Below are 541,457 nucleotides of genomic sequence, written 5' to 3' on the forward strand. Positions count from 1 at the left end.
GTGTGCGATTCTTTCCTCCGTTGCTCGTGACAAACCAATGTGTGTGTGTGTCCTCAAATCAGGCAGACACAGAGCTGTCAACTCGGCCCCGCGGGACATTAGACCTCCAGGGCCGCAATTTGGGGCAGGCTATACCGGATTCGGCATAGATCAAGATAGGGGAAGGGCAAGCGTCACGCAACATCTCTCTATTCCACCTCGTAACTATTGCGCGCAACCATATTGCCATGGCAGCTGGTAGCTCTATTCAGATCGGATGACTTTGCGCGAGCTCTTTACATGCGAGCAAGACTGGTTGTTCCCTACTGCAACTTTGCCGTACTATACAAACACGAAGGCCCTGTCGATTGACAAAAGTACCTGGGTAGCTACACATTTATCGCACATCATCCTTCATATCATCTAACACGCTAGATCATAACCGCATCTCCATCAGCGTCCCACTCAACCTCCACCCTATCCATCGGATCCTGATGCACGCCAAAAGGTCCCATCGCTTTCTTCCAGCACACGTACTCCGCACGATGTAGCACATCTGGCTCGGCCTTCAATCGCCACGGCGTACCACCCTTCGACTCCCACGTCGACATAGTCCACGGCGGGAAGTAGAGATACACCGCAATCTCGGCGTCGCGACATATTTTGCGTACATCGTCGATTGGATCTAGACAGTTGTCCAGTTCGGCGCTGAATCTGGTGTTGTCTAAATGTTCCATATGATAGGCTTCTATGCGCGTGAGGTTGGGTAGGTGGAGCTTTTTCTTAGCGAGACAGAGCGTATTTAGGAAGTTGGCTGTGATGTGCGTTGCCTCGCTGATGCGCAGGACTTCCAGCGTCTTTGGGAAGATCTCCGCGGGATCCGTGATTGGCAGTCCTTGTCGTATGATTCCATGGCCTTGTATCGCCTTCATAGTCAGACCGACTTCCCTCAGGCTCTCGAAGCGGCGGAGGTCGAAGACTGTGGTCACGCTGTGGGAGTATCTTATCGCTGTCATGTCGCTCGGTATCTCAAGGACTGTCAGATGAGGTAACTTGGCTGTCAGCGCTCCAAGCAAGAACTTGTGCTTCCACTCGTATGGTAGTGTATAACTCGCGCGAGCAGATGCAGACCGCGCACTGGCGAAGAGAGGGAAGTCCATGAGCCATGTGTCGCCGAGTTTTAGCTCGCGTAGGTTGGGTAGTGCACAGATGAGGACGCCAAATAGCGCGGGGACGATGTCATCTTTGATAGCTTCTAGCCAGTCCTTTGCATGTCGCTTGTTGGTAGCGAAGTGATTGATCATGACCCCACATGCTTCCAGGAACTCAGCGTCCTGCTTTATGTAATCCGGAGCAGGTAGCGCATTATATTTGGGTTGGGTGAGATACACTTGTACCCCAGTACGGGTAGTATGTTGGGTTCTGGTTGTCCTGCCTTCACTCTTACTCCAAATCTCCAAGCTCTTGACCTGGCCGAGCAGATGCGACCGGTAGCCCAGTTCCGACATGTACCGATCGATGAATGCGAGATTGAACCTTGGTTCTTTGAGTAGCCATTCTTGCGCGACAGGCCTCCATCTTTTGGATACGAGCGCAAGACTTGCAAGATCCCGGTTGCGACTCAAACTCGTGAACTGTGCGCCGATGTTGAGAAGTAATTCTTCCGGAAGATCGCCGATAGTCTTAGGTGTGCGAGGTGAATGTGAGAACGCGGAAGGTCGGAACATGATGGGCAAGCTAGAGAAATTCGGGCTGGAGCAAGGGTCGCGCGGGCGGTGATATGGTGGGGTAGGCGCGAGGCTGAGATGTCTAATTAGGCAGCGGTGATGAGTGGTTGACTCGCGCCCAGGCAGCGATAGGGTATCATCGACGGATAACAAGCTGCCAGAATATACGAATGAGCTTTGCGCTACCGTAAGGATTGGGTCACGTCGAGTGCGGGGTGACCAAATTTTGGAAGTTTGGAAGAAGCGCACGGTTGTGTCACGTGTTTGCGTCTTTCACGTCCGATCTTTGCAGCGAGCAGATGCAGCTGATAACTTCGGCCCATCTCATGCCCACTGCTCTTCCCAGACTACTACGAATACTATCTAGAATCTTTCACAGATCGATAATCCACCCTGAACATATTGAGAGACAGGCCGGCTCAGAAACCTAGCCCATGTTCATCTAATCATTAGATACCACCCAAACCTTCTGAACAGTTCCTGTAGCATAACCTCCTCTTCGGTTGCAGCAGTATCTTCCAGGCAACGCTAGCCCACAGTGTCTCACTGAACTCGGCGGCCATGGGGATACTTACAGATTCTAAATGCAGACGTTCTATGTCCTCGTCCAAGCCCTGCGCCTTATCGGTAATGTATGATGCAGGCTCGTTGAATTCAGCTTTCTTGGACCGCTTTGTCTGCTCTTCTTTCGCACACGGTTTCTTGATCGAGTCTCTGTACTGATCTGGAGACTGTGCGTTCGTACTCTCCGTGGTGACAAAGCTCGCACCAAGGAATAGAGTCTCTTTAGCGAGAGGCGCAAGTTTCTGCTCGAAGCGGAGAGTGAACTGGAAACTGTCCAGATCTGCCGTGCGCGTTAGTCTTATGTCAGTATCGCACCAATACCAAACTCACTCAGTAATGGCGAAAGCCGTCGCCTGAACGCACGCTTCCCCAGAGCCCTGTCAGCCCATCCACTAGAGTCGATTGTCGCTTGCTTCTTGTTTGGTTCTTGAAGCTGCGGATCCCACTTGCTGCTCCTGATACCATGAAAGAATGCACTCTGTATCCACAACCTCAAATCAAATGTGGGGCTGTTCAGGAGTTGCGAGTGGTGGTCAGCGTGACGTAAGAACACCCTGACGCCAAAGGCCGGTTGGGGTTGTCTGCTTGCTTCTGGAGCCCACTCGGAGAATGGCGCTGATGACCCTGAACAGCGCCACATTTCCAGAGGCCGTAAACGATAAAAAGCCTCGAGTTCTTGGCGCATGTCGCCGGTTACCTCTTGGGACCCACTATGGAAGGTCACTTTGATGCCTTTGCGACCGAGGCTTGTAAGTAGGTCAAGGTAATCCAGCCGACCCAGATCGAAAGCGTTGCACAGTATGATGAGTTGTTTGCACGGCGTGTTGAAAGATAGCTCAATGTGCTTGAGTCTCAGGTCGCCCACGGGGATTTCGTTTATTCTTTGCAAAAGAGCAAACGTCCATTTATTACACGAGCGCAAGTGAAGGCGTTGGATAGTGAGTGGTATGACTTTGGAACGTGCCTCTTCTAAAGTCTTTTTAGCCGGGAGCGCATCATTGACACGTGCTGCAAAAGGTTTGGCCGCAAGAGAGAAGACTACGTCGTCGGGGCGCCCAAGAATGCCCATGGGTATGTCAAGCCGCTTCAATCTTGCGAAATCCGCCAGTGTGATTATGTGCGCTCCCATACTCCTCCATTTGGCATCGTGCGACTCAAGAACCTCGATGGTGGGCGGCCCTTTCCATCTGGTGTTCTCCGCGATTGTGAGAGATTCGAGCTTGGCCTGGAACAGTGGTAACGCTGGTCCTTGGAATGGAGCACCGGGTAGCATCTCAAGATTCAGCGCTGGAAAGACTAGAGGTGCCCGCTGAAGCGAACGTGGCGGTTGGCTGGAGAAAAAGGGCCTCACTTCCGGTAGCTGAACAGCCACCGATTTGATGTTGGGACACGATATCGCGAGAAGATTAAGGTAAAGCGCTGGCTCCTTCCTCCATATGGTGCCGACTGAGGCGTTGCTTTCCCAAACTCGGCTCCAGTCCGGGGTATGTCCAGTAGTCGTAGAGATGGCTGCGCCAAGACCTTCCAGTATGTCCAGGTCGAGACTGTTTCCATTCGCGCAGAAACAGCCTACGTGGTGACTGCACCCGAAATCCCCAAGATTGATACTGAGTACCTTGCTAAGGAGTTCCGGCTGATAGCCAAGCATTCGCAAGAAGCCTTTGATGTTCCTCCCCGACACGATCAGCTCTCGCAGGATGGTTTTTTGAACAATTTCTCCAAGACGTTTGTTGACCAGTCCAAAATTGAAGATGTGCGTAGTGCCGAGCATGTTGGAAGCTACCATTTCAAGGAGTTCGGATGGGAGGCGCAGCATTCCGTTGTTTTGGACAAGGTGGGTGTCGACTTCGTCCGACAGCGCAGACGCATCGTGCTGGCCGACATCTTGGGAGTCTTCGGGACTGAATTCTGGTATCGCAGCTTCCCGTGAGAGAGGTGGTGTCTTGACTCCGTTTGCGGGACTCGCTACGCGTCGCTTCCTGGGACTAGAGCTGAGTGGCGTCATCGGCGCCATCGCGGTATTGAGAGGGTGAGATGTGGTTTGGGTGGTTGAGTTGAATCGCAGATTATCGCGCTGGTATACTGATATTCTGGCAAATATCCATGGGTGCATGTGAGTACTGTGGGTCAATCACAAGGGCGGCTACCGCGGTACCTGCATATGGTCAGTTATCGGGTGACGTAATCGAGTGAATGTAGTGGGGTATTACTTGAACAACCTCTCTAGACTGTGAAAGAATGTCTTTGCTTCGTAGCTTAAAGGCAAGGAATGTGTATTGCGCAACATGTGTACCGTGGCTGCTCGTTGACTGAGGTGCAAGGAGGGTGTGACACGTCCACGCCAAGCCGCTAGTATACAAGCAGGTGACTCGTTCCGATGCTCTTTCCATTGACACGCATGCCCTACCAAGATAAGAAACGATAGCTACGCGCAAGCGTGGGTATAAGGATATTCATTTCGTGTCGCTTCAAACCTTGCTCGATATTGCAGTATCGCGTCGCATCCCGGTGCGTCATGTCACCTCCACCATAAAAGACGGCACTCACATGCCCAAGACCGACAGCGGCGATGGGATGTACTCTTCCCAAAACACATTCATCCATCAAACTACCGACTTTGTACTACCTACGTCTCTTTAGTTGTAACCCTAAGAAACTGCAGCTCCTTGGGCTTATGCGCCGAATGCCCATTGCAGTCAACCAAAGGGGCGACAGTAAGCACATTGCCACTCTCGTCTTCAAGTTTGAAGTCAAAAGTAGCAATGAAGTACGCGGTGATGATATTCTGCTCGAGTTTCGCAAAGCGCATGCCCAAACACGGATGCCGTCCTGACCCCCAACCAAGGAAGCCATGTGCTGCCTTCTTCTTGTCCTCCGCACGATCTGGCATGTATCGAGCCGGATCCCACTTCTGTGGGTCGGGATAGATCTCTGGATCGTAGTGTATGTCGCCCGGGGCGTATGTGACGAATGCGCCGGGTGGTATGACTTCGTCGCCGTTACCCGTGGGTATGTTCTTGCCGCTGATGTTCCGCCTGAAGGCCGTGCCGAGCAGATTCAGACGTAGAGAGTCTCGTAGACACATGTCGATGATTGGGAAATCGGCCTCCCATGCCTCTACAGGTACGTCGTCGAGCTGCTGGAGCAAGGGTGCGTTCGGGTTCTTAGCGTACCTTGCCGCATTACTGCGGACTTCGTCGTTCGCTTTGGCGAGCCATTCGGGTGAGGTGGCGAGATAGGACATTACCTAGTTAACATCAGTTTACATTCTGTCGGCGCAAGGTATGCAGAGGGTTGGATTTACTTACCCAGGCTACATTTATACCGCTGTTGAGTAGGCCAGCGAACAACGCCCCAACGACGAACTGAGAGACTCTCTCGGCGCGATCACCCTGATCCAGCAAGTACTGCAGCGCATCATCGTGCTTCTCGTCGCTCGCCGCACGCTTCTTGATGATTTTGTCGATCATCATATAGAGTTGCGCTCCTGCCCAGTTCCGCTTCAAGAGAGCCGGTGAAGGGAGCTTCGGGAACAAGACTGACGTAGCGGTAGAGCTGCTTTCAATCGTCTCAAACATCTTGAGAACCTCCTCTAGCATCTGAGGGTCTTCGGCAATCTCAGTAGCGCCTACCATGCGGATGGTGAGGCGGAAGACGACCCGGTACAGGCTCTCGAAGGGATTGGTGCGGCCACTGGGCTCATTCTTGATGGCTTCGAGAGCTTGCTTTGTGTCGGATATCAAGATAGGCAGCTTGCGACGGAATTGGTCGTTCTTCAAGAAGAAGTTAAGACGGCGATGGAACATGGCGCTGAAGCTGAGATTGTTATCCTCGGCGGTAATGGTCCTGGAAACTTTGGGCGAGTTACCGAACAACACAGCATATCCTTCGGTGAAGCCCAGATCTTTCGACTCGAAGAACAGCTGGCGCCCTTTGTCTCCTGAAAGCGCAACAATCATGTTCGGTCCAGCATGGAAAGAGAAGGTTCCTGTCTTGGACTGGTCGCGTCGCTCGCTCCACCATTCCCATCTTCGGGTCCAGAAACCAAGAGCGCCGACGACTGCAAGATCGTCTTTGACTTGAGGTGGCGCATTCTTAGGGACGCGATGCGAGTAGGATAGTGCGCCAATAGCGCATGCTGTCAAGGCTAGCCCAACTATTGCGAAGAAGGGGGGTTTGATATCTGAAAACCGCTGGAGGACATCAACTACCGCCATCTTGCTGGAGAAATACGACTGGTGACTGCAGTGAGTAGCGCAGGGGTTTATGGCCTTCTTGGGTTTCGCCGCGCTGAGAAGGGGTTGAGGGCAACCCTGATATAGATAATGAATGCAGTCGCAAAACGAGCGCGCCACAGCTCTTATGTGGAGCCTGCATTCCAGAAAGGTACTGCTGCAGGATTGGCGACGCCTGGCGCATCATGGATCATAGCTCATCGGTGCTGCGGCAAGCGTGGTAGTGACGCTGCGCATGGCAATATCAAGCAAGTGTTAGAGTGAAACAGGAACAGGGCTACGAATTGGCCGATATACTCAGTGGCGACACAATCAGCATGCTCGCTCGTATTACTACGGGCGGTTGTCTGGAAAGATGCACATGTGTGATCGCTTGCCGCTGCTCCATACATTCCCCGGCCCGTCCTGCAGTCGTAATCCTCGGCATCGCAGCCACAATTCATACAACCATCGGCCATCGGTTCGGCACTCGGGTTCCGACTGTGAGTGTCTAAACGAGACACAACAAACACACGGCCACCGGATAATATACCTCGTCTGCAAAGGCTTGCATAGACGAGAGCCCGAGAGGGTGGAGCCGATAGTCACCACAGCACCTTCCTTTTTGGTCCTGGCACTGAGGATGCTGCAGCTGAGTAGGATCCATGGTCTTTTCCTGCATCTTCTCGAGAAGAGTGAGGACTCCAGGGCCCTTGCTCGCCAAGAAAGCGAGCCATCGGATTAAAGTCGGCATAGGACTGCTGTTTGCACCCATTTGCCATGATATGAGCAGATGTGAGCTCGCGCGCAACCTCGTTGTATCCTCCCCTCCCTCTTCCCAGTCTAGTGTAGTTGTCACTGCCCATAGCATCGACGGGCATGGCGCGAACAGAGATGTCCATGCCAATGCCTATACCCATGAGGTCGTGCTCCATACTGTTCGGACCTGCTCCTTGTGTGTGCTTTTCTTGTGTACCGACGTGATCTAATGAGACCAAGTTCCGTTCGGGATTTCTTGTGGGCTTCTGCGACGTGCCTGCTGGTCGATACCGAGGATGCTCGACAATGATACCGTCGGGCCGCTTGACCGCGCGGTACTTCTTTGTAGAGCGCCGGGGTTTGCTCTCAAGTGTCATTGTAATACTAAGGTCGGCGTTCAGAGGCAGGCTCTGGGGGATTTGCTCGTTCGGTTCGATCGATGTTGACGACGTGTGTCTTGGTTCGCGCATGTGGACGTGAGGAGACTGGTGTGAGACTGATTGTGTAGTGAGGGTCTGGATGTGTGGTATCTGTAGATGTGGTGATAGCTTTCTCCATGTCAGTGTACAATGCTTGTCCTTTGTATACTGGACGTCAGCGCATCGCGCAGTATACCCAACGCCGTCGTCAGCGACGTAGCCATGGTCTGAAGAGTCCAGATCTCTCCCATCGAGATCATAAACTCTCCACCTCCCTCATCTCACCCTCTCTAGCACGACAAGCACACCGTAAGGTAGATGCCTTGCGCACAATTGAGCCTGATCGACGTTATACACACCACAACGACATCATACCAGGTCCTGCGGTTACGACGATGGCGGTCTGGATCCGTGGATGCGATGCGCCCTCTATCCGTCTGCAGCCCTATAGTGTGCGAGCCCGTTAGACCACTGCAGCTGTGTCCGAAATTTTGGTATATCCAGAGCTTCGACCGACGTCATATCAAGTGCGTCGCACGGGAATCTAGACCATCAGAGCGACAGTTGCGCTGCTGAGCCCCTGTCGCGTCTCGTAGCCGTGAAAGGGTGCGCCTCAGCTCAAGCGCGTGCGGCCACACAGCCCCCTGCGCAGCATCGCGAACATGTCGTCATATGTGAAGCTGGCAGCTGGAATAGGCTTCGTGGGATCGTCTGCGCGGGTATCGGGGGCAGGCGTCTGAAATAGCCAGAGGGTCTAGATTTGATATCGTGGGGGGCCAGAGGGGGCAAGATGGCGAGAGGGAGGCAGGAGGGACGGAGCGAGTGGGACCGGTAATGATGTCAGGGCGCGTGCGCAACAGCAGACGGGGGTGAGCAACCCATCGCTTCTTCACGACACCAACACGACGCCTGGCACTACATCACTGCAACAATCTCCACATTAACCTTAGCTTTTTTATTCGTCTTTTTGTTTTCGCTGAATGATCTGCTTTTCGAGTCCACCGCAGCTTCATTGGACAAGGCCCACCTTACGTGTCTGCTGTCACCCATTTTCACAGACTCAGGTCGTCTTTCCATATCGAATTGTCGCAATAACCCCTTCCAACCAATACTTCACATATCAGGCCCACTTATTAGACAGCCCCGTGATACTGTCGAAGACGGCGCCATCAAGGAGACCTTAGCACATAGCCGAGTGCTGCCATCATCTCAGGTTCCTTCTCTAGCTGATCATGTGTAGTGGCCAGACACTTCTCGATGACAGGGATGAGATCACCGGGGGTATAATGCCTTTCTGGCTGTCTCGCGTCCGCGTAAAGTTTCCTAGTATCCCAGGCGGTAGTCAGGTTACCGCTCGGTGCCTCCCATCCTATCTCGCGGAATTTAGTAGTGCCAAAAGCGGTGGTTAGGCCAACACGCGATGCCCGCCATCTCCGAAGCGCAGCCGGGAACTCCTTGTTGTTGGAATAGGGAATGGATCTATAATGCCAGCCCATGGAGACGATGTTATACGGATACAGCAGCTGGATTTCGCGCAATCTTGGAAAGTTGACATCATCAGCTATCAGATTGTCGAGCCATTGTGTGCCTGGCCATAAATTCTCATGGCTAATGCTCGTACGGAGAGACTCGAGGGATGAAGGGAGTACGTGGCGAAGCTCAGCCGTTGCTGGATCACGAATGCGATGTCCGAACGTAACCCTGTCGTGGATGCATAGCTTGTCGAATAGGTATTGGTATGGGATCACTAGCCGCTTGAGACTTGAAAAGTCTACCGGGTCCAGGCCGATGATCAGACTGTTGTGCAAATATTCACTGACAAGACTAACTTCGACATTGATCTCCTCGAGTCGCGCTTGAAGATCCGATCGCGTTTGTCGGATTGGTTGATGCGTCGATATGGTTGCAGGCTTGTTGTGACAAACGAACGCATTATATGCGTCGTTGAGTTCATCGAAGATGGTGCCGGACATCCCATTGAAGGATGTAGCCTTCAGACTATGCGCAAGAGTAAAGAGAACGGTCATGCTCTCGAAAAAGCATACTGTCCATCTATCCGCGTCTGTCGTGCTATGCTCATAGCAACCCCTGCTGATTTTCCATGCGGTGTAGTGTTTTTGGTATGAATCACGCGCTACGTCCATCGTCATTGGTCCGAGACGAAGATGGGTGAAGGACGCGACCAGATCTGGGTGAATTCGCAACATCGCGTTCAGCTTCCACAGGTTTGCAGGCTCGACAGTCGCTCGTTTGATAAGACCTTCCTGTGCTATTGGACGCATACGACGGCAAGTGAGCGAGAGAGCGTGGAGGTCTACGATTTCGACTCCGCCAGTGATACTGACCAGGAGCTCATCGGGAAGTCGCAGTATCGCGGTCCTGGATTGCGACATGGCGGCGGGTTGTGAGTTGAATCTCTTCCGGAAGTACAGATCTGTTGGTTTTGATTGTGTAAAAGGCTGGATTGTTCAATGTTGCTTGTGGCCTTGAGCCACGCTCGAGCCACGCTAACTGCATCGGGTAGGCTTCTGGTGGTGAGAGAGGAAAGAGCTCTTGGCAGTTGCACAATCGTAACGCGATTCACTATGGAACTTGCTTACCTCTACGGACCTCTCGCCCGAATTGTACCGTCTCAGGCTACGTGCGCGAATTGCGGTCAGTGGACCCTTTTAATTCCATCCTTGCACTCGTCCTTCGCCGGGATCATAACACTGACTCTACCTCGACTGCAACATCAGTGGGCTACGATACACCTCATATGAGCGCAAATTCCACGCCATTTACCGCTCCTTCACCGGATCTGGAGGACTTGGGAGCGCCTAACGAAGCTGCACTCGCGTGAACAGTGTACCCTGGCGTCAATATCCCCATATAATACTAGTTGACGATCGAATTCTAAGGATACACACCTTCCATGACTTGCTATCTTCGACTACAACAATTGAATCACCACTCTACAACACTCGTTCCGATCCAATGGAAGTTCTTGTGGACCATATCTTCAACATGCTTAAATGCGTGAAGATCGGCTCCGCAAATATGTTGGTCAATATCGGTAAACTGGTTGTCGTTTTCGTTGCGGCCCCCATACTCTACCACTCTCAGGTATCTTGCTTTCCATAATGAGCACCCTAGAAAAGTCACTCTCTCATGTTCTGTTCAGTACACGATACGCTTATCAGTTTACCTACGTCGATCCGACGGATCTTATCGAACAAGACTGCTGGATATGCCTGCGGACGTACTTTAGCCAAGAAGAAGACGACGAGGACGGAGACGAGCCAAGACCCGGGTGCCTACCCATAAGGCTACCATGCGGCCACATTGTTGGGCAACACTGTTTCGAGCACTACCGACGCGCCACCAACGATGTAGAACAATGTCTCCTATGTCGCCAGAAGCTCCTTCCACTACTCCCTCGCACGAAATCCACTGCTCTTCTAGGCAGGGTATGCCGAACACCCTGGTTCCAGTGGCACGACCGCAAACTCGGATGGACGCCGTTCGGCGTCGAAGACATGGATGCATCAAGCAGCGAGATCAAAATGTACAACGGCGAGGTACTGACATGGTTCGACGTATTCATCATTATCGTGCACGACGAAGCCTCGCGCGCATTTCTATTCATCACCCTTCCCATATTCGCCATCGTCGCTCCTGTCGCTGTCTTCTGCCTGGCTTATCAGCGATTCGGGAATACACCTCCGTCGTACGTCGCTATCCACGATCCAGCCTTGCACGTTGCGTATGGCACATACTCGTACGGTTTAATGGAACGCTTCCCGGAATTGAGACTCTTATGCGACGCTGCCACTGGACATGCAATTTATGATCGCGCGCGTTCTGGCGCCCGTTCTGGCGAGGATGTCGCACCTGCCGTTTTCTTCATAATTGCAGGCTTTGCGTTCACTCGTTTGACATACGAAACACACTTTCCAAGGTCCAGTAGGAATATGTTGAAGTTTCTAGTGTACGGACGGTTGGCGTATGCTGTGTTGGGGTTTAGCGTCATCATGAGCTTCGGGTTTCTAGACATATTCGCATACCTGACTGTGGCGACTCTCGTCGTCCTAACTGCGAATGCGCGGGCAAGAGGAAGTATCCAAAGTGCATAGTTCTGGAAGGAGCACGAAGCAAGAGCAGGCGACTGAAGTAGAATGTTGACTCATACAGTGCGAGAATGAGATTCATATAGTTCGACATGTGGTACGAATGCACCAGAACGATCTTGAACAGTGTTTGTTGTAATTGGCGTTGTGTATCATGAACACCTCTTTTGTCTTATTACGCCTTCATATCTACGGTCTCTATGAACCGCTTATAATTCGTTCATGCCTCATTCATGTCTTGAGCTCAAGGAATCCTGATCACCATATCTAGGCATCCGAAACCAGCATGTCTATGACTAGCAAACCCTCGCTTCTCGACCTACCCAACGAGCTCCTCCTCCAGATTGCCAGCTACCTAGAGCCCGACGTGAGAATCGACAAAGACGCTGGCTATGGTTCGCCCACTTGGCTTCCTCTTCATCCCAAAGATCCGCCGACAGCTACACTTCCTCAGAGTGCCACAGAGACACGGCAGAAACATAGAGAAAGCACGCAACCACTAGTGAATCTAGCATTGACATGCAAGCGGCTTGCACCCATCGCGCAAGAATCGCTGTTCAAAAATGTATCGCTACCGCGCCAATTACAAGACCGCGAACCGTCGTACGACGGCTTTTATGCATCACCGATGCTGCATTTCTTGCGTACAATCATCGAGCGCCCCGATCTCGTGAAAAATGTGTGCAGTTTAGCGATATGGTTATGGAAAGGTGGGCCTATACGGCCGTTACAGTACCTAAGCGAATCGTCAGACCATGAGCCGGGAAGCTTAGCAGCAAAGATGGCCAACATTGTGTACACTCTTCCCGACGGCTCCCAGCGATCCGGCACAGGTCACGCGCGATGGATACAGAGCCTCTCTTGCCCGAGTGAACTCATGGTCGCTAGTTTAATACTGGCGTCTTTGCCTCAACTGCGCGCCGTCGAGATCTACGCCAAAGCAGCCCCTAGTTCTAACAACGTGTATGGAAACCTTGGTTGGTTTCTCAAGCGAGAGGAAGAAACTGGTATTCGTCGGCTAAGTCAAGGTCTGAGCATGACGAATATAAAAAGCCTCACTTTGTCTGCTAACCTCAACTGGTTATGTATCAACACAAGCAGTCTCACACATCTGACCCTGGACTACAACGGGCGGCACCCATTTGCAAATTTCCTCAAGGGAGACATCGCGCCTATCACAGACCTGACTATCCTCTGGGAATGCAACGACACTGTCGACCCAATGGGGAGATTACAACTTGGAAATGCAAAAAAGCTCAGGTACTTGTGTAGAAGGCTCAAAAGTCTACACACGCTTCGGTTCAACTCCTCAGCGTACTTGCTTACAAGGAAAAGACCCCCCCACACGATGGAACGCATAGTCTTTCAGCCAGCTGACGCGTTGGCTTTCAAGTTTGCGGAGAAGATTTGCGGTTGTGCTTTGGGTTATCGCCTTGATAGGTTGCGTGTTGTTGAGCTGCATCGGTTCATCGAAGGGCCTGTGCCTGCTACGGTCGTGCTAGAAAACGTTCGGACTCGGGATGCCGTGACTGGGCAGGAAGTGTGGACTGTGTGGCGGTCTGAGCCGGGCTGTCCCCCAGTGAGTACGGGTCGTCTATCAACAAACAAAAACTTTCAACTCGATGATTAGAGGTAACGGGATGGCTTGAAGATCGTAGTTAGTAAGCCACAAATCGACACATCGGTCGCGGTTGGATTCTGACAAAATGATAAATCGCGTCTTTGTTGCCAATGACGGTTTTCGTTAACGTTTATTTATCATCTACCAACTACCTCGTTGGTGCATTCACCAGAGGTTCAGCGCAGCAGCACCAGCAAGGGCCAGCAGCGCAGAGCCCTCAATGCCGTACTTGTGAGCAGCACCGGTGCTCTCGGGCAGAGACGCAGATGCCGAATCAGATCCACTGGCAGCCGGTGTAGACGCTGAAGCCGAAGAAGCCATCGTGCTAGTCGGCATGACAGATCCACTGGGTGTCATCGCGCCCGTGCTGGCACTCCTCATAGTAGTAGCAACAGTGCTGCCAGCTTGCGCTGAGGCAGTCATGCTAGTCGCAGCACTTGCAGCAGGAGTCAAGAGGCTGTTTCCAGCAACGACGGTTGCAGAAAGGAACTGCACGTCATCACTGGAGAGTGTCGCAGTGATGGGTTTGCCGCCCGTATCGTCATTGCCACCAAGCTGGTTCACAGTGCAGGTCATCTCGACTGCCTTCTCGTTGTAGTCGCATCCGAGGCTCATGGATATCGTGTCGGTAGACATTTGGGCTTGGAAGCGCGTTTGCGAAAGGATGGTGACATCGAGGCCTGGGCCCCAGCCGCACTCGCTATCGTCGACGCCCGTGGGGCATGCGATGTGGAACTCGGTAGTGGAGGGGTTGGCGGTGTTGATGGTTGCGACAGGGTCGATGCCGTCGTAGCCTACGCTTGTTAGCCTTTGATCTGCGGTGTTCCTCGGACTAGAGTGACGTACCACCAGGGAAAAAGAAGCTGACGACGTCTTCAGCACAAGCCGCGCTTGCCAGGATGGAGAGGATAGCAATGGATTGACGCATGGTGGGTTGTGTGGGTCTCGTAAAAAACAAGGATTAGATTAGGGTATAACGGTCGGAGTTGCGCAAGTACAGAGAATGACTGGATTGGGTATAAATGAGTGTGTGGTCGCAAAAACGACTGACGATACGAGGAGCTGAGGCTTGACGGCGTGCAGACGCCTGTACGAGGAGGCGCATTGCTACTTAATATTTTCCCCTGACCTTGGTAACAAGGCTTGTTCGGCTAGTTGCCGCAGACAGGCTGAATGCTAGTGTCGATCTGCGTTAGCCGTGTGGGTTATCTTGTGGGAAATTAGACAATGCCATACAGCGGAGCTATCCAGCCAATTAATTTTGCAACCCTAGCAGGCATAGGATGCGTTGTCATGCTCATAGTGCCGGTAGATGAATTTGACAAGAGCTTGACATGGTTCCCAGATGTTGTTCGCCGGTTCCCACGCGCGAAGATCGCGGATCCAGAGCAAGGGATTGTTCGTTCCAGTCTGTTTCTAAAGGCAGAGGCAGAGTCTTGTACCGATCCGGTGTACGCTTAGGATGCAGCGATCCCTTTGGCGCGAGCGTTATCGATTTCGGATGCAAGTGAGCGAGATTGTAATTCTCCTCGGCCGTAAAAGCTGCTGCACGATTCGAGGAGCAGGTCATCTGGCGATGCGCCGCGCCGTGGCGAAGCGCATAGCCTTCGAGAATTTCATGGCACCGGCAGAAACTGAGACGTTATTCTCTCCGGCCGAGGCTTGGGGGATGCCAGTTTCAGGCCGCGACCTTCGGACAAACGTGCGGATTGCCGATCATCGGCATTTTCAGACTTTGCCGCATGGTGAAGAGCGTTTTGTCACCCCCTGGGCATGTTGGACAAGGGCAGGTTGGTGGAAGGGAGAGGCGTGGGATGATCGTTGTGCGGAGAACTGCAGGAACAACCGGCAGCTGCCCCACTTGGCAAATCACCGTAAGGTCCGATAAGAGCAGCACTGCGCGCGTGCAATAACACCAGCCTGGGCACAGTAATCCGTTTGAGTCTTCTAAGCCATCTTGCGACATAGGCACAACTCGTATCAAACTGAAATTGCGGTTATTTGTATTATCAACAACCCAAGGCTGGCCAGCGTCGTGAACCCGCACCGCCCAACTCGCCTTAACATGAGATGGCATCTCCCTCAACCGCGTCGCAAACGACCAACGGTATCCTCATCCTATGGGGATCTGTTGACTCTGCCACAGTTGATCAAGATGCACTGAACGATTGGTGGACCAACGAGCACCTGCCCGAGCGTGTATGCCTCCCGGGCTTCCAACGCGCGCGCCGTTACCGCGCCCAAAACCCCAGCGATGGCCTGGACAACTATCTAGCCTTGTACGAGACTTCACGCGTCCAAGATCTCGCATCTACCGAGTACCTGTATGCGCTCAACCACCCGACGAAGAGGACAGTTCAGTTCATGCCATGTCTGGCGCAGATGAGCCGCTTCGCGTGCGAGAGGATCTGGTCGAATCCCTCATCGATCTCGAAACCTGATCATGCGACCAGCGACAACGGGTGGCTTGTGATGCTGGTGTTTGAGGTCGCTAATGCTACCGATGATCCAATCTCTCGTATTGATGACTGCCTCAGGCGCGAAGAGCATGGCGCGTTAGCGGAAACAACGCATACTCAGATCGCAAAAGTAAATGCAGATATTACAAGAGTAGGAACGACGAGCAAGTCTTACGACGATGTCCAGTTCAACAACTCGGGTGTTGACGATGGCACAAAGCCGGCTGACACCTTCATTGCATTACTCGAGTTTGAGCGCAGTGCTGACGGCCCAGGACCTATCCAGGTTCCAAGCAATAAATGGCTTGCGTCTCTCACCACCATCTTGACAGCCGCCGGGCTACACATTCAATACCTCAACACCTACACGCTCTTAGCCTCGCTCGCCAAAAACCAGATCGCGTGCTGACAGCTTGACACGACGTCCGCCTACGCCAGGCTGGCCGCCTAAACTACGCGACACGCTTGCGGCATCGCGCGCCCCAGTTCCAGGCACCCGGCCCAATCGCGCACCACCTCCCCACCAGGGGCACGCGAATTTGAGTATAGAAAGATGCCAAATTTGGGATTCTGAGGTCTGTGGCTGGCAGGGGTATGCATCCCGTTGTTCCTGAGGCGCAACCGGTGAAGCTGCCAGCCCCACGATAAAGAACGCTGCGAGGCCCGCATCGTGTGCTTACATCTGCATCCTCTCATCTCTTACCACCACGAAAGTAACGGCGTATCTTCTACCAAGATGCCGTCCATGAACCTACCCACGAGCTTCGGGCCCTTCTCCGCCCTCCCTCGCGATGCTTCTCCCCGCTTGCGCATCGTCCAAAACTGCCAAATGGGCATCGCACTCCTCGCCGTAGTCGCCGCCTTCTTCACCCTCGTAATCCCATCGGAGCGCAAGTTCTTCACCTTGAGCCTTCTCTACACGCCCCTCCTGACCTCCATCACTACCGTCTACCTCGTCCGCCGAGAACAGAGGCGCGCCGTCGCTGGTACCCTCTCCAAGCAGAGGTATATCAAATACCAGTGTTTCAAGATGGCGGCTGCGATTGGCATGTCGATCATAGGCTTCATTGGACATGTCGCTAGTACACCGGCGAAGGGAGATGCATACTTTGCTGGAGAGCGGGGACTGTGGATTAGCGGAGTCAAGATCAACACATGGCAGGGACTGTTGCTTTGGTTGAACTTCTTCAACTGGTAGGTCATCATTTTCCAACACAACATGTGTCTGTACTGACAGAAATACTTTCGTAGGGTCTTCCTGTGGGCTAGCTTGTTTTATTCTTGCTGCATGACTGGTAGGCAACAGGGCTCCATTGCTCTTACTGGCGAGGAGGCACGCATTGGCATCGACCCTGAGGAGGCTGACGACGAGGCTATTGCTCGCGCTCTTCAGGCTGAGGATCCCAACTGGCAGGGATAGACTGCTCTAACGGAATCATATTCGAGTCGTTTTGTGGGCGACAAGAGCTAGCGATGTCGTTCCCTGATCGTTTCGCATGCTGGATGTAATCAGGATCAGTCGCTTTGCCATCTTCACTTCGGTAGCCTGCACTATGGCTCTGAACAGAATACGACGGGTTAGAGAGCTCGATCAGATTGCTGAAAACTAGTCCAGTATCGCAAACACGCTCCTTAAATCAGCCGTTAATGAATATGGATCCTACTTCTACGTATCATTACTATCTACTCCCCCCTCCCAAAACCAAGTGACCACATACCTTCCCCTCCTACAGTACCAAAGCCATCCACCCAAGAACCCCAGCAACCATCACCGGCACCCCGACCGTCCCAGCAGCATCCGTAAAACCCGGCAGACCCGAAGCACTCGTCGTGGACGGAGTCGGTTCGACAATAACAGTCGCCGTCGTCGTATCACTAGCAGAAGGAGCAGGAGCATACGGAGGCGCAGCACTGCTCTCCTCACCATCAGAAGCGACACTGCTCGGAGCGGGCACAAAATCCGTGGCCGTACCGCTCGATGGCTGGGGCGCAAGCCAAGTAGTGAGCTCTATGAGGCCAGTCGCACTAGTCAAAGGTGCTGACTGAGAAGACCCGGAGGAGCTCAGATCGACGGTACCGGTCACGCTAGCGAGGCTGGAAGGGATTTGCGTGATGACTGAGACGGTCCGCGTAGTCGTGATTGTGGTGAGGGCCGTGGAGCATGAGTCGTCGGAGCTGATGTCGGTAGGCTCTACCGGCGGTGGGACCGCAGGGTAGGACTCTATGTGCACTGAGTCGGGGACGGGAACGGAATCTGAGGTTGTTAGTTTTGGGGATTGAAATGATTGGATGGAAGGGGTGTGCATACACAGATCTGACTCAGATCTTTTTTTCTCGATGCGAGCTTCGCCCCGAATGCCTTCTGCGGCGGCAAAGCCGATGGCGATGAAAGCGACGAAAGACAGATGGTACTTCATCTTGCGATTCGGTGGATTTGCTGTACGGAACTTTGGTAGAGTTGCTCAATTGCTAAGTCCCACGTTAAGGTGGCTTTGGGGATGTATGAGGAAGTATCAGCAGCCGGCACGTCCGGGTGATGCTGGTTCTTATATTTGGCTATCAAACATTACTTTAATTCGTCCTCTGGTGATACCTGTGCACTGCGTATCTCTTACCAGGCAACATCATGACACAGAGTACCAAGCGGGAAGACAATCTCTTTCAGTCAATAGTCTTCGGTTATCGGCTAAGTATGCCACGCGCATGTTTCCTCTCGCGGCATGTTTGTTTCACAGCCGTAAGTACCCATAGCGCTTGTACGAGCGAGTCTGACCAATTGATTTGTGCTTGATTAGCAGCCAAATGAAAGAACAGTTTAGATCAGGGGTATTGCAGCACGTATGCGTTGTTGCACTTCATCCCAATAGTTTGTGTGAAATCTTCCCAAGGACACACGGTCAAGCAGCCGCCCGTGACACGTTTTGTATGTCGTAGAAGCAACCCCAAATACTGTCGGAACAGCCCTGGCCCGAACAGTGTGTCGTTCAATCAGTAAAATTTCTGATCTCCGGTTCTTGCGCGGCATTACTCTCGCATCTGCAAACTCATGCGGAGGATTGATAAGTGTATGCGCCACTTTCTTATGCCGTTGGAGATGGACATCGTGCGCTCAAGCGACACGAAGACGCTGTGTGACATGAGAAGCCTGCATGCAGCCTCGTACCTCTTACATGACGATCAAGGGGCGTAGGTAATGACGATATGCTTCCAAACAAGCAGCGTCAGTGGTCCCATCACGCATCCCTCTGGTAGGTCAATGGTCCCGGGTCGCGTTGAGTGGGCTCGGTGCGGTTCGTAGTCGGCAACAAGACGTAGCACTAGCGTCAGGAGGATTGTACCCCTGGTCTGAGTAGTTGCTAGGTAATGAATGTGGCGATTCGCAAGAATTGTTCAACCAACTTCCGACATGTTTGCTCGAGTAGGAAGATGTACTGCCGCCGGCATGGGGATGTTTGGTCCTCCATCCAGACTTCTGGTCCTGCTCGGCACCTTGCTCTCTTGACGACAGTTCTCCTGGTGGGTTCTCGCGTTGTTCTTCGCTTCAGAGCTGAGATTATCGCTGCCAATCATATCAGGCTCCTTCTCCACCCTAGGTTTCCAAGACGGTAGTTCGTAATCAGGCACGGATGTGCTACCTGTGGAGGAATCTCCCGGTTTTCTCATGCGGACATCTTCTTGCGAGAACGAGATGTGGTCGCTGCCGAACAAACCGCGAATGAGCGAACGTCGTTGCTGTGGTACTTCCGCAAACATGTCGGCATTGAACATGTCTTCACCGGGCGAAGACGAGAAAGTCAAGAGTCGTGAAGGGTCGTTACCAGGGTTCGGGGTGCCTAGGGCTATGGTCTTGATGAGGTGAGCCATGGACATTTCTATGTTGAGCTTGACGAGGTATGCCAGAGGATGGAACATAGCGTAGCTGTAAAAGTTAGTCGAGTTGAGCGATGGTGCACTTAAGCAAGCCAAACTCACACAAATCCATTGGGGATGCTCATCGCGCCAATGATCAAGACGTCCAATAGGAGAGAGACGATAATGATGCGCTTGTTGAAACGGACCAGGCGATTGTACTTGCTTAAGCCGTTCTTAACCAGGTCCGCATTGACGACGCGGATGAAGTACCAATTGAGGTATCCATCGAGGAGAAGAAATAGTACTTTCTCGGTGCGATCCCAAATAGCGTTAATTCGAACCCAACTGCGTCCATTAGTGGGCATACTCGTGAAAAACGGATTGCAGGCGTACTTTGAGCTTATTTGCAGCCGCGCAGGTATCCAGATAATGAACACGCTGATGTTGATCAAGGTCACATAGATCGCGGCGCCTGCGACGAGGCGCCGGCCTTTGACTCGATCCCCAAGGATGATACGAATGCGATTGATGATAATTTGAGGCAGTAACTGAATCTGAAAAACCCAGCAAAGCACTGCTGATGTCAGCCAAGTACGGATGCCAAGGCCACGGTATACTTGCGGACTGAGAAGAAGAAGTAAAAGCTAGGTTCTATAATCCTCAACAAATACAACAGGCAATCGATGGCGAGAGCTACCGAAGCCGCGATTTCCAGCCAAACCATCCAAATATAGACACTGGTCCTTGGGCGTCGACATGCTTTCGTCTGCCTAATGGCGATGAAGGCTGCGGTTATGGCGAAGAAGTTGGTCAGACCGAACGCTGCAGCCGCTACAGCTATGTCTGCGCGAGTCACACGTATAGGGCGGTAGTTGTCGCGAACAAACGGACCCCAAGCACCGAAATCTTGGGGTGGAGCGATCTCTTCGCCCATGGGGAGTTCTAGGAGGCATTCGTTGCGGATGTCGTGGGATGCATAGCGAGATATGAGGTAGAGCCTACCAAGGCTATTAAGAAAATTTCGTTGTTTGAAGCGGCCCGTGGCTTGCACTATTGGGGGATCGCGGAGCCGATGGCGCTACCCCACAAAGTTCAGGATGTAAAGATCCGGTAACGACGAGGGATCATCGACGCGCGTGCATGATAGGCGTTCCATCGGAATGACACCTGAGCTCTGCACATCACGATACACCTCGATGCGAACACTTCTTACAACGGAATTGGATCGCTTGAGATGCCTCGAGCAGAACAACGGTCTATAATGACGTCGATCGTATCTTGGATGGCTGTCGGGATCTTGGGCCGCATATGCTGATTGGGCGAGTTGCGAATGAGATGTGATGGTGGCTTTGGTTTGCTTCTCCTCAACAGCAGCCAACGTTGTCTTTGCTGCAAGCTGAGTGCTGATCGCGATCGTTATGACCCTCTGGTCACCGCGTGGTTTAGGGTAGCGGATCTCGGTGGTTTTCAGTGGCAGTGCCTCCGGCCGAGCGCACTTGCCATATTTCTAGGTTCATCGTCATTACGTGAGAAAGACGTTGCCGTACATCACGGTATCGGAAAATTGTTAAGGCAGATAGCCCTGACTGCGTTTTCGCTGGTAGTTGTGAGATGGGTGAATATACGACACCATTGCCCGAGGCTGTGCTGATGGATTTGGCGGTGACTGATGCGAGGGGTTTGTGACGTATGAAGATCGGCGCCGCTCACTTAGCTCATCTTACATAATCACCCAAATGGGCTGACAGGACTCCGCTCAATTCCGTCGACAGATATCCCCACACTGTACATAGGTCTCGCTCAAACAATGGCGCAACGTAGCGCAGGAGATGTTCGACCCGGAGGACACGATGGGGACACCTGCTGATACGCTAGTAGGACTTGGCACGCAGAATGAGAAGGCGTCAACTGAAGCTACACCAGGCCGAGTACAAAAGATTCATTAACACACTGTCGATTTTGGTGATGGCTTCATGAACGAACTATTGAAAACTGGAGTTTGGATGCTTTCCCTTCCTGGACCCTGCTACATACATCAAGATCTCATCAGTGCTCTCATTACGTGGCTCGTTTGCTTCTGGATCATCGACACCTTCAAAACCTCCTCCATGTGCCCCGCTTGCTATATTCACCGAAACCTGAACCAAAGGTCTCCGAAGGCGCGGTACATAATGTGGCCCTGAATCATAGGCGAGTTATTGAACACATCCAACCAATCGCAAATCTGTTCCATAGTCGGACCCTCGGATAGCACATGGTACAAAATCTGATCCCGAATCTCAGCTGGTATGGATTCGAGGGTCAGACGCCGAACATGATCGCTCTGGCTTCCATGCTGGCTACTCTGGGAGTGTTGGCGTTCAAAAATCGGTTTAGAAGAACAGTGTATTTCCTGCGCCCTGAAGTCAACCCGAGGGAAGACTCCGCTTGATGCGACTCCTGACTGTAGGGCCTCGAGTTGAAGTGCTTGACCTGTGGAGAGAAATTGATCTACTGTAAGATTGCGGGCTGGGTAGGGTAGCCTCAGAGTGTAGAACCGCGTCATTTCCATGAAGTCTGGTGGTGCTCGTACATCGTAAACGTATGGCCCCGGGCCCGGCCCCGGCTGTGTGACTAAGATACGAAGATGCGCCGCATGCCCATACTGTTTGACAGGCAATGGGCGAAAGCAAGTGTTCTTGACGATATGTTGGAGACGCGCGTTGTAGTATTTAGCCCATTCGTACTCGAAGTCGGAGGCAACCTTCTTGCACGACAGAAGGAGACCGGCATATGGTGCGAGATTACCTGGGCCAGGTGCTTTCGGAACGGTGGCAAGAACGTATTTGTAGACCTTGACTTGGAGCTCGGCGGGAAGAGTCAAGAAGCCATCGGGCTGGGTTGCGGCGGCCATAGTGAGTTTGCGAAAGGTACGCGGTATGTGTTGAGGGGTTTGTTATAGGTTGATAGGACGATCTTCTGTGTTATGCAGTCAATAGAGCGCACGGAATACAAACTTGCGAGGGCGGTGATCGTAGGCAGCCATGTATATTCCCGCACATTCACTACCTGGAAAACGCAGTATCGATTACTTTTACACGTTCTTCGTAGACTACATAGCCAGTAATAACAATCACTGTGGCAATGGTCTTAAGCTTATCGAGTCAATTGATGTAGAGTATCAATGAAATAAAGAGGATTGACGACAGTAGAGGCAGTCATGGCAGAAACGAATAGACAGCGAAGGAGTTAAGAAAAGGCCCGAGACATGCGCGATGATTCGGATCATACACTTCTCCCAAACGAGAGTTATCGTAGACCGTAGTTGAGTATGGAGACGGTCATTCCGCCGAACGGGTCTAACAAACCACTGTTATCTACACACCAATCCACTAATATACACATCTAAAATCCCGCGCGAAGTCACTTGAAGCTCGAGCGCGAAGCTTGTAAGGTGCATCGTAGATAATGGACTCGGGCAGCATACCGAGGGTCTACAACCCGGATTGGCATCCGTAGAAAAGAGTGGGGAAAGCTCATGCACCACATGTTGTCTTATTGCCAGACTCGTATAGCGTGATCCTAGCTACCCGCAGCACGGGACCAAGCGAACGCAGAATACACCAGTAGGATTGGCTTAATCTTCGCCCATCTAGGAAGCGGAGAAACAGTGAAAGGATAACGGGCTTCCCAAGTTGCGATTTCGTGGTTGAGCCGCTGTTGCACCGCGCTCTCACTGGTCGGCACATGAGCTAGATAGCGGGCCAGCAATTTCACTTCCTAGTTCGCCACCGGGGTTTAGTACACATTAATATCTCTTACCTGAGTTGCGATAGAGCTTCCAACTCCAGAACCCTTGGGATCATACTCAGTGTTGTTCATTCTCGAATTCATTCCGCCGACGTGAAATGGCGCCACAGACGTCAATACCTTTAGCTGCGAACGTACTCGGGACCATTGGAACAGTATTCTGGTGCGTCCAATTACTACCGCAAATATACCGGAACTGGAGAACCAAGAAAACAGATGGACTGCCTGAGTCCATGATGCTGCTATGGTCGATTAGTGGAGTGCCCTTCGGAGTGTACGCCATCGCGCAGCAATTCAACATCCCGCTTATCGTCCAGCCGCAGTGCTTCTGTGTGTTGTGCGGTGTTAGTTGGGCGCAGTGTCTTATTTACAGCCGGTGAGTCCACCGAAATGAAACGACATTGCCTGTCAAGATCGGTCGGCTAACCAGGATTAGGAAATGGCGAACCTGGACTGCATCTCTTCTGCTCTTCGCTCTTCTCGTCTTGTTCGCAGGGGTTGAAGTTGGTCTTGTTTATGCTATCCGACAGCCATACGCCGACGGGTTAGAGTGGCCAGTCCTATTGATTGGCATCGTCGCCTTTCTCACTCTCATCTCAGGCTACATACCTATCCCATTTGAGCTACTCAAGAGACGGGGCCGTGTCGTAGGTATAGACTTCATCTTCTTGGCCATCGATTGGAACGGCGCGTTCTTCTCGCTGATGGCTCTCGTAGCCCAGAACGAGTTTGACGTGCTCTTCGGGACCATGTACGCATTATGGTATGTATTGTGGTAATCATGTTATCAGTGAATAAGACTAACGATGCTTAGCTGTGCCATCGAGATGAGTATGGTCGTCTCACACTGGGTCTGGCTGTTCCGAACTCGTGGGATCCGTAAACGCGCGAAAGAAGCTGGCGTGAAGTTCGATGAGTTCGAGGAAGCAATAACCTGGCAGGCTAAGGGTATTGATGTCGAGAAGAAGATCTTGCGCTTCTTCTCGAGAAAGAGCAGGCTCGAAGAGAGTACACACACACATGGAAATGATATGGACACCCCTGTCAACCCGGAGGAGATAACCCCAAAGACAGTCCCGAATGCGGTTGTATAACAACACGATGGCGATAAGACAAACTTATCTTTGTCTCTGAGAGTTATTGGTTGGATTTGGTGGATACAGTACCGTTGTTTCGCGTGTGGACGAAATGCTTTCGTCACAAACCTAGCTAGGCCGCTGGGTCTGCGAGATGTTCTTTGGTGGCGTCCGCAGTGTGAAGGTACATGCGCTCTTCGTAACAAGAGTGCTTGTACTGTCGCACCACTAGTCACGTCATTGTATTGGTATAAAAATAACAAGGATTTCAGTGTTCGTGGTGTCTCGAGAGGAAGTCGCGCAACAACGGCAACAGCAGGGCAGATTCGATTATGTAAGAGCCAGCACAGATCACAAGGCTTGGGATCGCCATCCGTCACCAACATCTTCAAGAGAGCAACACACAATCAATTTATGAACATTAAGATATCATTATGCCGTATCGTCTGTATTACTAAGAAGCACAAGCGACGCTCAAGCACCTCCGGCGCTGCGCGCACTCTGCCTGCGGTGCATCGCGTACCTGTTCTCGCCACCCGGAACACCGCGCACCACACTACCCCTGCGAGAGTTGGGCATCGAGCCGCCCTGCTGCGCGAATGAGTTTGCGCGGGAACCATACATGCCTGGAAGGCTGCTGACGCGGCGGCCACCAGTCTCGTCCCGAGCAGCACTAAGTTGCTGTGCGAAGGGACTGCGCTTCCTGAGTTCAGGACCCTTCCAGTAGATGACGTAGACCGAAACTACGAGAGGAAGAGATATAGCGAAGAGGATCGTGGATGCGTACGCGAGATGGTTTTCTCCACCAATGTTGGAGAAGAAAGGCGTGGCGGGGAGTGTAAGAACACCAGCGAGGAAGTCACGAGCCCACCCGTTACCACCAGTCGCGGAGGCTGAGTAAGGACCGTACGCGCAGATCATGTAGTCGATGGTTGCCATGTAAATGGCGTAGTTGGCGATACCAATGATTGCTGATCCAATCAGAGATCCTATCCAGTGGATTGGTGGGCCAGTGCTTGTCCAAGCGAAAATGATGAGACCGATAGGAAGGCATGGCGCGGTGTACAGCAACCACCAAAGACGCGCCTCGTATTGAGACTTCTCATCATCGGGGTGGTCGCGACGGAGGCGCTCGTTGCGCTTGATAGCCGGGAAGAACGAGAACCACGCGATAAAGTAGCCGATACCGATAGCGATGAAGGTCAGTCCAATAGCGTAGGCGGAGAAGTTCCATTGCTCGTATACGAGTGCATATGACTGCAGGAACATGAAGATGATAGCATCGGAGAAACCGGAGAGCAGGGAGAGAACGAGCACGATGGGTTCCGTAACGAACATGCGGAAAGGACGGACCCAGGTAACGAGAATCTCGTGGACACTGAAACGTTCCTTGAACGTCTTGAGCTCGTTGGGTCCCCAGATGTTGTTGGGCTTGCCGTTCTTCTCGCCTTCTGTGCGGCGTTTCTTAGCGATCCGGTCCATGAGGACGGTGGTACGGGTTTCAGGGACGAAGATGGCGTGGGCGATTTGGACGGCTCCACCGAATATCAACTGAATCCAGATGTTCCACCTCCACGCGAGGAATTGTTCGACGAAGCCACCCGCGATGGGTCCGAGGACCGAGCCGCCGACGGAGGAGAAGACGATGAACGCAACGGCGTATTGTTGGTTGTCACTAACACTGTTAGTATGAAACTCGAATGAAGGCGCGAAGTACTTACGGTTCCCACATGTCCGCGACCATGGCGAGAGTGACTGAACCACCTGCAGTAGAAAGACCGCCGAGTGCACGGAATCCAAGGATGGTACCGAAGTTGGGCGCAATGCCCACGGGAATTTGCCAGATGTTGACAAAGAAGAGACTGAGCTGGAGGATGGGCCATCGTCCTAGCTCTTCACTCCAGGGAGCCCAAAGTTCACAGCCGAACGCGTACGTGATGAGGAAGATGGCTGCACCCAGACGCGCTGCCTGCTTGCTGACGCCGAACTCTTCAGAGATACCCCCGACGGCGTTGCTGTACAGCGAGGTGTTGAAGTTCATGCTGACCTGCACCATGAAGACGATGCTGAGAATGGTCCATTTCTTCCATGTTGGAAAGCAAAACCCGAGTTCGTCGTAGCAGTCTTCCTCGGTGATTTCGTAGCGATCGTAGGTGCCGTACTTTTCGTAGTGTTCTTTGTCGGCGGCGGTGATCGCGTGATCGGCCGGGTTCTCAGTGTGGTGAAGGTCACCGTCGGAAGCGCTCTTCTTCTCAGCGTCACCAGCTTCGTTCTTGTTGACGGTGTCCATGTCGTGGATTTCGGGCTTACGCTCTGCTGCAGACGCCATGTTGTCGACAGCAATGCGCTTGGGCGGGTTATTGGTTAAAAGTAGTCAACCCGGAAACCAGTTGCGGGGACTGGGTGGGAGAATCTGGGGTAAGATGATAAAACCCAGACGTCACGCAGGCGGAAGAAGCAACTTATAAGACGCGCAGTGAATCCAGAGGCGCGGGTGCACGCTCCAAAGAGCCCAATGCACACTGTGCGCATCACAAGGCACGCGCTCGAATCCTCGAAACGTCATATTACAGCTTCCACGGCTGACAGGGCTTGAGCGCTATGGCGCGTTGGTGCTAGAGGCCGTTGGACACTGTCCCGGGGACCTCTCAGACCAGGCGATGTAGCATTAAATATGGGTCGAAACTTAAGTGCGCGTCGACCGAAGCGAAGGTAGTATTGGCTTTGGACAGACGCGCGGGACGCCTTGCCATCTCCTCACTGTCGGGTGTACACCGAGTAATTGGTAGAAGGTGTGCTACGTCATCCTTGACTGCATTGCACGTCTTATCTTCGCACGATTCCCACACCACAGATGGTTTCGCAACACCTGATCTTGGCTTTTAAGCCTCCAACACAAGGCCCCCGCCCGCCCTCTAAGCATCGAAAGAAGGCAGACCAAGCTGCGCCGATCGTCCGCGCCAAGCTGCGCCACGCGTCTTAGCCTTGATTATCGAACTTAAGAATGCGACCCGTGACGTCAGCTCGGCTACCGTCTCGAACGCCTGGCGCCTCGCCCCCATGGCACACCGGCTGCCGGTGCACGATTCACTCCTCCGCGGAATCTCCACTATCGATTTCTCGATCCACCTCCGACCTGCCCCCGACCGGCCCCCGACATTTGCACGTGGGGCATGCAAGTCGCTGACTTCTAGACGGTCTGCCACGCGAATTCACGTTATAGTGGCGGTCGGCTTTCCGTTTCCGGATGCTCCGACAGCTCCGAACGGCCCACGCGTGCTTCGAGACGCGTTGTGGGTAGGATGAGGCTCAAAATTTGCATATCGATACGCCTAGTAGCGTACATGCTGAGCGAGAAAATTTTACGGCCCGATGGTTCGAGATGGCAAAGTCGGTGTCCGACTGAGCATCTCAGTGCACGCGCTGGCCCCATCGGAGGTGGAGTAGGGTGATATCCGTAGCCTGTTGAGTAAACACATCACCGGATCGTTCAGCTCTTTACAATTTGCCGATGCACCTGATCTCGAACTCATGGTTGAGTTGGTACCGAAGACACTGTACGGAACCGAACAAACCGAGCCGGCTCTACTGCGACTTGGGCATTTGATAGCATTACTGATCCTGATCAAGCTCACGTCGCGCCCGTGAGGCTCCAAACGATCTAGCTTGCATTGATCACTGCATTTTCCGACTACCGGCATGCGACCCTTTGAAACTACCGAGTCGCGACCGAACTAGTTCCCTACAATGTCATTATACACTCTCCGCCAGGTCGCAAACCCTGTTCACTATCCATTCTAGGTCAGGTCCATCATGCTTGTGAAATTCCTCCAGATCCGGTGATCTGCCGCCGGCTGGTCTGTCGCCCAATCTGGATCGTCTTCCAGTTGTTGAAGATATTCTTGTTCCATTCTTTTTCTCTTTTCCCCGCCTTCTTCGTTCCAATCTTTCAAGATCTTTGTGTAGTCCTCCCTCAATTCCTGTCTCTTCATCATCAAAACATTGTGTCTGTCCTCGAATTCTCCTCGCAGTTCTGTAGGCAGTATATCAAAGAGATCATCCTCAGCTCGAGCGTAGCCATGTGACGTAGTCGCTGCATGTATCGTCCATTCGCCAGCCTTTGTAAATCTCACCGTGCATTCGAGCTTAGGGCATTCGAAAGCATTGCTTTTCCCATTATCGAAGTGGTGTCGGTCCAAGGCTTCTATGACGAGAGGCCAAAACGCGCGTTCTTGAAAGATGATCCTATCCAAGATAAAGCTATCTTTCTCAAACTGCCCGACTATACCGCGAAATAGCCGTCCAGGCACTAGTACTGTGTTGTTACGCGCTGTCGCATCAAGATATTCCCAGCCTCCATCTCCAAGAGGCCGAAAGTATGCATTTCTCCACTGCGGCTTCTCCCTATAGCTGTACAAGTCGGTTTTCCAATTTTCACCTTTCTCTCGCGTCTGCATGATGACTGCCTCAGCGACGATGTCTTTTGGAGAAGCTCGTAACAATACTTCCAGGCATAGTGGCACCTTCTCGACTTCCTCAATGATGTCGCAGAGCATCAAATTCTGATTGAACACTACCCTCTTAGCTGCCGGGCATCTCTTCTTCAATGTAGACCAGAATCCAGCCACAATGTCTTGTTGCACGTCTTCTAGGCGGAATGATGCCTTTGCTTCTCGTTTCGGCCAAAGCCAATAGTGCAGGCAGCTGTACTCAATCTCTACGTTTTGTACGTAGGCAAGGAACGCAAGGTCGACGCAAGTATGACCAGAATAGCCGCCTCTACTAATCCAACAACTGGACATGAGGAAAGAGGCATCGGGATGTCCCCAGAATAGCTTTGATGACTCGATGCGTAGCATGGATGACGTTCGCATGAGCTGCCAAAGGGTTGGTATCGAACAACATGAGAGGATACGGAGCTTAAGTTCGGTGGGAAGCCTTTGGAATGAAGAGAACCCGGTAGGCGATGGTTGCGATGTATTGTTGCCGTCACGATGCCTTACGTACGCAGGGAAGAAGACACGTTTTTCGCCACCCCAGTTCATTCCTAGATCCCAATTGAGTGGCTGCGTCCATGGAGGTCGAGGGAGTAGGTTAAGCAGATTGCCAACACTTGATTGATGCATTGTGGCAGATCTAGGGTGAAGGCTACGAGGCTCGGGGTTCTCTGGTGGTAGCAGCTGCCTGCCTGGAGGCAATGGCGGGGGCCAATGAGAGCTCAGGGGCCTTAGCGCCGACCACCCGCGGGGTTATCGTATGAGCACCCCATGCTAGTCACTGAACTTCAACACTGACCAGACGCACTCATTATACTCGGACTACCTAAGAATCGCCACAACTGATGGTTAATGCGCTAGGTGTCGTTTCTCCAAACGTCTTCATGGAGCACACATTTGGGTAGGTCACCAGGTGTCGCGTCTTCGTACGACTTCGGGTTTGAGGTGAAGGCAGGGCTGCATACAGACGGGCCGTCCAGGTGATGATGAATCAATATTGACTCAGTTTACGAGAGAGATACGCTTGTAGGATGCAGTTTAGCTTCTTTCAGCTTCGCCATAGTAGGCCAAAGGGAAGAAAAGCTGGGTGTCACGAACATCTGATGAGTACCTGGGAGGGCTAGCGGAGGCTTGTCTCAGCATTTCCTAGCCTCAAATGATCACATTGATTTAGTGCCCTATATCATGAGCCTCTACAACAATCACTGATAAGTGAAAGCGAAAGGCCAACATGTGTTATTAACCAGCTTTCTCGCGGCGTCGTTTGCGCGAAAGCACGTGCAATCGACTGACTTCTCATACGTGACACAGAAGTCGGACATAGGCGTCGGCTTCACTAAAGATCGGAATGTTGGCAAACGGGCACTCACTTGCTGCCTCTGGAATTAGCCTGCCTTTACTTACTCTTCCCAACACATAAGCTTGCCCTCCCGCTGCGATCCTTACCTCTTACTTCTTCCTCCACCAACAAGTCAAATCAACTCCTTCGCAATTCGACTCATCACTTCGTCTCCCTACAGTAATCTCTCAACCGCTATGCGTCTCCTCATCCTCTTTCTCACGCTGCTTTCGGTTGCAGCTGGCTTCACTTTGCAAAAGACTGATGGCACCACGATCGAGCTCAGCGATGAGCCTATGGTCATCGACGGCAGCGAAGTGATCATGCCTCAGGAAATGTTCGCGAGCGCGTCCCGCGTCAAGCTCGACGGTATCTCGGAGGTTGCCGACGTCAGCACTGCAGACATTAACCCTTTTCCGGCTGCTGTACGTGCACACCACTACCTCTTACTTATCTTCTCTAACTGCCCTCTAGGTACACCTCTACGAAGGACCTTACAAGCAAGGCAGGCGAGCTAAAGCCTACCTATGCGCTACAGGAATGAATGGTTGCCTCGCAGACGGCGCGTGAGTGCACCGAGTCAGTCCACTTCACCATGACTAACATATTCAAGCTCTGAGCCATGGGCTTCTTCGCTCACTCTACAAACATGCCCCCACGGCTCACCAACTGGGAACAAGACATTCGCATGTTTCTTCTTCTCGTAGGTCTTATCGAGCAAGCTCATCTGCGGTACGAGAGTAACGTTAGCTAGCACACCGACCTGCGACTATACTTCTAGGTTTCTTTTGACGCGCACGTCTATCGACGATCTCACAAAGTCGACGCCGAGATTCGATGTGAGTACCAATGAGTCTGGACGTCGTGAAAGAAGCGTTCCTTTACTGACCATGATGAACAGGAGACGATTAGGTCCATGCAGTGCTTCCAAGATAAGGATGCTCACGTCGCTGGAGTTGATGCTCGTTCTGAGCGCCACTCCGACATCAGCACCGCAGACATCGGCACCGCAGACACCCGCGCCGCAGACGTGTACTTGGTATGGCGCATCATAGTCCCTTTGATCAACTCGCTGATATCCATTTAGCTTGCCCTATTTGAACAACCCGATTACCAAGGTAGCAGAAGTGTCGCCTACTCCTGCCACCAGGGCGATAGTGGCTGTAGGGTAATCAGGGAGTAAGCGCACCAGACTCCACCATGTACATTTGCTGATACATTGTAGGGACAACCCTTGGGCTTCCTCGGTCATTTTAACTCCGTGTCCCGACGGCTATAACAATAGGGACAGGCCTTTTACCTGCAAATTATACGAGTAGGTCTCATCAAGCAGGCTCACAAGTGATACAAGGCTGACCCAAGCTAGGAATTCCAAATGCCAAGGTAACCCGTCGTACTCGGCCCGCGAATCCATTGCAAATCTTGCTACTATCGGATTGGATGTGAGTGCTCTAGATATTTGGCCCCTTTTGGCAAGGACATCTAGACTAACGGCAATGGACAGAACAAGATCAAGTCTGTCGACTGCTACTTCGACACGCTGCACGGTGAGTAGGTGGCGTATCGAGCTTGGCCTGTCTCGGCCTTAGCCCCCAGGCGTTCTCTCATATGACTGTCAAAACGACACGGGCATGCACTGCAGAGTGCACAAGCACTCGCCACTAGGAAAGATGAAATGAGATTCCTAATGATACATAATTTGTCTTCGGACTCAGACTCTAAACATCGTATTACTCGCAATCAAGGGCCTACACACTGGTAGGTACTGAATCGCGCCGACAAAAGACAGGGATCTTATTGTACCTCGCCTTCACCTTCACCCAGCTTCACGTCGACCTCAATAACCCACATCTGCGTTGATTGTACTGTGATACACATCAATTTATACCCCGGCCCTCACTATTACACCCACCCACTGCTCTTGTGAAGTCGTAATCGCATGCAGCAAAAGGCCCATCGATAGTTACTTTGCCGCGCCATGTCTGTACGTCTTCTCTCATACCTGCGGCTCCAACACCCATATCAGACCATGCTCATCCTCGATATCGACATCGAGTTTTTTGGAAGCCGTCAATCCGTACAGTGCCAAGAAGGCACATGAAAAGTCCTGGATCAACTCCTTCAAGCCCTCTAGTTCCGCATGACGACCCCCCCACACGCTGAATCGAACCTTGGTCAAATGGCCACAGTCGGATAAGCCATGTAGACGCAGGCGCTCGAAGATCTCGGTACCAGTGCTAGGTCTACCTTGGAACAGGCCTTCTTCCTCCCATTCGTAAAGATGGTCTGAGATCATGTGGAACACAACTGTCTTTAGCGCGGTGCACACCTTGATCAAAGGTACAGCTTTGCTAAAATCACAGAAGTCTCCTAGATTCGCAAACTCAACATGTTTCAACCACCGTAGTCCCTCATTGGCTTTTCCGAACTGTGATAGGAAAGCTTCAAGAACCGGTGAGTCGTCACTGTTGTGCATAACGATTGTTTGGTATCGTAGGTAGAGTCGGGAAGCGATGATGCGCTCGAGCTTGTTGGTGAAGCAAATCGCTGGGAAAGACTGCTTAAGTGCATTGCCGAGGATTCCGGAGTAAACGTAGAGTTCGTCGCAGAGATGTCCGCCCGCGAACATGGCGTGCTTGTATATGAGCTCCTTGACCTCGAGAGGAAGAGCGACGAAATTGAACGGCTTGTTGACGGGAGTAGCTTGGCAGACAGCGGCGGAACTGGTGAGCGACATGTTGGCGACAAGTCCTGTGGTACCGGGTTGTGCAAAAATGTATTGGGGTAGGCGCCGTCCAGCTAGACGCTTTTCGTGAGCAGATAGACGATGGAGAGGGGTGAGGGCTGCTGGAAAGCTAAACAATAGCGAGAGAAGGTCGCAACGAAATAACGATTACGCGCTGCTTCGTGCACAGACTGTTGGGCGCTAGTCGTGACCCGAAGGTGAAAGAGCGCAACCAGAGACTTGGCTGCAGGCACTGCAGTATGTCGTCCAGTAACCGAGAGCTGCAATGATGGCGGTGTTCGAAGACGCGGAGATTCAGACCAATTTGACACTCACTGAGTCGGAGTTGTTGCTGGGTGGTGTGGCCCAGGCTTGAAAGGTGCTGCCCAGAGGAGAGCTGCCCCAGATCACGTGAAGACGCGCTTACTCCCTTAGTCTCTTAGCGTCCGCCATGGTCCCACAGCCATGTCCAGATCTGCGTCAATATGATCGCCCCTCATACAACCTGCCAAGTTTGTTATTGATCCACCAGGAAATGTCCACGCCGTTCCCTGAGCCCTCCTACCCTACACAGGCATTTCATACAGAAGCACAGACTGCCGCACCCAGATATACACAGCCACGCCAGCTTTCTTGAACGTATCCCAGGCTTCGTGATTGATGTCCACGTCAGTCTCAGACAAGAGGGAAAGATCGAGACGCGAGAAGATGCCGTATTTGAGCCGGTGTTGAAGGGTATGTTCGACCGATGTGGGAGAAACTGCGCTGGTGCACAGTAGACTAAGCTTTTCCAGACTTGGAGGTAGTTTACCCTCCAGAGTGTCCGTAGATGGTCGAAAGGGCAAAGTAAGCTCTCGTAGGCTGGTAAACATGCTGAAGTCCGATATCAACCCATCAGGATTAACTGGAAACCGACAGTGTAGGAGTTCGCTATGGTCGATGGGTTCTACGGATAGCGTCTCTAGAACTGACTTAGACACATGTAGACGTTCCAATACCCCGGCAAGAGAAAGAATACCGCCATATCGGACGGGACCACCGCCGATACTGCGGACGGTCTGTGCCTGGAAGCGTAAATTGAAGTTTTGTACTTCTAACATATCATCATCAAGGTGATATAGTCGAGGTATAGCCCAATCCGGGCTTTCTCCTTGCAACAAAGAAGCGCACGCAGACAAATGGTGCATGCGTACTAGGGACGGAAACTCAGTATGGGGGAGATCTGCGAGCTCACCAATTTTCAAGGTCCTCAAATTGGGTAAGAGGTGAGTGCTATTGATCAAGAGTCCGCACTTGACATGTAGCTCGCTCAACATCGGGAAACGCACCGGGCCTATGCGCCACGGCGTGGAAGGAAAGAGATTTTCCGAAAACTTGCGATCTGTCTCATCTGTAGGTAGGTATATTCCTTGATATAGCTTGGTGTAGCATTCAAGCTCCAGTCGCTCTAGATTAGGCAGAATTCGAAGTAATCCGCCGTGGAGAGCTGCAGTGCGCCATCTGACGATATGCGAAAACCAATACCGCTCGGAGTCATGATTGCCCATGACTTTTTTGAGGCGGAAGACGAGCTGCTGATATACGTCCTTGTATCCCAAGCAATGAGGGCTGCCGACAATTCTATCGACCTCAACAAAACGGGCATTGTTAGTCGTATCCCAATCGATGCGTGTAGCGTCGGCCTCTTCTGCTGTCGAACCGAGGCCGAAAGGCATAGTACAGTTCACGATAGCGAGCGATATCGAGTGTATGTTTGTGAGGAGCTCAGGGCGGGCGAACAATGTGCGTAGCAGCATCATTAGCCGATGCCCCTCATCTGGTTGTTCGATCGTCGGTGCGGAGTAGAGATGCTCGCGTGCAACCTTGGCTTGGACTTTGCCGATGCGCGCATAGGAGGCGAGATCTTTGGAGGAGAGATGTGACGCGATTTGGAGCTCGAGCTCAGTAGGAAGGTCGGCAAAGCGAGCCATGCTGAGCGCGTAGGTGTAAGTGCGGTTGCGCGGGGGGTAGGATAGCTAGGATGTCGACGTCGAGATCGCAGCGCTCAGAATGGAGACGCGTGAATGGGTATCGTGAGACTGAGCTGATTAGCACGTTAGATCGTCCGCTGGTGTCTCGACGGCCATATCACAGCCACGCGCTGTCCGATCAGTTTGTTACCACCGTATTTGTCTCTCAGTTGGCAACCCTCCTAATGTTTGCATACAGAGGTCCGCACGCCTCCTCGATCTATGCAAGGTTTGAAGACAAGCGAAAGGGCTTACGGATGAACTGTATGTTCCATGTCAAAGGCTGTGGCCTTGGATTACTGGCAATGCGATAGCCGTCGTCCCAACCCTTACGAGCCTGTAACAGACGAACTTGTCTCGGCTTTGCCCAGGTGGCTTGCACTAACTCACTCGTGCTCGAGGATCGGAGGTCAGTGTACGCAGAAGAAAGGACGCGATCACAATGTGGATCGTACGAAGGCAAGAGACATGACGAGAAATGACGTTGAAGTGGAGCGAAGACGCGTGCCGCACACGCGCTGGACCCCTGACGCTTATCTTATCGCGTGTCTGCACGTGTCCATGGCAAATCCTACTCGCGCAGGTCGTGCCTGCATTTCTTTATCTCTCCCATCTCAAACGTGCTCATCAGCATACGATTCGAAGCTCTCGACATGAGGTCTCTGGGCTTCTGCCCGACCGAGCCACCCCTCCTTCCTGTTTGATCGTTCGCACCAGCGGCGAAGCGGGGCTGCGGAGCTCCCACCTGCCCCTTGCGGGGTACACTTCATAATGATGTATAGGCTGACCATGACTTTTGAGCCTCTGAGAAAGTTCTAGGTGTCCTGACAGAAATTCGTACCGTAAAATCAATCTAGAAGTTCGCTTCTCTTCACATACCGATCTCGCGTTCAATTCATCGCAAACATGTCCGCCGCTCAAGCGCTTCGCCAAAAGCAAGCCCCGATCAAAGACGGGTACCGCAGCGACCCATCCTCCGCTGTTGTCACCCTCAAATCCACGGGCTCGCTCGACGACCATTCGATAACATGCAAGCTTTCCGATAGCTCAGCTGTGAAGGAAGCGCATAGGGTAGCCGGCCTGCACCAAAAGGCTGGCGGCGACGACCCAGCGATATCTGGCGAACTATGCTCTGGTGGTAAGCAATGTCTCTATCGGAATTACATTTGATACACGTGCTGACTTTATGCGCCGTGAATTAGACATGCTCCTCGATGCCCTCGTAGCCTGCTCAGGCGTCACCCTGAAAGCCGTTGCGACCGCCCTCGGTATACCCATTGCCTCCGGCACCGTCACCGCAGAAGGAGACTTGGATTTCAAGGGCACACTGGGCGTAGACAGGACGGCTCCCGTTGGCATAACAGGCATACGGTTGGAGTTTGCGGTCAAGTTTGGAGAGAGGGAAGACGGCAGGGAGGTCACCGAGGAAGAAATCGAGAAGCTGGGCAAGTTGACAGAGAGGTACTGTGTGGTGCTGCAGACGCTGGTACACAAGCCTACCATTGCTGTCAGGCTGGCTGGAAGTGGTGGCGGGAAAGAGGGGGATGGTGTTAGTAGGGAGGTGTCACATAAGAGCGAATTGTAGATATGGATTGTAAGTTGATTTGGGTGAAGGTCTTCAGCTGAATATAACAGAGCATATTCAGTACCTCTACATTGTAACTACGTACATTCCTACATGGCTCCGTCTCATCAACAAGCCAATGCTTCTCCCCTTTCCATCCCAACCTATCTCATATTGATAGGATGAATCTCGCCATCATAGTCATCATACATCTGATAAGGCGAGGGGACAAACCTCTCACTAAGCTTCAAGCGATGCCACTCGTTGTTATAGTACTCCTCAAAGTCCTCCGGAGACACCAGGTTCAAACGGCTCTGCAACATCATACTCGGCAGACGATGGCCGTCCTCACCGTACTTCGGGTCTTGCAGCCTCTCGCCAGTGTAGATGATGAGGCAGAAGAGGTGCGTAGGCAAGAGCGGCTTTCCGTCCTTGCGAGCAATGATCAGAGTGCCGGTCTTAGTCTTCTGGTTAGGCGGGTTGAGCATCGCCGCGTTGTGGTTCTCGCGACGGGACTCGACGTCGCGGTCGCGCCAAGAGAGCGCGGGGGGCTCTTTCCGAATAATGAGTGGAATGCCGACTTTGTCGGCGACTGGGCATGGAACTTGCGAGTCCTTGCTCAGGATGGAGCGCGGCTCGATTTGGCTCTCGTATGTAGGATGGCCGAAGAATAGCTTGTCGCCCACGCACGTGAGGCGCACAGCGAGGACACCACCAGTCTTCCTTGATATGACCTCCTTCGCCCGCAGGCTGTCTTTGTAATGGTTCTTCCTCAGGGCATCGACAGCGTGGCGGAAGTCTGCGGGTGTACAGTTGAGATCGGAGGTCTTGCGTCTGTCCTCGGGACAATGGCAGCCCCAGGCAAGGACGTGACCTTTGCCGTGGAGTCGCGCAAGCTCAGGATCGATGTCCATCAAGCTCTTGTCTGTACGAAGTTAGTAAATTTCTCGTGTGACTTGTACAAAGGTATTGACGAACTGATTGGTATATCCTCCGGCAAAGGCTCTTCGAAAGATCCCAAGTTTCTCGTAAAGAGCAACCCGAGATGCTTTCCAGCGATGTGCCTCTTAGTCGTGTAATCTGTACTGTCTTCCTCGAAGTATCCTATGGGGTTGTTGCGATTGTTGCAGTTTACCCCATAAAACTCGAAGCCCAGCTCTTGCACGTAGGCTTTCTTGGGCGACGGAATCTTGGCGTTGTAGGTGCCAGGCTCGAACAGAGTCCACTCGAAGCGAGGCGCCTCTTCGTCTTTCGGGAAGACGATGATGCTGTAGTGCTTTTGACTAGGGCGATTGTTCATGTGCTCGCTGAAGGACTTGCAGATGAGCTTGTGGACTTTCCAATCGGCCTTTTGGCACCGCTTGGAGCAGTACTGAATTCCGTTACAGGCGACACATCTGAGCTTGCCTTCGTCAGGGCACAGCGCGCAGTGGGCAACCATGGTTTTGATAAGTTCTTGTAAGGTTTTTGGGTTCAATTGAGGGGAATTGAGGTGTAGGATGTGAAGAATTGAGGCGTGGTGCTGCTACAACAAGGGGAGTATGACGAGAAAACGACCTGGCATTTCCTCGGCAACGCGGAAGTGGGGCTTACGCGTCAGGCTCCTGAAACGTGGCCCGTTCAAGCTAGTGACCACGCGCATGCACGTGAGGACGCGACTTCCCCTAATTCGGACCAATCATGTAATTACTCTGTCGCGCTCCCAAGTTTGGTGCATTTGTACCGAGCTTTGAGACAACACAAAACTACGTTCGCTACACAAACTCAAAACCCGGTCATCAACGAATCTCAAACACCATCGAAGGAATCACCCCTTCAGCACCCTCATTCTGGTGCTGCATCGCCTCACCGTCCATCATCCCATGAATGTAACACTCGCCAAGAAGCGTGTAAGAAAAGTAGCCTTCCTCGCCGAGTCTCTCACGTAGGTTCTCCATAACTTTGCTCTTGTAGTCGACCGCCTGGCTCTTCGTCAATTTCGTTCTGTTTGTGGGACGGCGCCAGCTAGGCCGAATGGTCTCTGGCATAACGGGCGGCGCATGTCCAGTAACGGGAATCGAATGTGGCAAGCTCGAACTTGTTTGTGGCGTCTCTCCGTTTCTGTGGGGTTCCTCTTTTGTCTTGTGGTCACCGTCGTATTGATCAGTCTCCCTCTCTGTCCTTTCGTATTCCTCAGTGCTGTAAGGCTCATCGTTGTCTCCATGGTTCTGAGAGTCTTCATCGCCGTACCCGTTCCGATGCTCCTCATTGCCTCTTCTCGGTGAGTCGTTTCTTCCAGGTCCCTTATTCGCTATCTCGTGGCCGCCAGCCACACCTCCGTTGTGGGTGCCGTGTTCGCTCATTACGCAGTATCGGTGTTCGTCGGCCTGTCTCTCGAGCTTCTTTCTGTTTTCTCTTTCAACGAGTTCTCTGACTCCCTTGTACTCGCCACGCTGTACCTCTTTCCATTCCTCTTCACTTTTCCGCAGTGCAAAGGCGATCCGATCGGCCTTCGCTTTTCTGGCCATTTGCAACCAGCGCCTACCAGCAACAAGTGCCAGTTCGAACTCCCACCAGTCCACCAACGGTTTCTTTTTCTTGATGGGTGCAGGCCCATCCTTAGAAGCGGTAGGAGCAGTTGCTTCAGTCGTTGTTGGTGCTTCTGTAATTCTCCCCAGCATGGTCGCAGCACTCAGTGATTGTCTCCGTTTTCGTGATGTCTGTCTTCGCAGGTTTTCGTCCGTCTCCTTTTTACCTGGCCTATTCACTTTCCTTCTAGGGTACTCCTTTCGCTCATTCACCTCCTCATCAATGTGGGTCTTAACTGCGGGCCATGCCTTCTTGCGCTCTTCGCATAACCAGGATTTGAAGTCGGATGTGAATTGCTTCAAGGTGTGTAGAAGGATGCTCTCGGCATCTTGCTTGTTCTTGGCTGATATTTTGGTAGAATCAATGCCGAGCTTACGTATGTAGTCGGTGGTTCTCAGCCATGCTCGGCATAGCTTTGCCATTTCTTTGTCTTTCCAAACTTCATGTCGTCGTTTACGCAAGATGTATTGCCTTAATTTCTGCACGACGGTATTCTTGACGTCGACCAGTTCTTGTTCCATCTCTTCCTCGAATACTTCTTCAGTCTTCTTGGGACATTCCCGCAGCACGACCGGAACACTGCATCCGTAGAGTATGCAGACCAAGTCGCCTTTTTGGACATCTTTCCCGACTAGCCCTAGTGTCCCGAGATCGGTACGCACAAGAGCACGGTTCCACGTGACGGCCTGCACGCGGCGACAGAACTGGGCGACGACAGAATTGCGTTCGTACTCGATGAGCGCGGTAGTGTCGATTGCGCCGCTCTCAAGACCACCTTTTCTGAATGATTCTTGGCAAGCCCGCGAGTAGTATACGGGTGGATTCTTGCCATCTTTGCCCCGGTTGGCGACGAGCGTCCGCCAAAACATGTCAGGTGGGAGCCCTTTTCCGTCTTCCCATTCTGCAAGATCAAGCCACTCTGTGGGAATGTGCCCGTTGCGAGATACCTGGGTGACATCCTTTATAACATCAAGCTTGAAGCCGCGGACGTACATGCTGAATCGACCCTCGTCAAAGTGCCCAGGTTTCAGTCGCTTACGAAATCGGAGTGCCTTGATGTCGACGCCCTTGGTCTCAGCAGCAGAGTAGGAACTTGGAAGTCCAACCAAGGGATCGGCGTTAATGCGACTCATCTTGGGGCCGGTCAAACCCGGCCGTTGGGCCATCGCGTATGGTGCATTCGAGAGTTGTGGTACCCAGGAAGGCAATGCCATATCCCCCGATTCAGCAATCGTAGATACGTTCTGAACAGGTGCTCCCTCAGGTGGGTCAGGAGGGTCGGCATGATTGGAAAGTGCTCTACGGCTCTCGCGTCCCTTGCGGCGTGCTTCAAGGTCCTTCTCTCTCTTCTTCCTTCTTTGTTCTTTCTCCTTCTCTTTCTCCTTGGTATCACGCATCTTTTGTAGCTTCCTCTCCTCGATGGCCCATGGGCGGCAAATGACATCCAGCGCGCGACTTGCGTTGCCGTGAAGAGAACGGTCGATCGAGAACTGAATGAAATCCTTGCATACATCTACGTACGGCAGTTTGTAGTCGACGTTGTAGCTCTTGCGCTGCGTGTAAACCTCAAGGCCTGCTTGAGCGCTTCTAGACGTAACAGCAGCATTTACGCTCACAGCTCGTGGTGTGGTGTCCTTCGCGATCGCAAGCAGTGCATAAATTGTGTCGTGAGGAACGGTGGTATCGAAAATGGTCAAGCTTGATACCAGATATTCCAGACTCAGAAGAGGCTGTATACGATGTCTCGAGCTACCAGATACGTCCTCTGCATGGCTTGAATGAAGGGGTGCAGATGTGTAGTCGTCTTCGCTGTCGCTTGTGTACAAAGAGGCTTCGCTATCCGAATCGGTGATTGACTCAATCTGTGCCTGAGGGTCTGGTGTGGGTTGCGCTACTTCGGATTTCTTGTAGTCGCGAAACAGGCGTTCTGTCGCATCAACAAGCAAGCTGGCGCCGAGAGCAGAGACATAGTCGAAAACACTGGGAATATACTGGTACTGTCGATCTTTCTTCATAACCTCGGACAGGCGATGCGTCGCTGTTTCCACCTCCACGAAGAGTTCCACGGCAACAGCGAATTTCTTCCAAGAAATCCTATCTCTGCCGCAGTAGATGATTGGGTTCTTCGCCAAGGCCAATTCTTGAACAACCCACCGTCGTGAGAACCATGGTCTTTGCATCAGATCTAGTAACGCGACCCATTTCTTGCTCGCGTCCTGACTGTCGCAGAGGGTGTCGAAGCTTCGCAAATGTGAGACTTCTTTCTTGATGAAGCGCAGTGCCATGCGACTGGATTCTGTCGCGTCCCCAAGCCAGATGCAAACTCGCGAAGCGTTGCCGTAAATTATGTTCATCATCTCGACTTGATGATTCTTCTCACCCAGGCTACAGAAGTCAGCGATTATTGATTGAGTATCATTGACTGACCTACTCGTCTTGGTCGATGCAAACCATGTCAATCCACAGGAAGCGGCTCCGGTCCGGGTAGCGAAGTGCCTTCATAGCAGCCACAAGGTTCGGGCTCACTTTCTTGATGTATGTCTTGCGATTGCGTTGGATCCTGATCTCAGCAGACTTGCCTGCTGTGCCCCAGCACCACGACAAGGCTTCATAGGGATATTGATGTCTCTCGTTCTCGCCTGGTGTGATCAATGCACAAAGAACTCCAGCAGCCGAAGTTTCGCTAGAGAAAAGCTCAAGGATCCGAATGGTCCCCTGGCTGCGTGGCAAAGGTTGATAGCTGAAAGTGCTGTATTCACGACGATGTTTCCACGACGAGTTGCCCGTTCCATGGACATCATTGCCATCCTTGCCCCGCCTCTTGCCCGTCCTGGCCTTTTGTTGCTCTGACAAGTCGTTATCGGTGGAACTCATTGCAATCGAATTCAAAGTAAGTGCTTTATGTACGATGACAGGTGCTTAACTTAGAGCAAGCAGTTCGGCTGGCTAGAGCAACCTGAGGGCCTTTATACCTGCGAGGCCGAATCAGACTCCTAGGTCAGACGCTCGGCACATTAGACATCACCCTTTTACAGAGTGACTGAGCGAGCGCATGCCTCAGGAAGCGTCAAGCACCATTCCGGTAGAATTGAGCAATGCAAGGTAGCAACGCGACTGCCGTCCAAGGTCTGATTGGACAGGTGATGCTGTTTGGTGGAAGCATGCGGGTGCAGGGTGTTCGCGCACGGCGCCTAGGTACTCATTCTGTAGTACAAGGACGAGTAGCGGAGGTTCGCGAAAGCCCGCACAGCCTTGTGGCTGATCGTCCGGCCTGGCTGCAGGAGAACAATGTTACATTGCATAACAGAGTTTTCAGCCTTGGCGCATGTTTCCGGGATCTTACATGGAGAGTTGAAGCAGGAGGCACGGTTGAGGAAAGACCACGCGCCAGCAGAGCGCTTGTTGGCATGACGGGGGCCGACTTTGTCCTCGGCCTTGGGCCTGGCGAATGGTCATGACATGACACAGGGTGCTGATCAAATTAGCGAACGAAAAACAGGCGTCAATCAGCCACTTCATGAGCTTGAGAGCTGAGAAGCTGGGAAGGCTGAGAAAGCGGGATGGAAGGCCTGCTTCTGGCCGCACGAGCAGCATCTCCCGCGTGGTCAGCTATAGTTATGACCGCGCATCAAGAGGATCGGTGAGTAATCCATGGGTAGCAGTTCAATCAGTGGTGCGCGGAAGCGATTGTACGTCGAGATTGGAGGTGCGAAAGTGTAAAGCTGAGGTCCTGCAGGTCAAGCCTTCATGAGGCACACACTAGCGCGACTTCCCGCTTTCACCCAAGCGACGGCTCCACGCGCCCGCACCTCCACCCGTTCCGTCTCTTCGGAGGTCTGGATTGTCACTCCTTGAACAGCTGAGAAAATGTGTAAGCAAGGAATAGCGAATCATCAAAAGCACTCATCCAGATCCGGGATTGGAGTAAGCGAAAAAGGTTATGGTGTACATTGTTTACGTATCATGGCATGGCCAGGCATTCAGGTCGTTATCTTAGTCGCCGGCGTATGGGGCGCTTCGTCATTTCTTACCGTTATCGATTTGGACGCGCGAGACGGCTATGGTGGAAGGAGGTTGCAGCTCAGAACCGGGTTCGATGGCTTTGGCCTGCTTCTTGAAGTGCTTCTGCAGCTGAGATATGGCCGCATTCTCGTCTTGCTTAGCAGCCGTGTGGATTTCTTGGTCGCGATCCCTCCAGTTCGGGCCCAGAATCTCACCAAGGCTGATGGAAGCTCTGCGCTTGATGTTCCGTCTCATACGGGGATGCCACATGTGGTCGTGTACCATGCCCTTGCCGAAGAGCTGAGGTTCCCGCAGCAGCGGACTGCCCCATATCTTGTTGACCTCGTGAACGTATCGCGCATATGGGAGCGTGTTGGACCTCTCCACCACTCTGTTTTCTCTCTTTTTGGAGCGACCATGGCCGAACATGTTTATGAACTGCGACTGCAAGGCTTTGAGTACGGTATGGTAGTGAACAATTACGCCGAGATTTCGTAGATGCACAACGATTCGTAGACCTGCGCTCCACTCTAATCGGCGTAGCATCCGGCGCTGCAGTAACCGACGACGATAATGCTTTTTGGCCAACGTGGGGCCCAGCATGGACTGCTCGAGAGGTGCGTTTGGCAGGAGTCCGGCTTTGAAGCCCCAGATGATGAGACTTTGCTGAAGGGAGGGAGCGAACAGTTGTCGAACGGGGTGCACCAGATTCTCGCGCTGTGTGACCGTCGTTGGGAAGTGGAAGTAATGGAATCGTTCAGGGTATGCAGCACGCAGTTTCGCTGTTGCCGGTTCGAGAAATGGTGATTTTGGCAACGTGCTGAACTGGTAACTGCTTCTCGGTGCATACCAGCAAAGAAGCCAGAGTAAAAGTCTTCTCAGCTCCCTAAACCTTCCAACCATGCCAAATCTGCGTATGATCTCGCGCCATTGGAGCGGAGAGATGGGGGCTAGACCGTTCTCTAGGATCATGACGAATACACGCGCGACGAAACGCAAGTCATCGAATCGGTCACTGACAGGCTTGTGTCCTCGTTGCCGACGACGCAATAGGCTGCGAGTGGCCATGATTGATTCAGGCGACACCATGATGCCGCGAGCACGCATGTCTTGGAGCACTTCCACGACATGCTTCTGTCCAGAGCGTTTAATGTAGACTTGCAAGAGCAAGTTCCAAGACTCTTGACTAGAGTCATTGTGGAAGAGCGTTAGAATGGCAAGTGTGCGCTGGACCTGCGCATAATCGTCGTTGTCAAGATAGTGCTCGAGCAGCTTGCGTTGCATTTCCACGTCGCCAAAGACGTCCGGGTGCTGGTCGCTTTGCAGCATACTGCGCACCAGCTGCCACTTCTGCTCCATTGCGAACGTCTCCAGTGCCAAAGAGAAGACGCAGCCCTGCAGGGCAATGCCTGCTTGCCTGAGCTCTTCGAACCTCATAGGTAGCTCCTCCACCGGTTGTGTTTGCAGGGCCATGGTGAGCACAGCTTGAGGCCCAATCTCGTTGATGCCCACCATAGAGAGACCTTGTATGATCGAAGCCGGTGGAAAGGTACGCGTTGCGAACATGCGGGCGACGAACGAGTCTTCGAATCGGACGGGCGCGGTATCGGGGCCTTCCAAGCGGCGCAGAAGGTTCTCATCGTATTTTGCTGCACCCCGCCTCCACTTCTTGGTCGACCCTTTCGTGTCAAAGTAGACCTCACGAGCTGAATCCTCAACGGTAAACAGCTGGACGAGAGGATGTGACGCGACAGACTCGGATGGCATATCGTTGCGAAGAGTGCAAAGTGCATGCCATCGGCGTGCCGCAGTTATGTCATCCTTCTCAATGAGCGCCGGCACCACCTCGTCGTAGAGGTCTCGCTCGTTGCTGTGCTCGTATATTTCCATTAATGCTTCGTATGCGCCGTGCTTGTAAGTCGATCGCCCTTGATGTGCCAGCTGCCGTAGGGGAAGCCGCTGAGGCTTCAGGCTCTTTTGAATCGCGTAGTGATACCTCAACGCGGGCGCTGTTCTCCTCGGAAGCCAGTGGCTCATGACCAGATAGTACAGACCAGGGTATGTCTTGCCAGTTTCGTGAAGCAGCTCCTCGGCATGCTCTATTGCCTTGTCTGTGATCAGGTGGTTCTTCACAAAAGTTCCCCATAGGAATGCGGCATCGGATGTGTCTTCAGTGGGCAGGCGGTACCCTCGACGGCGGAAGTTCTGCCAGACATTGCGGACACCCTTTTTCCCGTGCAGTCTCTCTTCGTTTGCAAGGATAGCGGCGAGTTGTGCAGGATCGTCTTCCCTTTCCGCTACACGTACGACGTCGGTTTCGAAGATATCTGCGGTCGGGATGAGGGTATCGCTGGACTCGTCACGCTGGAGTGCCTTGAGCACGTGGTCTCGGACTGCCTCGTGTTCGCTTGCATCCTTCATTCGCCTCCATTTCAGCTTGGGTTGCGGTTTCGGCTGGGTGGAGTAGTTGCGGCGGCGTGCTACTGGCGGGCAGCATTTTGTCGCCGCGGAACAGGCTGCGGGGAGTTCGGGGGCATTGACGATGGAGCGCAGGAGTCGCAGGGCTGACGGGCTGGCGAGGAGCCTGTCCAGAGCCGGTGGCATCAACAAGACAGGGGCGGAGGGCGAAATGAGTCCATTGGCGTCGCAATCGTCGTGCGTGAACTGAGCATGCGGAAAGTTGTTGCGCCCAAAGCGGCCAAGGGCCTTGGCGGCCGACTTGCTTTCGCCGGCGGATCATTCGACCTCGCGACATCACCAAATCGACCAATCCACGAATCCACCAATTGCCCCCGCAAGCCGCGCAATACTCCTCTACACTCTTCAAAATGCCTGGGTACGTCTATCCCCGAGCTTTGGGCCCGGCTGAGGGCCCTGGAGAGCACCGCGACAGCCTCCAGCGCTCCTCCGCCTTTCCGCACAGAGCTGGATACTGACAGTCGGCAGCTGGGTTATGCGCGAGAACAAGGTGCCTTACTGGCAACGCGAGTTCCAGAAGCACGACGGACTGAGGACCTGGGAGAAGGTGCGTACTAAATATACAAGAGGAGGGTTAAAGTAGGCATGACGTGGTTGGAGATGATGCGCATGCGGCGCTGGACACATGGCGTCTGGAAGTGAGAAAACACAGGGATCAATGCTGACAGATTGCTTCTTAGGCCCGCGGAAAGTACCTGGTACCCGGCTTCAAGGTCATCATGTTCAGCAGCCTCGGCGCCAGCATGTACATGATGGGCCGTCTCGTCCTTGTAAGTTTGCATTGGGTTGAATTGAGTGCAACATCATTACTAACTATGATCAGGGACACAAGACCTGGTTCGGCAAGAACTAGACTCCGCACTTCGAGCATGATATCCAAATGGGTGGGACCAGTATGAGTCTTCTGCATCAATATACAATCAACCGACAAGTCTTTACCCATTACAACATCTTCTTTGTCAGACCGCATAGAACAATCTTCATTGTCTATTTACGCTGTGTTCACTTATTCTGAAGTGATGCTGCCACGCAGCTATTACGTGGCTGACAGAACACGAATGGCTGTCACTTGCAATGATGACTAGGCTGACTTGTGAGAATACGTCTTTGGGTCGACCTTGCGGATGCGTGTGAGGCAGCAGACAGTTTGGTCACTCGGAATGCAATGGGGCTTGATATCGAGCTCCCATAGTCATGGCAGAGTGCCCGTTCCTACCAGTGTCGAGTACGGACACAACCACTTCAGATGAGCAGTCTGGCAAACCAATGTCCCCAAGTAGCTAATATCAAAACACTTGACCGAAATTCCACAATAAGCTGCACCGGATCCAGGCGCGAAACCAGAAGGAGCTCTGGGGTAGCTTGCCCAGATGCCCCTCCACATGCGTGCTAGTCGCTGTAAAATGAGGTCAGTGCCTGGAACGTGGAACCGAGCCGAGATCCTCCAAACCACCTCCCGCGCCGCCAAATCTCCACGTACGCTCCTTCGTTGTGACGCATCGACGCAATGGCAGACTTCGTCAAGGGTCTCTTTGGTGGCCAAAAGCCTGTCCAGGCTCCAGTTGTTGGTGATGATGGTACGTACACTACATTGCATGCGCGGTCGCGAGGCCACCAGCCTGGGAAGCGGGACCACACGAGACCCCTTTGCGACGCTCGAATTCTTGACAGGAGATGGAGTCGCGAGGTTATCGTGAGGAGACCATCGGATATTGCAGAGGCTATCAATATACATGACCAATGGCTGCGCTGACACTCACCAGACTTCGCCGACTACGCAGGCGCTCCTGAGCCCACACCCGCTGCCATCTCGTCCTTCACGACCGGTACCGGTGCAGCGCAAGCCGCTCCTACAGGCCTGGGCGACAACCGGCCCTATACAGCATGGTACCGGGTGTGGGAGCGCACCACCATGGACGACTTCAAGCTGGAGATGTACATCCTGCCATTCCTCGTTGCTCTCATCGCGGTCCACCTCTGGGGCACCAAGCGCAACCGCAGCAAGGCCAAGGCATGGATGAAGGCTCACGCCCCTGTCCTGACCCAAGAGTTCGCCCAAGTCGGCTACACGCGCCCAGACGGAGAGGGAGCGGTTGCGGATGTGGACAGCATGCTCAAGGAGAAGAAGGCCGACGAGTACCAGACCTACGCGACTGGACGCCAGAACGTTGCCTTCGTCGACTTCAGGCTGAGCTTCTACAAGCGCGCCAACCCCTTCATGTGGCTGGGAGAGAGCGTGCTTCCCCTGTTCTTCGAAAGTTTCCCTGCACCCAGCGAGCGTCTCGAGGCTACCGCCTACGTTTTCGATGGCCGGGAGACCAAGTTCGCTCCTTCATACGGTCAGGCCGACGCAAAGAAGGTCACCAACAGTTCTTTCGATGGCTTCGTCTTCGCAATTGTACACAAGGATATCATGAAGCGCATGCGCGACGAGCGCTACGACTTGTCTCTGACCAGCACGCGCGACCACGCCAAGTTGCCCGTCTGGGTCACTGTCATGAGCGAGAGCGCCGAGGTTACCGACATGCTGCTCACACCCGAGCTCACCAAGGCTGTGAACGACGCCGGAGACAGCTTCGAGGCCATCATCGTCAGCGACCAGCCCATCAACGCGCCCAGGACGTAAGTCATCCGGCATTCAATCCCTCTATAACATGATCTAAGCTAACGTTTTCTAGCCTCGACGAGACCAAGCCCAAGAAGCGCCTCAGCCTCTCCCTGAAATTCGCCTCGGACTACTCCACCACCATGCCTATCTTCCAGTACTTCCTCCGCCTCACCGACCAACTTGCTTCGCACGGACACTTCCGCCCCGAAGCCCTCCGCCGCATCAAGCAAACCCGCGACGAGCAAATCGCCAAGATCAAGAAGGCAGATGATGAGGAGAAGGCCGAAGAGAGGAAGCTTTCGCTTGACAAGGCGAAGAAGGAGATGAGAGACGCCAAATTGGGTCGTCTCAGCGCCGATGAGCAGCGCAAGTTCCTCGAGAAGGAAAGGGAAAAGAACGCGAGGAAGGGCATGAAGAGGAGTACCGTCAAGGCATAGGCTCCCTCTGATGGATTGAAATGAGGTCAGGGTGGGCACAAACTTTGGGTCAAGCTTGGATGAAGTGGCACATAGGATGATTGTATTAGTATCAGGGAAACCACGGTATTTGTGTCGTGGCAGCAAAGAGTAGTAATTCATTAATCGCACGCTACTTTACAGACAGAGAAACAACGCGTCGTCGACTGCCAACACCACTCCATCTTGCAAACTCAAACAACAATAAAACCACGAAAAAACATCGCTGTGCATCCAAAAGAGACTCCTGCAAAACAGTCTTCTCACGCTTTGTGTACCCTCTCACGCCTACGCATACCGTAGGATCCACCAGGAAGCCCACTCTCCTGCGCCTGGGGTATACCGATATGCGTAGTAAATCCAGTCTCGGTAGCAACCGCAGTTGTAACAGCACTAGGGTTCTGATGCACTGGCCACTGAGTCTCGAGTCCGGCTGCGTCGAGTGAAAATTTATGGGATACGAAGTTGTCCATGACGGAATGCGGACAGCGAGTTAGGCCACCATGCACGCCTGTGCATTCGAAATGGACATTGCTAGTCGGCGAGGGAGTCGGCGTGGGAGTATGCAGTGCGTTGTAGTCTCTCAGCTTCGATAGAAAGTCCTGCGTGGCCGATACCCCACACCAAGTCAAGCCGTATTCACCCATGCATTCGAGAAAAGTACCTTCAGTCGGCAAGGGTGTTGGCCACGGAGTCTGGAGTGCAGGTATGTGGAGTTCAGAATGTTTGGATAGGACGGCATCCGTATAGTATTGTGGACAGCGAGTTAGGCCACCATGCTCACCCAGGCATTCCATAAAGACACCGTCAGTCGGCAAGGGTGTTGGCGACGGAGTCTGGAGTGCGGCTGCTTTGGACTTACTCATACTCGATAGGGCTTCGTCTGTGTAGGATTGCGGACACCAAGTCAGGCCACCGTTCTCGCCCATGCATTCAAGGATGATAGCGTCAGTCGGCCATGAGGTTTCGATTGCAGCTGGACTGGTCTCAGTTGGCATGGATGGGAGGTCGTTTGTGTAGTGTAGTGGACACCATGTCGTGGCACCACCCTCACCCAAGCATTCGGTCATGACACCGACATGCGGCCGCGGAGTCTCGAGTGCGGCTTGGTCGTGCTCAGTTGGCATTGCTTGGAGGGCGTCCGTGGTGTATTGCATCTCCACAAGGCCATCCTCGTTCGACATGGACTGAACCGGGTCATTGCCATCGTAGTGGTCCACATGAAGTGACCCCCAGTGACATTCGGGGGTGTCGCATGCACAGTAAACCCGCCCTTTCCCATCCCCGCAGTCGACCAAAAAAGGATGGTAAGTGAGTGGAAACATATATCCCGGTTGGTAGATCAAGAATTTCGCTGGATCGTAGCCGTTTGGACAGCAATAATGAGCGATCTCGTCGTGCATGTAGCCACCACCTGCATCGACTGGCATATTGGAGTCGCTGGCAGTCGTCAAACCCAGTCCACCTTTGGCAACTTCCTTCGCCATCTGTCGGATATGACTCCAGTCCGCGCTGTCTTCCCCTAGACTCCACGCCATGACGCCTCCGAGCTTGTACTTGCGGACGATGTTGTCGAATTTCCTTGTGATGAGTTCGGGCGTATCCCATGTCCAGAAGAGGCGGTTTGTGGCATCGAAGTAGTATTGTCCGCCAGCTACTTCGTCAGTAACACCGTGTTTGGCTGCGAGCTGCCATGAAGCTGCTACATCGGCGTCCGTACATCCAGTTCCAAACGCGTGTTGGCAGGCGCCGTTGCAGTGTTCAGGCGAAGTACCGCAGTGGCCATGTTGAGAACAACAGCCTGTCTCACACTTGGTTCCCTTTTCTGGACCGCAGGTGCCGTCTTGGGATACGGTCAGAGAGGAGGCATCAACGGGGCGCATGCGAGATCTCTCAAAGGTCCAGGCGCCAGAGGTGAGTGTGTCTTTGCCTTGGGCATCTTCCGCAAGGACGATGGGGCAGTTGAGGGGGCTGCCACTGCAGTCGCCTTGCGTGGTGAAGTATTTGGCGTAGTATGCGAAGCCGAGGTTGAGCTTGGAGGGGGGTGCGCCCATGGCGAGGTAGTCTTTTATGCTGTTTTCGGCATCGATGGCGGAGCTGTGGTGTTTGGTTACTGTGTCTCGGCGGTTCATTAGGTCGTAGCTCATCACCTGGGAGAGTTAGTACCTATGATCTCTGCAAGGTTGGTGTGAGAGAGATGATGTCACTTACGTTGATGAAATCGACGGATGGCCAGATCTGAGGTCCGGTTGTTCGAGTGTATCCAAGCATGTCAACTACTACTTGTCAGTTGACTTGCTTCAAACATGTGTATGATGACTGGCCTTCTTTTCCTGGGACAGCGATCGAAAGCAGTTTCTTCCCAATAGCAGCACGGATGGCAGCCAGTAACTTAGGGAACGCGGCGATCTGGTAAGTCTGATCCCAGTTCGCCACTTGTTTGTAGTCCGCCCCGTTGCCGCCAGGATATTCCCAATCGATGTCTTCTGTTGTGAGCATCGACAAGTAACCAATGTAGGTAGATGGTGTACTCACCGACTCCATCTGCTCCAGTCCTGGCAAGCATAGTAGCAACATCAGCGGCAAACGCGAGCATCGATGCGTCGGACTTCGTGGCTTGACAGAAACCAACCGTATCGCCCCAGCCGCCAACAGCAATCATGACCTTTGCGTTGGGGAACTCGGTGCGGATGGTGTGTATGGGAACTTTGGGCTGGAACGTAGCTGTTGCGTTGGCTGGGGCAAAGGCGAGGATGACATGGTCGATGCCAGCTCGATCTCGTGGGTTGTCTGGACGCGTTGGGTGCCATTCGTCTGCGTATATGACAAATCGGGCTGTTGCTGATATTGCGAGTATCGACGCAAGAAGCGCCGCGGATGGGAAACGCATGCTGGAGCTGGGATGTACTCAACAGCTTGTGAATGGTCGAATAGAAGACTAATAGACAATGGGGTGATGAATGCTACCAAGGAAAGCAATACGTGTTGTCATGGAGAAGATGGAAGCATATCATAGAGATAGATGTCTCCCAATCTGGCCTGTGGCGTCCATCGTAGCTACCTCAACGTGGTGTTTGTTCTTGCAGACTGTCTGAGATGGAAAGAGCAATGATAGTTGAGAGCTCTTTCTGACAACAACTCTAACAGCGAAACTATTCGTTCTCTCGCTCTTCGATAGAAGATAGAATGGCACGACGGAAAGCACAAAAGCCTAACAAAAGAAGTAGGCGTCGGTTGACTAGAAGGTGTAGTACATTCTGTACTGTGTGGCTCTCAATACAGTCGCCTTCCTAGTTAACCCGACGTGAAGAAGAGGAAGTCTTGCAAAGAAGCGGGGAATTCATCGTAATAGCAACATTCAGTCTGGTGAGCATTGCCATGTGCCGAGTACAACACAAGCTCGCTCGCCGCTTCAGATGCTTGCTGATCTAGAAGGGGAAATGGCGACTGGATAGAGCCTCATGAAGACATGACCTAATGCTTGCTGGAATGGAAAGTTTACAGGCGTCCACGAGTATGGTCCAAGCATGAGACTGATCATGTAATGAACGATATAGCAAAGATGAAAAGGGTGTAGAGAGTAAGGTTGTGTAGTCGCTCCTACCTATACTGATAGCCGAGATGCAACAAAACAGCGCGATCAGCAGCTACTGGACAATTGGAAGCCGCGGCCAGCCAACGTCGATTTCCGCATAAACATGCAACTCCTACATCGAAGCACGTCGCAAATTCCATCGTCATTGGAATCGGGTCAGTCATCCGGTATCGCAGAAATCATCGGAAATGCTTCGTCGGGCCATCGACTTCCCGAAGCCAAACCCACGTCGGTTCTACATCCTTGTTGCAAGTCGTTAGTGTTGCTATGTATGACAACGTATGCACAGGGAAAAGTATAGAGAAACGCGCATTGCAGAAAAAAAAGAGTCAGATCTTGCAGGTGCTATTTGGAGGCATGCATAGCAGACTGTCCGAACTATAGCGACCATTCGCTCCTGGGTATAGACTGCTGACATTCTCAGTGCGAACACCGTACAACAGCTACGTGACATTGACAGACCACACAGTCCTTGTAGCACACCAATCCAATCACTAAACTCTCCACAATCACGAAACCGTCGCTGCGGCAGGTGCTGCATGTCAGACGCGGGCGCACGTCGTGGGGACGATGATGCGGACAGCCGTTGAGAACCACGGTTCACATGCGTCGAGTCCACAAGCGACCGGACAGCTCACCCAGTCCGCGTCAATTTGCAGCACCTGGACCGCGATCGATGAACCGTGTCGCACGTGATAGTCCGGCGGATCCGTGATCGTCGGGCCACGCAGCTGCAGCCATGCTTTTCGGGCTGCAGCAATATGGAGCTCTGACCAATTATGACGCGACGAAAACGCGGTGGCTGGGGAGAGGCTTGGAGCTATCAACAGCTGGCCGCGCGCGACATGGATAGGCTGAGCTGAAAATGCCTCTCTTCACGGAGGAGCTGGCGCATCATGCATGAGCAGGCCGTCCGGCCCCAATTGAAGCATACCACGCAACATTGGGATCGGCCCACTGCCAATGGCCATGGTCGTGGAGCTGCAGCCAGGTCGGGGAAGCTCCCGGCAGCTCTGTGGAGCTCCAATGCGACTCGACTCTGGATTGCGACACCAGTTGCTGGCCATTGCCCGGTCAACAGCCGTGCTAAGATCAGTTGCGCGTCCGAAATTACCTCGGTGCGAGAAGCGCCAGGATGTGATGGGTTCTCTGGGGTTGAATCGGTCCATGGCTGGGAAAAAGGGGAAGCTGATACGCGCTAGTGCTCCGTGTCAATAACGCTAGTCCCAGCTTGAACAGCTCTGCCAAAGCTTCCCAGCCTCCACAACCCTGCGACCATCGATACGCCGACACAACAGTGATCCGACTGACCGCCAATCTACTTGATCCCCCTCCTCGGCCAGCCTGACTCCATCACTCCTCCACCTACACCCCGCTACTGCATCCAATTGCGCATCTTCAAGCTGCTGCACGTCAACACCATAAAGCTGGCGACTCTTCAGTAGATCCTATATCTCCAAATATCTCCACGTGAGACCCTCAAAGGAGCCAAGAAGTTCTTCTTGATTCCTTTCGAATTGTTTTCGAACGGTTCGAAGGGTTTTCAGGAACGAACGACCAGACTCCGGCAAACTGGATTTTGAAGCACGAGTATGCTCTCTCACCGCGAGTGTATAAGCAATTATGCTAATCCACTCAGGTTCCGATCCCCTTCAGTGTCTTCCCGTCTGCGTATCGGAACGCGGAAGTTAAGGAATCTACCAGTGTCCAGGTAGAAGAACAGGAAGCACAGTTCGAGCAACAGGCTTCTCACGGACGGGAAGGTCACGAAGAGGTCCACGAATCCTTCTCCGCTACCGTCCTCCCTCCTCCTCCGGCTCCCCAACAGCAGCAGCAGTTTGAGCAGCAACACCACGACACCCACGTCAAGGAAGAGGTCCGCATCTACGAAGAAGAGCGCCTCCGTCGTCCCCAGCCTCCTCCCCAGCAGCAGCAGCAGCAGTTTCAGCAGGCTCCCCAGCCCCAGCAGTTTCACGCTCAGCAGCCTCCCCAGCACCGTGAGGAGCTACATATCCACGAGCAGACTCGCTACAGACAGCCCGGACAGCACCAGCAGCCCCAACCCCAGCCTCATTCTCAGCACGTTCAGCGTACTGACCGCGTAGAGTTTGAGCGATCCCACGACCGGTAAGTCCGATCCATTGTTTTGCCAGCGCATCTTCGCACGGATCAGCACAACAGACCAACCCCCTGACTTTAGCGGCACCCAGCCACGCGCTAGCCGCTAACCCCTTTCATCTGTTGTTGTCCTAGCGACATGCAGGCCCCACTTTTCCCTCACCTCCTCTAAGCTCTTCCTTGCCCAACCCAAAGCTGACCTTCCTTTCTTCCTTCAGCTACCAACCTCACCCCCAACCTCCTACATCATCCCACTCCCACGTCGAGGTTCAGGACAGGACCTACGATAGACACTTCAATACAGTCCACGGCCCTGCCACCGACTACGCTCCATCCCAAATCGACGTTACTGAACGTCAGATTCGCGAACGTACCCGTCCCATCGTCGCCGGTGCAAGCTACTCGAAGGAGACTTACACCACCAAGCACGACACCTTCCCCAGCAGCAAGCACGTCGAGTCTGTTGCCTCCCACCAGCCATCTGAGGTCCGAGTAGAATCATCTGCTCGTTCCACTGCCGCACCCCCCAAGCACCGCAAGCGTGATATGGGATATTACGACAACGAGGGCCAATACCACTCGCTTCGTCAAGGAATCTCCCACGCCGCTCACAAGGTCGCCGACCGTATCCAACACCCCATCCACCCTCACCGTCACCACCACTCTCACGAGCACTCCTACCCCGGTGCCAAGTACGACGACGACCGTGAAGAGGTAATCGTTAAGGAGAAGTACACTTCGGCTACTCCTTCTGTTGCCCCTGCCCGCCCCGTCCAATCCGGAGCTCCAGTTGAAAGGGTCGTTCGCGTCCACAGCTCCCCAGCCCCAGCCCCTCCCAGGTCCACAGTCTCTGCTGCTGCACCTGCCCACTCCCACTCTATCACCCACGCACCCGCACCCGTCTCTGCTTCTATCGCACCTGTCCCGACTTCTGTCCGTACAGTCCGCAAGATGGCTTCCACCAAGACTATCACCATCCCCTGCCACCACATCCGCATTGGCGATCTCCTGATCCTCCAGGGCCGCCCTTGCCAGGTCATCCGCATCACCACCTCCTCCCAGACTGGCCAGCACCGTTACCTCGGTGTTGACCTGTTCACCAAGCAGCTCCATGAGGAGTCCTCCTTCATCTCCAACCCGGCTCCTTCCGTCGTTGTCCAGAACATGCTCGGACCTGTCTTCAAGCAGTACCGTGTTCTTGACATCCGTGAGGACGGTCGCGTTGTTGCCATGACCGAGTCTGGCGATGTCAAGCAGGGTCTTCCCGTCCTTGACCAGAGCGGTCTCATCTCCCGCCTGACCGAGTCCTTCGACAACGGCCGTGGCAGCGTCCGTATTCTCGTCATTGATGACGATGGTATGGAGATGGCTGTCGACTACAAGGTTGTCCACGGATCCAGGTTGTAGAAACATCTCGTCAATGGTAAGCACCATCACCTTCAATGTCCATCGTCGCGCATCATCTAACATCACTCAGGTCTCATTCAAACGTTCGATCTTCAATCATCCCTTAGGCGTTTGCTTGCTCATGGCCCCTCATCTTATACTTGTGTTCATAACTTTTGCATCGTCACTTGACGGGTAGCATGGCGCTCTCAGGCATCGATCGGTGTCTATCGCTCTCGGTGTTTGGGTTGGTGTTCATGTCTGCTTGTTCGGGTGGTGGAAATATCGGAGCTACATCTGTGGATAGTTAATGAATTGCGTCTCCTTTAACAATCGTCTCATGCATCGTGATGTCTTTGTCTTGTGTTGTTGTGATCGCTCCTTCTGAACTCTATCGTCATTCCCTAGTGTTGTCTATCGCCCTAGCTATCCGAGGCTACCCCGCGTTCTCCACGCGCTCCTCCACTTGTGTACCTTATCACCAGCAGTTATACCCGGCCCACACGACATGCGAACAACGCACGTATCTTGCGTTCCTCCGCGATGTAGTTCACCACATGAAACATCTGACACCTACTCGCCATGCCTCACTCAGACCACTCCCCATCCCCACCACGCGATCACTTTCCCGATCTTCCAATCTTCCCCGACAACGTACCCACCGCGCCACTTCTCCGCATCTCGCTTCAAAAGTTACTCGACCGCGACGAAGAAGAACAAAACAGGTGTTGGCAAGCATGTCGCGAGCTGGGTTTCTTCTATCTTGACGTACGCAGCTCCAATATACATTCAAACAGTGACAGCAACAATACTACCAACACGTCCGCTGTCGACGGCGATGCGCTACTCCAAGATGTGGACAAGCTATTCGAAATAATGCGAGACTTCTACGATCTAGATGTCTCGGAAAAGATCAAATACGACTTCAAGGACCAGGGCAGTTACTTTGGCTACAAAGGGTACGGCGAAGGTTACGTCGATAAGCAAGGAACGAAAGACCGGAATGAAATCTACAATGTACATCTTACTTTGCTCCTTTCCAACTCGAACATTGCTAGCGCAACTACTAACTCACGACTTCCAGATCTCCAAAGACGACATCCTCGGTCTCAGTGACCCCCTTCCCTCGCCAGCCGTCTTGAACCCACACCGCGAGCTATACAAATCCTATATCACCTCGTCCCACGCAATCTGCATGCTCATCACATCCTTACTCTCCTCTCGCCTCCCTCTTGCAACAGAGACGAAGTCAGCAGGCGGCCTACCCGCAATCCACCGTCTACACGCCTCATCAGGCGACCAAATCCGCTTCGTCAAAGCACCCCCACAAGAACAATCCCTCAAAGGCGTCGCACTGGGCGAACACACAGATTTCGGCAGCGTGACCGTCCTATTCAACCGCCTGGGTGGCCTGCAAGTCAGACTGCCATCCCACATCTCCCCTCTCGCACCAACATCCACATCCCCACCACCCACACCCATCGAGAAGAAACTCTGCGAAGACGGCTGGACATACGTGCGTCCCTTACCGGGCCACTGCATCGTCAATCTCGGCGATGCACTCGTCAAGTTCTCAAACGGCGCGTTGAGGAGTAATATTCATCGTGTTGTTGCGCCGCCGGGGGAGCAGGGGAGTGTGGAGAGGTATAGTCTTGTGTATTTTTGTCGGCCGGAGAATGATGTTTTGTTGAAGAGTTTGGTGGAAGGAGGGAATGTGGAGGGCGAGGAGGAGGTTACGGCCAAGGAGTGGATATTGAGGAGGGCGTTGGGGAGGAGGAAGGCGGATGGGTGGGAGAAGAGTGGTGGAACGGAGGCGGTTAGTATGGGGGTTAGGAGTGGGGGGATGAGGACGTGATTGAGGAGGGGATATGGAAGCATACAGGTAGGCCATAGCCCATGATAGATCTAGGATCATGTCTATATACAAAGTTCTTTTCTTCCAAAACTGGAGGTTCTCGATGCCATGTTGTCATCTCATCTTCGGTCATGGATACAGTATATAAGCTCGAGAATCCTCTCTACCTCCTTCTTTCTCCTATTTACCTCCAAAATGTGTGGCATACCTAAAAACCTGGGCAAAATATGTTATGTCTTTCCCTTCTCAAAACGCGCAAATCATCCACATATGGTCTGTTTTCCGACTTCGGACTCCATAACAACAAGGAGATATTACCAAAAACACCTTAAAAAGAACCGATGCCTGAAACCTTCCAGCAATGCCTACACTCGAGGCACATTTCAAAGATATCCGGAAGTACTTCATGTCACTGTTCGTCGTTCGGAAAGAAATGGCCTGCACAACGCCCCATGCCTGCTCCTTCCCTTCTCCAAGTCCAGGCCCTTGATTACATCCAGCCTACCTATCTTCCAAAAATACGTTCGACTGGACTCATGGCACCTGCCTCGGCTCTGTGCCCAAGAACAAAAACACCCGGAATATGTTTCATGTCGGCTTCCGCCAAAGCATTACATCTACTTCAAAATTACAAGGCGCACACTACATGTCGTTCTCCAGCGCTGCGCCACAAATACTCCCCCGCCGCCGGTGCGTATAAAAGCACGTCTTCTCTCGACCTTGCACCTCCCACACACTCTTCACCTCCACCTTTTTCTGGACCAAGAAGCATGGCTCGCAAAGACATGTGTCCGCTTTCTCCAAAGAGAACGTCCTCTAGAATTATGGTCTTTATTTCAACAATCTCTCCACACCCCCCTTTCTCTGGAACAAAAGTCATGGCGTTGGTAGACATGTGTCTGCTTCCTCCCAAAAATCTCCAACCAGAGGGACATGGTCCTTTCTTCCGCCGTTTCCCAGCTCAGAGACACCAAAAAGAGAATTTTAGAGACTCGATGACTCTCCTCTGCCTTCCTAAAAAAACATACTTGGCCCACCGTATGTCGCTGTGTCGCTGGACTCCTTCTTTACTCTTCCACCGCATTGAATCAGATAGTATTCTCCAAAAAGAAAAGTTCAAAGTTGCATGAAAAGTGCAGTGGAGCACTGCGAAACAAAACTTCAAAAAGAAAACCGCAATATCATCATGTTGCTTGCTTTTTCCTCCGTCTCTGCAAGAACTCACAGAAGATTAATCAAAGTCAAGGCGGTCGCAGTCATGCTGCGTTCCAGATCGCGAACCCAATGGCATGAAAATCTCCTCGACTGGTTCATCATGCAGAAGAATGAAGACGCAATTTTCAGGCACAGTTCTCCGAAATTCGACTTCGACCATCACATGTGCTTCGGCTTTCTTCCCAGGCTTGGTAGCTGTGATCAAAACTACGACAACGTCGGCTTATGTCTGTCCAAGCCTGCACGTCTACCTCAAAAGGCATAGACATCGAATATATGACTCCCATCAAAAAGCTGAACTCAAAGAAGGATGACAGTGAACAACGATGATGTTTTCTCATTCCTTGCGAAGAACTTATTTTCCAAAAGACAAAACTAAAAACGCTCGCACGCTTCACCCATAGGGCGTTCGTTCCATCGTTTACCCATCCGCCTCAAAAGGCTTACATTCAGTCAAGACGATCTGACAACACTGCGCTTACTGTCCACCCATCTTCTCATGCGTGCTCATCAAGCTACCAATGAAAGTAGTGATAAGCCTGCTCTGCACGGCAACGATATCATCGGGCACAAGCCAGATAGTAGCGCCCATCTTTCGCGCAATACTGATAGCCAGCTTGGCGTTCTGGTAGCATTCGTCGTCGTTGCGGCCCTGGGCGACGAGGTCGTAGTCGACGTAAGCGGGCTTCATGCCGGCGAGGACATCGAGCAAGAAGACGGCGTTGGAGAGGGAAGAGTCCTTGAAGGAGCGGACCTGGGTGCTCTTGCCGCCCTTGCGTGCCATGTCGTTGGCCCACTTGATCATGTCTGCGTCGGAGATTTCGCGCTTGCCGAGCTGTTGGGCGAGACCGTTGAGGGTCGAGACAATGTCCTTGCGCATCAGCTGCCATACGAGACCGAGGGTGAGTGTGCGCTGGCCGTCGGTGATGTCGGCACCTTGGATACCTGGTAGCGAGAATTGGACCTGCTTGCCGAGCTCGACGGCGTAGTTGGTGTTCTCGAGGGCCTTGAAGCGCATCAGCTCTTGGCCTTCGCGCGGCTTGTTGACGTGTCGCCAGTTTACGCTGCCTGGAATGACCTTGTCGTATGCTTGTAGGATAACTGTGCCGTCCTTGAGATCCTCGTAGAACGATTGTACGACGGGCTTGACATCGAGAGAGTTGAGCCACAGAGTGAAGACACGGGCCTCGCGCTCTCCTGCCGCATCAAAGTCGTCAATCTCGGCCTTCTCCTCCTCGGTGATGGGGTCGAGGCAGGGATGTGTGTTGAACAGGTTGGCGACGAAGGCCAGGTTGAGCTTCGGGTTTCCAGCTACGAGTGATGTGGGTGTGAGGAACTTGCGGCAGTCGAGGGCGTCGGCGTTCTGCAGGACCATCTCAGCGCGCTGGAGGAGGTCGGTTTGTTGGAGCGGCGCGCGAGAGCAGGTTTCAGGGGCGAGCTGGCTGAGGAGGACGGTGTAGTTCTCTCCATCCTTGACGTCGGTGGAGAAGTTGGAGACACTGGAAAGGTTAGCTATATGGTGAGTATGATGGAGCTTGTACATACGTCCTGTGCCACTTGGCGTTCTTCAAGTGGTAGTTGAACCATCTTAGCAAGATCTGCTCCGGTGGCAGACGCAGGAATTGCTCCAGTGTCTCGTCGTCCTCCAGTAGCCTGTACAGCTCAGGATGTAGCTTGATGTCAATCTTGCCGAGCAGACCTCTCCGGATGACCTGCCAGATCAGACCCAGAATCAAGTGCTCGCGTACTTCGATGATGTCTCCACTGCCAATGTTGACGACGGAGCACCCGATACCCTTGGCCGACTCAATGACAATGTTGTTATTCTCGGTGAAGTGGAAGTTGTTGAGCGACTTGATCTTCTTGCCCGGCTTGTTCAGCACACGTTCATCGATGGTGTCCGGTACGCTGTCGTTGATAAGCTTGGACAGGACCAATCCGTCCTTGCAGGCGTCGAACATCTCGAACGTGTCGGTCGGGAAGGGCAGGCGGTCGCCGATATCTGGGTCGCCGGCGAGGACGGCGTTGATATGGCGCGTGAACTCGGTGCGCTCATCTTCGTTGATGGTGTGGGTGACGTTTGCCGAAGAGCCCTGGACCTGGATCCTGCCGCCGCCGACGCTGCCTTTGGAGGCGTGACCTGGGTTCGAGGGCGAGTTGACGCTGGAAGCTGTGCCGGCTCGTGGGCGGGTTGGGCCGGTCGACATGCGCTGCTGGGCAGGCGACGAGACGCGCAGTTTGGAGATGAGCTGTTGCGGTTAGCTTGCACGTGGTACGTGGTATGCTGCAATGCGTACATCTACATAGTCGTCGAGCTCTACTCTCCGCGAGCTGTCGAGTTCCACCTCTTTGAGGGCCTGCCGCACCACGTCGTAGGGCTGGTGCTCCGACTGCTGGGCGCCCTTGATGACGGTGCTCTCGTCGAGGTAGCCCTTGTCGTCGACGTCGAGCTTGCGGAAGGCATCCTGCAGGCCAAAGATCTCGCCCTGCTCGAACTGGGGGTATTTCCTGTGCGCAATGGCCTGTTAGCTACCGTGGAAGCCAGCGGATACTGTAAGAAGGGCGGCGCGCCCACGTACTTTTGCAGCTTGATGATGTTCATGTTGGCGGTGCAGGTGGACAGAAGTCTAGCACAGCGGGAAGGATATACTGGGCGGCAACGTGACTGCCTGGCTCCGCCTCGTTCTGGATGCGCGTTCGTCGACTTTGAGCCTCTGTTTTGCTTACCCGATGACGACGTGGGGCGACTGCCAAGACGGACGCCTCGAGGGGCAGGTCGCAACTTGATCCCGGATTACGTACGCACGTCACCGCGCTCCCTGCATTAGGCTGCTATCCCTTCACCTGTACCCAACCCGACCACATAGCAGGTGGCACACACGACCATCTCGTACCCCTGGACGCGCAATGCCCTTGAATCTTTTCGCCGCTTCATCTCTCTCCAACACCCGCCCGTCGTCAATGCCCAAGACTTCCATGGGTCCCTAGTGTGTGAAGCGGTGTCCATTGCCACCTCACCCGTCGCTAGAGCCAGCCTTAGTCTCTACTTATGAAAAAGCCGCATACATACAACGCATCACAGTCCATCACAGTCAATCGCAAACGCATAACATCAGTGGAAAAAGAGCTTTTGATTCCCTCATTAACATCATAAGGTCCATGTCGCCGGCTCGTCCAACGAAAATAAGACACTAAACCATCCCGTCTCCTAAGTAGCTCAAAGTGGCTTGACGGCTGTCCGTATGCTATTCAGCCCGAACGCACCACCTACTAAAAAACAACAGGGCGACATGTCGACTCTAGACATGCCCGCCAAATCAATGTCATCATTGCGTGAACATCCCGTCGTGTACGCCTGCATTTTCGTCAAACATGACGCGCCGTTGTTTCCCAAGCAGGAAAGAGTACTGGAGTTGTGTCGCTCACGTTGTCGGTCCCACTGCCACATGTGTCCGGTATTAACGGTGGGTGTGTTGGCGTATGTCGAGCGAGAGGATTACTGAGGTGGCAGCACGACCGACTCCGAAAAGCTTCCAGACTCTTTCCAGCTCCAGAAAAGTAAAAGACGTGGTTGTAGAATGTACAAGACTTGCACGTGCTCGTGCCGCATGCAGAAGTCGTATATCATGAGACTGAAAGCCCAGGATATGGTGTCGTGGAACACTAGTTCCGAGAAGCAAATGGTCGTTAAAGTCGTGAATGCCGAAACGTGTTGAAATGTAGACAAGAGACATAACCAAAGGAAATATAAACACTAGGAAATACGAGAGAGCGACAAGATGGGCGTCTGGGTCGCCCCGAGTCGTTGCGTTTCGGTCCGTGAGTCTGCTGGTGAATGTCGAGGTACCATGTTGTGTTGCTGCTGAAAAGACCGCTCGCTCAATGCCGCGAAATCGCTGTAGATAGAGGCCAAACCGCCTTCTAATGTGAGAACAGGCAGCTGACCACCCGAATGCTTGCGCGAATGAGTCCGATTACCGCCTAGTACGCTGAGCCTGGGCCGTCATGGTATGCGCGCGCTGGATGCCAGGGTTGGGGTCGGCGTAGCTTCCACCAACTGCACCGCCCTCCATAGTCTTGCGTCTTTTGAGGCCGCCCATATCGTCGCCTTGAACGCTGTCAGGGCGGTATGGATCCTGCTCCTCGTCGTCGCGACCGCGCTTACCGGAGTTGTTAACTCCGTTGGAGGGAGGGTATCCCTGGCTGGAGTACTGCGAGACAGCGCCGGGACCCTGGTAGGCGTCGTGAGCTGTGTTACCGTTGGGAGCACCTCGGGGATCGCTCATGACACTGTAAAGGTTGCTGGAAGGGGGTCCCTGACGTTGCGGCGTGGAGTAGCCTGGGTTCCATTGAGGTTGGCCGGTAGCTGCCGATCGAGGCGTGGCTCTTCCGGACCCGTTTTGGTGGGGCGATCCCGTCATCTCAGGAGACAGGTGGGCGTGGTCGGGGTGCATGGCGCCAGGTGCACCGTTGGAGGTGTATCCGTAAGGGCCTCTGTTTCCGTTGTAAGGAGCGCTGGCGTGGGTGTACTCATTTTCATGATCGCCCTCGCTTCCAGCTTGGGGAGGAGCCACCTGCTCGCTACCCTGCGGCATCATGCCATCGGCTGGCTTCACGTCGCCTTCATCCGGCACATCGCTGATGCGCGATGGTGGTGCCATCTCGGTCTTTGGGTAGGAGCCGTCTTGACGGTATCCCATCATGGGCTGGCCCTGTGCGTATTGGCCTGGCTGAGATGGTGGTCCTGAGTACAAGGGCCTGGAGCCATCAAAGCTCTGACCAGAAGCGTAGGACATACCCTGCTGCACAGCGCCGGGTGGAGTGCTGGCGGGGGTGGTTGGTACAGAGCGCGTGTTGCTCAGTCCAGTGTCGATGGACAGCGGCTGACCTCCTTGGGAGTTCTGGACGTTGGCGCCGTTCCACTCGTATGAGCTACCTTGGTTGCCCATACCCATGATGCTTGAGGCGCTTGTGGGAGGAGTAGGGAAAGTGTGAGCCCGGTCGATGCCTGGGCGACCTGACGAAGGGTGCGGCTGGATAGCATGCGGTGGCTGAGACATGGCAGCGCCAATCGGGTTGCTCATCGAGTGGTGATGATGGAGCGACGGAGGTTGCGACGCTGCCGGTCCGGACAGGTATCGCTGATGTGTCTGCGTATGGTCAGGTCTCCGGTTCCCAACAGCAGCCATGGCAGCGCTTCCTACACTTGCCCTCGTCTGGTTCGAGGGATGATAAAGCAGTGCTCCAATGTCGTGGACAAACAGAGGATACAGCTGCTCGGTGATCTTCTCCTTGTTGGCAAACTCGAGAGCTCGCTCGAAAGGAATCCTGTCTCATGTTAGTGTGTGGAAGTCACATGCGAAGTGGTGACACTTACCAAACACCCTTGAGATGCATTGGGCCAATCTTAACAACATGGCGCGTCTTCTCGCTCTTCAGTATGCCGTCACGGCGACCCCGGGTCATTCCCGCGACATTGAGAAGCTTGGTGCCGTTGATCATGTGATTGTCTATAATGAGTCAGCTCAGTATTCCGTCGTATGATTGAAGGCTGAACATACCTTCACGGCGAGCAACACAAACGCCCTTGGCTTCAACCTGGAAACAAAGACTGCCTTCGTCTTCCCACAGTGTGGCGGTCACACGAGGCTTCATTCCTGGGGGAGCGACCTGGCCAGTGTGGTCGAAGGTCTGAGATTGATAGCTCTGCGAACCTGGTAGTGATGATGCGGGGGCTCCGGACGACATAGCTAGAAGAGTCAGTTTTATCTCTGAGGAGATGGCATCAAGCTTACCTGGCAGTTGGAGCGTTGAAGGCACCATAGCCGGATTCATTGAACCAGAAGAAGCAGGCATCTGCGAAGGGACACCAGTGGGGTAGCCATATGGATATCCGGGCGGGCCTTGGCTGTACTGGTGTTGAGGCTGCATCATCGAGGACTGTTGCGGGGGGTACGAGTAATGCGACAAGCCCGAAGGGGGACCTGACGCCGGAGCGTGGGTAGCGGTAGCCATGTGGGGTTGATGCACGTCAGCATACGATTGCATCTGGTTCATGCTGTTGTAGCCGCCCGTAGCAAAGCCGTATCCGTCTTGGGTGCCGAATGGTGACTGCGCGTTCACGTGGGAGTCGCGACGGATAGACTGTGGGGTGTGTTCGGGGGAGGGCGTCTTGAACCCAGTGGCCTGACCGTTGATCGATGCGGCGTAAGATGTATGAGAACCTGCGCTTCCACCAACCACTGAACCAGAGCTAATGGAGTCGCCTCGTGGAGAAGAGGAATTTGAGGAGGCGCTAGGATGCGATTGTATCTGGGGTAGGGCTGGCAGACGCTCGTTGGACACTGCAGGCTTGGGCTGGTAGTGGGATTGGTACCAGGTATCGACGGGGCCGCGGGCGTGGACCGACGAGATCGACGGGAGCTCCAGCTTTACGGTATTGACGTGTTTTCGCGTAGAAGTCTCTGTGTCGCTCTTCGAGAAGCTTTTCGCGAGGATGCTCGAGTCAGTCCTCACGATAGCCGAGCGTATTGTTGTGGCGGAGCAATCAGTCGACGCTCACGAAACTAGATTGCAGTATCTGCGCACGTATCCGACAGACGATAGCTCGCTGATGTTATAGCTTGCCGCAAAAGGTTGACAGGACGAATGATCTTCACCGCAAGTTAGTTGTTTGCTTCCTCAAAACGAAATCGGTCGACTGCAGCGGCAGCCAACGAGACGCGGCCAGACACGTGTGCAAACAAATCCAACTGGAGAGGCAGGTTTGAGAGTACAATGGGGAGAGTCGAGTGAAGGGTGGTGGGCCGGATTGATTGGGGTGGGAGTGCAGTGGTGGTAATCGTGAATGGAGAAACTGACCAGGATGACTTGTCGATAGATAGACGCGACGCAAAGCTCAAGGCGCGAGTGAAGCTGCAGGCTAAATTCGAACGCTGCAAACAATGCTAAAGGGTCAAAAAGCTAATCGTTACGTCGTTGCAGTCGTGAAGCAGGAAGAGCTGGTAGTCGACAACGCTTTTGACGCTCAGGTGCAAAACACGCAAAGGGACGAATTGACGAAGGCCGGTCTGGAAGAATAGCTGAAGATGGCTGAACGGGGTCGAAACATGTGCTGCAGGGTGGACGTGGGCGTGGGCAGTGTTGTTGTCGTGAAGGGTCGTAACGTCGTCGCGCTTCGTTAATGCGGGCCGAGCTGTATCGATACTGATAACCGCTGCACCTGCAAGAAAACACTACGCGCAGCACGCGTCAGTACTCGCACGTGGGACACAAAAGAGGAAGAAGTGAGTGCAAGACAATCAACAAGCGGCCGTATATGGGATGTAAACAGGGAAAGCCAACAGAGAGGCTTCTTCGCAGACTGCGGTGGGGAGGCGGAGGGTTTAGAGGCGGAGGTGGTTGGGATGGGACCTCTTGCTAGTGCTGGACCAACCAGACAACGCGCGACAGATAGGCGAGAGAAACGCAGGCGGCGTGTCCGGCGGGCAGCATTCGAGCGTGGCAGAACAGAAGAGAGTGGGTAGACCCTTTGACTTACCAAATTCTTCAACGAACGAACGCGAAGAGTGCGGACAACAACGACGCTGGACGGTTGCTTGCGTGTGGAGAAGGAAGTCGTTCTTGACGGCGATGCTGCAGGATTCTCTGCAGCGCTCGACAGCAGGCAGGCCGCAGCTAAGAGGGCTGACCGAGACAGGCGAGCAACGCACGCCCCGCCAGGTAGTCTGTTCGAGGTGGCCGCTTCTTTTGCAGGCGGCGTGTCCAATGCTTCTACACTGTCAGTGCGCGATGGGCGTCGCTGGCAAGTTGTTCCGTAGAGAAACGCTGTAGCTGCGTGAACGGGCCGGCGCGAGTTTGCAGGAGCGGCTCAATGAGACAGGCGATGCAGTCGAGATGAAGCCGCAGCAGCGCGTGAAGCCAGAGACGGTGCGCCCAAGGTGCAGGCTCTTTACTGTACCTAGGCACGGGTGGTGGAGATCTTCTGGGGACTCAGCGCTGCACACACACGAGCCGCCGCGAGCACACAATCTAAATTCACATCGGGCTTGGTGAGAGTCGCAGAGGACACGATGGCATGGGGGTGGCCCGGCTTGCGCACCCAGCCTGGACCCGCGAGCAACAATCCCGTGAAAGGCAGGCCGTTTCGCTCTCGACGCACAGACTCCACCTTGGAGCATGCTGACTGGGCTGATCCGCCGACGGTGCGGTTGACAAGGGCGCTGGATGGAGAACGAGATGACAGGGACAGGGCTGCCAGGCTATACCGCGACGACCACTATGCACGCAAGCGAGCATAGCACTCTCGTGCCAGCCACCACCCTGGCCCAAAGAAACACGACAGCAGACGCATCCTCTCGCACGCCTGCTGCCATGAGCACGTCTCAGGGACCGTCAGACGGCTGCTATTCCTGTTCGTGCCTCCAGACTCCTGCCAGCTTCCTAAACACTGGCGATGACATGGCGGGCAAGGATAGTGGGCTCCATGTTTAGCGGGCGCCTACTTTTTTTCACCAGTGTGCCGCTTCCTGAGGCATCGGATGGGCTCCCGATGGGGATAACACGGCTGAATACATGGGGCCATTGAGAGTAGCCGGAGATATTTGACGCGCAGTGCGAATACACCTAGTCAGTCGTCGAGTGATAGGGAGCAGTCGCGCAAGGGCTGCAGCCTTTGACTAAGCTGCGCCGGACCGCGTTGATGCGGAGCATAGCCCAGAAACGCATCCCAACAAGCGATCGGAAAGCCCCAGGTCAAACGTCTGGGTCCATATCACGCACAGTCGGCTGGAGCTGCTGAGTGGCCCGGCTGGCGCGATGATTTGCACTGCTGCGAGTCAGAGCGGGACGCTTGGTAGTGCTCACTGAGACGAAAAAGCAGAGAGAGACACTGCAGCACTGCCGGCCAGCCACGCTCGCTCTGAAACGGGCTCAACTGCCGCGGCACGCCCATGGGCTGACCATCATCGTCATCCTTTCCTCTTTCACAGCGGCAATGGATGCTTTGGGCAGGACGTAGATGAGATCCAGCTTCCCGAATGTCTCTCGACACCCTGATGCCGTGCGAATTCCCTGCTCAGGCTAAATGGGCGCCCCATCCAACTGTCGCAGGGATGAGGCCCGAGAGCGAGCGGGATAGACGGACGGTAGGCCGTGCAAGCCAGCTGTTTGGTCTGGTATTGGTCAGACCCCATCTGATTGGCTGTGTAGTCGACGGTATGGACTGAGACCAGCGTCTATCATGGCCATCGGCTTATCCACTCGACGGCCTGGACACGCAAGACATGAAGCGAGCATGTGAAGCAGGTGCGACGTGGAGACTCGACTGTGTGCGACAGCCATGTCATGTCCGCAGCGTCGACCATAGATGCTGGAAGCCCTCCACACTGCAATCGATGGACAAACGTGCCGACCGTGACACAGGCTTGGGCTTGACGTTGGATGTGGACGCCGCAGAGTTTGATAGGATGCCCACTAGTTGCGGTGAGTAGATGCGCTGGCGACGCTAGCCCCAAGCAGCCCTGCCAAGCCGAGGTCACGCTTTCTTACTGCGCCCTCAACAGCCACCCGCACTACCGCGCTATGAGTGCAACTCAATATTCATCACCGTGTCTCGCTGTCGGAATCTCTTGACCCAGTACCCTGGCAGTGACCTAGTGCAGTATCACAAGGGCATTCCTTTCGGCCAGCTGAAACAGCAATACGGCCGGACGCCTCCCTCGCCGCAATCCTCAAAGCGAGAAACGCCCTGCCATGTCACTGCGTCACGGGATTCGCAGCACAGCGCACGGGAGAATCCGCCTCCATCCCTGCCACAACCATGCGAACGGTGACAGCCTCGACTCTGGGACTCAAAGCAGGCCAGCCACTTGACAGTTGGCACCTGTCCTGCCCATGTTATCGCCTCAGGCGCCAAACCAACTGTTCGCATCCATCTGATCCCCCCTGCTAGCCGCGGAGCGTACATTGATGCTCTGACGGCCAATCCTCCCATGTTATCTTGCAACATGTGGTCTCAAGTCTGGTCGGGAACAACATTCCCGCACACCTGTACCACTACTGACGGCATCAGATGAGGGCTGTCGGAGCATATCGCATCGTCAGTTGATCCTCGCCAAGATTGGAATGGCCATGCCAGGAACTCTATTACAGTGCGGTAGTACAGTTGCTAGTATGTGAATCACACCAGAGGCGAAAGGTAGGACCAGAAGCTCAAGCGACCCGCACCGTATTACCGTGTGTAAGTCTACGTTCAAGGAGCTGTGCGCACCATCTCCTCACCAAGGCGCAGTCACACCCTCGTCGCGTGGACTACCGTGGCTAGCAGATATGCACAGGTGTAAATAAACGTGCAGTGCAGCCGGCGCGATGTGGGAGCGGATCGTGGAGAAAGGCCCGCGCCTGTCTCTACCTCTTACTTGCTGACCACCACCACAGCGGCAGTCGGGACTGGCAACATCAGTGTGTCAGAGCAAATACCGTCCTTGACCGATCCGGTCGAGCGCCCAGAGGTTTCAACCTCTCAGCACAAGACCAGCGTTCTATTCTCGACCCTTTGACAGGGTTCATCAAAAGGGCGACTCTTGTTGCATCAGCCTTAGCTCCCTCGAGCATCGTGTTCTCGTGTAGTGGCCACGCAGTGGGGTCTGTGTACATTCCTGTCCAACTGGCAATAAAGCGCAATCTGTACTCGGACCACAGCTGTCTGTATCCCCGGAGGAGGGCGTCGCCCTGAGCCTGCTTAGTACAACTACTAATCTTATCATCCGCTTGACTGAGAAGACCGCTCTAGAGAAAACAAATCATTCTCCACGTCCAAGTCAAAGACCATCTCGAACACATGTACGAACGTTCCTGCAGCGTGAGGCAATCCCGCGATGCGGCCGCGCTTGGGACAATCTAGCCTTCGATTGGATAACGCCGCGTATGCAGCAAGCCGCACTTGCATATGCATGTGATATAGGGTATCCCTGCATGGTCTGAGCCAAGCTCGTGCCCCTCAGTCGTCCACGATCACGGCTCGATCGAACTGCTGGAATAAGGCCTTCACGTGCGGTTCCACTGACAATTTCATGTCTTCGCTTGATAGCCCACGAGCGCGAAGCGACCGTCGTGGATTCAGAGCGAGATATTGAATTCTCCCGCGACGGTCATTCTGGAGCCCTTGCTTCCATATTGATCAGCACCACATCCTCGTTCAAGCGTTCAGATAGGCGTTCGGCTACCAATCACCACCGGCCACGTCAGGAGACAGCAGAGCCGTTATCGGGGTATCGACGGAGCAAGTAAGCCACGACCGCTCCTTGCAGCTCGTGGGGTGCGACCTCCGATTTTGATTGGCGGGTCGACACGCTCACCGGTCTTGCTTCATGGGTTTTCGCCCCACCCCTTGTCACGCTCTGTGGACGACTCGCTTGTTCCGACGTTCTCTAGCGTCTTTTCGATTGCACTCCAGATGCTCTTCGATGCTCAACAAAGTTCAACAATGAACAATCGAAGTGAGGGGTTCATTGTTCGGTTGAGATGACTACCCGTTTTGCCGGCAACAAACATCCTCTAGAAGCGAAGCCTTCACCGCTCTTCTATTCTTGTACCTCGGATCTTCAATGGAAGGTTGAAGCAATCTAAAAGCTTGCTGGCGAGCTAGGGTGAAGTAGACGGCCGTGCTCCCCCCGCTGCGCCGCACGCTCACTGTATGTATGTACTTGTAAAGTGCCGGCAGCGACGCAGACGTTTTGAAGTCGTCACTTGAGTCAGAAAGTCGCCGGTGGGCACACATGTCGACTTCCGCCTCCATGCAGCATCTCAACGGCAGCCAAAGCAGGCTGCCATCTCGCAGCAGAGTCGCTTGTGGCTAGGGCGGTGCATGATCCGCACGACATACCTACATGCGTCAATTGTATGTCTTGCCACAATTCAGGGTACACTGCAGTATGCCCCACGCTATGAAGCGGATTACATACGATGATCAAGAACCTTGGAATGACTCGAATTGAGGAACATACGTTCTAAGAAGGGTCTCAGCGCAACTATGCATAGGCGGCGATGGATTTCCATGGGTGCATTCAGCCTACCGCGACGTCCTTGCTGTACTGACCGTCGGATCCAGCTGTATGGACACATAGCGACCCGGTATACTACTGCAGAACGCGGCTGTACCGGTATCGACGCTCCATACATCGACTCATCTTTATCCAAAGACGTACTTTCGCCGGGCAACAGGCGAACAGATAACGCGTGCAAGCGCTATTGCGCTATCTACTGGAAACACGCCACCTTCGATATCTTCTCGATACTACACCGGCTCGCTAGGGAAAGCAAAGTGCGTTACCCGCGTCCTTGGTAGTGGGCGGCTGGATAAATCACCACCGTCGCTTAAAGGCATGGTCAATATACCTCAGTGCGTCGGTAATATGACGGCATTCTAGAGCTCCCATCCGAGGGTCTCTACACAGGACCGAGAGCATCGCGCGATATTCTACCACCTACGCCTGCCCTTCTGGTCTTCGAATCGTCTAGCGTGTTTCGATAGGTAATCAAAATCAGGACTACCGGGTCGTGTTGTCGTATCCGAGCAAAGCAAAAACACTTCGAGCCGAGCTGGTTTTGGCCGAACCTCTAATCCGTGGCTATGCGAACGGACTACTCACCGAATGTAACGGGCTATGACGCCTAGGCCCGGGCTATTCACGCCAAAGCGTTGCTAAAAGCTAGATACGCGTCAACGGTGGTCCACACACAGGATGCTCGAGCTCTTCCATCGCTATCCGAATACACCGAGGAGAACGTGCTCAGCCAGCCATCCCGGGATACGCCGGGGTGGCTGGGAAACATGGGCTGATCTGGTAGGAAAATCTCTGCATGCATCGCGGGCCGAGAGAACTCGCGCATTGATCGTGTTGCAGTCCAGCGTCGTAGTTCATTTAGTCATGTTGAAGTTGCTTGAGTTTTGCTGCGCCTGCCTTGTGGCTGGGTTCGCATTATGCGAACCACGGTACCAGGTGTCATAGCGTGGTGCTACCTTTCAGCACGCATGTATACTTACGTCTACACACCCTGCAACCGCCAATACTAGGTCTTTGCCTTCTGACCCCGCATCGCAGACGGCAATGTCGGGTGTCGACCACCGACTGCTCCCCACGCGTACCTACAGTTCTGCCTCAATGTACATGCAGCATGCGCATATCCACGCATTGGGTCCCATTGCCTTGCCTTTGTTGACATCAACGGTATGGAATAACTGTGGAAACAACATCACCGTTACTGTTGACGACTGCATTCCAATTCGCGGGAAAGTTGACAATCCCCCGACACGTTCGGCTCCGTTGCGCTTCTCATCGCGACATCATCATTCATCGCGGCCGGCTAATGCTTCTCCCCAACCCACTCCGAATCACACACACCTACCAGATCCATGAAACAAGCCAGGCTAAAGCCTGAAACATACAAGTTTGCTACTACGGTAAAACCAGCAGAATACCCATCCGCAATCTCCTGCGAACACATGTTGTAGATCAAACATTCAATGTTGCAAGTGTCCACGATGCCATGTTCAACCCAAGACGGGCGCATCCCTCCTGTCGAGTAATTGACGTGCGTCGCGGGTCGGCTCTGCATGTTTTGACACGTTCGGTATCTTTGACCCTGCATTGCAGACGTGCCTCGGTGAGGCGTGCATGCGCAGGCTTGCTCGTGTCTCAGATGTGGCAGGATTGTACTGCTGCAACCTTGCTCGTGGAGGTTGTGATGTAGAGTAGGATGACATCACGTGTGTGATATGCGCCTGCATGCGCGCTGCGCGTGCGCATTGCGTTTTCATGCCTCTGCTGCTATGCGATTATCTCTGTCTGATAGTTCGTATCTTCGCATAAGTGAAAAGTCGATAGTCGGATGAAGTCGACTTTTTGATATTCATTCGTTGGACATCAAGTTGCGCCTGCCTCAATAAGCACGATGCATGTGTGACCCCGCGTGATGTGCAATCTCAGCGCGCGGACACCCAGATCACAGATGTCCAGTGGCATCTGAATTCTAGCTACACCAAGGTGCCCGTAGTCAATCAGAGTTTCACATCATCGACCAAATCCTGGTAAGATGATCATCGCAACAATAATCTGCCTCTTCGCTCACGTCTTTATCACACATCCGCTGTACCAACTCTATCGCAATTACGCGTCCGCACGTAAGTCTGGCTTGTGCATCATCATAAGTCCTGTCACTCCATATACTCTACAATGGCAGCTGGTAGCCAGTCTATTCCGAACTTACCTGGAAAGATACCGGTGGTTCAGGGCCATTGACTGGACATGTTGCTGGCAAGACAACGACAAGTTACATCAAGAACTTGGTCTCTGCTTCATTGTGGTGGCGCCAGGGCATAATGTGCTATGTACGAGTGATCCGAGAACGATTGAACATGTACTCAAGGATTGGAGGGGTTATGTAAAGCCGGATAATGTAAATGGTGAGTCCGACGATGTGTGATAGGACACTGGAAGCGGTAACTGACTGTGGCTGTAGAGATATTGGGCACGTTTGGGCAAAATGTTGACACGGTATGTGCCATATGCTCTAGAAACCCGCAGTTCATCCCATCTCCTTCGTACTCAGGACCGTAAAAGCTAACGCAAAAAGTCAAATGGCGATGATTGGATCCGTCATCGCAAACTCACAGCGCCATGCTTCAACGAGCGAGCCTCAGCCACGGTATGGAACGAAGCTCTGCAACAGTCGAAAAACATGATCGAGCGTTGGCTCTCATCACCCGGCGGAAGGACGAACAGCATGATCAAGGATACCAGTACACTGGCGCTCAACGTCATCTCTTCAGTCGCTTTCAAGAATACAGAAGTCAATGAACCGGCACCAGGTCACCAACTGTCACTTCGCGATGCACTAGTGACGGTGATGAGTACTTCAATCTCACCGGCTATAGAGGGTATCATGCCACTCTTCAAATCGCCCGTACTCGAATCGCTACTTCCAACTAGTACTAAGAGACTGCTACTCGCTGTGCGTGAGTTCCGGCAGTACATGGACGAGACTGTCGTCAGAGAGCGATCTAAAGTGGTTGACGGGCAACCCAAAGCTGCTACACTCATCAGTACGCTGATCAGGGCCAACGATACAACCAACACTGGAAGTGCGGGTTCGAAAGCTAAACTATCTGACGCTGAGTTAAGAGGCAATATCTTTATTTTCACAGTTGGTGGACTGGAGTCTACTTCAATCACACTATCATACGCATTGGCTTTACTGGCTGTGCACCCTGAGGTCCAAGACTGGGTAGTGGAAGAGCTGGATGAAGTCCTGAAAGACGAAGCAACTGATGACCCGGAGTATGCAAGAATGTTCCCGCAACTGAAGAGGGTTATCGCTGTTATGGTACGTCTTCATTCGCCATCAACACCAGTCATCTACTGTTACGCATCGCATGATCGAAGACTAACAGAATTGCAAGTACGAAACGCTACGTCTCTACAGTCCTTCGCCGCCTCTTCCGCGTTCGCCCTTCCCTGCATATCCCCAGCGTACTATCCCACAGACCAGTTTAGATTCCAAGAAAGCCCATGAGAATATCGTTCTTCCGGCTAACACCCAAATCATGCTCAACTCATGGGCTTCTCACACCTCATCCGCCAACTTCCCCGATCCGCTTACTTGGAACCCGAAGCGCTGGATTCAGTCGCAATCCGCCGGCAGTAGCAAGGTAACTCTACCCGAGATACTGTCTGCTGAAGAACTCAAGCACCCAACGAGTGGTAGTGGATTCTTCGCATGGGGGACTGGCCCAAGGATCTGCCCGGGAATGAAGTTTAGTAAGGTGGAGTTTTGCAGTGTGTTGAGTAGCGTCCTAGAAAAGGTTCGGGTTGAAGTGGTGTGTCAAGACGACGAGAAGGTGGGTGTGGCTGGACAGAAGGTGATGAGTATTTTGCGGGACTCATGTGCAGACCCGCTGCTGCTTCATGTCAGACAACCAGAAAAGTTGGAGTTGAGGTTTGTCGAGCGCTGAGAATTATTGATATCAAAACTGGTCACGGGTAGTAGGAGTGTGGAGACTTTTCGTAGTGTTGCAGTCGTAATGACTGCCAAAGGGATGTGCATTATAATGCCTAGATCACCCACGCATATATCGTCTTGGATATGATATGGTCCATATTCACTCTTAAAAACCCGACATTCGACTCGGCGCCCGACTTCCAGCATCAGTAGACATATAAGGTACCCTTGGTGGCGGCGTATCCTTTTCCAGGAACGCAAAGATATCCTGTCCCACCTGTCGGCTGATCTTACGGTACATCGACAACATGACATCCGTCCCCGCATCGTTCAGCTCATAGTCTGGTCCGCGACAGCCGGGTATAACTTTGCAGTGGGTCGCAGGCTCAGAATAACCCTGCGTGTGAAGGCAAAGCCAGGTGTAACAGAAATAACACGCTGGCTTGCTACACCCGATGTACTTGTCGTTGTCAACAAAGTTGATGGCCTGCGACCTGGCGAACTTGTCTGCGATTTGGAGTTCGGCGTGCACTCTGGTCACCACCATTTCTTTCGAGGCCATGTGGTTGTATATTGGTCTTGATGGTAATGGGTCCAAGTGATACAGCCGAAGGAACGTCTGTTGAAACTTCAAAGGATCACTTGGGCTGGTCTCTTCGAGTACAGAGTACAAAACTTCATGTGGAATCAAACGGACCGGTGAGACGGTCTTCTTCACGATCCGGGGTGTATTGACGATCTGTATCTTAGAGATCTTTTGAAGCGAAGGAACGAGCGTCATGGCTTCGACAACCTTGTTTGCGGCGTCACGTGTCGCGCCCAAGCGATAGATATGATGCGCCAATTGGCTAAAGCCATCTTCCGCAGTTTTGGAATATGATCTGATGGCCCGGATGTGTTCGCCTCTCATGCCATAGCAAAGGTCGACATAGGCTTCCAGGTTCGTACTCGGTGGATGCTCAAGCAGCTGCCCCAACTTGGTTCTCAAGAGGTTGACTTATGTAGTAAGCGCATATTCATAGCGCCGATATGGGAAACATACCAACATCGTCTCTTTCAACGCATTCGAGAGCCTCATTGCATTGGAGTGCGTGTCTCTTTATCGCATCTCTGTAGAAGTGGATCCTTGGTCTACACTTCTTCACACTGAGGGTCAAGATACGGTCTTGAACAACACGGAGAGTTTCCACAGTTGCAGCTTTTGCGCGCTTCAGAATCTTCTGTGCATAGAACAAGACCTCTTCGCGTATTCCTTCGTTTGCAGCCAACCAGAGGCAGTCGCCAGTTTCTACTTCCATCATTTGTAATGCAGTCGCTGTGACTGTCTTGCCGCCTTTCTCCACGTCACAAAGATAAGCGAAAGAATCCAAGAAGTCTCGCCGGGCTTCGCGTGTCTTGTCGCTGGACATTGCTCGTTGCTTTAGTCCGTCTTTGAATCTAGTAAGGGCTTCCAAAAGTACCAGACGGGGATACAGGACGGCGGACTCAAGCTTTGTGATTTCGGACTCCCTCTCTACCAGCTTCCGCGGTCCTATAGGTGGTATCGAACTCGTTCCGGTAGACATGAGTTGAAGGGCTGTTCCATCAGCCATTGGCTGAGAGCGCGACTGGGCCATGGCGACGGCCAGAGAATGTGTGCTAAAGCTTAAGAAGGCGCTACTGTTGCCGAGCAGGTCCCAAAGTGAAAAGTAGCCAATATGAGATGATATGTATGAGACTCAACGACTTTCTATCGGTTTCGATAACGTTCCTCAGACGTTACGGGAAGTGCACGTTTGTCCAATAGGAGCGTAGTACACGTATACCTGCAGGTTGACCGGGGGTTGTCTGCACCGGCGCCTACAGGAAAGTGGGGAGGCTTGCATTGTTGATGTTCTTGAAAGCTGTCTGATCGTTTCTTGTTTTCCTTCCAGATGTCCCGGAGCCTCGTGCGGTGCGCGCATCGATCTGCTGATGTTTACTTGTATATGTGTAAACGCAATATGTGTATCATATCGGGGCTATTCTTGAGATAACCAAGGATAGATAGAGATAGGAGGAAAAGACAAGGTAGGCATGTTGATACCATGATATGTTGGGGCTAATCTTGAACCGAAATTCACGAGAGACATATCCATGTACGTAGTTCTGGTGGCCCGAAATCCTCCCAGCTAGAAAGCTACCTTCCTGCTAAGCTGCATACTGTGTAGTCTTCCTTTCCCGAAGTCTCCCACGCCATGCGCCTATATTGCGGCGTCTTTCCACCTCGGCCCGCGTCAACTCAGGTGCTCGCATCATAGTGGTCAGCCGGCCCTCCATCTCTTTCTCGGTGAGTTCGCCTTCCACAAACTTCCAGGTATCCGTTACGACGACGTATTCGACCTTATCTTCGGTACCGTGGTGAATCCAACTTTGTCCATCCAGCTTGCTTGGGCCCTTCCAAGTCCATTCCTTCAGCTCAGTGTTCTCAGCGCTCAGATATCCCTCGAGCTCATTATTCTGGAAGTTGCCACCTTCTCTTCGTACAGGTAGTTTCCATTGCTTGATTCGCTCGATGATGCGCATCATCTCCGCTTTCTTCCAACTGAGCGTCTCGTACTCAACCCTCAGTACGCGCAAGCCGGGGTTTCCTTCGAAGTAGCGTAGCCACTTTTCTTCCATACTCAGTGGCGCATTGCTTTCCCAGAACCACCAATCGGAGTATCGTATGGTAATAGTAAGCTGGGTTGGTCGAAACTGTGGAATGCTGAAGATGTAGAACAGTTGAGGGCCCTCTTCAAGCCAGAACATCTGCGTGAAGAAACGAACTTTCTGGAGTGACTGAACGGCTTGCGGAGTAAGGTTGCGGAAGAACCTTTCACACGCTGGAGTGCATGTACGGCCATCCGGTCCACGATCTGGGCCGAGATCAGTTTAGCGCAACGTCACAGGCTTCGCATAAACATACTAAACCAAAAAGCCCATTCCAGCTCTCTGAGGAACACTTTCTGACCCTCCGCGTACGCGAGCTTGCACGTGCGCAAAAGCGCACTGCTGCCCTTGAGCGGACCTGAGAAACCTGGCCGGTACCAGTACGAGTCTTCCGGATACGCTGCTGCGCTGTCTTCATCCTGCATGAGCGCCAATTGGAAGATCTCGTTACGGATCTCGCCAGGTATGACATAGAACAGCGGGCTTTGTGGCTGAAAATTGGAGGGTGGAGGGATAGGATCAGACGCCATTGGGACAGCGCGAGTTTCGTAGCTTGAGGTAAACGGTAGATGGTCGCGAAAGCTGTCGAGAAGACGTTATGAGTTTATGTACGGCAGCTTGGAGGTCGCCGTATCAGGCAAAGACTGATGGCTGCCTGTTTGGTGGCCCCGGGCACGGCCGATGTGGCTAGCGGCCATGCCCGGGCAGTCGTTGCCCAATAGACGGACGCGCTAGCTGTCGCAGACCCACCAAAGAGTTAAATACAGAGATACCTTCTCTATCTTCTCTATCTTTTGCGCTTAAGCCTAAAAAGTCTTTTTATAAAAGTACTTTAGTTATATATATTAAAAAAAAAGATATTTAGTAATAGTAGTTTACTAAGTTTATCTAAAGTAGTTATCTTTATATATACTTATAGTAGCTAAAAATAACTTTATAATAAATATTTATTAGTAAACTAATTTTATAGCGTAAACTAGTCTAAAAAGAGTAAGATCTATTACTAGTTTATTAGTAAACTAATTCTATAGCGTAAACTAGTCTAAAAAAAGTAAAGTCTATTACTAGTATATAAAAAGATATATTTCTAAAAAAGTTAAAATTTTATATTTAAAAGTATAGACGTTAAGTAGACTAAAGCTTAAATTCTTAGCGCTACTACTTTTAGTATAGTTAAAGCTTTTAAAATTTAAAGTAGTAAAGTAACTATTTTATAATAATATACTAATATCTACTTATAGTAAAAAGAATTATAATATAATTATATATTCTTAATAGCTTATAACTAATAAAACTATAAATTATAAAGTAATAAAATACTAAAATATTTAGTAAGTAAAATTATACTTCTATATATATACTTTTTATTCTCTATTTCTATTTCTATCTTTACTTTTATTTTATAGCTTATAGTAAATTAAAGATCTAAAACTTATTAAAAATATAAATAGTAGCTTAAATCTAATACTAAAGCTATACTAGCACTAAATAATTTCTTAACTATATTTTTACTTTTTTATAAGTTCTTTTAGTATTAGTAAGTCTAAAGCTAATTTTATTACTAGTTATATTACCTCTCTTTATACTTATATTAATTATATTCTTATACTATATTACGTTACTTATTAAAGCTTTTATAAACTACTTTAAGACTACTAAAAAGAAAGCTTTTAGTTAAGCTATTCTAGTAATTATTATATAAACTATTATTAAAGCTATTATAAAGGCTATTATTAGAGCTTTTAAAATTTATTTTACTTATTTTATATTATATTCTAAAACTACTAAAACTATTACTACTATTAATACTATTAAGATTATTATACTACTACTATAAAAGCTTTTAATATATAGACTAAAACTTTTTATAGTTTTTTATTTTAGCTAAGCTTTTAAGTAACTTACTAGTAATATATAAAAGTTCTTTTATAAGCTATACTTACTCTAAAAGAAGTAATAAAATAGTTATTATATTACTAGTATTACTTTTTTTACTTAAAGTAATCTATTAATTATTTATACTATATATACTTATAACTTTATATATAAAATTAAGCTATAAATAGCTTTACTTATAAAAATAAAAGTAGCTATTATATACTAGCGTAAAGCGTTTATTAAAATTTTTAGCTAAAGTAATAATAAATAGACTAAAGAAAATAAAGTATTTAAAGCCTACTTTTAGTATAATAATACTATTAAATAGATAGTAGCTATATTAGTATTTTACTATTATAGTTACTCTTAAGAACTAAGCTATAATAAAGTAGTTATCTTTATTAGCTTAAGTTATATTATATTAATAGCTAAAGATTAAATATAGTAAGGTATTAATATACTACTATAGGCGTTACTTAATATAAAGTTTCTCTTCTTAGTAAGGCTTTAAAAGTAATATATTATTAGTTTATATAGAAGTCTTAGTACTAATAGTAATATATACTAAATATATTAAAATCTTAAAATCTTTTAGTAGTTCTAGAATAACTTTAAAAGCTAGGCGTTTTTTAATATCTTTTTACTAAATAAAGTCTATAAAATTAGATATAAGGTACTAGTCTATTACTAGTATATAAAAAGATATATTTCTAAAAAGATTAAAATTCTATATTTAAAAGTATAAGTATTAAATAAACTAAAACTTAAGTTTTTAGCGCTACTACTTCTAGTATAGTTAAAGCTTTTAAAATTTAAAGTAGTAAAATAACTATTTTATAAATACTAATATCTACTTATACTATAGTAAAAAGAATTATAATATAATTATATATTCTTAATAGCTTATAACTAACTAAGCTATAAATTATAAAGTAATAAAATACTAAAATCTTAGCTTATAAAATTATACTTCTATATATATATCTTTTATTTTCTACTTCTATTTTTATTTTATAGCTTATAGTAAAATTAGAAATCTAAAAACTTATTAAAGATATAAATAGTAGCTTAAATTTAATACTAAAAGCTATACTAGTATACTAAATAAGTCTTTAACTACGTTACTAATACTTCTTTTATAAGTTCTTTTAGTGTTAGTAAGTATACTTACTTAAAGCTAATCTTATTACTAGTTATATTACTTCTCTATCTTTATACCTATATTAATTATATTTTTATACTATATTACTTATTAAAGCTTTTATAGACTACTTTAAAACTACTACTAAAAAGAAAGCTTTTAGTTAGACTATTTTAGTAATTATTATATAAACTATTATTAAGGCTATTATAGAGGCTATTATTAGAGCTCTTAAAACTTACCTTACTTATTATAATAAATATATAATAAGTTATTATAATAAGTTAGTATAATAAGTTTTATAATAGCTTATACTATAAAACTAGAGTTAAAGCTTAACTAGTAAGTTTATAAAATATATATTTTTTACTACTTTTTTTTTAAACTTTTTATTATAATAATAAATAACTAAATTATTATAATAATAAATACTTAACTTATTATTTATTAACTTTTTAGCTTTTCTAATACTTTTATAGTATTATTTTTATATTTATATTTTAATTTTTTACTATAGTATAAGATCTTCTACTATCTACTTACTTTTTTTAAAGTAATACTTAAAAAACTAAAAATAATAGTAGTATAGCTACTTTATTAAAATATAAAAGTAGCTAAAATAATTTTATATATATTTAAGTAGCTTAATAATAGTATATAATTAGTTTATACTTTAAAGTAAAGTTTTTAATATTATAGTACTAAGTTATCTTTACTTTTATATATAAGAAGTAGCTATAATTAAAATACTACTTTTTTAGCTTACTACTAAGTAGTAGCTAATAATTTTTAAAAATTTTTTTTTAAAAAAAGTATAGTAGTAAAAAGTAAGCTTAGTAAATATACTACTTATTAAGTTTAGTATATAACTAGTTTAAAATAGTTAAAGTAGTTAAAGCTAGTATTATAAATTAATTTTATAATTTTATAATATTTACTATTTATATAAAAGAGTAGCGTTATAAAAAAAAAAAATTTACTTCTAGACTAGCGTTTTAGTAAATAAAACTAGAATTATATTAATAATAGAGATACCTTTAATAAAGGCTATAGTAAAGAAAGAAAAGTAGTAGTCTAAATCTTAATATAGGTGTATAGGAACATTAACTAGATAAAATTATGAGTTAGGCGCGAAGGTGGTGAGTGGAGCTGACACAACAGTTATCGAAGGCAAGTGCATGTGTGACCAAAGAGGGGAAATCACACGAAGCAGCTACACAATCTAACGCGACTAAAGTGACCAAGCTTTTGGCAACGAGGGCGCTGTTATATCTAGGCACTGAGGATGACTACATTCGAAAGCTGGTAATATCGACTGCAGAGAAGAGAGATGAAGGGATGGACGCAGCGGAGCCAACACGTGAGAGCTTGACCAGTAGTACTCAAGAGATTGATAGGCTGTATTGCAAATCTATGATGCTTTGTCATCCAAAGTTATCTGGTAGTGACACATTCTGGTGCTTCACGAGCTTTGACAGAGAGCACAGCGCGACCACTAGACAACCTTGCGATACAGTGAGTGAACTCTGCTCGAGCTTGCGACATCTGAAAATGCAAGTGAGAGAAGAGTCAGCTGATAGCGCGTTGGCAGCTTACCCAGTCGGGCGAGACTAGGCTTGTTCGCGACTTCCTGCTCCCCAGCACTGAACAGGCTATCGCTCTCTCATCTCACCTGGGCACCTAAGATCATTACCCCACGCCTCAGACACGCGCGCTCGTCGACATGACTGACTTGTGTGGCCTCCCAGACGAGCTCCTAGTCGCAGTCGCCAAATGTCTGCGAGACGACACTAAAAACGGATACAACGATCTCAATCACCTCGCGTTGAGTTGCCGGAAGCTATGCCCTATTGCGCAAGAGGTCTTACACACGGAAGTCTCTCCAAATCCGACCCCAAAACGAGGTCTTGCAAATCTCGCGCGTACTCTCTTGCAGCGACCCGATCTTGCGAACAGAGTGCGGAAACTAAACATCAGCTTATCCGGCAAGTCATTCACGCATCACCGGAGCTGCTTATCTTGCGGGTGCTATTATGAAGAGTGCCGACAGGACTGTACTTGCGGTATTCCGGAGCTTTTGGCCTTATTCCAGGGTTTTACGAGCACTGTCAATTCAAGGAACGGTGTTTCGCTTCACCACGAGGACTGGGAAGACATGCTGGTGAGGGGCGTAGACACGGCTCTCATCGGGATAATCCTGTGCATAACGCCTGCCCTCGGTACGCTTTCGCTGACGACCTTGGATTCACCATTGTATTACGAACAAGACAAGAACAACGCTGTTTGGGCCGAAGTCGAAAATCTTTTCGAGCTCATATCCAGGCACGTGAGTTTGTCAGATTGCTTCCAGGGCCTCTCTAGCCTGACACGGTTGTCAACAAATGGACGCGCACCATCAAGCTGGCTGAGTTTACCCCGGCTTGAAGCCGCGAGGTTCGACCTGTTCGAAGACCCTCTGGCGACCATAGACTATGCCAATACGATGACATCACATATCACACCTGGTGCAACAGTTTCTACGACTTTGACACGTCTGGTCATCCAACCGGAGTTCAAAGCGCTCTACTTCTATGAAGCCACTCACATGGTGGGTGTGTACGGTCAATTCAGAAGCGTTGTTAGCGGTCTTCCAAACTTGACCCACCTCTTTATTCTGTACCGCGCTGTTGCCGACCCATATGACGAATCCCGACTCCCCCAAATTCCACGAGGATCTTTCGCGCATATTGTCTCGCAACTGAAGAGCTGCAGTTTGACAGATCTAACTCTGGACGTTGAGCTCGCGCTCAAGGATTTGGTCAGGTACATTACGATGAAAGAGTATATCCACGATACAAGTCCGATGACCACGTTTGCTGGATTACCTAAGCTTCGCAATCTCAATGCCCCACAAGACGCTTTCTTCTCTGCCAAGTACGGGACATTCCGAACTTGTCGTCTACCTACCACGATCGAGAACATCGGTATCATGGATTCGACGCACGAGACCAAGCGCTACCTCAAGCATCTTCTAGATCGCCACACAGAATGGCCAAACTTAAAGACTATCAAGCTTGGGGAGAGTCCGTGCAACGACCAGTCCGTACATCCAGATGAGAGCGATGACGACGCTAGCCAAAGCGACGCAGGAGAGCGGCGGAAACTCTCCGAGGTTGATGACTCAATCTACGAACAGGCTCGGAGCCGTGATTTGAGGGTGGAGAAGGTGCAGGATAGAACTGCATGGAAGAAGGGATGGGAGGGTCTGGGTTTGTGAAGAGAGTATGTGAGAGCGGGGACGAGTTAGTCAGCAGACAACTGTGCGCTCAATCTGGACTGGCGAGTGGCAGAGAACGATACCTGAGCAGATACTGCAATCCAAAATAGCAATATAAACTAGCAAATAGTGATAGGAAATATCTTACGGCTTTATTAAATGAGAAAGCGGATGATGTATCGAACAGGTGTCTTGACAAACTTGAACAAGCGCGATGTGTACATGTCTTCAAACCAGGCTGCTAGCGCTAAGACGATTGAGCACAGCAACGCACACTCGTCATAACTTCGGGTAAACTATACGCAGTCGGCTGAGCTTTGGGCAGCTGGGTAAACTCCGGGGGTCTCTGAGCGGGCGTTGCCCATGCTGAGACCACAAGCCATCGCGAGTGGTCGCAGAGTAAGTATGGAAGCCATCATATGACTTGAAAACTCTTGCACCGGTGCCATATCGCAGGAGTCTCTTCTCTAGTGTTATGGGTCTGAAGTGGTTGCCTGAAGTTCTGAGCGATATAATGACATATCCAGGAACAACATGAGGTGCGGCGAGAACCTCCGGGCTGCAAAACTGAGTCTCGGTTTTTGGTCGAAGGTTTTCGCGAGATAACGATATGTCCAGAGACACCATATGGTGCGGCGCGTACTTCCGGGCTGCAAAATCGGGTCTCGATCGTTGGTCGAACGCTTGCGCGATACAATTCTATGTGATGCGGCGAGTACCTCCAACTGTGAAAATGGGATCGGTTCTTGGCCGAAGGCTTTTGCGATATAATCATGTATCCAGAGACACCTAATGGCGCGGCGAGTACCTCTGGGCTGTAGTGTCGGGTCTCGGTTCTTGGTCGATGCGCTGATTGTATTCGTTATGTCGTGTTATAGGGTAGCTCCATGATTCTTGTGACGTGATAATATGCTCGTTGGACGCTTTGAGTGGAGCAAAGACATAGACGACCTTATGACTCTTCGCCGTTGAGTAGTGCGGTACTGCAGTTAGCGCGCTTTGAGTCTGAATAAAAGGCAGCCCATTTCCCCCTCTCTCTCTCATCAGAACTATCCTCTCATACCATTTTACCATACCCGTCCGAACTCGCTTCAGACAAAACCAGTACGCATACCAGTACGCCAGACAAACCCATTACTACATCACTACCAATACCATCGCCATGTCTACCTTTACGCTCTTCCCAAAACTACCCAAAGAGCTCCGCGACGCCGTCTGGCAAGCGAGCATGGCCACAACAGCAACCGTCGAATTCGACGAAGACGAATACATGGTCACAAGCATTTCGTCACCAGCCGCCCTCTTCACCACATCAAAGGAGGCGCAGGCCACAGCGTCGTCCTCCTCTCACCAAAAGTTCCCCATCTGGGGCCCAGAAGACTGGGAAGATCTGGCCATAGATCCCGAGAACACGATCCTCGAGATCGTCATCAAACCATCAAAGTCCGCCACCCTCAACATCACATGGACAGACATCTGGGGTGTACTTGGCGACGCACTACCAGCCACAAAACGCCTTCACATCGCCTGCACCCAGCCTGAGCGCCTGGCCAGGCTGTACATGGCAGAGGAGGCAGAATACCTTGGCGTCGGCCAATCTTGCGTCGAAGCGGGATTGTTCAACAATGCCGAAACCGTTTCGGGTGAGCGAAAAACCCGACAATCACTACACACACACCTCACGGTCACTGCTAGCAAGCATACCGTTGAAGAAATCGACCAGAACGCCTCTGAGAAAGAGGTCACCGTCTGGAAGATGACCAAACACACCTTTTCGGAGTTTGGGCCTGAGGCCAAAGTTTCCGCCAGCAAGGGGCTAGCGCGCGTAGAGGTCGACAATGCCTGTAAGATGTCCGTAAAGCAGCTTCACGACGCTGCGAGGACCTTCGCGCTGCCCGCTGAGGAGGGGGAGGGGGAGGTGTCAGGGGTCGAGGAAGAGGTGGAGGAGAAGTCAGGGGCGGAGCTGACGGAGGATGCTATCGCAAAGCATCTGGAGTGTCAGGGGCTGTGGCCGCCTAAGGCAAAGGATTTCGACTGGGATCCAGAGGGCAGCGTTGCGAGTGGGGATGACGAGGCCGTTTGGAAGTGGCTGTAGTCGCTTCGCTGGACTTTTGTGTTTGTTTTGGCAGCGGAGAGATGCGATGTCTGCTCCTGGCTGAGGTTTGGCGTTTCGGTTTGCGCTGGTTTTCGACGCGAGTTACTCCCGGCACCATCATTCGCCGCACTTGCGTTTAGTTTAGTAATAAAGTCGTCCTCAAAATACTTCGTCTTCTGCTACCGTGAATGCATTCCTGACTACACTATTGGGTTGTAGTATCCAAACCTGTTCTTCGGATCCCACTCACCCTTCAACTTGACCAACTTAGCGAGCCTAGCATCGTACCCATACATCTCAGGCCTATTCTCTTCTCCGTTAGCGTAATTAACATAGCAGTGTCGCTTCCTGTTGCTCTTGTCTACGCCCATGTATAGCGCATCGCGTATCGCAACTTGGTATGCATATGCATCCTTGGTCGTCTGCGCATCGTCGCCGGCCCACCACAAAACCGGCGAAGCAAGAACAGGATACTCGCGTTCTTCGGGCGCCAATGCAGTGGAAGCTGTATCAATAGCCCGTACGCCTTGCATGCCGTAGTTTTCCAGTAGGGTGACGGATGTATTGAAGCGAGGATCGGCCGTGAGGTTCCCAAATATCGTGAATGCTTCTCGGACACCCTGAAGATCCCAGGCGGGTAGAGAAACTCCGGCTCCTGCGATGTTCTCATTGCGCCAGCAAGTTTGACTTCCGAGGTTGTTGCCGGTGACCGTGTATAGCTCTACGTAGTTGACGTCTGTCGAAAGTGTAGTAGATACAGGACCGATCGCTATAAAACGCGCGGCGTAAGGTTCAGCTTCCGCTTCCGTACCCTCGTATGCGATAGTGTATGCTACGACAGGCTAGTGAAGGGTCAGTATCTGGCACACATGTTGCCGGGCTCTGCTTACATTGACAGGATCGACGGCAGGTATCCTCGCGAACACTCCTGTGAGCGCCAGCTTTGTCGGGCGTTCTATAGTCGGCTCTTCAAATTCGTTGATCAAGCTGAAAAGCGCCTCGATTTTGTCTGTAGTGAAGACGAGTGAATAGACGGTCCAGTTGGAAGGGATGTCGTAGGTCTTCACTTGAAGGGCTGTGACAATGCCAAAGTTATGACCTGCTCCCTGCAGGGCCCAAAACAGGTCGGCGTTCTTTGTCCGGGAGGCTTCCATAACTTTACCACTGGCAAGTACTACGCGTGCGGAGACCAGACCGTCGAGAGAGTAGCCGTGTTGACCTTGGAGTAGACTGTGGCCGCCACCTAACAGTGGGCCGGCTACTGACACACATTCTGCAAGTCCTGTGACTATTGAGAGGAACAGTCAGTGGCTGTATGTCTGTAGAGACTGGGTCAAACTCACCAGCATACTTGCCCGAGGCAAACAGGGAGCGGGTGATCTCGTATTGCAGTGATCCGCCTCCGACGACAGCAGTCTTGCCATCCCGACTCAGTGTCGTAGTATTAAGCTTCCGCATGTTGATCTGGATACCGAACGGCAGTCTGTTGAGCGTATTGGTCCACCCATGACCCCCTGTAACGGCCAAGAATGGAATATCGAAACGATTGGCCAATGCCACGGTGGTTTGCACGTCTGCCTCTGTTGCTACTTCGACCACCACATTGTAATCGGGAGATACGCGTGGGGACGAGCCGCGGACTTGGAGGTCGTCCCAACGAGCATCCCATGGAAACGTGATAGTGGCGCCTTTCGATAATCGCGTGTTCAACGTAGACACTGCGAGTCTCAGGTCGTCTATCCCGGACGCAGATGAGCCATGGATGGCGCATAGCAGCCAAGCAAAAACAGTCGGAAACAGCATAGTGATCGGTTCTTCGTGCGAGCGCTCGAGTGGAGGGTGTGAGGCGGAGAGACGAAGACTGGGGAGATAGCAAGCACGAGGCGTGCGCGTTGGACCATGCAGTCACTTAACCCTCATGAGGTACTGGCCGTGGAGCAGATCCAACATATGTTGCCTTTGCTGTGCCGCAGATGTCGGCAAGTTGAATGCGGACTTTAGCCCATCGGCTGCACATGTCGCTACGCTACTGCGTCGCTCATTCGACGCGCTGAGTTGAAGGATGCAGACCTACACGGCAGAGCGCCGTAGCGGCGGGGAAGTCGCTTGGGAATAACGTTGCTTCCATACAAGCACGTCGTTGGGGCTGTTTGGTGGAACTAGTGTAGTTATTCGTTTAATCTAGTCTGTCGTACGCTTTCGTGCCTGGCCTGAGGAGCAGGAAGGGATGGGCGACAGCGCGTTGAGCAGGAGAGGGTTCGCGTACGCGAAGGCGCTGCAAAGGCGGCCCGGGACGGCACTCTCTTCCCTCCGCTGACTCGTCAGCCACACCCGCCACTTCGATACCCCACGACATTTCCACTACACCAACTCATGCGTTATTCGAAGGTCGTCACGATGCTGAACAGCGCGCAATCAGCATGATAATACGCGTCACCTCATTGTATCTACCAAAGCCGCCTGTGCCGCATCATCCCATTCTCAACCGAGATTGGACAACAAAATCCCCAGGCGAGAACTCCACGCCGCAACTCCAAAAGGAGCAACTCCCACGCATGGTGTCTACCGATCGTCACTGGCCCCATGCATATCTACCGAAAGGATATGTTGCTCAAGTGTTGTATTATTGACTGTTACTGTCTGCGCCGCAATGATCATCATGCTTGACCAGTGCCAGCCTCCGGGATAAGCTTTCAAGCATCGCATCAAGAGTCCCTCATTCAGCACTAACCATCTTACTCCGCACTCACTCAGCGTTCTATACCAACTTCTACTTGATGACATCCGCGCAGCAGTCCTTGGTAGTAGGGCCGTTGAGCTCGACACTCGAGGTAGTCGTGTTCATAGCTCTCACGGGGATGACATGGTAAGTGGGCAAGCTACTCTTGTGCGCATGATACACACTTACCCTGATAGGTTTAATGGCGCTGAGCTTCTAGTCACCATATTTCTCACGTTCAAGCGCTGGTCCGGTAAGTACTTCTACTGCTTGCTCGAAGCAACTCTGGGAGTACTTGTCTATCAAATCAACGTCTTTCTCATGATCTTCGCTCCGTACCTAAATGCATACGGGGTGATTGCAAGCATCGGGCTTGGGTGGAGTGCAATGGTCACAGGCCAATCGTTGGTACTTTGGTCACGGCTGCACCTTGTATGTCGCAGTGTTTGGAAGCTGCGTCTCATTTTGTGCATGATCATTGTCAACGGCTTATGCATGCATGGGCCTCAATTCGTTTTTTCGCTTTTGGTGAGTCCGGCAGATGACAAGAAGACGTCGTGCTTACTGGATCCACAGGCAGTGAAGAATGGCGCGATCGACCCGTCTTACAAGCCGTTCGTAATAATGGAACGGATATCTGTTGCCGTTCTCACTACCCAAGAGATCATCATATCTGTGGTGTACTTGGGGGCGGCAGTGCGCATATGCCGGATGGGAGAGACCCTTCAGAGAAAAGGATGCCGTCGAAGAATTCGGTTGCTCTTCCTAGCCAATGTCTTTATCATCTTCATCGATGTTTGCACCATAACCCTGGAATATATGGCGCTTTGGGGTGTCTGGTGTAGCTTCAAGGGCTTTGGTTACAGCGTGAAACTAAAGGTCGAGTTTGCTATCCTTAGCCAGCTATGCGACTCAGTCAAGAGCCTCGATGAACAGAGTTATGATTTACATCTTCCGTCAAAGACTGCGGGCGTATCTCAGCAAGATCTAACGGGGTATGACACGCAGAATCAAGTAGATTGATAGCTATCCAAATGACGTTAAAACACCGTTCCAAGCCAGCGGTTAATAACCTCCGCACATTCCTCAGGCGCCTCCTCCGCCCCAAAATGTCCTACCCCATCCCCCAACCCATGATTCTCAATCTTGACTCCCTCACCCACCCACTCCTTCCACACATCCGGAAAGTCAAACCTACTCCCAATGCTCGCAGCACTGTATACCAATAACAACGGCACCTCAATCTTCTTGCCCTCCTTCTGGTTCTTCTCCTCTCTTTCAACATCCGTCGTAGCACCTTCCTTGTAGTCTTCACAAGTAGCTTTCAGCGTATGTTCTTGGTTGAAGAAATCGCCATAGACGGTCAATGCATCATTGGCCTTCAGTTTCTCGATACCGGCGTTGCTCTTTCCAGACCAACGTAGGATCATCTCTTGACACCATTTTGACGGGCCGAAAGCGGTGATCATGCGCGTTGCTAAGTCGACGTTTGCGAGTAGGGGCCAGTGGAAGTAGCCCGTTATCTCCTTTGCGGCGGTGGCTGGAGAGGTGAAGTGCTGCCATTGTGTGGAGGTCGGAACCTGTAAGATCAGCATAAATCTGTTGAAGCATATGTCAGAGATAAACTTACGATATCGATCAAACAAACACCCAAGATCTTCACTCCATTGACCCCGCTGACAGTGAGGTGATGGGCAACTCTCGCTCCACGATCATGGCCAATGAGTATGACCTTCACATCTCCATCTGCGCTCTTACTCTTCTTGACCTCCGTCTTTAGCGCCTCGAGTATTGCCGTCCCAATGCTCACTTTATCATTCCGCTCAATCGGTGCACTAGCGCCGTAGCCAGGAAGATCTGGAACGAAAAGCGGTGCCTTGGATGGGAGAAGAGGGATTATGTGGCGCCACCTAGCCTTTTGTCAGATCATCTGATGTATGAAGTGCAGTGATAGGGATAAGAGGAAGTTACATGTAAGCCGATTGTGGATAACCATGAATGAGAACGAGTATGGGGTTGTCATCGCTGGCGTTCTCTAGCGAGCGCGTGTAGCAGCAGACTTTCTCCTTGTTCAAAGTGGACTTTGAGAGACCGAGATCGTTGAACTTGGTGTCTTGGATGTGGAGCGCGGATCTAGATGCCATGTTTGCGATCCGGGCGGCTCAGATTGGTATATTGCTGATTGGGAGTAAAAAGGCGCAACTCAGAGGGGTCTGAAGGTTCCAAGCCGGATAGTGAAGTATGCTGTTTGATCTCGGTCAAATGTCACTTTTCGCGCCCTTTCGTCCTGTGGATTACATTGGGGTAGCTATTAGACCGAGGTATGACGCAATCACGCGACGTCACGTGTGTCAACGTTCGAAAAGCATCGGTTTCAATGCAAGCATTTGTTGCTGGAAAGGCAGGATGATGGAGTCAAATATTCCATATCTTTTGAACTACGATCAACACCCTCAGATGCATCGTATAGTACCGCAGGTCCTCTACCCGAAGACCAAGAACGCCAACGCTATGCAAAACATATACTAAACCCTTCTTTTGACTTATCATTGCTCTCTCGCCAAGATCATCTTCTCACGCTCTGCCTTTCTCCGGACTGTGCCCTTCTTCGTATGCCTCCTCTCATTTTCTTCCTTCCTCTTGACAGCCTTGAGCTCCTCGTTCTTGATCTCACCCGCCTTCTTGACAGTCTTGGGCAGATGCCTGTGTTTCTCGATGCGCTTGATCTCTGGCATGTGCTTGTATCGCTCCTTGAGCGCTGCGTCATATTCTAGCTTCTGCTTTAGGGCGAATGACTTGACGCCCTGCCTCTCAGAAGCTCTCGCTCTCCATAGACGGACGTTGCCATCGTCTGATCCGCTGAGTACGTAGTTGTTGTCGGGACTCCATGCGACAGAGAAGACACGCTGCATTCGCTTGGTGTGGTAGACGTCCCGGGCGTGGCCCTTTGATCGCTCCCAGATCCTTATGGATCGGTCGTAGGAACCAGTGATGAGCTCTTCTCCGGTCGGAGAGAACTCGATCGACATGACTGCGGCAACATGTCCTTTCTATTTGGTGTTAGTAATGAGTCTGGCCTGACCTCGGAATGGGAGACTTACCAAGACTTGCAGCGCACGCTTCATGTTGCGCATGTCGAATATGTATCCATTGTGGTCTTCCGAAGCAACGGCGAAGTTGTAGGCTTCCATGGGATTCCAGGAGATGCAGTTCGCGGGGAAGTTGAGCACAGTGCGGTGTAGGGGTGAGTTCGTGCGGGCGTCGTAGAGGATGACAGCGCGGTCGGTCGCACATGACGCGAGTATCGAGGTTTCGACCTGGTTGAACTTGACATCCGTGATGGTGTCAATGGCCTACTGAATGTTAGTATATGCCTTAGGTCTGCTCTGCATGAAAGACCTACCGACGGCCACACAAGGTTGGAAACAGGGGCGCCAGATGTCCTCGATGTATCGTATATGGAGATGGAGCTGGATCCAGCAGCAAAGGTCGGTAACGAGCGATGGTGCGAGACAGAGGTGAAGGCTGAGTTGCCGTGCCATGTTGCTTTTGGCGCCGATTTCGAGGCTTGCGCATATGGCTCGAACAGCTGAATCTGGCGATCTGATCCACAGGTTATGAGTTTCCTGTCCCGCGTCCAGCACATGCCCTTGACGAGGTTCTCATGCGCCTGCGCCTGCCACTTCTCCTCCCTGCTGGTAAAGTCCCAGACCTTGACGATGCCGTCGCCACTGCCACTGGCGAAATGCTCGAGGGAGTTGGGATCCTTGGCGAAGGAGTATACACCGTCTACGTGGCCAGGCTCGAAATCGCCGAGGAAGGGCTGCGCAAACATGCGCTCGACTTTTGTCGCATTGAGGGCTCTGGTGTATTCGCGCGCACGTTCAAACGGATGCAGGTTGGGGTCGAGGTTCCTCGTGACCTTGGCGACGCTGGAGCCGGGGGCCTGGGTGGACGCCGTGGACCGGCTGAGGGCCTTGATCTTCATGGTGGTGGTTGTCCAGCTGTGTCGACTGCCCGTCGCGAACTTTGCGGGTCTTCAAGATTTCCTAGAGGCGGCGGCGGGGCCAGCCAACCAGCGTGTTTGGCGCTAAGAATTAATGTGGGGCGGCGCCGGCCAAACTCATCGGATCAAGCGACATGCCACACACCATTTTTGCTCTGGCGACAACCTCGAACTCCAGGACCAAGAACCCCATCACTAACCCGGACAACAGCCAAAATGAAGTTGTGAGTGCCCCGATGCTGCACACGATCCTCTCTGCGATACAAATTGGCGCCCCGCAGTGCTCCCCGAATTGCGCAGCGGGACGCCAATAATCGCACCCTGGAAAGCCCACAACATGCGACAGAACAGCTGCTAACATTTCACCAGCCTCAAGGTCGGACGCGTTGTCGTACGTTTGAATCGCTCGAAATACCCCCATCGCACTCACTCACAGTCCGCCTAGATCATCACCCGGGGCCGCTACGCCGGAAAGAAGTGCGTGATCATCTCACCACTTGACAACGGCACCAAGTCGCACCCCTTCCCCCACGCGCTCGTTGCCGGTATCGAGACCTACCCCTCCAAGGTCACCCGCCGCATGTCAAAGACCAAGCAGGCCAAGAAGAGCAAGGTCAAGCCTTTCGTCAAGCAGGTCAACTGTACGTGGACATGAGGACGCACTCGCTGGGCAGACGCTGATAGACGCAGACACCCACATTATGCCCACCCGCTACACCATCGAGCTCGAGAACCTCAAGGGCGTCATCTCCGCCGACACATTCAAGGAGGTCTCGCAACGGGAGGAGGCCAAGAAGACCGTCAAGAAGGCATTCGAGGAGCGATACCAGTCCGGAAAGAACAGGTGGTTCTTCACTCCCTTACAGTTCTAAGCTTTCCTTCGGTTACGGCTGGGCGCAGATGGGCATGATTTGATACGGAAGATGCTGCATGAGCGGTGGATATCATAGGATGACAGGACACACAACCGGCCTGCCGTCCAGGCGTGTATTTCGGCTTGATAATCAAAGCATGGAAAATCCGGCATCCGCTCAAGGCATCCGGCTCAATTCACGAACTTCATGAAATGAACATGATTTTCACGTTGGCCACTGTCTACTATTGGATGATACTGATGATGCAGTGAGGCTCATGCTGACAGTGTGGGATTAGAACGACTATGGCATTACCGAAGCGAAATGACGAGCCGATGCAGTACACCACGACCCGAGCGTCTCGTATTGCTGCCTTCACGTGCGACGATGTAATGAAGCAGACGGCCTCGGTCCCGTCAATCAAGAAGCCATCTAGGCCCTTGCTGGTTCGGTTCACATGCTGATACAGTGCACAGTGAACACCAATCGATTGAACAGAAGGGATATCATGTCATTAACCGGTCTATCTTTGAAGGAAAGGCGCAGACAGGCGCAAGAAAGTTACTCGACGTTACATCGACAAGCCATACTGATGGACGCCCCTTCGCCTTTGCTTTTCCGATCAGCGAGCCCTAATCACCTCGGCTTTCATCGTACAAACGCCCCTAGATACTATGCAGGTCATAGTCGCACTCTACTGCTTAACCTCATCGACCTTCTTCTTCGTCTGCTCCTTGCCCTTGTTCAGGTATCCCAGCACGACGTCACACGCATCGCTCACCATCCTGAGCTCGAAGCTGACTGTCGCAACACCCATCTTGACAACACCGTTGTTGTAGTGCGTCTTCTTGTACTCGTCTTCCCAGGTGCTTCGCACATATGTGACGGGCGAGAAAGCGTACTCCTTGAGTTTTGACGTGTCTTCCTTGACGATGGGGAGGTGTGTCTCGAGAGTGGAAAGGCCAGAGTCACCGAGCTGGTCGGCGCGTGCCAGATAAGGTGAGAGGTAGGAGTATGGTGTGCGCAGGTAAGGGTGGAAGGGTGCAACGACCGAGTTGTAGGTATTGCTGGCGAGGTTGAGTGCGCGCGAGCCGTAGGGGTTGGATTTGAAAGTCTCGACGCTGTCGTGGACTACGGGGTAGGAGTTGAGATGCTAGAGGCTGTTAGTCTCGTGCTCATCTATCGAATCTCAAAGTAGGCAGTTGCGGAAGTTCCCACGGAAGCTTGTCGGACGGCTTCCGCGAAGTAGGGTTCATGCTGTAAGAAGGTTCGCGGAATGCTGGGTTGATTGGCTGGGCCATAAGCTCCGCGCCTGCATCGTGGGTTTCGTGCGCCGTGTTACTGGTCCGAGTAGATTGCGGTTCCCAGGTGCTCGAAACCCCGCGACGGTCCGCAATCAATGCCAGATCGCAGCAAAGTGACCCATGATGTGTGTGAAGAGACGTGTTTGCGGGTGTGATGAGAAAGAGGAAAAGTAAGAAGTACATACCGACAAGGCTTTTGAGCTGGGCGTCTCGCCGTTGGTCATAGGCGCCTGGGAGCTCATGTTGCCGTCGTCAGTTGCGTGTGGTGCCATTAATCGTAGTAGTAGATATGCAGTGTTGCAGGTTCTACTGTGGTGGAAGAAGAATTGTTGGGTTGCGAGGCAGTGGAGGAGTAGCAGTAACGTAGAGCAAGAGAAAAGGGTCCTGGTCGACCTTATTATACGGCTGTGCGCTATGATGTGACTGTATTTGGTTGGGAGGCTTTGCTGAAAAGGGCGTGGTTCAGTGGGCTGGGGTGAAGCAGATGCAGTGGCATGTGAAAGTGGCTATCGTCGACAAGCGCCATGTCAATCTACGCGGGGACCTACCAGAACGTCACTACCCAAAGTCGCCTTCTCGCCTCGCATCTCGTCTCGAACGTTGAGACTCAGCGTGCGGAGTCGATGCAAGTCAGACGTTACACAGAGCAAGCCGCAACATGCTGCCTTCATGTCTGCCCCGCGTCTCGAACTCTATCGCGCGCCCGTTGAGCGTTGAGGAGCTGGCCTGCAAGGCGTACAGCTTGCGCCTGGCATGTGAAAGACGCGACGCTTTGGCCACTCACGACGCGGCGACGTCAGATAAGGTCAGCCACGCCCCCCTCCTGTTGGCGAAATATTCAAACAGCTTGGCCGCCCTGTATACACGCATATGTCGGGCTTGCATTTCTTGTCCTATCGGTCGCGTCTCGATGATACGGTACGTCGACTCCGCTTCCGCGTCAGCTATCGCGGAAGGTCCAATTGCTTGCCGCAAACCTACCATGGATCGGTTGGCATCGTGCATGGCAGCTAGGAGTCCTCGCCTCGCAATTGGGTTCTCTTATCACGTCGACAATTCCAGCGCTGCCATTGAACGGTGACGGGAACTGGCTCCGTCATACGTGCCGCATAGATACCTCCTGTGCATCAGCAGGATTGCAGGACAGCGCGCGTCTCGATATCAATACGGTGGAACGTGTTGAGGCCCTTCTGGGTCCTGAATGAGAATAGAAACCTGCAAAGCATGTGAAAGTGGATGACGAGGTTTGCCGTGTTGCTAAACCGCACGAATCGTGTTTTGGCGCACATGCTGAGCGCGCTTACTCATCGGGCGCCGATGCGGAGCTTGCATATCACGCGTTGCGGCTCAAGCTTACGAGAAAATCTCCTTTCGTCTTTGTTTCTCAATGGCTTGGCTATCACGAGTCACAACACCTTTGATCAGCTGCTACCGAGCCCCGATGGAACCGCGGCATGCATCTTCCTCCGAACCTCGATAATCGGCATTCCTTCTTGAGAAGGTGGGCCTGCCGGGAAGGATGCGATAAAGACAGCACGCCACTTTTCACCACAACGGCGGCTTTCACGTGCTTATGCAGTGTGGCGGATCGACAGGCTAAGCGAGGACGGTTCATCGATGATCGCTGTCGTTTGTTGAGGCTAGTTTGACGACATGCGTTCTTGTGCATAAGGAGATGGGCGCAGAGCCTGTTGCGTAAGAAGGCAGCTACACGGCAGCGCGTGGGACGGTAAGGCGCATACCGATAGAAGCAGGTCGGCAGTCGATATCTTCCTCGAGCTTGGGATGGTTTGTCGGATCATCAGGGCTTGGCTTACTCCTACCAAGATGCAGGGCGGTGCCATGAACTGTGTATCTTGGGACGAGCTCCATTACCTGAATTGGCTTAAGGTTACATATCACTTATCAGCACGAACGGCGTCACGGACTGTGATAGATGTAACAAGATGATAAGAGCAGGACATGTCCCGGCCTTGGGTCTGAGTTTGGGCATTTGTATATGGGCCAGCTACTCAACTATTGGTACTTACCGATCCTGTGACTCCTGCTGGTCCCACATCCTCCGGAACTGCCCGTCCGGTTTCTGAAGCAGTTCATGGGGGTGCCCAGACTCAACTAGGCGCCCCGCGTCCAAGACTACAATGGTGTCAAAGTCAACAATGGTAGCCAGCCGGTGCGCAACCGCTACAACTGTACTGCCTTCAAACTCGGTTCGCACAAGATCAAGAATCACCTTTTCTGACAACGAATCCATAGAAGAGGTCATCTCGTCCACCGCCAGGATCTTGCTTGGGCGTAGAAGTGCCCTGGCAACAGCGAATAGTTGTAGTTCACCTTGAGACAGACCAATGTCGGCCATGTCACTTTCGATACCACCCCGATCAGCGACCAGTGAAGCGAGGCCGACTTTCTCCAAAGCCGAGTTCATCTCGTCGACACTCCTCTTTTGCAAAGGGTCCATATTCTCCCTCATCGAACCAGGCATGATCAGTGTCTCTTGAGGAATCGCTGTCAGGCGTTCCCTGAGTGAGCTTCGAGGAAGCGTAGTAATATCAACATCATCGATGGAAACACTGCCACTGGGAATGTTTTCTAGCATGTGGAAAACCGAGAGCAAAAGAGAAGATTTTCCACTTCCCGACCTGCCGCAGACGCCGACTTTGGTTCCTGGTGCAATGCGAAGGTTGATACCGTGGAGAATATCTGGACCATCAGGGGTATAGGTAGCGCGCAAGTCTTGGATGATGATCTTCCCTTCTACCGGCCAGTGTTCATTCGTTTTCGCAATTTCCAGTCGCGATTGCTCGTCTGGAGTCGTTCGTTCGAAATTCTGGCAGCGAAAGACGGCACTGGCAGACGTCTCGATCGTTGTCCAGGCGACTACGAAAGTGGAGAGTTGACCGTTAAACCCCAAGATGTTGAGCAAGGCTAAACCTAGAGAACTCGCAGATGATGTCGACGGCACGCTGACAGCTAGGGCTACGACAGCGGTGGCGATCACAGCTGTCAGAAGGTCCAGCATGAGGCCCAACCATCGTTGGATACACAGCAGAAGGTAATGCGGGCGTTGAGAACGGTCCAAAAGGCTGATGAATTTCCCATGGGAAGCAGATTGCCATCCAAAGGCGCGAATGGTCGAAACGCCATACATCGTCTCCTGGATCGCGTCAACCAAAGGCGCCTGTGTTTCGAGGTCCATGTGACGGAGCTGGCGCGACGTGCGAAGGTAAAATCGCTGTAATAGATAGACCGCCAAAAGCAGGAACGGCAGAGTGGCACTGGCGTAGCTCGATCCGGCCAGTATCAATGCTGCGCTGCCCAATACCATCGTAAGGCTCTCCGAAGCTTGCAAGATAGGACCGGCAGCAGCGCTCTCGATCAACGTCATGTCATTGGAGAAGCGATTCACGATCGACCCCAGATTCGTCTTGAAGAAGAACCAGTATGGGGCGTTCATTACGCTGCTCAAGATGCGTTGATGGAGGTGCGCTGATGAGTGAGGTACGGCCCACACGAGGATAGTCCAGAATTTGGCAAAATCGAACAACAATGCGAGCAGCGCGAACGCAATATGCCAACCGATCCAATATCCCAGAGAGTGTCGCGATGCTTCTGCGTCAGACCACCACCGAACCCAGATCTCCATAAACTTCCAGAAGAACCCTGCCAACAATGTTGCGGCTAGGAACAGAAGGGAAAATCTCAATCCGAATGATCTGAACCAGTATGCATAGGTAGAGAACTCTCCAGTCCGGCGTGCAGAGGGAGACTCCAGAGCATCGTCTGACTCGCCGACCGGATTCGTCGGAATTTGAACAGCATCGTTTGGCTCTTCGGACGTATTGGCTGCGTTCTCTTCCCGAAGCTCGATGGTATGAAGAAAACTGTTCGGATTGCTTGTCAGCTTCTCGAACGACCCTTGCTCAGTAATTCTACCGTCACTTCCCAAGACGACTATCCGATCGGCCTGCTGGACAAAATACGTGGCGGTATGAGTGGTCATGAGGATTGTAAGACCATGCCGCTTGGCTATACCGGAGGAGCCGAAGACAGATCCAGCAATATGTTTGAGAGAGTTGATGTCCAGGCCACTGAAAATGTCGTCCAGTACCAAAACAGGGATCCGCGAATAGAGCGCTCTTGCGAGGGCGAGACGTTGCTTCTGTCCTCCACTCAGCGACATGCCTTGGTTACCTACAGTTGTGTGATCTCCGGCCGGAAATCGGGCAACGTCGGTCGATAATGCGCATGCGTTCACAACCGTGCTGTACCAAATCGAATCGTAATCGGACTCTCCAAGGATAATGTTCCGGATCGAGTCGTTGGGCAGCCAGGGTTCTTGAGAGCATAATGCGAATGAGTGGAAATGTCTCGAAACGGTGCGACTGCCACCATCCAGCTTCATGTCGCCAATGACAGCACGAAGTAGAGTTGACTTCCCACATCCTACTGGTCCGAGTACGAGGGCGAAAAACCCTTTTTGTAGATCTAGGGAGATGTCTTTAAGGATAGGCCGTTGAGGATTGCCACCGGCGTATACTGTCGCATCGGTCAGACTAACGCCATTTGGAACCATCGCCGTCATCTCAATGGATGAGGAAGCACTGTTTATATCGAACGAGGGCTCAACGTTGTTGCCATCGTCGCTAAGCAGAAAGGCCTGAATGCGCAAAAGGCTCGTCTGGGCCAACTGGAGGTCAATAATGGCCCACACCACCTGTTGTATCGGCGCGGACAGAAGCGAGACCAACGACAAAGTACTGAATGCCACACTCGGAGTCAGCTTGTCACCACCATTGATCAGGGTAAACATCATGAGGGTAAGAGTAGGCCCCAAGGCATTGGGTACTGAAGCAAGCGTTTCCCTGACAGCGACAAATTTCCGGTATCCAGCATAGTCAGCAAGTTCCTTCACTCTCAGCCCTTGAATCTGATTCGACAGGAACTCGGTCAACCCCAGCATCTTGAAGCCTTTGGAGCAACCGAGCACGGCTGTCGTGTATGCGACCCGTCGTTGAATGGCTTCGAGCCAGATTTTCTGCATCGGCAGACCTCGTTTGCTATTGACAGCACTAATGATGGGCACTGCGATCCCCACTGCGATCGGAGCAATGCAAGAATTACCGCTTTGACGAGCTAGTAAGGCGGCAACACCGATAATCTCGAACGGGGCAGCGAACATCTCTCCGACTCGCTGCAAGCTCATGCCAATGCGCAACACGTCGGTGCTCACTAGCGTGAGCATATTCCCATCTGAGAGCTGGGTGTTGGAAAGGGCCAAGCTCTGCGAATGCAATGCGGAGATGAAAATCCCGCGCAGCGTAGTGAGAAATCGGTCGGCCTGCCTTCTGTACGTCACAGTCAAGAGGGCCATAACCAGGTAGATGAGCATCGTCGCGGCAATCAAACCTTTCCCGGTATCATGATCTCGCGAGGCATCACCAAGCCATTTTGTTATTCTGTCAATCAGAAGAGGCTGGGTGAGCTTCACAGCGCTGAGACAGAGACGTGGCAATATAGTCGCAAGTAGACTCCACTTCGTTGTCAGGACCATTGCTTGCAGTAGAGGGCGCTTTTTGACGTTGTATTGGCCTGTTAATCTAGTCAGAAGCAGGCTTAAGTGGTATCGAAGTCTGACTTACGAAAGCGTGACCAATAGTGCATAAACCGATCCTCCACTGATTCGGATAACAGACTGTCATCGATACCGTACAAATCCTCGAACTTAATGTTCTTTCGATACGCGAGGAGAAAGAGTGGGCCAAGCCACCACAGCACAGTTCGATCGAAGATATTTGCGAGTGCCTCCGGCGCGTAGGCTTGATATGGTGGAAGCAGCCATGGTCTCTTGGATCGTGCTTCGAAAAAGAGTATGACAATCTTGATGGCTAGGCAAGCAGTAAAAGTGGCCGCGACGGCGGTGTCTGAGCGATGACGCAGCCATAAGGTACGAGCCTGTGGAATGTCCAGGATGATCGATATGAGGATGAAGACGCTGATGACATCGCTGGGCTTCGCTGAGCGCATGTGCTCAACGGAAGACAGCCAAAGCAGGCCCAAGCAAGCAAGGAAAGACAAGCTTGCCGCTGCCCCAGCGGTTTGACTAGTATTCTTTGTAAGCGCCCAAGATACTAGTAAAGCGCATTGGCTCAGAGCCAAGAATGATATGATGGTTTGCTTGCAAAGGCGCGTCCATGATCTCTCGCACTTCGCTTCTTGTCGTCGCAATTGAGAGGCTCGTATTGGGAGAGCGAGGAGTAGTAGAGCGCATGGCGCAATCTGGAAGAAGCTCTGTTCGAAGAATAGTGTGAAGTCGAAGTCGTCGCAATACTGAGGGCCGAAGCTATCATCAGAGACGAGAGAGCAATTCATGATGAATTCTGCGTACTTGCAAATGACTATGCAAAGACGAAAGTTGAGAGACCGCACGCAGTAGTCTGCGGATCAAAGCGTGGAAACAACGCGTTAAACCAACAAGAGACAATGGTAGAGCAGCACTATCGTAACAGCTGCACGCTATCGCAGAAGCGGAATCCTACACTAGCTGGGAATGATATATACAGATAAGAGAGGAATGAGATGCCTTGATTGGCAAGTCCCAGGCTGCCACCTCAAGGCGGACTTACCAACGGAGATAAACACCAGCTCATCGCTATCGTGGCTCAATGGCGATTCGTCTCTAGTCTTCCATAACAACATATCTGGTGATCTAACCCATTGCACGTCCAGTATAGTATCATACTGTATTGTTTGGTATTGATCTTGGCAGAAGTGACGACATGCTTGAACCGGCTGCCTAATCCCAATGTCGCAGTGCGGGGTAAGGTTCTTCCATGCGAACAATGAACCTGATCCAAGGGTACCGATAGCTCATCCTACAGCTGAATATGAGCTAATGCTATCTTGCTGTTCATTCCACGTTCGATGTGTGCTACAGGTTATCGGGATGAGCCCCAGTAACGATAGTGAGCATTCATCCATTCACTACTACGTAGGTATCGCAAGAGGCACACTCGAAGCCTTGGTCCCTGCTTCAGGGTCAAATTATTGCCAGATTATGCAACTGACTTCTCGACAGTCTATCGGTACTTAAATATAGTTCCCCGCTGATTTGGATGGACCAAATCGCATAATCCTGAGAACCCATCGCCAACATGGCTTTAGAGGATGCTTCACTATGTACCGTGTGCCAGAGGGCTTTCGATATTCCGGAAGAATCTGATGGAAAGTACAAAGCGGTTACTTACGATCCACGATGCATTGCTGATGCAGCTGCAAAGGGTTGCCGAATTTGCATTTGCCACCAATGCACACTCACAGAGAAATACGGCTCTATCAAGAATTTGGAGCTCAATAGCGGCCTAGATGTGTCTGCGCAAAATCCCTGGTTTATTCCAGGAGTCTTTCGCATCTACCCGAAAGATGATACGAAAGATACATCGCACTATCTGTATATGGAACACAACGCCCCGAACAAAGGCTTCATGGTACCGACAAGCCTCATGGCGCGACACACAAAAGACCAAAGATGTCTCGATCAGGCGTCGAACTGGATGCAGCACTGTTTAGGAAGTCATGAACGATGTGGGAAGGCAAGACTGACCCACACTTACGCCACGTTTCCTGCGCGTCTATTGTGTCTAGAAAAAGACTACGTGCGGCTTGTCCTGAAAGACGATATCGATGATCTTGGAACTGCGCACTACGTAACGCTGAGTCACAGATGGCAAGCCAGCATAACGCCGAAGCTGCTGCGAGATAACCTTTCGAGAATGCAACGAGGAATTGACCAGGAGGCCTTACCACGAACCTTTCAAGATGCCATCTTTCTCGTTAGAGAACTGAGTATCGAATATCTCTGGATAGATGCGCTATGCATCATTCAAGACGACGTCGCCGATGTGCATCGAGAGATTGCTTTGATGGGGAAGATTTACCAAGGCGCGCTGCTGAACATTGGTGGCCTTCTGGATCAAGGGACGACAAAGGAAACGGGGGTTGGCTTATTCACGACGCGCGATCCGAGGCAACATACGCCTTTCGCTGTTAATATTAGATGGCTTGGTAAAGACTTGCAGCTTCGAGTCTACGGGTCCGCCGCTTTTGAAGAGATTGCGAAGGCCCCGCTCATGGGTCGCGGATGGGTGTTGCAAGAGCGTTTACTCAGTCCGAGGTCGATCTATTACGGAGAACAAATACACTGGGAATGCACCGAGACCTCGGCATGTGAATCCTTTCCGGAGAAGAAGGCACAGCCTTTCTTTAGCGTGAGGTTTGGACATTCTTTCCCTCTCCGCATTACCACACTACTCGAAGAGAACGTTCCATCTCGAGTAGGAGAACACTACAAGTCTGATGTGTATCGAAGCTGGATGCAAGTTGTTGAATGGTTCTCAAGCTGCAAATTATCTTTCGGAGAGGATTGTTTCCCGGCCCTGTTAGGCCTTCAGCGTCAGTTTGAAGAGGTACTTCAAGATGACTATCTGGTGGGAATGTGGCGCAATGATATAATCCATGAGCTTGCATGGTTTGTAAAGCACGAAATACATGGACGCCAGCTTGAAGTCTACCCAGAGAAGTATAGAGGTATTATCACCTAGCAGCAGCCGGTCCCACTTTTGACTTACAAGAGCAGCACCATCTTGGTCATGGGCGTCGGTTGCCATTCCAGTGGGGTTTCCGATGCATTGGGACTCAAACGAATCCTCATCCTCAGAGAAGATTATCGCCAGAGTCGAGTCTATCGAGACGAAACAGGACGATGAACTGGGTTCAGGCAGACTATCTAGCGGTAAATTGCGAATCTCTGGCCACATGGTACGGAGCAGTGGAAGACATTACGAGAAAACACCCCTAATCATCGACTCTTTCCCCTTCAGCTACGAGGTTTACGATGCCGGATGCACTGCAGATGCGCTCCGGTCCTCTAGCGGCGGCTTTCATTTTATCCTCCATCACTACGATACGACATTCGGGACTTCGCGCAAAATGGATGAAGTCAGAGTGCTGCTTGGATTGATCGTCGAATGTATAGATCAGCGGTTGCAAACTTATCGGAGGATTGGCATGTTCAGGCATTGTTTGGGCTGTAGTGACGAACCCTGCGAGTACCGTGAGTTCGATGATTGGGACCTGTCTAGAAGCGAGCGCCACACGATCACAATTGTATGATACCGATTAACAAGTTCCGCGAATACGAATTCAGTCGGTTGAAGGACCGTGCTGAGAGGAAGGCACCGATGACATCAGTGGTAGACATGTGCAAAGCCACTTTCAGAGGGTAGCCTGCCTCGTGGTGCGGGGTATGCTACGAAGGCAACCGCCGTTCGCGACAGTCTGTTTCATCATGGAAAGAGCAACACACCTGATCTGGTAACAGAGATACAGAAGTAAGAATAATAGATTATTCCATTCGCTTGGCCATATCAAACAACGCGCCGAGTCAACCTCAGGACGATCACGAACTTGTCTCTCTTGTCAGCGACCGCGTCCTACTGAGTGCTCTTTCCGGTAACCATCGCATCGTCTACTGAGGCCCGCGCCCGGTGACCACTGCCCCCATAACAGTAGCTGGTCTCATACAATCACATCCTTTTGGCATCGGTGTGCCTTAGCTAGATGTCAATTCGCTTCATCTTCAACACGCGCTGCACACATGCAGGTAGGCACAAGAACATCTTCTCTTTTTGATTCTTCGGCGTCTACTAATGTCACATTGTCTGTTCTTTGTTTAACACCAATAGCAGATGCTGCGGTGTATTTGTCTCCATCTAACAATCTTGCAACCTGCAGCTTCTCTAAAGCTAACTACTTCCGCGTAGATTGATCAATATGGAGTCTGTCCTGCGTTCTTCGCCCCCGCCGCCGACAAATGAACAATCCGTCTGCGCTGGTTGCCAGGAAATCCTTATACAGCCGGATAAGGATGTGACTGATACGTGTCGAGTCACGCGTGAGGGACGTAATATCGTGCTGTCGGCAGAACGCGGTTGCCCTTTATGCAAAGCATTCGCGTGGCTTCCGCATCAGAGCCGGGGCGAAGTATGCTCATGTTGGGAAATGTCCCTAGATCTCAGTAGGAGGGACGACGGACCTTGGAGCGTTGCCATGAAAGAGAGCGGAGAGGACTCATTATGGGCGACGACATTCGAAATGAAGCTTATACCGACAACGTGGTACAGCAGTCCGGCTCCACCTTATCAACGGACAAGTTTTCAAGTTGAGCAAAGCAATCCTTCTCTTACCCAACTTGCTTTGCCTGCTCTACCCAATAGCACCAGCGACCAACGATGCATGGATCAGGCTTCCGCATGGTTCAAAGAGTGTTCCAAAAACCACAAGCGCTGCAATCAGCTTTCCGATATCCGGACGGCAGCAACGATACCATCGCGCTTGCTTGCGATTAGTCCGCTAAAAGTGAAGATTGTAGCCACGGCACACACGTTGATCTCAGAAGCCCCTGTGTATATCACGGTCAGCCACAAATGGCGGAGTCAGATGCCGAAGCTGCTGCGATGTAATATCGAGAAGTTCGAGCGGGGTGTAAACGTATCCGAGCTGCCGCAGCTATTCCAAGACGTTTTCAATCTGGCTGGGGCGTTAAAAATACCATATGTCTGGATTGATGCTCTGTGTATCATACAAGATGATGAGGCTGACAAGGCATCCGAAATATCCAAGATGAATCACGTTTATCAAAATGCCTTCCTCAACGTTGGCGCCACTGGAGCTGCCGATGCTATAATGTCATCAGCAGAAAGCGCCTTAGCACCTGACAGCGAGCTGCGCAGAGATAGCAACTTTGATCGCAGTATGGGTGTTAAAAATGATTGGCATCTAAGAGATGGAAACAGAACGAGTGTAGAGAGGTATGACTGGTTCGCTTTACAAGACCCCCCTACGGACCCAAGTCATGACTTACTTGGTTTTGCTACTGAACATATCCCATCACCAGGGCTGAGCACAGGCTTGTTTGCAGATCGAGACCCTTCGTTTTGGTCTCCATCTTCGTTTGAAATCAAGCGAAAAGGCAAAGAGTACAGGTGCTTCTTCTGGGGCTCATCCCCGGAGGAGAACTTTCAGGACAGTGCTCTCTTCAAACGCGGATGGGTACTACAGGAGCGTCTCCTCAGTCCTAGAACATTATACTTTGGAAAACAGATAGTCTGGGAATGTTCTGAGCTTGTTGCATGCGAGATGTTTCCACGCGGGTTTCCATGGGATCTTCCGGAACCAAATGTCCGCCTAGGGAAGATTCTTGCCAATTGCAGCGAGAATTGCGAGCAGTCAACGCAACGAAATGCTTGGATGGATATTGTCAGAGCGTTTACCAAGTGCCAGCTCACATACGATTCGGATTTTTTCCCTGCCTTATCAGGTCTTGCACACAATTTCCAGAGTTTCTTTCAGGACGAGTATTGTGCTGGTTTGTGGAAGAATGACTTCATTTCAGGCCTATGCTGGTTTCGCGACGATCAGGAGTATGACCAGTATTACCCATACCCAGACAAATATCGGGGTAAGTTCTCTCCGTCATAACTGTTCTGCGCAGCCTCTAATGCTGCTAGCTCCATCATGGTCTTGGGCCTCTGTGAAATTTCCTGTCGACTTCATCGATCCCAAGGAGCGTACGAATGGCTTGCGTAACAAATTGACATACATTGGGCGAATCGAGGAAATCGAAATCATAAACTCCGGTCCTGACCCTCTTGGCTGCATCTCATCAGCACGTCTCCAGATATCCGGCCATCTCCGCAAAGCCATTCGACACGCATCAGAACGCAACATTAAACGCATGCCTTCCTGGACAGTCGACCATCAAAGCGTGCAGTACGAGTGGTTCGACACCGGACATGAAGGAGAAGGTTTTGACATCCGAGATATGAGCACTGCGTACTTCCTTCTGCTTGCGTATGCAAAAGGCGTACTGGTGTTCGGTCCAGGTGACTCGCTTCCCCTGATTGAACAGCTCACAGGCGTCATCGTCGAACCCGTTGACGATGACAGGACAACGTGGCGCAGGATCGGGGCGTTCCACCATCCTCGTGGTAACAGGTCGATGGAGCGGGACAGCAGTCCGGGCTATCCCGAATTTGACGACTGGGATCCAGAAAACTATGAGAGGCATACAATCACGATCGTCTAGACAGGTTGCATTTACATATCAATCGAAAGAAGAGTACCGTGAATGTGAACACTTTTGCCATTTCACAATGCAAACATGCTAAACTACATCGATATTAACCCGTCTTTTTCCCAAACGCCCTAACCATGCTCAAGAAACACATGCACTCATAGTAACGTACAAGCAAAAGAGATCAGCGGCGTTCAATCGCTACTCCGCCTATGCTTCTTACTCTTCTTCTCCTTCTTCTTCGGCGACTCTTGAACGACCTCTTCCACCTCCTCAACAGCGTCCACATCCTGCATCTCCACGTCATCCATCTGAACATCGCCATTGACGTCCTCATCTTCCTCCTCTTCTTCTTCAGACTCAGACTCGGAGTCTGAATCGCGCTTCTCGCGAACACCGTTGGAGATAGCTTCATTGACTTCCTCCGCGACGTTCTTGAGCGGATCCCTGATCTTGACCGGCGCCAGCACGTCAAACGCACCCGTACCGATACCACCCAGTCTACCGACGACAATGCGGGCGCTGGGGTTCTTGAGCTCGTCCCAATCGCGTTCCATGACGGCGTCCTTGAGGAAACCGACGGTGGTTTCGAAACTCATCTTCATGAAGGGACTGACGTTGCCCTTCATGCCGATGCGGTTGAAAGGTGTGAAGCCACCGCCCTTGGTCATGGTGTCGGCGATGAGGTTGAGATGGCGTTGGTCGACGGAGATACCGTGACCGGAGAAGACGCCGTGCATCTCTTTGACGATGGTCGCGCGGGCGGCTTCCACACCGTAGAGGTGCAGCATGGCGACGATGTCGTTGGTCATGGTGCGGTTCACGTCGATGATGTGGGCGTACTCGCGCATGGCGATCAGGTTGGAGCCTTCGGTGTTGATGACACCATCTGCATCTGAGTATTGAGCGGCTGTGATACCGGGGATGACGTGTATGGTGGCGAAGTTGGCAGCGTCTTCTACGTGGTGCAGCATGAGCAGCTTGGGAGTCGATGTCTCGAACTCAAACGTGACCTCGCAGAAAGCTCCCTTGCGGTCGTCAAAGGTGAAGTCGTGGATGTGTTCGTTGTCGTGGCAGATGCGGTCGTGGCGGATGTCCGAGGATTCGTCAGTGGGTACGAGTGTAACCTCGTCCTCGTCGTCAGAATTGAGTTCCGGGGTAGCTGCGCGCGAGGGCTTGGGGCTGCCACCGTAGGTCTCATCCTCGTCGTTGATCTCGTCTTCTCGATCAAGGTTGTCGTTGACTGCCTGTTCCTCCTCTTCTGGCTCTTCGTAAGCCACGCTGTCTTCACGTCGGCCTCGGTCCTTGGCGTGAGTAGTGTCGTTGTCACCCTCGCCGTCGTCACTGTCATCGTCCTCTGCACCGCCTTCCCGTCCCGCGCGGAAAGTCTCCTCTGACTCGTCAACTGTTTGCTCTCCGCTTCTACCAGTCTTCTCGCCGATGGTTGGGATGGCAGCCGACTTCGCCGTTGACAAGGATTTGTTCGCAGCCTTCTTCTTGAGGTCGGCCTTGATGATCTTCTGGAGACGCGGGCAGAACTTCTGCTCGATAGACTCGGCAACGTCGCGAACCTTAATAGCGTACTCCTTGGTGTACTCCTTTGCCGGGTAGAAGTCCAGGCGGATCTTGTAGCTCCTGGCCTGACTATGTTCGCGACCAGGACCAGTGGTCTCAGTCACAGTGACCTTGTCGAGCACAGCCGAGAGTGGCAGACGACTGATGCTCTTGGCGAATTTGTCGTTGTCTGATTTAGAAAGCTCGGGGTGGGGATATAGTTGCATCGACGGGGTAGAGATGTTCGCACTAGCAGTCATGACGATTTCTCGTAGACGGGGAATACCAAGTGTGACGTTCTTCGCAGAGTGACCAGCCAAATGGAAAGTGTTCAGCGTCATCTGTGTTGAGGGTTCACCAATAGATTGGCCAGCAACGACACCGACAGCCTCGCCAGGCTCGACCAGGGACCGCAGGTACTTGAGGTCAAGCATTTGCTCAAAGGTACGCTTGAGGATCTCGCCCTCCTCATCCTTCTTCTTGTTCTTGAGCAGCTTGTCGGGGTTCTGGTCACAGTACTATGATCATTAGAATCTTACGGTTAATCGGGGTGAAGTAACTTACGTCGCGCTTAGCCTGCAAGAACAGTTCTGAAGTACTACCACTATGCCTCGATGGCGTGTAAACTGCAGTAACAGGGTCCATTGCAGCCACATCACCCTTCCTAGCCTTCTTCGCCGCCTTTTTGTTGTGCTCAACTGCTTCAGCACTAGAAACCTTCGGGTAGGCTTCAGCAGTGTGGAGGGATTGGGCTAGCGAGTAGAAGTTCTCCGCCTGGAACTTGAAGTCGTTAAGGTACTTCTGTTTGGTTGTGTCGAGACCATCTTCACCGTACAGGAATTGGACCATGGTACCATCCGAGTCGCGGACAGAGGTGTCGTATTCGACCTTGAGACCTTCCATACCCTTGATGATACATCTTTGCAGATAACCGGAGCGCGAAGTCTTGACAGCAGTATCGATGAGACCTTCTCTACCAGCCATCATATGGAAGTAGTACTCTTGCGGTCGGATACCAGTCAAGAAACGGTTGACGATGTAACCACCAGCGCGTACGCTGGTCTCGAAGGGCTTGAAGCACGGCAGTGTCTTACCAGAAATCATCACTGGAACTCTTCGGCCTTCCAGAACTTGTTGACCAAGGTTACATGAGATCTGGTTAGCGTTGACCATACTACCCTTAGCTCCAGAACCTGTCATGGCTTGCATTTGGTTCTTGGGGAATGGTTTGATGAGCTTATCGGGCAGACAGGCTGAGGTGACCGCCGAGGAAATCTTGCCGTTAGCAGTGTTGGTGAGTAGATCCAGACCGTGCTGCTTGGTGTCGTCTCGTAGCACGGATTCAAGTCGTCGTCGCAGTTCTGGGTTCATAGGGTCAATCTTCTCCGCGTCCATGGTGACGTACTTGGAGGCGACTTCAAACCCAACCTTCTCCGCTTTACGGAGCTCTTCCAGTCTGGCACGATCTCCTTCTTCTGTGAGAATCAGATCTTGGACACCGCAAGAGAAGGCGCGCATGTGAAGCATCTTGGTAAGCAGCCGTCCGATGATACTGAGGGCTCGACCAGCAATCGTCTCTCCGTAAGCCTCGTAGATGCCGTTGATGAGACCACCCGCGGCAGGTCCGATTTGACCCTTGTCCATGATACCGGAAAGCAGTTGGCCATCTTTGACAATGACGAACTGCTCCTCGACGTGAACACCCCAGAGTTTGCCATTTGTTGACGATTTGGATGTGAGCGTCAATTCCTGATATTCTGCGGGCTTGATGTTCTTCAAGACAGTAGTGATGATTTGCTTTCCCGTCCACATCGGCCTAGGCTTCATGATAGCAGGGTTAACTGTCTCAAGTCTACCTGAGGTGGTATGGCCGTCTTCCGGTCGCAGGCAAGAGTAGAGTAGTTGATGGTACTCTTCTCTTGTGAAGAATGTGTCCTTGTTCGAAAGCCAGACTCCCATGGAGATATGATCTTGAATCAAACCACGCAGAGGCTTTCCAGCAGTTGCAGATAGGTATTGATGATCGGTATCCGCTACCGTCATAGCCTCCGCTCGGGCAAGCTCGTTCTGGGGGAAATGCATGTTCATCTCGTCGCCGTCGAAATCGGCATTGTACGTGTTACAGTTGGCGTAGTGCATGCGAATGGTCTTTTCTCCCGGTAATACACGGGCGCGATGTGCCATCATTGACGGCTTGTGCAGTGTCGGCTGTCGGTTCATGATAACAACATCGCCGTTGTTCAGATGACGATGCACCTTCTTGTTCCGAGCTCCATTGGAGTATGAATTTGTGGGTGCAAGCAGTTGGTTAGCCAAAGCTAGTCGCTCTTCGTAGTTCTTCTTCTTCAGTGACACTACTTGTCCAAACTCGTTCTCGATGGCATGCGCTCCTGGCCACTTGTCGGGACCGTTCAGGACAGCTTCCTTGAGATCGTAGAAGTTGTGGTTCGTGACAGGCTCTGGGTATGTGAGTTTCATGGCGAACACTGGAGGGACACCGATCTCGTTGGTCTCGATGTTCGGGTCAGGCGAAATAACACTGCGCGCGGCGAAGTTGACACGCTTGCCCATCATGTTCTTTCGGAAGAGACCCTCCTTCTTTTCCAGACCCTGCTTGATACCATCGGCGTTTGTGACTGCAGCGCGGCCTTGCACGGGGTTTGCATCGCGATCGATGAGGGCGTTCACGGCACCCTGGAGGTTGACAAACTGGGTCTGCATGTCGTCGAAGTTACGTTTCCGGTATCCGAGCTCGTTCTCCATGCCTCGCATCTCCTGGCTAATCTGACGGATCGTGTCACATGCTTCGAGAATGCTCTTGTAGAGCTTGTTCCTGGCAGATTCGGCAATAGAGTCGCCCGTCTTATCTTCGGGTCTGTACTTGTTGGGTGGTACGACGATGGCCTGTGTGAAGAACATGTCGGGGTTTACGTCCACGAGAGACTTGGTTCCGTGAGGGCTGTACAGAAGTCGCATCATCTCAGTTTCGCTCTCGAAGAGTAGGGTCATGGCTGCTTTGACCTCTGTCGCGTTGATATACTCTTGCGCACTCTCTGAAACAGCGGATGACGACTTCGCTTTCCGTGCCATGCGGGATTCTGTAGCTAGGAGCGACCCGTCGGCCTGCTGTATATCCTCCATTTCGATGCCCTCGTCCTCGCTCGAGTTGGGATCCAGGTCCGCGACTCCCTCATCCGCGTGTACATGTTGCTTTTTCGCCTTCGCATCTCTGCGAGCCAGGATGTCCAGAGGGTTTTGAAAGGACATCTCTTTTGCAGCCATCTTGGCCTTGTCCTTTTCGCTCAAAGGCTTACGGAAAATCTTGATGCCACGGTCCTTTCGGTACGTTGGGCTGATGCCCGTGCAACTGCCGCAGGCCTTCCGCTTGGTCAGATCGGCATAGAAGTCCTTGATGACTTGTCGCCGCGCATCGGAGATGGTCTCGTTCTTGTCGCGGACAGCACGCGCATCGTGCTTTGTGATGCCTGCCCTCTTCATGCAGCGCTTTACGTAGTTGTTGCGCTGGGTGATGATGTCGGCATTGTCGTCGTCATCGTCATCCTCCGAATTACCGGCGTCTTCTGTCGTCTTGCCCTTCTCCATGCTGATGTGCTCGTGCATTTCGTTTGCTTCCTTTACTAGTCCACATCTTATCAACCGCAGCTTGGAGACGAATTCGCTGACTTGGACACGGGGGAGCTTGAGCTGGTGGCAATATGCGCACTTGCCCCGGAGCAGTCGCAGCAGCTGGTCCATGAACGTGAGGTGGTATACGGGTACGGGGAGCTCGATGTGGCCGCAGTGGCCGGGGCAGCCTTGGAAGCTGGTGAGACCGCATGTTCCGCATCTTGAAGTTTGTTAGCGGAGTGAATGAGCTTGGAGAAACGCGATGAAGCTCACGCATTGTCCAAGAAAGCGCCCAGGGCAGCGTCGTGCAGACCGCCAGGTACCGGGTGCAGCAGCGTATCGAAGGTGGTCGGGTTCGTGATGCGCTTCACCGAGAGCGACTTGATATCGCTTGTAGTCAAGAAGCCAAACTCGACGCCATTAATGGCCGAGGAAGTCGGCTGGTGGGTGTTCATGGCGGCGCCAGCTTGTCTTTTGCGCCTATTGTCTGAAGAAGTCGCGCGCAAAGGCGTTTAGTGAATGTTCGCAACAGCGCGAGCCTTGCGGGGAGTTTTTTTCGGGACCAGAGAAGTTCGGCCAGGGTTTAGCCGGCAGTGCCAAGGCGCTTGTCGAGGCGGCAGCGCGGATTTCGCGTCACTCTGCAGCGACTGGCTTTCATCATCCACCACACCCCACCCGCCAGTTTTGGGACACACTCGCCGGCTACATCCTACGCGCATCACATGTAGTGAACTGCGTTGATTTTCTACAGCGCTCTAGCGACGACATTGCGCGAATCCAACCGAACTTCACACCCGATCCTCCGCATACGCCAATCACACGACCGACACTCCTTTATCCACCACATCCACCATGACCATGGCAGAGAAGCGCCCCTACCCCGACGGCCAGGGCCCGAATGGAGACGCCAAGCGCGCAAAGGCTTCTGATGCCATCGAAGCCGCGAGGGCGAAAGCCAAGGCAAAGGCCGCTGAGATCGCAGCCCGTTTCGCGAAGCAGCCCGCCGCTGCGGCTCCTGCACCGGCGTCGGCTGGCGCTAGCGAATCAGTCCAGGACAAGCTGGCTGCCATGAAGGCACGGATGGAAGCGCTCAAGGCCGGCTCAGGAATCCCGAAAGCGCCAACACCAGACTCGACCGGCCCTCGCTTTGCGACAACACTGGGCAATCGCCGCTCAGAGACACCCAAAGTCGACCCCAAGGCCAAGCCCGCTGCCTCGAAGCAGAAGCAACAACAAGAGGAGGAGCTGGAGAACCCATATTTTGACCCGAAGGCTGCCGCCCTTGCCAAGAAGAGAGGCCCTCGTGTCCTGGCCTTCAACGAGCATGGAAAGTATCTCGACCAGGCCTCCAAGCTGCGCGCGCAACGTCGACTAGAAGAGATTAAGAAGACTCTCGCCATCCAAGCACGTCGCGCTGGTCTGGACGAGAATAGCGAGCGCGGATTCCTGGTTCAGGCACCTCCGGACATCGAATGGTGGGACGAGGGTATTCTGGCCGAGCCTACCTACGAGTGCTTGGACGACCCAACCAAGGTCAAGGTTGAGACCGACGATTCCATCATCACTCTCTACGTCCAACATCCTCCCCTCCTGAAAGCGCCCCAGGATCAGCGTCTAGTCCAGGTGAAGCCCATGTATCTTACCACCAAGGAGACACAGAAGTTACGCAGAATGCGCCGTGCGGCCGACCTCAAGGAGCACCAGGCTAAGATTCGTCTCGGTCTGGAGCCGCCTCCGCCACCCAAGGTCAAGCGCGGAAACATGATGCGTGTCATGGGTGAGCAAGCTATCGCAGATCCTACTGCTGTAGAGATGCTCGTCGAGGGACAGATTCAACAGCGTCACGACGATCACATCACTGCAAACGAAGACCGGAAATTGACCAAGGAAGAGCGAGCGGCCAAGCTTGCAGCCAACCAAGAGAAAGACGCGCAGAAAGGTCTCTACATGTGCGTCTTCAAGATCAACACACTCGCCTACGGCAAACATCGTTTCCAGATCGACAACAACGCGAAAGAACACGCGCTTACCGGTATCACCCTATTCAACCCCGATCTCAACCTAGTCGTTGTCGAAGGCGGCGCATATGCAATCAACAAGTACAAGAAGCTCATGCTCCATCGTATCAAGTGGCATGAGAACGGACCACCAACAGAGAACCAGGCCGAGAAGCAAGCATCGGACCCAAAGTGGCTGAGACCAGTTACCGATACCGGAGACGTAAAGGACCATTCATCCAACAAGTGCATTCTCATCTTCGAGGGTGAGATCAAGGAACGCTCCTTCCGCAAGTGGGGTTCCAGAGTCTGCGAAACCGCTGGCGAGGCTCGTGAGACACTCGGACGGGCTAAGCTCGACAGTCTGTGGGCGCTCGCAAAGAGCATGGAGTGAGCGCGTCTTTCATCGCGACTTGACTATCTAGGATTACACTGCATCTTTCGCGACCTGGGCCGACATCATTTCGGACACATACCATTCAGGGCGCTCATTTGGAAAAGCGAATTTGGGAGGTCTTCTCTTCATGCTCAATGTAAGTTTACTCATAACTCCATAGTTTGGAATATACGTATTAATGCACCCTCTCTTGTTCCAGCCGCGCAATCGTGATGTTGCATATAGTCCGCATCTGCCCATGCCATGCTAGCCGAGCTACCACATAGCCTACTGGCAATGTTCTTTCTACTGAGCCACTAGAAACCTACATGGGTATGGTAAGTGTCATAGTATGCGACCTACACGTGATGTATTCGGCAGAAGTCGAGATAGATATGAGCGTAGGTGTTTTCCTAGTACTCCGTCTTCCTCAAATCACATTACGAGCGTGTCTTCTGTTCTCTCCACTTCAGTTGTAGGCAGCAACGTGCCTCTTGAAGTTTTTTGTGAGCTGGATATCATGATTGTATGCTCCATGCCCTACTTCCACCTGCCTCGCTGAGTGGCATACCGATCGTAGTTGCAACGGTAGGCTGGGGTGCATTGGCCAGATTGGGTGCCGCGGAGGCCTCCACGCTACCTCATGGCGTGTCATACGTCAGTATTAGACATTGAGGTAGGTGCCTCGGTGGAAGATATGCACGCGTTTGATACATCCACAAGCGAAATCAGCATCCATCGTGGAGGCTACATTGGTTTACTTTCTTTCAGCGATAAACTAGTTAGTGGAGCGTGTCTGTCTTTAAGGTGTCTTGGGATTTCCTGTGTAAAATGAAAGTGATGTGAAGGGTACATCTTTCCGCTGCTGAGAGAAGGGAGGAGCTGGACACTAGCGCGCCTACTAGCGGTAAACAATCGGAGGGGTATATGATGGCTGGGTGGCTTCGTCTTTAATTCTGCAGTATCATCATCGCTAATATGTACTACTATCGCTTCCGGTCATTTATTAACTAGTATTTTTTCGATGACCAGCCTTGGGTGTGGCTCATTGAAAGTGTTAGTTTTCCTCTATCTTCCTTTCACCCAAGCTTTGAAGATGGTTTGCTAATTGCCTTTCTCATTCAGGGGCTCTGCTGTGTGTATGCGCTGGTGGAAGCGATCTTCCAAGTGGACTCGTGGCGGGACCTCATACCTGCTGACAGAAGCCTCGGCGCCCTGCTGGGCCTAATCGGCCGCGTTCTGGCCTTCCGCCTCTTTGCGAAGGTGGCCCAGCATTACGGGGCGTCACGAACGGTGGAGTCAGTGGGGAGAGGCCACACGAACGAACCTCGGGGAGAGGTCTAAGGATGCCATATGATCGACCGCGTTGCCGTTATGATACGTTATGATACGCCGGTCGTGCCCTTACGATTCCGACCTCTCCTCGCCCCTTCACCAGTTGCCGCAGCAGAGCACGCCACCCCAAGAGAAAAAATACAAAAAAAATTTAAAACCCAAAAAAAAACCGAAACTCCAAAAACGTTCCACGTTACGACGCTTCTCGTCTTGCCGTCGAGGCTTCTCACCAAGAAGAACCGCCTATTTGTAAGCCTTCACAACCTCTAACATCAGCTCAATTTCTAACATGATGCACAGCTCGTTCAAACTACAGAACAATTCCTCATCATATCGGCACCGGTTCATTCAACCATGGTACAACCAACTCGGTACACATCCACCGACCAGCCCTCCTTGCGTCCATATAACAAGCATGCGGCTTGTACCTCAACATCATATTCACACGCCGAATTCTTGCCTCGGTCGCAGCTATGACAAGCTTGTGGGATGATTTCATCTCCTGGTGCGAGTTCGTTCGGCGGGACTTGAGCAACGCGCCAAACTGGCACATCGCACTGCTCCTTTGCGCACCACCCGGACTGTTGGTGTACACTGCAATAGCTCTCAGGAACAATTACCCAGGCACGTATGCAGTCTGCTACTGGAATGCTCCAGGCGAGATGCGAACATCGTATCCTGAGTGCCCGTTCAACCGACACGTCTTCGAAACACCTACGCATCGCGGCTGGCCAGCGTTCTACATCTTTGTCGGCGCCACGCTCCTATACAGTCTCATCGCCTACCGTAACAGACTCCAACGTCTGCTGCAAGGCACATTCTGGCTCCACTTCCTCATCACCACCGTCATCCGGGTCCTGTCTATCTTCTCAGGCTGGACAACTCAACCCAGCTGGTCAAGCTTGGTCTGGAATTCCAACTCCGTCGGCAAGATCTTCTGGCTATGGCTTCTAGTCGAAAGCAGATATTGGAGCTGGAGCTACCTCGGTTTCTACGACGATTATTACTTCCGCGAAGAGACCCGTACCGTGCACAACCGAGGCGGCGACCCAGTATGGACCTTCACTTCTGAAAAGACGGACGACCCAACCGACATGCTCTACTTCCTCTACAGCCTCATCTTCCGGCCATGGCGCGACATTGCAGTTCGCTTGTCGTACATCCACCTCGTTGACAACGCAATCCACGTCATCTGGTTCCGATACTTCCACGTCGACGCTCCCTACACTGCTTACATCAACAACTCGGAGATCTTGACCATCCTCCTCTTCGTCACTCTGGCTGTATACACTTACGCACGCATGCGGACGCACGTGTACTTTGACGACAACGTTACCGGTCCGCTTGTCGATATCAAAAGCACAGTCCCGCTGCCCATTCGATCGGCTTCGCGCGACCTGTTTACCTTTGCTTCGACGCATCATGTTTTTCGTGCGTGCTCTGAGAGGCGTCAGGCGTTCATGATTGCCTTGTGTTTAGAGACGACTGGGGCGCTGGCGACTTGGGAGTTGCATTTGGGGTTCAAGATCTTCTGGGCGCTTTGCTTTAACGCTACTTTGTTTATGCTCGCGGCGGAGTTGGAGGTCATGAGACAGACGGGTAGGAGGGAGTTGCTGAGGGAGATTGATCGTATGTGAGGCCTGGCCTGGGAGAAGGTTGTGAGGAACATGGGGGGGTGGGGTGGGATCACACTATGGATGTGACAGAGTGGGTAATTCTGCTTGGTATATCGGGTGGTAGGATATCAATGTGTATGAGGGTATCGTTGGTTCTGTAGCCCGGCTTCTTGCAAGGCACCTCCTTGGATGATCAATCGCAACTACTGGCCATCATTGCTCCAACCATTGCTTTAACCCGTAAGCAAAGACAGAGACTATCACATGTCCGGGATAAACGACAGAGCAGGTATTACTTAAAAGGCGGAACAAAAGCAACTAGTACCGATCATGAAAAGTAGCTCGAACCGTACAACAGATAAGGATTACGGAAAGAAGACGAACACAATATCTCCGATGGGATATCAAGACTGCATTCACATACCCAACCTATTTACAAAAGAACAACACGTTCCCTAAATCCAGCCCACACATATACGCAAAGAAAATAGCAGGTAGTCTAAATAGATTGGGGTAATTAACATCTTCGTACGTGCATCTACACTTCCACCTCTTCCTCCTCCTGCCCATTATTCAAAACAACATCCTTCTCCATCTACACACCCAGATAAGTCCCGCTGGTAATCTTCTTCACAGTGGCGACAGGCTTCCAGCCAATCGCCGGACTAGGCGGCGCATTCTCCTCTGCATCCGCAAACGGGTCCGCTTCGCCATCGTCCTTCTTCGCGTTCAGTGGCGCACTCATGCTGACGCCCAGACCACTTCCCAGAGTCAATGACTGCTCGTCGCTGATCTCCCAGCGGGCCTCTGTGTTACCGGGTTTAGCTTGGCCGTCGGTGATGAAGCGGGCGCGGAGAGTTTGGGGAGCGGAGTCTTTGAAGAGGGTCACGTCGCCTAGGCGCCAGTAGATGAGGCCTTTGTCGCGCGAGAAGGTACCCGTGGGTTTCGATTGGCAGGATGTTGCTTTGGACCCGGGTTCAAGGCGGATTACGAGGACGAGGTTGCGGATGGTGATGCTGGTTGCGCCGCCGAGTTCGAATCGGGGGTTGAGGGAGTAGTTGAGGATGGCGGAGGTTTGTGTGGGTTCTGACTTCCAGGCTGGTGACAGGATGAGTGGTGGGAGGGATGCTATGTTGCTGTCTTCGATGTGAAGCTGGTAATGGAAGGCGACTGATGTCTTCATAATCTTCGATAGGTCAACGGTGTAGTTGCCTGGGCTATCTGTTGACTGCTCGATGAAGGCAGGGTTGGGCGCTACCTTCTCGAGCACGGGGAAGTTCTCCAGGCGGATGCTCTCGGTGCCCAATGGACCGGCAGAGACATCGACGGGGTTGTACGCGAGCGCGACCTGCCCGATTACCATGGCCTTGGTAACGTTACCCTGCTCGAACCAGGCGCTGACGGTCTCCACTAGCGACGCATTGAGCCCTGGTTCATGCAGGTCCGGATGTCTGATCGTGGTGCTAGCGGAACTGCTTAGCGATCGGCCCGATCGAATGGATTGCGTATCCGATGCTGGGTGGTCGTCTGACAGCAATGCGCGATGAGGCTTGAAAGCTGGAGATGCGGGTTGGGGAGGAATAGCAGGGGCAGGGAATGTTGCTGAACCGGGGCCAGAAGCGAGACCAGAATCGCTCGTTGGGAGCGGAGGCACTTCGCCTATGCTTTGGAGCTCGGGTGCTGCGGGGTTTGGTACGAATATCGTGTTACGAACATCTCGGCGACCACGCAACGTGCTTGACCGCTTTGGCTGGGCAGCTTGCTGTATGGATGTTAGTATAGGATTGAAGACACCTCTGGTATTACTTACTGTGCGCAGCATGTTGACCAGGTTGGCGGTAGCCGCATCAGCATCTCCATCTTCTTCCTGGATCGGAGCATTTCTGATATCGAGCTTGAACTGGGGCGGTGCGTTGCCGTCGTTTTGTGCCCTGATAATGATTAGCTGGGTAGATTGTCGTACGTGTGATGTTCTTACAACCCTGCTTCCCTCTCGGCTTCGGTGATGGCATCAAGGGCCGATGGAGGCACAGAAAAACCCTCGGCATCTTTCTCGGGCTCTGGCTGCGTCTCTGTGACTGGCGGTGGCGGAAGTGGCTCTTTAAGTTCTGGTATGGACTCTTGAACCGGTGCGGTGCCATTGACGGCGGCTGGTGCATCTGTCTCCACGGTCGACTCAGGTGTGGGGCCATTAGGTGCAACATCGGTGCTGGCCTGGCGGGTAATGCTTTGGGAATCGGATCTTTGAGAAGTACTGGGTCTCTGCGATTGTCGCAGAGGTGATATCGGGCGTTCCGCAGTAGGAGGCAGCGATGGGCCCTGGTTGTCTCCCTTTTTCGATTTGCCCTTGCCAAATCCACTGAATGCCGAGCCCAGGTTTGAGGAAGATTGTCGCTCTGGTGATTGCGCTCGGCCGTACGGATGCGCACTTTGTCTCCTTCTCCCCAATACCGTGCCGAATCGCTTGAGGGGGTTGGAGCTGTGTTTCTCCGGCACAGAGCCACTCTTCTGGCTGCGGTTGTCATCAACTGCGGTAGGGGATGTTGGTCCAGAAGCTGGGGGTGCTAGGGTGCGCGAAGGAGTTGGTGGGTTGCTTGGTTTCCGCGAAGGCTGGGGTGCATCTCCGCTCCGCATTCGCAACGCCCACGTTTGTATTTCATCGGCGGTTTCAATGTTCAACATGGCATTCAGAGTCTCTTCGGCGGTAGTTCTACTCCGCTCTACCTGGTCTACCTCGTGCGTTTGGAATTGTGTGAGCACATCGCGCAGGTGGTTCAGGCGGGTCTCGTCAATGGCCTGGAGCTGCTCGAAGACGTAGGGCGCCTGCGAGTCCCATTGCAGCTCTGCCTTCTCGATATCCTGTACGGCGTCGGCAACGGCGGAAGCTTTGGCCTTCGATCCCTTATCACGAAGCTTGCTTTGCTTCTTCTGCGCCGTGTCGATGTCTTTTGCGATTGCCGAGAGGTTCCCCTGGATGTTGCCGAAGCCCTGCACGTCCCGGTTGTTGGCAGAGAAGTCGCGAAGGGGTCGTTCGACGTCGGCCTCGATCCGGGAGGCCAGATGCGCATGCGATGCGGCGATGGATTCGGTTGCGCTCACGATCTTCTGCCAGGGCGTCGCGAAGATGCTGGCCGTGTTAGCTAGTGCGCTATGAGACGAATGGGGCGGGTGCATACCCCAGGTCCGAGGACTCATCGGGAGGATGTCTGTTTGCGAGCTTGCGCAGGCCGGTGACGTATTGTTCTTCGACGCGACGGCGTTCCTGCGCATTGGTGAGCACGTGTGGATGGCAATGCGCGGCAGCTGGGCCTGACGCACCTGCAGCCAGTCGGCAATGTGGGTGTTGAGCTGGCCGACATGTCTCATGCGGGTGTCGAGGACCGTCACGGCCTGGGCGGGCGACAGCGATGTCTATACATGGTGTGAGCCGAAGAAGTTGGGAGGCATCATCGAGGCACTCTCACCAGCAATGCCGGGTATTCTTTGCGTTGGAGCTCCATGGCGAGGAATGCGGGGGACGGGCGCACAGCCACAGAGAAGCGATTCGGGCTATTTACATGGAGAGGCAGCTCGGCGGGCTGGTCGGGAGTCGTGGAGCTGTCACAACTGCGCTGGCTGTCATGGCTTGGGGCTCGTCGCTTTCGGCCTAGTCCACCGCGGTTGCGTCCGGGAGTCTGACGTAACCTGGGAAACGACTAAACCTCGAGATGCCTCCCCTGACCAGTCGGGGCTTTGGTGAAGATTCTGAGACGCGCCAGAACGTGTCGAGTGATTGCATAATATTGACCTCTGTGACCATGGCCATGCTGCCTTTGGGCACCGACCGCGCGGGCTTGGGCAGTGGCGGACGCTGAGTCGGGGCGACTGGTCTCCTTCTCTTGCCTGGCGACACCGCTACATGTCTCCTACCTCGACTTCTGCGTCTGAGTAATCGCGCCACATGGCTTCCTCGGACTGGCGAGCGAGCTTGGGCTTCACTGCCCGCCTGATGGCTGTCACAAAAATGCAGGTAACATGTTTATACCGTCACGCTAGGGAACCTGGTACATTCTAGTCCGGAACAGGGCCCGACCATGTGAATGGCATACTTGCTTGATCGCGATCTTCGATGGAAAAAGACGATGTCGCCCAATCAGCACGCTTGGAACATGGAAATTCAAAACTAACATTATTGCAGGACATCAGCCTTCCAGGCAGCGGACCCTTCATTATCGGCAGACGATGCTCGCAAAAAGGCCACTGTAGCTGAGACGACAATCTACGCCGACGCCCGCTCTCTGGTATAGACCAATATGGTGCTTCATGATTCCATTTTAACCATGTCGCAGGACGACTACGACAGATTGTGCAATGACAAGATAACAAATCTGCCCAGACCGTCACTCGACTTTCCAACACCAGAGGTCAGTAGTTACCATACTAAAAACCGCAAATCAACTCATTCGTATCCTAGGACGAAGACTATGTCCCAACACCCGGCGGCAAACCTGTTGGCAAGTATCAGAATGCACTGTACCATCGCGAAGGTCTCTTCTCCGTCATCTACAAAGCGCCTGCAGTTGGAAATGAAAGCTACTTTCCCACCAAGTCACCCACCAAGACCAATGTCGTGGCTCTGAAGATCACTACACCATCGGTAATGGAGCAACCGCACGACTCACAGCGAGAGGCGAAGATTCTGGCCATGGCGGCATCAGAGCGGGTCATCCCTCTCATAGAGACTTTCCGCGAAAATGGAAGCCACTTCGTTCTGGTCTTCCCATTCGTGCGCCACGACTTCAACGACCTACTGCGGGACAAGAAGCTGTCCAAGAGCCAGATCAAGTCGTGCTTGAAAGACCTCTTCACCGCCCTAGCCGACATCCATGGCAAGGGGATAATACATCGCGACATCAAGCCTTCCAACATACTCTTGAAATCCCTCGACGGACCAGCATATCTTTCCGACTTCGGCATCGCGTGGGCGCCCGAAGCACCGGGTCCAGAAGCAGCGGATGCGAAGATTACCGACGTTGGTACTACCTGCTACCGACCACCAGAGCTGCTGTTTGGGAATCAGAAGTACGGCTGCAGCTTGGATCTGTGGGCTGCTGGTTGCACAGTCGCAGAAGCACTCGACCCCAGCCACGAGACGCTGTTCGATTCTGGAGAGTTAGGAAGTGATCTGGCGTTGATACAGAGCGTCTTCAAGAAGCTCGGAACTCCGAACTTGGAGGTCTGGCCGGTAGGTTTATGCGCTCGGCTTACCCGAACTCTTACTGATTGAAGCAGGAGGCTGCGGGTTTCCGCGACTGGGGCAAGGTCCAGTTCTACGAGTACCCGCCCCAGGACTGGTCGGTGTTGCTGCCGAGCCTTTCAGAGCAAGAACGAGATCTTGTTGGCAGTCTAGTCAAATACGAGAGTGGCTCGAGAATGAGTGCATCCAAGGTGAGACGAGAGGCCAGACTTGAAGACATGGCTAATTTTTTATCAGGTCCTAGAGCATGCCTACTTTTCGTCGTGAGCATAGGGTGTGGTTGTTGGTCTGGGATATTCGCGTCAAGGCGCGATGTGGAGGAGCGGGGCAATTCCGCGCGCGTTGAACATACTGTCATTAGCATGACGAAATCTTTCCGTATATAATTGAAATAGTGATATAATTAATTCTTGTTAGCCATCCACTGAAAAGTTAGCTCCAATATGGGTAACCAACTGTGGGCGAGTGGAAGTACAAGTCAGCGCAGGGTGCACTAGCCGGGCAGGCAGGGTTGATCCTCGGGCCATTCACAAGCAACAGCATCACCAGGGCAGAGCAGAGACAGGACAACAACCGCATTGGCCCCCTGTATGCCATAACCGCCCTCGGAGCCCAAGCCATATTCCCCTACCGTCGCCTGTATGTTGTCGCCGTCAAGATAGCAGCTTCCCGGCCCTGGCCTCAAATCGCAGCCCCTCATAGCACCGCCGCCATCGCACCTCGATCCCCGCCCTGCAAAACTTCCGAGCCCCCTCAATATGGCGTTCCTATTCCGAAACAAGCAGAAGAACAACCTCGAGCTTACCCGCTCCATCAAAGAGCTTACGTTGCGGCTAGGACAGGAGGACAAACCCAACCCCAAGGTGCGCCCAGCCGACTGCAGTGCAGCGCTTGGGAGACATTTCTGACATGTGATAGCTGGAGGAAGGACTAGCACTAGACCTGCAGCAGATGAAGATTAGGCTTCAGGGCACACCCGGTGCGTTCGTCTCTTGCGACATAGTAGAGAGTATACTGACGTGCCAAAGACACAGAAGTAAATCCCGAGGCTGTCTTCCAGCTGCTCACGAGCATCCTGAATGAAGACCTACTCTACGCGCTAGCAATCAACATCCACAAGCTCCCATTCGAATCGCGGAAAGACGCCCAGGTCATATTCTCGACCGCATTCCGCTACAAGCCCGCCGGGCAGGCCACACCACAAGTCCTAGAGCACGTCGTCGCATACCGACCGGATATCATAATAGCGCTATGTCGAGGCTACGATAGGCGGGAAAGCGCCATGCCATGTGGCGGCATTCTGCGCGAGGCACTCAAATACGATGCGATTGCTGCGCTGCTGCTCTACGACGAGCCAATGGAGGATGGCCAGACGCTCGACTTGGGCAACGTGAACCCGGATCTACCAGCTACCGGCAATGGTGTCTTCTGGAAATTCTTTGGGTGGATAGACAAGGGCGCATTCGAAGTCAGCGCAGACGCATTCAACACATTTAGGGTAGGTTGGCTGGCTGGGCATGGCATTTCACGGCTAACATGCGATAGGAAATCCTGACAAAGCACAAGCCGTTGGTGGCTACGTTCCTACAAACGAACTTCGACGCCTTCTTCTCGAAATACAACTCGATGTTGGTCCAGTCGGAGAGCTACGTGACGAAGCGCCAGTCGATCAAGCTTCTGGGCGAGATTCTCCTCGACCGGGCGAACTACAACGTTATGACGCAATATGTGGATTCGGGGGAGCATCTCAAGATCATCATGAAGTTGTTGCGGGACGACAGGAAGATGATCAACTACGAGGGCTTCCACGTCTTCAAGGTTAGTCATGATAAGTGTCAGAGGATGTGCGCATGTTAACAGACGCAGGTGTTTGTTGCCAACCCGAATAAATCAGTCGCGGTGCAACGGATCCTGATCAGCAATCGCGAGAAGCTACTGCGCTTCCTGCCGTCGTTCCTGGACGATCGGACAGAGGACGAGCAGTTCATCGACGAGAAGAGCTTCTTGATCCGGCAGATCGAACAGCTGCCCTCAGCACCCGTAATGCCGCCGACACCGACATAGTCACACGTTTTCTCAGTTTAGACTCGCATCTGATGGCGTTCGAGGTTGGATATCCTTGGAGTTTTCCGTGGTCGGCGCAGTGATCGGCGCACTTTTCATCGATGGAAGGTTGGCATGCAGGGTGGGCTGCAGATGCAGGGCCCGCAGTGCATTGGGTTCGGAAGTCGGGTCGTGAGCATCATGCTTTTCTAAAAGCATGTAGGCACTCTTGGACCAAAAATAGTCAACAAAGGGATTGCAGATTGTGGGTGTTGGACAGTCCAACATGTGCATTTTCCATGACATAGAGAGTGATGCATACCAAGTGGTCGCGTGCAGTAGTCGGCATCTCGGCTGGCAGGCGTCTAGACTCCATCTTCATCACCTGGTGGATCTCCCGCGGCGAGCTTCCCCGCTTAACAACTAATTATGACACGTGGTGGTGATTGGCCGCTGCCTGGTGCGCCGTCTGAAGAGCCGGCCAAGCCGGTGTCACAGAGTGCAGGCCGTAACAATCAAAACGTCGCGCGCTGCGGCAGCGGGCGTGATATTGTCGCGTCTGTCTGCTTGTACCTGCATCCTTCTGTCGCGTTGAAGCATCCCTTGACGCATCTTCCCGCTCAGCCCCTGATGCTAGCCCGTCGCTAGCACTGCTAGGAAACCGGGCCAGCTGGCGGGTCTTCCTCCTTCTCGGCTTGGCGACCAGGCTAAAGCGAATCAGGTGCACGCCGTCGAGCAGCATGACTTCAGAGGGGGCCCGGATAACTCGCTGGCTGCAGTTGCAGGACACCGCTACACAACAAGGCCCGCTGCTTAGTCCGGGGAATGAATTTCCTCTGAGAACACTGCCGTCCCTGCCCTCCGCCAGCTCCCTCTCCGACCTGGCTTCGGATGACGGCCACAGAGTCTCGCACCGCACCAACATTGCGAAACTCATCCACCCGCCCACCCCTACCATGACGGATGAGCACACGGCCGCTCGCAGACGTTCCTCCTCGCTCGCCGGCGCCACCCTGCCCACCAAGACAGACCTGAAGAAACACCGACGCCGCCGTTCCGACCACATTGCCGAAGAAGGAGAGGAGTCCTCCTCGGGTGCAGACCGCTCCGACTCAGAGTCCAGTGACAGCGCCGACGACGACGACATGAGCGCCGACGGGCTTGAAGACGACGAGGAGACGGGCCTCACCAAGCGCGACAGGCGGAGACGCCGGAGAAGAAAGAGGCGGAACACGATGCTCGACCAGCGCATCGTGCCGGATGATACATATACCAAGGAGGAGAAGAAGCTCGCCGACCAGAACTTGCTCAAATCGATGCTAGTCAATGGCGTTCTGATATGTCTATGGTAGGACGTCAATAGGAGTACGGTTGACACGCGCTGACAGACCCAGGTACCTCTTCTCGATATCGATATCCGTCTACAACAAGTGGATGTTCAAGGAAGCCAAGGGCGACGGCGAGGCCAAGAACATCTTTCCCTTTCCGCTATTCACGACATGTCTGCATATGATAGTCCAGTTTACGCTCGCCTCGCTCGTCCTATTCCTAATACCCTCCCTCCGACCGCGACACGATTCCCTTAACCCGCACGCTGCCGGCTCGCGCGTAGAGCCGGTCGATCCCAAGAAGCCGCTCATGACCAAGTGGTTCTACTTCAGCAGACTCGGGCCGTGTGGTGCAGCCACTGGCATGGACATTGGCCTGGGCAACACGAGCTTGAAGTTCATCTCGTTGACATTTTTCAGTAAGGGATGACATCTCCTTTCTGCGATTATAACTAACGGCAACAGCTATGTGCAAGTCATCTGCACTCGGCTTCGTCCTCATCTTCGCCTTCCTCTTCCGCCTCGAACAGCCCTCCTGGCGACTCGTTTTCATCATTCTCATCATGACCTGCGGTGTCGTCATGATGGTAGCCGGCGAGGCTGCCTTCCACACCCTCGGCTTCATCCTCGTCATGGTCTCGGCCTGCTCGTCTGGCTTCCGCTGGTCGCTGACCCAGATCCTGCTCCTCCGCAACCCCGCGACAGCGAACCCATTTTCCTCCATCTTTTTCCTCGCACCCGTCATGTTCATCAGCATACTCATTCTCGCGATACCCGTGGAAGGCTTCCCCGCGCTCATGGAGGGTCTTTCACAACTTTTCGAAGCCAGGGGCACCGGCCTCGGCATTGGCATTCTTTTGTTCCCGGGCGTCCTCGCCTTCCTTATGACCGCCTCCGAGTTCGCTCTGCTGAAGCGCACTTCAGTCGTCACCCTTAGCATTTGTGGCATTTTCAAAGAGGTCGTCACGATTGGGACTGCGAACCTTGTTTTCAAGGACCCCCTTACGCCCATTAACCTGACTGGGCTTGTCGTCACGATCGGTAGCATCGCGGCATACAACTACATGAAGATCAAGAAGATGAGAGAAGAGGCGCGGATGAACGCACATCTCCAGAATCAGGAGACGTATGCGCCCGTCAACACCGTGGATCCGTTGGAGCGCGACAGAAGAGGAAGCGTCGTCGTGCGGCCAGGACAAGGCATCGTACGCAACAGTCTCCAACTTGCGCCCGGGCTAAGCGGGGCATCCGTATCTGAGAGCCCGGCGAGAGCAAGTCCAATCAAGACTGCACGAGACACTGAGTAGCATACATGTGTGTAGCAAGCAAATCATTCTGGATTTCAGCGTGTGTATTGTTGGGTATTTCATCGCACTTTTTTGTCAGCATCATCAGGCGTTCAGGAGACTTGGGAAGTTTTGGAAGGCGGGTGTGCGAATGCTGCCGCGCCGTGGGATTACTATACCCTTTCCTTGAGACTGCATCTGAACCACATTCGCTATGTACTATCATATCAATATCTATTTCGTGTGTTTCAACAAAAATAGTTTTAAAGAGTGGTGCGCACTGTACAAACGTGAAAAGTTCAACACCCTACCTGCTAGAATTCTACGTCGTCTTGGAATTTGGGAAACTTCAGGTCTCGTCCTGATGTAGACGACAGCGCACCTGTTCAAATTCAGGTTCTTCCTTGTACGAGGCGGATGATCCAAGGTAGTTGTTCGGTACTACGTGCTGTAGTGCATCTTGTAGCTTGAGATCCAAGGAGTAGACAACCAATCGACTACCGCGGAGGCATTTCGGGGATCGGCGGGACAATCTAGGACCCTTGGCCGCAGTTACCTCATGTGGCCATGCACGTCGAGAACACCTGCCACAACCACCTGCACATCCACATCTGGCGTTGACCGTCAGACCCCCTTCTCTCCCCTCTCTCGCCGTTTACACGCCGGCACATCTGTTTCGGGCAAACATCCGCACTTGCGAGCGTTAAGCGCTTCGTTTCGCACGACGCAGGTTTCAGAAGCCCCGAAAGTCCGGCAGTACGGTACAGTAATCAGCCTCATCGTGGCTTATTAACTCGCACTGCTTCTTGCCTCTCTACCTCCTACCTCACGCGCAATTCCGCATTCGCTTTTCTTATTCGACCGCGACCGCGACATCACGTCGCTTTACTGCCGCCTGCCATGCGGCTCCTCACCTCCCTCCTTGCGCTCCCCCTCGCGCTGTTGCCTTCGCTTGCCTTTGCGCAGGATCTCGAAGTCCAAGTCACCAGACCGGCGGAATGTACGCGCAAAACTCAGAAAGGCGACAAAGTGTCGATGATGTACAAGGGCACGCTGCAGAGCGATGGCAGCAAGTTTGACTCGAGCTACGACCGTGGCGCACCGTTTACATTCACCATTGGCAAGGGCCAAGTGATCAAGGGCTGGGATCAGGGCCTGCTGGATATGTGTATTGGAGAGGCCAGGAAGTTGGTTATCCCGCCTGGTCTGGCGTATGGGAACCACGCTATGGGTGACAAGATTCCTGCGGGATCAACGCTGGGTATGTTTGCTTTATGCGGAGAGTTTGGGTCTGGCTAATGGTGCGTGCAGTTTTTGAGACCGAGCTTATGGGCATCGACGGCGTGGAAAAAGAACCTGCGAAACCTGTTGAGCCTTCGAAGGCTGCCCCTGCGACACCGACACCGACACCGATTGGTATTACGGATGACAACGTCAATGCCAACGACGAAGAAGCCGCGCCCGAAAACGTACCCAGGCCGACATCTACACCCTCGTCTGAAGCTACTCCGGCAGAGACCAAGCCTGAGAAGACAGCAGTACCAGCCGCCGAGCCAAGCAAAGCTGTAGCCGCACAAGGAAACCCGATGGATGGCGAGAGCGACAAGGGCGAGTGCAACCTCCTTGGAAACTTTGCACTGATTGTACAAGGTTTCCTTGGACTACTCGCCGTATCCTCTCTTGCAATCAAGAGGCTGAGGGAGTCTCCGCGAAGGCCCATAAAGATCTGGTTCTTCGATGTTTCCAAGCAGGTCTTTGGCTCGGTTCTGTTGCATCTGGCAAACGTCCTGATGTCCATGCTGTCTTCCGGCAAATTTGACGTAGCAGCAACAACCAGCGCGACAACGAAGTATGCTGGAACCAACGAGGAGGGTGACCAGCCGAACCCGTGCTCATTCTACCTCCTCAACCTGGCCATCGACGTAAGTTCATTCCCACGAACATCTACAATCAGTAACTAACGATACCAGACCACAATCGGTATCCCAATCCTCGTGCTCCTCCTCAAAGTCCTCCACGCCGCATTCGCCAAAACACCGCTAGCCAACCCCCCAGAGTCCATCCGCAGCGGCAACTACGGCCAACCACCCCGCGCAACCTGGTGGCTCAAGCAATCCATCATCTACTTCCTCGGCCTCATCGGCATGAAACTCTGCGTTCTCGCCATTTTCGCTTTCCTCCCGTGGATCGCATGGGTAGGAGACTGGGCACTGCGCTGGACAGAAGGAAACACCGCACTGCAAATCACTTTCGTCATGTTCATTTTCCCGTTGATTATGAATGCGCTGCAGTACTGGATCATTGATAACTTTATCAAGGACCCTGAGCATGGTAGTGGTAGCGGTAGTGAAGGCAGGTATGGCGTTGTTGGTGAGGATGATAGCGAGGATGAGGACGATGAGGAGTGGTTGGAGCGCCAGAGACGGAGGCGTGAGGCGGGTATTGATGGTGAGGACAGTGATATTGAGGCTGCTGAGGTGGATCCGTTGAAGGAGGCTAATCCTACGATGGTACCGTCGAGGAGTAAGAGTCTAAAGGCTGGAAGCGACTATGATCCCGCTGTTGATGGGGCGAGTGGTAGTTTGAAGACGAGGACGGAGTAGAGTAGTTGTACGTGGTGGTTGGTGTGTTTGCATTATCAATAGCTTAGTTTGCGTACTTGTCTCATAGCGGGCTTGGGGTTTTGGAATAGACGTGCATCATCTGTGCAGAAAAGCGACATTGGTATTTTGTGCGAGTGTGAAGACTACATGTCTCCTACAACATCGGCTTGATCTCCGCCGCCTCCTTGAAATCCGCACCAGTCTTCGACCGCACCTCATCCACAGTAACACCATCCGCAAGCTCGATGAGCGTCAAGCCCTCTGTGAAGTCGACATCAAACACGCACTACACAATCATTAGTCTCCAATCCATATAACCCGAAAAGGAAAAGAGGGGTCACTCACCAAATCCGTAATAATCCTGCTCACACAGGCCTTACCCGTAAGCGGGAACTCGCACTGCTTAAGAATCTTGGGCCTCCCCTTCTTATCCGTATGTTCCATGGTAACAACCACCTTCGTCTTCTCCGGATTACTGACCAAATCCATCGCACCGCCAAATCCCTTGACCTTACCGGGCAACATCCAGTTGGCCAAGTCACCCCTCGCACTCACTTGCATAGCACCCAGAATAGTCAGATCAATCTTGCCCGCACGAATCATGCCGAAACTCTCTTCAGAGCCAAAGCACGATGCGCCGGGGAGAAGAGTGACAGTTTCTTTGCCAGCGTTGATGAGGTCAGGGTCTTCGAGGCCCTTTTGCGGGTACGGTCCTAGACCCAAGATGCCGTTTTCAGACTGAAGTTGGACTTCTACGGAGGGGTCTACGAAGGAAGGGGCGAGCATGGGCATGCCGATCCCTAGGTTGGCGTACATGCCGTTTTTGAACTCCTTCGCGGCGCGGCGCACGATGCGTTCGCGTTTCGAGGCTGCGTCGCCGGCGCCGAGGGCGGAGACGGCTTCCTGGGGGTCTTTTGCGTTGACTACTTTTTCAATCTTCTTTTCCGCCGTGGACTGGATTACGCGGTCGATGTAGATGCCCGGGACGTGGACGGCGTTGGGAGGGATCTCGCCGGGCTCGACGATGTGCTCGGCTTCTACGATTGTGGTTGTAGCGTTGCGCGCCATGGCGCCGTTGAAGTTTTGGGCAGAGAAACGGAATTGGACGTTGCCTAGGCGGTCGGCTTTGTAGGCTTTGATGAAGGCGTAGTCGCCTTTGATGCTTTCTTCCATTACGTAGCTCTTGCCTGCGAAGACTTTGACGTCGCGCGGTGTGGAGTATTGGGCTACGCTGCCGTCGCTGTTGTGCTTGAGGGCTAGTTCGCCGGTCTGTACGACGGTACCGAAGGCGGCGGGTGTGTAGAAGGCTGGGATGCCAGCGCCGCCTGCTCTACATCGCTCGGCGAGGGTGCCTTGAGGTGTGAGTTCGAGCTCTAGCTCGCCGGTGAGGTACATTTGCTCCAGCACTTTGTTCTCGCCGACGTAGCTGGCAATCATCTTCTTGACTTGCTTGCTTTCGAGTAGTAGGCCGAGGCCTCCTCCAACGATGCCGGCATTGTTGGATACGGCGGTTAGGCCTGTGATGTGTGGTGTGCTCTTTACTTGATGGATGAGCGTGTCTGGGACGCCTGAAAGTCCGAAGCCTCCGCATAGCAGCGTACTGTCAGAGGCCATGTCTTCGATAGCCGCTGCGGCACTCGGGTAGACTTTGTTGATCTCATTACGGCGGAGAGACGAGGAGAAGGAGCGCGAGAGGTTGAGGTATGTCTGTCGATGTCAGTAGCTGCCGAGAATCGATTTGAGAAGGTTGGATGACTTTTGTTGTGCTTCGCGAAAAGGTGCGCGCAGTGCGCAGTGTGAGGGATATTGACGGCATGCTGGGCTGGGCTTTGCGCAAGTATACAAACTCCCGGACTTTCAAACGCTCAACTCACAGACTGTTGAGGTGTAGATAACAAATCACTGTGGGGAGAATTGGAGGGCTCCCGGATATCTGTATACCCAAGCATCGTCGCAGCCTCGGGAAGCTCTAGTATGGGTTGCGTCGGCATCTTGACGCGGGAGGGCGGAACAGCGCCGACGCGGAATGTGGAGGAAAATCGAGGGCCTGGAGTGCGGAGTAGTCAGGTACTGCGTGGTGATTGGGTGCGTTGTGGCTGACTCGGGGAAGGCGCGGACTTGTTTTCCTCGTGGCCAGCTAGCTCCGGAACGTCAGACATCGATGAGCAAGCACGTAAGGTCGTGAGTCTTTCTTCATTCACACATCCACACAAGTCACTCGTACCTTGACACACCTAGTGGAGATATGCCTCATCCTACCTTCCGTAAGTCTCTCCGACGGCTTACGGGCGTTGTATTGACCTTGTTTTACATGAACCCAAGCGCGCTCGCTTGTAGAAAGACAGACAACATGAACATGCGGAGGGGATTATGACAGAACATGATCCTAGCGACTTGAAGGCTACTCAGACTTGTTTAGGCAAAATCAAGTTACGTGCATCGTACACAGGAGTAGCATTCCAGGTTGTCTGCGTCAAATCTCTTCCATAACCCTCACATACCTTTCTTTATGTCATCTCTTTCTTCCCAAACATATTCAAAGTTCGGGTCTCATCGTTTATGAAATAGGGATGTCCGCTGTAAGACACCACTAAAGTCTTCTCACATTACTTCCCCACTCTGTTCAGTCCCAGACCTAAGAAGATATTCGTTATCCAAACACTGGTAGAGAGCGCTGTAGAGCGGTTTGGTCTTGATATTCCTACGACATCGATAGCTGTTTGGACGTCAATGCTTTCCTGAGTTGTTGGGTAGTGATCAGTTCGCCAAGAAAACCTGGGGGCCTTTGCACAAGTGCCTAGGTAACCACAACAACGCCTAGTAGTCCAGGCGACATCTCACCCGCACAATCCAAAATCCTGTATTTCGCACAAAGATAACCCAACCAGAGAAGACCCCCATTGTCTGGTACGCCATGGATAAGGTAAGTTTCGCCTCTCCGCTATCGAATTTGACTAACTATTGGCAAAGAAGCAAAGCCTGTAGCGGACCCGGTGAAGCTCAAACAAGAGGGCGAGATCTTACTGGCCGACTCTATGAAGTCAGAAAGGGCGGTAGCAGACTACCTGAGCAGTCTGGGTTTGGCTGCGGATGAAAGAGTGGGCGGTAAACACCGTCTCCTTGATCCAAAGGCAGAAGAACTCTATGAAGGCGTCACGAAAGCAGTGATCAACAGTACAATGCCCAAGGACCTTCCCAACCTACGGAAGGCGTACGAGGATCCGGAGTGCTTCAAGGAAGAAGCTCAAAGCTTGATGTCGCGCTACGGCTCTATATGGGGAGACGATGACCGAAGAAGTGCAACAAACGAACTTCGCATTAGCCAGCCGGATGACAAAGCGACGTAAGACAACTCCGTCTTCCAAGAAAGCGAACTGACATGGGTAGTATCGAGATCATGCTCAGATGTTTGATCGGGAAACGCCTCTTTACGTCTCGAAAAGACACGCTTAGGAAAGTTAGGAAGCAGGAACGCTCTCTCTCGAACGCGCCTTTACCCAAGCCCTTCATCAGGGGCCCCTCCAGTAATAGCGCACCCGAAGATGTCGCTCTGAGCACTGTCACAAGTTCTTATGGCGGTGATGACAATCCCAGCGACGACTCGGAATCATACGGATTTATCAAGCAGGAGGACTCCCCTACTATATCGCCAGATATCAGGACCATCAGCGATGTACCTGCTTATAACGGTACTACGCTTGGAGGTACTCTCGGAGATCAAGGTGACGCGGAGATTGATACACTGCCTCTGGAGGAGAGAAGGCTGAAGAAGGCGGACAAGCAAGAAGAAAACTCTTCCTTGACTACGACCACCCCGGACACAGATTGTCCCCCGTATACACGCTGGGATGAGCGATCTGCAACACAAGCAAGCGATGTCAACTGCAACGGTCTCCCTCCCAGCATCGAGGACGGTCGTCAGGTCGAATCTAGCGACGACACATCACTGATCGACCGGTTCATGAACATGGCTCTGCAACCACAGCAGGACGTTGCAACACATGCTCCACCACATGAGGACCCAACTGGAGATCCTTACGTGAACCCTAAACCAACGGAAGAGTCTTACCACCAACAAGCCGCCTTTGATGAGCTGGTAGAGGTGCTCAAGACGTCGACCCCTCAGGGTTCCAAGACCAGAAAGCTCGAGTTCATCCGATGCAAGCTGTCCACCACCGAAACGTGCAAGAGAATGAAAAGAGAATTGGGTACCGCTGATTTCAAGGAATCGTATACATCAATGTTGTTGTGGCACGAGATTCACGCTAAATTGCAAGACTTCCAGATGGCTACCAACTACCACGGAAAGGCAGGTGCGGACTGGCGGGCCCACAAGCAGACTTTGAGAGCGTCCTCTTGGAAAGATGCATCCCTGCCTGCTCTATCCGCGCATCGCGAGCTAGGTCTGTTTGCCCAGGAGTCGGAGGGACGTCGGGAATGGGTGGCATTCAGGCCGGGTGTGTTCGCGACACGTGTAGCTTGCTTCTACGCTACTCTTCTACAGCAACCAAATGTAGGTGCTGCGGATCTTGTTGCTGGATTTCAGGAGTATAACGTTGAGTTGCTCAAGTGGTTCGATGTTGGAGATTGATTGGCAGGCGACGTGGTGATTAGATTCGGATGCAAGATGGCGGAAACATTACAGGGCACGAGATGGAATAGATATGAGATGAGGATGGGCTGATGTTTTACCAGCACAGAACCATGACTCTTACATACAGAAAAAGCGTTGATTCATAGCGACGTTGACAATCTTGTCACCGTACGAGTCAAGCCGACGTCTGTCAACGCCAGTCACTTCCCGCATCGCTCCAAGTCATCGTTAAAGACTCATGGCAGGAATACTACACATATTTCAACTCTTTTCGTTCCCTTCATCTTCCTCCACATACACCTTTTTCCTGCAGATTTCTACTACATGCAAAATACAACGCTCTTCTCTATCGATCTCTACCAACAACGCTACGCAGACGATCAGTTCCTCATAGCGCATATCTTCATATCTTCAACTCCCAACACCAACGATGGTTTTCTACGCCGAGTACTTCATGCTTTTGGGCTTTGCCCTGATACTAGTACCACACGGTCAACATAGCAGCCCCTTCTCACACGCAGGCGTAGTGAAGAAGAGCGAGGCACCGCTTCTGGGCTTGACATCGGCGGCTGAGGGGAGTATGTCAATGAGTTCGGTCCTGGAGTTCATGTCGTCCATGGGCGTGCCTGTGGCGTCTTCTGCGGGCTCTGCACCTCCGGCTATGGCTTCTGGTACCGGCGTTGGCGCTGGCGGTGCTGGCGCGACTGCATCGGGTGTGTCACCAGCATCCCCCGCGGAGTCAGCCGGCTTGGTGCCGGATGAAGGACCGGAGTACGGTAATGTCATTATCAACAACCACTGCCAAGAAGAGTTTGATCTAAACTCGGTCGCTGCCTATACCCTGGGTGGTGATAGGTCCGAGGAGAAAGGAGGCAACGGAACCTGGGATTTCTACCAAGATCACGTCAAGCATACTATCGCAGTTGGAGGAAGCTACACAGAGCCTTTTCGCGTCACTTGCCCAGCCTATGACGATCAGCGCCCAGCCGACTACTGTGCGGAATACGATAAGCTGCGCGGTCAGAGTCCAGTGTTCAAGATGTGGAATCCCAGCAAACCAGCGGAGATTCTGCAGTTTGAGTATGGGTTGGTGCAGAACAAGACTGCTGGTGATACGTATCAGAAGCTCTGGTATGGTAAGTGTATAGCACGCGTCTTAGCTGAGTAACATCTTTACTGACTTCACCCCAAGACGTTTCGCTCCTGGATTGCGCTGATCCTGCCAAGCATCCTACTCTGTACGGCCATAACAAGTTCAACGATCTCAAAATGTCCACTACGGATATGCAACACAAGATCGGCATGTGTCCTGGGTATCAGAACGGGCTGAAGGTATCGTTCAAAGCGAAAGACGGCTGTGATGCCAGTGTATGTCGTCCAATCGAGTGTAAGGGCACGGAGTATTGCCCAATATATTACTTTGGCAGGACCTATACGAACGAGCCGAGTATGGTTTGTCATGCGGAGTTCAGAGGAGATATGGTGCTGGATCTCTGTGCGGGTAATACTGGTAGCGCGGCCAGTACTCGCAGAGGTATTGGAAAAGACGAGGATGTTCAAAGTGCTGGAAGCGTCTAGATCAATGTGGTTCGTGGTCGTTTCATTGATGGTTGTCGAATGGGCGGTCTTGTCTTGTCGGTGTGTTTGAGGCTTGCTGGAAATTTAGTAGTAGATGTATTTGTCATTCGCTTGGCCATTTTACCCGCTTACCTTCCGGTGACGCAAAAGTGAATTTTGATAGATCGTATGGTAGCTGGCCCTTTGATTTGGGAGATATCGTCTATGGCGAGTGTTGTTGTTGTTGTTCGCGTACTGGTGCAGGAAATGGCGAGACACTTTCACGTGGTCTGTGCTGCAAGGTTAAATCCGATGCTGGTGCGCAGGCAGATGGTATTTGTAAAATGTAGATGGTCCTTCGGTCGAATGCCATTTAGTATGCGAAACAGCTCAATTTTCAGTAATAATCATAGTTCTTCATAGAGAGATGTAATGCCAGATCTCACACGGATAGGCTACGCGCGGCTCAAACGTTCATGTTCGCGTCATTGGGGTGGCGATCATCACGATCTGATCGGCGATTGCGTACCGTGGTTGTTCCAAAGGTAGGGCTCCGCGGACCCTGGATAACGGTTTGCACAAAGATCATCCTCACCGAAGACGGCTGTGGCGTCTCGATATTGAGATTGCCAGGAGATCTGCATTGGGTAGTAATGGGCAATGTAAGGTACCCGTTCGAAGACTTCTGGATGATGATTGGTAGGGGTAGTCGTTCCGAGCGTCGGAACGGAAGCGCGGTAAGTCGCGGATGAAGATAGATTGCGAGTACAGGGCTGCGAGCAGGCATTGTCTGATCTCACGATACCTCTACCGAGGGCGACGCGGGCATGGCAGTGGGTACCTGTCAGCCGTGGTGTTCGCACGTGAGGCAGGTACCCGCCAGCTGACGGGTAGAGATTGTCAAAGTTTGGAGCGCAGCGTGTCTCGCATGGCAGCTGCTCGGCACATTGCTACCACGTTGTCTTGGGATTCCGCCCCGCCGCATTTGACAGGAGCTAGAAGAATGGAAGCGCCAAAGCCGCTGAGGCTTCCTAGTGTACTCTGGTATACTGCAAAATCCAGCCGCATGGTCCGCCCTCCAGTATAATGACACCACAAGTGGCTCCATGGGCTACTTGTAGGCAGGCGCAGATTCGGGCCGAGACGTGACAGGACGGCCCAATTTGCGGGATAGCGTATTCAACACGTTGATCGAGAGAGGGACAGCAGCGTCGCTAGTGAGGCTCTTGAGTAGTGTCGAGAACGGTGGTGCGTTGAGCGTCTCTCAGGCTTCCGGAAGGAAAGCTGCTGGCGCTAGCCGGTTTGGGACGGCATGGGAAACCGTCTTGGAAATGTGCAGGGGTACCCATCCAATGGGGAAACGTGGCATCCCGTTGGCCATCGCTAAAATAGTAGTTGACGCCATGTAGAGCGCCCCAAGAGCGGTCGACGGGGATGGGTGGTGAAGGCAGGATCACGATGTAGAGACAGCGAAGAGGGAGAATGCGGTGCGGTGAGTACGGGCTGTGGAGGTTGGGCGTCGCTGGAGGTTTCCAGATCGGCGTAGGCGCGGCTGGAGTATCGAGAAACCCTGATGACGTCGCTGGCCGTGATCTAGCGGCTCGCAGCCAACAGTCAATTTCGTCCAAGCGGGCGGCTGTAATGAGACAGGAGCAAGACGGTCCCTCGCGCCAATACACATCATTTACGCGATCCACGATCCATCCAAACTGCTTTTGTCCAGCGCGTGCAGTGCGCGGCCTCGACGTTTCTGTAAGTGTATGCGGGCGTGTGTTGAAGCCCACGGGCGCGAGGCTATCCTGCTCCTGATCCTGGCATGAGCCCACCACCTGATTCTTACTCACCAAGCACTCCCAGCTTGTCTCTGCGCTCCGGTGGGATTCGGCCTCTGCTGGCAGTCTGACAGCGCGAAACCACTGGTGGCCATTAAGTTGTGTTGTTGACCTGTCCATGTGCTGAGGCTGCTTCACCGTCCATTCTTGCCAGGAGCACACTCCGCGACGTCATAGCTCACCATCCCATCTATGCCCGCCGCTGCCTCGACCCCATCACGACACCACCTGCGCGTTCTGTGGGAGACTGGGGAATGCAATAATGACAAAGGCCCCGTCACCCTCTCCTGATTCAAAGAGAGAGACTGCGCCGCCACCCACGACGCGCCCGCCACTGCAGAGACTGGCCGCCAGCGACGCGAAGACATATCAGTCGCAAACTTCGCAGCCCTCGCCCGGAACCCGGAACCCGAGCAACCCCCGCGACGATGCCGCCACCGACAGCGAACTGAGCGAAGCAGAGAGCCAGCCGGGCGACGAGGACGAAGGCGCTGGTGCCGACGAGCTGGCCGCGGAAGAAGCGCCACTGAGCGAGGCCTCGCCCGACGAGATGGAGGTGGAGCGGCTGCGCGGCCTGCAGCTGAAGATGCTGCAGCAACAGCAGCGGGCGCGCATGCGGAGCTCTTCCAACAATTCCGCTGTCGCGCTGGGCACTCGCCGCATATCGCCCATCAAGGAGGAACCCATGCCGGGCATCTCGCCCACCCTCGAGGGCGCCTTTATCAGTCCAACCCCGAGCCCGAACCCGCCGCTCCCTACGGGCCTTACCACGTCGACCGAATCGACCGAGTCTGCGAGGACCATTCGCGGCAGCATGCCACCCACGCCCGCCGCCACCCATGCCGTTCGAACGCCATCTTACCCCTTCCCTTCAGTCCCAAACACGCCACGATGGGCCTCGGCATTCCACATGCCCTTCACCAGCCTGTCGCCCACGGTAGCAGCGGGGCAGTCGCGAGAGTACGCGACCCCGCAAGAGCGCATCGCCTCCGAGAGCAGCACCCCCGCCGCATCAAGCACGCCCTTCGCCCCCGGAGGAAGGAACTACCAGAGCCCGGATGCAGAAGACCCGCGATTCCCGAGTCCCAATCTTTACGACATCGTACTGCGCCTGGGTGCCGAGCCCGGCCTTGCTGCTTGGTGGACGGCGGTAACGTCCATCATGCGCGACCACTATGGAGCGGAAAGAGCCACCCTGGCAGTACCAGCGGATGCGTCTGATATCGAGAACGTGCCATGGGGCCAGAAGACTAGTTTTACTGCCATGGGAAACGAGGGAAGTCCACATGCAGCCACCTATCAGGAAGCAGCAAGCCATTTCCAGTCGGAAGAGAACCCAAGCTCACGCGACTATGAACATGCCGACATGCCTCCTTCCACCACGATCCCGGAACGCAGACCGAAGCTGTTCTCGCATCACTCCTTCGCCGGCCACGAACGCCAGAAATCCAGCGCCGCTCCAGATACGTCTACATCGGCGTCGCTCAACCGGCCAAGAGGTCCAATGAGGTCTGCCAGCCACGCACCCCATATGGCTGCCAGGCCAGAGCATCCGCTAAGGCAGGTCTCACAGGCTTCCTTTGATGGCGCCTCTCCCGCATTCGCTGGCTCGACACCAACAGGTGGACCTACCTTTAGCGACCCAGAATTCTCCAGTATGGGAGAGCCTTCGCCGCCCAGCGCTGTGTACCATGTACTGCGTGCTCTCGATCACGAGCCAGATGCCCTCATCGACAACACCGGTGTTAACCGTGTCTTGGAGAGAGGGCGCTTGGTCACTCTGACTAGAGATTACTCGACTTCGCATTCGACATCTAAAGAGGACTTGGGTAAGGACAAATCGGAACAGAATAAACCTTCTGCGATACAGGGTAGTGCTGCTGCACAAGAAGCTCACAAAGCGGCCGCCGCTCGTGGCCGCGCCAATCTGGCTACGAATGATCCCCGCCTGCCGCAACGCTATGAAGAGTACGAGCAGTACCCAAGCTCACCATGGGCACAGTCCCCCGCACCGTCCCCGGCTATCCAGAATGATGCTGATGCCAATCCGTTCTTCGCTACAGGCAATGTCGACGAGGAGACATTCAACCCGTCGCGTTCACCTCAAGACTACACACAATTTGGCATGGTTGAGGCCATTGGCGTTGACAAAGCCAGTACCGTCACACACATACCTCTGGTGCATCCCATTCTATCTCAGATCATGGCGTCTCCAGCAACCTCCACGCCAAATCAAACGCCGTCAATGACGCGGAGACAGTCCGAACAATCCATGTCAACGTCGCTGAACAAGGAGGGCTTTGTGCGGAAAGCGCCCATTGCGATCCTTTCCATACTGTCGCCCATCGTGCCATATCCGCGGAACCTTACCAACTCATTGAAGCACCTTGGCCCTCACCTTGCTACGTCATTCTCCAATGCTTGGCACTTCACCAACGCTCAAGCTCAAGTCGCGTCGGTCCGACAGCGGCGCATGACAGCTGGCACTTCTGGCGGCATTAGCCTCCCCTCGGATTCCGATAGCCTCGACGATCTGCTCCACCTTGATCTGGAAGACATCACCAACTCAGCAGCGGGCAGTGTTACTAGTCCTTCCGACTACTCGGGTCGATCCAAGCACAGTCCCGGAGACTCCATCGCCGGAACACCTGGCTGGGACACTTCTTCCGTCGGATTCTCGAGCAGACACTCCGTTGGCGGCACGCCTGGCCATCTCGCAGGCAGCGAAGCGGTTGAGAGCTACTTTGATGCGCGAAAACAATATGGCAAAACGCTGAATGCTCCAACTTCGACGCCTCATGAACAAGCTGCACGCAAGACAGACAAGCGTCCTGCAAAGAGAGTGACTGTAAACCCAGTAGCTGAACAGGCCAATGACGATGCTTCCAAGGCACGTAACGATAAGCCAGATGAGTCGTTGAGCACGCGTCGCGCCCAGATGCAGAGCAACTCCAATCGAGGCCACTCGTTCTTGCACTCATACGGCGCAGACTTCAGCTCGTCGTTCCAGTCTTTGCCCTCGGCGACAACACCCGGAGGAAAGCCTCACGCTTCGCATGGTCACGTGAGGAGACCGTCCATCACCGAAACGTCTGAAATGCCACCTCCTTCAGAAAGTCTACTCCGCACAATCACCGACTCGTTACCGGTGCAGATCTTCACCGCCGCTCCCAATACCGGAGCAATCACCTGGGTCAACTCCAAGTTCCTCATCTATAGAGGCCAGGATCAACGCCAGGTGTTACGAGACCCATGGGATTCAATTCACCCAGAGGATCGCGATTCGTATCTGGAAGAGTGGAGCAGATCGCTACGCACTGGCCAGCAATTGCAGAAGAAGGTGAGACTGCAACGATTTGATCAACAATACCGATGGTTTTATGTACGCGTCGCCCCACTCAAGAACAAGCGTCAACAGATTGTTCACTGGATCGGCACCAACATGGACTTTCACGAACAGCATATTGCCGAACTCAATTCTTCCCGACAACAAGAGACAGCTGCGTCGGAGGCCAAATACCGCGCGCTAGCAAATTCAAGCCCACAGATTGTGTTTGTCGTGTCAGATCGCAGGGGTTTGACGTTTTGCAATTCCCAATGGATTTCTTTCTCTGGTCAGAGTGAGATTCATGCCCTGGGCAACGGCTTCTTGGAGCATGTGCACCCTGATGACGTTGTCAAGTGCAAGCTTCCCGAGTTAGATGAACACGGAGTCGCTAATGTGCCCACTTCGATGCCAGCAGATCACGGTAGAACCGACTCAAACTCATCGGACGCTTCATCGGAGACTGAGCGAACAATCACCAGCCCAGGTGGAGCAGTACCAGACCGCATGGACATGCCTCAGGCCAAGTTGTCCAAACTAGCAAGCACTGGTATTCTCAGGGTTGCAAAGGATGCAGATGGACGGGCATCTTATTCCACCGAAGTGCGACTTCGCAACAAAGACGGTGACTACAGGTGGCATCTGGTCAGGATCTTGTTAGAGAATTCACTCTCTGAAGACGGCGATGAAGAGACCTGGTATGGCACAGCTACCGACATCAATGACCACAAGCTGCTCGAGCAGACGTTGAAGGAAACCATGGATGCAAAGTCCAAGTTCCTCAGTAACATGTCCCATGAGATCCGTACTCCTCTGAACGGTATCTCCGGCATGGTCAACTTCCTGCTTGACAGCACGCTCAACTCTGAGCAGTTGGAGCATGTCAACATCATAAAAGCTAGTACCGACAGTCTGCTGAACCTCATCAACGACATTCTCGATCTGTCAAAGGTCGAAGCCGGTATGATCAAGCTGTCCATGGAATGGCTCCATCTGCCGTCGCTTCTTGAAGAGGTCAATGACTTGAATATGGGCTTAGCCATACAGAAAGGCCTTGAACTCAACTACCTCGTGGACGAAGGTGTGCCAGCAGAGGTCAAGGGTGACAAGTTCCGCATTCGCCAAGTTCTCCTCAATGTGGTTGGCAATGCAATCAAGTTCACCGAGCGAGGAGAAATCTTTATCCGATGCAGATTGCAACCACCCGATCGATCTCGACCCCTGCGAGACAACGAGACCATGGTTCGGTTCGAAGTGGTGGACACGGGTCAAGGCTTCACAGATGCTGAGGCCAAGTACCTGTTCAAGCGATTCAGTCAAATCGACGCCAGCAGTACCCGGCAACACGGCGGAACAGGACTCGGCTTGGCTATCTCGATGCAGTTCGTGGAGCTACATGGAGGTAGAATGGATGCACGAAGTGCGCCAGGCAAGGGTTCGACTTTCTTCTTCACGATCAAGTTTGGGCTTCCCACTGCCGACGACTTCCCCAGGCCGCAGGTGTCGACACCAGGCACACCAGCTTTTGAGACACCGCTCGCAGTGCCAGCAGTGCCTCCACTACCCCAGCCCTCGGCTCTTCAGAAATTTGTTCAGTCACAAAATCCTAGCCAAGCACCAATCAAGCGCGTATCAAGCGTCTCCTCGGACAAGAGCGAACCTGTCAGGTCGCCTGCATCTAGTCTGTCAGCCTCTGAGCGTTCGCGCGACTCTCCGTCCCTCTCCTCTGGTAGCTCGGATCACTCTTTGACAAGTGCCGCTCTTACTGGACAGTCGAGCTTGCGTTCGGAAAGATCTTCTGCGTCTTCGTACCTGCAAGAGGCCAGCCCAGCTTCAGACCCGGATATAAAACTAGCTCTGCCACCCAAACGAACCGATAGCGAGGAAGCCCCCAAGCCCGACTCTTCCACCTCCATCGATTCGGACAAGACCCTCCGTGCGTCCTCACCCCATCGTAGCCTGTCACCGCTTGGCAGTGCTCTACAACCTCCCATGTATTCTATTCTGGTGGTGTGCCCATTGGAGCATAGTAGGGAAGCTACGATCCGACACATCAGGAACACGCTTCCTCAAGGGATACCTCATCAAGTGACGGGTCAAGCTAGCGTCATCGAGGCGCAGAAGATGATGGGCGGCGACAATCCCGTGCTATTCACCCATGTTGTTCTCGTGCTGCACGACACTGCCGAGGTGCACGCCATCGTGGACCAGATCTTCAGCTCCATGGCGTACGGCAACACATCCGTTGTCGTAGTCTCGGATCCATCACAGAAGAAGGAGCTGATCAAAGAAGCACCGGTCTATGACTACGAGCAGCTTCACATGGATCGACGCCTCCAGTTCATCTACCGTCCTCTCAAACCTTCGAAGTTTGCTATCATCTTCGACCCACAGAAAGAGCGTGAGTCTAGCACGGATCGCAATCAAGACAGCGCACAGCAGGTCGTTGTCAGCCAAAAGCTTGTCTTTGAAGAACTCAAGCGCCGCGTGGGTGGCAAGAACCACAAGGTCTTGCTGGTCGAAGACAACAAGATCAACCAAACGGTTAGTGGCCTCTACATGTAACTTCTTGCGCATACTGATAGTCTTCAGGTCATCTTGAAATTCCTTGCCAGGATCGACATTGAAACAGAGACGGTACAGGATGGTGTTCAAGCTACCGATACCGTCTTTGCAAAGCCACCCGGCTATTACTCGATCATCCTCGTAAGTAGCAACGTCTGTTTCTTTCGGACAGCACTAACGTCGTCCAGTGTGATCTACACATGCCCAACAAAGACGGGTACCAAGCTTGCAAAGAAATACGGCGGTGGGAGAAGAAGCATAGCTACCGCCGCCACCCTATCATCGCGCTCTCTGCGAACGTCCTCGGTGATGTTTACGCAAAGTGCGTGGAAGCAGGCTTCAACTCTTACGTCACGAAGCCGGTGGAGTTCAAAGAACTCTCTCTTGCCATGACCAAGTTCCTGGATCCGGCCGACCCTTCGAAACAGCCTGCTCTCATGAAGAAGAAGTGAGAGTGGGTGACTTTACCTTTACGCACACGTACACATTGTATCGAGGCACGGTACTCGATTTTGCTCCTACCTGCATCAGCGAACGGCGCAGTTGGGGAGCCACTGGACGTGCTACTAGGCACACCGGACATGACAGTGGTCCACGTTACTACCATCGCACTAGAGGCGCTGGTTGTTACTTGGGATGCTTCTCGCATCTCATATCCTTAGTTTGGTTATGCAGTTGGATTGTTAATGGATGTAATGTTTTCAAGGCGAATGCATGAGCATTTGACGGCGTATTGTTACTTTGGAGCGAACGCAGCTGGTGGAGGATGATTCCCCGTGGTATGGTTCATTAGGCGGCATTATGGCAGCAAACTCTGCCTTGGGATAGAAAGAGGGGGGATATTATACATGGACTTGATACCTCAACACGCAGCGGGGATGACTATGCTGACGCAGCGCTACGGATGAGCGCGAACTTGTACAATAGCAACGATGTAACGGAGACGAGAATACATTCAAACCACCAATACCGATGCTCAGCTTCCTCATTTGCGTCTGGTGGTGCGATGAAGATGTCTCACGCGACCGTTGTGGACGCGCTAGACATGCATGTCGCGTCAAGAACGCCTTCTCCACCCCCCAAAACCCGCAATGCAAACATCACCACTTTCTCCACGCTTTAGTCATCTCGGTGCTGATTGGCCGGAGTTCGACGCATCTGACATCCGCATCGCGCTTATTGGTGGATACGAACAGGGGTTCGTGTTGTCGTCATTGTCTGCCGGAGCTTCCTCATCGCCTAAAGTCCGAAGCGCACCCCTCAGACACCTGTCGCAGGCTGCCACTATATCCTTCGACCTTCTCTCGAGTCTCAGGCTATTCATAGCATCGCGTTTGAGTTTCTACATCACAGCATGGCTTCTGCGACGGGAATCCCACCAAATGCCGCCGCGGCGCGCGGACAGAGTGAACAAGAGCCGCTTCTAGGCAGAAGAGGAGATGCGAGCCAGATGCATGGACAGCCGCTCTACCATAACCTGTGGATTGGTATGTGCTGTCAAGCATACGCTGTAAGGAAGGCTTCTAACAGACTCAGGCACCGCTCCAATCGCGCAAGCAGGAATATGGATTGTAAGCACCACCTCGACACCTCGACTACAACGCCCATACTAACGCGTCAAAAGCTCGCAGCCATCATCTGGGGAGCCATCTTCTCCAACAAACTCATCTTCTTCTCCGCCCACCCAGTAAGCCCCATCCCTACACCCCAAACCTCGCCCACCACCAAACTAACCACCCAACCACACAGCTTCTCAACTCCGTAAGCCACAATACCACCCTAATCACCCCCTCCCGCCAACCGTATCATTGATACCCCCTAGGCCGGCTTCCTCCTAGCCATCCAAGCAGCCCTCGTCCTCCAACCAACCCACACCCCCGAACAAAAGCGCGCCGGCACCCTCGCCCACTTCCTCTTCCACGCGCTCGGCGCCTCCGCCCTCACCGCCGGCCTCATCATCATCGAAATGAACAAAGCCGGCCCGGGTCACGAACACTTTGAATCCGCGCACGCGCGCCTCGGCCTTACCTTTTATATCCTCGTATACATCCAGGCGATTGTGGGGTTCACGCAGTATTATGTGCCGCAGCTTTATGGCAGCGTGGAGAACGCGAAGAGTATTTACAAGTATCATAGGGTGGCTGGGTATGTCATTGCGGTGCTGGGGCTTGCGACGATTTGCGCGGCGACGTGGACGACGTATAATTTGAACTTGGCGCATGTGCAGCATTGGGCTGTTATTGTTGCGAGTGTGTTAGTGTTGGTGGGGGTTGTGCCGAGGATTCGGTTGAGTAAGTTTGGGTTGAAGAGGGAGGAGGGAGAGGTGAGGTTGCAGTAGACAAGGAGGGTATGGGGAATAAATGTGCTTTCATGGGATGAAACGATTTATGTGCAGAGAACGTGGACTAGGTGGTATATCCGAAATAGGTGTTGTTAGGGGTCATGGGTATGGCGTTGCATAACTAGGCGTGTTCTTACGTACTCGGTGCTATCGCAAACATGAGTGTAGCATTTGGGTATTCTGTTTGGTTGGCTACTCCTCAGGTATCCAGCAGCCGAATCACTTCTATGCTTCTTAACCTCTTTTCGCCTTGTGGTTCAGATTATGTTCTTCTACCATTCTTGATCCTTCATAGCGCATTCGCTGTTCCCCCCTCAGGCGGCCATAGTCAAGTCGATCACTTCCAACCAGCCTCCGTCTTCATCTTGAGCAAGCCAAAGGCCAGTCCATTGAACTCGGTAAGCAGCGCCTCAACCTCAGGTTTCTTCACCAGCTCGGCCATGTGTTCCGCGATGGTCTTCGACACAATATCCCTCAGGCCTTTGTCATGTTCCGGGGTGGTGGAGAAAACGTGATGAGCCGCAGCTGCGAAGGAGGGATCGTTCCAGAAGCTGTGGCAAGCTCGCTTGAACTTCTCAATCACCAGCTCTTTCAAACCAACTACGTCGTACTTGTCGGCGATTTCATAGAGCTTAGCGTGGACCATCAGCTGTGTAGATGAGCCGGGGATAGGCAGGGCTGTAGGTGCTGTTGGTGCGACATAGCACACCTCGCAGGTGAAGCCTTGGCATGTGTGGTGGCACTGATAGCCACAGGTATGGTGGCTGCATAAATAGGGTGCTTCGCAGCCGTTTCCATATGATATACAATCGTGAGGAAATGAAAGCGTCGTTTCGGATAATTCCTTCAATCGAGATTTCATACGGTTTCTGCTTTGCGATGCCGTGGGGGTCGAAGATGCTGTGACCTCAGGCTGTATAGAACTGCTCAATCCACTGTCGGGAAGGGCAGGATCGTATTCGCCCTCGTAGATGTACTGCATCATCAGTTTGACGATAGCGGGCTCATCTTCTGGAAGATCGACACTGCCTTGCTCAGTCTCCTGGACTAAAGTCAGCAGGGCCCCAAGAGCAACAAGCATGAACCGCCAAACGTACCTTGCCTCCGAACTTGACAGCGCGAGAGAAGAACTCCGCGCGGGAACACACGACATTTTTGTGAACCTTGTACGAGTCGGGTCCGCAGGTCACAGTGAGATCAGAGAACTCACCAGAGGCGAGTAGACTATGAGTTGTCAGTTTATCATGTCTTCAATCAGTGATGGTGTGCGTACTTCTTGAATGTGAGATGCAGCTGATTGCGCGCAGCTTCCGCCATCTTTGCGTTGATCGCGGTTGCGGTGTTGGGTGAGTGAGGAAGCTCAAGAGGTAGAGGGCACCAGATAGGTTCTCCCTAAAGTTTTACGGTCGGCGCGACTTTCTTCCGGGTGCAATCGATTGCGAAGTGAAGGTGAACCAAAGTTGGCAGTGCCGTCAAGAATACGTAGGCATGCATATATGCATGACTGGACAGATCCACCGCTACAATTTGTAGGTGAGGAAGGTACAAGGGATTACATTGCACGAAGGAGAGGCAGTAGGTGAAATGATTCTTATCTGGGGCTGCTAAGGATCGCGTCGCCTAGGAAGTAGGTTCTTGTCCTTCTACATTATTGCACTCATATCTATCCTCAAACTGTCTCATGATTTAGCTCACGCCAAATACTCATTCTTTCTTCCTCGTCAACTTCAGCAGGCCAACCAACAACCCGTTGAGCTCTGTGAGCAGAGCCTTCACCTCCGGTTTATCCATCAAATGCATGTGTTTGCTAATCGTCAGGCTCACTAGAGAGAGCATATCCTGAAGGGCGGGTACTGAACGGAACATCATCGTTTTTTTGGATGCAATAGACGTGAACTACGAATGAATTCTGGGCTATGGATGCTAGTCATCGTAGCTTGCAACCAGGGACATGATGTGCGGGCCCTTTGTTGCCCTATTCTTGCAAGATTTCCAAGCGCTTATCTATCACCCGCTCCCTTGTTGAACACTTCCAATGCCGCTCCATCAAATACCAATGTGTCCACAGATCCAGTCGGAGTTAGTAGAAGTACGTTACGTCTCTCTACCAACCATGCTCAACGATCTTCTCTTCTAAGATACCCAAAGCAAGACCGTTGAACTCAGTCATGAGGACCTTGACTTCAGGCTTCTTGACCAGTCCCATGTGTGCACCGATCGTGGCACTGACGATATCGCGAAGACCCTTGTCTGTGTCGACGGTGGTGGAGAAGACATGGTGGGCAGCGATGGAGAACTCGTCCTTGTCCCAGAAGTGCTTGCATGAACGGCTGAACTTCTCGATAGCCAGGTCCTTGAGTCCGATCACGTCGTATTTGTCTGCGTACTCGTATATCTTGGAGTGGAGGAGGAGTTGATCGGCTTGGCCGTTGAGTGAAGGTAGCGAAGGGGCGGCACGGTTGCACATCTCGCAAGTGTATTTGCGATTGGCACAACAAAGACTCCAATTTGTGTGATGGCACGTATGATGTGGGCAGACAAAAGAGCTGCTACAAATGTTGTTCGTGTCACACGTGTGTGGAAAGTCGTAGCTGTATGCTAGCCCGTTGTGATTATGCTTCGGGCGAGTATCGTTGACTTTGGCAGATGCTGGAGCTAGCGAAGATTCGCCGTCTAGCAGCAAAGGTTCGTACTCGCCTTCGTAGAGGTATTGAATCAGGAGTTTGACAATGGCCGGTTCGTCCTTGGGAAGATCGACGGTACCGCTCTCAGATTCCTTCTTGAAGTATCAGTCTCTGGTATATGTTTACTATGTCAAGCACTTACTTGTCCGCCAAACTTGATCGCACGGGCGAAGAATTCGGCGCGCTCGCAGACGATGACCTTGTGGACCTTGTACATGTCACTACCGCACTTGATGGTGAGATCGGAGTATGCGCCCGATTTGAGAGAGCTGGCAGTGAGTTAGTAGAATGTCGATGCGATGAAAGGGTACAAGAACGTGAACTAGAAATGGAAGTTACCCTTTGAGTGAGGCCAGAGCTTGTGTCTGCGCTGCCTCCGCCATCGTAGTCGTTGGTCACAATTGCAGTATCGGGTGAGAGAAGTAGCTTAAGAGATAGAGGTTAGGTTTTACTCGAACCTTTGCGGCCGGATCGACGTTCTTCCGGGTATGTTTAAGCGTCGAGTGAAAGTGAAAGAGCGTCGCAAAGGCTGTGTGTGTGAACCATGGTACTGCGGTGATGCGACGCAGACGCGCGACTCACAGCCTCTGAAATCCATTTGTTCCCATCCAATTAGGTCCTCTCGAAAAAAAAAAAGTATCGTCAACACAAGAGCCTGTGTATATGAAACATGACTCAAATGCAACGTGCTCGTTGTGCGCGAACGCAAGACAAGTGTGACTTCAAATTCAATAGACGTCAAAGGATGAACACATGTATTATCGAGCTGGACTCCAAAAACATTGCCATAGGACTGTACGAAAGCAGCAGTGGAGTATTAAGACAAACTTTGTGATATGCATTAATGTCTAACGCTGCTAAAAGAATATCTACTTGACAACAACTAATTTACAACCTCGCCTCAACCGCCGTCCCTTGCGACTGCTGCTCCTGAGCCTGCCCTTGACCCTTCTCCCGTATCGCCTCCTCAAAGATCTGCATAAATCGCCAAACATCACTGAAAGTGTTGTACATTGGTACCGGCGCGACACGAATGATGCCTGGTTTCCTCTTGTCGCAAACAACACCGTTCTCCACTAGCGCCGCGCTCGCGTCATCAAAGACGTCTTCTGGAAGCAGTACACTCAGTTGAGCGCCGCGGAAGCGGGGATCTGTGGGTGTGATGATCTCGAAGGGAAATTTGCCGTCCTTGATGTTGCGCGCCGCGATTTGGGAGAGGAGGTGCTCAGCGTATGCGGTGAGGAGTAGAGATCGTGATCGTAGGTCGGCCATGGAAGTCTTCTCGAAGACGCTGAGCGAACCAGCTAAGCATGTGAGGTCGACGATCGATGGGTTTGAGCATTGGAAGCCCTGCGCGCCGGGTGTAGGAACGAACTTGTTGTCCATGAGGAAGCGTGATGACTTGTCGTGGCCGTACCAGCCCTTCAATCCCTTGTAGTGGTCGTTGTTGCCGTGCTTCTCGTGGATGAAAGCACCGGCGATGGAACCGGCACCAGCGTTCATGTACTTGTACGTGCACCAGCACGCGAAGTCGACATCCCAGTCGTGTAGCTTCAGCTCGGCGTTGCCTGCAGCGTGCGCTAGATCCCATCCGATGGTGATGTTGTGCTTGCGGGCGTGTGCGGTGATGGTGGGGATGTCGAGTAATTGGCCGCTGTAGTACTGGATACCGGGCAGCATGATGAGAGCCAGCTCATCGACGTTCTCGTCAATGAGCTTAAGGATGTTTTTTGTGGTCATGATGTAGCCATCATCCGGCTCGACCAACAGCATAGACTTCTTCGGGTCGAGGCCATGCCATTCTATTTGCGATTCGATCGCATACCAGTCGCTAGGGAAAGGTCGCCACTCGCACATAATCTTGTGCTTCTTCTCCGTTGGCTTGTAGAATGCAGCCATCATCAGATGCAGGTTGATGGTCAATGTGTTCATGGCAACGATTTCTGAAGGTGATGCGCCGACGATGTCAGCCATCTTCTTTGAGCACCCAGCAGCCATGTCTTGGTAGGGTGTGAGCGGCGAGTCCTCGAGGGCGGTGAAATGACCACCAACCGCGATGGATCCCCATGTCTTTAGGTATGCGTTCAGATGCTCGCCAACAGCTTTCGGTTGCAGACCCAGAGAGTTGCCGCAGAAGTAGATGGCCTCGTCGTCTGGTGTTGATGCAGGGTTGGCGGTTTGTGCGTCATCGTTCAGGGTTTTCCGCTTTAGTTGCGCCTTGCTGGGAACAACAAACTCGGGTCGGAACGTCTTGGGGATGTCTGCACTTTGGTCGAGCGAATGCGCAAAGTCTGCTGATTCGGCGTTTGTTGGCCACTGTGGCTTTTGCCCTTGGCGAAGCTGTTGGATTGCGGCAGGTGCGTCCATGGTGATAATGTGCTGTCGGTTAGGGTATGTTTTGGGGAACCAACGAGATGCAATGTGATGTACGAATGTGAGATCGATACTGAGAAGACGGCGTCAGACTATATATGCATCACGATCTGGCACTTACGTCTCCAAGCAAGAGGCGTGAGGCTTGCATCAAACTAAGCTTGCACCTTCTTCATTGGGGTGTCGGACTCTCATCCGACATTGCTTCCGTCATTCCGAGCTCGGAAGACTATCGGAACGCGACCGTGGGTGAGTGTGGACCTCGCTCTTCAGCGCAATAAAGCAGGAGTTCGCCGCTGCAAGGAAGGACGTACCCTTCCGATATTACTGTGCAACCTTACCGTCGCTACCTTTTCCGCCGCAATGAGCCCTCACAAGATTCCCGTCCTCCCATCACCCGATGCACTCCCTAGTTACGGCATCTCGAAGAACGGGTTCTTGCCTGCCGAGCCACCACTAAGACGCTTACCGCATACCTACTATCAACCATGGGAAAAGATTGTTGAGAAACTTCCAGCCCTCATAGAGACACAGCAAATACGGCAATGGGTCGATGAATTGCCCGTTCTCGATACGTCGCATCTCTCCAGTGAGGCAGAATGGCAGAGAGCACACTCGATGCTCGCTGTCATAGCCCAGGGCTACATATGGGCAGGTCCCGAGCCATCAGAGGTATGTCAGCATGATACCGCAGTACTGTAAAGTCTACAGTCGCTAACAAGGAAGCTAGCGACTACCGCCAGCGATCACTGTGCCGTTCCTTCAGACTGCCGACTATCTTGAGGTGCATCCAGTGGCCACATATGCAGCTCTGAACTTATGGAACTGGACACCACTCAACGAAGACGCCGACCTGACGCAACCGGAGAACATGGTTACACTACACACAGCGACTGGAACTGATGATGAGTCGTGGTTCTTCATCATTTCGAACGCCATGGAAGCAAGAGCAGGCCCATTGATCGAGGCCATGCTTGGTGCTATCGAAGCAGTCGAGACCGATGATGCCGCAACAATCATACATGCCCTGCAATACTTCCGACAGGGAATGCAGCGCATTGGCCAGCTCTTGGAACGCATGGATGAGCGGTGTGACCCGCAGATGTTCTACCACACCATCCGACCTTTCCTGGCTGGGAGCATGAACATGGCGAGTGCTGGTCTACCAAACGGCGTTTTCTACGACGAAGGTAACGGAAAAGGCACATGGCGCGCTTATCGTGGTGGTTCCAACGGCCAGTCTTCGCTATTGCAGTTCTTCGATGCGGTCCTCTCTGTCGACCATTCGAGAAGCGGCGGCTTTCACGCAGAGATGCGTGGATACATGCCCGGGCCTCATGCCCGCTTTCTTGACGATGTCCAAGCAATCGCAAATATTCGAAGCTACGTCGATAGCCATGCAGACAACACTGAGCTTCTGTCCGCATTCAACGAAGCCGTCGCGGCGCTCAGCGGCTTCCGCGACAAACACATCGCCTTGGTGACCAGGTACATCATCATACCGAGCCGAATGGGAAAGCCCACTACCGGTCCCAAGAGACGAGATATAGCTTCCGCCTCGACGGAGTTGGCGGCCGAAAAGCCGAAGACGCAAGAGTTGGTCGGAACTGGAGGCACCAAGTTGATACCGTTTCTGAGAACATCGAGAGACGAGACTAGTGAAACAAAAGTCGTGCATTGAAGTGTCTTGGGATAGACCTTGAAGAAGAAACCCACTCGTGACGCCATCGTATCCATCTCGAACTTACGGGAAGAAGTCACCGCCCATCTGCTGGTCATGGATGGGGAAAAGCGGTATGTCAGCCACTGATACGCCATCAAGGTTGTGAGTGCCCGGCTGCAGGAAATCCTGGAGACCCTGATCGTTCTCACTCGGCCATGGCATGGCAAAGAAGTCGGCATCGTATATAGTCCAATCGAGTGGCGCTGCGGAAGACACGTGGCGCTGAACGGAGTCTCGGGAGACCAGCGACCCGTGGCCGAGCTGTGCGTCGCATTCGTCTACTTGGGCCGGGATGCTAGTTGACTCTCCAGGCAATAGGCCGAACAATTCCGACGATGCCTGCTTCCTTTTACGGCGCAGATGTAGCTCTCTCTTCTTGGCATGTGCAGTGGTAATCTTGAGCAGCGATTGCGCGACCTGTGAGTATTGCCGGGCATGAGGATCGACTTGACCGAAGTAGTCCATGCAAGTGATTGCATCTTTGCAACTGTCCACTAACATGAGTCCTGAGTCGCCAAGGATGCCGACGGCAAGAACGAGTGTAGCTGTGAAGAGCCAGGATCTCATACTTGTTAGCCAAGTCAGTTGATCAAGATGGCTTTACTTACACTATCAGTGGCATCTTACGAGGCAACTGCTTTGTAATCGTAACGACTAGCAGTGTGTCCACTAACGTCGATGCGGCATCAAGTGCAGCATCTGCGTACTTGCGCTTCTCTTGGTGATCAGCTTGTGAGCCTCCGCTCTTTAGAGGAGCGCCCATGTACTCATATAACTCGTAGATGAGGAAAGGTCGGGTAAGTAACATGATGCCGTAGTAATAGGAGCAGAGCGTGGAGCAGGCACCCACTACGGCTTCTCGAGAATGAGGTCTGGTCGTAAGATGAGATAGCTTCTGCAGCCATTTGGACGCCCAGCTCTTCAATTGTCGCGAGACATAGTCTGCAATGCGTAGTGATATACGTTTGCGAGAATACACTTCAACGACGACACGCTCGATAATCATGAAGATCTGGACGCTAGCATCCAGTACATTAGCATCATCGGTTTCGGTGGTGTCTTCAAAGGTGTTGTATTTGACGGTGCAGTCGACATCTGATGTGGACGGAGGTCGACCTAATGCGTTGCTACGTGACAAAGCGGATATTAGCAGATGCTATCAAAAAGCTGTAAAGACTGCGTAACGTCGTGCAACTTTCGAGGTGGGAATATTTGGGATCGTGTCTTACCTGATCAATTGGTCGGTAACGCGAATGCTCTTCCAAATTCGGTCCCGCACCAGCTTAATGGTTTCGCCAAAAGATGCATTCACTTCAGTCCGGTGTATGCCAATTGCGTATCCTGCGCGGGCGGCCAAAGCTGCTTCGCGTTAGCGAATCGTGAAATCTCAATACATTATCTCATCTGCATACAGAAGTACAAGTAGGCGCCATTCGGTTGAGATGCTCGCAGCATGTAGATCGCTACGAGGGCAAAGCCTTGGACAGTCGAAACATTCATGCTACTGCACATATGCTTCAGAAGCACGTCCCGGGCAGTATTGAACCAGGCTTCCGCCTTCTCTTCATATCGTTCTTGGGCGCCGATCGCAAGCACCAGATAGAAGACGGCAGCGGCAGCATCGTCTGGGGTCGAGGTTCTGCTGCTTGCCCACGCTTTCAGCTCGGGAGCTAGGTCCTCTCGCTGGAACAGCTGAACGAGACCACTACTTGCAGCCATAAATTCATCGACTAGTGCGTCGACTTGACGCACATCAACTGGAGGGCATGAGGGCTGACCCGCTGATTCAGGCCGAGCGATCTCGATGATGGGGTCGCGAGTGGCCTGGACAGTAGCTCTTGGGTCTACCTCGGATGTGATGAGGTGCCTGACTGTTTGTAGAAAAGACAGCGGGGCGCAGTCGCCAATGAAGATAGACTTTCCCTGGGCGTCACGGAGGATGCGACCCTCAAGAGGCACCACTGTATCGCCTTGTTGATCATCTCTGCTCAATGTTGGCGAGAGTGCTGTTCCATCCTCGGCAGCTTCGCGATCAAGTCTTTGTCGCACAGCATCGTCCTGTTCATCTCGATCGCGGTTATGAGGTGTATGGCCAGTTGAACGGGGGTGATGACGGTGGATATCGTCGGAACGGACACCGTGAAGGGGAGTGTGACCGGCAGAATGCGCTTGTGGCCGTGCATGAGGGCCGCTGAACGTACAAGTAGCCGCGCGATCCTTCCGAGTGCAATAGGCGCATGGTTGCTCACCGTCGCACTTTACCTTTCTTTTCTTGCACAGATCGCAGGCCGCTGCGACGCGCTCAAGTCTGCGCCGTTTCTCCGGACGCGTCGTTGCCAGTGCATCCGGTGTTGACATCTCGTGGAATAATGTCGCGTCAGCTGAGTGCGAATAGTTAGCAATCGGCTACCAGAGCGCGCGGCTGCGCCCTGTGGTGAAAGGAAACACTCGACGGAACATCCGACGAAGCTGAAGCATCGGACGGATGCGAGCTTCGGCTGAAGACGGGCTTGTACTGCGCTAGGACTTAGGCCGACGCACAGACGTCATCGCGCGGACTCTTTCCGATCATCTGTCCGGCACCGCGTTCATCGGACAATTCTTCTACACCTGCGCATGATCGCGATTGTATTGGGCATGCTGTATAGTAGTGTCTTCTGAGCTAATTATCTAGCGAAAAGACATGTCATGTATACACCTGCCCAATAGCTTCAACGCCACCACTTCCATGACCGCTTCTCAACGCGCTGCAAGCCTCGCTTCTCAAGCGCGCCCTTCTCATGCCCAACGCCAATTGTCCAGACCAAAGCGCTCAATATCTCCCCCTCGATAACTCCATCTACATCCCTTAGACCTCTCTCCTCGAACCCCAATCGCTTCAAAACATTTGCGCTTGCTGTATTCTCTGGTTTACAAAAACCGCAAAACTCCTTGTGTTCTTTCTCATCTGTAAAGTGCTCCATCAAGCCCGCAGCAGCTTCAGTAGCGTACCCGTTTCCGAGGTACCGGGGAAGGAAAGTGAACCCGACATCTGGGATCGTTGGTGCGGACGGTTCGGACGGGAACCGTGCGAGTTGCATTGAGACGATGCCAATTGGCGTTAGTCGTCTCTTCGAGAAAGGGACGTCTTCGTCTTTGTGCGGTGAATTGATGTTCAAAGCTGAGTTTTGTCTGAGCGAGACCAGGTAGCGACCATAGCCTGTTTGCTCCATTCTTGCAACATCTTTCGCGATGAACTCCTTGCCGATATCGCGAGGGGGCGCTCTCTTTTCTTTCTCCACGTCGACTGCCGGTCTCTGTTCAGTGATGCCTGGGCTGAACACTAGCTCGTATGCGAAATCGCAATGAGCATCGTTCTCAGGGTCAAGGTGGGATATGAAAAGGCGAGGTGTTGTGAGGTGGAAATTATAGTCAAGCATCGTGTTCACAGCTGAGAAAGCTTGGTTGATGACCAACCTGTGCTACATGCGTTTTCTTTTTAAACACGCTGGATGATGGCTGCCTAGAGATGCGAAAGATGGCTCAAGTAAATCGGGTTTAGCCTAAACGTTACTGATCCTTCGCGCCACCACCGAATGGCGGAATCATACAAATATTTCTTCGCGTGATGATCAGTAGCAACGAAAATGATTGATTGGTAATTCTAAATGGGTATACTATGCTACTGAAAGACATTCATGTAGCATATGCAAAATTCTGAAAGTCTAAGCAGCCGTCTGTGTCGCAGTCGCCGCAGCCCGCCAGTAGGCATGAGCTTGCATGGCTGGAGTGGTTGTCGCTGGAACGTCATCGTAACACCTGCCAAACCAGCCCTTCGAGGTGCAAGTAGTTGTCGGTGCAGCTGATGTAGTAGTAGTCGTAGCAGTCGTAATAGGACCAGTAGCTGTCGTCTTGTCTTTGCAGCCGAACCATCCGGGCTTCAAGAAGTCAGTCATATTCGCACTGTTTTGAAGTTCTGGAACTCACTGTTTGACAGGTACTTGTACTTGTGCTGGTTGCAGTACTTGATACGCTGGACGATGTAGTTGATACCATCGTAGTAGTCTCGTCTCGACATCCCCACCACCCAGGCGTCTTACATGTCTCAGTCCGCGTCCTCGATGATGTGGTACTTGTTGGTGTTGTTGAGGTACTCGTCGTCGTGGTTTTCGTCCCGTTCTCGAACTTCCATAGGTAGCAATCGACACAACCAACATCCTCTTCTTGGCATTTTGCTGCCTCGTCGTACTTCATGTACACATTGTCAATGGCGTATCTAAGGCTGTGTGTCTGTGTGTTCTGCCTCCAACCCCAGTCCTTGACCACGTCGTATGCACATTTCTTTCCGGTATGGCAAAGGGTCTCGAAGGCGTATCCGCCAATAGAGCAGAAACTCGTCGCTCCGTTGCAAGTTCCCATGTACACGGGGTCAGCGGTGTGCCCGAAATGGAAGCCGCCTGTATTCTTCCTGAGTGGAGCAACGTCACCGGCAGCTGGTAGTCCCAAGCGCTTAGCTGCCAAGGCCTGTGGGTATGCTTCAAACGTCACCGCGGGTATACCGTGCTGCAAGCCGATTAAAGAAGCGAGAACGCCTCCCAGACTGTGTCCTGTCGTCATGATGTGCGCATCCGGATAGATCTTGACTACCTCCTGATACAGCTCGACAGTCGCGGCATAGTACCTGTTCGGCTTTCGTAATTCGTTCTTGACGCATTGCTCGTCACAGCTGTAGGTGCCAGTCTGGCAGTCACACACTTTTCGCCAAAGATATGTGCCGCCCTGGCCGCAACAGCAAGAGCCGTACAGGTTGTCGTTCTCTTTGTCGTGCACGGACGTTCCGTCGCCTTCGAACATGGCTACCGTCGTTCCCTTTACCGCCAGAATGATGGTGGAGTTAGTGTCGTCGCTGAACACATGGCCTCGGATGCCACTGTCATCCCAGCCAAAAGGGACCGACGAGTTGTAATGCCCATCGACGTCCATCCATCCTGCGTCGTCAGGGCCGACTTTGTAAGCATCTTCGGACATGTTTGCGAAACTGATAACCGTGTTCTTGTCCGTGACATCCGGACCCGGAATATCCTCGGCGATCCACATGGGCGACATGGGGATCTGTGCATCGTAGCCACGTAACGCGGGCCTTTCTATCTTGACTGGTGCCGACTTGATAGTGAAGGGCCCGATGCGGGAGTCGATACCAGCAACGGCAAAACGCTCTGGAGTCACATCGAATCTTCGTGCTCGTGGCCCAGGTTGTCCAGCGCCGTGATCCAATAGGTGGCGCAGAGTGAAGCCGCTTGGTCTTGATGATGTCCTAGTTGTGGTTTCCGCTAAGGCGGTCGGCTCACGGGGGTTGCCATAGCTAGTGTAAGTCCAGAAGATGCAGGCAAGCAACGCGACCTGCGCGAAGACGCCAAAGGCGAAGAGAATGGTAGAGGGCCTGCTCCGATGATTAAGAGTCGAGTTTGATGGCATGATTTGTGGACATTGCAGAAGAGACAACAGGGCGAGAGAGACGGGACTGTTATGATAAGCGCGGCGATGGCTGAGTCGCCGCTGCGCACGGGCGTAGATGGCTCGTGATGGAAACGCTATGCCCGATTCCGTTAGCAGCTTATGCTACGTCACGCGTGCTTCATCCACGCGCACATCTCATCCGACGTGGATTACTTCACGACTCGCGAACAACGTGAAAGTCATCGAGCAACAACGCGAAACTCTTTGAGCGCCTGATGTACCGATAGGCTATGGTTGCATATCATTAATATAGTTTGAGCGGAACGCGTCCCGCCGCTATTGCACCGGCAGCCGGCCAGGGACGATCAATGCACTGCAGCACATCAGCACGGTGCAACTGCCGGTTTCTGTTTTCCAACTCCATCATGTCGACTTTGACGGGGGACAACACGTTGGGCTCTGTCAAGAGACCGTGTGAGGCGTGACAACACGTCGTATCGCGGCGTGGGCGTTGAGCTCCACTAACTCCGGACCGTTGAGTCCTGGTCTTCCTGTTGAAACATCGTCAATGTGTTGAAGCTTCCTTTTCCATATCATCTCAGTAATCATCGATCATGGCTTTTCCCAAGCCGCTTCTTTATCCCTTGTAAGGTCGCCGGCACAGCGTTGGACAAACTGATTGCCGCACAGACTGCGCCACAGGTTACGGGAATGACATGGCTGGTCTTACAGCCATCCAGATACCCTCTCAATACCTGATCAAGCTCATGACCTGAGAACAGCCCGCGGATCTGCGTCGCGCCAGCATCCATTATCTCCTTCGCGTCCAGTTCGGGCAGGTTGCGGGCGAGGCTTGAAAGCAGTCCGTTCGTGAATGCCGCTTCACTCGATGCGACGGAGAATACAGTACCAGTATTTTCCATGAAGAGCGACATCGATGTTACAGCGGCTAGGTCGTCTGCAGAAACGAGAGCCTGATTGGCAATCATCGGGATCTGAAGAGCGAGGCCGACTCCCGTGGCTGTCAAAAGCTCGAAGCCGACCCAGTCTCTAGTTGGTGTGCTGGCATCCAAGGAGTGTATCTTTATGTTTCCAGCTACGGCCAAGATTGCGCCGACAAAGAAGAAGGGCTTATAGTGGCGCCAGAAGGTGAGGGTTCCGTTAGATATCATAGTGAAGAGTGAGACGCCCATGACGAGTGGAATAAGTCGGACTCCACTCTGCGAAGCCGTGTTGTTGTTGACAGATTGGAACTGGATTGGCAGTGTATACATGAGCGGAAAGAAGGCGCCCGCAATGAAGGATGCATATAGCAGATTGGCGAAGACCAGTTTGTTCTTGAACACGCGAGCTTGTACCATCGCGCAGCTCCCCATGTAGCGTTCGTTGATCGCGAAGCAGATGAAAAGGCCCACGAAACCGATAAAGCTGCCAATGATACGAGCACTAGTCGGAGGCATGATGCCGATCCAGTGCGTGGCTAGGATGAAGCAAGAGAAGCATCCGGATAGCAAGATGGCGCCGTTAAGGTCCAAATTCAGGAGCTTCTCGCGGAGAGGTACATCCTTGGGCTTGCCAGGGTCATGGAAACAGAGGAACATCGTGAGCGCAGCAGCGAAACCAATCGGTAGGCTGATCCTGTGTAGTGTCAGCACACCGACCTTGACCTTATAATGCCTGCGTGGTTTCCATCCACGCACAAAACATTTGGTGGAGAGTGTGTTGTAGACGGTAAAGCAGCCAAAACACAGATCGGGGTTCACGTACCAAAAGCAATATCGCCATCCAGGGCCGTCTGTCAGAACGCCACCCAACAATGGTCCCACGACGCTTGCAGATCCAAAAGTCACGCCAAACACGCCCATATAGGCGGCCCTGTATTGTGGTCCAGCTGTCATTGCGACGATGATGAACGCACCCGTCATCACTCCGCCACCGCCCATGCCAGACACGATCCTCCCGAAGATCAAAACCTCGCTTGTTGGTGCAGTTGCGCATATTACATTACCGATCTCAAACACTGCAATTGCAGACATGAAGGTGGCTTTGAGGCTGAAGTACTGGTAGGCTTTGCCCCACGCAGATTGAAATGCGGTGTTGGTAATTGCGTAGGACGAGCCATACCAGGCCAGGCTGCTGATGCTACGGAATTGCGTGGTGATGCTCGGGATTGCGGTAGCGATGATTGTTGAATCCAAAGCAGCGAGAAAGATGGAGAGAGCGAGACCGACAGTTATCAAAGCCAAGCGGATACCACGCGGGTATTGAACGGGTGGTGTAGCATCCTCTGGTGGGGTGTCAACCTTGGACGCTCCAAGGTTGGTGAGCTCTACAGGTTCGTCGCTCATGATGTCGTGCCTTGAGGCGATTTCGTCGAAAAATTTGAGGTTAGAGATGGACATTCGAGATTGCTGGCCGTGTCGGTCATGTAGGGCGTAGTGTCAGCGCTAGGAGTCGGAATAGGTCAAGTGTCGGGATAAAAGCTTCCTCGGCAGGTGCTTACACCGAGCCTTGACACACAAACTCCTTCCTTCGCTCTCTGGAGCTCAGCAGGCTTAGCGGAACTAACAATCGACATGAAGCTTTGGAGCTGTTAGGGAGGGATTCGCTGCGAGTCTGAACTGGCAGGCGATGCAAATATGGGCTTGGATTGAAGTACGAATAGAACGTGTGCGTCGGGGACGACCAGAATTCTATCATAACCGCGTTTGATGTCACAGACGATGCTGTGTAATACTGTACCTAGGTACCACTACTACTGCGTCTATTCTAGCCCGTCGGTACCTAGGCAAGACCGTGTGCTGCGATAGCTATACCTCCTGTTGCAGTCTACAAAAGCATTAGAAAATGTTGAATATATCTTTCAAGGTAGAAGTATACATCGTATTAGGAGCTAGCTACTTCTTAATATATAATGATGTGTATGCAGCAAACACGACACAGATTCTAGCCACCCTTGCAGCCCGGGCAGAGCGATATGCACACAGCCTATTGATACGAGTCTTCTTCGCTGGATTACTGGCACTTTGTTCTCATCTTTCTGCTCGTGCACGATGCGAAATCCCGCTACTGATGTCCGTGAGGCGTGGATGACCTCGGGCATTATCGCGATACGTTGCGTCGTCTGTGGGCCCGTATCTGGCCACTGATGCAAGCAGTCGGTGCCTGGCATGGATGCCTAGCTACTATAGACGGCGAAGAGCTATCGCGACCTAGGGTTTCATCAATTATCTTTGGTGGGGTTGGTGGGTGTTGATGGCCCCGGGGGACTGGTGAGGTTTGGTGGGGATGTTTGGGCTGTCGCTTCCCTGGCTGTCGGCCCGCAGCGCGTCATCGTTGCCAGCAGCCAGGCGCGTGTCGCGTCGAGCTTTCACACCTTCACACCTTGACGCCGCTTCTGCCCTCGAATCCTCAGCGTGCGCGCCAAATTCACGACAAACATAAAGGCTATAACGCCAAGAATAGCGACGATGCATGCGAGTGGAGCCAGGATGGAAAAGAGGGAGAAGACGTACGACGCCATGCCGAACGAGTAGTCGTTTGCGAGAGGCTCCGTCGAAAGCCCAACCTGCATCGCGGAGAGCACGATGGTAGTGTATGCCCAAACTTAGAGCGCAGACCTCACAAGATGGTTTTAACATTACGCTGTAGCTTTTAGTTGCCAGTTTGCAGCGCGGGTTTGCTACAGCACCACGATTCGCGATGGCTTCGGCCACCAAGGTCCAGCATTCGAAGTTCGATGCACAGGTTAGTGTTCTGCTCACACTCGGTTTTCTACATGTTTACAAGCACAGTCTTTCAACCCCGGACTGAACGTTGTCTACCCTAGTGATGATCAGGCAACGTCAAAGTTCTCGGCCAAAATCGAGTAGGTGGCTGGAAGTCCAACGCGAGAATCAAAAGCTAATAACTTCGAGGATCATCGCCATTCCAGGCTTGGGAGCGGACCCCGAATATACATGGAAGAAGAGCAAAGTGCATTGGCTTCGCGATGCCAATATGCTCCCGAAGAAGATTCCACATGCCAAGATTAGCGTTTTCCAGTATCAGTCGCAGTGGTTTGGAAAAGGATCAGTCGACGAACGCATCGATAATGTCGCGAACAAACTACTACATAGCCTCGATAGGTCACGAGTGGTGAGTTAGTACGTCCTCGTGATGACTACATGCTAACAACGTATTGGAGAACCAAACCAAAACGCCCATCATCTTCATCTCGCATTGTCTTGGGGGCATCATTCTCGAGAAGGCCCTGCTCATGTCAAGATCGCGCCAAACAGACTTTCCCAACGTGTATCCTTGGATCGCTGGATGCTTCTTCCTCGGTACACCTTTTCACGGCACGTCAAGCCAGTCCAAGGCAATGGTTCTGGCATCCATGGCTGAAGTCGCCGGCTGGGGTACGCCGTCTAGTCTACTCAAGGTCTTGGAAAAAGACTCGGAGATCTTGCGCAGTCTACTCTCCGAGTTCTCTTGTATGGCGCGAGAAGCTCAGTTTCGGCTACTTTGCTTCTGGGAAGAGAACGATAGCGATTTGGTTAACTATCTCGTGAAAGGAATCACATGGCTCAAAAGCAAAGAGCGCATTGTTGACCAATCTTCGGCAACAATCGAATCATTCGACAGCATCTCTCTCATGTCGGATCATTTCCAACTCAACAAGTTCCCTGGGCCAAAGGATGGTAACTTCACTTCCGTCTCTGATGAGATCCGTGAGACAGCCAATAAGGCGGATAGCATCATCAAGACGCGTCAGAACATGCTTCGACAATCTCAAGTCGATGATCGCACCTACCACAGCATGATGGATGCGCTCGGCAAAGGATTCGCCGACGTAGAAGCCGCCGTAAAGGGCACCTACACAGGAGCGAAGGGCACGAAGTCATCATCAGTGTTGGAAATCGAAAACTTTCAGATCTGGAAGAACTCGAACGCAAGTCCCATCCTTTGGATCCATGGAAAGGCTGGTACGGGCCAAGGTGCGATCGCATCTTCTGCTCTTGAACTTCTCCGAAATGCACAAGCAAACAACTCTGTGATCATATCGTTCTTTTGCGACCAGGGCGACACGATGCGACGATCGCTGAAAGGTCTGCTGCAAATGGCTGTCCGCCAGATGATCGACATGGACCAAGATCTTGCCCGACACCTGCTTTCAGATTCTCGGAGCAGCAAAGACGCTGGAAAGCAAAGCTTTGACACTGAAGAGATACTCAAGGTGCCTGCTTTATGGATAGCACTACATAAGATGGCGCGGGATCTGCCTAACACTAAGATCTACATCGTGGTGTATGGTGTGGAGCAGCTTGCGGAAGAATCGTTGGAACAATTCTTGCGGTACATGTCAGAGACGCTAGAGACCGAGGGTACGACAAACGATGAAGAGGAGTGTCAACCCGTTAGATGGCTGCTTCTCAATCGCAGCGGGCGCCCGAACATCGAGAAATGCTTGAGACCGCGATCGTTGGAGATCAATCTGAGCGACGCGGAGAACTCTGCGCAGATTAGTGACGACCTCAAAGCGCACATATCAAACAGCGTCGACGAGCTGGATCTCCCAAGGTCTTTGGCATATTTCGTGAAGCGCCACATCTACTCGCGCGCGGAAGACAACTGGATCTACGTTAGTCTAGTCGTACAAGAAGTCAAGAATGCGTGGGTCCCCGGATCTACACAGCACGCACAGATCCGAAGACTGTTGGAGTCATTTCCGTATGGTCTGACCGACATGTTTGAGCACGTGCGAAAGCGCGTCCTAAACCCACAAGCGGAGGGCCATGAATACACGAAAGAGATATTGCGTTGCAGAATCTCGGCGTATGTAGCGCCCACCATGCGCGAACTTGCGATCATGGCCGAGCTACCTCAGCAACATCGCAACGATGTGGACAAGCTGAAAGCATACATAGTTCGCTGTGGTGCATTCTTCACCTTGAGAGGTAACGACTGGGATCTGGATAACAGCACTGTCGAATGGATCGATATCTCCGCACAGGAACATCTCCGACAGTATGCAAAGAACGACTTATCTCTGGATCTCGACGATGTTCAGCATGGCATCATCGCGTTGCGTTCGTTGGAGTATATATACGACGCCGTCAAACATCAAGACACCGCAGAACACGAGCTAGAGGACGATAATGAAGATCAAGAGGAAGAAAAAGAGGAAGAAGAGCCAGCGGAGGATCTTGAGGTCGAAGCAGAAGAGGCGACCGATACGACCGAAGCCGACAGCAAGTCAGTACACGATAGCGCCAGCCAACAAAGCGAACAGGACGATCATGACCAACAGGACGAAGACGATGAAGATGAAGAAGAAGACGAGGCTGATTCATCCTCGGTTGGAGAAGAAAATCAAGACGAAGGTCTGCTAGACGTTGATCTACGATATCCTGTTCGGTACTGGGTGGAACATGCGAAGCGAGCACCACCGGATGTGCTCGAAGAGATTGACTTCGACCACTCGTTCTGGCAAGAAGCCTCTGACGCTCGTCAAAGATGGTGGAAGACCATAGAAGAAGTTCACAACATGACAGATCAAAAAGACGTATCGCCACTCCATGTCGCTGTAATCCTCGAGTTCCCTGCTTTAGTCGACCACATCCTTAGCCACAGGGAGACGGCGGATGTCCACTTACAAGACTCACTGGGTTTCCAGCCTCTGTATTACGCATGTGATGGTGGCTGTGGAGAGATTGTCAATGCGCTACTGGGAGCAGGTGCTGATATTGACTTTTCGAGCAGCAGCGCCAATCCTACCGCGCTGCATGCTGCGTCAAGGAACGGCCACTACGATGTTGTCAGCACTTTACTCGACCGCGAGGCCGATGTAAACGCCTCGTCGTCGGACCATGGAACAGCGCTTTACGCGGCTGCGGGCAACCTCGAAAATCGCGTCGTGAAGCTTCTGCTCGACCGCAACGCCGATGTCAACGTCGTTGGTGGCCCTGGCCGAAGAGCGCTGAATGTGGCCGCATTCTCAGGCAATACTGAAGCTGTTCGCCTATTGATCGAGAGAGGCGCTAGTATTGACCCCAACGAAGAGTACTTCTACGGGTCTGCACTTGGTGCCGCCGCCCGTCGTGGACATGCTGATGTTGTCCGTCACCTCTTGTCACAGTCGTGGAACCTGAGCCGGCCGATGAAGACCTATGGAAGCTTCTTGAACGCAGCTGCTACCTACAACCATCTAGAAGTCTTCGAGATCTTGCTCGAGAAAGAGGAGCGCGTTCTCGTGCTCGAACAGGCATTGCAAGCTGCTGCGCAACGGGGCTACGATGCTATTGTCAACGCCGTTCTGGAAAAAGAATCCAAAGTACCGTCGTGCATCATCAGGTACCAGAGAGCGTTTTCTTTGGCCGCCTTCTACGGTAGAACGGAAGTGCTCAAGTTACTTCATCCAAAGGGAATCGATCAAACGCAACTAGACGAGGCCCTGTATCAGGCTACCGACAACGAGCACCTGGAGACCGTGGAGCTGCTTCTCGACTTTGGCGCCAACCCAGATACGGAAGGGCCTACGTATGGCTTTGCGTTAGCCGCCAGTGCATACGACGGTACAGCAGACATCATGAAGGCTCTTCTTGATAAAGGCGCGGACGTCAACAAACGCGGTGGAGATTACGGCACATGCATCCAGGCCGCTGCATGGCATGGTGATGCCGACAACGTTCGACTGCTACTTGAGCGCGGAGCCAAGCTCAATACTGAACCAATTGGTTATTACGGCACCGAGCTGCAAGCTGCTGTTCATACTGGCGATGAAGACACCATTCGCCTTCTTATCGAAGAAGGAGCTGATGTGAACGCACTCGGAGGGCACTTCTCGTATGCCATTGTTGCTGCGGTGGAGCAAGGCGACAGCACTGCAACCAAGATTCTGTTTGAACATGGTGCTAATGTCAACGTACGCGGAGGGGAGGATAATTGGCCAGTGATTTCATTGGCAGCATCTACATTGCTCACTGAAAACCTGGAGCTCCTGTTGCAGAATGTCCACGACATCAATGCAGCCTGCGCTAGAGGTACAACAGCTTTGATCAACTGCGCCGACTCATGCGATGCAGATGGGCTGAGATTCCTCATCTCTCACAACGCCGACGTGCACATTTCAAGCGACAAGTACGGTACAGCACTCCACGCTGCAGCGTAAGTTCAAGCAGCCCTGATCATCTTCAAAGAGACTAATTTCTACACAGGGCCGAAGGCGATGAGGAATGTTGCGAGGTATTGCTCCAAGCTGGCGCGGATGTCAACGCTGTTGGTGGGCCATATGGAACGCCGCTGCAAGCTGCTGCATGGGCCGAGGATATGGAAAGTGTCCAAGTCTTACTGAAAGCCGGTGCCGACATTAGCATCACGGAGCCCATATCCGGCGAGTATGGTTCGGCTCTACAGGCGGCTTGTGCTGCTGGCTCATTCGACATCGTCAAAGAGCTGTTACAGCATGGTGCGGCTGTCAACATCCGGCCAGCGAATGGAAAGTTTGGCGGTGCACTCTCTGCAGCCGCTGCCGGCGGGTTCGACAAGCTTGTAAAGCTTCTCATCAAACATCACGCCGATGTGAACGCTAGTGGTGGCCTACATGGCTTCCCCATCCTGGCTGCCGCTCAGTCTGGCGTCTTACCTGTCGTGCAGCGCTTACTCGACAACGGTGCCAATGCTTCAGCGCTGGGAGGCATACTTGGCTCCACTGTAGCTGCTGCAGCTTACGGGAACGACTTGGAAGTTATGCGGTTGCTGATAGAACATGGGGCCGATGTACATGCAAAGGGGGGGAAGTATGGCGACGCCCTACAAACAGCAGCGATGAAAGCCGATATGGCCATCATTGAGGAACTTCTCGACCGAGCCATCGAACTCGTTAATCATCACGATGGCAAATATCATACCGCTCTCGTAGCCGCCTCATACTTCAACCGTATGGAGGTGGTTGTCAAGCTACTTGATGCTGGAGCAGACTTTCGGATTCAAGGCGGAATGTACCGAAGCGCTGTCTCCGCAGCTGCCATTCGAGGCAACAAGACTATTCTGGACAAGTTTCTCGCGATGAAACCTCCGGATCACCTCTTGGATGAAGCGTTCGTTGAAGCTTGCGCTTATCGTCAATCAGCTTGTGTCGACGCTTTACTGAAGGCTGGCGCCAATGTCTACGCACGACATCCAAATCGAGGATCTGCAACCGAAGCACTTGATACGTCAGAAGAAGAGGATGAAAATTCCGATCTGGATGATGATGATGATGAGGAGGAGGAGGAAGAAGATTCCGATGATGAAGAGGAGGAAGAGACTGATGATGACGAATGGGAAGGTGACAATGTCTCCGTGGCTGGACAGACTGGCGCAGGCAGTGTCACTGATGTCGAACTTGAAGAAGAGTTAACCGATGAGGACAAGATACGAAAACTGTTGAGAGAGGCACAGGACCGCTGCAAACGCAACCCAACTGTAAAGCGGTTCCGGACCGTGAAGCACCAGGAGATTCCAACAAGCCTCAGCGTTGGGATAAACCGCCGTCGCCCGGTACCACCATTGCCCTCGCAAATGGTTCGCAAATCCAGCATACACAGCGATGAAAAGGAAGTTGTACCACCACATGGGCAGCACTCTCAGGAGCCCTGGAGTCTGCCTTTTCACCTCAGACCGGGAAGGGCAGAGGCTGTAACGGTTCCACATGCTCAGCCGGCTGCAGAGGTCCCAGTATCATCGTACGCTGGCCATTCACCCCCTATACCCGCTCAGGGCAAACTTCAATCTCCACCGTTATCCTCCGAAGGTATGCGATCGTCCATTGACGACCGACGACGACAAGACTCGGCTTCTTCCCTCCCATCACAGAGATACAGCTCGATTGGATCCACAGCTAGCGTGCCGCAGCCTGACAGCACGACGTTGAGGAAGGGGAGTGCAGACCACGGACTCAAGAGGAACAGCAAGGCTGTCAATCGCAAGTCAGTCGCAAACCTGGAAGCAGTCAATCGATACCACCAGCAGCGGCAGTCAAGCTACTCAAAGGCCACACCACCGCTAGACCGATCGATATCCGAACACGACTACGCTGCTCAAGGTCAGCATATCGCGTCTCCACCACAGTATGGATCACCTCCCATTGCACCACAGGGCAACAACACTGGTGCTGTGAACCAGTCATACCCTCCACCACTGCCACACCGGCAATCACAGCAGTTCAATCAGGCACAACCTTGGTTGTATCCAGGTCCATCGCAGGCACCGCAGGCCCCTCACCAACAGTACTTGCCGTATACATCGCCACCGCTGCCTCCAACGCAGCAAACATACATGCCTTATTCGCATACAAGTGCAGCTTCATCTCCGGCTTCGAGGCCGAGCAGTCAGTACACGAATACAGGTAGCCAGTATGCACCTTGGGATACGCCGAACTCAAGTACAACCACGGTCAATAACGTGCAGGGTCAGGGCGAGGCGCAGGGAAGGAGGTGGGCTAGTGGAGGGTATGAAGGGCAGGGGTATGGATGAAAAGGCCTCTTGTACTTGTCATATCATGTAAACATGCGCTCAAATGCAGTCCTTTTGTAACAAACTAGCTACCTCCACGCTTCTCTCGTTCGTCCAGTATCTGACCAACACTCACCTAAGCCACCTTTCCATCCTTGATCAACGCACTCAACGTCTCATTCCCCACCGTCCACTTGCCAAACTCTTCCCCATACTTCTCCACCAACAAATCACTCACCATACGCGCAAACACCACCTCACCCCACGGATTCAAATGTGTACGATCATTCCCCGTTGTACCATTCTCACCCCAGTTATACGTGTCCGCGCCCTTTTGTCCAATCGCATTCACGTACGCCGTCGATGCCTTGTTCAGATCTATGACGTGCAAGTCGTTGGCCTCGGCGACGTCTAGTGTGATGGCTGTTTCGTTCGACAGGTTCTCGATGACGCGGTTCGTCGTCGTGTTGAATGTGCGACGCGTGAGGGGGGAGAGGAGAATGGGCGTTGCGCCTGCTTGCATGACTTCGGAGGCGAAGGTCGCGAGGTTGGTGCGGTAGTCTGCTAGGGAGACGCCGGAGGTGGGCTTTTGGTCGTTGTGGCCGAACTGATGGGATGTTAGCTATCTCATTCTTATTTCCCACCCAACCCTCTCTTTCCCTCGTGATTGGGTGTCATACCTGGATCGTCACGTAAACCCTATAGTCCGCCTTGTACGTCCCGATGTCCCTGGTCACGTTTGCCCAGTCGCCGCCGGCACGGAAGGATCTTGTTGTCGCGCCGCTGTGCCCGTAGTTATGCCCCGAGGAGCTGCTCGCGACGGTTGTAGAGAGGAAGGCGTCGCCCCAGCCTCCGTTGGTGGCTGTGGTTGAGTCGCCGGCTAGGAGCCAGTATATGGGCTTCGTGGCTTGTCGGTGGAGTATGGTCGGGGCTGCGAGAGCAAAAGGGAGGAGGGACAGGAGTGTGGCGCGCATATTAAAGGTTGACTTGTCTGATAGGAGGCTACAGTAGGGCCTAGAATGTAAGCTTCATCCAGTACATTTGTACGTCGTTAGCAGTGCGACAGCTATACCGCGCCCAGCCATTGAGCCGGCGGAATGGAGGGCGGAGATCTTCCAGATTTGGGGTGCCATATTGCATCTTCACTTTGCCTGAAGCAGCTCGACATGCGCTCGTGATGCGCGGAAGCATGGCCAGAAAGCGAGTGGTGGTGGCAGATCCTCGGGGAGTTGGGATGGGTGGTAAAGGAGTTGCGGGGTGCGGCGCTAATCGTCAGGTACCTCGCGATAATGCTGCCCGAGCTTCATGCCGTCATGCACAGGACACGCCTACAAAGCAGTTTGCGACTCTATCTACTCGTCTCGCATGCTGTAGCTGATGATGCGGAAGGTCTTTGGGGCGCGGCAAACATGTGCATTAGAGCCTCGCCGGGACGGATGCGAACGTCTATGCGACTTCCGATCAGATCCGCCATGCTAGGCGGCAGCGAAAGTCAAAGGTTTGCTAATGCCGCATGGCTATAGGCATATCAAACGACGCCTAGGATACATCGAGATTTATTCAAAGTTCAATTGGCGCTGTAATGTCCAACTTTCCTAACTATGCCGCGGCCCTTCTCCCGCCTGTTCACCTCCTAGCCTACTCCACCTTACTCGGAACCGAGCTATACCAGACTTTTGTAATGACGAAAGTCTCCTACCAAGCTCTTCCTAGATCGGCGTTTACGACTCTGCAGAAGCGGGTCTTTCCAATATACTTCCAAAGCCAGTCGATTCTTTTACTCATCGTCGCTGCGACATTTCCGCCTCGTGGGCCACTTTCGTTGCTTGCAGAGAAGAGTGACTGGATCGCTTTCGTAGTCGCTGGTGTTACTGCTGGATTCAATTTGGTTGTATTTGGCCCGAGGACAAAGGACTTGATGGTGGAAAGGGTTCATCAAGGTCAGTATCCACGGATCTTGGCGAATTCGTTGATAGCTGATGGGAAGACAAGCGACTCGCGACGGCGAAGCTCAGCTCAATGGAGCCATGAGCGATGACATGAAGGTTCTCAATCGGGCATTTTCTAGAGCTCATGCGATGAGCATACATCTGAACCTCATTACGATTGGTGCAACGCTTTGGTACGGTTGGAGGTTGGCTTCAAAACTACAGTTCTAGATTGAATGAGTGCGCTTGAAAGTTGTACACAATGACCGAAGTCTCTCGTGGTCTGATGGTTCACAAAGTTCCAAACGACGAAGCTTGGGAAGTGTTAGAGCGGATAGGGAAGTTTATAAATCTCAAGCGTAAAGGTTCAAGGTTTCGTTGAGCACTCAATGGATACAAATGTGCTTTGCAATATATTATGTTTGTAGTGTTCATTTCATGCGGTACCTAGTTGACCCCAGGAGTTTAGCGTCGATGAGTAATTCAGGCGACCCGGGACGGATGTTGATCGTCCCTCCGTCCCGTGCTGGGTCTGGCTCTTGCCCTCTCCTCGCACCTGAAGCGATCCTGCGCCATCGCATCGGATGGAGGAAACTGAGCAACCGTCCGCGAGAGCGGGTGTACCGCGAACAACACAGGCGTGCCAACGCTGCCGGAACCTGAAGACGCGATGTTTGCCGAGCGCCCAATCTGGACTATGTCAGAGGTACGCCAGCCAATGGGAGCGTGATACTTTAGCCGTGGCTCCACATCTTCATGTCTTTACAAAGACGCTGACCATCCGCCAGATGTTTCTCAGCCGGCAAGGAATGTGCCTGGGCAGAAGCGCCGCGTAGAACGAGGAAGCTGCGTGCCCCTTCGTAAGTCGCTGCCCGTCTACTTCGATCTCAACTCATGATACTCGTAGCCGAATCGCGCAGGTCGAGCAAAAGATCGATGGCCTGGTAGCCAAGCTCGTCCATGCGGCTGACAGTGAAGCCACAACAGACTCAGCAAATGCATCGCAGCCAGTCCCTAGAGAAATCGCAGCGGAGCGTTGGCGGAATCGGGGAGTAGTTAACACGGCGCCGGGTAGCTGGATGCCGACACCATCCTACGAACCGAACGCCGTGCCGCCTGACCAAAGTACCGACGATGCATCAGAGAGTGCTGAAGCCGATCGGCAGTATCTTGAGGAGATCCGCACTATACACAGATTTGACGACCGTGAAGATGTTCCTAACGCTCGTGAAGGCATCTTTAGGACTTCGAAAAGACCCGAAGCTCCTATCGAGCATGAGGTTGTCCAGCGGTTGCTCACATCCGGCGAAGCAGACACACTACTGATAGAGTATCGAAAGATGTCGGCCACGTTCCCTTTTGTTATGCTACCGCCTCAAGTCACTGCAAGACAGCTTCATGAGCACAGGCCCATGCTTTCACTCGCGATATTCTTGGTGGCATCATGGCAACATCACACTCGCCAGATGGCACTTGATGGTATCTTTCGCCAAGAGCTCGCTAATAGAACAATCTTACAACCCCGAAGGACATTGGGCCTAGTTCAAAGCGTACTGGTCTATCTCTCATGGTAGGATGGTACCCACCATTGCCGAAAATCTGCTAATCTGCGCAGGTACCATTTTGTCTTCAGCCACAAAACACAGCAAATCTTCTTTTTGCATAATCTCGTCACAGGCTTGGCTTTAGACATTGGCCTACACCAAGACTTTCAGCCTTTGATCTCTCCAATGTTACCAAAGCGACCTCCAGCTCCACCACCACCAGCTGAAGAACTGCGCGAAAGACGCCGTGCATTCCTAGGTTGTTATTACCTTTCGTCCATGTATGTGCTCTCGTCACCAGATTGTGACTTAGCATGCTGACTCTAGCAGGGTTGCGGCAGGTTTACAGAAGCCGAATCTGCTCAAGCATACTTCAACCATGACCGAGTGGGCGCAAAGCTTGAAGCAAGATCGCGAGTACGAAACCGATGAGACCATTAGCCTTTTGATATCTCTGCGGCAGATTGATGACCAAGTACAAGATGAGTTGTTCACAGCTGACACTTCGCAACTGCCAATGTCTGATGGGCGAGCGTTGATGCACGTTCGATTCATAGATGTACAACTCGATACATGGAAACGGGAGTGCAACGGTGTTCCCTCTCAACGACTACTCGAGCTCTCTTTCTCATACGCCAAGATGCAACTGCACAGCGTAGCCCTTCGGCCGTCTCCTTCGGAGTTACCAGCATCCGTACGTTCGTCACAGATCAACAGCTTGCTCTCCGCTCTTGAAGCCAGCAAGCGCTTTCTCGATACTTTGCTTTCATTTCCAGCCCACGAATATCACCTCATATCGTTCTCGGAATGGATGCGACTACCACCAGTCATCATGACGGTCGCCAAGCTATGCATACCCAGTGAAGACCATGCCGCCATCGGGTGGGATACTCAAGCTGCCCAAGAAAGAGTGCGCCTAGATCTCTGTCTTGAATCGCTTTGCTATCGGATGCAGACTCTATCGACGTTCGATAAAACAAAGCGACCCCACCCCGACTTCTGGCACGCTATGCGGATGATCAATGAACTAACAAAAAACTGGTACATTCGCAAAATTCGACCGGAGCGGCCTAGCCAGACGCCATCAGTATCCACGCCCAGCGACTTGGTTGAGCGGAGTATGAGCGGAAGCTCATGTCCCATTACCAGCGCACCAACAACGTGTCCGACACGACACGCGGAAGATCAATACAACACGCTAGCAGGCACCAACTATATGGAAGACTTTGGCATAGACATGAACCACGTCCCCGTGACCGAGGTTAGCAACGACCCCTTCGCGCTTATGAGGGGTGCCGACTTCGACATGAGCCAATTCTTCGATATGGCGGGAGGTATTTGGGGGGAGGACAGCTACAACAACTATACTGGCATGTCTTTCGGAAACGGAGCACCGTTCTGATCCCCGTATCAGGACGTCGAATAATCGCCACAGGCAGTCATGCGCGACTTTGTTCACGACAACTTGACACACTACAAGACGTTGCATCGCGCCGTTGCGCTGTTCGCATTACAGATCACTCGTCTGCGAGCTCGTGGGCATGCCTCGAGGCCTCTCGCCCTAGCATGTGAATCAGACTGCCGATCTCACTCTTGTACAAAGCATCTTACATCGGACTGTACGATAGCCGTTTATTTTGGGGACATACAGTTTGTACGCGTTTCCAGCATAGTGGCGTGGCATACGGTGATTATCCCAGATGATTCCGGTGTTTGATGGGCCTTGAACCAGACACAAAGTAGGCAAAACGGGCCTCTTCCAATGTACACTGTCGTAAAGCATCGCGTACTTCCGCTTACCGCTCATTAATACCTTCCTTTACGACACTAACCCGCCCACCGGGCGCCGTCCAATACCAGTCCCAAGATACCACGCACACTGCACCCCGCGTTTTAAGTGTCAGATTCAGATGCCACGAGCGCGCCACGCGTGGTTTGGAGATGGGATTCTCATCCATCGGGCCGCGACAAGGTGGTGTCGCTTGTGAAAATGTGATTGGTTGCTAACGCGAAATTGTTGACGTTAGGCCCGCGCGCGAGTCGGCGATCGCAACAGGTTTGCACGTGCCTTGATCGCCCTGGAATCTCGTCGCATGTGTGACATCAGCTGGACCCTGCATTCACGCCTTGAAATCTAGGACATTGGCGCGTTCAGTGCATTGACTATAACTGGACGAGGATATATCTTGTGTGACGTACTCGCGGTTTGCGCAATTACAACATTGTTGATATTCGCTGCTTTCCTTGCCTTTTTTCTGCAACTCGCATTATACCTACCTCTACCATCGCGTTTCTTTATCACTATACCCGGAATTTATCCTCCATATTATCATGAAGTCGTTCAAGAGCTTCGTCAACAAGCGCCGCCAGAGCTGGCAAAACCGGGGCAAGCAGGAGGAGAATCCGGCACCGGCACCACCCGCTCCCACTCCCGCTGACGTCGGCAATGAGAAGCGTGCAGCAGCTCCACAAGCCAACAACGAACAGCAACAAGTACTTGCTGAGGCCGCACCTGGCACTCTTCAGTTGGCACTGCAGAACAAGTCCAACTCCGATAATGTATACTGTTACATCACCGGCCTTGCCCTCGAGCGAAACAATACCCCTCTCTTTGTGCAAGCAGACGGCCAGTCCATCTACTATCCAGTAGCCCCTAAGGATATCCAACAGCCACTTCAAGCCGATGTCGCCATTCCACTTGGCCGACCTGGTAACACGGTCAATGTCAGGATCCCCAAGATAGCTGGTGGTCGTATCTGGTTCAGCATCGGCGCAAAGCTTACATTCCTTCTCAATCCCGGCCCTGCCGTCGTCGAGCCCAGTGTAACAAACCCCAGCGACCCCAACTTCAACATCAACTGGACCTTCTGCGAGTTCACATACAACGACGCACAGCTGTTCGCCAACATTAGCTATGTCGACTTCGTCAGCATTCCCGTCGCGCTCAGCTTGAACAGCAACGATGGCAAGACCCAAACAGTACCTGGTATGGGCGCCGATGGCTTCCGGAGAATCATGGAGGAGTTGCGCGCGCAAGCCCAGCGTGACGGTCGACCGTGGGATAAGCTGATCTACGAGGCCAACGGGCAGCCATTGCGCGTACTGAGCCCAAACAACCTGCTTGTCGGCAATGAGAATGCCTGGGGAGATTACTGGAACGGCTACGTCCAGGCAGTTTGGAACAAGTACCGCAACGAAGACATGACCATCAACACCCAGGCCGCAGCCGGCAACCTCAAGGGACGTGTCCAAGGTAACGAGCTCGAACTAGGCGAGGCAGGAAAGTTCGCTGCTCCATCAGCTAGGGATATCTTCACCTGCAGCACCGGACCGTTCTCAACGGGGTCGAACCAAGCGCGGAATGCAGTCATTCCCCGACTTGCTGCAGCGTTCAATCGTAGCATCTTACTCAACACGCCTGGCAACCAGTTCCCCAACGGCAGCAACCCGAGCCAGTACTACAAGGACCCGACGACCAACCACTACTCTCGCATCGTTCATCAGATGCAGAAAGATGGACGTGGGTATGCTTTCCCATATGACGATGTTGTTCCGGACGGTGGTCAGGACGTGGCAGGCACGATCTTCGCTGGCAGCCCGACGTTGTTCACCATCGCTGTTGGTGGGCAGTAAGCAGCTACTGCTGATGCGAAATAGGGAGGGGAACGGTTGTTTACGATGTGATGAGTACATACCTTTGAGCTTATTGTATATGTCTTGCATAGATCTTTGACTGGTGGATTGGGTACATACCGAGGTAGTCAGTTATTGGTGTATATTTGATGATTAATGAAGTTTGCATGCTTGCTTTACTTCCCATCACAGCAACATCGTGAATGCAGCAGGCTGGTAGTGCGTATGTCAAGTGTGAGGGCTCCGGGTCTGCCATGCCTGTCACATGCGTGCATGAATCGCATCGATGACGTCATCAGTCAAGCCACCTCAGGGGAAAACCGTACCAGCCTCTTTTACCCACACGCGACGCGACAATGCCACCTCATCTTCGCCGAATACAAAAACGACTGGTAACCAAAACGAAGCTCATCTCAGCTAGGTGAATTGCAACGTGAGGGCGCGGCTCACGCGAACGCGGGACGTCATCGGAACCATGGAGCGCTCATTATGCCTCCTATCGAAGCTGCGCAACGTTGGCGCAGAGCTTTGGTTTTGACGTTCTCCTATTATGGAGCTGATTTGAAGAGAACGGGGTTTCCATTGCCGAACGCTTAGTATGCAAAGTATTTGCGATGTTCCAAGAGCGCTGACTCTACGAAGTGTGTTTTAACTCTCGCGCTCTTCTACACCACACCTGAAGTAGACATTGCTACACCATATGAACGATGGATGAAGTGAGACATAGTGTATACTTCAAGGCCAGCCTTGATGTTGGAATTGATTCAGCAGCGCGAGCTTGTCGTCGGCAGACCTTTTAGGCTTACGCTGTAAACCGCGCTTCCACAAACGCTGCGACGACCAAAGCTGCATTCACTATGAGTGTGACTAGCGCACACACCACAACGTGCAAACGGCCATATGCGTTTCCATCACAACAACAGGCGACTGACGAGCACTGGCTGCAGCCCCTCACCCCATCGCCCGACCGCGCTCTTCAACCATTTCCTCTTATTTGCGCGATCAATCAATATCGACACGGATCAGCCGACTACGTAAGCGGCATCCAGAAGGTCAAAGATACCCAAAGCCGTGCTACAGGACTGAGCGGGACCGCCCTGCCCGAAACACGATCAAATACCTATGGCTATCTCATCAAAACAAACATATGGCCAGCTTTTGTCGCGATCCCAGAAGAAGCGAATCGACACGTGGATCAACAACCTACCGTACGGCTGGCAACTAGACAGCGCAAACACAGCGCTTCTAGCTCCTGCGGCGGTATACGAAGATTGGCTTGATTGGGCAAAGCCTCGGGCCCTCTCATGGCTCGCCAGACTGGACAAATACGAAAGGCGGTTTCGAGTCGCTGGAATCGCCTACCACAAAGTTCCGTATGCGCTCCGACGCTCAATCGCTACTTGTAGCTCGAAAGCAGTCGAGCAGACTGTGTGTTCACGCCTCAGCCAGATGTTCGAAATCGGCCGCGCGCGCTCTGAAGAACCGTTCTTCCACCCCTGGGACGAAATCTTCGACGCTGCCTATGCAGTTTTGCAGAAATGGGTAATATCAAGAGGCACCGCTCCGGAGAACGTCGATCAATTTCGCGTACTGGAAGCTGAATGTGAACTCATACTTTCTCAACTGGCGAAGCCGCTCCGAAATCTAGAGGCTGGACTGGTATGGGTGGAAGAACAGGTAGCGAAGCTCGCTGAGCGCTCCGATCTTGATGGAACTGAGGCGCTGGCCGCTAAGCACAGCCGCGAGGGCAACATGTTTCGGATGTGGGTACAAACCTTTTTGGAAATTGAGCATGGGGTGGTGAAGTCGAAGTCTGCGTATACGGAAGCTTTTGTCGATGGCGTGGTGGAAGACGAAGGAATTGCGAAGGACCCGTACTGGACTATGTTGGCGGTTACTGACGTCGAGGGTTGGTGAGACGGTGGGTGAATGAAGTTTAACACGCTGTGCAGACTACATGTATACTCTAGGGTGAAGATTCACAGCGCTCACTGCTGTAGGTCTCTATATCACAAGATGTAATCTCATCCTATCATTCCTCGCAGCCACTGCAACCACAGCTAACCAGGGAGTACCAACCCAACGTATCAGTCATATCACCAATATGTGCCCAAACTGCGAACCCGTACCTCTAGAGCAAGCCGACGAGGAGGCCAAGAAAGCCCGCAACGGTATCCAAGGAATCGTTGAGCGCGCCGATAGTCTTCTCAATCTTTGCAACTCATTGGAAGATCGCTATAGGGATGCCGGCGTCACCTTCCACAAAACCCAGCGCGCTGCCCGCATCGCCTTGGAACTTAATGAGGATCTGGATGCAGACCGTTACACAGCCCTCAACAACGCCTTCGTTGTTTTAAGCTACGAAGAGATCTTTGCTCCTCTCATGGCTTTGGTTAAGAGTCTCACCGCGCTCCGCACCAAAGCGCAGTATATACCATCATTGACCGAGGCTCATCAGCTCAAGTTCACGCTAGAGTTCACGTTGGTTCCTGCGATGAATGTACTGGTCTCGGACTATGAGATGTTCTCGAACAATCTGCGTAGCCTCGAACAAGATGTACATGAACTAGATGTATTCAGTAGGCAGCACTTCCAGTTCGACGAACGGGGCGAGCGTTGTGCTTGGTATGATCCCGTGTTGGATTTATCCAATGGCAAAAGGACTGTTCGGAGCCATCATAGGGAGTATGTGTTGTTCGCCGACTGGGTTTATAACTTACCTGAAGCGCGACGGGCTATGGGGGTTCAACATGAGATTGATGGGCTGCATGCATCACGTACGCTCTTTGAGGATAGGCTGTTTGTTTATGCGATGGATTTGATTTGGCATGCGAATGAGGGGTGTGTTGTTGGGGGTGCGGCGTAGATCATTTGCCATTACAGTTCTAGGAAAGGTGCTTTCAACCCAAGGTTGAAACGCTAGACACTAGCTATATTGGACGATGGTGACAAGCGGCATTGGCCATCGACGCAATTGCAGTTTACATCTTGTTAGGACCATATGTAGCTTTGTGGATTGAGGGTTCTGTGGTTTCATATTAATGCAGACCTTTGCGCAACTATTCATTTTCCTTCTCGAATACCCACGCAAGATGAAGCTACGAATCCGGGGTAGCAATCTCAATGAAATTTCTAAGACAAGCCACCGAACAGTTATCGCCACTTCGTATCTGGTTTTTAAAGTGCCCAGTGATGATGTCAAGATGGGTCACTACGTAGTGGGAACTCAGCACGTCTATCCGGCTGCCGTAATGCACGAAGGGAACGCACTGTTATCTAAATGAACGTGACATCCGGTACGTACATTGCCATAGCACGAATCAGCACATGAAATTATGCCACCACAGCAATGTATTTAAGGATGTGAGAGAGCGACGATAACGTGACGTGCAAATTGACTGTAGCGCATAACAAACAGATAATAAGGCTCATAGACACAGGGAGCATATCACGCAACATGAGTGACTGATCAAGTATAGCCTTGTGTAGCTTACTTAGAAGCGATGTTCTCGACTTCGCCTTTGTCGACATCTTGCGTAGTTTGTGGGTGTGAGTAACCTTGCGTGCTTGTGTCAGGATGATCGTTTCCGTCGTGGTCTTCGCCGATATCTTGCATATCCTGTGCACTACCCATCTGCTGTTCCATCGCCCAGTAGCCTCGGAATTTGACGAGATGGTCGGGGTGAACGTAACCCAAGTCTTTAACCTTTACATTGTACTGTATCGGATGCTGAATGCCGAAGAATATCCGGGATGCAACTGAAAGCGCGGATTCCCCTGGGTTCATGATAATGCAGATTGGGTCTTTCTCAAGTTCGGTCTCGCCGGGCAAAAGCGCTGGTTGGTATCCGTATGAATAAGCTATAGCATGCTCGCTAGGCACGACTCCAGGCTTATTAGTTCCCTGGTTACTGTATGTGAAGATGGGGCTGTAGTGTGTCAGTAAGGCGCGTCAAATGCTGTGCATCCGTCACTCACACGGAGTATGCGAAGCCATTCTTTGCCTGGACTACTATAAAGCGTCTGATCTGAGTATGCACCCGCCCCCCGTACTTGACTATGGATATAGAGTCATTGTACCGGGTCGCAGTCGATCCAGCCCCTTCACTGAAGAGGACAGAGAAGACCTAGCGCGTCATTAGTACTCGAGTATCGACGCCGTTAGAAGCTGTTGCGTAACGTACTCTCCCAGGCTGAAAGAATTTGCCGTGCCGGACGTAAAAAGCTATAAACAGTCAATCACTTGTATGATCCTGTATGACACTGCACGTACAGGAATCCAACGTCTCAAAATGGCTATTGGGTGCTGGTTGGGCGTGGTTATAAGTGCCTTGGATAGCTTGGCCCGTTCCTATTTGGAAGTATGGGCTTGCTTGCGCTGCGCCGCTGGAACCTGAATCGACATGTTGATGTTCGGCTTGGTACCATTGGAAGAAAACCCAGCCCTGGCCTGCACTATGTGAGTGACCTGCTGTGAGACACCCTGCGCACAAGAATAATACCTTCTATATAATGCGTCCAGAACTGACGTCCAGAAGTCGAATCGAAAGATGTGTGCAAATATCTCCCATACTGCGAGTTCCAAATCGGCATCGGCCTTGCATCTTCAGCAGCGGAGATGACTGTGTGTTGTGCACTTCCGGAGGATTTCTCGCCATCTGACACAGTACCATCACGGCGACGTTCGCTGGAAAAGCTCAAATCTGAGAGTTCCGACTCAGCCGTATGATAGCTCCTTACCTCATGAGCATCGGTTGAATCATCTGGATCATCAACTGTAGCGCTAGTCGGAATAGCAAAAACTGCGAGTTGCTCCAAATGCTTCGCGAGATGGCGCTTGAATGCTGTTGGGTTCACAGTCAAGACCTCATTAGGCATTAGTCCACCTGCAAGGCCTGCATGTTCTTTCAAATGATCGACCCAATCTGTGCAGCATGGACAGTCCGCTGCTGGTATTTCAGTGAGCGGTACCTGAGCGAGAGTCTTAGCCTGTTCGCTCTCGGCACGGTCAAACGTGCTTGGATGTCTCCGTTTTAGATGGGCAACATAGTCTTTCTCCTGGTGACATAGCGTGTTCGGGCAAAGAAAACACTTGTACGCCACTCGATGATACGACATCTCGTGCTGAAACCATTTGTTGATATCCCCGAAATAAGGTGCATCACAATCTGGAAATGTGCAGACGTAAGGACGGATATCGTAGAAGACGTGTTGTCTCCACACACTTTCGTTCTTGAACTTTTTGACTCGAAAGCAGAAGGGACACTCAATCTCCTTCCTGTCGCCAGAACGTAGGTTCTCAAGCCTTGGTATACGGACTGTATCAGACGGCTCGTCATTTCCATCGACTGAGCGAGATACGGTTGTGTACGAATGAGTATCGTCGTCTGAGTCTAGCTCTTCTGTATTCAGTAAACCAAGCGTGATCTGTTGTGGAATAATGGTAGTTGGCTGCGTTGAGAAGGATGGGCGGCTTATGGTGTCTGTTCTCGAGTCGTGGTCCCGTGGCTGATCTGTGGTAGGAGCGTGCATTTTTCCCGTGGCATCTTTGGCATCCTCATCTTGATCGATTTCCCTTTCCAATTTATCACGGTGATCTTTCATATAGCTGAGATAGCGCCGCCTATCTGTTATAGCTCTTCCAAGACGTTGGCGAAGCCAGGTTTTGTCCTCCGTGTCAAGATTTGGATATCTTTGACCAACATGGGCGATGTCATACTGATCGCTGAAGTGATAGCGATTTCGATTGAGAGCTTTGGCGAAAGGGTCTGTAGGCGCTGCCTGTCGTACGAGGGATAAAACCCTAAAGAGCCGTGTGATAGTTGCGCTGATCTCGTCTCGAAGCTCATGCTCCTCGCTGGTCCTCAGGTCTTTGCCATCCTCATTCTCATCGAGAACACATGTCATACCCTGTCTTTCACCAGAGACAATCTGGCGAAGCTCTTCTGCAGCTTCATTCAGGTCGTCCAGGAGACAAAAGATATGGTTGAGCACATCTTTTGCCTCACGTAGCCGCGACTCGACAGACATAGGTGACTCAGGGTCATGGAAACCACCTATGTTCCCAACAAAAAGAGTGAATCTGTCTAACTCCTCGGTAACCTGGGCTTGTTCGACATGATCACCGGTGGACCCTGGCTTCGATAGGGCGGAGATCACGTCTCTGAGGTTTCTGACACAGGCGCGACATCGCCCTGACATCGAGGATGTCATGGCTTATCCTTCAGTGAGATGCAAGCGAACGGATCGCAGGAGGTGGTCGAGAGTCGAGACAGATGTCAGTGCAGAGTATCGCACACGCAGTTTCGCTGTTTTAGATCTTTCATAGAGAAAGATTGCGCATAGCTCAGAGGCGCAAGAGAAGATGCGAGTCTGATTGGTTTCAGTGTGAGGACGTCATGGGCTTGGAAGCTGGCAGGACGTAATTTGGGGGCGAAAGGTGCGGGGAATCCACCCGTGCAGCCCGCCGACCCCCTCCTTCCATCTCAGCCTTCCCGCTTCATATCTCTCACCTTGCCATCTATCACACAATTATTCCTAATAGTACAACTCCCAAAACGATATGAGCGGTCTAGAAGTAGCGGGTGTTGTTCTTGGCGCTTTTCCACTCCTACTAAGCGGCATCGAGCACTGGCGCGACGTTGCGAAAGTCCGTAACCTTTATTGGCACATACGAAAGCACCATAAGAAATGTCAACAAGACATTGAATTCCACAAGGTCTTGTACACAAAGAACCTCGAGGAACTTCTGATACCACTTGTCGGTAATAAGGATGAGGTTGCAAGACTGGTAGCAGACCCGGGCGGTCAGGGATGGGATGACAAAGCTTTGCAAAAGCTATTGGAAGGAAGGCTGAATGAATCATACGAGCTGTACCTGAGCATCATTACGGACATGAACGATGTGGTAAAAGAATTCAACAGGGAGATACGCTTCGATAAAGAGAGCATTCAAGACGGGCTCTCACTACCAGAACAGAAAGGACAGCGTCGCAACAAATCGCCAAGCCTTCAAGGCTTTTCAAGAGCTTCAAAAATTCCCGTTCCAAGAGGAAATCTGGAATATGAAATGTTCCGTATGAAGTTCAGCCTTGGGGAAAGAAAGCGAAACGAACTGGTTGACCAGCTTAAAGAATGTAACGAGCGCCTGGAAAAGCTCGTACGCTCTAGCGATAGAGTCTCTGCATGTCAAGATGCTACACCCGGATACACCAAGCAAATCTCATCGATGGATAGTACATTCAGGAAGATAGCAAGCAAGGCCAATCTTCTCTATAGGGCACTGACAACTTCTTGGCAGTGTTCGTGCCAGCCGCACCACGCTACAAATTTGCGACTGGAACATCGGACATTTGCCGAAGTATACTTTGAGATCGTCCTCACATTCACCGCCCCTTTGTCTTATGAGCCCCTTCCATGGCGCTGGAGAAGGATCAGTTGCGGTGAAATGTCTAGTTGCTCGGCCGTTCACAATGTAGCGACGCCTACGACTCTAGCGCCACCTCTTCGTCAGCCAACTCCAGCAGCCTTGCCAATACCGAGGGCATCATTATCAATATCCACTGTGAGACGAAAGACAGTGGGCTTTACTCCTCTCAAGCCGGAAATACAGGAAATCGTCCTCGACTCGGTCATCGGTCGGAAGATGGAGCTGTGCCAGCGATTAGGCGACACGAATCGTGTAGATTGCATGGGGATCGTTAGCCATGACGGGCAAGCATTCCATGTTCATCCCGCCGTTCAAGACAAGGAGATTGATGGGGACATTCCCATAACGCTCGATCACATCCTCTCTCAAGACTTTGAGGGCACCATCTCCAGGCGGCAGCGCTACCGGATCGCATTTCTTCTCGCTTCGTCGGTTGGACAACTACGGTCCACTCCTTGGCTGCGAACAGGGTTTGGTAAGAGAGATGTCATCTTTTACCCTCGCAAGGAAGATAGTCAAGACCCTATCTACGGGGAGCCTTTCATCCGGCAAGACTTGTCGCATGATCAAAATCAGTCCTCCTCCTCCGGATCATCGGTGAATGACCGTAACTTCTATGCTCTCGGTATCCTGCTCGTAGAGCTTTGCTTTGGTCGTAGATTGGAAGACCTGCCTACGCGCAAGATTCATCTACATAACACGGACATCAACGCCGAGCATGCATTGGACGTGCTAGTTGCGATGAAGTGGGCTAGCAGTGTAGGCGGAGAAGGCGGAGACGACTATGCCACAGCTGTAAAATGGTGCTTTGACGTGGGGGTTTCGGATAAAAACAAGAATTGGAGGACGGAGTTCGTACGAAATGTTGTGAGACCATTGGAGATATGTATCGAACACTTCGCGCGTGCGAATTACGTAGAATGAGAAGCTGGAGTCGATGAGACGAGACCCAGCGTACCAGAAAGGCCCCTCGATCGTGAACCAGTATGTGGAATTTGCTCTTCTGTCTTCATATAACGATGTTACTCCCTTGTTCTGTTGCCCCGTCAAGTCAGCCAGATATTAGACACGAAAGGGTAGCATAACTGCATCAGGCATTGCCTATGCCATTATGCAATGTCCCACAGATGAAGGATATCCATGACGTCGACCCCGCTGTTAACGTTCGCTATTAATTGGTTCGACAAAAGAATTCCGCAGAAATCTCATGGACGAGTGACTCAGACAAGCGAGTTGACAATTCCCGTGGCAAGACGCTGACGTGGGGACAGGACCAATATCCCAGTGACCGCAAGACGAGGGCATCGTACGTAGCCACGGGTGTCTTCAGATGTCCTCATTGTGTATACACGAGCTCGGCGGCGGCGAAGAAACGCGTGTGGATGCGTAGCGGAGGGCTGGCGAGCGACGGACATAGAGGGCTATTCGACGTGTGCAGATCTAAGTGGCGCCGAATGCGGCCTGAATCTGCTTCCTGTCAGTGGACCTCCATCAAATGAGATCAGGTTCAACCCACCAGCCTACCCTTGTGTTGGTCTCCTGCAGTTGCGTTAACGAACATTGGGCCGCTGGCCATATCGAGGCGCCGTCCTACTCGATCTGACGGTGTAAAGTAGGCGCATATCGAGGAACCCCAATAACCCCATGGGAGCGACAGTGCCGTCTTGTTTGTAGCGTGGATTGTCCTGGCGAGCAAATGGTACGGCTACGCCAAACCGGCGGACGACCCCGGGGCGACATTGCGGGCGTATCTCAGAGAACGAGCCATAGCGTCATGCCAAGTCAGGCTCGCTGAGACATGAAGGCGGTAGAGGGGGTTGCGCTTCAGTTTCGAAACAATCGCGAGTCTTATGTGTGTCGGTGACGCGTTGTGCAGAGCACACGAGAATCGCGCCCTAGGTTCCTCGGCGTTCGCGGTCACATGAGGCCCGGCTGCATCAGTCGGCGCGCGAAAAGTGGGCCTCCTGGGCAGTAATCGTCGCACGTAACACACACCACATACTCCAACATTTTTTACACAGTAACAAAGAATAAATTGCGCCTTTAGCTCAGACTGCGGTCTGGTCCTGGATTGAGCTAGGTCTTTGAAACTGAACTTTGGTATACATACTAATCGTGATAGCTTTGAGAGTTTTACACAGTGAAGCCTACTGAAGTGCAACAAACTCTCAGCCGCTCAACGTGTCCTTTTGAATAGATAGCTTGCTGCTTCCAGGAAGCGCTACGATGGATTTTAAAAGGAATTCCATCCCCGAGCAATTATCGCAGAAAATTCTCATTCAAAGAAGCAGTATTTCAGAATGCGACACCTCGATTGATCGAGGGGCAACGAGTTGATGTTGATGAATTCGTCATTTAAGTAGAGAAAGGCCAACTATATTCTTATGAAACCTAGGAAAGACGTCTTCCAAGCACTCGAACTGCTGTACACCAAGTCTTGTTTGTGTTCGCATGTCAAAAGCTGTCATTCTAAGCCGCCTTTTCGGTGCTGTCGTCAGATTTCTGAGTATCGGAAAGGGTTTCCATGTGCCAATAGCCAATGAATGTTGGCAACCAGTCTTGGTGTACAATACCGAGGTCCTTTACTTTGACGTTGTACTGGACCGGATGGTGAACTCCAAAGTAGATCCTCGACGCAGCTACGAGAGGGTTCTCGCCATTGTTCATAACGATACATATAGCATGTTTAGCAAGGGGGCGCTCGTCCGGCAGTAATCGGGGATCATAGCCATGTGAGTAAGCGATGGCGTGCTTGCCTGGAGACACAACCTTCTTCGTGCCTTGACCTTGGTAGGTGAGAATGGGCCTATCATCGTCAGCAGAGCGGCGCACCCCAACGATGAATGCACAACTTACACAGCGAAACAAAACTCTCTCTTGTGCTTGACAACAATGAACCTCCGGACTTGCGTGTGAACCATCTCACCATACTTCACTATCGACACAGAATCGTTGTAATCGGTCGCGTTGTTGACTTTTTGCAGTACATTCACTGCATCTCCACCAGTTGCCTCGCTGAAGAGCACCGAGAAAACCTGACCGTGTTAGGCATTATCTTGGTCACAGGAAGAATACATACCCTCCCCTCGATGAAAAAGCTCGCATCTCTAACGTAGAAGGCTTGAGACGATTAGCTCTGCAATGTGAGAAAAGGTCCAATGGTGACTTGCTGGGATCAAGACGTTCATAATGACTGTCAGGCGTTACATTTGTACCGTCCCATGAGCCAGATATGCGATTCCCTTGGTGACGACTGGCTGGCAAGGTCTTAGAGTCAAATCGCGTAGGTGATAGATCTGAATAGAACTGGTTGACACCTGGTTGAAGCTGGAGGTGGGGTTGAGGTTGGATTTGACGCTGGACCTGTGGCTGGACTAGGGACCGCGGAGCAGTATCCAGAGGAACCCAGTCGAAGAACACCCAGCTTTGGCCTAATGATAGTTAGCCAATTTGTGTGCTTCCTGAGCCAATGTCTTACCATCATGGTGATTCCAAAACCATCTCTGGTACTGTTCATGGAACTGTGCTTGAAGATACCTCTGGAAGTGGTGATTCCATGCAGTTTGTGACGTAAATGGATCTGACTGCTGTGGCAATACCTGCTGTGGCTGTGAAAATTGTAGTTGAGAAGATATCGCTTGTGCGTTGTGTGTTGGCTGTTGAATTTGAGGCTGTGGTTGTTGAGCGAGTGACTGGAGAGGTTGCAGTTGTGAAGCTCGTTGTTGTTTGAGTTTTGGTTGTCGTGGTTGTGGTTGTAGTCCAGGTGGTTCTGGTGATTCTGATTCTGGTGATTCTGATTCTGGTGATTCTAGGACTAGTGAATCTGGAGTTGATGTTCCTGAACTTGACGATTCTGGAGTTGGCGATTCTAGAGTTCGGGGTTCTGGAGCTGGTGTTTTTGGAGCTGGTGATTTTGGAGCAGGAGGTCCTGGAGCTGATGGCTGTGACTGCAGCGGCTGTACTTGGTCCTTGGTGATTCGGCATTGTAAGCACGACAAGCCATCATGGAAACAGATGTCTGTTGCGATCTTTGCTGAATCAGGACGACTCTTCGCTTCCCTTGCTGTCATTGCGATGATGATCTCCCGAAGACATGAAAGTTTTGATGGAATTCCTGCGGAAGGAAGAAGAGTATGGAGCGCATCCATGATGCCTGAGTAGCCCTCAGCCTTCAAGTCCTCATGTTCTGTTAGGCCACATAAGCGTAGAAGTACCTCAACAAAGACGCAACCCAGAGAGAATACATCTGCAGCGAAGTTCCTCTTCTCGTACTCGAGTACCTCAGGCGCAGAGTACTTTCTCGTCAAGAAGTCAGGTCTTCCTTCTGTTGTACATTCTCTCTCTTCCAGGGTGTCTTTCGATGCGCCGAAGTCAGTGTAGACAACCGCTCCTTTGTGAATCAAGATATTCGCCGGCTTAATATCTTTATGACGGATACCCATTGCGTGCATATGTGCGAGTCCACTTGACAAACATCCAAAGGTCTTCTCCAGGACAGTAGTCATCCTAGCTATGACTGCAGGCGCTGTCGTGGAATCATCGAGTGCATCGACGTAGTGTTCGAGGTATTGTTTCAAATCGCCTTGGTCTGCAGCTGGAGACAGAATTAAGCCACCTGATTGGGGTGTCATGTATGTAGCAAATAGCTCAATCATGTGGGGATGAGCTTTAAGCTTCCGAATGATTGCGACCTCATTGTAATATCGCCCTTTCGCCTGATCTCTGCCTTTAGACTTCTTGTGAGGAAACTGGATTACTTTCTTTGCAAAGATTGCTTTTGTAATTCTGTGTTGCACCTTTTCCACAACGGCATCTCCGCCTTTACCGAGCACCGCCTTGCATTCGAAGGTGAGGCGCTCTACATCGTCGATGATGTATTCACCGTTCTTTTCGACACAGATATCATCGCTTCGCGAAACGGTTTCGAGCGATTCCTTGAGTGTAGTGACGTTGTCGATTGCCCTAAGGTTGTTTTCCATAGTGGGGGTAAGACCGGAGTACGTTCTGGCACTGCTGCGAAGTCTGCGTTGTCACAAGGCTGCGTTGCGGGGGTAGCTAAACAAGCCTTGCATTCATTCATTGGTGTAGCTTTTGTTTGCGGGGGGCTGTCAGCGCAGATTCGTTGTCGCGTTGGTACACAGCTCTTCATGTGCAATAGTGATGGTACATGCCCCAAAGGTTGGTGGTCAAAAGACGCCGTGGTTGCTGATGCGAGAGAAGAAGTTTGGGGCAAGTAGGCTGAGCTTGACGCGGGGCCAATACCGGTGAGCTTGTATTGCATATAGTGGCGTCGTCCTGAAGCAACATCATTGGTGTTTACTGAACGGTCGCTGTGCCACACTCCACAGCCTCAATGGGACAGGTTGGCCAATGGAAGAAACGCATATCCGAGTAGCAAACAAGAGGCACCAATTTGGTATGGCTACGCCTCGAATGTGGCCCTGTCCTTAGCCTGGAACACATCAACACTTCGCAAATGAATGTGTTGCGTTCGGTGTTGTGTAAGACGTCTGATGAAGACCCTGCGCACGTGGTATGTACGCAAGACGAACATAAGTGCAAGGAAGGATGGTGGAGGTATCAATGGAGATTTCATTCGCGGATAGCTGTTACTAATGAAAACGTCATTCAAAGGCAGCGTATATGAGCAAAATCAGCGTATTTGAGCAGAAACAATATCGACTAACCGAAATATCGTGTGGTTGAAGGCCAACACTTAATACAAAGCGATTCCAGCGAAATCGTTATGATAAGAAATACAAAATCAAAACGTATCATGATCAAACCTAAGAAAGACGCTGTCAATCTCGCAAGACGTTGCGCGTCAAAAATTACCCGTATTGTTGGGGTTTGATGCAACATCTGAGTCTTGCTTTGAGTCAGAATTCTCTTGGTTCCAGTATCCAAGGAATGTGGCTAGGTAATCGGGATGTACGTGACCGAGGTTCTTTACCTTGACATTGTATTGAATCGGATGATGGATGGCAAAGTAAATCCTAGAGGCTGGAACGAGTGGCTTGTTGTTCTCCTCAGTCACAATAGGGATGGGTGCCTTCCGAAGCGGTGCCTCTCCCGGTACAAGCTCTGGTTCCTTTTCCAACGAATAGGCAATAGCATGCTCGTCAGCAACCACTCCATTCTTCGTGGTGGCTTGGCCGTAGTAGGTAAAGATCGGACTGCTATACATCAGCCATGTCGATATGGGCTGTGGAAGAAATTGCTTACACGGCGAAGCAGAACTCGCGTCTGCGTTTCGTGACGATAAATCTCCGTACTTGGGTATGTACGAATTCATCGTATTTGACCTTGGACAGATTGGTATTGTAGTCGGCCATTGGATTCAGCCCGTTCAGGGCGTTGGCGCCCGCCGGTTCAGTGAAGAGGACTGAAAAGACCTGTAAATCTGTCAGTGATCTTCGTCTCACCTTGGATTTCTACTACCAACCTTGCCTTCCTCGAAGAAAGCGCCGCCTCTGACGTAGAAAGCTACAGCAAGTCAGTATATTGCACACGTGATGAGAACTAGAGCCTAACATGGATCGAGTGTCTCATAGTGGCTGCTGGGTTGTGGATTTGTTGGATTGTATGTCGCGTAAACCGTTTCGCCTCGTCCATAACGTCCGTAACCAGCGGGTCCACCTCCAGATGCCGTGACAGCTTGTAAAGAGTCGATACGCATATGCTGCTGAGATGGTGGTACAGCATACGTCGCGGGAACCCATCCGACGGGAGCCCAATCGAAGAATGTCCAACCTTGGCCTGTTCCTCGTCAGCCGCTACGCATATAAGTGAAGGGCGGGTACAGGCCTTCAACATAGTGCTGCCAGTAGTAACGTCCGTAATTCGGGTCCCAAAAAGGGATCACGTATCTCTGAAACTCGTTGTTCCACTCGCGTTCTGGTGGTTGAGCCATGCTGTCAGGGGTGTCACATCGTCCGCGCGCGACAACTCAGACAATACAACGCTGCGCTGCAGGTGCTTATGTACATATTGCCGCCACATGACTGGGTCGCGCAGAGCCGCATGGTAAACACATGCGACGACGCGAAGTCTTCTATTGTATTAGACATGATGCCGACGCGACCCTCCTGCAGATGGCGATAGAGTGAAGGTGCAGACGGTTGGCGCGAGTACCGGGCTGCCACAGGCTGGCGATGGGCCATGTGCCCGTGCCGAGGATGACTAGCGCGGCCACTAGCACGCTTCTGCACCCGCCCCGTTCACGAATGAACGCTGCTTTTATTCTGTTATCAGCCAGTGCATGGAGCCCATGTGCCACATGCTCGAACCCGCCAATTCGGGAGCAAGTAGCAACCCTCGGGACTCTCCTTGCCGATCAGTGCGCATCGGTGAATGTGCACGGTGAAGGGGCGCCGGCGAGATTACAAACGGATAATACGTTCGCTGCCGCCGCGTTTTGCTGTCCGGGATGCATCACTTTCAGTTTAGTTTCATCCTCGAGCATATCGTCGTCTAATGTCTCTCCGGGAATGCAGTGCGAACAACGAGCCACTGGTCAGTATGAGCTACTTGCTCCCGGTGGATATTGCTCTCCGGCATTTTGACGACTACGGATCGTTCTAACAAGTATAGCATCTATCGTTGAGAGTGCGACGTCAAAGGATTGGACCGGGACACCGGGTTCGCCAGATCTTATACGTCCAACGCGTTCAGTGGTATCGCCAGATGGATCTCAAGTTGACCATGATGCTCCAATCTCTTCAAGTTCTCGAGTCATTGAGGTGCATGGCGATCGCAGTGATGGTCAAGACTATACCGCTCAGCCTCGCCCGAGCATTCCACCCGTGATGGTCTATCCTCCACCGCCGCCGCCAATCTCATTCGCCGAGATGAACGTCCCTCCACCTCCTCCATTGCCCACAGCAGACGATCCTCATTCATTTCTTGTCCCGGAAGCACCACGGAGTGCGATATCGGAGAAGCTAGATATCGAGCAGCAATCGTTGCGGGATCTCCGTGACAAGTTGGTGGGCACGCGCTTCTCCTTAGCCGCGAAGCGCCAGGAACTCCGCGATCTCCATATACAGACGAGTGCGAAGGATGGCCACGTTTTCAATCTGTTACGGCAGTATCTCAATGAGATGGGTGCCAATCTACCACAAGATATTGAGGATGCTCTCGTTGAAGCGTCTTCGCTAAGAGACCGACATGGCCTCATAGAAGCAGGATACGATGAAGCTGAAGCCAGTTACAATACCTTAGAGTGGAAATACTCTCGCAGAGAAACAAGGTTCGTTGAGGAAGTTTTGAACAACAGATTTGTGCCAAGCGAAACGCTGGACCGAAGTCGAAGTGCAGACAACCTGGAAATCCTGCAATTGACAACCCATTCCATGACAGGTGATACTAACACCGATTCAACAATAGCGGATCTCGCAGCCTCCGGTGATGAAGTGGGCGACAGCCGTGGCACGCAACTATCCGACTTCCTAGCAGAGCAAGCTCTGATGTCGACACGCAAAGCAGATACAAAATTCCAACAATCTCCATCCCGGTGGAGCAATCGCGGCAACTTTATGTTGCTCAACACGAATAATATCCATCGGTTCCACCAGGAACATAGCCATTTGCGTTGGGTAGAGAAAATGAACGACATCGATGAGTGGCTCCTCGAGATGGTGGACGCTTCGCCTCTTCTAAAGCTCTGTCTGAAGGCAATACATGACTTTGGATTCACAGACACACGGACATGGTGGGAGCACACCAAATGGCTTCTGATTCAAGACTACTCAAAACGTTTCCACACTGGCGACTCCACGGTTTCCATCAATCACGTGGATCAACATATAACCAAGTCTACCAAAGACGGGTTGAGCCCGACGCCGTCTGGTCGCGAACAACATAGCGCAGATGAAATGATGCTTGGTCTCAAACTATCTAGTGTATCCGATACTGCACTGGTGACCAATATCTTGGAACTAGGCGACTCCCACGATGCAAAAGTTGAAGTGTGCACCCCACTTAGGCTTCCTGCTGAAGCAACAAAAAATGCGTCGAGCTCGCCATGTACATCACAATCGCCAAGATCACGCGCATCACAAAAGAGCACTGTTCCAGATAAAGATAGTAGTACACGCCACTATCATTGTTACGCTCGCTCGATATCATTCACAGAGGGTGTTGGAGCGAAAACAACAAGCTACAACATAAGACCAATACGGCAGAGCGGCAGCTTCCACACAACACCGACCTTACCACTGTTAAGACGCCACACCATACCTGACCTCAAGGACATCGAGCCGGTGCCAGCAATGATTTCAACAACCGATACTGGAACTCCTTTGATGTCGTCATGCACTTTTCCACCACCTGTATTCGATCCCAAGACCCCGGATGCATACCGAAGGCGACCAAGCCATACCGGGAGCCCAAATCGCCAGCGCTCAGGGTCAGAACGACCGCTACCATCACAGGACCCAGACTTGGTGTCGCCACAAGCTGATCAATCGTCGTTGGTAGACAGATGTCTCGTTATGTAAAACCACTTAGCACGTAGAATGTGTCGAGCATTCTTCTGCTTAGTGTGATCGCTTTTCCTTCACACCAACTACCTTGAACTTCGCTGGCGTTCTTATACGATACCGTGTATAAATATGTAAAAGGGTTCTTTGTTGGACATCAAGACGGGTTTTGCTATCGATCTTTCCCTTTGTCTCGATGTATATATAGAGCATGAGTTTCATTGAGGTTGGCGTCTCGATAACCGGGAGTCTGTTCGGTAGATATTTCTTGGTTTGTGTACTGGCGGGACCTTTCCAACAATACCAGTAAGCACGTTCTCCTTTTCGCATCTGCATGCAGCCACTATGGAACGAATTATCTCGCTATGAAAAATATCTATAGTGTACTGACACGTTGACTACTGGAGCCAACAGCGACCGTCGAAGAAAGACCGCACCACTGTGGGGAACCTGCTGACCGTTCGATGCTCGCGCAACGCAACCTATGGACCACAGGCAAGGAGGATGATATCGCGCAGCACTCGTTACAACTGCAATCACAGTCATAGCCAATGGATCGTAGCTATGAGTCTCGCAGGCAGTACCCAACCGGATCGCCTAGTCATGCCGCAGCCTTGACGTACAGCTGCGACACATCGGCGTCCGCCACGCGTCATAACTAGGAGTGAGCAACGCCGCTTTGACAGAATCATTCGCTTGGAAGTGATTTGCAGTCTGCAGCACACTGTGTCTTATCGTTTGCGCGAAGGCTACAGTCATACCCCGCACCCACAACCCTCATATCCGACAAATGGCTGCAGCAACCTTGCATGCCATCTACATGGAATACACATGAAGAACAGCGAAATCGATACTCAGGCAGGCTCGGTGAGCTCACTTGGAGCGATGATGGACGAGGGACATTGGCCAGGTTCCGCAAGCGTCACTTATCTGACGGGAGCAGGCAATCAAGCAAGGACCAGGAGGCTCGACAGGGCGATGAGACTCCAACCCGTGAATAAATAAATCCAATTTGCTGCATGGGGGCTACTTGCAGCCGAGCCGAACACCCTCAGACCTTCACATGCCTAATGTACGCTTCAGCTCCGGCATACCACACATACCTCGAATACTGCCTCTTGTGTCGTAGAAACGACGTTGAATTAGAGTTGGACCGAAAATAGGAACAAGAGGCGATCTCATTTAGCGCTTCTTATTCCATAGAGGTCCCTCAGTGCTTGAGAAATCCGGTGAAGCTTTTCTGGTGGGACGCATTCCGGTAGGGGAGAGTAGCCGAAACCCAGCGCGCGCGGAAGGAGCGTCCCGCACTCGCACCCGGCCGATGCAGCCCCGTTGCACCGCTGCCTAAGAGCTAAGTGATGACCACCTGTCATTTTGCTATCGCGATCGGTGGGGGTTGGAAAGTAGCAAACACGAATGGACGCGTATGTGGCATAGGAAAAAGTGAGTTATCCCGAAGCTGCGCATGCAGCGCATCCAAATGTTGTGATGTGGCCCCACGCGACCAATCAAGCCACCCTTCCGGCAGCTCTCTTCTCCTATAATGTATCAGGTGGCTTCGTCAATGGCGTTTTGCCTCTTATTAGGCAACCCCGGGCGCTGTTACGATCCTTCCAGGCGAGTACTTTGAGCAAACTTCCAAGGTTATCACAGCTGTAGCCAGGATGTCACTCGAGATGTCTGGACAGTGTAACTCTCGACTAAAGTGTCACGATAACGATGCTGAGGATTGCCCACAGCTTGTCATTCATCGACTGCCGTCTTCTGAAATGCAGCCTTGTGGGTCTGGTGTGATGACCGACACGGAATGACGGGGCGATATCTGACTCGTCCAACCAGGTGGTGACCCACAAGCCACGTTGCGCATCCTTGCGCGTCTCTTGCATTGGGCTAGACCAGTATTGTCCTCAGGTGAGTGCCCAGGTGCTGATGTTAGCCTCCACGTTCGGCTTCTAGGAGGAGATTACTATGCCCTCGAAATCGACAGTGTCGATTTGGGCACTCATATAGTATCCAACAACTATTCAAGATTATCATAGCTCGATGGCTCGAGTGACTCCTCATGAGTGCCAGGTTCGGGACTACCGTGTCCAACAGTGATGCGGTCTCGAGTGCCACCCAGGCCATATCGATAGTGTCGATTGACCTTGAGAGCTACTGAGCGCTTGAACAGTATGGCATACAGTTCGTTGTAGGAAATATTAAACGCACAAAGCCTGTCTGCAACGACAATGTCCGTATACAGATCGTCAAGCAAGATAGTGATAAACACCTGCGTGTACAAAGTCTTGGTCATCACGTTGCGGAAAGATTCATCAGAGGTATCATGTTTATTCTAAGCAAGCTAAAAGCTTGCTTCATCTATGGTAATTCCTTCTTGTGAGTGGTGCTGGAAGACAGTACTCGCACGCGGTCTCTGCGTAAAGGGTCATGTCCGTAGGCTGCGATCGGTTGTTCATCATCCACTTGTTGAGACACTTCTTGACCTTCATTGAGATCTCTCTGTGACTTGTTCTCATGTATACCCACCAGCCGGCCGTGTCGCGGTACATCCGCAATGTATTAGTAAGGAGGGGTTGTTGGCTTTGTACGAGATGGCTAATGGGCAAGTATGCATCTGATGTGGGTCCAGCCGAACCGACGAAGAGGATGATCTCAGGGTTGTCATCATCACCCTGAACCTTGCGAGGGCGCCCTGGTTGACGACGTGCCGACCCCTCAAATAGCGCCGAGGTTGGAGCAGGAGTCGAGATATCACGGTCTTCTCCAGGCGTACTCGGGGGCGAGGAGCTTCCGATGTGTATTGGTGAATGACGTGCTTCGTTGACTTAGGGTTAACGTTGATGATGGCTTTGTGCGACAAGAGGAGTCAAGTCTCGAGCGAACAGCTGAGGCGGGGCGGCGACATCGGCACCCGCGGACGCGGCGGGGGACTCTGAGACCTGCCTAGAGACTACCTGGTATGGCGTTGCAGGTGTTCGAAGAGCTTCGTCGCCACCGTAGGCAGTAACTCTACGTCGCTTGGGAGCAGATTCGATGATGGCTTTGTACTCGTCCTTCTCTTGATCGGAGAGCTTGTTCTTGGCCTGGCGAAGCTCGATCTTCAATTCCCAAACTTCATCTCGGAGGTGACTGGCGTCGGTGTCGGCTTCGTGCAAGCTCATGCTCGTATGCTCGAGCTTTGCTTTTAGCTTCTCAACCTCTGACTCGAGCTGTTCTGACTTGAGCTGCTCTACGGTGGCTGTGATGGTCACTAAAATGCACTCGCATCAGGGTAGAGAAGTACTCACCAGCGACGTCGGTCAACTGTGCTTGTACTGGAGCCACGACATGGCGTGGGGGCGAGAGCGGGATGAGATGAGATGAGTTAGAGGTGGAATGAGGTGAGGTGAGAAGGAATTGAGCTGAGGCGAAGAGTTTTCGTTGTGTGCTGTCGCCTATTCATATGAAGGAGGTGCCATCGGGGATGGGGCCTACTGCGTTGCGGATGCGGAAAGTGCCATGGCACACAACACGAATCCTGTCAAAGTGTTAGATATCGCTTCATAGATCTGAGTCGACGTGTTATCATACCATTACGCCTGTTCAGTGTGTTATGGCTTCGTGCTGGTATCTATTCATGCCGTGCTTTCGCAGTGTACTAATTCTGCTCCAAGACGCGTCGATTTCACTCTAGGGCAGTATGCTAATGAGGTGGTTGTGTGCCGATGATAAAGAGTAACTGGTACTCGTAATAGGATGTCTGGCTTGGTGCCCCATTGCGATGAAAGCGATGATGGTACTTGGTGATGTGAGCAAGAGGTTGGGGTCATCTGCCTGGTTGACGCGTTCGGCACGGGCCCATGACGCGTCCCAATCGCTTATCGATAAACATTACGAGACTGCGCGGGGCGGCAAGCCGGGGCATCAACACAGCTGGGTGGCATCACCCTGATAAACACGAGCTACGCAGTGCTCCTCTCTCTCTAAGTGCATGCCCTAAACTTAAGTTGGTGCGAAAGAGCCATATCTTAGAAGTATTTGTAGCAAATCGACACTGTCGATTTGGACGTTATCGGTGAGAGCGACGGAAGAAGCGACTGGGGAGGTTCTTGTCAGTAGATACGAGAGGAAACCGAGGGGCTCGCAATGGCCTCCTGGGAGCAAAGGCGACAGAGTTTGTACAGTTCTTCAATAAATATCAGCATAGGCGTGGGCGTGGGCATGGTCAGAGAAAGAGTGAGTCAAGCAGACTCGTGGATGAGAACTATCATTGGATTCATAATAAACCTCATGAACCAGGATACAAGAGTCGACGACCCCGAGAGTGACATATGTGTTTGGCTGTGTGCTAGATGTCCCATAAAGTGACATCGACAACACAAGGAGTACCATCTCCTTCCTTGCGGAGGCGACTGAATCTGGAACCCTCGCTTCTAGCCCCAAGCTCTCCTAGCCAGGCCATCTCATCACTAGTCAACTTTGCATGACGCCAAGGGCAGCCAGCACCAAGAGGGCAAGTCTCGAGAGAACCGAAAGTGACCGCGCACAGCCCGAGACTGAACGACGACGACGAGTAATATCTAGCCGGCTCAATCTGCACGGCCAGATCAGAGAGCGGGAAGTCAGCCGGCTTCCACCACGTAAGATCCTTGATGCTCTCGGGGATGCTGCCAAAACGCGAGTTGAGGTAAGCCTGCCATGTTCGAAATGCAATGGAGTTCTTGCCATTGACTACCCCCAGACGCTCGAGAAACGCCTGATATACAGCAGGCTCAACGTGTTCGTGGAAACCCGCGACAGGAGGGCGACCACCAGCTTGCATTCGAGCTAGACACCGTTAGTTCAGATTCGCCTGAAAACAGGGTATCGCTCACGTTGGGAAGCCTGAACGGATACCGCGGTCGCAGACTCGGTGGCAGAAGAGCCGGCTGTGTGCTCTTGCGCAAGCGCAGGAGGATCGGCTGTACGCTCGAGAGCAGCGAAATTGGCTTCGATGAGAGGTTGTTCATATTTGGACTGATCGACTGCGACACATTAGTACCAATCACCTGACCGTCATGAAATGGAGAGACTTACTGAGCTGGTCAGCATTGACCTTCACACTCGTTGAGTCGCCGACGAAGCTTATGCGGTGTACGGAGGCAGCTGTGCTTTGTTAGTGGCGTCTATCTAGCTCGATGGGCTTACTGACGATCGGGAGACTTGCTGGATGCCTTTGACGGCTCTTTCGAAACGGCTGCATGCCCTTGCTGCTTGTCCTCCGTTCTCGCTGCCTCACATTAGCCATGAGCGTGATTGAAAAGGAAGTGGTAGATACCCTTGAGAGCGGCGAATTGCGCTTGTACGTATACCTCAATTGAGTCCATGGTGCAGTGTAGAAAAGACGCAATTGCTTTGAGGTGGTGTGAGGACGAGAGGCAGGAGGAGGACAGAAAAGTTTGGTGGTTTGTTTGTGTGCGAGTCTGTGCGCTAGCCCATTGCTCCTGCCTGGTATGGAATCACCAGTCACGTAGCTTTGCCGCTCTGAAAAATTTCATAGAGCAAATTTCGATTACGCAAGAATCTCGATGAAGACGATTTGATAGGATACGCAGTACGAGATTGTCAACATATGGTAGTGTGTGCCCCTACGACCTCCCCAGCGGAGGAAGCGACACTGGTCACTAACGCTCGATCCAGGTTTTTGACGTCCCTCCCATTTTACCCACCACTATAGCAATGCTATCACAGTAGCATGATCATGCAACAGTTCCAAAACGCCCCAAAAAGCGCTCCTCGACGGCATTTAGCCTTTCTCACTTTCACCCACAATCACTCGCCTTGGCGGAGCATGCTGGCTCTGCAGTCGACTACCTCAGGGAATTTCCTCTCATGATGCTGTTTAGATGACTCGAACGCTTCTTCTCGCTGCCATGTCATGGAAGACCCTGCCAGTGTTTTCAGTAGTATTAGTCACCTAGAAAATCTTCACAGTTGAGTCAAGTCATTTAGCACTTGCTGTAAGGTAGAGAGACATGTTCCCTCAACGTGAATGTGTGAAATGACTCAAACATCATGCCCTACTCCTTTGATGTCATCATGAAGTTCGATCCGGGATTTCTTGGTTTGATCCATTCTGACCTACATAGTTTGGCGTTGCGTGGCGACGACATTTCGATGAAATCAGATCAAGAAGGTTGCGACTTAGGATGCTCATCAGACATTGGGGTTATATAATATAGTAGCATTGATTATGAGATGAGCATACAGTAACGGTAATAGTGCATAACTAATCTTTACTTGAACGTGATCGCGAAGAGATTGATGTACTGTGAACCCGAAGAACAAAGCCACAAACTGTGCGAAAGGGAATCCGTTACGCGTTAAGGTTCCATAAAGACGAGAGTCGTAAAGTAGATCGCAGGTGTGCTAGACGTGCCAGAAGCGCAAAAGGTTACTGCACATGATGTGGCAGTCTGGCGGGACAGACAATAAATCAGGAACAAGTGGGGGAGAAGGTACTAGAAGTGGTCTTGGAAGCCTGCGTATGTTGCAGTACTGTTTGACCGAAAAGCATATGAAACGAAAACAAAGGCGACGATTCGCGCATACGTAGCCCATTGCAACAGGCTACTAGCTCTGCATTGCACTGTCGAAATATTGCTGAATCAAGTACCTGTGACCTTCTAGTATCATGCCAACTTCGAGGACTTTGACGTTGTGTTCAACAGCATATGCCTTTCCGTAATTGACGCGACTTGCTGCCTCTAGCCGTTCGTCTTTGAAGGGCTGAACCTGCACTGAGTATTTCGTCAGATTTTCGCCTGGTAGCAAATTCGGGGCCAAGGATGAGGTGTGGATAACACCGTGATCGTCCATGACGAGGCCTGGCTTGGTGGCGCCTTGGCCTTTGTAGGTTTGGATTGGACTGTATGAATCGTAAGCTGTGAAGCTCGAAGTTCGAAGAACAGTAATCACTATCCATCAAAAAGACCTACATGCACTGGCTGAAGTCGCCCTTATTTCGCACAACGACGAATCTGCGTATCTCACTGAAAGCCGTTTGGCCGTAAAGGACGGTGCTGAAGTGCGTGGAATTGCGAGTTCTGCCTGGATTGCTTTGACCTGCAGGTTCCGTCCAGAGCATCTTGAAAACCTTGGCGTCTGATCAGTGGTGTTGGTGGATTAACCAAAGAGAGGGCCTTACTCGACCAAGCACAAAGAAACTAGCGTGGTGATGCTTGACAACTCGACGGTAGCCTGCATTCGTTAGCTAAAAGATCCGACCATGGCTATGCTGCGATGCTCACGTGGATCGAGCGACTCCTGATTGCTGGCTTCATTCGGATCTGTCTGAATATACCTTCGATCAAGACTTCGTATGGTAGATTGCACGTCATAAGGAAGAGATGTTACTGGTCGACGAGGTGCTGGGTATTGAGCCGACTGGGATCGCGTCATATGTGGTGTTGTATGTTGCGGTTGTCCCGCTGATGCTGATGTAAAAGGAAAGCCAGATTGAGTTTGCTGATTCTGATGTAGATATGGTGATCCTGAAGCAGTTGTGACAGAAGCCTGGGCCGAGGCTATAGAATGGCTATCTAATGGACCGTACGAAGTGTCATGACCGCTGGGTCCTCCTGTGACAAGACTCGCTTGCCCATCTACCCTCCTTTGATCACCTGGCAGATGATAGCGCTGATTGTTTGCCGCTCGCCCGATTGCGCCATAGTCAGGGGCGGTGGATATATATTGCGAGCCGTTGGACGTCGTTTGTGGATACGAATGATGAGCAGAGTGGGCAGCTGAGGACGATGATGCTAATGGCGCAGTTCCATAGCTCCCTTGAGCCGAAGCGAAAACAGATGATGTTGGCGGTGCAACAGCATATGATCCTTGAGGATGAGCATATGATGCAGATAATGACGATGGTGCCGCTACGTAGTTTTCTCGTGAAGATGGATGCGGTTGCGGGAGTGGCGAAGTGGACGAGTAGCTTGTTTGAGGATAGCTTGATCCTGAAGTAGGTATCGAAGGTAGGTTACGAGGTGCACTGTCCTTGGATTAGACATTTCTCGCCGAGGCGCTGAGACATCGCTTGGTCTTACCTTCGGTCGTCCCCGTAAAGCTGTGTAGCTGGCGTCGTCGCGGTAGTGTTAGCGTCTAGATGTTGAGCTTCCCATAAGGTATCCAGGATTCTACTGTTGTCGGCAGCGTAAAGAAAGGCATAATGACGTTGATGCTCTTTCGACCATATCCAAGGCCCGTAGTAGTCGGGCATAGCTACATCATGGCGGGTTGTTGACTCGAGCGCAATCAAGGAGGGTCCGAGTAGTTTAAAACATCAGAGTTCACGGAGCGGGGCATCGCAGATCGAGAAAGAGGCTCTTCGCCGAGACAGGCTACCCCAGGCTGGGTGTGGTAATCGTGCAGCGGATGCAAACATGTGACAGATTCCATACGAAGACGAATGAGTAGCTGTGGGTGCATACAGTATGGGCGAGCCTTGACTAGCGGGCATGCGAAAGATTACAAAGGTGGGTCTAGTGGGGCGAAATAAAGTTGGCTGCATGGTAGCCAACGCGCCTCGCTTGATCGCGTCTTGCACTAGGGCCTGGGAGCAGTCAATCACGCAATGTCGTCAACTACGTTGACATCTCTTAGCTTTCATCGCAAACCAGGGAGGGCGAGACATATTGTTGTTCTTAGAGCATAGGACCGCAAATGCGCTCTCGTATGTTCCATATTTCATAGGGGCAAGAAGCGCGCATCCGCCGTACAGCTGCAATGCCGACGTGGTCCGATCTCGTAGGTGGCTTCACATTATGCCATGGACTCCCATCAACCTAGGAGCTGACTTCCAAAGACTGTCCCAATTGACAACATCGAATTTCGCCCACCTCTCGAGATCGATGCACTGAATAGCATTAACGAAGCGGGAGCCGATGCGCCTGCCGCTGGCCAGATCGGCGGGAAACACGAGACAGTGCAAGCAAAGTTAATACCGGAGCCTTTAGCTTCATGTCCAGCCTGCAAAGCTCGAAATGGCATTCTCAAGAAAGTACGCTTCCTCTCGGAACTGAGACCGATGGAAGAACCTCATGCTGAAGATCAAAGGACGCATGCGCGGCCGCGGCGCATTCGTCCGACGACAAACAACATCTACGATGAGAGCAAAGACGCATTAGATCAATCCCGTTCATTCACCCCAGCTTTGACGTTACCTGCTCCTCCTCCACCACCTCCAAAGCGGGCTCCTCGACCTCCTACTCCGTTTAACAAGACTGTTGAGGCGGATGAACATCTAAACCAGGCGGCCCTACGACTTTACACCAACTTTATCAACGAGCTATCCGAATTTGCCGCACAGCAGAGAGAGGTGACTGCGTTGCGTCTTGCTGTTCAGGAGAGACGAAAGAAACTCCACAGACTAAGGGAGCATGTATCGCAGTGTGACATGCTGCTCTTCGATTGTATACGCAAGAAAATGAGCGAAAGTGCTTCATCCATCGATCCCGCTATGCTCACACTCTTCGAAGCAGCGCAGGCAGCTAGAGATCAGGTTGGGCCTGTTGAATCGGATTACGAGCCACTCGAAATCTCGCTTGGTGCGGAAGAACACAAGCTGATAGACCAATATACAAGGATCGAGGAGAGTTTCGACAAGATCTTCAGTTTTGATATAGCGTCCACTACCAGAACAGAGGAACAGGAGCAATCTGAGATAGAGTTTGAATCGTCCTCTGGAGCGTCTGTTGAGCGGCTACATGGTACACTGATCGGTGAGAATGTCGGTATCGGTGAATTACCAAGAGATGCTGGGGAACTCAATTTAAAGCTCAAGCCTCAAATCCAGCAAAAGAGTCAAGGCTACCACACTAGGACAGCATCGCTAGAATCAGTCGACCGCCCGAAGCTTCGCAATTCCATCTCTACAAATAGAAGCGCCAACGCTAACGACTGGATGGAGACGCTGAGCTACATTGGCATCTGGGCTACGGGTCAGATTGAGTCATCTGGAAGGAATATTATGTCCAGAGACACCCCTGAAGAGGACATCTTCCTTGCAGAAAGTATCGACATCGATAATCCTGACCCTACATCAGAAGTGATCGATGATCTCCCCGTGAACCCGGGTCTGGAGGAAGGCAATCCTTTGCTCCTGCTAGACGAAAGCGAAGAGACTCGAGCTATCCTCAGCGACTACCTTGTAAACTTCGAAAACACGCCAGATCGAGTGAACCGATGGATGCTACACCAACTTCGTGTTTCTCCACATGAAATTTACACTCTCGTAAGGTATATTGCTGGAGTGGGAGAGTTGTCTACCCTGTGGCACTGGGCAACATCGATACTCAACGAATGGCCACATGATTCTCTCGGCCACAATCACGCAGACCATCAAGGCTCGGATGAATTTGAGAACGACATGCAGAATCCCCAGCGTCTCAGATATCATGGTGCGTGTCCCCCGGGCTGCGCCTTCGACAAATCATGGCAGGTGCCTCGGTCTTCCACCTTCTCCACTCCTGAAGTCTTTCCAAACCTTTCGGAACAGCTTTCACAACTAGACACCCAACACATCAAAGTACCACCCAATTCCAACAGCGGCGTACGATAACCAGCACTGATTCATAATGGCCCAATGAGCCATAGTTGAGAACGGCGCTAGGATGGTCATGCTTGCATTCTCAGGATGTCAGAGCAATTGCATTGGGTTTCAAAACCCTTTCCTACGAACAGCACGTTCCTGTTCAATTATCACTGCAATTCTCATCGTACACAAACAGCTCTCTGCTCAATACATCCAAGTAACTCCAGCCGCGATATGAATACTTACAGCCTCTACCTAGCGCACGTATGCGCATCTGGTATGCCTTGACAGCATGCATACATCCTGCAAGCCTCCTGCAAGTCCATCTGGCCATGAGTCACACGTGCATTGCAGGCATACTTTCCTTGTACATCTCTTCCACCAATCAATTATCGATAGCAGAGCCGCATACCTTTCGGCCGCGCTCGTATCAGTGTCCCTATCGGATATTGACCCTTTCACCCATGTCACGTTCCAGTCTTCATCCCTTTCACGAACAATACGCAGCTACTAGCCAACAGATCTCAGATTTTTGGTCACTGCACTATCGGCCAGCAGGCTTCGAAGCCCATTCAGCCGTATCTCCAGCCGTGTCGCGTCACTCACCGATATTGATGCCTTAGCGCGGTGATGATTGGTCAGTCTGGACGGGCTTATTGCCACGAGAACAACATCCAATCGACCGTGCGGGGAGACGCATGTATTACTGTCATCTCGTTAGTGCGATAGCTGCCTCACTCGCCTGTCGCAGACTATCTCATTTGCCTACGCCATCAGGCTCATGTGGCCAATTACGGCAAAATAAGCAAATACGTGGTGGTAAGACCTGGTCGTGCTCAGTTGTCAAGACGCAACGTAGGGCCAATCTGACCTCGGGATAACAAGGCAATAGGCGACTTTGTGCCCACGTCGCGCGGGGTCATAGGGCAGAAACCGGTTATACGGCAGCGCGCGGGTAGCAAAACAGCTGGCGCATTCTGCAGCTTCGTGCAGCTATGGTCATGCGTACGGTTCCTCATACATGGCGTTTTGCTTTGCGCCGTGAAGAGTAAGTCTTTCCACAACGAGTGGGTCGGGTGGCAGTTCCAGCCTTACCAGCTGCATGCGCTGGTTTGGTCTTGGGGTTCAGGCAGTCGCTAGAGCAGCGTGTAAGACGGGAGCTAGGCGTCCTCTTGCATGCCGCGGTGGGTCAAGTGGGGTCCGGCGGGCCGTTGGGATAGAACTCCATTGACGGGGCCTGGGGCGAAGCATCAAGCGATGCCGTGTCGTCCTCCTCCCTATCTTAACCCAGCGTTTGACTTAATGGACAAATGACAAACGGGAGCAAGCTACGCGTTTGCCGTGCCATCTGATCGCATGTCACCGCCGATAGGAATCACATGTCACTCCCGAAGCTCATGCTAGGATACGATACCTATCAATACGCCATTGATGAGCTTTAGCAGCTCCTGCCAAATTGAGCTTACCGCGCGGTTGGCGATCATCGGTAATGTATGTGGTGTACCCGCCGGGTTTGTGATACCGGCACTTGTCTTTCTATCGGGCCGAAAGAACGACGGTAGCCTTATCTTCGGGATCCGATGTGCTGACATCAGGTCAGATCCAGACACCTCACACATACCGCAAGCGGGCGTCCTGCTGATCACCGTGAGAGTGGGACATATCGAGCTGAACCCGACACGGTGGTTACAGAACGCAACCTTGGGGCTTGCTAGTAGTGGGGTGATCGACCACCTGTCCCCCTCAGCTGCTTAGCAACGTGGTTGAGCTGACGTTTCATGGGGTCTCGGATCGAATGGAACGATATGCTCCGGTAAGCCTAATGCTGCATTTGAATACCAAATAAGATGATACAACGCCCGACCGCCGCCCTGTCAAAGAACCTTGCAATCCGGGAAATTCGTTCCGAGAGTCATACGCGGAAATGAAAAACTTACTATTACCGTCATGATTCGTTAGACTATACAATATTAGGACAATGTGATAACATGCGCTTGTAAGATGATGGAACCCCCATGAACCACTCGGCACAAGGAAAATAGACGACCGAATTACGCGACCGGGTGTTTCCCAAATCGAGCCAGTGGGTGGTGACCCCCAATAGAAGAGGTACTCTTACTTCGCTTGCTCTTGTATGTGGGTAGCAAGTTTCGTAGCCAACTCGTCGTATGTCTGCGTCCTTGCGAGATTGGACGAGAGTCAGGGGTGGCGGAATTGTCGGGTAGTTGCGTGCTTGTCTCATCGACGACCGCCGAGGGTATTGGAGGCTGTGTACAAGGCGCTGATGAAGCGGGTTGGACTGCGCCGCCGAAGTCCGACGGATCATGAACATCCGTTTCCCGAGCACGGGTTGGAGAGAGTGTTGGGTGTACGGCGGATAATAGAGTATGCTGCGATTGGGTGCCACCCTCATCCGATGTTGCTGCTCCTGTGTTCATCTCAACTGCGATATATTTTGCCGCTGCATGATGCGCCTTGATCTCGTTGTGATGGCTCCTTGCCGTCGCATGATCAGGATGAGTAGTGACGCTCGATGTCTGGACGCTGTCCTTCCGTTCTGCTGCGTCTCCGATCTTTGTAGGACAGATATCTGGGGTCTGGAGTGAGAGGGCGTTTGCTCCGATGCATTTTCTAGCCTTCTCTTGCTGGTCATGAGAAGTTTCCGCGGTAGAACTTGTCATTCGGTGTTCATTGTCGATATCCGCATTTGCCATCGCCTGATGATGAGATGATGGCACAAACGTTGAAGATTCTCGCAACACAGCGTTACGTTCTTCGTGTAGCATCTCCCGTGATTCGTAAGGCTCTGACATGGCTATAGCTTGGTCGGTATCGCGTATGCTATCTTCTTCTTGGAGATACCAACTTGAAGACGGAGAAGCCACGCCTTGCCTAACGCTCATTTCACGGCAGGAGCGAGGCTCGTGCTCCGACCCGTTGGCGGAAGAGTCATCCTGCTCGCTGCCTTCTCTGCTCTCGACAGAGCTGTCGACATTCCAATATTGTGTAGCTCGAGCTTTCCAATCACCTTCTGAAGGACTTGATACTCCATGCTCTTGCAGTGTATTGAGATATACTTGCTTATGGACCGCGCTTTCTTTGAGATGAAATAGCGACCATTCCCGGATTTTTTGCTTCACCGTGGGTTGATCACGTAACGAGGAAGGGGCAATTTCCGTTTGTGTTCGTCTCATGGGAGTCGCGCATGTTGGTGCGGGCCTGATCGAATGTGCTGGATCTGAATATCGTCTAGTCAACATTGATGTGTCCAAACCCTGTATCATCGCTTCGGCTTTCAAACGCTGAGCTCTCGCTTCGAGAATGAAGATCTCGTATACGATATCACCGCTCCCACTCGCACCATCTTTGGAGCTGTTATCAGAAACGACGTCGATTCCAGGAAGGTATACGTCCTGCTCGTCCCTCCACTCGAGGTCGCAGGCTTGCTTGTGGCGTATTTGCTCAAACTCTCTCTTCAATGTATTCACCTCGGCCATCATAGTATCATATCCTTGATCAATATCGGTCGCTGAAGAAAGGTTAACCGGGTCGTACGAGGTAAAATAACGATGCGTAGGAGGTGGAGGAGGCGGTGGAGGTGGAGGTGGTAAGAACTGGTCCGGGGATGGCGATCCTGTCGAAGGTAGGGGTGTACTATAAGCTGAAGTATGTGGAATAGTTTCACTCAAGTTCCCTATTGTAAAGGTAGTGTCTGCGTTGTTTTCGTCGGGGAGGATGCTGTGGATATCCCACTGATAGAATCGGTCTTCTTGGTCCATGAACATCCACTCGGCGCCAGTCAAATCGCTCTCATCTTCCAGATAGTTCTGTTCTGTTTCCCCTAGATCATCGCGGGCTTTTTCCACCTTTTCGTATGCGTCTTGAAGCAGACTTGAGAGTTCGCCCGGGTGGTCGTTGAGGAACTCTCTTATTCGGCTCATGAACGCGGCTTCCGCATCTCCAGCATCGACCCTCTTCAGTTGGACTACGCGGCTGTTGGTCCTTAGCCTTTCGCGTTTGACTAATAATTGTTTTCTTGCTGATGATATTCGTATTTGGGAGTCGGCTATCTCTTCCAAGCGCTGCCGAATCTGCGACATAATAAGATCAGAATACGACACTCCTACTCTTTCGTCTTTTGCGGAACGTTGATACTCCATGGCATTCAAAGGCTGATCAGCACCGCTCTTCGCGGGAAAGCAATCCAGTAATGTTCGAAACAAGAATGATGCTGCTCTCCTTGCATAACACTGGAAATAGCTCGCGCTGGCTGTCCAGGAGTCCCCTTGTCACATTCCAGTCATCAGGCCCTATAAGACGCGGCATGAACAGCCAGAATTCAAGGACGGAAATTGGCAAACGTGGCCGTCATCTGGCGTTCCCCGGCAGATAAGGGGAGACCTGACACATGAGCCAGCCGCAGACAAGCGTGTTGATGATCCAAGGTTTTGCGCACGACATGGAGCTGGAGCGGGCTGGTCGGTCATCGTCTGCGAGACAAATCGGGAGCTGGAAGCATGTACGAACCCGATTTGTTTGTCGCACGGATATTATCATAAAACCAACGAAGAGTCGCACGGACGGTTGTATCGGGGTGGTGGCGTCGGGCTGACAACATCGGAATGTCGTATCGGATGTGCGCGGGGTCGCCCGCTCCCCGGTTTACAATACTGCATAAGCGGTGTAATGCATGGGTTGGTCGTACATCCAAATGATGTCCGCATGTCCACAACCCAGATGCTCGACGCGCAGGCGGGAGAACATCAACCGCATATGCAGAAAGATGTGGAGGTGGTGAACGATGAACATGCTTTTGCGTAGTACGCAGCACACCCTCCTGATTGACCTTGTCGAGACAGCAGAGCCGCATCACTTGACACGCCCAGCTACTGCTTCCGAATATAAAGTCAGTGTAAGACACCGACCGTCAAAGTAACTTGTCCCCTCATCAGGCATTTCTCTCGCGTATACATTTGACCAGCTTGTCAAATCATTGCATGCTCCCCGCGTAGCTATCGTGTCGTTAGCAACCTAAAACCGGCGCTGCTACCCAGCCGTCACGGGTGATATGGCCACCAATACCTACACTTGGGTGTGGAGCGATACGTACCAAGACTACTATTATGTGACGTACGACGAATACAGTGAGTTCCAGGAATATGGTCTGAGAACGTTTTAGACCACTGACACTGCTAGGGCGTCCTGTTTATCATTGGTCTAAACAAGCGCAATCAGCAAACGACCAAGTGTACACTCCCGTTCAACCAGTACCTACCAGACAGGACTCAGTATACCAGCCAGACAATGGCTCAAACACGGTGCAGATGCCTGAACCTGGTATGTCGTGGTATTCCATGCATGGCATGCATAACGCCTAATTGGATGTTTTTGTAGCTCCGCCACAGGCCCGCGTAATGCCGGACTTCATTTCAGGCACGCCACACACCGGATGGTATGATCTGCTGGACTCGAGTAGGTTTCCCACATCCACTCGAGCCATCACATGATCTGACAGACCCCAGGCTATCGAATGCGAACGGGCCAAGAGGCTCAAACATTCTTCGTAGTTGGCAGGGTCTTCGCTACGCTGTACACAGAGGCTGCAGGCGCAACCGCACAAGTCCGCGCAAATGACGACGCATACACTGTGGTCCGCTTCAATGAAAGGGCCCATACGAACATCCGCCGTTTTGTCGTAGTTAAGGTAAAACGAGGCTTTGTAAAAGCGTGGTAAGATATGACGGAAGATTGCAGAGGCTGCTTATTAACTATGCCAGTGGCATTGGCACTTACTCTGGTCGTGGCGCCCTCAAAGATGGCTGCAACCCGGCCGAACATACGATCCTCTACCTTTCTGGAACAGACCCAGCTTCCTGTTATTTACCTGGAGAGTACGAGAGCGGGATGTGGAAGGACCCTATCGAAGTCGAAGCGGTCGACTCTTCGATTACGATACGACGAGAGTCGCGCATACGATTTGGCAAGACATACCCGATCGAGATGAATGTCAAAGTGAAGGATGTTGGGAGGGTTCAGCCCCACCACCTGAGCAAACTCCTACAGTATTGGACCGACGAGGACGACTAATCAGAACGGTACGTGTGCGATACCGGGTCGCCCTAGAGTATCGCGCATACTACTGGCACATGCAATCGCTATGCCGCCACGTGGTGTGCTCTGGAGTACGACCTTGATGTCCCCTGCCTTCCAAGCAACAAATACGTTTTCTTGTCAGATGCACGCATCGATCTTCCGACTTTTCAGTTATCCCAGTGATTATGAACCTAACGGCCGAAGTAATGATAGCGCGATTCGAGGACCGGTGTTGGTGGGAGGCGTTGCGACCTTGTGGGTTCCGTTCGGCGTTTGCCACTATTAAATACGTTATCCGACCAAATTGAACACCATCTCATTCTTTCATCTGCGCCTTCACTGATCGCGCGACTCGAGCTTGTGATAGTCTTGCACGGGATGATGCATGTGACAGTATCGTCTCCCCTGTTCTCCTATGTCTAACCAGAGCACGATATACGCCGTTCTCCGAGGAGAATGTTCAATCGGAGCGTATGCGGGAGTTTCGCGATTCGGGTGTATTCGAGGCTGAGGTATCCTATATGACAGTGGACAAGCTCTATATCGTGTCTCGCGTTAGACGGTCGCATAGTCTCCCATATATCGCACATCGTACGATGCGATTGTTCGAGATGCGATGGGCCATCGAGCGCGACTACCCAGCCACGGGGCCGAGCGCTACGAAAGGGCGCGTCGTGTAGCTGCCATCGTCGGTGGACGCGAGGTCTCTATCCTGGATGCAACTCCATGGGCGGTCAATTTAGGTCGTGATCGTACTGATGACATCGGCAATGCGCTCGTCGATAGCTCGTGAGTGCGCAAGAGTGTTCATGCATGGAGGGGTGATCATGAAGCGGAAGGCGACTTGGGTCACGCGCGATGGATTGGGTGGTCCGCACCACCCTGCCCAGCATGTCATCAACATTAAGCAACACAACTATCACGCACCTATATGAAGTCTGCACGATTGACGCGAAATTTAATTGTAGCTTTGCCCAAGTGCACCACAAAAGCAACAAAGATCCAAGCTCCGAGCAGAAGTCTGACCACTTGCCCAAACCTTTGGCCCTACCTAAGTAGCATCTTGCTGGGTCTTTCCATCATAATATTCGCAGATGAGATGAGAAGTACTGAGCGATGAACACATGGACACGACTGGCTGAGTTATAAATGGCACGATCGTTGGAAAGAAAGCTCGCTGATGTGTTTTGTCATAGATCTGGTGCAAGTCTACGACTGACATTCAGAGAGAGCTGGTCGAGGACGTAATGCCTCATTTCCTTCCTTTACCCCTCGCATTGAATGTCTTCAAAGGATCGACCTTGCCATTCCTTCGTACCACTTTCCTGCCCTTGCCCTTGGTATATTGCTTCTTCGCCCGTGGTATGTTCAGGCCGACAAAGCCAACATCCTGCGGCTTCTTCCCACCTGGTAGGAGATAATCGGGAATGTGCCGCAAGTGGGGTTGTATCCTCGCGGGATGGTTGAGAGTCTGGTCGTGGCGGAGATGCGCGAGCGCTTCAGGGTTCTCTTCAAACTGTTACGATGTTAGGATGAGCCAGCAATGAATGATGCGGGCGAACTTACGTATCGGGACAGCTTCTGCGACTTGGCCAGCTCCATGTGGATTTCCTTGATACGTGCCTCGCGGATGGCGATCCTGGTCACCGACTTCAGGGCATCTGCGAACCGGTATCGGAATGGCTCTAATCGTTTCATGTCGAATTGGTAATCCTCCAGCTTTTGGCCCTCTTCTTGGTGCTGCTCAACCTTCTTGAGAACTTCTTCATCGTGTTCACATCCCGCAAATGTAGTCGGCTTATGCTTGCGGTATTTCTCCTTCGGGATGATGAACGAAATGGCCGTGCCAGACTTGCCGGCTCGTGCTGTTCGTCCAATTCGATGGAAGTACGATTTGTAGTTCCCGGGGAAGTCGAAGTTGATTATACAGCTGACGTTCAGGAAGTCGATGCCGCGAGAGACGCCGGAGTCGGTCTCCTTGTCCTTCTTCGCTTTCTTCTTTGGTCGCGACTCGTCTTGCACGCCAACGACGTCGGTTTCGTCCGAAGCAATGAGGATCTTATAGAGATCTTTGTTGAACTCCTCCACAATGTGTGTTCGGGACGCCAGTGGCAGTTCGGAGTTGAGTACGATCGCCTTGATGCCGAATTGCTCGAGGAAGAGTTTGACGCGGTATGATCGGTCGACGTCGCCAACGAAGACGATACTGGAGATACGAAGTCAGCGTTGTCTCAAATGTAGTTCATGCCGGCGCTTCTTACCTCTTTCCATGGACCAGATTGAGTTTCATCATGGCGAAAAGCAGCAGAAACTTATCGTCCTCCGCCACCTTCAGAACGTATTGCTTGACCTTCTGCGAGTCCTTGTCGAGGTCTTGTAGCTTCAGTACAACTGGATCTGTGCAGAGCAGGCTGCCGAGTGACTCAACGTCAGTTGAGAGGGTGGCTGAAAGGACGATCTTCTGGACTCCAACAGGAATCTCCCGGGCGATGTTCTCCATGTCGTCTGCGAACCCGTAACCGTTGATCAGATCACCCTCGTCTACGACAAGCGTCTTGATGTCGCTGACTGCCATGGCAGAGCTGTTGATGTTTGCCCATGCCCTCGCTGGTGTTGCGACGACGATCTCTGGTTTGTCCGCGAGTGCTGCCTTGATGACGACATCCGATTCCTTGCCAGCGATGTTGCGGACCCGAATCGATTGTCCACAGTGTTGTGAGAGCGATTTCGCGACTGTCGCGATTTGTGAGCAGAGTTCCTTAGTGGGCGCCAGGATGAGCGATTGGCCTTTCTGTTGCAACGTCTTATGGAGGATGGGGAGAAGGTAGGCTCCCGTCTTTCCAGTACCTGTCCCCGAACGCGCAAGGACGTCGCGTCCCTCCAGTATCAACGGTATGCCTTGGGACTGTACTGCCGTTGGTGATGCCCATTTTAGGTCGCGGATCGCTCTTAGAAGACGGGGCTCGAGTTGAAGTTCGGCGAATGAGGCGACTATAGGGACTGGCTCAGCGGCAGGTTTTGACTTAGAGCTCTTCTTCTTCTTCGGTGTGGCAGCGGTTGCAATCGCAGGCGCAATTGTGGTGGATGTCGCGGGCTCGGGCGAGCTGCGGGGCTCGGATTGCGACTCATCGCTCGATGTCACCTCTGGCACGTCGTGTGCGTTGAGTTTGCGCTTCGCCATCGTGTCGGAGTTTGATTCGAATCTACGAAACGTGGTCGCGTCGGTGTTCGTCGAGGTTTGCGCTGCCTGCATCTACCAGTTCTGAACTTTTTTGGCGCTACTGCCGGGCGGCCTTGGCGCGACCCACAGCGGAGGAGCGACTGCTGAACGCTGATGCCCTGCGTCGGTCGCGACTTCCACACACGCGACTGGGACTGAACGGCAGGCACACGACACCGGTAACACCAAGCAACATACTGCAGGATCAAATGTCCAGAACCTCTACATCGTCATTCTACAGCACTACATACATCTTCTCGTAGATCCTCGACTATAGGAATGCGCCCGTTCGAAGCCCAGACACAGCATAAGCAGTCATCCGTTGCAGCAAGGGCATTCGAACACGACCTCGTCAACTCAATTCCACAACGTTCAGCCTTCGATCCCGATCAAGCCTTGATTCGTCTTGCAATACTCGTCGCATGTAGCCTAAAGTATTTCGTTAGTAGGTGCCAGCAAAGAGCACACAAACACTTACCCTGGGCATGCCTCTTCTGCCCCCATCCTGCACCATCTTCTCCAACGCTGCAACATACTTGGTGATCTCCTCGTTTCCCAGCTTCTTCAACGCCTTCAAAACAGCATCGATCGTTTCCTGATCAGGTCCTTGATCACTTGTACTCATCAGGTCGATACCCGGGGGCGTTTGGGTGAACTCCACTGCCGTCGAATAGCTCGCGTAGTATGGGACTCTGTTCGCGTCGCAGCCCCAAACCAAGATGCTGTATTGGCACGTGGCTCCGACCAAAATTCCAGTCCCTGCAAAGTCTAGCACTGCGGGCAAGCTGGGATGCGGTGTATCGACGCCATATGTTGTAATGATTGTGTCATTGCCTGGGAATTGGAATGAGAAGAGGTCATTTACAAGCCCAGTGGGCTCAGAGGGATCGATCGGTGTCGGGTCGTATTGTACGTTCCGCATCGCCGCATACTGAGGGTTTGATGCGAGAATCATCGACCATGGTTGGAAGTAGAACCCGACAGGTGGTGGTTGCCATGATCTGCCGTGATGGGCATAATCGGTGGTATTGAACGTTGGAGGTATGCGAACCCGTACGCCTTCCGCACCCACCTTGCGCGGACATCCGTTTGGGACGGTGTGCGCGATGGCACCGAGTGCAGCCGCGAGTATCAAGATGAAAAGCATGATGCTGGAGGTAGGCTGTAAACGAAAAGAAGAAAAAGAGCTCAAGACTTCTGAATGTATGTATGTGACATCCGAAGCTCCCGCTGACTGTCTTCCTGATTGGGAAAGAGGCCGGGGTAGTTGCTCATGGTCGTCGTACGATGCCGAATGGACACGCCAATCAAGCCGTGAGTCGGGTCACTCACTCCTCACCACGCGCAACAAGTACGAGATGTTACTTACTCTGTATTCAAAGACTCATAATGTGCACTGGAACATCTTTCTTGGAAATGATGTTGCAAAGATATGTCGACAGCTACCAGCACTAATGCGAAGAGAAGCCTTACCTAGATTTTAAACGCTCAGTCTTGGGCAAAAGGCCTTTCCAAGTACGACAGCCTCGTGCAACCATGAATAAGCCCAATGAAGCACCAACAACGAGTTGCTTCTCCATAGCGCGACGCCAACAGAAACTCCTTGTACATTAGACAACGAACCGTCTCGTAGGTTTCGCAAAACGTTCGTCGCAGTCGCGGGGCGCAATGTTCCGATAGAATATCCTCCGTATTATATTGTTCCGCTGCTTTGGATCAACGATTCTAACCACTCCTATACTATACACCTAAAGGTGAGCTTTCCACTTCTACTCGCTCACAGGTACCATCTAATCTCCCAGTGAGAGCTAGAGTAGATCCATACTGTCCTCACGAAATTGTTCGTGTTGAGCGGTAGAATATGGCGGCAGAGGATGGCGGAACGAGGGCCCGTGGAAGCCGGACTCAAAGCTATGATCGCGCGAACGTGCGCGGACGACCAGAATGCAGTTGTAAAACACTCTCGAGAGAAACACGCAGGTATGTGTCGAAGGTATCGAGTAACGACAACATTGCGAAGATGCAAGTCGATCATTACCGTGGAGAAAGCCGGGTCACAGGGGTCCTCTGATGCAAGCCGACTTCGGACTCCACCGCCAGCGCGTCCTCATTGGTTACCACACCATCGCTTATCTTCACTCTCCTGTTTACCTCATCGAAACCACCAACCCCAACCTGCCTCCAACATGCCCACCATCTCCACGCCCAGACCTCGTTCAGTCTGTCCAAGCAAAAAGTCACAGATCTCAGCCACTCAGGGCTCAGCATGAAAATTTCCGCTGAGCCATTCGGTCCTGCCCGCCACTACGAGGCAAGCGCGATGCACCTCCGTTGCAAGGCCGTTCGTTATCAGCATAGGCGAGCGATCATGCAATGCCCAGTCGGCTAAGAGCTGAAAGTGCCCTACAACAAGACCTCATTGCTAATATAAGCTTCAAAATTGCGTAGAAGACGAGAGGTTTCTAGTCTTGGCCGTCGTTGCACGTTACCTAGTCTTGACATGCGCCTATCTTCAACCAATCATGTGCCGGCCCGATTGCCAATCGACAAGATGGTTGTGTGCGGTTGAAAGGCTCGAGATAGCAGTCTTGGGACCGAGCTGAAGCCGGGAAACGGTAATCGTGGGGATGCATTGGGGTATAGATACCTCGTCTGCCCCGCTGGACTGGTTCGACAGCCAACGCTTTGAAGCTTGACATTGAACCAAGCTACATCTCTCGACATGGCTGGCGGCGGTACTCCTGTTGGCCCTTCTGCTTCTCCCCTTGGCCAGGGTTGGGGCTATGGCATCGTGCTTGGTGTTGGCTTTCTCTTCGCCCTTGGCATGGTATGTATACATGAATGCTACAAGCGCAACGATCTGACAACCTAAAGGTCTTCACCACTTGGGTTCTCAAGCGCTACAACAATGAGGTGCAAACTTCAGAGATGTTCTCAACTGCCGGTCGTACTGTCAAGTCTGGTTTGGTAGCTTCAGCAGTAGTGTCTTCGTGGACTTGGGCAGCTACCCTGTTGCAGAGTTCTTCGGTCGCGTTCCGCTACGGTACGTTTCGACACTACATTACAGAAAGTCAGAGATCTGATCGTCTTTAGGTGTTTCTGGACCACTCTGGTATGCCGCTGGTGCTACCGTACAGATCCTGCTCTTTGCGACCGTTGCGATCGAACTCAAGAGGCGAGCCCCTAACGCTCATGTGAGTGGAACAGCTTCTCGCTATCGGCGAAGCTAGAACTGACCACTCCATAGACGTTCCTCGAAGCTGTGCGTGCTCGCTATGGAAAGGCTACGCATTTTGTCTACATCACCTTCGGCCTCTTCACCAACATTCTCGTTACAGCCATGTTGTTGACTGGCGGATCTGCCGTCATCAGCTCTTTGACCGGTGTGCCTACAGCCGCAGCCTGTTTCCTACTTCCCCTGGGTGTCGTAGTCTACACCATGTTTGGTGGTATCAAGGCCACGTTTCTCACAGATTACGTTCACACCGTTATCCTCCTCATCATCCTTCTTACTTTCGCATTCACGACTTATGCCACGGGTGACCGGCTCGGCTCGCCCAAAGCAGTGTACGATCGTCTGCAGGAACTTTCGGCAACCACCCCCGTTCCCGGCAACGCTGGCGGAAGCTATCTTACAATGAGGAGCAAAGATGGTGCCATCTTCTTCGTCATCAACATCATTGGAAACTTTGGAACTGTCTTCATGGATAACGGATGTGAGTGTTCCTCTACATGAAATGGTATCGGAAACTGACTAGAGGCAGACTACAACAAGGCTATTGCTGCATCCCCAGTTCATGCTCTTCCTGGATACATCATCGGAGGTCTTTCCTGGTTCGCTATCCCTGTAAGTACTCCTTCCATGAGCATCCCGAATCACGTCTGATCTCGTCGTCAGTGGCTTTGCGCAACCACTATGGGCCTCGCCGCTCTGGCACTGCAGAGCACGGAGTACTTCCCTACCTATCCCAACGGCATGGATGAAGCCTCTATCAGCGCGGGCCTCACCCTTCCATATGCTGCTGTGGCGCTCCTCGGATCTGGCGGTGCAGTGGCTACTCTACTAGTCGTGTTCATGGCCGTCACTTCAGCTTTCTCGGCGCAGCTCATTGCTGTCTCCAGCATCTTGACATACGACATCTACGCAACCTACATCAACCCCAGTGCAAGTGGTCGACGTCTCGTCTACACCTCGCACGTCTGCGTATGTGGGTTTGGACTCGTCATGGCTGCGTTCTCGACTGGACTTTGGTACGCAGGTATCAGCATGGGCTGGCTGTACGTCTTCATGGGCGTAATCATTTCGTCTGCGGTGCTTCCAGCCACCCTCACATTGATGTGGAAGGGTCAGAACAAATGGGCGGCTACTTTGTCGCCAGTGTTGGGTCTTTGCTGCAGCATCACCGCCTGGCTCGTCACCACCTCCAAGCTGAACGACGGCGTGATCACTGTCGCTACTTCTGGCGCCAACAACCCAATGTTGGCTGGTAACGTGGTCGCGTTGCTCTCACCCGTCATCTTCATCCCGGTCCTGACCCTGATCTTCGGAGTTGACAACTACGACTGGGTGTCAATGAAGAACATTCGCCTTGTGGACGATTCGGATGTCACAGCAGCTGCGCACATGGACATTGAAGCCGTGCACGGCCGCCATGCTGCCCTCTCCCCAGAAGCCGAAGCCGCCGAACAAGCCAAGCTGTTCCGCGCCTCCAAGATTGCAAAGATCACCACCGCGACGCTGACACTCGTTCTTCTCGTACTTTGGCCAATGCCTCTCTACGGTTCCGGCTACATCTTCAGTCAGTCGTTCTTCTCAGGATGGGTCGTCGTTGGCATCATCTGGCTGATGTGCAGTACTATGGCTGTTGGTGTATATCCTCTATGGGAAGGCCGTGAGAGTTTAGCCAGGAACTTCGGTGGTATGTGGCGCGACATCACTGGCAAGGGCCGTCGTCGCGGGGATCATGTTGAGGTGGTGGAAGGTGAGAAGACAGCTGCGCCAGGCACGCAAACACCTAAGGAGGCTGATGCGAAGGCGTTGGAAGAGAAATCGTAGATGAAGTTGGCAGACACCCACACATACGGTGGAGCCTTCATTAGAGTGTCCTGTACCTCGCGCAAGAATGGAATGTTCTCTGGAGAGCACAGATTTTCCATGTAATGCTGATTAGTAGCAGTTGTTCCAGGCCACAACAGGCAAGCGTCCCGCTCGGTGCTTCCCTCGGCCACCTCCTGAACTCTTGCACATCACCGCGAGCATCGACCCGGTTGCTGGTACCTCGTGATAATGATTACAAGTCTGTCTAACGCTCTCAAGACGCGTTCGGTGCTTCTTCGCCCAACGCTGTGGCGGTTGACCACGTTTTGCAGGGAGCCTCACCCGTGTCACCACGAACGCCTTCCCAAATCCAGGACACACGCGCGGGCAAACACCGCCCCAAGAACGCGCTACTGGGCAACGAAGAAGCGCGATTGCAGGAAGTTCCGGAACAATGTTCTTGTCGATCAAATTGTCCGGGGTTGCTCCAGGTACCCCGCGACCCCAGTGCTTACCCGGTAATAACTTCGGGGCATCTCCGCCGAGAGGCACGTTAGCTTTCTTCGAGCGACGTGTATGCTTGCAGCGGTATATAATGACCAGAGCTACTATGGCTTCAAATTTATCCTCGCCGAGCACACTTTCGCATCGACGTGATCATCATGAGTGCCCTCAAGTTCCTCGGCCTTGCTGCGCTCGCTGCGGCTGCTCCAGTAGAGGAGCGCGCAAAGAAGCCCAAGAGCTTTTTGAAAGAGCTTGGAAACTCGACTTGGATTATCGGCAATGAAATCTGGAATGTTACGCAAAATCGCCAGTATGCCGATAAGTTGTGGTACAAGGGCAAGGACCGCGTTGGAGATGCTGTTGGACACTATGTTAGTTACAGTATGTATGAAAAGGTGCTGCGGCCAGGGAGTCACAACACAGCTAACAACTTGTAGACGGAGCGGCATCTGATTTGAACTGGACGTCCGCCGCGATTGTCGACTCAGACACCGATTACATCAACGTCAAGTTTACGGCGAAGGAGGGCGACTTTCATTGGGTGATCTACGATGACCTACCAGGCGCATACCAGTACTTTGTCAATCACGACTTGCCTACGCTGGGCGAGTTCCGTACCTTGTGGCGTCTCGACAACACCTCGTTTCCACGTGGTCACAACAACGTCAAAGATGGTGCGCTTCCCGCATTGGAAGAATACCGTCAAGCTACCAACGTCCAGGATGAAACCTGGCAAAAGGCTGACGGGTCATTCTTGACAAAGTATGACTGGAGCGGGTTTGTTCGAGACCAAGAATACTACGGTGTTTATGGAGACGAAGTGGGGAGTTGGTACCTCAATCCTGGGAAGGACTACTACAACGGCGATCATCTCAAGCAGGAGCTCATGGTATGTTCGATCCGGTCGCCTCGCTGCTATGCGGTTTGATACTAACCTCTCAAAGGTCCATCGCGAGTCCCAGACGGGCGATGCAGTGCAGCTGAACATGATTCACGGCACACATTACCAGGCCATTGCGCGCGATTCGTTTGCTGATGGCAAGATCTGGGGTCCATGGCTCTGGTACCTCAACGATGGCAGCAAAGACGACGCGGCAGCCCGCTGGGAGAAGGAGGAAGCAGCCTGGCCGTATAAGTGGTTTGACAACAAGCCCTACCAGTCCCGCGGTAAGATGCAAGGCAAGCTCCTCTTAAGCGACGGACGCCCAGCTGCTGGCGCTGCCGTGTTCCTTGGAGACAACCGCAACACCACAGTATCCACGCTCGACCAAGGCCAGAACTACTACTACACCACATACGCCGACGAGGACGGCAAATTCGACATCCACGACATCCGCACTGGCACCTACGCGCTGTATGCCTGGGGCAACGGCGGCGCAATCGGCGATGTCACAACAAACTTTACCCAGAACGACGTCGTGATCCGCGAGGGCAAGAACACGAACCTCAAGGAGATGACATGGAAAGTCACCGACAGCGCGAAGCGCATCTTCCAAATCGGCGACTTCGACCGCACAAGCGACGGCTTCAAGCTCGCGGACCCAGCCCACCCATTCGAACACGCTCGCATTTCCAAGTGTCCCGCAAACCTGACCTACACCGTCGGCACCAGCTCTCCTCTTGACTGGTGTTTCGGTCAATCTGCGCTTGGCACCTGGTCTGTTCTCTTCCCTTCCAAGAGCATCTCCGCCGCTAAGTTGACGGTCTCGCTGGCGGGCTTCTCTCAGGGCTCGAGCTGCGATATCCTGCTCAACGACGTCAAGGTCGGCAACATCACCAGCGCCAGTTTGTTGAACAGCCAGGATACGTATCGTGGTGCGACACGGGCGGGCGAGTGGAGATTGCTCGAGTTTCCGATCGCGGAAGGCGCGTTGAAGGGGGAGGGAAGCAATCGACTGGACATCAAGGTCACGAGGACGACGCAGTGGAGAGGGTGGCTTTGGGATAGCTTGGTTCTAGATGAGATGTAGATGACAAAATCAATCGTATCGCGCATGCATCGTGTGTGCTCCCATGTGCTCGGAAGGAAGGGTAGTTGCCAAGGTGTGAGGCTTGAACAGGCTAGCGTTGTTTTGGATGTAAACGTCATCTTGCCCAACCCCCCCAAGGGGTATGGCGACCTCACACCACACCCCGATTTAGCAGCAAAGCACTCCTGGGAGTCAGTTTAACCTCTGGCTTCTTTAGGTACGAAACGATGGTGCTGGTGTTCTTCTTTCTCTCTCTCCTTCCTCGAGACCCGCCGTAAAGGCGGATGACTCAATGAAAAAGATACTGCGAGTTGAATCGCAGTATGGACATGCCCAATGAAGACGACTTGCGTCGCATGGCTTGCCACTTGATCTTGGAAGTGCGAGCACTCTCGACACTTGCCCAAGGTGAGATGTTGAGATCTCGTCCGGCCCTCGAGACATCCGTGAAGATGCTCCGCAGTCAGGACTTTTCTACGCTCGGTGAAGACGATACCAAAGGGGTGCTAAGGTAGGAAGGGGTACGTACCTGATGTTCATCCACCGGGCCCCGCGAGTAATAGTCCTGAGTCTGGGTATGTATCTCTACGCGAGTCGAGACCTTGGCAGAGAACCGACCTCTTCGGGTATTGGGTCTGCACTGGACTAACATCGTGCAAAAGACCGACCTCAGGACAATGGCGGTGTTGCCGTCACTACGTTGGCCTGCACAACGATAGCACAAACATCCACCAAGTTTACCTATGGTGACATAGGATTTTCCATCGGCGGAGGCGTACGACCACCGATGGTTGGCGGTCTTGGAGAGTCCAAAAAGTGGCACATGGGCCCCTCTCCAAGTGCCGTGGTTCGAGAAACAGAAGAACAGCTTAGGCTTTTTACGACCGCCGCTGATCTCTTGTCTCTTTGTCGTCGATAATGGGAGCCAGCTACCCGCATGTCATGTATCGTGGGTCATTTGACCTATCAGAAGTTCCGCAAGTCTTCTTATCGCAGATATCTTCCGCACACGTTTCCCTGAGAAGGGTAACACCGGCGGCGGGTACACGTGGGATGGAATCGAACCACCATTGTTGTGACCTGAAACAGGACCACGAAGAAGGCAGCCGCGGTTGCTGATCCTGTCTTTCCAACGATTGTACCTGACATACGAGCAGTGACTGTCCATAACTGAACCTGACGACAGACCCACTATCTGCCAGAGCGTCTCACCTCAGTGGTGGTAAGCCGTCGGAGCCAGCGGTAGTGAACTTGCGAACCTACTATAGCCACAATCTATGCGGTCAAAGAGGCCATCACTCTCTTTGACTTAGCATAGACCCTGCCGAACCCGAATCCATAAAGGCTAAGGGCCAGCCAACTGTAGCGTAAACCACAGCCTATAAGACTACAGCCGTTGTTGGGGTCCAGCAAACCTGACGGGTTCACTCAGCCGCGTTCGTCTGTCGACTTGTACTCTCGGTTCCGTGAAAGTTGTGCGCATGCGAGGGCACCAGAACCCGGCGATCTGTAAGTATCAAGTCAGCTGGATATCACAGGGTTGACGCGACATCTCCAGAACTTACCTTCATAAAGAAGATCGAAGGTTGAGAGTTACAGTCGATCAGCGGCAGCGGCCGGCGCAGGCTAGAACGCCGAAGGTTGCGAGTCGCACGCATCTTGCGGATGTGAGTGCGACTGAAGAGGAAGAAAAGTAAACAAAGTGGAAGGTGTTATTCGAAAGGACGTGGAGGGGCGCTAGACTGGCGCTTGGACCAGCCGAAGCTCTGATTACGGTCGCAAAAGATAGTGAATGGTGAATTTGCGTGGTCACACAGCCCAAGTCTTCCCTGCATGGTTTAGGCTACAGGCTCACGTTCAAAGAAATATGGCGTGTCAGGCAGGATGCAAGAGGAACTAGAATGGGGGGAGATTCGAACGCATCGGAGCCATCCGGCTTTCCAGTACGAGACTAAGACGTGTATAAGCGCCCCATCGTGAATCTGAACGTCGACAGACTATAGGCAGTCACATGGGTTTGGGCCGACTCCAGACCTTCATTTCGATACCACTACGTCACTGCAAACGCGACAGGCTCCCGTTACAGCACCGCAAAGAGCACTGTCCTCGTCCCACAACTACTCTTTAGCGCCTCCTCCGATTGATACCACACGATCGTTTTCCATTGCTCCTCTCTAATCATACCCAATTCCCAATACCCAACTCTTACTCGTAAGTCTTTCTTGTAACCACGAAGTGAAGCGACGAAACTGACACACAGATAGAAGTGAACGCAATGTCCTCAGCTGGATATGACCTAGGACCTGCGGTGAATGGTGGTCAAGGCGATGAAACCTCCAACCTGGGGGATACCACAGCAACCGTGATGGCTCGTCTCGATGTCGCCCTCAAGGACATGCCGGGAGTCACGACTCTGGACAAGTTGAACACACTTATGAGCAAGGTCGCTGCCGCCAAGGAACTGCTGGGGGGCTTGGAGCCAGACGTACTACTTCAAGCTCGCAGCAAGGTCGATGAACCCGACCGCGAGTTGTCCATGAGCCCGGCCCTGGTAAAGGCTTACGAGCATATCTCCAAGAACACACAGGGTACGTTGACCAGATCGAAGAAGATACAAACTCTAATGTCTACAACAGACGCACCCGAGGATGAGTTCGAGGCTGCAATGTGGGCTGCGTTCGCGGCTGGCGAGAAATCTGAGACATCCCAGGAGGGTACACATCCACAAGAGTCACCTCTTCAAGACACCCATCGTATCATGCAGCCGCCACGAGTCCGGTATGTGCTTCTGTCAGTAGCCTGATGAGGGAAAGCAGCCATTAACGTCGGTACAGACCTCACGAGAACACCGGCCGCCAGTCCAACCCCGCAGAACAGGAAGCCTCCTCAGAAACCCCTACTCCTGAGTCCATTCCTCGTCCCAAGCAGATACCCAGATGGACAGCAAGATGCTCGAAGGAAGAGAGGCACAATCTTAGCCCCGCTGACAATCTCCCTTGTCCTCGCAAAGCGTGCAACTTCCTCCACGACGACCAACATGCGTATATGGTCGAGGGCCTGTATCGAAAGGATGTGAGCACCGGAAAGATACAAGCATGGGGTCTGAAGCCCTATACCAGCCGCGCCGGGCACAACATGGGCTTAGAGAAGGTGGGCAAGAACGACCAGAACTTCGATGCATTCTTCAAGAAGTTGAAGAATAAGGACAAGGCAACCGAGACGAAAGCCAAGGAAGAGTACGCCCAAAAGAAGAAGAAAACGTCTACTCTGGAGGTCAAGGCTGCTCCTGATGCTGCACACAAGTCCACCAAGGCTGCCACGGACGCTGAGGCTACTGCGAAGGCACCGCCCAAGAAGCGTAAGGTCGCGGCTACCACAGGAGCGAAGGGCACTGCGGAGCAACCAGCGAAGAAGAGCAAGGGTGGCGAGGCTGACCGCTAGATGTATCCATGGCGCTCTTCTGGAGTATGTCTGGTCGCCTGCCCTGCAAGGACCTAACGATTTTCATGACCTGGGTTTGAAGATTTAGTACATCACAGGAGCCAAGATAAGGGATATCAGTATGAGTAACTCAATAAATTCCTGTATGTCCATACTCCCAGCGCAATGCAAATGTCTTTCCAGTGCCTACCATACCATGCCATGCCATACCTAACCTGATGCACCACCCTAGCCGCTATGGGAACGAACAAAGGTCCAACCGGAACCAAAAGTAAAAGGGCTAAATTATGGATACATAGAAGAGAGATCAAAGGAATGTATTTGGACTCGCAAAGCGCAATCCACCTCCAAGCTAAGACCAGAAAAGCGCTGAAAGTCGCTGGGGACGGAGGCTGGGTCCTCCAAAAGCTGGGCAATGCAGAAGAAGAAAACGTCATGATACAAACACCATCGCTGAAGCGCAAGGTCAAGGAAGGGCGCTCAAAATCACTCGCTGTGAGAGCATGCGAACAGCCGGTTCGGGGGAGGCGGTGTGTGGTGGTTTGCAGATCGAAAAAGGAATTCGTGAACGGCTGTGGAGCCGAAAGAAAAAAAGGGCAACGCGTTTGTTGATTTCGCGATTGCCGGGACGGGACAAGTCTATTGTGTCGTGAACTCGTTTTTAGTGGGTATCAGTTTCTTTTGGGCGATATTGCTGGGGCCACACGGTTGTGCTGGCCCCTCTGGTTCGGGCAATGTTGTGATACAGGATAGGACATGCTATAGGAGACTCCAGAACGGTAGGGCTCTGCGGTCGTAACGTCCCCAAGGCTTTGTTGATACAGGTAATGGATTCCTCCTCTTTTCTATTTTCTCTGCAAAGTCGAGCTTCTTCTTGCGCTCGATATCCGGGTCGTAGTAATGGGTTGCCGTAACAGGGACTTTGAACTCCTGCGTGCTGAGGGGCAGTGTGTACTTGAAGTTGCCTCGCACGATTAATTCGAAGGGATACTGCAGGACTTCTTCCCAACGTTCGCTGCCACCAGCTTCGGTCTTGTTCCCTGGGTGCGAAAGTCGGAGCTCACCAATAGATTCGGCGCGGTGTCGCTGGAAAAAGGAACCTTCAAAGTTTAATGGCGAATCGAAGTGGGCGATGCGGCCTAGCAACATGGTCCGTGGTTCGCCCTCGATAGGATCAGTTCCCTCGTCTACACCGGTAATCGAGATATCTGGAACTGCGTCTTCCTCGATCGGTCTCCAATCTTCTACATTGTCATGTGGGCCATTCCCGTGCTCGCGCCACCAACTGTCCGACCCGACATGCTTACTCTTAGCAAACAGCGAAATGTCCATGTCGGATACAGTGACCCCGATAATGTTGGGATTGACAGCGTTGACTATGAGGTCCAGCATAATCTCCTCTTGACTTGCAACGACGTTCTGAATGTCTCGCACCACAAGGCTAGTGAGCGGTTTCGTTGTTGCAAAGACAAGCCCAACAGCGCAGAATACGACGACGAGCAGCAGGATCGACAGAACCAGGCAGCCAGCGAACCGCCGACACCACCCACCATCACGGTGATGCCGGCGCTCTAGTTGGCGAATAGTGGCAGTGTTGCGCTGGCGAGGCGTGCGGGCCCGTGGGCTCCGCCCAGACTGGATCAGAGGTGTGCGCTCATCATCGGCGATGTTTTCGGCGTCGATATCGTATGCTGCAGAGAATTCCCCACTTTTCTTGCTGCCGTTGCTGTGACCATTGCCAACATTGAAAGTATGGAAGCGAGGGCTGTTCGGTTGCGACGCGTGTCTGGAGGACGGACCACGTGCGCGCGAAGATTGCGGTACCGAGTTGTCGCTGTCCATGGTGATGTGGCTGAGCGCGCCCCGACCCTGGCCATGTCTTCCAATGTGGTGATGGTGGCTACCTCCGCCCGCTCGTCCGGAGCCGATGCGGACAGTACCTTCGCCGCGGTCATCGCCATCAATGCTCGCGTTGGTGTATGGGTTCGTGAACTTGATGCTGCTCTTCTTGCTTGGATGCTTGTGCGTGTCGCGGATCTGGAGTCGTGGGTCTGTGAGGCTGGCTAGCGACGTCATGCTTGGCGTTCGCGAGTGGTGCTGGCGGCTGCGAGTTGGCTGCTCGGGAGGATTCGATTCGTAGATAAAGGTAGCGTCCGAGTCAGACGAGTCGGCCTCGTCGACGGCGCTGGCCACCTTTTGTTCGAATACATCTGCCTTGGACGAAGCTGTACGATAACTTGAGTTAGTGCTTGAATAAAAATAGCTGAGATGGGGAGGGCGGAGAGGAGCCATGCTCAACGCTGGACTTGGGGGTGACAAGGTCAACAAAGACGGCCGGTCGTCATATGAGCGGTATGAGACAGGGCTGCCGAATGACGGGCTCACGCCTGAGCGAGAGCCGTACTCCGGCCGGCGTGGAATGTAGTAGTGGTACGAAATGTGTTGCAACCTACCAGTGCCTGCATTGATGGATGCGGCCTTCCGTTTGGGGGCCTTCTTCTGGGTCTTGGGACGAATTGTCTCGTTACTGGGCTTGAGCCGTATGCCGCCGTCGACGCGACCCGAGGCGGATCTGTCCTGGTTTACAATTGACGGCTGGGCGACAGAGGGCACGGTCTCGGTTTCGACCGTCATGTTGCGGAGGGGCGGGTCTCGCGATCGCGTCGACATGGAGGACAGGGAGGGCTTGGCCGAGACGGTGTGCGGACGATGAGTGTAGGCGGAGCGCTGTTCCTGCATCTTGCCCTTCTTGGCGCTCTTGGTCGCGCTGTCGCTCCCGTTCTCAGTGTGCTTGGACGTGTCGTGCTTGGTGCTGAGGTCTTCGGTGACTTTGGACGAATTGACGTCATTTCGGTCCTGGTCAGTTCTGTGGGAAGTCGCTGGGGGAACAAAGCTAAGAGCGAGGTTAACAAAGTTTGCGGATGGCAGCGGAAATTGGCTCCGTCGATAGTCTAACGTGCGTCGCGATGACAAACAGTGGGGCCGTTGCGGGGAAAGCGTACCTTTGCGGCTCTAGACCATCAAATCCGGGTGTGGCAGGCAAGCTAGATTCTTGCACCGTTGCCAGCTTGGGAGCCGCGCCGCCGGAACTGCGCGAGGGCGCCTTGATGGTTTGCTGAGGCTGTGTCTGTGGCTGGGATGGTGGCTCGTCGACGTCGCTCACGGACACGTCCTCTCTTACTGGGAAGCGAGAGACTGAGGCTGGGGACGAGCTCTGGACAACGATAGCGGGCGTCGACTGGGCCTCGGGCTTCTTGATCTGCGAACGCAGCGAGTTGGTGCGCGAACGAGAGCGGCCGTCACCGCCCGGCGGTGGTGACTTGAGGCGCGGTGAGAGGGGCCAATGGGGAGTCGTGTCGCCCGAGTTCGGTTTTGACGATGGCTTGGAGGCGCGTGTGGCTCGCACCGTGTCGGTCGACGATGTTGGGGTGAGCTCCGGTATGCTGGTGGAGGAGAGAGCACGCTGCACGCCCGGGGCAGCAGTCGAGTTGGACAGGCTGGAGCCGCGGCTGGGACTCGCATCGGCGCTGCTCTTGCGTGAGCGGAAGCCCGGCCTCGCACTGGCGCCGGAGGGCGTGGCACTGCGGTGGTGAGGGCCTGCGGGCGAGGCTTCGCGCGACGAGCGCGGCGAGGGCGAGCCGTTGACGCTGAAGGGCGGGCGCTGGGCAGCCAGCGGGTGTTGACGCATGGGAGCCGACATGTCGGGGGCGGTGGTGGTGCTCGTGGGGTCGTCGCGGGCAGGCGTTGACGTAGTGGGCTCTGCACTCTCTGCCACGCCGGTCAAGGACTGGAAGCCGTCGAGGTCGTCGGCAGTGGATGCAGTCGGAGGCATCATCATGGACGTGCTTTTGCTTCAATGGGCCGCAGCACTCGTGGCATCCTGCGCGGGCTCCGGCGCGTCTTCGCTGGTTGGGGCCTGGACAGCAGGCAGGTCCGGGTGCGAATGGGCGGTAAGTAGATGAGGCTGCTGTAATGAGTACGCGGCGTGCGGCCGTTGGACAGGGCCTGGCGCGGGGAGTGAGCTGTCGCTGTCGGTACAGGGGGGCTGTGGCGCGCAGACAGCGTGGGCATTTGAACGCGCTGCAGTCGACGATGGACGAGGTTTAACGTTGTGAAGACTGGCACGCTCAAAGCTGCCTGGTTGCATCCGGCCAGCCCTGGACGGGAACGCTGACGCACCCGAGGCGCATTTCAGGCACGAACCGACGCCTGCCAGCGCATCGCACAAAGACCTGCTATCTCCCGAACACGACGAATCGCTCTCTCATCGCATCGTCAGCTGCGGCCTGCCGTCTTATGGAGTGGCTTCAACTTTCTCCACGCCCTGCACACCTTGTCTTGTGATAACGATTGATCGCCAGCTGCGCTAGCTTCCCTCTGGGGGTTTGCGCACCACGCCTACATGCCCGGCATGTCGGCACTCGCGCAGAAGCAATTCTCATGCACATCCTGCAAATCGCCAGTGAACACCCCACGGACTTCATCCCACATGCTCATGAGCAGGTTATTGTCTGCCGCGTCGACGCTTAAGGGTCGGCACGGTCTCACCTCAGACGGGTGCAGTCACTCAGTCCTCGCACTTGTAGTCTGCTGCAGGTTTCCTAATTCAATGTGCATCATAGCCCTTTAGCCGGTCGAAACATCACTGAGACGCTGTCACAACGGGAGCGCATTGCCAGAACTGTAATAACGTAGGGGCGCAGTACTGTCCAATGTAACGTGACGGACGGCTCTCGATCACGGTTCGATCTTGACGTCGCGCCAGCCCTCGCAATCGACTGACATCTCTTGCGTCGACTACACCAGCAGCAGACACCTAGCAGCTCCTTCACAAACTTACACAGAGTCACCAAGGTAGAAAAGCGACAAAGACACGTGGCAGCGATTCCATCTCAATACCGCGCCTCCAGTAAACAACACGTTGCGCTCCTTCCATACCGTCCAAGATCCGAGCTTCGCCCGGACTTCCAATGCTCCGAACCTCCGCTGATAAGATTATCTCTGCATCTAATCAGATCGAATTTTCCGCGCTAGCACCTTCACGAACACCACCACTCCACTTTACGCATCCTCAATGCTACTTCAAGTATCGATGTTCCGGGACCAAGCACTGCCAAGTACTTGAAACCGCCTTGGTAGCCTTGTCATAGGTGCGAAATGTAGAAGGCGGTTCCAGTGTCATGGTCCTGGAGGGTCGGCAGTGGCATGTGGTGGCCTAAAGACTGCGGCTCTGTGGGTTTATACGAGTGACAAACGGGTGGAATAGGGTTCTGGATATTCGAGAAAGTATAAGAACGCATTGTAACATACAGTGATTGGGCGTAGTAGGCCTCTTCGTTGATCCTTTCTTCTCCTTTCTGGCCGGATTGCGCCATCGTTTCGGTGTCAGACAGCATGCAGTTCCTCTCTCGTCCCAAAAACCAGGTTACCGACTCTGTCGAGCCTGCCGATATGTCTCATCAAGCAGCCGACCCAGAGAAAGGCGTACATACCGATGCATCTCACAACAAGGCTACCGATCAAGAAAGTCTCTCCAGCAACGCCCAAGCCGGTGTCAAAGCCGTCGAGGCGGCGGCAACAGTATGGACGAAATACCATCTCATCGGCGCCTATGTCATGTTGGTCTCGCTCTTCTATCTTCATACCTCTACTAACATGTGCACAGCATCTGGTGGATCTACTTCGTCACGGCGCTTCAAGAAGTCGTCATTCGCGCCATGAACCCATACGTGACCAGCGCCTTCCGTCTCCACTCCCTTACAGCCGCTACAGGAATCATGTCCTCCATTATCGGAGGGTTGTCTAAGATCCCCTTAGCCAAGCTACTGGATATGTGGGGACGGCCTCAAGGACTCTTACTCTCGCTGTGCGTGTGGATGGTGGGATACATTATGATGGCTTCGTGTAAAAATGTGGAGACATATGCTGCGGCTCAGGTGTTCTCTTCTACTGGGTAAGCACTCTTCACCTCTTGCCTGGTAAGGTTGAAAGGCGTATCGCTAACGAAATTTCAGGTCACAAGCAGTCTCCTACATCCTGACCGTCTTCATTGCCGATACCTCGACCCTCAAGAACCGCGCTCTCATGCTCTCCTTTGCCACGTCGCCCTACATAATTACAACCTGGATCGGCGGTCCCGTCGCACAATCTGTGCTCTCCGGACCAGGCTGGCGCTGGGCCTTTGGCATCTTCACCATCATCATCCCCGTCGTCGTGATACCCCTCGCCGCCTTGGTCCTCTTCAACGATAGGAAAGCGCGGAAGCAAGGTCTACTTGAACCGCGCAGCATCGACTGGAGCGCTGTCGCCATCAAGAAGTTCTGTGTCGATATCGATGCTCTTGGTATCCTGATACTGGTAGCGGGCATGGCGCTCTTCTTGCTGCCGTTCAGCTTGTACAGCTACCAAGCGGAGAAATGGAAGAGCCCTATGATCATCGGTATGATAGTCGCTGGCTTCATCCTGCTCATCGCATTCCCCATCTGGGAAAGGTTCTTCGCGCCCGTCACGTTCATCCCTTACAAACTGCTCCTGGACCGTACCGTGTTCCTCGCCGGCATTATGTTCGTCTTCGTCTACTTCAACAGCGCGGTTTGGGGAAGCTACTTCGGGTCCATGTTGCAGGTGGTCTGGAACCTCAACGTGACCACCGCCAGCTACGTCCAGAGTATCTACCGCGTCGTTTCCTGTTTCTGGTGCTTGGCAGCTGTGGGGCCAGCGATCAGAATCACAGGGCGCTTCAAGTGGGTTGCCGTCTTCTTCGCACTACCGATTGACATCCTAGCCCTTGGGCTAATGATTCACTTCCGGCAGCCGGGTACATCAGTGGGCTTCATCGTCATGACGCAGATCTTCACTGCGGTCGCGGGAGGTACCATCGTCATCGCAGGTGAGCTGGCTATGATGGCGCCATCCGACCATCAGCACATGGCTGTCATCATCGCCGTTCTCAACCTCTTCTGCTCTATCGGCAGCGCAGTTGGAAGCACAGTCTCGGCAGCTATCTGGACTGGGACTTTCTACAACAACCTCGTCAAGAACGTCCCGGCTGGTGTCGATGTCGCGGATATCTACGCATCCTTACCCAACCAGCTCTCGTACGAGTGGGGATCGCCCGAGAGGACTGGGATTGCACAGTCGTATGCTGATTCGCAGCGGCTTATGCTCATCACGAGTATTTGCATGCTGGGATGCGCTCTCATCGCCGCTGCGGGATGGCGCGACATCAACGTCAAGAACATCAAGCAGGTGAAGGGACGCGTCGTGTAAAAATGCTTGCATACCAGGACTAGATAGCTACCGTATTATCTTAGTACAGCAACGTCAATATAATAGCAAGTAAATGTATGCGCATAGACACGTAGCCTCCTTTGTAGTTGTTTCAAAACACTCCAGTCAAAATACTCGCACATCATCAACTTCCAACACCCACCCTTCCTCACACACACGACGCATAAACGCCATCCCCGTCCCACGTCCTTCTTATCGATATGCCGCCGCTACCATCCCGGTGCGCATGAACGTCAGTCGCGTCTGAGACAGGGCCGGGCTAGGATGTCGTCAAACAATGCGCCAGTTAGATCCCGGCTGTCGGTGTTTCGCATCGCACCACCTCCAGATCGAGCGAGCATGCAGACGTCAGATGGCCATTTGGCATCGTGGAAGGAGATTATTCAGGGAATCGGGATGTGGAATTAGAGGGCGTGAAGATGGAGAGGGGTATTGGAGGACGCGTGGGTTGCGGGGGCTGTGCTTGTAGGGTTTGGAGGCGGCGTGGTGGGTTGGGGGTATGTAAAGAGCGAGATGGTAGCAATGTATGTGGGCAAGACACTGCTCTTCAGTCATTCATTCATTCACACTCATTCATTCCCGATAGCGTTCGGCCCACAGTCTTTTCCTCATACAATATGCCTTCCTTCGCGTTCTGGAAGAGCAACAAGCCGGATCCGTCCAAGGCACCTCTGCTCACTGAAGATGCAGCAGCTCAAGATTCTAGTATGGTCATCCCTCTGGTAGCCAAGAACCTGGATCTCAATCCGGATGGCGAGGATTCTGGGGTCTTCCTCTTCGACGATGACGCCATGCCGCTGGAGCCTGAGCAGGTACTGGAAGCTGTGCCTCTCATCGCAACGCCGCCTGCTGGAGAGCGGGAGCCTTTGATGCAAGAGCCTGAGCGAGAGATTCAGGTTCCGGTCAAGAACTACTCGAAAAAGCTGATTCTGGACGACACAGAGGAGGCACCAGCACCGCCACCAAAATCGTCGCCATTGAGCCAGCCCCAAGGCACTGCTGCGACAGAGAAACTCGTTTCTCTTGCGAAGGAAGAGACAGCAGCGGTCCAACATGTCCAGGAAGCCGTTCCACAGCAAGAAAGTCCCGCGCCTTCCCCTTCTACGCACGGCCAAGACAACGCCCTCAAACGGCCAATATCTACCGCAACGGCCAGTGCCACGCAATCCCGCGACCGAGACTCTGGTGTGTATGTCTCAGACGATGACAGCCTCCCACCACAGTCCCGACCCACATCCCTCGCTCTTAACGACTCCCATCATCAATCAAGGAACTCATCTATCTCTTTGAAGCATACCGTATCGACATCGACCACTTCACCCCGTCAACGCACGGACTCAATCGCACGCCTGAAACGGCCTGCAGAGTTGAACCTAGGAACGAACCCCGTATCCGACTCTTCCAAGCCACGCTCTGAGCTCGAAAAGCGGTACGATTTGATCCGCAATTCGAAGACGCAGTCGAAAGCTGCTCTGCGGTCGCCTACAGCGCTTTTGCAGGAGCGATTGAACATGTCGGCGAAGAAAGAGAGGGTCGAGGAAGAGAAGACGCGTGTTTTCACACCACCACGGCAGACGACGAACGGGTGCTGGCTACCGGGTCCAGGCGCGCATGTTGGTGCCTTCACCAGCACATCAGTTCGTGCGCGGACAGAAGCTGGCAATCGACCAGCTTGGTGGTGTAAAGTCGACAAACTCGTCGTGTTCGATGGCATCGATGCTGGTAGCGATGGGGATATGAAAATCCACACTCGCTCCAGCAAAGGTCTTAGCATTGCGCGTCGACGTGGCGACATGGAGACGATCGTGATTCCGATGGACTGTGCACACTGTCAGGAGATGCTGAACCGACATGAGTGGAAGTACGATATGCGCGTGTGTAAGAGGAGTGTGTGTTGGGATTGTAAAGAGAGGTGCAAGTGGGAGTTGAAACAAGAGAAGCTCGCCCTCGAGGGAACGACGGCCAGATTGGATGGCAACAGGTACCGGGCGGATAGTTTGTTGCAAGACGAAAGACACGATGAGGAGCACATGATGCAGAAAGTTGGCATTGAGCAAGATCGGCCGATGAGCCCGATTGAGGCCTTGGGTGGGATCGAAGAGAGACTGAGCGCGTAGAAATGCCGTAGCTTGAGATGGAAGTAGCAACGTGGATGAAGAGATACAAAGGAGAACGTAGCGACTTACACCATGAGCCGTCGATCGGCTTTAGCAACAATCGAGTATCGTGACACTATGCAATCTTATCCTTCCAAAGATGACACTATGTGTCAGTCGTTTGCCTCAGTCCAGATCCATAGCGTCGTCCATGTATTCAAAAGGCGTGTCTTCAATCTCCATGCTTGTATATCCATACGACGTCTTGGGCTCGAAGTCTCGACTGGTCAAGGTTCCATTCGTAGTACCGCCGGAATGCTGCTGCTGCACTGCCTCATGAGCAAGATCACATCCACCAATGATATTGCGCAACATATGCTCTAGCTGCAGATCTTGCAGCGACATATTCGCGCGCGCGTCACCGCTGGCTATGTTAGCCTTGCTATCAGCATCTTTCCACGCGTTACGGTATTCCTTCGCAATGCCTAGTTGTACACGAACGTCCTGTAGCCCCAGCGATCCCGCCAATGGACTCTTCTCGTCATCTAAAGCTTCTAGCAGGTTCGCGTGGAAGGCATGCGAAGCCATCGGTCGCGTTCGGTGAAGATCGGGATTGGTCTCGTAACGTAGGGCGTTGAAGTTCGTGCGCGGCGCAGAGGCAGAGACGGAGACACCGAAGATGGCGAGGCAGTCTGTGATGTAGCGCTCGAGCAGCGTGTAGAATTCGAAGAAGTCGACTTTGAACATGGATTCGGCTTGTTTCTGCGCCGTGTCAGTCTCGCGACGGTAGGGGTGACGGGGCTGATAGCTGCTTACACTCGATGCGCCGCTTCCCATTGCGTGTTGGGACTGGTGGTATTCGTTCTCTTGCGCAGCTGCTTGTACGATCTCCATGGTGCGAAAGTAGGACACCATGAGCATCTCGGCTTTCCAACGGACGCGTCCTAGCAAACGCGTTACGCGATCTTTATCCTGTTTGAGCTTCTCGGCTTTCGATTGGGCTAGACTCTCGGCAGGCGTCTTTGGTGCATACTTGGACGTCTTCATGGTGCCCGTGATACGTCTCGTGTGAGTCGGGGGTAATGGTTGAATTAAGCTATGGAAGTAGGCATTCGTCGGGCTTTCAGCTATCCAGTCATCGATAAGCACTGGCGGAGTAATGAGGGTTATCGTTTCGAGTACATCGAGCTTTCACGGCGCTTTCACTATGCAAGTCAGGCATCGTAGGGTTTCAATGTGAGCGCGAACTGTTGCAGACGCTGTGAGAAGCAAACCACTGTAGATGGTTCGTGCCGAGGCTCATGGCTGACTCAGCTCGCACCTGGAAAGTCAAACACCTCCATCTGCGATCGCTTGGGGTAAAGGTACAACGCTGACATTCAGCCCCACCCAAGAGAGACGCAGTGTAACATCGCGTAGGATATGATGCATATACTCGCAGGTTCCGATAGGTGGATGCGTCGCTGCCTGGAAACTATGCCAGCTGTGCCGCAGCCACGCATTTGGTTGATATGCAAGGGGTGAGTGAAACTCACTTATATCCCGACCAAGCTCGATACCATTCACAATATCTCTCACTTTAAAATGGCGCGCGCAACTCGAAAGCGAAAGGCTGTCGATTATGATGACTACTACGACACGTCATCAGCCAGTTCCAGCATGTCTCGAGCGGGTTCCATTGAATCGGCTCGTCAAGATAACAAAGGGAACAAGAAGAGGAAGAAGAGGAAAACCGTAGGATGCGATAATTCAGACATCGAGGAAGTACATCCTGCCTCCATTTTCAAGACACCCCGAAACCCTCGAGCGACGTTCGAAGGCCTCCCAACTGAAATGCGCCTTCAGATCTACGATTACCTACGCGACTTGTTACACATCCACGTACGCAGACGTGTAAAGACGAAGAAAGAAGCTTCGTCCCAAGCCAGAAAGCCGCCGCCTTTCGTGTGGTATCCCTGCCGCCGTACCAATCCGAACACGCGGTTGCTATGCGCGAATCCCGAGTGGTCAGGCATGTGCAAAGAAGAAGATCGTTGCAGCTACAAAGCCGACTCTCCAGTCGAGCCCCGAGGACCCTGGGCCCTCATAGCATCCAACAAGGCCATCCGCAATGAAGCCAAGGAGCTTTTCCTCCGTGACACCGTCTTGTCAGTCAATTCGCAGGACCTACACCCCTGGTTAAACCATCTGGTCAGACATGCTCCGCAGCGCATGAATCATCTGCATCATATCACTCTTACCGGCCCGAACGAATGGAATAGCGAGTATACGGGTCTTGTGCAGTTGCTGCAAGAATACGTACCGAACCTCGCAGGGCTTGGATTCCAGTTCTATACTCACGGCTGTTCTTCAATCGACATACATCAGGTATCTCAAAACTCAATCCGCATGGAGCAGGTTGAGTGCAGGAATTGGCTGGTTTCGAATCTGCTGACTCAATTCGAATATCCTATCGCGTTTGCTCTGGAGGCCATCATTTGGCATAAAACGGGACCATCGAAACGTCTTGCTATTCGAATGATTTCACAGGACAGCGAAGATGGGGAGGACGAAGCTGATGTGTACGTTGACATCGATGACCCGGGGAAATGGGCGGAGACGAGCCTGCAGGCGAAATGGCGAGAGTCTTGGCGGAAGGAGAATTACGAAAGGGCACTGAGCAATGTAGTTTAGATTGGCGATTGGTGTACTTGGTGTAAATGACGTTGCAGTTCAGAGCGATACGTCCACTGCTCCTCAAATAATCGTAACTTCTTCTTGCTCCATATCCTCCAAACGGGTAACGTCCGCAAACTCTGGGCACAGCTCTTTGAATTGGCTTGTGTTGTGTTCTCCCCAGGGATGCGCAAAAAGCCCGACTCTTCGAAATATTCGCTGGGACAGATCGACAGGCTCCAAGATGATGCCGACTAGATGTGCCGGCTCCCATCCTAACTCCTTCTCATCCGAGCTTTTTCGACGGGCTCCACGGATTTCAAGCACACAAAACCAACATCCGGCACATGATATCCGGGTGTCATCAAAATGCTCGCACCACTGGCTAAAAAGATATCTTTCGAGGACATGCGAAAGTCCATATCTTGCATTCCTATCGGTGGCTTTCCGCATATGGCATGCGAGCCGGAGATATCCGGATGATACTCTCCCGAAGTCGTCATCCCGAACATTCTCTATGCGCACTTCACGTACATCGGCGAGTTCATGTTTTGATACATGATCTGGGATGGCTCTTGTCCACAGAAATACAATACGTCCTTTCAATGAGAGCCAAGACCACGAAGGTACTATTATTTAGGGTTAGTCAATGTTGCATTGTTGGATTGGGGCAGTAACGAAGCTGGACGAACCTCGGTGGCTTTTTTGGGGCCGGTCCAATTGACCATCTGAAATTTCTTTGAACGATCTTGGTTTTAACCAAAGCAAACTTCGGACGATATCTTTGTACCAGATACCAGCCACGTATCGATCTTGCAACTTCGCCTGGAACGCTCTTGCTAACCCCGATAGGGCGGGTAGTGCGTCTCCGTCATACGTCAGTTGGCACATCGAGAACCATTGCGCAAGAGCTAGCCATCTCAGATGATGATCAACCGTCCTTGGATTGGTATCCATGGTATCCCTTCCGAGAAGACTAGGCACTTTGAACGGCAAATCAACGCCCCAGACAGGCCGACGAGTCAGTGGCGGTGGGCCTTCGGGGTGTAACTCGGTGGTGACCAGTTGTGTACATTCCCAGCCAAGCAGATCATCGAAGTAAATAGACTTGGGGCTTAGGAGTCGTTCCTGGAAAACCCAGCCGCGCGACATCAGCTTCGATTGATTGACCCGTTTTACCGCAGTGGCTTCGTGTAGGATACGAGAGAATCTCCGGGCACCCCATTGGAAATCTATGTAGAATGGAGCCAGCCCGGTTGAGTCCAGTCCGGTATACAGTCCTGTTCCAGGAATATTAGAGGCCCTCGTTGCTCCCACGTGCACAAATGCATTTGCGTATATCTCGCCCATGGACGAGATCTCGTGGTCACAGTCCGCGGGATCATCTTGGATAAGGCAAAGTGCATCGATCCATATGAAAGGAATACTGAGTCGTCGACACAAGTCAATAGCGTCTAAGAACACTGCTGGTAATGTGTTTGGTTGGATGGCTTCAAGGAGTTCGTGCAGATTCGAAGTCAGAAGCTTAGGCATGTCTCCGTTCTGCCATCTGTGACTCAAAGTGATGTATCTACGGTCCTTCTTGTCGGAGAGTCCGGCTGTGATTGTAAGGCGCGGTAGATAGGCGGTTGAGACATCGATGAGTCTGGTCGGTACGAACGTATTAGTCCTTTCTAGTTTTACCTGACGACAAGCACTGTGTGTTTCTTCACATATTCGTATCCATTCTGTGATGGTACGGAGATGTGCTTCATCGCCAGTCCAAGAAGTCAAGGCTGTCGTGACACGTACCGGGCGCGGCACAGTGCGTTTATGTCTCTGATACACAAATGGCGTTCCGTTCGAAAGATTGTACTCTGCGACCCTGAGTTGTAGTCCAAAACGACGGTCGTCGAGACCGGTGTACCCATCAATTGAGAATTTGATCGAGTGGAGGCCAGGTAGATTCGATGCGTCGTACGATGGCTGGTTTGTTATGTAGCCGAGATACGCATGAAAACCACCGTCTCCAGCAATGTTTTTGATACCGTCACCCGATTGCAAGAAGGTAAGGAAGTGACAACAGAGCAGGCATTTTCGCTCTGCGGCGACGGTGATGTCTTCCAAAGTGTACTCAACGTGCAGCTGTTCTTTAAAATCCAGATCCTCAGGCAGTATGCAAAGCTTTTTGCATTTAGCACAAAACGACGGGTTGAGGCTCTCGATATCCTGTTCTGACTCGGATGGATCGGGCGCTGCGCTCACGCTAGAGGTCGACATGGCACAGCGCTAAAGGGTGAAGAAGCCAGTGTGGTCATGTTGGTAGGCAAGAAACAGAACGCAGAAGTGCGGGGTTGCTTCCATGAATGTGCCTCACTCACGCAGGAACCTAGTCGCTATCGTCGCACCTTCCTTAAAACAAACTTGCCAAAAGACATGACGTACACATTCCCAGCGAGATATCTGAGCCAAGTAGAACATACAATGCCTTATTCAAGACGACCTCATGTCTAAACAAGTGCAACGCGACAACAAAGTGCTTGCTAAACTACCAAATCCACCACATCGCATCATCATCTCATGAGGTATGCCAGTCCCCATAACCCCTCAAACGCCATGCCTTCGAAGTTGACTTAGAAAGTGCCAACGACCCTCTTGACCATCTTCCTCATACCCTCACCACTGATCTGCACAGCACCTTCAAGTTCGGCACTACGCAGTACCTCCAGGAACTCCTGGTTCTCGACCTGTTCGCTGGCGCCTTCTCGCACCTTCTTGACTAGGTCGTTCATGCGCACACTCTGGCCAGCAGAGCCGAGCTCGTCGAGCGAGGCAAGAACCGCACGCTTGAGGTCTTCTTTCCTGCGGCGGTCGCTGGTCGATGTACCTTCGGTGAGGAGCGACATGTCGATCAGACCGGTGCGTGCATCCGTAGCTGCTTGCTTGAGCGCCGACTTGATGAGGCGGACAGCCTCGTGAACGTCGTCGGCCGTGACTTCCTCTGATAGGCGCATCTTTGCGTGGGCTTCTGCGAGACGGATCATGGATTCCAATTGACGTGTAGTAGCTGTGATTCTTCGTTCTTGCGAGCGAATGTCGGCACCGAGGCTGCGCATCGCGACGTATGCGTCAACGAGAGCCTTCGATGCGGGCTCAGTGATCTTGGGGTGGATGTTTGAGCGCGCGTAAGAGATGTAGGCAGTCAAGAACTCGATAGGCATGACCTCGTTCTTGTTGGCATTCTCAGGCGTGTCTTCAAGATACATGCCAACCAAATGGCGAGCCATGCGACGATCGTTCTGCTCATCGATGCGGTCCAAGACGAGGTAGACAAGATCGAAACGCGAAAGCAGCGTAGGCGGAAGATCGATGTTTTGCGGAACGGGGAGGTTGACGTTGTACTTCGATCCGATAGGGTTGGCAGATGCCAAAATCGAGGTACGGGCGTTGAGAGTGGTGATGATACCAGCTTTGGCGATGGAAACCGTCTGCTGTTCCATGACTTCGTGAAGAACGGATCGCGTTGCCTCCGACATCTTATCGAACTCGTCAATGCAGCATACACCGCCGTCAGACAACACCAAAGCGCCAGACTCAAGCACAAGCTGTCTGGTTTCGGGATCGCGGGTGACGTATGCAGTTAGACCAACTGCAGAGGAACCCTTTCCGGAGGTGTACACACCGCGCGGTGCGATCCTGTGTACGTACTGTAGAATCTGAGATTTAGCTGTGGACGGGTCACCACACAGTAGGACGTTGATGTCGCCACGGTATTTCGGACTGCCACCCTTCTCGAACTGCTTGTTGGTGCCACCGAAAAGTTGAAGCAGGATACCCTTCTTCACATCGTCCATTTCGTAAATGCTGGGCGCCAGCGAGCGAGAGAGCAGATCGTAAACGTCAGGACGAGCGCCAGTAGCCTTTATCCTCTCCTCTTCCTCTTCGGAGACCTTGCGGGTTTCTTCAATATCACCAGCTGCGTGCTCTGCGAGTTCCTCTTCGATTGTTGATACGTCAATGCCCATTCGCTTCTTGTCAACCTTCTGGATGTGAAGGGCGTCGACGTAAGTCTTGAAGATATTCTTTACGGATCGCTGGCGCGGGTTGATGCGAACTTGATTGCACTTGAAGATACCAGTGATCTCAACGCGATCACCGGCCTTGCAGACATCCACGAGTTCATCGTATGCACACAATGACACCGAATGAGGTGTTTGGCCGTCCGGCATGTCATCTGGTGTCTCTTGTAGCTTGATGACCTGCTTGTTCGCGAAGCCGGAGCGGTTGTGCACGATCTGCATCGAGTTTGGCGAGTCGCATACGGCGCGCGGGCACTTGGTGGGCTCGGTGATCTTGCCACGGTCGATGTCGACCCTGACAGTATGGTTACAGACAGAGCAGCGGAAGAAAGCTAGCAAGGTTAGCAGAAGACTTCAGACATCCCTATCATAGACTTACCATCCTTCATGTCTGGGATGATAGGCGTGGTCCTAATCACCAGACCCTTGACACTGACCAGCTTGTCCATGTCGCCAGGGTTGAGTTCACGCAAGTTGATCGTGTGATCGAGACCAAACGGCCTGACATTGTACGTCTTTTGGTCGACCTCACTGACCAGATTCGGGATTTCTGCGAACGGAGCCGGAGACGGAGCACCAGGTGTAGGGGCATCGGAACTCAGCATGGGCGGGAGGGAGCTCGAGTCGCGAGCCCTGGGTTGAGCAGCACGCTGTGCTTGTGACATCTGGGTTCGCATTTCTGCCATGCGCTTCTCAGCAAGTTCGAGCATGGTGTCCTTGATCGCCACGTCCATGATGGGGATGATTTCGTTCGGATAAGCCTGCAGTTGATGCCAGAGCTTCCTTGTTGGCGGATAAGACTTGAGATTGCGCGCGTCCAGGTTCAATGGCGTGACACCGAGCTCCAGCATCATCTTCATGATATCGACATATTCTCTGGCCATGGCCGGGTGACTGTCCGGAAGACTCAGGCCCTCAGCCAGCTCCCCATCCTGAACCATGCGATACTTCCTTCGGAAGTTCATCAAGAAGTCTCTCATGGCATGCCGGGCATCGACAAGCGACACATTTGTTCCCCAAATGACTCGTGTAGAGTTGCCGCCCAAGACGTCTGCATCTGATGTGTCAGGGTTGATGTTGGAGAAGGTTGGTGCGTCCGAAGCCTCCTGCACTGGCATGCCATTCTCGTCGACAAAGAGCCTGCGCCGGCGATTGGTAGAGCTGGTGCCGAAGACGTCTGAGTGGATGTCGCTTCGTCGATTTCGGGCTGCAGATTCGGAGCCGCCCACGAAAAGGGCGCTGCTACTGCTCCCAGGGACGTTCTGGGCATTGCGGGCTCGACCAGGGCTAGAGGAGGATGCGTAGTGGATGGGCGATGAATCTGTGTCTGTCAGCGGTGCATACTGGAGCTCATATCAGTCTCTACATACCCCCAATCGTCATCGCAGACGCCTTTGGTGTTGCACCGCCATCACTCTCTTCGTCGCCATTCGCTGGCCCCGAATTGGAGGGGTTTGCAGGCGATGAGCGGAAGAAGAGCGGGGATTGTGTCGAAGTGGTCTGGAATCTTGCATTGCGAGGAGTCGCTTGCGATCCACGTTGCGACGCCTGCGAAGCCTCGGACTGTAACTGCTCCTCTGGACCTACTGGCGCTGGGCTGCTGTCGGATACCTGAGAATTCTGACCACGGGCGCTTCGCCGTGGAGTCGCCGACGCAGAAGTGCGCTGAGAGCGGCGCTTCTCGGGAGAAGACATGGTTGCGGTGCTCTATGCGGCAGCAACGGTGAATGTGTTGATGTTGCAGAGGGGTTGCCAGGGACGGTGGGCTTGTCGCGCCTACTCCTTTCGCAGCGACGCGTGGGACGCGTTCTAGGCTAGTCTGCAAACGGACGTAAGTGGTCTTGGCATGCCAGAGGCAAGTCCAATTGCAGACCAAAAAACGACTGCTACTGGAGATGTCTTTCTGTGAAAGCCACTGAGGTCATTCTGCAAACATCAAGTGCCATTTGACAGCATTATGTGTACACATGCAGACCATGCTGTAGACTAATTCTACTAGTGGGGCAGCTAGCCCCGCTGTGAACAAATGTTTACAAGCAGGCAACGACGAACAGCGACACTAATCAGCTCAACTAAACCTCCAGTTCTCGTTTTCTACCTCTTTCAATCACAGACTACTTCGATCTGTAACCAATATCAATCTAAATCATGGCGCCTCCATCTAAACTCGCGATCGCAACTGGCGTCGTAACCCGCCTTGTCAAGGAAGAAGCCAGCTACCACAAGGAAATCGAGCAGCAAGAGGCGCGCATCAAGAAGGCCGAGGCCAATGAGGGAGATGAGAACGGCGAATACACCCTGAAGCAAGAGGTACAGAGTCTCGGCAATCCTGATACTAAACATGATCACTAACTGCGGTGTAGCGTCAAGCACTCCAGGAGACCAAGAACGTCCTGCCTGGCATGAAGACCAAGATTGAGCAGGCAGTTGAGCGGCTGGAGGAGGAGCTCGTAAGTTCAGGCTGCTATGGGCTGGGTATCCCGTACTAACAATCTGTAGGAGAACAACAAAGAAGGCGGCGCCCAGGCATCACCGGAGGAAATCACCAAGGCGAAAGAGGCTGTCGAAAAGGGCAAGGCGGCCATGCGTGAAGCTTCTTAGATTCGTAGCTACCGAAGAGATAGTTGGTATCGCCGCCGTATGGTAGTGGTACAAAGATGATGGAAATGATACCCTGAACACCGCGCTATGCAATCAAATCATCAGAAGAACCATCATCTATATGTGATCACGACTCGTCCATCTTGGTGTCTGTGCGATCTTCGCCATCCTCCTCCCCATCTTCAAGATCCTCGCCCTCTTCCAGCCCAGAAGAGTCACCATCGTTGGCGTCTCCTGAGTGTGCCCCAAGGTCCGCCATCTCTGTGTCATCGGCGGCACCAGATCTAGCAGGTGAGGGCGCTGCGCTGGCTTCCCGTGATAGAGGCTTCAGGCGATCTTGTGGTGGTACGCGTAGTGACGAAGAGCCGTCTCCGCTCTGGCTGGCATGCCCAGGTGTCATGCCACCATCTGGTCGCGGTGTACCGGCATGGCTGACGTCTCCTCTGGAGGTGCTGCCCTCGCCTTCGCCATCTTCGTCACCATCCTTCATCATGCCCTCCTTGCGCTCAGCCTCCTCCTTCTCGTCCTTGATCATGCGCAACATGCCGCGTGCTTCTTCCTCGATTCGTCCGAACTGCGTGCGTCGCTCCTTCCAGGTAGCCTTAGCCAACCGGACTTCTGAATTGAGCTCCTCTATCTCCTGGTCCAGCTTCTCGTGTGCGTGTGCTTGCTCGTCCCGTGGCTTCAGCATCTTGCTGTTGGTGATCTTCTCCGTGAGCTCGTCGTACGTCTTACGCACGGCCAGCGTCTCTTTCGCCTCGACCAGTCTGACGCGCAGGTTCTCTATGTTCTTGCGCACGTGCTCCTGCTTTGCCTCGATGGCCGTCTTCTCATCGGCGTAACGCGCGCGCTCGGTGTGATTGCTATTCGTGGTGAATTCGGATCGAACAATCGCAAAGTCCAGCAGTGACAGCTCGTTCATGATGTCTTTCCGCCATATCTCGATCTTGTGCGCTTGTTGCTCGCGCTCGACAGCGACTGCTGCGGCATCCTCCTCTGCGCCTGAGGCATCTGGGGGCGGGGAGGGGAGTTGTCTGGGGCGCGCATCCTCGAAGAAGTCTGGCTTGAGTATGCGACTGGCCGTGTTTGTGTATGGGCGTGCTTCCACAGCTAGTAGGCGGGCTACATTGTGCAGCGCATCTGCTGGAATTAGTCGGAGCTTTGTAGTGAGTGAAAGACGCCTTACCCTCATCGGGTTGAGAAAGCAGGCCCCAGTCGTTGATCGCCATGTTTTCTGAATGGTCGAAGAACAGGGAGGTGTTGTTTGTGGTATCGTACGTCGTCGTCGTCAAAGTCGCGATGTTGAGGTCCAAGAGTTGAATCGATCAACGCGTTTGGCAGGGGTCCGCTAGCGCCTGCGATCAGACGTCAGAGGCCAGTCCACCGCGCCTTCTACACTTTCACTCACTCTTCACTCTCGTCATCACTCTCCCGTTCATCGCTTCGCATCCTTCTGGCAAGCGTCACTCTTACAACCAGCTTCTTGATCCGGACTAGCCCACCAACATGCTGCCGTGAGCCCCGTGGGGTCCTCAGCCCCATCTACGGTTCACGCCGCCCTCGTTCGGCCTGTCCATGATTCACATTACATAGACGACACCCTATCAACGAACACCGACGAACCTGTCAGCAAACCACCTCTCTACGACCAAAACCCTTCACATCCCGACCCGTTTGATCTTCGCATTCCGCCTCACAACACCATCTTACGCAACGCTTTTGGATATATCCTCCGCATAGACATTACCGTCACCATGCCCGTCGCAAGCCTCTTCGAGCTGGCTCGGCAGCGTCTCATCAAGAATATCGATATGCTCCGCGACGTCGGCGATCTACCCTACTCCTTCCTCCAGCCAGTCCTCCGATTCATCCAAAGCCCCGATCAGCTGCTCGAACTCGAGGCCAACTGCCCACAACTACTCGGCGAGACGGGCGAGATATGGCTTCGCTTTATCAAGCGAGACATTCCGAACTGGGAGACGAAGCCCCATGAGCCGCGCGATCCTCGAAACTGGAGCAAAGTCTATCGCAAGTTGAAGAAAGATGCAGAACTGGAGATAGAGGCGGATAAAGAGGCCCTCAAACAGCAGATGCAAGCGCTACAGAAAGATCGCGGACAGAACAAGACCTTGATCGTCGAGACCAGGTTTGGATATGGTGCCGGCGCAAGCAAGATGTTCACTGGACGCACTACCAGCAGCTGGGGGCAACCGTCGGGTGCACCTTCAAAGACGGGCAAAGCCGCTTTCGACAAACTGAAGCGCGGCATGTTCGACCATGGCCGCGAGCGCCCGAAAGCGAGCCAAATTCCAGCACATCTTCTAGCTCAGCGAAAGACCAACGTCAGGCAAGCACCAGCGAGGATGGTTCGAATGGCGGAGAATGAGGCTCCGAAAAGTATGGTAGTGTCCAAGCAAGCTTCCGCGTCCGTTTCCAAGAAGCAGGACACTCAGCCCGCGCCGTCACTATCCGCGAATCGCCCGACCATTACACAGAGGCCTGCACCGCAGCAACGTAATGCTCCGCCACCACCCGCGCGGACCTCCTTACCACCTGGGATGCACTTCAGCGCACCCAAGCCGAAGCCGACGAATGCGCAGGCAGCGGCCGATCCGGCGCCGAAGAGGAAGAGGGTAGAATACAACATGTTTCACACAAAGAAGAGGAAGATTTAGAATGTTTTTAGGGTTGATGTTGGCACGAATAATGTACCAGAGAGATGAGTACAATCAGGTGTATTGAAGGTGGACCCTGTATCAGGATGTGCACGTCTGGCTTTTGATTTGGGTATCACTCAGTGCTTTTGGAGTTCAGGAGCATGCCCGTTTGCGATATCAGGAGCTGCATTTATCGGCGTTGCACTTTGGGTAATCATGTCTCTTTTGGTTCTGGGACCATAGACTTCTTCCATGTCTGTACATTTATTATTACCTCTTATCAGTCCCTTTTTCGTTTCTAGGCTATTTCGATATGTGAGGTGGTTGAGATATCGTTTAGGAAGACTTGAGATGGATTGATCACATGTAAAGGCGCAGCCTTGGCGCTAGCAGGTGAACCCGCGCGAGCAGTTGGCATCCAACAACTGTTACCCATAAAGTCCGTCTACACACTTTCGACATCCGCGCTTCCCCCGCTCGATCGAGACGCGCAAGCCGTGTAGTCAGCTGAAGCGGCGACACCATGGACGAGCTCAGTGTCGCTTTCGGTGCGCTTAGTTTGAATGGCATCTTCCGGATCCTGGACTTACCTTCAGAGCTATTCAGCAGCGTCTGCAACCACTTGGACATCGGCTCCCTACTAAGCATCCGGCTGGTCTCGCGCGGCATCAGCGATCGTTCAACATTCACTTTCGGAACCCGTTCCTTGGTGCATCTAGTGGCTTTACCGCGTTTCGATAGCCTCAGCGTCTTGTTGCATTTTGCACGTCACAAGAAGTACTCGCGGTACGTCAAGACTATATCGATTAGTGGCGAAATCGGCGGCTCTCCTTCGATACCTTACGTTGGAATGCCTCTGTCGACAGCTGAGGATATGCTCACAGAAGCGTTTCGCAACTTTGAGAACCTGGAGACTATTCGAATAGACAGCTTTTCCTACGTGCACATTCACTATCGATCTCCAAAAGCGATCGGTCTCCGTTGCGGTCCAATGTGGCTTCTTAGCGGGCAACTTCGTTGCGACTTCAGTGCTCTGAGTCACTTGTTCAAGGTTGTGATTGAATCTATCCGCCGCGCGAATATCTGCGATAAGATTTATCTCGATCTAAACCTTCTTGTTCAAGAAGCTTCGCAGTACAACAACTTCAGCAACTCGCCTATCCAGACTGAGCTATTTGACCTCGGCTCCCCTTTCTGGAAAGAAAGGTTGTCGCTCAAGGTCCGCAAAGTCGAACTTGTCCCTACTGTGACCAGCGGTTGGGCTTCCGACCTTGCCGCTTCATGTCCGGATCTGAAGGAACTCAAGCTACGTGGTCATGACGGGCGCATCAGTTTTGACAATAACCACGGCAGTGTTCATGTTTGGCAGCACCTTCAAGTCCTTATCCTGAAGGACGTTCATCTGGACAATACCGCTATAGTCGACTTCCTCAAGGCGCATCACGGTACGCTTACTCATCTCAACCTCACGCTTGTCTTCCTGGACAACGGGACGTGGGCAGATATACTACAGACCATCCATGATCTGCCAGCTTTGGAGAGTTTACGTCTCTCTTCACTGGGCCAGAGTGTACCCTACACTACAGCGCAGCAACCGACTGATGAACTGAGCTCCGTCAGGTGTTGTAATCGGTCGGAGATCTTGCTCGCCCTAGGAGCTCTGCTTTCAGATGTTTCTACCTATGAAGAGTATGACAGCAGTATGGTTTGCCACGAGATCGACTTCACATCAGCAAATATTGCTTTGTCATCGATCAAGAGGTCCTAATGGATTGAGAAGGTGCGAGGCAAAGACGAAAAGCGGAGTCGGTAACTGCAGGAAGACTGCCACTGAAAAGATGGGTACGATAGCCAGGAAAGTTGGAGAGGTCCGCTGAGGGTCGTGATCCAAGCACAGGTGCATAGATAGCTGCATGTCGTCAATGAGTTCACGATTCGTTCCTTTCTAAGTTTGCCGATCATTCTTTTCGCTCGCTCATTCTTGCCCTGTTGTACCTTCTCTCACTACAGGTTCAGGCCTAGCGTAAACAGCGCACGACCCGGGTGTTGGCAAACGGGCAAGAGCGTTTCGCCCACACGAACTCTCACCTTCCACCAACGCAGACTTTGCAACCTCGTCTCCTCCATCGCTACACATGTGCTGGCAGTGCATCAAAGACAGGGTCACTGCTAGTGAAAGGGCAAGGGCAGCTCTCGCTAGAGCGTCCCAGCCACCCTTTCGACTACTTGACCTCCCCGCTGAGATCGTAGGCAGCGTCTCCGACCGCCTTGAGGATACTGACCTTCTCAATCTACGTCGCGCATGTCGAGCACTCAACGCGCACTCGGCCAACGCATTCGGAAAACGGTTCTTCCATCACCTCATCGTCATCCTACATCCTACCAGCCTCACGACGCTTCTCGAGATCTGCCATCATCCTTTGCTATCTAAGCATGTCCGCAAGATCACTGTAAGTGGCGAACGCATCGGACAGAGCATAAATGGAATCGAACAACAAGACCTCCACATGGATCTGCAAGTCAGCGTCGAGCGCTCGGGCATGGATACGTTGACTCTCAAAGAAGCCTTTCGGGAGCTGGAGAATCTAGAGATGGTTCGAGTTGATGTCGTCAGTTTCTATCATCTCGACCCAGAGCCAACAGACGACGGCATCAGGTGTGGACGGGCCCACATCATCCCGGCAAAGCTCCTCAACCCCCCTGCTTCACGTGAGAGGCACGGAGACAGCGGTAAGAACCGAGTATACGATTTGATCCCAAAGATTCTCCTGGACGCCGGTGTACATGAGAAGGTCGGTTTGCAGTTTGAGTTCTGGAACACGGAATATTCTAACGAAGATCTGGTGACATTCCTGGATCTCGATTGCGAAGTCTGGAAGTGTCAGCTATCCAGACGAGTTCACTCGGTAGGTGTCCTGGGCCAGGTGGATCTTGATTGGCTGTGCCGACTGCTCAGTGCAACCTCAAGTCTGCGCAGATTCGTGTTCGGGGCCGATAATCATTTCATGGAATTATCTTATCAACCAGTTGGACCTTTCCATTGGCCTGGATTTTCACATCTTCACCTAGAAGACGTGTTCTTTTCACACACTGACTGGACCAATTTCCTTCGCACGCACGCCAGTACACTAAGAAGCCTGTCATGCTCATCCATAGGCTTTCCAGAAGGAGAATGGACCGAGCCGTTACAGATCATCGAGACAATGCCGCGAATCGAATACCTGTGGCTTGTCAAGTTGCTCGAGAAAGCACCTTATCCACATTCATCGATGACTGTGAGACGCTGGAGCCGAGAAGATGACGGGGTCTTGCTACTCTCCGACCCAGAAGATGTCCAACTTGCTCTGAGTGCGATGCGCAGTCAGCCGAGAACGGTGTTCATGGGCGCTGGCATCAAGAGCGAGGCGGGTGAGGTTTATCCCCATAGGGTTTCCTTCGATGTTGGTGAAGCAGCGCTGGCAAGAGACATCGTCTATCAAAATGGTGAATGGACGTTCGCCGACACATTTCCAGAATTTTAAGAAGCTCTTCGGCACCTGAGCGAACGCGGCGTTCGGGCATGTTCATGAGACTTGTGGCACTGGAACAGAGTTGCAGAGTAACACCTTCATTCACTTCGTGCTGCTCATAAGACGGACATGCACATGGCAATTCAAATACATACCTAAGCTACACACTCTTAATGCATGCCCTTTTCTTCATGCCGTCGCAGCTCCATGCCGCCGAGTTCAACAGGCGGTTGTTCAATTTCCACAGGTTCGTGTTTGTATGCCACCGCTCCTGGTCCCAACTCCTGAATATGCTTTGCGTGGACCTCGTATGGCGTCACGCTCGTAAGCTCCGTAGAACCTGACATCTCCCGTGGGCGTGACGAATGCCGCCTCCTCATGATGAAGAACACCGCTAATCCGATTATTATGCCGAGCCCTATGCCTCCTCCGACTGCTGCCCCCGCTATCGCGCCCGTTGACAAGCCTGAGGAGCCTGAGGGAGGTGGTGTGGACGACGGGGTCGATGTAGGCGTAGGTGTGGATGTGGCAGATGGTGATTCACCAATGGCGGCGGCGTCGCAGAAGTCAATACTGTAGTATACGAAGGTCGAGTTGTAGCAGTCGATCGGTTGGATTTCTTCTTGGAAGCCGGAGCATATGTCGACGGCCGTATCGTTCATGTAAATAGTGACTGCGCGCAATGTCAGTATGGCCATCCTCGCATTCACCTTGACGCGCAGCAACATACCTGTGCATCCTGGGTCCAGGCCAACGACCTGGAAGCTGCCGTAAGGCCCATTGCGCCTGAGATCTGTACAGGTTCCATTAGGATAGCCGTTTGGACCCTCTAAACCTCGCAGCGACTCTTGGCAGTTATCATCCTCGAAAAGCGCGATCTGACTCGTCGAGAAAACGCGCACTGCGAGTGCGGTCAGGAGGAGGAAGAGAATGTTATGCATCGTCGCGTCGGCGCGCGGTACGTTAGCCGCAAATTAGCTTTGGCGGGGCGGCTAAGCAGACAACCAGAATACGAGGGCGCTGGTTCATCTCATAGCTGTTATAACTACAGCTGGTGTACGGAGCTGACGACCACTAACATGTAAGGCAACCTGAAGTTAGTTGCCCAGCTCTTGGGGGTCGTATCCATCATAGCTTCACAGGCCGGACCACTCCTTTCCTGACCTGGCATGCAGGATGCGGCATGGGTAACGTAGGCAGCGAATCGAGGCGAGGCTCCAGATTGCATGAAAAGCCACGCTGCGTTCCTGCGGGCCCACAGTGCGGCTGAGGCACTGATATCCTTTTCAGGGCTATTCGCTATGCTGCTGTATCACAGTGGCTGCTATCCGGTTGTGTGCGATGATCGTCCTCTAAGATGTTGCTGTTGTCGCGACAGCCTGCGCGCGTGCAATGAGCCCACAAGTAAGACGGCCCCTATCATCGTGGATTAATAGCCGCTTCAAGTATACAATGAAGGATTCACTGTTCCCGCAGATGGCTTACTGATGGTCTGTAAAGGAGCGCCAAGTTGGCTTGGGAAGAACGCGGGTACCCGTTCCGCGGCGAAAATTTGGGGGCCGCGGAAAGAGCCGTGGGGCCATGACTGTGACATCCATCCAATCTTCCCTGTCGCACTGCAGGAGAGCTACGTACAACAACATCTTCGATACTAAGATTCCACCATGTCTTCGGGGAAGCAGCCAAGGATCCTTCTGTTTGGTGCCGGCAGCGTCGGAACGGTATACTTGTACCTGCTCAGCAAGGTAGCCGCGACCACCGCCGTCTGCCGCTCGAATTATGAGGTCGTAAAGAGAGATGGCTTCACCATCAATTCATCCATATTTGGTCAAAACCTCCATTTCAGACCCGATGTAGTCCGAGACTGTGGAGAAGCAGCGTCTCAATCATCAGATCCGTTTGACTACATCATTGTCTGCAGCAAGGCTATTCCGGAAACGGTACCAAAACTTATCGCTCCCGCTGTCACATCTGGACACACGGTCATCGTACTTATCCAAAATGGCGTCGGTATAGAGGAAGAGTACCTGAAGGCATACCCAGACAACCCGATCATCAGCGCTGTCGTCTACATGCCCGCCACTCAACGCCCAGCCGGCATCATCAAACACGGCGAAGTCGAGAAACTCCAAGTTGGCTCCTACCCTTCTTCCGCACCAAGTAAATATGCCAAGGCTTTCACGGAACTTGTCACCGCAGCTGGCGCTACGGCGGAATTCTATGAGGACATTCAGCAGAAGCGATGGATGAAACTACTTGTCAACGCATCCTGGAACCCCATGTGTGCCCTCACTCTCAGCAAAGACACAGACATCTTGACTGCTTCGGAAGAGGCCGACGGTGTTGTACTAGCCGTGATGCTTGAGATTCGCGATATCGCAGCTGCCTATGGATACGAGATCACGCGGGAACAGGTGGACAATCAGCTTAGTCGGGCGCAAGCCAGAATCCCGATGAACGCTGGTATTGAACCTAGTATGCTTCAGGATGTTCAGTCGTATCGGAGAATAGAAGTCGAAGCTATTGTGGGCAACCCTGTCCGCATGGGTAAGGAGAAGGGCGTGGCTTGCGTACGATTAGAGATGCTCTACATCCTCGCAAAGGCTTTAGATCTTCAGATTGGACGGAGGCCTTGAATTCCGAACTCACATTGCGACATGAATCTGTAGGTAAAGACTCGTCAACTACGCATCTTCCGTCTTCGACTGGATATTTCTCTATGGTCCTTCCCACCGACTTGAACGAACGCCATGTTTCATAAACACCTTGATTTGGGTGTCTCTCCTTCTACTGGCACGATATTCTAATCAAACATATCATTTGTATCTGATGATAGCGTTCTGGCGATTAGCGCGTCTTGTCGCTGTCCCTTTCACTTCTCATCCACCGCCGGTATCGCGCCAAGCCTTCCGTTTGTCCAGCGCTCCGCATCGCAATTCGCGACTCACCACCGCTTTTTCAGAATAACTCGTCGTCATTTCCACGGTGACCAACAATAGGCACGGATCCAGCCACAATAGCAGTCGAAATATCTTTTGCCCACACGCAAAGCGATACAAACCCTCAAAACACCCGTCCTGCTTCATTGCTCTCAGTTTCCAAACCAAACACTCCAATTCTTTTCCATCGCAGCTACCAACACAAGCTCTTCTATTTTACGATACCCAAGACCTCATCATACCCTGCTTTGCGAGCTTACCTGCCGCACGCTTTACCGACAAGATGCGCACTGTCACCATCGCCCTTCTTTGCTTCCTCTTGCTAGTAGCTTTCGACATCGGTCGCATCGCCGCATCATTTGGCGTCTTTCCGCTGGTTGTTCGCTACCTCAACACCTCCGTCTCGTACCTATACTGGGAGATCTGCTGGGAAGTCTACTATCAGTTCACTCACAACTTCGAAGGAGTTCCCCTCTACCTCCGCTTCATCTCACTTCTCATCTGCGTCTATCTCACCTTCTACCTATACGTACATATCAAGTATACCTACTGGATAGGCCCTCATCCCGAGGCCGACCAAGATCACTCCCACGAACCTGCCGAAAAGGGACAGTCGCAAGAGACGAAGCTCCATGTCACTCCCACCATCGCTCACATCACACCGCCGCCCGTCACACTACCGCCTGCAGAGCCAGCACCTACAGAGCCAGCGCCTCCTTCATACCCTCCGCCGTTCGAGTTCCCCTTCACCAACTTCCGCGGCACCGGTGAGTCTTTCGCACACTCCGATCGACGCGACCCGACACACTATCCCATTCTTCAACTATCGACTTCTTGGGGCAATACCCGTCGCAAAGAACGTGATTACTTGCGGTGTGCACCTAGGCAACCATCACCAGCCTATAGCTCTACCGAGCACGAAAAGGTCGCCGCGGCACCTACCATAGCCAAGCCAGAAGTGGCTCAAATCACTACGAAGTCGACAACGACTACCACGAAGGACCATGTAGTCATCGCACCTGCCCATAAGGTTGTCGAGCTACCTATCACATACCTCCCGGCCCCGCCACAGCCATCCCTCGAAGACCTTGCCAGGTCGACCATGAGCAACCTGGCTAGTCAAGCACCTACTCTTGAGACTGCGATGAGGGGCTTTCTGGTTGCTGCCAGTACCGGCACTGAGTACATGTCGTCGGCAAACGCGATTTGGACCTTGATGGCGAGTGCCGAGAGTGACCTGAAGCCATACTTCGTGGGCGGTATGACTATGGAGCAGTCGTTCCATATTGGCTGGAATGCCTGTATCGTGGAGTTCTGGAACTACTTGGTGCCTGAAGGTGCTTTCATCCAAAGCAGCCAGGAACTGATGGTTTTCCTTGCGCTCTATCGTCAATTCGCCAACTACCTTGGGTTAAAGGATTGTCTCCAAGACCTCATCATCGTGAGGCCCGAGCCTCCCGCGTCAAGTACGCAAGAACCTCCAGCACCCAAGATGGGGACGCTGTCCACCATTCCCACCACCACTGAGCACCTCCCTGCTCCCGCCATCACGATCACTCCGCAGCCGCAACAGGCACCGAGTACCTCCGCGCCTATCCAACAGGCACCTCCCCAGCAGCCGATAGTGCCTCAAGGTGAAGCAGGCCTCATTGACTTCAGCAATGAGGATTGGTTCGGCCTGCCGGAGAAGCAGCTCATTAGTCTCACGTGGAAGCGATTCAGATGGCCCAACGAGGCAGCCGCCAGCAAGACGATAGGTGGATACGATATACCAGAGCTTCTTTCGTTACCCATGAAGCATCCAGAGTTCATCATGGCCTCGTATGTGAAGACGGAGCTTGAGAAAATGGCGCCAATCTTCAAACGCGCTTCAATAGTTCTCCGACTCCAAGGTCGTGGATGCCCGTTGTTCCGTCAGCACGGACTCGAGATGGCACCGTTAATGGGCAACATGACGGCTTGCCTCTCTCGCGCTGCCGAGATGACCAATCAGTGCCAAGAGGTTGCAGATTGGGATTCTCGGGATGAATGGTACCAAGCCTGTCAGTATTTCCACCAGAACGTCTTCGGACGAGAGAAGATTTGGGATTGGCTGTGTCACCAGTACGACTCCAATGATAAGAAAGAGAGTGACAAGCACTACAAGACTCGTCCTCTCAGGGAGTTGTGGGAGAAGATGGCGCCGACATGGCTTCCAGACACAGCAAAGCCTTGAGTCCGACGTCCTTGTATACGTCTCACACCATCATCAGCTGTCATACCGACAGCCTCACAGTCTTCAAATACCTCCTCGGTACTTCACGCCGTTTCAAACTTCACCCACAACATGGGTTGTATTTCTCAACACCTCTCTTGTCTTTCCAGTTATACATAGAATGCATCAATGTCACCGTATTAAGAAGAGTTATTCCAAGTGAAATGTGTATTAATGCTCACTCCCTATCTAAAACAATCGAAGAAAAGATGTTGTACATGTCTAAGAAACCAAGGCACGACCATCGTTGAGGATATACATTATTCGCGCCATGCCGAATGAGAAGCGACAAAAGGCGCTTATGCGGAGGAAGCAGCGGGAGCCTCAGCAGTGGGGTTGACGTCGGAGCAGATGAGAGCCTGGCCGAGGATGGGGATGAGGCAGCACTTGGCCTGCTGGCCGGACTCAGCGCATCCGTCGATGAACTGGTTGATGCTGGTGGGGGTGGTGGTAGCTGAGAGAATGTTAGTGATCATATCTTTGATTGAAAAGAAGATGGGAAGGACGTACGAGGAGCGCAGTCCAAGTTGGCGAGGTTCAGGACATCGGTAGCGCAGCAGACGGGGTTGCCGGAAGAGCAGAGGCCAACCTGGCGCTCATCAAGAGGAGCAGCGAAGGCGGCGGTGGCGGCGAAAGCGACAATGGCGGTGATGGTGAACTGCATTTTGAAAGTTTGTTGGGTTGGTTGGTTCTTGTGAAAGAAGAAGTTGTTGGTTTGGAAGTGGTGTTGTAGAGTTGTTGATGTGAGTTGAATGTGTTGGATGATGTTCAATTGTCGAGGCATCGTTGCCCTCTTTATACCTTCTCAGTCCTCATCTTGTTCAAGGTTCATTCCAAGTACACGCTTCATTACATTGCCATCGTCATCAAACACCGGCATACCCAGGCTACGATCGTCATCGACGCCAGGGGAATTAGCTGACAGCCGGGAGCGCACGTCCATAACGGTCAGAATAACGGTGACAGGTCCACCTGGCGTCCCCAACTTCTTCATGGCGAGTCTGCACCCGGTAAAGAATGACGTCGATCTCAGCTGGTTTGGCTCTGTGGTACCTGGCTGATCATGCTGACTGGTTGGTACCGAGGGTGGAGTATCCGTTAGGGCTGTTGATCTCGAAACCTGCACGGCTGGAGTTGCTGTCGCATGAAGAATGGATACTGTGGAACGTAGATCGATATCGGAGGTATAGCCATTCAGGGCAGGGATCAGATGTCGAACGCGAACATACTTACACATTGGGCATCTTTTCGCTGCCCCTGGCGCGTACATCTGCTGCAGGGTGTCCTGGCTGTATGCACGTTATTCACGTCAAAGCCTCTCATAGGGTTTTGTGGCTGCCCCAGACTGTGCCATAGGTTGGTCGGACACCCTCCACGAGTTGAGGCTTCAGCGCCAGTGACGTACCCTAAGCTGGGGTACCGGCTACCGGAGCGCTCGTTCACAGGCGCTGCATAAGGCTCATCTCCGAGCCTCAAGTTCACCAAGTCAAACGCTTGTGGATGTGGTCTGAGTGCCCGTAGACCGCCTGAACGGCACCTAGCATGAACGTGTATTCATGCGAATGTGAGAATGTGTACACAATTGTCGTCTTGCTTTGACCGATCGACTTGGTGGAGGCGATGCTTCATCGTCACCCACACCACGCGTTCATTCCAACCTTGAAAATCTTTCTTTAGCAACCGGCAGATTTACCAGAGCTGACCCATGACAAGGTGTGGCAAACAGCTGTCAAAGAACTCAAGCGCCTCAATACGCCATCCGATGATGCTAGAGGTAGGTGTGACGAAGTCCAGAAAAGCGATCGAAACGTGGGGCTAAGGGGTTTAGCAAGGGTATTGGCGAATGGGAATCTAGAACCAGCTTCCAAGGAAGCCCTGTAACACGGTGGAAAACCTGGTGATGGTTCGGCTAGCGTTTGATATAGCACAAGGATGGGAATCTATAGGTACTCACAGAGTTCAAACGTCGAAGGCTGTCAAATTGTGCGAATTGTCCTAAGGCTGACATTTACATCCGTAATATCCGTTAGAGTTTGGATGAGGCCATTCGCACACATCTGGTCAGCACAACGAGACCCGCATTCGGTCCTAAACGACGAAAGAAGGTGCATTTCTCAGGAGACGTTGTGAAAATGTATGGGACGGAACGTTGCATGCCCAGGCGGCCGTTAAGCCCCACTTGACCGCGCCTTGCCTGATCCTGGCGTGACAGCCCGAGCAGCCGACCTCGCTTGCATCGATCTACGTCACAACAAAGACCCGGTTCCTGACAACGCAGCAAGATCTGAACAAGTCGTGCAGGACGATTTACATCATTTTGCTATCGCGTAGCCAATCGCGACAAACACTTCATTTAACTGAAGTGCATTCTTTGAGGCGAAACGCATTCTTCCACGCGATCCTGCCATCCTATTTACGCGAGGGCGACGAGGCTGATGGCCTAGTGCGTGTGGTGGCGCAGGGTCGACGAAACTCAGGAGCGGACGTGACAGCTCAAGGCGGTAAGTACAGCACATGCAGCGCGTAGTTGAAGGGCCAGAAGCAATGCGACGCCATGGTACTGAGGTGCTCGCGCATTGCGATGGAATGTGGCCATGTGCCAGATGTGCCAGGGACATTTGCGACACACCAGGAAGGGCACGGCCATGCTCCGAAGCTCGTCGGCATCCGCCAACAGTCACCGCTCTCCTCATGTTGTTCTAGAATGACCCCAGGGTCAGATTCTAATCGACCTCTGCAGTCAGACTGCTACTACAGACAACACTACACTCGACGGCGTGAATGTCAACTTTGAGTTTGATTGATCTGGCGCTTGGTCGGGTCTACAAACGCCACGATGCCGCTACGGCGCGACTAAGATCTCGAACCAACACCATAGCACAGTGGACGACGATAGCCGATTACTGACTACAGTAGTAGCATCTGACCGCTTATTTGACAATTCTAATAACCTTTTTGGCGACTACCAAAGTACATGTAGAGATTTGTAAATGGTGTCCTTCACCGCTGCTCAAACTGTACTTACGGGTACTGATATCCTCCATACCTACTGCGCTTCTTGCTATAGAAACAGCCCTGTTCTCTTTCTTTCGGTCAACATGGCTTGCAACAAGTGCAAGTGAGATTTCGTCAGCCTTAGATTCCGCGTTCAAACATATTTGGCTACGCAAGTTCCGAATCGCCATCGTGGTTTGTGCGACTCCAACACTCTGAATGAATGCGCTGCAACACCCATCGCTGAAGATCTCGCATCCGGTCGCGATTACCTAGGTATACACCTGTCCTAGGAAGCCTATGATAGTCGAAAAGTAGATGGTCCAATAGACCTGTCCTAATTTATTGCTACGTAGGTACAACGTAACGAAGAATAAAGTAGAATGCGCTTGACAAACGAGTACAGCAGCTGGTTTTGAGGTCCCGAAGCTCTCTTTACATGGTCAATTTCTGATCGGGATGTCGAGCATACCTACCTAGGTAGGCACTCAAAAACAGGATACGTTTTATGCACATTCAAGCAATCTCATCATTCTGATATTCAGTTTCGCATCCATACAACGGCTGCGTTGACATGACGCCGTATTATACCAATGGATCTAAGGCGTAGTTGAGTGTTTGAATCGATTCGGGCCGTTATGAGTCGTGCTCGCTGATAGTTCGGTGCCCCGCCTTTCTGAGGTCACGTGCAGTGGGAAATAGGTCTAGCGGCGCTCGGCAGGGTTTGCCCGCCTTCTCATTTGGAGCTATACGAGCTGCGGCAGCACCAGGAACCGCCATCGTCGCACTCAGGCACCCCACCCATTGCAGAACGCGAACATCGAGCGCTTCTCTGCCTCGAATCGGGTCACAACATGTCGGGTCTCAACGAGCCACAGACCTTCCTCGCCAAGTACACCTTGTACAAGCGAGCCACCGAATACATTGCAGGATGGATTGCCGAAACCGCCGCGTCCATCGGCTTCGAAGTCAAAACGAAAGAACAAAAACAGACAAAGTCGAAATCGAAGTCGAAAAAGGGCGCGGGCAGGAAAGGCAACCAGAATGCGAATGGTGGAGGTGGTGGCACAGTATACCAACTCGGAGTATCGGACTTTGTACCCATGGCAGAAGCGATAGCTAAAGCTGGAGAAGAAGCAGAGTCTGAGATTATGGTCCCTGTTGCTTTATGCAGGCACTTCAGTCGCGCCATTCAGACACGTCGGAAGGTCTCGCAATGGTACAAGGCGAAAGTCAACCCGGATACAAACAGTGACCTGCGGCACGAATATTTCATCAAGGTTCTCGAGGACACCTTCGCATCCCTCAAGCCATTCCTCGGGTCGGGCGGACCAGAAATCGCACGCAACAATGGTTCCGCTACTAATGTGGCTGACTTATCTTCACGCAATCGCTTCGCGGGGCTGACCGTCGATGAGCTCGTGGCACTAGCCGACGAGGAAGATATTGCCGAAGATACACTCCCTGACGTATCTAATGTCACGCTCGAGGAAGCTGAGGAAGACAAAGAGGACGACTTCTGGATTGCTGTTGCGCTTATGCTACAGGAGCAACAGGACATGAGGGAGGTGGTCCGTGACAACTGGCAGAAATACAAGAGCGGCAAAGTCGACTTGATTGTGGCAGCCATGACCACGGATACGGCTATTAAGCTTGCTCAAAGTGCGGAGGCGAAGTTCGACTTGCTAGTAACACGACCGAAGAAATATCCAGTCACCGAGTATCCGGTCTGGACGCTCCCCGCCGTTCTTTTCTACAACAACCACGAGGATATGCACAAGTGGTCTCTCGCGGAGATTGCAAAGCCTTCCACCAGGCTTGGCGTTACAGCGGACGCCCAGAGTGAAGCACATTTCGACTTCTGGCCGGTCTTCGCTGGCTTGAAGTTCTACCTCCACAAGCACATGACAAAAAAGAACTCGATTCCGCAAGTGATGCCGAAGGACTTCGGCGATGCCAACATTCACAATCGAACATTCAGAGCAATCGAACTTGCCCAAATCATGCGGATCGTCGCCAAAGCAGCCAAACGCCCACCACTGCTGGATATGGTTTCCAAAGGTCTATTGGACATGTTTACCGAGCACAAGATCCCAATGTGGCTTACATATGGCGTCCAGCTTCATTTCGACTCGCAAGACATCATGGGCGAGATGACCAACCGACCGCATTTTGAACTTCAGGTCTACCTGAACCATCTAATGGGAGTAGAACAGGCCATTACGAATAACTGGGAGGATCCGATGATGCCAGACAATATCCAAGATGAATGTTACAAACCTTTCAGAGAAGCATACAACGACATCAGTCCCTGGGCCAACCATGACGGATTTGCCGAACAATGGCAACAGCTTGCGCAAGATCCAAAGGTCAATGGACACCCCATCTTCGGGATGATGAAGAAAAAAGCGTTCTACATATATAAACACCATCCTTTGCTCAACGGCATGTTGAAGTACCACTTTCTCGTTCACTGGCACGCGGCTGGCCTGTCACACGAAGCAACTTCATGTTCTCTTCTTTTCATGGCTCATGTTTATATGGGGACACAGCTGAGAAGCCCTTCCGACCCAGTGTGGCCCGACATGGAGTTCATGCTCTTCAGCCAGGATCCCCGATACGTGTTGATCAAGAGACCACCCGAGTCGCCCGAGGAAGCACGGACTCTCTTCGATCTTGCTACTGGCCAGCCCACGCTCAAGCAGGTGCAATCATATACCTTTGATCGTCTGGACCTTAGCCGTGGAGATCTAGGCCGGCCTAGATATGATCCCACTAACAAGTCTCGACTGTTCAGAGATGCAACCGTGTTTGGAGAGACTGTCTACTTGCCGCGCGGTGCTAGTGGCTGTTGGATCAAGAAGATACCCGGTGGAGCCTTCAATGGGAGAATCGACACCATTACTACGGCACTTCTCGAAGCTTCTGCTCCTGATGCAACCCGTGGCCGTCTCGCGCGCGCGATGCAAGCTTCTCAAGAGCAGCAGGGACTAAAACTGGAGCCTATTAACGGCAGAGACGGACTCACATCTGTTGCTATTCTGGAACATTTTGCTTTCTGGCTGCAGGCTGACTTGCCAGATCTTTATTTCAACGGAACGTTGATGCAGCGGCAATGCTCGGATACGTGGAAAGCCATCTACGCAGCGCTCGAGAACGACCCAGCTTGGGATCCGTCTTTCTCAGAAACCGGACGATCGCCGCAACATGCAGCGAATACCATCATTACTACGTCCCTAATCGAAGGGAAATATCCTCGATTCATGGACATAGCGCGCAGAGCGATGCGCAATCATCTACGGCAACAGGAAGAAAACTATGAGTGCGCGCAAAGCGAGGTATGCTTGAAGGATTTGACGAAGTACCACAAAGGAGCCGCCAGGCTCTTTACGGATGATGGACCTTTGAATGTGGACAACTTATACAAAGGTTGGTCGCAGGAGCACAGACAACAGAGGAAGCATAATTTTGCGGCCGCTGCCGCACAGGCCGAGGTCACAGCTGGGAATGCCGATTTGCAAGAGATGTTCCAAGCACGGGCGATGCAAGCCATGAGTTCGATGATTACGGGCGGCGCGGCCGACCAGTGTATGGTGATGTAACGCATCATCGAAATTTCAACGTGTTTTGCATCGCGTGTAATCACCCTATGCTTCGAACCTTTAGGGATGTCACGCTTCTCAGTATGCGAGTTGTTATGGTGACGTTACGTGAAAGACATTACCTAGGTACCCAGCATCCTCGACGAGGCAACAACCTGAGACTAGCCGTTTTGGGATGGCTGCCTGAAAGCCACAACATAGTAAGGAGTTGCAGCCTTGCTCACGGGCGTTTGAAATGGAATATAAAACTCACAGTAAGACGACATGAAAATGACATTCAGATACATCGCGACGTCTCTTGACAAAATTTGACGTTATATTCCTATTCCTGCACAACATCACCGAAACACTCTACCAACGATCCTCCGATCGCATCAAAATGGCACCAATTTCAACCCCTCTCAATATCACTAATGTCGCAGACGGGGAAACGATCCATCAGGTATGGTGTAATTCCTATGTTGACCGTCTATAACTAACACGTACGACAGCGCTGTCTCCTAGTCACGGGTACCTATGCGCTTACCGCTGCTGAAGGGAGTTACATCCATGTTGCTACCAAAGGTGCAAACAAGGCCGACTCCTTTCCCGAGCAGACGTGGCCGATAGCAGGCGGTAACTTCAAGGCTCTCGTTATGCTCTCGCCAGGGCAGAACGTCCTGGAATTTGCCTACGTCTGCAATGACTGCCTTGAACACATCATCGAGCTAAACGTCAACTACATCCCGCTCTTGCAGTACCCGCCTCTTCACCTCGCTATCATGGTCGCCGCAGACTCGCCATGTATCATCGACTGTCCTCCTTCAAAGGCTGCGGGGATTTCTTCGGCGCACTCAGACCTTGATGCAGCTATCGCCAAGCTGCGCATGGCGGCTTACATGTGGCAAGCTATGACCGCGGAAGACTTGAGGCTGCAAGGTGCTGGGCGTCGATCGTTCAGGCTGGATGAGGAGTGGACCGCGGACACGATTAGTCGCGACTTCCTCAATGCGCGCGCTGAAGAGACTCTCGACAGTGAAGGTGCCATGCGATCGACTGCCAAGGTCAACATTATTCGCTCTTCCAGGACTGTCAAGGAAATTCGCAACAAAGAGGTCGCACAACAAAACCCTACTGCACGTCGTGACAATGACTTGTTCGACTGGTTTTTGGATGCGCTCAAGGAGCAAGGAGGTCCTTTCGCTTCCAATGCCCGACCCATCGTTGCTGGGTTGATCTTGGACTCACACTACAGTATCTCGCAGAAGCTGATTCTCGGACACGCAGCTCTTGGTTGCTATAACCCTGACGGAATCTCACTGGGTATGTTCGGTAGCCACCTGACCTACTCCTGGCCACGCTTCTTGGAAGAAGTCACAAGCTGTCTCACAGACGTCCGTGCACCTGGAGACAAAGTAGGCAATGACAACGGCCAGTGCGACACCATGTGGGAAGCATGCGCCATCGGCCAAGGCGCTTTCCTCCATGAAATCGGTCACGCATTCGGATCGCCTCATCGCTCTGGCATCATGGAGCGTGGATATGCGCAAGACTGGCCCAAGAACTTCCTCCCCAAGACCGCGTACTCTGGCCACCTCAAATCAGAAGGCGCACTTGTAGACCCTCACAACACTCCTAACAATGCTCGTTGGAACCTAGCTGATGCGCTCTCCTTCCGCATGCTGCCCCACTTCCGCCTGCCCATCGACCCCACAATCAGCAACGAAGAACGACATGCTTCACCCGAGGCCCACGCTGAGCACACCGACGATGAAGGCCCGACGAAACTCGTCATCAGCTCAAGCAGCGGCATCGTACGCTTTACTTTCAACCGTACAGAGACATCCCAGCCCCTCGGCTGGACTCGCAACGCCCCGAAGCGCATTGAGTATACGGAATCTTCTCTCGAAGAGCGTTTCGACCGATCCCAAGCCCTCCATCTCAATATCCTCGCCTATAATGGAAAGGAAACCAACATCGGCAATGTTTGGAAACTCCTCGCCAGCAGATCATACATCCGCATCCCAGGCTCCGAGATCCGACTCGCCAAGCGCCTAGCCTTCCCCGATGAGTCCGATACTCGTCGGTACGAATGGGCGCAGCTCCTTCATGAGAAGGGCAAGGACGGAAACCTGCACCGCGCCGTTTCTATCGATCTAAGGGTCGGATGTCTATGGGATGGCGGCGTGGTGAAGTATGCAGATGGCCACACGAGCCACTGGGGACCTATGCGTACCTACAACCGCAAGCACCAGTTCGGTGGTCATGCGTCCGAGAAGATACGTCTTCCCGAGGGGGTGGAGATTAGTTCCGTCGAAGTCGTCCCTAGGGATGGTGTCAGGCTACATCTTAGCGACGGTACCAGCGCGGGCGAGCTCAACGCGAGGCGTGACTCGGACATTGTGAGGCTGACACCCAGCCCTGATGAGATTGTTGTGGGGTTCTTTGGCAAGAGTGGGAGGGGAGGTTTCTGCGGCGTCGAGGAGTTCGGAATCATCACTGTGAAGAGAGATGTCGGGATTGCGGGGTTGCCGGATAGTGTGTGGGATTTGGATGAGTTGAAGAACACGAGTGGAATGGATGGTGATGAGGACGATGGAGAGGACGAAGATCGATACGACGACGAGGATGAGGACGAAGACGAAGAGATGGACTACGAAGATGACGAGTGAGCGCGTCAGTTGGGAGTCTTGAGGAGCTCACAGCGCTTCGTTATCGAGGTGAAGTGAGCATCGTGCTTGAGCGCCGCAGTGTGGTAATATTAGTGTACCTGTCCCAATTTCTCCACATCTAGACGTGTAAGCGAATCGATCCACAAATCAGGCTGCCTCATCGGCAGTAAGACTAGATGATATGTACCGAGATATCCATGCGATTTACATTTAATGTGTGTCCGATCATGTACGACGATGCGGTGGTGAAAAGACACAGTGGCAACGAGACGAGGGTCTCGGCTCAAGGCCAAGTGGTCTAGTCCAGCAACAAGGCGAATCTTCCCCAGATCACATGAAAAGTCAGACACGTCCCCAGATTCTACCAGGACAGTCCGGCGAGCGCTCGGCTGGGTCCCGGCTCCCATGTCTCAGCGCAACGGTAGCACCACACTTGGGCTCGTCCTGGAGTGCATAAGGCTGAAGAACCTGGGGTCTAGTTTTATGCCACGTTCGGTACGTGACTAATAGTACGTGTTGCTTTCGACGTCGATGATGATGATGATGCTGCGGTGAGAAAGCTAGTTGTGAACGCACCTGATGTTGAAACCTCTTAGCCGCGTGAGATGGTAGGCTCCATCGGATTTTTGTATGCGTCCTGAACGTATAGGCGGTATCGATAGCTTGCTATGCTGGCTGGCTATTTCCACTGGTCGCATAAGATGTGCACGAACTGGGCTCTCACGATGTGATAGTCGCGCGAATCTGGCAACAACACTACCCAAGTAGAACGTGATGCGCCTTCAAGCCATGCAAATAAAAGTCTGCGGCATTTGACTCAGCATGACCAAAGCAGATCTCTACAACCACCGGCTGGGGAAAGGGGTGAGCTGAATGCGGTGACATGCGACGGAGTCATGATAGGCCTGATGAGGTTTCCCGATGGATGAAGTCTGACACGGCCAGCGCCAAGGCCGTGACCCGATGAAGGGCCGGCCCTCTCGCTATTCCCGAAACGCGTCCGCCGCCACAAAGTACCCCAAAAAAGATACTGCTAAGATGCAGAATTTTTCTGCTGGGAACATACGGAACGGCAAAGCTACACATTCCACACGGTAATCCCGCGATAAGCATTGCCGCTTGGCCTGTCGCGCTCAAGGCGACGCGAACTGGCGGCGCCGACCCGCTCGTAGCCGACGTGATCCTGGCTCGAAAATTTCGATCATGCTACTGTCACGGTTCAACTTCTGCATCTTGCGCGGCAAAACGACTCTGTTGCCCGCCAAGTGGACCGACGATGAAAATTTGGACGGTCGACTGGCTTTCCAGAGCGTGGAGTACGCCGACGGCTAACATGATGGCTCATGGAGTCTTGCGCCATGACTCCACTTTCTGGAGTGGTGGGTAACCGTGGTTTGATTGAAATATCGTTTTCGTCCCTGGCTCTTGCGCACTTGACATCTATCGTATACATCACAGCTTCGTCGTTGTTGTTCTTACTTTGAACCTCAAGCCCCACCCCAGGGTCCTTCGCCAATACCACCACCAATATGGCATCCGCCTCTGAGGAAATCACGCCCAAGATGGACCAGCGGTCGGACAAGTCGGTCCCGCACTCTTCGAGCGACGTCGAGAAGCAGGCCGCACCCCCCAAGGATGAGCTTCAGCGCAAGCTTTCATCCCGGCACTTGCAGTTCGTCGCTATCGGCGGTACTGTAGGAACCGGAGTCTTCATTGCTAGCGGAGGTTCCATCGCTACTGCTGGACCCGCTGGCGCGCTCCTGGCTTACGTTTTCGTCGGTACTCTGGTCTACTCCGTCATGCTCAGTTTGGCTGAGATGGCTACCTACCTCCCCATTTCTGGTGCATTCACACAATACGCTGCCCGCTTCGTCGACCCCTCGCTAGGTTTCTCCATGGGCTGGATCTACTGGTTTTCGTGGTCCATCACATACGCACTCGAACTTACCGCCGCTGGACTTATCATCCAATGGTGGGACTCAAATCTCAGCATCGGCATCTTCATCACTATTTTCTGGGTACCGATCACCGCCGTCAACTTCTTGCCCGTTGACATTTTCGGTGAATTTGAATTCTGGTTTGCTCTCATCAAGGTCGTTGCCCTCGTCGGTTTCTGGATCTACGCCATCTGCATGAACGCTGGTGTCGGCGCACAAGGCTACATTGGCTTCCAGTACTGGAACTCTCCCGGTGCTTTCGCTCCATACCTTGCCGAGGGCCCTGTTGCCAAGTTTGTCGGTTTCTGGGCTGTTCTCATCCAGGCTGGTTTCGCATACCAGGGTACTGAGCTCTGCGCTATCGGTGCTGGAGAGTCCGCGAACCCCCGAGTTACTATGCCTTCGGCTATCCGAAAGACCTTCTGGAGCATTTTCACCCTTTTCGTCTTCACAATCTTTTTCGTTGGCATTCTGGTACCCTACGACAACGAGGCTCTTCAGATTGGTGACACCAACGCCGGTTCATCTCCCATGGTTATTGCTTTCCAGCTCGCCGGAGTCTCCGCTCTTCCCGATATCTTCAACGCCATCCTGCTTACCGTCGTTCTCTCGGCCGCCAGCTCCAACGTCTACTCAGGCAGCCGTATCCTTGTCGGTCTTGCGGAGGAGAAGTGTGCCCCTGCGTTCCTCAAGGCTACCACCAAGCGAGGTGTCCCATACTGGGCGACCGCAGTCACCGGCGCTATGGGTCTGCTTGCCTACATGAACCTTAGCGCCAACGGTGGAGAAGCTTTCAACTGGCTCCTCAACATCGTCTCCGTCGCAGGTTTCATCGCCTGGACTTGTGTCTTGATCTGCCACATCAGCTTCATGCGCGCACTCAAGGCTCAGAACATCGACCGTGACACCCTTCCATTCAAGTCATGGGGTGGCCGCCCACTCGCCATCTACGGTGTCACTTTCTGCGCCATCATCACCATCACCCAAGGTTTCACCGCATTTGTTCCATGGAGCGTTGAAGACTTCTTCATTGCATACATCAGTTTGATCCTGTTCGCCGTACTCTACATTGGACACAAGCTCATCACCAGGAGCAAGTTCATCAACCCCGCCGAAGCCGATCTCCTGAGTGGAAAGTTCGAGGACGAAGTTAGCGAGACCTGGGAAGAATCTTCCGCCAGTGGCTGGAAGAAGATGATCAACAAGTTCTTGTAAACATTGCTTCATGGCAACAAAAAGTGGTTTGGATTCTATTCGATCCGATAGCATAGCGTAGCGTTTGGGGCATAGCATTTGCACGGCGTTTTTCATTTCTAGCGTTTAGGCCGCGGCAGATACCAGTGTTAATGTTTACTCTTCATACTTCAAGTCTCTTTGATCTGCACATGGTGAACTTGTTCAGGCTTATTACATTTGCTGATCTCTCAGCTCTTTGTGGCTGTGCACTGATCATCTCAGCCATATCCAGTCCATCCTTCGATCAACACCGCCACACCGTGGCTATGCCTGTTTACTGAAATGATCATCCCAACGATGGAGTAAATCACTCAGTGAACAACAAACACTGAGCTCACCGATCCGGGTCAATACCATCGGCATCAGTCCTTGAAGTCCGGTGCTTGGACTTGTCGTGTCAGGTGTGGAAACTTGATCGCTGTGGCACACATGCGGGGTGACGTAGCGGGCGCCTTAAGCTTAGCCTGCAAGTAGAAGGTTGTGGTGTTGTGAACTCCATATTGATTTCCGAATGCCGTGGTATCGAACTCCAATATCATACAATAACATGCAAACATGACTCCATCGCTCAGTAAAGTTTCGTGACCACATCAAACTCCGCCTCTCTCCTCCAAATACAATGATAGCCACCTTGCTCTCAACCCGTATAGCTTCATCTCGCTCGCGTCGTCTAACCCCAGAGTCTCACAACCTCCACAACGCCCAGACCCAGTGCAGTGATCTGCAGAGCGCGACTTGGTGAAAGCATGTCGGACGCCGCGCTTTCGGTGGTGTTTTTTCCACCAGTGCCCTTTCCACCCTTGCTTCCTCCTTTGCCGCCGCTGCTGCTGGCTCGTTCTTCGAGTTGAACTTCTGGCATAACTAGGGTGTCGCGTGCGGCAAGCGCTTCGCGGAATTGGGCGCGAGATCCGATGAGTTGGGTTTCAGCTACCGCGTCTGGGTTGGCGACGGGTGCTGGGCTGGCGAGCGCCATGGTCGCGAGGAGAAGAGTGGTTGCTGCTGTGTACTTCATGGTGGTGATGTTTGGGGTAGATTTGCAAGCTTGTAGTTTGAAGATGGAGAGTTGTGAAGGGGGCAATGGGTTTTAGGTAGGGTTTTATAGACTGATGAGTAGATCAAGGGTGACTGGTTGATGTATGAGCCGCCGCAATGAGTCTTTGGTGTAACCTTGAGGCAGATTTGATAAGTTGTATGCACATGGAAAGGAGGCGCGACGCATCGCATTTATGTATTCAGGCCACAAGCGGTGTGCTTCATGAATTACGCCGTGGACGCCTTAACGCTGTACACAGCCTGCGCGCGCAGAGTAAGATCGCCAACACAGCCTGCTTTCAGCTTGACGCGATTCTGGTAATGGTCTGTGACGTCGTGAGGGTGTTGGACCAATTACAATCGTTGTTTAGCCAGCCATGGAAAAGCGCGAGATTGGGCTGACGGCTTGGCTTTCTTGGCGGTCAGCTGAACAAGGCGTTCCGTCCCGCTCTTGGTCGCCTGTCTCGAGAGCTTGACAACCTCCAAGGACTTTCGTCATTCCTGTTTCTCTTCTAGGTCAGGAACGCAGCCAAGGATTCAAATGTAGTACTGGTAACATAAGCTTCGCTGGACTCTTTGTGTCCAATGAAGCTCACGTTGCCTGTGCTATGTTCGCAGAAGACTCGCGAAGTCACCATTCAACCTTTCATAGTATCCCTGCAGTATACATCGACAATGCAGCATTTGGGGACGGGATGCGAGGTGGGAAGCCGTACGGAGGTTTTTAAACGTGGTCTAGATTGTACATGGATGACTAGCAAGAGACTTGTGTATGCGATCCGTATGAACCTGACAGATCATGTTTGCTTTCCGATGTGAACTGATCCTTGTCCTGGCTTGAGGGTATGTGTTCGAGGCGAACGTGTCCTGCTTCGCGTGGCTTGGACGAGGAAGAGGGAGAGTTTCGCATCGCGTTAGGGAAGAACTGCCGTGCCATTGGACGAAGAGCAGCAATGCTGACGGATATGATTCCCAGACTGCACTCGCCTACCGACATAATTACGCACTCGACGCTCTGATCTGTATATTTGTTAGCTCTCATGTTCGAGTGGAATAGCCGACATCAATGCGATTTCTGTTGGTGGCAGGTATAGCAGTTCGTGCTCTGCTTGCTGCACCCAAAGACACCCTCCATCATGATCCTCACATCGAAAGAATACTTACAGGTAACATCCAGGACGCGTAAACGGTCCAAGAAGGCAATACGGACAATGCCCAATATGCTTGCGCTATCAAAGGTTAGCAAAGTTGGATGACCTGCCGTCTACACATACCTTGCGCCTCCTGCGAGTAGCACACATAGGACGATTCGTTGCCTCTTTGGCATGTTCAGCCTCCAGATATGAGGGATAGGTAGCGCGCAAAGGAGAAGATCCGTCGCGACATTAACGGCGGAGCTGGCGTATAGATAGGTGACGTAGTCGACGCACACTGGTTCGAGGGTGAAGTCCCACGCTCCTTGGACCGGACGGCATTGGAAGATGGTGACGAAGATTCCTAACAGTACTTCAGCACATGTCACGTGTCGGGAACTGTGGCTTGTCTTACCCGAAATCCATAGACCGACGATGCACACAGATATCGCGTACATCCAGATGCGGAAGGTCTTGTCGTGGATGAAACGCAGGTACGACGATATGATGGCGATCTTCGTCAACGCAATAGCAAAGGCGTATAGGATTTGACAGATGAAGAGATACTACAGCGCGTTAGTTGTGACAGCTCAACAAGTCCATTTTCAACATTCATGACAATCGCCATATCCAGGATACGACACCCAATGAAAGCTTGGCACCTACCAATATACAGTCCTTCAAAGTGTCGAAGAGTGTCAACATGGGTAGGAGCCAAATGTGTCGCCCGAGGCCATATTGGGTTGCTAACATATCGTTAGCTGGAGTCCACACTCGAAGTACCTGCTGCTTACCAGCGATACACACTGCAGCCAGAGCAACAGTGAAGATGGCGGCGCAAATGATAAGGACTGTCATATATCAGCTGGGACCTTTGTGAGAGAGTAGGTGGGCCCGCACAATCGTCTATGAAGATATGGCCGACGTATTTCGCTCTTGCGAAGAGGCGGAGACCAACAGTCAATACCACCAGAGCGATGAAGACTGCGCATGTTATCGTAAGACTGTTGACCTTCGAAGTATGGTCGCTGAAATCGAACTGAGTGATGTCGACTTCTATACCACCGAAGAAGACGGGGTCTGCGTTGGGGTTGGAGTTCTGGCTTGCCATAATGCAAGGTCTCAGTGGTTTCAATGTGAAATGAAGGTAAGATCCGCAACAATCTGTGTAGAGGAGCCCGAAGGCATATGAATCCACGTAGAGGTCGGGCCGCAACCGGCGTAGTCTTACGGGGGCGAGTGGCCTGTGGGATATGCACGATGAATGCGCAATAGACCCGGTGGATCCCCTTATTATCTCTCGGTCAGCCGTTGTGTGGCGTCTTTCGTCAGGACTTTGGGCGGTAGTATTAGACTCTTCCATCAGACCGGTAACCCTAACTGACGTGCGAAGCTAGCTCTTAATGCCAGAACATGAATCCGGAACGAAAAACAACATTCCTTCCAGACCTTTGGATCTCTGGTGTTTGGTTTCAGGCGCGCCGTCGACGTATCATGGTTCTCTGCCAACCTCTGCCATTGTGTTGTGTGTCGCCAGATCACCTTTTCAACATGCAATTACTCAGACGATTATCGAAGGGATTCCCCATTCAAATGTCGCGCTATTGAAGAAGTGCGGGTGTGCCGCTCTGCGCTAGCTGACGGCCTCTTCGTCCCCATCACCTGCAAGGGCAGGCGCAGGCACCAATCTAGCTGATCGACCATCCAGAAGAGCCGCACAAGAGTCTATCGGATTGATAGCATGCTTGTAGGCCACGGAAGAGACCCTGTGGCATTCATCCCGCGGCAGAAGCTGATGCAAGTGTATGGGCGCACCGCCAAAGATCGATCTTAGTCCACCGTGCTCTCGAGATGGCACAATATCCTATGCGGTAATGATGACTACCTTGGGGATGGCTGAAAGTATAATTCATGTCGATCTAGTTTCTTCCCCCTAGGAGTTCTCGACCGGCTTTGTTCCGCGGGCACTACGGTGGTAGTGATACTTTCCATGGCCCTTGCTTACTCAGACAGCAATAGCGAATCAGCAGCATCCCGAGGCATCTGTCCCTGTACGTAGACCACGTGCTAATGTACTCGAAACTTTGGGTGTACCGTAAAATCTCACAGTAGATGCGTCCCGCAAAGCGATTGCGAGAGCTGCAGTCTGCAGCCCGGTCCAGAGTCCAGTCAGACGCGCGGCGTCAAAGATTTCGCTGATTTTCTTGCTTGGGCAGCATTCGGTTTGTATGATCGGTTGAGAGGAGGAGCATTTGCATAGAGCGAGCGACGGCGTCGAGGCACGTTGAACGGCGTGCAACGCGATGGGGCGGGGAGGCTGGAGGGGACACCGCGGACGGGACGGACTCGCTTCCGATGGCGCCGACATGTGGACCATACACGCTTCGCAGCACTGACTCGAACCATCTCCTCGCCGTCAGGTCGCTGATTTTCCTCTAAAGAGATAGGTGTCATACATCTCATGGCAATTTGCGCGCATTTCCATGAACCCAATATCGTGAACCTAATCGGCGTGATCATAGCGATGCCTGAGACTCCACGTGTTGTGCATCGGCTTGTCCATGAATGGCAAAACTTTCGACTTAGGCCCAGCATCGCCAATTCCAGTTCCTGGGTCGATGTCATTAGCTCTGCATGATGTAGCGGCTGGCCCGTGAGGTTTCTTAGTTCTCAGGAGCTCCTGCATACATACATATCTACTGTGCGCAGCCCGAAGCACACCACTACACAAAAGTCGCCACGCAGAAATGTTATTCATTCTATGCGCAAGATAATTCCAAACTTTGGTCGAATGGATCGGTAGTTGATGACTACGCGGCGATGGCCTCCGCAGCTTGGCGAACTCGACAGCACAGCGGAGCCCCGATGGACGCGTCTCCCATCTTACATGGGAGCATCAAAGTCATTGGCCTATCGAGACCCAACATCAAGGCACGGAAAAGTCAGGCCTGTAGCAGGTAAGGCCAAGATGACAATTGACCGAAGTTTTCGTGAGGAGACGAGGCTGAGCCGGCGGAATCGACGCGCTATTAGGGCCGTCTGCGAATGAGCGATGGGTGCCGCGACTCTGCCGATGCTTGAACGCGAAAACATGGATGAGGTGTCGTCGTCGATGCCCATTGTCCTGGGACGCTGATGTTCATATGTAGGTGGGGTGTAGCAAGTGCAATTGATTTTGAAGGTATTCCCAAAATTGGTCACTAGAAGCTCACATTATTGTACAATTGTCGACGTGCGCTCTGGCAGTCTTCTTACTATATATACATCTATCATCGTGATATCCGCCATGTCGACATCCACAGATCCGACTGTGCCGCTCCCGACCGAGACAGAGAAAGACCGCAAGGACAGGGACGATGATGACGACGACGACGGAAGCTCAACTACACCTGCACCAACTCCAACGCCACCAACACCGGGTCCTCCCGGGAGACCATCACCGGCCGATGCATCACAATCTTCGCAAACCTCTCTTCCTTCTTCAACCTCGACGCAAGCCTCTGCTTCAGCGCCCGCAGTCTTAGAATCTGGAATGGCGGTCTGGGCGTTGGCGCGAGCGCTGGTATCGGCGCAGCAGTCGCCGTTGCTGTCATACTACTTCTACTGGGCGGCTGGTTTTGCGTGCGTCGAAGACGAGCTGGAATACGCCGGAAGAGCACCCTGTCACAAAGTTCGTACGACTTGGAGAATGCGACGAAGGGGAGCGAATGTGGAGCCCTCGGGCCAGCGGAGATGGAGGCTGGGTGTAATAGCGAGAAGAGCGCTTCTGAACTCGCCAGTCCTGTTGTTCCCGTGGAGGCCGTTGGTGATCGTCGACTCTTTGCTGCAGAATTACCAGGTTCCGAAGTCCTTCCAAACGACGAAAAGAAAGGCACTGGGGAGCGGCTCTTCCCGGACTCGCCAATCGATGACGAAGACGATCGGTACCACGTCGATTCGAAGAGTATCGAGGATAAGAAAGCGTCGTGTTGACGGTCCGCTAGCATCTTATGTCGTTACGAATCAAAATACGTTCTTTCGCGCTTTCCTAGCGGGGAAGCCAATCTTGGAAATTTCGCTCTCTCAATGGTTGGTGTACTCGCGATGACCCGATGGAAAATGAACATTTGGAGGCGGTGATACTGGCGAGCCGTCCTGCGGGGTGTAGTCCCTCGACAAGCGCTGCAACGGCGAGACTTCACCAGGAGAAGCCTCAGGTGGTGAGACCATGAGTAGCGGTACAGGAGCACGTACGGGTTCGGTGGTACGAGTCCTTGTATCCGGCTCCAGTGCCATGCTCCAAGTCCTCCATTGCTCAAGCTTCCGAACGTACAGTTCTTCCGCTTCTGACGTGGCGTGAATGTTGCCATTTCCCTCTACTTCTTGCGCAGCAGTATCGCCGTGCAGTTCTGGTATCTGGCCTGCATCCAATTCGTAGATAATCCGAGCATCGGCTTCAACAAGCAGCGGTGGTGGTGTTGGCAGCGGTGGTGATGACGCGGGTGTAAAATACCAAGCTTTCTCCTGTGGTCCTGCTTCGGCATCCATCGACTCTCTCTTTGTGGTCTGGAGCCGTGCTCTCCGAGCCAGCACACGGTTCCTTCGTCTGATCGCAAAGAAAGCAAGAATGGCGATAACGACGATCGATACGGAACACGCTACTCCAATGGCAATACCACGCTTGATGCCAGGAAGGGCCAGGTCCGTTTCGATTGCATTCTCCTCTTGAGTGGTCGTTAGGTTGAAATGTTTCGATGTGGGGGATGGTGTGGGTGTCGCCATGGTTGAGGGAGTCACTTGACGTTTCGCACACACGCAGAACGTGAGAGGATGTGGGAGTTAGTACTCTGTTCCAGAGTACAAGTTTCGGGCATATGCAGTACATGGTCGGAGCAAATATTGCGGCGCAGTCGTGAAGACTGCATGATCGCCGCACCAGCCTGGCTATGAAACCATGCAAGAGGTGCCTTCGGCGGCTACAGGATTATGGGTCGGGAATCCAATCACGCCGCTCTGGACCAACCATGCCTCGGCGCGTAGGGCAGTGCAACAGACGTGGAACGTGGCACAAGCTTGAGAACCGGCATCGCGATCCTTTTTGAGTGGTTGAAGGAGTTGGGGTTGCTGAAATGTAAGGAGCATGAGGCGTATGCCTATGTTGCGGCACAATAAGCGTGGAGTGGCGAGGCGGCATGTCATCATTTGCCTCTCAGGTAGAACCACGAACACGACGCTCTCACCGGTCGAGCTTACAAGTGCTCTCATAGTCCATATCACCGTGCACCGTGTGTTTCCAAACGATGGGCTACGCGCTGGATGATTTTGCAGAGGCCCTCCTTAGGCAGTTTAAGCGGGGTGTCTGCGGGTGCCCGCATCCTGCGCGGCTCTGCGGCTCTGCAGCTCTTTACCGACATCTCATCAACATCGCCTTTCTTCTCTCCTCAATGTTTAGAAACACCAACTGATACAAGCTCTGTCGCACAGAACTCAGCCGCAAATTTCCAACCCAAGGACAGGTTGCCAGGCTGCCTCATGGCCATGGGGGCCGCTGGCCGGTCAGCCTCGCTGGCGGCCTGAACCCGCAAGTTCGGGGAAGCGGCCCCATGCGTTGACACGCCTACTACTTGAGTCAAGCAACTTCGCAAGAACTTGCTGTAAGTACCGAAGGTCGCCGCATTTTCCTTACTCAGACAATGCGTCTTTTCGTTGGTATCAAAAATAACTATCGCAGCGAGCCGTCAGGATCAACATATCGGCTATCCCGGTGCTGTACCGTGATATTGGAAGTGGGTCTCTACTATCACCATCCATATCGGCAGACCCAGACGCTGGATCTCCTCATCTTGCCGATAAAAGGTTGGAGCTATATCCACTTACGCTCATATTCTCAATGGAAATAAGAATTTTCTACTTGTAAATTTTACGTCGGAGTACTAGAAAGAAACTCCGCCCAAACCATTCAATTACTATTTCGTGTCGCGTCTCCGATTGTGGCTGCAAACCCTTGATCTCTAAACTCCTTCGCGACGATACATCCAATTAAACAAACCCAGAATATACCACTGTCAATGACTAGTGCATCTAGGCCTCAACTACGTTATCGTGTCGACCTAATTACGAGCAAACACTCTGGTTACAAGTACTTCTTCCCGACCTTTACCGTCTCTCCATCCTCCCGCTGTCCATCCACGACACACAATTCCAGATGTTGGTCGCCTGTCTCCTGGATCCTGACCAAACTCCTCCATGTATCGACGCGCTCCACACCCGCACTCGTGCCGTACAACTTCTCGCTCGGCGCCGAATTCATTGCCAACGCGATAAGCTCCGCTACGTCCTCCCAGCACTCGCCACCGTAGTACCGTCCCCTAGCGACAGAATAGCCTACAAATGCTATATGCACAATCAACATCAGCGCAAAGAGCAGCAGGACAATCATGGCTGCCCAGACGGCCGTGTTCTGGAGACCGTATCCGTATCCGTAGGAATCGAGTGTGATGCGAACTGAGTAAAAATCGGGAACGTAGCTGTCTGGATTCCACTTGAAAAGCCTTTCACCCGAGGGAAGAAAGGTTTCAAGTCTTGTTACCACGTCAGCGGTGGCGTTAGTTTTGACAAAAGAGGATAATCTAGACATGCTTCGCGCTATGCCGTCCACAAGCACAGTTCCCACCAGCATCGCTATTGCCTCTTCGAATGCGCCGCCCGTGTCTGGGGTCGTCATATTAGGCGCATAGAACGCCGTAATTCGGTTCTCTTCTTGTTTAGGGCGGATGATGGCAGTATTGAGGAACCGGGCCATGCCACTGACACTGGAGGAAGAGTTGTCGGCTAGCCACTCGCTTTGTTTTCGGTTCAGAAAATGCGCCCAGTCGAGCCTCAGGTCGAGTGGGTTTTCTGATATGCCCAACTTGGTGAGGAGTGCTTTTTCGGGTTTCCATTCGGTCTCGGAGAGTGCATCAGAAACGTTGCTCGAGACAGTGGTCGAGTTCTTGGGCTGGTAATATGCATCGCTAGAGACCCACCTTGCATCAGTTGAGCATGCCACAGTGGCAGTGGATGGGTATCTGTCTTTTGTTGAGTTTTTGGCCGAGACAGGGATGATTGCCAACGCAAGTAGCGATGATGACAAATCCCCGTTGTTGTTTTTGTACCATTTGAACCTCGCGTTTTTACTCGGTAGCCGATCAAAGATGGTATCGTTAGACTTGGCGTATTGTGTCTCAGCTTCGGGATGCAATGCCTCCTGCCCCCATGCCTGTGACCTATCGATGTTCGGAAATGGGACGCGTAGTCGATCCGGGACTTGGGTCCACATAGAGAGGCTACACTTCACATAGACGATGGGCTGGTGTATTGGAGTGTCCGCTTTGATGCGCAATCGGGGATATGCCATGTCTCTAGTACCGCCGGCATTGTTGTGTCTTGCATAGTTATAAAATGTACCGAGTGTTCTCGAGCTCAGCTCTGTGACGACGGTGGTGTAGGCCCAGCCGCCCTCTGGGTCATTGCCAGTCTTGATGGAGACCTTCCGTTGAACGCTGCTCGCACGTAGATCTGTGAAGAGCAAGTCATCGCGTGATCCAGTCTTCGTGAAACTGATAAACTGAATAGTTTCAGCATTGAAAACATGTTATGTCCCAAAAACTGGAGATAAATACCCATTTATAGATATCGATGAACCCTGCCGACGGGCAGTGTAGGTTTAATGGTGACGTGAATGGATCTTGGAGGCAACGAGCAGTTTGATTTGTGTCCATTGAGTTATTGAAGACAGTTGGCCAGATTTTGGCTGCAGTTGCGTTGTAGAGGACGGTTGAGCCGTTGGCTGGAAAAGCGTTCTTCATATCGTACCACTCAAGCGAAGGAATCATCGTGATCGCGGATGACGGTCCTAAAGTCAGCGAAAAGATACAGGTGAGAAACAACAAGCCTCCGAATGGGAGGTGACGCCTCCACCCCGCCCAGAATGACCACTTGAACAGCATGCTGGGCGAGCCTGTGACATGAAGTGCATTGACGAGTCCGAAGGGAATACCGTTTCGCCCGACCAGCAGTCTTCGCATGTAGTGAAAGACAATCATGGATAGTGATGCGAGCATCAGCAACTCGTGAGCCTTGGACGCGACCTGAAATGCCATGAGTTCCATGTTCTGCCGTTTCTGGTTTTTGATCTTGAAATCCCTCCAAAAGAGTCCGATGATGTGTATCCACAGAAGGATACCAACTATGGCGAGTACTGCAGTGTGATACATGAACTCAAGCCATGGAAAGTCACGCTTCAAAGCGATTTTGGCTCCTTCGGTGGGATTCGTAGGTCCCAGATCGCGCTCGTGAACATCACTCTCTTTGGTGAAGACCAACGATCGCTGATCGATCAAGAGCGCAGTGTCCTCCATCACACTCCACAGGATGTCAGAATGATGAGTAGTAAATCGAAGCGATCGAAGAACGAAAGGCTGGAAGAAAGAGGGTTCGCATACAAGAGAGGCCAGAAGAACGGGATATCAGAACAACAGCGGGGCGCGGGGGTCTTCCATGCTTAAGAAGGTTGAGGGGAAAACCGGTGGCCATCAGATGACAAGACATTATTTGGGAAACCTATCAAGATATCGCAGAGTGAGCCAGCGCGACAGGTGCGGGGGCCAAATCATTAAGGAGGCAAAGACTTAGGTAGGGGTAACAATGCTGAACACCGATGCCAGCCTGGTGGCTGCGGAATCTTACGCCAAGAGCGAAACTGGTTCCCGACATGATCATTCCAGGAGACAGGACCGGAGGCCATAGTAAGGATGATGAGGTCTCTCAATCAGGCTGGATAAGACAACACAGGAAAAAGGAGGTAGACAACTGTTGAAGTTTACAGGTCTGTTTTCGTACGTTCTGTGTATCTCGCGAAGACTTTGCGAGGGTCCTGGGTTGTAAAATCTCGGAAAAGGTCGCCTTGAACGAGGACGGACGTGTTGGTGTGATAACGTTTATTGTAGGCACTGCTGCTGCGTGTGGCGACTACAACATCTCACCCCCGGCTATGCCGAACCGTCAGCATCCAAAGAAGGGGACAAACGTGTACAGTATCAGCCAATAGAAATGGGTCGGTGTTGTACGTTGCACAGGTGCTGGCCGGGGATTTGGAGTTCATTTGGACCAGTTGGCTTCTGGACTGACTAGTCCCGAGCAGGAATGGCGCCGTTCGGGAGAATGACGCGAGGCCGAGCCTCATCCATGTTCCCCAACGCGAACATCGGCGCATCCACTCGACGCGACGTAGCAGTGCATCCGCTGAGCACGTGCTAATTAGCCCATGCTCATGGAGACAGTATGAATGAGGAGGACGACTACGAGAATGGCGCCAGTAAATATCCCTACGACGCTCGGAGGAGCTGCCAGCTGACCGCGCGCAACAGGCTCCGCCGAGGAGGAAGATGAGCAGGAGGAGAACGATGCCATGGATGTAGACGAGGAGGAAGAGGGCGACGATGCTGACGACGGCGATAATGACGACGACGATGCAGACGGAGACAACGACAACGACGATGAAGACCAGGACCAAGATCAGGACCAGGACGAGCCCGACAGCCCTTCGCAGCGACCGCGCAACAGCATATCCAATGGCGGTACAGCTGGACAAGCAGATGGCAACCCCTCTGTTACCCTCACATCACCCAGCCCTCGTGCGGCGGCTTCGGGCGTGCTCGGAAACCTGCCCTTCCACCCGAGCGTGCGACAGGAGGCCTTGAATGCGCCTATCTACGACATCATACCCACCATCGCCGCACCGCATAGCACCTCAATCAATGCCATCACCGCCACACCGGACATGCGATGGGTCTTCAGTGGAGGCGCAGACGGCTATATACGAAAGTTCAATTGGGTGGACACAGCCAACGGCAAGCTTGCCCTGACCGTGGCCCAGCGACACCCTTTCGTTGACTCGGTCACCAAGGCGGGCGTGCTTCTCTCATACTGGGAGAATGAGGACAGTGCCGCAGCCGAGAGCTTGTCCCCTGTGTACTCGCTCGCAGTACACCACCAAGCGCTATGGCTGTTGTCGGGTCTGGACTCGGGAGGCATAAACCTGCAGTCGGTGCGCCATCAAGAAGGAACGCGGATACACACACTCAAAAACCACACCTCAGCCGTGTCGGTCTTGACACTGTCGCAGGACGAGACGTCGGTATTGAGTGGTAGTTGGGACAAGACTATCAATGACTGGGACTTGAACACTGGAAGCGTTAAGAGGAAATTCGAGACGAGCGGAGGACAGATATCCGCAATCGAGCAACGTCCGATGTCTACCCTACCCATACCTCAGGATACCGAAACCCTTCCTACCTCGAACGGCACCTTCTCCTCCAACAACTCCGCCCGACCTCGAACCAACGGCGCCCTCGCGAACGGCGCCGATATAAAGCCCGTGATACCCAAAGAAGAAGGTACTGAGGATGCTCAGGGATCTCCTGACGACTCGCTGTTTGGAGACAAGGACCAGGACTCTTTGTTCGGTGACGGCCAGGAAAACAACCTCTCGGCCACTCTTCCTTCCTTCGGTGGTGACGACGACGAGGACGAGTTCTCCAGAGCCATCGCGAACGGCATACAACAAGCGGACGACGACGCCAATGCTGACATGGACATGATGGACATGGGCGGTCCTGTACAAGCACCCGAGGAGCAAGCTGCGGATCAAGCGAAGGAAGCCCCAGTAGATGCTGAGAACCAACCAGCAGCGAATGGAACTACAGATGCGCAGCTCAATGGCACTTCCAACGGCCTGCCCCATGGAGAGGATCTAGAACAGTCCACGATTGCTTCCGCAAACCAGACCGAGCAGCCTGCTTCATCTGAAACGACCTTTATGGACGCGTCAATGGACGGCACATTGCGTATCTGGGACCGCCGGCAACCAAACCCCGTCGCACGCATCACACCCCCGCGAAACACACCACCGTGGTGCATGAACGCATGCTGGTCACCAGACGGCAACTTCATCTACGCTGGCCGGCGAAACGGAACAGTGGACGAGTACAGTCTGCACAAGAGTCTACGAGAGCCGCGACGCACATTCCGGTTCCCCAGCGTCAGTGGTGCAGTGAGCGCAGTTCGGGCTATGCCCAATGGGCGACATCTAATTTGGTAAGCTCACCTCCCCCTCACACGCGCACACATAGATACGTGCCGTGACGTGACGTGAGACAAGCACTAACATGTACCAGCGCATCATACGACATCCTTCGTCTCTACGACCTCGCCCACAACGACGCGGGACCGAAAGCCGGCGCGGCCGCTACACCCTTTTTCATTGTCCCCGGACACCGCACCGGCGTCATATCGCAGCTATACCTCGACCCAACGTGCAACTTCATGATCTCAACGGGCGGAAATCGGGGATGGGAGGGAGCATCAACAGAGGTGATGCTTGGATATGAGATTGGCATCGGATCTTAGCATCTGGCATGTACTATACCCATTGATCGCGGCGTTTGGAACGGCGTTTCTTGAACGAGGGGGGTCTGCGTGCACTTTTGTGATTGGGTACAAGAGCAAAGAATAAAGAGACAAGAGTTTAACGCGACGATCGTGAGTGCAACGCGTGTGCCAGGTGACGTAGCTGGGGTAATGGGCATGGGTATACGCAATTGCTGATTCCGACATGTTACGACGAAGCGTTTAGGACGAAGCTTATTCTCCTTTTCTTTTTCCTTGTCTCCTCTGGTTGTTGCAGCCCTCACGTTTGCTCTGCCATTGCAGCTGATTGACTACTTGCAGGCCCGGCATTCCCGCACCATGTCGATGGTGTCACGCGGAACACGCGTACACCATTAATTTTTTTCCGTGTGGGAGGAGCGGGGTAATTTTGATGAAGTCTTTCTCAGAAGCGCTTACTATCGCATTGACCCGCGGAGAAGAGTATACCCAAACATAGACGGTAAAGGAAGTGACGTAGTCGGTGAGAGCCTCGTTGTACCAAGGACATGCATTGGGTGCGAGGATAGGGGCAGTCAGTACGCGCGCGCATCTCAACTAGATTTCGGATCGAGAGGGGCGATTAGTCGGATCAGAGTCCGTGGTGTTGCAGAATTCGAAGAGACGGCGGGGCTCATCTCAACCATGCACCCCACAGACAGGATCCCTGGCACCGGCGTCGGCATCCAGTCAAGGCGACTGGAAATCTGTCAGCGCTGGTACAAATGCCGGCATTCAACACTATGGAAGTCGCTATCGGCACGGTGTGTCGGGCTTTGGTGCAGGAACACCAGCGGTGAGCGCCTCGTATGTACGAACGGAGACGGAATCGAAACGAGGCAGGCGGTCCAATGATCATCTCGTTCGAACTTTTCGTCGCCTCGCCGAAACGCGAGCCCGTAACTGTAGGCGCGCGTCATAAAAAGTCCGAGGTGGACCGATGCTGGTCCGATGTTTGTTTCAAGAAACCTGGAACAAAAGCGTCCGAGTTGTTGCAGACCCACAGGTATGGTGTTTCTTCCTTGGTACAAATGCAGGTCTGACGGTTTGGGGAATCCCTGCTGGGGATTTGTAGGCTAGCGAGCGACTTTAGCTCCCGGGCGCTCGCGCCTCGTAGATCGTATCGCGGAAGGCATGGCGGAAAGGGCGGTGTAGGGCGGTGAATGGCTTTGGAGATGCATCGTGAAGGACGTTGAGGGACGGACTCTGCGAGGATGTAGACGTCGGTTGTGAAGAAATCTAGTCTTGCTGGGGTCGTCCCAGCGGTGAGTGGTAGATCACGGTACGCGTGCCACTGCATCGGTCGATTTGTGTAGACTAAGGACCCAATGATTTGAATGGAAAAAAAGCAGATTGTGTAGAGAGCGCTACTAGGGCATGCTGTGTTGTAGTCCACCAGATCTGGTAAGACGTGATGCAGTCAAGGGAGGAAGCGCTGCGAATAACGACGCCTAGAAGCCGACATGCCAGGGAAGACTACACGCTTCGAAGGAAAACGATGAGCTTCTATTCGTGAACGTTGTTTGGTTCGCATTAGGAGAGAAACTGTAGAAGCGTCCAATCCCGTGTCGAAGCAGTTCATTAATGGCGTAAGCGACTTGTAGTAGCATCTGGAAAGAGGAGCCGAGATTGTCACATCTGGGTCCTAGTCACCCAACAAGGTAGCGTTCTTGGATACTCAGCCGCGACAGACTCGTGCACGCCGAACATCATTTGGAACATGAACAGCCATGAGGCGCACAAAAGTTCGTCTCGAGAGCTGAACGTGAGCTCCCAAGACTTCGTCTGCTAGCATTAGCGAGCGGGACGCATTGAAATTCAAGAATGCAGGCGACTCCGACTCGTCAGGCGGCATCAGGGTTCAGATGACACTGCGGTGGGCGAGATAGAGTTCTTAGTCAGATATTGAGGCGCACGCCCAAATTGGCGCCCGGGAACCGCGTTACCCACGTCTGCAGTGTCCGACTATCGTCGACGTTGACCGCAACGTCAGAAAACGGTGACTGTAACATTACAAAGCCCAACAGGAGGGTCGTGTGTATGCGAAACTACGTCATTCCATCTTTTGTAGAGCCCAAGCAAAATCGGGCCGTATCGCGGTTGTAAGGAGGAATCTGGGAAAACAGTAGAAATCTCAAAATAATGGAGAACTGGATAGTGGAGCCGGGAGGTGCTGCCGCGTTATCCCAGGTTGTCGAATGATACGGGTAATGCTCCGTGTAGGCAGACCACGGTGCCAGGCTTCAATAGTGGCAATTGTCACGGTGATCCAAAGTTAATGTAGTCTGTCAGTGTGGTGTATTGGAGCCGCATCAGCTGAATCATCCACGGAGCTGAAACCCTATCCATGACCATTCCATGAAACATTTCTGGAGGAACGCCACCGGGTTCGGTGTAGTCGAGCGTCGGCTGCAGGCACAGAACAAAGGTTCACGCAAGCAGCCTCGTCATGCTCACGACGAGCGTGGCAGGGCGGATGTAGCGGGACTCTAAGCAGTTCCGTCGTGGCCTCTCAGCGACGCGAGCGAGCGGCGTGTGAGCAGAAGAGGGTGTATGATGGACCAAAAGAGGCAAGCCTGAAATGAGGCTGAGTGGGAACGTCGAGGTTGTGATGGTATGCTGGTGTGATCTGCCCCGCCGCTAGCGCTGTATCGTGACTGCGTAGTGTCTTCGGGCCTTTGGCTCCACCCTCGACGCCTAGTGTCGCCAGTCGTCGTGACGGCTCGCTGCAATTTGCACGATCGCGCTGTTCAGTCTCTGGCCATAGTTTGATATCTAGCGGCACTCCATGGATCGTCAGTCCTGCATTAACGGCCGTCGAGTCCGCAACACCTAGTGGCCAATGCGCGCGTGCAGCCTGCAGGTCATCCTACACCGAGATGGTGTGCCGCCAACCATCTCATGTGGCCCGCCCGCCATCACTCTGCCTGTCACCCATTCCTTTGCGCCCTGGGATCCTTACCTATTCTGCTCACGCTGCACTAAGCTTCTCATCCACACCGCACGCTAATGCGCATGCACTGCACATGCAGGGCACCTCTTCCGGCTGCTTCGCTCGCCTGTCAACATAAGTACCCAAGGAATCCTCCAGAATATGCATCCCGTACCCAGACATCTCGCGGAGGATAAACCACGGTTCCTACTAACTGTCGCTTCTTGCATTGCCCTCTCCCAGGCAAACACCTCCCAGGCAGCACTCGCATTGTCTCATATTCGTCGCCTCTCCCACGCCGCCCACTCGTGACTCTTCCAGACGCCTACCCAAAGTCACGCATATATAGCTTGCGTGCGCCGCTCACCACTGGCGAACCTACTACCAAAATCTCCTACCAGCACCACTTGTGAACTCTCTTCACCGAGCGTTCGCGAGCTGCTGTTTCAGGAAGGACCGGCCAGGAGCCGGGGGAACGAACACCATTCTCGGTCACATCGCCTTTGTCAAGGTTGAATCAAGCGCTAAGCCATCACTGCCTGTTCGACGTTCATCGCTCCTTCGGAAATTCAAGGACTTCCTCTTAATAATGCCTTCCTATCTACGAAGCACCCCTCGCGCCTACTCCTTCCCACCATGGGTCGAGAACGGCAGCGACGACACTAATGAAAACGATCTTCCGGACATCGACGAAGACCCCTTCTCGCACTTCATCTCACCACCCATCACTGAGGCCGACGACCCGTACGAGCTGTCCCTGAGCGCAGGCATCGACGTCCAGGAAGGACCGCGCACCACCAAGTCTTCCAAGTTCAAGTCCAACCTCGCCAACAAGTGGACCCGATATGTCAAGCACAACCACAGCCAGCTCCACACTCAGTACCACGCGCCTACCATCTACGAAGAGGACGAGGAGGAGTCTTTCATGGGGCTGGACGACGATCGATTGAACGACACGCCACAAGTCGTGTCTCAGCTCAGCCCTCCACGGATCAGAATCACTGAACCATCACGAGGCCGCGCACAGGATCTCGCAACCCGCAAGCAGCAAAACCGTCGCCGGTACTCGCGCACACTATCGGGTCATCGCCACTCATGGAGAGAACCCAGCCCGGACCTGTTCACTGTAGACGAATCTGAAGAGGAGGATGTTCCTGCGCTACGTCGCGCAAAGACTAGGAAGCCCAAGGACGGCGCAGAACGCCGGAGGTCATCGACCCGATCAAAATCAAGAGCACGAGTCGACTCGGTAACGGGAGAGTCGATCTTGTAGCACGGTAGTACGGCGGGATAGAGAAAAAGGTGCATCATGGGGTAGGGGTTGGATACACAGCATTGCGCGGCGTTGGTGGCTTTTTGACTTTACACACAGCATTGGAAGGCGTTTTTGGTATACCACGGGCTTGCATTTTTATGGTTACACGCATTGGGCGGTGTTTTACTGAGCATTTACACATACTGTACTGCATTGCGTGCCGCGGCAGCATGATAGCGATCGAACAACAAACAAATTCCACTTCATAATATCTTCAGGCTTCATCCCCTCCTTCGCACTTGGCTCGGTGATATTGCTATGACGACCTCATCAAACGCAACGGGCCAACCCCTTCCATTGACAAGCTCCGTCGGCGATATACTGAGTCGAGCACACGCAACCATCCCCCACCCGAAAACGCGACTACTGCAGACTAAGAGACAAGCGTGCAGTACCGTGACCTCACGCCGCATAACCCACGATAGCGAAAAACCACCAACAGCGCCCAAATTACCCCTCCACACGCCAGCAGCGAACATCCCTCTTTCGCGCGCTTACCGCTCCAACCCTAAACCATCCGAAAAACCTCCGCGGCGACTGTCACAGCAAGAATAATCGGGTCTCCCGGCACCACCGCTACAGAGGCGAAGATAATCTTATCGTACCAGCCAACTCAATTTTTTTCTTTCTCCTCTTTCCGTTCAGCCTCACGATTGCCTGCAGCAGACCAAGTCGTGATTTTCGTCTGCCATTACTCCAACAAGGACTAGCCATACCGCTTTGTTCTGTATCTTGCATGCAGCCTCGTGCACTGCGCATGTTGCATGAGCAAGTGTGCCCAAGAAACATCTACCGGCATATATCCATCAGCTTCACCAACCACGTTTTCGGATTCTTTACCCCTCACTTCCTCCATTCACGAAGCGCAGCGTGCCGACAATATCGCAGAAAAAGGGTATTTTGCACCGCGCATCTTTTTTTGGTGTGCTTTACGCGAAGAGATCTACACATGTACACAGCTTACCTTTCCCAAAGTTGATACAACATGACCTGATGTATCGTGACCACTTGTCATGTCCACGCTTTTCCATCCGCTTCGGATGGCAAGACCCTGCGTTTTGGACGATGTACCCTTTTGACCCTTACAGATAGGACGGCGATCTTACTATGGCGTGCCGCACAGGGTCACGCGGCGCGAGATAGGCGGCGGAGGGCTTTGATCCGGGGTCGGCATAGTTGACGATGGTACTGAATCATGAGGCTGCCTGGCGTGATTGTGATTGCGACAGGCGGGGTCTAAATCTTTTTTGGTGGTTTCCTCGTTACGACGGTGGGGTGGGGTGTGGGTTGGGCATGTGGCCTGTCTTCGGGAGGAGAGTGGCTTCCTGTGTAGAAGGGCCGACTCTGTGGGGTCGGTATTCGGAGACCCACGGCGCGGATTGGTGGCTGGATAAGATAAATGTGAGGTTGGGTGTGCGACGCCTGTTCGCGATCGAGATCGTGAAGGATGTGGTGTTCGCCGTGTGCATGGCATGATGTGCAAGACGTCGTCATGTCGGAGAATCTGGATATGTCGTGCGCAGCGCTGCAGCCGCCTGGCTGTCTGCGACGCAGGGCAATGATAATAAGGAAAGCCGATCCATCTGGCGTCTCGCTAAGTGGACCACAGCCTGGGGAAGCTTACGCGTGGAGTAAACTGGGTTTCGGGAGGCGTTGGAGTGGAGATGATCACATCGCCACAACTACCAACGAAAGGGGGATGTTCATTACAGTCAACGCTGCTGAACATATCCGATGGCAATTGTATGCTTCAAAGATGCCAATGTGACCGTGGGCGTGCTCGTACAAGCCTGATGCGCGTGCCTAGTGCGAACCTTCCAAGGTTACGCGCACTACGCGTCGGTCGGCATGACGTCGTCACCTGAGACGCGACTCCAGCTTTCACCACCCATGCACCACATCCTTACACATCGTGACACCCTACCCTACCATCTCAACGCCCTATAGTACCATCATGCCGCGCTTAGATGAAAACACACACCAAACCCTCCGCGATGCAGAACAGGGGATCCGAAGGCGAACCGCGAGTGCCTGGGACAGCTTCAGCAACTTCGCCCTACGCGACAACGTGCTCGAAGTAGCCGTTGGACTGATGTATGTCACTTCCATCTAACAAGACAAAATCCACATAAGCCATACTAACTCACAACCCAGCCTCGCAGCCGCCTTCACCGCCGTCGCAAACTCCCTCGTCTCCTCCATCATCCTCCCCATAATCTCGCTCCTCCCCTTCCTCTCCCGCAACCTCGACGCCAAATTCGCCATCCTGCAATCCGGGCCCAACTACAACACCACCATCTCCAATGGCTACAACACCCCTAAGCAGGCTGTCGACGATGGCGCCGTCGTACTAGCTTACGGCGAGTTTTTGGACAAGATTGTCAGGTTTCTGGTCGTGGCGCTGGCGCTTTGGGTTGTGGCGCTGGCGTATTCGAGGGGCAGCGGGGATAACATCGTCAAAAAGCAGGTCAAATGTCGGTTTTGCAGGAAGTATATCAGCGAGAAGGCGAAGAGGTGTGTGAATTGTACGAGCTGGTTAGATGGGAGAGAGGATAGAGGGTAGGCTGTAGTTTGGAAGGTAAGTGTTTATATTGATACAACTAAAATGATACATCAGTGCGCTACAAGAGCTCGATCTTCATTTCGTTTTCTCCAGTTCGGAAGCACAGCGTCTCCATATCGCATGCTCGAGACGATCTTCTCTACAACTAAATTCCCGGTTGTCCCACCGTGTAATTATCCCACGAATGTGGTTTGGTCCAACTGGAAGATCTAATTCTTCTTGCAAGTATTTCAGATAAGGAATCTTGGGTGATGCATATCTTCTAGATCCATACCGATAATACGGAATGCCCTTCCAATCTAGCTCAATACGACCCCTTTCAGATGTCACGACGTTACCATGGACTTCGAAGCGAAATCCAGCCTCGATTTCGCTTGCTTGTATAAGCTTGATATGGGCGCACGTAAGATCCTCCGTTTCGCCGTTGACGTAGGCACCGAAGAAGTGATGGGGCAGTCCGAGTAGCTTCTCGGCCCAATCCTCATCTTGGCCTTCTTCGTTGAGACGCATTGTGAGATAATGGGGATGTGTTTTACTCGAGCTGCTCTTGAAGCCGAACGGTGCTATAGTCAGGTATGTCGCTTTCATGTCTGGCTTGTCGAGAAATAGCCGCTCTAGCCTGATGGGCATGCCGTGGAAAGAGAGGTGTACTGGGAATCGTGCCAACTCTTCTCGGTCAGCCTCATTGAGCTCACTAAACAGTGTTTCCTCGAATGTGGCCGTTTCTAGAATCACATCCGGCATCTTTACGCCGCCCCCAAATGAAGGAGTCTTCTCTCTTGTCCAATGCTCAGGCGGAGGATAAGTTACATGGATGAACTGATCATACTTTGTCTCATCACAAGACAGCAGTACTCTGGAATCTTCTGCGAGACTGCTAAAGTAGAAGTGAGAGCCCTTTCTCAAGGTCCGCGTAAATCCTCGTTCTAGTACCTTCGCTCCAACTTTCCAATCATCGCAGTAATAGTTGACATCCAACGAACGGAGAGCCGTGATGAGGCTGGGTCGACCTTCCAAATCGAACTTCTCGCCAAGCACAAAGTTAGTCAGAAAGCTCTCTCCATCCCAGTCATGGGCGAGGTCTTTAATCGAGGAGCCACGCCAGCTGCCGAAGTCGAAAAAGTATCGATCTTTGTTCTCAGGAACTTGGCGCCTGTTCTCCTCCGTGGGGCGGAAGGTATACCCTTTATTGTGCCGTGGAAACACTATCTGTTGAAGCCATTGATCATATTGATGTGGTTTGCCTGGAGACTTCTCGACGCGGCCGTGCTGGATTCGGTCCGACATTTCCGGCTATGTTTGAGAGGAAGATAACTGTGTTGAATAGGTAATGGAGCGAATAAATTTCTGCGATAAAGGGGGCGGTTATATGGGAAAGCAGCAGAGACAAAGGTTCAGCTTTAAAAAGTTGCCTAATGAACAGGTTAAGACATCAACCTGGCTTTGTTTCACAGCAGTATAAGACACGCACACGAAAGCGGCTATGGTTTCATGGATGAACATTGACCCCTCACATGCGGAACGTGGGACAAAGACCTGATGCACCTCACAACTCCAAGAGCTACCCCTCCAATACTTTGTAGAAAAATGACATAGCGATAACTTACTTGGCGATGCGATCAAACGCACAAGCCTTCCAAATTCCATCCGGCAGCAGATTATGTTTCCAATCAAATCCCTTTGCCCATCTACCGCGGTATGGTGGCGGAATAATGCCCTTGGCCAGGTACTTCTCTCCAACCACTGGCGGTTCAACACCTTCCTGCAGAGTCATGTGCATCGTTTCGCGATTCCATCCATCCTTCAAGGACTGCGGATTCTTCCAATCTGGCTTAACAGATATCTTGCCCTCGTCAACTGCAACGATAAAGCACATCATCTCAAAACGAAGGCCAGTCCTAATGGCAAATTCGTCTTCAACCTTCTCGAAATGAGTGTCCTCCAAGTCGACGTCTTCTGTGCTGTGTAAAGCGCCGGAGAAGTGGTAAGGAAGCCCCAGCATGCCCAGCATCTCGTTCGGTGTTCTTCCCTTTTCATCGAGCTTCATAGTGAGATACAGAAACTGCTCTTCCCCATCTCCACGTATACCGCAGGGTGCTATGGTGAGATAGGAGCCCTTCTTCTCTGGGTCATCAAGGAACAGGCGTTCTATTCGAATCGGCACTCCATAGAAAGATACCCGTATCGGGTACGTATCCCAACTTCCCCCTTGTTCCACGTTCGTCACCTCAGGTCGCAGCGCAGAAAGGGGCTCTGCATCGAAAATTACTTCCGGTTTATCTTTCGCCCATTGCGACGCCTTGTGAGGCGACTCCATGTCGAAAAAGTTGTCGAATGGTGTCTTCTCTGACGATATGTAAACTTGTAGATTGGGATTGAGATGCTTGGGAAACATGGCGATCTCGTACTTCGAGCCGCGTATGGTCCCCCTTTTGAACCCTCGCTTAGCGAGTCCATCAGCAATGTACGGAAACAGAAAATCTGTATACCAGCCAGAATGAAGGGAGCGCAGGGCGATGACAAGGTCAGGACGACTTGCTAGATCAAACTTTTCGCCAAGTATCCAAAGTAGGAAGGCTTGGCCGCGGTCTCGATGCTCGTAGGCTAGCTCGTGGATGGTTTTGCCATTCCATTCGGAGAAGTTGAAGACGTAACGCGCCTTGTTGTAAGAGTGCAGACGGCGGTTTTCGGGTGTAGGTTTGAAGAAGTATGGCTCGGCATGGGCAGGATAACGCTTCTTGTACGGAGTCGTCTGTTTGCCGATACGGCCGTTTTGGACGCGATTCGACATTCGGGCTCCGTGGGAAGAATGGGAAGCACAGGTTCGCCAGTACAGTGTCAATTTATGTGTTGTTTCGAGTTCCAATTGATGTATCACAATGAAGTGAAGTAGGTAAAGCCCAGTAATATGTACGGCGCAACTGTGCTGTTGCTTGAGAGATGTAAGGCAGGATGATAGGGGGATGAAAGGGAGATGAAGTGAGGAAGAGACGGGACGAGAAAGAAGTACCTGCGTAAGGAAGGAAGAACAAACTAACAGTAGCTGAGTAGAAAGATAATGATAGGATGGAAGTCCGGAGGAACTATGAAGATGACGTAGGTGAAGTTCAAGTAGCTTCATCTACCAGTAGGTTTATGGAGCTAAGCCATTTACGGTCAGCCACCATCAAAACAAACCTTAGAAGTACCAGGAAGCTGGACTGCGTTACAGAAGAATGTGCATATGACGTAGAACTTGTTCTGGGCTTCTTACTCGAGCTTGAAGTGATTTTGCGAGTAGAGGTAAATCTCACTATCCTCAAGACTTCCAGAAACACACGCCTAACCCTCCAAAAACTTTGCAACAAACTGCGCGACCTCTCCCGGCCTCTCCACCATGGGCAAATGACCCGCCCCCTCCACAACCTTAAGCTCAACCCCACTCCCCAACTTATCCGCCATATTCTCCTTCATAGTCTTAGGCAACACCCCATCCCCCGCACCCACCAAGAATGCACCCTTCCCCTTATACCCAGCCATCTTCTCCCTAATATCGTACTGATGCAGCGCCTTAACCGAGTCCCTAAATCCAGCCAGTGAATTCGTTTTAACCATATCTTTGACGCGCTGAATCTTCTTTGCTAGCTCCGCATCGTCGTAAGACTCCTTTACGAACCAGCGGCGCACTGTCACTTCTGCGAGTTCTTCGCCGACAATGGATTCGCCGGATGAGGCGGTTAGACCCTCTTTCTCGGCGACGGCGACGCGGTCGTTCCAGGCATTCGCGTTGGATGGGGGCGCGAAGGCGTTGGTGTCGCAGCCTATGAAGGCGGAGATGCGATCGGGGTAGGAGAGACCGGCATTGAGTGCTGTTGCGCCGCCGAGGGAGACGCCGACGATGGAGGCTTTCTTGACGCGGAGGGCGTCGAGGAGGGCGATTACGTCGTCGGTAAGCGTGTGTACTGTGATGGGCGATGTGGTATTCGCTGGAAGTGTGTTGCGGCCACGGGTGCTGTAGCGGAGGATGCGATACTTGTTGTTTGTGGCTTTTGTGAACTCGGCTACGAAGTCGTCCCAGATGCCGTAGTCGACAAGTATACTGTTTGAAAGCACGAGAAGAGGCGCATTGGGATCGCTGGAGCCTTCGAGGCGGTACGGCAGTTGCACGCCATCTTTTGTTGTGACGAAGCTCTCGATTACTGGTCGCTTCTCTGGTGTCGTGTGTGCTGGGTATGTCTTGACCATGCCTTCTGAACTTTCTGCTGGTACTGTGTCTTTACTCGCCAGACTTTGGAGGTCGCGCTGTGCAGCACCAAAGGTGTAGTAAAGATCGTACACCCTCCTCTTCCTGTCTTTTACGACATCCTTGTAGATCTTATCGCACCACTCCGTCGTAGTAGCAGCCTTGAACTCTGGTCCTCCTAGCCCATTCTGGGGCGCGTACTCGTGCAGCGCGAGGTACTCTTCCTCGGTCTTGTGTCCGCTCTCCAGATCTAGGTATGATGTTACGAATCTCCTTGTCCTCCTCCAGCCGGGAACCTTCTGGAGAAGAGGTACGTGTTCCTGGTCGTACCACTTCTTCAGCTCCTCTTCCTTGTCTGCGCCCTCGTGTAGTGCGAAGCTCACGGCTATCATGACGTTCTTTTCTCCCTCGTTTTCAACTTTCTGCAGGTCCTTGAAGTCTCCACCCTTCCATTCCCCGAGTAGATCGTAAGATCGCCTGTCGACAAAGATCTGCTTCATAGTATCGCGTTCTCGTTGCGATTGCACCGGTGCGCTTCGAAGCTTCGTGTACGGTTCCCTAGTGAGCCACTCGAGTTCGTCGAAATCGTAGATGGCCATCCATTCTGGCTTGTCCTTAGACCCAGGCGCGCTCTCGAGATCCGTGGCGCGATAGCGGAAGCCATTGTTGCAAAAGGGAAGACGGAGACGATTGGGGCCGTGTTCGTTCTGGTACCTTGGAGGGAAAAGTGTCAGGTGGGATCGTGAAGTGGCAAGGATGCGACTGCGGAGGGGTCAACTTACCAATCGTGAAACTGTGCTTCAGGCAAGCCCTCTTTGGGCTGCATCGTCACGTACAAAATGCCTGGTGTTGATTTGGCAGCCATTGTATCTGTTGTGTGGGTAGCTGTAACCTTCAGTGTTAGTGTCGCAAGTAGATGAGAGACGACTGGGTGAAATGGGAAGATTGGAAAACGATTAGATTCGATGGTTGCGACTATACTACTCCAATTATCTCGTGCAGGCCATGACGAAGTTGGGGAAAGAAGAGCTCCCCCGATGGCATCTGCCGGCTGGCGTTGGTTCGGGCGACGGCGGTACCGCTGCCCCTCATTCTTCCGAGGCTGAACACAGACCCGCCGCTACCACGCGCGTACGCTACGCTTCGGGACGTGGAGGACCATCAATGCATGCAGTACCTAAGTACTCACCCATATCTGAAATCATACTAGCATGCTGGAGATGAAGTTTTTGTGATGCCAATTCTCTTGATGCTACCCATGTATCCTCTATGCCCAAGTATTGTATATCGGTCTAGTCATACCAAATAGCATTCATACCGAAACCCTTCGCACCAATCTCCAGCCTTGCAACTCTCGCTAGAAATTCATCCTGCCATCTATATATCTCCACGCCACCCTTCTCGTCATCTGTCAGGGCTAACCACTCGTCGGACCAAGGACACGGCGATACTGCATTCGAGTGGCCGCCAGACGTCGGTGTAGGATTGAGGCAAATTTGTCGCTCAATGGCACCTGAGGGAGCGATCTTGAATGCGGCAATGTAACCAGTAAGGGAGAAGGAGTTGGATCGGGAGGTTGCGAAGAGGTAGTTTGAAGATTTAGTGAGGAAGCAAACGTCGGAACGGTACATTGTGGTTGCATTGGGGATACCTGAGCGTCATAGTTAGTGACTGGGATAGCCGGGAGTAGGAGGTGGACTTACCAGGGGGGATCAATGGGTACGTCTTGTGCGTGTAGACGGGCAGCTTGGTCTGCGGATCAATCACGTACTCGCACAACCGGTTCCCTCCCTCCATCAAGGCATATAGATAGTTGCCCGACGGATGCATCTCTACCCACCTAGGATGGTCTTTCGGCGCGGGCGCCTCAGTAAAGCCTACTGTTTCAAGCCTTCCCTCGTCATCTATCTTCTTATGGCACCAGACGCGATTTGCCCACATATCCGCGCTGTAGAGATAGGTCTCTGAGGGATCGAAGACCATACCGTGGATGGCAGTCTTGTCGCAGTACTCGAAGTTCTGGATGTTCTCTTTGATGTGGCCTTCCGGGTTGACCGAGAAGATGTTGCCGTAGCCAGCATAGTCGTAGAACGGATTGCAGTACACGGCATATGGAGGCTTCTGAGCGGGAAGGAGGAAGATCGCACGGGTCTTGGTGTCGGCATCATTTGCTTTGGCTGTTGAACTTGTCAGTAATGGCATCGAGCTTTCATGGTGTGTCGCTTACGATGTCCGCCCATGGGAAAGCTGCCTGTATGCACGATCTCACTCGGGCTCTTGACTTCGTGCGAGCTCCATTTCTTCATAGAAGCACCGTAGATGTTCTTTCTCTTGTGCTGTTTCCCTGGTCATCAGCCATTGTTGGTCGCATCCAAAGTCGAGAGTTGCGCGCATACGTCGAAAGCCATCCAGCTTATGGGCTCATCTTCTGGAATCTCCGTCTTCTTCACCAGCTCCAGCTTCAATGTTTCATCATCAAATGCGACCGTGATTATCACACCTGGCGGCGTCCAAGTGCCGATCATGAGGTGATGTTTGACCATGTTGGTGGTTGCTTCCTTCTACGGGACGTGTCTTTCGCGTAAACAAACAGCTCGCAGCAAAAGCTGTCACTCTGGGATGTATGCCGAATACTCCCTCCGCCTTGCAATAATTCAGCCATCGCGTCGCGTCTCTAGACTTCCGGGGTCTGCGCCGAAGGCGGGGCATTAGTGCTGATGACGCTAAATTGCGAGGGAAAAAGGCCGGGTAAGACTTCTTCCACATCGGCTCCCTTTTAATTCGCCAACCCGCCCAGCGCGAGGCGGGGCAGCCGTCGCGACCTGGCGCAGCCTTCGGCACTGTAGCTCCTCGCGCTCATAGTACGTTTGAAAGCCGGTACAGCATGCCGCCAGACAGCTCTGACAAGGTCTCGCCTGATCCGCGGCTAGAGAGACGGCCATTGTCAACGGTATCGGTTCGGTTGGCTGCGGGCGGTAGAATTCAGTTACTATTTATTAAGCTCATGCCTCCCAGGCATGATGTCTATTCCGCACTACTTCCCTTCACCAGCCCTTTGATACCCTTTGTACCTTGATTCCGTATATAACTACACATCCAAAATGGACCCAAACACACAGACAGCGCCTGAGGTTCAGGAGAATGGCTCGCACCGCTTCGATCCCAACTTCACCGACGCCGTCATCAACGCTATTGGACCAAATGTGCCAGACCGGACGCGTTTTGTCATGGGCAAGCTGATCAGACACCTTCATGACTTCATCCGCGAGGTTGAGCTGACCAACGAGGAATGGTTTGAGGGTGTACGATTCGTGAACTCCATTGGCAAGACTACAACCGCCACCAGGAACGAGGCGCATCGCATCTCAGATGTTCTGGGTGTAGAATCGTAAGCTATTGAACCCTGAGCAATTTTGGAACGTCATACTAACGTCTTCTCAGATTGGTCGACGAGATCGCACACAAGCACATCAACGAGTCTGGCGAGACACCCACCTCCTCCACAATCCTCGGCCCCTTCTGGTCACCACACTCGCCATTCCGCGACCTCGGCGACACCATCATACGGAACCCGCATCCCGATGGCCAAACCACTCTCATGCACGGTGTAGTCATGGATCTCGACACCAAGAAGGGCATCCCCAACGCCGTCATCGACATCTGGCAAGCGAGCGCAAACGGAAAGTACGACTTCCAAGATCCCGAGAACCAGGAGCCCAACAACCTGCGCGGAAAGTTCACCACAAACGAGAAGGGCGAGTATTGGTACTACTGCTACAAGCCAACAGCGTACTCGCTGCCTACCGATGGTATGTTATCCTCTAAAGATATCTTATGAGCAAGACTAACACACAACAGGCGCCGCTGGCCAACTCTTCAAGACTCTCGACCGCCACCCCTTCCGTCCCGCACACATCCATCTCATGGTTTCAGCCGAGAACTACAAGCCGCTCATTACGCAATTATACCCCCGCGACGACCAATGGGTCTCGAACGACACTGTCTTTGCCGTCAAGGACGATCTGCTGCTAGACTTTGAGCCTAGCAAGGACCCCAAGGCGAAGCTCGACTTGACATACAATGTCACGCTCGCACCAGCGGGTAAGAAGACAACTAGATTGGAAGGTATCCCTAGGTTACCGAATGTCTTTGATGAGCAGAGCAGGTTGTAGATTAGTTCGCTTTTTGCGGTGTTGGATATGTATATATTTCATATAGTTGGGTCTACGGAAAACTACGCATGAATGAATCTTTGATCGACTGATCTTCCAAAAACTTGATTTACTCACTCTTATCTGAACAACTAACAATGCTCACCAGTGCCATGCCTCGCTATTCCGTATACCGGAAAGTATATCCGTGATAGTCCCTGCATATGCACCAGAGTGATATATAATCTCCCTCTTTCCTTGCATCCTTGCATCCAATGTTCCTCCGTCCACATCTAGCAAAGCTCAGCCACCCTCAAACCCGGCCCATCATATCTGCTATCTACGTGCGACCCCTCAGCACTACATTCCGACCCAAGATGCGCGTCCCCTACGCCCCAAGCGAGCCGCCGAATGAAGAAGCCCGCCCAATCTACGAGCGCATCGCCGAGCGACGAAAGCCGCGCCCGCTTATCCCACTCGACCTTGCGCTCCTGCACAACCCCGCCGTAGCAGACGGCTGGAACTCATTCATCGGCGCGATCCGCACGCAAACCAGTCTACCAGCCAAATTGAAAGAGCTAGCCATAAGTCGCATCGCAGTGCTGAATCACGCAGTCCACGAGTGGGACGTGCATGCCGCTCTAGCATTGAAAGCAGGCGTGTCCAGAGAAGTACTTCAGACTATCTTTGATTTACCTGTTACAAAACATGGGATGGTGGAGAGGGAGGGGCTGTTGGGGTTCAGCAAGGAGGAGTATGCGGTTATGGTTTATACGGATCAGATGACTGTGGGTGTGCAGGTGGAAGATACGGTTGCGGAGATGGTAAAGGGCGTGTTGGAGGACACCATGGTTGTGGAGTTGACGGCAACGGTCGCGGCGTATAATGCTGTGAGTAGGTTTTTGGTCGCGCTGGATGTGGGGGAGTGTAATGACAGGGCAATGAAGCGTGTCAAGGACCTTTGAGGGCTTGTTGGTGGTGCTCTTGTCTGTTCATAGACGGGGATGGAGGGCGGAATTACGCCGCTTCCCTCTTCCCCGGACCCTGGTCCTCCGCAATCCATCAGTTAGGAAGGTGCCTCGGTCCATCAGCCGTCGCAAACCGAACTCCCAAGATGGTATTGCCAGACATCTCACCACTTTTCTTGACGAGTTTCTTTCGACCTTTCAATTTCCAGTTTATACCATCATTAAAATGGCCTCCCTAGCCCCCCGCCTCTTCACACGCAGCATCCGGCAAACACGCGTCCCTCGTGCCGCCATCCTCTCCACTACCACAGCCCGCCACGCATCGACCAAGCACCCCAAAGCCTTCACACCCCCCTCGCAATCCGACCTCGACGAGCTCCGCGACTCGGTCCGCGACTTCGCCCAACGCGAGATCCCCGAAGACGTCGCCGCGCGCACGGACAAACAAAATGAGTTCCCCAACGAAATGTGGCAGAAGTTCGGCGAAGCGGGTTTCCTAGGCATAACCGCAGATGAGGAGTTCGGCGGACTGGCAATGGGCTACCAAGCCCATTGTGTTGTCATGGAGGAGCTGTCGCGGGCGAGCGGCAGCATAGGACTGAGTTACGCGGCACACAGCCAGTTGTGCGTCAACCAGTTGATGTTGAACGGGAATGCGGAGCAGAAGAAGAAGTACCTGCCTGGTTTGATCAGTGGGGAGAAGATTGGTGGGCTGGCTATGAGCGAGCATAGTGCCGGGAGTGATGTTGTTAGTATGAAGAGTACGGCGAAGGAGGTGGATGGCGGGTATTTGCTTAATGGCACGAAGATGTGGATTACAAACGTACGCTTCCTTGTCATGTATGGCTGTTAAAGGAAATATATGCTAACACTGTCTTCACAGGGCCCGGACGCACACGTGATAGTCGTCTACGCCAAAACCGAACCCAACGCCGCCTCCAAAGGCATCACAGCCTTCATCCTCGAGACCTCTACCCCTGGCTTCAGCGTCGCGAACAAACTAGACAAGCTGGGTATGCGTGGCTCCAACACCGGCGAACTCGTCTTCGAGAACGTCTTCGTCCCCAAGGAAAACGTCCTCGGCGAGATCAACCGCGGCGTCCGCGTCTTGATGGAGGGCCTGGATCTAGAGCGCCTGGTTCTGTCGGCGGGACCGCTGGGTCTCATGCAGGCGTCTCTTGACAACGTCCTTCCTTACACACACCAGCGGAAGCAGTTTGGTACGCCGATCGCGCATAATCAGCTTGTGCAGGGGAAGCTGGCGGATATGTACACGAAATACCGGGCTAGTCAAGCTTTCACATACAGTGTCGCCCGCGCTGTGGATGAGTCGCATGCTAGTCCCGATATCAAGACACAAGACTGCGCAGGCGCCATCCTGTATGCGGCAGAGAGGGCGAGCGAGGTCGCGGCTGATGCCGTGCAGTTGATGGGCGGCATGGGATACATGAACGAAGTGCCCGTTGGTAGAATACTTAGGGATGCCAAGTTGTATGAGATTGGTGCTGGAACGAGTGAGGTGAGGAGAATGGTTATTGGGCGGGCGTTTAACAAGGAGTGGAAGCAGGAGATATGAACGCTAAAAGGGTAACGAAATCAATTGCATGAAAAATAAAAGTTAAAATTTACTTCTAAACAGGAACTCTTGCCAAATGCGACAAAGCGTCTTACTAAGTAAGACCCCTAGAGTCCTTCTTTGCTTCCGCATCCCCAGTTCCATTGTCTTTGCATCAAACCACCACCTCAAGGCCATCAACAAAGCATTACAAGAGGCTTTGACGTTATTTGTCGAAATGGAGATGCGATTTCACTTGAGCGCAGACTTGCGCAATCTGTTTTGCAAATCCTCGCATAATCCCCCGTAACGTTCCAAGGCACCCGGCACAATCTACATGCAATGGCGAATCCTCCGCGCCCATGGGTCGATAATGTCAACGGTTTTGACACATACGGAAGTATAGATGCCGATGATACAACGCTCTACAATAACCTCCCCGACGATCCGACGAGAAATGCGTTTCTTGCGCTGATGCGATGGCTACTCCAAATAAGGGGCAGAGATCTTCCCCGAGGATGCCCAGGAAGAAAGGTCGTAGCACAGTGGAACAAGAAGAGGAGATATTGGGAGAAGAAAAGACCCCCTGGTCAACCTGCGGCGACGGCAGTTGCGCCAGGCGCTGCTCCGCTGGTCGCTCCACCACCCCCTCTACCTATTCCACCGCCACCAGTATTACCAGTAGCAGGACCACCCGCATTACCGGAGGCTGACGACAATGATGCGTCCGCGGCGTCATCGGAAGTCTCGAGCGGCGAGCGCTCGCCTACCTTTTTTCTTCAGAATGACCCTGAACGCAAACGCTTCTTAGCTCCTACAGCAGGTCAGAGAAAAGCCTTCTACAATCATGATAACGGTCGTTGGAAGTTTGCGATGACTCTGCACCAGACTCGGCTCGACGATGGCAAACGGCGTTTCAGCCAGGGAACAATGCCTCGCAAGTCCGTATACTTATGTGTTCGTACCAGCAGCACTGGTGAAATTGAAGAGGTGAGTCAAGGTTAAAAAAAAATAGCCAGGTAGCTGTGCTAACCTATCACTAGCGCGTCACGGTCAAATGTCTGGAAGCAATATCAGACAAAGAGAAGAAGGACGCCAAGGACGAGATTCATATGAACCAGATAATTAGTACCCTCAATTGTTCGCATATGATACCATGTCGTGGCCACAGTCACCGGAAATCTACCAAAACACTCCGTACTCATACAGGAAACCAGGTTTTAGAAGGACATCTGTACAACATATACACGTCGTTTGCTGAACTGGGGACTCTCGCACGCATCCACGACGGGCATAAGAAAGAAGAGAGACCTGTGCCCGAGCACTTCATTTGGTACTTTCTCAGCCAAGTGACTGAGGCACTACTGGCGTTGCGGGATGGTACCTGCTCATCACCGAATGCAGCACCCGAAGACCAAGAAGAGACCTGGCGGGCAATTGTGCACTCCGATATCAAGGATGCGAACATATTCCTGCAGGCCGCTAATACCAAGTATCCTGCATATCCGAACATTGTTGTTTCTGATTTTGACATTGCCTGTGATAAGGGTACAGACGAGAGAAGATACGACGGTACGCCTGGCATGCAGCCCCCAGTAAGTTATCTGTATCTCCTCGTTCTCTCGATACTCATCTTTCAACAGGAACGAGAGCATTCCGCGCTCAAGGAATTGGATTGGTTCCCGGAAAGATGGACTGTCTCGGAGAAGTCGGATATATGGAGTCTAGCCATGACAGCCTGGGCGCTTATGGTCGCTCATAATGAAGGTACTGACTTCTACGACGAAGCCCATGAGAGATGCAAAACTTGGGTGTATAATGATGAATTCAAGAAAGGAAATGTCAGCCAGAAGGAAGGGATCTTTCCAAGACGTCTGAGCGAGCTTCCCAAAGAATACAGTGTCGGTCTGTGCGAGATCGTCTCGGAATGTCTGCGATATGACCCGGATGGTCGTCCAAGTCTAGAGAAATTGCGAAAAGTCATCGATGATCAATTGGCCAGATTGGACCGCATGTACGGCGATGAGATAAAGAAGCCAGAAGGCACCATTGTCGACGACTCCAAACTCGCGTATACCCCAGAAGAGAGCGATACTTGGGCACAGTTTGCTCTCGGTCAGACCGTTGAACCACCACGGAAACGGCGCAAGACGGACGACGCTGGCGCCTTTAAAGATGAGTTGGCAAAGGTCATCAACGATTGGAAATCCAAATCCAGATATCCCGTATCAGGCGCAGCAGACCGCGATGCTCTAAGTTCGGTTGACCAGATCATCAACGACTGGAAACCCGAGTCTATAGTGAGATTCCGAGCAAATTTGCCCCAACTACACGCTTGGCGCTACCTTTTCACCTGTATTCGCAAACGTACATCCCCAATAGCATACGTCTATAGGTACGACAATGACAACGAGGAAGATCCATCGGAGACGCTCAAGCACGATAACAAAAGGGCAGTGCTTGAAACACTGCGCGATGTGGTTGTGCCCATCGCCAAAAATGTTGCTAGGACAGTCGCTAGTGAAGCAGCAGAGAAGAATGGAGAGGAAGCCACACATGCGGAAATTGAAGGTACTCCTGAGATGATAAGTCTTGACACATTACGGCATGCGATAGAGTGGGGTTTGGTGCTTTTGAATGTTGGTGCGGAGCCGAGAACTCCGAGATTGAGTGAGAAGACAGAGATGCATCGTGGCATGCTTGACTTTCTCTTCAAGGAACCTTCTGGTGTGTACGACTATGATCCAAATTACTAATTCCGTTCGCGTACGGCTGGCGATGCTGAGGATGCGTCTTCCTCTCCTTCGTTGAGCGACATACGTAGCATTGACAAAGCTTTGAACACGGATCCGTCACTGGGTTCGCCAGATCATATAGCGATCAATGCCTTCAGACATGCGGTCGAGCGAGCGAAGTGTGAACCAAGACCGTCTTTGTGGGATCGTACTTTGTGATTTGGAGCTGCTGAAGAGACTCAAAAGTTAGATCTATGGGTCTGTTTGCTAAGTAGAGGTGTCGTAATTTTGTTGAAGTCCACACACTCTTGTTGCATGTGCTCAAAACTGATGCGCTACACTGATCGATCACGCTGGTCAGTACGCAGCTGGTGTCGCATGTCTTTGGCCAAGGGGTTGTTGGAGAAGCGCGATTTTGTAATGCTGCCCACAACCACCAGACGCCTGAGGCCGACAAAACGGTTACAAAATAAAGACATCATCATACGATGGCTGTAGAAATGAGCATAGGGCGGGTTTTGAGCAAAGAACCTGCATCACCTGCGTAGAGTGACGAGTCGTGATGCCCGTCTTACCAAAAAACGCAAAAAATCCCAAACCTTCACCACACCTCCACACTCTCCCCCATCTAGGGAACGGTACAGCAGCGCAAAAAGATGGACTTGCAGGGAATCGAACCCTGGACCACTCCCATGCTAAGGGAGTATTATACCACTAAACCACAAGCCCGGTTTTGCTCTTTTGCCAAGAGGACCGCCGAATTCACCGTCGCCCAAACGGGCGATGAGCGGTGATCGGTGATCGGTGATTGATGAAAAGTCGTCAAATTGTAACGTTTATAGCGTTATTCCATGGCTCGACGCCCTGAGTGAGCGAGGCCTGATCAAAATTCGTGTTGTGGGCTGGTGACATTTTACCCCCACTCAATCGACTTAGCCGTTCTCGCCGAAAACACCATGCAAGTTTGTGGGGCTGACTCGCGAATTATGCCGCCAGTCAAAGCTGCATCTTCCATTGGGATGGCTAGTTCACGCAAATATTCCACTCGTTCCCTTCATCACTGGCGGGGAAGCTTCTTATCGCTTTGCTAAGAACATGTACACTTACTCGCATACAAGAGAAGCTCCGAGTGATCCTATGATACGTCACATTACCTAGGCAGGTTGCGGGTAGGCTCATTGCAAAGGCTCAACTTCCATATATTGGTAGGTTGAAGAGGAAACATGAATAGCTTCGCAATAGAAGACTTTCTTACCTACACTGCATCCAGTTTTGCTGTATATGACCACAACATGGCGCTGCGTATTTCATAGCGACGTATCATTAATGCCCGATAGTTGGTTGATTTTAGTGTTGGTATTGAACCTTCGAAATCACCCTTCCGCAACTGTGCAGAATGAGTACTTAGGTAAAGGTCAGCACCGGAGAATTATGTGAAAAGACTACCCATAGAAGGCAGTAAGCATAATGCTCGAAGCTGGCTTCAGCACTCCGACGATACAGGAATGTTGAGATAGGATCTTCTAGGTGCTCGCGTGCACAAGGTGAACATCCTCGTTGAAGCTGTCTAGCGCGTACGGAGCGAAGTCTTCTCTGAAACTATACGCCAGAAATCTTTCACTAACACACAGGACAGTAACCTTCGTGTACACCATGATCGTGATTGCTGTTGAACATGTGTTCGTAGGAGCCGAGTACCGCGCTAACCGCTTACGACGACATCTTGGCAGTCGCGCGGTCCCAACGCGCCAAAGATTCCAGACATCAACCAACCCCAGCTTTCGCGCCCGCTGCATCACCACCCAAACCGACCCGACCGACGCGGCAATCCCGTCGCAGCATCTCCGCCATCATGTACGGCATGAACCAAGCCTACCATGCCCCCGACCCGAGTGCGCAGGTGCCGAATCACCTCCTTCCCCATGTGCACCTGATATCCTCGTACCGCTTCCCTACTCTCCCGGGCCTCCAAGCTCCGCAAGCCCTCGAGTACCTCATCAAAGGCCCGCAGATCGTGCGCGACACGTCCCCCGTCGCGTGGACCTACCTTGCCGCCCCTCCCCAAGATGGCACTGTCATCCTCACATGGCAGCCCCCGCGCATGGGCACCATGTTCGCCTCGGACGGCATGGTTTGGGCTGATGCTGAGACCGCATACGATATGAACGTGCGCGGATACGTATGTATACCAAGGCGTCATTTGCGCGCAATGCCTAACACCCTATAGACTCTCCAAGTCCTCGTCCACAACAGTGGCTACCACTACCCCGGCGAACCATATGCCGTGCACGCGCGCCATCGCTACCGAATCGCCGCAGGGCCTGGAAACATCGATCCCAATCTCTGGCTTGTACATTACAAGCCCGCAGATCCACAAAGCAGAATGCCCGCCGCCCAAATACCCGTCCCACGAGAGGTCCAGGCTCAGTTCCAGATGCGCGCTCAACTGCAGCAAGCTGGACCGTTGATGCGCAAGGAATTTATGCTGGTCGACCAGGCGAATTGGCCAAAAGTCGAGTTTGGACACCAGGCGATGAGAGGCCCTCAGCCACAGGGCTACAACCCCATGTACCCAGGCAGGCAATATCCTGCACAACCTCCGCCAGCCAAACGCCAGCGCTTGCCGACACAACCTCAACCCCGTCAACCCGCTGCAGGCGTGCTAGCGCCGGACAACACTCTCGAAGAGGAGGAGAACGCGACACAAGATGCTTTCGATTTCCTCACTCCGCGCGAGATCAGCTTGTCGCGCTACAAGCAGCATCACGAGTGGATGGAGGAGATCTTCTCATCGCCGTACGCTGTTGGAAAGATCGCGCCCATCGATCTAGGCCTAGGCCTCATGGGCGAGCTTGCTCCGCTTACTGCTGGCATCTTGGACGTCCCAGGAGCTGAGAATGTGGAGCCAGGAAAGGACAACTACCAGATCAAAAACTACTACAAGCTGGACGCAGACCAACTCAAGGACTTCGAGAAACGCGTAGCAGAGTACACGAAGAACGAGCAGGCTGAGATTGACAAGATGAAGGCCGAGCACGCGAAGAAGGTGGCACAGTTGAAGCGCACCAGGACCTATATCAAAGCCGAACGCCGACTACGAGATCTATCTCGCTCCACCGAGAGCGACGGTGATGACGCAAACCCGGTCGAAGGAGTTGTACAAGATTTGGAGAAGTCGCTGGGTGTTAAGTTTGATGAGAAGAAGGCGGTTGTCTGTGTAGACAAGGGTGGTTTTATTGAAGTACAACAACCCTCACCTCCAAAAGCGCAGATGAACGGCAACGGAGCCCAACAGCAAGCGAACGGCACATCGAATGGCATGAACAACCAGGGCTCAATGGAAGATAACTCTGCCGCGAACCTCTTGGATCAATATGGGTCGGGATCACTTTCTGGCACACCTATCGGCAACATGTCCTTGCCTAGACTATCGCAACCACCGAGTCAATCGCAGTCCGCCACCGGTACACCCAATGTACCACACGGCAACATGAACCAGTCGTCGGCATTCGATCAACAGGATACAAGCCTTGATGTTGGAGCCGATCTTCTGGATCTGGATGTAGAAATGTCCGGCATGGCGGGTGCAGGAGACAAGACTGATGACTGGACGATGAACGACCAGTCAGGCAATGCCCAACAGCCAGCCGGCGGTGTCCAGCAGCCAAACATGAGCAACAACCAGCGCCCGAACAATGTCGGCGGGATGCCTCAATCCAACATCGACGCTGATGCAGGCAGCATGTTCGACACCGCCGACTTTGGAAGCTTCGACAACATCGATAGTGCTGGAGACGCTCTGGCCGACTATGGACACGATGACAACCTGGGCTTGGACCTTGTCGATGATTCGGCGTTCGGCGATGCTTTTCACGGGACTGAAATGCATCACGACGAGACTGGTGAGGGTGACCACGCATAGTATGCGTACGCAAATATGGATTTGAAGCTGGACTAGCCGGTGTCCTTGTGTGTTGAGTACTATTCTAGTGGCTGTACTATTACGTTTTGTATGACTTGGAGTCGACGGCGTCTCTTTGCATATCCATGGCTTACTATCAGCCTGAAAGTTTTCATATACACAATTCTAGAGGCGATATTCTCTTGCTAAGTTTGCAACTCAGTTTATGGCTGAAGCCACGCCGAAACTTGAATAGGAAGGTGCAACGTTGTGTTTGGCCAATTTGGTCTGGGTCGTTAGCAATGTGTCGCAACATGGCGGTGTTGAGGTTACGACTAGTGTGGTGTACAGCTAACCCGCCGCCATTTAACGCCGCATCAACAAACTAGGTGAATAGGTCTGGTTTGACTATCCAGTTGCGAGCATATTGCAGAGATTCTAATCGCGAAGCCGCTTGCCATATATGCCGTGTAGAATAAACAAGATGAGTGAACGCCCAAAAATCTGACACATTAATGCGGTGCTTTCTCATTCCCACACCGAGCTTGTGTTATTATAAACTGCCCTGTATTAGTATTCAATCCACGAGATTACATACTATGTTTAGCACTTTGCGTGCTTCTTGAGTCTGTACCAGTCAGCCGTTTCGCTGCGACTCAGTCCTTACGCGTCGAGTACTACATAGGCTTGATCACCAGTGTGAGCATATCACGCTTAGCTACATATGCACGATAAAGAACAAACTGATCAGCAGCGTGTGCAATGTTTATACTGTCAATGTAGGATCAGCTCACAATTGTTTTCGTTGTGCCATTTTTGGAGGCTTGTCTTGTACTCGTCTCAAATCCCCCAGAACTTGATGCTGCTCTCTCGCAAAAGTTTCCGCGCTCTCGACAACTCACTTTGCTTCTTGCGTTAGCCAATATTTGGTGGCTTTCAGGATGCTCGCCAGAGCGCTTTGGTTGTTTATTTGCGTTTCCATGTTGTATGCCCCAGCAAACTCAACTGCCGTACCAAGTAAGGGTGTTAAAACACGACAAACGAACTCGATACACCCTATCCTTGGCGTCCGCGGACTGGACATCGATACCGTACATCCTAGATTAGAGATACGGGAGTTAGAGCGGAACAAAGATCAGTTGAACGTCTATCTGCTAGGACTGCGGCGGCTGCAGAGTGTAGGTCAATACGAAAAGTTCTCTTACTATCAGATCGCAGGTAAGCTCTGTCACTATCATATGCAACATGTAACCAGATAGCGACACACTAATCAACATCAGGTATACACGGCCGGCCTTACATACCATGGGATGACGTTGGCAAACATCCGAACGGAAGCAACGGCTACTGTGCTCACGGCAGCAATCTGTTTCCAACCTGGCACAGACCCTATCTCGGCCTCATAGAAGTATGGAAGGGGACTTGCGAATTATCCGGTCCACTGACTCTGAAAAGGAACTGCTTTACTCCCATGCTCAGCAAGCAATCTCAGAGTTTCCGGTGGGAGAAGCGAGGGAGAGAATGTACAATGCTCTAAGCACCTTCCGAATGCCGTATTGGGACGCGGCTGCCGTACCGCCCAAGGACACGAGCTCCTTCCCCGCGATCGTACAACAGGAGACGGTCGAGATTGAAGTTCCAAGTGGGGAGTCGACGACCACAATGTCTGTTCCAAATCCGCTGTACGCTTACTACTTCCATCCTTTGCCAGTTGACGACTTCAAGAGTGTACCGTGGATACTCTGGAATTCAACAAAGAGATACCCGGCTAGTATGGCTGTAAATGCGAAATCCCAGAACGACCTTGTAGCGGAGTCTCTCGACAGCAATCGGGTGAACCTCATGCAGCAGACTTACCAGATGCTGGGCATGCAAGCAAACTATCTGGACGTCAGTAACAGCATGGTGGAAATGAGTACCGAAGGTGCTATTCCGAATAGCCTGGAGTCGGTGCATGATACTTTGCATAATGCCATTGGTCGTGGTGGCCATATGTACGATGCGGCGTACTCTGCATTTGATCCCATCTTCTGGTTGCTTCATACGTAAGTACCGCAGAAACTACTCTAGTGGGGTGTTGACTATTGCAGCAACGTCGACCGATTGCTTGCCATCTGGCAAGACCTTCATCCGGATAGCTTCGTCGAAAGCCACGTCAACCCTTGGCCGACGTTTGCGACTGCACCGTACTCAGAGGCGGACGAAAATACACGTGAGTGCATCACGGACCGCTTACTCGACATTTGATGACGTTGACGTCGACAGCTCTTTATCCATTCCATCGCAATACAGCAGGCGACTTTTGGACCTCAGCCTCTGTTCGCGACCACACAATCTTCGGCTCCACGTATCCTGAGTTCCTCGGGCTCTCCGCAACCGACACTCTGGCTGGTAGAGTGAACGCACTGTACGGGGCGAATGCAACGTCACAGTTCTCGTGGGAGACCGCACGCGCCGAACAGTATGTCGCCGGTCCGCAGAACAGCGATGTCCGGTACCAGTACTCCGCTGTCATACGCGCACAACACATGGGGCCTGGAGGTGTTTCCAAGGTCCTCGTCTTCTTGGACGCAGATATGAACATCAACGCCGGACCTGCGAATACTCAGGCATGGATGTCAGAGCCTGGGTTCGTTGGATATGCAGGTTTCCAGAACGCGGTTGGCCAGGAGAAGACCGAGATGCAGACGAATGGCGTAGTTGCATTGACTGTAGCCCTGGAAGACCGGATGCGAACGGGAGAATTGCGCAGTATGGATGAGAATGTTGTTGGAACGTATCTGCAGGAGAAGCTACATTGGTTGCTTGTTGATGTAAGGCTCTTCGATCCGGCAAACAGTCATGCATGCCGATATTTGCTAACCAGCTTGTGTCAGGCCAATGACAATGTCATCGCTCCTGAGCACGCGTCCGGCTTCTCGATTGGGGTGTTGTGGGCGAAGACAACGCCAGGTACGGCAAGCACGCTGCCTGCGGTGCTGGGTGGCGGCTTCAAGCAGTTGCTACACGCTACGATGGGCAAGGCAGGTGGAGTGCAATGACAGAGGCGCTGAAGGCGTATCTCAAATCTTGACTCATGATTAGTTAACTTATCGTGACAGTGGAAATACGTTCTTCCAAGTAACGCAGCAATTTTACGAGAATGCAATCGGATTATCACGAGAAGGGTGCGAACACAAGGAGAAATTCATCTAGGTAACAACTTTGGAAGACGTGTTCTTTCTGTATACGTAGCTCCATGCGCGGTGAGGCCTTGGCAGGTTTGCCGCGCGATTGTCAAGACACACAAGACATTGTTACCGCTCGGATTTGAAACGGCACTCTATCGGAGACGGACGCTCTGGCAAATGACGATGCGTTGCAGCGACCCCTAACTTGGCTCAGGGGTTGCAGTCTCGGTTAAAGCGGCCCTCCACGTCAGCCCGCCAAAACAACGAAACGTTCTTCCGTGTGCTTGATTCTACGAGGCGTCGCACTAGCTTACGCCTCCATGCGCCGATGAGCAGTGGTACCGCTATCGTGATCCGAATACGCGGGTAGTTGGTCTGCGGAGCTCTTCGTGGTGGTCTCGTGGTTCGTAACTATGCGTTAAATTTGGTCTTGTAGTAAGGAACGGTTCCGGACGATCAGGGCTAAGTGCAGCTGCAATGGCTGTGTTACATCCGCCAGCGGAGAGTTCCAGATATAGGGACCATCGTCAGGAGAGCGCTACGCGATGGAGTTGTAAAGGCCACAGATGCAGCTTGTTAGCGCGGGATGCGGTTTCCCTCGTTCTTCATGCTCCATGCTTCATCTGCCCGGGCACGCGACATGAGCACCAACCTCATTGCGGCTCAGGGGTGATCTGTGGTAGAGTCTTGCCATCAAGTTCAAGCATTACCTGGGGGTTTTGCCGCGCCCGCAAACCACTGATGGCGTGCCAAAGGAGAGTGCTAAAGTGACCTTCCCGATAGCCTCTCTTGGCATTATCCAACTGTCCAGCATCTGCCCAGTGAGCCGCGTCTACTGCAGGGTGCGCGTTCCTGAAAAGATGTAGCCCCCACCGGTAGGGCCAGGGTGCATTGGCTTCTCAAGGCCAAACCGCTGGTTTACACTCACACTTCCTTTTGACCTCTGCTCCCCTCTTTGCCGTCCGTTTTGAGCTTTGCTGCAGCGATTCCATCATTACGAGCGCCGTTGTTCTTCGCCTTCTTGGTACCCGGAATTCGGCACCAGCGGAATTTCCAAGCCACCTGGGCACGCATCAGCAAGTCTCGAAGCCACGGCGATGCGCCTGAGCACATACTATAGTTCTTAAATCCTCACCTTCCTTGAATAGTAGTCTTTCTTTTGGCTTTGCACGCTACATCTTCTCACCATGCCTCCTCGCGACGCCAACTGGATAGATGTAAGTCGTACCCGCCGTCACAAGCACAGTCGTGTAACTGGGGCTAACAGCGTGCTATAGGGCCTCCGAGGCATAGCATCCTTTATGGTCGTATGCGGTCACCTATGTACTGCGTTTGTACCATGGCTACACCAGCCCGCCGCAGACGCAAAATCCGCGCCGCACCTCTTCCAACTCCCCTTCTTCCGCCTCGCCGTCGGAGGTCGTAGCGCCGTAGCCCTCTTCTTCCTCGTAACTGGATACGTCAATTCGATTGGGCCGATTAGCAAGTCGCGTCAGGGAAATCACGATGCTGCCTTCCACGGCATTGCACGAAGTGCGCTCGCGCGCTCAGGAAGGCTGATTCTCCCCACCATGGCGGCGACCATCGTTACCTGGTTCATGGCGAATACGAACGCATACCATATGACGAAGCACGTCGATGCGCAGTGGATACGGCAGGGTTGGCACCGACAGGAGCCTACGCTGTGGATGGCTTTCAAGTCGCTGTTCAGGGCGCAAACAGAGACATGGACAACCGGCTGGGACGAGTACGATGGCACACAGTGGACACTGCATATGTTCTTGGAAGGCGCATTTATGGTCTATACAACCATGCTTGCTACGGTTCTGGTGCGACCGAAAGCGCGCTTCATCATCTACGGCATCATGTACATGTATTTCTGGCAGGTTGGCAAAGGTGTGTATAGTTCCGGCCAGCAAACGAATTGGGCAATCGCTAACTACAGCAGACCTCACAGTTGGCTCCATCAAGGGCCTCAACATCGTCACGGGCATGTTTGTAGCCGAGTTGCACAACCACTACAAGGATGCCGCCACCTCCGTCCTACCCGCCCCCATCCCCGCTATCATGATAATCTGCGGCATGTTCATGGCTGGATTTCCCCAGGACTCGGCCCAGAACACACGCTGGTCGCACACAATGGCCACCATCATGCACAGCTTGACCGCCGATAAGACGGATATCCGAAGATACTGGGACCACCTGGGAGCCGCGTTTGTCCTGCTGGGCATCTTCTTTTCGAGGAACGCACGCAAACTCCTTACGTCGCCTGTCTTCAATTTCCTCGGTCGCGTCAGTTTCCCTGTATACCTGCTGCACAACACTTTTATCAAGTCGGTGCTTACCTGGATGATCTACCTACCTTCCGCCATGAACCCGCCGAGGAACGAGAAGGGCGAGCAACAAGACCTCCAGCGTGGATCGACGACGCACATTCTTATCGCCATTGCGGTCTTTTACTACATCCTATACCGAACCGCGGCATTATGGGTCAAGCACGTTGACCCAGTATGCGCAAACATCGTCAACGCAGCGACGAAGTGGGCATATGGCGAACCACAACAGAAGGAGGCCCGACCGATACTCGGGAACGGGAATGGAACGACCGACAAGAGTGTTCTCCCTTCATAAGTCCGTGTTTCTGGTCAGACACCCTGTTATTCTTTCCTCCATTCTTGTTGATCATTTTGCGGGAGCTGGAGCTTCTGCTATTACTATTCCATTTTTAAATTTCAAATTCCCTTTGTATCAAAGCATCTATTAGAGCCAAGCATTGTGCGTTTGAGTGAGCGATCATGGCATGTAAGCTTGGACGTTTTGGAGTATACAAGGTGGCATAACCTGGTAAATGGATGGTTTGGAAAGAGTCGAGGAGAAGTACAGTACGCTGAAGTAGATGAATGAACACATGAAACTTCACTTTTGGACTCGACATGCCTTCCAAGTATTGTTTTCGAATCACTCAAAGTTATATCGTGTCCGCCACATGGCCACAAGCCAACTTGTTTTTGGCGCAAAACGTTCATGTCATCGCCAACCACTTCACTTTCCAAAGGTCATTTACGAACGAACAACTCTTTTTGGAGAGTCACTCATGCATTTGAGGGTGTCGAGAAGAGGAGAAAAGGTCAGAAAGCAGAGATTATATATGCTTGGTAGCTGGCGCTAACATGTTTTTGTGTTGGCGCCGATGAGGTCACGCAGCGCGAGCCATGCTTCAGTCGTTTGGCGGTGACTGTCGAGGAAGGCATCGTGGGGGTTAATGACGACGATGAGTTTTTAGGGGACCGATAGATAGAGAGATAGTCCAGTGTAATGAATACATTAGTTTGTATACCCTGCTATCGCCCTAGCCAGATGATGTGACTACCTCCCAGGCGCGCCATGCGCCCTTTTCCATCTCTCAATCTCCCCTCGTATGCGGCAATTTCTATCTCAGCAGATCAGCATCGAGCAAGATTTCACTCACCGCTGATGAGACGAAGTTCGTTGAGTATAATCAGGCATTATCATTATCGTAAAAGGGTCTATCAGAACAAGTAGCGAGTGAACCGATAATACTGCTGCCGGAATAGGGTATCAAGAAACTCGGAAACCAAAATGCCCAAGTCCATCATCAAACTCTTATCAATCTGCCTCTTCGTATCCATCCATCCGTACTCATCGCTTACCAAACCAATACCCAAAAAGCAACATGAATACAGAGAAGAATGAGAGCTTAGTTGTTAAGCCAGTTCTTTACATGTTCTCAATGACATGCGAGTTGATGGCGCTCTGGAAGCCGTGGCTGTTGCCGCCGTATTCCTGTGCTGCAGAGCTCTGCACGCCCATTGGGCTGGCGCCGTGGGAGCTGGGTCCTTCGCCGACGGAGTCGGCTTGAGCGAGCGCGCTCTGGACAGTCTGGTTTTGAGCTGCAAAGTAAGTCAGCATATATATCAAATGTAGTCGTACAGTAAGAACAAACCGGGTAAGAAGATGACCTAGTCCCAAATTAGCGCAAGTCTAAATGAATAGAGTATGGATGTACTGACCTTGGAGTTCGCGGACTTTGCCATGGCTTGCATAGCCTCGAGGTATCTGATCTGCATAGCTGGAGCACTGCTGAGAATGTCGGCGGCTTGACGCATAAGCTTGGCAGCCTCAACTTCAGCCCTCGCAGCAATGACCTTGGCTTCTCCGGTACGCTTGCTCTGCGCAGCCATAGAGAGCGAATCCTGCAGATCCTGGCTGAAGATGATATCCTTGACGAGCATAGACTCAACCTCGACACCCCAACCAAGAGCCGTCTCTTCGATAATCTCGCGAATAGATTGAGCAATCTCCTCACGACGCTCAATCACATCCTGCAGTACACGCGCACCAACAACATGGCGAAGAGTCGTCTGCGTACGCTCAACAAGCGCCTGGCGGATGTTGGAGATGGAGAAAGCAGCCTTGTGGGGCGAGGTGATGCGGTAGTAGATGACGGAAGTCAACTGGAGGGAGACGTTGTCCTTGGTCATGCAGACTTGCTTGGGGACTTCGACGATCTGGATCTTGATGTCGACTTGGACGAGTTGCTCTGACAGTGGGTTTACGTAGACGAGACCGGGGTCAACGGCGCGGGCGAAGCGTCCGAACTTTGTAACGAGACCCACGTTTCCTTGGTTGACGGGCTTGTAGGGGTTGGGGCAGACGATGCAGCAGGGAATGGCTCCGAGGGTACCGATGCAGCCTCCTAAGGTGTTGATCTAGATGGATGTTAGAGTGGCGCATAACATGTGGATTTGAGGTAAACATACCATGCCACCATACCAGCCGTTGGTGTCAGCATCAGCATCGTCAGGCTGGATAACCCTCGCATAGCTAGGCTGAAGGTCCTCTCGACGCGGTGGTTGAACCTTGATAACCGGCTCAGCAGTGCGAGGTGACTGAGTGCCACCATTGACAGGTGCCTTGCCGTTGATGTCGCTCATGGTCGCGGTAGTACGTTGATTGTTAATGGTATCGTTATCGTGTAGAATGGGTCTGGAAGAAGAATGCGTAGACTCGGCGATGGTAGAAGGATACGTGAGGGACATTATTCGACAACAACAGGGTGTCGTTGGCTTATATGCACCCCAATTGCATTCACAGCACCATGCATTCTGAGCGGGGAAGCTAGCTTAGCTCGATCCCTGCTCGTGCCCTTGCCCTTGTCACGCTAGTATGTGGCCACTTCTTGGGGCTGTGCGCACCTGTCTTACCATCGCATGCGACCAGATGGACTCTTGATGACAGCGTGGAATGCGCATGCATTACCACCTGCTGTAAGGCTCACCACGATCCGTAAGATGAAGCGACAAACACATTGACCTTGGTTTCCTATACACATACCAGCGCGCACCTCTGCAGTTTAACACAAACCCATCGACTTCGCGTCACACAACATCCACGCACCTTCAAGGCCTCCCGCACTCGGCTAAGTCGGGAACCAAGCCCAGAGCACACCCTTCGGGTCTACTCGTGACGTGCAAATACGCTCAAGGCACACTCGATATATGCAAACGGGCCATACAGAGGGCGTGCTCAAACATGTCCGACGTCAGCGATCTGGCCATTCGATAAGCACACCAATTCAGCCATCTCGGCATTATCACGCGCCTCGTGGATCGGGCAACAAGTGCCCCGGCCATCGGATTCAGCCCTGTAGGTGGGCTTCGTGGCGAAGGCTCGGCTGCGGATGTTAGGCCATATCTGAAAGGGGACTAACAACGCCCGAGGAGGCTGGTGAGTTGGCTTGACAGTAGACGAGTTATTTCCGATCTTGTAAGCGCGCTGGCGCGGGAAAACATCGTGAGGCATCGCACTTGTGTTGGTGCTGGCTATTATTCTCTGCGGCACAGTTGTGAGCTGTCTGTTCTGCCTTCTGGATGGCTTCAGCGTCTAAGTCGTCTTGCAGCCATTTGGACAAGGGGTGCGCCACGGCGGTACTATCTACACCGTGTACGAAGTGCATGTCCTCGCATTCATGAGTTCGTACTCCGGTCCGCACCGGTCAGATATCGCTCACGAGCGATTTCGGCGCGCCGTGAGCGAGTTGTAATTCCCTCACGAAGTGTCTGCGCATTTTCTGTATTGCCTTGCGCATTTCCGTTACAGGTCGCCGGTGAGCATCAATTCCCTCATCCCTCATCTCGAGATGAGTGGTGGTGTGGGAATAATGCACAGCCCAATCAGGTCCTCGACGACTAGACAATGCCTCTTTGAAGTCTTACTCCAACCCCAGTGGACCCGTCGCGAAACAGCTTACTCAGGGGAAGACCTTGTTGTTGGTCTGTTTCGGGGTCGTGTTGTTTGCTCGCCTTGAAGAGGCACAGTCGGTACGGCCTATATATACTGTTCGCCTACTACGCCCCAGCGCTATGGTTCTGTTTCCGCGCCGCACATGGCTTTCCAGGTACTTAAGCGCCCAGGTCCATTTATTTGGCCTACTTGCAGACCAACATTAGTTCGAGAACATGATATTATGGATTCTAGCGTGCTGCATACAACACTCTCTCAAGTGTTCGAAGAAGTGCAATGTAGCAGCGTGGAGGTCTTCACAGAAGTTCAGCCTGCCGGACGTCCTACAGAACTGTGTATGTATTCCTCAACTAGACTTATGGAATATAGTATATCGCGGTGCTCATGCATTGTAGGATGCAACTGTGATGTATGTATTGCATATAACCCAAAGTCTAACGAATGCCAATACGTGATGTGAGACCAAACGCCAAATATGCACCAAACGAATATTGTACAGCATCTCAGAACCCCCAACCCCTCTCCTCTACTTCAGGATACTCGCTCCTCTCCGATCCTTCTTGAGCGGCGAGAAGGTAAACGCCTCCTCACTCATCATGTTGAATCCGCCCGAAATGGGGCGTCCCTGGCCCTGCTTACCCAACACATTCTTACTCAGGGCCCTCGCCGCAAATAGGCCTTTGCTGAGACCAACAGGCTTCAGGGGCGCAGCATCTTCGGCATCTTCCGAATCGAAGAGCGTCTTGCCGGCACCTGCACCAAGCTTGCGCTTCTTCTTCTTCTCCGCTGCGGGTTCCTCGGTAAATGTGGCAAAGGACATGAGGGACTTGCGAGGCTTGACTTTACTGGACTTCTTGGATGGGCCATCGCCGTCTTTGGTCGGGATGGATACGGGTGCGTTTTCGGATGCGTCTTTGGATGTGTTGTGCGAGAGCTCAGATGCTTCCTCTGAGACCATTTCGAGGACTGGGGCAGCGTTCTTCTTGCGTGGCTTTGCGTTTGCCTTGCTCGATGCTGATGGCGCGAGGGCCTTGACCTTGGGTTGGGCAGTCTTCTTGAGGGCTTTCTTGGGAGGCGCTGTCGGAGTACCTTGCTCTTCAGCAGCTTCTTCTTCGACTTGCTCGGCTTCTTCCTCTTCTTCAACGATGGGACTGTCAAGTGCTATATTGCTAGCTTTGTTCAGGAATGGCGTTAAGGAGAAAGTGGATGTATCACCCATGGCAGAGACCGAAGTGCCGCGCTTCGCCTTCTTCGCAGGGAAGCCGTCTCCTGGTGTACCCAGCATAGTCTCTGGCTCGGCGGTGGCAGCCATACGCTTTCGAGCAGTCTTTGCGGGCTTGCTAGACGCAGCTGCGATGCTCTTGACAGGTGGTGCGGTCTGTGCCCGGTCTACCCTCTGAAGCTCGGCTTCCTTCTCCTTCAACTTCTCCTTGGTCGTTCGCAGCTTCTCGCGGAAAGCGCTCAGCTTGTCGTCGAGAACCGCGTTCTTGCCCTGCAGTTCGGCCAAGGTCTGCTTGTATTCCTTCTCTTGCTTCTTGCGCTCGCGCTTCTCTTCTTCCAGTTCTTTCTTTGCAGCTTCGGCTTGATCGTCGGGTTGTTGCGAACCCTTCCTCGAAGCCTTCTCCGCCTTCTCCGCCTTCTGACGCTCGCGCTTCTCTTGTTCGAGTTCCTGTCGCAGCTCTTCGATCTCAGCATCGCGGGCGGCGGTGTCTTTGCGGGCTTTCTCGGCTTGTAGGCGTGCAGCCTTTTCTTGTTGTAGTTCCTCGCGGAGTTGCTCAATCGCGGCATCTTGGGCCTCACTGCGCTTGCTGGCCTTGTTGGCCTCCTTCTTGGACAGGCTCTCGACCTTGGCCTGCAGACTTTCGGTTGCCTGTTGTTGCGACTCCAGATCGGCCTGCACCTTCTCCATGGCCTTTTCAGCCTTTGTAAGCCCTGCCTCTGCCTTCATCCGGTCCTTCTTCTCCGTTGCGAGCTCATTGCGTACCTCCTCCAACTCGTTGCGCAGGTCCTCATCCTGCTCCATCTTCTTCCCCTGTTTCGCGATGGTACGGGCGGAGGTCCGCTTCTCGTTCTCGAGTTCGACTTGTAGCGTAGTCATCTGGCGTTGCAATGCGAGTTTCTCAGAGAGCAGGCCGGTGTTTGCTTCGACCTGGGCGCGCAGGTGTTCGACTTCGGGGCGTAGTGATGAGATTTCGCGGGAGAGGGCGAGTTTATCGGAAAGTATCTTGTTGGAGTCGGATGTGACGTTTTCCATAGCCTTGAGTTCGGCCTAAGAGAAGTAAGCAAATAGCGCAATGATCGATGGGCCGGACGTGCTTACCTTGAGATTCGCGACTTCCCGCGCCTGGGTGCGGATGGTGTTTTGTGCTGCCTCTGCCTCTGCGCGTTGCTCGTCCAACTGCGCAAGGGCCTCTTCGAGCGATGCCTCGAGCTCGTCGGATCGCGCCTGCTCCTCCTCGAGTTGTTCGTGTAGGTCGCTGTTCTCGTCTTGCAGGAGGCACTGGGCAACTTGCAACTTCCGGATCTCCTCGTCTTTGACTACTACTTCGACCGAATGCTTACTCCGCTCGAGACTGAGTTCCAGCGTCGCGTTCCGCAGCGAATGTTGGAGCTGAAAGGGTCAGTGGAAGGTCTAAGACACGGCAGCCGAACAGGGTCCAGCCGTCTTTCACTCACATCCTTCATCTCGTAGTTGATGTCCATATCTGCCTCGACAGCGGCGACCATGGTATAATATCTGCTCAATGATGCGCGAGTATATCGCTAAGTGTAGATGTAGGACGGAATGTGGTGGGGCTTTAGGTAGACGCGACTGGGTAAACAAACAGAGTGCAGATGGCCGTCATGGAGCTAGCAACACAACAAAGTGAACGAATGACGCTGAAGAAGATAGCAAAAATACACGAACACTACAGAGGAACGAATCGCCTCTTGAGTAGTCCAGCAGTCCTTGTGAGGTTTACATTCCGCAGTGCTGACCTCCAACGCCCATGTCGCGCACCCCTGCCTAGGTGTCGGCCTTGGCATTACGCACGCCGCATCTCCGAGCTCGAGGCCACGTTCCCAAGCATCAGTCCAACCCAACAAAGCTCCGCACACCAACTCTCCGCCCGCCAAACGACACAATGCGGTGGTTACAGCTCCTCACTGCCTCGCTGCTGCCCTTTACAGCTCTGGCAGCCAAGAAATCGACCGGCGACCGCTTCACTGACGCCCGCGCCAAGTCGCTTTCCGTGGGCCATCCGCTCAAGCTCGACGACGCCGGTTATGCGCAATTGACCAAGTCTCCGAGAGATTATGGCGTTGCTGTGCTTTTGACCGCCCTGGAGCCGAGGTTCGGATGCATGCTCTGCAGGGACTTTCAGCCAGAGTGGGATTTGCTGGGCAAGAGCTGGATGAAGGGTGATAAAGATGGGAAGACGAGACTAATATTCGGCACGTTGGACTTTGTTGATGGAAAGAACACTTTCCAGTCGGTGAGAACTCCCTGTTCCTCTACTTTCAGCTCTCCAGGACTAACAATCGATAGATGATGCTTCAAACCGCACCCGTCCTCCTCTACTTCCACCCAACCGTCGGCGCAAACGCAAAGGTCGACTCCGCACCCGTCCGCTTCGACTTCACCGCCGGCCCCCAGAAAGCCGAACAGATCCACGCCTGGATCGCGCGCCAGCTCCCCGCTGACGTGCCCAAGCCCTCCGTCTCCCGCCCCATCGACTGGGTCTTCTACATCTCCGCAACCGTCATCGTCCTCGGAGGTATCACAGCCATCTCAGTCGCCTGGCCATACATCATTCCCATCCTCCAGAACCGTAACCTCTGGGCCGCCGTCAGCCTCATCGCCGTGCTTCTCTTCACCAGTGGCCACATGTTCAACCACATTAGGAAAACACCGTATGTCGTGGGTGATGGCAAGGGTGGTATGAACTACTTCGCCGGAGGCTTCAGCAGCCAGTACGGTCTCGAGTCGCAGATTGTTGCCGCCATCTACGGCATCCTCGCTTTTGCTGCTATTTCTCTGGCCATCAAGGTTCCCAGAATCAAAGACCCGCGTGCACAGTCGTTCGCCGTTTTCCTGTGGACTGGTGTTTTGTTCGGAATGTACAGCTTCCTGCTCAGTGTCTTCCGCATCAAGAACGGCGGATACCCCTTCTACCTGCCTCCGTTCTAGGTGCGTCGAGATGAAAGTGGTTGGGATTACTGATTTGTGAGAGACATGGGAAGGCTGGATGCTTTCCCATCTGGAAGAGAGAGATCATTTCAGCATCTGATAAAAATCGAGCTCGCGGCTCGAGTGGGGTATACACTGTATGATAACGCTGTTTGAGCGGGCGTTCATGAAGCAAATGGCTGCCTGAAAGCAGACTTGTGGTCAATATTTTGATTTGACACCTTTGTAACAAGACTATCAAATAGATCATGTACTACATTAGGATATCGTGTGTACGCATAAGAACAAACCATGACCATACCGCTAAGAAAACATTTTGCCTTGAGATGCCAGTCGTGGATGAACCCATAAGCCCGCGCCGAAAAGGAAGTGAACCTTGCAAATTGAGCCGATCATGAGAGAAGCAAACAAAACGCCTAAGACATCGTCATAGCGTGTAAGTCGAAGACGTCGTTCCTCCAGCCACCCTCATCCCAGTCATCGATGCGCTCCGCTGCTCGACGACCCTCCTCTTCCCACAGCTTGACAACACTACCAGGTGCGTACTTGCCAGCGAATACACCCTTGCCAGGTGCCTCGACACCGACCCTCGTGTAGACGTCTGGATCGTCGGCAGGTGTAAGGCGGGTGATGACAGCCTTGACGAAGGTCTTGAGGTCGTCTGGGTCTGAGATCCTCGTAGCTCGGAGCCTCTCGCGAGCGAAGATGAGCTCGCGGTTGGCAGCATGTATACCGTCGGCGATACCCTTGGCCATCTGCCTCTCCATAACCTTGCGGACGATGGGACGTAGGAGTGGCTTGAACAGCCAGCCGAGGATGCTGAACTTGGACTTGCGAAGCTTGTAGGTGAGCTTGTGGATGTGGACGCGAACAGCCTTGAGAGTAAGGATCTGTTCCAGCTTTTCCTTGCCGACCTCGACGTCGAGATGGATGTCAATACCGCGCTCGTCAAGCTGGAAAGATGCGATACCCTCATCGGCAAGACGGAGAAGACCAGAGTGCGCGCGAAGAAGGAAGCCAACTTCATCCGCACGGAAGGAGAGACCGTCAATCTTGATGGTGAACTTGGAGGTAGCCTTTGACGCCACACGGAAGCGGGCCTTGCGGAGTTCGAAGTCGTTGTATGTTTCCACCTTGAAGCGGAAAGGCAGGAAGGAGGTGTGGTTGACGGTCTTTCCGGGTTCGATAATCAGGTTCTCGAGGAGCATGTCGATCTCGGGCGTGGAGACCTCCAGACGGGGGATAGGAATGTACTGGATAGCCTGGATTCCGAGAGGAACGAAGACGTTGATGGCGTCCTGAACCAATTCGCTGTTGGTGTAGTTGTGCATAGGCGACAAGATGTTCCAGATCCTCGTGCTTGTCTTGATCATCTTCGCAATGTCCTCATCCTGTGTCACGGCCATGAACGTTCGCTGGGCCTGCTCAAAGAACACATCAACATCCTGACGGAGCGAAGACTCGGTTCCAACACCCTGGGCCTTCTTTCGGAGTTCCTGGAACTTCTCGTCAACGTGATCGAAGAAGTCGGGGTCGGTGAGCAGCTTCTGAAGGGAGTTGCCAACGTCTGTCAGCAGATCCTCGAATTCTGGATCCTTGCGGGAATGATCCAAGACCTGGTGGAAGGCGTCCTCGAGCTTCTTCCATTCCTGTTTATCTCCGAACGAGCTGATGAAAGTCCAGAAGTTCTTGACAGCCTTGTCCATCGCTGGGTTCGTGTCGATGTCGGTTTCGAGCGTGCCCATGGCATCTTCGACCGTGCGAGAGTACACCAAAGCGTAGCGCTTCAGGAGCTGTGCCAGCACCGAGACGGAGTCGTTGTAGTCCCTCTTCTGCCTCAGGTTTGTAACTGTCTTCTTCAGGCGGAACATGAGAGATTCGCCCTCGTCGCCCTGTAGCTTTTGTCCCAGACTCACGTCTGCCCTCTTAGCAACCTTGGCCACACCATTTCCAACTACCTGGGCTACTTCGGCGACATCGTTACCCAGATCCTCGGCCGAAGGTGGAGGGCCCTCGTCCGCGCCTGGCTCCTTAAGCGCCTTGTACTCTGCCTGCGAGGGCTCAATCTTCTTCGCAGCCTTCTTGGACACGTTCGACAGTGTGAATGCGGTGTCTCTAAAGACTTCGCGTCCGACGGTTTGGAGATCAGAAAGGAAGATGCGGAAGTCTGAGTTGGTAAGGAGGAGAGATCCAACGGTTTGGAGGCTCTGGTATGCTGTTCTCGTGTTAGTGGATGAGATATAGACGCATTTGTGAGTACGCACCTGCAGTAGCATCAGCCTTTGCTTTTGACCGTGTTGTCCGCCTTGCGATGTCCTCTACGTCAACAGAGATCCTGGACTTGGACAGGTACCAGAGGAAGTCTTGAATCTGATCTTCGCTGTTCTTGTGGTTCATCGTGTCGATGAACTGATGAAGCCATTGTTTCGTAAACTTGACAAGCAGGCGTCCTGAGTCGCTCAAGTCTGGGTTCTCTGGGTTCAGGACGTCTGCAGACAACAAGCTGCGGAGGTTGATGATGACTTGTTCATTCGACGGCATGAACCCCATGGAAAGCGCCCGCAGCATCTGGTACGAGTGAAGCTTCTGGTGCACCTCACGCTGGAGCGTTGTATCATCGCGATACTGTCGTTCGGTGTTAGTACGCGTCGCGCTGCAGACAGTTGAGCTGACATACCTGAGGCAACAAAGGACGCTGGTCGTCGTCGCGTTTGCGCGAGCCGAAGCATGATGAGAGTGACATTGCGATAGTTTGTGTCACTTTCACGTGGAGTGGAGTGCAATTGTGGTTGATAGAAAATGGAGAGAGCTCTGGTAGAGTTTACATTGAAGCTGTACCAAGGTTCCAGGCTCCCAAACGACGCGTTGATCAGGATGACGAGGGAAGCTAGCGCTTCGACGTCATGCCGTTCGTCGATCCCGCGGCTCCACATATGCGCCAAGGCTACATGGGCGGGTGTCATTCCCCAACCTATGGCACCCATGGTTCGCGCATCACTCTTGAGCACGTGGCTTTGATGAGTACCATATTCTGCGATATGAGCAAACTTCACCCAAGCGCGTAGATTACCAACACGGCGATTGTCCTGAATGTGTTCTTGCGTTCGTACAATGGGGGTCAAAAGCAACCCGATGCCGAGGTAAGCCACTCTCTAGCTCTGAAATGTAGTCGAAAAAAGGTACAGAAAAGCAGTCGTCGCAAGCCGGTTCAGAATGATGGAGCATACTCCGGCTGAAAGACCTAGCCGCTTTGATAGCAGCTCGAATACTACGGCTATCGTGAACAGGCTCACAGCTACCACAGGTCCATCACAGCCCCGCGGAAGTGTCTCCGTGCGTCGCCGCGTCATAGCAAGCAGCTATAAGGCCAGCTGATAGATGGACCTCATTGTTCTTCAATCAGGCTCCCAGATTCTGGAAGCAGGTTTTCATTAGACGTATGCCTTATGTAGACTGATCGTGTTGTCGTTTTACAGCGGGCTTTGTGTTGCCAAGAACATGAGAGCCTTCCAAGTTTGTCAACTAGACATCGCGTGCGATTCGCACACACGACCATCCCAAACAGTCTGTGTAAGAAGCCAGTAGTATTGTAATAATTAGGTAGATCAAGTAAGTAGATGCACGTCGTAAATGTATGCAAAAATCTTGACTGTCCATGGAATCCGCGGAGCGCGAGATGCCTAGGTAGATGACAGGCAGGTGTCTAATTCCCAAAGATGCGACGAAGGCTGATTTCTGGAAGAAATATTAGGAGATCGGAGACTGTCAGAGACTAGTAGTTTGCTACCCATGCTAGTCTGCTCCGACCATAGGGCTTCATGCGTGTGCTGGATCAGATCTAGTATGTACGATGCTGACTCGCACGCCATGGCTTTCCAGGTGTCAAGAGACGGTGAGACTTGACAGCTGCATGACAGTCGCAGGTTTGCTGCAAGGGAGGCAATCCATTGATAATTAGCTACTTTGTCGATAAATGATGCTTGCGTCAGCCAACCTCCGCGGATGTGAATGTGAATGTCGGATGCGGGTAATTGCAATAAAGTTGTCCGTAACCTCCCGTGGTGCTGTGGACTGTGGAGTCGCGTGCCCCAATTCTCGGAGGAGCAGGAACTGGGCGCAGAGCCCTAGGGCGGCTACCTTACCCAAGCCATCAAGCTTTCCCCACACAACCGCGCGGGTGATCCACTGTCGCATCTGCAAGTATAGGGTCTGAGACCTCGTCCATATCGCAAAGGAGATCAAACGTGCATTGAATCGGAGGTCCGATACTGAGATGCGATCCGGATATCACGGATATAGACAGTCGACTACTCGTCGAGGCGCCCATTCTTCTTGTCGCAGACATGGGCCGAAAGCAATCGGATGCTGCATGCGCTTCCCCTGGCATGGCACCAACGGTCCGTTAGCGAATAGTCAGGGGTGTACCGTGTGCGTAAAAAAGTTGCCCTCAGCGGCTCCGTCTGCGGTACAAAGACACACCGCTCATATTGCTTAGCAATTCGTCGGGTCGCGGTGTGCCTTCATGGAGCCGGTGCGGACCCGCGAAGGAGTAGACGGTGATGGCTTCTGGCTATTAGTGGCTAATGTCCATCGGGGCCGCTTGACCTGAGTAACGCGACAGCACTTCAAGGTACCATGTGGCGAATGGCCATGAGACATTTCCCGTAAGATCAACGCGATTAATAATAAGCACGCTGTTGCAACGCGGCGCTGCGCATTGACTGCGGAAATAAAATGCCTCGATGCCTGACCTCGCAACGAGCGCGATATTGGGCTACGGGCATGCTGTCGTTGACCAAAAGAAAACAGCGGTATACCAAAGACGAGGGCGCGGGTGAGAGCCGTTCGGGCTACTTTCCAGCTAGGACAGAGTACCGGCAAAAGCAAGATAGCACAGAAGGTGAGCGGACGAAGACTGAAGCCCATGGAAGAATACTACGGCATTCCGTCAAGGCAAATATGGGCGTTCCGATTGCTCCCGACTCGTATGCACGTCCAGTCATGACCCCTGCTACCCGGTGGCTGTGGCTGTGACACGACGAGCATCGGCATCCCTCAGGATTCGAGCAAAATTCTGGAAGGCAAACTGCAGACAGACTGAAGCGGTGATAGAGTGTATTGGAACGCGATGTAATTTGTTTTGAGTGTAGTGGTGAAGCTGCAGTCGTGCACGCGGCAAGATAGTAAACTTGGGGAAGGGACTCGCGTAAAAGTCACCAACGGGCTGGTCCATGCTTCCTTTACAGGCACACTTTGACGGCGAGAACGGATCTCCTCACAGACTGACTGTTGCGGAACCTTGACCCCTCCGATAGGCTGCTTGTTATGTAGCCCCCCATCCTCCGCGCCCCAGGCGGGCTGTCTTCCTAATTCCTTTTCAATTGCCGACGCGTCGTTTCAGCTCATTTCAATGCAGCGATTCAGACCGCTTATAAAAGTTACGGCTCCCGCCCAAGGCCTCCGTTCTTCAATCCAAAAACCCTCCTTCGTTCGTTGTATGGCCACTATAGCAAACGACACCATGCCCTCCGCCACACGCCCCAACATGGCCCGCCAACTGAGCACCACTTCCGGTGACTACGACCTGTCCTACACGCCCGACGTCCGCAGGACCCTGGGCACATACGGCCTCACTCCCCCCGCCGTCGAGAGCTACGACATCCAGAGCGAGCGATGTATGTCAAACACCGACTATCCAAATATCACTACTGACCCAACCAAGGCCTCAGGCTCCTTGCCATGAAGACGGCGCCCATTGAGAAGTTCCAGTACCTCGTCCACCTCAAGGCCACCAACCCACATCTTTTCTACCGTCTCCTAGGCGAGAACATCAAGGTATGTAATTTCTCAGTTCTACTATCGGGCCAATTCACTAACACATCCAGGAATTGACCCCCCTCATCTACACCCCCACCGTCGGCGAGGCCTGCGTACGATGGCACGAAATCTGGACACAACCCGAGGGCATGTACCTCTCATGGAGCGACCGCGGCAACCTCCGCAAGATCCTCGACAACTGGCCACACCAGGTCGACATCACCGTTCTCACAGACGGATCCCGCATCTTGGGTCTTGGTGACCTTGGTGTGAACGGCATGGGTATTCCCGTTGGAAAGCTCGCTCTTTACACCGCCTGCGCTGGTATCAAGCCAGACAGCACCCTGCCCCTGACTCTCGATCTCGGAACCAGCAACAAGGCTCTCCGTGACGATCCCCTCTACATGGGATCCAGGATGCCAAAGGTTACTCCCGAGCAGGAGAAGGAGTTCCTCGACGAGCTCATGGCTGCCCTTACCGACAAGTGGCCCAGGTACGTACTTCGCATTCGTATCCTATTCAGGAAACTAATCGTGTGACAGCATCGTCATCCAATTCGAGGACTTCAAGAACCCCTTCCCCGCCCTAGAACGCTACCAAGACCAATACGCCATGTTCAACGACGATGTCCAGGGAACTGGCGCCGTCATTGTCGGTGGATTCATCAATGCCGTCAAGGCTTCCGGTGTTCCCGCCAAGGACCACAAGGCTATTTTCCTCGGTGCTGGCAGTGCTGGTGTTGGTGTTGCCAAGCAGATCGTTGAGTACTTCATCAAGGAGGGCTTGACAGAGGACGAGGCCAAGCGCAAGTTCTGGTTCGTCGACTCAAACGGTCTCGTTACCCTGGACCGTGGTGACAAGCTGGCCGAGCACAAGGTCTTCTTTGCTCGTGACGACAACAACGGCCGCCAATACCAGTCGCTCAGCCGCCTCATCGACTACGTACAACCCACTATCCTGATGGGTCTGTCCACCATCGGCGGCGCCTTCAACAAGGACATCCTTGAGAAGATGGCCAAGCTCAACAACCACCCCATCATCTTCCCTCTTTCCAACCCTTCAAGCAAATCCGAGTGCACATTCGAGGAGGCTGTCATCGCCACTGAGGGACGCTGCCTGTTCGCTTCCGGTTCTCCTTTCCCCTCAATGGAGTTCGACGGCAAGATGCTCACCCCCGGCCAAGGAAACAACATGTATGTTTTCCCTGGTATCGGACTTGGTGCCATTATCTCCAAGGCCGTCTCCGTCACCCAAGACATGATCTACGCTTCTGCGGAATCACTGTCGACTTCATTGAACAAGCAAGAGCGCGCCGATGGCTGGTTGTACCCCGACATCCGCCGCATCCGCGAAGTCTCCGTCATCGTAACCCGCGGTGTCATCCGTGCAGCTCAGAAGAACGGTGTTGACCGCGCTACCGAACTCCGTGGTCTTACCGACGAGCAACTTGACGCCTACATCAAGAAGAACATGTACGACCCATACACCGAGCCCAAGTACTTCGACAAGAAGGTCTCTCAACAACTTTACGCAAGCGAAAAGTTGAACGGCACCACCGTCGGTGTCGCTGAGGTCACCAACGGTGTTGCTCACTTGTAGCTTTCCAATTCGTCGACATGTTTTTTGGCGTCGGGGTTAGCCACTTAGGCTTACTCTTTTTCTTCTTTCGGTCTTGATATCATTTAGACTGGGCAATGGGTCACAAAATTTCCTTTTCTGTGGGATGGCTGGACGGATTTCGATACCCTACTACATTTAATCGCTTCTCACGATAACTTGTAGTACACCTAGATACCTCCGACCTGGTGCAGCTGAGCGCACTGGAATGACAATACATATGTTATGGACAATATTTGCAATCCCCTGACTTCGTTTCTGTGACCTCAAGCGGCCATGATCAATGTCTCTATGTTAACCCTAGTGTCACACCGGATAGCTAGCATAACTCCCAAGGAGAGTATTTGTTGAGAACACCCAAACCGCCCAACAGCCCCCCGACGCGGACCCCCTCACTGTCCGACCCCTCATCCGCCGTCTGATCTCACAAAGATACAGTAAGACGATAAGACGATCAGCACGCCTCGAACACCTCCTCTTATCAACCCGACCAATCCCGTAGACCATGCGAACCCTTATCAAAACCCCTCGAACTATAGTAGGCACGGACCCGATGCCAGCCTCGGTGCCGCATGCGGTGGCTCATCGACGCACGGGAAGGCCCGCTTCTACCCCGGACCCACATCCACCGGTACGCACTGATTCAATGGTTCGCGCATGCCGTATGCGAGATGGTCGGAGCGGGTCGAATCGGGACGACTTGGTGGTTGAGGTGGCTGGCAGCTGCTAGTGTGTGGCCGTGTTTGACTGCCTGTTTTGGGTATGGGGTGCTTTTTTGCGTACGACCAGGGCGATACCTTGTCTTTTTACAGATGATCCTTATGTTGTAGGATATAACGCAATCTGATATCACAGCCTTGACGTTGTGTATGGTATGAGTGCTTGGACGTAAAAATCTATATCGAGACAGGAAGCTCCATTCCAAGCACTATTTCCAAAGACATTGTGGATGGACACGACTTTTACAGACGATTTGGCACTTGCAAACATTTCTTTGCGACGGTGGGAAGCTCACTTGGGTATGGTTTCTTATACACTGTCCAGGTAGGTATTGTACATTCTGCTATCCTGGGCTGCATCTTCGTCGATCACTTTGTCAATTTCACCCCAACTTCGTTTTTCAATCCACATCTAGCCATCGCAAAATCTGTCTATCAAGCTGTTAGCACGAATAACAGGATGTCTCGAAATCGCCTTAGCTAAAGCGTAGCAAGGAGGATACATACTAGTAAGAAGTTGGCAAAATATCTTAAGAGCTATTTGTGGCGGCTACTTTACTCTTAGAACATGTAAATGCATCTGCAATATTTAATGGTTTTCATCGAGACAGATCCTTGCTATCGCCTCTCAAACGCCTGGTGCTCATCAAAGTAGGGTAGATAATCAGCGCAGCATGTCGCATACTTATGGAGTGCATCGTGACAGCTTGAACAATGTATGTTTTGAAGGTTTTCCTTGTTTGAGAACCATCGAGTCGAATCGGCACAGCATACGAGATCCATATGGCGGCTATCGCGTTGCTGTGAGCAACTGACTCACCTTCACCACGCATGATGCACATCGCACCATGCACCACGTGCCACGTTTACTCTTTACGAACTCACGGTGAGCTTAAGCTCTGGTCAATCTGGACGCTTGGCGGTCCTCTCACCTTGAATATAAACATCAGTCTGAGCCGCCTCTCCTCCAACTTCCACCTCCCTCAGTTCATCTTCTCTTCCACACTCCTCCGCACTACGAACCATCCAGTAAACAAAACCAACACAAACGACAAACACATCATGTCGGATACCAAGAAGGCCACCGGTACCGGTTGGAGTGACCGTGACTTGGTGAGTAGCTAATGGCAACTGGACTCTGTCAATCGCGCGATGCTGACTTTGACTAGCTCTCCAGTCTGCTCTACCTCGTCAACAAGAACGGCTCTGTCTTCAACTACAACGTAAGTCCCATTCTGACTTCTGTAACGCAAAGAGTACTCCCCGCTAACATGACGTAGGAGGGCTGTTACCCGGCCGGTCGCAACGCCAGTGGTTTCAAGCAGAAGATCAACGCGCTTAAGAACGTTCTCAAGCCGGAGTGGGAGGCCATGGAGGCGGGAGTACCTGTTTCTGAGGTCACACCCAAGAAGGCGGCAACACCACGCAAGCGGAAGGCCAAGACTGACGAGGACGGTGATGACGCCGAAGTCACTCCCAAGAAAGGTCGCGGTCGCCCGAAGAAGAAGAAGGAGCCTACTCCTGAGGCTGAGGAGGACCTGGAGGATGAGACTGTCAAGGAGGAGGTCAAGGACGATGATGACGACGACATTCTCAAGGAGGCTGATGACATCTGAACATCCACGGCGATCACTATGGCATTGAGGGCATGGGCGAGAGGCAATCGACTTGAGCGCTCTGTTACGCACACCAGCGTCTGGCATTCTGAATAGGTTCACGACATGCATTGGGCAGTCTGATAGTCTTGCTTAGCTACATCGTCAGTTTCCATATGGCACATGCACCAAGGCACACTCATCAAATCAGACCAGTATCAAAATCACGTACCTTATTGACACGTTTTACCAGATTAAATCCCTCACTTCCCAGAGTATTGCAATCTCCTAATCCCAAATGACCCACGTGTGCCAGAACTCACCTTCACCTGGTAGCCGCCAGTGCCAAGCTCATCCTCACCGTCACAACAGCGCGACCTCCACACATAAACCACTCTGCCACCTCCCAGCTTCTTCCTTTCTACTGCCTCGTAGTTCATACCATCTTCTGTCCACCGCACAGCACAACACCTTCAACACACTTAATTACCATCCAGTACCGTCCGTCAATCGCTTCATCATGTCAGGCGCCAACAGCGGCAAGGCCCTCACTGCCTGGACAGATAAGGAGCGTGTATGTCGCTTCCCACCCTCCACACCATACATGCTGACAAAGAATCACAGCTCGTCTACCTCTTCGCACTCATCGAGAAATCCAACGTCACCTTTGATTACAACGTTAGTAACCCCCACCTAGAACCTCCCCTTCTCACCTCTTCAAACTAACACAACAAACAGAATACGCCCCGCCCCGCCGGCCGTTCCATCATCGCCTGTCAACGCATGATGGGCCGCCTCAAGGATACCCTCAAGAACGAGTTGGAGGCTCTTATGTCGGGCAACCCCATTGAGGAGGATACCCCCAAGAAGACCCCTACTCCGCGTAAGCGCAAAGCCAAGGGCGATGCCGCTGATGGAGAAGGAGAAACCACTCCTGCCAAGCGTGGTCGCAAGAAGAAGGTTTCTGAGGATGTCGTCGGTGATGAGGAGGAGGAAGTCACCCCCGTCAAGCCTGAGCCTAAGGAGGAGGATCTTGAGGAAGACATCTGAGTGGACGGTCGGTTGATCCTTGCGAGCTTCAGTTATTGACATCTTGGCGACGTTGATGCAGCGAAGCAATTCGGTCATGCATGTATTCTGGTCAGCACATATGGGCAGCTCCAAATCTTTTGAGCATTGCGAGACATGAGAAGCGACATGGAAAGACGATGATTTATGCAAAAAGTTCATGACATTGAGCGAAACAAAGAAAACTTCGATGGGTATCTAAACTATTCTCTCAACAAACTATCAGCCGTGAAACATCGTGATATGGGCGCCCCTTCGTAGAGATAGGCCATGCAAGACTCCACACACCATTCAAGCATATATGCAAAAAGAAGATCGACCTCGCACTCGTTTACCGTGTATAATCCGGCTTCGTCGCCTTATTGACAATGGGTGGCGGGCCGTCTGTATCCGGGTACGGTAGTGGTGCACCTGGAGGGGGTCTTGCGAAGTGAGAGCCAGAGGGGGGTGATGTGCGTGCACCAGATAGAGGCGGTGGGTGAAGTCCATCCTGCAAAGGTGTCTTGGGTGGTCTAGGTGGAGCGTTGGACATACGGTCATCCCAGCTAGGCGCAGAGCTCATCCACGATACTGGACGTCCTGCTGAAAATTGCTCGTCCGAGCGACGTCCTGGCGACACTAGTTCACCTGAATGCCGGGGGTGGAAGTCGCTGAATCCATCTGTACTCGCCGCTGATTGCGGGTACTCGTCCGAGGAGACGACCAGGAACTTGTCATTGTCTGATGGTCGGCGCGGTTCTGGCGGAGGGCGGAAGGCGGGATGTATGTTTGTGTAGTATTCTGGCGCGAGCTCCTCGGCTGGTAGTTCGACTGCCATGGGCGCTGGGTCCGGGACGGTGGGAAGAGGCTTGTTCGGTGCTTGCGCGCCTGGCGAAAATGGCGACTCTCCTTTGGCTGCACGCTCCCATCGCACCTTTGCGAAGTGTATCCTTGCGATCTTCGCAGCCGAGTCCAGCGTCATACCTTGTACTCCCTTGTCAGCCAGGTACATGCGCGTATTCGTGCTGATTTCGGCGAGGGCATTCCACTCGTTCATTCCAAATTCTCCTACACCGACGTTGACGTTCAAACGGTAGTAGTTCTCAGGATTGACTTGTCTTTTCGCGAGGTGGTCCTTCATCTCCTTGTGTGTCCTTTCGCAATCTTCGATCTTCTGGATCAATTTCCGTCTCGCCTCTGCAAAGTCGCCCATGCCGCCGGAAACGAAGCCTTCCCACCACAGATGCTGTTGTGCGTTTGTGCCTTCTGGCCGCTTTCCGGTGCCTATGCTTATGAAAACGCCAACTTCGCGCCCAGGCCATTCGTTGCAAACAGCTTCGTCGAGAGCCATAGGCGCTGGGTTGTATTTGCCGGAGCCTTCATCGAGGAAGACGGATTGGCCGATCTGGATTGGCTTGAATGCTAGAGCGGTCGCGCAAGTTGCTCGGCCGGCTTGCCATATCGTGGCGTTTGGCTCGATTGGAGGTTCTTTACGGGAATCGTAGGAGCGGAGGAGAACCTGGCCGTTGCCAGACTTTTTGGTGCCTTTGTAGACGGCTGTGATGGCACTGCAGACAGTTAGCGCATTGACATATCAACGACATGCGTCCTACTCACGTCTTAGTGCGCTCTTCTCTGTTGTCGTATAGCTGGGCGTGAGGGTTCCCCCACTTCATGGCGGCTATGCGCATATTCACGGGAGTCATGCCAATCTGGCTGTAGTTGCTGGCATTACTAGCGCTTCTTTGCATGCGGCCCGATATTGCGCTCCCGGGGGTCATGGGCGGTGCATCCTGCCCGTTGTGATTGTCGTTGCCCTCGTCGTCGTAGATTGTGTGTTCGCGCACGCATTGCATGATGGCCTCCTCCAGCTTCGACGCCTTGAATAACGTCGATCGATATGGTATGCCGGCGAATGTCTTGTCGGTCTCGAAGACTCTCCTCGTCATGCGCACGTAGACGTCCTTGCAGGTCTCAACGTCCATTCTCAGCCGCCCCAGCATGATAGCGATCAAGCCTCCCGTGCCGGTGCCTACGATGAGATCGAAGTGTTCGCATGGCTTGGGTACTTCGTGCCGCTTGGGGGCTCTGCCTTCGGTTTCGACAAAAGTCCGGTGCATCAATTCCTGGAGGATGATGAGCATGGAGTACCCCCGCACACCGCCGCCGTCTGTCACATGGGTTAGCACCTGCCATTACTGAGGCCTTACATCATATCACCAACATACCTAACGACAGGACGCGCAGCGGCGGCCCCTTGGTCGTGTCTTTCCGGCGCACTCCGTTGAGCGCCATTTTCGGTACACGGTATGCGCTGGCTGTGCCGAGGTGTTGTTGATGTTCAGCCTGGTGAGGCGCGTTTGTGTGCATAGAGTCAGGCCTGGGGAAGCGCCGATGCCTGAGGTTATCAAGCTATCTGTTGTCGGTGGGCTGATCTCGCGGCTGAAAAGTGCTGATCTGGTCGTGATACTAAGCAGCAAAGCGTGGCTGAGTGGATTCCAAGCCTAGGCGCGCGCGCTCGAAAGCGCTCAAGAATGGTTGTTGTTGGGTCGGTGGCCAGGTGAGGTGGGCGAGGCGTAGGGAAGAGTCACAGGAGCGACAGGTGATGGGTAGGGTGGTTCACGTGCGGAGGTTAAGAAGATTCTTGACTCTTGCCAGTCGTGGCCAGCAGCCCAGTTGGTTCACAGCGTCGTCACTCGTCATTCGCCAAGCATGACATGAGCCGAACTGCACCGCCACCTCGGTTCCGCTCCTCAGCCCACTAAAACCTGGTTTACCCTGCTATGGCGACGTTGTCAGCGCCCAAGATCTTCCGCCTCTACCGGTTTTACGATAAAAGATCTTCATGCCCTTGCAGCGGCAGGGCCATGGCCCGCTCTGCTTTCAGGAACTCCCCTCCACTCCCACCACGCGAACCCATGACTATCCAATCGCCAACTCCTCCGGCCTTGCTTCGGATGGTCACGCTTCCATCAGCGTCGCCTTCTCCGATCGAATAGCCATGCCGAACCCATCCTGATCGAGATGAGTGGAAATGCCTCGTCTCGTCAATATGGATCTTTCTACCCCATCGGCTGCTGAAGAATTTCGCCGACATATCGCAACACCAACTCAGCCCTAAACCTGCTGTGGACTCTAACCACTTTTACGTATGTTGGAATCATGCGACTCGCTTCACGAAGCCCTGCAGTTGGCATTTGAGTTTGCACGTGATGTTACAGAAGTCAGCTTGCTGATCACGACACCGACGTACCCATACATGAGCTCTGCGTTATAAGCCGGTATGTTGGCCATGGTCTGGTCGAGTAGATGACACGATTTAGTTTCGGGACTGAACCCAAAGTGAAGGAGATGTAGTCGAAGTCAGCCCCAGTGAGTGCAAGAAGTGAATGGCGTGTAGGGGAACATGGAGGTAATGACGCATTCACCCGAAGAGTGCGGGCCTGTTGGGTGAGAGACGAGCTGTATTGCTGTATTGCTGGAGTGTAGGTGAAGGGAAGCACCCCCTTCCAGTTTAGGCGGCGCAGAGCGAACCTTGGAACGACAACCGGCCACTAGTCAACCGAGGGTCTCAAGCACAATTTCTTGTGTCAATTACAGCCCCAACCCGACTGAATTTCCTCATCTCCCGAAAACAAGTCCCAACCACTATCGCACCAAGATGGCCAACCCCTCGCTTCTTCTGGACTTACCGGCCGAGCTCCGCAACACGATCTACCAACTTGCTCTCACCCACTCAGAGCCGCTGCATTACCGCATGCCTAAGGATGGTGAAGACAAGCCGTACCTCTACCATCGCGAGGCACCTTTCCAGCAGGGGGATGACGAGAAGCTTGTCGAATACAACCAGCTCAAGTATGTCAACAAGCAGTTGTATGCAGAGACTGCTGGTTTAGAGCTCAAGTTCAACGACGTCACATTGTCTGAGGGTTCGGGACATGAGTCTCCGTCCGACATGCTTACTGCCTGGGTGTCGTCGATATCTATTGCCAAAAGGTCCTGGATTAAGACCATCAGCATCACATGCGACAAGTATGACCCAAAGTGCTTCGATAGTGAGAGCGCGGAGGCTGTCGCACGCCTCGCCCGACTCTGCAACGACATCCCCACTATGAGAGTCAAGTGTTATAACCCTTTCTGGACATACGCCAACCGCCGGCACTACGACGTTGTCTTCTTCTTTATGGCGGCTCTATCCATTTACTATGCATACCGTGGCGAAACCACCAAATACCTTATTTTCGACGAATCCGAACATACTATGTTGAAAGAATCTGGAAAGAAATGGAGAGAGCCATGTAAAGGCCCAAAAGTACACTTGGCGCAACTGCAGGCCGAGAACTTAAGGTTCTTCCCCACCTTACCGGCGAACTTCACAGTACCCGTCATCAAGGCAAATCACAGAGTTGCGGAAGATGGCGAGGTTGTTCTAGAGGCAGAGCAGTGGATTGGCAACAAGTACTTGAGAGAGTGGATGGAGTATGGTATCTAGAGAGAGAACCGGAGGGTGTCGCATCTAGTCGACAAGGCCTGAATATATTCTCGGTCTCCTGCTGGGACCCGGTATCTCGACGATGATACCTGGCCCTTGGTTTCCATATCCACCTCATACAAGAAAAAATCTGAACAGGTCTGCAGACTACATGACACCAACAACTTGCAAAGTAGGTGATCTAACGTCAACGTAGACTCTAGGGTGTTTAGCTTTTTCCTAGGTTGGCGTGTATCGAAAAAGAGTCACGATACTGAGTCGGTCAAGTGGGGTAGATTGGTGCTACCTCTTTGTCTTAGACAGCATGCTAGAAACAGGCTGAAAAGCCTTGAAGAAATACTACACATCTTCAATGCTCATTCCAAGTTCGCGTCATTGTCTCTAGTGCTCTAACAATCCATCCTTGATACAGTGGATGTGTAGCTGATAACACCATGTAGCTGATAACATCATGTAGCTGATAACACCATGTACAAGACCAAGAGCTGCCATGCCAGCTCAACCGCGCTACTTCTTCTTCGGTACCTCAACGAGTCCCCTAGTCTCCTTCATCCGCCACTGAATCGCCTTCGCAAGCTGATACAGCACCTCCAACGTCGGCATAGCAACCCCAGCCTCCTTACCCGCTCTCAACGGCTCACCCAGCAGATTCTCAAATTCGATGAAGTTGCCCTATCAACGTTAGCACCTCGTTCTTCCCACGTGAACCACCGGAGTCAGGAACTAAACTCACCTTCTCCACATCCTGCTGCATACTCGGCTTCAAGTAACTCTCCAACGGATCAACGTGAATAGTCGCCTCAACCACATCCTCCGCCAACTCCACACCACAAACCGCCTTCGCAGCCGCAACAATCTCCCGCATAGCCGGTCTAACAAGGCCATCCAACGCCCCATCAGCAAGTCTCAGCCGTCCGTCATCCAGTCCCGTGATCGCGCAAATCGGGTTCAGACAAGCGTTAAACACCAGCTTCTTCCATCTGTCATGCAAAACTTTAGGCGAGTACTGACAATCCGTCTTCCCACCTTTCCCATACAACTCCACGAACTCCTCCGCCCGACGCTCCGGCACAGCGGGATTAATGTTGGAAGTGGGAAACGCGCCAATGAGAAGCCTGTCGCCTTCGTCTTGGACGATGTGGCCGGGTGAGGGTTCCGCGCTGCCGATCATGGAGATAGCGGAGAGAATGGGGATGTTGGGATGCGGGCGCAAGAAGGGCTTTTCGATGTTGAGGCCATTTTGCAGGAGGATCAGAGTGGTTTTGTTGCTGTTTTGAGGCAGGGCTGGCGTGATTAGGTCGACGGCGGTGGGGGAGACGTCGGGGATGTTTTTGGTACAGAGGACGACGTAGTCGTATGGTGGGAGGTCTTCTTCGGTAAGGTTGGGGATGGTGTTGCGGACTTGGGTGTGTTAGCTTTTTGGGTGCGGATCGGCATGTGAATCGCTCATAAGGTTTACAACGTACCAACGCTAGGTCTCCATACGTCCAATTTCCCATGATCGCAGCTCTCGATTGTGTATCCTTTGTCTTTGACGACGTTGTAGTTAGATCGCAGCACCACGGTCACCGTTGCGAGACCGCCGACTTCGAGGTTGACGGCTGCAATGGCACCGACTGCGCCGCCGCCAATAATGAGGACACTTTTCTTAGTATCAGCCATTGTGTGAGGGGAATCCAGAGGATGATGGAGACTCACATGAGAAGTAGCGTCTGACCCAATCGACAAGATAGGACGCGACGCGTTAGTGGGGTGGAGGGGTAGCCACTACTTAGAAATGACTCCGTCAGTAACGATCCGCGCGGCTGTACCTGCTGCATCCAGAAGCCATCACTTGGCACCGATCACGCTGTCACTACCTGCGTTAAGTGGAAATGTTTTGCGGTCCCTTCAATCGAGCTCCATTTGATGCATATGTAGGTTACAGTCCGTAAATTCGTGGCTGGTGACCTTTTGTCGCCAGATCTTCCGCCTCACACGCCTTCATTCTTATCGCACTGATGATTGATGCATTGCTTGAGTCGAAGGTAGAGCCGTCCATTCCATCCGCCCGAAGACTACGCCGAGAGCCCAGCAAAAGAGAGAGAAAGAAGGTACACGCTTAGAAGACGAGAGCGGCACCCTTGGTCTTCTTGTCACCACCGAGCTCGAAGTGCTTGCATCGCTTGAGGGCGAGCTACGAGTATATTAGCGATTGCGAGGTGGAAGAATGTGAGCGGAGCCTACCTGTGCCTTGGTCTTGCACTGTGTGCACTCTAGACGGAGAACGACCTTCTTGGTGGTCTTCGCTTTCTGCATGGTGTTAGTACTCATCTTTTGAGCTAGAATGCGTGCGATCGTACCTTGTGGAAGACGGGCTTGGTCTGACCTCCGTAACCGGATTGCTTGCGGTCATAACGACGCTTACCCTGCGCGAACAGAGAGGCCTTTCCTGCCTTGTATTCTACACAGTCTCAGTATACGGGTATGCGAGTGTGTGGACGCGGATCACTAACGGGTGACCTTGTGCTGGGTGTGCTTCATGCACTTCTTGCCCTTGCAGTAGGTTCGGCGGGTCTTGGGAACGTTGACCTGGGAAGTCACAGTCAGCATTCAGGCTCAATGCTTTTGAAATTCCCAATTTCCTGTACTGGCGACAAATGCGAAGCGAGCGACCGACGTAAGCGATGGCGAGGGATGTGCGGTGATGCGGAGGTCGCGATTGAGATCATCCTGGTGAGATGTTGCCACCATCAAATGCCAGCATCTACACTGCGCCCGACAGCTGGGTTCAGATGCGGCGCGATACCAAGGGCCCGTGATGGAGTACGTGTTGAGTCGCCGCCTCTTCAACGCCAAGGTCCTCACATGTCCCTTCGCACCAGCAGCCCTCTGTAAGAGACGTTGTACAATCCCAACCCTCTCAGCATCGAGTGTATTCCGCCACATCTCGGTCTTCTAATGGGGTATCGTCGTGTCGAATGTCGCGGGGTCGGAGAATTCGCCTCGCCATCGTCATCGAAGATTCGTGGATTCGTTCGCTCGTCGCACCGGTCGTGGTCCTTCGCAATGTCTCCGGCAACAAGAATTTCACTCACCATTTTGACGGATTTTGCTCTGTGGTTAGTATGAGCGAAAAGTTGGCGGTGTTGCTGGAGGTGTTGTGGTCGCGCTGGGCCGATATTGCTAGCGTTGTGTGGGCTTCGGCTAGGTTAGTAAGCCGGCACCTGCGCCACTCACAGCCAAGATGTCGAGGGCACGCACCAGACCATCCCCAAACATATTCACTAGTCATTGAGTGTGTTGAAAGGATGAAGTGCAGTCGAAGTAAGAATTGAATTGTGGTATCATGCGTGCCAAATAAAGTGCAGATCCCTAATCATATATCATCCTTGACCCATAAACCCGCGATGGGAAACAAATGAAAGCTGCGAGCGTAACGACTAGTAAATCGGATGTCCCTCCTCCCACTTCTGGACCTCCTTCGTATCCTTGGATGCGGACAGGGGGCTGCTACCCATGCCGAGACTGAACCTGCCACTCTCGCGCTTCTCAGGGCTCCGTCCGTCGTCGATGCGCTTCACAGGGCCGACCCATTCCCACATGCGAGCAACGTCACCGCTCGCTGTGGCTCGGACACCTGCACGGATGTTGCTGTTCTTTTCGACCTTCGCCTGCACCCTTGTCCATAGCTTCTGTCGGCGAGATGCGTTGAACTCAGTCCTCAAGACGTCATCTCGCAGTTGTGTCATACTGATACCCTTCTCCGCGCCAGGGTCATAGTAGCTCAACGCGGCCTGGTCCTGGAGTCTATCGTATGCGTCGCTTGCGAGTTGCTTCGCGCGAACTTCCATTGCTCGGTTACTGGTGTATGCGTACTTTCCGTACGATCCAGTGGCAATCAGAATGAGCATCGTTACAATTTGGAGAAGATGTCGTTCAAAAGATTCTCGGAGGGATCTTCGGACGCTGCAGGAGAGGGAGAGCTTGGCGAGGGAGGTGGATGCGAGACGTCGTCCGCCTGTTGTTCTGTTTCCAAGGAAGAGTAACTGATTAGTACAATTCCACGTCAGAAATGTTGCACAAGTGGTTGGAGAACTGGAAAGGAGGTACTTACCCATCGGTGCTTTCGACTATCTCCTCTCGCATAGTCAGTTCAGGAAAGGCTCTGTCGAACAGCTCACTGAACTCCTGGTCTGTCAAGCTCTTGCTCTTTTGAGAAGCCATCTGCTGCTTCAGATCTCCTTCGCTGACTTCAGGGCTTTCCACTGGATTCCCTGCCGCATCTGGTTCCCCACACTCATACTGGGCTTTGCGTTGTCGCAGAATCTCCACTGCCTTGTTCGCGATACCATTCACCTTCCGCGTCTTCTCGCTGTCTGGCTCACACGTCGGAGGGAGAGGAACCAGGCCACCGAGTGACAGCGGATGGTCCTTCATAATGAAATCGGGATCGCACCTCAGAGTCAACCCGCGGAAACACTGCGCGTGTGGTGGGCAGGGCTCACACTGCGGGAGGAGCTGGTCTGCCCAGCTCGGTAGCTCCATACCACCAAGTCCAGTAGCATCTCGTCCGATGCCACAAAAGCCAACATCGATCTTTTCCTGTCGCCAGACGCCAGCGAAAGCGGCTGATACTGTGAGGAGCAGAGTTCCGGCCATTGCTTTGATCGTACCAGTAGCTTTGCCCTTTTGCCTCCGTCTGCGTGGAGGCAGAATGTCGACCTCGCCAGCCTTTGCACGCTCGCGCACTAGTTCAAGTTGCTCTTCTGGGGTGAACTCCTCGCCGGCATCTGCAAGATCGTCTTCCTGATGCTGTGTACGTGGGTCCGCCACATCGAACGTTCCACGTGTAGGTACCATGATGCCCTCGTCTAGTTGTTCAGCCTTGGGTTGGACTGTCCTCCGGCGGTGCGCATCGCTCTTGCGCCGCTCCTGCTGACCAAATCCAGTAGTTCTCCTACGCCGGTCGCGCGATGTGGTATCTGGGACCGCAGGAGAGCTGCCGCTTTGGAACGGGTTTTCCTGGGTGAAGGGGCTGGCAGCATCGTTGCGATGCCACGCTTCCGGCTCAGGCGTGGGCTCTTTAGGCGCGGGAGTGACACTCTTGCGTGTACGCCTAGCTGCAGGCCTCTCATCCACCTCGGGCTCAAGCGCTCTGCTGTGTTTGGCAGGGACAGCGCGCGCGGGTGTCTTGGCGCGTGGTGCCGGCACCTCTGCCTCCTCTGTTGGCTCGCGCGTGGTTCGGCGGGTTGTGCGTCGTGTCTTCGCAGGCGTAGGTGCTATGAGTGTTTCGTCTTCGGCGTCGTCTGTCTCGACCGTACTGGCTGAGCTGGAGGGGACGTCTACGATGCCCCGCGTCGATCGCTTCGTGTGTGCCTGCATCCGCTGGACTTTGGACTTCTGAGGGAGGACCAGGTCGACGAACATGCCAACCAGAGCGGGCTTCTTTGCCGAGGACGGATATGTGACGCCATGTCTCAGCAAGATGCTCCTCAGCTCCGGGACTGTTATCTTGCTGGGGTCGACGCCATCTTCATAGTACCAGTACTCTCCGCGCGCGTCAGCCATGTCGATGTGGTGGGGTCCTTTTTTGTCGCGGAATTAAGTTTACGGTTGAGCGGGGCCGGCGACTGAGACAGTTGTAGGGCGGACGTGAGACAGGCGTGGGTTGGCTCGTGTGGTCGCTGTGATGGGCGATAGGCAGACTTGGGAAAGTCTGCGCAGCTTGTTTGTGATGTCACCGAGGCAACTGCGGGCCCGTGCGCTGGCCGCGGCTGCTTTCATCTCATTCACCTCTTTCATTCGCTTTCACACGACAAACATCACAGGTGCCGATGAAACAAAGAAGAATTGTGAACGACGAATCATATACAAGTCGCCTAACCTTCTACGCATGCGAATAAGTCAAATATTACTACAAAACAAGACCCTGTGGAGGCTACATCAACAGCTATGAAGACACACTCATCGCGAGTTTACATTGGTCACCTGCAAAGGACGGCATCACCGATGCGAATTACATGGACGAGGTACATGAATGCTTATAATTGCTCATCGATCCGCATCTTCTCGCGGGTTGTTTAGAGTAGACATGATCTGATGAAAAGTTCCCTTATAGTCCCTCCGCTACCCACTTCCTTATCGCCGCTCTCCATATCGGCGCAAGATCCTCCCCTTTATCGTTGAAGTGAGTTCCTGTGCGTACGGAGACTTCCTCCGATTCTAGGATATCTTCCATGGGGAAGAAGTGCAAATTATCCGCCCGTAAACTCTCATGTAATGGTTGCGACGTCCCGCCCTTTATATCAAATTTGTTCCACCCTCTCACGATCTCCAACCCTTTTTCTATGACTGGTCTGGTGTTCGGTTCCATAGGCCAGAGTTCGGTCCTTGAGTCACCTAAGAGATGCTCTGATAAGGCAACCCCAAGTGCGATTACCATGAGAGGATCGACAGGTCCATTAGAGGCTGTCTTCAGCACTTTGGCGCTGAACATTGACCATTTGTGTTCCACGGTAATATATGGCATCTGTCTGCACAGTTTCGCTAGTCGACACATGTTGGCTTGGTTGTCGATCTGTAAGAGGGCCCTTTTGCCTGGATTATTTCTTTGCGCCAAGTACTCGTTCACATCAGCGTCGGTATTTTGCAGAGCCACAGTTCGGAGCCATCTGTGTTTCTCTTCTGGAAGAGATGCGAGAAGCGCAAAGAATTGTTCGGTGGCAGTGGTCTTGCCTTCGGCCCGGGTAGAGATCGTGATGGTAGTATTGAACTTCAACTCAAGGTGTGCACACTCCTGGTGTAGCTGTTTATTGACATACTGTAGCTGATTGAGCTGTTTGTGGCCGGAGGTGTCGTTTGTCGTGTACTTTAGCGTTGCGTCTGGTGTGGTTAGGACGTATTCGTAGATAACGTTCCGGAGCTCGGGAGGAAGAAGGAAGAGGCGGCTCTTGGTCGCTGGTTTTACAGCTTCCGGTTTCGACATAAACGACCAGATGAAATCTGAAAACATGTTCGACCTAATTGGCATGCTTTCCGCGTTGGTAGAAGATTTTGGGAGCAGATTACGTTGGTAGGGGTTGAGTGATTGGTGGATTCGTGAGTATTTGTAGATCAAGAAGAGTTGTGATGTGGTTGTTATGTAGAAGGGAGGAAGCCCTTGTATATGTAGTAGAGGGTTACAAATAGTGAACGCTCGTGAGTGAAACTCGCGATCGATACGATCCGACCCAACAGTGTTGTCAACGTGAGGCTAACCACTTCAACAGAGGCAAAGCGCGATCCAGAGCGTTTCAATTTACGAGAGAGTACTCACTCGATAGTATCGTGAATGAGTTGAATGCAGTGCCCTTTTTACCTAGAGTCTCTAGTGGCTCATCCCTTTAAAGCATCCCACTTCCACCCCCTGAGTGCTCCTCTTCTCTCCAAGCAGAATCTAAACCCACCCATTCTCTACAAAAGTCTGCGCCTGATACTTAATTTCGACCCGAATACGTCACTCTAGTTTACCCAGCACAAGTACGGTACAAGCAGACAAGCAGACGAATTTAATACCATGTCCACGGAATCGCCCCTGCTCCAACTCCCGGGTGAACTACGAAACAGTAAGTCGGAGCTCTGGAGTGATTTATCGTTCCTACGTCGACGTTGAATGGTGCACTGGTCATGCGCTAACTATGCTATTCCAGAAATATACGAGCTCGTGCTCACTTCACCCAGTCCGCTCTACCTTTACTCGCCGGAAGCACCCCGGCAGGTTGTGCGGCGCTCGGATGATCCCGTTGTACTCGAAACATCGTCTCCCGTGAAGCGCTACGTTGAGTTCAACAACCTCAAGTATGCGAACAGGCAACTTTACTCGGAGACTGCGGGCTTGGACTTCAAGTACAACAGCTTCAAGATTAAGCTTGGGCGTCCGAAGCCTGCACAAGATGGACAAGACACCGAGATCTTGCGGGGTCCGAGAGTTTGTAAGGCATCTCAGGTTAAGTTCGACAGGGGCTATTTGGATGACTTTAGCAAGAGCGCATCGTCTCAGGGACAGCGCCTCAAGATCATCTGGCAGCATGCTATAGATCTCTGGGAAGATGCATGGTGGAATCCTGGTTGCTGGGAAGGTCCGGGATATCGAGTAGAGAACGAAGAAAAAGAAATTGAGAATGGTGCGACGCCACCTCGAGAGCCTTTTCCAGTAGAAATAGGTAACCAATGAGGCTTTTCCGAATAGTCTAAACCTCCGTTTCCCTCTACAGCTTGCTATCTCGTAGGCGTTTATTACTTGAGGCCTTGAGGGGAAAATTCCGGGGCGCGATTGTAGCTTTGTGTTGCTTTAGTTGCTCTACCTCTGAAAGCTCTCATACTTCACCATAGCTATCTACCTCTCTACCCCCTGTACAGCCCTCGGAATCACATACGCGGCCCATTTCTCCTTGCTATCCGCCTCTCTCCATACATCCATTCCACCTGCAACTCCATTCTCATCAATTTGCCAATCGCCTCTCTCCACCATACCCGTCCAGCTCTTCAACACATCGACAAGGCTATGATCATGCGGCTCCTCAAGCGGCTGATATCCAGGACGATACAAATCTACATGGCTGTCTTCGCCATCCTCTCTATTCCCAAACTTGCTGCCATCAGTCCTCCTTGCATAACCATTTGCTCCAATACCAAAAGGTAAAATCAACCTACATTCGTCCTCGGCTGTCGTCACCCAATGTGGGAGAAGGTATAGGCCCGCAGTATGGGTTTTTATACGGCCGTCGAATTCAGGGAATGGATCGTCTATTTCTTCGCCAGTGACGGTGCTGAGATTGAAGCGAAATAGAAGGACAGGAGGCCGGTCGGAGGTAGACGAGAGATAAGAACCGAATGGCTGATCGGAGAATATGGAGGTAGTTACTTCGAGATCTGGGGCTATGTTTCGGAAGCGTGGGCGTCGTGCCTGTCGGAGGAAATCGTAGGTGAAGTTATGGGGAAGACTCATGCTTTGAAGTATGCTCTCTTCGACCAGCCCATGTACAACTTGTTCAGCTTCTGCGTGCTCGGCTGTGGAAGGCATCCGAGTTTCGATAGTTTCTACTAGACGATTGAAAGCCTCCACATTCTCTTCCAGCATGGATTTGCTGTACGGGATAAACTCCCAAGGGTCGTAGCGCTCATTGCCAGATCTTTCGTGTATAGCTTTGGGCGCAGCAACGATCTTCCCTTTCCGAATCTGGCCCAACCAGAACTCCAGAGCGGTTTCCAATGGGTACCACACTTTCTGTTCAAAGACCTCATCTGCGTCATGGATGCTTGGGCTCAAGATACAGAGGTTCGCTTCTTGATCATATCTGTACGACAAGATTAGCACATTCCGGACCAAGACAGTATGCGGCTGTCTGATTCAACTTACACCAGTCCGCACCAGTGACCCGAGAAGTTGTTCATCTCGTAGAGAACCAAAAGATTGCCATCTTCTCCATCGTCTGACCAATCTTCCGCTTGCTCAAACATGAAGTTTGGCGAAGCGAGATTTTGTAGCCAGTAGAAGAAGGATAGATCGACTACACTTTCAGAATAACCAATAACTCGAGCTTCTTGGAGAAACTGAACAAGATCAGGCGAAAGCTGGGAACGAACAGCCTCGGCATCATCGCCAAAGGTGTCGAACCATGTCTTGCAGGTGGCTTCGAGAGACTCTGGACTGCGACCTGAGCTGACCCAACCGTGGCGCAATATCTCATTGTGTAGCGCGATGCATCTTTCGACATTCATGATCAACAGTTAAAGTGAGACAGCAAGGGCGGAACCTCATGGCGCGATTGGGAACGACATTCATCGTAGCGCAGTTTTTGCTGTGCCTCAGTCCATGTGGGGTGTAAGAGGCCACCGTGTGCACGACGGCATGAGACCAATAGACACTAATCCCTGAGCGGCTAGTACCAACAGCGGTGTTATGAAAGAGAGCTCTTCGCGCTGCAGACAACTCTGAAATGCTTTTCAAATGCCAGGTAAAGTCTCGTTCATTCTCCAGCGATAAATCTTGCTCGGTCCCTCAAAGTGCCCACGGCTGGTGACATGACTCGCGTTCCGCCCAGCCCTCATAGGCGCAGCTCGGAAAATCAACTTCGAAAAAACAACGCCACTTCCTTAGCGTCCTCTCCCCAAGCGGGAAGCCGCATCTCCGTTTGCACCTGGGTCGCAGCTGCTGCGGTTCTCCTTGACGCATCGAGGCGTTGGCGTTCTTCTTTCCAGTCCCCTTGGTAGATCTCGGAAGATGCGGCACGGCAAGTGCGCCCGCGCCGCAACCAATGTCATGCCAAAGGCATCCATTCGCATATATCAAGAAACAGTTACACTGAGCGACAGACCTTAAGTTCATGTCACCCTGCGAACTTGCTGACAGACTCGCCATTCGAAGCTTCCTAGCTCGCACTAGTTGTGGGGTAGGCCTCGGCTTAATGTAGCTTAATCTCGACACCCTGCCAGATCGGCCTTCCTCCATTAACAAGCCCGCCATCATATCGTACCTGTATGGACTTAACTCGCCGGCATCGAACCATGTGCCGCGGACGCGGTGACGACAACCGGGTCGCCATCTCCGCGTCTGGCTGAGACAAGGCGCAATGTGTCCCGGACCGTTTGGCCGTTACTAGGTCCACAACTATATGTGAAAAGGCGGCGAAAACATATAGATTGATTGAGAACAGTGGTCACGCAGCGCACATTGAGCACATACTCAATGTAGAATGCCGGACATGTGCCTTTTCCCCGATATTGATGTGCAGCGCTCTAAGCACGAAATGGAAGCCTCGCCTCCAGATTCGGGTCGAGATACTTTGGGCGTTGGCTTGAGGCGGTCTTTATATAGCGTCATTAACAGCTCAGCTGTCGGTATCTCAACTCAGTTGTCACAGTCTCTCCAAACAGGGACCCTTTCACTTTCAATCGTCAAGATGTTCGGAAAGGCAGCTATCATTAACGCGCTCGTGAGCGCCGTGTCCGCAGGTTTGCTAACCCACACATTGCATGTTACATTCCATTGACGAGAGATAGGCACGATCCTGTGGGATGGTCGCTTTAACGACATGACCACTTCCTCCGATCTGGACAAATGGTCATGGGCAAATCAAGTGGGCAGTAAGTGCTGCAGTCAAGCTACACAGCGAACACAGCTGACGTTCGCCTCTTTCTCTGCCAGACTACCAGTACTATATCCACGGCTCAGGCGCCACCACCAAATACGTAAACCTGTCACCGAACTACAAGAACTCTGGCGACACTGGCAGCAAGCAAGGTGCAAAGATCACGATCGATAACACGGCTAAGTGGAACAGCGACATGTGGAGGACTGAGCTCATTCCCCAGACGAAGGCTGCTATCAACCAGGGCACGGTATACTACCATTTCTCGATCAAGAGGTCTACTACCAACGTTCCAAGTGCGACGAATGAACACCAGATCTGTTTCTTCGAGAGCCATTTCACCGAGCTGAAATATGGATGGGTCAACGGAGAGTCTGGCACTAGCAACACCAATCTGTGAGCTGACCCACATATATGGACTCAATCCGGGGGTTGTGCTAACCGCATTGTAGGCAATGGATGGTGGGTGGCCAAAGCAAGTGGAAGGTCGAGCTCAAGGCCGACGAGTGGCATAACGTCGCTTACGAGATCAACTTCTCCTCCGTAAGTCGCAATCATTTACAAAGTGACCTTGAGCACATAGTGACTTTCAATACCATCCCTTAGAACCAAGTCACCTTCTGGCACTCTACCGGCAACAGCACGCTCACCAAGACTGCTGGACCTTTCTCCACTAGCACTTCTTCCAACGGCGCCGACTGGCATCTTGGTGTCCTCCGTCTGCCCCGCCAGGGCAACGATGGTACTGGTGCTGAAGACTGGTTCTTCTCGGGAACGTACATTGAGAGCGGCCCGCTCACAACGTCCGTTGCTAGCCCCGCTGCATGAACACATTTTACTTCGTGACTGTAGAGTCGGAACACATGTAAATATTGTCGCAGTTTGCACTTGGAACGTAGCATTGTAGAGTTGAAATCGTATCATCTTATCCCGGGAGCTATTAGATCCCGAACATTAAAAACTACGCTGTCAATTCCTCCTTCCACCTTTGTATGCTCATCGCAACGACGAGATCGACCAATTCCGCCCAATGCCATCTTCTTCGCAGGAACGTCAATCTACAGCCTTGCCTAAGCCTCTATCTTTGGAAAACACCTTGACATATACTAGTAGTGGGTCCATTCTGATGATCTTGGCATTCTGCTCGTACAAAAGCGCTCTTGGTACTACCAACTGAAGACAATGCTCGGCGTTCCACTTGCTGCACGAGTAGCGAGAGAATAAAATTCCGCCCAGCCTTCAGTGCTCCTGCTATGACACTCTATCAGAAAGCGGGGATGCATTTCTGCGTCGATTTGGAGGCCATATAGATCCTCAAAGCGGTAATCTGTGACTTTCTGGTGGATCTTTTGGATCCATAGTCTTCTCTTTCCCACGACGCTATTGAAGAATTTGGTGAGGTTGTTCGGCGGACCCCGGATGTGTATATCGTTATGGCGAATGACCAACGCTTTGGTCTCGCTTCGAAGCTTCTTGTTGACAAACTGGAGCTGGTTGGCGACCACATGTCCATTCACTCTGACCGGCTCTTGGTGTATCGTCCTCTTGGTGTCTGACACTGGCTTGTTGGTAGTCAGATTCGTCTCTGAAATTTTTCGTCGCTTCCTCATGGGAGCGTCATCATCTGACTCTTGAACACGACCTACTGGTGCGGGGATTTCGCACAGTCTTTCTACGTGTTCTTCAAATGTTTGAGGATGGAGACACAACCAACCCACACCCAGTTTGTCCTCGCGATAATAGATTCCTTCATCGATGGTGAGTGCGTATTCGAAGATCTTGTTGCGAAGCTCGCCGGGTAGCTGAAGAAGGCGTGATTCTACCCCTGCGTTGCGCACAGGGGCTTCAGTATGCTTCGTTGACATCTTGTCGTATGACTGAGGAATACAGTCCTTGAGGGATAGTGCAGTCGACTTGTCGCGTGCTTGGGAGATACACAAGCTATTTGGAAAGGTAAGTGGTAGGTGATGTGGTTTAAATTATACCAGTAGCTTCAGAGAGGCAGAAGCGTATGAAAAATCCTTACTCCGGACACAGTCTCTGCCTAGTCCCCATTTTACATCTGAGAAGATGAGAGGGACTCTGCGGCTTTGCTCTTCATACGCTGTGATTCGCTGTACCCCTTTAATCGCATGTTATTGTAGTGGTAGACCAAGCGACTAAGCGCAGAGATCGAATGAATGGTGTCGAGTATACAATTCCACTGGTATCGGCCCGATCAGTACCAAGGTTGAGCAGGAAGAAACTGCGCCTTGAGACGAAGCGCAATAGAACCTTCTTCAAAACATGACGTGTGTTAATCCAGCCTGCGGCACTGGTCGCTTCGACGGTCGGTGCAGCATGTGGCGATAGAGTTTGCGAAATCCATGGATACTACCTGCGAGGCTCACCGCTGCCGCGATGTCTACCCAGGTGATTTCCATGCCTGGGGATAATACAACGGCCTTGGAAGATTGATGGTTGATAAGGGAAGGAGCAATGACGTGTCAGCACCAATCACGATCTCCGCAACCCAGCTTACCACGCGCAGCTTTAGCGCGATTCATCAACCTCGGCATACCTCCACATTATAGCATTCCACGACCGAGCCGCAACCCGAGCTATTACTAGATCAACCCCAGACTCCGCCCGTGATCACTTCTATCGCATCACCATAGCCATACTCACCAGTCCTTCACCAAAAAATCTTCCAAAAGCCCGTAACTAAACGCGACCGTCGCGACCTCCTCACGCATTTCAAACGCCGACGTACCTCCACCGAACCCTCCGTTGCCGTCGCGCCGCCTCCACCGCCGAAACGCGTCCATAAGCCCACCATGTCCGAGTCCCTCACCACCAAGCAAGTCGCCGAGCACAACACAGTCGAGAAGGGACTGTACATAATAGTCGACAACGATGTATACAAGATGGACTCGTTTGTGGATGAGCACCCAGGCGGCGCTAAGATTCTGAAGAGAGTCGGTGGAAAGGATGCTAGCAAGCAGTTCTGGAAGGTACGTTGTAGCCAATACATAGAGAAGGCGAGAAGGGAGGAATGCCTGGGACGATTCGTTACGCGCGGGATTCCAGGGCCGGATTTGCTGTTGCGCGCTTGGTCTTGGTGCCGCCGCGCTGATGGTACTCGGTGCTCGGTACCAGCGGAATCATGGCAGACTGGACCCTTGATTTGATCATCGAAAGCGCCTTATCGCACATGAAGTTTGGATTTGCTGACCAAGACACAGTACCACAACGAGAGCGTATTGAAGAAGTACGCACCTAAGCTCAAGATTGGCACAGTCAAGGAGGAGTCCAAGTTATAGATACACATTTAATTATACCAATGATCACCATTCAATTCACCTACGTTGCATCTCTCCGTGTATATCACGCATCAAATACCCAATCCATGAAGAACTGCGATGCCATGACGCAATGCTCACCGCCTGTTGCATGTTCATTCACTACACCAGCAAGAATACCACGAGATCAATGCAAGACTATAAATTACGACAAAAATCTACTCTATGGACGTATTGGTATAATGCGTTCTCTCTGATTCAAAAGCAATAAGCTCGCAAAAATAAACATGCCGTGGGTATCGTGATATAGCAAACGCCTATTCTCAATGCTGCGCGAAAATATGCCAAAATCGTTGCTGCGTAATGTCACTCTTGTTCTCTCTCCCAATCTCTGCTCTTCTCATCTAGAAGCACGTCCACCGCTTCTTCACGCCTGGTCTTGAATTCGGCCTGGGTGTAGGACTCGTCCGCGGCCGCGCACTGTCCTTCTCATTCATATGCGCGTCATCCAAATCGTCCATGCGATAGCGGCGCACAGATCCAGCATCCGACTGATCTTTCTCGTAGAACTTCTCTTGCGGGCCGGAAACACATCGCGGTGTTACTTTGCGGAAGAAACCTCGTAGACCGCTGTTGGCCTTGTCGATTCTTTCGTACTCGCGTTTTCGCGTGCATGGCGATGTCCAGTGCATGGTTGTGTTGGTCTTTTCTGCGTCGATTGTGTCTTCGCTTTGGCGGGGCATGGATGTTTCTTCCACTACGCGTAGACTGTCTGAGCTGAAACGCGTTGCTGCGCTGGGAAAACCGAATGCGTCACCGTGAGACATTGCCGGGCTTGGAAGACCGGAATTTGACTGATAAGATGGATTTGAGAAGATGCTGCAGCTGCGGAAGTGCAGAGCGAGAACGTCGTCGACATCTTGGCTGGTTGTGGTGGCGGGTGGTGTTTGGAAACTCTTCACTCGGTAGTGGCGCGCAGGTCTTGATGGGTCCACGATAGTACAGGAAGTGCGTCGCGATGAGGGCTTTGAGCCATGGCCACGGCTCTTTGATCTGCTGTTTGAGTTTTCTGATGATGTGGTGGACTGTTGTCGTAATGGTCGTGAGCGCTGCTCTGATACTGGTCGTCGTGGCTCCATGTCTGCAACCTGAAGAGGAGCGATCGATTCGACTTTATTTCTGCGATGTTTGCTATGCCGGATGGTATTGTTGTTGCACAGTGGTTCTTGGCTGGGTATCTTAGGGAGATAGGAACCCGCAACACTATCAATTCGATTCATCGCCGATCTATCAAAGATCGAGAACGGGGAGTGACGTAGATGTGAGGTGTCTTGGAGGATATTGAATCGGTAATATTGTCTTAGTGGTGAATAATTTCGGTACTCGTCTAGGTCGGATATCAGTATCGGAATAGGAAGGTTCTGTGCTCAAGGGGTAAAAGCCCATACCAGCAGCCAGTGCCAACACCGAAACACACAGAAATTTGGATTCCTCGCGCGAACGGCACACACAAGCGGTATAAGAGAATGGAATCTGGAATCACAGGCGGGCTATGTGACGCCAGTAATTGTTGGGTCAGTCAAGTGACGAACCGCGGGACCCGCCTGGAGGACTATTGAATCAACCGCGGTCAGTAGGAGGGAAACTAGAGCCTAGTATATAAAGAAGAGATCAAAACGTCCCAAATGTCGATCTTGGCCGGTGGTTGGCCCAGACCCTGCCAGCATGCAGCGAGACGCACGGCATGCACGATCTCTTGACGAGTTTGAGCCGAGCGCGTGGGCACCTCTACGAAAAGGGTTGGGAGTTCACCGCCTCCCAGGACTCGATTTCCGGGGCCTGAATAGACTAGGCGCGTGAAAAGACTAGCGGCGCGATTAAACTGGAGAAGGATTTCGCTAGCTTCCGTGGGCTCGAGACGGAGCATGACAGATGCACTAAATATGTCACAACCAGAGTCGCACATGGGGGGCAGAGGACGAAACATTCAAGTATGATGTCGTCGGCTTTCACATGCCAGCGATGATGTGGTAGCGCGTGAGAGGCCACACACACAGCTTCGGACGCTGATCACTTCGGGTTGGCTCGTGATAAGGGAAGGAGGGCGCGAGGCCATGTCGAATAGACGCGAGTGGCAGCCTCGTCTACCGACAAGTCGATCCGGCACAACCTTGGGAGTGCAGCACGGACGGCGGGAAGGACCGAATCAAATCAAAGAACGACAGGCCAGCGACATCGGGCCAAGATGACCCACGCTCGACTCAGGCAAGTGCATGCGGAAATGTCGAGCCTGAAAAGTAAAGGATGCCAAATGAAGCGCTGCGCATGGCGTCGTGGGCATTGCTGAGAGGGGCGTCAGGGAAGATTACACCAAACCGCTGCGGCGGGTACCGGCGCAGAACCCTGAACCACCACCTTAAAATACATCACTCCTACCACAGCCCTTTGACACGAATTAAAGGCTGTAAAAGTCTTTACTCCCACATGTATGTCTTGTGGGTGCGCGGCCCGCTGCCTTACTGCTTACAGTTATCCGCTGCAAACGCTCTTTGGAGGGTGGAACCCATGCGCCAAGGCCACATCCAATGCAGATGATGCAGCTGATCGGGCCAGGGACGCTGCCAATGGCTATGTCATGCGGCAGCACAACACCACCAATGGCGTCCTACTCGCACGCGGAGATGAGTCTGCATTACAGCTTTTTGGTCGCTAAGCTAGTCATCGCAAGGGTCGTCTGGAAGATCGGCTCGCACGTGGTAACCTCACGAACCCCTCTTCCACTCCACCACGCAGGCACAATGCGCACACTGCGAACTCAGTGCGAAGCATCACAGAAAGGCGGTATGACTTGGCAGGTACACTGCTCCCTTTTGACTCGCAGTAAGAGGGCCTGTGCGATGAAACGAACGCAGAACTTCTCCACTACCCTACAGTTCCGTGAGTGCGTGCCCCGTTCCGCGGGTCGTTCGGAGATAACCAGTACGAATCGCCTACAGCATCTCGTCGTAAAACCCCTCAATGAATTCCGCAACTTCGTCAAAAGACTCAAGACAGTGCCAGTGCCCAACTCCTTCCATAACTGCCAACCTCTTCTCGCTGCTGCCAATCTCTTCGAACATCTTCTTGCACCCTTCAAGCGGTGCGCTCTTGTCCTCCTCACCAGCGAGGATGAGTACGGGCACGCTGATCTTGCTGTACTGAGGCGGCTTTGCATTGATAATGACTCGACAGTTGGAAATATAACCCGCTGGATCCTGTGATAGCAATAACTCGCGGATCATCGCTTTGACCAGTGGAGACGCGTTCTTTCCGACTGCAGCATGTGGGATGCTGTCTGCCATGGGCTGCATACCGTCTTTTGCAACGGTTTCTATCCGTTCGTGAAAGCGGGGGCCTGCTTCAGGGTTGGGATATACAGGGCCGATCAGAATAGCTGCTACAATGCGGTCACTTCGCTCAGCCGCAAGGTGTGCGCCGACGATGCTAGAGACGTGTCAGTTGTCGTGGCCGTTGCAGTCGCGTCTTCCAAGGCTTCTGAAGGTTGCTGACGTACCCTCCCATGCTGTGCCCAACGAACACAGCCTTGTCGACGTTCAGCGCGTCCAGAATCCCAATCACATCTTCTCCCAGCGTCTCAATACTCTGCTCGACAAATGTGTATGTCGATCGACCAGCCCCTGTGTTGTCAAACGTAATGCAGCGAAATCCACTTTCGACCAAGCTCCCAGTTACTGGCTGATAGTAATTCTGCGAAGAGCCCAGCCCGTGCATGAAGATGAGTGTTTCGCGTGTCTTGCCATCTTGTGGTTTCAAGTCGGTGTAGTGAAAGCGTTTGTAGCCGACATGGAGGAAAGGCATGTTGGATGGAACGTAGCCGTGTTTGTGAGTTCGTTTCACAACAGCTTGAGATGGGTGACGGGACTGGTTCCGATCGGAAGCGGAACCATGCGGATAGTGCTGATGACATCACTGGGGCACAGCAAGCACAAGAACACTGACCTTCGTCGCATCTGCACAAATTTACGTTTCTCCAACCCGAAAGCCATGATTTATTACCGATACAGTATATCTGGATGTATGATAGCCACAGCTTTTACGACGTCGAACCAGGCAATGACAAGACACCTCCTCTCAACTGTCACTCGACCCATCTGTAATGATCTTCACCTGATACCACTCATGTATCGCCTGCTTGCACTCCTCTCTCAATCTCGTGGTTGCTGGCGCATCATCCTTTGCCAATAACGTCAATAGTAGTTGCGCCAACCCCTCTCTCGTAGTGACCTCCTTCAACGCGTCTAAGCCAGGATCCTCGTTCGCCGTCTCCGCGATTCCCAGCATCCTACTCGCATCGCTCTTCGCCCGCGATCTCCTTCGCCTGCCAAAAATTGAGAACACGCTTCGTGACTGGGTTTGTTGCTCCTGCCCACTGGCATCCCACAGCGCGACTCGACTGATGAAGTGCTTGATGGCCGCTTCTTCGAAGCTCTCTCTTCGTCTCTCAATCGCCTTGTCAAATTCCGGATCGAGCGTGTAGCTGTCGTGGTCCCATCTGTAAAGCAGGTAGCGGAAAGTGCGCACTTCAGCGTCGGGTATAGATAGGTCGCCGAAGTCTGATGTGAAAGGGTCGTAGGAGATCGAGGAAGATGATGAAGTCGGTCGTTCGCTGGTGGTACTCGTTGGTGTTGCGACGTGGCCGTATTTCAGTTCGAGAGCGTGGTGCGTATCTATGACTTTTTGGAGAGCAACTTTGCGTTTTTGGAGTACAGCGTCGGTGCCTTCGAAGAGGTGTGGAGAGGATGGTTTGCTGGACAGGTGGCTTCTGCTGCGATGGAGGCCGAAGGTGTGATGCCGCTTGGATTCTAGAGATGGTCGTGCCATGGTGTCCGTGTCCATATTCAACCCAGTTGTCTTTTCGTGGAGTAGTCAAGATGAGGATTAGTCTAAATAGAACAATAGAGGTGTGATCAAGCGTATCGTTGTGAATATTCAGTTCCTAGAGCATACGTATGGTGAAAGAAGTGAAACCCATGAAAGAGAAAAAACCAGAAACCAGGAAGAAAGGCCACAGACTCAACCCTCTGCCAACAAACTCAACCGTGGATGCCGGCTAACCCAGACGCCCACGCCCAATTGACGCACATCCCGTTAGCCGAGAAGGGGGAAGGGGGTGACGCAAGCCCTTTTCTGACATGCAGATCTGCGAGGGCAGACTCATCCTCACGACCGGTGTTGTATAAGGTGTAAAAGTTGTGTCGCGGAACGCTGACTCTAGTGACGATCTATTGGCAGCGACTGTGCCACCGCTTTGTTGAGCCACTTCATGAGCCACTTCGTGGTTCAGTCACTGCGCCGCAGGGTGCGCGGCATTTTTCGGCGTTAATTAAAGTGGGGACGGCGACACGCTGGCTAGGGAGCTGACGCCAAGTCGTGCTTTGGCCGATGATCCGGCGAGCACAATGATGCCGTGAGGTTGCTCGTGCTGCGAGCTTACGCGTCGAACTGTCTGTTCTGAGAGTGTGCGTGCTGGGCCGTCATTGCATCGTATTGTAACCCCGCACGGTGAAGCTTTGACAGGAAGAAGATTGAGTCAACACGATGAACCGACCGAACGGGTATATTCAAATTCGCACTACAGCGAATATTCGATCATCAAGCGCTGCCGGCGAGAATGCTACGATGTACCTGGAACACGAAGGAAGTCCCCTATGGTTTCCTTCAGTGAGCGTAACGCCATACGATGCAAGAACGACCGGCCTATAACAACGCGAACGGGAACTCGAAAAGCCGCAAAACATCCACCAGTCAATCCTTAAATTGGCCAAGAAAATGCGGTTTACTCGGAAGGCGGCACAGGCTCCGTCTTGCCGTTGGGTAATATGTGTTGGGTGGTGCTCATACGAACGCTGGACGGCCTTTCCAGCTTCGTCCCTTCTTCTGCAGCATTTCCATTCTGCACGTCTTTCTCGAGATCCTTGTGTCCACTCGTGACATCAGGCAGCGCTTCAGCTTCGTTCAATGCTTGTTTGACCAACTTTTTCGCCTCGATCGCAAGATTGGGGATTTCCTCCACCTCCTTGTTCTTGTTCAGGTACGAGTCCAGTAGCGCTTTGAGCGTCTGCGCGCGAACCGGTTTCGCGAGGTAATTGTTCATACCTACTAGGTCAGCGTATGTTTCAAACGTAGAGCAAGCTGCCAGAACTTACCGGATTCCAGGCACTTCTCGCGGTCTCCTTGGATAGCGGAAGCGGTCATGGCAATGATGAGTACATTTCGAATCTCGGGATTGGGATGCTTGCGGATCAGTTTCGTAGCTATACATAGTCAGTATTCATGTGCTAGCCAAGGCGCGAGTAGCAATCCTTACCTTCGTAGCCATCACAATGCGGCATTTGCACATCCATGAGAATAAGATGGAAGGGGCGACCATTCTCCGAAGCACGCTCAAGAGCGTCGATAGTCTTGTATCCGTCGAGATAAGCGTCGCATTTGAAGCCAAGCTTTTGCACGAAGCTGATTGCGATGCGCTGGTTGATCAAGTTGTCTTCCGCGATGCAGACCCGTAGTTCTCGTCTGGGTATCGTAGAAAGATCGATGCAGGAACCCGACAGTTGCTCATGGCCGTTATTTTCCTGGCTTGAGAACCTAGCCATAGGGTCTGGCTCTCGTGTCCTTTGCTGCTGACTGCCTGCTTGCGCTTTCGGCACTTTCTTGAATCGCAACGAAAATGTGACTGTAGTACCTTGGCCGGGTTGGCTGTCGAGACGTACTGTACCATGCATAACGTTCTCTATGAGGGCTTTGCAGATACTCAGACCAAGGCCAGTGCCGCCGTAGCTTCTAGCAGAGCTGGACTCTATCTGCGAGAAAGGAAGGAACAATTTCTGCTTCTGTTCGTCTGGAATACCAATGCCAGTATCTATAACGCTGCATGTCACATCTGCCCAGTCGTCTGTCTCTTGGTCAACAACAGCGCGGACAGTGACAGATCCTCGTGGCGTGAACTTGTAGCTGTTGGACAGCAAGTTCATGAGAATCTGATGCAGTCGAACAGGGTCGCCCATGACGAGCATCTCTGGATCCAGATGCAATTGCTCAATGGTTTTGAGGCCTCTTTCAGCGTTCGTGTAGGCCAAAGCGCGGACTACTTCCGCAATTGTTTCGCTCAATGAAATGGGCATCTCCAAGACATTCATCTTGCCAGCCTCGAGCTTGGAGTAATCCAGAAGGTCGTTAATGATCGAGAGCAGCGTATCGGCGCAGACACGAATTGAATCGGCGTATCCGGTTTGTTCCGAGTTTAGCGGTGAAGCCTTCAACAGCTCAGACATACCGATCACGCCGTTCAAGGGAGTACGCAACTCGTGCGACACGTTGGCCAGGAACAAACTCTTTGCCTTCGCGGCTTCTTCTTTCAGCTTCATGTTACGCACAGCTATAGCTTCAGCCTCTTTCGCCTTGATCTCTGCTGCCCGCGCCTGTGACAAAGCGCGTTTCTGCATTTCAAGCATGGCTTCGTTGCTTGCGGATACTCTTTCCACCTCTTTGAAAAGCAGTGCATTAGCTAAGGAGATGGAAATTTGATTCACCAGTAACCGAAGAACCTGGGTGTTGCGTTCGGTAAACGAATTCGGCGGGCCCTCGACGTATATTGAACCAAGAAGGTGATCGCTGTGCAGAATCGGGATACAGATGACTGCTTTCCCCTCGGGATTCCGTTGAAGGTAGGCGTCAGAAACGTTGGAGAAGCGGTCGTCTTCTAGTAGGTTCTGGACGAAGACTATCTCTCGGAAGCGGAGTGTGTAGAGCGTCACTTGCCGCGCAACAACATCGTCCACAGTATCTAAAGGTTGACTGGCAGGGAAGGATGTGACGCCGGAAGAGACACCACTGTCGTTGTCAGGCTCGTTGGTGGCAACGCATGCGATCGACCATTCAATTTGTGAGTCTTCAATCACTATGCCGCACAAAGTACCGCCCGTAGATTCGAGCAAAATGGTACTCATCTTCGCCATCAATTTATCGACGACGAGCTCGCTAGACAAGACTTGACTCGACTCCAAGATTGAGGATAGGTCTAGCATGTCCAGACCGACAGCCGAGAGACCGTTGTGTAGAGCTGGAGCAGACTCTTGGCGCCGTGTTTCCGGGACAATCCAGTTCTGTGTTCGATCGACTGCAGTCTCCGCGCCCAGAAATTGATCATGATCGTTTTGCTCCAGTCTGAAGGCCGTGTTACCCGTATCTACGAGGGAGGTTTGTACAGCTTGGTCCACTGTCGTGAGCGAGGCGCCGCTACGCACTAGCCACTCATACCGACTCGCGAAGTGACTTGCTTTTCCGTATGCTGACATCCTCCGATATACCGAGATGCAGTCTTTCAAAGAATGTCGGGCCGCCCGGTAGGCCTTCTTGTCTACCAACCATCCAGTGTAGAGCTCGAGAGCAAACGCTTCGTCCAATGCAAACTCGTAACGTTCGCTATGCTCCATGGCTGCCTCATAATTCTCCAGCGCGGATTGCGGATCGGCATTAACATCCCCGAGGACGGCAGTGAGAAGATGTATCCAGCCCCGGTAGTTGACATCAGTGGTGGTGCAACATGTCTCGAGCAATTTGAGGGTCTCATGAACATGTTTTACCATCTCGTCTCTCCGGCTATGAGCGGGCTTCTCTCGGAGAACAGCCATGTATGCTAACGATAAGTAGTATCGGACCGAGTAATTGAGTCGTTCTGACCAGAGACTGCTAAGCATCGGAAGTAGCATCTCCCCAAGAGCCACTGCATCCGAATGATGACCGTAGAGTACCAACAACGGAAGTTTGGTTGCAAGATATATAGACTTGGGACGCTTGGGATTGCTGGCCGTATTTTCGAGGAACTCAATGTACTCGACCTCATTGTGATCATCATCCGAGAGGAGGGAAAGACCGTTGCTTGAGTCAGTCTTTCCCTGGAGCGCTCTTGCATATTGACGAGCAGCCATGAGGAAAACTCCTCCACGCATGTCTTTCTGCCAGTTTCGCATATCGAGCGGTGTTTCCTCAATCCAGGCTTCTAATTCTGCGACGTCGTATGAAGCCATGACCCTAAAGTGAGCCTGTACACCAAGATTTAGAAGTGTGAGGATGCGATCGCCAGCAGTTAGTGAAGCCTGCAAGGCTGCTTCTAAGCTCGATATCAGATCGCCTACAGGCGCTTCCAAGTGACCCAGAAACATTGGCTGCAAAGTTTGACCTCGTCCCAGGGTGTAGTAGTCTTCAGGAAACTGCAGAGGTAGAGGTATGAAGTCAGCATATATCTCACGTGCACTTCGTATAGCCAGAACTTACCATCTGAAAGATTCGCTTTGCAATCGCACCCATGTCGACTGCGAAATTCGTCATTCCGAAACGACCGCCCGCTACAGTGCCCAGATGCACGTATGCAAGGGCAACCTGTGACATGGTACCCTTTTCGAGATGGACGGTGATGAGCTTCAGCGTCGCCTGATAGAAAAGCAGGCTGTTCGACCAGAACGCCGCACTAAGGAGTTCGATGAAGACAGGCCCAATAGTCATCAGGACACGGTCATCAGGAGATGGACGCCGCTTGAGCAGTTCTTCCTTATCGATGTTCTGAAGCGTGCCATATATCTGCTGAAACTGAGCATCGCACGCCTCCCATGTTGTCGGAGGAATAGGGGAATTGAGCAAAGACAAACAGTCTTTGAGAGCCTGGAACGCACTATAGATGGTGATGTCGTTAGCTGACTGTCGCGATAGTTGCAGTGATGAAAGGCGACAGGCACACATGCAAGTTCCAAAGGTCATGCTATCTTGCAAGAGTGAAACCTGCTCCAGGCGCATGCACGGAAGGGATGTGGAACATTACTTACCCGAAACTGTCGCCGCGAATAGCGAACACCCTAGACTGTAGAATGAACGAACTAGCCATATCGCAGGGATCGCGGGCATGCTGGAAGGTCGTCCGGATCAAGCTAAGAGCCTCATCGAACATGCCCTGGTGCCAATAGCATTCTGCCGAGCGCACAAAGAGTTGCAACGTCTCTTGATAGGATACGTCCGGCCTATTGTCGTCCCATGGATCGTCTTGCAGAAGCATGAGGCTGTGTGCGAAGTAGTAGATGCCAGTTGATCGCGCACCCGACTCGCATGCAGTTTCTCCAGCTTGATACAGCATATCACGGAATGGAGCTCGCACTGTTTCCTTGGTCTTGATTAGTTCTGCAGCGAGACAGATGTGGCGACTCTGCATGTACAACGCCTTAGAACCTGAAGTTGAGTCGTCGTTGTACTCCTCGCCGGAAGTTATCATCTTGGCAATGGTGAAGTGCATCAACTGTGTATCCCATTCCTTGTCGAGGGAGTTCACAGCCGCTGTAAGGTACCGATCGTGACTGAATCTGAATCGAGCATCTTGTTCGGCAGGCATGAGTACGTAGGCTTTCAATGCTGCATCGAGAGCTGTGACGGCACTCTCGTCTCTCTCGAAAAGTGGTAACCTCCCATGAGCTGCGGGCTTGTTTGTAGGCTGAAGGAGCTTCTTCAGAAGTTCGAACGAGAAGGTGCCACCCAGGAGGGATGCCCACGCCAAGAGCTTCCTACTGGAAGATGGTAATTCTGTCAACCGCTTTGCTATAAAGTCAGTCGTAACGGATGATCCATACTCTGGACTCTCGAAAACGGCGAAGACTTTGTCTAGGTCGAAAACCCAGGTGTTCTCCCGCCACTCGTAGTACACGCAACGTTTCCGATAGCAAGTGTCTAGTATCTCGCGTATATAGAAGAGGTTGCCTCGAGACTTTTCCTGAATTACCGCTACTAGAGGAAGGATATACTGATGGTCCCGGTGGAGCGTCTCAGCCACGTAGTCGGCCGTCTGGGCCTCTACAAAAGGAAGAAGCTGTACTCTGGTAGCGTGACGCAGTAGCGGTGTGAGTTCTCGGGGTAGGGTCTCTTCGTCGCTGTACGTGAGCATAAGAACAAGCGGAATTTTGGCTTGCACGATGTGATGAATCAGCTCAGCGCTTTCGGGATCGGCATACTGAACATCTTCCAAACTCCATGTGCAGAGCTTGTGCATTGCCAGGAGTCGTAGAACATCTATGAAGACATTCATGAATCTGGAAGATTTCGAAGCACCTCCGCTTCGTAGCCAAGCCTCGGCGGTATGTCCAGCTGATCCGCAGTGAACGGCAGGAGATGATGCCCGTCGAGTCAGATCCTTAGTGGGCTCCATGTCCTTCTGTTGCGGACTCTTTCCGTTCGTGTTCAAGAGCCATTCCGGTAGATCAAGGTAGGTTCGTAACACCGCCCAAACTCCACTGTTCCTGAGGTAATGGCGCAACCTCTGGTGAAATTCAGTTGTTACGTCCGCCTCGCTAACTAGACAGAGAGATGTAAGTTAGTAGCTGCTATAGGGGAACAGGAACGTCTAAGATGACTGTACATACTGGCCGACGTTAGTACAATTGCGAGCATTGAGAGTAGTCCTCAAAGAGACTTACCATATTTGGCGGAAGAAAGAAGACATCAGCCGAAGAATAGGGTCAAAGGGTGCTTTCTTGGCGGGATCAAATTTAGCCATAGCGAAGTAGCCAGTGCTCCTTGCTGTGCTCTGTACGCTCTGCACGAGACGAGATTTACCCAACCCGGTGGCACCGGCGATGGCTATCACCTCACATCGCGCCTTGCGCCTTAGTTTTCGCGTGCTGGCTAGAGTTCTTAGGCCATCGTTGGATTGGTGGCTGCGAGAATAGAGCCCGGTGCTTTCAATGCTATTGTTGGAACGGCCTCGGCTCGCGGATTGCAGTTGGGGCCGACTGTCCACACTTCCTTCAGCCGTTGATGATTCTGATTGTGCCACACTATCTTGGGAGCCCTGTTGCATCGACCGAGCGCTTTCCATGAATACAGGGCCATCTGCCGAAACGCTGTTGAGCCTGCTGTCGGAGCCTCTTGAGCTAGTGCTTTCGGAAATGATGTCGTCAAATTGCAGGTCTCGTCGTTGATCTGAAAAGGAGGAACCTGAGCTCAGGCTCTGCAATGCCTTGACGTTACTCCGACGATGCCTCGCTACGCGCTCTATCACGTCTACTATAGTCTTGCGTTCTTTCTCACGCCCGATTAGTTTGAGGGGCAAATTGAAGAAGCAACTGATATCCTTGGTGCCTACATGGAAGGCCTTCAATCCTTCTACATCTCCATCGTAAAGAAGCTCGCGGATGCGAAAGAGATCGAATTTCAAGCCTGAAGTAGAATGGTATCTCTCCTCAATATTGCGCTGCGTCATACGTTGGATGATTTCTGACAGTGCCTCTGGGATGTCTAGTCGTCTGGAAGAAATTGGAGGAATTCGCTTGCTGATGACGTTCTGCATGACATCGAGAGCCGTAGCGCCTTCGAATGGCGTCTGCCCGCAGAGCATCGTGTAGAAGAGAATGCCAAGACTGTAGATGTCGGTTCTTGTGTCGGGTTCAGCGGGCATTCTACCAGTCTGTTCAGGAGATATGAAGGCCAACTTCAATTCGATGCCAGTCTCTTTTGACAGGGTACTCCAACCGGCGCTTGTCAGTCCGTTCTCGAAAGATCGTGCGCCCGATCCAAAATTGATCATCTTGACTGTCCCGTTCTCAGCGAAATGGAAGGCATCGCCCCGAATTTCTCCATGGACAATTTCGTGACCGTGGTGCAATATTTCCAGACACTCGACTGATCCGACAGCAAAGTCGAGGAAGGTAAGGAGAGGTATTCCACGGTTGGGCAATGAAGCATCTGATTGACCGCTCTGTCCATGACTGCTAACCTTCCAGAAATTGGGGCCGAAGTTGACCAAGTCGTTGAGGTAGTTGGGCCCCGGGGCTTCGAATATGCTGGCGACAAGAGGCTCCTCGCCGGCTTTGGTCGATAGCCTCACAAATTCTATGGGCCGAACAAAGTGCTTGCACTCTGGATCCGACTCCTTGACGACGAGTTTGGCGAGCTGGAACTCGCGTTCGAGGCGCAGAGTCTGCTGCGAGACACGGCATACGACGGTCCGGCCTTCTCTCGCCACACCTTTGGCGGTGGTGTTGGTGCGGTGTGTTTGTACGGTAGAGGCGCTCGCATCGGAGCCCGAACTGCGGTGAGTGCGTGTTATGGTTGGGCGGCTTCGGGTCAGGGAGTCGGGCGAATGCGACAGCTTGAGAGAGGTGGGGGAGGTTACGGCGCTCCTTCCTCTTGACACAGGGCGATCCTGCCGGGGCGCTTGCTTCTCGTAACCGAAGAAATGCCAGTTATCATACGACTATCCGACGTTAGCATGGTGCAGCGACAACCTGGGCTATGCGACGCCTCTTACTGAGTGGAAGGGCTCAATGTCCGTGTCCCAGCCATAGTTCTGCAGCTCCTGCAGACGCGCAAAGATGTGCGAGAAGTGCTGCGTGCGCCCGCCTCCTTCCGATCGAGTCATTGTGTCTTTCCGATGTTCGCAACCGCCAGGGATCTAAGACATGCTCTGGGTGGGATGTAGAGAATCAATGTGTAGGGTAAAGTCGCCAGGCGCTCGATCTATCCATCACAGCATCAGCGGGGCGCGACTGCCATGTCAAGAGCGCGGTCGTCGGGAGTGTTGGGAGCGACGGGAGGGGCGTAAAGGAGAGTCCGGTAGGCTGTTGATGCCAGTGTTCTAGAGGGAGCAGACGCGCATGTGGAGTGCTTACTGATGGCATTCCAGCCACAGCAGACGGACTGCGAAGATGCGCGCTCAGACTTCGCGCTTGTTCTTAGACGTCATAATCGACATGGGCTCGCTGTAGCGGAAGTTTGCGCCCAACGCACCGCACGCAAAAGTAACGTTTCCCTGCCCAGCCCAACGCGCCCTGAAACCAAAACCAAGCATGCATCCGCAGCGAATATCAACGTGGACCATGTGTGGCTGGCAGGCAGGCGAGCACCCCCCGCGCAAGTTGGGACGGCTGTATCTGGCATAGCGGAAGATCGGCCTGGCGCGTTAGCCCTCGGGCTGGAGCCGTTGGTAGCGACATCATCGTGGTTCAGGGCCAGTAGTGCCGTCTGCATCATCTGCATACCGACGCTGCATTATTACCACCTCCGCCGGGCGGGTCAGCAATACGCCCAGTCGCAATTTCCCACTGCGACCGACTTTCGCCCCCATAGCACCCTCTGCCTGCCCGCCACTGTTAGACTGAAGCTGCCCCACCACAGGCGACCGGGCATCCCTCGACATTTGACACATGCATCTTCCGCAGAGGTAGCCGCTGTCATAGCAAACACCATCCTTCCACATCCACCCTATTCAATGTCACACAATGGACTCGCCCGACCACGAGCATGCCTATTCAGGCGACCTTGGGGAACCCATGAGGCCACGACAACTCCCCTCCGACCTGCCCACTTCCCTCAATGACAGGCGGCCTGTCACCATCATGAATGAGGAAACCGAAATCTACGACGCCTGGCAGGGTAAGTGTCGGATAGGGAAGGCGCAATGAACCACGAGGAACTGACGTCGCCTAGGGCAGTCGCAATTTCTCACCACCCCCATGCCCGCCCGCCCGCTCAGTTTCAACCTCTCGCTCGACGACCCCACGTTTGGCGACGAAGACATGCAGCAGCTCGAGGACAGCGATAGTCGCCTCGTGCAGATGCTGGCCCACCAAGCGCGCCTTAAGAACGACAATGCAGGCGACGAGGCCAAGGTTGTCGCCGACGACAAGTTGTCACACGAGGAAAAGAAAGAGGCTTTACAGGGGCTTTTTACACTGGCCGCTTCGAATGGCGAGCTGGAAAGAGTCAAGCGGCTGCTGGATGGGAAAACGCGGGAATACATCAACATCAACGGCGTCGACGCCGAAGGCACGCCGCCACTCGTCTACGCAAGCTGTTTTGGACACGAGGACGTGGCAGCTACACTTCTCGAGCAGGGCGCAACTGTTGATATGCAGGACAAGAATCGCTGGACGCCGCTCATGTGGGCCATGACAAATCGGCACAAGGCCATCGTCAAACTTCTGCTCGACCACGGCGCATCGACTGATGTCAAGTCTTCTGGAGGAAGGACCGCCTTCGATTTCGTCGAGCCCAACACCGAGCTGTCCGACTATCTACACGAGAGCGGATACGCGATTGGCAACGTCGGTGTTGGCGACGACTTCTACAGCTCTGGATTCTCTCAGGACCGCTTTGAGCAAGAAATGCAGGAGAACGACTTGAAACGGCGCATGATGATGGAGAGTGCTTTCAATCTCGAGGTTGACATTGGCAACCTTGGCTTAGACGAACAGCCCGAGTCACCTGAAGAGCCAGAAGAAGAAGCGCAGGAGTTCATCTGGGACAGATGTCTCAACGACCAAATGTTTGTCTTCCAAGAAAGCGAGCTGGAACGTATACTGGACATTATCATCACAAACATGACGCCGCAGCGCTCTCCGTCGCAAAAGCCAGTTCCCGCAAACATACTCTTCCTGAGTGCCCGCTACGCACACTATCATGCGAACCCGGAACTTCTCGAGACCCTGCTGGTATCTGCCATGAACAAGATAAACGACGTTGTAGAAAAGCACCAGTGGGATATGACTGTGCTGGCCTTCTGGATGTCCAATGCGACACTGCTTTTACATTACCTCAAGAAAGACGGCGGGCTCACGAGTGCGACTACTGAGTTCCAACTGCAGATGGCAGAACTTATCAATGAGATTTTCATCTTGATCATCCGTGACGCTGAGCGAAGGATGGACAAGAACTTGGACCAGGCAATGCTCGACCATGAGCCCATGCCTGGTTTCGAAGACGTACAGTTCCAACACGAATGGAAAATATTTCGTTCCAAACCCAAGGCAAAGCCATTAGAACCTCTCGAGAAACGCTTCCGACCGCCATCTCCAAAGCGCAGAGCACAGCCATCACCGCGAAACATCACTTCTCTCCTATCATCCACCCTGTTCGTCCTTGATCTGTATGATGTGCACTCTGTCATTGCTGCGCAGGTGCTATCGCAGCTCATTTACTGGCTTTCCGCCGAAGTCTTCAACCGCATAATGTCGAACCGGAAGTATCTTGCACGGACAAAAGCTATGCAAATACGCATGAACGTCTCGACGCTCGAAGACTGGGCTCGTTCCAACAACCGGCAACCCGAACATTACGAGAACGGCTCCATGACTTCTACCGGCGAGAACACCGCGGACGCTGCTAAACGGCATCTCGAGCCTCTGGTACAACTTCTGCAATGGCTTCAATGCTTCTCTTCACTCGGGGAAGACCTAGAGTCGCTCGTGGGTACTCTGCAACAGCTTACACGTCTGTCGCCCCAACAGCTACTACACACCGCGAAATATTACCGGCCCGAAGTGGGCGAGAAAGGCCTTCCGAAAAGCGCTTCCAAGTACATTGTACATCTGCAAAAAGCTGCCGCTGATCGTAAAGCCGCACGCACAAAGTCGCCCAATCCGCCGCCAGCATCGGAATCCGTACCAACCACGCCTGTCAGGCCTACTTCCGATAAACCTGTCGAACCATCGCCTGCGCCTTCGCGCATGTCGGAAGAAGACGAGAAGGACGAGCCACCGGACGAGCTTCTCTTAGACCCGTCGTACATGCTGCCATTTTCACTTCCAACGTCAACGGACATGCTCATCACCTACGGTGCCGGATTCGGAGGTGTTAACAAAGAACGAGAGCGGAAATACATTCCCACCGTACCCCCCGAGTTTATGGCCAAGTTGGACTTGAATGGAGGCAACAACAAGAATGGAAGCTCCTATTATTCTGAAACGCAGTGGAACGATCCGAGCTATGGGTGAAGATGAAGATCGGCAGTATTGAGAGCCCTGCTAATTGAGACTTTGATAGTCGCATCCACATTGCTTGGTTGAGACGAAGACCGGATTCTTTTAAGTTCCGTTCTACAACATCTCGTTGCTGCTGACCGTCGCGTTCTTTGTTGCATTGCCGCATATGACTTGGATACACACGTGGCACCTGGTTCGAGAGACGGTCCAAAGAGGAATACTCTATCAATTACCCTACGGCACGCAAACCAGATCTGAGGATGCAGGCATACTGTTTCGGCTGCAACCGCAAGAACGATGCTGATTCCGTTGGGGGATGAAGGGTGCAACAGCACCCAAGTTGGATATTACCATAGTATCAGGGTATGCATAGATCTGTTTGCCATTACTTCAATCTTTTGTGTCAACTACGGACACATCAATTTTTCCCTATCGTGCGTCCCGCCGGGCAAACAGCGCGCTTACTGTAGCATCGGCCCATCTCACAGCGAGAGGAGTCAAACACTTTACAAACAATACATGGAATGACTGTCGATAATGAGAGTCTTATGTAAGGTAGCTATCTAGTTATCGGTATCACTCCGTGATCGGCCCGTCAATATCCATCGAGTCGGCGGAGGCATCGGCGGATTCCGATAGCAGCAGCAGCTGTTGGCACGCAGGGTCTAGCTACCCCACCACTCCACCACCCCGCCATGACTTCTTGGTAGTCAGCCAAATCCCAAAACAAACTTCCTACTTTTCTCTCTCTTCAGCATACTGCATTTATCTTCTTATTCTTCTTGCATATCATACTCTCAAAATGGAAATTCGCACCATTTCACCAGAAGATGTCAAAAGCGTAGCCACAAACACTGCGCAATCGATACCAATTGATGAGATCGATAGTACTTTCAAGTCCCAATACACTGGTGAGAAGCCCATAACCCTTGCATTTCGACAAAAGATCTAACAAGCATTGAGATCTCATATCTGCACCACTTGGCTCCAAAGTCCTCTCTTTCAGTGATGAATACTTCGCTGCAGCCGAGAATCTCATAACGCCGACTCCAGCAGTCCGTAAACCTGGTGTCTTCGTACATACGGGAGCTTGGTATGACGGTTGGGAAACCCGACGTCACAACACCGAACCCGCCGACTGGGTGGTACTGAGACTGGGTACCGCCAGCGGAAAAGTAGCAGGTGTAGAAATCGACACGGCACACTTCAACGGAAATCATGCACCAGAAATTGCCGTCGAGGGTGCTTTTATCACGGATGAGAAGGAGGAAGAAGAGGTGAAGAAGCCAAGCTACCAGGGTTGGGAGACGATTCTGTCAAAGCAGGAGTGTGGACCTAGCCAACGGCACGGATGGAAGCTGGCAAACATTACGGAAAAAGCGTACACCCACGTCCGGCTCCTCATGTACCCCGACGGTGGCATTGCGCGTTTCCGCCTCTACGGTGTCGCCGTGCCCGTGTTCCCCCAATCCGCAGATGCCATCTTCGAGCTCTCAGCAACAGTCATGGGAGGCGTCGCAACAGCGTGCTCCGACCAACATTTCGGCACAAAAGACAACCTCCTCCTCCCCGGTCGCGGGAAAGACATGGGTGACGGCTGGGAAACGAAGCGCACGCGTGGCGAACACGTCGACTGGACGATTGTCAGGCTAGGCGCAAAGGGTGAGATTGACCACGTTGTCGTGGACACTGCGCACTTTAGGGGCAACTTCCCGCAAAAGGTGCAGGTCTTTGCTGGAAGCTTTGAGAAGGATCCGGCTCATGATGATAAGGAGTGGGTTGAGGTTTTGGAGCCGCAAAAGACGGGTCCGGATAAGGAGCATGAGTATAAGGCTGAGCTGAAGGAGGTGGCTGGCAGGGGCTACACGCATGCGAAGTTGGTGATTATCCCGGATGGAGGTGTGAAGCGGTTCCGAGTTTTCGGAAAGAGGGTGTAAGGGTCCAGATAGTAGGACTGTGGCTAGATGAATCAAGATCAAACAAACTCGTTGAAGCTATTCGAGAGCGTTTTTTGTATAGTTGACACAGTAAAGCCGGCATTGCGTTGAACTGCGGACACCTAGGTAGCGCGGTCCTTTCCGGCCTTAATGCTTAACAATGTGTTTACTAATCCAACTTTCTCACGACTGCTGTATCATACTGACGCCACTGCGTGCCATTGAAGGTTCGATGATGACCGATGACCGAGGTTACTCAAGTAGGTTTGACATGTCTTGGCGCCTTGGTAAGGCGTACACGTGGGTCAGGCGCATCTCCAACCGCAACCACATCAACTTCCAAGACCACCGTCGCTTCCATTTCTCGATATTTACGAATTGATTGCCCAGTATGGAGGAAGAGTACGCTTTTAATATGGAGAAGGTCTCGCCGATATGGATCATCACGGCACTTTGTGTTGTGCCGTTCGGCATGTATCAACTGCTCAACCTTCTTAGCCCGTTGATGCAGCGGTTGACGGCTATGAAGATCTCAGCGGTATGTTGTATGATTATGAGATGGTTGAGATCGTGTGCTGATGACAGCACGGTTAGATATACATCTACCCCATCAAGTCGCTGCGAGCTGTCAAGGTCACCGAAGCCGTTGCCACCACTCATGGTTTCAAGCACGACCGTATGCTTCGCACATCCTTTGTACACTGGCACAATGTTAAAATAACCCAGGCTCCTTCATGCTCCTCCAAAGAACCGAAGAAGGCTACAAAAACATGGCCGTAGCCAAATACCCCGAAATGACGCAATTCCTCCAAGAAATGTCCAGTGACACCATCACCATCCGATACATCGCATACGGCGACTCATCAAAAGCAACATCAATTCAAATCCCACTAGAACCCGACGCAGATAAGCTATCCCCCATCAATATCGAAATGCACTCCAGCCCCACCTCCGCCTTCCTAATGCCCCAAAAGTACAACGACTGGTTCACATCCTGTTTCGGCTACCCAGTCATCTTCGTCTACTTAGGCACCAACCGACGCACCGTCCAATTCCAAGACATGCAACCCGCGGAACCCTCGCCACTAACCCGTTTTCTCTCCAAATACGTCCCGTTTACTACTTCGTACGTCGAGAAAGCGATGGGCCTGCACAAGCCCTCAGCAGCCGAATCCTGGAAGATCACTTTCGCAGACTGCGCCCCATATCTCTTCTGCTCGCAAACGAGTCTCGATGATGTTTCCTCCCGACTACCAGAAGGTATGGCCATGGACATCGAAAAGTTCCGTCCTAATATCGTGGTGGAGGGCGCGTATGAACCGTACGAAGAAGATTACTGGGGTAAAGTCACGGTGAAAGGGAGTACGGAGATCTTGCTTCCGCATAACTGTGTGAGGTGCAAGAGTATTAATATTGACTACAAGACGGGGAAACCGGGGGAGGGGCCGAGTGGAGAGGTGCTGAAAAGGCTGCAGAAGGATCGCAGGATTGATGTTGGGGCGAAGTGGAGTCCGGTGTTTGGACGGTATGGGTTTTGGGGGAAGGGCAGGGAAGAGGTGTGGAGGGTGGGGGATCGGGTTAATGTTGCCAAGGTTAATGATGGGCCGACTGTTTGGAGTAAGTCTTTGGATGAGAGATTCGACAAAAGGATTTGGAAACTGACTGTGCACAGGTTGGCCTGGTGTCGGATAGAATTGGGACAGTCTACTCATAGCGGGTGTACTAACGAAGCATTACGTTAACGAGACGTTGGCTCTACTGATGATAAAGTTCTAATCGCATATCCTTCCTACGATTTCGTGTGGTTCCGCCCAGCTGTAACTCCGCCCCATGCAACTTTCCTAGCCTCTCGCTTCTTCATATCCCTTTCAGCCTTATCCCACCTACGCTCTTTCTCATCCATGGTCGCCGCCGAAAGATCAAGCTCGTCACCACCATACAGCCAAGGATGGAAATACTCATGAGTAGTCCAGTCATAAAAGTCGGGAATATACTGGTAGACTACCGGACACTGTTAGAACAAAACGTCGACGACGAAATCTTCACGGGGAGGAAAACTTACACAGTATGCCCATATTCTTCATAAACTCCCGCGACGCCATTTTAGCGGCATTTCCAGGGTAGCAGTGATACAAGCTCACTTTTGCCAGGTTGGGAAATAGCGTTGTCTTTGCCCTGGCTACGTGCTTCACCCACCTTTCTGCCTCTCTACCGAGACAGTCGGTCAAGATAAGCCGTTCGAGTTTTGACGGCACGACTTCTTTGTAGTAGGCATATACCACGTTATCACTTGGCAGCACAAGCGTGCGCAACGCGGGGAAGTACTTCGGGATACCATGCACAGAGCCTCGATAATCGTACCGACTGGAAGGCGAGGTGCGGAAGTCGTTGGGTGATTCAAGTACGGTGAGTTTGTGGCTGAAGAGAGGGAGGAGAGGCCCTAGATCAGGGGTGTGGGCCGGGAAGAGACTGCTATGATAGAGCAGGGGTTGGAGAAAAGGGAAGTTGTACAGTATTGAGCCGCCGAGATACAGTTCCTGTAGATTGGGTAGCATGGTCAGCACGAGGCTGAGGAGGATGCTTGGTCCGTCGAATTCGTTTCCGGCATGCAGGGATTCGGTAAAGTGTTGTTTCGTTAGAGGATCGATGGCTAATGTGCTGATATGGCTGATGGCTTTAGCTAATAGCGAAGGCTCGAGTGCTGGAATAGGGTTCGGTCCTATGCACATTCCACGGATTTTCGTTTCAATGGTCAGGCTGCGGATTTTGTGTCCCAGGTCTGGGTACTGGAAGAGTGAAGCGAGGAAGTGGTCGACCTTACTTGAATACAGTATTGGTGCGCAGAAGAGAACCTCTCGGGCAAGTGGTGCCAGTTGCTTGCATGTCGAGAGCGCATTCAGTATGTCGGCTTGGGGATTGGGATGCTTGACACTTTTGGGAAGGTAGTGCAGAATCTGGAGAAGGACCTCGTCTGGGAGCTCAAGGAGTTGGCTTGCCATGCTGGAGGAGAATGTTGGTTGAGAACGCGTATCGAATGAGGGTTCCTAGTCGTTATGGAGAGTGGAAGGAGATAGGAACGATGCTGTTTTGGTAGATGCGATATAAGTGAGTGAACTCGTTACACCCCAATGCTAAAACGCTGTAGAGTAGCGAACGTTGAGAACCATGGTTCAGACACATTGAAACCAAGGCTTACGATCAAAATGTGATGCGCAACCCAGACTATTACATTGTAGATAGGCTCTATCAATTCATTAGATTCACGACAAAGAGTGATTTGGCGCACAGTGCACGTTCGTAAGAGGGTATGCTACTAGAGGTGGCCAGAACTCGTGGGGCGTACGTTGTATTAAATTCTGACAAGTAGATAGTTCACGAAGTAACGTACATTTCCACCTCGAGAAATTCCTTCATATAATGCGACATAAACGGTAGCTACCCCTAGTAATACTGTCAAATGCACTGGGAAGATATCAGCTTTCACTCAAGCACCAACCTTTCGACACCAGAAGACCACAACTTGTAATAACATCTTTCATTACGTTCTCTTCCCACTATCAACAATATGTGATATGATGATATAGATTTGACAATAGTAATAACGCAAACAAATTGCCTGTTCCCAGCCTTTGACAAACGCCATGCTCTTGCGCGCATGTCCTTCTAATGTGATGACGAATATCCCAACCCAGAAAACGAAGAGGCCATGAACAGCCAACTTCGACTGAAAGTGCGTACCAATGTTTGTTCTGCCTATATGATTTATTAAGGACACCTTTTGTTCGAACGCCGTGGAAATGTGGTAGCGATAAGGATGGAGACGCGGTTATAACGGAAGCCGTAACTGTATGTACAGATGTCCAGAGAGGACATATTCACCAGGTTTCCTGCGTGTTCGTTAGAATGTGTAGGGTAGGCATGATTGGAAAGTGTACTTACGGCAATGTATTGTCCGTCCTCCTTCTTTCGGGCCCAGAACTCCTTCGCTTGCGCTTCACTCAGGCGGCCCTTTTGCATCGCGACATCGATAAGAGACTCTTCGACACCTTCGCCCATGCCCTTACTAGAGCCACAGACAAAGATACGTCCATCAAGAGCATTGATGACGAACCAGACGATATCAGCCTGTACTCGCACCTCGTCTTGGACGTATTTGACCTCGTTGGAGCCTCCCACCTTGACCTTCCGGCTCTGGACGACCTTTTTGATTTCGCGTTCATGGTCGCCTAGTTCACCGGAGTAGAGCTCATCGAGCATGGAGTCTCGGACACCCTGGATGAGCCAGATCTTGTTGGCGCAGTTGGCGTTCTTGAGGCGGTTCAGGATGAAACCACGGAAAGGCGCCATGCCAACTCCCGCTCCGATGAGCACCATGGGGCCTTCACCACCAAATTGCTTTGACAGAGGGTTCGCCATGAGTCCGCGGAACATGGGGATGCGCAGGTCGAGGATGCTGCGGGGATCGACACCTTCATTCTCGGCTGTGATGAAGGCGTGTGCCATGCGCTCCATGAAGCCACTGCCTACACCTGTACGTGTAGCACCCTCAGCATGCCAATCGGGTGTCTCGTGAATTGTGACGGCCATCTCGATGAGGCGACGGGTACCGGGAAGGCCGGGACGCGCCGACGAGATGTGGGGGTCGTTCGAGAGGGAGTAAAATCGAGGCATCAGCTGAGTGAGGACGGAGAGGAGGTGCGGTAGCGGGGGCTTCGAAGAAGGGAATGCGCTGAGCATCTGTGAGACTGTGAAGTGAGAAGTAGTACGGAGGTCGCAGAAGGCTGCTTGTCCTTGGGCTGAGCAGAGGTATGTCAGAATCTTCTTCTCATTGGGGGCTTCGGCATACTCGGCGAGCACGCGAAGGAGGTTCTTGGTGGGCGGGTGCGACTGAATGTCGGCACACCAGGTCAGCAGTTCGCGTCTGGTTGTGACAAGCTCGCGCGCTTGGTCTTCACCCCAGATGGTCGGCCATCTTCCAGTCTGCGTCCTGAGTGTGACTGGCTTGTCGCGGACAAACTTGGGGATGCAGAGGAGATCGAACAGCTCATCGACCATTTCCTGCGAGTTGGGAGGGCAGATGCCAACGGCACCACCGACCTTGAAGTCGACGCCTCCCTCGTCGGGGTAGTCGGTAACGTCGATGTCGAAGTGGATGGTTCTCTTCTCGGCGCCCGGCTTGGTCAACTCGCGTGCGTGGTAGAGCGGCGCCGAGTAGACCTCGTAGGGCGGGTGTGGCTGAACGTACTTGGGCGGCGTCTTGTGCACCTGCGAGACGTACTTGGTGTCCTTGGACGGCAGAGGCTCGAAGGACATGTTGGCGGGAGGGAGCGGAATTGTGTCGGTGAGCTCGCTGTCGAGGCCGAGCGGGCCTAGCTGCAGGTTGAGGCTCCGGAAGGCATGGTTGTCGGGGACGACGACGGGTATGAAGTTGGGCGACGATGCGTCCGGGGCCAGTGTCTTGAGCAGACAGCATCCTCCACCGCAGCACTGGCTGATGAGCTTGGTGGCCGTCTCACCCTCGCCCAGTATCCGTCTGATGTCATTTGGGTTGTCCGAAATGAGCGTGGTGGATGCGCGGCGAGGACGCGTCTGCCCAGAGAAATTGACAGCCGAGGTAGGCAGTTCCTGTAGTTTATCGACTACTTCCTCAACACCCTGATCGGGCTCCGTCATGGGCGTCATGGGCGCCTCAGACTCATCGCTGCTTGTAGTCCATAGTGTGGATTCGCCCGACGACTTCGGTGAGGTCTGCTCCGGCTGCGACTGCTGTGCCGGCGAGGGCCGGAGCGAGAGCTGTGGAATATCCTTTGGCTCGGCAGGAATTGGGTCGTCAGGGTGCGAAGTCGCCGTGGTAGGGATGGGGCTGGGCATGGTCGCTGTCGAGGTTGCCATGTGCCTGCGTGGAGTGAGGTGAAGGAGCGATGGGCGTGCTGCCGGGGACGCGACAAAGGGGACTGCTAGCGCGGACCATGATTAGCAAGAGCTGACTTGGTATGGCCATGGGGAATTCAATGCAACAGCAAGGCGCGGTGCGGGTGTGCATGGCGCACTTGCTTGTTGAACCGCGGACGACGGAGATGTGCGACCGCAGAGCATGTGGGGGATGGTGGTGGTTATCTGATGCTTCGATGCAACCGAATTTCTTATCAGATCGTGGCATCACTCACCTCGACTGGCTGGCAAACGAACACGACCGAGTGGCAGCCGCGTGCGGATTCCCGAGATCGGTGACACGATGGACAGTGACTGTGGAATAATTCGTATTGGGCGGATTCTAGCCGTGGCAGAGGGTGTGGGCATGAGGTGAGGCTTGGTGGTGATGGACAAATGTTCGACAGAGGCCGCGCCCGGACGCTTTTCCCACTGCCGATCAACGACGCCTTCAAGGCTGAGATGAGCATCCCGAACGCCCACTTCTGCCGAATGACGCTTGTCAGCGCCCCATCGCCGAAACCGCTCGTATTCCCACTTGTCATGTCCTACTTTATCCGACATAGACCTAGATCAAACCATCTTGCGACTATCTTGGCTGCGCCCACGGCATCAGCCCCATCTCCTGATCATGGTGCTCACCGAACGCGTTATATTACACCACCAGCCTTCACCGCAATTACTATGAGCTGAAGCGCAGGCCTTCTCGGCACATAGTCGCGCAAATTCTGTAACATGCCATTGTCACGCCGCCCGGTCCTCGGTCTCTCGGCGGTTATCGCATCTGATAACCAAACTTCGGCTCAGAGCCCGACCCCGCGAGCTACCCTATCGTGACTCCGGCCGCTGTTCCTCTCTGAAGACACTAATCCTGCCATGTTTCCCCTCATCTTGAGCGCATCCAGTACCTTCGCGAAAACGTCGCGATCGGGGCATTGCAGCGCTATTACGTCGTTGCAACGCCACACGAAAACCTACCGCACCAAGACTTGCGTTCGCCCAATGTCAGGATATGCCTGATACTTACACCCGTATTCTAATCTAGACTGCCTCTAAACATGTCATTCTACGCTACGGCAAGGCTGACAGACCATCACCCACCACCGCGAACGCGCGCAGGGTCCGCGTCACTATCGTGTTCCGCCATGGTGGAAGAACGTTGAAAACGCTCTCTTAGCGGCCCCACACGCCTCGAGTCTCAATTGCAGATCTGTGATGCAACTGCCACGACCCTGAGTTGGAGTACTGTTCCAGTCGTTACTCTTATGTGGAGGTTTGTGAGATCACCGGAAATCCTTCTTACCGCTTGTAGTAATATGTGACTAACTCAGCTGCATTATGACGAAAACCCATACACCCCCGGGAAAGCAAAGTCGCGATGGAATATCACGGTTAGTTCATGATCAATTCAAACGGAGTAGCAGGTATCTCTTCGATACCGATAAATGGGACTCACAATCGCGCTGCTTGTCCAGCAGCCTGTCCGAACTTCTCCCCCACTTTCCGAACTTCCGCATTTCCACTTCTCTGTCTTTCGCGCTCAAGCCCAAGGGGTCTTCTCGCAAATGAACCTTAGTTGTGTACATTTAGAAAATCAATATCTAGTAATGATGGTTTGCTAGGCTGTTCATCTAAAGTGGTTGTCTCTATTTCCACCCACGGTAACGAAGAATGACTGCAATGAATGCATGATCGCATTTCCAATGCCTCACGCCAATAGGAATCGAGCTCAGGCTTGGTACCTTCTTCTAGGGTTCATTCAGCGTTGAGCACGACTCAAAAAAAAAGATTGCTTTGCGCAGCGCACTTGACAGGGTCTTCTGTACAACTGGTTGTGGCCCCGAAGAGACCGTGGTCGGGGATTGCTGCTTGCGCTATGCGTGTGCTGATTGCATTTAGCTACCGAACGATTGGGCCAAGTCGTTTGCGTGTTGGCTTACACTCACTCGCTTGGTGATTTTGTCTAGCTAGGTAGCTACCAAGCGGTTGCTAGAGACTAGCAACATCAGAAGCACCCGTCGCCGCGAGCATTTGTGCGAGCAACTGGCAGACTAAGCATACCCAAGTCGCATCCACGATACCCTGGACTACCTTTCTCAACTCAACTTCACTCCCGGGATCTATCTAACCATGTCACTTCTCACCGACGCCGACTGCGAGAGGATTTCAGCACAACTGATAGCACATTCGACAAGCGGCTACCGCAACAGCGACGGCTCTTTCCGTACGGACAATCCAGATGTCGAGGAGAATCGCCAGCTTCTCATGCGCGAGTTGCTCCCAAACCCGGACAGTCTACGGAAATTTCGAGACTGGAGCCACAAGCAGTGCAATCTCATTCGACAACTCCCTGAACCCGCAAGCGCCGCCGACCTCGTCAAGACCATTGAAAAGACAAACTTTCTCTCCGAGGACTCCCGTACGACTCTTTGTGACATGTTGAGTACCGACCTACGCTCATACGTCGGCCTGGGAATGTATCTCGACTATCACTACTGTCTAAGGATGGATCTCTTACAACTAGTCCCCGAAGATTACGACATCGACCAGATGGACCCGCGCGACATCCTACCTGGATCTATACTCGGTATCAACCTGACCAAGACAAGCCCTCAGAGTAACAACCGGCGCAAGAATAACGATTCAGACGAATCCGCTTCCAGCAATTCATCCACTGGCAATGATGATACCGGTTTCACGTTCATGCAGCTGGGCAGGGTTGATTACCTCTCACACGATTCGAGAAAGAGCTACGAGAAATCGTCCCACAACCCTGTACAGATGCCCTGGAGCGATTCCGGTTTTGTCCTCGTCGTGGCTATCGAACGGGACGGAACGCCTGGCGCGCCATGGCTGATCTTCAATTTCAAGCCTGAATCTGAGATCGAAGGCGACAGGGTCCGTATCCCGCGAACAGGAAGATTCTGGGGAACTCTTCTAGGAGACAAAACTCAGCGTTTGGCTGTGAAGCTTGGAGATAAAATGAGCGATCTCGAGGACAAGAAGCCGTGGTGTATGACAACGCAGTTCGGGACGGAATCCGAGGCCCAGATCGTCGCCGCGGTTTTCTCCACGCTTTCCACCAGAGGCAATATCTTTCGGCAGAAGGTCCCTGACGTCATCCGCAGTGGTTAGAGAAGCCGGAATCTTAAGTATCGGGCCGTTCTCCGAACGCGATGGCAACGAGTGTGCGGACAGGATCGCGTAGCGTTTTCTAGTCATCTTTACTATGTGCCCTAGAACGGATCTGTATCTTCTCTCGCGTTCAGGACAGTCACTCTTTTGTATCCATCGCCGCCGTTATTAGATTTCCTTAAAATGTAAACCGCCGTAGATGTATGTGACGGCGCCTAGCGATATCATATCAGGCCGTCTTACACACAGAATGTAGAACAAAATCTCCTTGACCCAGTGCCTCGCTTCTTAGCTCACGCGATCTCTCTTCAGCCTGCGCATCCCACAATATTAATGTCTATCGTACTTGGAACTTCTCTTATTTGTGGGAGAGCTCTGCTGTCTAGTTAGTTTGCGTTACACAAGTCCCGAGGTCGGGGTGGCTCGTTGCGCTTTGCGTCATCGCAGTGCCACCTGGGCACTGGGCGAATTGGATGGCAACCAGGATATGGCATCGCACACATGTAGCTATCGTGACCAATAGGTCATTCAATCGATTGCTTGGGTTGTTGATCGACTGCGCATTACGTGCACAGTCCTACCATAAGGGTATCTCCGAGATTGCGCAATATACATGTGAGTCGCTACCAGTACTGCTGCTGCTCAACATCTGTAATCCACCTTCAAGCTACTTGATACTCTGATACTCAGTTTTGAATCGTGTTTTTAGCCAGGGACATCTTGTCGAAGCCCTAGAATCAGCCTCATACATCGACATCTCTTGAAAGAACACAAGCTGATTTCCCCGGGGTCATGTCCACCTGGGCATGTCTCAAACGATCAACAAACACAGAGCAAAGTCACGTCGTCGCATGGATGGAATCGGTCATTTGTAGATGGTAGTATAAGTATCCTACTATCCAACTACTCGCAAGCAATTCCAATGTAAAGAGTGTGAGGAGAGACATGCCAAGGAGAGAAGAGAACCTAAGTAATCCCGCCCAAGCACAAACGACGATCGAAATATTCGTATGACGACAACCAGTGCTAGGAAAGGCGATGCAAAGAAACACTCTCGGTACCTCAAGTGTTTACATTGCCCGAAAAAGAGAAGACTCCAGAAAAACAAACACAAACGATAGAGATCAGTTGTACGCCATGGAAACGCAGGAAGTATTCGCCACGCCCGAGTGCAGGGGCGAGAGGGACCGTGAAAGGGAGCAAGAGACAGGCGCGAGGTGTCTTTGTAGGTAGCTTTGCCGAAAGAACATCGCCAAGCTACTGATGCGCCATTCCGTTACGTGCAGTGTTGTAAAGAGCACACTGCATCGACGCTGCGCTTTCCGCACAACAATGCTCGATGATGCGGTCCTTCCAGTCAAAGCTGATGAACTCCCGCTTCTGTGTCTCCTGATCGATTGGGGTGAACAAGGATCTATAGCCATAAATACATCGGCATGCAAAACAACACAATGTCGGCTTCAGACTCCTAGAGATACTGATGCCGTAGTCTTTAGTGCGTCCGACCAGGCTCATATTGGAGGGGTTGCCGTGGAATTCCGTTATCACAACTGGACGAATCAGTGGAAAATCCTCTTTTTGGTGCACCCGTCGGTGGTCTGCCTCGAATCTTGTGACTACTGCGGTCTCAATAGGTTCGAGTCGTCGACGGGCGCTTCCCACGGCGTTCATATGGTCGGTTCCCAGATGTTCCTCCCTTAACATTGTGTAAATCTCGTTGGCATGGGCGAACAAACGACATTTGGGCCGCGTTGAGCCGACTATCCAATCTCGCATCGTATCAGCGTTGGCAAGATTCTCAGGGGCGTACCAGTTGTGGGCGCAGATGAAGTGCATCGTGGGTGTGCCGGCATAATGATAATTGATGAAGTTTCCATCGTACGTTATACTGATGGTGCCGTCTGCTTGCTCGGTGGTGGTGTGCTTCAGTCCGTCAAATAGTGCTCCGTTCTGCTTTGTGTGGAACACGAGGCGGAGATCTTGTGAAACACGATTTGAGGTTTTCCAGGCTTCGATGTTTTGCTTTGCGACTTGGTTTGGTATCCTCTTCACGACTTTGTTGTTTGCGTTCAGCACGTTCTTTCCCATGCTCCTCCGAAGGGCTATCTCGATGAGTATTCCTCGGCTCGGGGCTGTAGGTATAGTGTTGAATGCGTTCAGAGATTCCTCCAGCTGGCGCGTGAGTGGATCCCAGCCCGATCCAGGAATTGTCAACGTCCAGAACAAAGTACGGCATGCCAGCTTCGCTCGTTCAATGCATTACCTTACTAAGACGATTATCTCCCTAACAGTAGCGTTGGCTTTGGCCTTCTTCCCGTCCTTGGTAGGTGGGCGATTGATGAGGCCTGCGAAAACCTGGGAACTTGCTCCGCCGGCATGCCGAAACTGCTGGTTGAGCACTGCTTGGTGGTTTGCCTCAAGCCCTGACTCTATTACAGCGAACGGTCTTTCGCATACGTGGATGATTTGCCCCCATGCTGAGCTCAGGAACTCATCAACGAGAGTACGGACGCTGGGTGAGTAATGGTGATAGTGCTCACCAATCGTGAACTCTATTTGGCCGGCCACCGCCGCAATTTCTCTGAGCATTGAGCAATATCTCTCCCGGACTGCGTCGGTTTTGCCCGAGCCGTCGAAGGCCATGGTAGGGAGATCATTCAGCGGAAAGGTCTTGGAGGGTGCAGACATCGTGATCGGTAGAGGTATCAGGGAGAAATCTGGATTGTCTTGAGTTAACCTTGGAGTCGATGGTGCGTGAGTGAGGATTCCACGTCAAAAAGGGTGGTTAATAACCTGACCGACGTGATTGCTACATTGCACTATACAAGCTCACGAGGACCGCGCAACTGCTCTCACAAGCACCCCAAAGCGCAACGTGACTGTCATGCATTTGCGACACTGACTGTGTGTACAGCAGAATGACTTGTTTTCGGATGAATCACAGATTACGCGCAAATATGGTAGCAAACTATGAACACGGGTATCCTACGATGCCTCGTCATAACGAACAGTGACAGCTTCGGTAGCAGTCGCTCTCCGACCCCCGTTTGGGCAGTGAGGCATGGCGTTAATTGAGGAACCATACGTGTGAAGATCTTCTGGGCTTCAAGAGAATTACAATGTCGTCTGAGTTGGCTTTGGGGTTGCTGTCCAAAAGGTATACAGCACGGCCTACATCATCGTGTGGACACGAAACACTACTTCGACCTCTAAGATACGAGCTGAACTATATGCTTGGACAGCATTGTCTAGACGAATGAATTGAATCGCTGCGGAGAACGATCATCGTACCTTGATGAAGTATTAAACAAAACCACGATAGTGAGGCATTCAACCAAGACCGCCGTGAACCAATATGAGGAAGTTTGTAGCACGACCCTGATTAACAGTCAACAATTAATCCAAGTATGCATTATCGCGATCTACCAAGGAGCATACGATGGAGCTATACATCACTAATAGTTTGCGAGTCTGCTAAACTTCCCATCTACCCAGGTAATACTTCCCACTCTCCTTAAACTGTTGTTGTCCACCGTGGTCAACTAATTATTGCATTCAAGTTCGATGCAGTAGCATTCGTATCATGTTTAGATGTTATGGAAAGTCGTGGGCCTAATCTTCAGGATGAGGCTACTACATAAGTATCACTACGCGAAACATACACTAGCTGAACAAGCCAAGTCCATCTTCACGAGCATAGAATCGCGGTACAAACACATCGAGTATCACTCCTTGAAAGGGACGAAACCCGTGTCTTTTCCAATCTGCAAAGGGTACAAAGTCTGGATCATAGACGATGTGACTCACTGATGGTACCATGGTTCAGCTGAAGAGCTTTTACACGCAACAAAGTTCCCTTTTCACACAGCAAAATTGAACTTGACCTCTCTCCCTCTTCATTTCTCACTCAAATTTAAACAAACAAACGTAAAAATACCATGTCATCTCTAACCGACCCCGATTGCGAGCGGGTTCGCCAAAACCAACCACGTCCAACCGCCGCCGAACTCATCAAAGCGATCCAAGAGATCGATTTTCTTGATGAAGAATCGCGCGAAAAGGTCTATCACACACTACACCGGATCGATAATGGCGCACTCGAACTGGGAATGCATTGCGACTACCACTTCTGCCTGGTACCCGACGGCTTTAACCAACTGAAGTACGAGGACGAAGACGTGGACTGGGACGATCAACGCGAGTGGCCGGAATTCTACAACATACTTGGTATCAACATATGGAAGACAGGGGCCGATACCGCGACCGCAGGAAACCAGCCGAAGGATATTGAACCAGATCAATCTAGTGTCAAGAACGAGTCCAGAGGCAACGACGCCACGGGCTTTGTGTTTATGCAGCTGGGCCGGGTGTTCCGTCTCAAGGATTGCTACATGGAAAGTAACAAACAAAGTGCTGAAAGAAAGGAAAGGCCGATACCCTGGTATGACTCTGACTTCGTCCTCGTCGTAGCCATCGAGGAGAATGGAAGAGCAGGCGCGCTGTGGTTGCTGTGTAACTTTAACCCCTGGGATGATGTAGCTGGTCACATCAAGATCCCGCAATCAAGCCAGGACTGTGGCGATACTTTGGGAGACGGTGTTCAGTACAAAGCTCTCAAGATTGCTGACGATATTGGGGAGCTCAAACGAGGGAAGGCATGGGATGTTAAGATGAAGTTTGGCAGCGAGTTTGACATACAAATCGTACCCGCCGTCTTTGACGGAGAGGGGAAAGAGAAGAGGCTCCTGCGACACAAGGTTCGCAAGGAAGAGCTTACGGAATGGGTTGAGGTCTAACCTCCTACGCGATATCCAGTCATTGACGTACCCCAGCTCACGATCTCTTACACCAACAAACAACACAAAAACTTTCAGCCTTATAAAATATACTTATCATTGACACTATACAGCCTTCCCATCTAATACTTCCCACTCTCCTTAACCAACCCCTCCTTCTCATTCTCACTCTTCGGCTTCAACGCCCACTCAGGCGCCTCATCAACCTCATCCTCCTCCGCCTTATCTCCCTCTTCCTTAGTCTTATGCACACTACTCGGCAAATGCTCCGCAGGCGCATACACCGTAATCAACTCCAAGGGCTGATCCCCCTTGGTAACAAACTGATGTTGCGTCCCCGCCGGCACAACAACAACATCACCAGCCTTAACCTCCTGGTCCTTGCCATTCACCGTCGCCAGCCCCTTTCCTGATGTGAAGAGCAGGATCTGGTCGACAAGATGGACTTCGTCGCCGATTTCGCCGTTGACGGGGACTTCCATGGCGACGATCTGGGAGTAGAGGCCTGTGTGCAGGACGGTGCGGAAGTCGCCGAAACTGCGTTTTTCGGACATGAGGCCGGGGAAGTGCACCATTTCGTGTTTGGGGGGCGCGTTCTCGCGGTTGCCGACTTTCTTCAGGGCGTCCATTTTGGCGGCGTAGAGGCGGGGGGTGGTTGTGCTGAAGGCTTTGGTGATGGGGACTGGACTTCGCTTTGAGAGTGTGGATGTGGAAAGGCGGAGGAGACGGGATGTGGTATTGAGCATTAGGGTGGAATTGATTGAGATGGATGGGTTTGGGGGTCGAGTGAGATGGGGATTATATGGCACGTTGCTTTTGACATCACGGTATACATCGCGTCAGCGCGCGTTAGGTGTGGAGGGTCTAGACTGCGTGGTATGCATGACGTCACCATCGCGTTACCTCACGATGTACGGGGAGATTGCCTGTTCGGTACGCTAGTGTGTTTAGTAGAGCCTTGATTGGTAGCCTCTCATGTATCGGGTTGTGGTGCGTGCTATGAGTGGTGTCGTACCTGATTATGTGATGACATGGCGATGCAGGGTGCGATCAGGGTGCTAATGGAGCTAGCGGAGCGTCCCGACATGTCCTGCAGAGTACAGAGTGATGTTGAGAGGGGAATGATGATTTGATTATAGCTGCAAGCCTCACATGCTTGGGTAGTCAGAGCGTGATACTACATCTTAGGCTATGGCAATACAGGAGCTTGATAGTAGAAGTTCTCATGTTTGATCAAATAGTACCACTCAAATAGCGCCATGCGGAGGGCGATCACTCTCTGGTCTCCCTGCGGAGCGCATTCTGCTTTTGGAATGCGTGTTTCGGCCCAAGCGTGCAGCAACCCTGGTGCTGTGTGGAGGTTCATTGTTGGTGGCGGGCTTGCCCACCGTTGCTTCCATGAAGAAGCAGGAGAGTCGCGCAAAATCGCCACGACTGCCATTGAATATGATACAAATAAAGATGCAGCTTCACTAGACACGGTTGCGGCCAGCAGCTTCTTCCTTCTCCTCATCAAGCTCTCGCTCGATCTCCTCTTCTTCCGTAGGCTTTGGGGCCTTGACGTCCTTAGCAGGCACGTCACCACCGCTCATCTGCCATTCCATGAGTTTGTTGAATGCGCCCTCTGGGTTCGAGCTGAGCTGTTCGTAGGTGCCTTCCTCGGCTACCCTACCTTCGGAGTCGATGCAGATAATACGGTCGGACCGTTTGATCGTTGATAGACGATGGGCGATGCTAATAGTTGTGTTGTTTTCCTGGAGAAGCTTGTTAAGCGCTTGGTTCACAAGAGTTTCAGACTCGGCGTCCAGAGCACTCGTGGCTTCGTCGAGGATAAGGATGTCGGGCTTCTTGATGAGTGCTCGTGCGATGGCAATACGTTGCTTCTGGCCTCCGGAGAGTTGAGTACCTCTGGCGCCAGCGTGTGTCTCAAGGCCATCAGGCTGTACTTGTTAGTGAGGCTCTCATATCAAAGGGGTTGTACATACGAAATCGCTAATGAACTGGCAGTTGGCCTTGCGGGCAGCAGCAACGATCTCAGCGCGTGTAGCATTGGGTACGCCATATGCAATATTCTCCGCGATTGTGCCAGAGAAGAGTACGGGCTCTTGACCGACGTAACCGATCTTCCTCCTCAGTTGCTTTGCGTTCAAGGTGGTGATGTCTCGGCCGTCGATGGTTACGGTTCCGGAGTTGGGGACGTAGAAACGTAGAAGGAGACTGGCGACCGTAGACTTTCCAGCTCCACTGGGTGCAACGATGGCCACATTGGTACCCTGCTCAATCCTGAAGCTGAGGTCCTTGAAGATGGTTACCGCTGGTCTTGTCGGGTAGCTGAAGTTGACATTCTTGAATTCGATGGGGCCCCGGGCCGACTTGACTGGTAGACCCTTGGTGGGCGATATTGTTGGGTTGCGATCCTGGAGTTCAAAGAGACGACTGGCAGCCCCAACACCCTTCATCATCTCCCCGTAGAAGCCAGAAAGACCAACCATACTAGAACCAGCATAGACGGTGTACATCAAGAACGAGGACAGCTCACCGATAGAGATGACGCCGTTCTTGACCATGTTACTACCGACATACAGGATGGAGATGATGGTCAGGTTGCCCATTAGTCCAGTACTTCCGTAAAAGCTCGCAGCAACGACGGCTTCCTTCTTTCCCAAAGCGAATATCCTCTTGATCTGCCGGTTGTATCGTGATGCTTCTTGAACCTCTCCAGCGAAAGCTTGACTTGTTCTGACGTTCCCTAACCGCTCTTCGGCGATCTTGGTCAATGTTCCCAAGTTCTTCTGGATTTTACGACTAAGGTTTCGTAGCGACCGACCGGAGAAGAAGGCGACGAGGGCGACCGGCGGGGCGATCAGGGCGAGAATACCGGTAAGCTTCAGACTGACGAAACCCATCATGGCGAAACCAGCAGCACCGCTAACGAGCGCACGTAGACCGTCGGACAAGTTTTGTGTGATGCTCTTTCCAACGATGATGGTATCCGAACCGAGACGGGAGATGAGATCTCCAACCCTGTTGGCGTCGAAGAATTCGGCGTTTTGGACGAAGGTCTTGCGGTAGAGCTGCGATCGAAGGCGTGCGACGATGCGCTCTCCGACGATTCGAAGGATGATGATACGTCCAAAGTTGAACGCAGCACCGGTCGTCAAGACACCTGCCAGCCCAAAGTAGAAGATAGATGGAGAAACACCAAAGAGGAGACCATTGGTGTTCTCAGTCGAAGTAGCGGCGTCCAAGATTTTACCAATTGAGAAGGGTACCGAGAGAGAAATGCCAGAACCAAGGAGCAAGAACAGGAAAGCCCAGGAGAGCACGCCCAGCTCAGGTCGGGCAATTTTGATCAGTCTCCAGATCTCCTTCATGCCGCCTGGTGCACCTGCAGCGCCAGACCCATCTTTGCTGAGTTTGGCGCTCAAATTGACCTGCTTCGCCTGCGCCGCCTTTTCGGACTTTGCAAAGCCTTGTTCCTCGTTCTCGGGCTCGCCATCGTGCTCTTCCAGGTCCACGATGCCCTTTTGCTTGATTTCCTCTTTGTATGATATGCGCTGCCTCGCAGGCTTGGCATTGCTTGAGGCTTCCGCTAGTAGTCGCGATGTGGTGAACATGCGAGCTGGTGTGTGTAGGCCATTGTTGCGTGTGGTGCCCGCGGCTGCGAGTCGGAGTATGGATGACGGTGCGAAGAGGGACGGCGCGCAGCTGTTCGGTGACGCCTTGGATATTGAAGCTTTCGGTATCGGTGTCGTAGCGAAGGATCTCGCAATGGCGGGTGTTGTCGTCGAGATGCGCGACTGTATATTTGAAAAGAGGGCTCCGTTGCCTGGGCCGTGCCAGGCCTTTGCGGAGAAAGCCAGCGGGGCGCGCATGGCTGGCGGAGGGTAGACGAGGCAGCTACCGGACGTGAAGATGGAATTGGGGCGTTATTGAGGCATTCGACATGGCCATGGACGTGCGGACGTGGGCGTGGACGACTTCGGACATGTCAATCAAAAGTTCGGCGCCTCGCTGATGACGACAGGACCGCCGCGTCGATCGCCTGCGTGCCGCGGCTCGATCTCCGAGAGTCCCTGAAGCAGGGCACCACCAACTTCACGCCCGCGTTTAAGGGTCTTTGCAATTATCACGGTCTAGATGCCCAGTGTTTGTACGCATGTCTAATGTCTGAATGTTTGTGACTGCGCGACGTCATCGCCGCGTGACGCTGCAGCTTTGCGCGCTCTAGGTCGTCTCCTTGTTCACCCCCAAACCAAATCGACGAGATCTCCACAGAGATAGTTCAAACTCTCAAAGGAAGAAGGCGCGAATATGACTCAATATACACCTGCTACATACGGGTGGCCTTGAGGCTCATTCGTGGCGTGAACGGAAGGCGCGACCGCCTGAGTCATCTTCACTCATACACCAGGAACCAACGGATGTCTCAGCCCCAACAGCGATGCATCTCAGATCATGTTCCAATGTTGCACATAACTCACTGACGAGCTGCACAGTCGTATGGCAGCATTGTTTGTAGCCATGGCGTCCACACCTCAAACACCGACACCAATCCATCTAGACGGCACGACTCTCGAAGGTGGAGGCCAACTGTTACGGGTAGCCCTTGGCCTCTCGAGCCTGACCAAAAAGTCAATTCAGATCAGCAAAATCCGGGGCAAGCGCTCCGGCGGCGGGGGACTCAAAGCTCAACATTTGACCTGTGTGCAGTGGCTTGGCCAAGCAAGCAATGCGAAAATCAACGGTGCAGAACTCAAGAGCAAGGAAATCACCTTCATCCCATCCAAGACCGTCGAAATATCAAACAGCAGACTGACTGCTGGTGACGTGCGCATCAAACAGAGCACCCCCGGAAGTGTCAACCTGGTGCTGCAAGCCATCCTACCGTACATCATCTTCTCTGGAGTTGAAACGCCGATACGTATACGTATCGATGGAGGCACCAACGTTTCCAACTCTCCATCTATCGATTACGTTGTCCAGGTCCTTATACCAACGTTGGAGCTTGTTGGAATACCATACATCGGCATTCAGATCCATTCGCGGGGCTGGTCGCAGGGAAGTGCCACTGTTGGCAGCGTCACGTACACAATTTCGCCTATGAAAGAAAGACTGTCAGCATTTCAATTACTCGACAGAGGAGAAATTATCAGTGTAACGGCGACGATCATCGCACCCAAAGATACTGAGCGGCAATTTCGCGAGGAACTCGATGTTATGTTTGAGAGACGCCAGTCTCGGTTCTTCGGCGATACGGTCGACCACAATAATAGGGTGGAGACTACTTTTGAAGATTCACACCACGACAAACGCTACTACCTCCTTCTAGTAGCCACCACGTCCACCGGCATGAAGCTTGGTCGCGACTGGCTGTACGATCGTGGGTTCCGTGCTGGGAAGCTCGAACATGTCATTCCTACCATTGTGAAGAAGGTGTCCGATGATTTGTTAACAGAGATCGAGCATGGTGGCTGCGTAGATGAGTACCTGCGAGACCAGTTGGTAGTGTTCCAGGCGCTCGCCAAGGGAAGAAGCAAGGTGTATGGAGGGAAAAGGAAGGATGTGCTGATGGAACCGAGTCTGCATGCCAAGACTGCACAGTGGGTAGCAAAGGAGATGCTTGGTGTGGAATTTGAATATGAAGGTGGATGCAAAGGCATTGGATACTTGGCAAGTGATGTGAATAAGAATGATGTGACGGGGGATGACGTTGCGAAGGACCTACAGAGCATGAACATGTCTTCATAAGACAAGTACGTAGTAACGATGGATATCTATCCATTGAATCGTGCACGAACTCTACAGCGCATACCTAAAATGCTTCGCCTGCTTATCCGTCAAGTCACTGAATCCATCCCGAATGGCCTGATCATCTTCTCCCTGACCATACTTCCTATCCCTCCTCTTGTTCTCCCAACCCATCCACAGAGCCAGTACACCTCCAATCACCACCATTGCGCAATAGCAAACGATAAGCCCCGTCAACGCCGAGAAATAACGTGGCGCCTCCCTCGCGAAGAAGATATTCGCTCCTGCAATATTGCCCGCCGCGTAGAAGACAAACCACATCCCGTTCGCAGTGCTACGCTTCGTGTGACCCGCGATGTTCGTCGTGAGCAGATTCCAGGACAGGATGACCGGAGCGCCAATGATGTACTGCAGCCAAGTGCACCCAACAAGACTCCAGCGTTCCGATAGCGGCGTAAGTCGAATCCCCAGCAACCCAGCCAGCGGCGGCAAACAAACCAAAGCCAGGATAAGACACCTTGTATCCCTGAAGTAACCCGCCGCAAGCCCACACAGCGGCACAACAACAAACTCAATAGCACCAGTCGGAAGCTGAAGCAACGTAGCATAAATGCCACTAAACCCAAACCCCCTGATAAGGCTCGACGAGAAGTTCGACACACCCCCATTAATAACTCCACAGCACAGCCCAATCAAACTAATGCAAAGCACCTTGAAATCCAGCACCGCCTCCAGCGCCTGATGTTTCTGAAACTGCTTCGTCTTAACACCAATCATATTGCTCGCAATGCGATCAATCGCCACAATCCGCTGTTTATGGTTCAGGAACTTGGCGGTGGACGGACTATCAGGCATAACCCAGAGGAACACCCACGCCCAGACAAAGTTCAACAGGCCGATGACGAGGAAGATGAGTTGCCACGTTTTGATGTGCGCGGAGTGCGCGTGACCGAGGCCGTAGCCGAGGAGCGCACCGACCATGGTCGCCATGCCGTTGAAAGCAAGGAACACGCACATGCGAACGGGCTGTTCGTCGCGGCGGTAGAACATGCTCACGATATTCATAATCGCGGGACTGATACTGGCTTCGAACATGCCGAGGAAGAAGCGGAGGGCTAGCATGCCGGAGTAGTTTTTCGCTGCGACGTGGCAGCAGAGGAGGATGGACCAGAGGAGGATCATTAGACCTGTGTATTTGGAGACTGGGAGGCGTTGGATGAGGTAGTTTGCTGGGAGCGCCCAGAAGAGGTAGCCGAAGTTGAAGATGGCGGCGACCCAGCCGTAGCGGTCGCCTTGGAGACCCAGGTCGGGGGTTAGGGTGTAGGCGTTTGCGTAGTTTAGGGAGAGTTTGTCTAGGAATTGGATCATGTATGTTATGCAGATCTGGATCTCTTAGCTATGCTGTCTCGTAGTTGATGACATGAGTTGAGAAGAACGTACCATCGGCATGATGACCCAATCGATCTTTCTCAAGACGACTTTGCGTTCTGCTTCCAGCTCTTCTCTTGAGTATTGTTGGACTTCGAGATACAGATCTGCACCGATATCGCGCATCTGCTTCTCAGCAGCGAGTTGGCCCTCATCGATGCTAGCCTCTCGCGCTGGCGAGATCTCCTCTTTTTCTCCCATGTTAAATCTGTACAGCTGCTGAACCGGCTGTTGGTGCTTGAAGTCCGGATCCAACTATTGACCTGAGAGGTGTAGAGACGAGATAACCGAAGACCCTGGCAACGACTTCTAACAGGCGACGGTAATGTTCGGGAATACAATACAGACAACGAGGTCATGACATCTGTACTTAAGTGCAACAGTTGAGGCCTCCCACCCTTGGCAACGGCCGTGAACGCAGTTATCGGCTATCTTGCCAAGGCAGTCTTATCGTTGTGTTGAGCATTGCATATCGCTACCTAGGCCGGCCGTAGCATATGCAGGCGGATGATGTTGCTGCACGCCATTGGTGTTGTTGATCCTTCGGCATGTCGAATCGGATAATTCCGCGGGTACAGTTACCCTGGTTGGAGTAGCCTGAGATAGCGCGCGAATGTAATGTCAACTCCAATGCTGCGATTACGATATGGTCTCGCAGCGCTTCTGCTCACCTGCTCCGTACATGTCATTGTTAAGAATCGCGATGGTAACAGCTTGTCCAAAGTGGTAAATGCTACTTGTCTCGTATTTGCTATTATGGGGTGCTGGGATGTTGCATCTGGCCCTATATGTGGCAAGGAGCAGCGCCGGTCATGCGAAATCCTATTTCCACAGACCGTACGGGCCGGATGTGAACTTCCAGAGCTTGACTGTTCCATCCTCACTGCCTGTCGCGTAGAGCTTTCCGTCAGGCGAGAAGCTTGCCGACCAGATAGGTCCGTGATGGCCCTTGTTGGTCTCGAGCTCTTTCTCCTCATTGAAGTCCCAGACCCTGACCCAGGTATCATTCTGGTTGCTACCACCAGTGACAAACTTCCGCTCGCCATTGTGCAGGGCCACACTGGCAATCTCGTATGGTGTCTTGATGCTTTTGATGAGCGATCCGGGCGACTGGCTGTTGAAGAAGTAGGCACTGTTTCCAGCAGCTACGCTCAGAATGCCCTCCGAGGAGGTGTTATCCAACTCGCAAGAGCCAACAGTGCCTTCGACGGCGTGCTCGCCGATTGTAGACTCTTGGCGCAAGTCCCACCACCGCACCTTCTTGTCTTCGGCGGCTGTGATTATGACGTTCGGGTCCGATGTCCACACGATCGACTTGATGGTTCCGGTGTGAACACCTGCGCCAATCTCGAAGCTCGTCGCATCGCTACGTGAAAGATCGTAGATGCGCAATTTCTTCTCCATGCCTCCTGTCGCGAGGATCTGAGGGTGGGGCTGATTGGGAAATGCGACGGCGCGGACGATGTGGTTGTGCGAGAGTGTGTGTAGGGCCTCACCGGTGTGCGTGTCCCAGACCTTCCTGTGGAGCATTAGTACCAGCTTCGCTTGCGGTAATCGAAAGCACTTACGCAGAGAAATCCGCAGAGGCCGTCGCTGCTAGTGAGGCATCCGAAGAGAGTCTCGCTTGCCAGACGGCGCCCTTGTGGCCCAGGAAGGTGCCAATCCAGTCACCCGTGACTCCGTCGCGGAGCATGGGGTTGTTATCCTTGCATGCTGATATAATATAGTACTGGTCCTCGTCGACCAGGGACGAGAAGTGAATATGCGGCACAGGTCTCGAGTGGCCGTGGCAGGTGAGGGGCACGACCTTGGTTGTTTCGGGCATGGTGGGCAGGTAAGGAGGGTGTGTAGTTTCGACGTAAAGAGCGAGTGCGGTAACAAGTCGAGTGAGCTGAGCAGCTGCAGTCTGGAGCGGTGAGGCGTGATTGCGCGAGGGCGTGTGTTCTAGGTATGGCAGGTCGCAGACGGTTCCGAGCTAAATGGGAGCCACGCGGAGTATCTCTAACAGTTCGGAAAGACAGAAAAGAGAGCGGGAGATACAAAATGGTCGTCAATGGGTCGTAACGTCGTTAAAGTGGCAGGCTGGTGGAATCGCAAGTTCATGGACAGCAATTCGAGGGGGAAACATTGGAAAGTTGAAACCTAGCTCAGGGTGGCCTGTCGGTAGTGCCGGACATCTCCGCTGCCGAGGCAAGACTGCGCTACCACTCTTCTGGCTACGCAAGAATACCTAGGTATTATCATTTGCTTTGTTCTCCCTCCCTGACAAATTTATCTTCCTCGTAAAACAGCATTTCTGGTCGCCAGTCTAGTTCGTGGTTACCACAACGAGGACAGTGACCCATCCAATCATTTTCTTCCAGCTCGGCCATCAACACAACCTCCTCGCATTCTGGACATCTTCTGCTAGCCGCGATACACAGTGCCTCCGTCACGATACCGCCATCCTGATGTAAGACTCCAGTCTTTGCCATCAAATGGAGAAAGATGTCCCGTCCAAATTCTGCCACTTCCCGACAGGCCGACGCTATGAGTGGCTGGCGACCGATGCGGTTGACCATATATGTGGATCGCTGGTCGTCTGCAAATCCTAGCAACACATCTACCAATGGATGACTAGGATGATGTTCCGAACCAACAATATCATAGACATCTCTGACGAATCCACAGAACTCTTGATGTAAAACGGCATTGATGGGGACTGGGTCGCCTGATCGCACTTGCATCGACCACCAATCAATGCTACATTTGAACACTGAGATGACCCGATCCAGGAACTGAGGAAAGTCGTACTTGTCAGCGACACGGTACAAGCCTAAGCAATCTCGGATGCTACGGGCAGTACGAACAACGTTGTCAACGTCATCCAGACTTGGTATCTTTTGATCGTATGCAAAGTTGAGCATCAAGAGTAGAGCATCGGGATCGTCTTCTTTCAGAGTGATCTCTCTGGCGGAACTTTCCTTCGTGCGTCAGTAAGGGATGCATCTCTATTATTGGAAGATAATCCTACTGCAAACTGTCCAGTGAAAGCTGCCTTGAACCAGTACGACATTGCGCTTAGCACTACTTTGTGCGCTTCAAAGGTCCGCTCTCCTGAGACTCCATATCGAATCGTGATGTCGGATAAGACCCTGGAATTTGAGTAGCTGGAACCAATATTGTCAGTGTGCCTTTCTTCAATGTAGTTTACGACTTACCTCTCGAAACCGAGCTTCTGTCGCTTGTGTGGGTTGCTGGGGGACTCCATTTCGACTATGTTGAAATAGAGTTATTGTTGTTGAGGAAGAAGAGGATGTTGGACTCGAGGGAAGGAGCGTTGTAGGTACATTGCTTATCAATCAGCGGCAGCGGAACCCAAGAGCCTCTCACTTGTCATGGAGCTAAGACTGGGTAATAGTTTCTCTTACCCAAGCCAGGTATTCAACACTTCGGATAGGTCTCAGCTTCATTTCATGCACTTTAGTACATGCAGACCACTTTTTACATCAGGCGTACGATAATCACTAAGATAATACAAACAAGAAGATTTAAAGAGACGGCAACATGATCATAATTCGACGCGTGGCGCGGACAGCTCGAGGGGTGGGAAATGGCACAGAACGACAAACAAAGATGACTTCTTCAGTCCAATGAGCTCACAAGACACTTTCGGTTTGGCAGGTTCACAGGCAATGAATGAAGTTAGGGGGGGTATTTCTGATTAGATGTTACTACAGATTAGGATATATGTACAAATGCGTCTCGCTGATGGACGTTGGAAAGATTGCGTAACGCTGGAAGCATGACCGTCATAGCTTAGCAGCGCCTTTATAGGGAGGCGTCAACCTTGGCAGCGCCGAGGACATCGGCGGAGACGTCAATGTTCTTGACGTCGTCGACGGTGGAGCCGACCTTGTCGGTGGCGGTCTTGACGGTAGATCCGGCTACGCCCTTGACGTTGTCGACAACAGGGGAGACAACACCGGAGACAGTGTTGACAACAGGCTCGACGGCGCCCTTGACGGTGTTGACAGCGGGCTCAACAGCGCCCTTGACGGTGTCGACGGCAGGCTTGACGGCACCCTCGACGGTGTCAACAGCAGGCTTGACGGCACCAGTGGCAGTGTTGGCAACAGGCTCGACGGCACCAGTGGCACCACCAACAACCGGAGCGACGTCAGGAACCTGGCGCTTGGTGACAGCAGCGTCAGCGGACTGACCAAGAGCGGAAGCGGAACCAGTGGTGTTCTTGACGTCGTCAACAGTGGATCCAACAGTGGACTTAACCTTGGAGGTAACGCCGTTGACGGCACCGAGAGCGCTGTCCTTGACGTCGTTGACAATGGGGGTAACAAGACCGGAGACGGCGCCAGTGACAGGGGCAACAGCCTGCTCGACACCGTCGACAACAGGCTTGAGAGCAGACTCGACACCGTCAACAACGGGGGCAACGGGGGCGGTGACACCCTCAGCGATGCCGTTGACGTCTAGGTTCTGGACGTCGGCGAGAGTAGATCCAACCTTGGAGGTAACGTCACCGGCAGCGCCGCCAGCAACGGGGAGGTCGCCAACAACGGGAAGGTCCTGGCGCTTGCCGATGGAAGCGTCGATGGAAGCACCGAGGGCATCGACCTTGGCATCGATGTTCTTGACGTCGTCGACAGTGGAGGTGACCTTGGAGGTAGCACCGTTGACGAGGTCACCAGCGACAGGGAGCTCCTGGCGCTTGCCAACCTCAACCTCGACAACGTCGTCGAGAGCCTCGACCTTGGCGTCGGCACCGACGTTCTTGACGTCGTTGACAGTGGAGGTAACGCCGGAGGTAGCACCACCAACGATGGGCTTAACGTCAGGGACCTGGCGCCTGGTGATGTGGGCACCAACGTTGGCGTTGATCTTCTTGGGGTCGACGGAGGCGTCTACGGAGCCGAACTTGGTGCCGACCTTTGCGTTCACACGGCGACCGATGGAGGCGTTGATCTTGGGGCTTGCGACACCCTCAACCTTCTGTTGAAGTTGTCAGTTGAGTAATCATAAGGCGACTTGTAGTGTACTCACGTTGACGGTGGAAGAGACGCCAGATGTGGCGCCACCAACGACGCCATCAACCTTGGGGATCTGGGGAATAACAGCGGCGTTCGCAACAGCGGCGGCTGCAAGAATGGCGGGGACGTTGAAACGCATCTTGGGAGAATTAGGGTTCTTGGAAAGACTGTAAAATAGTTGGAGCAAAAAGCGAGTGTCGTAAAAAAGGAATGACTGTGGATCTGTAGCTGGTTGATACTTTTCCTCAAGTCGGAGCCGATAGTACTTATATACTCACCCACTCCAACGTCTCTCTCCTAACGCCACACCATGTACAAGTGTGGCAGCACAGTAATGTCCGGTATATCACCGTTGTGTGCATTAGGAAGACCAGTAGGATGTCGATCGACATGACGAAGCCTGATTCCAGGGTGTCCGTAGTTGATCCACTGGAGTGACCCATGCATTCGGCCATTATGAAGTGGTATCATGAGCGTAGATCGCTGTTGGTGACCCCATAAAGGTGGAAACCACCAGCACGGGTCCTTTGCCCCGCTCGAGTAATTTCTAGCTGGAGTATGGCAGATTTGACAGCCTCACCGTATCTTGTCTTGAGGCTGGCAGCTTGGCATAGATACTGTCGGTCGTGGCTTTTCCAGATATGCATCCCTGAATTCATTTAGTTCGCCTTACCAAGAGGAACCTTAATCAGGACGCTTTCAAGTGCATGCGCCATGCGCGACGCCGCTTTCAGGTTCCCAAAGCTCTTCCTATTTCGCTGTGCCTCTAACAGTCCCGAGTCATAACCTGTGCGCTTCAGGTCATCGTGTTGGTGTCGATTGGGATCGGCATCAGGGGTAGAACTGCCAGGGCGCGGAACTCGCGGCTTCGATGCGGACTATCGTAGACGTCTCCTGCGACTCATTGGTATGACCCATTCAGTGAGAAAAGCTTAGATAGGGCTGCCATCGCACTGGTATCGTCGCTGCATTGGTCGTTCTCAGAGCGGCTCTTTGTTCCTTGTCAGTGGGTTGCAGTCCGCTCAGCCACATCTCACCGTTACAACGTGAACGATCGGCCTGTATGCGCGTCTTCTAGTGTAGACGAGCTGCAGTTTGTTGTCTCCAGTTACTCAAGTATGTTTGAAGCTGCAGTCCACGACGTGATCGCGTAAACTACTGAGTCGCGGTTATACAGAAAGTACGGTGGTGTCTTTGCCCGATCGTCGGAAGCCACTGCTCAGGCACACTCCTTCCTGGATCGGCCCGAATGTTCCCCAAGCGGCGTAGCGTTGACCAACACGGCTTAGTGCCTTCATAACGCGCACGGTAGACCTTCCATGACGCAGCCTTTTGTTGACATCGCGCTACAACCACGAGACGGCCGTTGGAGATTTTACCCGTGCCTTGACCCTGGCTTTACCGAACTGGTGGAGGATTAGCGCTGTCTGGACGAATTGGGCCATCAGCAATTTCCCGACGCGTCTCCACGCCACGTGCCTGCTCCACATCGAATGCCCGTGTCGAGCTACACGCAAACCTCAGCTTCGAGCCTTCTAACTATCGAATTGGTAGTCCAGAGAGCACTATGCTAGTCTATCACCGGACATGAACGTGTAGTCGCAACACCTTTCTTCTCGCCGAGTTCGACGATGTCACTCGACGAGTTGTAGCAGAGAATTATCGCCAGTAATGAATATGAGAATGTGCCTGCGGAGAAAACCGTTGGCGGACGATCCCTTCAGCGATCGAATCGGTCCGAGTCAGCAGTCACCCGCCCCTAGGCAGGTTGTGAATGCAAGGCCGCTGGTCGCAGAACCACATTAAATCTTGCACGGTCCGATGCCGTATCTCAAGGTGCAGTCACATTGCGTACTGGACAGGATATGAACAACGGCAGTGACAGAAATCTGTTCCTGGGAAGACGCCCCCTTTCAGGCCCTTTGAGTACGTGGACGTCCGTTTCATACACGCAGGGGTTGCTCCTCCATCACTTGACCACATACAAGTCCCTGTTACGTCGGGGCTGCATTGATATCGCCCCCGAGGAGGTCGAAGTACGGCCACTGTTACGATTGTGTCGGTGTGCTCGATGATCTCATCACAAGACTCGTCTGTCGTCTAATCAGCACTGAGCTTGGAGACAGGTTCGATACCAGCGACAGACCGGATTTGCCCGCAAATGACAAGCCACGAAAGAAAGTACTCACAACAATTGTTCTCGGCGTACAACAGAGGCACATAGCAGCTCCCGCGGTTTCTTTGACGACTCTCCTTCATATACTGGAATGGACGACAGCCTTCTCTAATGTACACTACGTCCGCTACTGTCCACTGTCCCGGAAGCTCTTGGCTATTGCACTTGTTACCCGTTATATGGAGACCGGTCTTGCGATCATTTCACTCGAGACGGAACCCCCTTCCAGGCAACAGCACATGTTGGCTAGGGAATCTTGCTTGAACATTCCCTATCTCGCCTTGTTTGGTTACGCTTCGATCCCATTGCCCCGCACTTTCTATCATGTCTATCCTAATCGAACGCATAGAGGGGCACTTGTGTAGTCAGACGGGTGCCTACTAACACCTGCTTATGAATTTACTCTCCTTTTCCTTCATATGATCACTGTTGTTTATACTCTTTATTCGTAAATTTACCCCTCCGCACGCTCGCAGACTATTGATCTTCAGCCATGTCGTCCTCCACAGCCAGCAGTATTCCCAAGGCCAGCATCAGGGACCTCCCCGACGAACTACTTCTCCAAATCATCCCTCAACTTATAGTCGAGCCGCGCTTTGACCGAAGCGCCTACGGAAATCTAACATCCCTCGCCGCTGCGAACACTCGCTTCCCCAAAGTCGTTCGAACCACCTTTCACGAGCTCAAAGCACTTACCGTTCCACTTTCGAAAGCATTCGCCTTGTTCCGAACGCTCCGAGATTTCCCCGCCAACGAATGGGCGGATAAGGTCGAATCTCTTGAAATCACAAACTATGTATCTCCCGAGGCTCGGAAAGCAAACTACGGTGGCATCGAAGATGGCTGTATACAAAAGCCCTGGAGCAGTGCCCGAGAATGTGAACTTCGGCGCAGATTGCGCGCTGGGCTTTTGCGGTACATGGATGCGCAACGCCGGTCAAGAATGCCGTCGAGGCAGTTCGCTATTGAGACCGAAGTTACCTTCCGAACAGATTGTCTAAACGTTATCCGGGACGCTGAAGACATGAGTAACCACAACAAGCGGATGTGGGAAGACGCGCTCCGAGCAGGTCACAACAATGCTTTCCTCGCTCTGCTCCTGCTGGCGCTACCAAACCTAGAAGAATTGCTTCTCGGTGGCGGTCATATGTTGCACTATCCGATGTTGCTCAGGGATGCAGACCCATGGCAAGGACCAATGAGCCCGCAGGTTGATGGGCGACGTCACTGGACCAATGACCCCTCGACGCAACAACTACGAGAGCACAAGTATCTCGCCCAAGTCTTCGAAGCCAAATACTCTCGCCTCACGAAGCTGGAGCTGCCATCATCATGGAGTGGTATAACACTCTCTCGGGCTCAACGAATCTCGCCCATATACTACCATTTCGATGACTTACAGACGTTGATAATACCGGAGTCTGCGCTTCCACCTAGTCACGTCGTGCTGGCCAACGGACTCTTGTTCTCAGTACTGCCGGTGAGCCTCAGATCTTTGACTATTGTCGACTGTATGGTTCTCACGTCGGGGTTTGTGAGACGCTTGCTGAACGACACGGTTGTCGATCCGACCACTTATCTTCCAGATCTGCGCTCCATCAGTGTATACTACATCGGCCAGCCCTTCTACACGCTCGAATACACAGACATTATAAGCGCGAAAGCACTCGGAATTACGATCGACCGTTTCTTCTTGGACAACGTAAAGCCGAGAACGGAGCTGATGGCTTCAGATGTGGGAGGTCAGCCATGGAAGTTGAGTACAGACGAGGTGTTTGGAAGAGCAAAAATCCCAGCACTAGATCGGGGTGTTTGCGAAGTGGCTGGATATTGGGTGGGGAGCAAGCGAAGAACGGGTCTTCCTGCTGGTAAAGCGAAGGAACATTTCCGGAATCGACGTGGCTAGTGGCGCAGGCATCAAAGTCAGTGGGCTTGGTCGTCGAGTTCAGCGGATGTGCATTGCTGACCTTTCGATATGTATTTTATGTCATGCTCTAGCTGCCGTATAAGTTCATAGCAATCATTCAGGTTCGTGATACAAGCATGTTTCTCGTCGCAGTGATGCTAGCCATTCTAGAAGCACACGAGAGTAGCAGAAAGGTATTATCATTGGCTCTACGTAGCCTTGCTAATACCTGACGAAAGGTACGTACTAAACAGTTGTAGGATAAAGAATCTTCTTAGGACTGCTCTTGCGATCTCGAAATACTAAGAGAAGGAGCTTTCCGATTTAATGCGGAGAGTATTGGGCCTTTCAAGGGAACATTCCCTTGGGGACGGTTCTAAGTCTTCTCGATGCTCAGCCCGGGGGTCAAAGGCGCATTATCTTCTCTTTTCTTCGCGGTTCCCTAATGGCGGGGCTTTGTTGCAGATTAAAGGCGTTTTGCTTTTTGCGCACGCCTGTATATGAACGTCAGCAATCAGGCGCGCATGTGCGATAAGGTGGGCATAGCTGTGAAGGCGTTGGGCGGGGAGAAAGGGCATTGGGGCATGTGAGAAGGCAGCCACTAGCCGAGGCAGCGTAAACAGCGGAACAGAATGTGCGCTGTATGGTGAGACTACCGGCGCGCAACGGTCGCCCTAGTGCATGACGCATCTTTACAAACCTAAATTGTTGTGTCTTGAGGGTGTGTAGCTCTACTCGCCAACGACCATGCGTCTATCAACCCCGCCACCTGCCCGCTTCTCGCTAGCCTATTCCAAGGTTATGATCAGTCAGACATGTATATAGCAAGTACCACAACGCAGCTCACCACTGCAATACTATTGCCATCTTCCATCTCTGAGCATCCATAATGTCCACCCTCGCCGCCCAAAAAGCAACGGCCCAGGCCGTCATCGACGGATACAATGCTTGGAACATGGATAAGATCATGGCCTATCGAACGGAAGATTGTACACAACAAGTTCTTCCTGCATCGCTAGGGCGACCGATTCAGAATAACACGCAATATCGCGAGCGCTTCAGTCAAATGCTGCCACATTTCAGGAACTTCAAGGTAAGACGCAGACTTCCGTTTGAGGGTGCAAGCGACTGACATCATCGTAGGTCACCGTTCACACAGAAGTTCATGATGTAGATGCGCATACATGTATTATGCATGCGACGAGCACAGCAGACAGCGATATTGGACCATACGCGAATGAATACGCGCTCATCTTGCATTTCACGGAGGACGGGAAGCAAGTTACCAAGTTTCTGGAATTCGTTGATTCAGCTTTCTCCAATAAGTTCTTCAAGGAGCTGAGGGATGCAGGGCTTGGGCCACAATAGACGTGCGCAAATGCGATGCAAGCGAGACCTAGACCGATGATGTACAAGCTGGAAATACAAGACAAGGCGAAGAGTATAGATCGCTGACGTATCTTGTTCCTCATCAGGACATGAAAGGCGAAATAGAAATGGATACTCGACATCGACCGAGAGCATGAGTGCGCTCAGTGACTTTGCAATCCATTCCACTACGCTGAACCATCTTCACCTCCCTTATCTCCTTCCTCCATCCTACCGCTTCACCTCGAAGTCACCTCCAGGCTTCCCCGGCGAATGCACCTGCTCGTGGTTGTCAAACTCCTTGCCCGAGAACTTGCCCTCGCGAACTTTGTTCTGGTTCTTGTGCGCGGCGATGCTGTGTTTGGTGACGCTGTCGCCGTGGCGGTCTTCCACGGGCTTGGGGACGTCGGAGGCGTACTCGGATTCGTGGCGATGCCCTGGTCGGCTGGTATCATGTGATTTCGGGGGTGAGGGAGATGCCTTAGAGGCAGATTGCGCGGAGGAGGAGGACGTGGAGGATGAGGCGGAGGCGGAGGACGTGGATGGGGTGGTGGTGTAGTAGAGGGCTGCAGCGCCGGCGGCCGCGGTTGTGGTGAGCCTGAGGGAGTCAGTATGGCGTGTCCAGTTGGTATGGGGACGCAATTCGCAATGCGCAAAGAATTGGAATCGCAACTACTTACCATGTCAATCGCGACGATGTCTTCAGTGTCTCCTTGGTGCGCTGCTCATGGTCTGTCGCATACGGTCTCCTCGCTGCTGGGCATCTGGCCCGGCATGGTACGCGAGACAGAGCTCGCAGTGAGGTTGCCTTGGTGGTGAACATTATGTAGCTGTTAAAGATAATGGAGTGTCAACGGCAAGTCCTAGCCTTGGATATGTATGCGCCATCTTGCCAGGTGTTGATGGCTGGCCCCAAGCCACGCTACGTCATCGGCTTGTTTACGCGCCTTGGAACGTAGACGCGTCTGCGCACGTGCCTACGCACGCTATGCCACGAGGCTCCTGAAGCAAAGGAAGGAGGCACCTGTATCTTGGCTATTGCCCCTCCGCTCTACCACCATCACTACCACTGCTACTGCTGCGTTTATTTCGCTCTGCAGCATCAAGCTGGTCACATCCTCGGGATGCGTCACCATCACAGCTATACCTCGGTAGCGCCCTGCGCCGTGCCGCAACGACTCACAATACAGTCTTGTAGACAGACAGCATCGCGTCTAAAGATCCCGCTCTCGAGTACAGGTTACTGCTGGTCTTGCCCTCCGTGATCGCATCTCTCCTGCACGTCGGTCTTGCTAACAATTACTTGTACAGTCGACTCCGACATCGCTATATACCACCAAGTCACTCAATCTTCCACATACGACAATAGGGCACCGAAAATTAGCTTTGTTGTCCGCTCAACCATATCAGCCCACATTACCATCACCCCGATTCGTGCATCCAGAATGCTGTAAACGTTACGACACGCGCATCTATGAGCAGGATGCATGATACGGGATGCTGTTGCCGGTCCCCTGCTTCAGTACACCGCCGCAACTGTGTCAAAATTGCGCCGAAATCCTCCAGCAGTCACGACTACGTTCTAAGGACGTTTGGCTTTACCCTTGCACGATTAAAATAAACCACAGGGGTACATGACCTTCGCGCTTCACAGTAATATAAACACACATGGCTTCTAAAAAGTCAAGATTGGGAACCGGTGTCAGTGCTACTCAACTCACGGCAACAGCTTGGCCTGTACCCCCTCTGTTTTGCTGTAACCGCCATAATAAACGATGAGTAGATTTTTGTTCCCTTCACAGCTTTGCACATGCTGAAGAATGGCGTCATTCAAGTCAGTTTAACAACACTTTCCGTGCTGGATGCTGGCGAAAGTACATGAGTAACCAAAGCCGAATGGGAAAATTAATATAGGCTGGCCGATCTGCAAGTACTGGTCAGCGTTTGACGATCCTTTCTTCTGGAGATTGAAATCGCGTACTTCGTGGTCATGCGGCCTGGATTCAATGAGTTCTTCGCGGTGTTCGCCTCCCTTGAAACTCATTTGTTTTTTGGTATATCCGAGTTCTTGCGCAGCACCATCTCGTTGTATACGCTCGACTTGTTTCTGTACTTCCTGCTTCCCAGGATCTTCATCCCACCAGGCTCGACTGGGATTTTAGTCTCCTAGTCTACTCGGAACGTCCTCCTTTTGATTTTCGATATGGGAGTTGTATTGTTTAGCGTCAAGGACACCAAGGGGGTAAAGGACGCGTAAATCCCACTGAACGATCAGAATTTCCACTCTGCGGTATTCACAGCATCTTGTCTCTCTCCTGCGCGCCTGATATCCTCATTCTCGATCTGAAGATGTCTCTGACCTTCAGTATGTACATGATTTCCATAACCACCTGATCAAATAAGGGTCTGAGTGGTTGGGGCGGGCCTTCTCGAAAACTTTCTGCGAACCTCACACGTCCAAGCTGAGGTTGGCGCCACGAAGCTGGAGTACGAGTCCAAAGTACACTGGAACCAGCGTTCTTTGTGTTTCTGTTTATCCTGTCACAAAGCTGGGTTAACGGGAACGGTCCGCCGTCAAGTTCAGCGACTAGTTCCTCAAGTGCGTCGCATAGCACTGCGGTGAAGCTAGCTGGTCCAGAACCGTGTGTAAATTCGTCTCCTAGTGATGATGCTAAGAGGGAGTAACTGGGACTGTCCACTTGTCCTTTGGGTTCGATGCTATCCTCAGGTGATACCAAGTTTGATGCAACGGGACTATGCTCCGTCATACTCCCATTATCAGTCGCGCTTTTGGGTCGCGAAGCTGCTGAGCTTGCGGAATAGCAGTCCAATATGGTTATAACGTCTCCATGAGCGCCGTTCAGTATAGGATATTCTGCTTGATGCCAATACGCTGTGTACTCATCGTTCTGACCCCTGTCTTGAGTTAGTTCCCGTTTCAACTGTCCATGTCATCGAGTGGTTCACTAACGCCGAAAACTTCAGATTGGCTTTTCCGTTATGATCCTTGGACGCGCTGGCGTGACCTATGTAGTAGAAAATCATCAGACTGCGTGGATCGTCATAAGTCCACACATGATCCAAGACGCATTTGTTCAGGTTGATTTGTGGGCGTTTGCTATCGCGGATGAGGCTAACGCTGCATTCGTAGCCGAGGTTCCGGAATAGTGACTGCAATCTGTCGATCTATCGGCTGCGTAAGGAGGCGACTTCGGCTTAAGAATTCATGGTCAATACACTAACCTTTTTAGTATGGCCTTGGAGATCATCAAGACTCTCATCCCACCTAATGATCTTCACCGCAACCTTCCTGTATGGGATGTAATGATTGCGAGACAGGTCTCCAGTAGCATTATCGGTGGATGAGATCGACAATCCGTATTCCTCCATTCGTGACGAGAAGTCTCCGTCAGCTCCTTGTTCGGAATTGTCCCCGTCCTGGTTGTCGTCCTCAATGTTTATTGGTAGCACAAACAACGAGATCTCTTCCAGATGCTCGGCGATATGATTATGGAGTGTCATCAGTCGACGTTCGTCCGGACACAAGGGACACCGAACGATGGTCATATCATCCATTGTTCTTTCAGACATTTCGACAAGAACTGGTAACTGGTCTTGACGGATTGAAGCCATATGTTGCTCAAGAATGTGGGCACTGAAATCTTCTCGACACAAAGATATTATGTCATGCTGTTTACAAATCCACTGTCTTCGGTGAGTTTGGAATTCATGGTATTTCCAATCTCTTCGCGTCGAGTATTGCTTGTCAGAGCTCTGACAGTGTTCGAATGTGCACATATAGGGCCTAAGGTCCCGAAATATGTGCCGTCTGGAATTGTTATTATGAGTTGGCACTTAAGATATAAAAGCTGCATGCTCACTTCCAGTGTTGCCGATTGTGCATCGTCAGCGAGTCGATCTCCAGGTGACAATAAGGGCACTCAAATGTGATGTCTTTCCGAGAGCTCCTGGGCACATCCGGTACTCGATTTGATCTCCTGGTTCCAACTGTTGATTCTGCATATATGGTTCCTTCCGGGTTAGTTGCATGAAGAAGTCCTGGAACAGCAGATGCAGCAACGGTGGAGTAGGTGTTTCTGCTCATTGCAGACTCTGGTGCATGAATCTCGGTTCCCGATCCATCTGTTGGCTTCTGTGTCGCTCCAGTGATTGCTTGGTTGCGTTCTTCGTGTCTCGTCCCGCCAGCCTCTGGCGTTGTCCCCGTGACATGAGATTTTCCCCCGGTCGTGGTGAGAATTTGATCTGGATGCTTAGACCAGTAATGAAGCTGCTCTCTACGCCTAGTGTTAGCCATAGACAGCCGCATCAGCAATACATGTCTGCCTCTTGGAGCGCTATCCAACAAAGCACGCCGCGCCAAACGATCTAAAGTAGCAACCTCTTCGTTGACGTGGCATCGGAAACCTCGCGTCTGCCAATGTAGAAACTTTTCTTCAACATGAAGCAGATCGTACTGAGTGTACATAGCGACTTTGTGGTGAAGTTCGGCTGTTCCTGTTGAATGAATATACTTCCTGTTAAATCCTGGCCTCTTCATCAAGACCGACATCTGGGCCAGGAGATTCATGTCTGCGTTTATCTGTTGCAGGATTATGAGTATCATGTCTGGTTTTCCGCCATCCTTGTGTTCCTGGTCACCATCATCGTCATCTGAGTTGTTCTCAAAGTCAGAATCAGCACCAGACCCGTGTTCCTGTTCATGTAGTGATTTGCTGAAGTCGCTACCGATTGCTCGAAGGCTGCCATAAGCTAAGTGAAACGTTATCAGATGCATGATGGTACTGATATTGCCCACTCACCGGACAGCGCCTGACGGTGGATTTTGCCCAGAGTCTTGACGAAAGCGTTCCTCAGTTTATCCTCCTGACGAAGGATCTGGTCTAGCGACTCGCGTGACCCAACAGGCAAGGCAGCCCGGGACTCTTCGCCCCATGTGCGTAGTCGGCCATATGTTTCTAAAGCCCTCGGAAGGCTTCTTTCGTCGTGACGGAGGTCGTCATGTGGTGGATAAGTAAGCTGAACGATGAGGTCTTTCAGGCTGTTCAAGCATTGAGCATAGGCTTGATGGATATTTTGTGTAATGGTACTGGATGAGTCCAATACTAGCGACATCCTTGCCAAGGCCTGCAGGATGGTGTAAACCAGGCTGAAGGGTGAAAGGAGGAGTTTTCTTCGTAGACGCTCAATAATCAGCGATGAGTACACGGTCCGAGAGCCTTGACGTCTATGTATACAACTCCTAGTTTCATATTGAATGCGATTTGATGCGGGGCCGCGGTGGTCTGACGCGGGGCCGTGGTGGCTTGGTGCGGGGCCGTGGTGGCCTGGTGCAGGGGGCAATGGCATAGCCTTGTTCAGACTGAAGAAACGCTTAGGTCATGTCAATCTAGACCTGAGTCTTAAGATTCCTGAGAAAACTTGCGTCTTCTATTTTAGCTCGCTCGATAACATCTTCGTCAATTTGTTCTGGAATTTATGTCCTAATGGCGGAAGTCGCGGGGGTAGTACTCGGGGCAATACCCCTCATTTTGTATGCTCTGGATCATTACCGAACCACACGACAGACCATTCGCAGTTTTCGAAACTGGAAAGAAGATTTGGAAACGTTCCGCGACGCAATAGAACTTCAAGAGACGGCTTTGTATACTACGCTTCGGACCCTGGACATCGAGGCTACAGAACGTATCACAATGGATCAGGTCGAAATGGTGCTTCAAGTCAGTCACCCCGCTCAGTGCGATCTCTTCATGAGACATCTGCATGCGATGAACACGACCTTAGACGAGCTTGCAAGGGGCCTCTACCCCGACGCTCAAGGACCGGTGAGAACCCCCCTTACATTTGCTTGTTAATTCATCTCAAGATTCCGCCGTTCTCTGAAATGGTATCAAAAAGCCCTGAAAACACTGCTAACCTTTTGAGCTCGTAGCCGACCTGGGCACATGCCAAGTCGGAAAGAATGAGCTGGGAATGGCGCAGAGTGAAGGGAACCTTTCGCACCAAGAAAAGAGAACAAGTATTAGAAGATCTTCGCAAATCTAATCGCGATTTATCGGCATGCGGTTTGGAGAGAAGGGAGATGCTACCGAACACAGAAAATCGCGTAGTGGAGCGGCTGAGGAGGACGTTCAACGCCGATATGACGATAGCAATCAGGAAGAACGTCCAAGGACTGCACAAAGCCATCGAAACCGCATTGGGGTGTGCTTGCTCCCACGGCCATAAGGGGAACTTCCAGTTGAGCTGGCACAAAGACAAACCTCTGAAGTTGACCTCGTTTCAGATGGCAATATCGGGCAATCAAGTATCCCAGATACACAACACACAGTGTATTATACTTGTAATTTCTCTTATTTATAAGAGTATCTTTTTATTAAAGTTATTAATATTATAAAAGTTATAAGTAGCTTATTTTACTTTATATTACTATAGTACTATAAAATAAAGTTAATAGTAACTATAAAATAAAAATACTATATATAGATATAAGTTAAAAAAAAAAAAATATAAAAAGTAACTACTATAAGTACTACTTTTTAAATATAATATATATATAACTATAGCTACTAATATAATTACTTTTTACTTAAATACTTAGCTTACTTTTAATAGTAAATTACTACTACTTAGTATTTTTTTATAACTTTTAGCTTTTTTAAAGTTTACTATTATAATTAAAAAGATAGTAAAATTATAAGCTACTTATTACTAACTTATTATTATTTTTAAAAGTAGTACTTTTTTTAGAGCTTAGCTACGCGCTAAGTAGTTATATAATACTTAAAAGTATAGTTTTATTTTTAATAAGTATTAAAGTATATAAATATATATACTAAGAATACTAATATAGCTAACGTTTATAAGCGTAAACTAAGTAGCTAAGAACTTCTTAATTACTAAGAAAGTAGTAGTATTAAATTTTATTTAATAACTTTAACTACTTAGCGTTTAGCTTACTTAAGTAGAGTAAAATATTTTAAATAGTTAGTTTAAAAATATAAACTAAAAGATATAAATATTAGCTATTTTAGTAAGTTATAAAATTATTATATAAAAAATATAAAAAAGTATTATAATAGCTAGGTAGCTATTATAAGTAATAGGTTATTTAGTTAATTATTTAGTTTATCTAGTTTGTCTAGTGCTAGTATATTAAATGTAAAGTTAATACATAATACACATTCTGAGATGAAGTGGCATATGATCACCGCCAGCGTAGAGGAGTCCACGAGACCTCAGATGGTTGCAGGCGATGCAACTGTTCCTCAATCTTCTCATATTCACCCTGATGCAAGCCCGTCAATCCCACCGCAAGAAAAGAGTAGAGTGAAATTTCTGGAGCTTCTACCAAATACATTCCATGCGAGATCAAGGTCTTCGTCAACGACACTAGTGTCATGTAAGAACCGCAGCGACAAATAAGACTTGTTTTACTGACCACCTCTCAGCCCCAGGAAGTCAAACACGGATGGCAATCACAACTGATCCTGTTGATAGACCTACATCGACATCTTCCGCCTCGACGATTTGCGAAATGCTCCAGATGCCACAGCAAGATGGCGAATCGAGATGTATACCAGTCCCTGGCTCTTCTGGCCCGTGCAAACAGATACGCATCGTATACTCCGAAGGCACTGGAGCTTTCAGCTTAGCCGATACGAAGAGAGCCGTGGGTCTCCAGGCTCTCTTATCCCGCGAAGTGGACCAAGCGACAAACCTCAAGCTCAAACTGAGTCGAACGCAGAGGTTCGGGATTGCTGCAGCGCTGACTTGGGCTGTTCTGTATATGGGCGATTCGCCGTGGCTTGAAGAAGTTCTCAGCAGCGAAAACATCCATTTGTTTCTGGAAGAAGCGAAAGGACTATCGTTACCACACATTTCCAAACATCCGTACCTTTCGTACGATTTCCAGCGTTCCGCCATACATCCTGATCTAGCTTTACAGACAGCCGCGCCCGCTGATCAGTTCCAAGCCAGCCAGATCCAAAGCCCCATTCTATATAGCCTCGCTATGCGCCTCATTGAGCTAGGCGTCGGCAAAACCTTTGGAAGGCTTAGACAGGAATATCGCGGAGCCAACTCCATGAACGCCGCTGCCACTGCTGTATCTTCAATCGAAGACTACAAGATTGCTAAGGAACAGATTGAGGAGCTCATGCTAGACTCTGAGTCGTATGCATATGCAGTGGACCGATGCCTGAGGTTTCTGTTTCCGGGTCCTCCAGCGCGAAATACATTCGAATATGTCGTGTTTCGCAAGACGTTTTTCGACGATGTTGTAGCACCCATACAGGCAGTTTTTGACTATATGCCGACGTCAGACTCGGAACTCAGCCTATGAGAATGCGAACAGGGTAGTGCTTCATTCAGGGTCACATGATACTCAGGTTCCAGGTCGGATCCAGTGCGGGTAGCGAGCTTAAATCGTAGCTAGTCTCGTTAAGTTACTCCATTTAGACCGTCCATCTGAACTTCAGCCCTCCGACCCTTGCGCCTTTGCACCCTTCAAGTCACCGCAACGCTCTCACGCTTCCTGTAATTTTAAGGCGTCGCATCTATATCCCTTTCGTTGATATAATTAATCTCAACTGCGCCCGCTTCCGACGTGCTGATACACGCAAGATAGTTGCCTGTATAACTTACACAAGCCACTCTCTCTACCCTATGTATGTAAAGGTACAAGTCAGACACAATCTAAGTTCCGCGAAGCTTTGGTGCCATGGATGGAGACAGAGGCGCTACTAATCCCACCACCACCGCTTATAACATCATCCAAATTATTAGCCACGATACTCAGATGACTCATACCTAAAGCAGATGCGCACATCCAACCCTCACGATGTAAGTAGTTAAGAAAGAAGACTTGCTTTAAAATGCCAAGTATAGCTAGAATCTTTAGCAGAGAGCGACGGATGTTGGAAACCTTGGAAAGAGCCTCTGGCGAAATGACGTCAGAGCCATGGAGCCTTAGTTGGAGCTGGCGTTGAATTGCAGATTCGGAAACAGCTCGGGATTGCGTGATAATGCTTCCATGATGATGGTGTGGTGGTGATTATGATGGCGTTACTGGAGGGGCGGCGAGACCGGGGAGAGCGCACCGCTTGACTGGCTTGGCACGTCGGCGTATCGGCGACTTCGGATCGCGGCGCGATGGTGACATCACTTGGTTCGCTGCCGAGGTTATCCATGGATCATCAAAGCATTGCAATTACAGTACAATAGGATAACAGTAGCACTACATATCATAGCTCCACTCTTGGACTGTCTATATAATGCATGGTCATGCAGACGACTGTTCCCAGTCAGTTTTCGGTCCTCATTTCTCATCTATCTGTCCTTCAGTTCTCGGTTTTCGGTTCTGCTTCCTCCGTTACATGCCGCTGTCCAATGAAAACATCTTGCCCAAAACCAAGCGGCTTCGCGGCGTCTGATGATGTTCTCTGTCTGCATTCTGAGCGCTTTGCATATCATCTGCCTCCCTATCGTCATGCTGAGGCGCTTTGCACCTGCCTGTTGTCCAGGGCGGTCCAAATGGCGGTATGCCGTGAATGCAGTGGGCGTGGTCCCGGAATGCAGCCTCGGGTGCCACCTCGTCCCGGCAGAGCGGATGAGGGCAGGCGGTTGGGGAAGCAACAAGCGCTGCGAGATTCTTCTTCATGTGAACATTCAGCGCGAAGACATTATGGAATTACGCAAATCAGACTAGCGAACCCCGGGAGTCGAAGCGTTGCTGCAAAGACAGAAGAGGCAATGTGCAGCGACTACCGATACTCCGCCCTGTCATATAAGACCACAATAGTTGTTCAGCCGCGCCAGACTAGTTCAAAGGTGGTACGTCCACTTCTCTGAATATCCTTCTTGTTGCCCTTTCTTTTCCCTACAATTCAGCCATAACGCACACTGAACGAGCGACCTCCCATTTGTATGCAATCGTGGTCTGGTGGATGAGAAGGAGAAGGACCGCCAGCCCAAGCACCCGGAGCCGAAGCCGAACCCGCAGCGATACGAGCCCACACCTAAGCTACTTCGAACATCTATACCTCCAGCTATGGGCATACATCAGCTGTGCTATAATACTTTTATCGTTAGATTAGGCCACTATTTCTAGGGGAATCGATATCAAGAATCTCAGGACCAACAGTGAGGCCTTGCCTTTTCGTATGCTGGAGATGGTGCTGTGTAGGTAAAGTCTTTCGGATGACCACAAAATACCAAAGCTCGGAACACAATAGCTCCACGCTTTTGCGCTTGCTTCCAAGCTGAGTAGGTACCTGTACGTCCGTAAGCTTGCCACGAGTACTGCTTGGCAGGATGGCAATTTTAAGCTAGACTATCATAGTGTGGCTCCGTTGCTTACGTCCGTAAACTAGATCTCGGGAGCTTCCGACCGACCGGAGCAACTTTGTCACAACAACAGGCTCGGCCGCAATGTACAGGAAACATCCAAGGACAAGTCAAGTTATCATGGACTACGGTTAATATTGACATCGAAATAATGATGCCGAAGGAGCGGTATGTTGAACCCTATTGAAGAATCCAGTACACGCGTTCCGGTCGGGCAAGGTATGTGCCTAGGTATATGAATCTGCTTTCTCTTCTCTCTTCTTGCTACACCAAACTTTCATCACTTCGTCGCGAACATACAAGCAATCTCCTCCAGGACTCTTCCAACCTGCAAACCTACCACAAAACCGATCAACATGACCGAGACTATATCCGTCGACTACCTTGTCATCGGCGCGGGTGCTATGGGCATGGCCTTCGTTGATACCCTGATCTCCGATAAGAAGCAAACCACGGTGGCCATTGTCGACCGCTATTCCCGTCCGGGAGGTCACTGGACAGTTGCCTACCCCTTTGTCACCCTTCACCAACCGTCCCACGTCTACGGTGTCAACTCTCGAAAGCTCGGAGATGAGCAAATCGACCAAGTTGGATTCAACAAGGGCCTTGCCGCGGTGGCAACGGGCGACGAGATTGTTGCCTATTACACCAAGGTCCTGAACAGTACTCTCCTTCCGTCCGGTCGCGTTACCTATTACCCACTGCACAACTACACTGGCGATGGAGAGTTTCAATCGATTGCCACAGGGAAAACCATCAAGGTTGGACCAGACACTCGCATTGTAGACTCCACATACGTGAAGGTCACGGTTCCCTCTATGGGTCCACCTTCGTATGAGGTTTCAGACAGAGCCAACCTTGTCACGCCCAACGCTTTAGCAACATCACTGAAGCGACCTTACGGTGGGTATACAATCATCGGAGCCGGGAAGACCGCAGTCGACGCATGCTCGTGGCTCTTAGCTCAAGGCATTGACCCGAAGAAGATTTCTTGGATTATGCCGCGCGACTCCTGGTTTCTGGACCGCGCCACCCTTCAACCTCCAGAGACGACGCCCAACCTGGAACAATTGCAGGAAGAAAGATCCGCTGCCATCATGGAGTCCAAAACATCTCAAGAGATGTTCCATCGCATGGAGGAGCTCGGGCATGCGTACCGCCTAGACAAGAGCGTCGAGCCGACCATGTTCAGACATGCGATTGTGACAAAGGCGGAGTTTGACGAGGTCAAGAAAGTCAAGAACATCATACGCCAGGGACGAGTCAAGCGCATTGACCCAGACAAGGTCACTTTAGAGAAGGGCACATACACTCCTGTGCCTGACACTCTCTTCATCGACTGTACTGCGCCTGGTCTAGGAAACGTGCCACCTATTCCCGTCTTCAATGGCAGAAACATAACGATTCAAAATGTAAAGTTCTTCCAGCCCACGTTCAGCGCCGCTCTCATTGGACACGTCGAAGCCAGTTACGACGACGAAGACCTCAAGAACTCTCTTTGCGACCCTTTTCCGTACACTCGCATACCGGCGGAATATCCTACGACCCTTCTGGCTTCTATGAAGAACAGACTCAAGTGGATGGCGGAGCCTAAGGTGAGTGAATGGTGTGCAAAGTCTCGTCTTGACTTTCCCGTCATGGGTTCGCCGCCTAGGGATCCTGAGAAGGCCGCAGCTTTCAATACCAGTATTGAGCAACGGGTGAGGGGGCTTTGTGATCACTTGGAACAGATGGCAAAGAACGATGCTGCAAGCGTAGCCTAGTTGTTGTTCAGAAGTCCTCTTTGGAGCGTGTCTTCTTTTTGATTGATCTGTTCGTTGAATTAATTACGCATTCGTATTCGAAATGAAATTACCTTACCAAAGTTCTTCATTTTACCCATCTCTAGTCTTTGATCACCGCGTAATCTCACGTCAACCAGGCACTGTCGGTCCGGATAGTCATGAACGAACCATAAACATTGCGCACCCTCGTTCCTAGGCTAGATCATCTATCCGAGAAGACACTTATGGGAACAGCTCCCTTTGACGCAATTTAAGTGCGATGCCATACTTAAGCTATTGACTTCATGAACACCGCGATGACGTAAAGCGACTGAAATGCTTAAATCTTTTACAACTCTTAGCAAACCGAACGCGAAGAGTTGCTCGAATGATGAGAACCGCAAGTATATGTGCTCACACAGAGAAGAAGGGTTATCACCAAACAATCTCTTTCCATTACAACAACTATACTAAGCACAACATCTCAAAGAAGAAGAAGAAGAGGGGCAAATCACCCAGCCTTTCGCTGATCTAGTTTGCTACCTTGTTGTGCACCTATTGAAGGCCCTGGACAAAGTCGTAGAGTGCCTCATTGACTTCATCAGCCCGCTCAATATGGAGAAAATGGCCAGCATCCACAGTTCTAATCTGCATTCCCGGAGCGTATGGCAGCGTGGAACGTAACTGCTCTGACGGAATACCGACCGAATCCCTTTCGGCCGCGATGAACAGACTAGGCTGCTCAATGACTCCCGACATCGATCGAATCTCTGCGCAGCATTAGATCATGTGAAACAACAAAGCGGGCATCTGGAATCCGTCTTACCGTCCTCGTCAGCCGAGTTGACACCCCGCAGGTAAGATTTGTACCACTTCAGATTTGCCTCAACGCCTCCCTGGGCGCGAACGATGGATTTCCATTGCTTCCGAGTCGAATTGGTGATGAATTCATTGCCGTATTCCGCTCTTCTATCAGCTGCGAGCCATTCTTGAAGTGCACCAACCGGGTTGAAATTCTCCGCCATTACTTTCGGTGCATTGAACGAGTACGCGAGAGAGTATAGAGAATCCAACTGTACTATTGTAAGTTTGAGCTCATGATCGGTAATAATGTTGAACGTACGTGTGCATCCAAAAGGACGTGCGCGTCATCTTCATCGAAGAAGTACCAGTACCCGAGAATGGGGTAGCCGAATGTTGCTTGAGAGATGTTGTTGTAAGCTTCGACGAAGGTTTGGTTGACGTCTGTGCCGGGGGAGTTGTAGCCAATATCCAGAAATGCAAGAGCTGAGAGGTACTGAGACTGGTACGTGTGAAAGCGCGAGAGTACATAAGCTCCGCTAAGGCACGTTAGTCTAGCGGTCTAGAAACAAGATAACATGTGGCATTATCGGACTTACAGGTCATGCGACACCGCGATGACCTTGTCGAGACCTTCGCAGTCGAGCAGTTCAGCAATGTCAGAGGCCATTGTCTTCAGACTATAAGCTTCCAGCTCGACGGGCTTGTCTGTACCACCGGTACCTAGAAGGTCTGGGGCTATGATGCCGTAGCCGCGCCTCGTAAAGTATTCGATCTGGTTTACCCAACCATACGAAGTATCTGGGAAGCCGTGAAGGAACAAGAAGTATGGCTTTTCCTTGTCGAATGGGGGATTAATGGCGTAGCGGTATGTCATTCCGGAAACAGGAAGCTTGACGTTCTTCATCATGCGCACATAGCTGGTGTTTGCAACATCCGACTAATGCAAGTCAGCGTGTCAGTATCATTTGAGAAAGCTTGGTGCTGGTAAACTTACGGTATCAAGACCCACGTTGAACTGACATGTCAGATTCTGATCGAGTGTGAGTATTGTCCTTCCAAAAACGTATTGCTTTGAACCCGTACCTGTGCGCGGCTTTGTTGTGATGGTACTGCCCCTGACGCAAGTATCAGACTACTCGTCAGGAGAAGAGCTTTGAGAACAGCGATCATAGCTATGGTCGAGATGGTAGGAGATGTGTCTGGTTCTGAAAAGCGTTGTTGTGGCGGAGCCGAGTGCTGGTATCTGAGGGTTCTGCAAAAGTAGCCATCTTATACGAGGCGCAAGCTGGTGCGCAGGAACTGTTACTACTGTTGGTGGATCAGTATGATATTAGCAATGCTTCCATGGCGGAAAACTATTATCCCGGCCGTGTTCGGCACGAGTGTTGTTACGGCCGAGTGCTGCTCAGGTCCCCCCGATAACTTCTCTACACCTAAACCAGGCTTAATTCGATCTACGTATTTGTTTATTCCGTTCTACTCAATTCTAGCTATATTGGGCCATGCGTGGAGGACCTGAAGTGGAACTGATAGCGCGCTAGGAGAAACTGGCGATAGCTGACGTGGTTGTTGCTTCATGGTCGCTGTCAGGCAGGGCCATGCGCGGCGCGGGGCTAAGCAACAAGCGGCGCTCACAGCTGCCCCACCTGCACCGTCTGCGTTAGCCTCGTACACCATTAGCTCAACCTCTCTGGCTATGCGAACACGTTATGTGCTGGAATACTTGTTTGGCGGTGAAATTGAATCAACATTCTTGGGTCGCAATGGTAGTAAGAGCTTCAAGGCTGACGGTAAGGTGTTGTCGTTTTCACGTGCTGCCGTCTCGGTCTTTTACTACAGCTCCGCCCTTTAACCGTAGCTACCACCGCCCCGCCTATCAGCCTCATCGTCAATCTTGTCAATTATTGCGCAATGATGCCAAGTCGCAGGCTCTGCTACGCGATAACAGTCAGACCTGATATATAGTACGTCGGGGTAATGTCGTCTTGAGAAAGATGATTGAGGTAATGCTAGAAAAGATGAAGTTGACCAGTCTTCTTCTCGCTACCGCTACATGCTTGGCATACCTTGCTCCACTTGCCAGAGCGGCGAACGAAGCAATTTCCCATGCGGGTGCTGCCCAGGACGCCACATCATTTGCAATCCAGGTACCTGACGAACTACAAACAACATGCTGCATCTCGCTTAACGCTAGTCCAGTATGCATATCCAATATCTCAATGGCAACAAGCTGTGACGAACATCTTGGATGCTGTCGATAGACCAAATACTCTATGGCCGTATCATACACTTTCCGGCCCTCTAAATCGCACGATAGTCGGCCCGAATGCAGACACGCTGTATATCTGGGTGGCTATCGACTTATCGCATGAAGACCTCGTCTTAACCATTCCCAATATCAGCGATGGAAGAAACTGGATATGGCCCTTCTATGACATGTAAGCTTCATTGAAGAATGACAGTGTATGACAGAGACTGACTGATCCCAGTTATGGCAACAATTTTGCTGGGCTATCAATCAACGAGAACTCACCACCGGGGGACTATTTGATTAGACGTGCAGACGATGCTCTCGTTCAACCAGGGATTGAATACACTACTCCGACCGAATCATCCCGCTACGAAGGCGTGATATCTTATGCTACAACCTATGGTATAATGCTTGGTCGTATACTCGTCCGTCAAAACACCACGGAAGATATTGCGACTATACGCAGCTATCAAGATCAGACATTCCTCAAAACAACTCTTCGCAATATATCTCAGCCTTTCACAGCACAAGCACCTAGACTGTCGCGCGATCTCATTGACACTTCGAACGCCACCGACAGAGTCACGGGCTACCTAGAACTGCTGGCCAAGATTGGGCAGTTCAACCAACCTGACGTAATCTCAGACCGGTACCAAGTAGCGTCCAAACTTGGGCTTGCTGGCATCGCAGATGGGATCTACTCTCCACCTCGCACGGTCAACCTGACTGCCGCGATTATTGCAGCGAACGCCAGTATCTCAGCAGCTTACTCCCAAAACCTAATCGATGTCGGCAACAACTGGGTAATCCCCAAAGTAAATTGCCAAGGCATCTTCGGCGTTGAATACGGCTGTCGTGCATACCGCGCACTCCGCGGTTATCTGGGCCTGGTACAGTCCGAAAACCTCTTCATCACAAACAAATCCGACAATTTGATTTTGAGCCCGACGTCGGCCTTTCTCTTCACCTTCTTTGGCAAGCCCCCGATCAAGTCGACCGGGTTCTGGAGTTTGACCGTGTATGGAGCGGACCAGTATCTAGTGCCCAATGAGCTGGGTAGATACGTCATCGGCGACCGAAGCACGCAGCTGAAGTACGAGGATGGAGGCTTAGTGTATGGTGATGATGGAACGAATCCCACGAACGAGACTCCGGATGGGAGATTTCAGGTCCTACTGCAACCTGCTGATATTCCACCACCGGATAACTGGACTAGCAAGTGAGTTTCCCACCATGCAAATCGATCCATGCGACAAGACATGGGCTGACTAGAGACTTTTGGTACAGCTGGCTTCCTGCCCCAGCGGGTGGTGGTAAGCTTCTGTACTCAGTACGGTTCTACTCACCAGCAGAGGCCTTCACTAATGGCGAATACGTGTTTCCAACTGTTGAAACCATTGATGCAATTGGGGTTTGAAGATCCTTTGTCCTTGCAGTTGACTGTTCGGGGATAACACTTGTGGGAACGTTGTTTCCAGCATCTCCAATGACAATGTGGGCTTGCAAATATACAGAGTGAAACCTGTTATCGTAACACGTCAGTAATGGTAATACGCATAAAGACAACCGAATACTCCGCTTTGAGAAAACCTTATAAAACACTAGCTCTTATATTAATCTAAGGATATACAACTGATGTATAGCCCGTAAAAGGGCAGGCGTCAACAGAACTCCAATTACATACCCCATAGAGTCAAAACTATGAGCAAAATAGCGGTCAAGAAGACTAAAAGGTAGAAATACAAACAACAGTAAAATAGCACAGTAACCGATTATTGCATCAAAGTTTCGAACATTCTGCCAGCCTAACACTACCCCTTCTTCTAGTGAGAGCTGCTGAACCTTGCGTAATTTGGTCCACCTCAACAAGACGTAGTACAGAAGAGCAAGGAAATGATACCACCTTAACGTTATGGACGGTCTTTGGACATGGTTTTCCCTTGGTGATGAGGATGTGAGGTACGCTAAAAGCATCGGCGTTGGTTCATACATAGCATCGAGGAGGTTTGAGCCCCCGAATAGCAGATGAAATGTCCAGTAAGGGACGCGAGTGATGCGGTATCCAGTTGATTGAAGGACCGCGATAGCTTGTTCAGTGATCTCATAGAGAACGATCCAGGTATCTGGACCATGATAAAAGATTTCGATCATTGTGACTTTTCGGCCTTGAATGAGCTGTGGTACCGTTCGAAGAGCTACTGTACCACAAGATAGATGGTGAACTCGTTGCAGAGTTGACAAATCTTTATAGACCCATGCATTGAAGATCTGTTCGATATCGGAGCTGTCATCAAGGGAAACAGGCAGAATCCGGGCATCCCAAATGCAGTCACGAAAGATCCTGTCCTTGTGGAAGAATGTCATGAACAGGTAGCGACGAGTTGTTCCCGAGCTGAGCAGCACAAGGGTTCGGTTGACCGGGTCTTGCGGGGAGCCTGGATGTCGATTTCCTTCAAAGGTACGCGATCCACGAGGCCATGAACCCGAGGGGAATATTTGTGATACTTCGAGGCCTTTCGGTAGCGCGCTCAGAATACAGGTATTGTCCTTCAGGTAGTTTGGCGAGTAGTCAAGAAGCGGCTTCATGCTGATGTACATTGGCTGCACTTTTGCAAGAAGCAAATCGGTAAAAGGAACGAACTGTAGTTCGCCACCTCGCCTCTGATATAGGTGGTTGTTGCCCGTCTGCTTTACCGAAAGTGCCAAACTACCGAATGTGTCATACCGGCGTCTGCAATTGAGGACCGCGAGGAGTTCGCCCTCACTGCCTCCTCTGATGAGTGGTAGACTGATCTTGAGGCCTTTATTTGTTATGAAATACGGCTTCATCGGACCTGGTTGAATGCTTCGTATGACATTGTCACAAGCGGCAAATGCAGCTGGCGAATGGGCGAAAAAGCTGCCATTATCAATTTCAGCAGACGGTGAAGTCCAAGCCAATATTGACTGATCATCCGAGTGCTTCACGATCTCTTCTTGTAGCCTCTGGAAGGCTTTTGCACCTTCGCCGTAAAGTAGAGGCATGTTGATGTCGAAGATTCCGAGCAAGCTATAAGCCCTGTCTTCTTTTCGTTTTGTCCTCCTTTTTGAGGCCCACGACATTCTTTCAGCAATGCTCGCTTGCTTAAGTAAGGAGATATCTGAGCCAAGGAAGTCTTTGTTGATGTTCGTGATCTCGCTGATCTTTTCTGCTAGCTCCTCTTTCGTCCCGATCTTGTTCCACTCGGCGTCGTAGAACTCAAGTCTCCGGGGTGCTAGTAGCTCTTGAAGTGTCCAACCTCGCGTGAACCATTTTGATTTGGTGAATGCAGTATCCTTTTCAGCCTCATCAATGCCTGCACAGACATCATCTAGGTAGACGTAACAGACTTGAGAGTTGCAGTACCAACGCCACATGGAGTTAATCGACTCGGAAAGCTCTGCACTGCTACTTTTGTCGATGCAACAGGTATCAATCCAGAAGAGCTGGTGGTTATCCAGCTTTGCTTGTTCTCCGCAGCCAAGGATTTTTGCGTATCCTCTCTTGTGCCTGTATGTGTGCTCTATCACATCTTTGAAGTTGACCTCTTCATGGTCTTCCCCCCATCTATGCGAAAGTATTGCGTACGGCTCAGTCTTTTCCGGATGGTCTTCAAGGCTAACGTCTCCATCTTCATTCATCCGTAATAGACGCATGATGTCGATATAACCTTGCTGTCAGTACTTCAGGTAGCATTTAAGAAAATGAACAATCGAATGCAAAGGGAAGATTAGTGGTGAAAGTGATGTTATGCGAAGAAGAACAGGAGATGACATCCAACGTGGTTGTCGCTTTATGACGCGGGGCGGTGATGAACGCAGTCAGCTAGGGCTGTGCAGGGAGGCTAGGCAACAGCCGGCGCCCACGGCTGCCCGCCTGAACGCCACCAGCTCAACCATTGGGAACCTTGCCTCTCCGCCTCCACAAAACTAACACCTAGCTTTAAGAACTATCTGCGCAATAGCTTTTCCCGGGGCATGTCAACTTTGGGAAGAACTGAATACCCTGGGGTCTACACTTTCATCGCTTGATCTCGTATTCTCGCGGGAATGTGAGAATCTTCGGTATTATAGGAAGGAATTTGCCCGTATCGCTAGCATTCCTGCAACGTATTCAGACTAGCGTTTTTCAAGTAAAGCCGAAGTGGCCTCCAGCTATTTATTCACCTCAAGTCCCCCTCCTCACCACACTCGACCACATCCACAAATCATCATCTCTTAGAGTTGGTACCGCATCTAACCCTCGATCTGCGCCTACAATGCCGCTCCTCGCCTCTATTACCGTCTTTCTACTAGCTGCCCTCCATGTCTACATCATGGCCTTGGAGATGTTCCTGTGGACCTCACCAGCAGGGTTGAAAGCGTTTGCACTCAAGCCTGACTTTGCGGCCAAAACCAAGACCATGGCCGCCAACCAAGGCCTGTACAACGGATTTCTGGCAGCTGGCCTCTTGTGGTCTCTGGTCCACCCCAGCGCCGTGTTTGCGCCCCAAATCGCTCTGTTCTTCGCGGGTTGTGTATTTGTGGCAGGTGTTTATGGAGGGTGTACGGCAAATACCAAGATTTTCTTTATCCAGGGTCTCCCTGGAGCTCTCTGTCTTGCTGCGGTAGTCTTTGCGTAGGCGACCCTACCCTAGCTATGCCTATCAACAAGTCTAAGACAAAATAAATTAAGTGATACGTCTAGCTGTGTGATGTGCTTATCTGTGAGGTACGTTGCTACGTTGCGAGGACCAAGCTAGCACAGTTCAGCATCCATTTGTCGGCGTACTCTTCTGGCCTGACAATGATGGGTCATGTTGGAACGGCTGGCCATGATGATGACATGCAAAGGCGAAGAACACTACGCGAACGAACATGACAGATCTCTAGAGAGCTACGGTATATTGCCGTGCATGACAGATGTGAAGGTATTTTCTATCGTCATGTAATCTAGTGTATGCTATGAGAGCCGCAATGAACCCGGCATCAGTTCCACTTCAGCGCACCAAACGTCATTACCTTGTTTCCAATATCGTGTACAGCTAGCACATTCCTGTGGAAGTTGGCTCCGAGGATATACGGCAGGTCGCCACCCCAGGGCGGAGTAGATGGTTCCATGAAACCCACTATGCATGTCTGCTTCTCCTCGTCGATCACGCCAAGGGTTCCGTCGACGAGAACGTCTGATGAGGCGTAAGGAAGGTCCGTTCCGTTGACGCGAATGGCGACAGAAGGTATCTTCGCATTGCACGAAGCCACCCAAAGCCCGTCATCCTGACTGAAGGAAGCTGGGGGGTCGAAGGCTGCGGCGATTGTGGATACAAGGGCCTTCGGGGCCATGGTGTAAGCCGTACCGGTGTCCAGGATCGTGAATCTTTCTTGACTGTCTCCGTAATGAGTGCCCGCGGAGGTGCCTGGGGCCCAGGCGATGAACTTTCCGTTGACCACAAATCCGTCCGGTCGGATGACATAGTGGACATACTCGTTCTCCAGTTGGTAGTGATCAAACGTCTCTTTGAGGATTGGCGTGTTAGCGTAGGCACCCGTGAGCGGCAACGACGATGACGATGGCGCTCCTCCTATCGTAAGGAAACCTGTAGCTGACAAGTCCGCATCGTCTTTGCCCCTCTTACCGAGTACGACCGAGAAGATGGGCTTTGCCACCAAGCCTTGGTCATAGGCGGTCTCCAGCCATGGTTTGACGAAGATAGGCTTTTTTCCGCCGTCTTGGGACGGATCCGCGCCCTCGAAGATGGCGGTGGTGGCACCGAGTCCCCAGCCTACTCTCGTTAACAAACACTCAAAACATACAAAATGCGTTACGTACCCATAAGTCCACTAGTCAGATTGCCTGCGCTCAGCCAGTAGGTTCTATCCACGAACGACATCTTCTGATTCTTGACTGTCACACCACCAAAGCCGACGTCTTCGAGACCCACAATGCCAGTCGCAAACTCCCCTCCGCCATATGTCACGTTAAAGTTCTGGTTCGCGATTTGGCCGCCAGAAAAGCTTTTGGGGCCGAATTTTGGAAATCCGCAAGTGGGCTGAGATCTACAACGAGGAAAGTTCAATATCAGATTCAAGGTACCAGATGAGAGTTGGGTAATGCGTTGGACTTACTGTTGCGTGCCGTTTACGTCTACACACACGAAATCGGCCTTTGGTACCCAAAAACTGCTGCTTCCAGTGTCGATCAAAACCTGAAGCGTCTCCGTGCCAATGGTCACGTCAATCGCGTATTGCGCTCCGTCATAGATGGTGCGTAATGGTCCACCGCTTTGGCGTTTCGCAAGTTGTCTGCCAGCGCCGGAACGCAGCCTTAGGGGGACCGTTGAGTCGACGACAGGAATACCACGCTCTTGGAGTGCTAGAGCATGCACGTCGGATAGGGAAGCTACATCGCGACGCGAGAGTGGTTGTGCTGGCGAGCTGGATGCAAAGGCAGAAAGGAATGCGACTGCCGCAAAAGCTACCTGTTGGTTTTTGCGCGTCTGCATTGTCGAGCTAGGCGATGAATCCAAGGTTCGATGTGTAAAACAAAGTTTACAAAGAAGAAAGAGCGAACGAGAGGAACAATCAATACAACCTTCCCCCTGGCTCGGTGTGTAAGCTTGGAAACGGTCCGTAGACAATACCGAAGAGAGACTTAATCTTACCGCCGGTGAGCACGGTCGACATAACACCGAGATTAGCGCCGTGACGCCATCATTCGTATTGGCTGATACGAATAGAAATCCCGAAAGAGAGATGGGCCGAACATGGTATGTATTGTTCGATCTTGAGGCTCGAATCTGCGTCCACTCAGCCCTATGCGAGCATTGCACTGAGGGCGCTATCGTATGTTTTGCTTTTGCTTCTTGTTGCTCTCTTTTTGCTCATCATCACAACACCTTCGGAGTTCTCACGAATGCGATGCGCTACACAACATGCCGCTTTACGGAGGGTAAAGCGATTCAATTTTAACCGGATTCACTTCCGGTGTACGTCACCATCACCGTCAGAGCTGAACCATCAGCATTGCAAGTGTCCAGATAACCTTGATCAATGCAAAACCGTCACTTTTCTTCCCCCCGTAGCTTCCTAGAGCACGAATGCTTCCAACTACTGTTCTGCGTCCTCCTTCATGAATGGTACCACTTCATCAACCGTGCCAAAGCCAGCCCTTCGCACCACAGAAACGCTGTCCTCGAAGCGTTCCGTTCCAGACGCAGTTTGCACACCTGACTGCGAACTATCATCATCCTGCGCACTAACAAGCCCATCACGCCCGCTCAGAAGCGTGTCAGTCTCCTTAACTTCATCCCCACTAAGATCAACGAGTTCTCCAAACCTAACCTCCATCCCACGCAGCTCTTCCGAAACGTTTTCGTATCCACCTAGCGTGCCAGAGCCTCTCGTGATTGCTGCTTCGAGTGAACCGCGTCCAGTAGTCGTCATAAGAAGCTGCATGAAACCTCCACTGATAGCCGAAACGCCATGGTTTTGGACGTAGAGAGCTATGAGTCCTAGCACTAGGATTGGTATTGCTAGGGCGAGTGAGAGACCGTACGGTAGGAAGAAAGCGAGTTTGTTCTCGAAGCGGTAGACGTTGAAAGTGCGGGTCTCCGTTCCGTTGACAGTGTCGAAGCGCTCGTTTAGGGCCAGTGCTGAGATGGTAGTGTTGATGAGGAGCTCGTTGGCCATGTCGGGATCAAATGCTGGACAGTAATAAGTTTTCCCGCTTTCATGAAGTCGTTGCTCAAAAACACTAAGTGGCCAGATCTCACTTGGTTCAGAAATGTCTTTCTCAAAGGGCTCCCCGTCGAGCACGCATGTTTCCACGACTTTACCATCTCTAGTTGTGTAAGACTTTGAATTGTTCGACATGCTGGGATACTCAAATGTGCTCCCTATGGCAGTGGTTCCAGACCGATCGAGGTTCTGTGCGTAATATTGGTAAATCAATATAGTGTCTGAAAGCTGAGACCATTGCTCAAAACTTCCGTTGAAGCTGTCGAAATCTTTCTCATATTCCGGTACAGATTCCTCGTCCCCAATCACATAAGAGATATGCTGTGCTCCGCCAGCGTGTGATATGGTGACGTAATATCGCACTATCTTGGGCTGACACACTGTTTCGGTTATAGGTACAATGACATGTATGCCAGAGCCCGGAAAACTGAAGTTTTGTCCGAATGCAGGAAACGAATCATCTATAATGGGCTTCCAACTGTCTTTGTCCAAACATGGCCAATACCGTGGCTTTTCTTCATAGTGGCCGACACGGTGGGTGATCGATTTATTCCCAGGGAAATGGCCCCAAAATCCGTTGTTTTTCACCTCGCAACTGGGTTCAGAGTGCTCTATCTGCCAAACCATCTCCGGATGATCGGAAGGAAATTCGTTTAAGCCTATTTGCGTAATTGTGCTTTCCATGGTGCGGTTCGTAGTCTCGCAATCTAGTGTGGTGCCCAGAAAATTAAGTTCATACGATGTGTTCTCTCTGCTTGATTGCTTCAGCCTCGATATCTCGCCTACGATGAGGTTTGAGCGTATGATATAATCCATACCAGGGGTTATCCTGTGGGGAAATCAGCATACACCAGATATAACCTTAGCAACGCTGTGGTTTGGTCGGAACGATATGGACTGACCTTTCTGAATAACAACTTTCTAGCAACGACGGATCCTGTACCGCTTCCGGGAATGTCGGAGGATTCGAATGGTATACACCGTCTGTGGTGTAATCACATTGTATGAAGGCTATAACATTGAAGTCCGCAATGTCTTGGAAAGTCCTGTGATGAAAGACGGACACATTGAAGCTTTGATCGATTGGAGCCGGTTGTAGTCCGACAACTAGAGTGCCTGGAGGGTACAATGTTGCAAGAGGTACAAGCCAGCAAAACATAGCTACAGCGACAAGCATTGGCGTTTTGAAGTACAAGTGGTAGTTGAAAAGACGGAGCGGGTTTGTCTGCACTTGAAAAAGGTCTTCGATCAGGCTGATCTACGCATTGTAAGCTTCCATCCCGCTAGCCAGACTGAGAAGCATCGTACCTTGAGCGCACGCTTCCTGAACGTTGCCCAAAGGTATTGCGTATAGCATGTCCCAATGCTTGCTACTAATGCAGCACGAAACGCGGTAACTAGTACTAGCGATACCGTAGTAGCGTAGGCTTGTGGGATCGTAGTGGTCTTTGCGGAGGGCATAGAGCCTGGGAAGATGATACGACCATCGAGATATGCGAAAAGGCAGTAGTGCGTTGCTGCACAAATGAACGCTGGTTAGATGCTGTTAGCATGAAAAACCATTAGATGTACAACGCTACTTATCATACTTACATATGAAGTAGAAGCCTAGTATTGTGACAGGCGTTATCCATGTCCATTTCCACCTCGGGCGTCCACCAAGCAGAGAGACAGGCGAATGCTCAATGAAACTTCTAGTGTGGTCGGAAGAAGCTGGCCTTTCCGACGACTCCAACGCTGCGTATGAGAGTGAAGATGGATTGGGAGCCGAGATTGAGTCGAGACTTGATCGAAGCACTGGGCTCACGTTGAAGCCTGAGCAGCGGGACTCAATTTGCGATCTCGTCGCAGCCTCGTTTGGTTCATGAGGCTCATTTCTTTCGATTACGTGTCCGCTCACTGGGATCTCCTGGGACGAAGAGTCCGTATACTGGTCCATTGTTTACGGTAGATTGATATCTCGGTATCTCTAGTCGCTTCGAAGATAGCTGCTGAGGTGGGAAGGGAAGATTTAGGACGGATTGCAGAGGTTCTCTCAAGGCTGAATCTGGTATCAGACACAGCGGCGCAGCAGGTAATCCGGCTGATTTGGGGGCCTGCCAACGATTCGGCCCCACCATTCCTGTAAGTGAGATGATGTCAGCGCTGCGGTTGTACTCTCTATTACTACCATATTATTCGGTCCACTCTGTCGTTCCTGAGTAAAGAGACCGTCATGCCATGTCTCGGTGTCGATCAAAAGTATTGCGGAATGCGTTCTTACTTGAGTGGGTACCCCTCAAATGCGATACGTGCACGTCTTGCCAGAACTCTACAACAGGCTAGAGTTCCATGAACCTGTCATCGTAAAATCTCCGTGGCTTGTCTTCTATTCTGCTATACGAGCAGAGAGCGAAGGCGGCAGGAAGGCAACGGTTTCATGGGGTTCGGTAGGTTTTTGCAACACTGTACGACGGAAAAGAGACAGGCTATAAGCGAAGGGAGGCTGGGACTCGAACGGCGGTGCGGGTATAGTATGGATGACGTGTGTATATGTCGCAATCACAGGCGATAGCTGTGTATGTATGGAAGAGTTCGACCGCCATTCAGTCGCATGACTGCCAAATGCAATCTCCTGGCAGCGATTTGGTTGCGCGAAGAGAAGGAGCAGTACGCAAGCGAACGTGGCAACGTGTAAAGCGCCACATGTTGTCGATGGCTACTTCAAATTAGCTGGATGAGTCGAGTTCTGGTGGGCGCAGTGCTTTTGCGGCACATGGTGTGTAGAGGGCGGCACATGGTGCGTAGAGGAGCAGGCACACAGGGAACAACGACGCGGGCGTCGAGCAGATGTCGTTAGCGCATAATTGGACCCTGCCCAGCCCCGCGCTTTTCCAGGGGCCTTGGAGATGGCCAGCCCACACTCCAGCAGCCTCGCATATACACATACTACCAGCAGCCACAGTCGTCGCTTGCGCGCTCTCTCAAAGTCAAAATTATCCTTGATACCGAATTATCCCGTCGCGAATGAGCCACCCACGAGTTCCGAATCCACACTACACCGTCTACCTTGAAAGCCTCTTGAACAAGGGCTATCGCAACCGAAAGAACCCGATCAGATGGAACACCCGGCAGCAGCAGAACTGGGTTGGTCTATCGCGGCAGAAATGAAATCGTAGCCTTTCAACACAGCCTTCCACCCTTCCGATTCGGGATTGCTACTGAGGTCGCAGATATGCGGCGCACCCTCGACGATAGCAAGGCCAGGGAACACATCTTTCATTACGAGCGCCTCGCACGTGCCTTGCGACTGCTCCCCATGGGATCAAGTCATCGCTCGTGCCATGAATAAGGAAGGTCGGCGTCTTGTATTGGCCTCTTACAATCTGTGCGCGTGGGCTGGCTCAGATGATATCCTCTAATGCAGGCTGTGGGAGAAATGCATCACTCTAGAAAGATGCACACACCTTATACAAGGAAAAGACTGAGCAGGCCTAGAGCCTACATCAACGTTAGGCCACCTACAAAGTAGGTTTCTACGTTAATGTAGGCTGCAGACCTGTTTAGCTTTTTCCTAGGATGACGTGCACAACATGAAATGTATCAAGAGCTCGCACATTTGTATACACTCCGGAGAAAGCCCAGCTAAGTACTAAGGACTAATTACTATCAACGATACTGTAAGATACTACAATAGTATGGCGAGTGCGAGTGATGCTGGATTTGGGACCTTCGCCGCTGCTATGCTATGGTTGAGTGGGTACAAGTACTATGGAAGTCAGAGAGAGTACCATGGAAGTAGGGGCCAGTACCATAGAAGTGCAGCTACTAGCAACCCTAAACCTCCGAAAAGATTCTGTTAACCTACACCAAACTTCAGAACATCAACACAAACAGAAAATCAGCAACGCAAACAACATGAAGTGGACGAAAGAAATCATCCGCGCGCGAAACACCCTCCTCAGAAAGCATTATGCGCAATTCGACGGTCTTCTTGAAGATGGACCGGAGTGGAATACGCTAGCCCGTTCCGGAACAGTATGGGACAAGATCTACCAGATACGAAATGCAGCACCCTGGAGAGATGCGCAACACCAAATGCGTCGAGAGCTTGCATACTTGGATACGCTGCGAAAAGATTTCCAGCTAAGAGCTCAGGACACATCACCATCAAAGATCTTGCAAGATACTACAATGTTTTGTAGTAACGTACTTGCCAATTTTTCTTGGAGAAGCTGCGCCATAGAACACAACAGCCTATCGCTAGCGACCGCAAAGAATGTCGAAGCGGCCATACCATTGCAAAAAGACGGTGGAAGCGCGTTGCTCAACGCGATGAATTTACGGCTTCCATCCTCGAGCGAGTTGATGAAACTCGACAACGGCGAGGAGTCCAAGGAGATAGAGTATCTCGAACTGCGCAACAACATTGTTGCACTACAGGCTGTACTATCGAGTACCTATATCGAGCGAGCATCAACCCCAGAGAACCTCCTAGAGGACATACGGATGATATCAAGGATACTGTTTCGGGGCATGCAAATGCCGTTCAAGGCTGGCTTAATCCGCCACATGCCAGTCCAGGTTCAGTCGAACCCAAAGGCCATATTCCCTTATCCAGGCGAAGTGGAAGCGAATCTGGAGCGGTGGTCAAAGTTCGCTGCGCACGACCAAGAGGACATACATCCTCTGATAAAGGGTGTATGGGACATTCTGTACTACGTCAGCGTCCACCCGTTCCCAGATGGCAACGGCCGAACATCACGTCTCTTGTTCGCTACACACGTCGCCAGTCATGGCATGATCCCTACTATATGCACCGACGGGCTCTCAACAGAGCAGTACCTTAAGAATGTGTACAGCGCCATGACAAAAAATCCGCTCCCGTGGTGCAAGGATGTGATCCTCGCGCAAATCGACGTGCTGGAGAAACAACGGTGATATCAACCCGCTTAGTATCAAAAGGAGGACATGAGACGTCGAGGCCAAGTCAGATAATGCTTAGCATACCTATGCAACCAGACTGCGACACGGCATACTCGAGGATCCATCTGAGGAAGGTGCCGTTCTTAGGAGGGTGGCGTCCACCGACTGAACAGGGTACTGCCCTCTTGATGGCAGACCTTGTTATGCGGAAGGCTTTGGCAACACCCCAAAAAGGGAGCTGGTTTGGCGAGATGCCGCTTGATAATCGCACAACGCGCGACGTGCCTACTCAATGATCGAACAGTACATATAGGCACTGGGAAAATATACGCTTCTTGAGCTTTTCGAGGGATGTGTATCATGTTGCTGCTGTTCATGCTCTGAGTTATAGCTGTGCGTTGTTACTGTATCGCCACATGATCAATTCACCGCGAACCTTCCCCGCGTCTCACCCGCTCTATGCCACGCGTCTACGTGCATCTGTCCCACTGCAACCCTCTCATACGCGTCGCCTACCGAGCGAACGAGCATGACGTTGTAAGTACACCACTCTGCATCGCGGAAAGCTTGATCGTACACCTCTTCGTCTGAGAAATAACCATTTTCCGAGAGATGAGAGATGACTGACCCGTTCTTCGTGAGACTGTTGTTCGACTTCCAAGCCGAAAGCGTGAGGAGCTTCAGTCTGTCACTGGCTATATCAGACGCGTTTTCTTGCGAAAAGCCTATGAGCATGCCACAGCGACGCTTATTGCTGTCGAAGACGTAGCATGAGTCTTCGGTGATGGGGCTAGATGTGCTCTGGAATGGGTCAAAAAGCCCTTTTGGGGCCTTGGACAGTTCGAACGCTTTTAGAGAGACGCTCATACATTCGAAGACAATCGTAGCTGGCTGGGCGAGCTGATGTTTGGCGAGCGGCTTGAACAACGAGCTTATCGGCCTATGCCCTGGGCGCACGAGGTCTACGTACCGGACTCGCCCGATCCAGCCCGACCAGCTCCAGCTTGGCTGCTGTGAGGCAGTCAATCTTCGCTCGATGGTGGTAACAGGAGTCCAAAGTAATGCGAGATCCAGAAGGGGAGTCGGGAGGCCGCCGACAAACGGCCAATCAAACATGCGAGTTAGCATAGTCTGGATGCCGGTGAAAGCATTGATGATATCGTCCGGGTACCCCATTTTCTTTGCCGTGTATTCTGCGATGATTTCTTCGTACCAACGAAACTCGTCCAGTGGACTATATGTGCCAGCACTAGTAGTTTTCGATTTGAGTTCTACGCTTGTCGTGCGCATCTTGTCCAGGGTATAGAAGCTGGTGTCATCGCTGATATATCTGTCTTCGCATACAAGCTGCTTCTTGCAGTGAAAGTACACCTGTTCGTCGAGGAAGTATATGCTCCGATTCGAGAGTGATCGTTCTTGGAATGTCCAGGCGCGCGTGTTGTAGATACAATCGACGTCTACACCATCGTAGGTGTGGTTTGCCAACATGTTCTCCAAGGATGATCTCTCCACCATGTGTAGTCCAGGGGTGACGAAGGTTGCGGTGGTGTTGCGGGCCGTAGGCGGAATGCCAGGTAGGCCGGCGTCGGCGGAGTCTCCGTTTAGAGCCACTACCGTGGCCATAGCGCAGCTGTAAATTGCGCACATCTGGGCGAGGGCGCTCGCTTTGTTGGCAGCGTCATCTTGGATGATGCACTGGATTTCGTGAGTGGGTGCCCCAATCTATGATGCTGAATTCACCTACCATCGTATCAACCCACAAATATCGCTCACCCAGGCTCTTCACAAAGGTCATTGCGTCCCTGATGGTTCGAGTCAAAGGCTGCTTGGAGAGAGTTCCGGGTTGGCGCAACTGGTCGTAATTCTCCATCAGGGTCAGGAACTGGTTCGACGCGCCCCAAACGTAACTCAAGGCGAAATACCGATCCTTGAAGTTCCCAACCGCGAGACGATCATCGATAGCATCCAGAAGTAAAAGCGGTCCAGTATCAGTAACTGATGTTTGGTGTTCATTGCAGGCATGGCCGTGATCCTTTTCGCAGTCATCAAGCCAACTCTTGATCAATTCCACATCCGCCCAGTGATGCCTTACTGTCCGACTATACTCTGATTTTTGAACCTTGAAGTCGTTCAATGCCGCCTCATACCCCTGCAAATCCAGGTCATCATCATGCAGAAACACACACGTTGTCAGCCCGTTGAAGTCCCCAGCATACTTCTGCGCATCAACCGATGGACTTTGACCTCTTCCTTGTCGTCTCCGGAAGTCTCGGGCGCGAAGAACATGACGGCAACAGTCGCAATAAAGAACAGGCTCGGTAAGATGCTGGTATTCATCGTATTCTCTGAAGCCGTTGTTCAGCCAGGCTGACGTACCAATGCTAGCGAAGCCCGCACGCTCGTCTTCTTCTAGAGCTATCTGGCATGGCACGCACAGCTCTCCTCCGTTGATACCATCATTCAATTGTCGGATCGCGGCGCGGGAGTACGAGTTGAACATCGCCAGGCATTATTTCTCGAGCATGAACAGACTGTATCAAGCTGCTCTCAAGGCTGCGCGGAGTGGCGTTGGGATGGAGACCTTGTCACGTGCTTTTGTGCGGGGTATATACGCTAAGCCAATCTAGGAAATGCCACGCACGATCTGTGCAGCAAAGGGAGAGAATACCAACCGTCGCCCATGGCATGATGGCATAGTCTTCACCCTTTCACTTGGAGGCCACGTCGCTAATTGCAGCGGCTCACCCTTTGCAGTGTTGTCATTCGCGCAGCAGCCTCGTCCTCAAGGAACCGGCGGATTGGACGAGAACCTGGGTAGCTGCCATCGTCGCCGTCTTGGTGCAACGTCTCTTCTCTATTACGAACAGCTGAGCCAGGCTGATCAACGCGAGAATGCGCAGCGCGAAAGCGCCGACGTGATTTCGGCGAGGTTGAGCGGAGAGGAGAAGGTGGAGTTTGATAAGAAAGAAGAAGCGCGCAAAAAGGCATACAACGATTACCGTGCGCAGCTTCTGAACATGCTGTCTGGAAGTCCGTGACACGCGCTACGCCATGTAGCAGCACGCGGAATGCGCAAACATTGGCCGTAACTTTCCGCGTGTAATCGAAGGCATATACGCTGGTGGTGTGCGGGTGTCGCTGGTCATTGGGGATGTAGTGCTCGCAAATTCTTCCTGCGATGGAAGGAGGATGACGCGCCGACGCGTAAAGACGCGATCCGCACGGGCCACCTACATCAACACCAGCCGCCTGCGAGGAGGGAGGCGCAGAAGCATGCGCAAGAGTCATGTATCATCACAAGCTAGAAAGTAGATACTTAACGGCAGAGGTCACTTAAGGTACCTGGGGAAGGCTCCACATAGAAGCTTGCGTCAGTACAATGTTGAAGTTGTGCGCGATGAAGCCAAGCGGGCGGCGATTCAGTCACGACTTCCGCAAACAACCACCCTGAACACAATGGTACTCTCGTATGACAGTATTGCCAGTTATCAGGAACTGGAATTCGGGTACGAATGATAACAAGGATATATTGCGTTCAGCCATCGATGCTCTTACGTTCCATCAAGTATGTTGACCACCCTTCCTTTCATGCAGCAGTTGTCGCAGGTTCTGAAAACGTCTTGTCAGTATCTGAGGGCTATCTCGAACGTCCATGTGTGCGCATTGCTTACCTCCAGCGAAGACCCATTCGATAGGAGCGTGGTGGCGAGCAGCTTCTTGCGATCTTGAACTTCGAGGATGTGCTATTGATGTACTCGTTAGTTCAATTTTCCAATCTCACTGCGGCATGAGTACCTCTTCAAACGAGTCTTCCATGACGTAACGTATAGTGGTCACGGTATGAAGCTGTCCAAGCCGGTGGATGCGGGCAAGTGCTTGGTCTTCAAGAGATGGGTTCCACTGAGGTTCGAGAAGGTGAGCTGTCGATGCCGCGGTTAGGTCCAGACTGAGATACCCGTTAGCCAGCCTTCGAGTTTAGCGTGTGTTGTCTTCGTAAACTTACCCACAGGCACCACAGGCGATGGTGATGAGTATGACGCGAATACTAGGATCATCTTGAAGGCGTTGTATAGCGATACTGCGGTTCCTCAGCGTAACCTTGCCATCAATTCGGACGGATTGAATGATTTGATGTGGATCACACCGAAGCGCTCTCTCTACCATATCGAGACTGGACGTCCAAGACGAGAATACGACACTAGCTAAAGGTTAGTCTGGTAAGGTGCCCAATGATGCTGGTAGACTCACTGCTTTTCATGTGGACGCGACCTGATCTGCGACATAAGCGCCCATACTTTACTTGAGGCTTCATTACTATAGTCCCAATCCATTTGTGAGGGAGAAAGACCGTCGGTAGGCATAATGCTGGGAGTGGCTAAGGGCGCCAGGAGATGGAGTTGACACTGTCGCGGCTGATCTATACATGCGCAAGGCTCGGGTGATCGATATTGAAGGCTCGCGGAACACTCTGCACAGTAGAACTTGCTGCAAGCTGAATAATAGACTTGTGGCTGAACAATATCCCGTAGACTGCTGCCGAGTGTCGATAGTTCGACTGGCTGGGAGCACAGCTCACATGATCCTCCGTCCATTGAGAAGCGTGTGTTCATTACGGATGTCTTGTCATCGGATTCGCCGCCAGGTTGCGAGTTGCAGTCGGCTTGCGAATGAGTGGAGACGCCTAGGTTGCAGATAAGACGAAGCTTGTTGATCTGCTGTATAGCAGTCATCCAAGGAACCTGGGTTTGGCTGTCGTCTCGTGTGTCGCGGTCTAGCATTTCCATGACGGGCTGCTCGATTTGGCGATAATATCTCTCTTCCTCGTGGTTGAATGGCACACGCATCAGATGGTCATCTCTCTTGGGCAAATCCAGGATAGTCTTCGTTCGTCGGATCATCAAGCACGATAGTAGCTTCTTGAATGTCTCACTGGCTTCTTCGACGGTTTTGGTACGCCATATGCTCGAAATGTCATCGTCAAAAACTTTTGGATCATCGTATGGGGCGAAATGAAGAAATTTGAAGAGACCATGGAAGTCGAGTAGGCTATTCTGGATTGGGGTACCCGAGACTGCCCATCTTGAAGTCGCGCGGAGTGCGGCCATTGCGTGCGCAGTAGATGTCTTATGATTGCGTATTGTATGTGCTGGAGAGCAGTACAGTCAGTATGGAAATACAAAATGTGGGGGCCCTTTATGCTTACCCTCGTCGATTATGACTCGCCTCCAGTGGTGCGAGAATATAGAGTCGCTGCTCCGAACGCTCCTGCGATTCTCCCCCTCAAGAGTCTGGTAGGTAGTGAACACAATCTCTAGTGATGCAGCGGCTCGTCAGTCGACGCATTATCTGTGGTGTGTACGTTAGATACAACCTACCGGGCGGTCTTTTGTGGTTCTTCAGCTTGAACCTTCGGTTGCCGTGGTGCATGCACCATGTTAATTTGCCGGGATGGACGTGGCTGATGACGGTCAGTAAGCGTATCTGGCATAGTTTGCGACGACGAACCTCTGTAGCTGCAATTCCCAGACACTGAATACTGCAAATGGCGTCAGCATGCGTGAAATCGTAGGATGCATGCACTCATACAGCTCAGTGGCACCACTATCAGAGTCGATGGTATGGAAGTCTCGGATGTGGGGTAGCCTGTAGACAGATCATTGTCTGAACGGCGATCTTGGTCAGAAGCGATCAGAGCGATCATGCTCAGCGTCTTCCCAAGGCCCATATCATCGGCGAGCAATCCACCACTCCACACCGGGCCAGGCGCAGATTGGACTTCACCAGTCATAGCGTTCACAAAACTGAAGCACACCAAGGTTCAGCATTGAGACGTGAGATAATAGCTCGGGCATACGCACGTAGATTGTCCCGCGCTTATATTCCGCAGCCATATACCAACACCATCCTTGTTTGGATGCATACCTCGTTCGCGTCGCAGGAAGAAAGTCAGGGCTTGTTTCTGATGCCTTTGATTCTGAGTCAGCCAATTGACCTCTTTTACGGCGGCGTACGTACTCTTTCAACTCTGTCCTTAGAGCTGCCGGGCTAGCTGATAACTCGAACTTATCAGTAGTTTCGAAACCGGACAAAATACCTAGAGAGGCTTGTGGAAAGCTGTTGATCTTTGCTTCGTGTGACTGCAACAAATCAAATGTCATTGGAGGGGGCTCGTGAAGAGTGAAGAGGCATTGAGGGTTCGTGTAGGGTACGTTGCGGTCACAGCCAACAGGGTCGTCCAAGTAGCAACCGGCTTGATTCAAGAACTCGCCCACATCACCGGAGCGGCGCTTGGGACCATATATTGTGGCGCCGATATACGTCAAAGCGCCCCTGTGTTTCCTCCGTTCTATCGGGGGAGCGATGGGAGCCGAAAAGAGTACAAGTTGTAGTACGAGCTCATCGTCGGCAACCAGCCGCAAGAGCAGCTCGCCCCCATAGTCGTCCAGCCGCCCGACCGAAGCATTGGTACTAACGCGAATTATTGTGCGAGGGGATTCGAAGCGGATCGCGTCGTGCGCAGGAATAGAGGATGCGACATGATGGTTAGGACTGTGTACTTTTAGATCCGATATCTGAGCAACGTAAGCAGAGACCACGAAGGTGAGCAGAACGCAACTAACCATACCAAAGCACACTAAAGTTTCATCTCCTACATCTTCTGCGGTCACGTAGCCAGGCGGTGGTGGTGGTTGCAATGTATTGCAAGCGCTCTCGAGTGTGAGGCTCTCCACATGAGGGGAATCGAATCGCCGTCGCTTTGGAGCTGGAGCAGCGAAATCATCGACGACGATCTCAGGAGGACATGCAAGCATATTGTGCACTGTCTGAAGACAAGAAAGACGGTGTCTCGCACATCACCATGTTGAATGATTGAACTTAGAGAGCTTGAGTGCATCCATTGGATACGGCGAGCTATTGCAAGCCACTGGGGCTGAGCGTGTCTGCCTACGAGGCTGTACACTCATGCGCATGTGCTGTCAACCTTGAGCGTGCCGTCTACAAGCTGCCCTTCATCTCCCCCCTGTCCACAGTACCATCATTGTGTCCATAAAGTGACGAGTGTTGTAGTCGAAACGTCTTCTGCCCGAGATTCCATCGCGCCTTGGTGACGTGCCACACGTGCGCACGGCCCAACCTCGGTACAATGGCGGCGGCCCCTTCCGCCCAAGCCCGCGTCACGCTTCAAGACGCGTTCGAGCGGTTTGCATCCACCGTAGCGCCAGACGACAAGCGACTGTTCCACAACACCCAGCTCAAGGATGTCCGCGATGAGGCGATACGGATCGAGCGCCAGCTTCGCGCTCGCCGGACTCAAAGATGCATGGCCCGGCTGGACAAATTCCTTCAGGGAATGGAGCATTACTCCAAGGTAGTTGAGGTGCTCTGCAATGGGACACCGTTTCTGCCATGGATTTGGGCACCAGTAAAGCTGATGCTTATGGTAAGTCGCACGCTCAGGCAGCGACCGTGTACTTACTGTGAAGACAGATCACGGCCGATTCTATCAGTGCCTTCGAAAAATTCATAGAAGCCTACGGCAAGATTGGAGACATAATCTCTCGCATGGATCGTCTTGGCGATGCACTTGTCAACGATCACAACTTCCAAAATGTACTAGCTCTAGTATATTCTGACATTGTAGAGTTCCATCGTCGAGCTTACAAGTTTGTGAGAAGAAAATGTAAGTACACTAGCAGCCTGACCTGATGTTGTTCTAACTAGCTATAGCATGGTCTATATTCTTCAGTTCTACGTGGGCTGGCTTCGAATCTCGATTCAGCGGGATACTGAATGATCTGGCGTACCATACCGAGCTAGCCGACAAAGAAGCTGCCGCAGCGGACATCGCTGAATCCGTTCGACGTAGCAAAGCCGACGATGAAAATTGGGAGCAACAAGAGCGCGAGTGGACTGCTGTCAGTATACACTGCTGCAGTTAGTGTTTTTGATACACGGACTGACTCTATAACAATTCTAGGTCAAGATTCAAAAGGTTTTAGCCTGGCTAGGAACGACAGATACCCTCCCAGCCAACTTGCTTGACTGGCACCTCCGAGACTACTTACCACGGAGCTGCGATTGGTTCATACAGCACAAAGCAACTGAGTTATGGCTAGGAGATAGCGCAAAGATTCCGCTTTTGTGGCTTTGTGGTAAACCAGGGGCTGGTATGTTCAACTGCCGCCGATGCGGCTAGTCATTTGCTGACCTGTTCGAAGGGAAGTCAATGATCTGCTCTGCTCTTGTGCAACACACTGAGGCAAACGACTTCCATGTTTTCTACTACTTCTGCAGTTTCCGCGGAAGCCGCTCCGATGGTCCGAGCCGTCTGCTGCGATCTCTCATATCGCAGGTCATCCAAAAACATCAGGATCTCGCCATCTACGTCCACGACGTCTGTTTTAAGTCGAATCCTCAACCCACGAAGAAAGCGTTGTTGACACTTCTCCCTGAACTTCTCCGAGGTTTGGGATCCGTGCGACTCATCGTAGACGGTATTGACGAATGGACTTCACGGGATCAAAAGGAGCTTCTCGATGATCTTTCGCAGATGGTTTCAACCGACCAGTCTTCCCATGTCTGCAAGATCATGGTCGCGAGCCGAGACACCATGGCCACCTCGCGGCGCAAGAAGGACAAATTGTCAACGATGATCTCTCTCAGCGGTGGTGATGAAGGTCTTGCAGTCACTCGTGCGATTGCCAGTTTTATCAATGATAAGCTTTCTGATCTTCCCGAGCACTTCGAACAGCTCGACCCAGATTCCTCGATTATGGCTCATGTCAAGAAGACTCTGCTGGAGAAATCTCAGGGTACGTCCTGCTCAGTCTGTTGAACGACAACACGTCCTCTAACACTCAGACAGGTATGTTCTTGTGGGTGAGCCTCGTGCTGGAATCACTCGATACGGTATATAGCCCTGAGGAACTCCGTACTATCGTCGACGATCTTCCCTCTGATCTGGAAGACCTTTACAAACGGATCGTAACTCGTCTCTGCAGCGCCCCAGGTGCCCAAAGTTACGGAGGCGTGCCGCGCATCATGAGCTGGATATGCTTCTCACGAAGGCCTTTGCATAAATCAGAGCTACTGCAGGCGCTGTCTATGTTTTCAGACGATATAGGCACTCAGATGCGGAGTATTCCTGTCGCTTCCATACTAGACCATTGCAAGCCTCTTATCGAAGAACTTCCGGATTCGACGATAGTACCTGTCCACTTTTCGGTGAAAGAGTAAGTCTACCAAAAAAGTGGATTCATCGTGTCTAACGATCGCGTAGATACTTTCTGAAGGCTCAAATACCCCAAATTCTTCCAGCAGTCGATGTTGCACTAGACATATCGTGCGCATGCGCCATTGTCATCATCCGCGGCCTGGAACTCGTACGCTTGGGAAGCAACTCCTCAGATTATCTTGCTCTCATCGCGAGCGGCAACTACAGGCTTTTACCATATGCAATAGAGTTTTGGATCGAGCACTGCTTGCAATATGCTTCCAGAAGAGATCTTCGCCCAGGTCGACCCCTTCGACGTCATCTAGACCGGCTACACGGAACACACGAAGATTATTTGCACGCATTCGGACTTGGTGCGACTCAGAACTTGTCGCCGGACTGGGCAAACATTCCACATGCAGAGAATCGGCTCAGCCTCTTTCTGGATATACCGATCTACGGCTTGATGGCAGATGTACTGAGTTTCAGACACCTAGTTAGCCAACTTGACGGCGACAATACTCCAGGTAAGTTTAGAACGCAAACTGTCTCTTCATTATAGCCGCCTCGATGAGCTCACAAATTTGTTCAGATATTGAGACCTACGTCGTTGATAACGACCGTACGCTCTTCAGCAAGCTTGCCCACACATATGAGGGCGCTGTGGTGGATCTCTTGGCGCGACGAGAGGTCGAGGGTATTACGCCGGCCATACTCCGGGCGTTCCAGGAATCATATGCCTCCACAGCTTTTCGATGTCGATTTCCACATTGTGAGAGGCTATCGTTGGGCTTTGCTACTGCGCAGCTCCGACTCGAGCATGAAACTGTTCACGTTCAACGCGTATATTGTCAGACAGTGTCTTGTCAGTATCATCGCATTGGCTTCATAAAGAGAAGCGCGCTCATTGCGCATACGCGTAAGCACCATAGTCAGTATGATGTTTTACTCATACCAGCGAAGGTACGGCGCGTTACACATGCGGAATCCAAGCCAGAAGAGCCCCGGCAGAATTGGCAAGGTTCGAGTGTGCACTCCACGTACGCGGACATACGTTACTTAGATGACGAGCGTTTTCCCCCTCGTATCTTAGATGCGCAGATACGGGAGAATCTGCCTTCCGATGTAGAGACATGGGCTCGGCTCAGGACTTGGGTGGGACAAAACCCTACCCTGGCTCCCGGAACCGACATCAAAAAGGTTCTAATGCTGCAAGTCCTGCATCATCAGAATAAGACGATGAAACAGCAGAAAAGTAGCGGGGGTGAGAGAACTCAGATTTCGCCGAACGCACAGCAAACTCAGACGCCTCAGCAAGATCGTCAAGATCCATTGATCACCGCCCAGACTGCGCAAAAGCTGATGTCAACAGCCAAGCCCGAACCTCCAGAAGAAACCGAAAGTGACGTCGATCGATGGCCCCTTGAGAGTCGAAACAAAAAGCGGCGGTTAATGAATGGGCAGGACCGGAACCAGCAACAGCAACCCGCTGTCCTCGAGAAGCAAAGCATTACTAGATCGATGCGAAAACGACAGAGTGAGGCGCAGCAACAGACACTGCAACCGCAAAGTATGGGAAGCTTCGAAGTTCAAGATCAGCAAGAAGCTCAGCGCCGGTTCCAAGAACATGAGCTTCGGGCATCGGAGGAAAGATCACACCATAGCCCAGTTGCTCCCGGTGGCGCACCACCAATTCTGCAGCCAGTGTCTTCAAGTTCCGGGATGAGATCACTGGAGCAGCAGATGCAGCAACAGCAAAGGGTGTCTCATGAGACTCAACAGATAGAGCAACGGCCAAGAATGCTCCGTAACTATGTATACACCCCTGATGGTAAACTGACCAGACGTCAAAACAAGAACGCTGCCCCGGCTCCAATAGCTCTAGGAGGGTATCAAATGGAACTCATGCGACTTGAGCAAGAGAAGAAGGATCAACGGTTGCGGGAAAAGAGGGAGCGAGAGGAGCAACAGCAGTCGGCGCAAGAGCAAGGCATGCGTCACCAGAAGTCTACGCAGCAACAGCAGCAGGCATATCGACAAGACCCTCCGTCTTTCCAGGATTTAGACACGCGATCAAGTCCAGTCACCGCCAGAGACATCTCGCCTACTCGACGAGGTTCACCTAACTCGCACCAGGATCCGCCTGATCTATCGCTACCATCGTCTGACCACCAATATCAGGACCATGGTATAAACTCATTCGCGAGTCCACCTCGAGGTTGGAGAGCTGCAGATATCACTGCGTCACCACGACAGCGGTCTACACTGGATCTAGCGCGTCTACAAATGCAAGAAAGCTCAGCATCTGTTCCATCTTGGAGGAACCATCTGCCCAACCCGTCTTTCGGACAAGAAACTGCGACAAGCTCGTCCCCCTCCCCCAGCGATCGTGTACTTGCCACTTCAGTGCCGCGAGAGTCACCTTGGGGTCAGCGCCAGTCATCATCTGGCAATGAAGATACAGCACCGGATATGTTTACCTTCGGGTCAGCTGGTTCCCAACCGTTTTTCGCTTAAGTACGTCGGCGTGCGCAGGGCTTACCGTCGTCTAATGATGACACGCCGGCGAATGCGGACTTGAAAAAGTCGCGCGGACCAATCTTCTCTGCACGAGGACCGTAGTACGATTGATCAAGAATATGTATATATACATTCCAGCTAAAGCTACCTATCCATCCATTTCATCCATCCATCCATCCATCCATCCATCCATCCATCCATCCATCCATCCATCCATCCATCCATCCATCCATGCTCGTTCATATGCCATCGTAAATACTCGTTTCCAGTAAGACCTTCATCGCATCCACTACATTAACCCCCGTACAGCATGAAAGCCTAACCGCTGCCATAAACCCCTACTAACTGTTCATCTTTGTATAAACTCCATTGCCCATGACGCACCATTCATGTGAGAAGAAGAATAAACATCGCACTAGCGCACGAACGCACAAACGCCCACTCATAAAGAAAGAAAGTAAAGGAAATAATAGGAAAGAAGATAGAGATGGCACATGCCCGTGCCGTGCCGTGATGTGCTGTGTACGCCCGTGGTTGATCATGTCAAGCCGAAGCTTTAAGAGACTTTTATGTATATGCCGTTGAAAGATGGGAGGGATTAGGGTCCGTGTTGTGGGAGGAATTGGACCCTGTATGCAAGTTGCGCCGGGAACGCTGAGAATTTTTCAACCTTTTTCTTTGAAAGTGAGTGATGTAGGGGAAGAATGTCGTAGAGATAAGGGTCGTGGGGCGGGTTGGGTCGCTGTTGGTGCTGATTTGGCTCTGGGCGTTCGGGCTAGGTATTCGCTATCGTCGTACATCGTCTCGGTGTCGTCCGTCAATTCAAGCATTCCCGCCCCAAGCACCCGCACCCGTCTCCTTGCCGAGTGCAGAACTACCCGCCGTCCGATGACCGCCGACAGGGGCCAGGTTCGGGCTACCCTTGCCACCACTACCCCACGACAGACCGCTCAAACGCTTGTTGCTGTTGCTAGAAGTAGTCGAAGCGCCGTCCCTGCTTTTGTTGAGATCGTCCTCCTCTTCCATGCTGAACAGCCCCTGCTCTTCCTCGATCCTCTCACGGTTGATGCTGCTGCTGCTTACAGCGCGATCGATGCCGAGACGGCCGCTGGAGCTGCCGATGCTGGATGCGGAGGTGACGCGGTTGATGCCGGGGTGGACGGGATTGCTGGTGATGCCGCTTTCGTCTCGTGCTGATATGCGGGTGCGCGAGAGTTGCTGGCTTATCATGGACATGGAAGCTTGACGCGGAGGTGAGGCGAGGTATGGGCTCATGTCGCCTGTGGTGGGTCGGTTCATGGCGCGTAGCGAAGGGCTGGCTCCTGGGTGGAGGCTTGAGTTGCGGAGGGGAGAGCCAACGTGTCCGAATGCCGACTGGCCGGGCAGTGAGCCTGATTCAAATCCTCCGTCGTAAGTCGGGCCTCGGGGCTTGGCCCACATGGACTGGAATCGCGAGGGAGAAGCTGTGGCTGCTGATGGTGATCCGTACTTGAGGTCTGACGCTGTTGGCGAGACTCCGAACCTGGACTGGGATGTGCGATTATCGCTCTCGCCCTGGTCGCGCGAGAAGCGGCGCATCTTCTCCTGTGGTGTCAGAAGATCGCTCAACGAATTGGGCAGCAGGTCCTCCTCGAATTTGCCAATCATGTCCGTCTCATCCCATTCCTCATCCTTGTATGTCGGCCGCGCGCCTACACTCGAAGACATGATACCCCGGGAGCGGTTCGCGGCAAGCTCAGAATGTAGCATCCTCCGTCCAACTGGCTGCTCTACTGACTCTGGTGGAGACGACCCAAGTCCTGCAATGCCCCTCCGCAGACCATCTCCAAACGCAGAGTCATGTAGGTTTCGTAGCGCGGGCGAATCGGCTTGGTACGAGGATGGCGGGGAGTTCGCGAGGAACTTGGCGGGTACTGAGGACGCAATGGGGCCGTATCGCGCCATGGTCGAGACACCCTGGCTGTCGAAAGACGCGGGAAGTCCTACATCCATCACACTCAAACCCTTCTGTGTCGGCGATATCGGGAGTCGGCCGTTCTCGTTTGGCGGCGAGCCATAGTTGGAGCCTGGGTGGGAAGAGAAGGTGGTGTCGATGGTCGGGATCATGTCGTACTGGTTCTTCTGGTTCGCGTACTCGTCGGGCATGGCGTACGGGTAGCCGGGCTGCATACCGCCCATGTGTGCCTGCATGGTAAGTAGCGAGCTATTCATGGGCATCTCCTGGTGGTGTGGAATGTTCATGCGGCTAAAGTGGTTACCGGCGTTTCCGCGGTTCACGACATGGCCGTTGGGGAGGATGTGGGCGAGGGCGCATTTCTGGCCGAACTTGCAGTTTCCCTAGTACCTTGATTAGCGATGATTCACATCCTCCCGCACATGTCTTACCTTGGTGAAGTACTTGCAGGGCGCCCGCTCTGTCAGCGGCTCATCAGAGTGCAGGAACGGACACGCCTTGCCAGCCTGACACGCGCCTTGCCGGTAGAACTTGCAGGGGACGTGTGAGGTGTTCTTGTTGTTTGGGGGGCTGCGCGGGCCGGCAAAGCCCATCTCGCGCAAGTTTGCCCTATGCTCGTGGCCGTTGGCGCGCCCGCCAGGCACCGCCATGGGCCCATGGCCATTCGCGCCCGCCATTGCGCCGTTGGAGTGCTGGGGCCTGAGGTCGCGCGAGGCACGTCTGGCTATCTGCGGCGGGGGGTTCGACGACTGAGACTGAGGTGCGGTGGGCGGGTTGAGCTGATGGGAGAAGGGTCCGTGGTGCTGGAGATGCTGTGGTGGGGGCTCTTGGTGGGGTGGCTTGTCTCGGACGTCTGAGGGAAAATTGGTCGGCGCAAAGGTAGCCATAGCTCTGCAAATTGTGGTAGCGGGCCTCGGGCCTGGGTCGGCGGTCTACCTTCGGCGGAGCAGTGAGAGAATTTCCCTCTGAGCAGCGAAAGCCGAGAAAGAGACTGCTATCACCTGCACCCGTGAAGAGGTCAAGCTTGCCGCGCAAACGCTAGTATCTACGCGGTAAAGGCAGATGCGGCACGTCGCTTGAGGCGGGAACAGGACATGCGACAATCGAAGACGGGAAGACGAATGAGAGCTGCAGCGAGGTTTGGAGAAGGAAGAAAAAGGAAATTCAGAACTATGCTGGAGAATGATACGCCGGCTATATCGATATGCGCGCACCGCGTGGAGCTGCAGCCTCAGCGGTTCGCGCGTGACATGGAAATCCGACGGCGCCGCGTGACGCCATAACAGGACCCTGGACGTCGACGAGGGAAGTCGCCGTGGAGAGCTTGCACCCACGCTACGCGTCGTTCCTTCCGTGGCTGGCTGCCGACGCGTCTTCGGATGCCGTCCAGCTCACATGGCACCCCCCGTCTGAAACACCTTGGAACACATCTCGGACGACCATTGCCGTGCACGGCGTGACCGGCCAATCGACGCGGATGGAGAGCTCACGCCTCATTGCAGCGCGACGGTCTAGCCGTCACCTGAGGCTTCATCACGGTCATCTGCAGGAAGAGTGGCGCATTTGATGTGGACTAACTGTATTCAACTCTCGTCTAGATATACTGCTCACCAAGATATACTATGCTAATCTTATCATCGCCATCTCTGACAACATATCATATACCCGATGAGATGGCTTCAACCTCGCCACACCCTAGATCCACACTAGCTGTGTCCTATCCGTAGTATACCCGCCGAACAGGTGTTGTTGTACCATTCCATCTGCAGATCATCCATCATGTGCACTTGCGGTATACCCAGGTTGTATGTGTAAGCATTGAACTGGATACCCGAGAGCGCGCGGAAGTCATCGTTGAAGAAGATCTGAGTGAGGCGGCAGTTGATGTAGCCCCAGCATGCCGGGATAGTCGCGTTTTGTTCTGCGACAAGGACTTCTTGTTGGAGAGTGGTGTCGTAGCGATAGCCCGATATGCGCAATGTACAGGGTGTGAGGCCGTTGAGAGCACACCCGAAGTGGGCGGAGTACGCGTTGAACCAGTAGGCGTTGACTGATGCTCGTGGTCCGGCGCCCAGCTCTCCGGGAAGCATTGTGCCTGCGAAGGGCGTGTTGGGAAGGAGCCGCCCGGTCAGAGGCAGGAACATGGCGATGTTTGGTTGCGAGATCGCGGGGTATGGCTCCCACATGTCGGGTACGTATGTGTATCCGTTGCCGTAGAACAGGTGGTGGTATGGGTTCTTCATGCCACTGGCGACAAGCAGTATAGTGTTGTCATCATCGCCGGTGACCGTGTCATCGAACGTCAGCGTGAAGTTGCCCGACTCGCCGCAAGAGGAAGGTCCTGGTGCATCTGGAATAGCCACGGTCGTTGTCGCAAGTATTGTTGTCTCTAGCGTGGGGGTGGGCACAACAACAGTGATTGGAACATCCTGCCGCTTCGCAAGTGATGTCGTGCCTTCATTTTCGTCTTCAAACACTGTCGTCACTACCGTCTTGAACCGTCTAGATCGAGATGAGAAGATCTCAAAAGATGGTAGAGCAGAGATCGGTGTCTGGCGCTCAGTCCGTGTTGTCAAAGGTATCGTTTGCAGATCTGATGGCTCGGGTCCAGTCACCGTGGGGTACATTCCAGTCCAGTACGATACGGTCGTTGAGATGTTGGGTGACGGGAAGACAAAACTGATCGCAACATCCCCATACGATATCACCTTCGTCATAGCCCGAGCGCTGAACAAAGACGTGGCGTTGAAGCCTGGAGCAGCAGACGACGTCGCTAGCGGGGAGGTAGTTGTCGTCAACGTCAATGTAGAAGTCAGAGTGCTTTGTGAAACTGGAATAGAGCTTGATAGTGAACTGGACGCGGTGCTGGCGGATGGACTGGAAGTCAATGAGCTTTGCGAAACTGCAGCGGAACTTGACAGTGACCTGGAAGCGGTGCTGACGGTCGGACTGGAAGTCAAAGTGCTTTGCGAAATTGAAACAGAGCTCGATAGTGAACTGGACAACGTAGTAGCGGACGGAAGGCTTATGCTACTACCAGACGACGAAGAGCTACCGGCCAAAGAGCTAGATCCAACAGAAGAGCTTGTCATGGTGCTAGAACTCAACAACGTAGAAGAGGTAGACGTCAAGTTAAAGCTCAGAGTCGACGACGAATTCGAAATGGGAAACAGTGTGGCAAAGCCGACAGAAGTACTTGAGCTTATTATGCTAGTCAAAGGCTGACTCGGCGAGCTCAACGACGATGTAGGGCTGGATGTACTGCTTGGAGTGGATGGTGGAGCTGAAGTCGGCAACATCCCCGGTATCGAAATTGAACTCCCGGTTGGAGACGTCAAGGAGGGCGACAAAGTGAAACCTGTCGATGGCACAACGGAGGAGCTACCTACACTGGCGGGAAGAGTAGATGAACCGAAGCTGCTTGGCAAGAGGGGAGTTGATGTAGATAGCGATTGAGTAAGACCCGTTGACGATGGTATCGTAGGACTGCCGATACTGCTCGTAAGGCTCGTGAAGGTACTTGACGATATGTCGGCGGAAAGAGTTGGTCCTGAAACGGGACTAGGTAGAGAGACGGTAAAGCCATCGCTCTGCGTGGATGGGAAAACGAAAGAACCCCCTGTAGTTGTCGATGTGACGCGACTGAGAGGAGCCGAGCCACCGGATAGGCTTGTCAACGTTGTGGGTGCACTAGAAGTCGTCGGTACGTTCGGACTAGATGGAAGCGCCGAAGACGTTCCGCCAGGCGTGCTTGGGAGTATGCTTGAGCTCAGATCAGGCAGGCTGCTTGATAAGGCGACTGATGAGGTAATAGTGTTCGAAAGGGTAGAGACCGTGGATGGCAAAAGCATTGTAGACAGCGTAGAGACGGAAGTAGACAACCCGCTACTGATTGTGACAACGCTCGTTGAAGCAGAGTACGACGGATAAGGTCTCTGTGGTTGATTGATAGGCCGAGGTAAGCTCGATGTCTCAGACGATGTTGAGCCCAATGAAGGTGAACTTACAGACGACGAAGTCGATAGACCCGGTAAGGACAAAGCCGATGTAGTCGGTCCCAACGTAGAAGAAGCAACAGCAGCACCAGAAGAGGGTATACTCGTCACCCCCACCGAAGAGAGAATCGGCGTGACATCTACCGTCCTGGTAGGCAGCGTACTGAACCGACTAGGCGGCGCAATACTGTCCAACCACTCCGTCGTACTATTCACGACAGAAAAGTAGTACGTGCCTTTCGCCGGGTTGGTAGGAGACGCACCAACGAGCGAAATGGTGATGATCGGTCCAGGAACAGTGACATAGACGATGCTGCAGTTGCCGTCGACGGCTTGAGCCGAGACACCAGGTATTGCGTTGAGTAGTATGTCCAGGGCAACGTAGCCACCAGCCACGACTATACCGACGAAGGCTAGTGTCAATATGAGATCCTTGGAGGTTTGCTTGTCGGTCCAGCGTATCCGGGTTAGGGCGACGAAGAATTGGTATATCCATTGTATTATGCGACATGGCCACCAGTTGCAAGGCTTGAAGCCCCATCGAGGTCGGGCTACGAGGGTGGCCTTGGGTTTGGATTGCTGCTTTGGTCCTTCCCATGTGTTTGAGATGACCGAGTCTCGTTTGTCTGTTGCGGCCTTTCCGCGTGTTATCGGAGGAGCGGGCGATGAGCCAGTGGAAGGGCTGGATGTGGTTGTATCTTTCAGCGAGGTGATGGTAGGAACACAGAGCGTTTTCCCTGCGGGTTCTGTTGGTAGCTGCCGACGATCAGATGTATTGCTAGTGGATCTGGTTATAACGGCCCCGTGAGAAGATGTCCATGTCGAAGGGGTGCTTGAGCCATTCGTGTCGCTGGTCGAGGTCTTGTCTTTCCTCGACTTGTCCTTGCTGCGGATCTTGTTCTTGCCCATGATGAGAGGAGATGTTGTTGCTATGATGCACTTGCGAAGATGTTGCTGATAGGCTGTTGTGCAATGATTGTGGTGCAAGAGGTATCCAAAAGTGCTGTTGTGGTGATGGAGGATGGTCGTACGAGGCGAGTGTATAAGCCCGGGTGCGTGGGGAGTGTGCCTGCCATGATTGCGGTGAAAACAGAGTAAGCATAGACGGTAGATCGATGGCCAGAGTGAGGACGATGCGACATGTTTGCAAAACAGTTGGAAAGCGAGATGAGTATTTGTTGACCGTTCTCGGCTCGGGAGTTCGCAGCAGTTGCGATCCAGCATGCAAGAGCCCGCGCGTGACTGATCCCTCGTAGTTGACGCAGCTTGCTCATCACTGGAGGGAAGAGGTGAGGCAACCATTTGCGCTGCTTCTTCGAAGACATGTTAAACTCCCTGTGTGCGATATGTGCAGTACTCTCGGTCAAAAACCCCAGCCACAAGACTGGTCTGGAAACACTAGTGATTTGGCGTCCTCTAACGTCGACGCTTCCAAAATTAAGCTCTTATCTCCCACATTCTGATATGTCCAGCTTCGTTGGCGACTGCCAGCTGTGCGAGGCTGCCTTCTCTCTCCTCCTCTTCGCTCGGCCTTCCCCATGCGACTGCTGTGATTCTGCCAAGCGGTGTCTTCTCGGTAGGCCAATTCTTGAAGACGGTTGCCGATGGAAGGTGCACCAGCCTCATTGCGTTGTTCTTCCATTGACTCGCCATGGCAAGTACTTGACCGTCCGCGGTGAACGTGAGATGCGAAATCGGCGTCGTCAGGTTTTGCAAGTCGCGTACCGGCTTCGGTGCCTTCGGGATACCGCCATTCGAATCGTCTTTGGCAGGCTTGACTGAGGGGTCGTTCTCGCTCCATGCTCGCCGGTCGTAGACGTTGACAACGCCACTTGAGCTGCCAATGGCCACCCATCGATCGCCACCTATCCAGCTTTCACGTCCGCTCTTACCACCAAGGGCAATGACTGTAGTACCCACAGCACCCTCGTCGTTCCATCTTCCTATGACGCCTCCTTCAACGCTCCACTCCGTTATCTCTCCGTTCTTGCCCGCAATGCTCATACCAGTGCCGTCGCCCCACCATGCGAAGTCAGCAACACCCCCTCTTGACTCGACGCGCACCTGTGTCGCCCACTGCAGTGTCCTTGCATCCAGAATGTTGATAACACCGCCACCCTTTCTCGAGGAGCCCCGAAGAGCCATGTATTTGCCGTTCGGTGAGAGGGAGAAATTCTCCATTGTCCGTTGTTCGTGCTGGTGACCGTATACACGCGACACCTTCTCCACTCTGCCGGTCGCGATATTCCAGACGTGGAAGTAGCGGCGTCGTGCGCTGAGGAAGATGCGCGAGTCCGAGGGGGAAGGATGGAACGCCGTTGTGACGAGAGGAGTCTTTTTTATGTGCAGGGATGTGAGGAGAGGGTTCGGGTTCGGCGGGTTGGGGTTGACGTGGTGAAGGTAGAGTGTTGAACTAGGACCGGAGGAGAGGAGCAGCGGGTACGCAGGATGGAAGGAGAGGGATGTGATGGCAGACTATAGTGGCGGTCAGTGAGAGGAGTCTATACAATGGCGTCGCAATACTCACCGGGCCCGCCTTTGCGACGTCTTTCAGGCGCTGAATGTCAATGGTGCCTGCTTGCACCTTCCTCCGCTTGGCCACGCTTCGTGAGGTTTGTGACAGGATATCCGCATCCTTCAGCAGCCTAGCCAGTGGCTGCGTAGACAGGTCCTCTTCGTCCACGTCCATGTCACTCGCAGACTCGTCGCCACTCTCGTCGTCGTCCATGTCCCTTCGGCGCTTCTTGTTGGCCTTGCCCGTAGCATGCGTCGCCCATTTCGGCGTGGGGTATAGCCTCTGGTACTGCTTCCGCAGCCGCCGCGCATATTCCTTGCCGTTGACCATGTCGTCATCCGCCGTCTCTCGCAGTTTCCTCAGTTGCGGCACCGACGCCAAGCTGACTACAAGCCTCTCGTCGTCGCTGTCTTCCCAGGCGGGCTTGACATCGTCCTCGTCTGATTCTTCTGCTTTCGCAGCAACGGATCCCGCAGGCGCAGCGACTGGGCCAGCATCGAAAAAGAAGAGGTCTTGGTCTGCCACAGCGTCGAGGTCTGCCTCTTCTGCTCCGGACTCGTCCGATGAGTCGCCATATGCGTTTGCGGTCGGGTCGAGCGAAAAGTTCTCCAGACCCTGGCGGAAGCCCTCAGAGTCGCCAAAGATCATGCGCTCCAATTCCTCCTCCTCAGCATCTTTGGGCAGAACAGGCTTTTCCTGCTTCTTTTCCGTCTGAATGTCTATGCTCTCGTCGTCGCTTTCCTCATCATGAGCGCCGTTATTCCCAGCCTCCTCCTCTGTGCCGAACCCCTCGAAGTCATCGTCCTGGGGTTCCTTCACCGGCTGCAGTGCGCCTGCATTTGCATCGTCGTCTGAGCCCTCGAGTTCGGACTGGAATCGCGCAGGGTCTTTCGCCTTCTCGGGTGCGTAGCGCTGGTGACCACCGGACTTGTGTGGGATCGTCTTTGCGGGCGCCATTGTGGTTTGTCGTGAATGTGCAACGAGAGCTGCAGGCGCGCGATCGCAAAAGTGAGGGAGAAATTGTTGCAGGGATGACCCTGGTACGCGGTAGGATTAGGCGAGCCTCCGCAGTCAGCACCTCGCAGCACCACCACTCGCGGTCTCATCATGTAACACAACAACACCATAGCAATATGTCTAAACTCAACATGAGACAGCGTGAGTGAATAGTGAAGAATCATACATCTTGGAAAATGGTACACTAAAAAGACGTTCCGCCGCAAACGGGTAATTAAGCCCTGAATGATGCCCTGTTCCCCCGCAGGAAACAACCTCCGCTGCATCACCTGGGCATCCATTGATGGCCACGTGACAAGGCCACCGCGTCAGCTCTTTTGCGTGCAGGATGTAGAATGACAGGTACATCATTTTTCTGAGTAAGAAGAATCATATCCCATCTCCAACTCCTTTCGCTTCGGACTTCTATTGGTCGACTACGCCGATTCCGACAGGCATGCCGGGCACGCCAAACGCGGAAGGTATGACTCTGCCCTAGGCAGACACATCAGTACATAAGTACACGCAGTTTCCTAAATTAATTTCTCAGTACCACTCCATACGTTTCATTGTCCGGTAGTGTCTTTCGTCTCTGTCCCACAAAGCCTTCCAACCATCAACATGCCAGACCCGAACCTCACAGTCTCGCTTCTCAAGCCCGAAGAAGCAGAGCAATACATGCGCATACGACACGAGGTCTTCCGCCCAACCGTCAACAAGATCCTCTATGCCCGCCGCGAGCCATCTCAGGAAACCCTCGACAAAGTGACAGAAGACATTCGCGATGGCATAACCAACAAGGGCATACTCTACGTCAAGTGCGTCGACACGTCGACCGGGGAGATAATTGCATGCGCACGTTGGCGCTACGTCAAGCCCAAAGAAGAAGGCGCGAAAGAGCGTACTTGGGAAGAAGTCGATGCCGGTCTCACCGTCCCACCACCATACGAAGAAAGTGACCCGGAGATGTTCGCGGAACTCTTCAATTTGTTCAACTCGAACAAGCGGGAGATTCTGGAAAGGAGAGCATACTATGTTCTGGACACACTGGTTACATTGCCGCAACATGGAAGGAGGGGAGCGGGAAGTATGCTAGTGCGATGGGGTTGCGAGAAGGCAGATGAGGTTGGTGTTGAGGCGTTTCTTGAAGCGAGTCCCATGGGCGCGCCCATGTATGCAAGACATGGTTTCCAAGCTATGAAGACGGTGGAATTGGATCTGAGGAGGTGGAGTGGGGAGGACAAGATGGAGTTTATTGTAAGTTTGTTTTGTCTGAGATTCTTCAGAAGCGGGGCTAACGATGTGATAGCTTATGTTGCGTCCTGCAAAGCAGCAAACATGATGTTTTCGATCATACTGGCAGACCGTGAATAGAACACATTGTGGCTATCCATTCCTAATTTCACTCATTTCACTGACGGTTATTTGCTAGTACACTGCACGTGAATGCCAATATAATACGAAGCCCTCGACATAGCTACTAGCACCAGACTACAACTTATCAAACTACCCCACAACTGATTTCTTTCAGCACCAACGAAGTCGCAATGGCATCTACTCAGCCGATCTACGGCATCACAGCGTCACTAAAAACATACAAAACAGAAGACGTCGAGTCGCCCGACCCAAAAGACGAATGCTACGTATGCATGCGTCCGTTCAACGCCGTCGACAACAAAGACGACCCAAACGAGGTCCCATGTAAGGCCGTAAGGCTCTTACCCTGCGGTCACCTTATCGGCAGCGAGTGTCTAAAGATCACGACTCTGAAGCTCAACATGACAACCTGCTCTCTCTGCTCGGCCCCCCTCGCCGTAACATACGGAAGCCCGATGAACTACATCATGTGCCATCTCTTGTCGAATTCCTACACCCAAGCACTAGTCGACCACGCACTGCTCGTGGGTTCTGTACTCGCAAGCCCGCAAGTCGCCAACATACCCCTGCTAGGACGGTTACATACACAAGATGACGAAGAGAAGATGGCTATACTTTCGTATGCCTTCTTCGCCCGAGAATTGACATGGGCAGACGCATTCTCTTTCTGGCTGTATTATATGAAGCTAGTCTTTGTATCTTTGTTAGGGCTGAGCTTGCTTTTCTTATCGAAAGGCCTTCTGATCATGCTCGATGACTTCTACGGCGCTCCCATTGAGATGGCATTTCTCTCCGCTCTAATGGGTACGGATTGCAGGGCTCATCTGTCCAAGATCGAAATGCGTATGGTCGTCCAGGCTCTATGCATCGCGATCGACATGGGTGGGCAGGTCGCTATGAGACGACACCCAGAGCATCTGAATAAGCTCGTGCTCATGAGGGCTGCCGCGTGGCTTAGGGAGGCTATGGTGATCTTCAGCTGGGACGCTTGTCTCTTTGTTGGCAGCGGCTTGCTCCTGACGAAGACGTTGGAGTTTGTCGTAATGGCTGCTGTCATCACGATGCTTGTTTCGTATGGGTTGAGGCGGGGAGGGAAGATGTTCAGGTGTGCCTGGGGGTTGTTGCTGGCGGCTGTGATGATCTATTTGACGAATGGGCTTCGCATGATTTCCATCGGCAGACTGACGATTTCCATTGGCAAATTTCCGCAGGCGTAGTTGGGGTAGTCGCGATGGCGTCACAATGGTATCTAAACGCGGCGATGTCTTTCGCTGTCAAGACTGACCTTCTGACACTCACGGTCCTGCTGGAACTATGGAAGTTGTATCAGCGAGAAGATATAACACATATTTTTGTACTCAGATTGTGTGACTTCATTCCCAGCCCTAAAAGCCCTCAAAGCCTTCAAGCATGTAAATGTCTTAAGACTACCACTTTGCTCGCAATCGACGGCCAGTCTTTACTTTAATAGGTCTGTGGAAACTACAATAGCCTGAAATCACAACACGTGCATGCGCGTCATCGACGCGGGTGCGCACATCGCCGCGCTCTCTATCCCTGCAAAGCTTACTAGAGGCGGGCTGATCTCTTCAGCGCCACATGTTTGCCTTGTGTCATCTTCACGCTCACCATCACCATCACAGATCAATGAGCGGAAAGTGATCGCTGCCTGCGCTCCGCAGGCAATTCGATTATCGCCGTGGTAACGACATCGAATCAAGGCGTGAAGCTGGGATGAAACCGGCTGCGCGAGCGACCCCCCACCCGCTCTAGGCGACAGTAACCAGTGGTACCAAACAACCTGCGACCAGCACTGCCTTTCCATGTGAGCTCGTGGCTCTCGTGACGAATCTGGTCACACATTGCCCGCTGTCAATACCCGTGTTATTCAACAACCACCCTGACCCTAGATCACATCAAAGCCATGGATCTCCCAACTGAGGCGACCACCATCCGCAAGGTCGTCCCCAAGACGCCGCAGGTCAAAGCATCTCAGGTCTTCGATAAAGAAAACCACGCTCCTCCAACACCATTCAAGCCCAAGATCAAAGAAACCAAGCTTGCACTCAATGACGAGACCTCAGACTTCACCATCATCTGCGAGGGCCAGCATTTCATCACACATAAGAGCATCCTGGAAGCCTCCTCGCCGTATTTTGCGCGCATGTTTCGCTTCAATGGTAGTGTGAGTATCATCAAGCACATTGACATACCTGCCGTGCTGAACCACTGCAGGAGAACAATGACAAGGAAGTACACATACCCGACGTCGACACGGTAACCATGAAGCACATCCTAGACTACATGTACACATCAACCTACCAGTTCCCCGGCGGCGAGACCGTCCACCCCACAGCCTACTGCAACCACAGCACCTACGCCCTCCTGCATGGTCCCCCGACCGCTCCGCAGATCTTCAAGCGCAAATGCCCATGTGCCGGCAAAATGCTATCGGCTTCGCACCTCCTCAAGCACGTACGCATCTATACAGTTGCCGACTACTTCGATATGCACGACCTCAAAGCCTTCGCACGCCAGGGCGTCATAGACGTCTTGCATGTGTACTGGCAGTATGAGGGTCTGGATTTGGCTGATGCGCTGGAAGAGGCCTTCACGTCTACGCTGGATGATGACAAGGGGATTAGGGATGTGCTTGTTGATGCGATGAAGATGCATCCAGGACTGGTGGTTGATGAGGGGGATGTGGAGGAGTGGTTGGAGGATCATCCTGAGGTGAAAGCGAGGGTTAACTGGGACTGAAGAGGGGGCTGTGATGTATTTGGATGACATCATGAGATCATGAGGCTACTGAGGCGAATGAGTGGATGGACAGCTAGTGAGATAACATCAAGCTTCGATGCCGTTGTATCGCTTGGAAGTACCTGATCAACTCATGCCGACCTCATGTTCGGGGTCTGCTTCGTTCAACCCCTCAACAGGAAGCTTGACGATCGGCTAACGAAGCTTAACCGCGCGCGGTCGCAACATCCGACGACTAATCCCCGGTGGAATACCTATCAAAACGTCAGCACCCCTACCCACAACCCTCAATCTACAAAAACATACCAGTACCATTCATCCCACACCCATCAACAAAACACGCACTCGCCGTATGAATATACCTAATTCTCCCCCCTTCAACCCGAAACATATGACTATCCGGCGCCCCCTCTGTATTCCTCGTGCGATCCAGCCCCGTAAAACCCATAAAGATATCCACAACACCCATCACCTCATCAACAACATACTTGCGGTTCGTCATCGGGATATGTTCAGGCAGCCCACCGATATCGCACGTATTCGCCGAGAGATTTCCACGGCCGGTATACGCACCGCCTTCGAGACGAGCGCAGGGCGTGCCGAAGGGGACGTGCATGGAGACATCATTGCAGCGGTCGGCGTAGGCTTCGCCGGCTGCTTTGATGGTATCGCGGGTGTCGCGGGTGGATTCTGGGATGGGACTCCAGGTTTCTTGGCTGTTCCAGTAGGAGGTGCCGGTTGCGTTGAAGGCCCAGTCGCCTGCGTCGGTTACGATGCTGTCGATCAAGTTTACGTTGCCTGAGGTGTCTAGGGTCATTTGCGTGTGTATTACGTATGGATGTTTGGCGTCGGTGACGATGAGCTCGGTCATTGTCTTGCATTGTGTGGTGTCGAGGATGGAGCGGTGGGCGTCAATGGTTAGACCGAAGGCGGGTACGCCGTTGAGAAGTGAGGCGGTTACGTTGTTTTCGAAGTATTTCATGGTGTAGGCGATGTTTTCGAAACGGTCGTGTTGGCCCGTTGCCATTAGGTCAACGTAGGAATCTGCTGTGTTCTGGAGATATTCGCGGGTGCAGTCGAAAGCCATGGTGGACGTCGCCATCGAAGCCAGGGCAAAGAGAAAAGCCATGATGGTTGGAGCGATCTTGGTGTGTCAACAGCGAGAGTTCACGGGCCTTTAAAACAACGATGTCCAGTATCATCGCAGGCTGTAGAATTCCTAATGGGATAGGTTCCCGCGTTCCTGGATTCCATGGACGAATAGTAGTGATGCATGGGCGTATGGTACTCTTAGCCATATTGATGAAGGGTGTGGGGCACTCCGGCATTGAGCATTCATCGTCTGAGTCTCGCGCATCCCCACACGATCGTTGTTCGAATATATTGAACTCCTCTGCAATCGCTGAGACACGTTCAAAATGCTCCAGATGATGTTGCAGCGAGATCGCAGACGCGCCGTCCAGCGTCGCAAGCCATTATTCATGACTTATCTTCACAGCTCTTGCTTCCTGACATCCGGTAGGTGATAGCAATTCCTCAGTCGGCATGCAACCCACGAAGCCTCGCAGACATTCTTGCAATGCTCTTCATCCCAGTCGTCCAGGTAGTCCCACAATGTGTTCATCGATGCAGCCTGTGTAACGTCAGTACACGACCATCTCGATGCGGCCATTGGAAGATACATACTATTTCTTGTGGTGATGGCTTGCGAGATACGTAGTCGGTGTCCAATTCGGAATCGGCTTGCACTGACTGCGGCGAGCTGTGCTGCTGGTCTTCCGCTAGAAGCGCGAACGCGTAATAGACGCTGTATATCAGCAGAGACGAGAGGACGAGTACCAGCAGAATATGCGCGACTCGAAAGAGCAGCTTCATCGCAGGTTGCGCGGCGGTCTCGGCTCAATCAGGCTGCTGTGGATTGTTCCTGGTGGGATCTCATGAATCACGGGATGGTTGGGTGACCGAGCGCGCTAGCGCGCTTCCGCTCTCAGGCCCTGCCACGCGCCCGCGTCTTCGCGGTATTTCCTTCTTTCACCTTCCCAACACTTTCAACGCAAATAACAATCGCTCAGCAAGCATATCGCGAAACAAATTGTCATTCACGCGTATGCCGCCACACTCAAGCCATGACCGTGTTCACGCTTCCAAGTCGCCACACGCGCGTTCCGCTTCGACGCGTCTAGAATCTGCTACATCTCCAAAGTCACTACCTGATGATTTCCTATACATGACCGGAGTTGATATACTGATCTGCGGAGCTGACTGCACACATTTGAGAAGGCGGACACAAGAACATATACCTTCATCCGTCTGATTCGAAAGTCTGCTAACAACGCAACAATGGAAACAGATCCGGTAATAAGTATCCTTCACTTTGTAGAGCGGGTGAAGGTGGTTCTATACCGACCATGATTTCTAACCGGACGTGTTTTCACTCGACACTCGACAGGCGCCGAAGCAGAGCACGAACCAATGGAGCCTCTACGACTGTTCCTGCTGGGAAGTTCTCTGTCTATATAATGTACCGCTCTCTTGGTCTTATATCAACTACAGCCGTTCTGCAACTCTCAACGGCCGTTCAACCCTCAACACTTTCATACGCCAAGCGCAGTACGCTTTCCCATTTTTCTAATAGTGAGCTATCGGCCTTACAACTAGCTCAGTCAAGACGGTTTCAACAATGAGCAATGATAGCTGGGACGACGATGACCGCCGCCATGACTCTCGCCGGAAGACGAAAAATCGAAGAGTGAAGAATGAAAAGAACTTCCTCGAGACGTTGATGGACTCATCAATCGAGAACAGCATGAACAAGCCACTGTTCAAAGCTATCAAGGTCTGGATCGATTGCAACATAGGCATAGACCTCACCTATCTGGTTTGGGCTATTGCTTTATGCATCCCTGCTCGCACATACGGCAAGGCAACATACGACTGGCTCAGTTCGAACCTCACAAACTCACTTGAGCTCGACAGTAGCGATGCGCTGGTCACCGACCTTTTGATGTGGATCAGCAAGCAACCGTCCAACCAGCTGTTCGCCTGGCTTCCGACTTTCGAGCATCTGGAGTGGAAAGATTTGTCGCATGAACAAAAAACCGCCAACAATGATGAGAGCAACTCTCACCATCTCATAGCTTCTGCTGGCTACACTCCTTTCTTCCACGAAGGCGTACCATTTCTGCTGTACAAACCGGATGGCCGAACCTACGACAAACTCACGTTACGCTGCATGTGGGGCAGTAAAAAGCCCATCGAAGCCTTGCTGAAAGCCGTTCATAAGACTGTCAGCGGCCAGATGACGTCCCTGAATGTCCTTTACGTCTCTGCTCATCGCAATGTAAACCATACTTCGAGGAAACGTAGTCTTGAGACGATTGACATGAACCCACTCAAGAAACAAGAGCTTCTGACTGATCTCCAGGTGTTCTTTGCCGATGGGACGGAGGACTATTACTACCAGAATGGAACGCCATACCGGAGAGGTTACTTATTCTATGGTCCGGCTGGCACAGGCAAGACCAGCTTGTCTACCGCAATTGCGAGTCATTACAATTTGCCGCTTTGCGTCATCGACCTTGCAGGCATGGACGACACCATTTTGCAGAACGATGTGAAGAATCTGCCCGCTCGCTGCGTCATCCTCTTCGAAGACATTGACGCTGCGGGCATTGTCCGTGAACGCACCATGGCGCTGCCGCCTTTGGAAGAACAAGAAGATAGTGACGAAAATGAGGAGGAGGAGGAGGAGGAGGAGGAGGAGAGTGGCTCAGAGTCCATCAGCTCATGGAATGCAAGGCCGAAGAAGAAGAAGCGTAGGAATGTGGATTCTAGAAAGAAAAAGTTACCGCCTCCGCCGCCTCCCCCGTCGAGGACAAAAGTCACTCTAAGTGGTTTGCTGAACACTCTAGATGGACCTGGATCGCGAGAAGGCCACATCGTCATCCTGACAACAAACGCTCCTGATTCATTGGACGAAGCTTTGTATCGCCCAGGTCGTGTAGACACCCAAGTGTATCTCGGTTTCGCTGACGACATCACTGCTGGCATCACATTTACACGCATCTTTGGCAGCGACAAGCAGGTGACTGTGCCGCGGAAAGAGCTCAATCGCATGGGCCGCCGCTTTGGGCGGATGATACCCTCCGACTTCTTCACTCCCGCTGAGATTCAGAAATTTTGCATGAATAGACGTGGTCAGCCACAAAAGGCACTCAATGAGTTTCCCCAGTTCATCGACGAAAAGCGGACAGGGAAGACAAACTTCAAGTACGACATCCACCGACGTGCCCCGCAACCCACCTTTCAAAAGAAGGAAGCCATACGTGACGATGACTCTAGCGGTGAGGGTCAGGACACTCCCAGCAGTACTGATGGATCTGTTGAAGACGTCAAACAACTGACACCTGGGTCGCCCCATGCACCATCGACCAAGTTACCTTCTCCAGCACGGCAGAGGAAGCGCGCAATAGAGCAGCTGCACATCACTCATAGCCGTTACCCGCATGAAGATGACGCCTTGGCTTACGGCGATTATCATCCGAGACGAGGTCAACGAGTTTGGGAGGATCGTCTGGCCGACAGCGTCGCCGATGCGTGCCAGGAGATCAAGGGGTTCTTTACTGAATCACGGCATCCGTCGCACGTAAACAGCCTGCGTGCAAACCGGATTGAAGAGATGACCATGCCCAATTTCGAGCCACGCATGACCGCGCCGTCACCACTCACTCAGTCCAACCTTGATGCAATGTCGCTTGACGAACCTCCAGCTGCATCGCCATCTCCGATCGACTTAAGAGACTCATCTGTGTACTACACGCCTCTATCGGTTGGCGAACAGATTGAGAAGACTTTTCAGCATCACCGCCGGCCCAGTCATTCAGATGTAGATGGTCGTCGTAATGCCTACCCGCATCACGGGCCCCTGACGGGAGTAGCCGAAGGTAATGCCTGGGAGGATGAAGTGTCACCGGCGCCTAATACCGTTTCACTTCGTAATTTAGACCCGCAGCCGTTGGAGAATTTCGAGCAGCGCTGGAACTGAGAAACAGCGCAACAGAGCCCGAAAGTTGTGGAGTTGCAAGTGGCGGGGCGAGGCCACGTCGCCGTATACTTGTAGGGTTAGAAGGCTCGGTGTTATTACCCAATACTACATGGCATAACTGGAATCTGCAATTTATTACAGCACCGAAAGTTGGCAAAGCGATGAGTAACTAGCAATAGGAGGGCATACAGTGCCATGTTGACAGATGAATGAAGTGGGGTTTCAGCAGACTTGCATCTCAAAGGAAGATTTTCGGGGAGAGGTGGCACTTGCTTTGGACAAGATCGCAATCTGCGCCAAGTCGCACCAAATGTAATGCATTCCATAACATTTCTCCGCGTTACGCGATAATCTTAGCGGCCGTCGAAGAGGATTCTCGTATTGCGCAATGCTCTGATGATGACGCATCATATCCTTGCTACGTGACCCGCAGGCCCGGTGGCTAGACGGTTGTGACAAGGCTGCATAAAGACGCCGGTAGTCATGATACCCGACTTGATGTGCAGAAGTGTAGCAGCCTTACTGGGAACAACTTGTTGACAGTTGGGCTGAAACGGTGCCAATGAACATTGGACGCTTTAGGCGCGCAACATTTTGACACTTGGAAAGACAACTAAAATGATTTGAAAGGGCCTCTTGATGATGTATGTAAAGAGGTTTGAGCGTGAAAAGAGTAAGATATCTGTGGTCGTCGTCGAAATACCTCGGTAGCGCTCTGGTATCAAGAGCGGTATCTAGCACATTCCCTCAGCCCACGTGACATCGCGTTCAGAAGCACCATGATTGGGTCGGAGGGCCCATCCGTACCAACAACACTACTCCTGCACCAGCACTATTCCGTACAAGAAGTCTGGCACAAACCTGCTTATGCAAGTCAGTCACTTTCACTCAGGGTCATCCCGCTCGACGATGCACCGATCTTAGACTGTCACTGTCCATCGATCTTTCCATCGACGATACAGTAGCTGCAGATAGCAACGGAAGGACTATATGTCCTGTACGTGAGTACATATCGCTTAGCGTTGGGGGTATAGACCATATGTAGGCTTGCTTCTCCCATGCGAGCAGATAGCACCGGGAGGACCACACGTCCTGTACGTGAGGACATATCGCTTAGCGTTGTGGGTATAGACCACATTTATCCTTGCTTCTTCAATGGGGAGAATTGCCGGACCCTTGACTGGGTCGACCAGAAACGAGCTAACCCATTCTCCGGCCCAAGGTTTCGCTTCACGGTCCCAGTAGTGCGACTCATCCGGGCTCGACCGCATGAACTAAGAGATATCGGGTTGTACATGCCAGTAGGCTCCACATCAGGAGAGGAATACCTACAATGTAGATACTCGACCATCTGATCAAGATGTGGAACTGAATCAAGTCTTGTGATATGAGATATGCAGAAAAGAAGCACGTCCGGTAATTCGGGGTCATGGAGACAGCCAATTGGTGTGTTCAGCCTGGTTCAGGGCAAAAGGGGTTGTTTGTAATTGGTCACAGTATCATAGCCAGTGCACAATCAGGTTTTCTGCCCAGACCATTCTCGCAACCACAAGTCTGTGCTACAGATTGACTCCACGTATATAAAACAGCCATCCAAACGAATGTATGCAGCATATCTCTTTGGGAAGGTTGTTCCGATATGTATGTAGTTCTCGAGACAGAGAGTGGTTATCTTCGACAAGGAAGTGGACAGATCGAGTGCTATGACCCTGCAGCATTGTAAGACGGGTACTTCACCCGTAAAGCACTAAAGCAACGCCTACAGCTCAGCCCATGAAAGAACCCATCAAGGGGTATACAAAACTGGCATGCGAGCGATCTTTGTGCAGTCGTTGCAGCTGACCATAACCCGGTGGAAGACCTCATCAGGACCGGGCGCTTCGAGACAGACGTGGGAACCATGTTCGGGCGAGCTGCGTAGAACAAGAATGCCACAGATCTCGCAGATGAATGGCTCGAGATGTCAAACGTAGGACGATGTTGGTATACATTAAGCGAGGCCCATGTGGTTGGAGATCGAAGCTATGAGAGCCTTCTTTTTTTGCACAGACTAGGCCCAAAGCGCCGCTAGCTTACCCCACCATAGGATTCAAACGAGAGCAGCAAGGAGATTTACACCGAAACCAATGAACGATCTTTGTCTTTTCGCTTACTTGCCAGTTTCGGACCTTCCTGTCCGCTGCCCAACATTTCTGGACCCTGCGCTGTTGCGATTCTAGAATCCATTGTCCGTTCATGCACAGGTGAGAGCCGCCACCAGTAGCTTCAACTAGCTCACATCGGAACCGTGGAATCATACCTTTACTACACGTTTGACACTTAAAGCCATAACTTCGCCACCCACCTGCCTGCCAGGACTTCCGCCTGCTCTTTACTTTTTGGCGGCATTGACGCCGGGCGCGCCACCTCGAAGGCTACCATGGGACTCCTCGATCTTCCACCAGAACTTCTTGACCTGATCATTGACCGTACCGCACCTGATGGTCTTGAAAGCTTCGTGCTCTCATGTAAGACTGTGTATGGACGCGCTGCGTCCCAGATCCGACAGCACAATGACATGCGCAAGACTTGGAGCCACACGACTAACATGAGCCGGACTCGTCGCGGTGACACATTGGCTATCCTGCACGACATCTCTCGCGATCCGATCATTGCTGAATACATTGAGACTCTGTCTCTCTGGGATCACCGGCAAGACGATGAAATGCCGGATGATACCACCCCGCACAGTTTCCGCGAAGATGAGCAGGAGATGGAAAATACCAGAGATCTGCTGCGGCGCGCCGAATATTACGCCGATGCTGACGAGGAAGAGTGGTGGGGTCGCATTCTGGAAGAAGACAGAGCGGGTGACCAGTCGAACATGGACAAGTTGTATGCGACCGTCGCTTTGTTAAGTCTTCTACCCAACCTCAAGACGCTGCAACTACCTGATAGGTGGCATGAGGTCAGGGAAGGTGAGGGCGCCGAGGCTCTTGTTTCTAATGTGCAGTCGCTTGTCGCCATGTCCAATGCAGATGGGCACCGGCAGAAGCCCCTGGCTAGGCTCGAGACTTTGTTGCCGTTCGTGGAGGAAGGGTATGACGTCAGAGTTGGCTTGCAATGTCTTGCGCCTTTCATGACTCTCAATAGTATACGAAACATCTACGCTGTCAGCTGCGTTGCGGTTGACGAGGATTGGGGAGGTGTTCCCTTCAACTGGCTCAACCCAAATGTCAAATCTCCCTTGACCCGTGTCGAATTCGCCTACTGTTGCATGGACGCTACGGGACTCTCGGCCTTTCTCACAAACACACCAGCTCTCCAAGTCTTCAAGTACTCACATCAAACAAAATGGGATGGTCTTGAACACGACTGGAACGCGGGCGAAATGATCGAGACCCTGGCGAACTACAACAGCGATACTATTGTTGACCTCGCCATCACCATTGACGAGCTGCATGGCGAGATTGTAAACGGTCTCTCCTCGTTTCTGCGATTTACGAGATTGCAAAAGCTAGAGGTGGACGTCGAATGCTTCTGTGGACCACCACTGGAGAGCGGACAGCGCCAGGGCCGTGATGCGCATATCCCAACTGGCGCGAGGACGTGGGGGCATATCGACATTCCCTGCATGGGTGACATGCTTCCGGAGAGTATGAGAGAGCTGCATGTCAACACAAACTTCCCAGAGCCGTCGGAAGAGTCCCTCAGGGCTCTGTTCAAGAACATTGTGGTGCGACGTAAAGACAAGCTCATCAACTTACATACGGCGATCATCCGACAGTACGGGTCATCCAGTGCGGGAAAGATTGCCGAGAGCCATGATGTCATTTTGGAAGTATTCGGCGCCGATGGTGACAACCTACTCCCAAGGTCCATGATGCCACTGTGGAAGAGAGAATTCAACAGTCGCGTCGGTGGGATCGTATTCACAAATAGCTAGAGGGAGGACCTGACATCAACTGGAAGATCGCAACCTTCTAGTTGCGCTGATGGGCTGCTTTCCGGATCCGAAGACGCGGGTTTTGACAAGTGCGATGTTGGTGTAGTACGCGATGCTGGAAGCGAGGCGCTTGTGTAGAGGCAGTGGTGATTCTGGGAAATACCAGAGGTCACGGCCGGCTATCGCCGATTCGGAATTCTTTGTATATGTATCAACAAAAAGCCAGTTAATCTGGAAAGCAATGAGAATGCAAGAACGACCTTCCAGTGATCGCGAATGTTGTGATGCCCCTGCATAGTCAGGATGATAGCGCGGGTCACGATTGCGTCATACCAGCGCCCTCAAACCAGCCACCTCGCGCACTGACAAAATCATCACATACGAAAGCAGGATCGATACTTATAACATTCAACACATTAGCAGCTACGACCTTACTAAGCTCGCAGCTATGGCAGTTGCGTGCTCATTCCGAACTGAACACGTCGCGCGAGCACCGGCCAGCACGACCCACCCTTGTTACAGCATACGGGAACAACAGTCACATCCCCACTACCTTTTATCAATGGTATGATGAGAGCCGACCAAGAGGCTCAAACGTCTATCAATTTATCTGCTCAGAGAACTCAGATGGCGCGAGGCGCATGACTTCACCCAGCGGCAGCTCTGGATTAGTAATGGCCGCAGCCCATTGAGACAGTAACACAATGTACAGCACGTGAACGATGCGAAAAATGATCTAGAGATGCTTTCAGTCAATGTGTGCATGACCAATGTCTCTCGCTCGACAGGTTGACCAAAGTATGGTTCACGTTGACTCACAGAACTTCGAACAGTCATATACTCATTCTTCAAAACCTGCGTTTCCTGCCCTTGTTCCATCATCTAAAGATATCGCCCCATCAACTTCAAATATGAAAGTGCCACTTGAGATACTGCGCTGCATCTTGGAATTTGCAGGCGCGTCCTATAACCGTCACGAACTTCTCCAGCTGAGGCTAGCCAATTGTATGTCCATTAGTCCTAATGGATCTCGTCGCATAGCTAACAGTATCTAGCTCTATTCGACGAAGAAGTCCGCTCCATATTCTTCACCGACCATGGCCTCGAGTCAGTTCGATTCTACCTCCACTGCGGCGCGGCCTCTGGTCGTGAATGTGTTCGACAACCTTTCTGGGACAGAATTGATCGGTACTTTCGTTACGCATACCTCCAACATTGCGTCAAAATGCGGGGTGCTGAGTCCAGTCTCTTCGCGCATTTATTCGCTCCCGTATATGAGTCACAGCTCAAAAATCTGGGGATATCGGAAAGAGACCGTGCCACTAGACAAGAGAAGCTGGAATTGTGGACAGGCTTCTGCATGCATGAGTATTGGAAGGAAAGCAGGGTAGTCGCACACGCTTCCTCGTCAGATGGGGCGAAGAAGCTGCCACACTATGATGAATACACGATGGATGACGACCCCGAAAAGCGGGTCGAGAATGACCGGAAGTTTCTCGAGATCTGTTGCGCCATTGTCGCCGACGAGGAAGATGCAGTGCTCGACGCATTCGCAGGCTTTCACAGCAGCGTAGACGATCTGAACTACTGTTTCGGCACGACCCTTCTTGGCTTCGCAGTTAGTACCGGACATACAAATATGCTCCAACTGCTCCTCCGCTCAGTGAAAAGCATAAAGCAGGAGCAGCTATACAGGTACCTCTTCATCGCCATCGCCGAGCTCGATCGCCCCAAGAAAATGATCGGCATTTTGCTCAACCACTCCATACAGCATATGAAAGATACAGCAGGAGGCAGTGTCTTCGTAAGAAAAGACGTAGCAAGACGGATTCTCATCAATGATCTTCTCATCTCAGCCAAGGCCAAACGCGACAAGCGTGTCTTTGATGAGATATACAAATGGATGGAACGCGTTCCAGACTTTCACGGTAAACTCGTCATCTACGAGGCTTTCTTCAACCAAACTCTTTACGATGAGAATCCATGCGTATTTCTTCCCAAGCTTGATACTCTCTCAAAGCAAATTGACAAGATACCGGGGACACGCGCCGCGATACCCGCGTACTACCTCAACAAGTCATACCAGCGGCAGCTTGATAAGAAGTTCAGCGACGTGTATCGTGATGGCCGTTGGAGGTTACCACGTCGCTGGCTCTGGTACAGCAATTCCAAGGTCCCGGGATACTACACGACCGATGGGGGGTCCATAGGAAGAAGCAAGTACATAAAGCTGACGAGCCCGCTGTTCAAAGCAGTGGCAAACAAGTCGCTAGATTGGGCTGATAGACTGCTGTGGGCTGGTGCGGATGCGGGGTGCCAGGAAGATGGCGTGGGCTTACTAGACGTGGCATGGAATGCCAAAATCAGGATAGAGGTTGCGCAGCTCGTTTATGCGCATGGCTGGAGGTATAGAGATGGGGAGTGGTTGAGATGCGGAGATGCTTAAGTCTAGGATGAACTGCGGGTAAACTACTATCGAAACGCGCGTGCACTATCGTCGGTAACGTGCGCCAACTTCCGCCTTACCCTTGCTCTTGCGACCATCACCACTTCTGTTCCCTGCGCGACTTCCCTCACCTCTCAGTTCTTCCCCGATCCTGTAAGCAGCCCCACAATATCAACAATCCAAGATCACATCCGCAATATCTTCCCGATCAGCGTCTCGCGCCAGCTGCACGGCAGTCTTCCCCTTCTTATTTTCCACACTGATATCCGCTCCTTTATCCAACAGGCACTGCACTATCTCCAAGCTGCCCTTCAAAGCAGCGATAGCCAACGCAGTCATACCCTCCCGGTCTTGACCTCTGTGAGCGCGGCTACAAGTACGGTCGATATCCTCTTTGATCTCCTGTTCAGTTAGATTGTTCAGCAGGGTCTCCATGACTGGCATGCGACCAATCTCAGCGGCAACGTGGAGAACGGTCATGCCGAAGTCTTCGTACCGCATTCGCGCTCCGCGCTTGAGTAGCCCACCAAGACTATCGAGACCGACGCCGCTTACTTGACCCGCGTTGTGCAACATGAGGTTCAGCGCGATGCCTTCTTCAATGGCGCCCTTGTCGAAGCGAAAGTTCGGTTGTGCTAGGAAGACCATGAGAGTGTGGATATTGGGGTGCTTGACTGCCCATTCCAGCGGTCTTGGATTGTTGACAAGGGCTGGGAAGTTCATAGTCTTTTCGCTGAGTAACAGTTCTGTCATCCGGGGGCTTCTGCGGAAGAGTGCGTTGCTCAGAGCGTTGCGAAGATTTATCTGATTGTGTCTGATCATTTCGCGCACGACCTCGTAGTCTAGTATCTCCTGGAGCATGCGCGGTTCGTGATGCCATGTTGCGTATTCGATGAGGTGGCCAGCCTTCTCCTGCATATTGACCGTTGTCAGGATGTGTTTCAGCAGCTGGTATTCACCGGAATCTATGATGGCTTCAGCGTATGACGTTTTGTTCCATGGGAAAAGGTCGCCGGACGATTTTACGAACACGAATTTGATGGCGCCGTCGAGCATTTCTGGTTTACCGGTGCAGACTGCGTTCCACAATACCGCCTCGATTTGTTCTTTCGTTAGATGTATATCAGTGGGGCCATGTCTCGAATGGATCGGATCTGCTATTTCCACACTGGAACCAGCCGCGAGGATACATGAGAAACTTCCAGAGAACTCGAAGGTTGTAGCGAGAAATTTGGCCGTCTGAATATGGTTATGCAAGATCGCGACATCGACCGGTGCTAGCATCTGGGCGTCTAGTGATGACATGTCCTCTACCAGCAACCAATACGAGGAGGGGGCCTCGATGAGCTTGTCGAGACCAAAGAGGGCGCATACGTGGAGGAGTGTTGTATGATGTTTACGAACATCATGATACGGGGAGATGCCGTAATTCCAGGTCATGAACATGATCCACCACTTCTCCAGGACTATTGGTTCAGGGCAAAAGGTCGCCTCGATCAATGCCACCAAGTCTTGCGGGATGTCCTTCAGCAGTTTGATATGTTCAGCCCAGTGATTTACTGCATACTTCAAGTCGGTAGGGACTTGCGAGACCCAAATAGACTCGTCGTTTTCCAGATCTGCCATATCGATCTGAGCAAGGCCAGCGCCGATTAACTCTAGGCATTGTCGAGCAAGCTTGGCATTGTTGGCGTCCGCAAGACTTGACTCTGAGAGCGCGAGCCACGCATCGGAATCTGCGAACCCTATGTGCTCGGAACTAATTAGCAGTTCGGTTGGACGAGAGTCGAGGAATTCAAGAACGTGGGTTCGCTGGCTCTCGGGGAACATGGACAGAAGCTGCCCGGTGGTCGGCGGGCAAAGGTAGGCAGCGAGCACCTGCAACACTATAAAACCCATGCGGCTATACTTCTGGCTCAGGCTGCTAAGATGCTCTTCGGCTGTAAGCGAGCCCATAGTGGAAGACATAGACCCGCTCCCAGTGCGCGCATCCAAGTCGACATTCCCGTATTTTGCGACGTCTAGAGGGATGCGGGTGGTGACGAGGAACTTCAGAGTAGGCTGCGTCTCCGGGCAGCCTTCGTACGGGAGCGTAAGATCGAGTAGTTCAAGGATGAGAGCTCTACTCTCTGCGCCACATTCGTCCAAGCCATCCAGCAAACAGTATGTTATTCCCGCGTTGCTCAGCTTTGCAGCCCGTCGTAAAAAGGCCCACATCATTCTGGCCTTGGCGAGGTAGGAAGGTACATAAATGGGATCTTGAAGAAGCCATTCACAAAATTCTTTAGTCAAATCAGGTCTTTGTTGGACAAGCTGATATATCCAGCCGTTTAGCACTGCGCTGGCAGTACTACGTCGACGGTCAGGACGATGACAAAAGAAATACAGGACCTGAGTCTTCTTGGAAGAGTTTGACGACTGGAGACCTTGAAGGTGTTCAACAGCGAAAGAAGCTGCTGAAGTTCTGTCGATCTTAGATCCACCGCATATCTGAATTCGTAGTTGGGCATGAGTGGGCGCAAGCCACTGTGTAAAGATGCCGTCATCTTTTATCCGTTCGCTCTTGCTGTTCTGCCCAAGCGAGCTTTTGATGGCGTCGAAATGGTGGGATGGATCGAATGGTTTCAAAACGCGCTCGGTCTTATCTTCCAGGCTGAAAATGTCCCTTTGAAGCTGGAGCATGTGAGGATTGTTGAGACGTAAGCAATTCTTAGGTATGAAAGTTGGACGCGCATCCTGTGGCTGGACGTTCTCTGACTGGGCGTTCTCTGTAAGCACATCTTGTGGTGGCATAGTGATTACAAGGTAGTTTCTCACTATCTATCGATCCCCAAGAGCAAGGATAGACGGATACATATACACTCCATCTTGCTGTTTGGGTGTGTATCATCTCGTGTAGCAGTTGCGCTTTGCCATGCGCACGCGTTCCTGACAATTGCGTGTTCAGGTGGGTAGCAAAGCACCGAATCCCATCAGATGTCGCCAACTCCTATAGTCAACGAAGATGACACAGTGATACTTGCAGCTTCCACAAAGCTCGCGCTGGGTTGATGTATGGTGTTGGGTGGTAGTCAGGATGTTGTTGTGGCAGTCGCGATCACACCAGAACCCGGCGAAGAAGGTCCGCGGAAGTCTCACGTGACGGCGCGACAAGCGATTTGTGGTTTCGGCGCGCAAAGCCGTCGCAATTGGCCGGGAGGTATCTGCGCAAAGCAGGATCTGACGCAGGGTGATCCAGTCGAATGAGGGAGACATGCGAGGAAGAAACAAGTATGGGCGGGCAGAGTTGGTCAACTGGGAGGAGCAAGGTTCCAGGTACGAGGTTGAGATGAGGTCAAATTGGGCAGTCAGGCGGTGCGCCTCCCGCGGAGCGTTGCGGATGGCTTTTGACGGCATCGCGATGCTGAACGGGAAAGGCGATGCATTGCGGCGACATTGGTCGGTAGAAAAGCCATGCGGAGAGATCGGCCGAAAATTGAGTGTCGTGATGTTGCGCGGTGCGGGCGGTGGTGTTGAGGTTCAGCCTCCTATTATTGGGCCCCAGCCCCCATAACAAGATGAATAATTGCATCATGGCGTCGTAGTCAACCAGCGCACTACTGTGTCAAATCCCCAAGCGCGCCCTGCTTTTCCCACCTCTCTTACCTGGGACGGATTTTCGGCATCTTACAATTGCTTAACTGTCTTGTTCCTTCTCGAGCATTGTGTTGTGTGTTCTGCATCACACCAAATTGATCTACCTCCCCCACAACTAGCGCCGGCATCGTCGGTTCCAGGCCAGGAACTGCTGTTCCCCCAGACGACGGCCCCCCAAACACGCCAGATACCAACACCACCACTTTGCTGCCAGCGCGCATTCCCGCGGCCAGTGTCGCATACTGCTCGACTTCACCATGCCGGCCGTACGCGATCCCCTCAGCTTCCTCGCCAACATGGCGCCCCGCGACTCCAGCCTCAGCGCCCGACAGCCTGCCTTCGACGTGCCAGCGATTGTCTTCGATGCGCCCAAGGCAGCCCCCATTGCCAAGCGACAGAACGTTATATATGCCCAGCAGGGTATAATACCCACCTACTACAATACCGACGGTCCTGAGCCCGGTACCGTCGTCGGCATTGTGCTAGGCAGCGTCGCCGGCTTTCTCCTGATCTGCTGGCTCATCCAGTCCCTGATGAACACCAACAACAAGACGGGTACGACCACGGCCATGGCTGGAGAGGAAGAGATTGTGGTGCGCAGGCCACGACGCAATTCACATGGCGGACGCTCGTCGCGACGCCGCTCGGAAGTCCGCGAGATCAGCAGGAGCCCGAGGCGGAACAGTGGACGCTCGCAGATCATCGTTGAGGAGAGGAGGGGTGCGCCGCCGAGAGCGAGGAGTATCATTGTGGAGGGGCGGCAACGTGTTCCAGGCGATGATGTCGTGGAAGTAATTGAGGAACACGACGAGTACCGCGAGAGGAGAGGCACCCGGAGAGGCCCGGGATACCGGTGAGTGCTTGAAATGATCTTCTCTGAAGACATAGATTTACTAATGCATACAGGTGAACAGATACTGAACAGTAACTTCATCGCGCATCATACCCTCCACCAAACACCCCACAACCTACCAACATCCTTACGTGCGACCACTACCCACCGTCGCACCACAGATACCCCCAGAATACCCCTTTGCTTCTATCGAGTTCTTGTTTTCCAGTACTTCCACCGATATATCTTCTTCTTTGTACCATAATACGGGTCTCTTGTTTGACACTTGGCGTTCAAGCGGCGGCATTGAAGGCGACGACATCTAGTTTGAAAGTGAAGGAATGGGAAAAGGAAGATGTTACGCATGACGCATCATGTATAGCGAGACGCGCCTCTGATTTTGGACGTATGGGAAATGATGAAAGAAGTTCTTGTTTGCAGATGAATAGTCAATATATGATCCATGAGATCGAATTATCAGTAGCCGGCTGGACCTTGCCGTGACGTTGGGGTCGCTCTTTCCTTGTAAGGTCGCTCACCTCGACTAGCCCCACTTTTTGCTGAAATACTGTAAACAAACCGCTACACTCTACTTCCTCGCCCCACAGTTCGTCTTCAAGCTCAGCAGGCCCATCCAATACCACGCACCCAGAACGACGGCTGTCTTTTGCGCGCAGCAAAGGTAATCATTAGCTAGACCGTCCGCTCAAGAAGCTCAACTAACATGTCGATAGATGGCTGCCTCTGGACACTCCGGGCTGCTTGGCCTCCCGAGGGAGCTGCGCGACATAATCTACGAATACGCACTCACCGAGCAAGCTGGGCTCGTTCTCACGGACCCCTCTCCCTCTCGCCTCCGTGCAGCACACAATCCGCGAGGCCCCGATCCGAATCCACTCAAGTTCGTTTGTCGTCAGCTGTACGCCGAGACCAGGGGCCTCGGTTTGAAACACAACAAGATAACTTTCCCTGGTCCATTCAGCTACGAACTATTCGACAAGTTCACTAAGAAGTACTGTTCGGCTGCGAATTTTGGACAAGTCCGACGTGTCGCGATCTTGCAGACGACATGTGGCAGACTGCACACCGAATTGCAGGGGGCGGATACGATCAGCAAGAAATACCCAGCCCTATCCGTGGAGGTGCGACTTGATTGGCTTTCCGACCAACAGAGTTTCCAGGGTTGGTGTTACTGGGGCAGCGTGGTCCAGCGTGCAATCAAAGGCACGTTTCCTGATCTCGCCAGTGCAGAGCTCAGGGATAGCGCGAATCGCGCGGCACAATATCGCTGTGCCTCTCGAGATGGCTTTTGGGCGGATTCGACGGCTGTACAAGTGTTTCCTACGAGTTTCGACGAGGATGAACTCAGGCGCACTGCTCCGTACTCTGACATTGATGATGTCGATGGTTGGGTTGCGCAGTGTAAACAGTGGTCCCAGGAGGGTTTCTGAGTCGTTGCCAACGCTTCTTGGATATCACGGCGCGTCCATCAGTGATGCGGCGAAAAGGTTTAACTCGAGTTTGGCTTTCAGAAAGCATTCCAGCGACTCCGGCTACAAGGGTAGATAAGCAGCCATGTCCAGGTTCTAACGATTGTCGCGAAGATGGTTGCTAAGTCTAGGAATCGATCAGGACTCATGCTACACAATCCACTCGATACTTCTGCTTGATTTGACGTCTTCACTCCATCCGCTGTGACGTCACATACGCAGTTGCTCCTTCCATATGAGTCTCTGTGGCCCGCCAAGCCTCAGAGCAAACGGGCTAGTCTCCTAGACAACAACACTGAGACTTTACTTGCCTCTCCGCTTCTCCTCCTCCTCACACTACTTACTGTCGCCGACACTCAGTATGCGCCTCCCACCCTTACAGCCACTCGCCACAGGCGGCTCAGCACCACCGTCGGTCCCAAACCGCCTACTCGCTCTACCAAGAGAACTCCGCGATATAATCTATGAGGGTAAAGTAGCCGCCACGAATAGCTCTTAAGATATCTTGCTAACTTATTACTAGTATGTAGTACCCTTGCTATGCTTTGCCAACGCGGTGCTGAGACATCTTACTATTCGTGCTAACAGCTTGATAGTACGCCCTCACGGAAGATAGAGGCCTCCTTCTCATCGAAACCCACCCGAAGAGCTTCAGAGGCCATCGACTCTACGAACACTGGGTAGAATCTAACCGCGTCAAATACGTCTGTCGCCAGCTTTACCACGAAACCAAGGGCCTAGGTCTGAGACTAAACGACCTGGCTTTTCAGTCTGACCGGCAGATCGCAGACTTCTATACATTCATTACTGCGTGCTCGGTGGGTCAGCAGCAATGCATTCGTCAAGTCACACTATGCGACGAATATTCGAGTTCCTCGGGATGGGTGAGCTCATGGAACAAGGGAGTCGAGATATTGGCGCCATATGTCGCCTTTTGGCCCGGTATCAAGTTTCACTTATATGTCGGCTCTCTCGGCGAAATCGAATCCGCCGATATGTGGCTTATGAAGGCTGCCGGCCTCCTGTACGCCAGACACATGCACGAGAACCATGCTGTTCTCTCTCCGTTCATGCGCCGGATGGCCGTTCGTCTTGGCTCTGATCGAGAGGAGCCAATCCCGAGTCATATCCGCATATTCCCTGGTACAGGGCCTGGCGATCTTGTTCAACCTGTTTTCAGTGAGGAAGACATACAGAGACATGGCGTGGCGCAGATCGAGCTCTGCATCAAGGAGATTGAAAAGTGGCAGCGAGAGGGTGTCTAGAAACATCGGAGCTTCTATGGTGAGTTAGGTATATTCTTTAAATGATTCCTGGGGTTACAGAATGGTTTGCTAACTACATAGACTCCGGTCAGTATCATGAAAGCTCGGAACATGCGCTGTAGGCTGCAATCGTCACTTGGATTCGGCTTTTGGAATACAACGATCTGGATGAACTACCTGGGACGGGAGACGAGTGGCATCAAAGTGTCGGAAATATTTGCGGCATTAGGGAGACGAATCAGTCGAAGGTCTGGGCTGAGAGACGAGAACGACATGAAAAGCTTCCACGCAACATGAGAAGACTGCAAGTGATTTGATGATAATGTATTGAGGGCATGCACTATATCGGCATCCCATTTCCAGTCCTACATACGGACACTCATACTGAATTACAACTGATAAATTTTAGGCCGTCACAGTTCACTCCAAGCGTGAACACATCTTCTCCGTCGTAGCCTCATTCCCACAACCAGTCATCTAGACCTGGTTCTCGTTGCGCTCAGCGGGCTCCAAGATACCACCGTGGGTACCAGCCTGCTCCGCCTTGCTGAAGTTGCGACCACCAGGACCCATGTGCAGCCTGTCGGTGTCGACAAGGCCGTCCTTAGCCAAGCTCGACGCATCCCACTTGGCGCTGGTAATAGGGTTGACGTGAATCATGTACATGGTGTCGATCTCCTCGAGCGAGCGGCCCTTGGTCTCAATCATGAAGAAGTAGACAACGAAGAAGAGCAGGACGAGGGAGACGGCGAAGACAAGACCGTAGAAGTAGTCGATGCGGTCGGTAATGAGGGTAGAGCAGAAGGAGATGATGAAGTTGAAGAGCCAGTTGGACGCGGTGGCGAGACCCATGCAGGTAGCGCGGTAGCGGGCAGGGTACAGCTCTCCGACGATGGCCCAGACGAGGGGGCCCCAGGTGGTGGCGAACGCGGCAATGAACAGGCAGGTGAAGACAATCATGACGTTTCCGGCAGCGGGCGTGCTCTGGGGAAGGTTCTGGTCGAGGGCGTAGTGACCGACGAAGGAGTAGATGAAGAGGCACATGGCCATCCAGGCAGCACCGACCATCATGGCCTTTCTGCGGCCGACGTTCTCGACGACCCAGAGACCGAAAATGGTAGCGACGACGTTGACGGTTCCGAGGATGATGGAGGTGACGTATGAGTTGGAGAGGCCGGTGGCGGAGAAGATGGTTGTGCCGTAGTAGAAGAAGTAGTTGGCACCTGTCAACTGCTGACCGGCCTGGAGGACCATACCGAGGAGAGTACGGTACAGCATGCGGGGGCCGGTGAAGATCTCGTGCCATGGGTGGTCGCCGCCAGCAGACTCAGCCTCGAGCTTCTCTTGGATCTCAGCAATTTCGGCGTCGATGAAGGCGCTGTGGGGGTCGACACCGTTGAGACGGGCCATGTTCATGCGAGCCTCGTCGATCTTGCCCTTGCGGTATGCGTAGCGGGGGGACTCGGGGAGGAGGAGGATGGTGCTACCGAGGATGATGGCCCAGAGTGCGGAAAGACCGTTGGGAATGCGCCATTGAGCGCTGTTGACGTAGTCCTTCTCCGTTCCGTAGTTGACCATGTATGCGGTCCAGATACCGAGGGTGATGAACAGTTGGTAAGAGGAGACGGTGGCACCACGGATGCGCTTGGGGATCGACTCGGATTGGTACATGGGAACGACGGTGGAGAGAGCTCCGATACCGAGACCGGCAGTGAAGCGGCCCATGGCGAATTGAACCCAGACGTTCTTGCTGGTGATTTCGATAATGACACCGATGATGTAGAAAAAGGCAGAACCGGAGATGGTGAGACGACGACCGAAGGTATCAGCGAGAGGAGCTGAGCCTAAGCATCCGAAGAGAGTACCGACTCTGATGGGTTGTTAGACGCGTTCATCGCGTTGCGGAGGAAGTGACTTACGCGAGAAGACCGACAATGGCACCAGAGCGGACAGCGGAGAACTCGTTGTTCTCACCGCCGAAACGCGCCTTGAAGTCGTCCATCTCGAGGAAACCAGAGATCTGTCCAGACTCATATCCGAACATGAATCCACCGATACTGGCACAAGCACCGAGGATAACGGCAATGGCAGGCACGCGGCCCTTGGGCTCGAGATCCGCAGCCTGGACGGTCTCAGAGTTTCCCCTGGGAGGTGTGTCCGCAGGAGTGGCGGTGTTGGGTGTTCCCTTCTCGTGGATCTCCTCCTCGGTCGCCTTCTTCTTGAAGAAACGCGACATGACCGTCATGTTGGGCGCGTGGTAATTAGGAATCAATAGAGAAAAACAAAAGGGTATCGAGCAAAAGTCGAGCTGGTCTGCAGCGCGGGGTATACGTCTCAAACAAAGTGAGCTGGAGAGAAGCTGGAGAAGAGGAGACCAGTGTGGGCTGTGAGGAGAAGGCTGCACCGTATAAATAGCAGAAAATGCATGCGGAGACGGGTTCGTAGGGTCTATTGACAGTGGAGCCCCAGTGTCAGTCTCATCCGCATACCCATCCGACTAACATTTTCCAGAACGCCCTAGCCATGGAGGCGAAAGGAGATATGCTCGCACGAGCGCCCTGGCAACGGAGGTATGATGACATCGCATCGTGGAGCTGGAGCTGGCAATGGGGCAGCCTGTCACGAGTACGCTCGAGCCGGAGAGCTGCCGGTCGTGAATTTTCTTCATCGCGTAGTATCGGAATGGTCACTGGACACGCCGAGAAGCACAGACAGTTGATAGTGCAACGATCGGCCCACTGCAGCTGTTGCAAGTATACCACCCTTCCGGTTCTGGTGGATTGTTCCTCGGGGTCGTGTACGGGGTCGTATAGTTTGCGATCTCGCCCCAGTGACTCCAGTATCGCGTGCTCCAACGGTTTCCCTCGCATGGCCATTGTGGATGGTGACGTTGGGGTGCGCTTCAGTATCGGCGAACTGCTCCATCCGAGTATCCAATGTTAGACTTCATCCAGCCGGCCTATGAGATAGCTTGGAGCTATCCGGGATGTTTCCTTATGCAGGGGCATAGACGCGTCTATAGCGCAGACGAGGCTAACAAGTGCTTCATATCGTTGGACAATATGCAAGACGTGTACGCACGGACGTGACGGCACTCGCTAGCTTCCGCAGAGCCTCAAGTCGCGTTGGATCGTTCACACCGGTCGCCATTGGATGGTAGCCGGAACGAAAATGTTATCCTTCGGCTAGGGCAGCACGTTTTTCGTCCCAAGTAGCCGGTGACAGGTGCGCCAGAGTTTCTGCATTCGAAAACCGGGGATGACAGCTCCAGCGGGTCGTCCAAAATCTTCGCGGAGCGCGGTAAGTCCAGATTGACAACGTCAGAAGTCCACTCCTACGTCACTGCGACTTTTCTTCGCTGGCAAACTCATGCGCGCATTCTCGGTGTCGGTGGTTCCAACTTGGCAGGTTTCCCAGCAAACGCCGGTCTTGGCCGACGCGCGATAAAAACCTCATCTCCGACTCCGAGGTTGCAGCGCTAGCGGCCCGCTACGTGCATCAAAGCGTGAAAATCCTGAGCCAAGAGTCCTGAAGTTTTTGAGAAATACGGGTCCGTGTGGATCAATGCGAGAGCATCGTGAGATGAGCAATGTGACATGTGCCGACCTCCAGGTCACGCTTTCGCGTCGAGATTGTGAGACCGGGTGATGTTCGGGAGACCGAGGGGTTACCGGATGTTGGGAACGGCAGTATGTGGGATGACGGTTGTGGTGCGCATGTGGGGAGACACGTTGATGGAGTCTCCAGATACGTCTACGATGGTTAGCTTTGACTCCGTGCTATAGTAGACAGATACCCCGTGGGTGGTGTGAGTATGGGGTGCCGACCTCAAACAGTAAGATGCGTGATGTGACGAAATAAGCAATTATACGTACCAGTCTCAACCATTTGATTGAGCGCACCAATGCCAAAGAGCCATTTCTCTTAAGCTTGGTAGCAACATGTCGCCGTCGTTCTGAAAAGAGCCAAACAGACGTTCCACCCCCGTGGGGAGCGCGACCTCTTATACAAATTGCTTCGGACGGCTTTCCTCCGGCTGTGGAGATTCCTCGACCCCAGAGAGGCGCCGATCCACCAATGAATGATGTAGTCCCGTGATGAACGAGCCGACTACCGTTTCTTTTGCCTAATGTACCGCCTCTTTTGAGCCTTCATTCATCCTCTGCCTGAGTCGAGAAGCGCGAACTCTTCCCGCATGTCGGATGGCATCCTGCTTTGGGAAAGGTTCAGGCCACCTCCGCAAGGCGCGATGCTGCTGTGGTGAATGTCGCAAATGAGCTGCGAGGACGGTAACGTTCGTACAAGACTTTTAAGAAGGCGAAAGCCGTAGTAGCACGCTTCTCACAAACCCTTGTGTTGTTTTGCCTTCGCAATGGCTTCTGCAAAGCGTGTGTTGGCTCTTTCTCCTCGGATGGGGCGGAATGGGGTGTGGAGAAGGAGCTCTGGGGTAATGCGGATTAGTTATCGCCAAGCGCCACTAGTCACCAGAAAGGACATGACAGCGTGCGTTACATTGACACATGTTTTCTCCATCCAACACACGAAAGCTTGCAAACCTAGACGACGCATACTCTGTCCTTCTTGCGCCCATGATGCAAATGATGTACGCTCTACTGTTATGCCTGACATTCTGCCTCACCACAATACTGGCTGTACATACCCTGTTCTGCGCAGGGGAGCCAAGCTCCTAGATTCGGTCACAGTGCACGTGCAACTTCTGCGCGGGCATACTCAAATCACGAGCCAGGGTTCTGAACGTCAAATATCTGATGTAGCTATCTGATCGAGTTCACATCGGTATTGGCGTGCTGTCCAGTGACCGAAGAGCTGGAGAAACTCGAGCACTGTCAAGACATCTTCAAATTCTCTCCAGACAAGGACTACACTCCGCTCATTTGTGTCGCCACCAAATCGGCGCATTTCCTTTGGGAACAATGTGTCTCAGATACCGTTCTTGTACCACTCCCTGATCTGCGCAACCCAGTCCTCAAACCCCTTCTTGTTTCGGAGGTAGGAGTACCTTACTTCAGCTTCGTCATACTCCTCCATAGGGTAGATTCTGATGTTCTCTTGCAGTAATTTGGGTTCTGCATGGAAACTCCATCGTCCGTACGGGTTCAAGATAACCGCCATGTTTTCAATATCGCTTGCGATACCTGCATCAACCCGAAAAGGCAGCTTTTTTCCTCGCAGAATAAGCTGTAGCGCAGCCCCACGGACGAGCAGACCGCGACATCCAAGATCTTTTCGTAGGGCTTGTGTGAAGATGTGTACTTCGAGCTGCGGGTCATCCTCGCATAGACCAGTGTAGTGACGAATTGGACACAGAGCGATGAAGTAGTGTAAATGCTCATCATGCTTCTCGTTCTCGTAACACATAACTCGCCGAGTCCCAGGATCCTGAGGGACTTGCCAGCGGGCCAGAGAGTTGGAGTCAAAGGATGTCTTGGCCCGCGAATATCCCATATAACCAGTTTCTGTGCGAAGCTGCCGACAAGTATGCTGGAGTTCATTGAACTGATGTAATCGTGTTGCGTGGGCCTTATAGGGTGCATAATGAAGATAGCCAATCACCTCCAGCGGTTTTGAGTCATCCAATGCGTACTCGTAGATCTTGTTGCGTATCTCCCCGGGTAGTCGGAGAAGCGGGCTCTGGAGCTGAGGCAGGATGGCTGCTGGCACTGGTAAAAGTGTTAGTGACATAGCAGTGGTTTTCAAAGGTGAGATTACCCGCACCGTCGCCCTCGGAACTCGCAGTCGTCATCAACTGGGCCATACCGTTGGTCATTGTCGCTTTTTACTGTTCTCGGACTGCTAGAGCGAGGGTTTGGAGGTTGCTAGAGCGAGATCACAAAGGCGAGGCAAGAGCAACCAGACAGGCTAAGCGAGGGCTCAGCGCACTGACGCGAAGTGAAGGTGAGTCGACGCACAATTTCTCGCATGGTGACGTAGTATGGCATTGACTTAGTAAGAGCAGGCAACAGCACGTCCGTTATCGTACGCACAGTCTACTAACATGGTATCTAGAGAGTAGCATGTAGAGTTCCAGAATGCATTGGTCGAATTGTCTTGACATTCCCTCAATTCTAGAAAAGAGAGACATTGCTTATCTATTCACCTGGACATGCAGGCACCAATGACCTCGGTCACATGGCTTGTCTCACGAACGTCACCATATCTCTCAGGCTGTTTTCCTGGTAGGTATCATCCTAATATGTGCAATGCTCATCCGCGCCATTGATCTCTGGAGATGAGTGTGGGGACATGATTAGCGCACTAGCGCCTTGGCTAAATAGAGGCGACTTTCAGCACGACACCAACATTTCGACCTCACCATCGACATCCACACCGCTGCTAACGACCATGAGCACCACCATGGCAAATGATCCACAGCAACAATTCGGCCAAGGACTTGGTAACGGTGGCGATCGCCCACCCAATGAGAAGCAACCTGACGATCCACAACGTGGACATTACGCGGAGGGTCTCCGCCCGACTGACGCGCTGACTATCTTCAAAGATGCAGGCGTAAAAGGACACCACACGTTGTGCATAGCATGCGGACAGAAGGCGAACCTGTCGCATCGCAACCAGTGGCGCAAATGTCGAGGTGGCTGTCCTCTGAACGCCACCCATCACCATCCCGGGCAACCCTGCTCTGACCTGATGCGGGTTGCTAACGAGGACTGGTGCTTCTCGCGCGTTAGAGAATCGTTAACTGCTGAGCGTGACGCAGCTCGTGACCCAGAGCACAAGCAGCGCGCAAAACAGCGAAGAGAGCAAAAGGCTAACGCGCCCAAGCCTGGTTCTAACCGGCCGCCTCAGCAGTATGGCAGGTCGACTTCCCCTCAAGGCCATTCTCAGGCTCCTCAGATGGGCCCTTTCCAAGGCTATGGGCAAGCGTCTCAGCTGCCTCCGCGATACCCCGACAGCCAGATGCCGACTCAAGGTAGGCACCTTGGTGATCACCAAGAACCCGGTCATCATACCGGCCATCCAAACAGCAGCTACGGCGCTGGATCTGAGGTATACAGTTCTCGAGGTAGTTATGCTGACCCTAGGCATGTGTACGACGGTAAGTACCCAGCCCAAAGTGGTCTAATCCGCAAGCCCGACTTCCGTGAGCGGAGTCCGCCAAGGGAATCATTCCCATCCAACAGCAGCTACCGTGATCGAGCGCCTCCAAACGTCCACCCTGCTCGGGAGGCGCCGAGCCAGGAATCGGCCACCGAGCGCATGGCTAAGATGCTCGCACAGCGCAAGGCAGAGAGAGGCCCTTCGTCTGTTCAAGTGGCTCAATCGCCCACACAAGCACAAGGTGCTCAGAACCAGGTACAACCGGATATGGAACGCAGGTTCCAAAAGCAAGAGCAGCGTCTTCAAACTGCTACCACCGCCATCGCGACACTGCAGCAAGAGGTAACTGCTGCGAACACAAGGTATGAACAGCTGAAGACAGCACATCTCGCGCTCATGCAGCAGGTGTGTGATGCGGCGCGAAACGCCGCCATTGCATTATCCGTCCTTGCACCACGTGCTCACATCGCGACGCCGGCTGAGCCGCTTAGATCTAACGCCCAGCAGCCCTTCCCTGATGAAGGCGCTGGGTATCAAAGCAACGATATGCTATCTGGCCAAGAAGCCGAGTCGCTGCAGTCAGCACCTGGTATTGGACAACGGATGGCCCCCGGCTTTAGGAACGTTCTCACTTCGACAGGAGAGAAGTCCTCCCCATTCCAGCCGTCCTCTCCCGGCACGCGCACGCGAGGCGGCTTTACTCAGCCGCCGGGACCAACAATTTGAAGGGGAGTGGTAAGGATTGAACGGAGGAGGCGGATGGCTAAGGGCAGACAGTCTTCATGTCATGTAGTTAATATGAATGCAGAGGTTCTCAGGGAACAATTACTGTCCTCTCCAGGCACAAGTGATGTCTAGCATCTGCTCGTAGTGGTCAAGCGACATGGCGCTACCATTAGTATCAGTCAGGGGCTGCACATAGACAGAAGATTGGAACGAAGCGCGATCTCTCAGCTTGTCAATGTACTTCGCGATGTCTGTGCCAGTGCTCTGGCTCTTCTGGTAAGCAAGATCAATATTGCCGGCGATCGCCTCAATGAGGACCCCTTCGTTCATGGAACAGAAATACTGATCACAAATTGATTGCCAGACTGTAGCAAATTGCGGCTTTTGTTCCATCGTGTTACTCAAGGGTGAGTCCAATGCGCGCTCATCGTCGAAGCCTGCTCTGATGAGCGGCAAGAAGCCGTCAGTAGGTATTCTCCGCGCTAGCTCTACCTAGCGGTTGACGTCAATGAGAGCCATTCCAGGTAGCTCAAGGGAGTCAGTATCGACATCAAAGAGACCCATGGGAGCTGCTGGTTGCATATCGCGCGGCGGAGCCAGCGTGTTGTGGGCGCTTGGGCTGTACTGAGCAGTCTGTTTTCCGTCGCGTGTGCCGGTTGCCACCGCGCTTCCTAGATTGTCTGGTATAGCTTGAGGGCCAAAGCTGATGCTTTGGTTGTGCATGGAGGAGCCGTCAGCACGCGCAGTCTGCGATTGATCGCGGTACGAGCGGGGATCTAGCCCAGCCATGAGTTTGCGATCGAGAGGAATTGATTCCCGGATCGATATCTGCTGTGGTCGTGGAAGTGCCTCTTCACTATGGCGTCACACCGATCTTTGCGGCCGTTTGGCTTGGTTGCGATGGCGCTGCGCAATGGCAGCGGTCGAGAGGCTGGGCTGCGTGACAGGGCGCGGCGCATTCCAACCTCGGAAGGTTCGCGTGTCGCACGCGGCTTCGGCTAGCCACCTGGGCAGCGTCCTCCCCAACACCGCCACCCTCCAGGCTGCCATTGTCACTCACATTCACCACTCGCCGCCTGCAACTCAACATCATCGATTGAGACGCGCATCATGTATTCATTCAAAGAACGCCTTACCGGTGGCGTCCCTACATGTGGCTGAGCGAGATGTCACGTTTTGCGGTAGGCGGCAGCGCACAGCCCGGCCACAGTCAGCCCCAACGCTCACCACCTTCGAAGACGCCGTTTCTTACCCATCCGCTTGGTGGATGTCGAGGCTCTGCAACCCGCCCTGTGGATACGCAACACGAGGCCGGTCAATGCTATCGTGAGATGGTGATCTTTCATAAGGAACGAGTGCCGAGAAGGAAACCGTGGCTCCCAACCTCACTTTCAACTTCGTGAACGTTGATCAATCGTTCGCAGCAGGCGACATACAGCATGCAAAGTTCCCCCAATAACTCACCATTAGGCAGCCATGATCAGAAGGCAAGCAGGCAGAAAGATTGGGCTCAAGCGAGGATTCTTTCAGCTCGACTCGACCCGCGGCAGAACGCATCCTACTGTCACGGGAGCAGGTGACATCACCGCGCAAAACTCAACACTTTCGTTTGGAGCGCGGCGATAAGGCTGATTCTTCGAATCACATCAACTTGCTACCTCCAATTGTTAGTTCCACGAGCGAGCGTGCCTGACCTTAGCAGGCACAGCCCCACCTGCTCCCATCGCATCGCTTCCTCCAACGTCTAGACTTGGGTGACAGGGCTGCCGAACACAACCAGGATACAGAAGGCCTCTCATATGTCCGGCGAGCCACAGCCCCTGCGACACTGCTGCGCCGCAATGATCCCACACCGCCATATTGGATATTTCGTCACCTGTGTATCCCGTCCATCTGTTACTGGCGATGCCCGACTTCACACTCACTATCAGATGCCACCACATACTCATGATACCAAGTTGCGAAAAGCTTTGAAGGGAAAATGACCTTTCGGCCTGAAGCCCAAGGGTTTCCGGCCTATAGCAAGAGTTCAAGCAAGGGTACTTACTTGGTCATTCTATGCACTTGCCGTTCCGTCGGCCATTCCCGACACTTGCGGCCCGGGGGCTTAGCTTAGGTCGTTAGTTGCTCCCGTCTATTCGGCATGCGATGCGACCTGACGAAAAGCCGCTACCCGCTACATACCCCGGGGGTACGGATGTGGACATTGTTAACATACCAATGAACTCCTACACCACACACACACAATCGCTCTCTAGTGTTTTCCGATGCACAGATCAGGGGTTCTCTATGGGCGCCACCACTTGAACGCGTGGCGCCATGGGCAGTACCTCTGTTCCTGCAGCTATGAGATATGACTCTTACTCAGATATTTAACCTTCGGCGCATCATCCCTCCTTTAGGTTGGTCCACCATCTTCGAGTCCTCAAGATGACACCAAAGAAACAACCATCCATCTCGCCCCAGAAGCGGCGGAGACCCGAAGCTCAGCATGACAATATAGATCGTTCACCGAAGGTTACTCGCCGCTCGACAGCTTCCGCCCGCACGAATACCATCCATCAATCTCCGCCTTATACCCCACCACCCGTTGAACGAGGGCAGGCTTCCGTCCGACGCTCTTCAACACTACCAACATGCAGCACTCCGATTGATCCGGAAGCTCAACCCAAAGAGACGCCTAGCACTCCTCAGTCCCTTGTGAAACGCGTATCCCACATGGACGACCCTACGATTGAACGCGAGATCACCCATCCGACCCCGCCTATCGTCCTTGCCAAACACGCATGGGCGCCACGCCATGCTGTTAAGATCAACAGACACAGCTTCAACACAACCACAAACAGCTCATCTGCATCATCAAAAGGTACCAGATGGTTGGAAGTCTTGGGTCAAGTAAGCAGGATGTACCATTACAAACGTATCCCTGACGATCAAGTCCGTCTTCTACTCGTCAAGCCGGGCACCTTCGATGAGCAAATCAATGCTTCGTTACTGGTCGTTAGCGATGATCACCTAGGAAGCAAACATTACCCCTACTCGGCCCTTTCCTACAACTGGGGCAATAGCGCAGACGACAGTACCATTGTCATCCAGGATGATCCAGCCTCGTCTCCCGTCAAGTCCATCAGGAAAGCAGTGGATGTACTCCGAGCGGCTGTGCAAGACAAATTGATCAAGGTCAAACCAAACCTCTACGAAGCTCTCAGACATCTGCGAAAAGAGAACGAGACTATCGCGCTTTGGGTGGACGCATTGTGCATCGATCAATCTGACACCAAAGAAAAGGAAGAGCAAGTACTAAAGATGGCGCACATCTACCGTAAAGCCTACAATGTTAATGTGTGGCTTGGCTCCGACAATCCTGATGATCTCGTCTCCAACAGGGCTATGGCTTTTATCCCTAAGGTCATTGATCCGGAGAATCACTTAGCTCTTCTCGCTGGCGATGCTTATATCGAAGACTGGGCAAGCCTGTACGAGCTTCTCAAGTGGAGCTGGTAAGTGCATCGTAGTCCAACATGGGTTTTCTCCGCTCATCTCCCATAGGTTCTCAAGGCGCTGGGTCATACAAGAGCTGGCATTTGCCCAATCCGCTTCAGTTCACTGTGGCAAGCATGTGCAGGACTGGAGCGACTTCCAAACTGCCATCGCTATCTTCCACCGACACTTCGATACCTTGAAGGCCCGGCTCATGATGTATTACGAGTCCTCTCAGGTCAAGCGCAGTCACTTGAACGATGACTCAACCCTGGAAATTGAGCACCTCGGTGCCAAGCTGTTAGTGGATATGACATCCACATTGTTTCGCAAGCGACCCGACGGCACCCTGGAATCTACCAAAGGATTGGAGAGTTTGGTATGCTCTTTGTCCGGCTTCGACACTTCCGATCCACGCGATACAATCAATGCCTTTAGAAGTATATCTAAAGAGGTGACTAGAAATGACCCGCGTGCCGCAGGACAGCATAGGCCACCGCCTGTTCCAAACTACAGCAACGATCTCTTTGAGATATATCGCGACTTTATCAAATGGGCTGTCGATACCTCGGGATCCATCGACATAATCTGTCGCCACTGGGCATTAAAGGAACGCCGGGAACGAACTCCAACCACCCCTCGACTAGTTCAACTACCCTCCTGGATCCTTTTCGTGGAAGACTCTGCCTGGGGAAAGGGCGAAGATCTGTTTCGCGGTCGAAAGGCTGGTGACAGCTTTGTCGGGTTACCCGGTAGTAACAACTACAACGCTTGCGGTAGGCAAGGTAAGCAAGCCCGTGTCAAATTCCCTCGAAGTCCTGTCCATCGCGCCTCAGCCATACCGTCTCAGGTCATACACGATATGTCGATGTCCGTGAGAGGTGTCATGATAGGGACAGTTTCATTCCGCACTGACCCGTTTCCCGATGGTGTGATCACCAAAGATTGCTTGGAGGGTCTAGGATGGGTATTCGACAAGGACGCGATAGAAATTACTGAGGTTCCAGCCAAGCTATGGCAAACTCTCGTGGCAGACCGCGACCCACAGGGCAACCCACCCCCTCATTGGTACAAGAAAGCATGTCAACATTGTCTTACCTACCAGACGAACAACGGGCACATCAACATTAACACCATTCTACGTCGCAACCTTCAAGGTGGCCCCAATGACATAGTTTACGACTACCTTTGTCGCGTTCGCGCTGTCACTTGGAACAGATCCTTCCTCAGAGGCAATCCCATCTGTAGCGCCACTGTGGAGACCTGCGACTCCGATCACGACGAACTCGTGGGCTTCGGACCGCCGAAGACCGAGAAGGGCGATGTTATCGCCATTCTATATGGATGTAGTGTTCCCGTCATACTTCGACCTACTATGAATAGCTCCGATGAACACTTCGGTTATCGGTTCGTCGGCGAAGCTTACATCTACGGGAAAATGGACGATGAGGCCTTTGGAGTTCATTGCGTGGAGAAAACCTTCAAGTTGCTCTAATACGCGTGGCAATTATCAGAGATATGTCGCTCTCGACCTTCCTTTCCCTTTTTTCCGCCAGGCTTCGAGCTCGCCGCCGGCTGTTGGCTTTATCCTCCTTCCTTCTTTTCTCGCTCATTTTTACTTCGTACATGCGCTTGGCCAGTCTAACCCCCTCTTCTTCTCACGATACCCTCACCCTACGACGTCACGACATTATATACCCCGCCCGAGCTTGACCGCTCGGTCCTCTTCTTTCTCCCGATACCCTGGCCTTTGCTATGACATCATGTACACTACCGGTACGATTCGCTACGTTTCCACGGGGGACAAAATAGAGTATCTTGGGGATTTCCTTTCTTGTATAGACCATAATATACTACCATTGTACCATTGTCCGCTCTCGATGTCAAACAAATCCCGGGTCTCTTTACTCATATTCAGACAAATAGCTTTTGTGGAGCTTCCTAGCTACCGACTGTCCCAGTCTTGAGTCCATGTCTAATTCGAGCGCGGTGTATACCGGCGCATCTACCCTTGTTCGTCCCCGCGACGCTCACTCAGTAGTAGTCGATCATCTCGGTCGGCCGGCCCAGGATAAAGCACTTCATGCTCTTGATATCCCCCTTCGTCCAAACTGAAAGTGTCGATTTACCGCCTTCGCCCCAGCGTACGGCCATGTCGGTATCGCCGAAGAGAGCCTCGCAGCGCGGAGTTCTACAATCAGCCTTTGTGAGCGTGTGGTCAGACCATAGAGAAGGTAGCAAGGAATGAGCATACCGATACAGTTGACAGCAGCCCATGTGGGTCACGGCGCGAACTGAGCTTATCTCTCTGGAGCTGAGGCGCATGTGTTAGCACAAGCTTCACATCTCAAGATGACATAGTGTATACGTACTAATCGCTGCTGATGTCGCGACACTCGTCCACCATAACGTCGAAGTAACGGCAGGCTCCTTTGAAGTTGGCCACGTTACAGACTTGGATCTAGAGAAAATTGCGTCAGTACCTGACTCTTGTAATCCGGACGGAAGCGACGTACGGTCATGTGCTTCCACAAGTTGTCGGACGCTTCGGCTGGCAGGGCGGCGATATCTTGGATGCAAAGGATCAGTAGCATGAGCATGCTGAGCATCATGGCAGTAGCGGGAATGCGCATAGTGGGTGATGTCTCGGATGCTGTGCTTAAGGGAGTCTATAACTGAGTGATGTGGATAAGAGTCAAAAGAAATTTGGTAGGGGCGGAAGGTGGGACTGCGGCTCTTGACCAGATGAATCCAGGATGTGCTTTCCGTTTGACACGACTTCCGCTTCGCGCACCGCGACTTCCCTAGACGACCCTCCGCGGTTTCCCCGCAAGCAACGCGTAGTCCTGGAAGGCGCCATGGGTCAAAGCGCCGTGCGCGTAATGAAACCCGGGATATTAAATCCACAGCGGGCCACTCCGAACGCTGTATGACGCCAGGCTCAAGAGAAAATACCCTCCCAACTGCTCTCATGGGAAACATCAACGAGGCCTCTGTCGGGTGCCTGATGCCGTCGATACTAACGCTTCCGCACCTATAATCCATGTTCAGAAGGTACGCCACGAATCCAGAAACGACGATCGCAGCAACCAACGTATCATGGTCTTGCTCCCTGCAGAGGTCATCGGCGCGGTGCAGTGCATTTTCTAGCAAGTGATTTAGATAAATTCATTTTTTTTACAAATACTTCGTGTCGTTATACGAAAACCAGAAAGCTAACAGCTGAAGCCATGCTAATGGCCCACCAGATACCCCCAGCAACCAGATCCTGAAAGCTACGCGAACCACTGGGTACCGGCGAGCCTGGCGACGACTCTACCGAGCATACAGTCCCGTCAGGATCGGTGCTAGCGCTAGCACTCGTATTGAAGAGCAGCTCAACCCATTGAATGTCAAACCAGGCCTCTTGTCCGGTATCCATACGCCCCGAAAAGATGCCTCCGTTACTCCAAAGGCTCAAGATGATCATGCTCTCTGCATCGGGCACATTGACATCCGTCTCAGCTGATTGCGCACCGTTCATGTACCACGCGCTCTTCCCGGATACCCAGTCCAGCCTGTAGTTGTTCCAGTCCGAGGTAGGTTGGTAGTCCTCCATTGACACATTGAAGGTTGCCCCGTCGATGGGTACATCAGTATCGGGGTCGGCGGTGGGCTGGTTGGAGTAGTGCACTTCGTCAGCCTTGACCCCAGTTGGTATCTCTATGTCAGACTCATTGGTGTCATCATGGTATGTGAAGAAGGCCGCGACTGCGCCGCTGGCTCCATTGATGCGTGCGGACATGCGGATAGAGGCGTAGGTGACATTGTATTCCGCAAAGTCTAGTTCAGCGGCCACCTGGCTTCCATCGGAAAGTCTTGTTGTGTGCAAGGTAAGATAGGTAGAATCCTGCGACGCGTCGGTATTCTTACCTGTGGGTGGTTAGCAATGGGTAGACGCAACATCAGCTCCAGCTTACTTATTGATACACGGGATGGTTCATAGTACATGTCAACCGTATCATCCCTTGGCGACGGTCTATACCAATCTCTCGCATTCCAGCCCGAAACCCAAGGAGCAGCTTGAATGATCTTGGACTGGCCGCTGGCTGCTTCCATGTCCGTGTGACCCTCTCCGTACGACGAGGCAGAAGCCGCATCGCCATCGATGTCATCATGTAGTTGCCTAAAGTCGTAGAAGCGATGGAAGTCGTACGTTGATGCCGTCGAGCCATTGGTGGAGAACCGAGTACATTCTGCAGCGGCCTGAGCGAAGAGAGAAGATGCAGCGAAAACCAAGAAAAAGGCTGAGCTGTAAAACATGACAAACATCGAAGGTAAGCGCTTGGGATCACAGTAGAGTAGATCTGCAGTCGTCACGACATAGTAGTCGGACCAGCTTACACTACATACGTGCAGAGGTTGCCCTTCCGTAATCTTGCGGTGTGGATGTCACCTGGATAGGCGCGGGAGCGAGACATTGACAGTAAAGGCGTTTGATCTTCCAAATTCGACTTCTGGTGTTCCCTCTAGGGGGCTTCGACGTCAGCGTGCGGTATCGCAGGGCAGTATTGTTGTTCAGGGCCGGTGCATAACAAGACGAGAAGGTACGAATGAGGCGTGCAGAGTTTTGTGGCTGGGTCGTGGCGCCCACTTGTCGAGTTCTTCTGCGGGTACTAGCCACCTTGTCGCTAGGTACCGTTCTTGGAACATAATATTACGTTTCTGCTGTTAAACATCGCTGCTAGTCGCGAAGGCCAGACGCGTCGATGGGACGCGTCTAACCTTCGAAGGCTTCGCGACGCGTCTGGAAATGAAAAAGCCAGCTAGCACTCATTCGAGCTAGCGCAAACACCGACCACCGGCCATTCTTCGTGCAGTCGTTCACGTCATCATCATCATCATCACCACCGCTCGAACGCCAGAAGGCAACAACAGCTTTGTTGTACAATATATCGCGAGATGAGACGCTCCCACTTTCTTAGCGAACTGATTGGCTCGCTTCTCGGCGCTCTATTACAACCGTTCATCATCGGTCTCGCGCGTTGATGTGCCGACGAATAACCCCGCCGCTACTCCAACAAAGATGTGTCTCGGCAGTCATTCTGAGTCCGAAGGGCTGAAGCTTACTTGCAGTCACAATATCAAGCGGCGGCCTTACCTATCGCACGTCCCAGCTACTACAACTGCAAGATATGCGCATTTTGTCCGTTGTCAGACACACCACCCATCCTGGAATTTGCGCATCACGGGGCTCAAGGCAGCATTGTAGGCATCGATAATGAGCATTTCTGTAAGCGGATCGGATGTTTCTTACGCGTCCGACCGGTTCGGCGGGCCTAGTCCCCACTTCCCGGTAGATACAAGGCTGTCTAGAAATGGTATTCTTCCCCGCGTCGTCTGCGTACACCGCTGGTATCTTATATATCCCGTGCCTGTCTTCGCGGTTCCTCGATAGCGTGATAGAACCATCGAACAGAAAATATGACTTCACAACAGCAGGCACCGCAGACCTTCACATTTCACCATGCCGACTTAGGTCCCATGACAGGCATCGTCGCGCCTGACAACGTTGTTCAGTTTCGCGCTGTGCCATACGCCACCATCCCCGCTCGCTTCAAGCAGTCTGTTCTCTCGGATACGCTTGCGGGCAAGAAAGACTTCACGGAACATGGGTATTACTTGCCCTGATGCTTCCCTCGGAAGAGAAGCTAACGCCCTCAGCCATGCATGCCCTCAAGTCTTTAATATTGACGCGGTTGGCGGCGGTAATTTCCCTGACGAAAAGTTTCCACACTCAACGGACGAGTTGAAATGTGCTATCCTTCAGGTGAATGTACCGCTTTCGTGCCTCAAGCAGCAGCCACCATCTTCAAGACTACCTGTATCAGTCTACATCCATGGGGGAGGCTTCGTGCTCGGAAAAATTGACGAGCAGCACAACACGTCTCTCATGGTCGAGCAGTCGATTCTTGATGGTCAACCCATCATCTCCGCGAGCATACAATATCGTTTGGGGGCGCTTGGCTATCTACATACTCCGGAGGCTGGAAATGCAAATCTCGCGCTGAACGATCAACGAAATGCGCTTCTCTGGATCCAAAATTTCATCGAGGGCTTTGGAGGGGACAAGAAGAAGGTTACTGCGTTTGGAGAGTCCGCTGGCTCCATGTCAATATGCGCCCACATGCTACGCCAACATCCGTCTTCGGGTCCGCTGTTCCAGAGAGCGATTCTCATGTCTGGCATTATTGGGCCAACGACAGCACCGCTATCACCCGAAAGCGCAAGCGAGACATACAACAGCTTCTTGAAAAGAGTTGGGATTGAAGAAGAAGGCGAGGCAGGTCTGGAGAAATTACGTCAGGTGGACGTACAAAAGATCGTCGAAGCATCCGCCGAGCATCGAGCAGCTAATAATATGTGGCTTTCGGTTCAAGAGCCAGAATGGTTTGGTGATGAAGCGGGCTCTGTGACATGGGACCGCATCCCCGAGTTGCTTGGCAAATGCGAGTGGGTCAACGAGATTATTCTGGGTACTACTGGCTTTGAGGTGAGTTTCTGCTTCCCTGACAGATACCCAGTGTTAGAAGCTTACCCAAACATACAGGGCGTCACGTTGATGTCAGGAATTGCTGCTGTCAGCCCCGACGCTTTCCTCAAAGGCATCGCAAAGCAGCTAGGCGAGAAAAGCGCGGACCTCGTCGAGCAAGCTTACGGTATCTCACCGAAAATGGACAAGAACGTGTTCATAACTGCAGGCGCACGTTGGGTAGGCGACGTCGTTTTCGATGGTGAGACATTCCGCATCATGCAGTGTATATAGCTAATAGTTGTAGCGCCGACTCACTTCTTAGCACAATATCTCACCCAGCACACAAACAAGAAGGTCTATCGCTACGTCTTCGATGTCCGAAATCCTTTCGCCACCAGTCCCTTCTGGCAGCAAGCGCATCATTGGGTCGACGTCTACTACGTGTTCAAAACGTACCAATTCCGCTACCCGTCACAAAGACTCAAGGACATCTCTACCCAACACGCACGAACCTGGAACAGCTTCGCGAATGGAGAGACGCCGTGGAAAGAATACAAATATACCGGCAAAGGCGACGAAGCAGTGATGGTGGCAGACGAGAGGGATGGCTGGGTGCAAAGGACTGTTGAAGAGCACGAAAAGGTGGTGGACAACAGCTGGCGGAGGTGTGAAGCGTTGGTGGAGAGCTGGGACAGCATGCGCGGGAAGCATTTCTCGCCATTTCAAATCGAGCCAATGAAGGCGAACAAGGTAGCCTAGATTAGATGATAAGGATATCATCCCACGTCAACCTAGGGAAAAAGTGAACCCCCTGGGGTCTACATCGATGTTAGCACACCCACTTTGCATGTAGTCATGTTAATGTAGTCTGCAGACCTGTTCAGGTTTTCCCTTGTATGAGGTGACCCGGTGCTTCTCCGTCATTTTGAGTCATATTGCGCTAGGCTGGATTACACTTAGTGGCTTCTTCTTGCGGCGGAAGACCCTCCGAGTCATCTCTTCTATCATCTTTCCAAGTGTACAAGTATCCGCAAGACTGTTCATGCATCTCATCAATCCCGGCACACTTCAAGATGACTTCACAACAGTCCTCGACACCGTTTTCGCGGTTCGCCCTCGTCACACCTCGACTCATCGTTGTACCCACGCCATTGGCTATCTCAATCCCATCTTATGTCACTCTTTTCGCAAACCTCCTCGCCGACGCTTCTTTCTGCGAGATGGGCTTCGGCGACAAGTTTCCCGTAGTGAAGCGCACGCAAGAAGAAATGCATAAGTCGATCGCTACACGAGACGTTGCACAGTGTTGGGAGAAGAGGGGATTGGGCACTTTTGCAGTTGGCTGGCGACCGAAAGAGCAAGTCAGCGATGATATGGGTCGGTCATTAAAAGATGCGAGCGAGAAAGTCCGGATCATAGATGGGGATGAGATGGATAACGTATGCCAAATACTTGGCGACGTGGAATGGCTAGGCTATGCAGGCGTCCGAGATGCAACCACAACTTCTCTTCCTCCACGCGACGAGTCTGACGATCCACTACCACCGTGGGAAGAGATGGTCGAAATGCTCTACGGTGTTGCGCCGGCGTATTGGGGTCAGGGTGTAGCTCGCGAGGCTGCGGAAGCGGTCATGCAGTGGGCGGCGGCGGAGAAGGGTGTAAGAAGGTTCATCGCTGAGACGGAAAAGCTCAATGCGAGGAGTGGAAGAGTGTTGGAGAAGATGGGGTTTAGGAAGAGTGGTACTAATTATTGGAAGAATGAAGATGAGTTTGAGTGGGAGAGGGACGCTGCGAGCTTGATGTAGGCAGGTTTGTGCTGTGAGCACATATTCTGGAGCGGTTACGAGCATCATGATAGCCCTCAAATGTTTCCAGGCAGATTCATTGTACCCTACTCTACCTAGGTATGCGATGCCTTCTCAAACTTTGTCGCCAAAGAGACTTGGCAAAAGGCCTAGGTCTTGCACCGCCTGCACTGGTGCAAGCAAAGCCTTCGCTTTCTTCGCCTTGCACATATCTTCTACTTCTTTCTCATCTGTCTCATCTAGCTCCACGAGTATTCCTAGTCCATACCAGTCAATTTCAGGAGGGTGTAGGATCACCTGAATGTGCCGCTCTTGTCGAACCAGAATGCCCTTCATCAACCACTTCCCCACGCCGTCAAGGACGTCCCAGTCACTTGGACTACGCTGCCATTCAAGACTTTCATAAAAACCTCTCATGCGAATCTGCTTCAGACTCTCACAATTGATCAAAGCGCGGAGTGCGAACCTATCTAGTAGCGCGTCTACAGACCGCGGGCTGCTCAAGCCGGTTGAAGAGTCAAAGCAGAAGAGCTCTTCGATATAAATTGTCCACTCGATTTCTCGGAGAGAAGTACAGGCAAGCGCGAGCTCCACCATAGGGCTTTTTGTATAGGGTGACGACTGAGAGTCGTGGCACAGATGCTCAAGACAAAAGGCTAGGTGCTTCACTGCCCGCAGACCGTCACCACGAGGAATTGCAGCCAGAATGTCGTAGAACCACGCACCGCCGTCGCCGCCACCCTTCTCGAGGTTGAGAACAATCTGCTGCGTGCGTTCCAGCATGAAGACAACGATCTCGCCCTGCAACTGCCCGCATGTGAGACTCAAAGCCGCGTACCAACGTCCGACATCGTTGTAAGCTTGTCCGATTGGGGTCAGAGTCTTCTGGCTATGTTTGCAAACGGTCAGCGACTGATAGTTCCAGATACAACATGCCCAGATATCACAGCTGGAGAGGAATACAGCGCCGTTTCCGGAGAGATAGTGGTGGTAAACGATCTTTCGAATCTCAGCCGGCAATCGTAAAAAGTGGGGAAAGTATGGTGGTGGCTCGTAGGATAAAAATCCCGTCACTGCTGCAGCGATGTCCTTGAATTCTGTCCACTCGATCCGTTCAATGCCGTTCTCGTAGTGTAGCCATTCCACAACAGGACCAGAGAATTCCCGAAAAGCTGCCACTTTTGCATCCGGCCAGATATCGTAGTCGTTGGTGAAAGCCAAGTACTTTTCTACTCTTTCTGCGAGATCCTGGAACGCCAACCGGTCGATGGGTATTAGGTCGTTCGTCGTTTGGTGCATATATGTCACCGCGGTCGGGACATCGCGTGAAGCAAGAATGTCAATGGAGCCGTGGTCGTCATAAACAAAACCGCAGGTACAGTGTCCGTCCCATAAATGCGCACAGAATCGCGCACACTCGAAGTCGAATACATCATACCAGCCCGTCATGTGGCGAAAGACAGCGTCGCCGAGCGAACCATACCCCATATGCTTGTAAAGCTGTACCAGAGTCCCGGACATGTACTGTTGATGGTACGGCATGAACGGATCAAAGCGACATTCGCGGTTGTCCTTGAGGTATGACATGCTTGCCTTCGCTATCTTGGTGAACTCCCTGTCTGCGGATGTTTTGCGGAGAAAAGGCTCGTAACGTAGATACCAAAGACCTGCAAAAGATAGATAACGGAAAGCTTTCGTGAGGTCCTCGTAGAATGGGTCCACAGATAGGTTGGAGCTCTCACTATGTTGGGCGAAAGAATCACCCAGCGCATCATTCGGTGTGGTGTGTAGAACGGATTCGGTCTCGTATTCCATGGTGTCTCCAACGCCCTCGAGAAGATCTTGGAAAGCCTCGAGAAGTGAGTGGTCATCGGATTGGTCCACGCAATCGTCATGGTCTGTGGCTCTTGCGACAAGGAGCACGTACTCGGAAGAAATAGCGTCCTGTCATCATAGATTAGTAAAGTAGACGAAGACGTTTGAGTCCAACACATACTTCTACCTCGTAATTTATACACTTCGGCATATCGGATTATTAATCTCGAGTTGAGAGTAGCGACTCGTTGAGTGAGAGTAATGCAGTAAGTGGATATGGTGATAGACATGACGTTGGGCGAGACTGAGCACTGACCATTTAGTCTAGGCAGCAGAGTACCTACGTGTGTCAATTCGCAGCCGCTGAAGTGAATTCACCTAGATACTACCCAGGTAGGTCTACAAAGAGAAAGATATCACGTGACGTGTAGTATCTTGCCCAGATGCCATGTAAGCAGGGCGTCAGGCAACCCGCGCGGGGAGGTCAAGGCCTCCATGCTACCTAGGTACCTATCATGATAATCACCGACTACTCGAAAGTACGGAAGAAGTAGACACTTCACAACGCGACAATGACAGAGGCTGTGCTCATCCCCGAAGTCGCCGGTCATGAGACGGCATCCGTCCATGAGCCCAAGTTCACCAAGTTCCTGCTTTTACCCGCGGAGCTACGTCTCAAGATCTTCGCAGCGTACTTGCACCTAGAGACAGCGCACAATGACTCCACGCTGGCGGATCATGGCCACCTCAGATACCGCAAGCCTTGTTGCGACGTCTTCGAGAGCTATTTAGAGAATGCGCGCAACACCTCGAGTCTGGCAAAGCATCTCCATGTCGACAATTACAACAATCCGTGTTGTACCTGGCGCTGGCCAGAAGACCTCATCATCTGCGATCGAGATGCCGATGAGGAGCTGACGACCGCCACATTCGCGCCCTGGCTCCCTGCTCTCGCGTTTGCAAACAAGCAGCTCCTGTGCGAAGTCACCCTCTTCATGCTCTCAACAACCGAGTGGTTCGACTTCAAATATGACTCAAAGAAGCCCTTCAAAATCGCCCGCTGGTTCGCAGACTACCTTTCTACGTTCCCCGCGGTCACGATCGATGGCGTAGCTACCACCCAAGGATTCGCAGCCATCAAGCGCATCAACTTCCCCCACGTAAAGTACATACCGTATACCCGGGCCAACTATGATATCGACGGCAACCTCGACATCCCTCTAATGCTCAAGTGCACACAGCTCGAGACAATCGCCATGTCATTCCACTGGATCCAGCTCGTCGATAGAGCGTACACACAATACCAGAGACCTCGCGACCTAGAAGATTTTCTGGATGCCTTCGGTTTCAGACCGATGCTTGAACATGGCGGGGTTAAAAGGGTGTATCTTGAAGGTGTGAATCATCTCCAGGGAGGAGAGGGGCGGTTGGCTTGTCTGTATAGGTTTGGCGAGTGGCTTGTGAAGGGGTATAGGAAGCGGGGGAGGGAGGTGGATGTGCATATCAGTGAGCGACGCCAGCGGTTTGATGGGAGGACCGCGGGGCCGAAGCTTGTTGTGGAGGACAGTGAGGAGGAAGAGGGGGCACCCAAGGGCGACCGGAAGTCTGGGAAGCGCGGAAGTGGAAGAGTCGGTTGAGCATCTCTTGCTTAGACTGCCGGTTGACCTATCGCACGGTTGGAACCAAATGGATCGATCGGATCCTCCAGCCCATTGCACTGCAATCTCTAGCGTGTATGAGGGATAGGTCAAGCTGAACGTCGCAGCAGTTGCGACCAACGGTCTGGAGGCATGATAGGCAATAGACAGAGAAAGACCAATATTGCGGGTCATTCTCCACCGTCCAAATGAAGTATGCTCCATGGTATTGTAGTGACGGAGTAGCACAAGCGGTTGAAGGAAGCCTCTGCGCGGCGTAACCGACTTACGATTGGCAGCGAGAGGCCAATAACGTGTCACATCGCGACGAGATATCGTAAAACGATAGCTCATCGATCCAGGCACAAAATGCTGCTCGTCGCCATCGTAATTCATCGCCCGCAAGTCGAAGCGACCTGATCCAGCGATGTTCTCGTCTTCTTTTCGTGTTCTCGTCGTGCGCAACGCTTCAAAGTCGCGACCCGCCGGCTATCCACCGCCCCTGACCCAACCTGATTCGACCGCCATTTTCGCCGTGGTACAAGTCTCCGCAAAACCAACACAACAACCATTCACACGCGTCACAGTGGTAAAATCCGCCCGCCCGCACACCGCAGGCCGAACGCTATGATCCCACACCGAACAAACACCCACAGAAATTTCACTCCCAGCCCCCACGACAGGTCTTCCCGGCCAACATCGGCCCTGCACAGTGGATCTTGTGAAAAATCCTCCTCCCAATACCACCTAGCCATCACGTGCGCCCCTGGCCCATGCCCTCCCCCCTCTGCCTATATAAACCGCCCTCCCTCCGTCCCTCCTTCTGCTCATCATGTCGATCATACTTCATAGAATCATTTCTAATAGTATGCATCCTCTTCTGAGTTACTCTAAGTAGCCACAGAATCTCCACCCTGGTTGATGACTATCAGCCTCGATGTCCCGGAGTGAGGCTTTTTTTACGGACGCTTCGGCGTGCGTGGCGATGATCTTCAGCTGACTGGTTTGCGACTTCGTGTTGCGCTGGGAGGCAGGACGTTGATGGCAATCTGACAGGTTACCTTTTTTTTTCATTGATGCGATGGGCTTGTCTCGTCGGTTGAGGAAGGAAAATGATGGTGTTGGTGGGCTGGGACGGTGGTGTCGAGGCGGAGGAAGTTGCACATCGCGTCGCGTCGCGCTTTCCGCCGCCCATCGACGGTGTCTATGTGGGAGGAACAAGAACTCAGAGCGATGCGCGTCACACTTAGTACTACTGTGATTGACCGTCTATTGAACGCTTCCAAGTCTACTGTAATTAAATGATGGAATGCATGGCTTGTCAGTGTTTGCGCACAGAGAGGCGGCGTTCGTGGAAATGTCTTCGCGTGCGTCAAGGCTGCTGCCGCTTTCCCAAGGCCGACGCCAAACATTCAGCGACAAGATGCGAGGGACTTTCAGCGAAGGCCAGAACAACCTATCACCTGCGCAATCCAGAAGCGCAATGTTCGTTTGAGAGATTTCCTATTTGATAAGCCCCTCAAAGCCATACTGACGTTCTTGTGTCGCATCCACCACCACCGCGGAGTCCGAATCCATGTCCCAAGCCTCTACACGTCACCAACTTCAGATCTTTAGCCCTTCAGCACATTACATCGCGCTAGAGATAGCTAGCATACCGTGATAAGCTGTTTTGGAGGGTCCATGGATGGAGCAATGAGGCAATCAAAGGTGTAGGATATCGATGTTGTGTGTGGCTGGATTTTATCGAATTGGGGGATTTGCGAATGTTGGAGATGAATTCCCCTGGACTCACGGTGTTGGCTGTTACGTTAAATTTAATTGGAGACTATAAGGGAAGGTCTGGGAACAAATTGATAAACTTAAAATATCGAGATAAACGTAAACAGGATGAAGAGGACAGCTTTTGTTCATTTCGTGACTACAATTATCACCTTAACACCAAACTCATCCGAACTTTTCCTTCGTGACAACAACGCCGAACTCCAGCCTAACTTCAGACTCCTCAACATGCATGAAACTTTTCCTTTCCTGTGGACCTAGGTCTCAGTTGCATACTGCTGATGATTTCGCTTCCTTCATCTTTCTCCTCCGCACTTCCCGGGCTTTGGCCGCATTCGCCTGCAACTTGCGTTTGGTCACTCGTTTTGCCTGCCAATGAGCGCCCTGACTGTTGCGCGATGATGTACTGAGTGTGTTCGTCTCAATCTCGGGGGAAGGAGTGGTACTGCGAGAGATCGCATGGGCTGCCGTGACTGAGGAAGGTGTAGAGTGATTCTCCGCTGTTGAAGAAGATATACGTTCAACGGATGGCCTGACATCATCTCCAACGTCGTTGTCAGCGCCACGACCTTCGTCGTTGCAGTCATCGTTGCCACCGGGCATGTTGTGGTTTGGAAAAGAGGACTCAAACTCGGCGCTCGATAGCAAGCCAACGGATCCTTTGGGCGACGGACTCTTATCCCGCTCCATAGCGTTGCGAATTAAGACTTCCTGGCGGAGACATGACGCTACCTTTCTTGCTCGAAGCATTGGTGAAGGGTATGTAGGCCTCACCGGCAGTTCAGGAGCTGGCTCTGCTGGAGCAATGTTGTCGGTTGAGCTGCTCGTTCCGCCGTCATGCGTCGATAGAATGCATTTCCGAGCGCGTTTCAACGTGTGCTGTTCTGCCATCAAACCGGCGATCGCGACATCGAGACCGTCGATTTTTGCGTCCAGGCCCGACAGTACGGCTTGTCGTTCGGTACGGTGAGTCTCGTTCTTCTTCTGTTGATGACCCATTTCAATCGTCTTGAGATCAAATGGAATGGCGAACGGCTCATTCGCTGACAACCCAGTAACTTGATGAGAAGGTTTGATGGAGCTGATTGGGTATGCGATGATTGGGAAGGCCGGGAATTATTGTGAAGCGTTCTGGTGATGGGTGAAAGAGGGTATGAGAGTAGAACAGTTAAGAAGATGCTACAAGCTATACATACCAGCGCCGACCGACCGTCCTTGGAACAGCTAGATAATGAAGTGAGAGAGCGAAGATAGATCAAGTGAAACGAGATTGTATGGATTCAAAGTGCGAGCAGCAGATGATAGGGACCAGTAGTCTTGCGTCGTTTTTGTAATGTTCAGTGGCTGTCCTGGGCATGCAGTTGACCAGTTACATTTCGTAAACGGCCTCCAGGTTCCGAGGTCTCACTACTGCACGAGCAATGCGAACTATAGCGTCTTTGGCCCGACTTCCACGTGCTTAAGGAGGCAGTCTCTCGTCATGTTGGAAATCATTCTGCTGGGAAATGGCTTCGGGTGTACACTGCGATCGATGTCGCGATTGTTGGAACGTGCAGAACAGTGCTAGCGCCGTGGAGTAGCTATGGCTTGAATTCATTCCGGGATATGCGAACCTCACACGGGACGAAGGGAGTGAGCGGGGAGTGGGGAGAGTTGCTGGGCATCAGTGGACCGGGGTCGGAGATAGTCTAGCCCGGGTTTGGCTAGTCAGGGACCAGAAACGTCTCTCGCGCAGCGCGACACGTCAATTTTTTGGAGTTATCGACAAAGTTCGCGACAGCAAAAGGCTATCACGACGCCAATGCTCGAATCCAGCCCCGGGTATGCCATCTTCAGCGATCTGAGGAGAAGGATGGGTACTTCCTCTTCTCAGCCCGTTCCTTCCCCAAAACGCGAGGCCGCGACGGTAGCTTCCCCCGCCACGGCGCGCAGGTCCCACTTTAGTGAGTAGACGGCCTCGACGCGTTTTAATGGGCACTTTTTCGCTCCATCAACCTCCACCTTCCCGCCCAGAGCCACGACTAACGCATTGGAGTGGCAGACCCAGATATGGATGACGTCGCCGCGTCAGAGCAGCTCATGAGCGAAAAGGGCACGCGCATCGGCGCCGCCGGCTCCATTGGCACCCTCTCCCAGGTCGACGGCAGCCAGGACGCCTCTCCTCTCATCCAGAAGAAGCGCAAGCGGAACAGCGCACTCGGTCTGACGAAGAAGAGTGTCGCGACTTCTCCAGGCAAAGGCATGCTAGCCCAGAACGACGTTCCAGCATCATCTCCTTTTCCCTTTCCCGCGACGCAGCCGGAGCCCGAATCGCCTGCTGCCAATGCTTTCACCCACTCGACCGCAGTCGAGGTACCCGACTCCCAGATCCCCGGACGACCCGCGCAACCGACTGCTTCATCGCCCATGTCCAGCCACGTCGTTCCGTCCAGCGCAACCAAAGGCAAACGCACATACAAGCAGAGCAAGCAGTCGAAGCGCGATCGGGCTCTCAGCGACGCTATGCAAGACGACGACATAGACCAGGACGGAGACACAACCATGATCGCAGACGCGGTAGCCTCACCCTCGCACACGGCATCGAAGAACAAGCGCGCTCAAGAAGCGGACGCGCCGGAGTCGAACGACGCACATGCACGCAAAGCTGCTGCAAGGGACGCTGACGGAACACCCTCATCGGCTAAGCGGCGAAAGATTGGTACGCCAAAGTCGCTGACTACACTACGAGATCTCATTGGAGGCGGGGAAGACGACGACGCCGAGCAACCACGGACCGTCCAGAAGTCGAAACTAAAACGAATCAAGAAGCCGCAAACCCCCGTCGCGAAATCGAGAAACCTCTACGAGATCCCCGACGACGATCCGCGTCCCACGAACGGAGAGGCAAGCACCACGCAGACAGCTACACCTAAGCCGCGTCTCAGTTTGAAGAAGACAAAGAAGAACAAGGACATTATCGACAACCGGCCTACTCCGGTTCGCACGCCTGCTCAGCCGTCGGGCGAAGAGGAAGACGAGGACAGCATCATGCGAGAGCCCGTCTCCAGTGACGAGGCAGACCTTGCTCCACCGTCCGGTGATGATCACAGCGATTTCAAAGAGAAGAAGAAGACTAAGAAGAGGCGGTCATCTGCGAGGAAAGCAAAACCAAGGCGGGAGAGCGGCAGATACAGCTTTACCTGGAAAGATCCGCCATCTGGTACCGCGGCAGAAAGAGCACTGAACACCGAGCATGACCTGCAACACCCCCCAGATCTACGAAGCTCCGGCGACTTCACAGCAGACGAGGAAGAGCTCATCCGTCGAGCTATCGTAGACTACCAGCAGAGGAAAGGTTTGGAGGTGTCTGAACTTGTGGACATCATACAATGGAATCCGACTGACCCCAGCTTCAACACTGGCGACGGAACTATATCGTCCAAGAGCGAGTGGTCGCCGCAGGACGTCGAGGACGCGCGTGAAAGCGCGGAATTCTGGGATGACATTAAGCACCTCCGCACAGAACGCTCGCACGACAGATTGAGAAGACATATCCGCCAAACATACCATCAGTTCAAGAGGGGGGTATGGACGGAAGAGGAAGACAAACGGCTAAAACAGTTCTACGGGATGCACCCCAACAAGTGGAAGGTCATTTCGGTAGGCATGGGGGATCGCTCCATGCACGACTGTCAAAACAGGTGGCGCGACTACTTGCAATATGGTGACAAGCTCAAGTCTTCGCGCTGGGACGAAGAAGAGGAGGATCTTTTCATCCGCGCCGTCACCACGGTCGCTCAACGGGACGAAGACCACCGCGCCGAAGAAGGATTACCGCCCATTGACGAATACACGATCAAGGATATCAACTGGCAGCAGGTCAGCCGCGAGATGGACAACACCCGAAGCCGGATCCAGGTCGTACAGAAGTGGAGGAATCTGCAGAAGCGCGAATCTCCGCCAGAGATTGAGGTGGAACGCAAGCCGAGGAAGGAGAAGCCTGCTGCGTCGAAATCTGCGACCCCCGATCCTACTCCTAAGAAGCGCGGACGACCAAAGGGAGAGGTTGGCGCAACACCCAAACCCAATCCTCGCCACTCAGACAAGTCACAGGAAGTCATTGACAACTCGGATGATGAAGCCCAGGCCTTGCCGCCGCCCAAGAAAGCCAAACGGCCAAGGAAGAGTGAAGGCTCGAAGGTGAAGAAGCCCAAGAAGTTCCGCACGGCAGAGACCGACGACATTGTTGACAACACCGACGAAGAAGGACAAGCCAGTAAGGAAGCGGACAGCCCACCGAAGAAGAAGAAGCGCAGAAAGTCACAGAAGAGCGAGGCCGCAGAAGCCGACGACGACGACGAGTCTCGCCCGACCAAGAAACGGGATGTGATCGAGAACTCAGAGGAGGAGACGGCTCAAGCCGGTCAACAATCAAACGTCTCGCCGCCAAAGAAGAAGCGTGGTCGACCACGGAAAAGCGATGGTATCGAAGCCAACGAGGATCGAACGCCCCACCCGACTGAGACAGAAGATGTCATTGAGAACTCGAATGAGGGTGCTGATGTTGATGAGCAACCCAAGACCTCGCCGCCGTCCAACAAGCGCGGACGTCCTCGAAAGAGCGATACACTGGAAGCCAACGAACCGGAGAAGCGTCCCGAGCCTGAAGTCTCTGAAGAGTCAGTAGCAGATCTGGAGCTTGCCAATGACGATCAGTCAGAGCACGCAGAAGGCGACGACAAGGTCGTGGAGGAAACCCAGCCAGTTGTGCAGGAAACCCAAATAGATCCAGCTCTGATCGATCCAGCCCTGATCGATCCAGCTCTGGACTTGAACCGTACCCAATCACCGACAACTGGTGATGACGCCGAGCAGGAGATGGATGATCCATCCGATGAAGATGAACCATTCAGCACCGCACCGATCATTTCCCCAGAGCAACCGCAAGGAGACGGTAACGACGAAGGACAGCAGGAGAATGGGGACTCAATCGAGGACGCCGACCCAATCGAAGACGACGAAGATCAACGCAGCGTTGCGTCGAGCAGCTCATCACAGGACTCGGACGACGACCAGTCCGAGCAGGACAGTAAAGTCTCGGCGCCAACGGAGAACGATGAGCTTCCGGTCGAGGAGGCACAGCTTAACGTGATGTCGACTGAACAAGATGGCCCGAAACAGACTCTATCCACTGGCGACAAGATGCAATGGGGCGACAAGTACGATCTGATCGCGAGCCTGCAAAACCATCGCGATGACCGTGAAGAAGACGGAGACTTCAATTGGGACAAGATTGCAGAAGAAGTGGCAGAAGAGCGCAAGTACATTTGGACTCCACAAGTACTGCAGACCGCATTGGACCAGCTGATCCAGCTTCTCCGCGACAACTGCAAAGAAGTGGATGAGGATGACTTGGACGGGACGGTGGATGATATAATGGATTTCATCTCCAGTGAGCATGGAGAACAGATTGACGAGTACTACGACCTTTCATAGGAAATGGATTGACACGGTCGTTGGGTTCTGTCGCCATCAAGCGCTTCAGGCGGTAGTGCATTGAACATACTTGGAGTAACGCATTCGTCGCGTGTACATAGTATATAAAAACATATACACCATCGCGTAGTGCAGTATAGCATAATATCTAGCGTTCCTCCCACACCCCGTATCTTCCTCCATCGTGACCTCTCTCACAAGTGCTAAACGAAGCCGTCACCCGCACTAAGCCCCTTCGCCACATCGCCTCGGTTGGCACCCGAGATCTCACTCACTTGCCCCACGACATCTACTTCGCGTGCGTAGCGCATCGCGCATAGCGCATTTCGCATAGCGCATTTTGGTCGTTCAAGGTTATGCCTAGCGAGCATCGAACAACGCAAGGCGAAGTAAACGTTGTGTCGATACATCCGGCGTTTACGGAGCCGCACAGCCACGCTCAACGCCTCAACATAGTTACATTACACGGTGAGGCACGGTAAACAACACAACACATTCCACCGCTGTGGCAGGTAGCAGAGGATACAGCGAGAACCCAAAATAGAATTACACACAAAAGTTTTAAGGGTCACGAAACGTGGATCCACAGCCGCATGCAGGTGTAGAAAGGACGAGGCTGTGGATGGTGGACAGGTGTGTGAGCACAAAGGCTAACGCACGCTGCACGAGCTATTGAAATCTCCGGGACCCATACGGCGTATGGTAAAGAGACTAGAGATGTTAGAGAGCTTAGAGGGTCCGAGTACGATGGAATGTGTGGGAGGGTGCTGGGATGGACGCGGTCTGCGGATGTGAGTGGGTGGTGTGATCTATTAGGTTGGGTTGGCGGTGGGCGCGGGGCAAACTTCGTCCGTGGTGAAGATGCGATGGATATCTGGTCAACACAACGAGTTCTCAAGGGAAAAGAGGATGCATCGTGAAGTGCATACGCAAACTCCCTCGAACACATCACAACATGGTGACACCTCCAGCCTCGTGCAGGCTGACAATCGCCAAAGGGCAGTTCCCTGCTCGAGTCTCCACCTGTCTTGGCTTATGTCAGGTGGTCCCTGCCACGACCAAAGGCGGCCGGGGCTTGCAACGTTGCGAGGCCAATGGCGCGATTTCTGATCATTCCCTTAACCGGCACCCTCCATGACGTTGGCTTGTCTATCCGCGGCCAGTCAACGGCTTTGGCGCGAAGACGAGGCGACGAAACGGACAGGATGGCCTCGCTTTCAGCGCTCCGAGGTAGGGTAGGGTCGGCTGGCTGCTGGCGGAGGCGGATGGAGGATTAGGGTTCGTACTGCTGCACTCCACATTTGGGTGCCCGTATTTCCCCCCCTTCTATCTTACTGTACCCAGTGTAATCCTTCACTCCATCGCCGCTGTGTCTGTTGTCGTTGTTGCGTTACTCTCGGTTGCGCGTCCCTCGTTTTGCATCTGCATCCGCATCGCCCGCTCGCTTCTGCAGTGACATCCATTCGCTCCACCTAGCTGATTGTCATTCCGGCTGTTTGTGCCACAGCCAAATCAGCGTCCTTCGCAGCCTACGCCTCCTCACCAGGGCCCTTGCCACCCGCTCACCCTCGAACGTGCATCCTGCGTACCGGCACATATAGTATCCGGCTGTTAACCCGTCCTCCCTCGTCGCTCGTCGAATAGAACCAGGTCAAGGGTGCCGACCTTGTTCCTGAACCGCGACGTCATTTTGACCATTTACCCGCTGCCTTCCTTTCACCTGACGAGACCCGAGGAACCCTTTGCGAACACGACTCGTTTACGTTCGACGGCCCTTTTTTACCCCACGACGTGCACGCGACCAGCTGGGCGCACGTGTTTGGTACCGATAATAAGCAATGGAGCAAGTCCGACCACAGCCCGCGACAAGGCCCGAGGGTCGCCGCATGTCGATATTCACGGAGGTGGGACTGGTGGATGAGAATAAGATGATGGAGGAGAGGAGCCCGGTGCCGACACATGGAGAGAGTTTGAGGAGGCTGCGGCCGGCCAAGATGCTGAGGTTTAGGAGCCGGAACGATATCTTCAGCGCGGACGGAGAGAGGTTGGCTGACGACGAAGACGATTGGGAGTCGGTTTGCGACGAGGACGAGGCGAACGAGAACGTGTCGCGTATGACCACCACATCGCAATCCTTTCTTCCGACGAAGCTGTATCGATTCGGCCTCTTCAGTGTCCTACTGGCATTGATGCTACCGATCATCCAACTCAATCCGCTCAAACACGTCGGCGTACGGGGTGGCGCGATCCCGGCGAACTTGATCCAGGCCAATGCCGAACTCTCGATGCTCGTCAGACGAGAGGACAGTCCGACCGATGCGTGTAGACGGTGGAGCGGACAAAGCGCCATCGTCAACGGAACACTGTACATGTACGGATTCCGCAGGACTACCGACGGCCAACAAAAAGAGGATACATGGAGTACGTGTCAAGAGGCAGCTCAATCCTGCGCATTTAGTGCTAACATGATGTAGACAACGACTTCCTCACCCTCGATCTCACCGAATCCTGGCAAGTCGCCTCTCCCGCTCTGACCGGTCTCCCTAAGCCCACGGGCCCACCCGCTGTTTCGCTCGGTCAGCTCTGGGCATCGCACGATTCGCTTTGGCTCTACGGTGGCCAGTTCTCCGACAGTCCTCAAGCCGATCCTTCGAATAACTCAGTCTGGGAATACAACATTGGTGGCAAGCAATGGATTGAACACGCCGACCCAAAGACCTCGGCTGGTGGAGAAGAGGCAGAGGACGCTGGTCAGTCTGTACAACGCGTCGCTGAAGGTGCGGGTCTTACCGTTCCTACGCTGGGCAGGGGCTTCTACTTCGCTGGCCATTTGGACTTCCTTACGACGGAAGGCTGGAGCATCCAGACCCCGCGACTGTATCTGAAGAGCTTGTTGGAGTTTACATTCCCAGGTCAGAGCAACAATGCTGTAGAGTCTCTCGGAGATGGCAAGACTGCTGGCTCGGACGGTGTCTGGCGCAACATCACGTATGGCGGACTACAGAACACTGCGTCGTTCCCTGAACGCGCGGACAGTTCGCTTGTCTACGTCCCTGGATTTGGAAAAGAAGGGCTCTTGATTGGATTGACTGGTGGTGACAATGCTACTTTCGTAAGTCGACTGCTGAGGCTGTGATAACGGAAGCTAACAGAACGTAGACCCAGATGAATACTATCGACGTTTACGACATTGAGACATCGACATGGTACAAGCAGAGTACTTCTGGCAAGACGCCGAAGTACCGAGTCAACCCATGTACAGTTGTAGGAGCTGCTGCAGAGTGAGTACACCTTACTTTCCTTACCACTCGCAATTCTTACTGACAATGTCCAGCGGCTCATCGTACAACATCTACATGTTCGCCGGTCAAGATCTCAATGACCCTGGCAAGCTTGACACCCAAACGCAGCGCGACGACATGTGGATCCTTTCCGTTCCCTCATTCTCCTGGATCGAAGTCGAACAAGGCACCGACAAAGCCAGCATACCTCCGCCACGTGCCGGCCATCTATGCCAGGTCTGGGACCACCAGATGATCGTCCTAGGCGGCTACAACACCGACCTCGGCTGCGACGCGCCCGGCATCTACGTCTTCAACATGAGCAGCCTAGGCTGGAGCGACCAGTTCACCGCCGTAACAGGCAAAAACGCACTCCAAGGCTACAACGCCAAAGACAAAGGCAGCACCGGCAACCCCCTCGCCCAACAAATCAACCAACGCGGTTTCGGCGTCGAAGCCGGCATCGAAGGCTCCTACGGCTACGCCGTCCCCGAAGCCGTGCAAAGCGTAATCGGTGGCGCAGCAACCGGCGGCGCCACCCTCACCGCCCCCGTCCAAACACCCACCCAAGGCCCCCTCGCAACCGGTAAACCCCAGACCTACACCATGACGGGTCCCGACGGCGCAACCATCACCAACGTCGTCAACGGGAACCCACAGGGTAGTTCCTCAGGCGACAGCGGCCCCAACATCGCCGCCATCGTCGCCGGCGTCATCGCAGGCGTCTTCTTCATCATCGCCGCCTACTTCGCCTTCTGCGCCTGGATCTACCGCCGCCAAGTCCAGATCTGGAAGTCGCATGCTGCGGCCGTACAAACACGTGCGAATGCGGAGAAACAGGGTACTTTTACTAGTAGCTCGGGGAAGAACAGTAGTGAGCGACCGCCGGGTACGTTGGGGGGTAGTAGCCACGGGGGTGTTGCGGCGGGTAGCTTTGATATTACGAGGAGGGGGAGCGATGCGGTGCCTATGCCTAGCACGGCGTATGGGGGGCCGGGAGAGGGGGATAGGTGGGGCAGGAGGAATAGTGAGGGGAGTGTTGTGGATGGGTTGTTGGATGGGCAGGAGCCGAGCTTTTGGGGCGCGAGGGGTGTGCTTTTGAATCCGAGGAGGAGTTTGAGGGTTATTAATAGGGATTGAGAGTACTATCTCAATCTGGGAGTACAGTGGTGGCATATGATCTTCTTTTTACGATTCCCCCGATTAAGTATATTCAGGCAAAGAATTTGGTTGTATAATGATGGGATAGGGCAGAGATACATGGCTGATTGGGATAGTAATAATGACATATGGATAATGATCTACTTCTCATAAATCATCTCTTCTTTGCCCCTCTCTTCTTCAGCCCTCCCTCCAGCTAACCGGAGTAAAGTAACCAACGAAAAGAAAAGAACCCACACCCCCACACACGTCGAGGATCCCACCGCTCCCTCAACCGCTCCGGTTAAGAAGCCCCACCCCCATCAAGGTTATCTCGGAATCAGCCTCGGTGCCCACCTAAACCGTCTCAAGCCATCAGATTAAACTACACCAGTGAGTCTGTTTGCGTGTAGCTATCGAGAGGATGGCATGGAATGGGGTTTTGGAGGGTCGAAAACCTCCGGCGAGGTCTGTCAGGTAGGTATGCTGGTCTGCATGCAGACTGGGTGGGTGGGGGAGGCGGAGGGGAGGCGGAGGGGAGGTGGAGGGGAGGTGGTGGAGGTTATGTCTCTCGCTCGAAGGGGGGAAGAGGCGTGAAGTATCGGTAGTAGTGAACAGAGTAGTAAGAAGAATATCTAGGTTCGTTTGGGTGAAGGAATGCCCAGAGGGGTTTATGTAGCAGAGAGCGGAGAAGGCGTGTTCTCGCGCAGTAGGTACTTAGTATATATATGTTAATGATGTATTTGATCATGCGTGCTTGAGGACCTGTAATGCAAAGTAGACAAGATAGTCGGATTTTGAAGTGATCTGTCGCATACTATACGCTGTCGGTGTTAGAAAATGAACTCTCATTACACTCGGTACGCAGTGAGATTGTTTGCAAGCACGGTTTGTCGCTCTTTGACACACGCAAGTCTAGTTAGTAGCAACGTGGTGTAATCACTTCAGTCTGCATCGCCAAACAATCCCTTCTTCAGCACCCCGGACAAGCCGCGGAAGCCAACGAAAAGAACCCAGATATCCACACACGTTGGGGGTCCCACCACTCCCCCAACCACTCCCGTTAAGAAGCCCCCCCTCGAAATCAGACTCTCACGCGCTCGTCTGACAGACGATCTGTATCACCGTTGGAAAGCTACGCCGGCCGGTCGTAAACTTTCCTGGTGACACGTGATAATCTGTCGGATCGGACGCGTGGAGAGTTCCGTCCCAAGGGACTGGTCTGTTGCAGACGCCAGTTTGTTGAGGGGAAGAGAAGGGGTGAGTAGGAGGAGGGGGGGAATATATAGATGATAGGAGGAGAGGGGAGGGGGGAAGGAGGCTGTGGGGCTGTTGCCTGGTGTGTTTACAGTGAAGGCAGTGGCGGGAGGCGGTGGTGCCTGGTGTATTTACAGTGAAGTTGATGGTGTAAAGACGCTGGAACGTCGGGATAGTGAAAGGTTGAAAGCAGCTTTTGACCGGATTTGTCTTGCATCCTGAGTGCATGCGCATCTCACCCCGCGCGAGGAGAACCCACACCTTCATAGTGACACCATCTCTTCTTCAGCCACCCAGCCAAGCCGAGTCAAAGCCAACGAAAAGATATACGTACGTTGAGGGTCCCTCCGCTCCCCCAACCGCTCCCGTTAAGAAGCCCCAACCTCGAGAGGGGTCTCATTCCAGCCTTCTTGTCTTGACACCTTCGACCACGCGGTGCCATGTGGTAGGGTGTCTCAACAAGCGGGCTGAGACGAGACCCCTCTCGAGGTTACTGGTCTGATACAGACCCCTTCGACCTGGGCGCCCAGGTATACAACAATTCTCTCTTTGGAGAATGACATCCGTGATGGCCCTTTTCTTAGGATCAGCGCGTCCGGAGTGGTTCTTCTTTGAAGACCACCATGAGCTGCGGCGTTCCACTCTGGGAAGCTTCGTGATGTTAGCAATTCATTTCATGTCTCGAGTCGAGAAAGTGGAAGGGAGAAAGAAGGGGAAGGGAAAGGGAAGGAGAGAGAACATACCTCGCACTCCCGTCGGCAGCCCCACCTCTCTGCCAACCAGCCCGGTCAAGGGCGTCCCTATATTATCTTTCCTATCGTGTACACCCGTTTCAACTTCTTGCGGGTTCGACACAACGCCGGCACACATCTCCATCTGTGTCTCTCTGGTCTCGTGCCGGAATCTCTTCTCTTCTCTTCGACATCGGACCGCGTATGCAATGACTCCTCTTTGGGTAGTCACCATACATCTGTGTCATGTCAGCTCTCCGTCCCAGATGTTCCGTGGAATAGGTGAAAGGGGATAAAGAGACAGCAAAACTTGGAAGCCATACCTCATCCCCCAGTGTTGAACAGTCCCACCGCTCTGCCAACCGGCTCTTTCAAGAGCCTCCCGTTACAGGCCCTTCCTACCGTGTAAACCCTTTGGGAGACCCACGGTCCAGATTGTAGCGCTGGTGTGATGCACACCCCAGAGATGTGTGTTGATGATGGTAGTTGATGTGAGGGGAAGGAAGAGGGAGGTGTGGTAGTGGGATGTATATAGACGTGATGGATTTGCTAGTAAGAAGGATCTTGTGCGTTTGACTGTCAGGCGGGTGATGAAGATTGTGATTGTTAGGTGTTTTCTTTCGCGCTTTGATGTCAGGCGCGAGTGTGATGCGAGAACCGACTAGACATGTGGAGAGAAGATTGGAAAGTGAAAGTTTGGTATAGCGAAGATTGAAATTACGCGTAGATGTCTCTAAATCTGACGAGAATAGTAGAATACGTGACAGACAATGCCAGCATCGCGAGTTCACCGGCTGCCATAGTGTGTGTCTCGCGCCGGTCGACCGGAGGATCAAGCTTTCTGTATGTGAAGCCACATCACTCCTTCCTCAATTATAAGGCTCCGTCGCTTCCTTCTCTTTGGCGAACCAACACCATCTTCCTGACGAACTTGGCGCTTCACACCCCTCACATGACGTTCTTCAGTCAATGGCTTTCACACGAGGTGCGCGGTTGTTCGGCGCCGATCAGCCTCGGCATATGGACAGCCGAACGCTGGACCGACGTAGGCCCAGCACCAGCTCTCCGGAGCACTGGAGCTTGCACATGCGAAACCCAAATCCGCTTTCGCCCACATCAGCCACGCATTTTCGCTCTTCATCGCATTGTGGGAGCAGTCGCGTAGGTGTGCTCTTTCTCTAGACGGCTTCATTGGTCTTCATACCTTACTCGACTACGTCTATCTGGATTCTACGCGCGCCTGTCCATCCCACGCGACCCCACTACAGCTCCCGCCATGTCAAACACGGCGGATTCGGTCATTGAGAAGCTGCCCAACACGGCGGAGCTAAAAGAAGATGTCAAGGCGGCTTCTAAATCTTCGCTGCAGTCGCTGCGGGCGCTGTTAGCGGGAGGTGTGGGTGGAGTGTTTGCTGTCGTGGTTGGCCATCCCTTTGATCTGGTCAAGGTGCGCATGCAGACGGCAGAGAAGGGCGTCTATAGCGGGGCTATGGACGTTGTGCGGAAAACCATCGCAAAGGAAGGACTGGCTAGGGGGCTATATGCAGGTGTTTCTGCGCCGCTTGTTGGTGTAACGCCCATGTGTGAGTACAGGAGGACCAGTATATGAATAACCAAGGCTGACAATTGACAGTCGCGGTGTCCTTCTGGGGTTACGATCTCGGCAAGCAACTCGTATCCAGCGTATCCAAGGTCGAGAACAACCAGTTCAGCGTCGCACAAGTCTCCGCCGCCGGTTTCTTCAGCGCCATCCCCATGACCATCATCACCGCACCCTTCGAGCGCGTAAAGGTGCTCCTGCAGATTCAGGGACAAAAGAACCTGGCGCCTGGAGAGAAGCCCAAATACGCTGGTGGCATGGATGTGGTCAAGCAGCTATACAAGGAGGGCGGCATCAAGTCAGTGTACCGCGGCTCTGCCATGACACTGGCGCGTGACGGCCCTGGATCAGCCCTTTACTTTGCGACATACGAGACCGTCAAGCGCAGTCTCACGCCAAAAGACCCTGTCACTGGTCAGCCGGGGTCGCTAAGTATGGGTGCCGTCATGGTTGCTGGAGGTGCTGCCGGTATCGCCATGTGGATACCTGTCTTCCCAGTCGACACTATCAAGTCGCGGTTGCAAAGTGCCGAAGGCCGACCAACGATCAGCGGAACCATCAAGGGCATCCACGCGAGCGGTGGTCTCAAGGCTTTCTTCCCTGGTATTGGCCCAGCCATGGCACGAGCAGTACCTGCCAACGCAGCCACCTTTGCCGGTGTAGAGCTTGCGCAAAAGGCGATGACGAAGATGTTCGACCGCGACGGCGAGTAAGGGACTCGCCAAAGTCCTCAACTTTTTCGGATTCGCTTTTCTTTCATACTCCATGTCCATCTCATGTTGATCACGAACGATTTGGTGGCATTGCATATGGCGTTGTTAGTTTTCGCCTCCGCGCTTAGATATAGAGCAAGGGGCTTTCTGGGCGAACTCCACCCTTCGTCCCACTCGCCAATAGATACTGTTCTCACATACCCATCTTTCCTACGTCCAAAGTACCGGTTTTGGGCGGCCATGCGGTCTGTGCAAGCCAGGGCCCATCGGAATGCGGTTGCATCCGCAGTCCACTCTTCCCGCCCAACCAAAAGCCGGCCAAGATGACAAAAGCCTTGCGATCGCTACCGCGGTCATGGAGCTGGTAAGGCGCCGGATGTAGACATGCAGTACCAGGTGCATACCGCCTTTGTTCGCTATACAATCCTCCGCTAGTCGCCACCACCCCCCGCGCCAATATGCCTTGCTTCGCCTTTGTCCTCGTCTATATCTCCCGTATTCGTACTGTATGTGTTTCAGGGATTATCGTGTCGATACTATTAAGAGGTGGACGGGATGTCCTGATGACGTGTGGAGATTGGCTTACCTCGGTGATGAATCGAGGTGTTGAGAGATATGACAATGGAGACTGCGCGAACCCGGACACCATCGATCTCGAGATCTGTTGCGCCAAAGTTTTCGCCCCTGAACCAGCACCCTGTTTCTCATACCGCTGAATCAGAAAAGGCTCATCCCATCTTCCTCGAGCATCCATTCGAAAGACTGTCTCCTACCTTGGCAGCATATCCACGCGTTGTCGAAGCTTTACAAAGGAGACGAATATCAGTCTATCCCGACGTCAGCGAAACGATGCAGAAAGCACTAGGTCACCGTGCCGACTTCTTCGACGACTTCTCTTCGGAATCAGAATGGGAGGACAGGATGAGCAAAACGATCCAGAGTCCGATTTCAAGCCAGGGGCCGGGTCTGAGAGACATTCCGTACGACATCCACGCCGACACTGAGAATGCGCAGCGCGGAAGGAACAGGCAACGCAGTACCATCACCTCGCTGCCCAGACTCGCAGATCTTGCAGATGTCTCTGGTTCTGGAACTGATGATAGCGGAACCGGCGATGAGCGAGCTTCTGGTCGAGGAACCAATCACGCACGAAAGATGTCTCTAACGCGTCTGAACAAGGATAATGTGCGCCTGGTGGATAATAGGTCTATCAGATCCAGTATCGACTCGCCGAGACACTCGCTACGCAGCAATTTGTCTTTGCCCAACTCGCCGCTCATGGCATCGGTCAATTCAGCACCGTTCTCTACATCAGGACCTCTGGAGGATACACTCACCGCTCTACCGCAAAGCCCGACGTTCCGCAGAGAACACAGAAGGACCACGTCGTCAAACAGCACATCCGACAGCGTCCTCGCAGACTCCATCATAAACGCCCACGTCATGACCATGCGCGCCCTCGAAGCTTTGAGTTCAGACCCGCGGAGTATAGACCCTCGAGTCAGTAGCGAAATAGCAAACTCAGCAGGACGCACATACCTGCACTCCGCCTCCTCAACCTCCTGGCCCAAATCCACCTCCTTCTCCGCCAACCGACATGTCACCCTATCCCCCTTGTCAACCAGCGATGGCGACCAAGACGACAGAGCGAGCCGCCACCGCACCGCACAAATCTACTCCCCAGCCATCAAATCACCCAACCCCTTCTCCGTCCCCAGCACCGCAACCACCAACACAGGTCACGACCTCCTCATCCCGAAAGCGAGCTACATCCCGCAAAAACACGCTAGTATCCTAGACTCCCATCTCTCGGCCCTCAACTTCTCGCTTTCGAACCGCACGACGGAGGATTACACAAGGTTGAACTCGTGCTGTACGAGTGCGTTTCCGTTTGCAGATGAGCCGAAGAGCCCGTATGATGATCGGAAGGGGAAGGAGGTTCTGGGGCTTATGACGGGGAATGGGAATGGGGGTGAATGTGATATGAGGAGTCGGAGGGAGAGGAATGAGAGTGCGCAGGGGGTTGTGAGGGGTAGTGCTGAGGAGAGGGGACGGGGAGGCGGAGGTGAGAGGAGAGGGGTGAGTATGGAGGAGGGTGGTGTTGTTGTTTTGGTTGGGTTGAGGAGGTGGACGTGGGGTATGGGGAGGGGAAGATGTGTGTGCGCGTGTGGTAACGCGGATGAAGAGCAGGGTGGTTTATCAGGAAGAGAAGAGAAGTTGGCCAGAATCGTCATTCCAACGTACGCTTCGTCTTGGACGCCGAAACACAGCTATACCAAGAGCAGCATCAGTAACTGTAACAGCGAGAAGAGGTCGGATCACAGCCCCAAGATGAAAAGGAAAGAGCGCTCCGCTGACTTCGACGACGAGGCTTTCGCTTTGGCGCTCAGGGCTGCGAATCGCGAGTTGGCGGGTAATTGGTTCCGGAGGACGTTCAGTGCGAGGACGTTGAGTGGGATACATGTTGAAAGGAGAAGTACATGGGATCACGACAACGGTAACGGCAACGGCAGCACCAAGGACGACCGCGATGTTCATCCTGCGCTTCGTTCTCCTCAGAACAGACACTCCGCGACTCCGTCCTCAGACGACCTAATGGCGTTATACAAAAACCCCCAAACCGGACGTAAGAACTACACGTGGATATCCTGGGCCCGCCACAACACCCCCTCACATCCCTCTTCCTCCCCATCCCCACCAACACTCCACCTCACATACACCCTCTCCCGCCCCCGAATCCTCCTCGTCATGGGCATCCTCCTGCTCATCAGCCTCCTCGCCGCAGCAGCATGGATTCTAGTCGGTGCCGGGGAAGGGAAATTGTCACGGAAGGAGTTTAGCCAAAGAGTTGGGTGTGGGATGGCGATTGCGGGGTTTGTGCTGAGTGTTGAGGCGTGGGTGTGCGGGGCGTGGGTTGCGTTTTCTTGAGGGTGATGGGAGGATTGGGGATGGGGATGGGGTGAGAGAGAGGGGGACGGGATGGGGATGGGAATGGGAACGGATGAATTTGTGGTGGGGAAATATAGGAGGTTGATATGTTTGGAAATACTGGGCTTGTGTATCGATGATCTACCTCTAACTGTCCTAAGCCGGCTTGTTTATTGAGATACTCAGTTCATTGTTCCAGCCTCCAGCCGTTCTCACATGGCTTCAAGAACACGTTCAACGTCTTGGCGCGACGTTCCATCTCGCTCTTCTTCTCCACCATCCCGCTTTCATGTCGCGCCTCCTCTCCTAAACCACCAAATAGAACTGCCAAGCTCGAAGACTTCCACACGCCATGTTCCCTGCTACCACGCTTATTCTTCCTCGTTCTCCATATCGTGACCGCGAGAAAGACAGTCGTAAGTGCAATTAAAGCGATAGGGAAACTAATCCAAGCCCATCGGATCTTTATGCATGTCTCGGTTTTGATTGCGATCCCCGTGGCTGTACCGTAGGTTTTGTCTGCTGTAGAGTTGTATATCCGGGCATGGATTGTAAGCGAGCGTGCTAGTCGATCAGCGTAGGCTTCTATCGTAGACATGTTCGCATGACCATCGTTGAAAAGTGCCTTGATCCACAGCTCGCCGTACGCAGTGTTGAACCTACCGCCATATGCAGTGAGGTTTTGGTTGTAAAACATATCAAATAGTTTGCCTCGCAGCGCGGATACCGATTCAATATCGATGGTCCAGATGCAGTCGTCTGCATACCATAAGATGTCCTCGGGGGCTACTGGTTGTTGGTAATATGGCAAGAGCGTGTTGTTAGTCACGGCTACTGGAGTGTTTGGCGAAAACGTCCTGGACGGAGAGCACGATTCCCACGCACCATGTCGCAGCACCATGGGAGGAAAAGATATCCAATTGTACCACAGCGGGTACCCGTCTGGATCGTAGTACATTGTGAGAGGCTCAGATGATACAATCGTCTCTTGTAATTCCGATACCTCGATTTTCGACTTGATTGTTTGAATGGCTGGCCAAATCCTACATTCCGCGGCTAAAGGCGTCGCGCAGTCGTCAGTGATGAAGTCAGAACAGTTTGGTCCAAGGCTTAACGTGAAAGCAGCGAAGTTGAATAGTGGATCTTTGACGTGTTCCTGTGTCCAGTAATCAGGAAAGGACGTTCCGTTAGTGAAGTTGCTCATCGTACGGCAGATGTTTGAATATTGTACTGTGGTCTCCGGATCACCGAATCCTGAGATCCTCCACGCAGAAGTAAAGCCATCTGTCGGTGCAAGTTCGACCTCTGCTGTAATTTCTACGCAGGCAGACTCAAACCCAAGAGTCTGGTATGATGCTCCTGATGACGGGTCGATCGCAAACGTGCAGTTGCCTGTAGCACACTGTACTGGAATGTTTCCAGGGTCTTTGAGGAGACCAACAAGCATGGAGGCTTCAATGTTAGGCTCTAGCACTCTCGACATACCACCACCTACATACTGGCTGACACCGGTGAGGTTATTTGTACGGGGTACGCTGGCTATGGCGCCGGCTATAGTTCGTTGACAAACCACGGGTTGGATGATTTGCTGAGAGAACGGATCGATCGCGATAGCAAGCACTGTGATCCAAGCGCCGAGTACAACGACTTGCCTACAGAGCTGAGTCAGTAAGATGCGCCGAGGCAAGCATTCCAAGGTTTCATGACGTACCGGGTTCGCAAGCGGAAGACGAGCAGGAAGGAGCCCCAAGGCCCTCTGCTGGCGAGATCAAAGCTCTCAAAGTCGACCAATTGACGTGTCTTTGAGAACCACAGCCATTTCGATTGGCTAATGCATTCCGCGACAGGCAGAAGAAGTGACGATTTGACAACCGCGGCGAGGATCGCGACCAAGGTGTTGATCGATATTTTGAGAGGCATCTGCGTCAACACACGACCATCAAAGTATTGAAGTGTGGATACTAAGCAAGCCATCGCAATGACAGAAAGTGCGCAGCTCAGTACTTCTGCAGCCCACCCATCGTTCCACCATGAGCGAATGCGTTGGAAAACTGAGGAGGTTTCGTGCGTAGCGGGTGGAGGATCGTTGGCATCTCTGGTATCTGCAGCCTCGTCGTAGGTCTCTTCTCCAGATAGACGGACAGCACTGTAAACGTGGTTGTTAGCTTTTGCGTATGTCGCATAGCCTTGTGATGAATTAAGCGGTTCGACCACACGGTCTTCGTTGTCAATATCAATAGCGGTTTCGTGCGTGGGCATTTTGACAAGATGAAAGAGGGAAGTCAGGCTGGCGGGGTTCACAGCTTGTTACATATGCGCATTGATTTCGCTTTTCTGTGGATGGTTGAAAAGGTGGCGTGCCTGCAGATGCCGTAATCGTCACCACACTGAGCAAGCCAATTTGGCCCCCTTTCAGGCATCTCCGACAGCCACTGCAACTTTCATCCAATCAGAACAGCAGGTTCGGAGTGCGACTAATGTGACAGAGCATTCGGCTTGCTGCCATGCAACGGTTCGCTCATATCTTCCATTTGCAGCGAGCGAAATATGCAGTGGTTGCAGCAGTGGCTGCAGCAGCAGCTGCAGTTATCGCAGTAGGAGGCAGATGGAATCCAGGCATGGGGCTGTTCAAGCCGCATCCTGCCGTCCCTTCCGCCATTACATAGGTATACCTAGGTATTGTCAGCGGTAGCGGTCCTTCCTGCCCTCACCAGTGCCAAATTACAGTGGAGCTTCGAGATGTCTTTGTCAGCTGCGCATCGATACCTCTTTTTCGCGAGCTCAGCTAGGACTCTTTTCAATGCTCAGCCTGCTTCGTCCGTCAACCTGGCTGTGTCATGTGGCGGTAGATGACAGTGGCCCCAAAACATCTGGCACACTCAATTGACCATGAGACCAACAGCCAGAAACGCGCGCTTTATCGAAAGGCTGCGCAACATAGCCTACTTGGTGGGGGTGGCGCCTGCAAGTGGCTTCCAGTAAAGACACTGATTGGCCGTGTAGACCACACAGACTGACAGACTTCAGAGTTGTCAACAATCGAGCCAGGCTGGTTTTAAGCCAAACACTCTTTCGAAAAGCTGAAGGCGCACTTATAATTCTTTCTCAGATGAAACTTAACTAGACAGTTGTGAACATTAGCCCGTAAACTGAACTAAAAAGCTATTGTGTAGAAAACGCACTATAAAGTTAAGGCGGGTGAGCGAGTAACGCAGCAGGTAATTAGCGGGGGGTGGAGAGAGAGAGGAGAGCTAGTGTGTGGGACCTCGAAGCTGAGTTTAACATTAGGAATAAAAGAGTCTGTTGTGGGAGAATACGAAAAGTGCCATCTGTTTAGAACTATCAGGTTATGATATATCGATGGTGTATCTTTAGGTATCCTTAGGTCCCCCATGCCTACCCTGCTTACCCTGCGTCCATTTCGCGATACTCACAGATTTGTCACTACCACCCTTCTCCTCCTCACCCCTCTTGACCGGCTGCGCAGCACAACTATCCGCACAGATCCTGATAAAAGTAGTCGCAGAATCCGAGATGAATCCATTGATTGTGTTATACAGAATGCAGCTTGAAGACTTGAACGCGAACGCTGAGCAGTTGTTTAACTCATCACACCGTTGACGGCAGACGTCTGCGTTCGGGATACCGCCAAGGGCGAGGATGACTTGAGAACCGGCGGCGGGGATGTTCCCGCAGCGAACAAAGTAGTTGTCTTTGCATTGGGCGTTGTTGGCGGAGCAGGCGTTGGAGAGTGGGGTGGTGAATTGGGGGCAGTTGGGGTATTTGACGCAGGATACTGTTGGCGCGGCGGGGACACAGACGGAGGGTGTAGGCGTCGGTATCGTTGTGGAGCTTGGCGTCATTGTGGAAATTGGTGTCGCTGTGGAAGATGGTGTCATCGTGGATGTTGCCAATGTGGTAGGTGTTTCTGTAGTTGTCGGGGCACCGGTCTTGCAATCGCGGTTGAAGAACTTTAGACCAGTTCCTACACTAAGTCTTACGTTTGCAGCAATGAATAGTACCTTGGCTAGATAGCATGTACTCGTGTAAGTTATGAAGCTGGCGCATGTATCCTCGGCGAGACATCTTGCTAGGCAGTCCTCGGTGGTTGTAAATGGCGAGGTGTTTAGGATCTGGACATCTTCGACATTGTATCCTTCTACTCCACAGAGTTCGGCAGAAGTCGGAGAAGGAGCGGGCGTCGAAGAGGTTGTGGACATTGCTGGTGTGGCAGGCAGCGTGGTTGTTACCGGGGCGCTGATCCCGCACTCGCGGTTGTAGAATGTGAGGGGGGATCCTGGCCCAAGGTCGACGTTTGCACTGGTGATGGGCGACTCATTTAGATAGCACCCACTTGAGGAGATGATTACGCTGCCGCATCTGCTCTCAGCCCGGCAGTTGATCAGGCAATCCTCGATAGTTGTGAAAGGGCTGCTTGTGAAGGTGGAAGGTTGTTCTTTAATGTAACCTTTTGTGCCGCAGAACTCCGCGGTAGATGCGGGTGTTGACGTGATCGTGGAGGTTGCTGCCTCGGGAGTTACGGAGATCTCGGAGGACGAGCTGGAGGAAAGTAATGTTGAAGAGTCGCTCGAAGATAGAGAGCTTGAGAAGGTGCTGCTGGTCGTTTCGCTCGCAGATGCGGACAGTGAAGCTAGAGTAGAAGACGAAGCGCTGCTGGAGGTGGAGGAGCTGGAGGCTGAAGAGCTGAAAGTCGAAGAGCTAGATGCCGAGGATCTAGCAGAAGACACCACAGTATCGCACTTTCCGAATCCAGCCTGACAGCCCGTTCCGCAGTATGCGCTTCCGCTACCACAGTACGAGTACTGCGAGCAACAGTCGCCATACCTTCCACCTGAGCAGGTCATTCCCGCTGGCGATGCTCCATATGAGTTTCCACAGCGAGCGTTGGTGGTAACCTTAACCTTTGCGCCAGTAGCAGAAGGTGCCTTTGAAGAAGCTGTTCGGGTCGAGGTAGAAGCACTGCTACGGCTTGACACTGTCGAAGTACGCGCTGGTGCGACGACGCCGTTGCAAGTACCGAATGATGCCTGACATCCAGTTCCGCAGTAGTCTTTCGTCTTTCCACTGCACGAACCATCAGTTATCAACCTGTGGAACTGAAGCTAGATGACATACCAATAGCCGTATTGCGAGCAGCAATCACCCCACTTGGAACCTTTGCAGGTCATACCGCCGGGCAAGGCGTTGTACGCGTTTCCACAGCGCGCATTCGTTGATACTTTGCCAGCGGCAAGCGTTACCGCCGCTGAAAGAGAGAGGAAGAACGTCCAGCGCATGATGGATGGTATTAAGGATTAAGGATTATGTTGTATACGAAGGAGCGACAGATTGACAGGGAGCGAGAGAATGACTGTTGGTGAGGTGTTCGTAGAGAGTGAGGCGAGTAACACGACAAGAGATGGGAGATGTGCAGCTACACATTTATCCTTTTAGCTAACGAGCATATGCACACAAGATGGCAGTAATGGTCTAAGATTGGAGCCGAAGTGGCTTGCCCGCGTACCTGCATCAAGCTCACGATAGCCTCACGCAGGCGTTTCCGACAAGCCACAAGCGCACGCATCCGCTTCTTTTCTCAGGAAGATATCGACTTGGCAGTAATAAACATCAGACTATAAACAGGACCAAGAAGCCATCGTGGAGAAAAAGACATTGCGCACGATGAGGTCGATGAGGGCGAGCCAGTAGCGCAGCGGGTGATTGGCGCGGCCCCTGGAAAGCACGTGTGGACGCGTTCTGGACGCAAGCCACACCAGAGCGAGGCCGCACCACGACTCACGATACTTCTTGCGATCGGCCGCCCCGGGCGCGGAGGCGTTCCGGGGATTAAAGTTAAAGAACTTAAAGGCTTAACATCCTGCAGTGTGTGCGCTAAAACCTCCCGAAGATACTCTTGTATTGTTTTCAATCTCTACGACACCCTCAAATCCGTCTCAGCCCTCCACAACGACCAGAGATCACCAATACGTTGCCGTGTTGATGAACTGCCCATGGAAATGTCACAGAAGAGTCTTTTAAGTGGTGATGCAGAAATTGAAAAACTCAAATTTCTGCATCACCACTTAAAAGACTCAGCCTTCCAAGTCCTCCCACCTTCCTCCGGAGTCCAACACCCAACACGCCAGGCAGACAGGCAGGCAATCATCATCACCTTCCCATCCTCTTCCTCTTGAACGCTCCCCGTTATGCTATAACAAACGATCGTCCAAGAGGAAGAGGATGAGACGGCGCTGATGACTACCTGACTGCCAATGAAGTCTACACCTGTTCCTCATTCTTCTCTCATTAAGATGAATATATAAGCCAGTGGGTATCATCGAAAAGGTGTCCAAGTCTGGTATAGCCCTCTACCAGTATCAAAAAGGTCGTAAAATAAGAGTGAATACAACATATCCTCGGCAGTACGGGGAAGCATTCTTCTCTCAATTGGCGATGTAAGCGGGCATTGTGCGTATCATCCTGTTGGATACCTACAATGAGGGTTTACATCGCCAATTGCGAGAAGGATGTTGTTGACGGCTGGGGATCTACGTAAATGTTGCGCTGTAGTCTTCTCTCAATTGGCGATTAAGGACTTGCATTTCCATATTCAACAGGAATATGGAGATGAAAGTCCTTAATCGGCAATTACGAGAAGGATGTTGTTGCCGGTTGGGGATCCAGGCGAGGTATTGCGCTGTACTCTTCTCGTAATTAGCGATGCTTCAATTCTATTTCCTCATTCCTATTGAATAAAAAAATGGAATCGAAGCATCGCAATTACGAGAAGAATGTTTGTGCTGCTTGCGCATCAACGTCGATATTGCGCTGCGCTCTTCTCTTAATTAGCGATGCAAATGTAGCATTTCCTTACTCCTGTTGAATAAGGAGATGCTACATTTGCATCGCTAATTACGAGAAGGATGGTGTTGCTGCTTGCGCATCTAGGCGAGATATTGCAGCATTCCACATGGGGATGGGGAAGACTGCGCGGTGACGATAACCCGACTTCTCTCCAATGATCATTCCACAGCGCTGTTCGTGGAGCCGATGACAGATCCACTCATCCACTCCCACCCCTTCCCAGCCTCGCCCAGGGATCCTCAACAAAGCTCGGTAGAAAGTAAGCCGTATCCCCATTCTCCATTCTCACGCCGTGACGCAGCGCATTCAGTTCAGCCTTGGAGATTGCTGGACCGCCGAACGATATAATTTCTGCAGCGGGCGGGTCGCCAGACACCGCAGGGTTTGGAGCGCTGCTCTCGGTGGCAGCCGGTTTCTCGGGTAGATTCTGGCCGCGAGCGAGGAAGGCAGCCAGACCGGAGTCGGCGGGTTGGTTCTTCTTTGCTTTGCCCGGCGCGTTGTTGTGGGGTTGCGGCGAGGGGTTTGTGGAGTCGGATATAGTGTTTGATACAGTGTCGTCGAGGTTGATCTCGTCTTCGTTGGCAACTTTCTTCGATCTGACACCCAGTTTGGTGGAGTTGGCGCCGCTCGCATCAGGACCAGCTTTGGGTGAGGCGGTGTGGTCGTATTTGCGTTTCTTCGTCCCGCCGAAGGAAGCGAAGCCCATGGCCGCTGCGATCTCGTCGTTTTCGTCGTCGTCCATGGTGGAGGATTGGTCGTGACTGCTGAAGGATTCGTCGTGGCAGCCGGAGTGGAATTACACGTAGGACCACGGCGCCAGCGCCATAGGAATCGAGGTCATGAGCTTGCGCACGGATTTTTAACAGACGTCGGCACCTCGGGGCTTGGCAACTGTCTCCAACGCCAGCGACCCACACATCAGCACACTACTCCAACGCTACAACGGAGATCCACACTCCGAGCCATTCCGTCGCTACCATTCTATACGCGTGTGCTGGTGTATCGTGCAATGACACCCGGAAGAACTACCACACCTCGCTCAATCGCACAGCGACGATCTCCACTCCGATGGAGAAGGTAGCATCGTCGGGGTGTTCTTGCTCCGCATATGATGTCAACCGGCACTTGAGGACGTAGTATGCATAGTCGGACCGCGGCTTCGGGATAGGCGGATGGATATATAAGCTTTGATGTGAGCCTTTGGTTATGGCTTGTTTAAGCCATATTCTTATCTTTAGGTTGTCGAGATGAAAGTCGCGACTCAGGTGTTGTTCGCCTCGTTGGCTGCGGGCTCTGTGCTTCCGAGAGGGGGTGAGAGTCACAATGGGAGTGCGATTGCGGACGGCGACTTTGTCTATGTTGATGGATTGAGGCTGTACAATGGCGATGGATTGTACTATCTTACTGGTGAGGATATCCTTCTCTCCATTAGAAGTTGTAGGCTGACATATTCCAGGCATCAACTACTGGGCTTGCATGAATCTTGCCGCAGGTCCAGAAGCTGGCGGCAACTACTCGCGCTTAGTTACAGAGCTCGACCAGATGGCTGCAAAAGGCATAAACCACCTCCGTATCATGGCTGCCTCTGAGGGCGCTCCAACGACCCAGCCCTTCAGGATGAACCCAGCACTCATGGAGTCACCTGGCCAGTACAACGAGGACGTCTTTGAAGGTCTCGATATCTGTCTTGCTGAGATGTCGAAACGCGGCATGCGCGCCACCATGACGCTCAACAACGAGTGGCAGTGGAGTGGTGGATTTGCCCAGTACGTGTCATGGGCAAACAACAACACCGTGATCCCATATCCATCAAGCTGGAACCAGACTGCACCACCCCAGCGCGAAACACCTGGCACCGGATGGGGAAACTACACCGTCGAAGGCGTCAACGCAGCTCCATACGACGAGTTCACTTCCTTTGCCAACCTCATCTACAACAACACGCAGGCTGAGCAATGGTACAAAGACCACATCAAGACCGTCATGAGCCGTCGCAACACCATCACAGGCCGCCTCTACACCGAAGACCCAACAATCATGACCTGGCAACTCGCCAACGAACCCCAACCCTCCGACCAACTCGGCTACACAGGCCCCTACAACATCTTCCTCGAGCCAAACCCCGCCGACCTGCTCTTCCCCTGGGTCGACCGCATCTCCGCCTACATCCGCTCGCTCGCCCCCAAGCAGCTCATCAGCGTCGGGTTGGAAAGCAAACAAGGCGAATACTACTTCAAGCGCGTACACAACTTCTCCACCGTCGACTACGCCACAACCCACTGCTGGGTGCAGAACTGGGGCGTCTATGACATGTACAACGCCAGCGACGCGAATCTAGTCGCTGCCCAAGACTTTGCGCGCGACTTTATGAAGAACAGCAGTCAATGGGCCGTCGATATTGGGAAACCAGTTTTCCTCGAGGAATTCGGCATGGCGCGCGATAACTGGGTGAATGAAGACAAGGAATACCCTTACCTGAGCGATGCGAGTACGACGCACAAAGACGCTTATTTCACAACGATTATCGGAGCGGTTATGGATGAATTCAGGAATGGGGGTGCGTATATCGGGACGAGTCCGTGGGCGTATGGCGGGATCTGGAGACCGGAGACGCAGAAGGCGAATGAGTTTGGGATGGTTTGGGCGGGGGATCCGCCGCATGAGAGTCCCGGGTGGTATGATCTTTATGATGAGGATTATGCGATGGACATTGTGCATGCGCAGCAGAAGATGATAAGTTTGTGGATTGAGAGGCAGGGGAAGAATGAGACGGGGTATTAGTTGGGGTGAGAAGACGATTGCTCTTCCCGCTGGCCGTTTAGCATCGCACGGTTTTGTATACCTGCTCGATCTCTCTTCCACTGTGTATCAAGATAAGCACATCGAATATCAAATTTCATCATCCATCTTGAAATATTGAACATGTTCTCGAACTGCCCTATCATACACTCCACCCTCCTACAAAAACCTCGACGGACTACTCTTCTTCAACACCAACGGATGCCGATGCACACTCGGCATAAGTCCCAACCCAATCGCCCTCCGAATCGCCTTCGCAACCTTCCTCTGATTCTTCGGCCTAAGCCCCGTATCCTTGCTATGCTTAACCCTCCCCATCTCCGTCATATACTCGCTCATCATAGTAAAGTTCTTATACTCCAATATCGGATTTATGCCCAGCACATCAAACGCGTCTTGCTGCGGCTTCTTGCGCCCGTACTTCCACTTCTTTTGCTCGGTGCCGGAGAGGTCGTGGGGGGCGTACACGTCGCCGGGTTGCCATTTTCGGTAGATTTGCCGTTGGTATTGGGCGGCGCGGTCGGATTCGAGGACTTCGCGTGGCATGTTGGCGGAGAGGCCCATGGTTGAGGCCATGCCTGTGAGGGAGGGGCCGGTGCGCGGGCGTGTGGTGTTTGTGTTTGGGGGTGGGCGGGCGGCGGCGGTGCTGCTGGCGAGGATGTCGAGGATGCCGTCTTGGGGGCCTGGGGGTGGTTAGAGGGTGCGAGGTGTGGTGGAGGAAGGTCGTTGGAAGATGGGGTCGTGTGTATGGGAGAGGGATTGAGCGCACCTTGCTTATGGGACCCGGTGGAGAAGTAGCGCATGCATGACGTGCTTATGGACGGCAGCGGCCGCAGCGGTAACCGTGTTATTGACATGTTGGCGGTTGTGGTGGTGTTGGCGTCGTCGTCGTTGTCGTCGTGACTTTTCGAGATGCGGCCTCGGCGGTCGGAGGTTGACTTCTTAGCGCAATTGGATTTCACAGCAGGCAAGAGCTCCCGCAATTGCTCCCCTCACTCCCCGTCGCCGCCACTGGATCCCGCTTCCATCCCGTCTTTTTCGTGTATATACCATTTGCGCGCCTTCCTCCACCCCATGGACGCCTTCTTCGCCTAGATACCCTTCCCATCGTGCGCCAATTGCACGCCCAACCTACGTCACCACACTTTTGTCCTGCGCTTAGCGAACGTCGCCGCCGCCATGCCCTCGCACTTGACCCGCCTCGTCTTCCGCAACATCATCGCCAACGAGCCTCTGCTGTACCGAGGATGCCGCTACCGAGCCGTCCGACCCCGCGTCATCACCCAACATGGCGCCCGATTACTGCCCCAGACGCAACGGCGGACTTTCTTCGGGGAACTGTTCAAGCAAAAGCGGAAGCTCAAGCCTGCAGAGGCGCCGCCGGGTCTGAATACAATGGCTGAGGTGTCATATAAGCGGGCGAATGACCTCAGGCCGCCGGCACCGAAGGATGTTGTGGATGCGATCAAGGAATTCTTTGCGCAAAGAAAAGGGACGTTTGAGGACTGGCATGTGGGGACCGCGATTGAAGCTCTCAAATATCTGCTAGAGAACCCAAGAGAAGACGGGAAGCCATGGTTGAGCCGAAACGACCTGGATAATATCTTAGAAAAGGTACTGGACACGTCGAAGCGGCCGGAGATTCTAGGGAAAGCGCATATGGTCTTTGGGCGGCTCGTGGTTGGCGAGTTGGCAAAATCTGAGGAACAAGAGCCCGAGAAAGCTGGAGAGAAGAAGACGAAGGAACTGAAGGTCCCCTTTAAGATGTACATCGACTCGAGGCATATCCAGGTTCTATCCGCGTTCGGTGCGGCTACTCAGGCAAGGGACATCGCGATCAGTGCGTGCAAATACGACAAGACAGCGAATGCCTTGATACGTGGCGCCGTGGTCTCTAGCTGGAACACAGTGCTTGGAGGAATCATTCGGGAGAACAATCTGACCGAGGTCTCGAAAACGGTGGATGCTTTCACAGAAGCCTCGCTTCCATTGACCAGGCCTGCGCAAAACAAACTAGTGGCATTCTATGCTGAGCGTGGAGACCTGGAAAAAGCCAAATCTTGGTACTCGCAACCCGTGCACACCAAAGTCGGTCACCAGGTTACGCAGCCGTCAGGCGGCACGAGTTCTGCTCTGCTAAAGGCCTGCGCCGCAGCAGGCGATCTTACCTATGGTCAACAGGTGGTAGCTAGCATGCTCAAGGTTGAAATGCCCTCGAAACCTGAGTGGGATGCAATCTTTCTCTGGTCTGCTGCTATCGGCAAGGGTCCAGATGAAATCGCTCGGATGATCAACGTGCTGATTCGCAGAAATGACGAAGCACGACAAAAGGATCCTAAAGTCCCTGTAATCCGCCCAGACACCGAGACCATCAATGCGTTGGTAGAGCACTGTATGTCTAAGCAAGACCCTTACCTGGCGGAGCGCTATATTGTACTGGGAGAGAAGTTTGGCATTCACCCCGACGAGACGACCTATACGATGCAGATGCAATACCGCATCTCCGTCGGCGATCTCGATGGAGCCAGATCTGCCTACTTCAACCTGCAGGGTAGCTTTTCTGGGGACGAGCGCAGTGTCGCAGTCGTCAATGAGCTGATTCAAGCACTGTGCGTATCAAAACAGCATCACTTCGATGAGTTAATGGCCATGGTGGACGATCTGCACGAGCGCAAGGCCAGCTTTGCCCCAGAAACTGTCGCAGCGCTGACGCTGTTGCATCTTCGGAGGGGCGAGATCCACGACGCCATGGATCTTCTCCAAGTACACGCACATCAGTACTCGCCAGAACAGCGGACGATCATCCAGAAGGCGCTTTCCATGTTCATACTGGATGGCGAGACTAGCACCGCAGATGCCTGGGACGGCTACCAAATCCTGCGCAACGTATTTGTCGAAACGCCCCGAGAAGACCGCATACCAATCATGAACGGCTTCTTCGCCAGGAACCGTTCCGACATGGCCTGCCACGTCTTCTTCCACATGCGCAACCACGTCAGCCCGACTCACACCGCAACAAGAGACGTCTACGTCGCAGCCTTCACTGGCTTTGCCCGTTGCCAAGACGCCGAGTCCCTCGAACTAGCACACAACCAACTCAAACTGGACCTGAACGTAGAGATGGACACCAAACTCCGCAACTCACTCATGCTCGCATACGCCGCCACCGGAGAGAACCGCAAAGCCCTCTCCTTCTGGCGCGAGATCTGCGATTCCAAAGAAGGTCCCACATACAACAGTCTCGCCATCGCCTTCCGATCAAGCGAGGGCATGCACTTTGGCTCCGAACACGCAAAGTCCATCTGGAAGCGCTTGAAAGACCAGGACGTCGAGATTGACAAGAATATCTGGACGGCTTATATGTGTGCTGTCGCGCGGAATCATAATCACGATGAGGCGTTGGCGCTGGTGGAGTCTGTGGAGGAGGAGTATGGGTTTACTCCTGATTTGCAGATGTACGTTTGATTTCTTTCACATTTTGTACTGATAGACTTTACTAACGATCGATTAGTCTGGGTAGCTGGTTCAATTGCACAGCTAATATTGAGAGGCAAACTCGCGTCGAAGTTTGGATTAAGCAGCATTATCCCAAGGTTTGGGCTGAGATGGAGGCGCTGGGTCATTGGGTTACGATGGATGGGTTTGGGTATCGCCAGTATAACATTAATCGCGACCTCGATCCGTAGAGCTGCCCGGAAAGGAGGAGTATGGTAAGCACGCCAGGACTCGGACATCGACATTGTGGGTAGTAGGAGATCACGGTTAACCGCCGCATTCCGATTGCAAAGGGTCTTGGGCCATGTGCTTTGCGCCTTGTTCAAAATATTCACGTTCGGCCAAGCACACCTCGTTTTCATCTTCGTTCGTCAGGGTCTCGCTTCTCTCACTTTCCACCCGCTGGCGCTCCGTTTGTCCACACGCCCGCCAGGCCTCGGCGTTGAACGAGCGCTTTTCCACCGCTTTCCCTACTATAGACGGAATCGCCCACCCGTCACCTCCTGCTGTCTCACTCCCACCCACCCCTCACTTACTGGGTCTCCGTTTGTCGCCCGCCTGACCTTCGAGCGCCTCCCCACCGCTCTCTTACTGGGGACAAAATCCTCTACTTGTCACCTCCTGTCTTCTCTCTCCCACCCACCTACTACCCTTCTCAATTCTACTCGCCCTCTCTTTCTGGCTGCAAAAGCCGCCCCACCATTTTCGCATAAGCTCTACAATCGCTACTACATCTATCCACTCCGCTAGCGACAACATCAGTGCGCTGAGAGCGAGCGATTGGGCAAAGGTGAGTAACCTCATTATCTGCAGAGAACAAATGAGATTTCTAACATTCAACGTGGCAGTCATCATGCGCGCTCACTATCTCGTCGCTGGCTTGCTCGGCCTCGCCGGCCTTGCCTTCGCCGTTCCTACTCCCGAGTCCACTGCCGTCTCCCTAATCCCGACCTCCCAACCCGCCGACGTCACCGACCTCGAGTATGTTGCCCCCGAATGTAACATGGGCCAACAGCCAGACATGTGGCTCGCGGCTATCTGCGGCAACCACACCAACACGAGCACCATGCCTAAGACCTGGCTCGGCGTCTGCGCACTACTTACCGCCGGCGTCGCGCATGAAGTCACAACCACGGTTCAAGACCCTGGTCTCATGTGCAGATTCTACGACGACAGCGACTACTGCAACAGCGACTTCGTCGTCGCTACCCTTACCCACCATTTCCGGATCCCGTCGGCGATTGGCAAGCAGATCAAGTATGTTAGGTGTGATAAGGCGCCGCCACATGGGGACTCTGGTGAGATTGAGGGTAGGGCTGACGATGCTCTTCTGGCCGATACTCCTTTTGTTCTGGGAGCGGAAGACATCAAGCACGCCGAAGATGATAGCGCTCTTCCCATCCACGACGCCCACGACGCCGACCGCACCCAACCCGAAGACACTTCAGCTTGGTCCCCATCCCCCTGTATGAACCCCGGATCGGACTCCTACTTCTTGATCGTGTGCGGCGGTGGTAACGCCAACTGGATCCCCAACAATTGGATGAACGCGTGTGTGCGGCTGTCCGATACCGTTGGGCACCACGTCGGTACTGTTATTCAGAACGCGCACATCATGTGCAAGTATTACGACGACAGTAACGAGTGCAATAGCGACTTTAAAGCGTACTCCGACAATTATTCAGAGGACATCGAGATCTTTTCGTATCCACCCCAGGTCGGAAACCAGCTCAAGTATGTCAAGTGCAAGCAGGGTGAGTGGCGCAGGGGTATTGCATCTTCCTCCGCCTGTATGAACCCCGATGCGAGCCACTACTTCCTGTCCATCTGCGGCAATGGCAACGCCAACAACATCCCCAACAACTGGATGAACGCATGTGTGTCGCTGACCGATACTGTTGGGTACCACGTCGAAACTCTTACTCAGAATGCGCGCATCACGTGCAGGTACTACGACGACAGCAACGAGTGCAATGGCAACATCGAAGGGTCCTCCACTACTTACGAGAAAGAGGAGAGCTTTACGATTCCACCCGATGCTGGAAACCGGATCAAGTATGTCATGTGCAAGATTGGTCAGTGGCGCAGGGACGTTGGTGAGATTGAAGCTCGAGAGATCGATGCTGCTTCCGGGTCACCGGAGAAGATTATCGACGCCAAATTCGCAAAAAAAGCCTGGGCCTGCCAGAATCCTCTCCCAGGCATAGCCTACCAGGTACTGCTAGTCTGCTCTCAGGCCTACGCCCAACAGGTTCCGGAAATTCACCAAAAAAGCTGTATGAGGCTGGCAGACCCAGTTGCGCTTCACGTCGACAGTTTCCTCCAAGACGCAAATATGACCTGCGATTTCTACGACAGTAGCAACGGATGTTCCGGCAAGCAGATTTTCCACTCCACTACACGGGAAGAGCAGTATCGTTTCGATATTGATTCGAAGTGGGGAACTTGGATTAAGCATGTGAAGTGTCGATGGGACGATACGTGGTACCAGACTGGTGGGATTGAAGCTCGAGATGTCGATGGTACTTCCTCTCCAGACATTCTGGTCGCTCCAAAAGTCGTGGTCGCTCCAGACACCGACGTCTCGCCAGACACTGATGTCTCACCAGACTGGGCCTGCATGAACCCGTCCCCGGATAACCAATACTTGGTTGTCTGCAGCCATGGCGTAGGCCAACTCATGACCAACAAGCTCTTGGGTAACTGTCTGAAGCTAAACAGCGATATCGCGTATAACGTCGATTCTTTCATTCAAGATCCAGGTCTGAGGTGTAGGTTCTACAACGACCGCCACTCAGACTGCAAAGGCGAACCCATTTACACCGCTCAAACTCTGGACAAGCAACACCTATTCAAGATCGATGCGAAGTACGGGACTAGGTTCAAGTACGTTTGGTGTTACAAGGGCGACCACCAGCTGAGCGATGTTCCTGCGCTCGAAGCTCGAGTAGCGGATACGTCTCTCGAGGCGCCATCTTTCGCGGTCGAGGAACCGTCCGGGCTCATCGCGCGACTCATCAGCGATACCGGCTACGCCTTTGAGTATCAAAAGAACTTCGCTGGGCTCTGCATCAAACTCCCGGACACGGTATCTCGTCATTTGACGCACGCAGCCTTGGTCGATCATACCGTCTGCAGGTTCTACGAGAGCGGCTGCTTTACTCTTATTAAGCCTCTCTTCACTGCAAAGAGCGAGGCCCCCTACACCAAAGTTCCTGTGCCATCGGATGTCAGCAAGAAAATCACCCACGCTGTCTGCGGGCCTTCGTCTGCCCCACACAATGAGATCGATGCGCGAGCGGATGCTATATCTCTTGAAGCTAGCCCGACAGCCACCTCTGCAACAACGATGGCCAAGGAGTTCCTAGCAAGGATCTACAGCAGCACAAGCAACATGGCTGTTCTCAGCGACAAGAATAGAGCCTGCGTTCGGTTCAACGACGATATGTCCCACGATGTTACCAAGGTAGAAATGGGAGCCAACACTCTCTGCGTGTTCTACGACAACGCTTGCAGTCGAGCTGGATACCCCGTCTTCACCTTTTCGACCACGGAGGGGTACTTCAGTCGAAACGTGCCAGCAGATGCTTCCAAGCAGATTACCCACGTCATTTGCGGGAAGAAAGACACTCACGCTGCGATCGAGACACGAGCGGATGCTACAACGGCAGCTCCGGCCCTCCTTGCGAGAATCTTCAGCAGCACAAGCTACACGGATCTCCACACGCAAGGCGACGACCGAGTCTGCGCTGGGTTAGGAGAATATATTTCCCATGATGTTACCAAGGTAGAAATGGGAGCTCACACTCTCTGCGTTTTCTACGACAACGATTGCACCCTAGCCAAATACCCCGTCTTCACCATTTCGACCGACAAGGAGCAGTCTACCACTCGAGACATGCCAGCGGATGCTAGATGGAAGATCACCAACGTCCTTTGCGGGAAGAAAGACGGTTATGCCAACGTCGAAGCGCGAGCGGATGCTACAACGGCATATTCGGGAACCCTTGCGAGAATCTTCAGCAGCACGAGTCGTCATGCTATCCTCAGGGAAAACGGCCGAGCCTGCGTTATGTTAAGAGATCGTGTTGCCAACAGTGTTACGAGTGCGACTCTTGGAGCTCACACTCTCTGCGTATTCTACGACAACGAATGCACAGCCAAATACCCCGTCTTCACTATTTCGAGCGATAAGGAGCAGTTCACCACTCGAGACGTGCCAGCGGACCTTGGCAAGAGGATTACCCACGTCCTTTGCGGGAAGAAAGACGGTTGGGCCAACGTCGAAGCGCGAGCGGATGATACATCTCTCCAAACCACAGCCCAGAAGACGAAGATGGCCCGAGTCTTCGGCGATACAGCCGACCTGTACATCTACGACGACAACGACGCGGCTTGCGTTGCGCTCAGCAAGCATGTGGCTAATGACGTTGTCGGAGTACAGCTAGAAGCCGGCATTCTCTGCGTATTTTACACCAATGCCTGTAATATCGCCAAGTTCCCGATTTTCCGCGCTTCTAATGTTGGGCCCGGTACCTTGCATGTGGATATCCCGGGGTATACTGGCCGCGACATCTCACACGTCGCTTGCGGGAAGAAGCATACTCTTGATGCTGAAATCAATGCGTGGGCGGCTAGTACACCGATTGTCGATGCCCGAGCGGAAACTACACTCACTGTCGATGCGCAGGCGGTTACTACACCCATTGTTGACAGCACGGTACTGACGACTTTACACTTGGACGGCCCGGAAATTGCCAGAGTATTCAGCAAGACTGCCATGTTTGGCATTAACGACGAGGACGCCAATACCTGCATCCCACTTGGCGACTCCATTGCGAATGATCTTTTCGCTGTGGCTGTACACGAAAACGTCCTCTGCAGGTTGTGGAAGGACAGCTGCGATGTAGCCAAGGGTCCTCTGTACCAGCTTCACTCGAACAAGGGGGATGTTGCTTCTAAAGTGCCTTCCGACATTGGCAAGCAGCTTACTCATTTCATGTGTATGCGTACCAAGCCTCAAGCTACAATTATCACGCGAGGCGCACTAGACACTTCGATGGCCGACCCTGGAGCCATGGCCTTTCTGTTCAGCAGCGCTTCCCAGCTTGGTATCTACGATGAGGATGCTAAGAAGTGCATCCCGCTTGGCGATTCTATTGCGCATGATCTCATCGCTGTGGCTGTACCCCGAAATGTTTCCTGCTCGTTCTACAAGGACAGCTGCGATGTATCCAAGGGTCCTACTTTCCTTGTTGCGTCGGGCCAGGGGCGTGGGGATGTTCATTACGTGCCCGCGGAGATTGGTGAGAGGCTTACTCATGTCGTTTGTATGCGTACTCAGCCTTCCGCTGACATCATTGCGCGAGAAGAAGGTCGGTCTACCGAGGCCCCGACATATCCGAAGAAGTCTTCTCGAGCCACCGACATCACGATCACTCAGCATCTTCATCCAGAGAGCGGATATAGCCCCGTACCCCTTCTAGTCGGCGATCTCTTCGTCTGCTCTTGGGAGCACGCCAATGGCTGCTGGATCATGCATACACTCAACAAGTGCTTGGACCTTCCACCACAGATTGCCTACAACACTATGTACATCGAACAGTCCAAGGGGTCGTTCTGTAAATACTACAGGAAGGCTGGATGCATGGACGGCGACGAGTTCTGGCGCCATACCTCGGGGCCGGAGGATGTGGCTCAAATTTCCGGAGATGGAATCAAGAATCTCGCTAGCGCATGGTGCGGAGGTACCGGTGTGACATCTGAGATGGAAGTCGTTTCTCATGACCATCCTATTGAAATGGTCACCAACGTTGACTCTTCCATCTACGCCAACGATATCACCAAGCGCGATTCTACCTCCACGGAATGGACACCCGCATGGACACTACCTAGAGCCATCCGAGTAGGCGAAGTATTCGCCTGCTCCGAAGACCAGGCCTCCGGCTGCTGGTATATCAACGCCCCGAACCAATGCACCAATTTCCCGACCCAGGTCGCCCACAAGTCCAAATTCATCATCCAAGGTAAGGGTACATGGTGCATGTATTACCTTGAGCCCGGCTGCTGGGACGGCGACGAAGCTTGGCAGCACACATCGCCTCCCACAGACCACACTACCTTTGGCGTGAAGACCAACGTGGTCGCGAGTGTGGAGTGCCGAGCTGCTGGCGCGACTGCAAACGAGATCACCAAGCGCGACTGGCCCCCAGGCTCAACAACAGTCTGCCACCAAGCGCACTACCAGTTCTGTACCGACAACGCCATCAACGCTATTCAGCAATGCGCCAACTTTGCTCCTGCGGATCAGGGCCCACTCTCGATTATCCAGTATGGCGGCGCGTACTGTAAGTGGTACCGCGACTTTGGCTGTGGAGGCGGAGAGGACAAGTCGCCCATGAGCATTGATTCTAGGGGTGGAGAGCAGTGGGTTGATGATTTGAGCGTGGAGAACAGGTTCAAGAGCGTCAAGTGTGAGACGTATCAGTGGTAGGCTTGGGGCTTACTGCGCGTCTTCTTGCGGATGTGATTCGGAGGCGAAAGTAGCTTCTTTGGATATCAGGTAGTTGGATAAATAGAGGAATGAAATGTCGTTCCCTCCATCTTGTCATTCTGCATGTCTTCGTATTGACTTAGGCTGCAAACTCATTCACTTTTTCCCTACGTTGACGTGACTTGGAGGATTCTGGCCCGGTAAGCGTGTCAGTAAGGCGCACTTGACATGTGCGCTTTCCCTTCTTCGGTTAGCACGAACACGATCTAGCGCGTCCCAGGGAACCAACCCTCCTACCCCGCGAACTCTCTCTCCATGTTTCACGACGTGTGAGTAGACATCGAAATGGATAGCCCAGCTGATCTAGATGCCTTCTTCGCCTTTCAGAACAGTCAGTTCGCCACAGACCACGCATTAGACGATGGCAGCTTCGCCGGCCTGTCCGAAGCACTGGCAACCTCGAATGCGGCGTCTTCTCAATACAATGAGACCTGGATGATGGATCGGTCGCTTTTGGATCTATCGAACCATTCCACCGCCTCTTCGTCGCCTTTCACGCCAAGCGCATCGATATCCCGACCTAAGCTTGGCAGCCGCTTCTCGCGAGAAGTCATCCGTACGCTCAAAGACTGGCTTACTGTTCATCAAAAGCATCCTTATCCCAGTGAGGGCGAAATGATGGCACTTCAAGACCGAACGGGATTGAACAAAGCGCAGCTTACAAATTGGTTCGCAAATGCCCGTCGACGCGGCAAGGTGCAAAGTGTTCGTCCTACTTCGCCGCAAGTCAAGAACTCGCCCACTTCTCCAGTGGATATCATTCCGAGGCCTGGAACACCTGCTGTTAGGATGGCGTCGAATCATAAAGACCCTATGCAGCGTTGGGTGGAATCGCCGCCGGAACATGAACCTGCTGCGGTTGACGACATTGCACGTGCGATGGCTTCTACCTCACGTGAGTTGCCCAGTCGTGTAATGAAGTGAAATCGTCTTGCTGACCGTGTCTAGATGAAGATGCTGGAGACTTTGCGTACCATCAGCCATGGGAATCACCTTATGCCATGTCTTCGGCAAGCAGTGCAAGAACCTCCCAATCAAGCGAATTCTCAGGCCATTGCTCATCAGGGTCGCAAACATCTCTCAAAGTACGTCGCGCGCCGCGGAAGAAGCGGGCCACTCGACGCCGGCGTCTTGACACGGAGAGAACCGCACCCATTGGTATGCCGTACCAATGCACATTCTGTACTGAGGTCTTCAAGACTAAGTATGATTGGCAACGTCATGAGAAGTCACTTCATCTACCTCTGGAGAGATGGATCTGCGCACTCCAAGGCTCTCGCACTACCAAGGAGTCGATCGGAGACCAATGCTGCGTCTTCTGCGGCGAAGTGCGACCAGATGACAAGCATATTGAAGCCCATCATTACTCGGCGTGCCAGGAAAGGAGCTTACAGGAACGCACTTTCCACCGGAAAGATCATCTGGTTCAGCATCTGCGGTTGGTGCATGGAGTTGAATTCTCTGAGTGGTCGATGGCGCGCTGGATGCTACCTATACCTGATGTTAGGTCAAGATGCGGGTTTTGCGGTACTACCATGAGTACGTGGCTTGAGAGGACTGATCATCTTGCCGACCACTTCAAGTCTGGTGTTACGATGGCTAGTTGGCAAGGTGACTGGGGGTTTGATGCGTCCGTTATACCGTTGGTCGAGACTGCTATCCCTCCTGGTATGATCATCATGACTTTCTGATTGAAGGTATATGCATACTGATGACAGCCAGATCTCATCGACTGGGAACGAGGCACTCTCATTCCCATGAAAGGTAGCGACCCATCCTGGGGTACTCCACCAAACGCATACGAACTGCTTAAAGTCGAGATTGAGTTCTTCATCCAGCGATACTTCGACAAACATGGGTACTTGCCAGACAATGACGCGATGCAGCTAGAAGCATGTCGCATCATTTTCGCAGCCGAGACCACTTCCGTCATGCACGGACCAGACACAAACCATCTCCACGAGGTTTCGTGGCTACGAGACCTGATGATGTCATCACATGAGCTGACTGAACACGCAAGATTCCAGCCCGTTAGATCTTCCCGCGAGAGCAGACATTTTCCGCTACGGATCAATGCCAAGGATCATCTCTTCGAACAATGCCCTTTAGAGGCGCAGCTTCGTGGGTTTGTAACTCAGCGCATAACGGCTGGCGAGACGCTTGACGATGCGCAACTGCATCACGAGGCATGTCAGATTGTTCGGCGCATGGAGCAAGAATCTAGTACTCCATCCGACGTTTTCGCAAATTGGATCGTCAAAGGCATCTACTCGGGCACGAACTGGATATCGCTCTTTAAACAACGCGCAGGTATCTCTGATGTTGTATCCACCGACATTCCGGCAGATCATGGCTTGGGCGAATTACTAGACCTCTCGTGGCCAGCCTCGCCTCCCAAAGAAGCATCCACTTCCGCTCTCGGGACCGCAAGTCCGTCCAAGCAAACCCACGACTACTTCACTACGCTTCCCACTTTCTCTGAAGAGCCCATACTCTCGCCTGAATCTACCGCGCAGACCGACATGTACGGTCGTCTGCGATCGCTGCTACCCGACGACACCAACTTCTACAGGATATTTGACAGCGACATGCGGAGATGGGCCGCGTCAACGCTCTCACCGAAGAACCCGAATTGTCACGTCCCTTCCGATGAAGAGATACAGCATCAAGCGCGATGGATAATGTATGATGGCGACGACCCGTGGAACCAGACACCTGCGGACTTTCCGAACTGGTTGTCACGGTTCAAGAGGGAGGTTGGGATTGTGGCGAATGACGAGGGAGTGAATCCTGGTGATTTGGTGATGTGAAAGCAGTGAACGGACGCTGACATCAATGATTTGTTGCCGCCTAGAAGTACGTCGACCTTTCCAGAGCTCGTGCGCATAAAAGAAGGCTTGGATGCTTGCTACTGAGCACTCCCAGAGATTCATAATCCCTTACACTCACCAAGGCAAAGCATAATCTCTCTCAACCCTCCGCATCACCGCGTGGCAATCATGAGCTCTCTACTACTGCGTGTATTTCGGCCCGTGCTGACCTCATTCTTTGAGTATTCCGGCTATCCTTTTGTCATCAGCTCTCCAAACCAACATACACCCTTCCAGTCGATTTTTGGAGTGTCATCAGCAACCCAGACCGAACCTGCTTCATCAGGCCAACCTAAGAACTCCCACGATGAGTCGCCAGGCCCGTTCCGCCTATTTGCACTGCCAGGGGAGCTCCGCAACATTGTCTATGCTCACGTTCTCGAAACGGATGAGGCTATCCTCATGGCACCATATTTCAAGGATGGAGCTTTACACCAGCGTCTGATCCTGGATGACCCGGCGACAAAGTTGCGGACGGATCTGAACCAAATGAAATTCGTCTGTAAACAACTCTACGAGGAGACATCAGCTCTACCACCGACCCGCTGTCCGGAACTGATATTCCCTCTCCGCAAAGACACCCCCGAATCCGCTTCTAGCATATGTGCAGGATACATGGCTAGCTCCAGACCCGAGCAGCTCAACAAGATTCACCGCATCCACGTCCACGAGCGCGTTGCATACAGACAGGGTCCGTTCTCAACGGACATCTTCGACCCTTGCATGGACCAGCTTGTCACATTCGCCACCCAACACCCCAACACCTCGATCCAAGCATTCCTCCATGCTATCGACCCAAAGCTATCCAACGACACATCCAAATTCCCCATCACAGGCTTCTCCTACGAAATCGCTCGCAAACAGGTAGAGTTTGGATACTACAGCACTTGGTACGACATCGATAGGGTTCTGGATGAAATGGCTGAGATATGGTCGGACCATGCGTTTGAGCCACAGCCTTTTCCCAAGAATTTCGTGTTTAGGCTGGGATGCGGGGTGAGGTGGTCGAATTGGCAACAGTGGGTTGGGCATGAGTTCCCAAGGCCTGCACTTACGCATACGGGGCCTAATTATACGGGGAGGTATGACATTTGGTTTTGTGGTCATACGTGAGGCGGGTGATGGAGGTAGTGGGGTGGAGTTTGAGAGAGAAGTGTAATGAGATGGATCTATCGGTTGTTACACATTCGCGCGGTCAACTGCTGTTCAATCGTACCCTCAACTATGGTATTACATTCATCACGACGAGGATCACACGACTGTTAATAATAGGGGCATGTGCTTCAAGAGCATTCTGAGATGTTGTATGTTGCAGATATAGAGCATCAATATCGCAATATGGCCGACTTTAAACTCTCTGGTATCTGCGCATCCTCTTCTAATCATCTTCATTCGAAATCCTGATTTTGCATAGTTCCATCGTCAACACCGCTTTCCTTTTTAACATCAACCCCAACCCCTTTCTCCTCCTCTGCGCTTCGTTGAGACTGCCGCTCGCCAATCATACTCAGCAATTTGATCCACTGTTCAACATCCGGATAAGCCTTCCAGTCGCCTTCATGGCATGTGTAAACTCCCCCTGGCCGACACCAATCTTCCTCTTCGGGAACGAATTCAAGGGGTTGGATGTCCAGCGAAGTAAGCAGCCAGTCCATGAAATCCGAATGCGCCGTTTCCACATTATTGACCAGTACGGAAGCTCGAGCAAGGTATCGCGGCCTCAGAGTCAGCAACGCGAGCATGACCGGCAAAGCGAGGTCTCCAAAAAACTTACCTATGCGCCTGATACGTTCAGTCTGATAGTCGTAGTATCCAACCAACTCCTCCCCAAACATCTTGTCTCTCAATCCGTCGCCGAAGTCGGGAGACCTCCCCTTCCCCCAACCCGTGAGTTCAGGAAAGACAGTAGGGCAAAGCCCACCATCCATCAGGTTCTTAAAATGCACCGCCGTATGGCCCGGCCCCCGGATACATCCATGCGCCAAATATTCATGCTCGCCATGATACTCACCCGGATCCAAAAGATGCGGCACCCACCAGATCCTCACCTCGCCATCCAGCTTCTCGCGATCAATCACAGCAACGTGAACATCTCTATACTCCAGAGAACAAGTATACGCATAGCAAAGCACCGTGTGAAGAGAAGCAGCCCACGAGCTGAACTCAGTAAGCACGTCTTCGTCGGCGGCGAAGTGGGCTTGCACCATGGCATGCAGTTCTTTCTCCGGTTTTTCGTAGAACCCAGTGACGGGCCTGCCGTTCATGTAGCCTCGGGGTATGATCTCGGTTGCGTTGATGATGGAGAATTCGCGGCCGCCGCCGCTGGATTCGTCGAAGGCGCGGAATAGGTAGCGTGGAACGCGGTTTCGCATGGCTAGGTTTACGGGTCGAGTTAGTTGTACGGGGGCTGTAGCTGCTGGATCGCTATCTTACCTTCGAAATGATCCTTTCGCTGGCCGGCGGTCTCTTCGCCATCAGGACTCTCCGCGTGTAGAGGCATCGAATAGGTGTCGATCTGTGTGCTCATTCATATGGTTCCATGACTATATATATGATGTACGCAACAAACAACTAGCAGTCATGCGATGTTCTCAGCAGCCTCATCTCACACACTCAACATCTGCGAGATCCAAACCGCCTCTCACAAAGCAATCTTCGTAAACGATAAATGTACTCATTCATATTTCATTTCATCAAGATAGCAAATATACACACGAATCTCCCGATTCATCCCAGCCCAACCCAACCCATCCATTCGCCCTGGATTAAAAACGCCATGAAAAAAGCTTACTCATACGAAGAAGCTCAGTTGTCATCCCATCATACTGCATTCCAGCATGCATCCAAACAATGGGGTATTAACCAAAAAGCACCACCACCATCGTCATCATCTTCCATGCCTTCTTCACCACCCCACCACTCATTACATCAATATCCAGACCGACCCACCGACGAACAAAGCGAAGATGAGGATAGTGAGGATCGCCGCGCCCGCTTTATCCCCAGTGGTAATTTCGGATTGGAACTTGGGTAATCGATCGGCATCGTTTCCAGAGCCTAACCCGGGGTTACCCTCGGAAGTGCCACCGGTATCGCGTGAGTATGGCGGCGGCACCCGCTGCGCGTTCAACACACTGATGACATTGAGCGCCGTCATCTGCGGTCCCACACCCTTGATGTTGTCCCAGCCCTGCTTCCACCAACTCATACCACACTGATGGTTGCCGCCGCCGTGGTCAGACGGACCCTCGCACGTTTGCGCAGCGGCAACGGCGGACTTCTGCAACTTGGGCATGATTTGCGGCGTGAACTCGGGGGCCATTTGCATGGTGATGCCGAGCCAGCGGGCGAGGTACGCCTTAAAGGATTCCTGGTCCGCGTCGCAGACGATGTTTGCTTCGCAAATTTCGACCATGACGCCGCCTTTGTCTTCGGGGAAGAAGATGGCGACTTTGTTGATGAATTTGGTGAGTTCGTTGCGCCACTTGTCGGCGCCGTTGGTGTAGTTGTACATCTATGAACATGGTTAGTAATCGAATATGTGGTGTGGTGACATTCGTCTCACGTATGCTGCTCCTGCAATCATGATTCCGTAGTTGTAGGTCCAGGGCGTTTGATCAGCGTCGCTGCAGGGAGGGTTCGTGCTGATGCTGGTTCCGTCGTAGACTTGACCGTCGCCGGGCAGAATAGGACTGTTCGCCATCCAGTCGAATGCCTTCTCCGCCCACTTGGCATATGTGTCGTTCTTTGTGTACATGGCCAATCGCGCGCCGAGATGGAAAAGTCCTCCGTTGGATGCGGTGTTTTTATACGTCCACCCATTAAGCCACGGATAGATCTGCCAGCGCATGCCTCCGCCGCAAGTGCCATCGGACACTTCCTTCTGGTAGCGGCCGACGAATTGGTTGAAGACGGACTGCGTCATGGCGAGCCAACCGGGCTGGTCTGAGGGAGGATCTTTGAGTTTGTATTCGGCGGCGGCGATCATGGAGAAGGCCCAGAAAACTTGATCATCGTTTCCTTCGTTCTTGGACTGGTTGGAGGGCATCTACAAAGCTTAGCGACAGACCTTGCGATAGCGCATAGAGATACTTACCAGGTCTTGATGCTCACCAAATTGGTGTATCAGTCCCTCGCGGACCATCTCATTGTACTGATCGTCGCCGGTGTAGTGCCAGTAGTCGAGGAGGGTACCGAACATGGCGCCCGCCTGCCACCAATAGTAGGGTTCGTAGAGGATACCCGGGTAACCGCCGAGCACATGGATGCCCTTATCGTCGATAGTCGCATATTGCGCAACGAGCTGTTTGGCGACCTGGGAGGAGACATCGTTGATAGAGGCTGTAGGTGAGGTTAGCAGACTGTATAAGCGCACAGCATGTATGCGACGGCGACGGGTATCCTACTCTCTGAATTGGGGTCGAGCACGATGGCCTGGGTGAAGGGTCGCACAACATCTGTCGACAGCAGAGAGAGCGCCGCTAGCGCTCGCGCAGGGCTGAACAACCTCATCTCGACATGTGCTTTGCGCCTAAAACAATGCTAACGAATGGCTACCCCGCAAGTGCGTGAGACCAAGTGGGGAGGAAGCGAGATCAAGCAAGATCAAGCAAACACAAGATGTAGTGAGGTTGACCGGGGGGTAAGAGGTAGGTATCGAAGGTTATGGCGGCGGAGGAACGGCGATGAAAAGCGAATGTGAGTGGTAGTGGTAAACAGGCCCCCAGCGTTTGATGACGGACGTGACAAAGAGAGGCGGGAGCGATCGTCGTGTAGCGGAATGGCGGCAGCAACTTTAACACGGGCCTGATGGCTCCATACGCTACCCTGGCAATTCCAAGGTCGCATTCGCCGCTCGTTAGCAAATCACTGGCAAGCGGGTCCTCAGGAACGCCAGCTGCATGGAGGCTTGTCAACAGGTCTTCACAACGCAAGTCCTGGTACAGACTGCTTAGGCTCGTTGCACACAACAACGCAGATAGTGATAACTTCCACCACCGCCCCTCCTCCTCCCCTCCGCCTCCCCCACCCACCCTCGCGATCGTCGAGGCAATAGCGGAATGGCGGCACTGGAAAGGTAACTTTGATGGATTAACACGGGCCTGTGCCCCCATAGGCTACCCTGGCAATCCCATGGTCGTATTCGCCGCCTGCATCTAATCATCATGCAGCTGGCGTTCCCTCTAAGCCGAGGAAAGGCAGGTCAAGTTGTAATTCACAGCGCAAGCGCCGGTGCGAACGGCGCCACACCACCACGAACACCACAAGCGGTATCCAAACAGTGAATGCAGTCCATTGTTGGTGCTATGTGCGTGTATCTTGCGCAACGCAGCAGCAGGGCCCGGTATCCGCGTTGAAACTTCAGGACCTCTGGAACGGATTCCGCATGCCTGCGCCCCACCTGCAGGGAATGTTTGTGGCGCAGGCGCCTGACTTTGCGCTGTTTGGCCTGACTTCACCGTTTGTTTTGTTCCGTTTCGTTTCTCACGTGGGTGAACTCCCGATCTCCTGGCGCATCTATGGCTGAGTGAACCTGATCTTAAAACTACGTCAACGTCGGTCTCACACAAGCGTTTTCCAAGCAAGCTTACAGGCGTGCTTGAGGGCCGAACCCGCCTGCCCAGCTGTCTTGACGGCTCTCTGCCAAGACCTTTGCCAAGCCACATCCCGTGCAAATGTGTGGGGATTCCGGAAATTGGCGGTCATGGACCCTATTCTTAGTACACAGGAAGTTAGGCCAGGCCCTAAGGCAAGCAAGGCAAGCAAGCAGGCAAGAAAAAATGGAACACCAAAGATTCTTGGTCAAGGTCGCGAATATCATGCTTTTAAGCAGCAACCAGGAGACGCGCGTATCGCACGCGTTCTCTTACGAAGCCTTTTTGTCGTTTACATCCTAAACACACCCCAAGTGCTCTCCTTCTCCACGCCCTTGTTCTGCCCTCCACACGCCATCTGCAGGCCCATGCCAAGCACCCTCCGTGTATGTTCCGGCGGTATGATTCCATCGTCCCATAGCCTTGCCGACCCGAAGGTGGCCTCACTCTCGTGCTCGATCCGTGCCTTTAGCGCGGGATCCACTTTCTTGCCCACGGCTTCCATGACGGACGAGAGCTGTTCTGCGCCCATGACCGACGTCTTTGCGTTGGGCCAGGTGAACATAAGTCGTGGAGAGTACGCGCGGCCGCTGTGCTTGTGTTAGCAATGCTGTGTTGAGGAGTGGGACTGGAGGTAGACTTACCACATGCCGTAGTTTCCAGCGCCAGCACTAGATCCAACGACGACTGTGAATTTGGGTACGTCTACGCAGCTCACGGCTGTTACGAGCTTTGCGCCGTTCTTTGCGATACCGCCCTTCTCGGCGTCCTGGCCGACCATGAATCCTGAGATGTTTTGGAGGAAGATGAGGGGAATGTGTCGCTTGCCGCATAGCTGGACAAAGTGCGCGCCCTTGAGCGAGCTCTCGCTGAAGAGAATGCCGTTGTTGGCTACGATGCCCACGGGGTGACCGTAGATCTTCGCGAAACCAGTCACTAGAGTAGAGCCGTACAATGGCTTGAATTCGTCGAAAGAAGATCCATCGACGATGCGTGCGATGATCTCGTGAATGGGGATTTGACGGCGCAGATTGGTACCGACGATGCCCGAAAGCTCCTGGGGGTCGTAGAGAGGCTCCTGGAAAGTAGGTTGCGAAGTAACAGTCTGGTTCCGGTGCCAGTTCAAGTTGCCAACGCTCCTCCGCGCAAGGACAAGTGCGTGTGCATCGTCAACTGCGAGGTAGTCTGTAACACCAGAGACTTCGCTGTGAAGCTTGCCTCCACCCAAGTCTTCCGCTGAGACCACCTCTCCAGTCGCTGCCTTGACGAGCGGTGGCCCGGCAAGGAAAATGTGACCCTGATTCTCGACGATGATGTTCTCGTCGCTCATACTAGGCACATAAGCACCACCCGCGGTACACGGTCCCATGACAACACTGATCTGCGGGATACCCATGGCCGACATGCGCGCTTGGTTGTAGAAGATGCGACCAAAGTGGTTGACATCTGGGAACACATCTGCTTGGTTGGGCAGATTCGCACCGCCAGAGTCGACGAGGTAGATGCAGGGTAACCGGTTTTCTTGAGCGATCGTCTGGGCTCGCAGATGCTTCTTCACGGTGACGGGGTAGTATGTGCCTCCCTTGACTGTAGCGTCATTGGCGACAACCATGCATTGCACACCGTTGACTGTGCCGATGCCAGTGACGATGCCACCTGCAGGCACATCATCCTCTCCGTACATGTTGTACCCTGCCATCTGGCTCAGTTCGAGGAACGGCGTGCCCGGGTCAATCAGTGCAGAGATCCTGTCTCTGACCAACATCTTGCCCCGCTGTATATGCTTG

At 52.5% G+C, this 541,457-nt stretch overlaps 174 protein-coding genes and 1 non-coding gene across 175 annotated transcripts in view; 86 read left to right on the top strand and 89 right to left on the bottom strand.

Moving 5' to 3' along the window:
• Positions 1-410: 410 nt before the first annotated feature.
• Positions 411-1,706, bottom strand: J4E78_005723 (uncharacterized protein; the record flags this gene model as incomplete). Its single annotated transcript, XM_049366339.1, has 1 exon — positions 411-1,706. One exon carries the CDS (start codon positions 1,704-1,706, stop codon positions 411-413), a length of 1,296 nt encoding a protein of 431 aa, XP_049222065.1.
• A 449-nt stretch (positions 1,707-2,155) lies between these two features.
• On the bottom strand, positions 2,156-4,431 carry J4E78_005724 (uncharacterized protein; the record flags this gene model as incomplete). The annotated part of the gene is made up of 3 exons (XM_049366340.1): positions 2,156-2,550; positions 2,634-4,344; positions 4,426-4,431. The coding sequence occupies 3 exons, from the start codon at positions 4,429-4,431 to the stop codon at positions 2,156-2,158; spliced, it is 2,112 nt and encodes a 703-aa protein (XP_049222066.1).
• Positions 4,432-4,896: 465 nt separating this feature from the next.
• Positions 4,897-7,713, bottom strand: J4E78_005725 (uncharacterized protein; the record flags this gene model as incomplete). Its single annotated transcript, XM_049366341.1, has 3 exons — positions 4,897-5,517; positions 5,579-6,408; positions 7,188-7,713. The coding sequence occupies 3 exons, from the start codon at positions 7,711-7,713 to the stop codon at positions 4,897-4,899; spliced, it is 1,977 nt and encodes a 658-aa protein (XP_049222067.1).
• Positions 7,714-13,557: 5,844 nt separating this feature from the next.
• Positions 13,558-14,320, bottom strand: J4E78_005726 (uncharacterized protein; the record flags this gene model as incomplete). Its single annotated transcript, XM_049366342.1, has 2 exons — positions 13,558-14,186; positions 14,239-14,320. The coding sequence occupies 2 exons, from the start codon at positions 14,318-14,320 to the stop codon at positions 13,558-13,560; spliced, it is 711 nt and encodes a 236-aa protein (XP_049222068.1).
• Positions 14,321-15,462: 1,142 nt separating this feature from the next.
• Positions 15,463-16,260, top strand: J4E78_005727 (uncharacterized protein; the record flags this gene model as incomplete). The annotated part of the gene is made up of 1 exon (XM_049366343.1): positions 15,463-16,260. One exon carries the CDS (start codon positions 15,463-15,465, stop codon positions 16,258-16,260), a length of 798 nt encoding a protein of 265 aa, XP_049222069.1.
• A 327-nt stretch (positions 16,261-16,587) lies between these two features.
• Positions 16,588-17,271, top strand: J4E78_005728 (uncharacterized protein; the record flags this gene model as incomplete). Its single annotated transcript, XM_049366344.1, has 3 exons — positions 16,588-16,592; positions 16,614-17,045; positions 17,151-17,271. 3 exons carry the CDS (start codon positions 16,588-16,590, stop codon positions 17,269-17,271), a joined length of 558 nt encoding a protein of 185 aa, XP_049222070.1.
• A 1,970-nt stretch (positions 17,272-19,241) lies between these two features.
• J4E78_005729 (uncharacterized protein) lies at positions 19,242-20,068 on the bottom strand (the record flags this gene model as incomplete). Its single annotated transcript, XM_049366345.1, has 2 exons — positions 19,242-19,770; positions 19,824-20,068. The coding sequence occupies 2 exons, from the start codon at positions 20,066-20,068 to the stop codon at positions 19,242-19,244; spliced, it is 774 nt and encodes a 257-aa protein (XP_049222071.1).
• A 1,763-nt stretch (positions 20,069-21,831) lies between these two features.
• On the bottom strand, positions 21,832-22,596 carry J4E78_005730 (uncharacterized protein; the record flags this gene model as incomplete). Its single annotated transcript, XM_049366346.1, has 1 exon — positions 21,832-22,596. The coding sequence occupies one exon, from the start codon at positions 22,594-22,596 to the stop codon at positions 21,832-21,834; it is 765 nt and encodes a 254-aa protein (XP_049222072.1).
• A 994-nt stretch (positions 22,597-23,590) lies between these two features.
• Positions 23,591-24,586, top strand: J4E78_005731 (uncharacterized protein; the record flags this gene model as incomplete). The annotated part of the gene is made up of 3 exons (XM_049366347.1): positions 23,591-23,868; positions 23,929-24,255; positions 24,307-24,586. 3 exons carry the CDS (start codon positions 23,591-23,593, stop codon positions 24,584-24,586), a joined length of 885 nt encoding a protein of 294 aa, XP_049222073.1.
• Positions 24,587-25,042: 456 nt separating this feature from the next.
• On the bottom strand, positions 25,043-26,897 carry J4E78_005732 (uncharacterized protein; the record flags this gene model as incomplete). The annotated part of the gene is made up of 2 exons (XM_049366348.1): positions 25,043-26,243; positions 26,290-26,897. 2 exons carry the CDS (start codon positions 26,895-26,897, stop codon positions 25,043-25,045), a joined length of 1,809 nt encoding a protein of 602 aa, XP_049222074.1.
• Positions 26,898-30,600: 3,703 nt separating this feature from the next.
• On the top strand, positions 30,601-30,947 carry J4E78_005733 (uncharacterized protein; the record flags this gene model as incomplete). The annotated part of the gene is made up of 2 exons (XM_049366349.1): positions 30,601-30,828; positions 30,894-30,947. The coding sequence occupies 2 exons, from the start codon at positions 30,601-30,603 to the stop codon at positions 30,945-30,947; spliced, it is 282 nt and encodes a 93-aa protein (XP_049222075.1).
• Positions 30,948-32,399: 1,452 nt separating this feature from the next.
• On the bottom strand, positions 32,400-33,140 carry J4E78_005734 (uncharacterized protein; the record flags this gene model as incomplete). Its single annotated transcript, XM_049366350.1, has 1 exon — positions 32,400-33,140. One exon carries the CDS (start codon positions 33,138-33,140, stop codon positions 32,400-32,402), a length of 741 nt encoding a protein of 246 aa, XP_049222076.1.
• A 2,903-nt stretch (positions 33,141-36,043) lies between these two features.
• J4E78_005735 (uncharacterized protein) lies at positions 36,044-36,722 on the top strand (the record flags this gene model as incomplete). The annotated part of the gene is made up of 2 exons (XM_049366351.1): positions 36,044-36,275; positions 36,340-36,722. The coding sequence occupies 2 exons, from the start codon at positions 36,044-36,046 to the stop codon at positions 36,720-36,722; spliced, it is 615 nt and encodes a 204-aa protein (XP_049222077.1).
• A 143-nt stretch (positions 36,723-36,865) lies between these two features.
• On the bottom strand, positions 36,866-38,265 carry J4E78_005736 (uncharacterized protein; the record flags this gene model as incomplete). Its single annotated transcript, XM_049366352.1, has 3 exons — positions 36,866-37,626; positions 37,788-38,156; positions 38,259-38,265. 3 exons carry the CDS (start codon positions 38,263-38,265, stop codon positions 36,866-36,868), a joined length of 1,137 nt encoding a protein of 378 aa, XP_049222078.1.
• Positions 38,266-38,479: 214 nt separating this feature from the next.
• On the bottom strand, positions 38,480-42,143 carry J4E78_005737 (uncharacterized protein; the record flags this gene model as incomplete). Its single annotated transcript, XM_049366353.1, has 2 exons — positions 38,480-41,654; positions 41,701-42,143. The coding sequence occupies 2 exons, from the start codon at positions 42,141-42,143 to the stop codon at positions 38,480-38,482; spliced, it is 3,618 nt and encodes a 1,205-aa protein (XP_049222079.1).
• Positions 42,144-43,289: 1,146 nt separating this feature from the next.
• Positions 43,290-45,875, bottom strand: J4E78_005738 (uncharacterized protein; the record flags this gene model as incomplete). Its single annotated transcript, XM_049366354.1, has 1 exon — positions 43,290-45,875. The coding sequence occupies one exon, from the start codon at positions 45,873-45,875 to the stop codon at positions 43,290-43,292; it is 2,586 nt and encodes an 861-aa protein (XP_049222080.1).
• Positions 45,876-46,099: 224 nt separating this feature from the next.
• Positions 46,100-46,602, top strand: J4E78_005739 (uncharacterized protein; the record flags this gene model as incomplete). The annotated part of the gene is made up of 4 exons (XM_049366355.1): positions 46,100-46,107; positions 46,218-46,296; positions 46,430-46,519; positions 46,573-46,602. The coding sequence occupies 4 exons, from the start codon at positions 46,100-46,102 to the stop codon at positions 46,600-46,602; spliced, it is 207 nt and encodes a 68-aa protein (XP_049222081.1).
• Positions 46,603-47,256: 654 nt separating this feature from the next.
• On the top strand, positions 47,257-48,794 carry J4E78_005740 (uncharacterized protein; the record flags this gene model as incomplete). The annotated part of the gene is made up of 3 exons (XM_049366356.1): positions 47,257-47,326; positions 47,513-48,371; positions 48,428-48,794. The coding sequence occupies 3 exons, from the start codon at positions 47,257-47,259 to the stop codon at positions 48,792-48,794; spliced, it is 1,296 nt and encodes a 431-aa protein (XP_049222082.1).
• Positions 48,795-49,619: 825 nt separating this feature from the next.
• J4E78_005741 (uncharacterized protein) lies at positions 49,620-51,702 on the bottom strand (the record flags this gene model as incomplete). The annotated part of the gene is made up of 5 exons (XM_049366357.1): positions 49,620-49,648; positions 49,675-50,962; positions 51,024-51,050; positions 51,108-51,298; positions 51,348-51,702. 5 exons carry the CDS (start codon positions 51,700-51,702, stop codon positions 49,620-49,622), a joined length of 1,890 nt encoding a protein of 629 aa, XP_049222083.1.
• A 1,845-nt stretch (positions 51,703-53,547) lies between these two features.
• Positions 53,548-55,932, top strand: J4E78_005742 (uncharacterized protein; the record flags this gene model as incomplete). Its single annotated transcript, XM_049366358.1, has 4 exons — positions 53,548-53,551; positions 53,969-53,997; positions 54,047-54,534; positions 54,816-55,932. The coding sequence occupies 4 exons, from the start codon at positions 53,548-53,550 to the stop codon at positions 55,930-55,932; spliced, it is 1,638 nt and encodes a 545-aa protein (XP_049222084.1).
• A 561-nt stretch (positions 55,933-56,493) lies between these two features.
• Positions 56,494-57,766, top strand: J4E78_005743 (uncharacterized protein; the record flags this gene model as incomplete). The annotated part of the gene is made up of 2 exons (XM_049366359.1): positions 56,494-56,928; positions 56,996-57,766. The coding sequence occupies 2 exons, from the start codon at positions 56,494-56,496 to the stop codon at positions 57,764-57,766; spliced, it is 1,206 nt and encodes a 401-aa protein (XP_049222085.1).
• A 1,693-nt stretch (positions 57,767-59,459) lies between these two features.
• Positions 59,460-61,583, bottom strand: SAC6 (Fimbrin, actin-bundling protein; the record flags this gene model as incomplete). The annotated part of the gene is made up of 4 exons (XM_049366360.1): positions 59,460-60,480; positions 60,527-61,230; positions 61,279-61,489; positions 61,561-61,583. The coding sequence occupies 4 exons, from the start codon at positions 61,581-61,583 to the stop codon at positions 59,460-59,462; spliced, it is 1,959 nt and encodes a 652-aa protein (XP_049222086.1).
• A 1,372-nt stretch (positions 61,584-62,955) lies between these two features.
• J4E78_005745 (uncharacterized protein) lies at positions 62,956-65,029 on the bottom strand (the record flags this gene model as incomplete). The annotated part of the gene is made up of 5 exons (XM_049366361.1): positions 62,956-64,309; positions 64,359-64,491; positions 64,543-64,731; positions 64,777-64,889; positions 65,022-65,029. The coding sequence occupies 5 exons, from the start codon at positions 65,027-65,029 to the stop codon at positions 62,956-62,958; spliced, it is 1,797 nt and encodes a 598-aa protein (XP_049222087.1).
• An 8,332-nt stretch (positions 65,030-73,361) lies between these two features.
• Positions 73,362-74,993, top strand: J4E78_005746 (uncharacterized protein; the record flags this gene model as incomplete). The annotated part of the gene is made up of 3 exons (XM_049366362.1): positions 73,362-73,370; positions 73,616-74,365; positions 74,442-74,993. 3 exons carry the CDS (start codon positions 73,362-73,364, stop codon positions 74,991-74,993), a joined length of 1,311 nt encoding a protein of 436 aa, XP_049222088.1.
• A 625-nt stretch (positions 74,994-75,618) lies between these two features.
• Positions 75,619-76,572, bottom strand: J4E78_005747 (uncharacterized protein; the record flags this gene model as incomplete). Its single annotated transcript, XM_049366363.1, has 3 exons — positions 75,619-75,627; positions 75,678-75,976; positions 76,023-76,572. The coding sequence occupies 3 exons, from the start codon at positions 76,570-76,572 to the stop codon at positions 75,619-75,621; spliced, it is 858 nt and encodes a 285-aa protein (XP_049222089.1).
• Positions 76,573-77,149: 577 nt separating this feature from the next.
• On the bottom strand, positions 77,150-78,180 carry J4E78_005748 (uncharacterized protein; the record flags this gene model as incomplete). Its single annotated transcript, XM_049366364.1, has 2 exons — positions 77,150-77,856; positions 77,907-78,180. The coding sequence occupies 2 exons, from the start codon at positions 78,178-78,180 to the stop codon at positions 77,150-77,152; spliced, it is 981 nt and encodes a 326-aa protein (XP_049222090.1).
• A 4,971-nt stretch (positions 78,181-83,151) lies between these two features.
• Positions 83,152-83,925, top strand: J4E78_005749 (uncharacterized protein; the record flags this gene model as incomplete). Its single annotated transcript, XM_049366365.1, has 1 exon — positions 83,152-83,925. One exon carries the CDS (start codon positions 83,152-83,154, stop codon positions 83,923-83,925), a length of 774 nt encoding a protein of 257 aa, XP_049222091.1.
• Positions 83,926-85,087: 1,162 nt separating this feature from the next.
• Positions 85,088-86,020, top strand: J4E78_005750 (uncharacterized protein; the record flags this gene model as incomplete). The annotated part of the gene is made up of 1 exon (XM_049366366.1): positions 85,088-86,020. The coding sequence occupies one exon, from the start codon at positions 85,088-85,090 to the stop codon at positions 86,018-86,020; it is 933 nt and encodes a 310-aa protein (XP_049222092.1).
• A 200-nt stretch (positions 86,021-86,220) lies between these two features.
• Positions 86,221-87,823, bottom strand: J4E78_005751 (uncharacterized protein; the record flags this gene model as incomplete). Its single annotated transcript, XM_049366367.1, has 3 exons — positions 86,221-86,862; positions 86,911-87,308; positions 87,364-87,823. The coding sequence occupies 3 exons, from the start codon at positions 87,821-87,823 to the stop codon at positions 86,221-86,223; spliced, it is 1,500 nt and encodes a 499-aa protein (XP_049222093.1).
• A 1,956-nt stretch (positions 87,824-89,779) lies between these two features.
• Positions 89,780-90,883, bottom strand: J4E78_005752 (uncharacterized protein; the record flags this gene model as incomplete). The annotated part of the gene is made up of 3 exons (XM_049366368.1): positions 89,780-90,319; positions 90,370-90,649; positions 90,711-90,883. 3 exons carry the CDS (start codon positions 90,881-90,883, stop codon positions 89,780-89,782), a joined length of 993 nt encoding a protein of 330 aa, XP_049222094.1.
• A 402-nt stretch (positions 90,884-91,285) lies between these two features.
• On the bottom strand, positions 91,286-92,727 carry J4E78_005753 (uncharacterized protein; the record flags this gene model as incomplete). The annotated part of the gene is made up of 3 exons (XM_049366369.1): positions 91,286-91,789; positions 91,841-92,092; positions 92,143-92,727. The coding sequence occupies 3 exons, from the start codon at positions 92,725-92,727 to the stop codon at positions 91,286-91,288; spliced, it is 1,341 nt and encodes a 446-aa protein (XP_049222095.1).
• Positions 92,728-92,961: 234 nt separating this feature from the next.
• J4E78_005754 (uncharacterized protein) lies at positions 92,962-93,617 on the top strand (the record flags this gene model as incomplete). Its single annotated transcript, XM_049366370.1, has 4 exons — positions 92,962-92,969; positions 93,115-93,136; positions 93,191-93,386; positions 93,436-93,617. 4 exons carry the CDS (start codon positions 92,962-92,964, stop codon positions 93,615-93,617), a joined length of 408 nt encoding a protein of 135 aa, XP_049222096.1.
• A 676-nt stretch (positions 93,618-94,293) lies between these two features.
• Positions 94,294-95,175, bottom strand: J4E78_005755 (uncharacterized protein; the record flags this gene model as incomplete). Its single annotated transcript, XM_049366371.1, has 2 exons — positions 94,294-94,752; positions 95,089-95,175. 2 exons carry the CDS (start codon positions 95,173-95,175, stop codon positions 94,294-94,296), a joined length of 546 nt encoding a protein of 181 aa, XP_049222097.1.
• A 1,754-nt stretch (positions 95,176-96,929) lies between these two features.
• On the bottom strand, positions 96,930-100,605 carry J4E78_005756 (uncharacterized protein; the record flags this gene model as incomplete). Its single annotated transcript, XM_049366372.1, has 2 exons — positions 96,930-100,475; positions 100,600-100,605. The coding sequence occupies 2 exons, from the start codon at positions 100,603-100,605 to the stop codon at positions 96,930-96,932; spliced, it is 3,552 nt and encodes a 1,183-aa protein (XP_049222098.1).
• Positions 100,606-107,230: 6,625 nt separating this feature from the next.
• J4E78_005757 (uncharacterized protein) lies at positions 107,231-112,672 on the bottom strand (the record flags this gene model as incomplete). The annotated part of the gene is made up of 3 exons (XM_049366373.1): positions 107,231-109,108; positions 109,155-112,437; positions 112,491-112,672. 3 exons carry the CDS (start codon positions 112,670-112,672, stop codon positions 107,231-107,233), a joined length of 5,343 nt encoding a protein of 1,780 aa, XP_049222099.1.
• A 397-nt stretch (positions 112,673-113,069) lies between these two features.
• J4E78_005758 (uncharacterized protein) lies at positions 113,070-114,608 on the top strand (the record flags this gene model as incomplete). Its single annotated transcript, XM_049366374.1, has 1 exon — positions 113,070-114,608. One exon carries the CDS (start codon positions 113,070-113,072, stop codon positions 114,606-114,608), a length of 1,539 nt encoding a protein of 512 aa, XP_049222100.1.
• Positions 114,609-116,398: 1,790 nt separating this feature from the next.
• J4E78_005759 (uncharacterized protein) lies at positions 116,399-117,562 on the top strand (the record flags this gene model as incomplete). The annotated part of the gene is made up of 1 exon (XM_049366375.1): positions 116,399-117,562. The coding sequence occupies one exon, from the start codon at positions 116,399-116,401 to the stop codon at positions 117,560-117,562; it is 1,164 nt and encodes a 387-aa protein (XP_049222101.1).
• Positions 117,563-118,136: 574 nt separating this feature from the next.
• On the bottom strand, positions 118,137-121,041 carry J4E78_005760 (uncharacterized protein; the record flags this gene model as incomplete). Its single annotated transcript, XM_049366376.1, has 6 exons — positions 118,137-119,303; positions 119,352-119,472; positions 119,520-120,668; positions 120,718-120,803; positions 120,860-120,952; positions 121,006-121,041. The coding sequence occupies 6 exons, from the start codon at positions 121,039-121,041 to the stop codon at positions 118,137-118,139; spliced, it is 2,652 nt and encodes an 883-aa protein (XP_049222102.1).
• A 440-nt stretch (positions 121,042-121,481) lies between these two features.
• Positions 121,482-124,841, top strand: J4E78_005761 (uncharacterized protein; the record flags this gene model as incomplete). The annotated part of the gene is made up of 12 exons (XM_049366377.1): positions 121,482-121,546; positions 121,719-121,821; positions 121,870-121,944; positions 121,995-122,765; positions 122,813-122,968; positions 123,015-123,040; positions 123,327-123,420; positions 123,470-123,640; positions 123,696-123,756; positions 123,806-124,275; positions 124,323-124,595; positions 124,644-124,841. 12 exons carry the CDS (start codon positions 121,482-121,484, stop codon positions 124,839-124,841), a joined length of 2,463 nt encoding a protein of 820 aa, XP_049222103.1.
• Positions 124,842-125,560: 719 nt separating this feature from the next.
• J4E78_005762 (uncharacterized protein) lies at positions 125,561-127,455 on the top strand (the record flags this gene model as incomplete). The annotated part of the gene is made up of 3 exons (XM_049366378.1): positions 125,561-126,168; positions 126,215-126,567; positions 126,614-127,455. The coding sequence occupies 3 exons, from the start codon at positions 125,561-125,563 to the stop codon at positions 127,453-127,455; spliced, it is 1,803 nt and encodes a 600-aa protein (XP_049222104.1).
• An 879-nt stretch (positions 127,456-128,334) lies between these two features.
• On the top strand, positions 128,335-130,037 carry J4E78_005763 (uncharacterized protein; the record flags this gene model as incomplete). Its single annotated transcript, XM_049366379.1, has 3 exons — positions 128,335-128,695; positions 128,746-129,356; positions 129,405-130,037. 3 exons carry the CDS (start codon positions 128,335-128,337, stop codon positions 130,035-130,037), a joined length of 1,605 nt encoding a protein of 534 aa, XP_049222105.1.
• A 154-nt stretch (positions 130,038-130,191) lies between these two features.
• On the bottom strand, positions 130,192-131,853 carry J4E78_005764 (uncharacterized protein; the record flags this gene model as incomplete). The annotated part of the gene is made up of 3 exons (XM_049366380.1): positions 130,192-130,323; positions 130,383-131,744; positions 131,794-131,853. 3 exons carry the CDS (start codon positions 131,851-131,853, stop codon positions 130,192-130,194), a joined length of 1,554 nt encoding a protein of 517 aa, XP_049222106.1.
• Positions 131,854-132,951: 1,098 nt separating this feature from the next.
• J4E78_005765 (uncharacterized protein) lies at positions 132,952-134,628 on the top strand (the record flags this gene model as incomplete). The annotated part of the gene is made up of 3 exons (XM_049366381.1): positions 132,952-132,960; positions 133,016-133,380; positions 133,425-134,628. The coding sequence occupies 3 exons, from the start codon at positions 132,952-132,954 to the stop codon at positions 134,626-134,628; spliced, it is 1,578 nt and encodes a 525-aa protein (XP_049222107.1).
• A 433-nt stretch (positions 134,629-135,061) lies between these two features.
• On the top strand, positions 135,062-136,136 carry J4E78_005766 (uncharacterized protein; the record flags this gene model as incomplete). The annotated part of the gene is made up of 3 exons (XM_049366382.1): positions 135,062-135,767; positions 135,824-135,999; positions 136,059-136,136. The coding sequence occupies 3 exons, from the start codon at positions 135,062-135,064 to the stop codon at positions 136,134-136,136; spliced, it is 960 nt and encodes a 319-aa protein (XP_049222108.1).
• Positions 136,137-138,282: 2,146 nt separating this feature from the next.
• Positions 138,283-144,362, top strand: J4E78_005767 (uncharacterized protein; the record flags this gene model as incomplete). The annotated part of the gene is made up of 3 exons (XM_049366383.1): positions 138,283-143,889; positions 143,938-144,051; positions 144,099-144,362. The coding sequence occupies 3 exons, from the start codon at positions 138,283-138,285 to the stop codon at positions 144,360-144,362; spliced, it is 5,985 nt and encodes a 1,994-aa protein (XP_049222109.1).
• A 902-nt stretch (positions 144,363-145,264) lies between these two features.
• Positions 145,265-146,248, top strand: J4E78_005768 (uncharacterized protein; the record flags this gene model as incomplete). Its single annotated transcript, XM_049366384.1, has 2 exons — positions 145,265-145,397; positions 145,749-146,248. 2 exons carry the CDS (start codon positions 145,265-145,267, stop codon positions 146,246-146,248), a joined length of 633 nt encoding a protein of 210 aa, XP_049222110.1.
• A 340-nt stretch (positions 146,249-146,588) lies between these two features.
• J4E78_005769 (uncharacterized protein) lies at positions 146,589-147,568 on the bottom strand (the record flags this gene model as incomplete). Its single annotated transcript, XM_049366385.1, has 4 exons — positions 146,589-146,929; positions 147,116-147,293; positions 147,349-147,475; positions 147,525-147,568. 4 exons carry the CDS (start codon positions 147,566-147,568, stop codon positions 146,589-146,591), a joined length of 690 nt encoding a protein of 229 aa, XP_049222111.1.
• A 787-nt stretch (positions 147,569-148,355) lies between these two features.
• On the bottom strand, positions 148,356-149,318 carry J4E78_005770 (uncharacterized protein; the record flags this gene model as incomplete). The annotated part of the gene is made up of 3 exons (XM_049366386.1): positions 148,356-149,027; positions 149,078-149,204; positions 149,275-149,318. The coding sequence occupies 3 exons, from the start codon at positions 149,316-149,318 to the stop codon at positions 148,356-148,358; spliced, it is 843 nt and encodes a 280-aa protein (XP_049222112.1).
• Positions 149,319-149,823: 505 nt separating this feature from the next.
• On the bottom strand, positions 149,824-151,302 carry BNA52 (Kynureninase 2; the record flags this gene model as incomplete). The annotated part of the gene is made up of 1 exon (XM_049366387.1): positions 149,824-151,302. One exon carries the CDS (start codon positions 151,300-151,302, stop codon positions 149,824-149,826), a length of 1,479 nt encoding a protein of 492 aa, XP_049222113.1.
• Positions 151,303-151,671: 369 nt separating this feature from the next.
• J4E78_005772 (uncharacterized protein) lies at positions 151,672-152,989 on the top strand (the record flags this gene model as incomplete). Its single annotated transcript, XM_049366388.1, has 2 exons — positions 151,672-151,980; positions 152,039-152,989. The coding sequence occupies 2 exons, from the start codon at positions 151,672-151,674 to the stop codon at positions 152,987-152,989; spliced, it is 1,260 nt and encodes a 419-aa protein (XP_049222114.1).
• A 63-nt stretch (positions 152,990-153,052) lies between these two features.
• On the bottom strand, positions 153,053-156,062 carry J4E78_005773 (uncharacterized protein; the record flags this gene model as incomplete). The annotated part of the gene is made up of 5 exons (XM_049366389.1): positions 153,053-153,593; positions 153,640-154,158; positions 154,261-154,390; positions 154,444-155,412; positions 156,023-156,062. The coding sequence occupies 5 exons, from the start codon at positions 156,060-156,062 to the stop codon at positions 153,053-153,055; spliced, it is 2,199 nt and encodes a 732-aa protein (XP_049222115.1).
• A 673-nt stretch (positions 156,063-156,735) lies between these two features.
• Positions 156,736-158,485, bottom strand: J4E78_005774 (uncharacterized protein; the record flags this gene model as incomplete). The annotated part of the gene is made up of 3 exons (XM_049366390.1): positions 156,736-156,948; positions 156,998-157,022; positions 157,260-158,485. The coding sequence occupies 3 exons, from the start codon at positions 158,483-158,485 to the stop codon at positions 156,736-156,738; spliced, it is 1,464 nt and encodes a 487-aa protein (XP_049222116.1).
• A 587-nt stretch (positions 158,486-159,072) lies between these two features.
• On the bottom strand, positions 159,073-160,869 carry J4E78_005775 (uncharacterized protein; the record flags this gene model as incomplete). The annotated part of the gene is made up of 2 exons (XM_049366391.1): positions 159,073-160,105; positions 160,235-160,869. The coding sequence occupies 2 exons, from the start codon at positions 160,867-160,869 to the stop codon at positions 159,073-159,075; spliced, it is 1,668 nt and encodes a 555-aa protein (XP_049222117.1).
• A 1,300-nt stretch (positions 160,870-162,169) lies between these two features.
• J4E78_005776 (uncharacterized protein) lies at positions 162,170-168,840 on the top strand (the record flags this gene model as incomplete). Its single annotated transcript, XM_049366392.1, has 6 exons — positions 162,170-162,214; positions 162,262-162,335; positions 162,385-162,604; positions 162,654-166,615; positions 166,666-168,533; positions 168,719-168,840. The coding sequence occupies 6 exons, from the start codon at positions 162,170-162,172 to the stop codon at positions 168,838-168,840; spliced, it is 6,291 nt and encodes a 2,096-aa protein (XP_049222118.1).
• Positions 168,841-169,079: 239 nt separating this feature from the next.
• J4E78_005777 (uncharacterized protein) lies at positions 169,080-169,917 on the bottom strand (the record flags this gene model as incomplete). The annotated part of the gene is made up of 2 exons (XM_049366393.1): positions 169,080-169,550; positions 169,624-169,917. The coding sequence occupies 2 exons, from the start codon at positions 169,915-169,917 to the stop codon at positions 169,080-169,082; spliced, it is 765 nt and encodes a 254-aa protein (XP_049222119.1).
• Positions 169,918-171,455: 1,538 nt separating this feature from the next.
• Positions 171,456-173,817, top strand: J4E78_005778 (uncharacterized protein; the record flags this gene model as incomplete). Its single annotated transcript, XM_049366394.1, has 4 exons — positions 171,456-171,577; positions 171,660-171,731; positions 171,779-172,201; positions 172,746-173,817. The coding sequence occupies 4 exons, from the start codon at positions 171,456-171,458 to the stop codon at positions 173,815-173,817; spliced, it is 1,689 nt and encodes a 562-aa protein (XP_049222120.1).
• Positions 173,818-174,746: 929 nt separating this feature from the next.
• On the top strand, positions 174,747-176,048 carry J4E78_005779 (uncharacterized protein; the record flags this gene model as incomplete). Its single annotated transcript, XM_049366395.1, has 1 exon — positions 174,747-176,048. One exon carries the CDS (start codon positions 174,747-174,749, stop codon positions 176,046-176,048), a length of 1,302 nt encoding a protein of 433 aa, XP_049222121.1.
• Positions 176,049-177,170: 1,122 nt separating this feature from the next.
• J4E78_005780 (uncharacterized protein) lies at positions 177,171-177,965 on the top strand (the record flags this gene model as incomplete). Its single annotated transcript, XM_049366396.1, has 1 exon — positions 177,171-177,965. The coding sequence occupies one exon, from the start codon at positions 177,171-177,173 to the stop codon at positions 177,963-177,965; it is 795 nt and encodes a 264-aa protein (XP_049222122.1).
• Positions 177,966-179,538: 1,573 nt separating this feature from the next.
• J4E78_005781 (uncharacterized protein) lies at positions 179,539-182,078 on the bottom strand (the record flags this gene model as incomplete). The annotated part of the gene is made up of 2 exons (XM_049366397.1): positions 179,539-179,977; positions 180,622-182,078. 2 exons carry the CDS (start codon positions 182,076-182,078, stop codon positions 179,539-179,541), a joined length of 1,896 nt encoding a protein of 631 aa, XP_049222123.1.
• A 3,868-nt stretch (positions 182,079-185,946) lies between these two features.
• On the bottom strand, positions 185,947-188,456 carry J4E78_005782 (uncharacterized protein; the record flags this gene model as incomplete). The annotated part of the gene is made up of 3 exons (XM_049366398.1): positions 185,947-186,283; positions 186,334-186,512; positions 187,722-188,456. 3 exons carry the CDS (start codon positions 188,454-188,456, stop codon positions 185,947-185,949), a joined length of 1,251 nt encoding a protein of 416 aa, XP_049222124.1.
• An 845-nt stretch (positions 188,457-189,301) lies between these two features.
• On the bottom strand, positions 189,302-190,156 carry J4E78_005783 (uncharacterized protein; the record flags this gene model as incomplete). Its single annotated transcript, XM_049366399.1, has 4 exons — positions 189,302-189,653; positions 189,703-189,872; positions 189,923-189,963; positions 190,012-190,156. The coding sequence occupies 4 exons, from the start codon at positions 190,154-190,156 to the stop codon at positions 189,302-189,304; spliced, it is 708 nt and encodes a 235-aa protein (XP_049222125.1).
• A 5,637-nt stretch (positions 190,157-195,793) lies between these two features.
• On the bottom strand, positions 195,794-196,291 carry J4E78_005784 (uncharacterized protein; the record flags this gene model as incomplete). Its single annotated transcript, XM_049366400.1, has 2 exons — positions 195,794-196,200; positions 196,267-196,291. 2 exons carry the CDS (start codon positions 196,289-196,291, stop codon positions 195,794-195,796), a joined length of 432 nt encoding a protein of 143 aa, XP_049222126.1.
• Positions 196,292-199,553: 3,262 nt separating this feature from the next.
• Positions 199,554-200,067, bottom strand: J4E78_005785 (uncharacterized protein; the record flags this gene model as incomplete). Its single annotated transcript, XM_049366401.1, has 2 exons — positions 199,554-199,848; positions 199,919-200,067. 2 exons carry the CDS (start codon positions 200,065-200,067, stop codon positions 199,554-199,556), a joined length of 444 nt encoding a protein of 147 aa, XP_049222127.1.
• A 1,941-nt stretch (positions 200,068-202,008) lies between these two features.
• Positions 202,009-203,161, top strand: J4E78_005786 (uncharacterized protein; the record flags this gene model as incomplete). Its single annotated transcript, XM_049366402.1, has 2 exons — positions 202,009-203,130; positions 203,153-203,161. The coding sequence occupies 2 exons, from the start codon at positions 202,009-202,011 to the stop codon at positions 203,159-203,161; spliced, it is 1,131 nt and encodes a 376-aa protein (XP_049222128.1).
• Positions 203,162-206,664: 3,503 nt separating this feature from the next.
• Positions 206,665-207,674, bottom strand: J4E78_005787 (uncharacterized protein; the record flags this gene model as incomplete). Its single annotated transcript, XM_049366403.1, has 3 exons — positions 206,665-206,752; positions 206,773-207,507; positions 207,670-207,674. The coding sequence occupies 3 exons, from the start codon at positions 207,672-207,674 to the stop codon at positions 206,665-206,667; spliced, it is 828 nt and encodes a 275-aa protein (XP_049222129.1).
• Positions 207,675-208,928: 1,254 nt separating this feature from the next.
• Positions 208,929-209,601, top strand: J4E78_005788 (uncharacterized protein; the record flags this gene model as incomplete). Its single annotated transcript, XM_049366404.1, has 3 exons — positions 208,929-208,986; positions 209,037-209,244; positions 209,292-209,601. The coding sequence occupies 3 exons, from the start codon at positions 208,929-208,931 to the stop codon at positions 209,599-209,601; spliced, it is 576 nt and encodes a 191-aa protein (XP_049222130.1).
• Positions 209,602-210,859: 1,258 nt separating this feature from the next.
• DBP9 (ATP-dependent DNA/RNA helicase) lies at positions 210,860-212,788 on the bottom strand (the record flags this gene model as incomplete). The annotated part of the gene is made up of 3 exons (XM_049366405.1): positions 210,860-211,123; positions 211,174-211,813; positions 211,869-212,788. 3 exons carry the CDS (start codon positions 212,786-212,788, stop codon positions 210,860-210,862), a joined length of 1,824 nt encoding a protein of 607 aa, XP_049222131.1.
• A 411-nt stretch (positions 212,789-213,199) lies between these two features.
• On the bottom strand, positions 213,200-213,974 carry J4E78_005790 (uncharacterized protein; the record flags this gene model as incomplete). The annotated part of the gene is made up of 2 exons (XM_049366406.1): positions 213,200-213,256; positions 213,306-213,974. The coding sequence occupies 2 exons, from the start codon at positions 213,972-213,974 to the stop codon at positions 213,200-213,202; spliced, it is 726 nt and encodes a 241-aa protein (XP_049222132.1).
• Positions 213,975-215,549: 1,575 nt separating this feature from the next.
• Positions 215,550-217,883, top strand: J4E78_005791 (uncharacterized protein; the record flags this gene model as incomplete). Its single annotated transcript, XM_049366407.1, has 6 exons — positions 215,550-215,654; positions 215,702-215,870; positions 215,921-216,021; positions 216,075-216,543; positions 216,592-216,674; positions 216,726-217,883. 6 exons carry the CDS (start codon positions 215,550-215,552, stop codon positions 217,881-217,883), a joined length of 2,085 nt encoding a protein of 694 aa, XP_049222133.1.
• A 644-nt stretch (positions 217,884-218,527) lies between these two features.
• J4E78_005792 (uncharacterized protein) lies at positions 218,528-220,339 on the top strand (the record flags this gene model as incomplete). Its single annotated transcript, XM_049366408.1, has 3 exons — positions 218,528-218,750; positions 218,807-219,258; positions 219,314-220,339. The coding sequence occupies 3 exons, from the start codon at positions 218,528-218,530 to the stop codon at positions 220,337-220,339; spliced, it is 1,701 nt and encodes a 566-aa protein (XP_049222134.1).
• A 2,275-nt stretch (positions 220,340-222,614) lies between these two features.
• On the top strand, positions 222,615-223,780 carry J4E78_005793 (uncharacterized protein; the record flags this gene model as incomplete). The annotated part of the gene is made up of 2 exons (XM_049366409.1): positions 222,615-223,117; positions 223,174-223,780. The coding sequence occupies 2 exons, from the start codon at positions 222,615-222,617 to the stop codon at positions 223,778-223,780; spliced, it is 1,110 nt and encodes a 369-aa protein (XP_049222135.1).
• A 759-nt stretch (positions 223,781-224,539) lies between these two features.
• Positions 224,540-227,615, bottom strand: J4E78_005794 (uncharacterized protein; the record flags this gene model as incomplete). Its single annotated transcript, XM_049366410.1, has 3 exons — positions 224,540-226,005; positions 226,234-226,646; positions 226,783-227,615. The coding sequence occupies 3 exons, from the start codon at positions 227,613-227,615 to the stop codon at positions 224,540-224,542; spliced, it is 2,712 nt and encodes a 903-aa protein (XP_049222136.1).
• A 1,559-nt stretch (positions 227,616-229,174) lies between these two features.
• Positions 229,175-231,049, top strand: J4E78_005795 (uncharacterized protein; the record flags this gene model as incomplete). Its single annotated transcript, XM_049366411.1, has 3 exons — positions 229,175-229,398; positions 229,446-229,733; positions 229,795-231,049. The coding sequence occupies 3 exons, from the start codon at positions 229,175-229,177 to the stop codon at positions 231,047-231,049; spliced, it is 1,767 nt and encodes a 588-aa protein (XP_049222137.1).
• Positions 231,050-231,687: 638 nt separating this feature from the next.
• Positions 231,688-233,187, top strand: J4E78_005796 (uncharacterized protein; the record flags this gene model as incomplete). Its single annotated transcript, XM_049366412.1, has 1 exon — positions 231,688-233,187. The coding sequence occupies one exon, from the start codon at positions 231,688-231,690 to the stop codon at positions 233,185-233,187; it is 1,500 nt and encodes a 499-aa protein (XP_049222138.1).
• Positions 233,188-233,352: 165 nt separating this feature from the next.
• On the bottom strand, positions 233,353-234,213 carry J4E78_005797 (uncharacterized protein; the record flags this gene model as incomplete). The annotated part of the gene is made up of 2 exons (XM_049366413.1): positions 233,353-233,928; positions 233,983-234,213. The coding sequence occupies 2 exons, from the start codon at positions 234,211-234,213 to the stop codon at positions 233,353-233,355; spliced, it is 807 nt and encodes a 268-aa protein (XP_049222139.1).
• A 4,220-nt stretch (positions 234,214-238,433) lies between these two features.
• Positions 238,434-241,574, bottom strand: J4E78_005798 (uncharacterized protein; the record flags this gene model as incomplete). The annotated part of the gene is made up of 3 exons (XM_049366414.1): positions 238,434-240,211; positions 240,259-241,200; positions 241,250-241,574. 3 exons carry the CDS (start codon positions 241,572-241,574, stop codon positions 238,434-238,436), a joined length of 3,045 nt encoding a protein of 1,014 aa, XP_049222140.1.
• Positions 241,575-242,027: 453 nt separating this feature from the next.
• On the top strand, positions 242,028-242,480 carry J4E78_005799 (uncharacterized protein; the record flags this gene model as incomplete). The annotated part of the gene is made up of 3 exons (XM_049366415.1): positions 242,028-242,189; positions 242,243-242,329; positions 242,379-242,480. The coding sequence occupies 3 exons, from the start codon at positions 242,028-242,030 to the stop codon at positions 242,478-242,480; spliced, it is 351 nt and encodes a 116-aa protein (XP_049222141.1).
• A 127-nt stretch (positions 242,481-242,607) lies between these two features.
• J4E78_005800 (uncharacterized protein) lies at positions 242,608-243,709 on the bottom strand (the record flags this gene model as incomplete). Its single annotated transcript, XM_049366416.1, has 2 exons — positions 242,608-243,620; positions 243,667-243,709. The coding sequence occupies 2 exons, from the start codon at positions 243,707-243,709 to the stop codon at positions 242,608-242,610; spliced, it is 1,056 nt and encodes a 351-aa protein (XP_049222142.1).
• A 525-nt stretch (positions 243,710-244,234) lies between these two features.
• Positions 244,235-245,155, top strand: J4E78_005801 (uncharacterized protein; the record flags this gene model as incomplete). Its single annotated transcript, XM_049366417.1, has 1 exon — positions 244,235-245,155. One exon carries the CDS (start codon positions 244,235-244,237, stop codon positions 245,153-245,155), a length of 921 nt encoding a protein of 306 aa, XP_049222143.1.
• Positions 245,156-245,660: 505 nt separating this feature from the next.
• Positions 245,661-246,905, top strand: J4E78_005802 (uncharacterized protein; the record flags this gene model as incomplete). Its single annotated transcript, XM_049366418.1, has 1 exon — positions 245,661-246,905. The coding sequence occupies one exon, from the start codon at positions 245,661-245,663 to the stop codon at positions 246,903-246,905; it is 1,245 nt and encodes a 414-aa protein (XP_049222144.1).
• A 367-nt stretch (positions 246,906-247,272) lies between these two features.
• J4E78_005803 (uncharacterized protein) lies at positions 247,273-248,047 on the top strand (the record flags this gene model as incomplete). The annotated part of the gene is given in 2 exon segments (XM_049366419.1): positions 247,273-248,017; positions 248,031-248,047. 2 exon segments carry the CDS (start codon positions 247,273-247,275, stop codon positions 248,045-248,047), a joined length of 762 nt encoding a protein of 253 aa, XP_049222145.1.
• A 769-nt stretch (positions 248,048-248,816) lies between these two features.
• Positions 248,817-249,587, bottom strand: J4E78_005804 (uncharacterized protein; the record flags this gene model as incomplete). The annotated part of the gene is made up of 2 exons (XM_049366420.1): positions 248,817-249,319; positions 249,377-249,587. 2 exons carry the CDS (start codon positions 249,585-249,587, stop codon positions 248,817-248,819), a joined length of 714 nt encoding a protein of 237 aa, XP_049222146.1.
• A 723-nt stretch (positions 249,588-250,310) lies between these two features.
• Positions 250,311-251,282, top strand: J4E78_005805 (uncharacterized protein; the record flags this gene model as incomplete). Its single annotated transcript, XM_049366421.1, has 1 exon — positions 250,311-251,282. The coding sequence occupies one exon, from the start codon at positions 250,311-250,313 to the stop codon at positions 251,280-251,282; it is 972 nt and encodes a 323-aa protein (XP_049222147.1).
• Positions 251,283-251,868: 586 nt separating this feature from the next.
• On the top strand, positions 251,869-253,800 carry J4E78_005806 (uncharacterized protein; the record flags this gene model as incomplete). The annotated part of the gene is made up of 2 exons (XM_049366422.1): positions 251,869-252,352; positions 252,485-253,800. 2 exons carry the CDS (start codon positions 251,869-251,871, stop codon positions 253,798-253,800), a joined length of 1,800 nt encoding a protein of 599 aa, XP_049222148.1.
• Positions 253,801-254,138: 338 nt separating this feature from the next.
• Positions 254,139-254,503, bottom strand: J4E78_005807 (uncharacterized protein; the record flags this gene model as incomplete). The annotated part of the gene is made up of 2 exons (XM_049366423.1): positions 254,139-254,293; positions 254,350-254,503. The coding sequence occupies 2 exons, from the start codon at positions 254,501-254,503 to the stop codon at positions 254,139-254,141; spliced, it is 309 nt and encodes a 102-aa protein (XP_049222149.1).
• A 3,184-nt stretch (positions 254,504-257,687) lies between these two features.
• On the top strand, positions 257,688-263,086 carry J4E78_005808 (uncharacterized protein; the record flags this gene model as incomplete). The annotated part of the gene is made up of 2 exons (XM_049366424.1): positions 257,688-260,421; positions 260,940-263,086. 2 exons carry the CDS (start codon positions 257,688-257,690, stop codon positions 263,084-263,086), a joined length of 4,881 nt encoding a protein of 1,626 aa, XP_049222150.1.
• A 1,529-nt stretch (positions 263,087-264,615) lies between these two features.
• On the top strand, positions 264,616-266,238 carry J4E78_005809 (uncharacterized protein; the record flags this gene model as incomplete). The annotated part of the gene is made up of 1 exon (XM_049366425.1): positions 264,616-266,238. One exon carries the CDS (start codon positions 264,616-264,618, stop codon positions 266,236-266,238), a length of 1,623 nt encoding a protein of 540 aa, XP_049222151.1.
• Positions 266,239-266,621: 383 nt separating this feature from the next.
• Positions 266,622-267,271, bottom strand: J4E78_005810 (uncharacterized protein; the record flags this gene model as incomplete). Its single annotated transcript, XM_049366426.1, has 2 exons — positions 266,622-266,723; positions 266,948-267,271. The coding sequence occupies 2 exons, from the start codon at positions 267,269-267,271 to the stop codon at positions 266,622-266,624; spliced, it is 426 nt and encodes a 141-aa protein (XP_049222152.1).
• A 1,284-nt stretch (positions 267,272-268,555) lies between these two features.
• On the bottom strand, positions 268,556-269,535 carry J4E78_005811 (uncharacterized protein; the record flags this gene model as incomplete). Its single annotated transcript, XM_049366427.1, has 5 exons — positions 268,556-268,788; positions 268,840-268,990; positions 269,091-269,170; positions 269,219-269,275; positions 269,325-269,535. The coding sequence occupies 5 exons, from the start codon at positions 269,533-269,535 to the stop codon at positions 268,556-268,558; spliced, it is 732 nt and encodes a 243-aa protein (XP_049222153.1).
• Positions 269,536-274,536: 5,001 nt separating this feature from the next.
• J4E78_005812 (uncharacterized protein) lies at positions 274,537-276,802 on the bottom strand (the record flags this gene model as incomplete). The annotated part of the gene is made up of 2 exons (XM_049366428.1): positions 274,537-276,009; positions 276,218-276,802. The coding sequence occupies 2 exons, from the start codon at positions 276,800-276,802 to the stop codon at positions 274,537-274,539; spliced, it is 2,058 nt and encodes a 685-aa protein (XP_049222154.1).
• Positions 276,803-277,724: 922 nt separating this feature from the next.
• Positions 277,725-279,851, top strand: J4E78_005813 (uncharacterized protein; the record flags this gene model as incomplete). The annotated part of the gene is made up of 3 exons (XM_049366429.1): positions 277,725-277,758; positions 277,811-279,539; positions 279,620-279,851. 3 exons carry the CDS (start codon positions 277,725-277,727, stop codon positions 279,849-279,851), a joined length of 1,995 nt encoding a protein of 664 aa, XP_049222155.1.
• Positions 279,852-283,390: 3,539 nt separating this feature from the next.
• On the top strand, positions 283,391-284,074 carry J4E78_005814 (uncharacterized protein; the record flags this gene model as incomplete). Its single annotated transcript, XM_049366430.1, has 1 exon — positions 283,391-284,074. The coding sequence occupies one exon, from the start codon at positions 283,391-283,393 to the stop codon at positions 284,072-284,074; it is 684 nt and encodes a 227-aa protein (XP_049222156.1).
• A 1,996-nt stretch (positions 284,075-286,070) lies between these two features.
• Positions 286,071-286,679, top strand: J4E78_005815 (uncharacterized protein; the record flags this gene model as incomplete). The annotated part of the gene is made up of 2 exons (XM_049366431.1): positions 286,071-286,210; positions 286,271-286,679. 2 exons carry the CDS (start codon positions 286,071-286,073, stop codon positions 286,677-286,679), a joined length of 549 nt encoding a protein of 182 aa, XP_049222157.1.
• A 50-nt stretch (positions 286,680-286,729) lies between these two features.
• Positions 286,730-287,966, bottom strand: J4E78_005816 (uncharacterized protein; the record flags this gene model as incomplete). The annotated part of the gene is made up of 2 exons (XM_049366432.1): positions 286,730-286,818; positions 287,018-287,966. 2 exons carry the CDS (start codon positions 287,964-287,966, stop codon positions 286,730-286,732), a joined length of 1,038 nt encoding a protein of 345 aa, XP_049222158.1.
• Positions 287,967-288,282: 316 nt separating this feature from the next.
• J4E78_005817 (uncharacterized protein) lies at positions 288,283-289,470 on the bottom strand (the record flags this gene model as incomplete). Its single annotated transcript, XM_049366433.1, has 1 exon — positions 288,283-289,470. One exon carries the CDS (start codon positions 289,468-289,470, stop codon positions 288,283-288,285), a length of 1,188 nt encoding a protein of 395 aa, XP_049222159.1.
• Positions 289,471-290,000: 530 nt separating this feature from the next.
• J4E78_005818 (uncharacterized protein) lies at positions 290,001-291,766 on the bottom strand (the record flags this gene model as incomplete). The annotated part of the gene is made up of 2 exons (XM_049366434.1): positions 290,001-291,615; positions 291,684-291,766. 2 exons carry the CDS (start codon positions 291,764-291,766, stop codon positions 290,001-290,003), a joined length of 1,698 nt encoding a protein of 565 aa, XP_049222160.1.
• Positions 291,767-292,193: 427 nt separating this feature from the next.
• J4E78_005819 (uncharacterized protein) lies at positions 292,194-293,444 on the bottom strand (the record flags this gene model as incomplete). The annotated part of the gene is made up of 4 exons (XM_049366435.1): positions 292,194-292,552; positions 292,605-293,078; positions 293,129-293,237; positions 293,298-293,444. 4 exons carry the CDS (start codon positions 293,442-293,444, stop codon positions 292,194-292,196), a joined length of 1,089 nt encoding a protein of 362 aa, XP_049222161.1.
• A 558-nt stretch (positions 293,445-294,002) lies between these two features.
• J4E78_005820 (uncharacterized protein) lies at positions 294,003-295,073 on the top strand (the record flags this gene model as incomplete). The annotated part of the gene is made up of 3 exons (XM_049366436.1): positions 294,003-294,289; positions 294,343-294,710; positions 294,760-295,073. 3 exons carry the CDS (start codon positions 294,003-294,005, stop codon positions 295,071-295,073), a joined length of 969 nt encoding a protein of 322 aa, XP_049222162.1.
• A 356-nt stretch (positions 295,074-295,429) lies between these two features.
• Positions 295,430-300,331, top strand: J4E78_005821 (uncharacterized protein; the record flags this gene model as incomplete). Its single annotated transcript, XM_049366437.1, has 6 exons — positions 295,430-295,942; positions 296,352-296,843; positions 296,904-297,539; positions 298,619-298,703; positions 298,785-299,170; positions 299,219-300,331. 6 exons carry the CDS (start codon positions 295,430-295,432, stop codon positions 300,329-300,331), a joined length of 3,225 nt encoding a protein of 1,074 aa, XP_049222163.1.
• A 636-nt stretch (positions 300,332-300,967) lies between these two features.
• On the bottom strand, positions 300,968-301,039 carry J4E78_005822. Its single transcript has one exon. It is a non-coding gene; the product is annotated as a tRNA-Ala (tRNA).
• A 1,123-nt stretch (positions 301,040-302,162) lies between these two features.
• On the top strand, positions 302,163-304,232 carry J4E78_005823 (uncharacterized protein; the record flags this gene model as incomplete). The annotated part of the gene is made up of 2 exons (XM_049366438.1): positions 302,163-302,489; positions 302,538-304,232. 2 exons carry the CDS (start codon positions 302,163-302,165, stop codon positions 304,230-304,232), a joined length of 2,022 nt encoding a protein of 673 aa, XP_049222164.1.
• Positions 304,233-305,984: 1,752 nt separating this feature from the next.
• On the top strand, positions 305,985-307,252 carry J4E78_005824 (uncharacterized protein; the record flags this gene model as incomplete). The annotated part of the gene is made up of 4 exons (XM_049366439.1): positions 305,985-306,256; positions 306,302-306,423; positions 306,525-307,024; positions 307,088-307,252. 4 exons carry the CDS (start codon positions 305,985-305,987, stop codon positions 307,250-307,252), a joined length of 1,059 nt encoding a protein of 352 aa, XP_049222165.1.
• A 1,430-nt stretch (positions 307,253-308,682) lies between these two features.
• J4E78_005825 (uncharacterized protein) lies at positions 308,683-310,012 on the top strand (the record flags this gene model as incomplete). The annotated part of the gene is made up of 3 exons (XM_049366440.1): positions 308,683-308,688; positions 308,734-309,277; positions 309,330-310,012. 3 exons carry the CDS (start codon positions 308,683-308,685, stop codon positions 310,010-310,012), a joined length of 1,233 nt encoding a protein of 410 aa, XP_049222166.1.
• A 1,107-nt stretch (positions 310,013-311,119) lies between these two features.
• Positions 311,120-312,336, bottom strand: J4E78_005826 (uncharacterized protein; the record flags this gene model as incomplete). The annotated part of the gene is made up of 4 exons (XM_049366441.1): positions 311,120-311,292; positions 311,346-311,361; positions 311,413-312,111; positions 312,163-312,336. The coding sequence occupies 4 exons, from the start codon at positions 312,334-312,336 to the stop codon at positions 311,120-311,122; spliced, it is 1,062 nt and encodes a 353-aa protein (XP_049222167.1).
• Positions 312,337-314,171: 1,835 nt separating this feature from the next.
• J4E78_005827 (uncharacterized protein) lies at positions 314,172-316,372 on the bottom strand (the record flags this gene model as incomplete). The annotated part of the gene is made up of 3 exons (XM_049366442.1): positions 314,172-315,914; positions 315,966-316,256; positions 316,322-316,372. The coding sequence occupies 3 exons, from the start codon at positions 316,370-316,372 to the stop codon at positions 314,172-314,174; spliced, it is 2,085 nt and encodes a 694-aa protein (XP_049222168.1).
• A 398-nt stretch (positions 316,373-316,770) lies between these two features.
• J4E78_005828 (uncharacterized protein) lies at positions 316,771-317,816 on the top strand (the record flags this gene model as incomplete). Its single annotated transcript, XM_049366443.1, has 2 exons — positions 316,771-317,121; positions 317,175-317,816. The coding sequence occupies 2 exons, from the start codon at positions 316,771-316,773 to the stop codon at positions 317,814-317,816; spliced, it is 993 nt and encodes a 330-aa protein (XP_049222169.1).
• A 416-nt stretch (positions 317,817-318,232) lies between these two features.
• Positions 318,233-320,559, bottom strand: J4E78_005829 (uncharacterized protein; the record flags this gene model as incomplete). Its single annotated transcript, XM_049366444.1, has 3 exons — positions 318,233-320,031; positions 320,081-320,441; positions 320,494-320,559. The coding sequence occupies 3 exons, from the start codon at positions 320,557-320,559 to the stop codon at positions 318,233-318,235; spliced, it is 2,226 nt and encodes a 741-aa protein (XP_049222170.1).
• Positions 320,560-323,337: 2,778 nt separating this feature from the next.
• Positions 323,338-325,232, top strand: J4E78_005830 (uncharacterized protein; the record flags this gene model as incomplete). The annotated part of the gene is made up of 4 exons (XM_049366445.1): positions 323,338-323,491; positions 323,539-323,651; positions 323,702-324,126; positions 324,176-325,232. The coding sequence occupies 4 exons, from the start codon at positions 323,338-323,340 to the stop codon at positions 325,230-325,232; spliced, it is 1,749 nt and encodes a 582-aa protein (XP_049222171.1).
• A 1,799-nt stretch (positions 325,233-327,031) lies between these two features.
• Positions 327,032-327,585, top strand: J4E78_005831 (uncharacterized protein; the record flags this gene model as incomplete). Its single annotated transcript, XM_049366446.1, has 3 exons — positions 327,032-327,082; positions 327,139-327,192; positions 327,250-327,585. 3 exons carry the CDS (start codon positions 327,032-327,034, stop codon positions 327,583-327,585), a joined length of 441 nt encoding a protein of 146 aa, XP_049222172.1.
• A 499-nt stretch (positions 327,586-328,084) lies between these two features.
• J4E78_005832 (uncharacterized protein) lies at positions 328,085-328,614 on the top strand (the record flags this gene model as incomplete). Its single annotated transcript, XM_049366447.1, has 3 exons — positions 328,085-328,138; positions 328,189-328,242; positions 328,303-328,614. 3 exons carry the CDS (start codon positions 328,085-328,087, stop codon positions 328,612-328,614), a joined length of 420 nt encoding a protein of 139 aa, XP_049222173.1.
• Positions 328,615-328,963: 349 nt separating this feature from the next.
• J4E78_005833 (uncharacterized protein) lies at positions 328,964-330,906 on the bottom strand (the record flags this gene model as incomplete). The annotated part of the gene is made up of 3 exons (XM_049366448.1): positions 328,964-330,179; positions 330,229-330,781; positions 330,840-330,906. 3 exons carry the CDS (start codon positions 330,904-330,906, stop codon positions 328,964-328,966), a joined length of 1,836 nt encoding a protein of 611 aa, XP_049222174.1.
• Positions 330,907-332,272: 1,366 nt separating this feature from the next.
• Positions 332,273-333,103, top strand: J4E78_005834 (uncharacterized protein; the record flags this gene model as incomplete). Its single annotated transcript, XM_049366449.1, has 1 exon — positions 332,273-333,103. One exon carries the CDS (start codon positions 332,273-332,275, stop codon positions 333,101-333,103), a length of 831 nt encoding a protein of 276 aa, XP_049222175.1.
• A 507-nt stretch (positions 333,104-333,610) lies between these two features.
• Positions 333,611-334,765, bottom strand: J4E78_005835 (uncharacterized protein; the record flags this gene model as incomplete). Its single annotated transcript, XM_049366450.1, has 3 exons — positions 333,611-333,775; positions 333,837-334,504; positions 334,570-334,765. 3 exons carry the CDS (start codon positions 334,763-334,765, stop codon positions 333,611-333,613), a joined length of 1,029 nt encoding a protein of 342 aa, XP_049222176.1.
• Positions 334,766-335,204: 439 nt separating this feature from the next.
• Positions 335,205-335,695, bottom strand: RPL44 (40s ribosomal protein L44e; the record flags this gene model as incomplete). Its single annotated transcript, XM_049366451.1, is given in 5 exon segments — positions 335,205-335,279; positions 335,330-335,395; positions 335,446-335,546; positions 335,599-335,674; positions 335,687-335,695. The coding sequence occupies 5 exon segments, from the start codon at positions 335,693-335,695 to the stop codon at positions 335,205-335,207; spliced, it is 327 nt and encodes a 108-aa protein (XP_049222177.1).
• Positions 335,696-336,525: 830 nt separating this feature from the next.
• J4E78_005837 (uncharacterized protein) lies at positions 336,526-338,653 on the bottom strand (the record flags this gene model as incomplete). The annotated part of the gene is made up of 2 exons (XM_049366452.1): positions 336,526-337,111; positions 337,200-338,653. The coding sequence occupies 2 exons, from the start codon at positions 338,651-338,653 to the stop codon at positions 336,526-336,528; spliced, it is 2,040 nt and encodes a 679-aa protein (XP_049222178.1).
• Positions 338,654-340,640: 1,987 nt separating this feature from the next.
• On the top strand, positions 340,641-341,297 carry J4E78_005838 (uncharacterized protein; the record flags this gene model as incomplete). The annotated part of the gene is made up of 2 exons (XM_049366453.1): positions 340,641-340,689; positions 340,774-341,297. 2 exons carry the CDS (start codon positions 340,641-340,643, stop codon positions 341,295-341,297), a joined length of 573 nt encoding a protein of 190 aa, XP_049222179.1.
• Positions 341,298-342,067: 770 nt separating this feature from the next.
• J4E78_005839 (uncharacterized protein) lies at positions 342,068-342,844 on the bottom strand (the record flags this gene model as incomplete). Its single annotated transcript, XM_049366454.1, has 3 exons — positions 342,068-342,133; positions 342,189-342,420; positions 342,483-342,844. The coding sequence occupies 3 exons, from the start codon at positions 342,842-342,844 to the stop codon at positions 342,068-342,070; spliced, it is 660 nt and encodes a 219-aa protein (XP_049222180.1).
• Positions 342,845-344,025: 1,181 nt separating this feature from the next.
• J4E78_005840 (uncharacterized protein) lies at positions 344,026-345,042 on the top strand (the record flags this gene model as incomplete). The annotated part of the gene is made up of 5 exons (XM_049366455.1): positions 344,026-344,077; positions 344,126-344,209; positions 344,271-344,610; positions 344,667-344,757; positions 344,821-345,042. The coding sequence occupies 5 exons, from the start codon at positions 344,026-344,028 to the stop codon at positions 345,040-345,042; spliced, it is 789 nt and encodes a 262-aa protein (XP_049222181.1).
• A 1,988-nt stretch (positions 345,043-347,030) lies between these two features.
• On the top strand, positions 347,031-347,516 carry J4E78_005841 (uncharacterized protein; the record flags this gene model as incomplete). Its single annotated transcript, XM_049366456.1, has 2 exons — positions 347,031-347,207; positions 347,439-347,516. 2 exons carry the CDS (start codon positions 347,031-347,033, stop codon positions 347,514-347,516), a joined length of 255 nt encoding a protein of 84 aa, XP_049222182.1.
• A 2,969-nt stretch (positions 347,517-350,485) lies between these two features.
• On the bottom strand, positions 350,486-351,353 carry J4E78_005842 (uncharacterized protein; the record flags this gene model as incomplete). Its single annotated transcript, XM_049366457.1, has 2 exons — positions 350,486-350,978; positions 351,049-351,353. 2 exons carry the CDS (start codon positions 351,351-351,353, stop codon positions 350,486-350,488), a joined length of 798 nt encoding a protein of 265 aa, XP_049222183.1.
• Positions 351,354-351,626: 273 nt separating this feature from the next.
• On the bottom strand, positions 351,627-352,376 carry J4E78_005843 (uncharacterized protein; the record flags this gene model as incomplete). The annotated part of the gene is made up of 1 exon (XM_049366458.1): positions 351,627-352,376. One exon carries the CDS (start codon positions 352,374-352,376, stop codon positions 351,627-351,629), a length of 750 nt encoding a protein of 249 aa, XP_049222184.1.
• Positions 352,377-353,331: 955 nt separating this feature from the next.
• J4E78_005844 (uncharacterized protein) lies at positions 353,332-360,948 on the bottom strand (the record flags this gene model as incomplete). Its single annotated transcript, XM_049366459.1, has 8 exons — positions 353,332-353,651; positions 353,702-353,809; positions 353,863-356,764; positions 356,829-357,222; positions 357,374-358,883; positions 358,931-358,950; positions 359,006-360,783; positions 360,838-360,948. The coding sequence occupies 8 exons, from the start codon at positions 360,946-360,948 to the stop codon at positions 353,332-353,334; spliced, it is 7,143 nt and encodes a 2,380-aa protein (XP_049222185.1).
• Positions 360,949-361,807: 859 nt separating this feature from the next.
• Positions 361,808-364,300, top strand: J4E78_005845 (uncharacterized protein; the record flags this gene model as incomplete). Its single annotated transcript, XM_049366460.1, has 2 exons — positions 361,808-361,961; positions 362,016-364,300. 2 exons carry the CDS (start codon positions 361,808-361,810, stop codon positions 364,298-364,300), a joined length of 2,439 nt encoding a protein of 812 aa, XP_049222186.1.
• A 790-nt stretch (positions 364,301-365,090) lies between these two features.
• J4E78_005846 (uncharacterized protein) lies at positions 365,091-367,917 on the top strand (the record flags this gene model as incomplete). The annotated part of the gene is made up of 6 exons (XM_049366461.1): positions 365,091-365,199; positions 365,252-366,221; positions 366,616-366,763; positions 366,820-366,901; positions 366,952-367,842; positions 367,898-367,917. The coding sequence occupies 6 exons, from the start codon at positions 365,091-365,093 to the stop codon at positions 367,915-367,917; spliced, it is 2,220 nt and encodes a 739-aa protein (XP_049222187.1).
• Positions 367,918-368,014: 97 nt separating this feature from the next.
• Positions 368,015-372,117, bottom strand: J4E78_005847 (uncharacterized protein; the record flags this gene model as incomplete). Its single annotated transcript, XM_049366462.1, has 4 exons — positions 368,015-368,226; positions 368,288-369,225; positions 370,105-370,112; positions 370,165-372,117. The coding sequence occupies 4 exons, from the start codon at positions 372,115-372,117 to the stop codon at positions 368,015-368,017; spliced, it is 3,111 nt and encodes a 1,036-aa protein (XP_049222188.1).
• A 2,169-nt stretch (positions 372,118-374,286) lies between these two features.
• Positions 374,287-375,291, top strand: J4E78_005848 (uncharacterized protein; the record flags this gene model as incomplete). The annotated part of the gene is made up of 1 exon (XM_049366463.1): positions 374,287-375,291. One exon carries the CDS (start codon positions 374,287-374,289, stop codon positions 375,289-375,291), a length of 1,005 nt encoding a protein of 334 aa, XP_049222189.1.
• Positions 375,292-379,229: 3,938 nt separating this feature from the next.
• J4E78_005849 (uncharacterized protein) lies at positions 379,230-380,087 on the top strand (the record flags this gene model as incomplete). The annotated part of the gene is made up of 1 exon (XM_049366464.1): positions 379,230-380,087. One exon carries the CDS (start codon positions 379,230-379,232, stop codon positions 380,085-380,087), a length of 858 nt encoding a protein of 285 aa, XP_049222190.1.
• A 122-nt stretch (positions 380,088-380,209) lies between these two features.
• Positions 380,210-380,833, bottom strand: J4E78_005850 (uncharacterized protein; the record flags this gene model as incomplete). Its single annotated transcript, XM_049366465.1, has 1 exon — positions 380,210-380,833. One exon carries the CDS (start codon positions 380,831-380,833, stop codon positions 380,210-380,212), a length of 624 nt encoding a protein of 207 aa, XP_049222191.1.
• A 726-nt stretch (positions 380,834-381,559) lies between these two features.
• On the bottom strand, positions 381,560-383,962 carry MDR2 (multidrug-resistance transporter mdr2; the record flags this gene model as incomplete). The annotated part of the gene is made up of 2 exons (XM_049366466.1): positions 381,560-382,027; positions 382,073-383,962. The coding sequence occupies 2 exons, from the start codon at positions 383,960-383,962 to the stop codon at positions 381,560-381,562; spliced, it is 2,358 nt and encodes a 785-aa protein (XP_049222192.1).
• A 649-nt stretch (positions 383,963-384,611) lies between these two features.
• On the top strand, positions 384,612-385,838 carry J4E78_005852 (uncharacterized protein; the record flags this gene model as incomplete). Its single annotated transcript, XM_049366467.1, has 1 exon — positions 384,612-385,838. One exon carries the CDS (start codon positions 384,612-384,614, stop codon positions 385,836-385,838), a length of 1,227 nt encoding a protein of 408 aa, XP_049222193.1.
• A 51-nt stretch (positions 385,839-385,889) lies between these two features.
• J4E78_005853 (uncharacterized protein) lies at positions 385,890-387,467 on the bottom strand (the record flags this gene model as incomplete). Its single annotated transcript, XM_049366468.1, has 2 exons — positions 385,890-387,221; positions 387,279-387,467. 2 exons carry the CDS (start codon positions 387,465-387,467, stop codon positions 385,890-385,892), a joined length of 1,521 nt encoding a protein of 506 aa, XP_049222194.1.
• A 621-nt stretch (positions 387,468-388,088) lies between these two features.
• On the bottom strand, positions 388,089-390,516 carry J4E78_005854 (uncharacterized protein; the record flags this gene model as incomplete). The annotated part of the gene is made up of 5 exons (XM_049366469.1): positions 388,089-388,785; positions 388,835-389,241; positions 390,032-390,229; positions 390,280-390,415; positions 390,467-390,516. The coding sequence occupies 5 exons, from the start codon at positions 390,514-390,516 to the stop codon at positions 388,089-388,091; spliced, it is 1,488 nt and encodes a 495-aa protein (XP_049222195.1).
• Positions 390,517-391,076: 560 nt separating this feature from the next.
• On the bottom strand, positions 391,077-392,432 carry J4E78_005855 (uncharacterized protein; the record flags this gene model as incomplete). The annotated part of the gene is made up of 2 exons (XM_049366470.1): positions 391,077-392,255; positions 392,307-392,432. The coding sequence occupies 2 exons, from the start codon at positions 392,430-392,432 to the stop codon at positions 391,077-391,079; spliced, it is 1,305 nt and encodes a 434-aa protein (XP_049222196.1).
• Positions 392,433-394,962: 2,530 nt separating this feature from the next.
• On the top strand, positions 394,963-396,375 carry J4E78_005856 (uncharacterized protein; the record flags this gene model as incomplete). Its single annotated transcript, XM_049366471.1, has 1 exon — positions 394,963-396,375. One exon carries the CDS (start codon positions 394,963-394,965, stop codon positions 396,373-396,375), a length of 1,413 nt encoding a protein of 470 aa, XP_049222197.1.
• Positions 396,376-397,974: 1,599 nt separating this feature from the next.
• Positions 397,975-398,566, bottom strand: J4E78_005857 (uncharacterized protein; the record flags this gene model as incomplete). The annotated part of the gene is made up of 2 exons (XM_049366472.1): positions 397,975-398,341; positions 398,424-398,566. 2 exons carry the CDS (start codon positions 398,564-398,566, stop codon positions 397,975-397,977), a joined length of 510 nt encoding a protein of 169 aa, XP_049222198.1.
• Positions 398,567-405,298: 6,732 nt separating this feature from the next.
• J4E78_005858 (uncharacterized protein) lies at positions 405,299-406,105 on the top strand (the record flags this gene model as incomplete). The annotated part of the gene is made up of 1 exon (XM_049366473.1): positions 405,299-406,105. One exon carries the CDS (start codon positions 405,299-405,301, stop codon positions 406,103-406,105), a length of 807 nt encoding a protein of 268 aa, XP_049222199.1.
• A 4,321-nt stretch (positions 406,106-410,426) lies between these two features.
• On the bottom strand, positions 410,427-411,845 carry J4E78_005859 (uncharacterized protein; the record flags this gene model as incomplete). Its single annotated transcript, XM_049366474.1, has 6 exons — positions 410,427-410,641; positions 410,698-410,944; positions 410,995-411,211; positions 411,272-411,612; positions 411,670-411,705; positions 411,759-411,845. 6 exons carry the CDS (start codon positions 411,843-411,845, stop codon positions 410,427-410,429), a joined length of 1,143 nt encoding a protein of 380 aa, XP_049222200.1.
• An 848-nt stretch (positions 411,846-412,693) lies between these two features.
• Positions 412,694-414,343, top strand: J4E78_005860 (uncharacterized protein; the record flags this gene model as incomplete). The annotated part of the gene is made up of 4 exons (XM_049366475.1): positions 412,694-412,822; positions 412,875-413,113; positions 413,165-414,145; positions 414,214-414,343. 4 exons carry the CDS (start codon positions 412,694-412,696, stop codon positions 414,341-414,343), a joined length of 1,479 nt encoding a protein of 492 aa, XP_049222201.1.
• A 3,569-nt stretch (positions 414,344-417,912) lies between these two features.
• J4E78_005861 (uncharacterized protein) lies at positions 417,913-418,814 on the bottom strand (the record flags this gene model as incomplete). Its single annotated transcript, XM_049366476.1, has 2 exons — positions 417,913-418,706; positions 418,754-418,814. 2 exons carry the CDS (start codon positions 418,812-418,814, stop codon positions 417,913-417,915), a joined length of 855 nt encoding a protein of 284 aa, XP_049222202.1.
• Positions 418,815-420,030: 1,216 nt separating this feature from the next.
• On the bottom strand, positions 420,031-420,742 carry J4E78_005862 (uncharacterized protein; the record flags this gene model as incomplete). Its single annotated transcript, XM_049366477.1, has 2 exons — positions 420,031-420,626; positions 420,739-420,742. The coding sequence occupies 2 exons, from the start codon at positions 420,740-420,742 to the stop codon at positions 420,031-420,033; spliced, it is 600 nt and encodes a 199-aa protein (XP_049222203.1).
• Positions 420,743-424,557: 3,815 nt separating this feature from the next.
• Positions 424,558-425,580, top strand: J4E78_005863 (uncharacterized protein; the record flags this gene model as incomplete). Its single annotated transcript, XM_049366478.1, has 1 exon — positions 424,558-425,580. One exon carries the CDS (start codon positions 424,558-424,560, stop codon positions 425,578-425,580), a length of 1,023 nt encoding a protein of 340 aa, XP_049222204.1.
• A 370-nt stretch (positions 425,581-425,950) lies between these two features.
• J4E78_005864 (uncharacterized protein) lies at positions 425,951-427,851 on the bottom strand (the record flags this gene model as incomplete). Its single annotated transcript, XM_049366479.1, has 4 exons — positions 425,951-425,969; positions 426,071-427,260; positions 427,310-427,656; positions 427,782-427,851. 4 exons carry the CDS (start codon positions 427,849-427,851, stop codon positions 425,951-425,953), a joined length of 1,626 nt encoding a protein of 541 aa, XP_049222205.1.
• Positions 427,852-429,342: 1,491 nt separating this feature from the next.
• J4E78_005865 (uncharacterized protein) lies at positions 429,343-430,670 on the bottom strand (the record flags this gene model as incomplete). The annotated part of the gene is made up of 2 exons (XM_049366480.1): positions 429,343-429,465; positions 430,083-430,670. The coding sequence occupies 2 exons, from the start codon at positions 430,668-430,670 to the stop codon at positions 429,343-429,345; spliced, it is 711 nt and encodes a 236-aa protein (XP_049222206.1).
• Positions 430,671-432,709: 2,039 nt separating this feature from the next.
• Positions 432,710-435,105, top strand: J4E78_005866 (uncharacterized protein; the record flags this gene model as incomplete). The annotated part of the gene is made up of 8 exons (XM_049366481.1): positions 432,710-433,006; positions 433,054-433,246; positions 433,294-433,481; positions 433,544-433,733; positions 433,785-434,378; positions 434,432-434,798; positions 434,846-434,948; positions 435,082-435,105. The coding sequence occupies 8 exons, from the start codon at positions 432,710-432,712 to the stop codon at positions 435,103-435,105; spliced, it is 1,956 nt and encodes a 651-aa protein (XP_049222207.1).
• Positions 435,106-438,121: 3,016 nt separating this feature from the next.
• Positions 438,122-440,140, bottom strand: J4E78_005867 (uncharacterized protein; the record flags this gene model as incomplete). The annotated part of the gene is made up of 2 exons (XM_049366482.1): positions 438,122-439,636; positions 439,685-440,140. The coding sequence occupies 2 exons, from the start codon at positions 440,138-440,140 to the stop codon at positions 438,122-438,124; spliced, it is 1,971 nt and encodes a 656-aa protein (XP_049222208.1).
• An 819-nt stretch (positions 440,141-440,959) lies between these two features.
• Positions 440,960-444,157, bottom strand: J4E78_005868 (uncharacterized protein; the record flags this gene model as incomplete). The annotated part of the gene is made up of 5 exons (XM_049366483.1): positions 440,960-441,961; positions 442,020-442,283; positions 442,497-442,611; positions 442,639-442,814; positions 443,261-444,157. The coding sequence occupies 5 exons, from the start codon at positions 444,155-444,157 to the stop codon at positions 440,960-440,962; spliced, it is 2,454 nt and encodes an 817-aa protein (XP_049222209.1).
• Positions 444,158-444,685: 528 nt separating this feature from the next.
• J4E78_005869 (uncharacterized protein) lies at positions 444,686-446,720 on the bottom strand (the record flags this gene model as incomplete). Its single annotated transcript, XM_049366484.1, has 2 exons — positions 444,686-445,723; positions 445,776-446,720. The coding sequence occupies 2 exons, from the start codon at positions 446,718-446,720 to the stop codon at positions 444,686-444,688; spliced, it is 1,983 nt and encodes a 660-aa protein (XP_049222210.1).
• Positions 446,721-447,380: 660 nt separating this feature from the next.
• Positions 447,381-449,353, top strand: J4E78_005870 (uncharacterized protein; the record flags this gene model as incomplete). Its single annotated transcript, XM_049366485.1, has 2 exons — positions 447,381-448,016; positions 448,322-449,353. The coding sequence occupies 2 exons, from the start codon at positions 447,381-447,383 to the stop codon at positions 449,351-449,353; spliced, it is 1,668 nt and encodes a 555-aa protein (XP_049222211.1).
• Positions 449,354-450,060: 707 nt separating this feature from the next.
• On the top strand, positions 450,061-450,896 carry J4E78_005871 (uncharacterized protein; the record flags this gene model as incomplete). Its single annotated transcript, XM_049366486.1, has 2 exons — positions 450,061-450,321; positions 450,372-450,896. The coding sequence occupies 2 exons, from the start codon at positions 450,061-450,063 to the stop codon at positions 450,894-450,896; spliced, it is 786 nt and encodes a 261-aa protein (XP_049222212.1).
• A 235-nt stretch (positions 450,897-451,131) lies between these two features.
• On the bottom strand, positions 451,132-451,983 carry J4E78_005872 (uncharacterized protein; the record flags this gene model as incomplete). The annotated part of the gene is made up of 2 exons (XM_049366487.1): positions 451,132-451,150; positions 451,385-451,983. 2 exons carry the CDS (start codon positions 451,981-451,983, stop codon positions 451,132-451,134), a joined length of 618 nt encoding a protein of 205 aa, XP_049222213.1.
• A 405-nt stretch (positions 451,984-452,388) lies between these two features.
• Positions 452,389-452,771, bottom strand: J4E78_005873 (uncharacterized protein; the record flags this gene model as incomplete). The annotated part of the gene is made up of 2 exons (XM_049366488.1): positions 452,389-452,529; positions 452,583-452,771. 2 exons carry the CDS (start codon positions 452,769-452,771, stop codon positions 452,389-452,391), a joined length of 330 nt encoding a protein of 109 aa, XP_049222214.1.
• Positions 452,772-453,576: 805 nt separating this feature from the next.
• On the top strand, positions 453,577-455,940 carry J4E78_005874 (uncharacterized protein; the record flags this gene model as incomplete). The annotated part of the gene is made up of 1 exon (XM_049366489.1): positions 453,577-455,940. One exon carries the CDS (start codon positions 453,577-453,579, stop codon positions 455,938-455,940), a length of 2,364 nt encoding a protein of 787 aa, XP_049222215.1.
• A 2,419-nt stretch (positions 455,941-458,359) lies between these two features.
• On the top strand, positions 458,360-459,865 carry J4E78_005875 (uncharacterized protein; the record flags this gene model as incomplete). Its single annotated transcript, XM_049366490.1, has 1 exon — positions 458,360-459,865. The coding sequence occupies one exon, from the start codon at positions 458,360-458,362 to the stop codon at positions 459,863-459,865; it is 1,506 nt and encodes a 501-aa protein (XP_049222216.1).
• A 911-nt stretch (positions 459,866-460,776) lies between these two features.
• On the top strand, positions 460,777-462,311 carry J4E78_005876 (uncharacterized protein; the record flags this gene model as incomplete). The annotated part of the gene is made up of 2 exons (XM_049366491.1): positions 460,777-460,782; positions 460,914-462,311. The coding sequence occupies 2 exons, from the start codon at positions 460,777-460,779 to the stop codon at positions 462,309-462,311; spliced, it is 1,404 nt and encodes a 467-aa protein (XP_049222217.1).
• Positions 462,312-462,482: 171 nt separating this feature from the next.
• On the bottom strand, positions 462,483-464,531 carry J4E78_005877 (uncharacterized protein; the record flags this gene model as incomplete). Its single annotated transcript, XM_049366492.1, has 1 exon — positions 462,483-464,531. The coding sequence occupies one exon, from the start codon at positions 464,529-464,531 to the stop codon at positions 462,483-462,485; it is 2,049 nt and encodes a 682-aa protein (XP_049222218.1).
• A 1,673-nt stretch (positions 464,532-466,204) lies between these two features.
• On the top strand, positions 466,205-466,857 carry J4E78_005878 (uncharacterized protein; the record flags this gene model as incomplete). The annotated part of the gene is made up of 2 exons (XM_049366493.1): positions 466,205-466,800; positions 466,854-466,857. The coding sequence occupies 2 exons, from the start codon at positions 466,205-466,207 to the stop codon at positions 466,855-466,857; spliced, it is 600 nt and encodes a 199-aa protein (XP_049222219.1).
• A 656-nt stretch (positions 466,858-467,513) lies between these two features.
• J4E78_005879 (uncharacterized protein) lies at positions 467,514-469,534 on the top strand (the record flags this gene model as incomplete). Its single annotated transcript, XM_049366494.1, has 3 exons — positions 467,514-467,791; positions 467,952-467,961; positions 468,866-469,534. 3 exons carry the CDS (start codon positions 467,514-467,516, stop codon positions 469,532-469,534), a joined length of 957 nt encoding a protein of 318 aa, XP_049222220.1.
• Positions 469,535-470,011: 477 nt separating this feature from the next.
• Positions 470,012-471,779, bottom strand: J4E78_005880 (uncharacterized protein; the record flags this gene model as incomplete). The annotated part of the gene is made up of 2 exons (XM_049366495.1): positions 470,012-471,404; positions 471,454-471,779. 2 exons carry the CDS (start codon positions 471,777-471,779, stop codon positions 470,012-470,014), a joined length of 1,719 nt encoding a protein of 572 aa, XP_049222221.1.
• A 2,696-nt stretch (positions 471,780-474,475) lies between these two features.
• J4E78_005881 (uncharacterized protein) lies at positions 474,476-475,322 on the bottom strand (the record flags this gene model as incomplete). Its single annotated transcript, XM_049366496.1, has 2 exons — positions 474,476-475,215; positions 475,265-475,322. The coding sequence occupies 2 exons, from the start codon at positions 475,320-475,322 to the stop codon at positions 474,476-474,478; spliced, it is 798 nt and encodes a 265-aa protein (XP_049222222.1).
• Positions 475,323-476,363: 1,041 nt separating this feature from the next.
• J4E78_005882 (uncharacterized protein) lies at positions 476,364-477,337 on the top strand (the record flags this gene model as incomplete). Its single annotated transcript, XM_049366497.1, has 2 exons — positions 476,364-476,560; positions 476,629-477,337. The coding sequence occupies 2 exons, from the start codon at positions 476,364-476,366 to the stop codon at positions 477,335-477,337; spliced, it is 906 nt and encodes a 301-aa protein (XP_049222223.1).
• A 2,718-nt stretch (positions 477,338-480,055) lies between these two features.
• Positions 480,056-482,312, top strand: J4E78_005883 (uncharacterized protein; the record flags this gene model as incomplete). Its single annotated transcript, XM_049366498.1, has 2 exons — positions 480,056-480,837; positions 480,887-482,312. 2 exons carry the CDS (start codon positions 480,056-480,058, stop codon positions 482,310-482,312), a joined length of 2,208 nt encoding a protein of 735 aa, XP_049222224.1.
• A 1,701-nt stretch (positions 482,313-484,013) lies between these two features.
• J4E78_005884 (uncharacterized protein) lies at positions 484,014-485,031 on the bottom strand (the record flags this gene model as incomplete). Its single annotated transcript, XM_049366499.1, has 2 exons — positions 484,014-484,729; positions 485,013-485,031. The coding sequence occupies 2 exons, from the start codon at positions 485,029-485,031 to the stop codon at positions 484,014-484,016; spliced, it is 735 nt and encodes a 244-aa protein (XP_049222225.1).
• Positions 485,032-486,749: 1,718 nt separating this feature from the next.
• Positions 486,750-488,090, top strand: J4E78_005885 (uncharacterized protein; the record flags this gene model as incomplete). The annotated part of the gene is made up of 3 exons (XM_049366500.1): positions 486,750-487,349; positions 487,407-487,568; positions 487,671-488,090. The coding sequence occupies 3 exons, from the start codon at positions 486,750-486,752 to the stop codon at positions 488,088-488,090; spliced, it is 1,182 nt and encodes a 393-aa protein (XP_049222226.1).
• A 3,433-nt stretch (positions 488,091-491,523) lies between these two features.
• On the top strand, positions 491,524-492,588 carry J4E78_005886 (uncharacterized protein; the record flags this gene model as incomplete). Its single annotated transcript, XM_049366501.1, has 1 exon — positions 491,524-492,588. The coding sequence occupies one exon, from the start codon at positions 491,524-491,526 to the stop codon at positions 492,586-492,588; it is 1,065 nt and encodes a 354-aa protein (XP_049222227.1).
• Positions 492,589-496,449: 3,861 nt separating this feature from the next.
• Positions 496,450-499,845, top strand: J4E78_005887 (uncharacterized protein; the record flags this gene model as incomplete). The annotated part of the gene is made up of 1 exon (XM_049366502.1): positions 496,450-499,845. One exon carries the CDS (start codon positions 496,450-496,452, stop codon positions 499,843-499,845), a length of 3,396 nt encoding a protein of 1,131 aa, XP_049222228.1.
• Positions 499,846-501,683: 1,838 nt separating this feature from the next.
• J4E78_005888 (uncharacterized protein) lies at positions 501,684-504,266 on the top strand (the record flags this gene model as incomplete). The annotated part of the gene is made up of 4 exons (XM_049366503.1): positions 501,684-502,266; positions 502,320-502,957; positions 503,005-503,126; positions 503,180-504,266. The coding sequence occupies 4 exons, from the start codon at positions 501,684-501,686 to the stop codon at positions 504,264-504,266; spliced, it is 2,430 nt and encodes an 809-aa protein (XP_049222229.1).
• Positions 504,267-507,833: 3,567 nt separating this feature from the next.
• On the top strand, positions 507,834-508,567 carry J4E78_005889 (uncharacterized protein; the record flags this gene model as incomplete). Its single annotated transcript, XM_049366504.1, has 2 exons — positions 507,834-507,837; positions 507,888-508,567. 2 exons carry the CDS (start codon positions 507,834-507,836, stop codon positions 508,565-508,567), a joined length of 684 nt encoding a protein of 227 aa, XP_049222230.1.
• A 9,991-nt stretch (positions 508,568-518,558) lies between these two features.
• On the bottom strand, positions 518,559-519,101 carry J4E78_005890 (uncharacterized protein; the record flags this gene model as incomplete). The annotated part of the gene is made up of 1 exon (XM_049366505.1): positions 518,559-519,101. The coding sequence occupies one exon, from the start codon at positions 519,099-519,101 to the stop codon at positions 518,559-518,561; it is 543 nt and encodes a 180-aa protein (XP_049222231.1).
• A 505-nt stretch (positions 519,102-519,606) lies between these two features.
• Positions 519,607-521,140, top strand: J4E78_005891 (uncharacterized protein; the record flags this gene model as incomplete). Its single annotated transcript, XM_049366506.1, has 2 exons — positions 519,607-519,766; positions 519,816-521,140. 2 exons carry the CDS (start codon positions 519,607-519,609, stop codon positions 521,138-521,140), a joined length of 1,485 nt encoding a protein of 494 aa, XP_049222232.1.
• A 1,197-nt stretch (positions 521,141-522,337) lies between these two features.
• On the top strand, positions 522,338-524,623 carry J4E78_005892 (uncharacterized protein; the record flags this gene model as incomplete). The annotated part of the gene is made up of 1 exon (XM_049366507.1): positions 522,338-524,623. The coding sequence occupies one exon, from the start codon at positions 522,338-522,340 to the stop codon at positions 524,621-524,623; it is 2,286 nt and encodes a 761-aa protein (XP_049222233.1).
• An 883-nt stretch (positions 524,624-525,506) lies between these two features.
• J4E78_005893 (uncharacterized protein) lies at positions 525,507-532,130 on the top strand (the record flags this gene model as incomplete). Its single annotated transcript, XM_049366508.1, has 2 exons — positions 525,507-531,126; positions 531,484-532,130. 2 exons carry the CDS (start codon positions 525,507-525,509, stop codon positions 532,128-532,130), a joined length of 6,267 nt encoding a protein of 2,088 aa, XP_049222234.1.
• A 611-nt stretch (positions 532,131-532,741) lies between these two features.
• On the top strand, positions 532,742-534,993 carry J4E78_005894 (uncharacterized protein; the record flags this gene model as incomplete). The annotated part of the gene is made up of 4 exons (XM_049366509.1): positions 532,742-532,745; positions 532,929-533,989; positions 534,314-534,940; positions 534,982-534,993. The coding sequence occupies 4 exons, from the start codon at positions 532,742-532,744 to the stop codon at positions 534,991-534,993; spliced, it is 1,704 nt and encodes a 567-aa protein (XP_049222235.1).
• Positions 534,994-535,464: 471 nt separating this feature from the next.
• On the bottom strand, positions 535,465-536,576 carry J4E78_005895 (uncharacterized protein; the record flags this gene model as incomplete). The annotated part of the gene is given in 3 exon segments (XM_049366510.1): positions 535,465-535,835; positions 535,851-536,483; positions 536,510-536,576. 3 exon segments carry the CDS (start codon positions 536,574-536,576, stop codon positions 535,465-535,467), a joined length of 1,071 nt encoding a protein of 356 aa, XP_049222236.1.
• Positions 536,577-536,999: 423 nt separating this feature from the next.
• Positions 537,000-538,456, bottom strand: J4E78_005896 (uncharacterized protein; the record flags this gene model as incomplete). Its single annotated transcript, XM_049366511.1, is given in 4 exon segments — positions 537,000-537,590; positions 537,642-538,124; positions 538,173-538,437; positions 538,452-538,456. 4 exon segments carry the CDS (start codon positions 538,454-538,456, stop codon positions 537,000-537,002), a joined length of 1,344 nt encoding a protein of 447 aa, XP_049222237.1.
• A 1,506-nt stretch (positions 538,457-539,962) lies between these two features.
• Positions 539,963-541,457, bottom strand: part of MCCC2 (Methylcrotonoyl-CoA carboxylase beta chain, mitochondrial) — a gene marked incomplete at both ends in the record, with an annotated part of 1,836 nt that continues 341 nt past the window's right edge. Inside the window, 2 exons of the mRNA XM_049366512.1 lie at positions 539,963-540,260; positions 540,315-541,457. The exon at positions 540,315-541,457 is cut by the window's right edge and continues 341 nt beyond it. Of these exons, the coding sequence (XP_049222238.1) occupies positions 539,963-540,260; positions 540,315-541,457 (1,441 nt within the window). The remainder of the gene's footprint in view (positions 540,261-540,314) is intronic.

Source organism: Alternaria triticimaculans (assembly GCF_023758025.1).
Source record: "Alternaria triticimaculans strain BMP 0046 chromosome Unknown scaffold_7, whole genome shotgun sequence".
NCBI lineage: Eukaryota > Fungi > Ascomycota > Dothideomycetes > Pleosporales > Pleosporaceae > Alternaria > Alternaria triticimaculans.